Source organism: Pleurodeles waltl, chromosome 11, assembly GCF_031143425.1.
Source record: "Pleurodeles waltl isolate 20211129_DDA chromosome 11, aPleWal1.hap1.20221129, whole genome shotgun sequence".
In the NCBI taxonomy this organism is placed as follows: domain Eukaryota; kingdom Metazoa; phylum Chordata; class Amphibia; order Caudata; family Salamandridae; genus Pleurodeles; species Pleurodeles waltl.
The window spans coordinates 785,014,543-785,591,258 of record NC_090450.1 but is presented as its reverse complement, the minus strand read 5'-3'; the positions used below and the strand labels follow the sequence as shown (position 1 = coordinate 785,591,258).

General features: G+C 44.6%; 1 protein-coding gene across 1 annotated transcript; it reads left to right on the top strand.

Moving 5' to 3' along the window:
• The first annotated feature begins 91,568 nt into the window (after window positions 1–91,568).
• On the top strand, window positions 91,569–576,434 carry FBXW8 (F-box and WD repeat domain containing 8). Its single transcript, XM_069214505.1, has 11 exons — window positions 91,569–92,188; window positions 158,150–158,254; window positions 226,689–226,853; window positions 315,595–315,683; window positions 360,972–361,129; window positions 409,720–409,916; window positions 428,412–428,621; window positions 523,268–523,395; window positions 541,534–541,707; window positions 550,097–550,213; window positions 574,937–576,434. Exons 1-11 carry the CDS (start codon window positions 91,751–91,753, stop codon window positions 575,079–575,081), a joined length of 1,926 nt encoding a protein of 641 aa, XP_069070606.1. The 5' UTR covers window positions 91,569–91,750; the 3' UTR covers window positions 575,082–576,434.
• Window positions 576,435–576,716: the final 282 nt, after the last annotated feature.

Genomic DNA, 576,716 nt, shown 5'->3' with positions numbered 1-576,716 from the left:
TGTAACACTGAAAAGTAGTGGTCTGTAGCATAGAATTTACACCCACTACAACAATAAACATTACTTGGTTAATCAATGCACACAGCTATGTGTTGTCTCTGGAGTGCAAATTGTTTGTGGATTGTACCCAGTTGTGTCCTAGGTCCCTGTGCTAATAGGCAAGGTACATCAGAATGCATCACATTACATATCTACACAAACAGTTACTCATCTACTGTGTCACACATGGCCCATCCGTAATCATCAGGGGAAGATGTCAGAACCTAACACATCAACTTGGCAATGCGACAGGTAGGAATATGCACTGTACTCACCCGCTTGTGGCTCCTCTGCTCCCCTCAAGCACCCATCAATGCCCATGTATGCCACCGCTAGGATGCAGGACATTAGGTGGGTCATGGTCAACGTGTATACCGTCCACGTTAGGAGAACACCCCCAGCTGGACCTCCACGATATTCTGGGCCCTGTGTCTTAGGTCTTCCCACCTCTTTTGACAGTGGGTGCTCTGCCAGCTGTGAACCCCCAGGGTCCACACCTTCTGGGCAATGGCTCTCCAAATCTTCGTCTGATGGTTGTTTACCTGTATGGATGCAAGAGACATATCAAGCAATTACAATCACAAGTTTTTGCCCAAATGGTTGTGTCACACACATGTCAGAAACACCAAGCAAAAATGGCCAATTTGTTAACACACCACAAGTGTAAAGCACACATTCCAATAATTACAGGGATAGGACTACACACATGTATCCATCTGCAGACTAACCCACTAATCTGCTTGTGGCCTACAATGACTAAGCAAGCCTACTCACATTAGGTAGGCCATGCTCCAGCAACATGTACTGCAATGTGAGCCACAATGTAACACTACCCACCAATGTGGGTTCTAAAGGGTAAACTCATTATGCATAACTGGACCAACACATTTACACTCTGAAAGATTGACAGTCCCTACAGGCAACTTCCATAGTATAGACTTCACGCTTGCACTTGAGTGATAATGAATGAGCTGGCACGGTGAGTATAGAAAGTGTCTTCCCTGGGCATGTGTGGAAATGTGGCCTACTAAATGCAGACTCATGCCACTTTAAGGTGGGTTCCTATGGTATGTACATATACCACAGAAAACTCCTTTGGACATATGTGTCTAAACTACAGAGATGACATCCAACATACAAAGGTATGCATTGCACAATGTCTGCTATGAGCTACTGAGTCACATGTAATGGCCTCCCAGGAATCTACATACTGTCTGCATTGTGGGGCTGTCATTTGTGAAATAAGCCTGTACAGGACAAATATAACTTCAGTGAAGATGACAACAAAGCTGAGGGAGTAAGGGACCTGCCATGAGTCAAAGACACACATTGACAATGATCCAAAATGCACATATGGACTAGTTCAGGGATTTACCTCAGTACCCATTCCTAATCTAGTCAATAGACTGAGGCATTCAGAGCAAGTGTTGCAACTAAAGCATCATACTGGCCACATGCCAGGATCTTCTGGTGCACAGGGTGTGGGCACAGTGCCACAGGTGCATAGCCACAGTGACTCTCCCACAGCCTGGACTATGTCCCATATTGGTAGATACATTTGACAGGCCCTGGTCTCTGCAGGCTGAGCATACAGAACCTACATGGCACTCACATTTCCATCTCTTCCATGTGTTACAGTACATCATGTGGCTATCAGCAATGTGGATTGTGGGCAACCTAAAGGGCACAGGGAGTTATGATATGTCTTCCAGACAACCGTTTGGCAAGGCCAGATGTGGAGTGAATGATCTGTGGCACAATACACATTGCTTACAAGATCCTCATATGACTCAGACAAGATGCATACACAGCTCATGTTGTCATGCACATACATGTGGTCTAACATTTACAACCATCATAAACAAAGACATGTAATTGGATGGCAATAAAGTCTCCTTGCCCAGTTTTGAGCATCCAACACAAGGTATATCTAGGACCCCAAAAAAATCACACAACACAATAACTGCCCCATGTACATCCCATCGATACCACACAGACTGCAACAACGCAAGCAGTCTGTCTAGCACACAGGAGCACACTTTAACCTGTGAGGAGAGAAAGGATGGGGTTGAACAGAGTCAGTTGTACCAATGAGATACTTACCTGCTTCTCTGGTGAGCCATAGAGGTGTCCATAAAGGGGAAGGACCTCACACACAAGCTTCTCCAACTCCTATGGAGGGAAGGCAGAGGCCCTTTTACCTGCTGGATGTGGCATGATTGCTCCCAGAGGCGGCACACACAGCAGTTGAAGTGGTGGAGGTGTTGCTGGCAGTAGTGTCAGGAGTCATGTGACTGATTTTGCACAACACAGCACACACGTAGGCCTCTTACGCAGACATCACTGCCAACGGACACAACCATTGGATCACAACCACCACAACCAACAATGTTAGCCTATGGCTGTGTCTCCCACGGATGGAACTGCCTACTGCACTGACTTCTAACGGCAGCTGGTTCCACATGTCCAGTGGAGTAGGTCAGGCATCCACCAGTTTGGTGGCTTGAAATGCTGTATATGGCCCTATAAAATGCGTCACAACAACAATATATGTTTTATATAATTCGAAATGTCCTAAATCTGTCTTGTTGTGTAGTTCTGACTACACAACCACCAGTGTAGTGTTGCAGGGCACAGATGGCATATGACAGCGGTGCATGGTCCACCACTGCTGACGGTATTTTTGGCTGTCAGAAAATACAGTCACATATCGAGGGGCAAATGTGTAGCAGGTAGTTGGGTGTGGCCCAAATCTGTGTTGTGGACACATCTGTTGACAACCATGGGGCTCACATTTGACCCTTGTGTAGTTGCCAGCTGTGGTGTGTACTGGGTGTCAAGTCTATTGTGTCAAAAATGCTTTGTCACATGATCTTGTAGGCATGCATTATGTATGCTGCTATGGACACGCTGACTAATGTTACAAATCATGTCTTGTCACACATAGGTAACCTGGGAGGGGGGAATGCTTCAACTTCCTGTCTACCGTCTACTGACAGACCTTCAGACCATGGAGAACGCCACGTCATCCAGTTGTACCATCTGAATAGGCAAACAATAGTGAACTTATGCCATCACTTTGGAGCCAGATCTGATGCCAGCTAAGAGTAATCACACATGCATACCACCCATTGTACAAGTCAAGTCAGTACTGCCCTCCCTGGCCACTGGGTCCTTCTAACTTACAGTGACCTTATCTGCTGGTATGTCCCAATCTATGTACAGTCTGGTGTTTAAGGATTTCCTATCAGCAAAGTTAAAACACATTGACAGCTATATCAGGTTCCCCCGTCGTGAAGATTTAACCAATCTGAAGGCTGACTTCTATGGTTTTTCCCACCTCCCACATGTGGTGGGGGACATTAATGGCATACGTGTTGGGTTGGTGCCACCGTAGGCCACTGAACAAGTCTATTGTAACAGAAAGAACTTCCATTCAACCAAAATACAAGTTGGCTGTTTGGAGGATCTCTACATCTCAAATGTGTGTGCCTGTTACCCAGGATCAGTGCATGATTACTTCATAATGAGGAACAGCACCATACCCCAGCTGATGTCATAACTCCACCCAGAGAGGGTCTGGCTGGTTGGTAAGTGGCGTCTGTCCTGATTGTGTGTGAGCAATGTTAGGTGCTACAATCATGAAGTGAGTGACTCATTGTAGCACTCATGTTCCATTCCTTAGCAGGAGACTCAACATATCCCAACCTTGCTTGGTTGTTGATGCCGCTGAGGAATCCAACTACGCAAGTGGAAGTCCGCTTCAATGAGGTCCATGGAAGAACACAGCGGCCAGTGGAGTAGGCTTTTGAGCTCCGGGAGGCCAGATTTCGCTATCTGGACAAGACTGCTGGAGCTCATCTCTACTCACTTGGCAAAGTGTGTCAGATCACTGTGGATTACTGAATGCTCCACAACATCACCCTGCAGAGGAATATTCTGTACATCCCAAAGGAAGGGGAGCCTGCAGTGCTACCGGGTGAGAATCCTGACATGCCAACTGAGGATGCCAGTGGTAAAGAGGAAGGAACTGACTTGCTAGAATGTCTCAACCACAGCTACTTCTCATGAGTGTATGTTGTGATGTTATGACTGTGACTGTACAATGAACTGTAGTTGTGTGAATGTGTGAAGTTGAGTGTTTTGGAAACAGCTAGGGAGCTTATACTCTGCACTAGTCAGATGAAAGCTGATTGATTATATAGCTCCTGATACATTCCCACCTTGATGATGATGTTTTTTGTGTCAGTTTCCTTGCAATGTACTTTGTTTTTCAGATACTTGCTATGTAACTTGTGTCATATGTTTGGGTTCAAGCCTATACTCCTCGTTTTGTTCATTGTACAGGTACCTTCATCATGACATTTTCATGTGGGGATTTCAGAGTTGTGACATTGGCAGGTATGTGATGCTCTTCTGACATACAAAGTGGGCCTGGATTGTTCCAGGTAATGTAGGTCACAGAGTTTGGGTGTATGAGACATGTGCCAAGACAGCTTGCACAGTGTTTGGGTGGAAGGTCAGAAGTGCCCATTGGACTTGTTTTGTGTGCTGTAGTTGTCCTGATGCATCATCTGTGTCGTGATGTGGGCATACAATATGTAGTCCTAGACCATGACCAAGTCATTTTCCCTTCACATTGGCTAAACACTCTTTTTGTATGACCTATATAGAGCTGTAGATATGTTTAATCATTGTAGGCCACAATGTCTGTGGCACAACACTGACAGATGTTTGTGTCATACCACCCAATGCATAAGCATTGAATTATGATGGCCCTGTGATCAGGGACTGGTGTACTGCCATCTGTCTGTATCTTGGATTATGTGATGTTGAATTACTTTGGTGTTGTATGTGATAAGGTTCAAGCTTGTGACTTCAACCACTTCAATGTTTGTCTATTCTACAGAACAATGTCTGACAAATCCCTTCCTTCCGTGGTCTGGAGGTCTACATCTGTAAATATGTTCATTTACTCAGTATGAGTCAATCATTTATGATTTCCAATAGTTCATACATGTGATAGCCTAAGTGCTGAACACTGTAATACAATGTTCACTTTGATCAGACACTTGTATGTATGTGTATGTGTGCGATAGTTGTAATCCTGAGCTGAACACTGTTTACGTGCAACATATCCCATCTTGAACAAGTACCTTGGATCATCATCGCATGGTTCACATGGTCTGACATATCTACATGACTAAATGTTAAAATCAAAATCAGCAGACAATAAGTCAGTGAAGGGTGATTTTATTGTGAAGCTATGACTAACAGAAAATATATGCAACATGATGCAACAAAAATTCATATGTGAAGGGGTGAGTCATGGTGAATGAAATCATTGGAATAGATGCCACACCACTGGGAATCCAAAGTCCACAGAACTCCTATCATTGGAACTGGTAGGTGGCTCAGGATCAGTCTAGAGTGAATGTGTGGCACACAAAGGAGGTCCTTAAGGAAAAGGTTTATCACTGGCAGTGGTGGGTGTCTTGACATCCGCACCTCCTGCATTATTTCCTGGACGTCCCTGGTCCCTGCTTGCAGGGAGGGTGGGGTGGTGGATTGAGGGTGGGTGAGCTGCTATAGAGGAAGGGTGGTTTTGAAAAGCTCGGCTCAGGGTGGTGTGTATTTCCCTCAACGTCCCTGTTTAGGAGGTCATGTTAGAATTGTAGGCCTCTATCTGTTCAAGCATAAACCTATGCATGACCCTCTTTAGCTGCTTGATTTCCTGGAGTTCAGTCAACACCTGGCCAATCACGCCTTGGGACTCCTGCTAGATCCCCAAGACATGGCTGATGGTGTCCTGGCCAAGAGCATCCCCATGGGCCCCACTCCACTGGCTCACAGCATCCCTCCCACGCTCCCTACCCCCACAGGCCTGTGCCCCTGCCACATGTTGCTCTCTCCAACTTGTTCCTGGACCCTCATTGTTCAAAGTGTTGCGCTGCACCTCAGGATCCAGGACTTGGGGGCACGGAATGGTGGACTCTGTGCTAAGTACACAGTTTGGGGGCGAATGGTTGCCTGGGATGTTGAAGCAACAGGGCTAGGAGGTGCCGTTGTATGCACAGTGAGATTCACTGTTGCCTTCTGACCAGGTTGCCCAGATGTGTCAGAACTGTCCTCCATGTCCAAATGTCCAGGAGTGTCATTGTCACTGAGGACTTCATCCAGGGGGTAGTGGTAGTGTGTTCTGTGGCCTCTGTGCCCAGAGTCAGATCTACCTGTTGATGTAAAACGTACATTGTTACTGGTTGTATTGTGACATCTACCTCCAAAGGTTTACTGTTACAGTAAGCAGAGACCTTGGACAAAGTTAAGTTGTAGTTATTCCATTTGTGGCAAGTAACCATAGTTTTGGGAGATTTGACATGACATGTGTGAATCATGCCAACCCAATTTGACTAAAGAAGTGAAGAGATGTGCAGATAAGTTGCACTTTGGAGGATGGCTTGAAAATGACATTTTACCACCAATGCAGCCTACACAGTGTAGAGGCAAGATATGGCTTTGACCATGTTGAGGCATTGTTGAGTGGGATGCAGGCAGACCCAAGACTTGTGATTGGAGTTATCGTGTGCACAATGCTGTGTCAATGCATCTGCTGCTGCTATTAATATTAGTGATTCATCTTGAGGCCTTAGGAATACTTATTGTACACTCTGGGTAAGGTATGATTCCTGTCCTCAATAGTTTCATCTTGGGTTAGCAAGTCAAGATGGAGCTAGGTAGACAGACACTTCACTGATTTGAGCACAATCTGTGCTTGATCACTCCCAGGTGAGTAAGCTTCATTTGGGAGTTGATAAACAGGCGTCTTTGTGCAAGAGCACACTGGGATGGTGGTTGGATGTTGGAGGTACTGACACAAGGCCTCCTGGGAGTTGCAGTTAGGTCACTCCCTCTACTACACACACTATGCAAATGGTATTCTCCCAGGTGAGTACACTTCATTTGAGAGTTAAGGCACAGGGGTAATTAGGCAAGTGAACACTGGGCTGGTGGTTGGATTTAGAAATAAAACAGAGTCGATTGGGCTTTGCAGTCAGGTCACTCCCTCTACTTCCCAATACTTGACAAATTATATCCCCCCAGGTGAGTAAACTTCATTTGGGAGTTGACAAACAGGGACCTTTGGACAAGAGAACACTTGGCTGGTGGTTGGAGTGACAAAAATAGGGCCTGCTGGGAGTGGCAGCCAGGTCACTCTCTCTACTCCCCTATAATTGACAAATGGTATCCCCCCCAGGTGAGTAACTTTCAATTGCGAGTTCACAAACAGGGGTATTTGGAAAAGTGACTACTGGGCTGGTGTTTGCAATTACTGAAACAAGGCCTCCTGGGAGTTGCAGTCAGGCCACTCCCTCTGCTACACACACTGTACAAATGGTATCCTACCAGGTGGGTACACTTCAATTGAGAGTTAACAAACAGGGGTACATGGGCAAGTGAACACTGGGCTGGTGGATGGAGTAAGAGAAACAGGGCCTATTGGGCTTTGCAGTCAGGTCACTCCGTCTACTTCCCAACACTTGACAAATGGTATACTCATAGGTGAGTAAACTTAATTTGAGGGTTCACTAACAAATGTATTGGGCCATGTGACCACTGGGCTGGTGGTTAGAGTTAGAGAAACTTGGCCTATTGGGATTTGCAGTCAGTCACTCCCTCTAATTCCCAACACTTGACAAATGGTGTACTCCCAGGTGAGTAAACTAGATTTGAGAGTTCACTAACAGGTGTATTGGGTCAAGTGACCACTGGGCTGGTGGTTGGAGTTACCGACACAAGGTCTCCTGGAAGTTGCAGCCAGGTCACTCCCTCTACTACACACACTATACAAATGGTATCTTCCCAGGTGAGTACATTTCAATCAAGAGTTAAGACACAGGGGTAACTGAACATTGGGCTGGTGGTTGTAGTTACTGAAACAGTGCCTACTGGGAGTTGCAGTCAGGTCACTCTCTACTACACACACTTGGCACATGTTATCCCCCCAGGTGAGTACAATTCGATTGGGAGTTCACAGACAGGGGTATTTGAGGAAGTGACCACTGGGCTGGTGGTTGGAGTTACATGAACAGGGCCTATTGTGCTTTACATTCAGATAACTCTCTCTACTGCACACGCTATACAAATGGTATCCTCCCAGGTGAGTACACTTCGTTTGGGGGTTGACGAACAGGGGTATTTGAACGTGAACCCTGGGCTGGTGGTTGGAGTTACAGAAACAGTGCGTCCTGGGAGTTGCAGTCAGGTCATTCCCTCTAATGCACACACTTGACAAATGTTATCCCCTCCCCCAGTGAGTAAACGTCTTTTGGGAGTTGACAAACAGGGGTCTTTGGACAAGAGAACACTGAGGTGGTGGTTGGAGTTACTTAAACAGGGCCTGCTGGGAGTGGAGTTACTTAAACAGGACCTGCTGGGGTTGCAGTCAGGCCACTCTCTCTACTACACACACTTGACAAATGTTATCCTCCCAGGTGAATAAACTTCATTTGGGAGTTGACAAACAGGGGTCTTTGCACAAGAGAACACTGGACTGCTGGTTGGAGTTCCAGAAACAGGGTCTTTTGGGAGTTGCAGTCAGGTCACTCCCTCTACTCCCCAACATTTGACAGCTGTTGTGTATTGCATATCTGTGTGCAGGCTGCATTTAGGTTTGAGCACACATTTGCATTTTGGGACATACCATGGATTTTGTAATGTGTTTTTGTTATTGTGAGATTTCCAGGCACCATTTGGACATATGGCATGTGATGGGCCTTGGTAGCTATGATTTTGGGGTCAACAGTACAGGTTGACAGTGTTAAATCTCAGATACTCTGGGTATTGAATGTTGGTGAGGTACATGAACAAGACAGTGGCAAAAGCTGAACTGTGAGCATGCATGACATAGCATTTTGTGACTTTTTTTGTGTTGTAACTTACCATACTCCACTCCCCAAGGAATGTCTGTTAAGCCCTCAGGATGCAGGATGGCCAAGACCTACTCCTCCCAGGGAAAGAGTTGTAATGGGGCACTAGGAGGGCCACCGCCAGTCTCCTTCGCCTGCAGCTGGTGCCTTGAGACCGGGAAATGCACCTTGCCCAAGAGGTCGTTCCATCTCTTCCTAATTTTTTTAATTAATCCAATGCGCACCTGTCTGTTACTTTGCCGACCGGGAATAGCGGCGGTCAACTGCCATTGGCTGACGACCACGACGTGACCGCCATGGCCACTGTCTGATTGTAATATGCTTGGTGGTCGGCGGTCCTACCTGTATAACTCGTAATACAGTGGTCTGGGGGACAACCGGTGTGGCGGTCTTTTCAGGACTGCCAACATGGTGGTCTGCCAGTCCGACCGGCAAACTTGTAATCTCTACTATACACACTTGACAAATGTTATCCCCCCCCAAGTGTGTAGACTTAATTTGGGAGTTAACAAACTGGGGTCTTTGGACCAAAGATCACTGGGCTGGTGTTTGGAGTTACAGAAACATTGCCTGCTGGGAGTTGCAGAGTTTATTTTAATATTTGCAAATAAACATTCATTTCTGAAGTCTAAGATAATTAATATATATTGTATTTAATTATACATTATTATTTATGAAAATAATAAATATAACAAAATATCAATAAAATAATTAATATTACATTAACATTCAAATAACCACTTTTTAAAAGTCTCCCCAACCTTATTCCCCTAAAACCCAACATTCCACTGCTAAAAGAAATTATGAAACAAATTCCCAGACATTAATACAGCTAAAAAGACAAATTTCAACAAATTCCTAATTAATTAATTAATTAATTTGTGATAGTTGTACTAAAACACTATTAAATAAGTAAATCATTAACATATACAATCAAACACAATACATTGCACACAAAATAACACTTACAAATGATATTACATACATTGGTATTTTCCAAATTGATCATTTTTACAAAGTTAAAAACCACACTTACAATTATACTCTTATCTTTGCGATTCCTGTCAATGACATTTTTTACATCCTGATATTCTTGACACAACATTTTTGTATTGCAATATTTTTCATTTAATCTTTTGTCCCAACACCATCAAGAGGTGAAGGTTTTTATGAGGTAGCTACAAACTAATGGAATTTGCTTTCTTATTCCCTGTGCACGTTGGATAATCTTTTATAGTTGCCAAAAGTCTTTAAAACCTGACTCTTTTCTGAACCTCATTAAATAGGCTCTATTTGTTTTGGTTTTAAGTACCTGAATACAAGGATGATGTGATAGTAAATGTGCCCTTTTTTGATCTTTCACAAATTTCTGTAATGCCACTGACTGTTGAGAATGTCACCCTAAGGCTACTCCCATTCTCCTTTAGTGATCATTGTTTCAGAGCTTCTAATAGCATTTCCAGTTTCCTTGACCATAATTCTCCAAAATGTATTTGTACCACATCACTAACAAAGCGTTTTAAACATCTACCGTTTTTAACTCCCAGAACTCCTTCTTTGAGTACTAACATTTTTTAAGAGTTCCTATGTTTTTTTATTTGTCTTCCACCTTCATCAGCTCAAAGGCATCTGGATGGATTCATATTTTCTTTGCAAGACAAGTCAAACTAGGAGCTAACGGGATTTCTGTATCCTTGTTTGAATTTTGTAAAGTTGAGTATAGTCTTGGTGGAGCAGTATTCTCAGGGTACCCCAATATTTTTCCTTGACACCTTGAAAGATAGTTACTAGTGAGCCATCCTGCCATGTGGCAGTGTCATCCCTTTTTCTGTCTATACATTTCACTCTTATTCCTTATGGTTATTGGCGTTCTGTGATCCCCTTACATGCAGCCTGGTTTCTTGCTCAATTCAGAATGATGCTTTTAAGAAAATTAATGAAAGATTATATTCCCTCTCTATTTTACAAATTACTTTGAAATCCTGATAGTTGTTCTATTCCATGACTGGAATCACATTTAGCTTCTGTTGTGCTGAAAGCTAAAATGTTGCTACCTCTTAAGGGAAAAGAGTTGTAGGCTGAAAGCAGTGCATTTTGTTCCACAAAAATGTTAGCATTCTTTTCCTCTTCTATACTTTCTTAGAATTATGTTCCATTGTGGATTTTACCCAGACTCTGCTCTCATTGAGAGAGTCAGGGTTATCACCTGCTCAGCTAGTATTACAGCCTCTCAGGATCAAATGTAGTTGACACCTATAGGAAGGGCATCCATATCTCACAATTTCATTATACTTGCTTCAGGCTTTGAGGCTCCAATACCATAAAAAGACTGAACCTCACTTTATGAGACTGTTGCATGGGTTTCTAGAAATGATGACCAATAGCATGACCTTCTAATCTATAGAACAGAGTCTGAGGATACGCACACCCAGCTCTACTTACGGTCATGTCCTGCTCAGCGGATCACACATGTCAGCAGTTGTTTGTAGTATTTTAGAGCTCCCACATCAAGCCACAGGGCGGCAAAAGCGTGAGTGGGCTATTTACACATGTGCCCAAGGACCAAGCAGTGTGATATCTTACTGATAATGAGTTTTCAGTGCATTGCAGCTTACACATGCTGTTCAGGTGGGACTGCAGTGCAGGCTTTACACATCAAGGCAAACACTCTGTGCCCCATGCAACACATGACCAGTCACTGGAAATTAAGATTATCCAATGCAGTGCTAGGGAGGAATTTCAGTCTCTCAAAGGACCATGTGGAGCTTGCTGTCATAATGTGTGATCCATTCTCCTATTAGCCACCTGCAGCCAAGGAAGGGAACACTGATTATTTGGCTGTCAGGTGTGTGAAATCTAAGAACCTGCTGCTAGCACACAGTTGACTAGTATGACAAATGACTGGCCTTGCGGTGATGTGAGACTTTTTCTAAAATGCACTATAGAAACCCGAGATCTAGACCACTTGGCAGGACTTTATGTAATAGGGCTTCCCTGATAATATATAAACATGTTACATGACATCCAGGCTTGGTTGTACGTAAAATGAAGGGAACAACCTCATTAGAGTGTGCATGTAAAGCTTTGGAAGAAGAAAGTAATCTTCTGATGGTAATGATAACAAGTTTGTGCAAGATTGCCGTATTATTTTAGCTGCAAGTTGACATTAGTTACACTAACAAAACTTAGTGTGCCAGAAAGGACTCTTCCATGCAGGGAAGATTGTCTGAAGTAAGTAGCAGTGCAAGGCCATTCAGCCTCGCAAGGAAAAAGCTTTGAAGAAAGAAAAAGAAAAAAAAAGAAGAAAGAAGCAAAAGGCCATGTCTCCTCGACCTTGAAAGGTGGAGACAAAGAAGAAGGGGATTCTGGGTAATGCAGTGCTGTTATGCAGTTCCCATTTTGGTAATAGGACTGCTGTACTGTTATGCAGTTCCCATCTTGGTACTAGGACTCGTGTTTAGGACACCACCACCACCGAGCGTGGGAGACTGCGTGCTCCCCATGCCAACTAGCAGCTGTCGGCCTAACTCCTAGCTAGGTCACAGTGCCTCACGTTGACCACCAAACCTGCCTCTGTAAAAGGTGATTACAGCAAAACTCAGTATGACACTTTGACTCCTCAGAGTAGGCGTGTGAACAGATCGTACCCCTTTTGCTCAGTTACTCACACACGCTAGGCTGTAATACAAGAAGCAAGATGGATTTCAATGTTTTTATTGAAGTAATCGCATGTGCTGTGATAATTAGGCAGTTGAAACAAAGCACAGTACCCAAAATGACCGCAGGAGTGAAGGAGATGTCTATATGTCTAAGGACCTGATTAAGGCTTTGGCAGTCAGATGAGTCATCACACCGGCAACCCCCACCCCTCTCACCCCCACCAGTCATATTATGAGGTTTCCACCGGGCTTAAGAACCTTAAGGCAGCCGAGGCCAATGTCATGGCACAAAGGCACTCTCGGAATGCTCACATTCTGAGTGTGCTGGCTGAGGGTGTCCTTGCACTGGCATGCCATGGGCCTGGGCAGTGCAGGAGCATCCCTGTGGTTCCCAGCACTGGCTTTCCACCAGCCTTTTTATGGCAGGGACCCCACCATGAAAAGGCTGGCAGAAAGAGGACTTGTGATCTGCACGGCGGTGCTGAAATCAGCGCTGCCGTGACTGACCATGACTCGGACTGCCGCAACCCTGTCGGGATCCATGAACCTGGAAGTGGCGGCAGTCGGACCACGAGGAATGCGGCGGTCCAACCACCACCACGGGTTTGGCGGACCTCGGACTGCCAAACTCGTAATTAGGCCCAAAGTCTGAGAGCAGTAACCCTCTGCCTGGCCTGACCTAAAGGGTTCGCTCCAACCCCATACCTGAAAAAAGAGCCGGGTCTGCCAGTGAGGCAGATGGCAGTCTCCTCAGGAGGCTGAGAAATCTGTGCCAGCGAAGATGTTGGTTGGAATGAAAGCATCCTAGGATGTTCATGACCATAATGCCATCTACCCCATTGGGTCTAAGTGTAGTTTATATAATGACCCATGTCTCGTTTAGACAGCTACTCTGATGTAATGCTGTGTTTCGGAAATAGAAGATGACTAATACAAGGTAGCATATCATGTCCTGTACGGCACAACCTTGGAAAAGGAGTACAGATTATATGTAGTACAAGGCTGATTAAATGTGCAGCTTTAGCTCTGCCTTTCCAGAAGAAGCAACTGATAAAATATATAAAACAATTGTTTAAAAGCAGCCTTGCTAAAATATAAATAAAAATGCATGTAAATGTAAAATAATGTACGTGGAACTAAGATAAGGCAGAGGCGACCTACCGAGTTCTATAAAGACTTTACAACAGTACTTGCTACGAAAATAAAATGGAGTGCTGTGAGCCCTCAATTTCCACACCCCAAAATTTACCTCAACAGAACACCCAAAATCTCCATGAATCAGAGACTGTGTTCAAGTTCAATTTCATGAGGCACCTCTTAACACATCAAAAATCAGAAATGCAGTAATTAAGTAAAACGACCCACTCGTTAGGTGAGTTCTAGGTCAGCAGAATAGTTTAAAGATTTATTTTAAAAATTCAGAAGTGCAGTAAAGGTTAATTGCCATGAAGGGTGTCAGCAAATTGAGCATTATCGACAAATGCGAAAACAAAAATATTCTAAGTGAGAAACAAAATCAGGAAAGAAACGGACAGCATTCTTAGCAGAACAGGAAAGTCTCTGGCTCACCCCCAAAATCGAGGGTTTTCATACACTATGATTAGCATGATTGAAAATGTTACATTTGTAGCATATCAGATCACAGTCTCAAAAAGCATCTTATTGCCTTTGCATTTAAGTACTATGCGACTACATGAATAATTATTCTGCCCCCTCTATGCTAATGTCATCTGCAGATGGTGGAATAAACTAGATACATGAACAACAGCGTATTATATCAATGAAAAGGATATAGTGATCTAGTGGAAAGGCCTCAAAGTAATAGTTACATCTTTGTGAATGAGCAGGTAAGATTCATAGGGAAAAGCATGACCAATGGCAATGGAAATAAACATATAAGCCCTCATTACGACCCTGGAGGTCGGTGATAAAGTGGCAGTAATACCGCCAACAGGCTGGCGGTAACTACCGCCAAATATGACCATGGTGGGGATATCTCCCATAGACAGCCAATGTACCACACTGACCACCAGGGCGGAAACAACAGTCACCACAGCGGTAGCCACCCACAGCCATGTGGAAGACAAAGTACCGCCCACCATATTATGACTCTTAAATCTGCCACCTTTTCCGGGGCGGTACCAACGCTGTCAAAAGCCTGGCGGAAACAGAACACAAAAGTCAAAGGACTCACCATTGGAGACACAGAGAAGAACCACCCAGCCATGGAACCAGAACTGCATGTTTTACCAATGATCTTCTACGTCATGCTCCATCTGGAACACCAACGCTGGAGAAGACGACGACGGTGAGTACAGAGGCTTGGCACACAAGGTAGGGTGGGTGGAAAACGAGAGTGACACACACAGCACCACACACACCCGACATACACACACCATACACACAACCAGCTGCATTACAAAAAACTTTTTGTCCCCGATAATCCGCAGAATAATGCAAGGACAACAGGCATTGACTAAAGTGATAGTAATCAGTTCAACAAAAAAATCAATACGTCGATGTCGCAATGCAGCAGATATATACAAATGTACAAAAAAGGGGCACTGCCCAGTCCATAGTTCATAGGGCCCACATGGCCACAGGGCAAAGTCCAAGGCCCCACTCGAATCCTGGCCAAATACGGAGAGAACACTGTAGGGGCATCAGCTGGCAAATAGGCAGGCACCTCAGGGGAGAGGGGGCACCTCAGCCAGATGTGGAAACAAGACTACTGGTTCTGGAGGGGGCAACATGCCCATTGCTCTGTCCTGGGGAGTGCAAGGCCACAGTCTCTGGAGTGGGTGTCTTTAGCACTGGTTCTGGAGGGGGCAACATGCCCTGTGCTTGGTCCTGGTGAGTGCAAGGCCACAGTCTCTCAAGTGAGTGTCTTTCCCACTGGATCTGGAGGGGACAACATGCCCTGTGCTTGGTCCTGGGGAGTGCAAGGCCACAGTCTCTGGAGTGAGTGTCTTTCCCACTGGTTCTGGAGGGCGCAACATGCCCTGTAGGCCAAATATACATTTATTACAAGCATTCCCATGAGGTGGATCTGGTCAGCTGTTCAGACATTGGCCCTCAGTACGACCCTGGTGGTCGGTGATAAAGTGGCAGTAATACCGCCAACAGGTGTGTGTTTTTGGTATTGGCCAATGTAGTGTTGTTTTGTATGTGGGTGTCCATTCTGAGCGTGGCGGTATGTACCGTCAATGGTTTACCGCCATTGAATGTCCGCTGTGGTGATTCGTGGTTCATAATGTGGTGGCCGTTGTTCTGTTGGCGTAACAGTATGGGTGTTGGGACCGCCACCTTATCACTGACCTTTGGTCTGGCAGATTTGTGTATGTGGCTGTATTCTGTCGGATTGGTGTGTGTGTGTCATAATTTGGCAAACGGATATTTCCCACCGCTGCGGTATGTTGGCGGCCGTCAACGTGGCGGTAAGCGTCATTTACTGCCAATGTCCTTATGAGGGCCATAATATTCTGCTTGACTACATGCTGCAGAAATGGCAGACAGTGATATCTGCAGGGAGAAGACAAGTGAGACATCCAACTTAAAAAATTTGGTTGCTAGGCCCAAATTGAGGCCTAGTTGGCAAGGGTCAGGAAAATGCACTTCTACCCATCATAGGATATTCATTTCAAAGACATCACACTATATGGATGTGTATATGTATAATCGAGTGTAGTAAAATGGTATTCTGCGTGTTGTTAATACAGCAAAAAAATCTAAGTGTACATAAATCCTCCATAGTGCCACAAAAACCGCCATGTATGTGTAAAGCAAGACAATTTCTTATTATTTTCCAAGAAACTGGAAATTGATAGTGGTATGTACCACAAGGTCAGTGCTTCTAGGATATGTATGCCCAGATGTACAAAGATTTTTAGAGGTAGCAAACGGTCTGATTCAGTAACCTATTGCTCAATCGCAAAATAGATTTGTGATTCGGTATTAGGAAGGGATGTGTAGAGGCGTCCCTTTCTAATAACAGCTCACAGGGGGATGTATGACTGTTTTGCAACCGGAATGCGGTCTCAAACTGTTCACAATTTACCACCAATTTCAAGGACCCTTTCCCCTTTGTGAAGGACCCCTTCCCCTTTGTGAATGTGGGTGCAAACATTTTTTAAGAGCAGGCAGTGGTCCCATGGACCACTACCTATTCTAAAAAAAGTAAAAGAAAACTTTTCAATTTTCTTTTTGAAACACATCTTGTTTAAGGAAAACAGACTGCATTTTTAAAAAGTTGCTTTATTTAAAAAGCAATCACAGGCAAGGTGGTCTGCTGACCCCAGGCAGGCCACCATCCCTGTGATTTTGGTAATTCCCAATGGGTTGCAAATTGCAACCTACCCCATGAATACTGATGAGGTAGCTCCATTTGTGACCCACTGGGAATTGCTAAATGTGTCTGAGACACATTGGCACATCACAGTTTGCGATTTCCTAATAACGAATTGCTAAACTTCACTATTAGGGAATCTCAAACCTCAGATTTCATACATCTGGCCCATAGTCTTTTGGAGAACAAGTGTCATGATAAGGTTCCAAGCCAAAAGCAACATCTGAATATTGTTAGTGAGTCTGAAAGGTACACAGATGTGACATAAAAGTAGGTAGCATAGTTCAACATTTTAAAGCCCCACAGGAATGGCCCCTAGTGAGGCATGAAAGGGCAGGGAGCAATTGTGGCACACCTATCTAAGCGCTGAAGCCAAACCACCAATGTACCACACCGACCGCCACAGCGGTAACGGCCGCCAGGCTGGCGATATCAATCTCCAGCACAGTGGCCGTCACTGTACCACCTGCAGGATTATGACCCCACCTACTGGAATGGTTTTCGGGGCTCCCTTACCACGAAAACCATGGCGGTAGGCACTATCAGTGACAAGGAATCCCTTCCCTGTCACTGACAGAGGTCTTTTCCACACCCAACCCCCTCCCCAGAATTCCCCCACCCCTTTCCTCTCCAAACCCCCTACATACACACACCCAATCCCACATTCATCCACGCATGCATACATCCATTCACACACACATCCGCACACACTTTTCATACATACAAGCAGAAACGCATTCACAGAACACAACATACACGCACTCACACCTCCATACATGCACACACATCCAACACGAACACACACCCGCATACACGCATGCTCATTCGCACAAACCCTCCACACACACACAACCCCCCCAAACCCCTCCCCTTTTGGAGCTCCCACTTACCTGTGTTTAAGGGTTTCTCCGGCAGGAGACGGGACCGGGCACTGCTGCCAGCAGCAGCATCCGCCAGCAGGCTGTATTATTGTATTATTGGTCTACAGGTGTGGTGCTGCTGCTGGCAGCAGCGCCACCTTACCGCCATCCGCCCATGGCCAGAGCGGATGGTGGAAATCTGACTGTGGTCATACTACCGCGGACAGCCGGTAGCAGCAGCGATGGTCTTTTGCTGGCCGTGGTGGTAGGTGGTTTTTAGCGCCAATGTCATGATGAGGGCCATAATATGTATTTTACGTTTACTGTGCTTCTCAAATAAGCATTATTGGTTAACAGTTACATTTCACTATCTTATGTTGTACCCTTCTGGTAAAATGGAGACCTCTTCTTAGAGTAGGGTTGCAGGTTTCCTTGGGCATTGTTTTCCCAATTGTGTGTTTTGAAGGTTGAAACGGAGAGTAATGTTTTTGGATGGGTTTCTGCATGTTCAAACTGCACTTTTTTCCTGTTATAAATCTGTATTCCATGCAGCTTCACCAATTCAGTTTTTTTTGGAAATCTCTTCATTTAGTTTGAAAAGATTCAGAATAGTATAAAACTCCCCCCATCATCCAAGGGCATGTAGGCTAAATATACATTTATTACAAGCATTCCCATGAGGTGGATCTGGTCAGCTGTTCAGACATTGGCCCTCATTACGACCCTGGCAGTCGGTGATAAAGTGGCAGTAATACCGCCAACAGGCTGGCGGTAACTACCGCCAAATATGACCATGGCGGGGATATCTTCAATAGACAGCCAATGTACCACACTGACCGCCAGGGCGGAAACAACAGTCACCACAGCGGTAGCCACCCACAGCCATGTGGAAGACAAAGTACCGCCCACCATATTATGACTCTTAAATCTGCCACCTTTTCCGGGGCGGTACCAACGCTGTCAAAAGCCTGGCGGAAACAGAACACAAAAGTCAAAGGACTCACCATTGGAGACACAGGGAAGAACCACCCAGCCATGGAACCAGAACTGCATGTTTTACCAATGATCTTCTACGTCATGCTCCACCTGGAACACCAACGCTGGAGAAGACGACGACGGTGAGTACAGAGGCTTGGCACACAAGGTAGGGTGGGTGGAAAACGAGAGTGACACACACAGCACCACACACACCCGACATACACACACCATACACACAACCAGCTGCATTACAAAAAACTTTTTATCCCCGATAATCTGCAGAATAATGCAAGGACAACAGGAATTGACTAAAGTGATTGTAATCAGTTCAACAAAAAAATCAATACGTCGATGTTGCAATGCAACAGATATATACAAATGTACAAAAAAGGGGCACTGCCCAGTCCATAGTTCATAGGGCCCACATAGCCACAGGGCAAAGTCCAAGGCCCCACTCGAATCCTGGCCAAATACGGAGAGAACACTGCAGGGGCATCAGCTGGCAAATAGGCAGGCACCTCAGGGGAGAGGGGGCACCTCAGCCAGATGTGGAAACAAGACTACTGGTTCTGGAGGGGGCAACATGCCCATTGCTCTGTCCTGGGGAGTGCAAGGCCACAGTCTCTGGAGTGGGTGTCTTTACCACTGGTTCTAGAGGGGGCAACATGCCCTGTGCTTGGTCCTGGTGAGTGCAAGGCCACAGTCTCTCAAGTGAGTGTCTTTCCCACTGGATCTGGAGGGGACAACATGCCCTGTGCTTGGTCCTGGGGAGTGCAAGGCCACAGTCTCTGGAGTGAGTGTCTTTCCCACTGGTTCTGGAGGGCGCAACATGCCCTGTAGGCCAAATATACATTTATTACAAGCATTCCCATGAGGTGGATCTGGTCAGCTGTTCAGACATTGGCCCTCATTACGACCCTGGTGGTCGGTGATAAAGTGGCAGTAATACCGCCAACAGGTGTGTGTTTTTGGTATTGGCCAATGTAGTGTTGTTTTGTATGTGGGTGTCCATTCTGAGCGTGGCGGTATGTACCGTCAATGGTTTACCGCCATTGAATGTCCGCCGTGGTGATTCGTGGTTCATAATGTGGTGGCCGTTGTTCTGTTGGCGTAACAGTATGGGTGTTGGGACCGCCACCTTATCACTGACCTTTGGTCTGGCAGATTTGTGTATGTGGCTGTATTCTGTCGGATTGGTGTGTGTGTGTGTCATAATTTGGCAAACGGATATTTCCCACCGCTGCGGTATGTTGGCGGCCGTCAACGTGGCGGTAAGCGTCATTTACTGCCAATGTCCTTATGAGGGCCATAATATTCTGCTTGACTACATGCTGCAGAAATGGCAGACAGTGATATCTGCAGGGAGAAGACAAGTGAGACATCCAACTTAAAAAATGTGGTTGCTAGGCCCAAATTGAGGCCTAGTTGGCAAGGGTCAGGAAAATGCACTTCTACCCATCATAGGATATTCATTTCAAAGACATCACACTATATGGATGTGTATATGTATAATCGAGTGTAGTAAAATGGTATTCTGCGTGCTGTTAATACAGCAAAAAAATCTAAGTGTACATAAATCCTCCATAGTGCCACAAAAAACGCCATGTATGTGTAAAGCAAGACAATTTCTTATTATTTTCCAAGAAACTGGAAATTGATAGTGGTATGTACCACAAGGTCAGTGCTTCTACGATATGTATGCCCAGATATACAAAGATTTTTAGAGGTAGCAAACGGTCTGATTCAGTAACCTATTGCTCAATCGCAAAATAGATTTGTGATTCGGTATTAGTATGTGTAGAGGCGTCCCTTCCTAATAACAGCTCACAGGGGGATGTATGAATGTTTTGCAACCAGAATGCGGTCTCAAACTGTTCACAATTTACCACCAATTTCAAGGACCCTTTCCCCTTGGTGAAGGTCCCCTTCCCCTTTGTGAATGTGGGTGCAAACATTTTTTAAGAGCAGGCAGTGGTCCCATGGACCACTACCTATTCTAAAAAAAGTAAAAGGAAACTTTTCAATTTTCTTTTTGAAACACATCTCGTTTAAGGAAAACAGGCTGCATTTTTAAAAAGTTGCTTTATTTAAAAAGCAATCACAGGCAAGGTGGTCTGCTGACCCCAGGCAGGCCACCATCCCTGTGATTTTGGTAATTCCCAATGGGTTGCAAATTGCAACCTACCCCATGAATACTGATGAGGTAGGTCCATTTGTGACCCACTGGGAATTGCTAAATGTGTCTGAGACACATTGGTACATCACAGTTTGCGATTTCCTAATAACGAATTGCTAAACTTCACTATTAGGGAATCTCAAACCTCAGATTTCATTCATCTGGCCCATAGTCTTTTGGAGAACAAGCGTCATGATAAGGTTCCAAGCCAAAAGCAACATCTGAATATTGTTAGTGAGTCTGAAAGGTACACAGATGTGACATAAAAGTAGGTAGCATAGTTCAACATTTTAAAGCCCCACAGGAATGGCCCCTAGTGAGGCATGAAAGGGCAGGAAGCAATTGTGGCACACCTATCTAAGCGCTGAAGCCAAACCGCCAATGTACCACACCGACCGCCACAGCGGTAACGGCCGCCAGGCTGGAGATATCAATCTCCAGCACGGTGGCCGTCACTGTACCACCTGCAGGATTATGACCCCACCTACTGGAATGGTTTTCGGGGCTCCCTTACCCACGAAAACCATGGCGGTAGGCACTATCAGTGACAAGGAATCCCTTCCCTGTCACTGACAGGGGTCTTTTCCACACCCAACCCCCTCCACAGAATTCCCCCACCCCCTTCCTCTCCAAACCCCCTACATACACACACCCAATCCCACATTCATCCATGCATTTATACATCCATTCACACACACATCCGCACACACTTTTCATACATACAAGCAGAAACGTATTCACAGAACACAACATACACGCACTCACACCTCCATACATGCACACACATCCAACACGAACACACACCCGCATACACGCGCGCTCATTCGCACAAACCCTCCACACACACACAACCCCCCCAACCCCCTCCCCTTTTGGAGCTCCCACTCACCTGTGCTTAAGGGTTTCTCCGGCAGGAGACGGGACCGGGCACTGCTGCCAGCAGCAGCATCCGCCAGCAGGCTGTATTATTGTATTATTGGTCTACAGGTGTGGTGCTGCTTCTGGCAGCAGCGCCACCTTACCGCCATCCGCCCATGGCCAGAGCGGATGGTGGAAATCTGACTGTGGTCATACTACCACGGACAGCCGGTAGCAGCAGCGATGGTCTTTTGCTGGCCGCGGTGGTAGGTGGTTTTTAGCGCCATTGTCATGATGAGGGCCATAATATGTATTTTTGGTTTACTGTGCTTCTCAAATAAGCATTATTGGTTAACAGTTACATTCCACTATCTTATGTTGTACCCTTCTGGTAAAATGGAGACCTCTTCTTAGAGTAGGGTTGCAGGTTTCCTTGGGCATTGTTTTCCCAATTGTGTGTTTTGAAGGTTGAAACGGAGAGTAATGTTTTTGGATGGGGTTCTACATGTTCAAACTGCACTTTTTTCCTGTTATAAATCTGTATTCCATGCAGCTTCACCACTTCAGTTTTTTTGGGAAATCTCTTCATTTAGTTTGAAAAGATTCAGAATAGTATAAAACTCCCTCCATCATCCAAGGGCATGTAGGCTAAATATACATTTATTACAAGCATTCCCATGAGGTGGATCTGGTCAGCTGTTCAGACATTGGCCCTCATTACGACCCTGGCAGTCGGTGATAAAGTGGCAGTAATACCGCCAACAGGCTGGCGGTAACTACCGCCAAATATGACCATGGCGGGGATATCTCCAATAGACAGCCAATGTACCACACTGACCGCCAGGGCGGAAACAACAGTCACCACAGCGGTAGCCACCCACAGCCATGTGGAAGACAAAGTACCGCCCACCATATTATGACTCTTAAATCTGCCACCTTTTCCGGGGCGGTACCAACGCTGTCAAAAGCCTGGCGGAAACAGAACACAAAAGTCAAAGGACTCACCATTGGAGACACAGGGAAGAACCACCCAGCCATGGAACCAGAACTGCATGTTTTACCAATGATCTTCTACGTCATGATCCACCTGGAACACCAACGCTGGAGAAGACGACGACGGTGAGTACAGAGGCTTGGCACACAAGGTAGGGTGGGTGGAAAACGAGAGTGACACACATAGCACCACACACACCCGACATACACACACCATACACACAACCAGCTGCATTACAAAAAACTATTTGTCCCCGATAATCCGCAGAATAATGCAAGGACAACAGGAATTGACTAAAGTGATTGTAATCAGTTCAACAAAAAAATCAATACGTCGATGTCGCAATGCAACAGATATATACAAATGTACAAAAAAGGGGCACTGCCCAGTCCATAGTTCATAGGGCCCACATGGCCACAGGGCAAAGTCCAAGGCCCCCCTCGAATCCTGGCCAAATACGGAGAGAACACTGCAGGGGCATCAGCTGGCAAATAGGCAGGCACCTCAGGGGAGAGGGGGCACCTCAGCCAGATGTGAAAACAAGACTACTGGTTCTGGAGGGGGCAACATGCCCATTGCTCTGTCCTGGGGAGTGCAAGGCCACAGTCTCTGGAGTGGGTGTCTTTACCACTGGTTCTGGAGGGGGCAACATGCCCTGTGCTTGGTCCTGGTGAGTGGTCCTGGTGAGTTTTAAATCTCTCTGCATTGTCCATAGGGCCCTACATGGTAAAGGTCCCATCTCTCTAAGGAAACGGATCTCCCTGCATACTCCTTCTAGGAACTTACGTTCCTCCTCTCTTAGGTATGCACACATTTCTCGATCTAAGAGAGCCTGGGGTAACAATTCTTTTTCCAGTAAGGCCTCCCACCTTTGGAATACCCTTCCTTTGGAGCTCCGTAATGAATCCTCCGAGCACCTCTTTAGGAAAAAGCTCAAAACTTTTTTATTCTGTAATTAGCATTGATCCCCCCTCCTATTTGTGCGTTGCTGCTTTTAGCGCTGGGATGCCTTCGGGTCGCCATGAGCTTTACAAATCTTATAAACTAAACTAAACTAAACTGCAAGGCCACAGTCTCTCAAGTGAGTGTCTTTCCCACTGGATCTGGAGGGGACAACATGCCCTGTGCTTGGTCCTGGGGGGTGCAAGGCCACAGTCTCTGGAGTGAGTGTCTTTCCCACTGGTTCTGGAGGGAGCAACATGCCCTGTAGGCCAAATAAACATTTATTACAAGCATTCCCATGAGGTGGATCTGGTCAGCTGTTCAGACATTGGCCCTCATTACGACCCTGGTGGTCAGTGATAAAGTGGCAGTAATACCGCCAGCAGGCTGGCGGTAAGTACCGCCAAATATGACCATGGCGGTGATATCTCCAATAGACAGCCAATGTACCACACTGACCGCCAGGGCGGAAACAACAGTCACCACAGCGGTAGCCACCCACAGCCATGTGGAAGACAAAGTACCGCCCGCCATATTATGACTCTTGAATCTGCCACCTTTTCCGGGGCGGTACCAACGCTGTCAATAGCCTGGCGGAAACAGAACACAAAAGTCAAAGGACTCACCATTGGAGACACAGGGAGGAACCACCCAGCCATTGAACCAGAACTGTATGTTTTCCCAATGATCTTCTATGTCATGCTCCACCTGGAACACCAACGCTGGCGAAGACGACGAAGGTGAGTACAGATGCTTGGCAGGGTGGGTGGAAAACGAGAGTGACACACGCAGCACCACACACACCCGACACACACACACACCATACACACAACCAGCTGCATTACAAAAAACAATTTGTCCCCAATAATCCGCAGAATAATGCAAGGACAACAGGAATTGATTAAAGTGATTGTAATCAATTCAACAAAAAAATCATTACGTCGATGTCGCAATGCAACAGATATATACAAATGTACAAAAAAGGGACACTGCCCAGTCCATAGTTCATAGGGCCCACATGGCCACAGGGCAAAGTCCAAGGCCCCACTCGAATCCTAGCCCAATACGGAGAGAACACTCAGGGGCATCAGCTGGCAAATAGGCAGGCACCTCAGGGGAGGGGGGGCACCTCAGCCAGATGTGGAAACAAGACCACTGGTTCTGGAGGGGGCAACATGTCCATTGCTCTGTCCTGGGGAGTGCAAGGCCACAGTCTCAGGAGTGGGTGTCTTTACCACTGGTTCTGGAGGGGGCAACATGCCCTATGCTCAGCCCTGGGGAGTGCAAGGCCACAGTCTCTTGAGTGGGTGTCTTTCCCAATGGTTCTGGAGGGGGCAGCATGCCCTGTGCTTGGTCCTGGTGAGTGCAAGGCCACAGTCTCTCAAGTGAGTGTCTTTCCCACTGGATCTAGAGGGGGCAGCATGCCCTGTGCTTGGTCCTGGGGAGTGCAAGGCCACAGTCTCTGGAGTGAGTGTCTTTTCCACTGGTTCTGGAGGGAGCAACATGCCCTGTGCTTGGTCCTGAAGAGTGCAAGGTCACAGTCTCTCTCGAGTGGGTGAATACCTCACAGGTTCTGGAGGGGGCAGGCCGCACAGCAGCCCACGAAGGCTGGACTATATGGCGTCCTCTGGCGGTGACAGCTGCACTGTGGTGGTGGATGTGGGAGGCTCCTGCTCAGCCCCTGCACCCTCTGATGGCGGCACTGTGGTGGTGGTTGTTGGAGGCTCCTGCTCAGCCCGCGCACCCTCCGATGGCTGCTCTGTGGTGGTGGTTGTGGGAGGCTCTTGCTCAGCCCCTGCACCCTCCGATGGCTGCACTGTGGTGGTGGTTGGGGGAGGCTCCTGCTCAGCCACTGCACTCTCTGATGGCTACACAACCATGGATGGCATGGGGTCTGCGTGATGCAGGCTTCTTCCCCTTCTCTGTGGCTGGTGCAGGCTTCTTCCCATTCTATGTGGCTGGTGCAGGCTCCTTCCCCTTCTTTGTGGCTGGTGACAGGCTCCTTCCCCTTCTTTGTGGCTGGTGCAGGCTCCTTCCCCTTCAGTGTTTGTGGCCTGGAATCCTTTCCACAATGAGTAGGTGCTACTACCACTGGGCCTGTGGACTGTATGGCTGAGGGGCTTTGCTGGGTCCTCGCTACCATGCCCATACGTACAGGACAGGGGGAGGGGTAGGGTAGAGGCCAATCTGGGAAATAAAAGCTTTTTAGGGACATTGGGATGGGAAGAGGGAGGAGTGATGGGAGTGGAGGATGAGGGAGTGGTTGTTGGAGGTGATTGTCTGCTGGATTTGGGTGCAGGTGCATGGGATGTATGCTGTTGTGTGGTGAATGGCTGTTGGGTGTCTTGAGTGCTTGCATTTGTGTACTTTAGGAGGGGGGACAGACACGTTGGGAGAGGACACAGAGGACATGTGCATGGATGTTGTGGAGGTGTCTGCCAGTAAGGTGTGTGTTCTGCTTGGTGTGGGGATGATGCTGGTAGTGGATGATGATGTAGTGCATGTAGGTGTGAGTATGGACGTAACTGGGTGGGAGGTGGAGGAGTAGGAGGAGGGGGAGACAGTTGAAATAGTGGATGTTGTTGTGTCTGCACATGAATGGTGTTTGTGTGAGTGCCTGTGGGATGAAGTGTGGTGCTTCTGTTTGCCTGTGATACTCTTGGGTATTGTCGTGTATGCATGCTCGTCTGGCTGTGTGCTTGGGATGGGTTGGGGTTGACGAAAATAGTACAGGGAAGTGGAAGTTGGAGGGTGGACGGTTAAAACAGGGACAATGGCTGCCATCCAGAGAGGGGGCCAGAGCCTAAATCGATCTCTGTTGGGCCGCCAATCCACGGTGAATGCCCTCCAGGAATGCATGAGATTGCTGCATCTGGGGTGCCAGCCCCTGGATGGCATTCACAATTGTTGACTGCCCTACCGAGATGGATCTCAGGAGGTCAATAGCCTCCTCACTGGGGCAGGGCCTGAGGTGCCTCTGGTGAAGGAGATGCCCACCCTCCTGGGTGAGCGGGCACGGGCAACTTGCTGAGGGGCTACTGGGAGGGCAGTGCGGGTATGGGGGGTGGTGGTTGTACCTCCAGCTGGGGTGGTCACAGAGGTGTCCACCACCAACATGGAGCTCCCATCGGATGAGGTATCAGAGTCTGTATTGTCCCCTCCAGTCTCCTCTGTGGTGCTCCCCTTGCCCTCTGTCCCACTGGTGCCCTCAGCGTCGGTGGACTCTGCCTCCAGGGTCCTGTGGAATGCAGCTCCCTCTGTCACAGATGCCTCTGCTCTTCCGCCAGATTATGCTAAAGCACATAAGGACAGGATGACAAAACAAGAAAGGGGGGGGAGAGAGAAAAAGGATATACTGGGTCAATGAATGCACGTACACAGCACCCTCACACACAGGAACAGGCCTATGCACTATGCATTGCACTACCAGTGAAATTTATACTCAACAAGGAATGAGGAGGGGTACACACCACCAACTGCAGCACACCTGGGACCCACGCAGCCCTGACCAGTAGTGAATATTAACAAGCTAGGTAAGCAGTATTTCTCCTTCAGACCCTTAGCCACCAGAGGACACACGCTGCTATGCCTGGCCTGGCCTAGGGGAACCCATTGACACACAACTACCACCCGGATACCACCCCTCCAGCCAGGAGCTTCAATGATGGCCACTGTACTCATCCCCTTGTGGCTGCTGTGATGCCCTCAAGCACCCATCCAGCTCAGGATAGGCCACTGCCAGAATGAGGGCCATCTGGGGGGTCAGGGCCCGACGGGCATCCCTTCCTCGTTGGGAGGCCACCCCCAGCTTGGCCTCCGCGGTCTTCCATGCCCAGCGTCTCAGGTCCTCCCACCGTTTACGACAGTGGGAGCTCTGCCTGCCATAGACCCCCAGGGTCCGCACCTCCTTGGCGATGGCACGGCATTTACCCTTCTTTTGATGGGTGCTGAGCTGCAGAGGCAATACAGACAGGAGAACACCATTAGACAACAGTCCAGCCAGTAACACAAATGGCCCACCATACCCGTTTCCATCACCATTGGCACACACATAGCCCAGCACACAACGTGTACACCGCCAAAAGGACATCCACCCACCCCCCTTACACGATGCCTTCACACACAACTCCATGCATTCATGCCACATTTATCGTGCCCACAGTGTACTCACCTGTTGGTCTGGAGGCCCATCGAGCAGTCTGTACTGGGGAAGGACCCCATCCACCAGTCACTCCAACTCCTCCAAAGTGAAGGCTGGGGCCCTTTCCCCGGTCACACAGGCCATGGTAGGTTCCAGACACAGGTCACAGAAGTACATGCAGTGTAGGTCCTCTCCTACTGAAGGTCAGGAAACAAGTGTAATATGTAAGAAAATGGCAGTCACGTCCGCAGCGGTGCATACCATCACTGCTGGCGTAGATCACCATTGGCCACTGTACCCCATAGGGCCCAATATTAACCAATGATGAGTTGCACAGTGGTTCACAACCGCCTACCGCCACGGTGCACAACGTCAGCGGCATTACCGCACTTTCACCTGTCCTTCCACACAGGACAGGCGGACGCCATTTCAGGGACGGGTGGGGACCAGGCCTATGAATTAATGCTGCATCACAGAATAAATAGGCACATACTTGACAAATTACACTGTCCCATTTCATGTCTGCAGATTTTGGACTACTGTTGTGGCTCCATTGTTCAGTTTGTGACAGCCTCCTCACTCTTTTGTCCCTTAGATACCTGCTGCTGCGGATGAATAGGAGATGGAGACATACCCCCGTGTACAGACCCCTGGTGGACTTGGCCCCACTGGAGGACAGGCACATTATCCTCACCTATAGACGGGAGAGGGCCACAATCACAGAGCTGTGTGCCCAATTGCAGCCTGACCTGATATCTGCTATCCGCCAGCCCACTGGGATCCCCCCTCTTTTGTAAGTGCTATCAGTTCTCCATTTCCTGGCAACTGGCTCTTTCCAAGTGACAGTGGGCTTGGCAGCAGGAATGCCAATGCCAATGTTCAAAATAGTGCTGACAAGGATGTTGTCTGCCCTGATAAAACACATGTGCAGCTACATTGCATTCCCCCAGGGTGAGGATTTGGCCACTGTGAAGGCCAGATTCTATGCAATGGGACATATCCCCAATATAATTAGTGCAATTGACGGAACACATATTGCATTTGTCCTCCCCTGCCAGAATGAACAGGTGTTCAGGAATCGTAAGAGTTTCCCTTCCATTAATGTGCAGATGGTGTGCTTGGCAGGCCAGTACATCTCCCACGTCAATACAAAGTATCCTGGGTCGTTGCATGATGCCTTTGTTCTGAGGAATAGCAGCATCCCAAATGTGATGGCCCAACTACAGAGGCACAGGGTGTGGCTAATAGGTGAGCCCTGGTTCCCACCCAGTATATGTTGGTATATGGCTATGGTATTGGCCATATAGGATAGTGTGTGGCTAAATGTTGTCACTCAATATTTGCAGGTGACTCTGGTTACCCAAACCTATCATGGCTGCTGACCCCTGTGAGGAATGCCAGGACAAGGACAGAAGAATGTTATAATGAGGCACATGGGTGAACCAGAAGGATCATTGAAAGGACCTTTGGCCTCATGAAGGCCAGGTTCCGGTGCCTCCATCTGACAGGTGGATCCCTGTGCTACTCACCCAAGAAGTTCTGCCAGATAGTAGTATCATGCTGCATGTTGCACAACCTGGCCCTCAGATGTCATGTACCTTTTCTGCAGGAGGACACTGGAGATGCCCCTGTGGCAGCAGTCGACCCTGTGGAAAGTGAGGATGAGGAGGCAGAGGATGAGGATGTGGACAACAGAACAGCTGTGATCCGTCAGTACTTCCAATGACACACAGGGGAGACAGCGCAACTTTACATTTCAATGACTTTGGTTGTTATCTGTGTGGCATTGGTATGCCTGCATTTCCCACTTCTTTGCCCACTTACTGTTCCCTCTGGATATTCATTTTGTAGATGCTGGTGATTTGACAAATACTCCTGGTATGATCACAACAGCCAGCTACAGGTCATTAATTCTATGCTCATTCTATGCACACTTCATTTGCAATGGTTGTAGTTGTTTCAATCAATACATATTTGTAACACATGACATACTAGGTCAATTTTTAACAAAGGGTGTTTATTATGGTGCTAATATGTAGAGGGGAAAGTGCAATGGGATGGGGTGATGGTGGAGGAAAATCCAGGTTATTGTTCCAGTCTGTTCGTAGCACAGGTGCATTGTCCAAGGGGACATAGGAAGGGGAGTAATGGCAGTTCAAGGTGGACAAGGTGACTGAGTGGAACACAAGGGGGACAATCACGAGAGACTTATTTCCTGGCGGGGGTCTTGGCAAGTGTCGCTGGCTTCTGTCTGGATCACAGGGAACGTTTGTGGGAGGTTCACCTTCTGCAGGGGGAGGGGTGCTGGTGGCCTGTTGGTCCTGTGGCGGGGCCTCCTGGCAACTAGCGGTAGTGGAAGTAGATGGCTGTTCAGATGACTGGCTAATAGCAGGGGCCCGCTGGTGTGACACTGCCTCCCTCATAATGTTGGCCATGTCTGCCAGCACCCCTGCTACGGAGATCAGGGTGTTGTTGATGGCCTGCAAGTCCTCCCTGATCCCCTGATACTGTCCCTCCTGCAGCCACCTGTTCTCCTGCACATTGTCTAGATCTGGCCCTTTGTGTCCTGGGAACGTTGATAGGCTCCCAGAATCTCCTGGAGAGTTGGTTCCCTGCTTCTGTCCTCCTCCTGGTGCACAGTAGTCCTCCCAGTGTCCCTGGTGGCCCGTGCCTCTGTCCCTTGTACTGTGTGCCCACTGCCCCTGACCCCAGGTCCCTGATTGTCTTGTGTGTGAGGTGTAGCCTGGGTTCCATGTACAGGTGGGCACACTGCTGATTGAAGTGTCCTGGGGACAGAGGTTTGGGGACGCTAGGTGGGTGATGTGATGTTGGTTCCTGATGGGGGAGGCTCTGTGGTGGTCTGTGACTGGGCTTGGGTGACCGGCTGTCCAGTGGTCCCTGATGGACCAGGTAGATCATCTAGATTCTGAAAACCAGGGTTACTGTCATCACTGTGGGCCTCTTCTGTTGGGGGACTGGATAGTGATGGCACCTCCTCTCCAGTGACATTGGCAGAGGTACCTGTGGGGATGTAAATGATGTATTATGCTTCATATGACATATTGTACATCCCTGGTTTCCCCTCTATGGTTGGTGTTGCCCTGCCAGCTTTTACTTGTGTGTGCTGGTGTATGGTGAGATTGTTAGTTTGCCTATGCTGTGCATGCTTTAGTGATGAGTGTCCATGCAGGGCTGTGAGGGGTGTCCATGCATTGGTACAGCATGCAGGGCTTAGCATTGGGATTAGTGCAATGTGATGGTGGGGTGTGTGGGATGGAGTGGAGTGATGAGAGTGAGTGCGAGGGTATGTGATGGCATGCAGGTATGAGGGGTGATAATTGTTGAAAGTTGACTTACCAGAGTCCAGTCTTACTCTGACTCTGGCCAGGCCCTCAGGATGCAGTATTGCCAAGACTTGCTCCTCCCATGCTGTGAGATGTGGGGGAGGAGGTGGGGTCCACCACCAGTCCTCTGTGTAGCGAGCTGGTGTCTTGCTGCTATGGAACGTACCTTCCCCATAGGTCGTTCCAACTCTTCCTGATGTCATCCCTTGTTCTGGGGTGCTGTCCCATGGCGTTGACACTGTCCACGGTTCGCCGCCAGAGCTCCATCTTCCTAGCTATTTATATTTGCTGCACTTGTGCTCCAAACAGCTGTGGCTCTACCCTGACCATTTCCTCCACCATGACCTTTAACTCCTCCTCAGTGAAACAGGTGTGCCTTTGTGGTGCCATGGGTGTCGTGTGATGTGTGTTGGTGGGGGTGTGTTGGGTGATGTGAATGGGGTGTGTGATGTGGAGTGCGTGGGGGGTGTATGGATGTGAGTGGTATGTGGCTCTAGTTGTGGCAGTGGTCTTGGTGTCAGTCTGGTGGCAATGATTTGTATTCGTAAGGGATTGTGGGTAATGTGGGTGTGTGTTTTATAGTGGTGTGGGTGCAGTGTGTGTGCATGGGTGTCAAGTGTGTTTTGTTTGAATTGGCCAGTGTGGTGTTGTTTTGTCTGTGGTTGCGGTACGTACCGCCAATGATTTACCGCCGTTGAATGTCCGCTCTAGTGATTCATGGGTCATAATGTGATGGGCGTTGTTCTGTTGGCGTAACGGTGTGGGTTTTGGGACCGCCAGTTTATTACTGACCTTTGGTCTGGCGGATTATTGTATGTGGCTGTATTCTGTTGGTTTTGTGTGTGTGTGTGTGTCATAATATGGTGAATGAATATCCGCCACTGCGGCTGTAAGTTGGCGGCCGTCAGCGTGGTGGTAAGTGGGATTTACCTCCAGTGTCATAATGAGGGCCATTGTTCCTCCCTGGTATCAGACCCTGAGGTTCGAGACTCTGGGCCCGATTATAAATTTGGCAGTCCATGGACCACCAAACTTGTGGTGGTGATTGGACCACCACACTCCTGGCAGTCCGACTGCCAGATTCTGATCCTGGAAGTCGGACCGCCACCTCCTCCAGGATTATGGATCCCGATGGATTGTCGGCAGTCAAAGTTGTGGTCAGTCACGCCGTGCTGATTATGACTTCTCTTTCTGCCAGCCTTTTCATAGCGGGGTCCCCGCCAAGAAAAGGCTAGCAGAACAGCAGTGCTGGGTGGGGGGAGGCAGCACTGCTGTTCTGCTAGCCTTGTCTGCTATGGCAGACAGTGTGCATTCTGAGGGTGCCGGGGGCACCCTCTGTGCGACAGCATTGGCCTCGGCTCCCTGAGGAGTCGCGGTCAATGCCGCCACACTGTTTCCAGTAGGCTGGCCAATGGAAACCTCCTAATATGGAGGTTTCCACCAGTCAGCCCAGTGGAAACATTGTAATTGGGCTGGGGGAGAGTCCACCAGCTCTGCAGTGGTCTACTCCCCACAGGTCTGGCAGGCCGACAGTCGGCCCGCCAAACCCATAATCGGGCCCTCTCACTCTTTCACATTTTAGAGGGTATCCGGCCCTCACTCTATTCAGATAAGCCTCTTTTTCCTTCAACACACCACCCCTTCCCTCAAAGCACTCCATGGGCCCTAGATTTTGTTGAATTTACGCAGGCAACCCCATGCCTAGCAAACCAATTTTTCAGCTCCCATGAACCAATTCAATCCTTCCTCCCATTCCTGCAGTGTGGGTGAATTGGGTGCCCCTCATTGATTCAGTATGTCCCTGCGGGCCACCATCGAAATAAGGTTACAGAAAATTAGGGCATTTCGGTCCATTGTTTGATCACTCCATATTCCTAGTGTGACCAGTTGGGCATAAGCTTCACCTCCTTACCTGTGATCTCTGACATTTGTGCACCCACCCTTTCCCAGTAGGTCGCCAGTTCTGGACATTCCCATAGTGTGTGGATTAGCGTGCCTCTCATATGGCATCTTCTGTGACATCGGTCACTTGTGCCCGACCCATGCAAAACAGGTGAGTCCGGGTATAATATGCCCTATGTTGAATTTTTAACTGGATTAGTCGGAAGTCCACTCAGACTGCAAAGTCTCTAGGGTACCAGTCATCATCCTCTGCTCAGATCCCCCCCTCACTTTTCCCACATGGGTTCACTGGGGAAAGACTATTTCGCAATAATATTGAGTATATGTGGGATACTGTCTAACACATCAGGGAAATCCAGCCCTTTACACTCTAATGTGGACTCTTCATCAGATTCACATTGTGGTGCTTTGCCCTTCGTAAGTAGGAATCTCATGCCTAAGATCCACTACTCAGACTGCTGTATCACTGCACCACGGACGACCAAAGGCTCCTACTCCTGCCTCCACTGCCACTTCTCTTGCAATGTAGGAGCCACCAACAACACCCCCACCAACCAAACTCCCAGCAACAAACCACAATGCAGGCTGCACGCTACTCAACACCCGCTCCCTCTGCAAACGTGGCATAGAAATCTGGGACACCATCTCCACCCTCACGCCCGACATGATGTTCATCACAGAAACTGGGGTCAACTACCACATTCACACCTGACATCACCACCGCGATCCCTTCAGTGTACAAGATGATCCACCTCAATAACTCCAACATACTTGGCAGAGGCATCACTATCATCCACAAGGACTCCCTCCTCTGCACCACCTTGGATGATGAAACTACACCAATCATGATGCACCTCAACTTCTAGATCAAACCTGACCCCAACACCACCTTCATAGGAACCCTCGCCTACAGACCCCACCAGACCCTGAGAAGACCTCTGCAAATCCATCAAGGACCTCATCGTCCTGTTAACCATTGACTCCGACCACTACATCTTCCTGGGAGACCTGAACTTCCACCTGGAGGATTCCAAATAACATCAACTCCACCTTGCTCCTGAAAAACATGAAGAACAAAGGACTCTCCCAACTGGTCAGCACTCCCACCCACATCGCAGGACAAACCCTGGATCATATATTCTCCACAAGCAACTGCGCCAAATTCTCCCACACCACTGAACTAACTTGGACCGACCACCACATCATACACTTCACCATTGAGAAATGCCACAATGACACAACCAGGCCCCTTAGCCCCCATGTCGCATCTGGAGCAAGGTCACCAAAACTCCTTGGATCACTGCTCTCAATGCCACCAGACCCAGCCCAGCGAACACCCCCGAACACAACGTCCAGAACCTTTCCATCTGGCTCTCATCTGCAGCGGACACCACCGCCCTCCTGACGAACACCACCACATTCAGACCCTTCAAACAAACCACGTGGTTAACCCTAGAACTACACACTCTCAAACGCCACTGAAGGAAATTGGAAAGACGCTAGAGCTCCAACAAACCAGCTGCCAACCTCGACCTCTTCAGATCTGCACTCTGACCTACCACCACCGACTCAAGGAGTCCAAGAAGTTAGCACTCTGCATACGCCTCAAGGAGAGCACCAACCACGCCAGAGAACTCTTCAGCACCTGCCACCAAGAACATGATCCACCCCTTCCAAGCTCTCTGTGACAAACTCTGGGACTACGTCCACCACAAAATCACCGACATATACAGCAACTTCGATCCCCAGCCCACCGACCTCAAGCTCCCCTCCACCACTCACCTCGCCCACCAACTCACCAAATGGAAGCTGCCCTCTATTAACTACATCATCAATATCATGGCTTCAATCCCCTCTGGTTCCCCTACGGACCCCTGTCCCCACCACCACTTCTTCAATCTGGGAAAAGGAGATCATAGGAGCTTCCCTCACTGAAATGGCGAACTCCTCCATCGCCACGGTCCCCAAGGCCTGAAAACATGCTGAAGTCAAACCCCTTCTGAAGAAGCATTCGGCGGACACCAGCAAGCTTCAGAACTACTGCCCTATCTCCCTCCTCCCATTTCCTGCCAAAGTCCTGGAAAAGGCAATCAACCACCAGCTCACAGACTACCTCGAACACAACCACCTGCTCGACCCTTCCCAATCTGGATTTTTACCAAACCACAGCACCGAAACTCCCCTGATCGCTGCTACTGATGACATCCGATGCCTACTAGAACTTGGTGGATCAGTGGCCCTCGTCCTCCTCAACCTTTCTGCAGCCTTTGACACAGTCTCCCAACACACCCTCATCACCAGACTACACAGCATCAGTATCCAAGAGAATGCTGTCAACTGGATCTCCTCCTTCCCCACCGAACGAACACAGAGGATCCACTTCCCTCCCTATGCCTCCACCCCCAAAGACATAGGTCTTCATTATGACTTTGGCGGTCTTACTAAAAGACCGCCGGAGCCGCGGGCACCACTATACCGCCATTGCTGGCGGTATATATGGCTCCCTATTATGACTTTTCCGCTGGGCCAGCGGACGGAAACAGTGTTTCTGTCCGCTGGCCCAGCGGAAAAGTCACATCAGCATTGCAGCCGGCTCATAGTAGAGCCAGAGGCAATGTTGCATGCCTGATGGGGCTGTGCCTGGGGGGCCCTGTACTGCCCATGCCAAGTGCATGGGCAGTGCAGGGGCCCCCAGGGGCACCCTGTGTCTTCTTTACCGTGTTTACCGCCATGGACAGGCTGGCGGTTGGGGATTATGACTGCCTGGCGGAAGACTGGAGGTCAGTTGGAGGGGCCGGCGGTATGGCCGTGGCTAATGCGCAAAGGTCAAAATTAATTGCTGGAACACCACCAGCCTGTTGGCGGTGTTACCGCCAGTGTACCGCCGGCCACCAGGGCCGTAATGAGGCCCATAATCTGCATCATTCCCCAGGGCTCCTCTTTCAGCCCCACCCCCTTCAATGCCTACATGACCCCCTTGGCAAACATCACACGCACTCCACATCATCTCCTGTGCTGACGATATGCAGCTCATCCCCTCCGTCACTGCGACGTCACCTCCATGTACTCCAACTTCCATAATGCCATGATCCTAATAGCCACCTGGATGAAGACCATCTGCCTCAAGCTGAACGCGGACAAAATGGAAATCCTCATCTTCAGAAACAAGCCATCACCTTGGGACAACTCATGGTGGCCTTCCACCCTTGGACCCTCTCCCGCACCCTCCAACAATGCATGCAACCTCAGAATAATCCTAGACACCCAACTCACCATGCAACAACAGGTTAACGCTGTCTCCTCAGCTTGATTCCACACACTCCACATGCTCCACATGCTCCGAAGGACCTTCCACTGCATACCCATCGCCTCCAGGAAAACAGTCACCCAGGCCCTCATCTCAAGCCACCTAGGCTACGGCAATGCACTCTAAGCAGTAATCACAAAGTAGCTCACTAACTGCCTCCAGAGTGTCCAAAACACTTTGTCCTCAATCTACCCAGAAGTATCAGGATCTCTCCTCACCTCAGGGCCTTCCATTGGCTCCCCATATAGCACAGATGCCTCTTTGAGTTCCTCACTCATGCCTACAAGGCCCTTCACAACGCTGAACCCACCTACCTCAACAGTTGCCTCTGCTTCCACCAACCAAACAGAGAGCTCCGTTCAGCCACTCTCGCCCTGGCCTACGTCACCCGCATACTCCATGAATGACTCAGGGGTAGAGCCTTCTCTTACTTCACCTCCAAGTCTTGAAACAATCTCCCCTTTCAACTATGCACATTCCTCTCGCTGAAGGACTTCAGGAGGCAGCTCAAGACCTGGATGTTTGACCCCCATCTCCAACTGGGCCAGACCAACAGCACAGCCTCAGAACCTAGAGACCCTCTGGGGTGACCAGCTTGCACTACATAACAACCTATTGATTGATTGATTGATTTGTTGGTATCAGAGAAATTGGCTCCTGAATAAGCCATGTTCCGCTTGCATGTCTTCAAAAGACATTATTTCTCCCTCCCTCCCTCCAAACATCCCCCAGTTGGGAAATTCCCAACAGGTCCCATTTCCAATGACCCTCAATGTCTCTTAGGTCGTGAAGCAAGACTGAGTTCCAGAGTGGGGTTCATAATGTCACCCTATCCCACCATCCTATTGTTTGTGTCACCCTTTTCCATAAGGTGATCACCCTCTGCGTCAGGGTTGTAAGTGGGGAACCCCCCTTCCTCTTTATATTTGGTGCTAGTCCCTCTGGTGTCACAGTGGAGCAATCCATGTTTAGTGAGCACTCCTGCTGCGACGAAAAGACCCAGTCATTAACTATCAGAAGTTGTGAGGCCCAGTAGTAGAGTCGGAGGTTTGGGAGAGCAATGCCTCCTTTTGTCTGCCGTCTCGTCTGCACGGAGAGGGTGATTCTAGGAGTCCCCACTTCCCAGAACAGCACGTGTTTCACTGTCCACCTTACGGAAGAAAGCATCGGGTATGGAGTGTTCTGTAAAACATATAAGAATTTAGGTAGATAAATAATTTGATATAGAGCTGCTCATCCTAGGACAGAATGCAGTAGCTTTCTCCATCTGTCGACATTATCGCGGTAGGCTCTTAAGATCTTTTTGAAATTTTCCTGCATAAATAATTTTTTATTGGTTGTGACATATATCCCCAGAGAGCGGAAAACTTGTGTCACCCATCCAAAGGGGGTGTCTCCTACTGGTGGCTGAGTTGCTACTCCACTGACTTATTTCAATCTATACGAAACCCCACATAGGATCCAAACACTGTCAGTATCTCTAAAATTCTCTGCAGCGAAAAGCGAATGTTGGTGGTCCACCAGATAGAGGAGGATGTCATCAGCATATAGTAAGATAACATCCTGCCAGTATAAGTCCCATCAAAGGCGCCTGACCTGTGCAACTACCCTAATTCAGGAAGCCAGTGGCTCGAGACTAAAGGCAAAGAGCAGGGGTGAGACTGGGCTACCCTGCCTGGTGCCTCAGGGCAGTCTGAAGCAAGCTGAGAGAGTTCCATTAACCCAGACTCTCACAGCTGGTTCCCTATAGAGTAAGCTAATCCAGGATAAGAAATATGGACCAAAGACCATTTTCTGGAGGACCGCCATCATTTAAGGCCATTCCAGGGAATCAAAGGCCTTCTTGGCATCTAATGCAAGCAGGACCCCCGATTCTTGAAATCTTTCACTGAGTGCCATGGCGCCCATCAGCCCCTTCAAGTTATGCCTTTTGGCTTTATAGGGCATGAAGCCAGATTGATCAGGATTGATCAAGGTGTCAAGTACTTGTGTTAGGGGATTCTCTAGGATCTTGGCTAGGATCTTCATTTCAGTGTTAATCAGGGAGATCGATCTATATGAGGCACAATCATCAGGCGCTTTTCCCACTTTATGGATCAGTACAATCTTTGCTTCCAGGAGATTAGGTGGTAGGGCACCTTCTTCTCTGGTCACATTAAACATGGCAAGCATAGGTTTTACGACTTTTGATGTTACACTTTTAAAAAATTCTGCCGGGAACCCATTAGGACCATGGTTTTCCCATTGTTCAGCTGGGAAATGGCAGTGGTCACCTCCGCTTCTGTAATGTTGCCCTCTATTGTCTCAATCGAGTCCGAAGCCACGATCCTATAACTACTTCCTCTCCATAGCATCTGCCATGAATTGCTGCCTGACAGCCACCCAGGTGCAGATTACCTCTAAAGGCAGGTTGCTTCCCTCCCTCCCCTCTGAATCCCTTTGTAAAGTGTGTGTGTACCAGTATCTTATATCTGCCTCTACCCAGCAATCCACAATTGTTCCCTAGCGGTTCCTGTAATAAGACAATATCTGGATCCTGCCAAGGTAAATACTTCTGCACCACTCCCTGTTTCAGTTTGTCCCCCAGGCCATTAAAGTTCCACACCTTCACCAAATCCTCCTCATAATATCTGGAACAATTTGAGTGTGTGGAAATCTTTGTATCTGTGCACAAATGTTTTGCGACACGAAATTTGGATTTGAGAACAAACAGAATTTGTGCCCATGTATAGAGGGAGAATAAGCACTATGAAGTAGACATTCAAGAAGAAGGCTCTAAAAAGATGTCACTGAGAATTTCCTACAAAATATAGAAATAATGGTGCCTTGTGTGTGTTATGTCTTATGTCTGTCTTGTGTTACTCAGGGTTTGTATTATTTTCAAATGGATTGTAATCGATGGTGCAAAAGAGAAGCATTTTCTGCAACCTCTTAACTATCCTTTAAATGAGGTTTCAAATAATTCACTATTGTAAATTCAGTTTCAGCGTTACGACTATCTCTTTCATAGACATGCACCAAAACCAGTACATTGGAAAGCGATAGCAGTTCCAGACTGTGCATCTTGACTCAACGGGTTCCATGGCTCGTGGTGTCTATTGCACAGACTGTGCATCCTTTCATCGGTACTCTCTCCAGCCATGGCTGGGATGCTCAAATTTGATAACTGAATTTGCAATGCAAATCAGAATTATGCAGTGCCGGCATCACTGGAAGTATTATCATCAAAACAAGCTTTAAATGTTTCCTGGTGGGTTAAATCCCAGACTGCTTCCATATCCTTCTGAATGAGATCACTGAGGTTTGGTCATATCTGACAAGTGCGGAACAGCCCTTTGCTCATTTGCCAACCTCATAAGAAGTCAACCTCCTGCCATATCTGGGGGCTGTAGCTTGTGTATATTAACCATAATATTTGTGGAAGTAACGCACAACACGCTGCCTGTGGTTGTGCATCCACTTCCAGTTTTTGAAGCTTCATTTTGTCTGCCTTAAGCACATCACATTTTCATTAGAGCCAAGAGCTGTTGTGATTTAAGCACCTTCTGTGCTCAGCAGCCACAGAGAACAGACAGCTCCCAAAGATTTGCTATTTTAACAATCTGCAAATGCAGCAGCATGGGAAATGTTGGAAGCTGCAATGCATGAATTGGTTAAGGAACTACAATGTGCCGTTCAATTTGAAAAAGTGCTTTAATTGCAGTGCACATTAAGGGAGACTGTTTTGGAATATTCAGTCACAAGCGCTCAGAGGCTTGCATTTAGGCAAGTTGAAGCAATGTAAAAACAAGCATTTTCAGTGCAATGGGTCACGTGTTTTCTTGAGTAAGAGCTATTAGTGTTGTAAATTCCTAACTTGACTTTTCTTGCCAATTAAATTGAAAATAAAAAGTAAAACAGTTGACATAAGCGAGCCGATTCAAAGACTCATGGCCGTCATGAGTGTGAGCACGAAGAGGAGACACAAACAGAAAAAGAAGTTCGCTCGCAGTCAAACGTATCTGCAAAAGTGCAATTATCCGTGTCAGAGGGTCGGTGTCCAAGGCGGTAACAAAACCGCCCCAAGGAGGGACAAATGTAAAGCCGTTACCAATCATAACAAAGGATTTTTGAATGGCAAGTCCACGAACGAGTGATAGTGATGGGGATGCGGAGGGTGTGGTTAAAAGCCCACAGATAGATTACAACAGGCCAGCGCGCTTGCGCGCTTGACCTAACAATGTTAAATCTGCAATAAGTGGTATTGCTGCTAAACAAATGTGGTTCTATCACTTCACTGAATGAGACACCTGCGCCCGATAACACAAGCAGAAAGCTGGTGCAACTCGGGGCCTTCAGTGGGAAAATATGCAGACATTTTTCTTTTTGTGGTTAATTGCCAGTCAGAATGTAAATTTGCTATAATATCACCGTGAACGGTTGGGGTAACACAATTACGATATCGCAGTGTTAACGCAACAATTCAACAATCTCTAAATTACCCCCAGAGAAGTGCTGTGCTCTCTGGTTAACTGTAAAAGGGCTATATTATGTTGTACAAATAATTTGTTATACATTGTATGTATCCACTTGATTGATTTTAATTATTTATTGTTCAAGAGACAAGATCTTAAATAAACAAATATTTCATTCATTCAAACTGCACAAGGGCAGTCTTGTGGCTAAATCTCCCTAAAGCGTTGGTATCATAAAACTAGGACATAAAATTATCTGATAAATTAAGGTCAGGGACATTAAGCCCGTCCAGGCCCTTCTGAGTAAAATCTGTCAAGAATGGATTTAAAGATGGCAAACATTGAGAACATTATTACGATTACATTCCATCAACACCAAACAGATGCTGGATTTAATATCATTCGCTCGTGTAAAAGCAACCCCCCACCAGCTGCCACTCACGCAGGCAGCAGCAAGATAGGCCTTGGTCAAAGACCACGTGCAGGCATTAAGCTACCAGGCACCTCGAGCAGAGAACAGAGAGGATAGGGTCCACATGATGAACACAGGGCACGATGTGGGAGAGCCAATAATTCATTACTCACAACAACAAAAAACGAAATCTGATCAAGCAAGCATTGAGTGCAGTAAACATGTAGTACTGATTAGGCGAGACACCTACCTAGTTACAACGAATTTAAACAGAACTGTTGAGAGGATAAAAGTCTTAAAAATAAAACCAAGAAAATTGCTTGGACTCGAAGCTGTTTGATGTGTATGCCACGTCACACATTAATGTCGGCCCCTCCTCCCGGGAGGACTCGGTCAGTGTGAGGACCCTTGATAATGCCGCCCCTTCATTGAAACGGCAAAAAAAACTTTTTCGAATGATCGAAGAAATGTTACCAGCTGTGCAGCCCGTGCAGTTCATTGCCCCTTCACTGCAGTGTCTGTACTCTTCTTAATTTGTAAAAGAATAAGCGCTGGGGCCCAAAGTTTGGTTCAGCAGGCGCTATCGAAGGTCTGAGGATGGACATCCAGGCTGCGTAGTCTTGATTCTACCTCATGCCTCCTTAATCCAGACAATAGCCACTCCCTGACTCTTTAAAACACCTTTGCAGGTTGCTTTTCATCTCCAGTTTCTCCCTATGTCACCGTTTTTCATTGTTTCTCCTGCTCCCTTTTTCCCTTTTCTGTGTCTCGGTCAAAGGCTGTTGAGGAAAAAGAAGTGCTGGTCCCGGAACATGAGTGCCAGTGGGCCCCGCCAGCATCCACAGGCTCAAATTAAGCACTGTAGCAAAGGAGGATGCGTGATAGCGCTTGAGGCTCCCAGTGAAGCACTAACAGGGCAGCTGCCTGTTGTCAGTGAACTGTTCCTGATTCCCGGACACACTGGGCATGGTGCAGACTAGTATTTTTAGAGCACAGGACAGCTACGAGGCCCCCTTTCGGAGTAGAAAGGCTGCATCGCATTCCCACGTTCCACAAAAAGCACATGTAAACATGGAAACCGGTGAGACCAGATTATATATACAATGTAGGTTTGTTGCAGTTTTCCAAAGCTGCTTAATTTCCTCACAAGAGAACCTGTTAGAAGGATATGAAGGGAATTGTTCAGGTCAGAGTCACAGCACTAACAAAGGAGGGGGAAACAGAATGAGTGGTGGAGCTTCCAAAGCAAGAAAGGGTTGGTGTGATCAGAAATATATTACTGAAATGCATTGCAAGTGACATAGCAAGGGCACCATGCACCAGAATGCAAGCAAGGAAACTGTCACTATCCCTGGACAGCAACTTTGGAAGCAAAATATCACAACAAACTTGATTCGGTGTCACTACACCTGCTGAACCGTTGATAGCTGTGCCCCTGAACATTGGCCTGGATGGTTATTCTGCAGCGTCATAGAGGAAAAATAGTAATTATTTAACAAAATTAATTAAGATAGAATGAGAGTGGGAAAACTTGAGTATTGGGAGCTTCTGTAGGAGTCCATGGAGTTATTCACACTTTGAAGGGGGCTTGAAGCTTAATTGGAGATCAATGTCGGGGTTGTACTCTGGGAAACGATTGGTGGTTGTAGTAAAGGTCTTTTCAAATTGTGAAGCGGGAAGCAATTCATTGTCATTCAAAGTGTCACACATAAGACATGAAAATGTCACCATCCGCACACTCAGATATTGGAATGTCACACATAAGCAACCTGAAAACTTGGAAGCCCTGCACATACGTAAATTGTGATTTCCAGATCACTCTTCTATACTCATGTATTCCAGTTTTTAAAGTAGTACCCAGTGACAGTGTCTGTGGAGGCATACCCCGTGATCTTGGGTATCTATCCAACTGATATTGAACCACATTCCCACTCTGGGATTGTGTTTCTTCCTTCTGCACTGGTAGTCAGGTGCCAGTGGTCTCCTTAGGGTAAACACATATTCATCATCGTAAACACAGCTCCTACTATGACTAAATCGTCTTCTTAACTGATCAGATTAGATCTTTCTTTATTAATTTAAAGTGATCTTTGACCATGAACCCTGTGTAGGGATAAATGAAAACCTATTCCCCAGTGCATTTTGGGACAATCCGGTACTTTGGCAGGGGGTGATCCCTGGGGAGCCATAAAAATACTAACTGTAGAACAAGAAAACGCTGCTTGTTTGATGCATATTTATAACCATTAATAAGTACTGTGCGGGAAATCTGGAATTAAACATTAAACCTGGTTATTTTTAATGAAAGCAATAATAACCAGGCGGAAGCACTGGTGAGAATTAACCCTACAATCAACAAGCGGCCAAAATGACAACTACACCATGGTGAATCATCATCTCACAGAGTGCCCCACAGTGGATGGATCAATCACATATTGAATGCTGTTAAAATGTTCAAGGTTAAAAAAGAAATCCGACGTGATGTCAAAACATGAATGTTATCGATGTCGTTAGCGGTGTCAGTCACAAACAACCTTTACCAGACGTTGTGGTTGCATGTATACCAGATTACATTTTGATTAAACTGGATGCCTGATAGAATATCAATTGCAAAAATATTGTGTGGACAGAATATTGTGTCATAAATATCGAGGACCAAAATATTGAGAAATTAAGTGCAAATAGGCAAGTATAGATTTATTATTCTCAACTCCACATCTGCATACCTCGAAGATGTGTATAGCTCCACAGTCCATAGAGAGTTATGTATAGTAAGCCTTTGCTTTCCCATAGAAACTTACCTTTATTATATTTTTCTCATTGATATTCTTGACACAATATTTTGCACTGACAATATTTTTTCCTCAATATTTTGTCTAAACATCGATTAAGTTGCTGCTGTGAGTGCTCCCAAGTTTAGTAAAACTTCTCTGTGAATAACTTGGGGTGCTGTGCCCGTAGCTCATAGCAGTGGAGAAGGAAGAAACACAAACGCAAAGTGGGAACCTGGTTCAATATCAGCCCTGCATATATGAACCAATCATTCTTGTATTACATGCAGGGCTGGCTTTAGGACAGCACGAGCAGTGTGGCCGCACCATGTGCTGACCTAGATTGGGGGGTACTGTGTTTAGCAATGAAACTCGCGATTCAAAAGCACCTGCTGAAAAGTTCCTTGTACATCCAGCCTTTAGGAAGCAATTAAAATGTATAGATTACTCTTTTGATTAATGTTCCTTCTAGGGAGAGAGATGGGAGTTTTGTCTAGCGGCAACTTTGACTCGCCATAAAGTAGCGTAGAGGGTTAATATGGTTGCTGCAAAGAACAGAACTATATTTTATCTGGATAGCTGAGTGGACTTTAAAGCCAGCCTTTACAAGCGCTTTAAAACAAATGAATCTATGTGAAAAGGGGTGCTATGGAGAGATGAGGAGCACATTTGCCGGGTGGTAGTCAGGGAATCAGAGGAGGTGGTCATGGGGTGGGGGAGCGCCAAAAAAGACGGCCCTGGTTACATGTGTGTTTTGAAGCACGTATGTGTATGATAGGCTGCCTCCTAATTCTGTTTTATGGTGGCTTAAATATCAGTTGTTTAATTTAATTGCTAAAAGGACATGTACAATACAGGAATGCTTTGACCAGGATTATTTTCGATGTCCTTTAGAAAAGTGTGATATTTTTAGTATGTGTCACGTGTATTAAATGTCATTGGCGCGCGGTATATTTTCACTGAGCAATAGGTAATAGGTTTCTCCACTGGATCAGAAGTGCATGTTTTTTTAATAGGCTTGGGGTTTGCAGAGTCCACTGTGGTTGCGCATTTTTTTTCTTTTGAAAGCTCTGTATTAGTACTAATCCATCTTGTGCACTGCTATGTGTTTATATATCTGAAAACGCAGTTAGCTTTGAGTGACTTTTTAGAACAAAATATTGTTTGAGCTGAATTGGTTTGTGAGTTGATTTTGTTAATAAACTGGATTTTATTTTGTTGCCTGGATCGCAAAAGACAAAAAACAGCCAAACTTAACAGTAAAGTAAATAATGGGTTCCTGTGTTTGTTTCCTAATTATTAATCTAGAAGTGGGGATAATAAATCCTAAACTCTGCAGATTTTATATTTGATAATTGGGTGTTTAAACTGGGTCTTTGAATACAAATACTCAGCAAGAGCTCTATATTCACTTTCTTTCCTTCCTCTTTCCCCCTTCTTTAACACCTTTATTATCTATTTTCTGCCTTTTCTTTTCATTTCTTTTGCTCGTTAATTTTGTTTTCTTTATCTCTAGCTCTTTTAAGCGTCCATTATATTCATCCCTGCTTTGTTTTTCCTCCTATCCTATTCTGGGTATTTTCACGTCTTTTTCCCTTGCTCGCGTCTTTGGCTTTCTTTGCCTTTTTCTGCTCTGATTACTTATTGTCTGTTATGAGCCTGTTAATAATCTCCACAATAATATTTAGAGAGGCATGGTCTGGGATTAAATTATTTATGAATGATTGTCTAATATCGATCAAACTCTACTCCACTACCGTCAGTAAGGTAATGTCAGTATTTAGACAAGACAAATCTCATGGGGAAAGACGTAAACCTACTTGTATTTTAAGGGCAAGATCTCACATGTAACATCGAACAGAGATCCAGTTGCAATTAATCATCTTTAGGCAACATTTCTGCCACATTCTGCAGCAGATTCTTGGTTTCAGTTACCCATTCCTGGGTCTGCTCACTATCCACAACTAGGGCATTTAACCTGTACTTAGCAAGCAAGACTCGGTTGGTTGTGCATATCTGCTCTGAAGAGGAATAAAGGTACTATGTACACTCTGCCTTCTCGGTTCCTCTATCTTGCTTTGCCCTTCAATGTTTGTGTGTGTTCATGTGCAACCTGACTTTTCTAACAGCCCAAGCTCTATGTTCACTAACTCTCACCGTAACTTGTAGATTAAAGAATTTTGTGACTCATATCTGGAAAGGCCAAGAAGGCCTCCCTTTGCAAAATACATGCCTTTCCCTCTGCCTGTACCACTTCTTGTCTCACCCAGAAGCGTCCATGGACCCTAGTCTGAACCTGCCCCGTTGGTGACAGAGCAAAGCTGATGGTATTCTAGAGCCCTACAATAGGCCTACAAAGGAATGTGCCCAATAACCAGCAACTACCAGTAGGGATAAATGTGCTGTTTATTAAACTTGAAGTGCTTGTAATGCTTTTAGGTCTAATTTTGGTCCAACTGATCTCTTCATTGCTTCAGCTTTACTGCTGAATGTTTAAGTGCCTTATCTCAACCTGATTGCTCCATCTCTGCAACAGGAATACACCCATTTTGAGCCAAAATAATACTTCAATGTTCAATCAAAAACTTCTCACCAGACTCCAGCGGCCCTCTTGGTTTATTTATGAATACTATTAGACAAAGGCACCCCAAATGCTTGACTTTGTGGCTGAGTGGTTTTCCTTCAGAACTCACAACTCTCATTTTACACCTTATTTTCTGAGTCTATATTATTCCATCCATTTTCATCACCAACCATGACTCACAATTCCATTCTACATTTTGTCAAGCCTTTTTGATTCATGTTTTATCTTTTATCTATTATACTGCAACAAATTGTCAATAAGAAGTGCCAAATCAGACCATAGAGCAATGTCTACGTTGGGTCTGTTATCAAACTCATGGTATCTGGTATAATATCCTCTGTGTGGCTGAATTTACATATACAAAAATTAAATGCACACATCTGATAGATTATTTCAATTTTTCCTGCCATGGTGTGCATTCTCGGATCTTTCATGGCATGGTACCTGTTGTAATATCTGTGCATGCGTCCAAAAAGTAGGATGGCACACATGCACACTATCCACAAGAACCCCAAAATGCATCTGAAGGAAACATACCTGGCCTGTTAGACCAATGCCAATACACACCAGGACACATAATGTGAGTTGAATGGGATTTAGATTGCAGGAGATGGGATAACCGTCGCTGTTGTGACAGAGTAACCCGTCTGCCAAGTTCTAAATTAGGTCCTGTGAATGGCTATTTGCTTACTACTTTAGACAAAAACACTCTCACCTTACCTCACCCTACTATGTGGGTCTGACTTCGTAGTTTGAGGTATTTTGAATTTAAGGGTTTCCAATTGAAGTGAGTCTTTATTGCTCACCCTTGACGTCTTCCTGACTAGTAAGTGGATGACCAAATATGGCAGGTTTCAGATGAATGATCTTTTCTGTAAGGTACATATTTTAAATATGATCCTTGCTTCTAATAGTCACCAGTGTAAGTCTTTCAAGATCAGGTAGAGGTGGTATATTTTTTCTTGGGCTACATGAGTCTGGCAGTGGAATACAAGGGAGCTGTTAGTGGGGGAGGCAAGGGGGAACTCATGGATACCATCTAGATTACTATTGCTAAAGTACAAACAGGTGGCAAGAAGAGCATGTGTGCTATTTTCACCTAGCTTGAGGATAGATGGGTTTTGAATTTCTTTAGGGAACTCGAAAGAAAAGTTGGTTGAAAAGCAAGTTTGTTTATCTCCTCCACAGAAGCAGATTTAACACAGATCAAGACCCTGAATTGTGAAATTGCGATGGCTCAGTGAGCTGAGCATGCATTCCTGATAGGCGAAGACCTGCCAGTACATAGTTCAAACCCTGACAGGGCCAACACGGCTTTTCATCCTCTGAGCCTGATACATTGTAAAACTAATCATTTAAAGTACAGTAAACACTGCGGCACAAAGCACTATATTTAAAAAGGTTATTCTGCTGCTGCAGCCCTATGTAAAACCTTCGGGCATTACCAGAGCATCCCACCTACCTCTGAGCAGACACCAAACCCACAAGCCAAACAGTTAGTGGAACAGTCTTCACTGTAGTGGCCACGAGCCTGCCAGACACACCAGAGCATCAGATAGAGGGAAAGGTCTGACCATTGTGTCTGCTACACAGTGGCTGCACAGGACAGCAGTCTCCAGTAAGGATCTAAAGTCAAGAGGCATAGTCATTGCCTGGCCCATGCTTAGAGGTATTTTCTATGTGCCTACTGGGGGAGGCCATTTGTGTTCATAGTGTCTGACATGGCCTTTGCTTTAGTGCGCTAGGCAATACCCAAATGTTTTTATAAATCTGCAGTCATCCTTTTCTATTGTACACCAAATTTTCTGCAGCCATGCACAAGTTTATATCTTGTTCCCATTCTAAGACACTTGGGCCCATATTTATTCTTTTTTACGCAAACCAGCGGCGGCGCTGGTTTTCGCCAAAAATTTTACCGCTCGGCTAACGCCATTCCTATGCGCCATGCGGGCGCCTTATTGAAGGAATTAAGTTAGCCGGCGCTGCGGACTGGTCAGAGTAAAAAAAAAAATACTCAAACCAGGCAGCGCCGGCGTAGGGGAAAATGGGGGTTGTGCGTCAAAAAATGGTGCAAGTAAGGTTTGAAGCAAAAATCATGCCTCAAACGGGACCTGCGCCATTTTTTGACACACAACCCCCATTTAAATGACTCCTGTCTTAGCAAAGACAGGAGTCATGCCCCCTTGCCCAATGGCCATGCCCAGGGGACTTCTGTCCCCTGGGCATGGTCATTGGGCAAAGTGGCATGTAGGGGGGCCCAAATTAGGCCCCCCTATGCCACTTAAAAAAAAAAAAAAAATACTTACCTCATCTTACCTGTACTTCCCTGGGATGGGTTCCCCCCATCCATGGGTGTCCTTCAGGGGTGGGCGAGGGTGGCAGGAGGCGCCCTGGGGGCAGAGAAGTGCACCTCTGGACTCTTTCCATGGTCAGAGACCATGGAAGTGAGCCCACAGGTCCCTTAACGCCTGCCCTCACCAAGGCGTTAAAAAATGGCACACATCAGGCTATGTGCCATTTTTTAAGGCCCGCCCCCTCCTGTGTGTCAAAATGACGCAGGAGTATAAATAAGGCGTGCAAGCCTTAAAGTCATTTTTTGGGCAGGAACGCCTACCTTGCATGTCATTAACTCAAGGTAGTTTCCCGCATCCAAAAAATGACGCACACGGAGGAATTTTGACGTATGGTGCACGGTTTGCGCCGAATGTGCATCAAAATGTTTGACACACATTTGGCGCAAACAGAGTATAAATATGCCCCTTGGTGGTTCTGCACATCTTCATTTTTTACAATTTCACTTTTGGCAATAGCTAGTCTTTGATTGACCAGGCGTTTTTGATACCTTTCTTCCAGATCCCTAGCAATCCTGTTGGTGTTTCCATTTGTATTGGCGTCCCTATAGTTGCTTGTAATGTTTCTTTTATTTCTCAACACTTCTCTTTATCTCTGGGCATTCACATACAGTATGTATGAAAGTAACTCTTTGGGCACATCTGTGTAACCATTTGTCGCCAGTTATCTTATTAAATTTGTAAAGTTGTACTCTTGTGTAATATATCCTGTGCAGTATCTTCAGTTCTACTAATCTAAAACTAGTTTTTAACAATATTTTTCTGGGGAATCTAACGGCTTCTTCAGAAGCAGGGTCTCCCATTTCTGTAATATCTTGTTCCCATTCTCCCTTTGTGTATCCATCTCTTTTTGGGGGTTCACCATCAATGGGTTACCTATAAAAGAGATAGATTTTTGTCATTTGTCTAACCTTTGTCTTTCAATGTGTTTGTTGTCTTTAAATTCCTCATCCGCCCAAACTTTTGTATTAACACGTTTAGGCTGCAAGTAACTAAGGGTTTGGGAACTATTCATATTATGTTCCGTCTGTAGATAGGTAAAGGGTGCCATTGTATTCACAGTCCTCGCCTCGTTAAGTGCTGAGATGCGGAGATGCAAATGTCCCATCTCTTAAATCCTTGAAGTGTCGCTATTGCCTCTAATCTTGTACCTACCTAGAGAGGAGATTTGAGGTGCAAGCTGTATTTTCCACCGCATTTCTTTATTTAAAATTAAGTTCGTTTTCTACAGTGGCAGTTGCAGGATGGGTGTGGCGTGGCAATGTTCCTCCGCAATGAACATGCATGTATCCTTTCTGAAATATTATGTGGCTGACCATTTTAAATGTAGTCCCTCCAGGACTGAGAATGCTCATGCATGCTGAGCCACTTTTGAGTATTTCTGGATATTTGGAAGGAAAATGCCTCCTTCGGATGTCGATTTCTGTAGGGTTCAGAGTGGTCTCAGCATAGTGCTTGGAGATCCACCCACCCATACGAGTGTTCTAGTTATCTGATATAAAGCCACTTTAGGATTTGTATGGAGTGTTTTGTAATATATATTCACGATATTGTAACCTGATCCAGGATAAAATGTCAACCATTTTTGACTCTCCAAGGGTAGAGTGAGTGAGCAATTAAGGCTTACTTTGGGAGGTGAAAGGTTCACAGGCCAGATACGGCATAAGACAAAGTAATAATACTCAATAAAGGTCATTGTCCATCAAGAGCTATATCATTGAAAAACTATACCTATAAAAACACACAACAAAAACAAAAATGTCCTAGGTCTTCCTTGGGTCAAAACACGACCCAAATGAAATACGCATCTAGATGCTGTACTCCACTTAACATGAGCATCTGCGTGCAATATTATCCTACTGGGAGGAAGCACAAAGAACTGAGGAGATTTCAGATCACCTTAGGTCCATTTATTTTACTACACGTTTTTATTTTCATGCTGTGGTCAATATAGTAAATGTGCCATATAGAGATTTACAATATATTGTTTAATTCCATTCACCTCTCTAACCTTCATCCCAACATTTTCTCATGCAGAGGTCCAAACAAGACAGCTCACTTGTGTTATGGTTCTGGTCCAACAACCTGCATGGGGTGCAGCAGGAAGCATCTTTTCAACCCTATCATAGTGAAACACCATACCGAAAAGGCCACCAAACAGGACACCACATTAAGATGAATGTGAAACTTAAACACCATTTTAAGATGGCCATCAAACACAAACACCATTGCAAGATAGCCACCAAATAAAGACGCTATTCCCTGAGGGCCACCAAACACGTACACCATTTCACTGTACACCATTTCACTATGTCCTGTCGGAGACCAAACCCTTCTTGCCAGGTGCTTCCTGTTCTGAAACTATCTCCTTTTCCTCATTTGGTTCCTGTTTTCTCAGTATATACAGATACACCAATAAGTGCACCAATATGTTGCAACTCCTCCAGCTCACTCACTTTCCCCTTATAATCTTTGATGCAAATTTGGAGCCAGCAACTTAGGTCCGCTTGGTTTCTATGGCCAAGCACCTTTAACACAAACAGGAACCTGTAGCACCTAGGACAGGGAGTGTCCCACGATGGGGAAAAACGACCCTTAAAGGGCAAAGGGCACATGAAGTTCCTTGAATTCATGCCACCTTACAACTCCGATGCTGCTAGGACACCAGATCCACAGCTGTAATCACCAGAGCAGGCTGATATCACCTCTGAACACCACTGATGTGCCAGGGCCAATCACCATTGCTGGAGGCTGGCTTTAACTTTTGAGATACTGAAAGCATAGATTCAGCCATGGATGTGAGGCTGTTGAGAAGTCTAGTGCTTCTCCCAATACCATGCCAGTAGAGCTTAACCAGTAGATCTTAAGAGAGAAGGAGGAAATGATGACCATTAGTTGGCCAACTCCCTGGTGCCTTGTTTCACCCTAAATTGTCCATAAATGGTGCCGGGGTGCTTGCCTCTGTGGTTGTTTCCAGAGTCAGTGACGGTGCCTTAGCTAAATTTGGTTGTTGTGAGTGAGCTGCTCCATGTCTCTCCAATCCACCAGAAGGTAGCTGCTGCAGTTTATCTCTGTGCCTCTATTACATCCGAAAATAAGTGCGCTCTTGCAAGATGGTCCTACTTCATACATAAGCAGATGTGGCATCACTGACAAACTTTAGTTCAATACAAAAGAAGAATACAAATTGAGAAGAGAAGAAAGGGCAATAAAAGCAATCTGCACCAGCAACCAGGAAGATACCATGCTCCATCTGCAAGCAGTTGTATGCTGAGTCATACCACCAAGTGACATCATGCCCGCCTCAATAATCGATGTGATCTATAAGACACTCTGCAAGGAGTTGCCTTCTGCTGGGGTATGCCAGCAGGTATTTGGAGCACCACGTGCAAAGGCAATGTCAACCTCAGCCCATCAACATGCCTCCCACCATTTCATCAAGAGAGGAGAGACTTCATCTTTGCCCCGCCTGCCCTTGAAAGACTGAACAGTTTTTTCCCTTTAGAGACATTAGTGGGACTCCCAGTTATAGGAGGCCTCAAGGTAGTGAATGGCTAGTACCTAGTTCAGAAGTTCAGAAGACAATGGAGGGAATTAAGCATACCCTGGTGAAAAGTGAGCTGGTAAAGAATTGGAACATATGGTTTATTTTGAGACGCTGCTATGATACTAAATGCATTTCTGTGAGAGGTGGTTGAAATGATCTACTGGAAAATGTCCTTACTATTCCTGTCGTGATAGATTTTGACTTTTATGAATTTCTAGTGTGGGTTTCTGCAGAGAGCAGCTTTTCACCTGCTTCTGAGTGTATGTGTATGCATAACGTAGTAGGCATGTGAAGTAATGTAATTCTAGGCCACACTGCTTATTAACAATTCTTACAGAGACCCTTGACCGCTCCCTCAATTAAAATATAATATATTTGTGACCAATTAAATAAACCAGAACAGCTTTACTATCACATTTTCCCCAGTTGCCAATTTCTTTGGGGGCAGAGTTTGTCAAAATAAGGCTGTGATTGCCTATTTTCCTCATGACTCCCCAACTCTCTGCTGTTTCCTATTTATGGGATCCCAGTATAAGCTTTCTCCAAGTACAACACTACCTATTTCTTTTAAGTACTTTATCTGTAATGTGCTTCTATCAAATGAAATGTTATTGCCAATGTGCCCCCTTCTCACTAATCTTATAAAGTATCACACTGTGAAAATGTTTGTAATGTTGGTAGTCTGAAAGAGCAGGGGCTACGGAAGCATATTACTTCAGGAGTAGAGTTGGAAATTATGACCACTAAACAACACATTATATACAAAGCAACAGTTGGAAAAGGTTAAAGAGGTTTTAAGTTAGAAATAAATGTGGCAAATTTTATTTTTGCGCTTTAGATTGTGTCAGGATGGGAGGCAAGGATTATGCATAAACCTTCCATGCTTTATTTTTCAGCAGAGAATACAAAGCTAACACATTATTAGCATAATAAACTACATTTCCCAAGGAACACCCAGGAATTGACAAAGACAAAGAGTACACCAATCACAGATTCCGTAGATTCATAAATCCTATGGACACTCCATTCTCCTTCTCTTTCTCTGCTTTTCAGAAGTTGAGGCAAGTCACGTTTTTCCTTTCCCTTTGTGATGACTATTGTGCTATGCAATTATGCTTTTAACGGTTCCTTTTTAGGGTTGAAAATGTACCACAAGGGGTTCCCTGGTAAGATGGTCGTAGCTCAAGCAGGGAAAAGACTACTATAGAGGAAATCTAAGACAAGAGCTACTGCTATTGACCTGTGAAAAGGATATTCTTCAGGTCCCGTATCTTAATGGATATTGCTACCCATCGAGTTGTATGTCAGAAAAAAATGACCATGCTTCATCGATAAACAATAAAGTTGTACATCAAATAAAGTGTCTGTATAAAAACTTTTATGATCAAAAATGAATTTATTAAATAATTATACAATATACTAAAGGCAAAAGATCTATTGCTATAATAAGTAAATGACAAATGACTAGTCTCAACCACACTACACTCATACCGAACTGTAAATAACAGGAATACTCAATACACAATACAGATAACAAAAATATCCTAATATTCTCAATACATGATAATAAGACAATAACATAATGGCAAAGCCTAACCAAAAATGACAATCAATAATATATCGTTGACAGAAAAATATATACAGATCGCGTGGTAAGACTATAACACGCTACGATCCAATACTAAAATAGAGAATTATGGCTGAGAAACAGCAATAGTAAGGTTATGATGTCTACCAAATACAGTAGGAACCTAAGGCCTACCCGCGTTTTGGTGTTCCTCGACTAATGAGGTCACCTTCATCAGGGCGGTTCCCAGTATCTTGATCCTTTACTGGTACATTCCTAACAGCCATGTGTCTTGATCATTCCTTGTGCCGTATTCTGTCGGGCCAATCAGGAATAGTGATAAAGATAGAACTATTCCATTTAGAAGAAATGCATCTGGTTGTCTTCAATTATCAGAGTGGATTCACTTGCGCGGTCTTTAGAATGTCCCCGTGGTCATAATGGATTGTATGCCAAATTCCGAGGAACGCTGGTTGATAAGAATGCTGGTTGACGAACGGCTAAGTGTTCTGTTACTAATGGCCGGTACAATCCATTATGACCACGGGGACATTCTAAAGACTGCGCAAGTGAATCCGCTCTTCCGCCCCCATTAGTTGATGTTCAGAACCATCAATCGGCTTTGATAATTGAAGATAACCAGATGCATTTCTTCTAAATGGAATAGTTCTATCTTTATCACTATTCCTGATTGGACCGACAGAATACGGCGCAAGGAATGATCAAGACACATGGCTGTTAGGAATGTACCAATAAAGGATCAAGATACTGGGAACCTCCCTGATGAAGGTGACCTCATTAGTCGAGGAACACCGAAACGCGCGTAGGCCTTTGGTTCCTACTGTATTTGGTAATCATCATAACCTTACTATTGCTGTTTCTCAGCCATAATTCTCTATTTTAGTATTTGATCGTAGCGTGTTATAGTCTTACCACGCGATCTGTATATATTTTTCTGTCATCGATATATTATTTATTGTCATTGTTGGTTAGGCTATGTTATTGTGTTATTATCATGTATTGAGAATATTAGGATATTTTTGTTATCTGTATTGTGTATTGAGTATTCCTGTTATTTACAGTTCGGTATGAGTGTAGTGTGGTTGAGACTAGTAATTTGTCATTTACTTATTATAGCAATAGATCTTTTGCCTTTAGTATTTTGTATAATTATTTAATAAATTCATTTTTGATCATAAAAGTTTTTATACAGCCACTTTATTTGATGTACAACTTTATTGTTTATCGATGAAGCATGGTCATTTTTTTCTGACATACAACTCAATGGGTATCAATATCCATTAAGATACGGGACCTGAAGAATATCCTTTTCACAGGTCAATAGCAGTAGCTCTTTTCTTAGATTTCCTCTATAGTAGCCTTTTTAGGGTTGAGCCTGCGCTAGTGAGACACTCTTGTATCCAAAAAAGGGCGTGGAGACCACCTTTTGCTTCCCACTTGTCTGCTCCAGCATCAATCTTCCTTGCAGGCATGTTCATTGACCAGTGCAGCTTAAACGTCACTTCTGATGCTTGCCGTCGAGCAGGGACCAAGCACAGATTGATTCAACGTAATCCCTGTGCATTCGATTGCTCCCAATGTGATTAAGGTACTTTTTCTTGCCCCCTCCCACTCTCCCTCCCTGCTGCTCCATCCACAGCACCTACAAGAATTTAAATTGCACTACCCCCAGTCCCTGTTCTTGCTTGTCCTAATTACCCTCTTCCCGTAGTCTCATGCTCCCTCCGCACCCCCCCAAACCCTGTGCTGCTTGCTCGTGTGTGGTATATGTAGAATTGGGGGTGAGTGGTATAATTATAGGCTCTCACACCAGCAGACATAGTAGGTTTATTTATCTATTGCACCCCAGCCATCGGCCGCCGCTCCTCAACCGTCACCCCGCGTCCCATTTCTATGGCCAATGATTCCATTCGGGAATGGAATCATTGACCATGAACATCACACATCTCCCCTCAACACATAAAATACACAACAGATAACTTTGAGCTCCAAGCAACAAAAAAAGAATGCAAAATTAATGTACAGTCACAAATCATCAAAATTGTCTCCAATAACAAGTATGTAGTACACAGTTTCCCAATGCATGAAAAATAAATAACGTATCGTGCACTTCATCCCACATACAACAATTTATGAACACTAACCATAAAATACGTAATCTTTTAAATATTCAGGCGTGAACTTCGTTCTACTACTTTTCCTTTCCTCATGTCTGACTTTTTCCATAGGTATATCATTGGACTCCACAGACATATCATTCTTTATGTTACCCTTATTATGATCCTCCCCTAACATTTTCAGAGGAACCACTCTGTTTAAATTCCATATCTTCCCATCAGAAGTCTTTACTGCATTCCTGAAACACTTACGTACCTTCAGAGGTCTGGTGTACTTTGACCAAACCACCCCACCAACAGGAGCTTTTATCTTCACAGCATCAACCACTTTCACCACAATCTTACAAACTTTCTTTCTTAAATCAAAATCCTGTTTCCTTTTGATCATTGCATCTTCTTCTTTTCTTCTCCAACTCATATGCTCCATATTGAAACTTTCCTTTACCCATTTCATCCATCCAGGACATAACTTTGTGTTGGGTACTCTTCATCTGAACTGTTCAAACAAGGACTTTCCCGTAGACATGTGTGGCGAAAATCAATAGGCTGTAATTCTTCTTGTTAACTCCTTTTTCCAATCTATATAATTTACCCTCGCCAACTGTATGCTCTCTTTAATGTATCTATTGAACCTCTCCACAGCTCTATTTGTTTCAGGATGATAAATGGCTGATCTCTTGTGTAAGATACCACATTTTCCTAAATATGCTTCAAATTCCACCGAACAAAATTGTGGTCCATTATCAGATAAGAGAATTTTAGGGAAACCTTCTTTCCTAAATACATCTTCCAAGAACGTTATCATACTGGAAGATGAAATGTCCCGCACATTTTTGACTTCCACCCTCTTGGAATACAAATCCATCAAAACGATCAAATAGGGCGTATACTGTTCACCTTGCAAAGGTCCCACAAAGTCAATTGCCAGCTCATCCCATGGTTTGCTTGGTAATGTTCTACAAACCATTGGTATATTGCAAGTTTTCAAAACGTAATCGCTGCTCGAACATTAAACACACTCCCGAACCACTCGTTCAATCTCCAGGTCCATCCCTGGCCACCACAAATAAACTCTTAAATTCCCTTTTGTCTTAAAAATTCCAGGAGGCCCTTCATGAGCTTACTCCATAATTTTCTTTCTTATAGCAACTGGAGAAATTAATCTCGTACCCCTCAATAACAGTGACTTATCCACTGCTAATTCTTTCTTTATCAAATTCCAGTTTTTACTTAAGGCAGAAAAATGTCCGCTTCTTACTGCCTCCATCACTTTGTTCAACGCCTCATCATCTTCCAGAGCACTCTTCCATTCTTGTTCCGAAATGGCCCCAAAAGGGATTTCATACACATTTTCATAAACTTCACACACATTGTCTGCTACCATAGGTATATACAAATCTCCACCAGTCCTATTAACTTCTACTAGCCTTGATAAACAATCAGCACTCACGTTCATAGCACTAGGCACATACACAACTCTGAGACTGAATTCTTGTAAACTAATGATCCATCTTCTAATTCTAGCAGAAATGCAGTTCAAACCTTTGTTGTCAAAAACCTCTACCAAAGGTTTGTGATCGGATAGAACCACAAAATTGATTCCCCAAAGAAAATGCCTAAATTTTCTTAGTGCCCAGAAGATAGCTAAAGACTCCCTTTCAATGACGGAGTAATTTTTCTCTACCTCACTCAAGGATTTTGAGGCACAGGCAATCAGCACTTTATTCTCATTGTCTTCTTGAAGTAGTAAGGCCCCTAGACCTTTAGCATTTGCATCTGTAACCACAAACATCTGCCTCCCCGGTTTAAACGCTTGTAAGCATGACGCCTTATCCAATTCCTCCTTTATTTCCGCAAACTCCTTTTCACACTGTACATCCCAGTTAAACTCTCTCCCTTTTTTGCGCAAACTTCTCATTTTTACAGACTTTTCAGCCAAATTCGTTATGTACCTCCCATAATACTCTACCATTACCAAGGAAAGAACTTACCTCCTCCTTGGTCTGAGGGGACACCAAGTACTTAATAGTGTGAACTAAATCTGGTTTGGGTCTTACCCCATCTCCTGAAATCAAATGCCCCAGATACTCAACCTCAGTCACACCAAAACAACATTTCTTCCTCTTAAGTGTAAGACCTGGGTGCCTGAAGCATTCCAACACCTCATTTACTCGATCCATATTTCTTCTGCAGTATTGCCAAAAATCAGTACATCATCCTGATAGTACTTTACACCTTTCACACCTTTCAACTGCCAACTTCTTAAACTTGCACCTGTGGTTGTGCATTTGGATCCAGTACCACACCCAACATCTTCTGATGTGTCCATCCCAACAAATACTATGTGTCTTCCCTTCAATTCTAAATGTCCTTCAAAGAATCCTAGCATCCTGATAAGTTGGCTACCATAACCACCTGGACATACAGGTGATTTTATAAAATTCTCAATGAATTTCGAAAACCTACATGCATGGAAGGAAGTCATCCCACTACTCAAGATTTCACAAACAAATTGGCAACTCACTACACAACCAAGGCAGACACATTGGACTTCTATTTAAAACAGAAGAAAAACACCAACACCAACCCCTTTCCTAAAATACCTTCTAAGAATAAACCAACCCAACCTCTACAATCCTTCAAACAAATATCCCAGGATGAATTTATGGATTTGGTCAAAGCAAGCAGACTTTCTGGTTGCCCTTCTGACCCTTTCCCACCACAAATCTTCAAGAACATTCTTCTATCTACTTCTGCTGCCACACCTGTAAGAAGAATCATCAACAACTCTTTAACTTCAGGAACTTTTCCTGTAGACCTGAAAAAGGCACACATACGACCTTTATTAAAGAAAACAAACCTAGACCCGCAAGATCCCAACAACTACAGACCAATCACAAATGGACCTTTCCTGGGCAAATTGATAGAAAGAGCAGCATTCGCCCAGATGTCACAATTCATTGAAGACAATTCTATACTTTTAGACTTCCAAACTGGTTTCCGCCCAGGAAGAAGCACTGAATCGGCACTCATAGCAATCTGGGATGATCTTAAAAACACAGTCGACCTCAATGGAGTTGCTGCTCTACTTCTCTTGGACCTCTCAGCTGCCTTTGATACGGTTGACCATGACACCCTAATTCAAAGACTCCATGAAGCAGGCATACAAAGGGGTGCTCTCGGCTGGATTACTTCCTATCTTCAAAAAAGATCTAATATCATCCACTCCCCCCTTCTCGTCCGAACCCTACCTCACAAAAGCAGGGGTCCCCCGAGGATCAATCATCTCACCTTTGCTTTTCAACATCTACATGATATCTTTACCAGAACTGATCAATGATTTCCATCTCACATGCTACAACTATGCAGATGACACACAAATACTACTTAAATTAGAATGCCCCAAACACATTGAAAACTCACAAATCTTCAGTTGCCTCAGAGCCGTTGATCAGTGGATGACCTGGAGCCATCTCAAACGAAATACCTCCAAAACAGAAATACTCATATGTTGTGACTGGAAAAATGATGACCCTCTGTGCGTTTGGCCTGATGATCTCGGACCACCTCTTCAATTATCCAAGGAAGTTAAAAACCTAGGAATCACCATGGATTCCAAGTTAACTATGAATGCCCAAGTGGACAAATTAGCACGAACAAGCTTCATCACCTTGAAGACTTTACGATGCATCTTCCCCCACCTCGGATTTCCACACAAGGTGCAAGCTACTATCTCACTTGTACTATCCAAACTGGATTATGCCAATGGCCTCTACCATGGATCATCTCTATTATGAAAAAACTACAACAAATCCAGAATTCAGCAGCCAGACTACTATTACATGTAAAGCCGCAAGTCCACATCTCCCCTGCCTTGAGAGTACAACACTGGTTACCCGTTGCCAGAAGATGCACTTTCAAGCTGCTTTGTATCACCCACAAAGCTATACATGGAACAGGACCGCTTTTTATCAGAAACAAAATAACCAAATACATCCAACAAAGAAACCTCCGCTCAAGATTGGCACCCCGCCTTAGAACACCACCATACAAGAAAAAGCCTATAGGTGGTACATCCTTCTCCGTTCAAGCAGCCAAACTATGGAATTCATTACCCCCAATTATAAGAGCCACAGATAACTTTCTTGTCTTCAGAAAACTACTCAAGAGTTGGCTCTTACCTTCATAACCACCATATTCAAACAAATATGGACTGCATATGCCTATGTTGATAAATATTTTTCTGATTATGTGTATATTTCTAGTTATGTATAGTTTCTTTAGAAAATATGTATTGCTACTATGTCATAACAATAAAATACACACACATTCTTTAAACCTGTTTGACTAAGTATATTTTACCCATGGTTCTAATTATGTATTGTATGTGCATATGTGTGTGTATTCATGTGTGTTTGTATGTGTGTGTGTATGTATATACAGGGAGTGCAGAATTATTAAGCAAGTTGTATTTTTGAGGATTAATTTTATTATTGAACAACAACCATGTTCTCAATGAACCCAAAAAACTCATTAATATCAAAGCTGAATATTTTTGGAAGTAGTTTTTAGTTTGTTTTTAGTTTTAGCTATGTTAGGGGGATATCTGTGTGTGCAGGTGACTCTTACTGTGCATAATTATTAGGCAACTTAACAAAAAACAAATATATACCCATTTCAATTATTTATTATTACCAGTGAAACCAATATAACATCTCAACATTCACAAATATACATTTCTGACATTCAAAAACAAAACAAAAACAAATCAGTGACCAATATAGCCACCTTTCTTTGCAAGGACACTCAAAAGCCTGCCATCCATGGATTCTGTCAGTGTTTTGATCTGTTCACCATCAACATTGCGTGCAGCAGCAACCACAGCCTCCCAGACACTGTTCAGAGAGGTGTACTGTTTTCCCTCCTTGTAAATCTCACATTTGATGATGGACCACAGGTTCTCAATGGGGTTCAGATCAGGTGAATAAGGAGGCCATGTCATTAGATTTCCTTCTTTTATACCCTTTCTTGCCAGCCACGCTGTGGAGTACTTGGACGCGTGTGATGGAGCATTGTCCTGCATGAAAATCATGTTTTTCTTGAAGGATGCAGACTTCTTCCTGTACCACTGCTTGAAGAAGGTGTCTTCCAGGAACTGGCAGTAGGACTGGGAGTTGAGCTTGACTCCATCCTCAACCCGAAAAGGCCCCACAAGCTCATCTTTGATGATACCAGCCCAAACCAGTACTCCACCTCCACCTTGCTGGCGTCTGAGTCGGACTGGAGCTCTCTGCCCTTTACCATTCCAGCCACGGGCCCATCCATCTGGCCCATCAAGACTCACTCTCATTTCATCAGTCCATAAAACCTTAGAAAAATCAGTCTTGAGATATTTCTTGGCCCAGTCTTGACGTTTCAGCTTGTGTGTCTTGTTCAGTGGTGGTCGTCTTTCAGCCTTTCTTACCTTGGTCATGTCTCTGAGTATTGCACACCTTGTGCTTTTGGGCACTCCAGTGATGTTGCAGCTCTGAAATATGGCCAAACTGGTGGCAAGTGGCATCGTGGCAGCTGCACGCTTGACTTTTCTCAGTTCATGGGCAGTTATTTTGTGCCTTGGTTTTTCCACACGCTTCTTGCGACCCTGTTGACTATTTTGAATGAAACGCTTGATTGTTCGATGATCACGCTTCAGAAGCTTTGCAATTTTAAGAGTGCTGCATCCCTCTGCAAGATATCTCACTATTTTTTACTTTTCTGAGCCTGTCAAGTCCTTCTTTTGACCCATTTTGCCAAAGGAAAGGAAGTTGCCTAATAATTATGCACACCTGATATAGGGTGTTGATGTCATTAGACCACACCCCTTCTCATTACAGAGATGCACATCACCTAATATGCTTAATTGGTAGTAGGCTTTCGAGCCTATACAGCTTGGAGTAAGACAACATGCATAAAGAGGATGATGTGGTCCAAATACTCATTTGCCTAATAATTCTGCACTCCCTGTATATATATGTATGTATGTATCAAACCAAAACCCTTTCAGGGATAGAGCGACGCATAAATGTATGTATGTATGTGTATATGTTGTTTCTGTGCCTGGCATGTTCGTGGGTCATTGCATGGCTCCTGGGTGGGTTGTTATGCTAGATATCTATGAATTCCTGCTCTCATCTTATCACACTTATCTACCCATCATCATATGTCATGTCTCTATCAAACTATCCTCCATTCGCACTCTGACTCATCCCAAACCCTTTCTACTACTTTAATCTCCTAAATAACTCTGCCTAAGCTCTTCCCTCCGCTTCCACATCTAACTCACCAAACCTCACTCTACTACCGTGACCTCCCACACAACCCTACTAAATTCTCCTGCATTTATCTCACCCTGCTACTATGCTCTCCCTAACCCTTCCACATACTCTTCCCTCCTCCACCCCCCTTTACTCATCCCAAGCCTTTGGGATGAGTAAATTAAGGATATACTCCAAATTAACACTTCTGAATTTCTTTCCTCCATTACTCCAGTCAATCTAACTAACAAACTCTCATATCCGCGGCTCAAATTAACTCATAATAATACTAAAACTGTACTTATTATTTCCCGATACTAATGCGTCACTAATTTGTGTTGGGTTCCAGAGTAGCGTGTTACTCACCGAAAAGCGCTTTGATGCCTCGTCAGGGGTAGTAAGCGCTATATAAATACGATTACAATACAATACAATACATCAATTTTCTTTAATTTCCTCCTTTCTGCACAAACAGCATCAAAACTCTGTTTAGAAATGATAGTCAGAGGTGAACAAGAATCAAAACGCATTAGCAGCTTGAACCCATCCACCAGCACAATTTCACTGGGATGTTCATATCTGCCATTATGCATGTCCACCTGAAAGACAATCTCTTGTGACACCTACTTCACCTCTCTTGTGAAGTTGGTATTGCTCCCTTCCCTTTTATTGTGACAGCACCTGTAAAAATGACCTTTCTTTCCACACCCATTGCACACCGGACTAAGTGCTGGACAATTGCTTGCATTTGCTTTATGCCCACTATTTCCACACCTGAAACAATCTCCTTTGAACTTGATCAGCTCTTTTTTTTCCACTTCTCACTTCCTTGGTCTTTACCTCACAAACTACTTCTTCAATTTTTTTATTCTCACCCAACTCCTTATTTCCCACTGTGCTCTATTCCTTGACACACTTCAACATATGCTCAACCCTTTTAGCCACCACAATGACCTCTTCCAAAGGCGGCTCATCCTTCAACCACAACTCTTCCCTAATCTTATCACTCCTACATTTCAACACAAACTGATCACAAATTCTCTCATCCACCAAACTCCCAAACTTGCACAAAGAAGCTAACTTTCTCAAACTTGTTATATACTCCTCTACTGACTCATCTATACCCTGCTCTCTTTTCTCAAAATAATACCTTTCCATTATTGTACTTACTCTCGGCAGATAATGCTTGTCTAACTTCAAGACACATATCTCAAACTCATTTAAACTTCGTACTTCCTCACTTCCCAACTCCGGTAAATTCTCCAACACCTCCTGCCCTTCCCCACCAAGAGATTGCATGAGTAATGCATGTTTCCTCTCTGCACTCAACGTGGGACCACACACTCTAGCATAATGCATAAACATTTTCTTCCATTTAGCCCAGCGAAAAACTGGTTCTCCTGGACTACTCAGGAAGAATGGTGGTGGGGTAACATTCTGCATCTTTATCTAAAATTGTTCACCCTGCCAACCCACCTAAAACAAATGTGAAACACCTACAATTAAACAACAACAAATAACAGCATGCCCCAAAATATATTTTTTTTAAATTTGTTTGACGCAGTGTTCCTTCTGTTGCAGCTGTTTTTCTGTTTCGTGTAAATATCTTTTCACACAACAACATACAGTGGTGTGCCTATGAAACTCCACTGTGACAGGCAAAGGTGTGCCTATCACCGTGCTTCCCACCGTTGACTCTGTGCTCCACACCTTCCTTGATCTGTTCCTTTAAGAGCAAATTTGTCCAAGAACTCCTCTGTGACAGGCAAAGATGTGCCTATCACCGTACTTCCCACCATTGACTCTGTGCTCCACACCTTCCTTGCTCTGTTCCTTTAAGAGCAAATTTATCCAAGACTGTTCCTTTAAGGCTGGCCTCGACTTTAAGACTGACTTCCCCTTTAAGGCTGACCTCGCCTTTAATTTTCTTGTCAGCCACTACGGAGATACTCAGCTTGAAATGCTTTCGTGATCGTAAGAAGCCCGTCAACAATTTCAGGCTACAGGAAAAAAAAAACTACACATTTACCGCCATGTTGAGGCGCCACACCATCGCACCCTCGTCACCAATGTAGAATTGGGGGTGAGTGGTATAATTATAGGCTCTCACACCAGTAGACTTAGTAGGTTTATTTATCTATTGCGCCCCAGCCATCAGCCGCCGCTCCTCAACCATCACCCTGCGTCCCGTTGCTATTGCCAATGATTCCATTCGGGAATGGAATTATTGACCATGAACATCACAGTATACAAGTAAGCAAAACAGCTAACAGCAACAAAAAAAACAGCTAACAGGGAAATGAAACATGAAATCATTAAAAATTATAGGTTTTCATTTTTTATCCAGAAGATTCTATCCTTCATTATGGATCGCAAACAGTTAATAGATTCCTGGCCCTAGATACTAAAAACAGATATGACTTCCCTCCCAGGCGATTTTGTCTGAAAAGAGTGACAGCTGTCAGAACGCAGTGTTTACTTCAGATGATACTCCTGAGGTATGAATCATGTACAACCTTGCCAGGAGGCTGGTAGAAACTTGAAGGTAACAAGCATTGGCATAGTCCAGCCTAGAAGGGATGGCGGCAGCTACCACCTTTGTTTTAAATTCTTGAGTGATAACCTGCCTGTAGGTATGCTATTTACAAGCTAAATATATATATAGAGAGAGATTATTCAAAAGAGCAGTTCTCTTTGTGGAAGTGCTTTAGGAGTTGCCCCATGAATGGAGCTATTCAGTGTTTGACTTCAATAAGTTTTCCAGTGTTGGAGAGCTGAGATTCCAAGTAACTATTCTGTACATTAATTTGATCATATAAGTAACGTTGATAGGTGACTTGAAATGCACATGAAATTTTCCTTAAACTGAATGCCAACATGGGAACTCTTTCCTATTTCCCATACTTTATTGTTACATTGGTTATCAATACCATTTAAGTCAAACGGAGCTGAACAAAACAGCTGGTGTGAATGAGGAGGGCAGATTATTGTGTACTGTTCAACAGGAAGCCACACTCTACTCCCATATTTCACTGTATGACACTCCACTAACTTTTAGTTATGCTGAACAGCAGCCACACTGGTGTAAAACATGGCAAAAACACATTGCTAAAGCCAATAGCTCTTGTATAGGCAAATCCTATTGGCTTTGCCAATGCTTGTTATTGTAGCAACTGATTGCTGCATATTAAGGAGGCTCTTGCATGGTTGACACCCACTTTGCAGGAAGCCCAAGCGCCCAATAGTTGAACACTCTTCTTCGGTCTTAGCAAGCACAGCTGGAGAGCACTTCTTGATGGCAACCTATCAGGTGAGCGAATAGTCATGTTTCCTTGTTGGCACTTGGGGGCTCTGTGACTTGCATACAGATTAGCACAAGAGTGAGGCTTAATATTGAGTGAAAACCTCAGCCGTTCACCATGCTGACATCTCCAGCCCTTCAGGACAGTTTTTGTAATGAATTAAAAATGCTTCTGGCTGCCCTCCAGACACTTTAAGACCACACCAATGCAAGGGATATTTTTCTTGCCCTGCCCACTCTTTGTTCTGCCATGTACAGTGGCACGGACCATCAATACTCCATTTTGTGGGGGAAGGGAGGCAGGGATGGGGTGGGGAGGAAGAAGAGTGGGAGTCAGGTGGTCCTGTTTGGTCTCAAAAGGCAGTACGTGCAGGAGTCAAGCCACTCAGTGAGCAGGTGCTTATGCTGGCAGCCCAACCTCCTGAATACTCGATGGAAAAGGAGAATAACATTCTGGGTTATTAGACTCCAGCATCTAGTGCTCGTCTTGGTGCCATCATTCCGCTGTGAGGCCCAGAAAGCATGATGCTTGGCACTTGGAATACTTTGATAAGTTTGGGGAATTTTTACATAAAAATGGATGCACACCAAAACACATACCCTCCTCCCAGGAGGCCAACGAGTCCAGAGTAGAAGACAACTTGGTGGTCCTCATTTATTCTCAAGCGATGGTAAACCCTTTGAAGGGGATGGCATGATGAGCAAAGGTGACTTGTTCAACAAGGAGTCAGAGATGAGCAGGCTGTGCCCCCCACTTGTCTGCAACCCAAAGTGAGAGCCTGAAGGAGCCCAGACCAGCTGATATGTTCATGCCACCTACACAATCTGAGTGGACGCTGACTGCTAAGGTGGACTCCTATGTGGTGAGAAAAATCTGTCAACCTTTGGACAAAGAGGTCCGAGCAAGACTGAGGCCAAATTCCCAGGTCAATTCTGCAGGGAAAGGTAATTGTAATCCTAAAGATTGATGCCAATATGATGACATTTCTAGCACAATCTAAAAGTGACCCTGTAGAAGGGATTTGATCAGTCCTGGCAGCCCTGCTAGGATGACTGAGGGGGCTAAGGCCTCTGGTGCAGACATAAACCCAAAGACTGTGTTCACATGTGAACAGAAAGCAATATTGCTTCTGGAGAATGCCAATTACGTCCTCTCAATGGAGAAGAGGCAAACCCTTTCCATAAAGATGGATCTAAAGCCTGAGGATCTGGTTCTCTCTGAAGTAGAGGCTGTGGCACAGGGGTCTCTGTTTTGTTAACCATTTATAAAAGATCTCTGAACCTTTGTTTCCACAAATCTCTCCCTGCCAAAGATGAAGCCCTCCATCAAAAAGTATTCTGGGTTAAAGGTTATTACAAAGACTGGTCAAGGTAACGGATGCTCAACCTGCCACTTTGTTCAGCAAAGTCCCCAAAGAGGCAATGGAAGAAGACGCTCCTATGGTTGGCAAGATAAGCAGTTTATTCCTTTTTCCCATCTGATACTGGGGCGAAAGTTGGGGATGTTTCTCCCCAAGTGGCAGGAGATTGCACAAGACCAATGGGTTCTACAGGCAGTGTATGTATTCCGTATAGAGTTTGGTGTACCACGCCAGGCGCTCTCCCACAAGATTTTTGAAATGGAGAACATTGTCACACATCAAGAAGTATAAGGGATAAAATGGAAGGTGCCTCTGTCAGGACTTCTTTCCACTTGAAACTTTGCTGAGTAACATATTCCTGGTGGAGAAAAGGACACAGGCCAGAGACTCATTGTCAGTCACAGGGAATTCACTGAGTAACTTACATGAAGGTATGTCATGATGGAGAGTATCCATTTGTTAAAAGACATCCTGATCAAGGGGACTGAATGGTCCGGTTGGATCTCAAGGACACCTACCTTATGGTCCCTATTTTTAGGGCACATTGAAGATTTCTTCAGTTCAGTTGAAGAGAACAAGTTTACAGGTCACCAAGATTCTGAGGCCTGTGGTGGGGTATCCGAGATTCAGGAGCATAAGAATGATTATATATCTGGATGACAGCCTATTGAATGATCAGTGTCATTTTCAATTATGGATCAATTAGAACATAACTATTGCACTTGTGCAGGACTTGGGGTTTATGATCAACCATGAGAAGTCTGAGCTGAGCCCCAATCAAACTATGGGGGTTATGGGGTTCACCATAGCCTTGAAAAAAACATCTCTCAGTCTTCCAACATCAAAGGTAGCAAGAGTTAGAAAGGAGCTAAAAGAGCCCTTAAAAGAAACAGAATTTTGCTGCCGCATCTGGCAAGATTAGGATGCCTGTTATCATCTTTTCAAACAATTGTGTATGGGTCTCTGCACCACAGAGACTAGAGGTGGCAAGCCTGAAGAAGGGGCTAGTGTACTTGGAGCAAGTTGTACTATCTCAAGAAGCAAATACAGTGATCTCCTTGTGGCTAGTACATATGGATGCTTGAAATAGGAAAGCGATCTTTGGATTGGCCCTGAACATGTTCACAGAGTTGGACACTATCTGATGGGGCTAGGGTGCCAGATGTGGAGAGATATCTATGGAAGGAGGATGATCAGATGCAGAATAAGTCCTCCACATCAACTGTTTGGAACTTGAGGTGGGGATGTTTGCAATCAACTCAATGATAAAAGACAAATGCCCACATTATGACATTGGTGGTAAATCCCACTTGCCACCACGCTGACTGCCGCCAACTTACTGCTGCTGTGGCGGATATCCGTTCACACACACACACCTATCCGTCAGTATTCAGCCACATACACACACACACCTATCCATCAGTATTCAGCCACATACACAAATCCGCCACACCAAAGTAACCCACACCCTTAAGCCAACAGAACAACGCCCATCACATTATGACCCACGAATCACCATGGCAGACATTCAACGGTACATACCACTGTGCTCAAAATGGACACACACAAACAATTCAAACAACACACACCTGACACCCATACACACACCACACCCACACCACTATAAAACACACACCCACATTACCCACAATCCTTTACCATTTCACACCATTGCCAGCAGAGAGACATCAAGACCACTGACACAATTAGAGCCACACACTATTCACACCTATACACCACTCATGCACCCCACATCACACACCCCAACACACCCTCACCTACACACCTCACACAACACCCATGGCACCACAACGACACCCCCATTTCACAGAGGAGGAGCTGAGGGTCATGGTGGAGGAAATTGTCAGGGTAGAGCCAAAGTTATTTGGAGCACAGGTGCAGCAGATATCGATAGATAGGAAGATGGAGCTATGGTGGAGAATCATGGACAGGGTCGTGGACAGGGTCAATGCCGTGGGACAGCACCCAAGAACTAGGGATGACATCAGGAAGAGATGGAATGACCTACCGGGAAAGTACGTTCCATTGCAGCAAGACACCAGCTTGCTGTACATACGACTGGCGGTGGACCCCCACCTCCTCCCCCACAACTAACAGCACGGGAGGAGCAAGTCTTGGCAATCCTGCATTCTGAGGGCCTGGCCGGAGTAGGCGAAGGACAGGACTCTGGTGGGTCAACTCTCTACTAGCTCCCTACCTGCATGCCATCACATATCCCCACCCTCACTCCCATCACTCCACTCCATCCCACACACCCCAACATCACATCTCACTCATCCCAATGCCAAGCCCTCATGCTCTACCAATGCATGGACACCACTCACAGCCCTGCATGGGCACTCATCACTAAAGCATGCACACTATAGATAACTAATCATCCCACCCTACACCAACGTACACAAGTGAAAGCTGCCAGGGCAAATACAACCAAAGAGGGCAAGCCACAGATGCACAATATGTCAGACACAGAAACCATAACACATCATTTACATCCCCACAGGTACCCCAGCCAATGCCAGCGGAGAGGAGGTGGCAGCAACATCCAGTCCCCCAACTGAAGAGGCCCACAGTGATGACAGCAACTCTGGTCTTCAGGATCTGGATGACCTACCTAGCCCATCAGGGACATCTGGACAGCCTGTCACCCAGGCCCACTCACACTCCACCACAGAGCCTCCCCCATCAGGAAACACCACTACAGCACCCACCCAGCGTACCCACACCTCTGTCCCCAGGACAAGTCAATCAGCAGTGTGTCCACCTCTACAGGGACCCCAGGCCACCCCTCCTACCCAAGACAATCAGGGACCTGGGGTCAGTGGCAGTGGGCACACGGTTCAGGGGACAGAGGCACAGGCCAACAGGAAAACTGTGAGGACTGCTGTGTGCCAGGGGGAGGATAGGCCCAGGGAGCCAACTCTCCAGGAGGCACTTGCAGAGATCCTGGGAGCCTATCAACGTTCCCAGGACATGATGGGCCAGATCCTGGACAATGTGCAGGAGAACAGGCGGCTGCAGGAGGGACAGTACCAGGGGATCAGGGAGGACTTGCAGGCCATCAACAGCACCCTGATCTCCATAGCATGGGTGCTGGCAGACATGGCCAATATTATGAGGGAGGCAGTCTCACAACAGCGGGCCACTAGCCAGACATCTGGACAGCCTTCCACTTCTGCCACCGCTAGTGGACAGGAGGCCCCACCACAGGACTCACAGGCCACCAGCACCCCTCCCCTGCTGAAGGAGAACCACTCCACAAACGTTCCCTGCAATCCAGACAGAAGCCAGACACACTTGCCAAGCCCCCGCCAGGAAATGAGACTCTCCTGATTGTCCCACTGTGTCCCACACAGTCACCCTGTCCCCCTTGAACTGTCATTGCTCCCCTTCCTATGTCCCTCTGGACAATGCACCTGTGCTACAGACAGACTGGAACAATACCCTGGACTTTCCTCCATCATCCCCCCATCCCATTGCACTTGCCCCTCTATATTTTAGCACTTCAATTAACACCCTTGGAAAAAAAAGAAGTTTGGAGTATGTCATGTATATCAAATATGTATTCATTGAAAAAGGTACAAACATTGCAAATCAACTGTACAGAAAATGAGCACAGGTTAATGACCTGTAGCTGGCTGCAGTGATCACACCAAGAGTATATGTGAATTCACCAACATCTGCAAAATGAATTGCCAGAGGGAAAGGTAAGTGGGCATGGAAGTGGGGAATATCAGCATGCCAGTGCCACAGAAATTCAAACAAATGTCATTGAAATGTGAAGTAACACTGTCCTACCTGTGTGTCATCAGAAGTATTGTCTGATCACAGATGTTCTGTTGCATTCTTCCTCATCCTCTACCTCCTCATCCTCACTGTCCACAGGGCCCACTGTTGGCACTCGGGCACCTCCAGCCTCCTCCTCCTGCAGGAATGGGACATGGCGTCTGAGGGCCAGGTTATGTAACATGCAGAATGCCACCACTATCTGGCAGACCTTCTTTGGTGAGTAGCACAGGGATCCACCTGTCAGATGGAGGCACCTGAACCTTTCAATTATCCTTCTGGTTCACCCATGGGCCTCATTATAATGTTCTTCTGCCCTTGTCCTGGCATTCTTCACAGGGGTCAGCAGCCATGATAGGTTGGGGTAACCAGAGTCACCTGAAATATTGAGGGACAACATTTAGCCATACACTATCCCATATGGCCCACACCATACCCATACACAGACATATACTGGGTGGGAACTAGGGCTCACCTATTAGCCACACCTTGTGCCTCTGTAGTTGGGCCATCACACTTTGGATGCTGCTATTCCTCAGGACAAAGGCACCATGCATCTACCCAGGATACTTAGCATGGACATGGGAGATGTACTGGTCCGCAAGGCACAACATCTGTACATTCACAGACTGGAAACTCTTCTGATTCCTGAACATCTGTTTATTCTGGCATGGGAGACAAACACAATATGTGTTCCATCAATCGCCCCAATTGTGTTGCGGATATGTCCCATTGCATAGAACTCGGCCTTCACTGTGGCCAAATCTTCAACCTGGGGGAAAACAATGTAGCTGCACATGTGTTTAATCAGAGCAGACAACACTCTTATCAGCACTATTGAGAACTTTGGCTGTGACATTCCTGCTGCCAAGCCAACTGTCACCTGGAAAGAACCAGTTCCCAGGAAATGGAGCACTGATAGCACTTGCACAAGAGGGGGGATCCCAGTGGGGTGACGGATAGCAGATATCAGGTCAGGCTCCAATTGGGTACACAGCTCTGTGACTGTGGCCCTGTCCAGTCTATAGGTGAGGATTATGTGCATGTCCTCCAGTGTTGCTAAGTCCACCAGGGATCTGTACACGCTGGAATGTCTCCATCTCCTATTCATCCACAGAAGTTGGAATCTAAAGCACACAAGAGTGAGGAGATGGTCACAAACTGAACAATGGAGCTACAAAAGAACTTTGCATCCTGTAAACTTGTAATGGGTCAGTGCGATTTGTCTGGTATGTACTAATATGATCAGTGACGCAGCATTTTTCCAGGGCCTGCCCCCCCCCACCGTCCTGTGTTGAGGGACAGGTGGAAGTGAGGTAATTCCTCCGACGTTGTGCACCGTTGCGTGTAACTCCTCATTGGTTATAATTGGGCCCTATGGGGTACAGTGGGCAATAGTGATCTACGCCGGCGGTGACGGTATGCACCGCCGTGGACGTGACCGCCATTTTCTATCTGATTCCTCACTTGCTACCTGACCTTCCACAGAAGAGGTCTTACACTGCATGTGCTACTGTGACCTGTGTCTGGAACCTACCATGGCCCGTGTGACTGGGTAAAGAGCCCCAGCCTTCACTTTGGAGGAGTTGGAGAGACTGGTGGATGGGGTCCTACCCCAGTACGGACTGCTGTATGGGCCTCCAGACCAACAGGTGAGTACACTGTGGGCACGATGCATGTGGCTTGAATGCATGGAGTGGTGTGTGTGAAGGCCTTGTGTAAGGGGGGTGGGTGGATGTCCTCTGGGCGGCGTACAGGTTGTGTGCTGGGCCATGCGTGTGTAAAAGGTGATGGAAACTGGTATGGTGAGCCATATGTTTAACAGGAAGGACTGTTTGTCTAAATCTATTTTCCTGTGTGCCTTGCCTCTGCAGGTCAGCACCCATCAAAAGAAGGGTATATGGCGTGATATCGCCACGTGCGGACCCTGGGGGTCTATGGCAGGCAGAGCACCCACTGCCGCAAACAGTGGGAGGACCTGAGACGCTGGGCATGTAAGATGGCAGAGGTCCAGCTGGGGATGGCCTCCCAATGAGGAAGGAGTGCCCATCGAACCCTGACCCCTCTGATGGCCCGCATACTGGCAGTGGCCTATCCAGAGCTGGATGGGCGCTTGAGGGCATCACAGCAGCCACAAGGGGGTGAGTACAGTGCCCATCATTACAACTTACGCATGGTAGGGTGGCATCTAGGTGGGGGATGTGTGTCAGTGGGTGTCCCTAGGCCAGGCCTGACATTGCAGCGTAGGCCCCCTGGTGGCTAGGGTTCAGAAGGGAAAATCCTGCAACCTAGCTCGTAGGCATCCACTACTGGTCAGGGCTGCGTGGGTCCCAGGTGTGCTGCATTTGGCGGTGTGTTCCCCTCCCCATGCCTTGGCCGCTAACTATTTCTCTGGTAGTGCAATGGCATATTGTTAAGGCCTGTTCCCTGTGTGTGAGGGTGCTGTTTACGTCAACAGTGGTGTTGGTGCAGCAATTAACCTAGTGTATCCTTTGTCTCTTTTGCCCCATTTTTGTTTTGTCATCCTGTCCTTATGTGCATTAGCATCATCTGGCGGAGGAGCGGAGGCACCGGCAACAGAGAGAGCTGCATCCCACAGGACCCAGGAGGCAGAGTCCACCGACCCTGAGGGCACCAGTGGGACGGAGGGTGAGGGGAGCACCAAGGCGGAGACAGGAGGGGACAGTTCTGACACAGATACCTCATCCGATGGAAGCTCCGTGGTGGTGGTGGACACTTCTGTGACCACCTCAACTACAGGTACATCTGCCACCCCCGTACCAGCACCACCCTTCCAGCAGCCCCTCAGCGAGTTGTCCATGCCAGCTCACCCAGGAGGGTGGCCATCTCCTTCGCCCCAGGCACATCAGGCCCTGCCCCAGTTAGCCCTGCTGCCCTGAGTGAGGAGGCTATTGACCTCCTGAGATCCATCTCTGTAGGGCAGTCAACCATTGTGAATGCCATCCAGTGGCTGGCAGCCCAGATGCAACAATCTAATGCATTCCTGGAGGGCATTCACACTGGATTGGTAGCCCAACAGAGAACGATTCAGGCTCTGGCCTCTTCTCTGATGGCAGCCATTGTCCCTGTTTCTACCGTCCCCCCTCCAACTTCCACTTCCCAGTCCCATTCTCCTCAACCTCAACCCATCCCAAGCACACAGGCAGACGAGCATACACATAAGACAACTCCCAAGAGTGTCACAGGCAAACACAAGCACCACACTTCATCCCACAGCCACTCACACAAACACCATCATTTCCGCTGTCTCCCACTCCTCCTCCACCACCTCCCACCCAGTTCCATCCATGCTCACACCTGCCTGCACTACATCATCATCCACTACCAGCATCACCACACCAAGCAGAACACACATTTCACTGGCAGACACCTCCACAACAGCCATGCACACATCCCCTTTGTCCTCTCCCACTGTGTCTGTCCCCCCTCCTAAAGTACACAAACGCAAGCACTCAGACACCCAACAGCCATCCACCTCACAACAGCATACAGCCATTGCACCTGCACCCAAATCCAGCAGACAGACACCTCCAACAACCACTCCCTCATCCTCCACTCCCATTCCTTCTCTCTCTTCCCAACCCCAATGTCCCTAAAAAACTGTTCTTATCCACCATTGACCTCTTCCCCACCCCTCCCCCCGTCCTGCACACATGGGCAGGGTAGGAAGAACCCAGCCAAGAACCTCAGCCACACAGTCCACGGGCCCAGTCGTCAACACACCCACTCGTGGTGAAAAGGGAACCAGGCCACATGTCCTGAAGGTGAAGGAGCCTGCACCAGGCAGCCTAAAGGGAAAGGAGCCTGCAGCAGCAGGCAGGAAGACCAAGGAGCCTGCACCAGCAGGCAAGAAGGGAAAGGAGCCTGCCCCAGCAGGCAGGAAGGCCAAGGATCCTGCACAAGCAGGCAAGAAGAGAAAGGAGCCTGCCCCAGCAGCCAGGAAGACCAAAGGAGCCTGCCCCGGCAGGAAGACCAAGGGGCCTGGGCCAGGAACTGTGACGGAGCCCCCACCACCAACCATGGCTGTGCAGCCATCCGAAGTTGCAGGGGTTTGGCAGGAACCTCCCCCTCATCAACAGCACCACCACTGTGCCGCCGTCACCGCCGGCCGGACAATATGTAATCCTGCCTCCATGGGCTGCTGTGCGGCCTGCCCCCTCCAAAGCCACTGGGTATGACATCCACCTGAGAGACTGTGGCCTTGCACTCCCCAGGAACAAGCACAGTGTATGTTGCCTCCTCAAGAACCAGTGGGTATGACGCCCACTTGAGAGACTGTGGCCTATCACTCCCCAGGATCAAGCACAGGGCATGTTGCCCCCTCCAGAACCAGTGGTCTTGTTACATCTCCCTGCTAATGTGCCCCACCTCCCTGAGGTGTCTGCCTATTTACCAACTGATACTCCTGCAGTGTTCTCTCCGTGTTGAACAGGTGACATGTGTGGCCTTGGACTTTGGCCTGTGGCCATGTGGCCTACGAACATTGTGGACTGGGTTGTGTCCCTTTTTCTATACATATGTGTATATCTATTATCTTGCCTAACTTATTTTTCATACTGTGTTGATCTCATTACATTCACTTTTGCAAAATCGTTTTGTCCTTGCATTATTCAGCCGAGTGACAGGGTAAATTGTTTTTATAATGCATCTGGTTGTGTGTATTGTGTGTGTGTGGGGTGTGTGTTGTGCGTGTGTGCATCACTCTCTTTTTCCTTCCACCCTCCCTTGTGTGCTAGGCGGCTGTACTCACCGCCGTCGTCTTCGCCGGCGTTGGTGTTTGTGTTTGTGGTGGAGCAGAACGTAGTAGATCATCGGGAAGACATGCAGTTCAGGTTACATGGCGGCGTGGTTCTGCCCTGTGTCTCCAATGGTGAGTCCTTTCCCTTCGGAGCTCTGTTTCTGCAAGGCTTTTGATGTAGTTGGTACCGCCCCGAAAAGGGTGGCGGTTGGCATGTCTTAATATGGTGGGCGGAACATTGATTTCTGCCTGGCTGTAGGTGGCTACCGCTGTGTTCACTGTTGTTTCCACCCCTGCAGTCGGTGTAGTACATTGGCTGTCTATCGGAGATCTTTCCGCCATGGTCATAATTTGGCGGTAGTTAACGTCAGCCTGTTGGCAGTATTACCGCCACTTTATCACCGACCGCCAGGGTCGTAATGACAGCCAAGGTGTCTTGTTGTATTTTTCTGAAGATGGACAAAATGTTTGTAGTCAGATATATCAATCGACTGGGGGCGGAACTTGTCAAGCAGACTTGCTGACTTTGCAAAAGATTGTTGGCACTTCTGTCTGGCGCATCAAAACTATGGGGGTCATTCCAACCCTGGCGGTCGGTGATAAAGCGGCGGGCAACCCGCCAACAGGCAGGCGGTCAAAAAAAAGGTATTCTGACCCTGGCGGGAACCGCCAACACAGGCCGCCACTTTAACACTCCGACCGCCACGGCGGGACAGACAAACAGCGCAGCGGTCACCGCCAACAGGCAGGCGGCAGACAATGTACCGCCCACCCTATCACAACTCACCAATCCGCCACCTTTTCCGGGGCGGGAGCCCCGCCGATAAAAACACGGCGGAAACAGACTACGAACGGGAAAACGCTCACATCTACACACTCCACGAGGAAGGAGGACAGCATGGAACCCGAATTAAACATCCTACCAGCTATTGTCTACCTGCTCATCTACCAGGAGTACGAACGCCGGCGCAGACGACAACGGTGAGTACTGCACCTACGACACAGGGGAGGGGGGAGGAGGAAAGCTTACGGGAACACACATGCGCCATACACCCAATCCCCCACCCCAAATACCTACACCCCAATGCAGAGCAACAAGTCAGAGTGACACCCCCCAAACCCACCGGAATAATGCAGAGACACAATTAAAATGATCTATAAAATATATGTATAAATAGCTCCATTGAAGGTATGGGAAATATGCTATATGAAAGATACAAAATAAGGAATGAACATAGTCAAAAATATATACATAGGCAATAAGTCCTGCACATTCTGTCAAAGTTCCATAGTCCGTGGGCCAATGTGCACAAACACATGGGCAAAGCCCACACAGGAGACCAGATACCATTGGAGAGAACACTGCTGGGGCATCAGATGATAAAACTACAGGCACCTCAGGGGGAAGGGAAGGGGGGGCACCTCAGCCACATGAGTCCAAGATGCCAGATCCACGAGGGGCCTCCATGCCCACTGTCCCATCCTGGGGAGTGCAAAGCCACAGTCTCACAAGTCTCTACAGTGGGTGGCTTGCCCACTGTGCCATCCTGGGGAGTGCAAAGCCACAGTCTCTCAAGTCTCTACAGTGGGTGGCTTGCCCACTGTGCCATCCTGGGGAGTGCAAAGCCACAGTCTCTCAAGTCTCTACAGTGGGTGGCTTGCCCACTGTTCCATTCTGGGAAGTGCCAAGCCACAGTCCATCAGATGGATTACCAACTCCACTGTTAATGGAGGAGGCATGGTGCCCAGAGTGCTTCGTGAAGCCCTGCTCGACACAGAACTGGCACTGTCAATGGGCCAGCGGTGCTTGAGACGGCGTTGCCCAACGGAGCGGTGCTTGAAAGGAAGGGCCCAGCGGAGCGGTGCTTGAGATGAAGGGCCCAGCGGAGCGGTGCTTGAGATGAAGGGCCCAGCGGAGCGGTGCTTGACAGGAAGGGCCCAGCGGAGCGGTGCAGAGACGGCGGGGCCCAGCGGAGCGGTGCTTGAGATGAATGGCCCAGCGGAGCGGTGCTTGAGATGAAGGGCCCAGCGGAGCGGTGCTTGAGATGAAGGGCCCAGCGGAGCGGTGCTTGAGATGAAGGGCCCAGCGGAGCGGTGCCTGAGATGAAGGGCCCAGCGGAGCGGTGCTTGAGATGAATGGCCCAGCGGAGCGGTGCCTGAGATGAAGGGCCCAGCGGAGCGGTGCTTGAGATGAAGGGCCCAGCGGAGCGGTGCTTGAGATGAAGGGCCCAGCGGAGCGGTGCTTGACAGGAAGGGCCCAGCGGAGCGGTGCAGAGACGGCGGGGCCCAGCGGAGCGGTGCTTGAGATGAATGGCCCAGCGGAGCGGTGCTTGAGATGAAGGGCCCAGCGGAGCGGTGCTTGAGATGAAGGGCCCAGCGGAGCGGTGCTTGAGATGAAGGGCCCAGTGGAGCGGTGCTTGAGATGAAGGGCCCAGCGGAGCGGTGCTTGAGATGAAGGGCCCAGCGGAGCGGTGCCTGACAGGAAGGGCCCAGCGGAGCGGTGCAGAGACGGCGGGGCCCAGCGGAGCGGTGCTTGACAGGAAGGGCCCAGCGGAGCGGTGCTTGACAGGAAGGGCCCAGCGGAGCGGTGCAGAAACGGCGGGGCCCGGCGGGGCCCAGCGGAGCGGTGCTTGAGATGAATGGCCCAGCAGAGCGGTGTTTGAGATGAAGGGCCCAGCGGAGCGATGCTTGAGATGAAGGGCCCAGCGGAGCGGTGCTTGACAGGAAGGGCCCAACGGAGCGGTGCAGAGACGGCGGGGCCCAGCGGAGCGGTGCTTGAGATGAATGGCCCAGCGGAGCGGTGCTTGAGATGAAGGGCCCAGCGGAGCGGTGCTTGAGATGAAGGGCCCAGCGGAGCGGTGCTTGAGATGAATGGCCCAGCGGAGCGGTGCTTGAGATGAAGGGCCCAGCGGAGCGGTGCTTGAGATGAAGGGCCCAGCGGAGCGGTTCTTGTCACGGAGGGCCCCTGTTCAGCGGTTCTTGTCACGGCGGGCCCCTGTTCAGCGGTTCTTGTCACGGCGGGGCCCTGTTCAGCGGTTCTTGTCACGGCGGGCCCCTGTTCAGCGGTGCTTCTCCCGGCGGGGCCCTGTTCAGCGGTTCTTGTCACGGCGGGGCCCTGTTCAGCGGTGCGTCTCCCGGCGGGGCCCTGTTCAGCGTTGCTTCTCCCAGCGGGGCCCTGTTCAGCGGTGCTTCTCCCGGCGGGGCCCTGTTCAGCGGTGCTTCTCCCGGCGGGGCCCTGTTCAGCGGTGCTTCTGCCGGCGGGGCCCTGTTCAGCGGTGCTTCTGCCGGCGGGGCCCTGTTCTGCGGTTCTTGTCATGTCACGGCGGGCCCCTGTTCAGCGGTGCTTCTCCCGGCGGGACCCTGTTCAGCGGTTCTTGTCACGGCGGGCCCCTGTTCAGCGGTGCTTCTCCCGGCGGGGCCCTGTTCAGCGGTTCTTGTCACGGCGGGCCCCTGTTCAGCGGTGCTTCTCCCGGCGGGCCCCTGTTCAGCGGTTCTTGTCACGGCGGGGCCCTGTTCAGCGGTGCTTCTCCCGGTGGGGCCCTGTTCAGCGGTGCTTGTCCTGTGTTTCTAGGGAGCCAGACCTGGCCAAGACTTCCCGCTCAGTCGCCATCCGACCTTGCGGTCGCGAGGCCCTCCTGTGATGGAGTCCTGGGCCCGTGGGTGTCGTCCGTCACAACCGGAATGGGGCTGGTGGGGCCCTCCTGGGCAGCTCGCCTGCTGCCTGACTTCTCCGCCCTGCTGCCCTTGCCCTCCTTCGCTGAAGCTCTGTGGCCCTTGCCTCCCTTTGATGATGTGGCAGGTGACGGGGCAAGGCTACTGTCCTTGGTGGCATCCATCTCAGGCTTGTTGCGCCGACCCTTCTTTTTTTTTGTCCTCTTCCCAGGGGGTGGGCTGGCTGTCCCCTTGCTGCTGGCCGATGTTCCTGCCCTAGGAGCTGGTGGACTTCAATAGCCCTGCACTATGGTCACAGTAGATGCAGGGCTGGTGGTGGCTGAGGTGCTTTTTTTACTCTTACCAGATGGAGGGGGTGGGTCAGTGATTGGAACGAGCTCAAGGTTGGAAAGTAAAAGGACTTGGGAAGGACAGGGACGGGAAGGTGTAGTGGGTATGGGAGTGGAGGAAGAGGATGTGGTTGTAGGAGAGTCAAGTGTGCTGTCTTTGGGTGCAGGTGCTTGTGACGGAGGCTGTCGTGAGGTGGATGGCTGTTGGGCGGGTGGGTGCCTGCGTTTGAGTGGTTTGGAAGAGGGGGTGACAGACACACTGGGAGAGGACACAGGGGACGTGTAAATGGCAGTGGGGGTGGTGACTGCACGTGTGTGGACTGTAATTGAGGGTGTGCTGGTGATGGAAGTACTGGCTGATGGTGGTGTGCATGCAGATGTGAGTGGAGACGTCACAGGGAGGGAGGAGGGAGATGAGGAGGTGGGGGACACAGAGGTGGTAGTGACTGTTGGCATGTCTGCATCTGGATGTTGCTTGGGTGAGTGCTTGTGGGATCTGTGGTGCTTATGTCTGGATGAGCTGCCCTTGGGTGTAGAGGTGTGTGCAGGCTGGTCTGATGGTGTGGATGGGATAGGCAGAGGAACAGGAGACTGGGACTGGGTGGAGGGAGTCAGAAGAGGGAGGCTGGAGACAGGGACAATGGCTGCCGTCAGTGCTGAGGCCAGAGCGTTGAACAATCGCTGATGGGCAGCCTGACCCGAATGAATGCCCTCCAGGTATGCATTGCTCCGATGCACCTCCCTTTCTACACCCTGGATGGCATTCAAAAGGGTAGACTGCCCAACAATGAGTGTCCTGAGGAGGTCAATGACCTCCTCACTGAGGGCAACAGGGGTAACTAGGGCAGGGCCTGAGGTGCCTGGGGCGAAGGAGATGCCCGCCTTCCTGGGCGAGCGGGCACGGAGCGAAGGCTGAGGGGCTGCTGGGAGGGCGGGGCTGGTGCGCTGGGTGGCGGCTGTACCTGTTGTGGCGGTGGGCACGGATGTTGCCGCCACCGCTAGGGAGCTCCCTTCCGAGGACGTGTCGGTGTCACTGACGTCTCCACGGGTCCCCGTTGTGGAGCTCCACTCGCCCTCCATCTCACTGGTGTACTCGGAGTCTGTTGTATGGCCCTCCGGGGCCATGTGAGATGCATCTCTCTCATGCGCCGATGCCACTTCTCCTCCGCCTGATGATGCTAATGCACACATGAACACGAAGACAAAGAAAATGGGGGGGGGGGAGAAATGAAGACAGGTTGAGTGCATGCATTGGCAACACCGTTGTCGGAGAGGACAGACACAGAAGCCCCCTGCACTAGGCCGCGCAATCGGGGTACACTACTCAGTTATTGTGACTAGGCCTACAGGTCTATGGACGACAAATGCACACATGGGTGAGGCCGGACCATGGATAGCTGTACTTGGCACCCTACAGAGGTGGGGGGCGGGGGCACAGGGCCGTGTCTAACGGAGGGCCTAGCCTACAGAATGCACCCTGGCCTAGAGATAGCCACAGCCCTCCTCCCCCACCCAGACACCTTCACTGCGCGCAAAGATAGCAGAATGTGCTGATACTCACCCCCTTGTGTCTGCTGTGATGTCCTCACGCGCCCATCCAAATCGGGGTAGGCCACCGCCAGGATCCGGGACATCAGGGGGGTCAATTGGCGGCTGGCACCCCTCCTACGTTGGGAGGCCATCCCCAGCAGAGACTCGGCGGTCTTTCTGGTCCCGCGGCGGATGTCCTCCCACCTCTTTCGGCAGTGGGTGCCCCGTCTGTTGTGGACCCCCAGGGCCCGGACGTCCTTGGCGATGGCACGCCAAATGTCGATCTTCTGATGGGCGCTGACCTATATGACATGTACAGGGTGGTAAAGGAAATCGCATCAGTTTTCTGCCTGGTCAATGTGAGTGGCCCCCCCCTCCCCAACCTTGCCATGTGGCACATTCTCTCATCTTTCGTGCGTTGCACTCCTCATTCGCTCCCCTCCCCACTATCTTACATACACCCCACTCAACACAGGCATAGCCCATTCAACGTGCACCTTGTGTACTAACCTGTTGGTCTGGAGGACCGTAGAGTAGCGCATACTGGGGGAGGACCCCATCAACAAGTTTCTCCAATTCTTCGGAAGTGCAGGCAGGGGCCCTTTCCCCAGTCGCAGCAGCCATTGTATCCATTGTATCTCCCATACCGAGGTCACAGCAGCACTTGCAGTATAGGTTCTCTCCTGTGGATGATCAGGTCTCGAGTGATTAAGCAGTTAGAAAATGGCGGTCACGCCTGCGGCGGTGCGTACCGCGACCGCCGGCGCACATCGTCATTGGCTCCTGAGACCCATAGGGTTCAATGTTAACCAATGCTGCTTTGCGCCGCGGTCTTCGACCGCCTACCGCCACGGTGTGCCACGCCAGCGCAGTGACCTCACATCCCACTGTCACACTTCACAGGTCAGGCAGCCGCCATTTCAAGGGCCCACATGGCATAATTTCTACTGCGTCACACAGGCCTAGGCCTTGCATTGCTACTCATACAAGCCTTTCAATGCATAGCGATTTGTGTACTGTGCAAGCTGTGTGAACGAACCTGTGGGTTGCTTGACTCTGTGCTCCATGTTGTCCTTCCTAGGCACCGTCCGCTGGGACTTGCGAGGAGAAGGATGAATCCTCCCGTGTACCGACAACTGGTGGACCTGTCGACAATGGAAGAACGACATATCATACTTACATACAGGCTTGACAGAGCAATTATACATGAACTACGTGCCCAGCTGGAGCCAGACCTGATGTCCCCATCCGCCAACCCACAGGGATTCCCCCTCTGGTGCAGGTTCTGTCAGTACTCCATTTTTTGGCAAGTGGGTCTTTTCAGACAACAGTGGCCATATCATCTGGGATGTCTCAGCCTATGTTTTCTAAGGTTTTGTCCAGAGTGTTGTCTGCCCTGATGAAATACATGCGGAGCTATATTATTTTCCCTGAGGTGGGCGAATTGGCTACAGTGAAGGGTGATTTCTATGCCCTTGGACATATCCCCAACATCATTGGTGCCATTGATGGGACCCATGTGGCTTTGGTTCCCCCCAAAGAAAGTGAGCAGGTGTACAGAAACAGAAAAAGTTATCATTCGATGAATGTCCAGGTGGTCTGTTTGGCTGACCAGTACATCTCCCATGTAAATGCCAAGTTCCCTGGGTCAGTGCATGACACGTATGTCATGCGAAATAGCAGCATCCCTTATGTGATGGAACAGCTACAGAGACACCGTGTGTGGCTAATTGGTGACTCTGGTTACCCCAACCTGTCGTGGCTACTGACCCCAGTGAGGAATCCCGGACCAGGGCAGAGGAACGGTACAATGAGGCCCATGGGCGAACTAGGAGGATCATAGAAAGGACCTTCGGGGTCCTGAAGGCCAGGTTTAGGTGCCTGCATATGACAGGGGGATCCCTAATGTACTCACCAAAGAAGGTGTGCCATATCATCGTGGCCTGCTGTATGCTTCACAATCTTGCTTTGCAACGACAGGTGCCTTTTCTGCAGGAGGATGGTCCAGATGGTGGTGTTGTAGCAGCTGTGGAGCCTGTGGAGAGTGAAGAGGAGGAAGACAACGGGGACGACACGGACAACAGGGATACAGTCATACAACAATATTTTCAGTAGCACACAGGTAAGAATCACCCACGCCATTTTACATTTACTTAAGGCCTCATGCGTCTCCACTGTCTGTGTTTCCCCCCAGTTCCTGTTAACTGATTTGTGACTTTCCCTTCCCTTTTCAGAGCTGTATGACCCACTGCCTGACTTCAGCTTTGTTTGCCCATGGACTAAAGCTTATTGAAATTGGTATGTTGTCATCACAAAGTAACTGGACATTATTGCACCGTTATGTGTAATACATTTGTTAAGAATACAAGCAGACTCCTGTTATTTTAAGTGCAATAAGTGATTTATTTTAAGTGCTACATATAGGTACATGATTGTAAAACGGTGATGGGTGGGGGTGGAGTAATGTCCATGGCAGAGTCCAGTTCTCAGTCGCACAGGTGCATTGTCCATATGCCTGTGGAAGGATGGAGCAGGGGCAGTTAAAGGTTGGACAGGGTGACAATGTGGGACAGTGGGATGACATCAGGGGGTATCTTAGGCTGGCGGGGGTCTTGCAATCCTACTCTGTCTTCTTGTGAGATCTCAGGTTCCGCTTGCGGGGTGGTTCTTCTTCTGCAGGAGGTGGGGTTCTGGTGGCCTGTTGTTGTGTGGCGGCCTCCTGTCCACTAGCGCCGGCAGAGGTGGTAGGCTGTTCCTGGCCTGGGATAGTGACAGGGGCCCTTTGGGGTGCCACATGGTCCCGCAATGTGGTGACTATCTGGGTAAGGGCCACGACGATGGTCCCCATTGCGGAACCGATGTTCCTCAGTTCCTCTCTGAACCCCATGTACCGTTCCTCCTGCAGTGCCAGGATCTCCTGGAACCGGGCCAGTACCGTCGCCATCGTCTCCTGGGAGTGGTGGTAAGCTCCCATGATGGAGGAGAGGGCCTCTTGGAGAGTCGGTTCCCTGGGCCTGTCCCCCCCCTGTCGCACAGCAGCCCTCCCAGTTCCCCTGTGTTCCTGGGCCTCTGTCCCCTGGACGGTGTGCCCACTACCACTGCCCCCAGGTCCCTGTTGTTGTTTGGGTGGTGGGTCAACCTGGGTGCCCTGTAGTGGTGGACACACCGCTGATTGACGTGTCCTGGAGACAGAGGCATGGGCCCGCTGGGTGGGAGCTGTGCTGGTGTTCCCAGAGGGGGTTGGGTCTGGTGTAGTCTGTGGCTGTCTGTGGGGAACCGACTGTCCAGAGGTCCCCGATGGGCCGGGCTGGTCATCTGGGTCCAGGGAGACAGAGCTGCTGTCATCGCTGGGGGCCTCTTCTGGGGGTGGGATGGACATCTCTGGACCCTCCGTGGCGGTGTGGTGGCGTTCGGGTCCTGCAGGGGTATAAAGGTATGGTTATTGCTTCTGTGTGTGGCATTTCGTGTGATGGGTGGGTGTCTGTGTACCCAAGTGCAGGCATTCCCTTGTGGGGGCTTTTGTGAGGGTGGCTTGTGGGGGTGATGTGTGTGTGCAGTGGGCATGCTTTGGTGATGGGTGTCCATGCTTTGTGGTCGCATGCAGGGCTTGGTGTTGGGATGGGTGGGTTGTGATGGTGAGCCTTTTGCTAGGAGTTGGTGTGATGGGGGTGGGGGTGAGGGTGGGGGTATGATTTGGCATGCAGGTGGGGTGGGGGTGGGAAGCAGTAGTGAAGATTTGACTTACCAGAGTCCATTCCTCCGCCTACTCCTGCGAGGCCCTCAGGATGCAGGATGTGCAAGACTTCCTCCTCCCATGCTGTAAATTCTGGGGGAGTAGGTGGGGGTCCGCCACCAGTCTTCTGCACCGCAATGTTGTGCCTTGATACCATCCAGCGCTTCCTTATGTCATCCCGATTGCGTGGATGCTGTCCCACCGCGTTGACCCTGTCCACTATCCTTTGCCATAGCTCCATCTTCCTGGCAATTGTGGTGTGCTGCACCTGTGCCCCGAAGAGCTGGGGCTCTACACAGACTATTTCCTCCACCATAACCCTGAGTTCGGCGTCAGTGAACCTGGGGTGTCTTTGGGGTGCCATGGGGTGGTGTAGATGAGGTGTGGGGTGGCGTTTGTGGTGATGAGTGTGGTGGTGTGTGGTGTTTGGTGCGTGGATTCTGTGTGGGTGATGGTGTTGTGTGCCTCTGTGTTGTGGGATTGTCTATTCTGTGCTCTCTCTCTAGCCTTCGTCAATAATTTCGGGTCGTAGGGGTTTGTGGGTGATGTGGGTGTGTGTTTTATATTGTGTTGGGTGTGTGGGAGTGGTGTTAGTATGTGTATCAGGTGTGCGTGTTTCAAACTGACCAATGTGGCTGAGTTTTCTATGTGTGTGTGTATTTTGACCGCGGCGGTGTGTACCGCCAATGGAATACCGCGTTTGAAAGACCGCCGCGTGGATTTGTGGGTCGGAATGGTATGGGCGTATTTCTGTTGGCGTGACGGTGGAGGTTTGGTCATCGCCATTTTTTCGCGGACTTTTGTGGATGTCGGGTTTTTGGCGGTTTGCAGGTTGCGGGTCAGAATGACCCCCTATGTGTTGGCAAAATATGTTCGAGGCTATCAAAATTTGATGGCAGACTGGAATTTCAGGCTCATTAAAGCGTCATGCAACTGGATTCTAAAAATCGCAGAATGTTTTCAGCCCTAATATTGAGATGGGGTTCATGTAAGGGGGATCTTTTTGCTTCCAGGCTAACGGCTTATCTCCCAGAATACCTCAGCTGGTAAAAAGATTGTGATGTAATAGCGATGGATGTGTTTGTTTAGAACTGGTCGTGGAGAGGAGGTGTGTGGCATCTCAGGTGAGAGACCAACGAGCAGAACTGACTGCTGAGGTCACAATCCCGTTCCCTGATTCTATTGGAGCTGTCATGCGACTTTTCCCATGATAATACCAGGTCTCTGGTGATCTCATCCAAAGTGCTTTTGGTGGAGGTATACCATTAAGAGATACTGATCAACTTTAAGATGCAGGTTGCGTTGGTGTGAGGCAAGGAATCTGCATCCAGTAGGGATAGAAATTATGCACATCCTGAATTTTCATTCTGAATCTGTAAAAGCAGGGTTGGCAAATAGAACAGTTAGCACCTTTTGGCCAGCTATTTTGGCAGGTTATTACATGCTAAATTATGTGTGGGACACTTATGAGAAACGTGTGACTGTCAAGGCAAAGCCTTACTATTTGTGTCTATGGGGTGTCAAATTTGTATTGCATCTTCTACTGTCTTTCTCAAGAAAAGGATTTCCTGTCCAGGAAGGAGTTTTCAGCTAATTTAGCAATGCTTTTGTGTCTGATTTTGTGCAAATGAGTGTCAGGTGTATGTGAGGGCCCTGGAAATAACTGGAGGAAAGTTTATTCCTAAGGGAGTGACTTTTACATGGCTAGGAGGGCCAAAACCAATACTAGGTCTATTTCTTATTCAGTGTATCTGGATAACCCCAAACTTTGTGTGGCCAGATGCGTTAAAGCATGTGAGGCCATGATGGCAGATTCCAGACAGGAAAGTGAGGGGATACTGTTTCTTGCTTCTAAGAAGCCATTTAAGGTGGTCTTTTGCCCTTCCATTTATGAGAAGGATGCGTCAGGTGATTAATGCTGCAGGCTGGAATACATGACAAAGAGGCCAAGGTTTGTAAGGCTTTTTCCTTGTGGGTAGAAGGGGGGATGTTATAAATGCTGCAGACTAGCAGTAGAAATCGATTTGTAAGAAATTCTATTTTAAACCAATTTCGGGTATGGCTTTGCTAGTAGATAGCATACTTTAAACATTGTAATCCTCGCCTCCAGCCCTTACAGAGAATGTAAAATTTACTGTCTATTGTGAAGGAAATGTCAATTCTTCCAAGGAGACGGAGGCAAGGATTATCCCATCCTGAGATTAATTCAGTGGTGAATGATCTTCCCAGTTACCACCCATGAAAGTCTGACGTTCAGAGTAAATAACAGTGTGCAGGTTTAATGTTTAATTTGGAAAATAAACAATATATGAATAATATTATCAGGTATGCCACGTTACGGTGTTATTCTTAGCATTTTTCTTACTTATGTTATTTAGATTACATGATGGTGTGTAGTTTATTTGCGATTCAGGTGCGCAGCAGGACAAGGAGTAAAGGCGTAAATTGTGGACGACTTCACTATGCACATAGAAAGAGGAGGAAGAAGGTGTGGTTGGTGGACTGCTCGATTTGGTCATTGTGTGTTTGTGACTTGTGAAATGATTTTTTTTGTATTATTAATCTGCTTACTTTGTATTGGACTCTGTGAAATAAAACATGGAACTTTAAAGAACGAATCCTTACCTCTGAGCTCTTAATACAATCAAAACCTTGCTTAGCATTAGCTAGAACATTTTACATTGCATTGAGGTGAAGGACATTTTAAGATGGAGGAAAAAATTTTACAAAAATATATGTGGTATCCTGTGTGTTCCTTCTCTGAATTTCTGAGCTGGAATCTGGAATGCTGTGAGTGAATGATGTAATAGCATGTTGGTGTGTGATCTGAAGTGGAAGCTAGGAAATAGGAACAGTTGGAGGGAGGATAGAGTCCTGCCTGTCAGGACCTACCAAAAATATATTTAAGAAAAAGTTGTGACCTTCCTTTTACATAAGGTTTCTTTGCATTTATGCAATTTAGCATAGCAGAAATGCTAACACTCACGGTTTTGGCAGGCGAATCTAGATTTTATGAAGCCACACTGGCTTTATAAACCTTTTTCCCTCACTTTAAACTCCCTTTGTCTAATGAAAATAAATGGGCAAATTAAATTTCAGCCTAAATCTCTCCTATCATTTTCAAACGTTGTTATGCTTGTCGTAGAAGAATTAACAATGGGATAAGGAAAGGCTATCTGTAACTGTGTGCCCAGAAGCAATATTACGCAGCTCAGAGCTGTTTTTAGATCTTGCTTGAGACAGAGAAACTGCTGTCACTTGTGAGACATTTTGTTTACTTACTAAGGACCTAGGCCCTGGCCATTGCTTACCGCTACTTGGTTTCATTGTCATTCTTATTTGGTGGTTCCTGTTTGATCAGTTTGTGCTGGTTTTACTTTCTGTTTATGTGTTTCTACCATTCCTGGAGCATGGACCAAGTACTGCTTCTTTTTTGGGGGAATGTCCTTTCGCTGCTTCTGATTTCTGTTGCAGCCTATTTCTTCTTCTGTTTTAGGTTGTCTTGCTCCTAGTTTTGCTCCCTGCTGTTGCTCTCAACATGTTTCTCATGTTCGCTCCCTTTTACTTTTCATTTTTGCTTTTTGTGCAGCACAATACCTGGAGGCCACAGGTTGTTAGCATCACTAATAGCAATGATTTCAAAATACATTAATGGCTTTGTGCGACATATATTAAGTAATCACTCATTTAATATGAAACAAAGTGCTTTTTTGGGACGTTTCATGATTTAGAGAATGTCTTGGGCATGATTAAAATGTTTTTGCAAAAAGCAGGGTATTTTTTAAATTGGTTAATATTTGCAAAATTATGGGTTGGATAGAACATTCCAGCATGAAAATTACATTATATTGCAAAGCACATTTCTGCTTATTTGGCCGCTCCTATTGCGCTTCCTCCTGTAGCTTAATGTGTATTTTGTAACAAAGATTTTAAGCTTTGTTGCTTCTTCATAATTTGAAATCATACATATGTTTTGCCAGCATGTCGCTTTTCTATGAATAAGAAATGTAGAGCAGCATAATAATAACATTTTCATAATGTGTTGTTAGATTGCCTACCTCTTGGTTTTGTTCGCTGTGGCTTTAACCCACCTGTTTCCAGTGTTCTTGTTTCTTCTCTTTTACTTTTCATCGTCTCTCCTTCTACTGCTCGTGCAGCATAACAACACCAGCAGCCCAAACATTGTTAGCATTGCTTTTAACAATGATTCCAAAAGAAATGAATTGTTTTGAGCTCTCACTATTAAGTAATAATTTGTTTAGTTAGTAATGAAGTGCTTTTTGGTACGTGTTTCAAGACTTATAGGATGTTTTGGACGGCCATGATTAAAATGTTTAATGCAAAAAACAGGATGTGTTTTAAACTGGTTTATCTTTGCATGATTATGGAATGGATAGAGCAGTCTGGAGTGAAAAGAAAAATATATTGTAAAGCTCTTTATCCTTGTTTGGCACTCCTATTGCACTTCCTCCTGTTACCTAAGGTGTACATAGTAACAAACATTACCATACCATGCTATACAGTGGCAGGTCATACCATACTATAGTAGGACAGGCCATACCATACCATGCCCTACCATATCATACAATACAATACAACAATAGGCCATCCCATCCCATAAGTACCACACCATAGCATACCACAGAATGACAGGCTGTGCCATAAGATACCATTCCACACTAAACAATGCCTACCAAACTATACAATATAATGACAGGCTATACCATCCCATACTATACAGAGAGAGACCATATCATACCACTCATATTGTGCTTACCCCTGTAGCTTAATGTGATCTCTGTAACAAAGATTACCATAACCTAGTAAACAATGACAGGCCATATAATATCATACTGTACCATACTATACAATGAAAGGTCAAACCATACAATAATACACAATGACAGGCAATACCATACCATACAGTAACAGTCCATATCATACCATACTAGAAGGGACAGGCCATGCCATACCATATTATACAATGACAGGCCACACCATATCATGCAATACCATACCACACCGTTCCATACTATGCCATACTAAACCGTGACCGGCAATTCATTACCATACCATACTATACAATGACAGGCCATACTATACAATAACAGGCCATATCATATCATACCATACAGTGACAGGCCATACTATCCCGTACCATAGGATACTATACTATACAATATAAGGCCATTCCATACTATGTCATACTCTGAAATGGCATCCCATTCCATATCATTACATATTATACAAAGGCAGGCCATACCATACTTATACAATGACAGGCCATACCATGTCATACTATATGACAAGACAAACCAAACCATACCATAAGTACTAAACAAGGACACACACACTATACCATACCATAGTATACAATGACAAGTCATATCAAACCACACCATACCATACAATATTAGGCCATACCATGTAACCGGTGCTCATATAAAGAACTCCAATACTGTTGGGTCGAGTACCATATAATGACAGGCCATACCATACTATATCATATCACACTATACAATGGGAGGTCATACCATACCATCCTATCCTATACAAAGACAGGCCAGACAATACAATACCATACTATACAATTACGGATCATGCCATACCATAACATGACAAACATTACCATACCATACAATGATAGGCCATACATATGGTACCATACTTTACAAAGACAGGCCATACTATACAACACCATATGATCCCATACTCATACTGTACAATGACAGACAGTACCATATTGTACTATGCAAAGACAGGCCATGCCAAACCATACCATATCATACAATTACTGGCCATACCGTACTACACAATTCCATGTCACGCTATGAAAGGACAGGCCATACATTACCGTACCATACTATGATATGACAAGCCACACCTGACCATACCATACAATGAAAGGCCATAACACACAGAGACGAGCCATACTATATCATACCATATTATACAATGACAGGCCATACAATGCAATTTTATACTCTACAACGGCAAGCCATACCATATCAACCTTTAAAAGACAAGCCATACCATTCCGTGACAGGCCACACTACACCATAGTATACAAGCGCTTTATTTTATCACTTACTTTCAACCATGTTGTGTAGCAGGCGCGATGTTGTACAACATGGTTAAAAAAACACATTGACAAAGCCAACCTGCGAGACCCATACGTGCCAACAGACCTACTGACTTTGCCAATGCGTGCTCGTTTCTCCGACCTGTCACAAAGTACAGAAAAACAATGAAAAGAAGAGATAAGTACGACTTGTTTCCTAGCCGGAGCACTGACGCCTCGTATACAGTCGCGCATTTCCTCTGGCTTTGGAACTGAGCAGCTTTGAACTAGTCAGGCAGCAACACAACAAGTTAACCTTATGTATTAGCATATGGGCGTGTTCGGTCTGAACGACAGCCATATTGGGGCCAGGCTGACGTCATTGTTTTGATTATTCTCGACGAGAAGAGGAGGCCTGTAAATTGACCTATGACATCGCGCCTGACTATAACATGGCTGCCCCCTCTTGTTCATCCTCAGCACAATATTGTGTAAATACAGTAATTCCTATGAAGTTGCTTACAGCGTCGGCTTCATCACGGTTATGGTGAGCGTAGGGGGTCCGACCCTGGAAGATACCAATCTGGGTTTGATTTGAGTCCCGTGTTAGGATGTCTCAAGACTCCTCTTTGCGGGAGTTCCGTCGGACTTGGAGAAACGAAATCGACAGACAGCGCAGGGAGCCTGGAGGGGGACCTCTGAGGAGGCGAGACCGGCAGGGGAGAAGAACAGATGAGCCCCGGCGGCAAGAGAAGGGCCGCGTGGAACCGGTGCGTGAATGGAGCTCCTTGCCCGTGGCATCTGGAGTATGTCCCTCCCCCAGAGGATCTCCCCTAGTCTCTGGATCTCTACGTGGGGCCCCTGTGGTGTCTTCCCGTGCCGTGCAAGGGAGCCGGCTGGGGCGCCCCCGGCCAGGTTACTTGGAACTGGCTGAGAGCCTCCTGGATGGGAGCAGCGACTGCCTCAAGACAGAGGTTCCCAAAGACCCCGCACCCGAGATTAGAACCAGCCGAAGAGAGGGACTGGTGGAGCAGCTCATCAACGATCTGGTAAAAGGCCTGGGTGTGAAGGGGTCATATATTAGCGTACATTGATATGGGTACAGTGGATAATGACGGACGCGCTTCCTAATGATAACCTACTTGACACCTTTACTGCAGGGTTAAACATTACTGTACGCCAGCACTTCATTGCATCTAGCCATCAGAGCTGCACTGCATGGATGATACTTTTATATTGATCTCACTACACGTTTGAGAGTGGTCCTGCACACTGGTTGAGATACTATTCTAAGTTACTACTAGCAACATGTATACTCCCAACAAAGCGATTTAGCTTAGCAAAGTGTCACTACGCACCCACACTATTTAATGTTGTTAGATGTTTTTGTTAAAATTGTAATACGCCTTAGGTGGCTCCAGCACTGCTACAATACCTCCACTTTATTTCCACTGTCTTATCATCAAGGTGACCGCAGCCTCTATAGCGACATTTTAGCTCCATTCTGTTACTACTGGCAACTCTGTGGACATTACTGAACGATAACTGCACCGTAGACAGTACGCTGACTTCACAGGTACAGTGCATAATGGCAGTATGATTTCGTTTTAATCAGTTGACACTTAGACCCCTACACAGACAGCCGCCGTCTGCTGCACAAACCACACCGGTGCCCTGTTACCACTACTGCCACTTATTTGCCCGTGTGTTGCGTTAGCTTTTAAGGTGTTCCGCTGTCCCTACCTCCTATACTTGATATCATGTTGTTGCTAATACCTCGTCCTGTATTCTAATTTCAGTGACACTACTGAAGGGTTTATTATCTGTCTCTTTGAAAAGACAATGGGGGTCATTACACCCCTGGCGGTCTTTGACCGCCAGTGCTGTTTTGTCAGAAGCACCGCCAACAGGCTAGCCTGTTGCTTCTCCACGTCAGTCTCTTTACTCAATGCAATCAGACAAGAAACCTATGACATAAGACATGATATTGCAGCACTGTGGAAATCTGGAAGCGCAAACTATTTCCCTATAAAGCTCAGAAAGAGCTATAACCTTAAGGAGAACAGGGCTCACAAACCTCCAACCATCACCCGTAAACATCAAAGAAACAAAAATTAAAGCATAACTCAGTGGGTTACCATGTCTGTAGTCTGCAGACACTGGCATTCAAGATTATCGACAATCTGAATGGGATGGCCAAGAGATCCATTGGTAAAACCGAAACAGTCCTTAGTGGTGCACTGCCCTGAAAGTCCCTACAAGCAGATATCAAAGCACCAAGTCATAATGCCATGAAGGATTACACAATTTTAGATTCTGTTGCCAGCTAATTTCAACGCTAAATTGGACAAAAATGACTAAGAGGTGATCGTAATTTCATCATTTCAATGTCTAAACACAAACTGGAAGCAAAGGAACAGCATCACTAAGAAATAATAGGGCCTCATTAAGAGTGTGGCAGTCCAAAGACTGCCACACTCGCGTTGAAGGTCGGACCATTGCACTCCGGGTGGTCCGACTGCCCAATTACAACCCTGGAGGGCGGACCGCTGTCCCCGCCGGGAATATAGTTTCCGATGGCATGATGGCGGTCAGAGTTGTACTCAGCCAGGGCGGCCCTGAACTCAGTGCCGCCTGGCCATGGCAATGGTGTCCTCCACACAAGTTTGGCGGCCCTGCAGTGGGACCTCCAAACTCGTAATGAGGCCCAAAGTCTTGAAAAGGCTATCTGAGGAATTAGGAGAAGGAACAATTAAAGGTACATGAAGGGTCCTTTAGCGGAAAAAATAAAATTATAGTTGAAATGGAACAACCAGCCTTACTGACTGAATGTGAAGTCCAACCCTCTCACAACCCCACTACTCTGAGTTAAGAATAGTTATGTGTCACACTAAGAAATCCTCAGTGTTTGTTTCTGCTGCTCAGTTTGCATATAGAGAGACACCGGTAATTAATGCCCTGACAATATTTATCCCTCGCCAAGGAGCAAAAGACACAAGAACATCTACCTCACCTGTGACCTTTCCAAGCAAGGTAATTTACAGCTCAGTGACATTGTAAAAGAGTACTGACAGGAAGAGCACTATAGTGGATAGTGTGCAGCAATGAGTAGAGTTAGTGATAGAGTGCTTAACTTTACGTTCCACAATTAAGTAACAGTGTCATTGACAATGTGCTAGAGGCAGTGCACTGGTGTCAATAGTGTGACCATTAATTTGACTGTCAAGAGTACAGTGGTAAATGAGCTAAAGAATCCTCTGTTGTAAAAACTGTGGCAACACCGAGAATTACACAGCCATATTGGTGCAATAGTAAAGATGGAGTATGATGACTTACTGAAGGAGTCAACATGGAGTACAAATCAACTAATTGCAATGGTGTTGTGCTGATAAGGTCATGCAAAGCACAACAATTGTGTCATAGACTACGTAGTACTGCAAACACTGAACATGTCGCAAAAGACATGGACATAGAAGGATGGATTGTGCTAAGGGTATCAGCGCAATTTGCTTGATTAGTGTAGTCATAAAAATATCAGTTATAAAGTGTTTCAGGTTTCACTGGTCCTGCTAATGCACATACAGTAACAATTATGCATTTGATATTTCTATAGCACAAACCTAACCAAAAGGCAGTGGAGTGCTGTACAGGGTCAAGGACTAGCATAAAGTCAATCAGTGATAGGAGAGGTGGCTAGGTTGTGAATTAGTGTTATTTAAAGAGGTGATTTATCAACTCCTTCCTAAACTGGAACAGAGTTGGGGTAGTCCTGATGGATAAGTGGATGTTGTTATAGATCCTAGGTGCATATATGGAAAAGGCCTGCTGCCTTGTTTTTAGTTTATTACACATCTTAGTCAGCAGTCTGATAATGTGCAGGATGTGGGCGTGTCGAGAACCACCAGAGATGTGTCTGCAAGATAAGTAAAGACGCTGATCGTGATGAATGGATTAAATAGTGCAGCTGGGTTGAAGACAGTGTAAGTCTGTAAGGCGAGCCAATAGAGTTCCATCAGGATATAGGTGATGCAATCATATTTCTTCAGGCCTTGGATGAGATGTCCTGCTGCATATTGTATACCCAGACCTGCCACCTTCACCAAACATCTCAGTGTGAGGAGGGTGCAGGTCTTGGAGGGGCACGGCCTCGTGCCTAAAAGCACCTAGAAGCCTAGAGGCACTTTTGCTGCCACCCCGACCCCAAACTTCCTCTCCCTCAACAAAAACAAAAAAAGCTTGCTGAAGCTGCTGCCGATGTTCTGGGGTGTTCTCACACTCATTAATGGACATTGGCAGTTAAAAGCCTCCAAAAACGAGCTGAAAACCACTGCTTACAGAGGTTTTCAGCTCGTTTTCCCTGCCACTGTGTGATATTTGCCTCCTCACTGGGAGACCTCATAAGGGGAGACAATATTGTGTGTCACATGGTAGCACCGTGTGACTTGGCAGGTTTGGATACCATTATGGAAAGTCAGTGTGAAGAATGGGGACCATGGGGCAGGGCATTACAACCATTCAGAGAGTAGCATAACAAAGGCCCCCGCGGTGCTGGATGGGGGACTTTGCACAGTACCCAGTACTGAGAGCTTCTGAGTAAGCTGGAAGGGGGGTGGGCGCCCATGTACTTTGCAGGGGACTACCTTGTTTGGTACGACACTGCATCCAGATGTTAAAGTAGTAGGACTTGAACAGACGTTGTGCAGTTGCTTTCTGTAAGAAATATTGGCCCTCTTTACAACCTTGGCGGTTGTGCTGCTGGGCGGCCGCCAATGCGGCACACTCCTGCGGGGTCTATTTTGAGATCCCCGCCGGGCAGGCGGGCGGAAACCTGGTTTCCGCCCGCCGGCCCTGCGGGGATCTCGGGCGCAACATGGGAGCCGGCGTTGTTGCGGCTGTGCGACTGGTGCAGTTGCACCCGTCACGCTTTTCACTGTCTGCATAGAAATTTAGGTCCTAAACGACAGTGCACCCGTCGCGCTTTTCACTGTCTGCATAGAAATTTAGGTCCTAAACGACAGTGCCTCTTATAGGCCTCCAGTGGGTTCAACATGTTTCTTTGTAGTATTTCAAACCATTTGCCTTTTGGATTTATGGGTAATTGGATCGCATCTCTGAAGGGCTCTTTTTTGGTTGCTCTTCTTTTTGCATTGTCTTCCGTATAGTCTAATATGTGCATCTCCAGTTCTTTATCTTAGTTGATGTGTCCCTCATGTTTATTAGGCTAAATACTGAGGTTGTTTTTGTCTGTATTGTATAATCACGTCAGTAATTTCTGTTGTTTGTTCCAGGTTCATCCTCTTTTGGAGACAGGGGTCTGTTGTACAACATTAATGGTGTGCTGACCTCAATCTGCTTTGATTCCCTGTGCTTGCGGCCCTGACCCTTTCCAGGGCTTTGTTCAGCATGATGTTAAGTGAAAGTATAGGGGATGGCAGCATAGTTAATGGGGTGGATGTTAGTCAGGACTTTGGTTGAGGCTTGGTGTCCACATGGGTGTTTTGTGTCAGCAAGGTCTATCTTCATTACTGACATGGTACTCTCAGCTATCAAGTATCTGTGCAGCTGATTCTTTACAAAGGGGTACAGTTTAATTGGCTTAAAAGCTTGAGAGTCAGACTGTCCAGGAGATAGTCCCAACCTGAGGGTAATAGATTCTGAGGTCCTAGGACCGTGTCTTGTGGAAAAGGTACCTGTCCTGCCATTATTATTATTATTATTATTATTATTTTTTGCTGTTACATTCGGGAGCTTATGCACCCTGGCTTTGACTTGAAGTTTTGACCTTGACTCTCGCTTAGTCTATGTGCATGGTCCAGCATGACAGATTCTAGGCTGAATTCACATGCTTAACTGCTGCCCCATCTCTTTCTTGCTGGCTTTATCCTTCATGATCTGGAGCTCAACCAGCTTCTCCTTTGTTTGATGTGTTTGGTTGTTAACCAAATGACCCCCTGCTGACTAGGGACTTGGTAGTGTATGGATTCCCTGGGCTTGCTATATGGCTGTATAGGTAGTCTAACATCTTGGCCTAGACCCACATCCCCGTGCATCTTTATCAATTGAGCCATAGTTTTGGGTCTCCCTGCAATCTGTGTGGGTGATTCCCTACTTCCTCCTGGAAGCCAGCACCAATATTGGAGAACGTACCTGTTACCACAAAATAGATAGGCCGGAGCTACAGTGGGTCTCAGTCAGTCAGTGAGGTTGTCAGTCTGGCTGGATGGATGCTTTATGGTTCCTTCCACCTCTGACCTCCACGGTGTTCAGTGGCACCCCACAATTAACTAAACATGCACGTTTGCTCAGGTGATATTGGTAAACCAAGGAAAGCAGTGGCTCACAATCAGTGAGATGCAATGCAGTAGATATACTACTAAGCAGTGTCACAGTGTGGCAAATAGTAGGTATTATGGCAAATGCCAGGCAAGCGAGCAAATGGTGATTGCTTGTGCTGCTAGAGAGTAGAGCCAGACAGCAAGAACAATGGGATCAGCAGGGCAGCAGTGGCTGGGAACAGCAAGAACACAGGAGAGAATCTTGCTCTGTGCCTCTCTGTGCAACACCCTACAAGCATCTGTTTGTCTAACAGAATATCATGAACAAGATTATAGAGAGACATAAATAGGGTGTCAAAAATATAGTGTACCATAAAATTGTGTTCCTGTAGTTATAATGGGCTCAATCAAAATATCGTATCTAAAATATTGTGGAAGAAAATGTAAACCGGAAACAGCTAACACATTTCTTTTTAAAAAATAATGATTGTCTTTTAAAGTAATTTTATTTCATACAATTAGTTAAAAATAATGTAATGTTAAATACATAGTTTTAATCACTTATGTAACTGTATATCTAAATGCATATATATTTCAACACTTCTATATACTTAAAATATTAACAAAATATTTTAAATACATTTATTTTAAATACTAACAGTGAAATAGTGAAAATTAGCACATATATATGCTCATACACAACTAAGTAAACCATGTAACCTAAATTAATTATTAGAATGAACACATAGAGTTGTATTTAGTACTGCATACTAAATACAGAAATATTATACACATTTTAAAAGCAGAATATTTTACCAATTTAAGATTCACAAAAGTAATATTAACCGAAACAAAAAATAATTATTAAGTGTGTATATATAACATATAAAATAATCTAATAAAATATGTAAAATAAAAACATTCTAAAAGTAATATGAACATTTAAAAACAAAATACTGAAAAAGCAAATACAAGTAAACAACAATATTAATAATAATTAAAATCCTTACTGGCCAATGTTAGGGAAACCGTTGAAGTTTGGAGAGGTTTCATTTATTATTCCTACTCCAATTAACACAACTGTAGGAAGGTGTTGGACTTTGGAGCAGTTAGATTTACTATTCCCACTCCAATGTATGCAACAGTAGGGAAAGTGTTGGACTTTGGAAGGATTAGATTTACTATTTTTACTCCAGTCTAATGGCTTTAGTACGAGTTTGGTGGTCATGAGACCGCCAAACTCGCGGTGGCGGTCGGACACCATGGCTTTGGCGGTCCGACTGTCAAAGGACCAGCGTCCCCGCTGGAATCATGGTTTCGGATGGCATGACGGCGGTCGGGCTTGCAACCATCCATGGTGGCGCTAAACTCAGCACCGCCTGGCTGATTACAACCCCTCTTTCCGCCAGCCATTTTATGGCGGGTAGCCCACCATGAAAAGGATGGCGGAAAGGAAGTTCTGGGGGCCACAGTGGGAACCCATGCACTGCCCATGACCATGTTGTGGGCTGTGCAGGTGGCCCTCTGCCCAGCACCATCAGCTTTGCAGGCAGTGCGCATTCCGAGGGTGCTGGAGTGTTAGGATATTGGCCTCAGCCCCCTTAAAGCAGCCAATGCCATATCCTAACACTGTTGCCACTGGTCAGCCTGGTGGATGCGCATATTACAATGTTCCTGCCGGTCAGCCCAGCGGGAACATTGCAATACGCACCGGGGGAACGTCACCGTGATGGCGTTGGCGTCCTCCCCATGAGTTTGGCGGACTGCCAAACTTGTAATGACCCAGATAGTTTTCTTTAGCAATCAGGCTCCTAGACATTGCCCACCTAGATCTACATACTAAATTGCTAGTGCTGTAATGGCTATTGACTAAGCATTTTTTCTCAGTTGAATAGTTTTGGTGTGATTTTGAAGTTGATAATATAGTGATCAGTCATTTGGCAAGGGGTCTACATTACATGAGACAAGTTGAAAGGTAGCAGTTGATAATTGGCTAAACGTTTGAGACTCAAAAGACAAAGAAGTTCATTATTTTTGTGAATTATTAATATACAGTGGAAAAGCACTGCTGATTCTGAGCTGTTAAGCTTTTTCACAGATCATAGTTAAAGGCAAAGCCAGTAGGTCTGGCTTGCATGTGTTATAGCATGCAAACTGCATTTGTGTACGCCTGTCTCTACACAAGTTGCTACATTAAAACTAGGTCCATTGTTTATGACAATGCTAGTGGTCTTTTAAGGTGCTTGATTGGGCACTCCTATGCATATTTGAGCATGCATGTCCAAACCTGTACGTGTGATTTGCACACAGTTCCTGACTAAAAGATTTAAAGTGCCTGTTACAATGAAAAATACAATTGTGTGTTTGATGCACGCACAGGGTTAACAATTTAATTTATGATTCATTGTACTTTTGAGATATCAAACAGCCCTCCATGCACTGCAATGCTAGTGCTCCGTAGACGGTGGAATGATATATAAAACAGCCAGTAGTATGATGTGAGAGAGGAATATTCCTCTTTATTGGTACCACAGCCAATTCCATGTACATGTTAATGAAGTGGTAACAATAGGTCTGCAAACAGCTCTGCTGTCAAGCTAGACCTAAAGTGTGAGGTGTTAGCATGCTTTATGCGTTGAGTGATTAGCCAGTTTTTTAAAAACAGTGCAGAAAATGTCTAGTAAGCGTTTTATAATTTGCTAATATCTTAATTTCGATTCTATTGATGAGTTTGTAAAATGTAATACATTGTTTAATAAAGTAATTTGCTTGATAAACTAAGTAAACACAAACTTTACTTCCAAGCTTAGGGGAATATCAATCACTTCACTGCCCTATGCACTTTTATTCATCCCATAACTTAAAACATTTGGGATTGGTGTACTAGGTACCACATTTGTATTGTCCTGAATGAACAGGCAACAGGTCCCTCAGTATTGTTAGCTCTGGGAGTGCAGAAGAATATCCTGCATCCATAATGAGCCCACTTTTAGTAGAGTTAGAACATTACCTCCAGTGAGAGTGTCTAGCTGGGCTGTTAATCAAAAACTGTACTTTATGTGCAGCACACATTAAATATGTATTTTGTAAATACATTTTTATAATGTGTTTTAACTTTGAGAGGGGGCTAATGACATAAAATTGCACATCGTCTTGGTTGTAAAAGCACTTTAATATTATAAACACTCAGCATAAATCTGTTAAAACAGTGGGTCCCAAACTTTTTAGAACCACAACCCACTTTTATAGAATGACAAACTTTTGCTACCCACCTACCTTTAATGGAAATTAGGAGCGTTATTTTTAGGTCACAGCCTACCAGACAGCTGTCTTATTTGCTAAAGACATCTTGAGAACTTTCACAAAGTTGACCTAGGAATGCATTTTGCTCCTCGATTTACCATTGGCTGTGTGGTTTGTAACTCATACTTTCTGGCTTTCTATTTGCTGGCTTTATTTACTTTAGGCTCTCTAGATTCAGTTTGCCCCTACCATTGCCTAAACCGTGTTTTCTATATTCTTCCTCTAACTCACTTTTTGGTAACAGGGCTTTAAATCTTGTTCTTTTCCCGTCACATTTGGTATACATTCAAAGACCGAGATCAAATGTCTTCCAAGGGCACTTGTTTACTTTTATTTCTTCAAAGTGATAGGATTTATGTGACATTCCTGCTGGATACTGGGGGCAGGAAACAGTTTTTTTGTCTAGCACACAACATTTAAAGGAACTGTTTAAGTATTTCAGAATATAGCAGAATTATGAACACACAAATCACATTTTGTATTATTTCTCAAGTATATTGGAAACATAATTTAATATGATCATTAAACTAGGTGGCAGTTTGCGCACGTTTTCATCTGTGCACTCGATATTTTTATTAGTAAAACCATATGTCTGTGCAATTGTAATGGCCATTTCAGTTGAAAATGTGTTGCTTAATGGCAGTGTGCTACCACACCATGAAACTCCACTCAATCCCACTCCACTTTACACCACTCAACGCCACTGCACCACCCCACTCTACGCCACACCTCTCTACTATACCCTGTACCACTCTACACTATGCCAATGTATTCCTCACCACTCTGCTCTACACCACTGCACTCCTCTACACCACTCCAGTCTAGACCACACCATTCTACTCTGCACAACTCCACTCTACGCCACTCTGCAACACTACACTCTATGCCACAGCACTCTATGCTAAAACATTCTACGTCCATGCACTTTACTTTGTAGCCCTCAAGTCTATGTCCCTGCACTCTACGCCAATCCAGTGTACGCCACTCTAGTCTACTCTACACCACTGCACTTTATGCAACTGCACTCTACACAACTTTATTCAATTCCACTCTGTTCCACTCTGGGCAGCTTCATTCTATCCTGCACCATTCCAATCTATGCCACTTCACTATACTTTGAAACAGTCTACTGTATGCAACTGCACTCTATGCCACTCCAGTCTGTGCCATTGCAGTCCACGCCACTCCCTTTTTAACCGCTGCACTTTACACAATGCACTGTACACAAATACACTCTGTCACTTCACTCTACTCTGCCTCACTGTACTCTACGCCGCTGCTCTCAACAGCACTCTGCTCCACTCTACAACACTGTACTGTGACACTCTACTCTGCAGCACTGCACTCTCCGCCACTGAACACTCTACTGTGTACTACTCCGTTGTCCGCTACTGCACTCTATGGCACTGTAGTCTGTGGCACTATACTCTACACTGCACCATTCTATGCTACTCTATGCCACTAGACTCTACTCAGCACTCCCTGCCACTTATCTCTACTCCCTCTGCTTCACCCAACTCTCCACCTCTCCACTCTGCACCACTCTATGCCACTATATTCTATCCTATTGCACTCTATCCAACTCTATTCTGCGCCACTCTATTCTGCGCCACTCAGTCTGCGCCACTCCACTCTTCTATGCACAACTCTAATATACGCCACTGCATTCTATGACGCTGCATGGTACGCCACTGAATTCAATGCCAATGCACTCTACACCACTATACTCTGCAAGACTGTCAATGCACTCTACATCAGTCCATTCTACTCTATGCCAACGCCAATGTATGCCACTCATGCGACTCCACGCTGTCACTCTAATACAAAATATTCTCTGTCACTCCACTTTACCCTTCGCCATTCCACTCTGACACTCCACTCCACTCTCCTCTATGTCACTAACCTTTAGCCATGCTGAACAGCAGCCAAGCTGGTGAACAACATGGCTAAAACACATTGGCGAAGCCAATATCTCTTGCACAGGTAAGACCTATTGCCTTTGCCAGTGCTTGTTGAATGTTACTAATGCATTGCGTGGTAGCGCATTTTCATATACATACAGCACATTTTCTATTGAAACAGCAACTAACTTTGCACAGACCTACAATTTTGCTGATAAAACTATATATTGCCTACAAATGGTAATATGTGGAAATCTGGTTTCTCTGAACATTTATACTTTGTGCATCTATAAGTAATGTCGTGATTTGTTTTAGCCTATTAAATCTCTGTTTAAAGCACACTTCAGAATTACAAAAAATGTGCTCCATTTTTCCGTAATTGCTGAACACATACAGTTTATTTAAAGCTTTTTTCACTTTGTTGTGAGTTGCAGAACAAGACAACAGCCTTTCCTTTCACACTCCCTGTACTCCAGCAAGATTGTCACACCATTCTCTTTAAAAACTCCTATCACTTTGCAGCCTGAGAAAGAAAGGTAGACACCAGACCCATGTTAAAAGAATTGGAAGCAATTTGTCCAAAGACCTAGCCCGACATTAGGCCTCTGTCTTTGAAGCACTGGCAAATGTGACAAGATAAACTGAGAATTTAAAGGCATCTTTATTCATTGCTTGAACTTTCCAGACCCATCAAAAATCGTCTTGCAATCAGCAGTTTGCGAAACGCTGAGATAAAATATATTTTCACTGTACCAGTGTGATTGGCATATTAATAACACTCCTATGCAACGACTGCTTTACTCTCACTATGTGACTGCACCACAACATCTGCATATTTTTTGTGAGTTGAGAGAATGCAGGGGGCTTCAGTATTTTATTTACTAGTATGGTGTGATTACTTAACGCTGGAATGATGCAGATGACTTGGAAAGCGCACACATAAGTACAAAGAAATGGATTTCTGGATGGTGGAGGAGCAACGGAAGCTGTGAGCAAAATAAACTTCAGGGGATCCTAGTGTCAAAATAAGACAGAAAGAGGAGAAACATTGTGTCTCCTGCACAGTACACTTTCCATTTCACCTCCAATGCAATTAGCAACATTCGTTTTTGGCTTTACACCACTGCTTAGGAAGATCTATCCTGGCCTTGTTACTAGTTTTCACTATGGTCTTACCAAGAACCATTCTGAGCCTTTAACCTCTTAAGTCATTATTTTGTGAGCAGGTATACTTTACTCACTGTAGGAAATTCACCCTTTTCTGTAAAGTCTCCCCTGATTTTTCATCATTTATCGACTTTATTTATGCTTGTATTTTAAAGCTGTATTCTGTGACACTGGCAAACTTGTTACAGTGCACGTTTCTCCACTAAACCCCTGTGATTTAAATTGGTTTACCAGATTGTCTTATTTAACTCTTCCATACGGTTGTGGCAAGGTAGTGCAGTAATTGAACCTGTGGCATGGAACTAAATATACGTGGGATGCACTATGTATTCATACCATCTGCATACATGGCCAAAGTATGTGGCTTCAATGAGCACCATTGTGCTCTGGCTCCACTGCAGTTTAAAAGCACTGCAGTCTCACATTACAATGAAAAGTACTTTGTGATGCAGAAAAGGCTACTTTTATGCACGACCTGTCCCCTCTTAAGTGCACATTGCATCCAAAAGTATCTCAAGTCCTAAGGTAAAAACCTTGACTGGTGCAACCTCCTGGGCCCTAACAACCCAACTCCATCACTGTTGGCTTTGAATTTTGCCTAGGCCTTGATAGACTGCAAACTGTGATTTTCAATTGGTGATTTGTATTACATTGGTGCCGTTTGTCTTACAACTTTAAAAGTCTACATCTCTGGTTGCCCTGATCTAATTTGAACTAGTTTTCTGTCTTTTAGCTCATTACATTTTGTTGATATTCTTTTCTGAATTAGTTTGGGAATGTCTTTGTATTGCATCCTTAATTTTAATGTTGTTTTCTACTGTTTTAAATGAACACACATTTCTTGGAGGAATTCCCTACTGATTTACCTTTATAATTGTAGGGGTTGAGCAGAGATTACCTTACAACTGTGATGTGACCAAGCTAGGTTTTGTTTATTAATTTGACAGGTATTCATCCCTCCCAGATTAATGCTCCTGTTTCTTTTACCCACAACACCGCTATGTACAATACCTATGTACAAAACATAGTAGATCCTTTCATGCTTTCCCAGCTTTCAAAATGTGATCACCCAACTGCAAAAACACTAAATCCAATTGCTGTAGCTATAGTCACCATTTGATTGAGAATTCATTTCTGTAACAAATCTTCAGTTATCCCTGCCAAATAATGTTCAAATATATATGCAGGGTAGGAGTTCTCGTAGCTTTCTGCAAGCCGGCGTTTTTGTGTAGTCTTTCACTTTAAGTTTAACCACTATCTGAATGTATGGCACTCTGTGGTTCCCCTTCTGCAAATAACCCTCATTCTGTCGAACTTCATCAAATCAGGTGATAACATCCATTTAGTCAGATCACAGAATTTCTTACAAAGCACTTGGTATGTCAATGTTACACTTTTTTTTTTAAAGACATTTAGTGAGTGTAGCATCAGGAATTTTACTTCTTCATAATAAGTCATTTGACATACAGCTATTTTACTGCCATATAAAAGTCTCAAGATATTTTTTTTAATAGAAAGCTTTTTATCATTGTCAAAGTCTGTCCCCCGAATTTATAACCAAACTGCATTAGCCCACATAACGCACTTTGAGCCTGTCTTGTTGTCCACATACCCATTTCCTCTTGTATTAAAAGTATGGCCGCAGTAGATAAACAGGCTACAGATTCCATGGAAAAAAATCAAATGTCTGTCTATACCTAGTTTTTCCTTTAACATAATGAACTTTTTTTTATTTTACTTAAGGTAATTTGCTTTAAAATAATCTCAAGGCCAGGATCGGAGTGAATTGAAATGTCTACGTTCTATCTGTCCTGACCGGCAAATGCAGTGTCCTTTTCTGGCTCCCACTTGTTGGAACGGGATCTGTGATGAGGGAGGTTAATGAGAATTAATAGAGGCAGATTACATAAGATAATTGAGTGTTCACTAAGCCTGGCATGGTGAAACCAAAATGGTAGCTACCATTGCAGGCTGCTCTTGAGATCAATGCAGCCAGGTGCGTGTCGTGAACCACGTTGATCAACGGAGTGCAGAGGAGAATGCTGACTTGGGACTGATGATGACCAGTGCAGCTGGCCTAAAGTGATATAGCAAATCGAAAACCACAGTGCTGCTGCAGAGGACCAGGGCAGCGAGTGGCAGTTTCATTGCAATCCCTTGCAGACCAGGTGCAGCCTTCCATAGCCAAAGAAAGCATGATGTGAATCTAGACAGAAACAGAAGGCGCCAGCTTGGGCTACGTGGGCTTGCTCCCTTCCACTCTGAAACATCAGCGGAGGTCTACCAGACATGGAACTGTTGCTGTGTTCCAGGGCTGGCTAGCTTGGACCCTCATCTTGAGAGACAGGAGTGGTGATCATGTGCTGTCTTCTGGTGATGCCTGCTAGAAGTTTCACAAAATGGAAGATGAAGAGCACCACCACTGACCACAAGGGGTAGATATGACTGCTGTGAGGACGCCATTAGGCACAGTTTGCTGCTGCTGAGAGCCTGGACTACAATCCCCTGCACTCTTTGTGGCTGGGGAAAGCAGCTTCTGATCACAAGCACCATGTGGGCACATTAAAAGGTGGAGGAAATTCTGGCAGTGGGCCTCTCTGTGCTTGTCGGTGGCCAGTGAGGCTGGGCCAGGCCACCCCTTTTTCATGTGGTCTTAATGCCGGTAGATGTACACTTTGCATATCTTCATTTTCTAAATTGCAAAATGGGCAAAAGGAAAACAGCAATGAAAGCTTGATAAAAGACATTACAAATTTCCTCTAGGGGTGATGCCAGTGATAAGCAAATAAATTGTTAATGTTGAAGAAAGACTGGAGGCAACTCAGTGTGCAGTTTTTGACAGTGGAAGGCCCTGGAGGTAACACAGTAGCCTTCCTGTTGGCAATACCTCAGACACTTCCAAACCTAATCCTTGTGTCCCAAGCTGGTGAAGTCTACTGTAGAACGACCAAGAAAAGCATGGAAAAGATGAGGCATGAGCCCCATGAGAATGCACCTTTCTACAAAAGGGATGGTGGAGCAGTGCAACATAGGGGTGGAAGCATACAGGGGAGAGTGAAACAACAAGGTATAGACATGCCAATGCAGTTCTCAGCACTGAAACAGGAACCAGGATGTGTACCTTTAAACCACTGACACCCCCCCTCCCTTTGAAGGAGGGTCCTCTTCCCCCACCCCTAGAATCTATGAAGTTCCAGAAACAAAGAAAATTATGTAGGACCTATTCAGAGTGTTCAGGATAAGTTTCCCACCTTCAAGACTGACCTGAAGTGGGGGATTTTAGACATTAAAAGGGATGTGGGTTTCTTGGTGCATGAAGTCTACGGACTGGAGGAAGTGGACAGTAATAGATTTGAGCAGTAGGAGTTCCTTAAGCAGAAACTACTCAACATTCTGGAAAAAAGTCATCCTCTAAGCAAAGCTGGAAGACCTGGAGAACTGCTCAAGGTGGAACAACATAAGATTTGTGGAGCCTCAAAGGAAGAAGAGAGTACAAACATTGGGAGGTAAATTAAGAGATTGTATGCCCTGATATAAGAAGCCGAAGATCCTGAAACATTTGCGCTAAACGGAACACACTGAGCTTTTGGTCCCTCTATAATGAAGAGTGCCCAACCGGACAGTGTTACGAATATCCATCATTTCCAGATTGAAAAAAGGATCTTGGAGCCAGCACGGAAGAAAGGCAACATCGATTTCAAAGGAGACCAAATATCTCTACATCAAGACTTTTATATGACTAATTTACAAAAAAGACGGAGGTTATGACGGTCATTCACTATTTAAATCCCACAATTTGTCACAATGGCCACTCCTTCCCGATGATCTTTACGTGGAAAGCTGACAATATCAACTATCATCTCTGAAGAAAGCAAAAGGCATCCTAAATATAAGCAACCCAACAGGAAAGGATGATGAGGGAGCCCAGGCCACCTCAGAGAAACCTCTAAAACCACAATGAAACAAATGCAAGGTCATAGCCTGAGGAAGACGGGGGAAGAGGGGATATTCACTGTATACCATGGCAAGGGAGAGCGAAAAAGCTATTGCTGTACTACATAAAAACCAAACGTGGATGCCAGAGACACTGTGAAGATTCCCTGGAGGATGTGTTGAGGGTGAAGAGTGATAACAAGCTAGAAAGTCAAGCCACCTCTGTGGTTCCGACTACTGGACACTCAGATGGCCGGTAACTTAAGCGGTGGTGGCAGATAGATGGCAGGTTTCCACACACCATCTATTTAGAACAGACATTGCCCAGAAAGGAGAGGCAGCGAGTTAGTGAGTTCAATGAAAGAGTCTGAGTAAGGGAAGAAATACTGAACTTATGTTTGATGTCATTTATAAAGTTCAGTGGTTTGCTTTTTGGGCTGATAGGAAAGGAAGCGGTCGGGACCGTCAACACCAGTAATTGGGAAGTTTAGGGCTCACAGAAGGAAGACTGATGGCAGGGAAAAAAAAAGGGCACTTGTCCATATTGGGAGAGGTGATTCAGGGCTCGACAGCTAAGGCTTACTGATGTTCCTGGTAATAAGTCTTAATATGCAGTGTCTTAAATTCTCAACTAAACGACTACTGAGTTTAAACCTGGTTCATTATCTTAAAGGTGTTGTATTTCTACACAAGAGAAAGAAAGACTGGTGCCTATTGAAGTCCAGGTGGTTCCTTAAGCAGTATCCCCAGAGTGCATTTCCCATTTGGCCCAAGCAAGTCCGAAGGTGTTGTTGCAGTGTTATTGATACAGGAATTCCTGGCGGAGGCTCTCCAGGGCTAGTGTGATGGGCCAATCCTACTGATAAATTAAATGCTACTCACCAAGGCATCCTATTGCCTACTGTCAGTAAATCAGTAAAATCCAAGTGGGAGGAAGACCTAAGTGACTTGCATGATTTAGAAGGGGTAAAGACGAACTGAGCTTTCAGGATGGGAGGTGTCAAGGCAGGGTTCTGACTGCTGCAGGTTAAACTAGGTGAACTGAGCATCAAGAGTGGTTGCTGTGGCTTAAGCTACTCCACCATATGTACTACATGCGCACCCATCTCCCGGCCTACCGCTTCACTTTGTCAGACGTCTTTCTCATAGGCTGCAGGTAGAGGAGCATACATGTGCTAAAGAATAAGGAGTTGTGACATAGGGTGGGAGACCGACTATCAGGGGTAATAAATGTCACAACAGACTGACGCAAACTTAAAGCTGCTTGACATCTGTGGCAACCATTCAGCACCAAAATGCAGTTAAATGCTTTGCAATGTGGTAGCAGCAGTAGCCAGATGACAGATAGTCCAGTGGTGGGGAAAGCCACAAACTCCCATCTTTAGTGATTGGTTCTGGAATATGAACTGTTGTATAGCTGCAGAGAGGGAGATATTCAAGGGTAGAGGGAGCCCATGAAAGGTCACCCAAGACATGGAGTGGATGGCGCACGTTTTATGGGTTATCTTGATATTAACTGCCCACCGATGGGCCCTGGTGCAAGGTTGTTATATTAATATGACTGATGTGAGGATGCCATTGGGCACAGTTTGCTGCTGCCGGGAGCCTGGACTATAATCCCCTGCACTCTTTGTGGCTTGGGAAGGCGGCTTCTGATCACAAGCACGATGTGGGCACATTAAAAGGTGGAGGAAATTCCTGAAGTGCACCTCTCTGTGCTTGCCGGTGGCCGACGAGGCTGGGCTAGGCCACCCCCTTTTTCATGTGGTATTAATGCCAGTAAATGTGCCCTTTTACAAATCTTCATTTTCTGAATTACAAAATAGGCAAAAGGAAAACGGCAATGAAAGCTTGTATAAAGGTCATTACAAATATCCTCTCAGGGTTGATGCCAGTGATAAATAAAGAAATTGTTAATGTGGAAGAAAGACTGGAGGCAACTCAGTGTGCGGTTTTTGACAGTGGAAGTCCATGGAGGTAACACAGTAGACTTCCTTCTGGCAATAACTCAGACACTTCTTAAACCTAATCCTTGTATCTCAAATGCCCCCCTCTCCCCAATTATAAATCTCTCTTCATCAACAGTGAATCCACGCCAGCTAAAAAGACAAGGGGCCAACTAGAACATCTAGGCAACAGGAAGAAAATATTATGGGAGGGGACCTAGCTTCTTATGTTCAGTCCATGGGTGAATGAATTACAAATATGAAGTCTGTGCTTATATTTGCCGTAGAAAGAGTAACCCATAAATTAACGTGGCTCGAAACAAGCTTAGCAAGTATGCTGAATTTAATAGAGAAACAGAATGGTATCCCAAGCATTCAAGGGCCCAGGCACTGTAATGAAGGTGGAACTGGAGGTACAAATATGGTAGAGGGTATATGGTGGGGAGTGTCCTTAAAGCAGATAACTATACAAGAGAACAAATAAGATCAGTCCAACAGAGCCTGTATATTCTTAAAGTTACCCTACTGAAGTCACAACTCGAAAGACAGGTAGGTTTTCCCATGAGGAGACTACCCCGCTAGAGGAACATGGCTAGCAACTCTTAAAGGATGCAGTACACCTTTTACCAGAGGTTCCATCTTGCATTCTGATTTTAACCAGAGTCCACCGGCCTGAGGCCTACAGATAGAGAATCCTGGGAAGAACTTCAAAATAAAGCTATACACTGGTTGGCACAAAGGATACCTAGGTAAATCTGTTATTTGAAAAAATCCTAAAGGGGAGAAGTGTTGGCTGGATAGAAAATTCGATGAAAACATTAGCGGGGACTGTATATTCCTGAACTTTTAGAAATTCCCATTTGGTTGAGATTATTTAAAGACTCTTTAAAGTATACAACCACAGAGTATTCGCTTGAGGAGTAACACTAAAAGCAACCCCGTTTTTTTTTATTTTATTTTTTATAGACCTGTTTTTTTTTTCCCTCCCTAAAATATAATCCAAGTAAAGGAGTTAATAGAATGTCAGGTCAGACCCACGCTGTCTCAACCAACAATCGATTTGCACCCCTAGAAGATGTGACCTTTATTGACTTGCAACATCATACAGAACTAAGTTTGCATCTTGTAAAAGGACTTAACATATAGAGTACAACTTTCAAACACTGCTGAGGAGGCTGTGGGTCGTGACATACTTTCTAAATGTGAGGACGATTTGTCAGAAACAATTATAGTCTTGTGGAATGTAGCTGGAGTAGCTACTAAAACTAATCTAGAACATAGGATACAATATTTGAATGAGGCTCAGATAGAATGCATTTGAAGAAACCTGACTTATGAATTCATTTGATGTTGATGGGTTTACAACTTTTTGTATTGCAGACAACCAGTCTAATGCGGGTAAGACTAAATGGGGTCTTCTTGTGTTGGTCTCTACTAGGATATCACCAAAAGCAACTAAAATGTTCTTATTGTCACCTTAATAATAATTTGTGCTAATAACCTTGAATGGTAACTCTGGCATCCTTGTGATCAGCTTTTATAATAATACATTTGATTCCTCTAGGTATGAAGAGGCTAAAGCTCTGAAAAAAGATTTGGATAATTTTTTTTGTCACCACTCAAATGATGTTTATATGATCTGGGCCGTGGATTGTAATGTACTTTTTCTTACAAACAGATGTGTGACCTTACTGACACTAAGTGTAATGACATTGGTCAATGTTGACACTGCCCATATGGAACAGCTTTAAATGATTTAATGTTCAAATATAACTTAAACATGTCAGATAGTTATTGTTCTAGTTATGAACTCCAACCCCCAACCTTTACCATGGCGGTGGCGTCCTCCTTGCTAGTTTGGCAGTCCTGTGTTGGGACCGGCAAACTCATTATAAGCCCACAAGTAACTATGAATATTGGTCACATTTAAATTGCCCTGGTCCAGGAGAATGGCTATGAGCAGATAATGAAAGCCCATATATCCACCTCTAACTCTATAAGTCAACTTTTGACTATGGCGTTTAAGGGTAAAGTAATTACGAGCTAAGGCTGGTTTAATCCGAACTGTATCCGTGCCTGTAATAATCTTATTAAATCTTTACACTCACACCCAAGGGACCCTTTTATATTTCAAGCTAGTAGGCCCAGATATAAAAGGGCACAACATGATAGGAAAAGAGAGCTCCAAAAGGAGACCAAGGCAAAATTAATTAAGGTGGCAGAGACCAAGGACAATACTTTATTTTGGGAAAACAATAAATGCCCTTTTGTTTATCTATTATACTGGGCCTAACCTTGAATCCTCAATATCAGTGGCATGATGGAAGGAGCATTTTGCATCTGTTTTCTCATCACCAAAAGGGTCAGGTACGCAAACTGCAACTGCCTCTGTACTTCCTTTGATTCGTGTTGTTTTTACCTTGGAGGAGGTTACTAGAACATTGATCAGAAGTCCAATGGTTAAAGGCTATGGGCCCAGAGGGAGTCCCGGACACCTATACATTTTTTTCCGGAACTATGGGCACCTCTTTTAACCAAGGTTTTGAATGCTGCTCTGATGGGATTTATGCCTACAGGTTTCTTCGGATGGGAGGTGGAACCATAACAGAGAAATTAGTTCCACCAATATGGCAAGAAATAATGAAGGGAGTTTTAGATTTGCATCAAAGCTTAAATACAAGTGGATTAAAGAGATGATGATTCATTAGAATGCTAAAACTGTTGCAGCAGCCACATATGGTACAGGATTCTGGGGCCTGTGGGACAATGCAATACTGCATAAGCAAGCAAATAAGTTTTTTTAAAATACTTTTTGCAATACCATTCTCAATTCCAGCAAAAACCTTACACGGAGAACTGGACTCCATGTTATATCAGTTATACTAGAGTCTAAGCTACTTTTTGTATAGCTTTCAGCTTGGTCCAAAACTGAGATTCCGTTTACTAAAGCAGTCCTTAAAGATTGTTTAGCGTTGGACCAGGCTCATAAAAGTCCCTTGATAACATACATTAAAAAGTCAAATGGGGTCTTGATAAAGTTGAAAGGGATCTCTGGGAATATCCAGAGAATATCATAGGATTATCTGAATTTTTTTTAAAGAATTATGTCTTTGGATTATGTGTACAGAAAAGGAATCTGGTTGATCAAACTAAATCTACTGTGATGAGGTCTATCTCACTACAGAAATATCCTGGGTTGTTTCACTCATATATCAGTCTGGTGTCCAATTTGTATTATAGATATCTTTGAACCCTATTCCACTCTTTGAAAATGCAACAAATTGATGAATTTTGTAATAATGGAAGTTGGGGGGCCCTTGACCTGTACATGTCCTTGTGATAAAAGATCTGTACTCTCAACTTTGCACTTAGTACTTTTTTCCATAATTCTGTGTTGTGCATAGGAGGCAATTTTAAAAACTGCTATTTTTAAAAGAACATTTGTATGACTACTGTGAGGCATTTCAGTATTTGCTAGATTCAAAAGTTGCTGTGGTATGCTATAATTTCGTAAAGTTGTTTATCAACGTCTTATGTACAAGGAAAACTTTGACATATGTGGAAATTGAAGTCACTGAGCTGCTGTAACCTTACATTTCTGATTTTTTTACATAATAGTGGCTAGGGAAAGCAGGTTGTTGGGTCTTTTGCGTACACAAATATAATACATTTTATTTTATTTGTGCATCTGTGCACTTTGGTTCTATTTGTAGATAAATTCATATAGCCACTATATTTTAAATGACATGAGTTTCCTTTTTATGTAATGTAATTCTAAACATTTTAATACTGTTTTATTACTTGATTGTTGCTTTTACAGTTTATTATGTTATAAACTGAATAAAGTTAGATTTAAACATTTGATTTGACGTCTACTAAAATGGACTATTAACAGCTGTGACCACCTAGGGCGATGATGTAATGCAAATTGACTATGTTTATCTGGTTTTCCATCAACATCAATAAAAATGGTTCTTAAAAAAAAAAAAAAACATAACCGCTCGACATTTCCCATTAAATAACCAGGTCTTTTATTGAGAGATTTTCATATTGAATCGCAAAATGGGCTAAGTGCAACCTCTGGCAAAAAGCGAAGCTGTTTAAATTGAATACTATTTTGTCCCCAAAAAATTTATTTGCTTTGTTTTGTTTACTGCACAATGCCCTCCTATGGAGTGTATGTGTGTATTACAAAGTTTCCTAGAGATCTGTTACCAAACTGAATTGGTTCTCGGCCTTCGGAAGGATAATAACTTGTTCTATATAAACGACTTCACTGTTACTGTAATGTTGTAAGTGCTGTAAATGAGTGGTTTTGCTATTACCTGTTAAATGGTATTTGATTTACCAGCCTCCCGGTGATGAATGAATGAGCCCTGCATGACGGGATTACAAATCTTGACCTGCTGGCCACACAGATGTTGTCAGAAAGTGTTTAACTTAAAGAGTCACTTTGATGCCTTGACCATAGGGTAACTCATCCCAGCTGTGATTTGTGAGTTGCAGCAGCTGCATTGACATTCTGTGCTATCTCACAACAAAGAAAAGCAGATTGCACACAATGCATTTACCTCCACATCTCTTTGGCCACGATGACTCACTTAGTAAGAACCTTGTGCCTCCAGTCACAAGACTTTTCCACATATAAAAATCCCTCACCCCCTCATTACTTCCTCCTTCTTTTTTGTGTGTTATCTAATCATGGCCAAGCGGTTTGTGTGTGCTCCAGTGACGTGGATGGCTCCTTCCTTGCTGCGTGGTGCCAGCAGGGTCGAGAGGTCGAACAGACCTGCTGCGGCATACGGTTTCCATATGGGCTATGGTGCAGCCGAAATGGGGAGGCGTTTCCTGCTGTGACAGCGGGAGGCGGCAGTGTTTGGTTAATGAGGGAGAGGGTGTCTGCTTGTGGTGCGGTAGCTTGTGCTCTCCTTCCTTCACCTGTACCTGGGCCGGTGGTTTGCTGTGCTTACATCCGGTCGGCTGAGAGGTGTGTCAGTTGCCAGGGAGACTGACTCCTTTGTAACGGGCCGCAGCTGCTGCTGCTTCTCAGTGGCGACTCCAGCTTTGTTTCTTTTTTTACCCTTTTGCTAACATGGCTCAGCGTCCGCTTAGCAGTGCTTGCAAGTTGGGAGTGGCTTGCTCAAGGGCCTGGCAACTGTGCTCAGCACCTCTCTGTTCCTGCTTGTGGTACAGGGGATATGGGAGTGAGATTTCAGCATCCCTCGGGTTGCTGTGCACCTGTGGATGTTGTCAATGAAGGAAACAGTGTCTGGCCTGCCATGCTTTCCCTTGCTTCTGTGTTTTTTGTCTGGCAAGTGCGGCGGTGAAGGAGGCAAGCGGGCTGTCCCTTAGAGAGGTTAAGCGCCTGCATGGGGCACTGTTGTATGGGCCATTGACGGGACAGTGTGTGCTGGCTGCGCTATTGTGGAATTCATAATACAGTACACATGATTTAAATTGAAGGGCCAGCTGGCAGCCAAGAGCCTAGGCTCAACGGTGTTGGTTCTTGTCTATGGTTTGGGCATCAGGACAGGAGTTCAAGTCCTGCTTAGGAGATCAATGCAGACTTAAAAGGGGTGATGGTCATTGATATTCCGGCACTTCCTTGTGCCTATAGTGTTTTATGGCCTCTAGTTTTTTAAACAGATATGTGGGACATTTGTTCCATTGCACCTGAGTTTAAGGCTTCACAAATATTTCATATGGCATCACGTGTTTTTTGCTTCTGTGTGTTTCTGTTTCTTGAATTATTACTGAGAGGTTGGTTTGCGGTTCTGTGACCAATGTTTCCTGTGTTCTTCTTCTGTTTGCTGCTCGACGTGTTTACTGAGGATAAGGTGATTGATGGTTAGTGCATACATGTGCTATTGGCTAATTGTGTCCCTTCTTATCGATAAGGGCTCCAACTATGCCCTCCTATTTTGTGCTGGCCTATTTGCTACCTGTATAATGTGTTTCTGAGCCTTCTGTGGTTCAGTTTGGAACTATGACTGTCTGCCATTATTGAAGTTCCAGCAACACGACATATCAGTGGCGTTTATGCCTTTCAGATTGCTGTCCTTGCAGCTCATTCTTCTAGTGTCACCAGGAGGTGTTGAGTGAGTGTTCAGATGGCCTGCTGTGCTGTCCTTCCTATCAGTTTTTGGTGCCTTGCTTCCCCATCTTGTGAGATGAAGGCTCCATTGTCCAACTACCCTGACATGCTCTGGTGCCTTTCTCCCAGAAATACCTTTGCACTGGCACTCCTGATGGCTGTTTTTTGATTGTTGACTTTTTGATCACAGGCACGTTTCTCCCCAGCGCTTGTTTTCAGTTGTAGTCAGTGCTGGCTCTTCTGTTGTATCAAGGCTTCTTTGGACTGCAATGTAGTCACAGCTGGCTCATTCCGGTGGTGTCACCAGATGGCTGCATGGCAACGATCAGTCTCCCGGATGCGTGACTCCTCTTTTCTGTTCATCAAAGCCACCAAGGGTTTCTGTGGTTTGCTGTAAGGTCACAGCATTTCAGATTTCTGGGCCTTCCATACTGAGTGTATGTCCATGTCTTGGCACCCCTGATTGCTGCTCTTCATCTGCAGGGGATTTATGTCTTCCCTTCTCTATTTGTCTGTTTGGTCAGAGGGCATCTCTTCCCCTGACCTATTCTCTGGTAGAGCCAATGCTGGCTCTTCTGTCATCTCCTGGTTACTTGGTGTATGCAAAGTCACATTTGGCTCCTACTCCAGTTCTTGTTCTCATTGGGGCCTGGTTCCGGACAGATCTGGGCATTGTTTCTTGCTGACATGAGGCTGTTCAAGATTTGGTCTCATCTGTGATCTGTTGTTGGCACCTGTTCGGGCGGCATCTTTGTGGAAGTAGGTGCAGGTGATCTGGTTGCCACAGTGTTCTTGGTGCCCCATGACTTGGTGGCACTTCAACATCCTCCTGAGGTTCTTTCTAAAGCTCTGTGTGTACAGGATTTGTCCTGCCTTCTGCCTAAGTCAGGGAGGATCCAGTGGGAACTGGGCTGGCAGACACTGACTTTATTCATCCTTAGGGGGTGGTTTCCTGTTCCCTCCAGACATGGTGTTACTCACTGCGGATTCCACCAAGTGTGTTTGGGGGCCTGGTCAGGGGATCTCACGGTCGGAGGCCTGAGGGATATCTTTTAGTGGGCTCAGTCTTCCAACTGATGGCAACTGGAGGCCCTTCGGCAGCCCCTCCTTAACTTTTTCCTACAGCTGAGTGAGCTAGGTCTCCTTCTTTGAGACGGCTCACACAACTGCCTTGTCCTCTGTCAGTCAACAGGGAGGGAAGGGAGCCGTGTCTGTTGCGGATTGGACATTCCTCTGTAGGAGTTTCTCAGGGCCATCTTTCTTCAGGGAGGTCTGAACTGTCAGGCCGTTCGCCTGACCAAGGAGTTTCCGTCCTTTCCAGACTTCTGTCTTTCTCCCCAGGTGTTGTCAGGGTGTGTCAGTTGTGGGGTTGCCCTCAGGTGTTTCTGTTTGGGTGCAGTTGCAATACCCTTTCCCCCAGTTGTTTTCCAGGGGATGGGCGATCTCAACCTCTGGGTGGATGCCCTGTTGTGTCCTTGGCTTTGAGGCCTGTCGTTACGCTCCCTCCATTGCAAATGTGTCTTGATTCCGGTACGGAAGGAGAGGTCTACGGTTGTTCTTGTTGCTCTGGCATGATCCCGCGCTATCTGGTTTTCTCTCCTGATACTGATGGTGGTGGGTCTGGAGTGGCAGCTTTCCCCTGCCGTTTCATATCTCCAGGTTCCGTCATTGGTGAAACTCCAGCTGTGGGCTTTGAGTTTGGAGGGGTACATGTTGATGTTATGGGGTCTCAACTATGGTGTCTTTTTCTGTGTGGACATCCAGATAGTTGTCTTCTTATGCTCGGCATTGGAAGTCGTTTCATGCCTGGTGTGATCAGGGGAGTTTGGTTTCTCATTCCTTTTTTCTTCCTCAGGCGTTGGACTTTCTTCTTTATGTTTTCTGTTGGGTCTTAGCCCTTCCATTCTTAAGGGTCTGTGGATAACTGTGACAGCATTCCTATCCCCTTGGGCTGGTCTGGTGGACAACCAGTGTCTTGTCTCCAGGATCTTTATGGGGTGTCCTAATTTTGTTATTCCCCGCAGGTGGTGTATCCTTCATGGGATGTGCAGTTGGTGTTGTGGGCTCTCCAGTTTGCTCTGTCTGAGCCCTTGTCTTCTGTGGGGTTGCATCTTTTGGCCTTGGCCGTGTCTTTTCCAGGGCTGTACCTTCGTCCCGCTGTCCTGAGGAACTTGGTTCTCTGTCTAGTTGTCTCCCTTCTTTTGGGTGTTTGTGGACTGGATTGTGCTTCGGTTGGGTTCAGGGTTTGTGCTCGTAGTGAAGGTTACGTTTCTTCTTCTTCAGCTGGCAGGGTTTCTCCCGATGTTCTTCCCTGGCCCTCAGTCTCCTGCAGCGGGTGGCTCATCATTCGTTTGATGTGCAGAGGGAGGTGCTGAACTCATTGAAGCAAGTGCAGGAGTTTTGAGACTCCTACGCTTTGTGTGTTTTGGTCCCGCTCGTATGGGGGTGGTCTGCCTTCGACTCAGGCTTGAGCTGATCATTTAGGTCGGGATTATGCTTGCATATATCCAGTTTGGTTTGTCTTCTCCTCTGTGGATGTTGGGTATGTCTCCTTGGATCATGTCTGCTTCCATGCCTGGGGTGCAGGATGCTTCTTGGCTCGATGTCTGTCGGACTACCACTTGAGCAGTTCCTTCTCCCTTAAGTCTCATTGTTGAGGGGTCCAGTAGTTCTTCTTTGTTGGCTTTCATGTTGTGGACAGTTTTTTGCCAGTGGCTTACACTTGTATTTTATCCTGGCCCGCTCATTGGCTTGAGTATATCTCGCTAAGTGAGTCATGACGGTGAGAGGGACGAAGGGGTAATACTTTGATTACATACTGGTAGTCCTTCTCTTGCTCCCTTTCTCACCCCCTTTTTGGCCAGCGAACTGTGTGATGTTTGGGGTTGATACGGAACAGGAAGGATGGTGGGGGAGGGGTTTATATATGGGAAATTGTTGTGATTGGAGGCACAGGGGCCCCAGTAAGTGAGTTATCACGGCAATTACCAGGAGGTAATCATAGCAGTACTGAGGTTTCGAGGATTTTCAGCTGTAGCGAACATAGATCTTAAAATAGCAGCAGTTATGATTGCTACTAATTGTACAGAAATGGAAACTAGCTTAACTTAGTTGAATTTGTTTATACTACTGATTAGTAAATAGCCTCTTTATCTCTGCTAGACATTCTCTCTGTATTTCTGAAGAGGGACAGACTACCCTCCCCCCCATTCCTGCTTGCATCAAAAAACAAAACTGTGTTGACGGCAATTAACACATGAAGTAATGAATCATGTTGCTGCTGAGATAAATTACGATCTCGCTGTGTTTTATCTAAATAAATAAATAATCTGTTCTCTCATGGAAAAGAGCCAGTTGTAAGTGCTGGGAGACAGAAGTTTAACTCGCCTCTAATGCCTCTAATGGCTCATGAAAACTCACTTTATATTGGAGGTTTTGCTCAAGTTTCTTTAGATGAATCCTTGAGCCTGTTTAATGTAATCTTTTTTTAAATTATTATTTTAAATAACGTTTTATTGTATACAACAAAAACATAACAGAAACTCACAAGTCAACAGTATTATTGTTTCCTGCACCCGTATGTCAAGAATCACATACATGATCAACCTTTCTATCTGAGTACATTGTGGACATACACACAGGACCAGTAGTTCATACCGACGTTCATAATTTAAATCTCTTGCGCCTCTCCCTGGGCTGATAGTAAGTATGTCACCAGTGGGCCACGGATATATTTGGGCAGTGAGGGAACTGGTATTTCCGCATAAAGTTCCAGTTGTGATTTACAGTATATAATTTTGTGCAACCAGTTCTTCTCAGTAGGCACTGCCCAATACCCCCAATAGAGTGCCACTTTCCTCTTCGCTAACAACAATGCAGTCAAGATGAATTTGCGATTGGATGACTGGAAGTCCTTTACCCATCCCAATAGACATATTCTGGTATCAAGATTAACAGGTTCTAGAATCATTTCTGCTAAAGTCTCTGTGACTTGTATCCAATATCGACCAACAAGGTTACAATACCAAGGAAGATGCAAAAAATCTGTCTCTAACATCCCGTATTGTATACATTTAACATAATCTCTCAGCCTGTACTTGTGCAATCTTACTGGTGTGTAGCATGTTTGGTGTAAATATTTAAGATGTATGATGCATAGATTGCATTCGGAGGTGAGGTTTTGCATTTGGGCACAGCAATACTTCCAGTCTTCCTCCTCCAAAGGCTGCTCCAGAATGGCATTGCAACCATCCGGGGCTTTGTTAATTACACTGTGTCCAATTGCGTCGCACTGTAAAGCTTGGTAATCAAGTGATGGCATGTGCCATTAGTTAGTAATACTTGCAAGGCAGCTAGATTTGGTGATTCCTGGGAGAATTACGGGTAGTATTCCCTCATAGCACCATGGAGGCGGTAATACATAAAGGTGAGCAATGGGGTGTGTTGTTGCATATGCATGATATGATATCATGAATGTGCCACCGCTAAATGCATCCCCCATTGCACAGAGACCTGCACATGCAAGTAGTCGCATGGCGGCAGTTTTGCTGGAAACCAATAGTGCGGGATGATTTTGTAGTGGTAGTGCCTTCGCATAAAGGACATTTCCCTGCTTTGGTGCCTAGAGCTCTCCAAGCTGTCCACGTAGTGTGCACCGTGTTATATTGGGTTTGTGCCAGCCCCCTGTTTAATCTAATTTTAATCTGGAATAAATGTTTCCGGATTCTTACATTACAAATACATCTAAAGATCTTCTGGGCATGGTTAAAGCAGATATAATCAGGATTGCAAAAGGCATTTTGAAATTGGAATATTCCACTTCTAACAGTTTGAAGTAAAAAATCTTTTTAGAGGTAAAAAATTGGCTTATATTTCGAACATGAGTGTTAGTAGGTGGTAAAAACGACATACTACTGATAGTGTTAATTCCTACAAAATGCTTCTGATTTGGTTATGAACGTCATTCAAAAATATTATTTTGTGGATTTCTCAAATACGAATGAAGGCACCGACTTTGAAATAAAAGGACAAACAGGCAGAGTAGTGAGTTATCCCCTAATCCTCAGTTCGGTTGCAAAACAAACAATATCTAATTACGCTTTATCATTCACCAGGCGTCATTCCATTACTGGTTAAATTGCTTTCTGAAGTGTTAATTGTGACATTGGTGTATTTTTGGTGGAATCTTTTGTTCCTTTGTTGGTTTTGTAAAATAGGAAGTAGTTTACAAGACACAAAGAATACTCGAGCATCTGATAAAAGTTTAAAAGTCGGGACAAAAGGTACAAAAGTTAACAGAAATGTTCAGGAAATACATTAGAAGGATTAGGAGGCAGTTTTTAAAGTGATTTGAAGAGAGGAGAGAGAAGCAGGTAAGAGAAAACCATAGGTGATGTATAGAGAAATGATTTCATTTTTTTTTTTTTTTTCCTTTTTTCCATTTGGGTCAACATAAAATGGTACAGGTAAAATCAACTACATCAGTGTTGAAATTGTTTAATACTTTATGTTTATGATGTCGGAATAAAGGTGGAGTCAAGAGAGCAATGCCTTGAGTTGTAGACCGAAAGCTTTGTCTCCCGAGTTGCACCCGTATTGTTAGCACATTTCTTTCACTTTTAATTTGTTATTCTAACCTTCAACAAGTATATGGAGACTTGTTGAACTTCAATAGCCATGATTTTAGAAAATATCGGTTTTAAAAATAAGATTCAGGGTAAAACTATGAGTTTGAAAGGCACTTCTTTTGGCTCGTAGCTGACAACCAGGTCAGACCAAGTGCAAATGCTTAGTAAGCCCCATCCTTCAGATGATCTTCTGTCAAATATACAAGTAACTTACAGTTCATCTTTGTAATGACTTGAGGAACATTTTTGCAAGCTGTTGCATCTCCTTCCTAGTGATGCAAATACACTATATTTTTTGTAGGTACACTAAATGAACTAATACAATTTCACGATAATCATAAGTTTCCTGTCTTGACAGCTAGAACAAATAATGCAACATTGTTATTAACAAACATATTTCTTGCCTTCAGTACAACAGGACCTCCAACATCACATTAACAACCCTAAGAAATTAATTCAGGTCAGTGAAACAGAATAAACCAGTGGTTTTCCATTACTGCTGCAAAATTTATCCTTCCAAGCCTAGTATAGCTAAATAAGCCTTAACACTCATTAAAATACTTTATACATTAATAGACCTATTGCACACCTTACAATTAGAATCAAATATGCAAAGCAAATATTAAGTTGCAAACATCATTTATGACCTGTTAGAGCTGTTTTTAAACGTGCATTTTTTGTGCCTACATGTAACTCACATTAAAAAAATCCATTGAATTCAATAAGTATGTCTAATTCATATTCATTTAATAATTTCAGTTCTTAATCTACATCTTAATAAAAATACTCTTAACATTAACTCATTTTAATACTTCATTTAGTATGAATGCAAAACCTCTCATGATAAAACATAGTGCTCAATATGAATGGCAGCCACATGGTCCACCATAATTAAAACGTGTAGATTTTACAACTTGTGTTATATTCTTTGTTAGGCTTCTAAAAATGGGTTCATTAATCACCATATGCTAACTTCTATGCCACTAATATATTAATACAGGCCAACAAAGCACCCCTCCTGTTTGAGGGTGTCCACCTGATGCACTCAAGAAAACTGTTCTCAACTGCAGACAATGGTAATTAATTCAGTCATTTATTCAAGCAAATCTTGAAAATTTAAAACACCATCACTCGTAATTAATACATTGTCCTATGTTACAGTTAGAACATGATCTCAAAGAGATTTTTAACACACCTCCCTTTTTTTGCTTATAAACGCACTTGTAACTTAAAAGATTTATTGGACAAACAACCCACTCACAAGGCAGATGTTTATTATAAAGGGACAACTGCAGTCTTTAAGGCTCTGATATTAGGCATCCTACACAAGGGACACCTTTTAAGTTGTAAACGTCAGCTACATGTGAAACTAAGAATGTGGTATACTTATTGAAATGCCCATGTGGTCTGGCATATGTTGGTAAAACAGAGAGGAAGATCAAAACGTGGATCATTGAACACAAAAGCAATATTAATAAGAATGAAAAGTCAAGTGTTATGTACATTTCAATACATTTTTGCATAGTGTTAGTCAACTAAGGTTTCTGGTATTGGAATGGGTTCTGATCAGGGAGGGTATTGATAACAACAAAAACCTACTTTGATGGGAACTATTCTGAATTAAAAAAATTAAACACTTTACACCCTAAGGGATTGAACGATTGTATTGAGTTTAGTTGCTTTTTTTGATTTACCCATTTGTTGATTTTCAGGCGTTTGTAATTTTTTACTTGTGGCATTGAATATCTCGTTCATTGTTCTTGGAGTTTTGATTTAAAATGTGAATATTTGGGATCTTTATGTATTTTTGTTTATCACTCCATGCAATGGGGTTTTATTTGCGGGCACAACTTTGGTTTATTTCATGTTTTTCCTTTTTTACATGCATGTTAACTTTCGGTGTGTCAGTTGTTTATCCGGTTGAACAAGATGAGAAGGTGTTCTTCACCTCCTCATGTTCTGTTTACTTTCATTATTTTAAATGATAGGTTGCCGTCGAATGATGGCGTCTACACTTTAGGTTCACATTTTGGTCCTTTGTTTATTTCTATCCGTGTATACGATTTGGCGACCATGGTATATATTCTGCAAGTTTTTTTCACTCTCAGGCCTATTTTTTTGAGGCATGGCATGCTCACTGGGGATGAGTTACATCGTGGTTTTTCATTTTTTCATTTTATTTAGTGGAGGTTGAGATTGTGTTCACACCCTTTTGGGTTTACATGTCCGGTTGCTGTCTTTTTCTATTATTTCACATTCTATCACTTTACATGATAGGTGGTGTTCTTAACCCTGGGTTTATATTATGGTCCTCTGTTTATTTCTATTTCTCTATGTGTTGTTTAACATGACGACCATGGTACACACCAAGCCTCCGCTTTCATGAATCGCGGCAAGTTTTTCTCTCTTTTTTCCTCCTTTTTTTTTTTTTTTTTTCTTTTGTGATATACGTTTGTGTTTTGATAATTTGAATGGTATATTGACGCAATTTGTTTGTTATGAGTATGTTCACGCTAATTTTTTGTTATAAGGGTGTTGTTCGGGCGTGTTTGCAATATTTTTTGCTTTGTGACTCGTTTTATGGTGTACCTGGGTGCTATGCAAGTTTTATTCACAGTGGACTATGCTGCACTCGACATTTAGGGTGCACTGCTTTCCTTTTATGGCCTGGTATGGTAGCATCATTGTCTTGCCAGTTTCCACACTTGCACTGATATTTAAACAACTGTATCACTGCCAATTTGTGTTTCTCACTGGTATGGAAAATGCCATTGCTGTACAAGTTTCATCGTTTGCATACTAATTCCATGATTTTATCTCCACAGAGGAATCTGTGTTTCTATGGATCATGGATGAGGTTCATGCCTGGTCATCTCCAGTCTACTGCAGGTCGCAAAATACTGCCTACGCAGGACATTAATTAATTCGGTCTTATTCATTTGCAATTGAGTTAACCATAAATGCATTGCAAATCTTTCTTATTGAACTCTAAATAGCAAGTTTTGAATAGTAACCAAATGAATGATATTTAATTCACCAACCTCTGAAGGTAGACAGGCGCAGAGTCAGTGAGGCTAAGAACTGAACCTTCAACCATCATGTGGGTGGAGATTTTATCACTTGCTGAAGTACCTTAAAGGTTTATATGTTATGCCACCGGTGGGTTTATGTCTAAAAAATGAAACATTTCTCCTTTCTTTTAATCGAGTTTTATTGATGCGCTATGTACCGTTTTGAAAAAATACATCTTGACATAGATGGTTTGATTCATAATGAATGCAAAAATATGCCACTGACTGGATAACAGCCTGCTTCATGAATAAGTAGTTTGACAATCTACAGATCAAATGTACTTCTTGAACAGTCTGTTTCTGCCGGAAACAAACATAGCTCACGAACAAACTAAAACAGATGGATAGACTTCTAATTTAACAATGACAAATCATGGATGCATAACTGATGAACTGTCTGAGATGTGGTATAAATCCCTCATTCATGAACTCTTATTGTGTATAGTGTATTCATTTATACAGTGACTTGTGATTATCAATGGCATCTGTATCCAGCAGTATCGGACTGAATCTATAGGCATATTCATCAATTCATAAGCATCAGTCTGTGTGATGCTCATTGATCCGTGCATAATTCCTATACATTTTCCGAAACATACAAGATCCAAGTATAGTTGATAGAACGGATCATGGTGAAAATGTTACATAGATGTACCTTGAGCCTCATCGCTACGAATTTTGTTTACCTATTTGTTTTTTAGGGTCGAGTGTGCGAGCGATCTAGCCTGTTGTAATCGCTCTGTGGGCTTTTATCCAAGCCCACTCTTGCTATTCATTCTTTGTTGTACTTGCCTTAGGTGCTTCATTTTTATTGGTACATTTTGTGAAATGTCCCTTCTTTTGTGCTGAGTTCCCTCCCCAGGTGATTTAAATAAGTGAACCTTTCTGTTGGCCATCACACTACGTCACGCTTCCTCCTGTTACAGCGTGTGATAGCCCCTCCTCCGGTTTCTGTTTGCCTTTCCTCCCAGCCGCGATCCTTTCTAGACATTCACGCAGGGAGCCAGTAAGTCTCACGCTCATGGCAGCGGTGGCGCTTTGAATCCGCTTGCTTCTGTCAACTGTTTTACTTTTCATTTTCAATTTATGTGGCAAGAATAGTCCAGTTAGGAATTTAGAACACTAATAGCTCTAACTCGAGCAAACGTGAGACCAATTGCATTGCAAATGCTTGTCTTAATATAGTGCTCACACTGACTGGTGGGATCTTCGTGTGGTACAACTTTACCTCTCCTCATCTGATGGTATTGTCTGACTCTGACCTGATGATTCCTTTAATCATCCACTTGATAGTACCCACATACTTTGTGTAACAACAGCATTCTCACTGTTTTATAAGGATTAATACTCTTATTCTTTTGAAAATTCATACTTTAACTGGTGTATGTTGGATTTTTGTCGTTTTGGTCTTGTTTGATTTAGATAAATATTACCTATTTTGCTAAACTGGTGTGGTGTCCATTTTGTAGTGTTTTCACTGTATTACTGTGTGTGTTGGTACAAATACTTTACGCATTGTTTCTGAAGTTAAGCCTGCCTGCTCGTGCCAAGCTACCAAGGGGGTGAGTGGAGGTTAACTGAGGGTGATTCTCCTCTACCCTCACTGAAGTGAGGGTCCTTGCTTGTACAGGGGGTAACCTGACTGACAACCAAAGACCCCATTTCTAACAGGTATCATGGGGTTTGTATTGCTAAGCAGTAAACCTAAAAGTCAACCACAGCAGAATATTGGATAATATATACTTTAGCTTTAAGACCACTATTTCAGCTGCTTCTTTAGGAAACCCCACGTGCTCTCCTATTTTAACTTATTGAACAAAAAAAAAACTTGTAAATCCAACAACATTATAATGACAGCTAATAAAAGTGTGAGGGAGATTAGTGTGATAGTGACATATCTTTAACAGGCTAAGGCATCCAAACAACATACACTTTGTAAACAAATGCACTTGAAGCAATTCAAATGTCATGTCACCAATGATCGCACAGATGGTCTCCGTTACAAGCAGCATGACACAACTGCATTCTAACAAAAGGACTGTTGATGCCCCATTAATACAAACTAATAGGAACACAATTAGGAATATATCATCATCCTCGAAAGGCCATGCCCTTGATAGACAGCCCATCTAACCAATGGCAGACCATGAAAAACACATGAAAGCCAATGGCTAATGAAGACTGATTTGAAGTACAGTCTCTCTGTCTGTTCTTTTATTGTATGTTTTTGAAGAATTTATAGAAGGTATATTTTCTGTAGCTAAATCTGAAAAGGCTCCATTATAAGATATGATGCATGGAGAGACAGATGTAAAGCTTGCTGTACAGGTGTTCGTATGTGCAGAGCACTAGTATTTCCTCTGTCTGCCTTCTTACAGTTCCAGTTTTTGGTTGTATTTTAGTTCACTTTGCAGTTCTTTATGTTGACCTTAGCTAAAATGCTCCATTATGTCCCTTCATCACATCAGCCTCGGACCTACCAAGCCTGTTCCTATCCTGCACAGGCCCAATCATCTAACTAATCTTCTACCTGTTCAAGGTCTCTCTCTGCTTTCCCTTCCCAATCAGAGCTCCCCAAAATATGGTTTACAGCCTCCCATCTCCACTATACCACCACCACCCAGCAGGCCACTACTTTCCTTCTTCTCCCATATAGGACAAGACCTCTCATTTAGATGGCTCCTCTTCCCACCCCTTAGTATTCCCCCTGAATTGGTCTCTATCCCTTCACCTATCTCAGCAGCAGTTTGAATGCAGAGAATTGTAAGGATCTCTTGGTTCACATGTTACAAGGACCAATCCTGAAATTGACTACTAGTGGTGCAGTCCCTTCCCTGACTGAAGTATCCCTAAAGAGTCAGATCGTGGCAATACATATGTATTTGGTCGCTCTCTTAATCGCTCTTTCTCTCTCTCTATGAAATTATTTTCGACCTCAGTTTGAGGCATCACAGTAACATTGTCTTCATTGTTTACTTCACTGAAGTCACTAAGCATCCCTTCTCCTTTCTCCCAGAGTCTGCTGGGCTCGTCCATTGGCTGTACCCAGAAAGTTTCTTCGAACATGGTATATGCGCCAGGCATTCCTCTACCTCCATTACCAATTGAGTTTGGTGTTTAGGCAGATCATTTTCAGTTCTCAGTTGGCCATAATATTTGTGGGAATTTCATTAGTAAATAAAGCTTTTTGGACCCTCAAACACCTCCCTCGGCTTATTTTTTTAATTTTTATCTATTTTTATTTATCATTTTATATTACTTACATAAAAAACAGAAAAAAAACAAAGTATACAACAACCCAGATTGTGGGAGAATGAAAGTTGCGTAGTAATCAAAACATTATATTGAATGACTTTACATATAGTGGCACCATTGCTGTATAATATGTAGCATGTAAAAAGCAGTGTAACCCTAGAAAGACTAGCAGTTGGGCAAAGAAAAAGGCTTCACAGGTGGCCTAATGCGCTTAGGTTGAGTGATTATTTCCTTAGTCCAGCTCTTGTTGTTCATGTTGCTGTAAGTAGGTACAAAATGGCTGCCAAATGTCTTTCAGGCAGGATGAGAGCGGCAGTAACGAGGCATAGATTTCACTAGTGTTATCACAGAAAGTTAGAATCTTAAGTCATCCAGCCACAGAAGGACATTGCCCGCCACCCCAATGTAGAGGTATTTCATGCTTTGAAAGTAGCAGCGCTAGTACAGTGAGTCTGCAGATCCCCTTTGGAATGTCGCGCACATAGCCTAACTGTGCGAGGAGGAGGTCAGGAGTAAGAGTAATGCCTACCAATAAGGAGAGCTGGGAGAACACCGCCATTGTTTAGGTTTACGTTTATCCAGAAATTTCCAATGTAGGGGCACTTCCATGTGAGATGTGCTAAATCGGCGTCATTGGCATGATATTTAGGACAGGCAGAGGACCTTGTGGGGTCGATCTTGACTAGTGAACTGGGAGTGGTGTATGTACGCCTAAGGAATTTAAAGTGTATCAGTTTATGTCTATGACAGGGGGAGATGAGTTTGGTTTGTTGGCAGCAATAATACTAACTTTTATCTGGTAAAGGGCATTGTAGTTCCCTCTCACCAAGTCCCCAATACAACCACCCCTGGTTGGCAGCACAGCCAGGCAAGCATGATAGAGTTTAGAAACAAGATTTCCGTCATCTGAATTCCCAACTAGCGAAGTCAGTGGAGTGAACTCTACAGGGGAGAGTGGATAGGAAGGGACCTTGCATGTAGCGCGCTGTGAATATGTCACAATACAAAATGGTCCACAGGGGTCCTTAAAGCGTCTTCAGAATGGGAAGGAGCATGACCATCTGGGAAAAGAACCCCAAAAGTATGTAATGCATACCTCCCCAGTTTGGTTTTAAACAAGTGGTTCTAGTGCAGGGGGTAGCCATTGGTTATCTGCAAGTGGTAATGATGGAGAATACAAAAGGTCCCCTACCAGTAATTGAAGGAGTTTCCTCCAAGCCCAGCCAATGGTAATTAGAGTTTCAATGTATGTAGAGTCCAAGGGAATTCCCTGGGGGAGAAGAGCGTGCAGCTGGACCCAACCCACCTGGTCACGCTCAGATTTATTGTGTGTTAGACGTGCGTCCCTGTGGTACCAATGGTGCGCATACTGACATTGTGGTACTAAATTATAAAGGAGAAGATGTGGTACTCCAAACCCACTGCACTCATAGGGGAGCACCAAGATATCCCATCCCACTTTTGTTCTACGGCCTGCCCTGACCAACCTAAGGAGTAGACTCCAAAGTGTAGCAAAAAAAACATTGGTGAGGGGGATAGGGATGTTGAGGAAGACATATAAAAAAACAGGGGAGGACCATGGCTATGTGGTTAGCTATAGATGGCGGCAGGTGAATCCTTCCATCAGTCTGTGTCGCCAGTTGGTCGATCGTGGGGCCATAGTTCATTCGAAGGACCTGCTGTTTGTTGCGGTGTACGCGTAAATACTTGACCGTGTCCTCTCACCATTTTAAAGGATATTCACACACTACTGGTGTTGTAGCGTCAGTTAGCGAAAACAGTTCAGATTTTTCCCAGTTAATTTTTAGTCCAGAAAATCTACCAAATTTTAACATCTCATGAATAAGGGGGGGGGAGAGGGGGAGGCTAGGTTAACTGCAGGCCGATGTACAGACAGCAGGATGTCGTCTGCATATAAAGAGAGAAGCAGGGGGCTGGTTGTTGTCGAATCAGTAGGCTAATGGTCAGAATAAACGAGATCGGGGACAGCGAACATCCCTGTCCCGCCCCCCTGGCTTTGATGAACAAAGCAGTGAGTGAACCATTGGATTGAACTTCATGCAGGGATGCTTCACTCAGGAGAGAGCACCACAGATTGTGCTCAGGGTACTGCCATGTTTGGATACACATATACTAATCGGCGCCCCCATGGGGTGGCCTGCATTTTCACCGATCCAGCATGAAGGTCAAAGAATTACGCAATGGCTGTGCAGAGCTCCTCAAGGAAAACATCGTCATGGAGTGCATTGCAGGGGAAGCACCAGCTCCACTCCACACCTCCGTCCGAAGGGGACGTTCAGCACAACACAGACCGGAGTGTGATCTGAAAGGGTATGTAGAAGAGAGGTCACATTATTCAGCCAGGAGAGGACTGCCGCTCATAGCAACAAGTAATCCAGGCGGGACTAGGTATTGTGCGGTGCAGAGTAAAACGTGTGCTGGATTCAAAGTATGGTGATGGCGCCAAGCATCCCGGAGGGAGTGGGTAGCACAGATGTCCTGTAGGGTACGAAGGGATCTTGGTTTACTGCTGGATGCTACAGAAGTGAAGTCTAGGTGAGGGTTTAGGCATATGTTTAGGTCACCACCTAGTGTAACTTGATTTACATCGGCCCCCTCCACCACAGATTGCAGTTCTTAGAAAAAATCTGGGGCATCAACATTCGGGGCATAAACAATAAGAAATGAAATGCTGTGTCCTGCCAAGAGTCCCATGACTGCTACTTACCTGCCACCCTAATTTGTTTAGCTGACTCTAAGGGTAAAGGGAACTGACTGGTATATCAGTATGCAGACCCCACGAGAACATGTGCCATAGCTGGAAAAGTACCTGTATTTGCCTCAGGACGAAGCAAGTGTCTGTAGTGTGCCGTGGGAAGATGTATCTCCTGAAAAACTGTTTTCACACCATGTCTGGCAAGATATTGCAGTACCTGTTTTCTCTTGCGGGGTTGTTAATACCCCTGATGTTCCATGTCATGAGTGGGATCTCGACCCACTGGTCAGTTGCATTCTGCGACATGTTCAAACAACATGAGAATGTAATAAGGAACTTCTAACTGCCAGTATGGTAGGTCCCTCCATCTACACAAACATACAAACATTTTTAACCCAAAAAAAACCTCCCATCCCCCACACCAGACCTGGAAATGGCCAGCGAATCCCCATAGTTAAATCTAACAAAATTTCCCCAACAATACTTAGGAAGAAGTAGCATGGTGTTCACCACAGGGGGTGAGCAAAGCTACTGCATCTGGTCCCCATACTGACCGGGAGAGTGACATTACAGATGCAGGAATAAAGCCAATAGGTTCCACAATCATGTGAAACCATTGGGACCACTGTAACCCAGTTGATACAAACCCTCTTTGGTATTGCTGCTCAGTCACCAAAAGTCTTTGTTGTAGATTCTAGGGCCAATCAGTCTGGTGGAAATAGATCTGAACTGTTGGTAGCATGCAAGTCCCGTGGTGATGGCTCAGTTGTGCCGTGCCTGGCCTGCGACGGATCTTTAGTGCATTGTTTACAAAAGGTGAGAACATCAACAGGAGTGTCAAAGAATTGTGCCTTGCTGTTAACGTTCATTCGTAGCCAAACTGGATACTTCATACCATACTTCAGACCCAGCTGCATAAGCTCAGATTTAGCATCTTTGTACTTGTGATGTGCCTCCTGGACCAGCAAGGTGAAATCTGGAAAAAAGGAAAGTTTTAAGCCCTCATATTGTACCTGTTCATGCTCACAGGCTATCCGGAGCGCAGTGTCACAATCTCTGAAGTTTAATAGTCTGCAATTATGGGGCTTGCAGGGCCCTGGGGTGGGGTGGTGCATGGGCTCAAGGAGCGATTAGAATGCTCCACCACAAATGTAACAGTAAAGTGCTAACGGCTAAACAGCTCCATCAGGAGACTTTCCACAAATTGGTCCATCCTGCCAGGTGATGTGGATTTTGCAATGCCAGTGTTTAGTAAATTATTGCAGCACGATTTAGCCTCCAAGTCCTTGTTTTTTGTGGCAATCATTTTGGCGAGATGTTCCAGCATATTGAGCCGTTTTGCCATCTTAACTGCGCTGTCCTCCAGTGTGGAGAGATGTTCCTCAGCACCATCGAGGCGAGTGTCTGGCCAGGCATTTTCCCATGCTGTCCAGTCTACCCGTAAGGGTGTCATACTGCACAATAGTTGCTCGAAATCTGGACAATATCTCTCCCATTAAGGCCTCAGTGGTGGCATGCTGCTCGGTAGCCAGTGGCCCCACCGCGTTTTCTGTCATTTCTGAAGAGGTCTCCGATTTAGCTGGGTCTTTAACTTGTTCGAATGGCAGCTTCTTCTGCTTTGGGTCTCTTCACCCTATGCTGTTTTATTCACTGGAGGAGCATGAGGTGACGTGGGCTGTTTTGCAGAGGTTTTAGGGATAGTAGGCAACAGTTCTGTTTTTCACCAGCAGGAGTTATAAACCTGGGTCTGTGGTGGTGGTGGGCAAACGTGGAAGGCCAAACTGGTAGTCACTATGGGCAGGCACAGTCTGAACAAGGAGAGTTGACAGGCATTTACTGTAGCGACTCAACACCCATCCAGCAATCCACCAGGGTAGGTAGTCACAATTTGGCAGCCTCTATGGATCTGGGCCGACTGTGAGGTCTTGCAAAGGGGGACCACCTGAGGGGGGCCCATACATAAAGGCAGGGTGGTGTCCCATCAGGGTATGGGCATCAGGGCACTTGCAAATGAGAGGTACTCACCAACACTAAAACCGAATCTGGCAGCTCAGTTCCAGTGTCCAATAACTGGCCCCACAGCCTCCTGGGCTTCAGCGGAAGGCGGCATCACTGCGGAAGGGCAGTGGCACAGATCCAAGTTGATTCTGGCAGCCGGGCGAGTCTAAGACAGGCTCTCCACTCGACGTACTGCTGATGATAGCAGCCCCAGTCAGTGTCAGGTGTGGGGGGGTCACCGAGCTGGCGGTTCCCGTCTGCAGTCCGCTGATGATGTCCGTGAGCTGGGGTCCTGCGGCTTGATACAACCACCAATGCCGTCAGAGTTGCTTTCTAGTCCCACCTCAGCAGCACTGTCCACAGAGTCTCTCTTGTCAACCTGTGATCGATTGATCAGCTCGCCCTTGCGATCCAGGAGTGGGAGGGCAACCCAAGTCAGAAGCGAGTAGACTATGGACAAAGTAGAGCTCTATAGCCCTACGCATCCGGCTTACCCGCATCCCCTGTTGCTGCGGGCCTCCGAGGCTCAGGCCAGCCCAGTCACCACATCAGCCTTGCTCCCTATATTTATGGGTAGTTTTGTGAAGATTCTTAAAACAGTGCTGCTTTTAAAAGCATTCCTAAATTGTTTATCTGGTGCCTGCAATACCATGATGCACAGTGCAGTACATTTGCTTTGAAAGGAAAATGTGAAGAGTACCTGTTTTCTCTTTGCTAATGTTTCAACCCAATGTACCTTCTGTGGGGGTAGATAGGAATTATATTTTGTACCTGCGCTCCTTTGGTGGTCACCCTGACACTCTTGGGGTGGGATGTGACACGACATCCCATTCTCTCCTCAATGCCCCACAATGTGTTTTGCCAATAAGCCATCTACAGATTTCACAGAAGTTGGCAGACATCAAAGAACATAGCAAAAATGGCAAATAGAACAACCTGTCCAGCTCCAAAATGCTTCCTGGTCCAAGAATGATTTGAAATTTAGTGGTCAAATAGGCAGGTTTCAAGTTGCTATTTTTTGTGTCTAACACATTGCTATAGTTATAGATTTTTGAAAGTTTTGTGCAGCTCTCTCCGCATGTGGGCACTGTGGGAGCATAAACTTTTAGTAATGCTTTAGTGGCACAGAAGGCAGCATTAGGCACCTAAAATAAAAAAAAATTATAGTTGCACTAACATGTATTTTGAAAGTGTACACATTTTACAAATTGTGGACACGGTGTCTACCATGATGGACACTGTGCCTACCATAACCTGATAAATTGTTAACCTGATTTAATAATGTTGAAGAATATTAATCATTAGAATGAATTATTATGAGTAAACATGAAAATGATTTATGTTGATTTATTAGTTTGAAGTCGCATGTGTGCAGAAAAATAAATGAACATCTTAGTCATATTTAATATAATGCATTACCAAGGTTTGCTATTAATATTGAAATGTTTATTTGATATATTAATAATGAATTCATAATTTTGCATATTTATGTGTGTTTTATTAGTGATGATATTAGTGCATTTAATTTGTGTTAGCATAACTAGCCCCGAAGTTTTCATGTGCAGCAGCAGTGAAAGGCTAAATCATTTCTTTCCCTTTAACCTGAATTTTTTCATTAGGTTGTTTTACATTTTTAGTAAAGAGTTTTATTGTATTGTGCACCGACCTTGAATGTTGCAACATTAGAGCATGAGGACTAGAAAGTAAAGCAGTACCATTGTTTAACTGCTTGTTCCCATGTGAAAGGAGAAAACTGCTGTAAGCCATGGGAAGATGTTGGAATATGTCAAGTAATGTACAGAGTTCCTAGTTATTGTCAGTGCCATACGGAAGGAGAGATGACTTCACACCTACCCTGAGAGAATTTGGAAACCTAATGAGTGTTTTTAATGTCATTGGATCTTGGACTTTTTACGTGATGTGGACCCCTCCAGTTAACCAATCGGAATGCTTTGGACACTCCTAGTTAGGCAGAGACTTTTGCAATTTTTAATCAGATCCCTGTTAATTTGTCCCTTGGATGTTCCTGATGTGCAGCTCGTGTTGCACTTTTCCCCTGATTATGCTTCTAATGAACTTCTCTGATAATGTGATGCTCTGCTGACTAACCTGAATTGTATGTTGATCCCTAGAGAGTCATAATCACTTGCAATGCAAATTGTTCCCTTTGCTTTGTTTTTCTTAATTAGATTAGCATGTTGACACCTGTTCAGTTTTTTTTAGCTAGTTTAATTTAACCCGAGACAGATGACTTTCCCAAACTATTATTATTTTTTTCTTTTTGCTTTTGCCCTCTTGCTCCGAATTGGAACGGCTGTGCAAGTAGAGAAAATGTTGTTACCGCCTTGGTTGCTTTATCCAGGTGCTTGTGGTTCTTAGATCGTGATGCTGTAAGCTGCTCACATTAAAAGAAAATTATGTATGTCATCATGCGTGCCGTACAAATAATAAAAATCACTATTGGCTCGCGAAAACTATAGAGTTTAGAAGTGATTCATAAAAAACTGTTTGTGATCATATCAGTTTAAAAAGCTTTATCTCTAGTAGTTTATAAAATTGCGATCAATAATAGTTTGAAAAAAAATACAGATTTAATTTAGTAGAGATTAGTGAACCCATCTTTACTACACACATAACATTATTTAAAGCTCATCTCAGGTTTGTGAATGTTTTGTAAATTAAAAAGAAATAAATATTAATAAAAAAATAACCCCCACCTGTTCTCAAATAGCTTCAAGAGGTAGACGTGCTAGGGACTGTACTTACACGGTTGCTGTATGCAGATGGTTCCAAATTGGGTCCAAGACCACAGGTGTAGAGGGCAGCATGAGAGGGGTGGCTACTACATGACATTCAGAGTGAATCCCTAGTTGCGAGAGGGAATATGCCCGAATTTATGCCACCAGCATCGTTTTTAGGTATTAGTTGAGAAGCTGGCCGTTACGATTGCAAGATGCACATATTCTGTGTGTTTGAACTAAATGCAGATTTAGTTAGACTGTAGTTCTCCCGCTCATAACATACTTGTGGCACAATTATATGATTTCAGTGTGGTGATAAAGGTATATATCAACACTAGGGCTATTTGCTAGATGAAATCTAGGGGAACATATAGATTAACTGCTTTGCTAATTGGTGTACATTTTTAAGTGGTAAAGAATTTAATAATCAAAAAAAGAATTTCCTTCCCTAAATAATTTTTCCAAAAAACAAGGCTTTTTCTTTTCGATACCTCCCACCATGATGCCTTCATCGTAAAAATAAGTTTACTCCCATTGCTATGAATTGTTATTTGCAAATCCCGGCACTTAACTAGTTCATCTGTCTTCTGTTCACAAACTTTGATCCTCTTATTTAATTTAGTAGACGTTCCTGTTTATCGGTATTATTAGTAAAACATTTACTACTTTGATGTACAGGGAGTGCAGAATTATTAGGCAAGTTGTATTTTTGAGGATTAATTTTATTATTGAACAACAACCATGTTCTCAATGAACCCAAAAAACTCATTAATATCAAAGCTGAATATTTTTGGAAGTAGTTTTTAGTTTGTTTTTAGTTTTAGCTATGTTAGGGGGATATCTGTGTGTGCAGGTGACTATTACTGTGCATAATTATTAGGCAACTTAACAAAAAACAAATATATACCCATTTCAATTATTTATTATTACCAGTGAAACCAATATAACATTCACAAATATACATTTCTGACATTCAAAAACAAAACAAAAACAAATCAGTGACCAATATAGCCACCTTTCTTTGCAAGGACACTCAAAAGCCTGCCATCCATGGATTCTGTCAGTGTTTTGATCTGTTCACCATCAACATTGCGTGCAGCAGCAACCACAGCCTCGCAGACACTGTTCAGAGAGGTGTACTGTTTTCCCTCCTTGTAAATCTCACATTTGATGATGGACCACAGGTTCTCAATGGGGTTCAGATCAGGTGAACAAGGAGGCCATGTCATTAGATTTCCTTCTTTTATACCCATCTTGCCAGCCACGCTGTGGAGTACTTGGACGCGTGTGATGGAGCATTGTCCTGCATGAAAATCATGTTTTTCTTGAAGGATGCAGACTTCTTCCTGTACCACTGCTTGAAGAAGGTGTCTTCCAGGAACTGGCAGTAGGACTGGGAGTTGAGCTTGACTCCATCCTCAACCCGAAAAGGCCCTACAGGCTCATCTTTGATGATACCAGCCCAAACCAGTACTCCACCTCCACCTTGCTGGCGTGTGAGTCGGACTGGAGCTCTCTGCCCTTTACCAATCCAGCCACGGGCCCATCCATCTGGCCCATCAAGACTCACTCTCATTTCATCAGTCCATAAAACCTTAGAAAAATCAGTCTTGAGATATTTCTTGGCCCAGTCTTGACGTTTCAGCTTGTGTGTCTTGTTCAGTGGTGGTCGTCTTTCAGCCTTTCTTACCTTGGCCATGTCTCTGAGTATTGCACACCTTGTGCTTTTGGGCACTCCAGTGATGTTGCAGCTCTGAAATATGGCCAAACTGGTGGCAAGTGGCATTGTGGCAGCTGCACGCTTGACTTTTCTCAGTTCATGGGCAGTTATTTTGCGCCTTGGTTTTTCCACACGCTTCTTGCGACCCTGTTGACTATTTTGAATGAAACGCTTGATTGTTCGATGATCACGCTTCAGAAGCTTTGCAATTTTAAGAGTGCTGCATCCCTCTGCAAGATATCTCACTATTTTTTACTTTTCTGAGCCTGTCAAGTCCTTCTTTTGACCCATTTTGCCAAAGGAAAGGAAGTTGCCTAATAATTATGCACACCTGATATAGGGTGTTGATGTCATTAGACCACACCCCTTCTCATTACAGAGATGCACATCACCTAATATGCTTAATTGGTAGTAGGCTTTCGAGCCTATACAGCTTGGAGTAAGACAACATGCATAAAGAGGATGATGTGGTAAAAATACTCATTTACCTAATAATTCTGCACTCCCTGTATTTGCAAACTATGTTAGAGTGGAAAACAGAAGTGTACCTTATCCGTCACAAAATGTTTATTAGCAATTCGAGGCTGATCTTTTCGGTCGTAAATATGATGCAGCTTTCCGAGTGTACTACTGGGACTATTTGTAAATAGCAAAATGTTGTAAACCTGCGCCCGTTCTTACGTGCACTATTTATTACTTGTGCAGATTTTTCTAGTGTTTTGGTGAATATGACCCACATTGTTTTTGCATATCGGTACTTGTGTTCAATTTTCTAAACAGGACTTGGGGTTTCATCCCTTTACTATAGTTCTCGCTGCTCCTTTGCTGTTTTTCACAGAACGTGGACACCACGTTTTTGGGAGCGAGAAAGAAATGTGTGGCCCATATTTTTCAGGCAGAGAGTTTGCTCGGCTAAGCTGTTCTTCTGATGGGAATAACATGATGTCTGCTAATGATGACGACTACTAGTGTGCAGCCCTAGTGTGGCTGTTTGTTATAGTCCCAATGTGTAACTTGACACCGAATTTTTTAGGGTCAAGCCTGCGTTGCATGCGCTCGTGCACGCGTATCGCAGCGAGACGCTTTAGTGTTTAGAAAAGGGCTCGGAGCCCTGTCGACGTCACGTCAATGTTTTTGATTGGTTCGTGGGCTTGCCTAATAAAATCTGCTTGCTTTAATTAGTCGAAGGCATGCATACGCCATGCCTTTTCCGGTGGCTAGCCCTCCTCGAGCGCATCGACCAAGTACAGAAAACATGCGAGGCTCGCTGTTTTCTGTCCGGCTCGTGGACTACTTTTTCTCTAATTTACTAGCGCGATTTCGCTTGGCAGAAGTCGAGCGCTTTACATAGTTAATTTCATTTTTTCGGGTTCTGTACATAAATGCACTTTTGCCGATAGGTGAAAAGTCGGGTTAGGAGTTTACAACGCTATCAGCTCTAACATGAGCAAACGTGAGACCCGTTGCATTGCAAATGCTTGTTTTATCAGAAGGATGGACTAGCTTTAAGTTTGCTAATGAAACCTGTTGAGATTATTCTGTTGCCAGTTCTTCACCACACAGTTGTTTCAAAAACTGAATTGAAACTTTCAGGTCCATGTACAGTAATATTTGAAGACCAGAGGTTTCTGATTTGCTAGTAAAAACTTTATCCCTGACATCAGTGTGACTTGCTGCGTTGTGGGCCAGAAGCTTCTGTACGAAAACTTTTGTTTCTAGTTAGTTACTGCAAATTAGATGGGTACTGTAGCTGAGCATTACTCCCCTAGTTGACTGTAATTGGAATATGGATGTTACCTTCCTGTGTCTTATTACAGGACATAAAGAACTCATACGTATGTCATGATCTGCGCTCACCCCTGCCACTCTTGCATAGCTCTTCCATTTAGGTGCACACCGCGGCTCTCTGACGTGCAGCATTCTAGTATTCGGACTCAAAACTTAAAAGAGGGCTATGTGTGACATTTCTGAAGCCCACGTTGTTAACACATTTGAACGATTAATTTTGCAGTAGATGGTGGACTCCTAATTGGCGTGCCAGCAATTAGTGCTAATTTAGCCGAATTGTACTTCTCGGGGTGGCAGAGATTTTTAATAGCCAAGCAGACAGGCTTTGATTACACGAATTAAGCCCCTAATTTGAACGTAGGCCTGGTTGCTTCAACCGCTTACGCAGTCTCTGGAAAGCCTTGCTGAGCGCGGACTGTTCCAGTGCTTTGCTTGCTGTGCTAAATAAATGAAGGGAAGGAGCCCAGTTCAGTACTTGGAACTCATTTATCTGTGGCTGCGATCATCCTTTCTTTGTTCACAGATATTTAAAAAAAAATACAAAAGGGGACAGGATTTGTCTCCGACAGTGGGGCTGCAAATTAATCCAGTTACGCAGTCAGTTCGACATTGGCACACAGGAGCGTAAAAATCTCTCACAGCCACAGCAGATGCAGAAATTGCCTCTGGAGCTTTGGACAGGCTCCATTGCCTCTCTTTGTTTTGAAGTCCAGTAGTTGCGTCTGCGTTGGCACCAGTGACTTTCCTAAGCAGGCAGCCTGGACAGCGGCTGGTCCGTCCACACCAGGATGCGATATCAGTTTGTGGCCGCGGAGCTGCAGGCTCGTTCCAAAGCTCTCGGGCAACAAATTAATTTTTTAACTCCGGTACGTTTTCCCTCTACCTCGCTGTGCATCCCTAACAGTTCAGTTGCATGGGTTATATCAGCGGCTGTAAACGCCCCTCCCTATCTGTCCCTTTTCCTTCCTCGTTTCATGTTACCCATCATCTTTTACATTATACTCTGGTAGGCACATTTTCTCTAATTGCAACCCAGTGACATAAAATGTTTGCTTTTTTAAAGAAAATCATTTGTAAATCCAATTTCCCAGAATTTCAAATACTACAGTCAAAATCCATCCAAATTTAAGTCTTCCTCTAATTTGGAAATAATTTAAAGTATATTGTATTTTAATCACCCTATTTGTTAGACTGGTCAGGCTTAGAGTGGTCTCCCCCCACCCCAACTTGTTGGCTTCTGCCTCAATTTTTTCTGATCTCGTTTTTGCTGACATTACGGCTCTGCACATTTTACCACTGATAAGCAGTACTAAAGTGCTTTCACTCTCTCACTTAAACATGGAGATATTGGCGTATCCCCAAATGGCATGTTTAATTTTCTTATAAGCCCCTAGTAAAGTGGTACTTACATGTGCCCAGGGCTTGTAAATTAAATGCTACTAGTAGGCTTGCAGCACTAGTCATGCCACTCACATAAGTAGCCCTTCAAACATGTCTCATGCCTGCCATTGTAGAGCTTGGTGCAGTTTTGAACTGCCATCTCGACCTGGCAAAAAAAAAAAAAAAAAACTTTTCCTGGCCCAAACCTTCCTTTTTGATACATATAAGTAACCCCTACAGTTGGCCATGGACATCCCAGACAGCATGGTGCAGTGTTTTTAAAAAGTAGGGTATGAAGTTTTAAGTTTTACATGTCCTGGTAGTGAAATTCTCCTAAATTTGTTTTTCACTCCTACAAGGCGTATCTCTCCCATAGGTTAACATTATTGTTGCCTTATTACATTTTATAAGTGCAATTTCCTAATGGGAAGGCATAGTCAGTTTATGTTTGGTTTCTCTGGAATTACAATTTAAAATCCTAATTTATGAATGAGCCGGATTTTAGATAGCAATTCCGAAAATGCCACTTTTAAAAGTTGACATTTTCCTGCCTTATCCCTTTTGTGCCTGTATAGTCTGTGTCCTGCCTCCACACAAAGGGCTGCATACCCCCCTGCAGTTAGTCTGGTGCTAGGACAGGAAAGGAGGTATGCCTGGGGACTTTTAGGGGCAAACTCTAAATGGTTCTCCCTTACTGCCAAGGCACATCTGGATATAAATACTGAACCACAGACACCAACTTTTCATTACACTTCTGTACCTGTGGATACTCTTCCAGGAAGAAGGATTGCTGTGCTGCTGAAGGACTGCCTCTCTTCTGAACTGCATTCTGCTGGACTCCTGCTTTGCTGCATGCTTCCCTCTTGCCTGGGTGAGCAGGATTGGACCTGAATCTTTTGAACCCAGAATCCAGAGTGACTCCAAGGACTAGTTGGCTGGGCTCCTGATCTGGACATATCAGGGATATAACAGGCTTCCAACAACCTTACATCTGCACCTGGACTTTGTCATTTGTGAGTCTATCCTGCCACGCAGTCCTGGACCCTTGGAAGTGGGCTTAAGGTGCTTTGACAGCCTCTATAGATCCAGTGGAACAGACGCATCTCCTCTGCTTTGTGGTGCAATTCCGAGCAGAACTGACTCATCTCTGCTGCTGTGTGGATTAGACCCATCACAAAGACTTGCTTTGCTGCTGCAGCCCGCATTGCCTTTGGAACCGCCCCTGTGTGACGCATCCTCTGCACAGGCCCTTTTAACTTTCATCAACAGCAGCCTCGACAACAAACTCCAGATTGCAGCCTCGCAACTGGTGCTTCGCCCCGACTGTGCAACGCATCCCTAATTCTGGACTTCACATTGCAGCTTCTCTGCATCTTTGAGTCGATGCATCGCTTCATCTGTGTAACGCATGTTCGACGTGGGTCCACGCAACGCTCTGCAAACCAGGATTTAAGGTACTCCGTTCAAAGGGCCTAACCGGACCCCTTGTAGCTAGCCCACGCTCCATCGAGGTCCGACTGAACTTGTCTGTCCTGGTCCGGCAAGACCATAGAGCCACAGTTGGCGCCTTACGCCTTTTGGCACTATTTTCTCTAAATACTCTAAAATTCAATACCTCCGGTTCCACCAATTGGATTTTTGTTCTTATTGTCTTGTTTTATTTATTAGAAATCACTCTATTTTTCTAACCCTATCGTGGGCTACGTTTGTGGTGTGTTTTCACTGTTGGTTGTTGAAGTGTTGCACAAATACTATAGAACTTGCCTCTAAGTTAAGCTTGACTGCCCTGTGCCAAACTACCAGGGGGTTGATCACCAGTTATTTTGAATTTTGCTTGTGCCATACCCAGACAAGTATTGTGGTTGCTGCTTGACTAGGGCCATACCCCAGTCAACCAGTAACTCAATTTCTTAGAATATTTATATATTTTTTGTACTTTTAAAACGAAAAACAGTTCTATCTATTCTTAACACATGTCTTTGTACTCATTCGTTTATTGCGGAGGAAACAACTGTCACTTGCCCATTCCATACAACTATATGTGTAGGTGATGTATCATCAAGGCCAGTGGAATTATGCAATTATGCAGCCATGGCAATTGTCGCATACTTATAGATTTGACTCATTTGCGACATCCATCATCTGCTGCATATTCTGCCGATCTCAACCAAAAAAAATGTTTTTTCTAGCTCAACCAGTTCAAAAGTTACTAAAACTGCCGTGACACGAATTGCTATACAATGGAACACCTTCTGCAAAGCTGGCCTGGTCACCTTTGAGTGTTATACAGGTACTAATGGGGTGCAACCAATGTCCATATAGTGTCACCAAAGGTAAAACTGACAAAATAATGAAGTTACATTATTAAAAAATGTGTTCCATTATGTTGCATAGTTTGGCTTTTCTTGCAGCATAATTTATTCAACCTGTCCGTTTTATCCCGTTATGTTATTCTTCAAAAGTGTGTGCTTCAGATATTTTCAAACTGTAATCTAGATTTTGGGCCTGATTATGACCTTGGTGGATGGGATACTCCATCACAAACGTGACTGATATCCTGTCCGTCGTATTACAAGTTCCATTATCTCCTATGGAAGTTGTAAAACAGCAGGCGGGATATCCGTCATGTTTGTAACAGAGTATCCCATCCGCCAGTGTCATAATCAGATCCTTTGTCTACATGACCAAGTACAGTTGCCCCACAGTTCCTTGGAGCCATGCAATAGATTAATTATCTCTCATATATAACCCCTGTAGAATTCAACATTGGTAAGGATTTATATTTTTATGATACCTTCATTACTTACTCCCTTTTGCTACTTTGTGTTTTCACCATAAACTTGTGATTTTATTTTTTGGGTGTAATTTCCCATAATTTTCTTTATTGTATTAGACCTTTGCTCTGTAAAGCTGCCAGTATACAAAAAACCGTAGTGTATCTGAACACTTGAAGTAGTAAAAACTTCTGGGCCAGCATAAGACCCAGCATGAATTCTGTGGAAGGTGTGCAAAATGTAGTTGTATGGGCCTTTTATGAAATATATACTTGTCCAAGGGACTGATTGAGTCAGGAATCTGCTAGTCCCATAAAAACATAAAAATCACTTGTGCCATGCAGCGAGTGGCACATTATGGCACCATTCTCATTATATCAGAGCTTTGACAGCATCCTCTCTGATTATGCCAGAGTTCATATTTTGTCAGGGTTTGGATTTAGGCAAGGGTATCCCACTTTTGTGATTGTACTCCCTATAAAATACAGTTCTATTTATGTCATACCTTTGAATATTCGCATGCCTGAGTATATAGCGGCTCTGCTTATGAATGGGTTCTGTTTAACCCCTCATTCTGATCATGGTATGGCTTGTACAATTCCTTTATGATAAATTCCGATTATAATATAGTTAAGGTATATTTTAGTTCTAATGGTACCATTGCTGTCTTTCTTACTTTGTGAGAATGTATCTTGTGAATTGTTTTGAAAAAGTTACGTATAAGCATATGCTCAATTTTAAATGTGTCAGTAAAAAAACCAGATTTTGTTTGCATTACAGTGCGAAGGCTGCCAACTGAGTAACAGTAAGAACACGCACAGTCTATTTTGTTTCACTTGACCACATTCTGTAGTTATTGGGCAAATCTCTTCGTCTTGTTGTGCCTCATTTCTCTTGTTGTGCCTCATTTCTCTTGTTTTCCAAAGCTGTAAGCCTATACCAAGGACTAGATAAATGACTAGTACATTTTATAACTTGATGAACTCTGCAAGACCTTTCCAGTCAAAATATTATGGGCTGTCTTCTCAAACCTATTTGCACATAAAAGTTTGTCTTACACCTGTGTGTTTAAGGATATTCACCAACACCTCTCTAGCCACTTCCCACCGTTGAAAAGGTTTGAAATGTACTCTTGATAAGGACAGGAGTGAAACTTTTCCGAGGGTGGAAAGTAACCTCCACTCCTGCCAGTAAAAGTCTGCGGAAAGAAGTTTTTTTCCCCTCGGGTAAGGGGGGTGGGGCGTTAATATTTCCTATGGATAAATGAAGAAAAAAACATCAATAAGAGAATGTATACTTGTTATGCATATTGTCTGGGAACAAATATTGATATGTTTATTTCCTCATTCAGAGATGCAGCTCACATTTGCTAGGCATGTGGTTTCCAGGTCTACTTCTTTAAAGTCTTGTGACTCTCTGAAAGTCGTAATTCTGCACCTGTGCAAGTTCTTGGAACTGTGGATGCAATTTTGGGGCTTTCTTTAAGAATGTGCCCCTAACCTTTTTTTATTTGTTGCTCCTAATGGTTTTATACCAATTATCTATTTAAAGTCAAACACCAGTCTTGCTCCTATTCCCCTGCCGTTATTTGCATATAATTGGAACCAATGTCAATAACACAAGCTGAGTTAACAGCTCACTATATTTCTCTAGACCGCTCACAAGTAAAGGCTTTGTGTGTATATACCACGGATACCACTTTGAGCATCATAAGCAGAGGGTTGCTTATTTTGCTCTATCAGTTGACAATCTGATTTACCTCTTCTGCTGTAGGTCACAAAGCAGACATTCCATTGGTACATTTCGAATTGCTCTAATCCATGAAATATATTTAACTTTTGTTGACATTTTAAAGAAATGGCTCTGCTGTACAAAGCTATACTGAGAATTATATAAACCCAGCAATAGATCGCCTATTCTCTTGGGCTTTATTGAGAGACATGCTTGTGTCAGCCTAGTGGTTTGCAGTAAAAAATAGAAGTAAAAAGGTAGAGTTCTAAAACGTAGAAACATAAAAGCAGGAAACGAAAAGCAAAATACACTGCAAAATAGTAGCATCTGCAAAAATGTGGAAATGGTAGTGAAAGACATACATGTGTTACAGTTAGGGTAAGAGGTGGGATTGGGAAGAAGTTTATGTTTAGATTTGGGCTATGGTTAGGAGTTAGGGTTAGAGTAAAGTATGGGGTGAAGGATGATCTAAGCTAAAATGTATTGGTCGGGATAGTGGTTAAGATTAGTGATAACCTTGGGATTAGAGTTTGGGATGTGGCAAGCGTTTGAGTTACGTTATCTCCAGGGTTTGGGTTAGAGTACATGATGCCTAAGGGAAGGTGTTAAGGGTAAGGCTGGAGAAAGAGGTAGTGATAGGGTTAGGGGAAGGGTTGGGTTAAGATTTGGCTATGTTTAGAATATAGGTTTGAGTAATAGAACGACTCGCTGATGATGGAAGAACCAGATGCATGAAAATAGTGGTGAATGAAGATGGACGGAGGCAAACTCCATCACCCCCGGAAAATAATAGAGACAACATGGTGTAAGGAAAAACTGTTAGGATTAAGAAGCAAGTAACTGTTTGGAGTTAGGTAAAGGGTGCATGTCTTCGTACATTTGAGAAATGTAGTGGTAAAACAATCAACTATTTTATCTCTATATTTTGGAATTTACCATAAATATATGCCACAATATTTTTACATCTGCTCTGAAGTCCTTTTAATATATATATTTTTTAAATCATACAATAAGTCTGGCGATGACTCTTACCACTTCAGTCCAGTTACATGGCAGAAATCCTTCCAGGTAGAGGGAGGGTAGTGCTCTTTGCTGTCTTGGAAAAGGGCTTCCTCTTTCTTTCATCTTTTGGATACTGTCAACTAGGTTCCATTGAAGTGGAGACTAATATACCTGATAAGGTATCCCAGCAGTCTACTGTATGGATATTGTGAGCCACCAAGACATTCTGTGACCTTCTGAACATGACAGTGTCCCACAAGTGCTTTTTTAAGCTCATGGAACCTAAAGGTGACTTACAATATGATTTCTTGGAATGATTGGGTCAATTTCAGTCCTTGTTGTGTTGTCCTATGCCACAGGCTGCAGCTCCAGCTTCTAAATTAGGATTATGTTTTATGGTGATTAAAAAGCTTAATTTTCCACTTCAGTGCATTAGATATTAATTTTGAGGACAAGCTTCATTCAGTACTAATATTCTGTGTGGCACGCTTCACTACAGCATGGCACTCTTTACCTTTTTGTGCCATTGATTTCCCTTGAAGATTTCTCTTCATTCCTGCAGGGTTTCTAAATAGTATTTTCCTGCACGAATGTATGTGGACATCCCATTGGTAACTTTGCAGCTCTTAAGCCTTGCCATGCTGACATGATTGCTTCAGGCCCTGCTGCTTTTTTGGGCTTTGTGGGATGCCGTACTAGCATTTAGTTCCCAGTTTTGTAGCTGTTAAAATTTGTTCGAATATCTATGCTACCTGGAATTCGAAGTATTCCCATACTTGCCACTAAAAGCAGAGGCATAGACATAACCATAACAGTTATAACGTAAATACTCAACTAAGACCAATGTTCAAATATTGGATTAAATTGTTTTTACATGTGACCTTGACATAGTCTCTGTAAGCATGGGGACTAAAATATAAACATGCTAATGTATATGTTTGGAATGCGTCCACATGCTCAGTGAAGGTGCAAGGACATGGAAAGAAAGGTAGCTCCCAAATGATGGAACACTGGTAGGAGCGCTTCTGTTTAAGTGCACCACCACGGGTCAGGGAGCTATCAATACTATTCCAGGACGGCTGTGTGAGAACTTTCTTCCATACGTTGACTAGGCTAAATAGAGCTGTGCATTGTGATGGAGCAGTGCCATTATGTTGTCAGTGGTTGGCTATATTACATTTTGGCAGATGGCCGGTGATGTAATTCTATTGTTATTTTCACTTTCTGATGCAATAACAAATGTTCCGTCACTTGCTTGGTAGCTCAAACCAACATAAGCTCACAGTGTTCAAATTAAAAGTATTAGATACTATTAATACAGGCCAAAACAAAAGTAAAGTTAATTTTTTTTTTTGTGGTTAGTAAAGGATGAATGTAACAAGTAGGAACCTGTAACCTTCCAGTAATACACTGTCTGGTATTTCTTACTACCGCTGTACACTTGAGTGAAAGATAATATTTATATAGTGCCTATCACCAAAAGGGTCTCTTAGCAAAGATGTATACGAGTTTCTCCTCACACAGACGGGACTTCAGCTTTTTCTTGAGGCTAACCAGAGTGAGTGAATCTCCACTGGTAAGGTGTTCCATAACAGTGGCCCTGAGCAGAAAAAGAGCCACCCAGAGAAGTGTGTATTAAGTTCTAATAATTGTTGCCATGTGAGATGAACAAAACTAGAATTCCTAGAACAGGGGTTGTTGTTCTCAGTGTTGGCTGATTTTTCTGATCTTCCAAACTGGAAAACCACATTCACTTTCTTTACACACTGCCATGGATGGCATTATAAGAGGTTTATAGTGCTCTTGGGGGGATGATTGCAACTACTGTGCTTTACAAGCAGCACTATCACATGCTGCCCATACATAACATGATACCCCTGTCCTATCAACCTTTTAGAGGGACTTGGATTGTTTATAAATGTCTTGTTTTCCCTATAGGCATGTCAGTTATGTATCCCAAAAAACTTTGTCAGGGTCAATTACTTATTGAGTATAGTCCACACATTTCTTGCACTATCATCGTTCCATAAGCCTTTGGTTAGACCTGTTTACTTATTTAATATACAGAAAACAGGGGGAGAATTGCTTCCTTGAGAGTTGCTTCTTGAGTGGGAGTACCACTAATGTAGCACTAATGGGATTTCAGAGGTCTTCGACAATTGGCCGATCTCTCATTTTTGTTGTTGTATAGTACGTTCAAGGCATCACTCTGATATTCAAAATGATCAATTGTTAAAGGAGTGTTGATCTGTAGAGGAGATCTTCACCATTGTGGTCAGTTATAAGAACAGCACATCTTCAAGCATCAAGCTGTAAATCCATGCAAGGATCACACACATTAGCTTCCGAGCACAAATCGCTTATAGGAATATAGAATAACATCTTTGTGGACCTGTTTCCATAATGACGTCTCTGTATTGCACTGTCGTACATTCCCAAATGTAATGCTACACATGTCCAGTTATTTTCTTCAAACACCAGAAACTTGCCAAACCAGACAACCAATGGAGAATTACTTCATTCAAGAAAAGAAAACTCTTATCTTAGAACTCCCAAGCTGAACTGCCCTTCTTGCTGTGCAAAACCACCACGCCTCCCCCTCGATCCTCATGAGAAAGAGTTATCAAGATGAAAACAAAACAGAAGCCTCATATTACCTACATTAACTTGCAAAATCTCTCTCCCTGCTATAATTTGTGAGTGGCTGCTGTCAAAACTACAGAACCTGGTAATGAACAACCCAGCCATTCACTCTAAGTATTCAAACGGGCCTTTGGCTCACGTAGCTACTCCAAAAATACATTACAAACATCTAAGCCATTTATTATAACCAACTTTGAAACTGCAGTTCCTCAATACCCACTTGGCCTGGAAACAGATTATTGATGTGCCTATTCTAACTTTTCGCAACACCTGCTACATTTTAGGCTAAACTAAAATTTGGTATTCTGGTGGATCATTTGTGGTATTTACTAGCCTTACCCTTCTGAGACATGAAATGACTGCAGTAATGTGGTAGAGGTACCCTGATTTGCTCTGCTGATTTTACCTGTGCTGATAAAATCCCACCCCAACCTACTCTTCATTTAGAGTAAAGCCACAAGATGTACAATTAATCAAACAGTCCTGTTGCCATTAGAATAATGTACAGATTATCAGGCTGCAAATTCTAAATCCTGGATGAAATTCTCATCCTTGCCTTATGGCTGCAAAACCTACCACCAGAAGTTGTGTAACGTGTCAATTTGAACTTGTGGGTAGACAAACATGGCAAAAGATCGATTGCAGAACGGATTTGATTGCGTAGGGTTAATGAATATATACTCAAAAGTGGGAAACATGCTTATTTTTAATTTTTACCTATAGTATTATTCGGATTTAGATCTGGTGGGGCCGTTTTTTCCCCTAATAATTCCATTTCTGAACATGTTGCATTACCCAACCCTACTTGAAACTTTCAGGTACAAATCGGTATTTACAGCTGAAAGACTTAACAAAGCAGATTTTGGTAATCTAAAGCAGTGACACCATGTGGCAAGGATTCCCTAATAACCTCAATATTGGAAAATGAATATATCACAACCAGGGAACAGTATGATCATTTGAGATCACCCACTTCGCTAGGTTCCAGGCGACTGCTCAGGTGATATCTGTGGAAGGTATGATTAACCTTAATGATAAGGGGGACGTCACCTGCCTGCAATTCCAACCAATGGGACAGTCACAAACCCTGCTAATGTTGGATGGTTCATAGCTCAGACTCACAAGTAAACGTCCCTTATGTTTTTTTTTTTATTATAATAAACTGTCCAAATACCATTCTCTGCTTGAAGACGCTGCCTCATTCTGGCAGTGGCTGCCATAACAGAACACCAACCAAGAAGGTGAAGGGATGTTTCTTTTGATAGGGAGTGGAGCCATACATTTTCTGACCAATTCTAGGAGGGATGAGTGGAAGGCGGATGGCAACAAATCGTCAGTCAGCCACTTAGGTAATACTAACTGCTTTCTGGGCGGGCTTAGATACTCCATCCACTCTATATAAGATGTCTCCTTGTCTTTTCTTATATTTTCAAGACTTGCGAACTACTCCAAAAAGATTATGATCTCACACTTTCATGAGTGAATAAGTTTGGGAAATACATACTAAATTTCACTGTATCAAGATCAGCGGACCTCAATACTTAGGTCGATGCTAGGATTCCAGAGTGGCTTTGTGTTCATTTGTGTTCAGACCAACATGACCTCCCTGCAGTGGCCCAGAGTATCCAGTAAGGAAAATGTACAACAGTAACACGATTGCACAGTCAAACTACAGCCACATAAAAGCAAACATTGGCAAAGTCAATAGGTCTTGTCCACGCAAGATCTATTTGCTTTGTGAATGTTTTTAGGACATTTTGAACAGCAATGCGAGCTGCTGTGCAACATGGCCCAAAGTAAAATAAAAACCTAAAAAAATAAACAAAAAGTGCTAGAACACAGCCGGGGTTGACTGTGTTGTAGCACTTTTTTTTTTCTTTAAGCCCCCCTAACTGGTATGCAATATGTGTTGAAACAGTGTGGCATGGGAAGCAGGCAACATGAGGGGAAATGGGGGACGGAACACTGATAATGAGCAGCAGGACAAGGGTGTTATGAGAAAAAACAAAATGAGCGAGGTGTGTGGGAGGAGGGAAGGATTATCAGAAGTGGGCAGTGGAATTGGGGGGTTGGGAGAAGAAATAGTACCTCAAGCATGTTGGGAGCAGTGGGTGGGCACTGATTAAGTGGAATCGATTTGTGCTTGGTCCATGCGCCACAGGAGGAAATGGAAATTACGCTTGGCCTGCGTTGGTTAATTAGGAGGCTACAAAGGAGAGTGACACTGAAACCAACTAATGGTAAGCAGTGGACAGGCTCCAATCCCTTTGTCATAAACAATAGTGTCTTACAAGCAAGAATGCATACAGAGGTTTATCTGTTGCAGGCTCGACCTAATGAGCAAATCCCCAGCCCCAAAAGTAATCTGAAATGGTTTAATATGTTGAGGGGTTAAAAGACAATGATAAAATCTGATGAATCAGTGACATAGATCTCTGTGTGAAACTTTAGAAAACACATCTCAGGGTGAGCAGATGAAGTTATTAGAAAGCATTATGGATAGTAAAATTATTCTTGCTTGTAAAATACACAGACAACTCCCAGAACCAAACAACCAGGGAATTTACTATAGGAGGAGTAATAAAAACACTTTGTGCACTACCCCACAACACTGTAAGAACTTACTTGTGTTTTATGAATAAAAAGTAAAGATTTACAACTCCATTCAGAACCACTTCCAGTTACCCCCTTCACAACCCCTCATCGCTACCCATTTCAGTTCTCCTTTGCCTCCTTTAAACTTGACCATGAGAAGGAAATAACCAAATTAGCTACCAAAATCAAAACATCCAGTCTATTAGTCAAACTGTTTTATTTTAATGTATGAAGCAGTTTTTCTTTTCTCTGTCAAATGACATGACCAACATGATGAAGTTCGCCCTCATGGCTATCATAATCGTTTCTCTGGCAAGAAATATGAGAGGATGAGTAGCAAGACAAACTCTTTGTTGTGAGGTGACAGATCTTCTTAAAAAAATAAACCTACTGAGGTCAGAAGTTGAACTTTTTAAAGTTTACTCCATCTTTGGCAAAGGAGAGGCTCAACAAAGGCAGACTCCGGAGCAAAAATATTTATTTTCACGGTGTTCCTGGTTTGCTGTTGTCTAAGGGATTGTTGAACAAATTACCTCTGCAACCATTCATTACGCCAACTTGATTTGGCCATAGTGTTTACTTTTTGATGGGGATCTTCTTTGAGCCGTTGCAATATTGTCTGCTCAGTGTCCCCACATTAAAACAGCCTTTCAAGGAGCGGAGTACGATGCCTAAAGTGAATGGTGTCTTACCTGTAAGCCTTTCTGGACACCGCCCAGAATGGCTCCCAAAAAGGAATGTGAGGGTGGGTGCCTGTAAACTCAAACACCCTGTGTTCTGATCCCTGAGGAGCACTGCTGGTGCTCTTCTGTGTTCCCTACGGAGGCTATTGAGAAGAGGTTAGCCTTTGTATTCTTCACTAGAGCATGCAGCATACCTGTGGAGACTGATTTACAGTTGCTGCCATCCTGCCAGAGAAGGACTTGAAGCCAAAGACTTCTCACGCAGGCCACAACAGCAGACCTTTGTTCGATGCACAAGAACATCATTGCTTCTTAGAACTCAGCAGTGGCAGAAACTGAACAGCTTGGTGGCCCGCATCTCTGGTTGAGACAGATTTGTAACCAAAAAGCACCCCCGTGGCAGCCACTCTACTGAACTGCATGGAATAATAGCTAATAACTGACAGAGAAGGCACAACATATTACCTCCATTGCCACTACATATATAATGCTTGGGAATATTTGAGTGGCAATCTGACACTGTGAACAAGGGGTTTGTACTTTCTGTACTCTGGAGCACATTCTTGTTTCCAGCAATGTGGGTACTCAGCCATTGGCATCTATTGACAGGCTTTCTGTTTGAATGGTTGTGCCCTTAGTGTTTCTCATTACCCCTTCCACAGTTCTTAAAGCCGCTCCTCAAGTTCCTACACATACAGAAAAGACCATAATGTGGATTCTTGATTGATTCAAGGCACTTTCTTTTTGATTTATATACTGACACTGAAATGTGAGATATCATTTGTGTGCTATTATATTCCACTGGGACTTGTGACTGTTCTGTAGTGTTACATGGTACTGTAGCCACAAGGATGATTGCTGCCAAATGTCCAGATCAAAACCGAACAGACATTTGTTCTTTACGGAGTTCTTTGCAGGTAAAGCACCCAAGCCGGCACAACAGTAACCTATATCAAAAATGACAGACGTCACCTTAGACGCTACAACCAAAGAATTGATCTCCGTCAAACTGTCAAAATGGTCAGTGAAAGAAACCACTATGAAGAGAGTGGAACACATTAAATTAATGTGAGGTGATATTTTATCTTTTAATGCGACTCTGACTACTTCCAAGAATAGGCTGTCACCAGTTGAAGACAAAATTAGACTACTAACATCTACAATAGAAAGCACTAGAAGTGGTGAATAAGAATCAGAGGGACAATGTCTGCTTCTCAGGTGTTCCTGAGGCTATGCTACAATTCATTGCTGGATTTAGCCCAGAGTTCACCACCCCTGAAATTTCAAAAAGCAGACAAAGTTAGAGCCAGAGATTACAACAAGCAAGCAGGAACTAGACAAATTATTGCCCACTTTTTGTGACATGAGCAAGCACGCCAGGATGTTATTGTTCCTACGATACATGGTCCAGTTCGTGCAAAGAACACAATCTGCATACGCAACACCTCTGCTTTGAAACCAACTTGAAGAAAAATAAATTTCTGTCTCTCGGCCTCACTTAAAGAACTACAATATTAGAGTTGGCCTACTAGATCCGGCTCTCACTCTAATAACTCTGGACAGCAAGACTAAGGAGTGTACAACGTTTAGAGTAGCTAGAAAAGTACCTAGACTTTATGGATGCCTCCACGATGGACATATCTCAGCTGAACACAGCATGCCGACTTCCAAAGATGATAACTTAACAACCCATAGATGCTTTCTAACTAGAAGACTAGAGACTGGAAGCCATCACTCATGTCTAGAGACAGGCTCACAGGGTGTGGTCACCTTGGAGCTAGGAAAACACTGAGTTCACCTTCCAAGGGCTCAAGTCCATTATATGGATAATCTCTTTTCCCACTCTGGGTGATCTGAGCTGTAACATGTCATATGGTCTGTATAGGTTGGATATGAGGATTGTGTGCAATGCGGGACTTGATGTCTGATCCACAGTCTTACTCTGCAATATTCCAGGATCCCTAGAAGTTAGACCAGAGGGGCCTTGTGTTCTCTTTTTCAGAGGTCTCCTTGCTTTCATGGGCAGGGAGGGTCCTTTCTTGTTCCCTAGGAGATCTCTGCCTGTTTGGACCTTACAATGACTATATGCAGATCGCTCCAAGTGCAACGCTGACTAACTCCTGTCGGTCCTGTACCTCCTTCTTTGTAATGGGGCGTAGATGACTTAGGGCCTGATTTAGAACACTGCGGACGGTTACTCCGTCACAACATTAACTGATATCCGGTCCACAAAAATCTAAATACCATAGAAGAAAATGGGATTTAGATTTCGGTGGATGGGATATCCGTCACTTTAGTGATGGAGTAACCCGTCTGCGGAGTTTTAAATCAAGCCCTATGTGTTAAGATACGGAGATGCAGCAAACATTAATGCTCTTTGTTGTGATGCACTGGGTGCAGCATCATTGAGAAGATAGAAGTTGAATTATCTGTTCCCACTGTTTGAACATTAAATGTTACTACAATGGTGGCATGGCATGTTGGGCGGTCACTAATTTGGTCGCCAATAGATCTGCATGACTTACATGATACTTTGCCTAGTAACCCTCTTGAGCCTTAAATGGGTTTCTATTTCCTTACTCACACACACACATTAAATCTTACATACCATACCATGGCTATGAGTCACAATACCATTCACGTAGTACTTACCCCATCCTGCCTCCGCTGTTGGCTACTCCCTTACATTGCGTTAGAACGCGAGACTTTCTCTGGGACACCCACAGAGCACAACTTGAATATCACAGATTCCCTCACTGCTGGGAGGCCACGATTCTCTGAATATAAGAGACATTTTGATGTTCTCATTGACTTAGAAATATCCCTCCCTACATCGAAAACAACATTTAACAGTGTGTGCTTAGGCAACTAAAATACTACTCTGCTCATCCCCAGATGTATTTGAGCCATGGCATTAACCAACTCCAAAGTCTTGTTTCTTTCATTACATATGAATGGAATGACTCACTAAGGAAGCAAAAAAAGTAATTAACCTCTTTGGGTTACAAAGTTTGTAATACTGGTTTGCCTCAGTAGAGGCACCTGCCCTTCAAAATGTGGCAATTGAATTGAGACTTGGTGGGAAAAGTATGTTATGCCCGGAAAGATCAATTATCCCATACAGTAGGAAAAGAATATTACACCAGCAAAGATTAATTATCCCATGGTGATTGACCCGCCCATGCAATTCATGTGAAGGTTGAAGTTTCTATTTTGATTAGAAAATCCTCACCTTTCACATTTGCCAGTTACTATTTTCTATTCAATAAGCTCAAGTTGTAAGTGATGATGCCAGCCTTAGGCTCAGTTTACGCCTCTACCAGCGTTAATGGGTATTTCATCTCAGACCTCTCTAGAACCACGCCCATCATGGAAAAATAAAAAATAGTGCTGAGGAGCGACTTGAATCTTGTATTTTATCTGATACTGTACACATCATATAGATCAAACCTAACATGATCTATAGACAAACACCTCTGCATGAGGTTATGTCGGATCATATCCTGGTTGATCCATGGTTGATCCACCCATTCACACAGTTGAGAGGGAGTATGCATTTTCCTCCTGTGTACATAGGACACATTCCCGCATTGACTTGTTCCTGCTATCAGCCTCACTCCTAAATAGTGTTCAGAAAACACTGATCAGCTTATATAGTGTATCTGACCACAACATGGCCAACTTAAAGTTGGATGTGGTCCTACTTGCGCTGTCAATATGTGCTTGGCAAATTAATGTATTCCAGTATAAGACCCTGGAAGTTGCTTTATCAACATGTTAGGGGCAGCAGGGAGGCCATACATCGGTGGTAAAGCAGAGAAGGGTGAGAGATGATGAAAGCTGCAGCCTTGCATAAGTAAAAAGCAAGGAAATTTCAGATTTATCTAAAGACAGAAGTGGCCAGGGTAGCATCTAAGAATAGTCCTGTGTCCCTACAGAGTACTCTAAGGTCTTTGGTGAAAGCCACATTCTAACTTAATAACCTGTACACAACTAAGGTGGAACATGCAATACAATCTATCAAACCGAAGCAGTAAAGACTCTTGGTGTACCACTAAAACAAGCATAATCTAAATACACCGTTTTAGTTAACTATGATATGCATGACCATCTGCTGCCCAGCTCGATCAAATCACAGTCTAATTTCCCTTCTTTTTCCATAGGCTGTACCATTCTGATCACCTAGACCCCACAATAAAGAAAAAACACCTTTTCCGTCCACCTTAAATCTGACATTGCTCTCAGAAGAACAGAAACTCATAATGCAAGAGGCCTTATCTCAGGATGAAATAAGCAAGGCTACAGATGACATGTCTACAGGAAAGTCACCTGAGGAGAATGGCCTTCTAGTGGAATACTACAAAATCAACACGGCAAAACTGTTTCTACTATTAGACAAGGTGTACTCATAGGCAGATGAAAAAGAGTTCTGACCTGACTACAACAGGGCCTGAATATTAGTTATATCCCTAACTAAATGCGGATGTGAACATTCTTGCTAATGCCTAGCAACCTGGCTAAATCAGTAATACCTCCTCAACTGGCGGGTTAGGGACAATAAATATGGGAAATTTGCAGCATCACTTGACGCCGAGAAGGCCTTTGAGTGCCTATGATGGGTTATCAGTTTAATGTTATGGCAAAACTGACACTAAGATCGGACTTTATTCAGGAAGTTGAATGTGCTTACGAAGATCCCACAGCTGTTGTGGACAGTGGAGGTTTCCGGTTGATTTCAGTTACGGTGCTGATAGGACCAGATGTGGCTGCCTACTTTGTAGATTATTATTCCTACTGTCACTGGAACAGGTCGCTGCCTCCATACACAAAAGAAAGATACCGGTAGCATTGACAGCAATGACTCTGCAGAAATGGTTTCTGTATGCATAGGGCACCATGGTGACCTTTTCTAACGCAAATACTCAAATCGGGGCACTTATGTCAGATTACCTTCTTCTGTCAATTCTCTGGATGCAAGATAAATTGAGAGAAATATGAGGCCCTACCAGTGATCATTTCTACAAAAGAGACATCTCTGGGTCCATGTCATTTAGATGGAAGAAGTTGTTCCTAAAGTACATGGGAATACTGGTAAACAAGAGTTTAGAGAATACAGTGAGAGAGAAGCTATCCTGCTGCATTATAGATTAAGAGTGGAGTTATTGGCCTGGTTCAAAATACAGTTCTTTTCTCTATGTGGGAGAGGATGCAAATTGTTACAATCTTATTAAATCTTTGCAATGATCTCCCTATGAATTCCAGCTTACTAACTGCAATCATTGGAGGAGAAAATCAAGACCTTTGTTTGGGGTGGTACATGGCCTATATTAGGGGCATCGGTAGTCCAGGCCTCATGGTTTCAGGCAGTTTGTGCTTTTCCCTCATGGATACATACTGGTTAGCATATCAGTTTTAATGGGCTCTGTATATGCTCCAGAGCGGTAGAGAGGTTCTGCTATGAGTATGCATAGAAAACAACATCCTGTGAGGACTATGGCCTTTTTATATAACTGAACTAAGAGCCAAGGAAAAGCTTACTCTTTATTGCATGCTTGTAACCGGCAGCACAAACGACTAAGAATACATAGCATAGGGGTCGCAGATTGCTTACTGTTAGAGGAAACTGACCTAGAGTAATTATAGCCAAGCAGGATTAAGCAAGATTTAAAAATAAATAATTCCCTGGATTTTGACAATCTCACTCAATTTTTTGAGAATCCCCGAAGTCTGAATTCCTGCAATATTTAATGAGAGGATTCAAATTTCCTCTTTATGCTCCAGTCTGCAGACTAGCGTTTTTTCTTTTATACCTGATCAACTTTTTTTGTATAGATATTTTTCTTTCTTTTTTTATTGCAAGTGAACTTTGCAATCTGATGTCCTTCTTGCAACTTCAGTTGTCTACATGTAGTAAAAGTGAATGCATGTAACCATACCTGTGTGCCAAATCCACAACCATGCTGAAAGTAAGCAGCAACATGACAGGTTCTTCTATTCCGTTTTTCCCGTAGACTCTGGACTGCTCATCGTTAACCATTGCTGTGAGAGGTTTGTTCAAGTTCTGTCGTTATGTCCTCGGAGTCAGGAGCGAGGCAGGCATTTAATGTGCACATTGCTCCTCAGTTGTGATGTATTTTGTATGTGGGCACCTGTTTCTTCCACACTGACGTGATAACATTGAGGCCGCTGAAGTAAACTGCTCCCAAATGGCAGTGATATTTGGGCTCAAACTTGTGACGTGGAGGCTCCAAAGGGCAGTTTTGTTCCTGCAGTTGGAGCTGCACGACCTGAAGTACTTCATTTAAAACCCTATTGTACCGAAGATAATTGATACCGTTTCACTGTTTTATTTCGTGCTTTGAATTTGGTTAGAACTCAAAGGCACTTCATGATGTTACCCTTCTCCACGAAGCTGACTTAGTGGTCACCATGATAATATGCATTGCTTGAAAATATTATTTTCACTGAAAACAAACTGCGATGCTTTCTTATTCCACGTAAGAAGTGTTTTAAGTGTCTCGGTCATTCTTCCTAATATATGTCCGAAATTATTTCAAGTGCAAACTGAGGCAGCCAGCTCTCGGTCACGCATGTTCACATACAACAATTATTTTGGGGTATTTCTTACCCACAGCATTTTAATTATGTCTGTTTTTCTCCACTGCAGAACGAAATTAATGAAGTCCCGTTCTTTGATGTTCAGCTGCCGTACGAGTTAGCCTTGCAAATTTTCCGAAACCTGGGCCGGAGGGAGCTTGGGAGATGCGCTCAGGTAAGCAGGGCCCAGCAGGCTGCTTGTCACTCTGTTTGCATTATTTATTGAAATGGGTTTAGAGCACCAATCGGTCGTCACTAAGGCGTGAAGATTACCTTTCTAATGGCCATGGTGCTGGCGGGTACCTTGTAAGCTCTTGGTAGGAGAGAGGTTTCACATACTGGGAGCAAATGGCCAAACAGGCCATGTCATGGGGTATTTCTAAGCCATAATCAGCTCCTTTTGGCACATCTGTAGTTTGGTATTGTATTATCACAGGCCTGTTCAGGACGCATTTCTTTTAGGTTTTGCTATACTTATATTAAGGTGCTGCACAACATTTATTTGTACGTTTTAGTGTCTATCCTTCAAGTTTTGGACTGGGATCAATAAAAGGTGAGATGTATTGTATTTTGTTGCAGTTAAAACCACTAAAGAGGGATGGGTACACAAAACCACTTATTTGACAATAAATGCAAGGTGAGGAAGGGCGTTTTATTTACTCTTCTAACCAGAAGCAGGGCTCTTTTATTCTCTCCCCCGATGGATATTTGTTTACTCAGCTTCAAATATAAAACCATGACTATATATTTTTCCTGCAGAACCCCTCTCTGAAAAAAAGCTTTCTTCTTTAATTTGAGCTCTCCTGTGGTTAGTTCCCAGGATGTAATAAAGTGTGTCTTTTCGTTGTGCTAGCAGGTCTCTGTAGACTTCTTACCCACCACTGATTCTAAAACACATCTTATAATGGCCTGAGTAGACCACACCGACATAGCAATATGTGAAGTAAGCAGTTGATCTTGGAAGCTACTTTTGTTTTCTAGCAGTCTAACATCCCTCAGCCTGGAAGCCACCAAACCCTCACACTAAGAAAGTTGCATTGAATTTGCATTCTTCCCAATTAAAGTTATATCTCATCAATGTTATAAAAACACCCAATGCCCCCCAGCACCCTTGTTTTCCTCATTCCCAGCAGTACATTTCACTTCTCCTGATCCTCCATCACCAATCCCATTTCCTAACTCTCTGGCAAGTATATTTGACCCTTTATGCCTATCAGGCTAATAATATATGGAAGTTCATTTTGTGTGACACAATTTGGTACAACATGCTAAACCCTCATCCTTACCTTCCGGGGTAGTAGAATGTTGCCTCTCAATACATAAAGGAGATTGCAATTCATCCTTTCTTGGGGTGTCTTCATACCTAGACAGATGCCACATCTATAGTATTTGGCACCATCTTGCAAAACATTTTTCAGCCCGGACAAGCCAAGTCTTGGGGGTTGTTAAATCAGAGTCCTGCAAAATGTGCCTTAACAAAATTTTGTAACACTTATAAATGTATGCCAACTAAAATACTCAGGAGTATGCATTGGCAATTCGATGATGAAAGGACCTTTCAAGTTACATCCAGTGGCAGCATTTGGAAGCTAAACTCGGCTTCTGATAGGTAATTTTCTTGTCCATAGATCTACTTGCATCATATCGGAAATTAAGAATTGGAGCAATGCTTTTTGAAGCATTTAAAATCTGATTAGAGGACTCCTATAACCAGAATTTTTCCGGTGAAAAGGTAACTAGAAAAAGATAATCTATTATTGATTACTGATTAAGACATTTTTTTAAATTGTTAATCCAAAAATGAAAAATCAAGGCTTGAATTTCAGATTAGCCCTGGCTCTCTGCAGGTCATTAGAAAATAAACATTGCAATACGCGTTCCCACTGGGCTGACCGGCAGAAGCAGTGGGCAGAAACAGTGGTAGGATATTGGCCTCAGGTCCTTTTAGGGAGCTGAGGCCAATATCCTAGCACTCCAGCACCCTTGGATTGCGTACTCTCTGCAAAGCAGGGGGGCCATGCCATGGGCATGAGCAGTGCATGGGCCCATCTGTGGCCCCCCGGCACTGGCTTTCCGCCATCCTTTTTATGGCAGGGACCCCGTCATGAAAAGGCCGGCAGAAAGTGAGGTTGAAATCAGTCAGGTGGAGGTGAGTTCAGCTCCGCCATGGCTGATTACAAGCCCGACCGCTGTCACCCCATCTGGATCTATGATCCTGGCGGTGACGGCCGTCTTTAGGCGGGTCCGCCTTCCTTAGTTGTAACTGGGCGGTCGGACCCTTGTGAGTGTGGCGGTCCAGCTGTCAACACGAGCGTGGCGGTCCTTCGACTGCCTCACTTGTAATGAGGCCCTGAGTTCTCTATAACTGATTCTCAGTAGCTATCATTTCATTGCAAAAGACTGGATATTTATTCTATGACATAAAAGTCTTTATTCTAGAAGGGAGACATTTAGAAATACATCCTGCGCAGCTGCAGCCAAAATGCGCCTACATAGTTTACAAGCATATATTTTTGGAGAGGAATGAAGGAAGAACATCCCACATAGGAACTGGTTGCCTGAGGGTAATGTGGTATCAGCAAAACAAGGAGTGGTTCGACAAAAAAGAACAAAGTAGCCAACACACATACGCACAATGTGAAGACAAACTTATTTCAACAATAACAAGCATTGGCAATGTCAATATGTAGAACTTTAAAGTTGCAGTCTTTGACAGTGTAACGTTTTCCGTTCTATAATTTCACCAGAGAAATCATTATATAGTATGGGGGAAATGACTAAACCTGTGGAGGATGGGTTTGGTCACTCTGATGCCCAAGGGAGGTTTGTGCTTCAATGCGAAAGTAGGACTGTCGATGTGAACAGTCCTGTTTTTTTTTTTTTTTTTTTTAAATATACAATACTTCTTAGCATAATACAGATCGTTTATGCAAAACCCTTTACCCTGCAGTTTTGTGGTTCAATGATACATATTTACATTGCGTGTTTTTTTATAAGTTTTAGTGCTCTCTAGCCGATGGATTTCATGCAGGTTTATACTTTTTAAGATCATGCATTGTGCGGCTTTTATTCCTTGCTTTAACGCTCATTGAAAGTGTCCAGCATCCTTCATCTGCAATAGTAGATTATTGAAAATTGTCTGATATTAAAGTGGGCAACCATTAGGTACATTTATAATTTCAGCTGGATGGCTCAGGGGTGTTATGTCTTACTGTGGAGATCAAGTTCTACTGTTGGTAACATACGACAATAATATGTTTAAAGATTGAAAAACCCCATGGGTTGAGGGTGTGTCCGCCCTTCATGGTTCCAGTGCTTTGAAAATAAGTGGCATTCAGGTTGACTAAAATAGGAAGATGAAATTCAGATAATTGTGACTCCTCTCACCGTGGTATGAAACCGCTAAAACTAATGCCCCCTGTACAATATTACCTTTTAATAATGAGTGGAGGCAGTTCACTTTGTGACATGAACTGTCCAGGGAGTAGTTTTTGAAAAAACTTAATGGACTTCGACTCTGTTTGCCTCTTTGTTTCTAAGGTAGCTCCCATTTTAGGTGCAGCAGTGATCTTCGATGCAGGGAATTTGCAGTAAGTAATGTCAAGTTGAGCCGGCTATGTTACTGCTTTCCCATGTGTCTCAAAACACTGTTTTCAGCGAGACCCTGGCAACCATTTGTAATAATAAACATATTTGGTCTTGTTCAAGAAGGTCAGTTAGAAATGTTTATTGAACCAATTGAAGTCCATTGCTGTACAGACCTTCCTCACGGCCCACGCCCTTCTATTGATATACTTATGAAAGACAATAACAATAATGCTGACCAGTCAAATACCTGTAGAGAAGAGCAGCAATGGGCTGAAGCCAAAGCCCCCTCCGATTACTGCTTTTTACAGAATGTATTAATGAATACAAAGCTTTGGCAGAAAGCCAACGCTGTCTTTAGACATATGTATCAAAAGTACTTTAATTCACATGCAACTATATACTAAACATAATAGTACAACTGAATGCATTGAAAATCGGACACCTCTGCTCCCTCCTGAACTAGAGATTTGTTTAAGAAGATCCCTGTGTTAAAAAAATTATAAAACTCATTGTCTTGGTGTTTGTCACAAAGTTCACAACATAGAACCCCTTCTGTTGGGACGGAAAAGTCTCCTGCATGGCTTGGGAGAGCCTGCGCCTCTGCCCTAGGTTCCCCAGGTGGCAAGTTTGGTCAGTTTATTATTATTATTATTTTTTTTTACCTCCGTGCTCTAGGCAGTGATGCATGTAGCTGAAGGATAACGGTGACAGGACTGGAGGTGCATGAATGTGCTAGATGTGCTGCTGCCTGGAGACTATGTGCACATGCACACAGAAAAGGCATCGCACCTCTACCTCAGCTTCAATGCCACGTCGGACTGCTCACAATTCAAAATGTGAAATGGGGACATTGTGAGGGCTGCAAGAGACACTGGGACAGTTAGATCTAGCTAAATATTTGGTCCATTACTATCTTGTAAGGTGTCCCTTACAGTCTTTAGGAATGTAAAGTGAGTATCCCTTATCAATCCTTCCCAGACGCAATATGTTATATGTTGCATTGATTGTATTAGTACCAATACTTCCCTTATGCCCCATTCAAACCTCTCACCTCCACTCTTCCCTCTACAACAGGGGAGACAACGTTGTTACATTATAAAATTGTCCTCTTAGTTCTTCTTGTGCAGACTGACAAGTCCATCAGGTTTGTTTCCCCCTGTTCTAGGATACCACTATTGAATCGATACAACATGGTGTGAAAGCATGGGGACATTAAGAATACCTATAAACAACACTTTTGCGGATGTTAAAACATCGTATTGGTCTGATTGTAAGATTTAAATCTTGTCTTTTTCCTACTGTAATTTTTTTTATTTTATTAATGTATTTTGCTTACCCTGTGCCTCAAATGAATTTATTTTATTATCATTCAATCAATTATTTGTGTAGAGCAACTTCTCACTTGTGGGGGTCTCAAGGCGCTGGTGAGGGGGCCCTGATCAGTCGAAGAGCCAGGTCTTGAGGTCCTTCTTGATCTGATTCAGCGAGGGGGACTGCCTGAGGTGGAGTGGCAGCGTGTTCCAGGTCTGCAAGGCGAGGTAGGAGAAGGATCTACCTCCTACTGTGTTCTTTCTGATTCTAGGGATGGCAGCTAGGACCAGTTGAGCAGAGCAGGTCCGATGTTATGCAAGGCCTTTTTAGCGTGTGTCAGGAGTTTGAAGTTGATGCGTTTGTTGATGAGGAGCCAGTGCAGGTTTCTCAGGTGGGCGGAGATGTGGCTGTGGGGGGAGATGTCCAGGATTAGTCTGGCTGCTGCATTCTGTATTTCTCTGGAGTCTTGTTTTTTGAAGTGTCTTTGTGATGTCGGCATAGTGTGTGTTGCCATAGTCAAGTTTGCTGCTGCCGAGTTTGTGGGTGACCGTTCTTCTTGGTTCAATGGGGATTAATTTGAAGGTCTTCCGGAGCAGGTGAAGTGTGTGGAAGCACGACAATGAGAAGGCGATGATTTAGTGGGCCATGGACAGCAAGGATTCGAGAATGATGCCAAGGTTGTGTGCGTGGTGGATGGGGGTACGGGTTGTTCCAAGGGCTGTTGGCCACCAGAAGCCATCCCAGGTGTTGGATCTTAGCCAAGGATGAGGATCTCTGTCTTGTCCGGGGTAAGCTTGAGGCAGCTGTCTTTCATCCAGTCAGTGACTTCTCTCGTTCCATGTGAAAGTTGCTTCTGCCTGTTGATGGTTCGTTGGTAAGGAATAGAATTAGCTGTGTGTAGGAGATGATGTTGAGGCCGTGGTGTCTGACGATCTTGGCAGATGGGGCCATGTAGATGTAAAAGGGGGTGGGGCTCAGGGAGGAGTCCAGGGGGACTCCACAGCTGGTTTCTGTTGGCTCTGAGATGAATGGTGGGAGTCTGACTCTCTGGGTTCTTCCGGTGAGGAAGGAACGGATCCACCCCAAGGCCTTGCCGCGGTTGCCTGCGTCATCTAGCCTGGTGCGTAAGGTGGCGTGGAAGACGGTGTCTAAGGCAGCGGAGAGGTCGAGGAGGATGAGGACAGCTGTTTCTCTGTCTTCCAGTAGGGTGCGGATGTCATCCGTGGCTGCGAGGAGAGCAGTTTCGTTGCTGTAGATGCTCCAGAATCCGGATTACCAGGCAAATAAGTAGAAGAAAAAAAGGCAGAGGCGTAATAAGATGTTTTCACATAGTAATATAGCCGATGTAATCTTCTCAACCCAAAATTTGGAATTCTGTTACCTTGTGAGTCAAAGAATAACATCAACTCTGTTTTTTGGAGGTTACTTCGAAGGCCTAGCATAATAAAAGGAACACATGAAAAATACTGAAGGAGGCACTGTGCAAAGATGGCATTATGATATTTAGACCGGGCCCAGGATTGGAATGGTGAGAGTGATTGGAAATATCATCCTTTCATAAAGTATTATGAGAGAGGCTTGGAGTAAAGAAGTTGACAAGTACGTTGTTACCTGTCACAAACCACACCTTGTTTTAGTTTGTTTTACATATTACAGACAAATAAACCACAAAGCAAAAAAGATATAGATATATCTTTCCCCTTTGAACCTTAAATTTGGATTTGGAGTGTTGCACAATGAAAATGCCACATAGTGAGCTGGGGAACAGGACTAGATTAGTTTCAGATCAGACATAGGGTGATGCACTTCCATAACAGGCTATGAAGAGAAAACGTATGAGTTAGTTCATATAAGAAATAAGCATTGAGTGTCAGTTGAAACATACCCGTCTACTTGGGGCATATATGTGGCATTAGTAGTCAGCTATGCACTCACACATAGGTTTAGAGCACTGACCACTACTATAGAGAGACCTTACTAAGTGTACTAAATGCGCGCAACATATAGAGATGCTGTACACAGTGATTGCAAATTGGTACAGTGCTTCAGATGAACCGGGCAGTATACTTTTTGCACATTACAGGCAGCTGCTGCAGAGAGTGTAGAACAAAACAGGATAATATGACCACATAGGTTTGCACCAAGCTTATGTTGTTTTTAAAGGAGGTATTAATGTTTGATAAAGACATACTAACTGATCATGGAATATATTATTCTGTGGGTGATGGATTCTTCCCTGACTTGAATGATTACCTCCGGTCAATGGCTGTGCAGGTTTTGGGATGCATTTTCCATGCAGTATTTGCCACATTCCCTCTGAAGCTTAAAAAAACAGTTAATTGGGAAGCAGTTGAAAGACTTTTTAGCAATCAGTGACAGTCTTGACTCGTTCGTGGAATCTTGCTGCTTTGGAGTTAGTGGTTTGACAAAGGAAATTGACGTTGGTGAGTTTTGTCATGCAATCTAGTTAAACCTGCAATTTTTAGCGAAAATACAGTTTTGACGTTGATGGTTAGATTAGCGTCATCAATGTTATTTGGGGTATACTGCCCGAGATGGAGTGCAGGATGGGCACAGTTTCTAGACTGAGGTTTTGAACACGGTCAGTGTAATTGTTGATGGGCTAGCACTGTCCTTATTTAAATGCTATGGGTCCCCTCTTGGTAGGGCCAGGAAGCACAAAGAGCTCCTGGGTACAACAGTGCTCATGCTAAAAGGAGAGCGTCAGGACTTAATTTTAAGGATGTAATCCTTCTAAATATAATTTGTGCTAAAACTGCATATGCTGGCCTTCAACTGCTTCTTACTACTGCTAGATCCTGGGACATCTGGGCAGAATTCAAATTGTAATTGTTGAGCTTTATACGTGCATGTGTTGTATATTTTTACAATAGTATTTAATAGTTTAATGATCCTGCTTTGTTCAGTTCTTTTAAAAAGGAATCTATAACTTTGGGCCTCCTGTAGAGGAAGGTGGTAACAGAGTATCTGTTAAAGAATTGCAGATGTCCCATCTACCCTGTTCTTTGATTCCCTGCCACATTTAGATGTTGGGGGAAATTAGTTTTTTTCTGACAGTGGCTTTTCTATTTTAAAAACCCTTGTGGAGTACCCTTGTGGTGGTGGGGGGGCATTCCGCTGGAGGGGTTGCGCTATTTAGGGTGGGTCTTTTAATGCCATTCTCATGGGTGATTATTCTGTCAATGACCACCATGTCAGTCTTGCTAGTGCAGGACAGAAAAAGTCCAGAAATTACCCTCAAGCTCTGTGAGATACCTGGAGGCAGGGGGGAGTGGAGGGAGGGACATTAGTTCCTTATTTCTAAAGAGAACCCACCACTTTGGGGTGGGGGATTGTGTTAGGCCTGTTGCCCCTTATCTGATTTCCTATCTTTCCCTGGAGCCAGAATTCTCTTTGAGGTAAACATGTCTTCACCCGTGGCAGAGAGTTTTAAATTCAGCAGATTTATTTTAGCTTGATTTGCAGAGGCAGTGCCTCTGCCACAATAGATCAGTTGGTGCCGGAACACCAAACTGTAAATGAGGGCCTTAGCCTGTTCACCAGGGTTTTGCGTTATGATTTTTAGAGATGGTTGGCATCTTGGGTACTCCTGCATATCAGTCATTTCCAATCTTAACACATTGGAACTATGCTTTACTGTGCTTAAAGGCTATATACAGTGCATGAAAGTAGAGGTCTGTAATGCTAATCATTTGCTCTTTCTGCCACATTTTCTGGCAAAATGATATTTGGCCTTGAGATACTGTTTTAATGACAATTTATGCAAAGTCTTTGTTTTTGCATAGTATCCATTATTAAAAAAAAAAAAAAAGTGACGGAAAGAATGACTGAATTAATCCATCTCTGGCTCATTGGTTTTTAGCTCACTGTGCCACTGCTGACGTGAACCAACCATATGCAAAAAAATCATGTCCCCAACCAAGGAGGGACAGTTCGACTCAAACTGCTAGGTCACGTTCCTTCTGTATACATGTTTCTGTGTTCTAATCTGAGATCACCTAGACTTTGTGCAAATCAGCAGTGTCTTGCTTTGACATCCAGTTACTTAGTGTCACTGTCTAGGATATCTGCTTCCTTGCTGCCCTTTTTATGATCTTTCCACTGCACCCCTTATTACTTGCCCCACTTCAGCCATGTTCTGCCTCCGAACCCACTTCATCACCCACTGCCTGATGTTGGTCTCCAGGTGAGTAGAAGTACCCATAGTTGGATCATTTTGATAACTAAGTCACTTAGTACCAATTGTATCTGCACGTAGTAGGAGTAGTGGTGTATTACCATATTATCCTATAATTCGACCTGCAGAACTAGGAATGAAGGGCTAAAATGCAACCATTAAAACCTCACTGCACTATCAATATTTTCTCAAGTCGTTTTATGGCAACCAAATACCGTGGCCCTCTTAATGAGGGTCCAAGGTGTCGATACATGCACAAGAGTATGCATGCTTCTCTGAACTGTAAGGGTGTAAATGCTGCATGGCGGCTTGTACATTGGATACTTCTAGCACCACCGTACTGTGTTTTTTGCTTACACACACGTGTGTAATATATATATATATATATATATATATATATATATATATATATGGTGGCCTTCAGTGCATGAAGGAAATTTAGTCCATTTTTATGTTGATGTTCATGGTATTATGTAAAATGGAGAGAGAAATGAGGCTGAGGATGTCTCTGTGAACAAGGGAGCCATGTCTCCTGAAACGCGTTAGAAAGAGTTCTTCATTTTGCTGTTTTTGTTTGTTCTGCCTTATTAAATTCATTATATATATATATATATATATATATATATATATATATATTACCTTGTGGCGGTTCACAAAACCTGCGAAAAAACAGTGGTCACTTCAGCTGCTGTCTGGAAAGTTTCGGGGTGATCTGTCAAGTGGGGGCTGAGAAAATGGAGGCGTATCAGAACACGTTTTTACCATTCATTTTTTAATATCAATAGCACCTGAAGCACTGGACGGAATGACACCAAATTTAGGCAGAAAGGTAGCTCTTGGTCCTGAAAGAAGCTTTTTTGTTACTTGGTGTAAATCCATTCAGTAGTTTTAGCAAAATTAAAAATAATCCAAATTTGTATATAGGGACGCAAAGGATTTGCGACCCCTCCTGATCTTGTGCTGAGATCTGATTGGCTGCCAGCATTTCAAAAAGGAAGTGTTGGCAGACATGTTGGCCCTCTTGTGGGGACTCGGCTTCAGCCGAGTCCCAGACAAAATGTCAAAAATAAAAGAAAGGGGCCAGGGTAGTGACATTCGAACCCCTTAGCTGCAGAGGGACCCCACCAGGGCTAAAAAGTACTTTAAAAAAAATGTTGCAGTGGAATCGTGAGGGTGTGTCGCAAATCCACAGTAACGGTTTTTTAAAAAACTAGCGCGGGCTCCCACACTTCATTATTCAGAAGCCCCCAGGAGGGCCAAGTCCTGGGGGTATTGTTAATTGGAGTGCAGGGGGGGCTGTCTGCCCCTAGCTGCTGCCCCAGGGACCACCACCTCCTCAGGGCATTTAGTACATTGGCTATGCTCGTTGGATGTAGGCGGGCCACACAGCTGCCCTAGAGGAGCTACTGATGGCCCTGGGGACCGCCACACTCCAGGGCCGGCTCCTACTGTGTCCAGAAGTGGCCACCTCTGGGATATAGCTGTTGCTGTGGCGTGGGGGCAGCTTTGACAGCTGCCACCAAGTCACAGCAAACACACTGCTCCGATGAAGGGAGAGCTGTCAAACAGCTCTCCCTTTATCGGAGTGGAGATTTTCTCTGTGACTGTAGTGCTGGCTCCCACAGGAGGCCGAAAGCCAACTGAGACCATGGTGGCCTTCTGGCTCCCCCCCACAGTCCCCAACATTGAGACTGTGTTCCCTGGGGGGCACCTAGGTCACAAGGCCAGGCCCCAGGTGATGGCGCCCCCCGGGCAAAGATCGGCCCTGAAATAAAAAATAATTAGGCCGCACCTCGGGTGATGGGGTCCCTGGGACCGAGATCGGCCTATGGAGGGCCACACAACCCCCCCACCCCAAAAACAATTCAAGATTTATGCGGGGCCCCAGGGCATGGGGTCCCCGTGGCCGATATCGGCCTGAGGACGGGGGGACATGCAGGGTTGGTTTGTTATAGGGGTTAGCCACAGGAACTGGCCACATGCCGGTTCCTGCGACCAAACCCCGCTGCACACGGCTGAAGGCGGTGCCCAGTGCAGGATTGGGTGTTTATAGGGGTTGGCTGCAGGGACTGGCCGCAGGCCAGGCCCTGTAACCCGGCCGTGTGCAGCAGTGGTTGAATTCACTTATAGTAATGAAAATTACTATATGTTAAAAAAAACATAGAAATTCACTGAAAAAAACAAAGGTTACAGGGACATTATAGTTAGGAAATAGAATTTTAAAAAACATAGAAATTCACTTAAAAAAACAAGGTTTAGAGGGATGTCATAGTTAGGCTCACATTTTAAAATTCCCAGACTGGAGAAATTCACCTGTTATAGTTAGAGTTATCTCTAGTAACTATAACTCATGCCGTAAGGTTGCTATAACTCGCACCCTCGCCATGCACTGGTAATTACCCAGCAAATTATGGCACTTATGACATCTTTGTTAACATAATTTATAATATCAATTTACTATTTGCAGTAAATGTTTATTGAAAAAACTGTACATGGCGTGGGCGCAAGTTATAGTTACCTTAGGGCACAAGTTATAGTTACTTGAGATAACTCTAACTATAACTGGTGAATTTCTGTTGATTTGTATGTTTAAAATGTCAGCCTAACAATAACGTTTCTGTAACCTTTGTATTTTAAGTGAATATATATGTATAGATTATCTAGTGGCAGTCACCACTGGGTAATTATTTTTAGGTCTGCTTTTTTATAGGCGGAGCACTTGTTGGTTTGCAAAGAACATCCATCTCAGCTCATTCCTGGAAAGATTCCAGGTGAGGTGTCCAGTGTGGCTGAGAAAGCAGGTGGGTTCCCCCCCAAAAAAATCCCCATGCATTTTCAATAGACTCACTTGGGAAGCGATATAGCAAAAACTGTTTAACAGTTACACGCAACTTAGCAAGAAGCTAGGTCTTGGTGCAGAAAGCATGCTTTTTGTGACTTTGTGTAAATCTGCTCAGCAGTTTTGGAGATATTAGGCTTCAAATATAGTCAGATATCTGGACTTTTGTGTTCAAGGGACCCTCAACCCCATTGCTTTTAAAATAGATGCTTCTGATTGGCCTTGGGGACTTTTTTGTACCCTTGGGCCAACTTCCTGCTGCTGGAGCAAGGCTCACGTAGGAACAAGGCTCTGAATGGCTGCCAGCAACATGAAGAAAAATGTTGCTTGCAGCCATTACAGGATTTGGTGACTTAATCCCCTGTTCGGCAATTTTATTTAAAAAATATGTAAATAAGAGGGCAGGGTAGGGATATTCTGCCCCCTTAGCACTTGTTGGAGGCAACCAACCCATCCACCCCTCCTCTCGGGCTCAAAAAAGAAAACAAGTGAGCATTTTTGTAGTAATTATGCACGATTCCTACAGGATTGTGGCACAAAAAGAAGAAAATGGCAACCCGCCTTTTCTTTCCAATATTGAGGAAAGAGGCGTGAGTGGGTAAGCTCCTCCCTGAGCCGATTTGGGCCCTGGGGACCCAGTCCCCAGGGCCAACCTATAAGAAAAGGAGAGAGGGGCAAGCGGGCCCCTCCCTGAGCCTGTTGCAGCCCCAGCACCCGTCCCCAGGGCCATACCCTTTATATTTAGGGTGGGGATGTGGCCCCCTCCCCTGCCTTATGAGGCCTGGAGATCACATCCCCTGGGGACGGTTCTTTACGTGTGTCCCAGGGAGCCCACCCCAGGACACAGTGGTTTTCCCTGCAGGCATGGAAATAGTGTGCATTCTCCCAGCGGGAGCGTTTGCCCACTTCTGTTTCCACGCCTCGCTCTTGCGGGCAGGGAAACGTTGATTGATGCTGCTCAGTGGGGACATGCAGAAATAGCTGGAGCCGGCAGCCCTCAACGTTATGTTTTGTGGGTTCCTGGGGTGCCCACTACTAATTATTGAGGCACCAGGGGATAGGACCCACCCTGCCCCCCCCCCCCAATAGTCAGTTTATGCCCCAGGGGGATGGGGTCCCTGGACCCATTTGAGGCTTGGGCTCAGGGAGTGGGGGCCATGTGCATTTCTCCCCTAATATTAAGGTTTTGGGTCCTGGGATATAGGGTTCCTGGGGCCAATGGTGGTTCGGGGAGGGAGCCGTGCGACCTCCTGCCTCGGTAAGAAACTAGGTGCCTGCAGTGAGGGGGGATGAGATTGGATGCAGACCCTGCCCACAGTAAGTGTACCTCCTGCCTTAAGGTTAACATAATATACACCTTTGCCATGCACTGTTAATTTCCCCATATAATTACATCACTCATGACATGTTTTGTGACACGATTGAGAACAATCCTGTAACATTTGAAATAACATTGACAACAACACTGTGCCTGGGGGAGAGCGCAGATTATAGTTACTAGAGATAACTCTAACTGGTGAATTTGTTTATTTTAATTTAAAACCTGATGTTGTCACTGAAATTTTCGCCTAAAAGTAACATCACTTTAACCGTTGTTTTTTTCAGTGAAATAAAATATATACGATATTGGAATATATATATATATATATATATATATACAAATACTGGAATATAGATAGATAGATAGATAGATAGATTCGAGAAAGATATGTGACAAATGTAAGCAAGTACGACCGGAAATAAATAGTTCATAATAATATGGTAGAATCCTCTGGAATATCTTAACCAGACATGAGAATTCAAATTGGTGGTGTTTGGTAATAAATTAAACATGACTGCTAATTATCTTCTCCCTGCAGAGTGAGTGTGAGCGTTAAAGGAGTGCAGGCAGGCTCGTTTCTAGGCAGAATTAAGAAAGATTAGCTCATGGCACTAGTTTGTGCTGCCCTTTACCCAATCTTCCGGAGCGGATTACGAGACCATTTCCAGCAGGGGCACCTCATCCTTGGCAGCAATCCGAGCCCTTACTTTTTATTGATTTTGAGTCGTCTGCCAATCTGTAAAAGTTTTATAGATGACTAAGCTATGTAGTTTGTGGCAAAAGTTTAAATGTCTGAACCGACTATTTTCAGGAAAGTGCGAGTTTCAGACGTTTAGTGGTGCTTGGGATGAAGGTCCTGGACAGTCACTCTTGCCGGTCTCACTGTGCCACCTTGCTCCTCAACAACCCCAAACCTCAGCCTTTCAGGAGTAGGACACTTCTTGAGTAAGCGTGCGATCTACAAATCATCTGCATTCATGGTATGTCAGTACATATTTGGACATCTCCCATACGTGATGAATTCTCAGTCTTAGTTTCTGCCCATCAATGAGCGTACTACTGATTATAAAATGCAATTCACAGATGTGCTGTGGAGATCTCCACATCTCTGTCTTATCTTTTGTATGAGGAGGTCGCCATACATGCAAGTTTACTACACAATAGTAGACACAGAGCGGTGTTAAAATAGGAAATGGTTTAGGGAGGGACATGCAAATACAAACTCCCACCCACAAAAAATTGAAGCTGTTGCTATTAACAAACTACACTTGAGAAGTTACTATAGTGAACAAGTGTTGGCAAAGCCAATAGGACACACCTACACAAAAGCAATTGGCTTGGCAATGTGTTTTTGCCATCATGTACACCAGTGTGGCTGCTGTTCAGCATGGTTAATAGTTAGTGGCGTGGAGTGTCAGATTGAAGTAGGGGGCTAGTGTTGTAGAGTGGATTTGTTGGTTTGTCATAGAGTGGAGTAAGGGGAGTAGAGTCGTAGAGTTCAGTACTTCACTGGCAGAGAGTGTTGTGGAGTGGGTTTGAATAGGGTGGAGTCGATTGGAGTGGATGGAAGAAGTCTTGGTGTAGAGTGGGGTGGATTGGATTGAGGTGGAGTGAGGTTGATTGGAGAGGGTGGACTAGATTGGGTGGACTGGAGTGAGGATGATTGAAATGGGGTGAGGAGGATTGGATTGAAGTGAATTGGGGTAGATTATATTGGATTAGGGTGTGTGGATTGTATTGGAGTGATAGGGCTGTGGTCTATTGTGATGGGTCAGGTGGGTTGGCTTGCGGTGGGGTGGATTGGAATGCATTGGTTTAGAGTGGGGTGAATTGGAGTGAGGTGGAGTGGGTTGGATTAGATTGGATTGGACTGGAGTGGGTGGGTTAGATGGAACTGGAGTGGGGGTGTATTGGAATGGGATTAATTGGATTGGGGTGGGCTGGATGGATTGGATTGGAGAGGGGTGAACTGAACTGGGGTGGGGTGGATTGGAGTGGGTTAGATTGGAGTTGGGTGGACTGGATGGGGTGGATTTAATTGGAGTGGGTTAGATTGAAATGGGGTGGATTTGATTTGATTGGGGTTGGTTGGACTGGAGTGGGGTGGATTGGAGTGTGTCGGGGGAGGTGGATTGGATGGGTTTGATTGGGGTGGTTTGGAGTGGGGTGAATCAGGTGCATTACAGTGGGATGGATTGCATTGAGGTGAGGTGGATTGGATTGGTGTTTGGTGGATCAGTTTGGGATGGGGTGGGGTGGATTGGATTGGGGTGGGATGGAGTTTTAGAGTGAGGTGGATTGGATTGAGTGGGGTGGATTGGATTAGGGCGGATTGGATTAGGGCGGATTGGATTGAGGCGGATTAGGGTGGTGTGGATTGGGGTGGGGTGGATTGAATTGGAATGGATTATTGGGGTGGGTTGAAGTGGACTGGAGTGGGGAGGGGAGGGGTGACTGAAGTGGTGTGGTGTGGACTGGTTTGGGGCAGAGTAGGCTGGATTTGAGTGGACTGGATGCGAGTGGGGTGTATTGTGGTGGATTGGACTAGAGTGGAGCGGTGTGAATTGGATTTTTGTGGGGTAGTTTGGATTGGAGTGGGGTGCATTGGATTGTTGTGAGGTGGATTGGACTGGACTGGAGTGGGGTGGGGTGGATTAAGGTGGTTTGGAATATATTAGATTGGAGTATGGTGGATTGGATTGGCCTGGAGTGGGATGGATTATGGTGAGTTGGATTTATGAATGGAGTGAGGTGGGTTAATTGGAGTAGGAAGGATTGGGTTGGAATGGGGGAATTAGCTTAAAATGAGGTGGAATAGATTTGAGTGGGTGGATTGGGTTGAAAGGGATTGGAGTGGGTTGGATTGGTGTGGGATGGATTAGATTGAAGTGGAGTGGAGTGGATTGTGGTTGCTTGGAGTGGTGTGGATTGGAGTGGGTTGAATTGCAGCAGATTGGGAAGGGATGGATTGGAGTGGGTTTAATTGTAGTGAATTGGAGAGGGGTATAATGGGATGGAGTGGGGTGGATTGGGGTCAGGTGAATTTGGAGTAGGGCTGATTGGAGTGGGGCAGATTGGAGTGGGGTACATTGTTGTGCTTTAGAGTGGGGAAGTTTGGAATAGTGCAGATTGTTTTAGATTGGAATGGGGAGATTGGAGTAGGGCAGATTTTCTTAAATTTAATTGAGGCAGCTTGTTTTGGATTAGAGTGGAGCAGATTCTTTTGGATTGGAGTGGAGCAGGTTTGAGTGAGGCAGATTGAAGGGGAGGAGTGGGGCAAATTGAAGTGGGGCCAGTGCTTAATTTGTGCTTGTTTTAGGTGCTGAGAACCAGCACTTATTTATGAGGGCCGGGGCTTATTCTTCTGCTTCAAGCATTTGCTGCGAGAAAAAGACACATATGGGAAAGACAGAGGAAGGTAAAAACAAAAAAGGTCACAAAGGGAGAAAGTAGAAAGCTGCAAGAGTGAGCTGAAGGGGCAGGGAGTACCTTTATATGGACTGAAGAGCCTGAGGATGGCTTCAGGAGTATGCCACCTCAGTATCCCGTGTTCCCACATGTAATTGCATCAGCCGCGTGTTTAAGAGGAGGGCTTTGGGCACCGGCACGTTTTTATTACAAATTAAGCACTGAGTGGGGCCAATTGGAGTGGGGAAGACTGGAGTGGGGCAAATTGTTTTCGACTGGAGCGGAGTTGATTGCGGTGGTTTCAGTAGGATTGTGGTGAGGTGGATTGAATTGGATTAGGGGAGATTGGAGTTGGGCAGATTGTTTGGGATTTGAGGGGGTCAGATTAGAGTGGAGCGGATTGGAGTTGGACAGGTTGTTCAGGATATGAGCAGGGCAGATTGGAGCTGGGCAGATTGTTTTGGATTGGAGAGGGGTGGATTGAAGTGTGGCAGATTGTCTTGGATTAAAGGGGGGCTGATTATTTTGGATTGGATTGAGGCAGATTGGATTTGGGCAGACTGGAGTAGGGCACGTTGTTGTGGAGTGGATTGCGGTAAATTCTATTGGATTGGGGTGAGGTGGATTGGGGTAGATTGGGTTGGGGCAATTCTGGGTACTTCTTTTTAATTTCTAGGGTTTGCGGTTCCCTAGAAGTTAAAAAACAAAAAAAAAATAGTACCACGATCACTTTGAGAGCAACGGATGGGCACTGATTCAGTTGATTCAATCAGTGCTTGGTCCCTCCTTCACAGATAGGAATTGAAATGATGCAAGGCCTGCAGTGACCAATGACGAGGCTGTAAAGAAGAGTGCCAGGCAAGCAAAGAAATGGTAAACAATGGGCAGGCTCCAAGCCCTTTTTGTTTAACAACAGAGTCTCACAAGCGAGACGCATGTGCTTATTCAGGCTCAACCCCAAAAAGGCCACACAACAATTCTATATGTATTCCAGGCCAGCCTTGGAGTAGGTCCAGCATCACATGTGGCGACTCACATATACTGCAACACAGTCCATAAAACACCCAGAGAATATAATGTCAAAATAATGAAATTATTTTGATTTTGAAAAAGGTGTGTGTGTGTGTGTGTTTTTTTTATTATATTTATATTTATATATATATATATATATATATATATATATATATATATATATATATATATATTTATATGTGTGTGTATATGTGACGCCACTAGGTATTTATGGTTAGGACCTAGTTTCTATAGAAATAGCTTTTTTTGTTTTTTACTTGCCGATATCTTTGGCGATGGTTGATGAATTTTCCAAAAATGTTCCAAACAAATTTGCGGCTCCCGTCAGATGCTGTCTGGAAAGTTTTGGGGTGATCCGTCAAGCAGGGGCCGAGAAAAAGGGGGGGGTCCCAAAACTTTTTCTCCAATCATTTTTTCCATAGGGATTTTGAACAGCGCCTGAACCACTGGACCGAATTACACCAATGTGTTAGAAAGCTAAGTCCCGGTCCATAAAGCAAACTTTTTGTGATTTTGTGTTTATCTGTTTAGTGTTTTTTTGTTTTTGTTTTAATTAAGTGGAAAAAGAAATTGTATGTATAGGGACGCATATTTGTCGCAACTCCTACACGGTGCGTTGTGACTCCTCATGTCAGAAGCAGCAGTGTGATTGGCTGGCCGCAACCTGTGCAGAAAGTTGGATGGACTTAGAGTCAGAAAACAAGAGAAGGGTTCGGGGTAGAAGTATTCTGACCCCATGGTGATTGTTCATGAGTATCTAAGGGATGTTTTATTACTTCAAAAAAATTTAAAACCCTTTTTTTGCTGATGAGTGCTTAGTTGCGATTCTGTTGCGGCGCTCAGTGCAGTCCCCCATGTAACATTGTGACATAGTCGAGATCCCTGCCAGTTAAAATATATATCTGGGTTCTCCAACCTTTTCTGTACTGAGAGCTACTTCTGCCCATTGAAAACCATCCTGAGCTACTACCTAATATAAGGGTGTTCAGTAAAGCAGGTAAAGTCCTTAAAAACTGCTCCTAGAGCAGAGGTTTCTTACCTTTTCTGTGATAAGAGCTACTCATGTTTAATAAAAAGTGTCCTATGTTATTATTATTACTAGAGTTGCAATAGTGACCACATCAGACAAGACTGAATTAGTGATCAAAATTTGCAAGATTACCAGTTGTGTCACCTTGGTGCATCAGGAGCTGTTGTCAGCATTAATTAATAAAAATGCTTTGTCAATGAGGAGTGTCCCTACATAGGCAGTATATAACAACCATCGCTAAAATGACAGTGGAGCCAAGTTAATACCAGGAGTAAGTCTCCTTAACGTTGCATGATTTAACTCTCAAGTAACTTCAAATATATTTCAGAAATTCAACCATTTTTATCCACACATCAGCTTTTGGGCTCTGAAAATACACAGATTTGTGTCCTGAATACACACTTTTTAATTTTATTGTACATAGATTAATTCAACAATGCAAAAGTGTGTAATTTAGTAGGCTGGGCTGCACTCAGGAGAGCTACTTGCAGGTAGCTGGAGAGCTACAAGTAGTTTACAAGCTACTCGTTGGAGAAGCCTGAAATATATATTCACACACTCACCCGTACACTAATATACAAATTGTCAGACCGAGTCAGACACTCATACACCCACTCACAGACCCAGACAAACACTTATACACCCACTCGGAGACTCACTCAGTCACTCATTCACCCACTCACAGACCCACTGACACACTCATGCACCAACTCACAGGCCTCAGACACCCACTCAGATACCCACTCAGACACTCATACATCCATTCACAGATCCATTCAGACACCCACTGAAAGAGCCAGACACTCGGACTTCCATTCACAGACCCACTCTCTCACACCTACTCACATACCCATTCAGAAACTCACAGACCTAGTCACAGACCCAGATAGACACTTGTACACCCACTCAGAGACCCACTTGTTCACTCATGCACCCACTCACTAACTCAGTGACACACTCATGCACCCACTTAGTGGTTGGATTAATGCACAGTAATGAAAGTTACTTTACGTAAAAAACAAAAAAAAAACAATGGTTACTTGGACATTATAGTTAGGAAATAGAATTTTAAAAAACATGGAAATTCACCTAAAAAACAAAGGCTACAGGGACGTTATAGTTAGGTTCACATTTTTAACGTACAGAACCATAGAAACTCACCTGATATAGTTAGTCATCTCAAGTAAATATAACTCGTGCCCTAAGGTTTTATACGATTAAAATGTGAACCTAACTATAATGTCCCCGTAACCTATTTTTTTTTTTTTCAGTGAATATATATACACAAATATTCATATTTATTGAGAAAAAACAAAGGTTACAGGGACGTTATAGTTGGGAAATAGAATTAAAAAAAAACATAAACATTCACTTAAAAAACCAAAAGTTTCAGGGACGTTATATTTAGGTTCTGAAGTTACTTGCACAAAACCAGAGAAATTCAGTAGTTATAGGGGGTCATTACGACCATGGCGGAAGGCGGAGAACTGGCGGTAAGACCGCCAACAGGCTGGCGGTCTCCCCTCACGGAATTCTGACCATGGCGGTTACTGCCATGGTCATCCGCCGGTTCTCCGTTCCGCCGGCTAGGGCGGAGACGACCGCTGGGCTGGAGACCTGGGTCTCCAGCCTGGCGGCCGTCACTATACCGCCGGCGGTATTTGGACCCGGCTTACCGCATTGGATTTCCAGCGGTTTGAACCGCTATGAAATCCATGGCGGTAAGCACTATCAGTGCCAGGGAATTCCTTCCCTGGCACTGATAGGGGTCTCCCCTACCCCCCCACCACCCCTGCCACCCCCCAAAGGTGGCAGGGCCCCCCTCCCCACCCCGACCCCAACATCACATCACCCATTCCCACATGACACGCACGACAGGCACCACCTACACACTCACACACGCCAACATACATGCCTACATACACACACACAGGCAGACACGCACACCCACATTCAAACATACATGCACACATCCATACAGACATACCCACAGACATACAAGCACTCATTCCCATACACACAACACCCGCGCAGGCATACACGCACTCACACACCCCCTCTACATACATACACCCACACCCCCATGCACGCACACAACACACAACAGCCCCCCACCCCCCTCCTCTCATGGACGATCGACTTACCTGGTCAGACGATCCTCCGGGAGGGGACGGGAACCATGGGGGCAGCTCTGCCGACACCACACCGCCAACAGAACACCGCCACGGCGAATCACAGGACGTGATTCGCTGGGCGGTGTTCTGTTGGTGTGGCGGTGGAGCAACCTCCACATCCCCGCCTCCCACCAGTTTGGCTGTTGGTGGCTCTCCGTCCGAAAAAGGACGGAGAGCTGCCAACGGTCATAATAGGCCGAGCGGAAAACCGCCACCACTGGCGGTCTTCCGCACGGCGGTCCCATATTTGTTTATTTCAAGCCGATTTTGGCCCCGGGGACCTCAGTGTGCAATGGTACCGCGGGGGAAGGCTCAAGGTTCCCACAGTCTCAGTCAGCTCCCTGCCTCCTGTGGGAGCTGGCATTGCTTTCTCAGAGAGGTAGCTGCAAACCATGCAGCTCTCTGCCTGTGAGAGCAATTGTTTCGACTGTTTCCCTGTCCGCATGTCTGGAACATCCGCTCTCAGCAAGCGAGAGCTGTTTGACAGCTCTCGCTTGCTGGGAGCAGAGTTATTTGTTCTGACTTGGCAGGAGCTGTCAAGGTTCCCACCAAGTCAGAGCAAACAGCTATGTTCTGGGGGTGGGCACCCCGGAGCTTAGCAGGAGCTGGCCTTGGGGCTGGTGGTCCCCAGGGCAATTATAGGCTCCTCGAGGGTGGCGCAGCCCCCCTCCAACCTTTAACTTTGCCCGAGGAGGTGGTGGTCCCTGTGGTCCACAGCTGACCCCCTTCATTATCTTATTTAAGCCCTGGGGAGGTGGTGGTCCTTACGGTTGCAGGGGAGGGGCGGCTCCCTCTTACTTGCAATAACTTGCCCTGGGGGAGTTTGGTCCCTTGGGATTGGAAACAGACCCCCTTCATCATTTTCATTTAGCCCCAGGGAGGTGGCAGTCCTTGGGGCTGCGGGGATGGCTGAGCGTGCCTCCCCTCTTAAATACTGTTTTGGCCCAAGAAGGTGGTGGTCCCGTAGGCACAGGAGGGCCACACGGGCCCCCCCCTCACTCTTATTTGATAAAGCCCAGGTAGGTGGTGGTCTCTGAGGCTCAAAGAGCCCTAGGAGGGGGCCTCAATGTGCCCCTCCTCCTGTTTTTAGAAAATGCCCCCATGTCCTGGCCACCCGTGGGCTTTATTCAAAACAAGCACAGGAGTCCTCTCTTGTTGTTTTTTTTTTGTTTGTTTGTTTTTTAATTCTTGCTGCAAATTTTTTGCAAATTGTTGGCAAAAAGTTTTTTTTTTTTTTTGCGCTGGTGAGCAGGCTGATTGGCTGCCAACACTTGAACCAGGAAGTGTTGTTGGTCATCATGGGACTCTCTGAAAAAAAGATTTACAAAATGCATGACGCAGGATTGGGTGGTTATAGGAGGCTGGCTGCAGGCCAGGCCCTGCTGCCAACCCCCGCTGTGCACAATTTGGGTTCGGGCGGTTATAGGTGCTTCTCCGCAAGTATTGGCCATAAGCCAGGCCCTGTGGGCAAACCTCGCCACGCACGCCCAAAGGCGTTGGTTGGGTTAACGTATAGTAGTTAAAATTACTTTACTAAAAAAAAAAAAAACATAGAAATTCACTGAAATAAACAAAGGTTACAGGGACGTTATAGTTGGGAAATAGAATTTTTAAAAAACCTTAGAAATCCACTTTAAATGCCAAAGGCAAAAGGTAAGTTATAGTTAGGTTTTGAATTTACTCGCACAAAACCTTAGAAATTTAGCAATTATAGTTATTTCATGTATCTCTAACCCGCAACATAAGGTAACTATAACTCACGCCCTCATCATGCAGTGCTAGTTACCCCAGATATCATGACAACTTTTATAACCTCATTATTAAAAATATCAGTGAAATATTAGTAGTCAATTTATTGGAGCAAAAACTGTGCATGGCCGGGGCACTAGTTATAGTTACCTTAGGCTGCGAGTTATGGTTACTTGAAATAACTCTAACTATAACTGCTGAATTTCTCTAGTTTTTTGTGAGTAAATTCAGAACCTAACTATAATGTTCATGTAACCTTTGTTTTTTTAAGTGAATTTCTAAGGTTTTTTAATTATATTTCCTAACTATAACGCCTCTGTAACCTTTGTTTGTGTGAATATAAATATATACTTGTGTGTGTGTGTGTGTATATATATATATATGAATTATTTGGCGTTAGTGTTTAAAAGGTAGCTTACATTTCATTGTAAATATTTTATACTTTTACAAAATATTAACCTATTTAAAAAAATAAACCTATTAAGCTTTTAATACAAAATGTAAAATTAATTTAAATCAATTAAAATCATAAACTTTTCTTGCATGTATAAAACATGCATTTAATATTAAAATGGAGAGTGGGATTATTTAAAAATGTTTTTTCAAATACTTATAACTTAATATATATTAATTATTAAACAATTTAATTTGATGAGTTAATGTGTTGTAAAATGATATTGTATTAGTTCTAGATGATATTTTAGTTTAATTTACATTTGTATGTTTCAGTAAAATAGTTAAAATATGTTTTTAAATAAGAAATAACGTTTTAATTTTCTCCTATGCTTTACAGAAAGGGGATGTGTGCCTCGGTGGCAGAGATTTACAACTATATGTGAAAAGTTACTAATAGTAACTTTATTTGTAAATTCTGACTTGGATGTCTGCAACCCTTGGTTTCAGAGGGTGGAGACATGCAAGTCTACACATAGGTATAAATCTACACTCCAAATCGGTGAATAGTAAAATAAATGTACATTTACACCTGGGTGAAAAAGTAAATTTACATTTGTGAATGAATGCACCTAGGTGAATAAGGGCCCTTTTATTCAATAACTCCTAAGTCTGAATATACGTTGACTTTCACTTGCCACATACTGTTGAACAGCAATATTTTTTCATGTCCTGCTTCCTTGAAACAGCTGTGATCTCCTTATCTGTTTGAAACACCAGGATGTTGCCAGGATGGTTCACTCAGCTTTAACGTGATTGCCACACTATCCCACAGTCAATGGCACATAAATCCCAAAAGACCTTCCTTGTTCCTCAATCATCTTTCTCTCTCTTATTTTGACTTTTGGCTGTGGTGATGTAAGTTTGCTGGAACTGGTGAAAATTGAGCGTAATACCGCATGACATTGTTGTCCTAACTTCTCTGTATATACAAAAGACATTTTCCTTTCAGCTTTTTTGCATCTGTGTCTGGCCTTGTGCAGGATATCTCTGTTGGAGCCAAATGTGTTCTTCTGCTTCAGTGTCCAACTGCATTTTTAAAACCATCCATCAGATTCCTGTAACGCTTCCTTAGCTATGTGCCTTGTTCCAAACGTATCTTCCAATGAATGATCAATGGCCCAGAACAGAAGAGAACAGATTATGGTAGTGGTGCAAATCTGTTAAACGGATGCAAATTATATCTCTGAGAGACTGAAAGATATCACCTGACATTTCTTTGAGGGCTTTATGAATGGATTCTGTATAGTTATACTGAATAGCTCTGATGTGCTAGCACAGCCTTTGTTTTGGTGTGTAGCTCAGAGTTTGCAAACTACTGATGTCAAACATGCTGAATATTTTTATATGCGTGTGTTTTTTTTTTTTTGCTTTAATTCTACTGAAATGTAACTTGATTCATGTTGCAAGTGTATCCACTCTCTCATCCTGTACAACTGATTTGGAGGTGGTTCTCCTTTCAAGTGTCATTTCCAAGATGCTTTACAGCAGCAGCCTTTGTGTTGAGTGATGCACTCGCAGCAGTGTATTCTCCAGCCTGCAGCATCCACAACAGAGGTAAAATGATGTGTGTCATCAGCCCGTCTGAAAGTGTGATCAAGGAAGACAAAAGGCTGATCTTTACATAAAGGGTTTCTTTCACAAAAGAATCTGAGGTCCCAGCCCTTTGCCATACCACCTACCAAAGGACAGTGCTTCTGGAACTGTAATCCTCAGACCCTTGCTGATAAAGCATTCACTAAATTTCTAAAGGGAGCCCAGTCACCATCCTCCTCACCTCAGTGTCTGCATCTCCAGCCTCCAACCATGGAAATGCAGGCAATATACTTCCACTGTCTGGCAAAAGTGTACTCTCACTCAACCTTGTACCATGGCAAACCATAGGCTTCCAAATGGATCACACTTTGATTTTGTCATTGATATTGTGAGCCAAAATTGAGGATGATGTTCATAAAACATCCAGTCCAGCATTTTCAATGTTTGAATTTGTTACCCATATATCTTCTTACATTGCTATAATCTTGAGGCTACTGCTTCCTTCGAGCGCAGTGTAAAGCTCTTGTGTACGCACCCAGCAATTACTTTGTGCTAAAAACTCTGGAGCTGATCTTACTGGAGTGGTTCTCCAATGGTAGCCTTATTGTAGTGCCTATCAAAAGTACCCAATATCATAGTATCTCACGTGCCAACAATATATTTTCTTTGTACAGGTTTGCATCCTCAAAGTGCATGCTATCTCAAAAGGCATCCTCTATATTTCTGAAACCCTGCATGAAATACTGACTTGTACTTAACCTTTGTTCCTTCAAATTAACTACTCCTTTTCTTCCATTATCTACATTTCTTCATCTCTCTATGCACATCCATGTTTTCCCTAATCTCTAATATTATATTGCTGCAAATTGCTTATAGTAGATTTCAAAGATTGTCACTTCTCCGTCCTCGAAAGTCATACTCCTGCAACCTAACAATGCCTCTTCTCCTCTGACTCATGTATTAACTCTACCTACCGTCTGCCTGAATTTGCACCTCCCCCAGTAATGAACACACCTAAGTCCTATTAATTTAATCTGCCACAAGGAAACTGGTGCAAAGGAATTGGCTGCGTGAGTGCACAAGACTAATACCAACAATAAACCATAACACTGGACTAACCCCTGGCCCTGGGTCCAGGAGTAGCGTGCTGCCCGGCATAAAACACTTCAGCACCTTGTTAGGGTTAGTAAGCGCTATATAAATGCAACTACTAACAGTGGCCACCCGTGTGTATGTGCAATTGCTATATCATAGAGTAAACGTTTGCATCTGTGTGGTTAAAGTTGACATGCAAGTTCCATGAGAAGGGCTCGTTTTGGCTCACTTGTAACTTTGGCTTCTGATTACCAATGAGCTTGAAAAACTACCAAAATACATTCAGTGCACGTTTGAATTTTACCACGTTAAGTGCAGAATGGTCATTGAGGTTGGGGCGAGGAGGCAAGGATACAGGGCGTCCAAAGAATTGAATTTCTTCTAGAAAACTCCTCATGGAAAATAGAATAACTAAACAAAGCAGCACCATTTTGGAAGATCTGTAGCGCTTGGCTTTATTGGGTGCCTTTTACTGGGTTCGTGCCTTTGTGGGCCATCTTTGGGTCAAAAATAAAAATGCAGTGTGAATGTTTGAGTTACAAATATATATCCAATACCATACTTTCGATTGCTAATAATTTACTTGTTTTTTGCAAAACAATAAATGATTAAAAAGGCTGTAAGATTGTCTGAAAGCTCCTAAAAAATGTGGGTCTCTTCTTTCAGTTGAAATTGTTCATAAGCAAGGGAGAGAGAGAACTTTTTTTCAATGAAAAAGCACACTACACGTTTCAGAAATGATGATCAAGGTGTGTCATGGTCTCTTTTCATTTTGGGGGGAGTGGGTAATCCTTACTTTACAGAGACATTCCCAGTGCTTGAAGGCATCAGCAGATGTTAAAACAAGTATTAGGTGAAGCCAGTAGGTCTCGCCTTTGTGGTTGCCAGTGGTTTTAAGCCATGCTGCACAGCATCATGATGCTATGCAGCGGGGTTAAAATGTATAAATAAATTTTTTAGAATTGAGTGCCCTGTCATTTCCAAGGCACGTGTAAAATGCTTGCGCGCCTACAAAATGATGGAAACGCTATTTTGTTTTCGCTTTAGTTATTAATCCGATTTGGATCATAACTAAAATAAATAAATAAAAAAATGCAGAAAATCTTTTGTAATTTATTTTAAAAAACAAATACTGAGCCAGAGGAGTTGGTTAAACAGAATGAACCCAAAGCAACATGGGGGATAAGCTAAAGCAACACAGGGTGGGTTGGGTGGTGGTTGAACGCAAATGCAGGACAGAAGGCGTGTATAAGGGTAAGCAAAACAGGTGGAGTGGAGACAACTGTGAAAAGCACATGGCGAGTGCAACAGAGAGGGTAGCGGGGAGAAGCACTCAGGCGACAGAGCAACAAGGAGCGGAGGAGAAAAGAAGTACACAAGGACGACAGTTCGAAAACACAAACTGTCATGGAGTGCTTAGTAGAAAAAAGGTAGTGTATGGGGAAAAAAGTAGTGGAAGCAGAGTTGCCAGCCATTCAGAGCGATGGTAAGAGGTATATTCCATGGGGGAAGAAACCACAAGATTGACAAGATGGAACATGAATAAGAATCAGGAAAAGGAGTGTGACAGGAAAGCCAACCAATCGTAATCAGTGGATAGGCTCCAAACCACAAGATTGACAAGATGGAACATGAATAAAAATCAGGAAAGGAGTGTGACAGGAAAGCCAACCAATCTTAATCAGTGGGTAGGCTCCAAAGCCCACTGTGTATTTGCTAAGCTACAGTATGTCTCGCAACAGACAGTGCATGCTGTGTCTGAATGGCCCGACTGAAAGCTGCAGTTGTAATTAAATTTATAAGAAACTTATAGCGGAAGAAACAGAAAAAATGGCCTTCTTGACAGAGTGATGCATTGCCAGCCTTTTTTATATGATGTTACCAAAGATATCAAATTTTCTTTTGGATATTATTTTTATCTGTCCCCATTTTCTGCTTCTTTTGTTTTAGTGATGTGTATTTCATTGAATTGTAAACAGGATACCTGCTGCTGCATAATGCAGAAGTTGCACCACCCACATCCTGCTGGTGCTCTCCCTAGCCTGTCATGATATAAAAGTTTATGGAAAAATGTGCTTCACTGCAGCCCATGACCTACCAAAGAGCATGGGTGGGCTGAAAATGCATGTCAACCTTGCCTAAGTGCTGAGATGCGTAACCAAAGCCATCCCTTTCCTACTAAAGAGCCAGGGAGGAATCTGAAACTTCCTCCTCCTAAAATGACTGAGTGGTGTTCTTGTCTCATTCCAAAGCAAAACCACCAGCCTTCCAGATGGACATCGGCAGTAACGTGCCTCTTGCTCCACTCCACCCACACACCTTAGAAGCAAGGGATGGGAAGAGGACATGTGCACTTGCTCTTTCTGACCTCACTTAGGGGAGTTGGAGAAGTTTATCGAAATAGGCTCTGAGAAGAGGACGTGCACAAGGCATGGCAGAAAGCCATGCTTTGCTTCCAGTGCATGCTGGGAATGGCAGTGAGGGTGATTGTTGATGCACAAAGGCCGACGTGGTACCATGAGGTGGCGGTCCTGCTTTTGAAGACTCTCTCGAGCACATAATATTTGTGGTTTTAGTCAGACAGTCTTCTCTCCAGTAATATGCCCAGTAGAATGCAGTGTGGTCTTTTTGCATAGATCATAGAATCATCTGCTGCCTAATTCATTATATAGCATCGAACTACTGATCATTTCCGCCATTCTCTGCTATCTTCATAGCTATTGGTTTTATGATATTCTCCTGCGTTGGATAAAGCGCTAGCCTTACTGACTTTATTTTATTTTCCTAGTAGTCTTCCCTTAAATAAGTTTAAAAATAAAACATCAAATCATCAAGTTTTCTTGTTATTTTCTTTGTTTTTTTTCAGAATCTGTCCCCTCTTGTTAAGTGGCTAATCCCGCTGTTTACCAGTGTAATCGGTTTAGCTGCTTTGTGCCTTGGTGCTCTGGGACAGAATTCGGAATGGGCCAGGCCTGAGGTAGCATCTGGTCCAGCGCTAGGTGCCCTTGGAGGAAGCGGTTCGCTCTGCTCCTTCTCGCCAAATTGGAATTTGTCAAACGGCGACGCAGGAAGCCTGCAGAGTCCATTTCAGATTCAATCACACCTCAGACTGCTTCCTGGGCCTTTATCCCTTCAGTGTCTATTAAACTCCAACCTTCTTTTTCTCTAGCCTTGGCTAGTTCTGCGTAACGTCTGTTCGTGGAAGTTTCTATTGATCAGCAAACGATCTTCATCAGGTAAATTGTTTCCCAGACCTGTGACCGAGCAGAGCAGTACGTATCTCTTCAAAGGAACATTTATTTGTGTATTGAGTATTGCCCTCTGGGATTCTGGGTCTCTTTTCTCTGCCAGATGTAGAAATATGAAAGAAAATGTTCGCGGAAATGTTTCGACCAAAACACTTGGCAGAACGTAATTTGGACACAATGTTTTATTTAAATACACGTTGGACACGTTTGTTTTATTTGATCACACATGAAACACTCACTCAGTATAAACTTTATGAGGTTTAAAAAAAAACATAAGTGCATAGAAATTCATCAGTTGCATAAAAATCACAAATTGCTAAAAACATTGAGTATTAGAGCTATTGATCAATTTAAAATCAATCACCACACATCGAAGAAATATATCATCATAAAATTCATCATGTCAAACAATGTCGGTTTGCAGCGTCAACTGATTTAAAGATGTCCGACAACATCTAGAGTAACGTATCAAGGATCAGTCATAAAAGAAAAGGTACAATAAAATATGAAAAACCAATACTAAAATTACAAAGAATTATACAATTACATACTAGCACTGCTGCAGGCTACACATTTTGAAAATGAACCAACGGCTACACAGGTATACGGTTGACTTAAAGTTTGTAAAAACAGTAAGGCAGGCCTGCATTGTCTAAAATTGTGCATTTTCAATATGGGGATAAGAAACCCCCTAGTATATTTAATGTATTAGGCTCAAAAACACAAGATGCAAGAGGGTTTAAGGGGACAGATTGTCACAAGGACATACAGGTGCATTTTTTACCCCATGGCGAACTAACGTAGAGCAGATTTCTAATAGATCCAAGTCTAAATCTTGGTAACAGCCCGCTTTCCCACAGATTGGAAGTGTTCAACAAATATGGTTCTATACCAGAAGTGGAAATGGTAATAGGTATTGGCAAGTAGAGGCTTTTTTTAAGCTAAGCCTTGATCCTGCTCTTTTCCTCAACTCATAAAAAGCTGTTTTCGACCAATCCAAGTCTGATTTTCCCAAGCTTTTAGGATCATCGAAAAAAGTAGGTCTGCCCAATCTAGATAAGCTACTTTGGAAGTGAGCAAGCCATGGAATGTATCTTCCATTATTGCAGTCCATAATTATAAGTTGGGTTAGGGATGCCTGTGGATTACTCCAGATTTGTAACCAGAGTTACAAGGGAATGGGCCTAAAGCCATCCACAGTATATTTCACCATGAGCTCCTTGTGGCACTCAAAATACAGACCACAAGGTGGCTGAGATAACAGGCTACGGCTGAAGCGGTTTGCATCAGTCTGGAGGAAGACTACCTTTGAATGCCCCCACACGCCGGCACCATAACTAGCCATTGGAACACACTAGGTAATGCAGATTGACCATAAGGGTGCAATGGGTTTCCCACCTAACAGGGTCATATGAATAAAAAGAGCACCAATCGTCTGAACATACTTAAAACGTCTAGCAGCAGTGTTGCTGTTCCAAGTTCCAATCGCGTCAGAGTTTAACACTAGTAATGAAAGCTGCTCACTGCTGACAAAACATTTCCAAGGCAGTTAATGGATTTCAAATTACGGCTCTTATCACCACAGATTATAAGGTGAGACTGAGTATAATTAATATACATCTCCTAATCAGAAATAAATGTGGCAGAGGACATTAAGAAGCTGCTTGAGACTCAAGGGTGTCCTGGCTAATGAAACCGCATCATCTGCATAAAGCAAAGCAGACAGTTGTTGCCTGCCTATCCAGGGGCTGTCCTGGCAGCTTTGAACTAAATAGCGGTTAAGGTAATTTATGTACAGAATAAAAAGTATAGGTGCTAATATACAGCGCTGACCTACCCGTCTGGACAATTGAAATGGCTCCGAACACTCACCCCTCTGTCCGTAGCGCACCCTGGCTGTTAGGTGCTGATGGAAACAATGTAAAACTAACCAGGGTGGCATCCAGATCCAAATATAATATTTTCCATGATTTAGACCGGTTATCCTGGTCAAATGCAGTGGAAAGAAGGATAGATCACTGAAAGCAAGATACAGCAAACTGTCCTTGCTGGCCACATATTTTCCAATTAATTAGTGGTGAGTCAAGCACTGTTCAACAGTGTCCAGACCCTCCTGAAATCATATTGGCTAGGGCTGGTAATGTTATGCTCTTCAGTCCAAGATCTGTTGCGATTGAAGATCACTCTGCCGAGGATTTATGCAGTGGAACCCATCAATCAAATGTGGCGATAGCACCAAGGATTGGTTTTGCCTCTTTTCCTAATGATGGGCACAATCACAGAGGATTCATGGATGCAGGTAGCTTATCCGCGGACAATGAATTAAACCCGTTGGTAAGTATCAGTGCCCATAGGTCCATGTTACACCTAAAAAGATTTATAGCAACATAATCTGGGCAGGGAGCTTTGTTAGGGAGCATTCCAAAAACATGAAACACTCATAAGTGAGTACAAATACTTTCAATTGCCTTAAGAATGCAGTATTCTAAACCTGGCGCAGTGGCATGAACCTGGATGGATCCGGACTCCATCTTTCACACACCTCCTAGTTACTCTGATTCACCGACCTCACCGTCAGGGAACAAATTGTGATGAAAACCAAGACCGACCTGGACAAGCTCTTGCCACTAAAGAAAGTGAGACCGTTTGTCCCAGAAAGCAATTTCAGAACGACTACCCAAGTCCTCCTATTCTCACATCTTGAAGATGGCAACACCCTGTTCCTTGCCTCCCTGACTCCACATTGCCCCCCTTACGTGGGCATCCTACACACTACAACACACCTCCTCAAGGGCCTACAAAATATGACCAAATCACCCCACCCTAATGGATACTCACTGGTTCTTCTTGCCGACATACACCACCAGCAAAAGTGCAAAAAAGTAAAAACCCCTGCTGTGTTAAAAAAAAACTTAGTAACATGGCATAACATTCCTGTAGTAGCAACGTCCAGTAAGAATTTAGTGCAACCCTAAAATGTGTTTGTTAGCGCAGGCCCAGTCAAGGGCGAGCAGAAAAATCCCGCTTAGGATCAAAATTGTTAATACTAGGAGTTGCAGTGATGGGAAATCTCTGCATTATAACATTGGATATTAAGTGCTTGAATAGAGTAAGCTGTAATCAGGAAATAGGTTCGCCTCTTGCGAGAGTTACTCTGTATTCAGTAACGCACACCGCTGTCGGAGAGTGGCCACTTCTGGAGAAGTTCGACTATGTGAATATGGATTGCAGCACTCTGGGTGTTTCCGTGGAGTTGCAGGTTTGTTTGCTGAATTAGCCTGGCATGAATAAATATATTATAAGCAACAAATCGCTATTGAAATCCAAAAGCCTGATATTTTCTCAGTCCCCTTCTCTTCTTTAGAGGTCAAATTTGGATCACCTGATTCGGTCCATGTTGCAGTGCCCTATATTAAAATAACAATGTTCGTGTATGGTGGTCTCTCGTGGCTACGTTACTATTGGACATGGAGAAAACATTCATCAGGGTGTTGTGGCAGTTCCTTGGACACTCACTCCACAATACAGGATCAGTGGTTGCTCTCTGAGTTCTAGTCAAGATATGAATGCAAAACCTGAACTGGACTTGGACATTTGTGAAGGAATTTTCCATCATTCAGGTGTACTCGGGTATACTGTGTGTGATTTGTAGTAACAAGACCATAAACGTTGTTGTATCAGCTGATGATGCCAGCTGTCTGTACCACACATCTCGTCATTATTAGCTGTGTTACCAAAAACCGTATTATGCAAACTGAACATGTTTAAAACTCATATTATTATAAAAGCTACATGTGCCTGTTAGAATTTTACACCTGAAGAGCATTGTTATGTTTAGTTATTTTTATCGAACCATTCTGGACGAATTTTATTTGTGAATAGCTTTCACCGGGTTGACGAAACCAGCCTGTTTAAATGTTGGATGTTGATTCATCAAAACGCCAGGAGTAGCTGAAGGGACACCAGATTCCTTTTGACCTATTTGACTTTACACGAAATGATATCATATGACCTTTGACTTCAACTCCTCCTAGGAAGTCATGTCACATGACCTTAACCCTGGTGAAATCACAATAATTGACATCACTGAAGTTCCATATTAACTGCTTGATTAATATAACACCACAACAGAGACAGAGTGCGGTGGTCTGACCGCCACCGCAAGGCTGGTGGTCCTGTGATCGCCAGCCTCGTAATGAGCTCATCTGTTTCTGCCACCAAATGATGACGCTGATGAATTTCAAGAGAGAGGTAGCTAGCACTATATAGGTCTAAAAATCTTGCAAAGCTCCAGGCGTGGATAGACTACCACTGACGTGCCCAAGAGCAACCAGGGCACGTGCCTTAAAACATTAACAGACAGTTTTAATATAATTTGGACTTAAGAAGTGCAGAGTGATCCTGACACCTATCATCTCATTTCGCTTTTGGATGGTGTTGGTGAAAGTTTTGAGAAACTGCGGCATCCGGAGGCCTGGATGGACAATAACCACCTCATATCACATCTTCAGGCAGGCTTTCATAGGGGGCAAAGCCCACCAGATCTAGTGATAAGGCTGTATCTGATATGCCTAAAGTATGTGGCTTTGCTATATTCTGCATTATAGATGGTTTTCAGTGACCTGAAGTTTGCTTTTGACTTCATTGAGAGGCCGGTTTGTGGAGCATTCTGGAGAAACACGGTTACCCAACAAATATTTGAGAATACTGATGGATTTGCACAATGGCAACAAAGCAAGGGTAAAATACGGAAGCAAGGGGGGAATTCACCAATGAATTTTAAATATACATTGGAGTAAGACAGGGGTGCGTACTCGCCCTAGTGCTATTTGACATCTACATAAATGGAGTACGCAAATGTATTACCAACCTTAACCTTGAAGTTTGCAAGTTAGAAGATGAATATATATCAATCTTGCTTTTTGCAGATGATTCAGTGATTCTTGAACGCTCAGAAAACTATATGAATCATCTACTAGCTGGTTTTGAGCACATTTGCCATAGCAGGTAACTTACTATCAACATTGTAAAAGCAACATTTATGATCATCAAATATAAACTAAAGCTTGCATCAACTTTTCAGATCTATGGCAAACTACTTGAATGAGTAGGTTTTTATTATTATGTGGGCATAAGATGTGATGATCACCTCAGCCGGGCCGAACAATTAGCAAAGGGTAAATTTAACTTGAGCCAATAAGCCGGTGCAGTATTAAGATTCTCCAAAAAAGCGTAACCAAGTTATTAAGCCAGCAATAATTGAAAAGCCTTGCAGCAAGTATGCATGGCATGGAAATATGTAGCCATAAAAAGTGCATGCTCCAAAAATAACAGAGAATTCTTGTCTACGACGTATGCTTTGTCTAAGTCCAGGGAACTCCAATGGCGGGATTAACATCAGAATTGGGCTTTGCAAAATGACATCACTTAGCCCTCAGCCGCGTCCGATACTGGGTTCGAGTGTAGATCAGTTTTGGCCTTGTTGCGTTTCAGATGATACTGCAGGACCTTCAAAGAAGGGACCTTCTAAGAAGCCAAACATATACTCTCTTATCATGGTTTCGTCATGTAGAGAACATTCTCACAATAACTGGGTGTGTACAGCTATGGTATAAACATGAGCAGAGGAGAAAGCCTGCATTACAAACCGTACAAAGCAATCAAGGGCAAAGGAAGAAGCTAGGAAAAGTACCCTCTTCTTAAATTAACTATAACTAAAACCAGAGCCCCGCTTTGAGCCATATATGGATTTGATCTTTCCTGTAGAGAAAAGAGCCTTATACATCAAATTAAGGCTTGGAAATTTGCAGGTACTACGTTTATTAAAAAATTGTCTAAGGCTAGCGATAATACCTCAGAAAAATGCTGTTGTGCTTGGGGAGGTTAAGAAACAGTTGCTCATTTCATGCTGTTCTCTTCTGAACAGCTGGAGTGACGGTGCAATCCTGAGGCACAGGGGGGAGGTTTTTACAAGCCTTGTCTGCCAGTTGTAAGAAGGAGCGTCCTCCACCGTTGGCTCGACGATCTGTACGGTATGTGTGAGGGAGAAGGAAACTCATTGGAGGTGTCTGGTCGGTTGGTGGAAGGCCAGGCATTTGTTGATGTATGCTGGTCCTTCGCTGTGCAGGGCCTTGTAGGCTAGGTCAGCATCTTGACCTGTTATTAAATGCTTTAATCCGGTGGTTCTTAACTTACATAGTTTACCGTTTTACAAAAATTATGTTTGTCAAGTAGCTATAGTATGAATCATAAGGAACACCTTTGGTAGTAGCTTTTTATCTGTTTAGTGTGGCTGTGACTGTGTTTTGATCAGGATTGTATTTAATGAGAAGTTTTATGAAATGATTTGCTTCTTAACCTGTTTAATTGTATTACCCGTATACTTCTTTATAATTTTTAGGAATATCAATTTGAAGTGAACTGAATTGAACAACACAGTTCACTTGTATCCAGTAAAAAAGATGTAAGACCAAAGATATTTTGATCAAATGACGCCCTTATTTTTCTATTTATTCATGCTGTGATACACTAATTTGCACTTTGTAAATTATTCAGCATGTTTTATATTGTATGGCTTTTTAAAGCTGAAACAATGTTTGACATAGATGGTTTATGTTTTTTAGCCAATAACATGTTAACTTGTAGGACTTGTAATGTCTTTTTTAAATGCATTAGTGTAGGGCCTGCAATCCCTATTTACAAAGTGTTGCTAGTAAAGTAGACATGTGTGACTGAAGGTTTCAAACATGAAATGGCCCAACTTGGCAGCAATATTGTGCCATTGCCCCTGAGTGCATCTCCTTTACTGTGGTTCTGGCAGCAACATTTGCTGTTATCATAAATATCACCCTGCTGCATATGGAAACTGATGGGCTGTGTCTGTTATTCTTCCCACTCAGCTTAGGTTTGTTTCCTAGTCTTACGTGTACCAAGTGTTTTTGGGCATAGCTGTTTTATTGTGATCCTGATGAGAGTACAGGGTCAGATCTTCTATTGATGATCACTATGTGCTTTGAGTAGATGAATTTGGTGTCCATCTAATCCCGTCTGTGGGTCTGCCTGATTGGCGTTGAATGGTACAAATCAAATGTATGGGGCAGAGTCATAGCATTTTGTGTTGGCATGAGCTGCAAAGGTGCTGTTTGAGATGGACTTCACTGATTATTGTGTATATTCAATTCCAGTTTTACAGAACATTGGTATCATAGTCAGCAGATTAGAAAGACATCCTCATTCAGAACAGGCAAAACTACCAAGAGGTTTCTTAAAATGTGTGCCACTTACAACCAGACCAGGCCTTTTAGCCACCAAAATTTTGCATTCTGTCACGTGCAGTTTTGCTTTTAATATTGAGGAAATTTTTTTAGCTAATGGCTGGAGTTGCGGACTTTGGAACATGGGGATCTGAGCTCAAAATCCAACCTTGTTTCAAGTCGATTTATGTTGTAAAACATTCTACATCCCATGAGTCTCATGTAGGCTATAAAAAAACTTTAACAGATTTGTAAGTATGGGATTAAATCCCATCATGAAAAGTTCTGCTCGCTAAAAAGACTTGACTGATTGAAGATATACCTCATACCGGACGTCACTTGATAGCTATAAACAGGCTTATTTGGTAGAGCAGTTTTATCAGAGTACTTGAAGCAGAGAAATCGTTCTTGACAGCCTGCCAATTGGTGACAGGATATAGGGGTGAGGTTTTTCCTTTTCAGTGGTCTAGATGGGGTGAAACGTAGTGTTGAAATGAGTTCTGATTTGCATCTTGTGTATGATTTGGAAGATGTGAAACACTTGCCTGTCTGCTGTTTATACATCTGAGGATACCCTGAATGCTGTCAGATAGCTACTGCTACATGTGGAGGCCAGAGAGCAGGGTCCTATGTATTGGGAGCACACTTCATGAAGTACAAGTATTGCTTGTCAGCTACTGCAGAATTGGGGACCAGGGCTGGGGTATAATTTCTTAAATGATGCTACCAGAATCCACATTCAGAGATCCTGATTGAGGCTCAATCAGTCAATCAATCAGTCATTTGTAGAGCGCGCTTCTCACCCGTTAGGGTCTCACGGCGCTGAGGGGGGGAGGGGCTACTGCTCGAACAGCCAGGTCTTGAGGCATTTCCTGAAAGTCAGCAGGTCCTGGGTCTGTCGAAGATGGACGGGGAGAGAGGTCCAGGTCTTGGTGGCAAGGTGGGAAAACGATCTGCCGCCGGCAGTAGTTTGGTGGACGCGAGGAACAGTGGCGAGGGTGAGGTTGGAGGAGTGGAGTTGACGGTTGGGAGTGTAGCAGGTGAGTCGCTCGTTCAGGTAAGCAGGGCCGGCGTTGTGGAGTGCTTTGTGCGCTTGGGTGAGGAGCTTGAAGGTGATCCTTTTGTTGACGGGGAGCCAGTGTAGATCTCTCAGGTGGACTGAGATGTGGTTGCGGCGTGGGATGTCAAGGATGAGGCGTGCGGAGGTGTTCTGTGTACGTTGCAGTTTTTTCTGGAGCTTGGCCGTGGTTCCCGCGTAGAGCGTTGCCGTAGTCCAGTCTGCTTCTGACGAGGGCCTGGGTGATCGTCCTTCTGGTTTCAGTGGGGATCCACCTGAAGATCTTGCAGAGCATGCGGATGGTGTTGAAGCAGGAAGATGAGACTGCGTTGACCTGCTGGGTCATGGTGAGGTATGAGTCCAGGATGAATCCTAGGTTGCGTGCGTGGTTGGTGGGCGTCGGTGCGGTTCCTAGGGTTGCCGGCCACCAGGAGTCGTCCCAGTCGGAGGGGTTGGAGCCGAGAATGAGGATCTCCGTCTTGTCTGAGTTCAGTTTCAGGCGGCTGCTCTCCATCCAGTTGGCGATGACCTTTATTTCGTCGTGGAGGTTGATTTTGGTGGGGGGGGGGGGGTCCTTGTTGAGTGAAAGGATCATCGGCGGTAGGAGATGAGGTTGTGTGATCGGATGATGTTGGTGAGCGGTGCCATGTAGATGTTGAAAAGGGTCGAGCTGAGTGAAGGTCCTTGGGGAACGCCGCAGATGGTCTTGGTGGCTTCAGAAAGGAAGGGAGGGAGGCGGACTCTTTGGGTTCTGCCGGAGAGGAAGGATGTGATCCAGTCCAGGGCTTTGTGGCGGATACCTGCGTCGTGCAGGCGTGGGCGGAGGGTGTGGTGGCAGACGGTGTCGAAGGCAACCGAAAGGTCTAGGAGGATAAGGGCCGCAGTTTCACCTTTGTCGAGCATGGTCCTAATGTCGCCGGTCGCGGCGATGAGGGCGGTCTCGGTGCTGTTGCTACAGAAACCGGATTGAGAAGTGTCCAGCATGTTGTTATCTTCAAGGAAGCGTGTCAGTTGGCCGTTGACGATCTTCTTGATTACCTTCACCGGGAAGGGGAGGATGGAGATGAGCCGGTACTTCTTGAGCTCATTTGGGTCTGCTTTGGGTTTCTTTAGCAGGGTGTTGACTTCGGCGTGCTTCCAGCTTTCAATGAAGGTGGCGGTCTCGAACGAGCTGTTGACGACCGTTTGGAATTGGGGGGCGATGATGGAGCTTGCTTTGTTGAAGACATGGTGGAAGCAGGGGTCGGAGGGTGAGCCGGAGTGGATGGTGCTCATGGTTTTGATGGTATCCTTGTCGTTGATGTGGGTCCAGGAGAGCAGGAGGTTGGTGTGGCTGGGGCCGCTGTTTGTGGTGGCTCAGGAGTTCAGTTGGAAATATACTCGCTACATTGAAGTACATTGCCCTGGTGCTGGTGTGAAACCACAACCCTGGTGCAATAGCTGGTGACTGGGATGTTTTCTGCTGCAGATCCGAGAGTTTTTAGAGGACATAGGCTAGGGTGTTTCACTCAGATCCCAGGGAGCAGATGCAAGGGTTGCTTTCTGTAGTGTGAGTGTAGTACATACTTGGTATTCTGATGGAAGATAATGGGTGCAGTAATGGGTGCAGTGGTGCAGGCTACCAAGGTGCATCAGTGCTTTGTTCTTTCAGGAGGATTACAGATGGCGAACGCAGATACGTGGGTTTATGGATGGAATGGATCATAGACCTCCTATCTGTGACCTAGTACTGGCGATTCCATTAGAGTCCTGGCAGTGTTTCTCAGTGTCAGCTCACTCGGCTCCAATCCTGGATTTCTGCACTCCCACTTTCCAGCAGTTTATTGACAATCTTTTGCTATGACCAGGGCACCAACATCAAAAGGGGTCACTGTTCAAGGGTGGGTACAAATTTATTTTACCTGCCTACTACAAAGAATGCCTTCCTGCCGGAGACTCAGACAGTCCTCGACGGTTGTTGCTGGGGTTTCTCATTGGTGGTAACCACGGGCTGTTGATGCTGTGACACAAGTGCAGTATTCACAATGCCGGTCACCGCTAGTGTTCACTGTAGCATGAAAAATCGAGCTCATCGGAGCTTTGCATTGGCTGTTGGCATGGGCGGCAATCTTCACATGAACCGTTCCGTTTGCAGCCACAAAGTGTCCAGGGCATCAGGTTTTCCTACTTTCTTCAAGGCGCTACTCACCTGGTGCCACACTAAGGGTGCAGGACCTGAAAAGCACCTCTTATGGTTCCAGGAACTCACACCAGCAGAGGCCGGCTGGGCTCATGCAGTTCCAGTTGCAAGTCCAGGCGGCAGGGTAGCTGGGCAGATGCAACAAGGACTCTGGAGATTGTTATCGACCTGTAGCTTACAACAGGAGTCCAGTCAGCTGAGCCTGGATGAAGGGTGGAGCCCCAGTTTTCCTTCTCAGCAAGCAAGGCAAGCGTCAAGCAGCAAGGAGTCCTTCTTCTGTAGTATCCTTCTTCTGTAGTGTCCAGTATTCCAGGCGTGTAGTGAAGAGTTGGGCCTGAGGGTCCCCTTTTTATGTTGAGCTTCCAAGCACTCTGACGTGTTGTAATCTATCTGTGGAATTTTAACCACGCCGAACGCATGTCCATCACTATCACTCGTTCATGGGCTTGCCTTTCAAAAATACTTTGTCATCATTGGTAAATGCTTTCCCTTGTCCCTCCTTGGGGCAGTTTTGTTACTGCCTTGGCCATCGACCCTGTTACATGTATAATTGCACGTTTGCCAATACGTTTGACTGTGAGCGAACTTCTTTTTTCTTTTGTGTTTCTCCTTCGCGCTTATGCTCATGAGAGCAGCTTCATAGCATTTTTTTATTGTCTTAGCTGTCCTCAGAGGTCCCGTACCAGCTATTTTTATTCCACTTTTTACTATACAGATAGTGAATATTGGAGATTTACTCGCTAACAGGGTATTAAAGTGGGTAGAAAACAAGGAAGGTTAGCCCCATTGCCCATAAGCGCAAGCTGTCCCTGCTGTCTTGACACTGATTTTTGCCACCTCTGCGGCCAGGGGTCACAAAGGCAGTCAATACACAACGAGAGAGTATATGTGGGAGAAAAGGGATTGGAATGCAACCATACTCAGCTCCCTATATAACTGAAAACACACAACAGGAGTACGGGGTTCATCTATTACTACGAGGAGCTACCCAAGGGTGCACCAGTGGTGCCCTAGGTTCCGCGTGGTCCTCTATTGGAGGAGGTACAGTGTGGTGATGGAGAGCTGTGGGAGATCGAAAGGGATGCAGGGGGAATTTCCTTTACGGACTAGGTGGTCTCACACACTATATAGTGTCATGCTTCATCATATGACCACCTCGCCCCACCCAGGTAGGACAGTGCCACCTGGGCGGACTCAACCTCGCTGTTAAAAGAACAGGAGGGAGTGCGTAAATCAATTCTGGGTCTGGAAAGATCGGGATCCAGCTAAACTAGGGAATAAAAACACCTAAACAGATACCTGTGTCAAATTTAATGGTAGGGTCTGTTTGGTGTGGTTATAAACGTAGATTGGGACACCTCTGTGAGAGCAAGGACTCACAGGGTCACCTATCTAAAATTGATAGCCGACATGTTTCTGCCCTCAGTGGTGAGCCTAGGAAGGTCTCAGGGCATTCATCAGGGCAATGGATCCCTTAAACTCGCTTCCCCCACCCCCCTTTAACACCCTCCACCCCCTCCTCTCATTTTGCATCCTCCTTTCTTTTCTGTCGTTTGGTGGTATCTTGTGGTTTTTCTGTCTTTCTCTGTTGTTTTCTCTTTTTTCTGTCTCCTTTTCATTCTTATTTTATTTTATTTTCCCTTCCTCTCTCTTCATTTAGCTTACGGGCCGCTGGGACTTCCTTTCCCAGCGACCCCGCGAGACCCTCGTCTAGCACTGACGCGGCGCCTCGGTAGACCGCTGGTAACCACATTTCTCAGCGGCACTAGCATCCTCGCGCCTCCACGCAGCGCACCTTGCTGCTGCAAGAGGCTGCTTCCCCTTTCCCTCCCGGAAGCAGAACAGAGACAAGTCGGCTCCACCGGCTCGTACACGCAACCTTTATTTCCGGCCTCCACGTCATTCTGACGATGAGACCACGGGCCGCGGCTGTGCTTGGCCTCATCTGTCCCCCGTTTGGGTTGGTTTTCTTGAATATAAGCCCGTCTCCCCCTGGCCGCTTTATCCAAGCGGTCCAGGGAGAGGACGGTTTAGGCGCACAGAGAGCGCCCCCTTTGATGTAGTGAGTGATTGAACTACGCCCTGGACATACAGATAAGATTCTTCTGTGCTCTCTTTCCCTTAAGCCTTTCCCTTCTTTCTCCTTCTAGCTAATATGCTATTATTACTTGTACTTAATTACAGTTTGACTTTCTGTAACCAGCATTCTTTTCTTTCCAGAGGCTGTCCTCTTTATATATTACTGTAAACCTTACTATGCCCCCCCCCTTGATTCACGCCTTTTTAACCTTAGTGTCTGACTATAAGGGGACACTCCCCCTCACGGATACCAGAGGCCAGTAGCCTCTAGGGATAGGGTAAGATCCCCTACTTACCCCGCATATTGTTATTATTATTTATGATGTCACATGTGCATGGTTTTTGCCCTTACTGAGTGTAATTGTTCCATGCATGAGCATTTCTCCACGTGTGTTGTTGGTTTGCTGTGTGCTGTGTCACAATGTTGCCTTCATTTTCTATCTGCTTCATATTTCAACAGGCCCCCTCAAGGTAGCCCCTTGGCAAGGTAGGCCGTTTTCCTCCATCTTCTATTTTCACTCCTAGCGCGAGTTTAAGAGATCCATTGCCCTGATGAATGCCCCGAGACCTTCCTAGGCTCACCACTGAGGGCAGAAAAATGTCGGCTATCAATTTTAGATAGGTGACCCTGTGAGTCCTTGCTCTCACAGAGGTGTCCCAATCTACGTTTTTAACCACACCAAACAGACCCTACCATTAAATTTGACACAGGTATCTGTTTAGGTGTTTTTATTCCCTAGTTTAGCTGGATCCCGATCTTTCCAGACCCAGAATTGATTTACGCACTCCCTCCTGTTCTTTTAACAGCGAGGTTGAGTCCGCCCAGGTGGCACTGTCCTACCTGGGTGGGGCGAGGTGGTCATATGATGAAGCATGACACTATATAGTGTGTGAGACCACCTAGTCCGTAAAGGAAATTCCCCCTGCATCCCTTTCGATCTCCCACAGCTCTCCATCACCACACTGTACCTCCTCCAATAGAGGACCACGCGGAATCTAGGGCACCACTGGTGCACCCTTGGGTAGCTCCTCGTAGTAATAGATGAACCCTGTACTCCTGTTGTGTGTTTTCAGTCACAAAGGCAGTGCCATGGACAAGCCAGGGGCTGCAGATATAATCTGTAATTGACATCCAGAGGTGAAAGCTCTTCATAAAGAAATATTAGTTTTTTTCCCCAGACATCCTATTTTGGTGTACTTAAGTGGGTTCCTACAATTAATCCCCTATTTTTTCTTCTTTTTTTCAGGGGAGGAGGGGGTGTTGGTGTTTCCCCTAACCCCTCAATATTTTTGACTTTCCACCTTTCTTCTGTAACGGTTACCACTGTTTTTTTTCTAATCTCCATCTACACCACCCTCCAACCTCAATACTCTTATCTCTTTTCCCTTCTTACTTTAATATAGGTATTTTTTCCTCCTTTTTTTGTGACTGCTGTATATATGTAGACATAGAAGAAAGACTAGTACAATTATTTTGTTACTAATTGTAATTGTATTTATATAGCGCTTACTACCCGTGATGAGGCATCAAAGTGCTTTTTGGCGAGTAGCGCGCTACTCTGGAACCCAAAAGGATTAGTGGTGGATAAATATAGGGAAATATGAGTACAGTATTTGTATTAGTATAGGGAGGTGTGAGTTCATTTGAGCGGAGGACATGTGAGCCTGTTAGTTGGACTGAATAGAATAATGGAGGGATAGAGGGGGGAAGAATACAGAAGTGTTAATTGGAAGATCATAGGAGTAAGGAGAATTTTGGAATGAGTAAAGAAGAGATGGAGGAAGGAAGAGTCTGTAGAAAGGGATTAGGGAGATCATAGTAGTAAAATGGGGTTGAGATGAGTCACTGGAGAGATAAATGATGGAGAATTTAGTAAGGGTTGTTTGGGAGATCATAGTAGTAAACTGAGGTTTGGGTTGAACCAGGAGGGGTAGAGGAGGGAAGAGTCTAGGAAATGTTATTTTGGAGATCATAGTAGTAGAATGGGTTTGGGATGAGTCAGAGTGTGGAGATAGAGGATAGATTGATAGAGGTATAGGGTGATGGTGAGACACAGTAAAGCTTTTGAGAGAGTACTTTCTTTTTCCTCTTGTACAGTAGGACTAAAGTAATAAATATATAGATACATGATTATATAGCTAGAGAATATATGTGTAAGGAGTATAATATATTGAGATTTAATTTGTGTTGTATAAACACAGACTTTCAAGAGTTGCGGTATTTGAAGTTAATTTATTTCTGAACTTTTATGACATTATTTTATCTTTCCTCAATATTTCAATAGTGAAATGCTTGTAGATAAATAGTTGAAATAATACTGACCTATTGTGATAGATAAAATAAAAGACTCATAAGCATCTAATCAAACAACCTATATAGAAATTACAAAATAAATTATTTCATTAGTATGACTTTCTCCATTTTGAAAATGACCATTATAACGGATTGTCCTGACAATGATGTGCACAGGGTGGTTTTGCAGGTCAGATTTCTGCTTGTGTGAATTAGGAGCAGTTTAGATTAAATACTACACACTAACTATAGATCTCTGCTTATTAAACATGGAGGTTTAGGTTGCACATATTGCTGTTTGAGAGATTAAAAATGAAAAATTAATAATTAGTGCATATTTAATTTGTGTAACTCTGAATAATTTCGAACATCTCTCTGGGGTTTTTCAGGTGGTTGGAGTAATTGATTTTTAGTTTTATAAGGAAATATGTAATAGCACTACAGAATGAACTACTATCTTAAGTTGCATTTGTTTTAGGGGTGATAGGCCCCACCTGAGTTTATGATGTATTATTGGGGAGCTCTCTGCTAGCGAACAGTGCAACCAGGGAGTGGTGGTAGTCTCAGTATTTCACTTTTTGAGTTGTTTCTGCAAGACAGAGTATCAAATGAAGTATGCCTTTTTTTAGAAGTTAAAAAGATGATATTGGTTTCTTTTTTGACAATACATACAGTATGATGGGACTTACTGCAGACCTGTTTTACAATGCATATTACAATTTGAAAATATTGAAAGAAAACTCAGATACTTACAATCCTCAAGATGATGTTTCATCCATTTCTAACTAATGAAGTAGAAGTGTACTAGTTTGAAGCCACCCCTTCTAATTGATTAGTGTAAGGAAATTTCTTCTGTAAGGTCACAATATTTTGACATTAGGACAATAGCATAATCGTGTCCCGTGGAGCTATTGTAGGAAAGGAGTCCTGTTTTTCTAATTATTATATCTAAATGACAATTCTCCCATGGGTAAGACATTAAATATACTACTCTTAATGTACTTCTCAACATGATTGAGAGCTTTACATGAAACTATTTTTCCCCGAAGCCCACATCATAAAATATCGTTTTTTGTTTTGAATATTATTTCAGGATCATCTTTTAATGACCACTTCCTGGCTTGACTTCTCTTTTCACATGAGAACACAAAGTAGTGCCACCTTATCAAAACTGCTGTCTTCCACTTTGGAACAAATCCCATCTGTACATCCGGGAGCCTCAGTGCTACCTAAGCCAGATCGATTTGGATTTGTTTGCTAGAGTGGGAAAGGAAGCCTCATCACATCTGTTCTCAGAATAAGTTTTCACAAATAAACATACAAGCATCATCACATCTCCAGCCATGACAATGAATTTAACTATTTAATTGTAACTTTTGACATCCTATTCTGAAAGTGGCAACTGCCTTTACTGGATATATACCCTTTCCAATTTTCATGAAGAGATTAAAGGGATAATAGTTCCTGCGCTCCTTCTATTTTTTTTTTACTTTTGTTCAGGTGGGTTATTGTATGGTAAACTCAAGGGCATCTTTTGCACTTCTTTCAACCCTGTAAAGCACTCTTAAGCAACCAGATTGATCAGTTTTAAATAAATGCTTTAAAAAAGTTATCCTGGACCACTCTGGTGCTTTCCGAACACCTGTTCATAATAATTCTCTTAACCCACTGTCATTAAAAGGTGATTTACCTCACGTGAAAGCAGAAAAGAAAGGGAAGAAGGCAAGCAGGACGTGGTTGTTAGAGGTGGGCCTTGATCAAGTAGTTTTGTGTAACAATTGAGAAATAGACGTAAATTACACAGAGGCATACAACCTGATTCTTATGGTGCAGCAAGTAGGTGCTCTTGGGCTACTGGGAAATATGATTAATCTAATGCTGTGCTAAACTCTGCAGATCTTAAGGCTAACATTAGAGTTCAGTCTTTGTGCTGTGGGTCATATGCACACTGCTGACAGTGTGTGCATCTTCTCCAGCAGCTGGGAAGGACTATCTTCACAACAAGGACATCCTTTGAGGACATAGATTGACAATGAGGTTTTGTGCACTTGCTCTTTTCCATCCTTCACCTCTTGAAGTACACAAATTTGTAAATTTGATCATGAGGCAGGTGAATGTAATAAGGCTTGAGGAACACACGTGATCAATATTAATGGTAGATGAACCTCTGAGCACAGTCTGTGACCTGACTCGACATAGCAGTTGGAGTATGGTTTGGAGCTTGAGAATATCACATTGTTAGAAAGAATCAGTCATTTTGACAAAACAAGAAAACAACTGCAATGAAAAATCAATTTTATAGCATCATGCTGCATAGATTTGATGCAGAACCCTCTGTCCATGTCCACGGCATGATCGCTTTCACCGGGCCCCCGAAGGACTTTTATCTGGTTCAGTTTCATAGAGACCTTCTAGATTCTTTCTCTGCTTCATATTGAAATGCGACCCCACAAGCAATCTTCAGCCACTTGATCCCTTAGAGCCCTCTTCCGAGTTCAGCATCATCCATTGTGAGATGATGCACAAGAGACCTCCCACCCCCAGCCCAACCGCAGTTCCAGGCTGTCGCCGGCGGAGAATGCTTCTGTGGTGAAGAGTAACAAACACCCTCAGGAGACCCCCTTCCCAGCGTGCACCGATGCTGTTGCCACACACTGATCTTGTTTCTTAGTTCTTCGAAATGAACTGCCCTTCGAAGTGGGAGAGCAGAGTGCATCTTTTCTTTTTACACCTCACCTCTCAAACCCACCCCCCCTTTACCCTCCTTCTGCCTCCAGTTCGCCTTATTACATTAGTTTCCAGATCGAGTATATTTGTCTTAGGGGCTCATGCCCAAAAGACTAAACATTTGCAAAACAGTGCAACTGACTTTGTGGATAGTAAGTCTCAAAGTAAAGTCACAGTTCGTAATGCACAGTAGAGCACTGCCATTGCAGTGGACGTTAGGAATCTCACTGTACTCACTGTAAGCAGCCTGGAGCATTGCCCTTGAGACAGGAAGTTGTGGGGGAAGCTGACTTCCTCAGTCCCCCCACCTCACTATTTGCAGTGAAATGCACCAATGCTTTTCAAACATTTTTACAGTCACAAAGCAAGGAACTCTGGATTCTGTGTTGCTCCCCCGATCCACCCTCGGTTAAGTACAGACAGTAGGCATTTGAAGACTGTATGCTGTCAAAGTTAGTACTTTTTGTGCAGCCTGGCACCACGGACTACTACTGCATGCAACTCCCCCTTGCCTCAGTACAGTGTTCCTCTTGGTGTGCATTGAAACCCATGTCCCTTGAAGGGACAGGGAGTCACAATGTGATGCTGAAGGTCTGCTGTTCCGTGGAGGTCTGTATTCCAACATTCGTTAACTTTTCACAAGAAGTCGCAATCCATTTGCTACTTTATTCAGATTCATGGGGCGGGCAGATTGTAACGTATTTTATTTTTTTTGCAAAAATAATCTTTTCGGTGCAAGGGTTTTTAGCATCCCTCAAGACCGAGGGTAGTTGCAGCGCGTTGTGAAACTTTGTAATGTGAGCCGCCAATTTTGTGTATCAGGCTGCTTGTATTTCTTTTCAGAGTCTTAACTAATGTGAAATTTAGTTCCCATTCAAAAAAGATTTTTAAACAGATCTTCATCTTACACCTACCGTATCCATACAAATATAGCTGCTCAGAAAAGATTAGCGAAAAAGAAACATTTATTGACAAAGCCAATAGGTCTCGCCTTTGGGACTTATTGGTTTTGCCAATGGATTTTATCCATGCTAATCGCTGATGTTGTACAGCGTGACTAAAGGAAACAAACTGAAAAGAACAGGCTCTATGTATGACATGCTGGTCATATCATTCTGTAGCGCACAAACCAAGCATAGGCACGCCTACGAAATTACGCAAGCATTTTTTTTTTATTTACCAAATTGGATTGGTGAAATAAAAAGAATAAGTATCTAGAAAGTGCTTGTGTTTTTTTTTTTTTCAGTGCGAGTAGTGGGGAGCAACACAGAATCCAGAGTGATAGGAAGTAATGCAGTGAGCGGGCAGATGCAACATGGAGGGAGGGGGTGGGAAGGAGAACCAACAGGTGAGAGAGAAGGAGTGCAAGGGTGGGGCCAAAGCAACATGGACGCTGGGGGTGGAGAGTAGAAGCAATGGGCGAGAGAGAAACGAGTATGGTTCAGAGGAAGCCTGCTACAGTGCGAGTGTAGAGAGGAGAAGCAATGTGGAGTGGGCGGGCGAGAAGCAGTTTTAGTTGGAAGCAACAGAGAAGAGTACACAAGATAATGGAGAGCACATGGGCGACAGAGAGCAGCAAGGATTGCAGGGGGCGAGCAGTTCATGAGGGAGGCAGCTGGAAAACACATGCACTCATGGAGAACTTAATCCAAAAGAAAAGTAGTGTGTGGAAAGCAAACAATGGATGCATAGAAACCAGTCAATCAAAAAAGATGGTAAATAGGATATGTTCCATGGGAGGTACAAATACCTGACTGGGGAGCTGGGACACAAGAAGCATGCAAATGAGAGTGACCGGAATAGCAACCATTGGTAAGGTATGGGTGACCTATGCGTTTTGCTACCAGGCAGCTGCACTGTTTTGTTGACTCTACCTGAAAATAGATTAAATTACAAAAGGGTTAGGTGACCATGGAATTTCTTGAGTCTATAGTTTTGTCCAGTTAATTAATAAAGAGCGGTCATCCATTTATTCATTGTTTCATTGATTCATTTAGCATGTATCTCATCTGTTACTATCAAATCATCAGAGGCTACAGTACATTTGAAGCGTAGAAAAGTTAATTGTGGCTGATGGTAAGAGGACACTTATGGACTTTCTAACTCAAAATTGTGAATGAAGGTTTTTTATTCTTTGTTATACGAGCTCACAATCACATTGAATCGCACTGCCATGTGTAAATTGACTTATCAACAGTATCTATATGGGGGGGAAATACTTCATCTGCCTCCATTGGCTACAATGGCAGTGACTGATGTCTGGAAAAGTGTAACAAGATTTGTTGGATAGAATAATGTCATTACAAGAGAAACACCCTTATGAAATGGTACAATACCGAAGGGCATCAAAAAGTTTTGATGCGTATAAATCATGGGATATAATAGGCATTTCTAATCTAGGTGATCTGCCCATAAAGCATAGGGCCTGATTCAAAGTTTGGCGGACAGGTTACTCCGTCACAAACATGACGGATATCCCACCCACCGTGTTACGATTCCCTTAGGCTATATTGGGACCCCCTCTGCCAAACTCTAAGTCAGGCCCTTCATTTGAAAATGTTTGGCAGAAATGCAGGACGCATATGATTTATTCATCCCCAAGCAGTGTAGGCGTTTATGAATATTTCCATGCACGCAATAACCAGTGATCGGCCTGGAATAATGTTCCAGACCTTTATCCCATTAAAGCCAGGAAGCTCATGGAGCAACAGATGAAAAAAACGATGTCTTTTTTTAATAATACAATTATAAGAAACACAAGGGATGCCAAGGGAATCTTGAAGTACAGTTATTCCGCTTACTTGGATACTTTAGGGGACAAGGAGTTGGGAATAGGCCTTTTCTCGTCACTCAGTGGGGGCCATACAGTCTAGCCTACGGCTGGTTCACTACACTGAGTATGCCATTATAAGGTAGACTGTTTCATATAGGTTTAATTTTACAACCTGTATTTATTAGCTGTAAGAGAGAACAGGGCTCAGTGTACCACGTGATTTGGGAAAATAAACTGTACAGCCCTTCTGGGAAAAAATTAATGGTGAACTTCTAACCATTCAGGATTTACAACGTAAGCTAAATATTGCATAGTTATAAAGGAGACATGGGTTGATGAAGAAATACCAAGGCACAAAAAATGATTCCACACCTTGGTGTTATGTTAGCAAGAAGGGATATTGCACAGGACAGGGGCAATAAAATAACCAAAAGAGTAAAATGGTGATTTGGTATACACTGGTGAATGCAGTTAAAAAAGATAATCTGTGAGTGAAAGGGTTGCCCTAGAAAATGGGAAAAGATGTGTGACCTAGGAGAACGCATGCCGCTGCCCACTTATGTTTAAGTGGTGTGTATATGTATAGATGATACATTGGACTGGATTAGTTGACTATAGGAATTCTCTGGTTGACATTGAAGAAGAAGTACATTGCAACAGACAGGAACATACCGTTTTGCATTCCAACCAAGGACCATCTAAAGAGGACCTATTATTAGCACATGATAAAGTGCTTGCACTAATTGACATATACGACTGTACTGTATTGCTTCACTTTACTGTAATGATACTGTATTACATTTCTTGAAAAAAACTGTACTGTTGGTTACAAAAACGGTAGTGGGTAACATTCAAAGCTCCTAGAGAACAAGTAAGGTGAGCTGAAATGGGTGAAAGAGTTTTGTAAGCAGGTGGACGTTTCAGGTTTTCCTACAGGGTGACATGATTGGTGCTAGTTTTGGGCTCTGTGGTAGAGTTCCCCAGTTTAACGGCACCACATGGTTGCAAAAAGATTGCATGGCTGTGTAGGCTTTTTCACTTTGATTATTTTCAGCATACTGTGTGATTTACCTTTTGAATAGCATCAGCTTACTCAGGTGATATATGTTTTTGTGGAGTTCTGAATGTTGCCGGGATTTTAGTTTTTAGGCCCAGGGGTAGGGGATTGAGGTAGTTTAGGTTTTGGGGTGGGGTTGTGGTAGTTTTAGGAGCGGGTGGGGGGTTGGGTTATTTTCAGTTTTTAGGAGCGTGGTGGGGTAGTTTAGGTTTTAGGGGGCGGGGGTTGCAGTAGTTAAAGGGGTGGGGTGGGGGTCACTAGTCTTAGGGGCCGGGCTGGTGGGGTTGGGGTATTTTAAGTTTTTAGGGGCGGTGGTGGGGGCTCAGGATAGTTTAGGTTTTAGAGGGGTGGGGGTTGTGGTAGTTTTAGGGGTGGGGGTTGGGGTAGTTTAGGTTTTAGGGGGTGGGGGCTCGCAGTAGTTTTAGGGGAGGGGGTAGTTTAAGTTTTAGGGGTTAGGGTAGTGGGGTAGTGGTAGATTTGTTTTTAGGGGTGTGGGGATGGGTACGATTGTTTTAGGGGTCAGGTGGGGTGGAGGTCGCCTTCTGGAACCATGCATGCTATTCCACACATGCCTTTACCAAGAATGCCTTTACAACGAAAAATCGCTGTTAAGGCATTCGTTGCAAAGGCATTCGTGGTAATGCAGTCATTGTTCTGACTGCGTTGTTTATGCATGGGTGGTTCCAGCATTCGTGGTTCCGACTTATATTCTGATAGTGGTCCTCAACACATGGTAGTACCATAATGTAACTCATTCATGAACAATCTATGCATACCAGAATTTCAGTATAACCATAGTTGGTTGCCATCATCATTGTATTCATATGTGGACCCCGTTTGTTAATCTTCAGCGTCAGTACTCATACCAAAACCCGTCTCATCTGCATCAATGAAGCGCTCCAATAAGTGTCCCCATGCCATCAAATCTGTAGGTGCACCCTCATCCCTACATGCCAACCGCATGTATTATTCTTCTGCTACTCCCCACTTCAAGATATCCCGTATTCCACTGATGGGCTCCTAGAGGTCATCCATCCTATGGCCACCCTACGTTTAGCCAACACTAGAGCCAGTTGTGCCAATTTGTATGGGATTTTCCCCTCCCTGGCCTGCGCCACCTCCCCCAGTAGGCATGTCAATGGCAACTTTTGTAACCACCTTTCGCCAGAACAGCTGCACCTCCCTACAGGACCTTGCTAGGTGTAGGAAGGAAAGTCTTTTCCTCACCAGATCGAGAACACCCAGCTCCCCTAGTTGGATCAATCTTGTTAAGATGAGAAGGTGTGACATGGGTACAGTGCACAAAATTAAAGTGTAGGAGCTTAAATCTATTTTTGCACGAAACAGTGCACACCAGCGACAATGCTCTGTCCCATCTGGCGTCCTCAATTGGTTTCCCCAACTCCTGCTCCCATAAGCTGTACCAGGCATATCTTGCCAAAGGGCCCTATAAAATAGGGTGACTAAGTGTCTCCCTTCGCCCCAATTTGTCAGCCCATTCAACAACTTAGAGGACGGCAGAACAACCGGAAAATCTCGCCAGATCTCCTGTGCAACACTTTGTCTTAGAATATTGCAAAAATTGGTCCTGACCCAAGCCAAACGTGTTCTGTTCCTCCTGAAAGGATATGAACACCTCATTTGGGAATCCCCGCGACAAGACATTGCTCACAGCTCTCCAGCTATCCATAGACATGTAATTATCAATATCACGGAAGGGAGAAAGGTCCCACACCTTTAGCGCCCTGTCAAACGGGGCACAACGAAGCACCTTCTTAATAACCTGCTCCCAGATCTGTGCAGTGTTTTGAACCAGGTAGGGTCAACGGTCTCTGACCGGCCACCTCTCATCAGGATGTGTGATAAGATATCTGTGCCCAGCATGCCCTCAACAAGTCGCTTTTCCCAGCCATCCGACTCAGCCAGACACTTTGCAGTATGACACAAGCTATCCAACCAAGTAAATAACCGAGGGGCCAACGGAAACAACACATTTTATACCATATATAGACAGCGCTGAAGAAACACCATCTTAGCAACACCTGCTCTACCACTCACAGAGAGTGGCAGCCTATTCCAAAATAAAACCGAGAGCTCCTGACATAACTCTTTCCACATTACGTATCTCATGAGCTGCTGCAGTATGGGTTACCCAGGTGCCCAAATACCTAAAACTCTCTAGCTCCCAACGGAGGCCAACTACTGGCAAATCATCCAGTGGTCTACCACGAAGCGCATTCAGCGGGAAAAGGAGCAACGTATGCGAATTCGCCAGTAAACCCAATACGGCCCCAAACTCCCTTAACATCCGCAACAACAGACGAACCGAGTCGCCCGGTGACCAAAGGTACACCAACGCAACGTCTGCATATTAAGAGATGATGTGAGTGACAAGTCCCACCTGAATTCCTCAAGGGGCCAGCTCCCCCACATAACACTGCCAACGGCTCCACTGCTAGGGCAAAGAGGAGCAGCAAAAGGGGACAACCCTGTCTGGTTCCCCTGTCAACCACTCGTACTCGTAGCATTGGTTCAGTATAAATTAGGCGAATCCAGGCACAGAATTTAGGGCCAAACACCATTCCCCGCAATACAGCCATAAGGTAGTTCCATTCCACAGTATCAAAGGCTTTTTCTAGGTCCAACAACACCAATGGCATTTCTTGGGCCACATGCGTGTTTTCATAGAGAACATGTGCCAAACCGCCTAAGTTAACGGTCGTGCTTCGAGCTGGTATATCCGCATTGGTCTTCGTGAATCAGCCGCCGAACAACTCCTCGCAGCCTATTAGCTAATATCTTACAAATGATTTTGACTTCACTATTCAACATTGTGAGTGGTCTGTAAGAAGGGGGGTCACTCGAATCACCCCTAGGCTTGAGCAAGAGACAAACAGTACTTTGCCGCATCGACTCCGGTAAAATACCCTGCACATGTGCTTCCTCAAATACTGCCAGAAATATCTCTTGCAGGAGGGAGGAGAATGTCTTATAGATCTCAACAGGGAACCCATCCCACCAGGGATCTTGGATTTAGGCAATGTTACAACCGCCGCACCCACCACCTCTGTAGTAATCTCACTATCCTCGTGGATCCAACTGCAGAAGCTGCAATCGCTGCAAAAAACCCTGCATTAACTCATCTGACACCAAGGGGCCAGTCCGCGAAACCGTTTGCAGATGCTCTGCTAACACACTTAAAATTTCCCTATGGTTGGTAAGCAGCATGTTTGCAGTGTTCCTAATATGCAAGATAGGGGGTGATTCCACCTCTCGTTTTAGCATCCATGCCAGCAATCTACCGGATGTATCCCCCTCCCTGTGCAGCCGCTGCAACGTGATCTAAGTGTTAGCTTATCCAGTGTCTCCCAACTCCTACTTACTTCCCTGCACAAGCGAAGATGCTCTCTTTGTGCTTCCCTCGTGAGGTGTTCCCGATGCTGTACATCTACTAGTTGCTCCCCCATTTTTTGAGATCATGTTCTGTAGGAGGCTGGCCTGGTTTGTAGTGGGTACCTAAGGTACTTACCAGGTACTTACCAGGTCCAGTTATCCCTTGTAAGTGAAATGTAGTCAGTGTCTAGAAGTCAGGCTGTCTAGAGGTACCTGTAGGCAGAGCAGCAAAGGCTGAACTAGGAGACATGCAAAGCTCTTGCAGTACCACTGTTGTCACCCAGTACTTACACACAAGAAAGACAATAGTCAGTGTTACCAAAAATAAAGGTACTTTATTTTAGTGACACAAGGCCAATAATATCTTAGAGGCTATACTCCCTTAGGAGGTAAGTATTATACACAAAATATACACTAGTAACCAAAATCCGGACGATAAACAGTAATAGAATATGAAGATATTGAAAATCACCATAGGTTACAATGGGCTTAGGGGGAACACAAACCATATACTAAAATAGTGGAATGCGAATGTTGGTTTCCCACCAAGGCAAGAGTAGTGTGCAGAGGGGCGCTGGGAATGTAAGAAAACACCAAAGGTAAGTTAAGTACCCCACCTGAGAACCCAGGAAACCGGAGTAAAGTACAGCAAGTTTCCTCAGAACACACTGGAAGTCGTGATAATGAATTATGCAAAAACCAAGCAAGACTGCAAGACACCAACAATGAATTCGTGGACCTGAAGACCTGTGGAGAGAGGAGACCAAGTCAAAAAGCAGCTGAAGAGACCAGGAGTAATAGGAGCGTGTTTGGCAGGAGAAGGCGCTACCTGGACCCGTAAGGGACCTGGGGTTCTCAACTTGGACTGAGGAGACAGAGGGGGCTCTCAGCACTTTAGGGAGCCCTCAGAAGACCATGCAACCCCCACAGGAGTCCCAGGACATGTGGACACAGGAGTTATAAATTGCATTTGTCGTAGCACTACACAAAGGGATCCCACGCCACCGGAGAACAACTCAAGGAGCTGAACATCACAGGATAGAGTGCTAGGGACCTGGGTACGCTGTATATGAAGGACTCCTTGGAGAAGCACACAGAAGCCCTAGGATCTGCAAAACACAAGGTGCACAGGGGTACTGTATGGCTCGGGAAGGCAAGCTCTTACTGCCACCAAATTTGGACAGTGGACCTTTGGACAGACTGGGTCACTTCGGTCCACCACCTCTGTTCCAGGCTCCCTGGTCGCTGTCAGGAGGGGACCTAGACCTAGAGTACTGGTTGTCGCTGCAGAGAGGTGCCTGCTGAAGCAGGGAAGTGACTCTGTCACTCCACAGGAGATTCCTTCAGGTCCTTCTGGTGCAGGATGAAGACAGGCTGTCCTCAGAGCATGCACGGCCTGGAAACTGTTGCAGTTGCTGGTAGGAGCTGAGGTTACAGAGTTGCAGCAGCCTTCTTGGATACTTTGTTGCAGTTGTAGAGTTCCTGGAGCAGTTCTGCAGTTGATCCGACCGTAGAAGGTGAAGCAGAGGTTGCAGAAGAGTCCTGCTGGAGTCTTGCAAAACCGAATCTGAGGAAACACCCAGAATAAAGACCCTAAATAGCCCTGAGAGGCGGATTGGTCACCTAACCAGGTAAGCACCTATCAGGAGGGGTCTCTGACGTCACCTGCTGACACTGGCCACCCAGATGCTCCCAGAGTTCCCTGACCATCCTGAAAACAAGATGGCAGAACCCAGGGGCACTCTGGAGGAGCTCTGGGCCCCACCCTGGGGTGGTGATGGACAGGGGAGTGGTCACTCCCCTTTCCTTTGTCCAGTTTTGCACCAGAGCAGGGACTGTGGGTCCCTGAACCAGTGTAGACTAGATTATGCAAGGAGGTCACCATCTGTGCCCTTCAAAGCACTTCCAGAGGCTCTATGAGGATACCTCTCCCATGCATGTAGCACCTATTTCCAAAGGGAGAGAGTGTAACACCCCTCTCCTTATGGAAATGCTCTGCCCTGCCTTCCTGGGATTGAGCTGCTCAAGCCCCAGGAGGGCAGAAGCCTGTCTGTGAGGTGGCAGCAGCTGGGCTGCAGTGAAAACCTCAGATGGCTTGTAAGGCAGTACTTAGGGTCCATAGTGGAGCCCCCGGGTGCATGGAATTGCCCCCCCCCATACCAGAATTTGATTGGGGGTACAATTTCCAGTTCCTAGCCACCTCACATGGACATGTTCGGGGTTACCATTGTAGAGCTACATATATGTATTGACATATACTTAGTGCACGCTTATGATGGCGTCCCCGCACTCACGAAGTCCGGAAAAATGGGCCTGGATGACGTGGGGGCACCTCTCCTAGTGCAGGGGTGCCCTCACACACAGGTACTATGCACCCAGCCTTCAGGCCCTGAATGTTAGATATATAGGTGACTTATAAGTGACCTAATGCAGTGGATTTGCCTGTGAAATAGAGCTTACACTATTTCACACAGGCTGCAATGGCAGTCCTGAAAAAGTGTTTGTATGAGCGCCTTATGGGTGGCAAAAGAAATGCTGCAGCCCATAAGGATCTCCTGGAACCCCAATGCCCTGGGTACCAAGGTACTATATACTAGAGACATTCTAAGGGGGGGGAGTAGTATGCCAATTTGGAGTGGAATACTGGGTTACCAGTATGTAAGTACAAGTTGGAATCCAAAAGAGCATAAGCACTGGAGTTCTGGTTAGCAGGACTCCAGTGACACAGTCAAGCATACTGACAAAACAGTAAAACATACTGACATGTAGGCCACAAACTATGAGTACTGGGGTCCTGGCTAGCAGGATCCCAGTGAGACAATAAAAACACACTGACAAATAGGCCAACTTTCTCACATGTTCCAGTTGTCTATGAGCACCACAAGTGTAGTCTATACATTCTCCTCTCACCGGCTTTCATTGCCTCCCACTCATTGCCCCTGGTTGCCGTGGTACCCCAAATTATATCCATATAATTTGTTATCGTGGCTGCCAATGTCTCATGACATGCAGTATCTGTTAGGAAGTCAGGGGGCATACGGCAGCTATGTGTCCCTCCTCCGCTGGCTGATCCCCATCCCAGTTGCAGCAATACCAGAGCATGGTCAGATAAAAACCTCCCCAAGTGTTTTAGATTCAGCACTTGTGCGCAGGTCAAGCCACCCAGTAGAAATTGGTCTAAGCTGCTATTCGTGTTGTGCCTGTTTGAATGACCTGTGTATTCCCTACTCTCCAGGTGCAACCCCCTCCTTCCATCCCATAATCCAAGATTATGCATGACTGCATTAAGGGATCCCGTCATCAAAGGCTTGATGCCCTGATTTGAAGGATGACGGTCTTTATCTCCATCCAATTTACAATTGTAGTCTCAGCCCATACAATTAAGGAACCCACACCAGCCTCCAGCACCCCAGATACATTGTCATAAAAGGAGTAATCAGCAGTATTGGGTGCATAACTATTGAGTATTGTAAGGGGCGCGCCATCCAATGTACCCTGCAGGAGTATATATTGCTCCTCAACATCAGCCTTGCTTTAGGTATGCTTAAAGGCAACCCCTGGGGCCACCCATATTGCCACGTCTCTGGCATAAGAGGAAAATGATGCGGAAAACAACTGACCCCACCACTTCTTAGCTAGCTTCTGAGACTCATCTTCCATCATATGTGTTTCCTGGAAACAGACTATTTGGATCTTATGCCGCTGCAGGAAGGAATGCACCCTGAATTACGTGGTGTAGTCTTTCAGCCCCCTGATGTTCCAGGTTAGTAAATGTAACCGTTGAGTCATAATAGCACTGTGTACACCCACCCCAGCTGCCAACCACGGCCCCCCCACATGAGTGAGAGAAGCGGTTTGACTGCCTCCCCCACGTCTCACATAAGAGTTTGCACTGCAAATATAACCATCAAACATATAAAGGCATGCACATAATGAACAAATCCCAACCCCACTTCCCACCCCGGATAAACAGTAGAACAAATAAATCAAAGCATACTGTATATGCTGCCAGGGCAAACAGCCTAAGACCCCAACACCCCAGAAAATAAATCCTACCACAACAGTGGAGGCAACTCTCCCCACCCCGGAATCGAAGTGTACTGTGCTTGTATCACCAATACATCATACCCCAGAAAAGGCAGCACCACCTCCCATCATAGGATACCTCAAAGGCACGAGGGAAAATGTCCAGCCACGATCTCTAGTGTCTACCATATCTTCTCCAGATCAATTACAAACCCTCCACCTCATACCATGTAGGCAAAAGTCATCCACCATAACAACATGTTCCATAGGGTAGAAAGTTAGAAGCCAGTTCTCTAAAAGGATAAAGTTAGCAGCCGTCTGACCCTAATCCCGCTGCGAGGTCAGATGCCCAGGTAGGACCATCAACTGCAGGCGACAGGCTAAGGGAGACCACTGCCATCGTATTTCACTCCTTTCATGATCACCCCCCATGGCTTGGTGAGTAGTCTATTCAGTCCTCGTTACGTTTTCTCCAGTTGGAGCTACCGGAACCACCCATTTGTCTGGAGGCAGAGTGTGCCCGACTCGACCCACCCAGGGCAGCTTTGTGGTTTTCAAGAACAACATTGTCAGTTTCCCGGGCAACCCGCAGGATACAGTTTCAATACCTGTAATTCAGAATGCGAACAATAATGGCCCGCGGGGGAGCCCCAGCCTGAGGAGGCACAACCAGTGCCCTTTGTGCTCGCTCTATTACAAACATGGTGGATAACCCCACAGGATGCAGCACGTCTCTGATCCAGTTTCCGCAAAGGCCTCCTCAGCAGACCCCTCCACATGCTCTCGGAACCCTAGAAGGCTGACATTGTCACTTTGTGATCTCCCCTCAGCATCCTCCAGCCTCTCCTCCAGAGCTCCTGATTTGGAGGTGACCTGTGCCAGTTGTTTTTGCAGAGTGGTGACCTCCGTTTGCAACTCCACAATGGAACCCTCCGCTACCTTGACCTTATCTGATACCTTCCTGGGGTCAGTCTGGTAAAGATTCACTTCCATAGCCACTGTTTCTATTTTCCCTTTGAGGGCTACTTTTGAGCCCTGAATCGCTGCAAGAAGTTTAACACAAGATGCCTCATCCTTCATGGGTACAGGTGTGAGCCGGTCATCCCTCGACCCACCATGTCACGTCTGGCTCTGTGGCAGAGGAGTGGAAATTGTGTACTCTTCAATAGTGTTCCCCTGCGAGGGAGCCGCCTGCTTGTGCCGCCCCGTCTCGGCATGCAACAAAAGAAGGGAGAGTGGATATTCACTCATCCCCGTCAGAGCCTGGTGCACCACACAAAACTCAGAGGTACCTCACAACGCTCCACCTCACAGTCAAAGCAGACCCAGGAGTCCATGTACCATATAGATGTCGACAGTGTACAGGGAGTGCAGCACCCATAGCCAATTGCGATGAAAGTGAGCGCCAAAGAGCCAGGATGTCACCAATGCGCCCCTCACCTTCTAATAGACAATAGACAATGGGCTATCCAGATTAAAGTTTATTCAGAAATTGAGTCATAGAACAGAGTGAGTACAGCCAGACGACACGTGTTTCGCCCAAACGAGGTACTTTCACCTGGGCTGGATAACCCTTGAAAATAGTTTTCGAATACTTCAAGCAATTTCAAGAACATTTGGCGATTGGTTGCTTTAATAGTTATTGCCATAAGTGGGACCTTACCACATATCTACTACTCAACGCTATATTTGGAGGTCCATTCCCTCCGGTTTGAGTTCCCACACCTTTGTATGAATAGGCATTTAACTCAGGAAGTAATTGAATTGGACCCTTACATTTTTACCTAATAGACAATGGGCGTCTGCGCCAATATAGTGCACGGCAGGCCAGGCCCTTTGTGTAGCTCCCCGCTATTCAGGGTATTACAGTACACTGACAGAATATGCCAGCTGAACATTACCAGCGCCTCTGCTCTCCTCAGCGACAGGATCGATCCAATTAGTGGCAACAAATGTCCAACCAATATCTGTGAATATGTACTCCACCTCCGGATTGCCACTCAACAGCCTCCCATATGCTTCATCCCGGGGGCCATCAAAACCAGCCCATCACAGAGGGTCGCAGAGCTCTCTCCTCCGCCCTGCTGAACCACAGTCTGCCCCACAGGTCCACACCACAGAAGGCCCGAAGCTACGGACCCCCGACCGGCCTGTCTGCCGGCCCAGGCACCTCCTCCGCCCGCTGCCTGTGAGCTGTGATGGTCCGCGGCACCACCCGCTGCCATGAGATCCTGCACACGGGCCTCCTGCCTCCACAATACAAGGGCCCACCAAGGAGGCAGGGTGGAAGGTCAGGATCCTCCTACGCCGGGCCTTTAGAGTCTTTGTCTGGGCCCACCCCGCAGGCCCAATCTGCAGCTTGCCCCACGCACCCCCAAGCTGGGGACATCCGGACCCCACCTCACTCCTGCGAGGTCACAAAGGAGTCCCCCTCCACACAGGGAACACCAGATCCTCCTACTGCCTCCACGGAGGCAGAGTGGGCAAGTGAGGCCAGGCTGCAGTCCCTTCCAGGCCAGGTGACCGCTGATCACCACGCGGTCCTTGCTCAGCTCCTTTCACTGCTGGCCCGCATAACCTCTAGCTCCCCGATTGGGGAAGCCAAGGTGTCGCTGGATCCTCAGGGGCGCCAAGCACGGCAGGTTAATGCAGGATCAGGCCATGGTGGCGAGTAGCTTCCTAGAAGCGCGTCCCACCGGTCATCTTCCTTGGCCACGCCACCTTCAGCTTCTGGATAATTAGTATATAAAAAGATGTACATTACACAGTGAAATAGTGTGCCTTCACAATGACTAAGCATCCAACCCGGTAGACTTATAAGGCACATTTTAGGGACTTCTTATTAATATATCAAAATAGGTTTTCCAACATGGCAGAGGTATGTTTCCTTTCTATGGGCCAGATGTAGGAAGCCTTTTGCATGTCGCAAACTGCGAAAAACGCAGTTTGCGGCATGCAAAAGGCCAAACGCGATGCACATCCTCAAATTGCGAGTGGATGCGACACGCAAATAGGAAGGGGTGTTCCCTTCCTATTTGCGACCGCATCGCCATGCTGAGTTGCTTTGTGACCGCGAATGCGGTCGCAAACCAACTCGCAGTTACCACCCACTTGAAGTGGGTGGTAACTCATTCGCAAAAGGGAAGGGGTCCCCATAGGACCCCTTCCCCTTTGTGAATGCCGAAAAAAATGTTTTTTCAGAGCAGGCAGTGGTCCTATGGACCACTGCCTACTCTGAAAAAAACGAAACCAAATGGTTTCGGAAGTTTTTCTTTTTGCAACTCGTTTTCCTTTAAGGAAAACGGGCTGCAAAAAGAAAAAAAAACTGCTTTATTAAAAAAGGAGTCACAGACATGGAGGTCTGCTGTCTCCAGCAGGCCACCATCCCTGTGAGTGCAGGGACTCGCTATGGGGTCGCAATTTGCGACCCACCTCATTAATATTCATGAGGTGGGTCTTTGCGACCCCATAGCGAGTCGCAGAAGGTGTCTGAGACACCTTTCTGCATAAAACTTTGCGAGTTGCAAATTGCGAGTCTGTATGACTCGCAATTTGCAACTCGCAAAATTTTCTGTACCTACATCTGGCACTATATGCCAATGCATTGCTTTTAAAATGAAGCATAGCCAGAGCACAGCAATGCTTTTGGCAGACATATTTTTTTGTCATGTATGTAGGTATAAATGCACACTCCAGCCGACATGCCATTGGTGAATTGTTTGTGACATGTACCATGGCCCTACTGAGGAGTTAAATAAACCAATCAGGGAAAACCAATGCAGAGTACTTATTTTAGCGGAACTCAATGAGGGCTATGCAGGCTTTTAGCAGCTATATTTTGCCCAGTGCACTAATTCCAGCAAACCCAGACAGGAAAAAGTGCGACCCACTACAAAAATGATGTCCTTTATAGCAATACTACTTTTATTTACCTTCTGAGCAGTGTTCGGTAGGGTAAGAATCTAGTGAAGGTGATTTAGCTGTGTGACAGAGATACGTGTGTTCATTCTTCTTGCATCCATCTCTTTCCTCACCCACCACTCCCTATCCATGTTGCTTACCATAACTTGGATTCGATTGAGACAATTTGGACTTTGTGAGGACTCTCGAAGATTATAATGTTAATGTTGGAGTTCCAAAATAGGTATTAATATTTATTTTATGGATAAAGCGCTGACAAATGTTGAAGGAATATAGCTTTGGGGTGTTAATAAATAAAATAATGTACACACTAGAACATTATTAAGTGCATAATATCAGTACAGCCATGAATAACAAATAGGCAAACTGCAAAGACAAAACTTAAATTTATATTTCAAGGCACTGTAGGTAGCGAATGAATGAAGTTGCACTGATAGTTTGTTCAGTAAGAATATAGCGATGACACCAAAGTTCTTACCACCCGAAAATGGAACAGCACCACTTAGAAGTATTCAATGTAAGATTATTTGTGAAAGTGGGAAAAGCACCTATTTGGGTAACAATCTGCTGAACAGTGTATAACCTTATTTTGAATGTATGTTGAAACCTCACAGATAATTCTCAGCTGAATTGTGCCCTTTATTGGAACCAGCACAGGGTCCAGAGATCCGGCAATCCTTTCTCATACCAAGTATACAGATTCACCTTCGAAAAACAGCTTTAGTTTAATCATATGTTTCAGCATTGAATTAAAATAGGTGGCTGAACAATATAGTGAGGGGGTGACTTAGATATTGGTGGATGAGTTACTCCGTCACAACCTTAACAGATAACCCAGCTGCTGACATCTAAATCCCATTATATCCTACGGGATTTAGCTTTCAGTGGACTGGATATCCTCATTGTTGTTTCTAAATCAGGCCCAAAGTCTCTTTGCACGCACCTGTCTTGCTTTAGCAGCCTCAAGAAACCTAGAACAAGTGGAGTCATACATAAAGCTCCAATGCAAGGTCAGAATCAAGAAGAGCCCCCAAATTTGTCACTAAATGTTGGAGTTGTGAGATCAAGCCAAATGAGGCGAGTCATGTAAATCCGCCACGGACTGTTGTACTTGTCCAGAAAATACAATCTCTGTATATACCCCAGTAAACAGATGCAGTCTGTATACTTCTAAGATTTTAATGGCAGCAAGTAGTCTGTGGAAAATTTGGTGTCAGGGTAGCTATTATCCAAATGGAAAAGGATGTTAATATAGTTAACAGACAGTGGGCAGCAATAATATGCACTGGTGGGTCATATTAGCATTGAATAAAAGGTGTGAGAGAGCAGAGCCCTGGGGTACCTTTTGGTTTTTAAGCAATGTGTGGCATTTATGCATTTTCTAATTTGATAGTTCATTATGAAAGGCCATATCTATTCTACGGCTATACTTCACACTCCCAATGCATCATTCATCCAATTGTAGAGCTTCCCATGATCTATGGTATCAAAGGATGTGGCAAATCTTAATTGATCAAAGGTATAGGTCAACCTCTGGTGCATATGTATTAAAACTATTCTCCAATATCTAGTTTTGGTATTTATGTGCCCCTCAAGGGAAAAACGTGTAGATTGCTGTTCTGAAAACGGCAGGTTGCCCCCAAGATATGCTTGGAGCTGATGCGACATGACTGACTCTTTAATTTTAACTAAGGACTGCAGCTTGGATATCAGTCCTTAAATGACAGGATACTTAGGACTTTTCCTTTTTTCCACCTGTGATAATATTATCTTACTGTTTTGAACATCAGGGTATAATTTTCGTTATTAATTATTTAGCAGGTCAAGATATTACCAGTCAGTCAGTATGAGGATTGAGTGTATTATATGGCATGGTCGTATGACCTTATCTTTCACACAAGCTATCTGGCACAAATTATCTTGTGCCCAGTTAGGCTAATTTGCAAAACCTTTAGCTCATCCCTGGGTAGCTGTGGCTTTGAGCAGCAAGGCTTAAGTAAAGGAACCAGTGTAAAGCATTTAGAAGCACCAAACAACAAAGTAAACAACATGAAAGAATTACAACAGCAATTTATCAAAATAGATCATGGGGGTCATTACGACCTTGGCGGGCGGCGCGTGCGGCCGCCAATGCGGCCGCACTCCCGCGGCCCCCATTACAACATCCCCGCTGGGCCGGCGGGCACAAACCAAGCTTGCGCCGGCCGGCCCAGCGGGGATGAGGCCGCAACATAGGAGCCGGCTCCTAATGGAGCCAGCGCTGTTGCGGCTGTCGCGCTTTTCACTGTCTGCTATGCAGACAGTGAAAAGCTGGCCGGGGCCCTGTTAGGGGGCCCCTGCACTGCCCATGCCAGTGGCATGGGCAGTGCAGGGGCCCCCAGGGGCCCCAGGACACCCCTTACCGCCAGCCTCTTCCTGGCGGTGCAAACCTGCCAGAAACAGGCTGGCGGTAGGGGTGTCATAATCCCCAGGGCAGCGCTGCCCTGGCGGATTATCACCGCCGGGGCTAAAACGGCGGGAATCCGCCGGCCCCGGCGGTGCGACCGCAGCGCTACCGCCGCGGTCGTAATAAGGGCCTCCGTACCGCCAGCCTGTTGGCGGTATGGACGCCACATTACCCCTGGCGGTCTCTGACCGCCAGGGTCGTAATGACCACCTATATTTTTATGAATTATTAGAGTCTAAGATGAAAAACATCCACCGGAACTTTCTGGAGGTATATAAATTTAAATCTCAGTTGAGGAGCAAACAAGCATTGATAACTGTAAAGTTTGTATGCTTTTGAAAAGTTTGAATGAGTTGTGTTCAGCTACTCCAACCCAACTGAGGCGACGAAATCCAACTTTGAGAAGGTCCGGGGGCCACCAAGGAGTATTTGGACAGTAACTCGCCCACCAAAGCGTTCTCCAGTCCAGTTCTGAACTTTACAGCACAACCACCATAGACTTCTGTTGAGTAGTCCTGCTGCTGAGGATACAGGAGCTGGAGGATGCCTTTGGTGCTGTGCGGGCGATGGGATGTGCTTGTGGTTACTCCTCGGTGCACGGGTCAGGTGGTACGACTTTGGCCACAGAGTTTGGGGTCCCTTAAAGTCCTCTTTGAGCCAGTAGAAGTCCAGTTGCTGCTGGGCTACTGTTCTCCGGCCACAGTGGGTCCAGTAATATCTTTTGGTGGAGGCTGGTGTCCCTCTGGAGTGACTAATCTGGACTCAGATGACACTCGTGGGTCTAGCAGCCTCGGGTGCAACTTTTGGCTGTCATGGATCGGTCTCTTAGGGTGCCGGCTGGCCGTCGGCGGCAAATCTCCAGAAGTTGCTACTTACTTGCAGAGTTGGGTTAATCCAGTTTTCATCGCCCTCGTGCAGATTCCAGGACGACAGCCGACAGACTCTTGGAGTCACTACTTTGGTCTAGTGCTTGGGAGCGACTTTTCCTCAAGCAAGGAGCCACAGGCACAGTTCTCTCTTTGCTTGCCCAATGTGCGGCTGGTGCATTCCAGCAGATGGTGCAGCCTCTCTTTGCCTGGTCCAGTGGTCAGCAGTGCAGTCCTTCTTCAGTTCCGTCGTGTCCTGAGGTTCAGGGTGCCATATTTGTGCCCAGAAAGTGCCCTGGGGCAATGAAGCAATCACTGGTCAGTGGGCTACCAGAAACTACAGCCGGCGGCAGATCCTTCTCCCACCTCACCGCCAAGACCTGGAACACCGTCCCCGCCCATCTACGACAAACCCAGGACCTCCTGACCCTCAGGAAACGCCTCAAGACCTGGTTGTTCGAGCAGTAGCAGTCCTCCCCCACCCCCCTTTCAGCGCATTGAGACCCTAGCGGGTGAGTAGCGCGCTTTATTGATTGATTGACTTCCGACTATGTGTGGCATCTAGCAATCCCAGGGTAAATATTCTGCCCACTCCCAAGATGTCTGAACCCTTCCTTGGATGCTAGGAGCTTGGTAGCCCAGCCTAGAGGTGTGGCTATCTGGGGGCTACAAACCCATGGGGAAAACGGTTTGGGCACTGGTCTCCCCTCTCTAGTCACGTACACAATCTGCTGCTGAGAACAAAGGGACGAAAGGAGTGTGATCGTCCTTTGTCCACCAAATGTGGCTTCACCTTTGAAGCTCGCCTTTTGGGTCAACACCTTGAGTGGCTTCTTATGAGGGGAGGTAACACCTCCCTCTGTAGCAGGCTACCATTTTTCTAAGCCTGGGAGTCATTTACACTACTCCCCTGGAAGTCAGAAAATTGTCTGTGGCCAGCAACCGTGTGAGGCCACTGGACAAACTGGGCTGGAGAGTGGCAACTCTCTAAAAGTTGCTTTTTCTCAAGAGTCAGATTGAATTCGGCTTGGGCATCAAGTCAGTTTTAATACCTTGATTAATTTGATACCTTGAATTACACACTTCAGTAGTCTCATTCAGAAGTTAGCCAGGCTGAAGGGTCAGCCGGTAATTCTGTGTTAGCCATTGTAGTTACCAACGTTTCCACTGCAAAACGAAATTTGTAAGTGTTGCTGTTAGAACAGATTAAAAGCATATGTCCTACTTAATAATACAAAGCTCCCTGCCTTAGAGCTCCAGAAATGTATTGTTTAAGGGAAGTAGGCACTTTGCTATTGGTTTAAATGGCAAAGTTGAACTAGCAGTATAAAACTGCTCTTCCAGTCTACAGTGACAGGAAGGGAGCCATTTTGTACCTTACCCAAAACATGGTGGCACAATCAGTGCTGCAGCCCTGATATTTTTCATCAGATTTGCAGAAAGCTATTCTTTTTGATCCTTATGGAATCAGTTTTTGCACTAGCTGTAAAACATAAAAGGGTGGGCGGTACCAGATTAAATTGTTAAAATACAGAAACAGCACATTTCTGGAGAAATATCTGAATCACTAGTGGAACAAAAAGGATCTGATTCAATCTTTTGTTCCATGTTCCTGCAGATTCTGATTCTGTATAAAAGTTTGAGCTGTCAATTTGGGTTTTACAGTGCTTTTAGCAGCCAGGGAACCGTCCTTGACATGTGATAATGCAATTTACACTTCAACGTGTATGAAGCAGAATTCACTTGTTACCCAGAATGTTTCAGAATTAACAATTCCCCATCCTTGCTAATTTATGAAAAGCTGTGGATGATGCCACCTTATGGAAAGCACTTGAGTGGCCATGCTGTAAAATGGACTAAAGAGTGACACTATGAATTTGATGGACTTTTTCCTGGTTTATTGGTGAAAAATTAAGATCTGAGCTTAGGTTTGGGAAATGGCCAGCACTATGTGGAAGTTCATGTGTGTTTTGTATGAAACTCTTGTTACTTCCAATAAAGTTAAAAAGTATTTAGGCAAAGTGCAATCTTGACATTAAAATCACCTAGGGTTATAACTTTCTCACTCAAAGCTTGACGGGTTCTGAAACATCCATGAAATGACATTGTGATTAAAAATGAGTACATTGCAGTGTGGTAAACTGCTGTTATGCAATATAAATCTACCTCTATATTGCATTTCCTCATTAAATTCTTAAAGTGACTAAAAGGGTGAGTGAAGAAAGTATTGCAAGCAAATTGAGAACAATACAGTCTAGATAACCTGCCACTTTGCTTGCACTTGTGATTAGTACAAATAGCAATAAATGATTGAGGGAGAATATCTTGTTGAATTATCCGAGGTTTTCTTTGGAGAATGTGTATTGTCTTGTTTTCATTGTTTTCTGGTTCTCTTTATATCACTTGCCTACCTCAATAAAGTGATTTGAATATTTTGAAAACTAACCAATAATCGTTAGAAGAAATCCAGTGTGTGGAGTACCAGGTCATACATTGTTATTTTTCATGTGTTTTCTGTTTTGTATGTTTGACCTATTTTGTAGGCTACCAAACTTGTTTTATTTCTTCCACGTTTATTGTGCTTGTGCATTGGCCTTTGCAGTGTTAGACTTATGTGTGTATTTGAATATCAGTACGTTGACAAGCCAACATTAAAAGCTTTCCTATGTTATTGTGCTAGAAATGCTGTATACAGATACCCTACCAGTAACAGTTCCTCTTTTTTTGTTAATATTGTGTCTAGAGAGCAGTTCCTTTGCTCTATTACACATGGTAACATTGGTGATGCCCCATCAGTCCTGGTGCACCAACTCATGTACAGATCTAAGGACACCTAGGCTGTCACAGTCTTAATTGGATCTTATATTCTCCATCTACCCATGTGTTCCCTGCTTGTGAAACTGTTTAGAGGTTTTGGTTAGGGAGAGAGCTATCTGCTTCTCCTTGATTGTGACTCTGGTGTCTGGAGTGGGGCATAGATTTCCAGCAGGTTTCCTGGTACTCTGATAGCAGTAGCAGGTGGTTTGGCCCTCTTGCTTCAGTGCTAATACCAGCATTCAGTACAGCTTGCAAATTGTCAAGGTCATGCCTGTTTATTTCACTGCTGTCTTGATGATTCATGAGTGGCTGCTTAACATTGCTTCTTGTGGTCTTCCTATCACCCATTTTCCAGAACGTTTCCAAACTGGATTGTAGGAAGAGGGAGGTTGAAATCTGGCACAAATAATAATTTATCTTAAAATGCCCAGTTGTAGTCTGTGATTTCATCTGCTGCTACACCTGTTGTAGAAACCTTTTTGTTGTGCTTCAACATTTATATATGTGTCGGGTACGTTTCATTCTTCAAATGATTCAAATAGTTCAGTGGTGTTCCTTCTGGCTTGTATTCAGCTGCAGCCAGAGGAGTTTCCAAGGTTTTTAAAATTGAGGAAAGATAAATTCAGGCAATCAAAAATATTGATTTGGAGAAAACAGTCATGGTGGTCTGTATTATTTGTCCTTCCTCTGTCATTTGTTTTCTCATATCTGAATTTCCTAACCTTGATTTCTCATTTTAGGTGAGCAAGACTTGGAAGGTATTGGCAGAAGATGAAGTATTGTGGTATAGAGTATGTCAGCAGGAGGGCTTCTTGCCTGATGCCGAGATTTCAGACTGTGCCTGCTGGAAACACGCACTTCGAGATAGCCTGGCCAAAGAGAGCACTTTAAGGGCCAATTGGAAGGTGAATATATCCAGATTCCATTTTATTTATCAGTTCTGTTTATTGATATTTTATTTTAAAGAGAGAAGAAGAACACAGCTTTATGCCCACAACCTTACAGGCCAGCAGCAATAATAACGCTCATAACAAGTGCAGCATATATTGAGCTGTCCTTGGAAGGCCGGCACTGTAAACAATGACCATGACCATGAGCATTGCATATACAAGAACAGTAAACAGAAAAATGTGGTTAAAAAAAAAACCTGGTCCATTCCCCGCCATGTCCATGCCAAAGAACCCCCTTTATCCTTCTCCTGTAGCTATGTTAGCTAATTTGCTCCATCGTCCTCCTAGCTCGGCTGTTGAGCGAGTAGCTCTAAGTACAGTTGATAAGTTGCAAGCGTAGGATTTTTAAATATGTGGGGCATGTGGTTTCATTGAATTCTGTGGACAAGATTTGTATGAAGGGTGCCCATAGTGTGGAAACTTCTGCTGATCATTGTTCTGCTGTGAGAGAAAGTTTCTCCATCCTCAAAAGAAACCAAAGTTTATGTAGCCATAAGGTGTAGGTTGGAGTTTTGTGTGTGCCCCACTGTGCTAATATCGTCTGGTGAGCAGCATTAAGGGCAACATCTATTTGACGGCCTCTCAATGATCGTAGTGGGAAAGTGAGGGGGTTGGGTAGGCCAAGAATGGTGTATATTGGCAGTCTAGGGATCTTTGTGTGGAATGCTCTGTCAGTTCCATCTAGGATGCTACTCCAGTATCTTTTCAGCTTGGGACAGTGCCATAGCAGATGTATCAGAGTGCCAGTGTTACCTCAACCTCTCCAGCAAAGCTCAGGTTTAGTGGGATTCAATGTATGTATTCTTGTGGGGGTATAGTACCAATATGTTGCTATTTTATAGGCTGTTTCAGTGGCCGACATGCTATGGGCTGTGTGGTGGACCCTGTACTGTATATCACCCCATTCCTCTTCTATTAGATCCCTCCCCAATTCGGCCTCCCATCTTTTTTGTCTGCTGGTTTTGGGTATTTGTGTGGCGGTCATAAGGTGTAAAGATCGGAAATCACTTGTTTATCGTCCCTTTTAAGTGTTAGCCATTTCTCTAATGCTGTGAGCGGTCTTGCTACTAGAGGCTTAACTGTTGGTTGGAGCACCCAATGTCTGACCTGATGATACGTCATTCTATCTGCTTCCGTGCACCCATAATCTTCTTTTAGGCGGTCAAAAGGGATGATGCTGTCTGGGTGGAATAGACTCCCCACTCTCTTGCAACCCCCGGGCTGCCATCTTTGGAAGCGCTCTGTAGTCCGGCCAGGGGCAAAATCTGGGTTGGTGCAGATTGGTGTCCTGGGGGAGGGACGTCAGACAATTCTTAATTGCCACTGAGGCCCAGACCCCGAGTGTTGTGCTAGTGACAGGGGAGGATTACAGTCCTGTAGCCTTGTGTCTGAGTTACAGCCATGGCTCTTTCCAGATATGTGACCCTGCAACTGCTTGATATATCAAACACCTGTTTTTTTCAGTGTATGGGCGACTCCATTCTAGTACAAACTGCAGTTGGGTAGCTTGATAATATTTCAGATAGCAAGGGATCGCCAGTCCCCCTTTTATCTTAGGGAGATACAGGACTTGGTGCGATATGCGGGCAGGTTTCTGGTCCCAGATAAATTTGAGTATAGCCGATTTCAATGTAGCCAAGGTTTTAGGCGGCGGAGGAAGAGGGATCATTTGGAATAGATAGAGACTGCGTGGCAGGAACATCATCTTTATTGCTGCTACTCTACCTAACCATGAAAGTTTGTTTGCTCCAGGTCCTTCAGTACTGCTGTGGAGAGGGCGGCATAATTCCTGTTAACTCTTTTGGTAGTCGTGTTTGCTAGTTCAATGTTAAGGTATGGTATGTAAGAAGAGGACCAAACGTAGGGGAGCTTTGAATGAAGCTCTGCTTCATGTGTGTGGGGGGGGGGTATTGAGAGGTTCAGAATTTGTGATTTTTGCATATTCCCTTTGAAGCCTGAGGTAGATCCGAATTCCTACAAAGTGTCCGTGAGAGCCAGTAGTGAAACCATGGGTTCCGACAGTGCTAAAATCACATCGTCTGCGTAGAGGCAAATGAGGTGGCACTCACACCCAAATTTAATGACAGGAGGGGATTCGTCCGCAGGCTCTGTGCTAGAGGCTTCATGTAGAGGGCAAAGAGGAGTGGGGACAGTGGATAGCCCTGTCTCGTTCCTCCCTGGATTGGGAAAGACGGAGACAGTGTACCATTGACCGGGAGAGCTGCTTTGGGCTCTTTATGTACGCATTTTATCAATTTCAGAAGTGTTTGTCCGAAACCAAAGTGTTCCAATACTTTGAATAGGTAGGGCCAGTGCACTCTGTTGAACGCTTTTTCTGCGCCTGTAGTGAGTAGTAGAGCCTCTCTTTGCGATCTGTGCATTTTGTCTATGAGGTGTAAGAGTTGTTTTGTGTTATCTCCGCATTGCCGATGTGGTATAAAACCTGCTTGGTCAGGGTCAACAAGCCCGGGCGTGTGCTAGGATGCCAGTGAACAGCTTAGCTTCTATGTTTAGGAGTGAGATGGGCTTATAGGAGCCACAATCCTCCGGATTCTTGCCTGGCTTTGGGATTACAGTGATGGTCCCGTCCAGCATGCTGGCGGTGAGGGAATTGGTCTCCGTTAAAAAGTTGAATTGCCTTGTGAGTATCGGGGCAATTTCGGAGCACAACGTTTTATAAAAAAGTGGGGTGTAGCCTTCTGGGCTCAGCGATTTCCCTGTCTTTAGGTGGGAGATGGCCGATACCACGGCCTCTGTCTGGATTGGTTTGTCAAGGGAAATTTCATCTTTTAGCGGGAGTGGAGTAAGTGTACAGTTGTCTAGGTACATGGAGGGATCTGAACTGATGGACGTGTCTGCCGTGTAAAACGCTTGGTAGAATTCACAGAATGCAGTTGCATTTTGTGTGTGCTTGCGTCTCCCAGAGAGGGGGAGCGCACCATCCTAATAGTGTTGGACTGGACTTGTGCTCTTAGTTTATGGGCTAGGAGCTTCCCACAGCGGTTGCCCCTCACGTAATATTTATGCTTAAGCCGTATAATGGCGTATTCAGCACAGTCCCAATCCAGTCGTCTTAGTTGTATACAAGTTTTCTCCAACTCCCTCCAGACCCTTGGAGTTCCTGTACGTTTATGAATGTATTCTAATTCGACCACTATCTGTTCAAGCAGCATTCTCTTTTCTCTCTGGGCTTTGTTCTCTGTGGCAGATAAAGAGATTACCTCCCCTTGCACCGCTGCCTTAAGGGCTTCCCAAAGTGTCACTATGGAGGTGTGCTTGTTGTCATTTTGGCTAAAATAGTCTTTAATTGTGTGTCTCAAGGCCTCCACCATACCTTGTGTCTGTTATATGGTATCCCAAAATCTCCAGCTGGGGGTTTTGAGAGTGGTTCATAGCGACTTGGACTGTTACCGTGATGGGCGCATGATCTGAAAGAGCACGAGGCTCAATGGCAGTATTTTGAATGTAAGCTCAGAAAGTCGAGGAGGCCAGGAAGTAGGCTGTGCGCGTGTATGTTTTTGTTGCTGCCGAATAAAAAGTATAATCTTGGAGGTTTGGGTTTGTGTCCCTCCATATATCCACCAGACCACAGTCTGCAAGCCACTGAAGCCCTGCCGGGGAGAGAGAGCCTGTCTGCCCTTGCCTGTGTCCCGAACGGTCCACATCGTTGTTCATGACTAAGTTAAAGTCGCCTCCCATGAATATTGCTGTGTCAGGGGTAGTCAACGTTGGAGAGAGAGCTTGTGTTATGAATACCTCTTGGTGAGTGTTAGGAGCATAAATAGTGGCTATTGTGAAGCGGAATGATTCTATCCTCACTCTGTAAGCTAAGTATATACCTTTTGTCCCATGAACTTTGGTGAAGAATTCCCCTGGGAATGTTTTAGAAACCAAGATCGCCACCCCCCATGCTTCGTGGAGGCCGAGGACCAGTATTGTTGAGGGAACCATTTAGAGCACATTCGGTAGATATCTTTGGGCAGCATGTGTGTTTCTTGTAGTAAGCATATGTGGCTTTCTGAACACTCGAGGAGAGAGAGGATCGCCAGTCATTTTGTGGGATTATTGAGGCCTCTAACATTGAGGCTCAAACATTTCAGTGCCGGATGTGTTGATGGAAAGGGGAGGGCTTTGATATCTGCGTGCCGTGGGTGGCAGGGAGCTGGGAGCAGTACTATGTAGTATGCCTATGTTGGAGTCTTCAGACATTTGATTCTTGTGTTGCATGAGAGAGGGGAATAACACCATGAACAGTGTAGCACAATTGGTGCTTAACCAGATAAACAACTGAGTCCACAGTGCAAGGTAAACTATGGACGGGGCTTCGATCAACGCTCAGAGGTGTTCCATGGGGTCTGGGTAAGCCGTCCATGGGTTCGGCCACCACATGCAGCATGTTGTGGCTCGTCGAGCCTGAGCCCCCAGGGCAGCCAGTGGGTCTTTTTCGTAGGTGGTTGGTGGCGGACAGTGATTGTTTTGGCGCCAGAGGTGATACTATCCAAGACAGCCTGTCTCTTGTGTGTTCTTGGGGTTCTTTGGAGTCTTCGTCGTCATTCCTTTCGTTTCCATCCGGTGTGGCTCTTAAGGGGGCCCTTCTCTGACACTGTCGTCTCAGAGGGGTCCTCCACCATGTCTAGTATGTCGGGCTTCCTTAAGTGTTTTCACTTGTTGTGTCTGATCGTCCCAGCGGAATATGAGTATGAAGGGGTGTCCCCAGCCGTATGTGACGGAATGAGACCAGAGGTGGTCTGTGATGGGTTTAAACTCTCTGCGTCACTGTAGTGTAAGCAGGGAGAGGTCCTGGTAAAGAAGCAAAGTTTGACCCCTAAAGTGAATCTGGGATTGGTTTCGCACTCGTTTGAGGATGTCTTCTTTAGTCGTGAAGTTGTGAATGCAGGCCAAAAGGTCCAGGGGACGAGACCCAGTCACCCCAGTGCGGCCTTCTCTGTGCACGCAGTCTAGCAAGATCTCCTGTTTATTCTCCGGACCCAGGAGCAAGTGGAACAAAGCTGTGGTGTACTCTCTGATATCTTCACCTTCAGCCCCGTTAGGAGCTCCTCTAATTCATATGTTGTGATGGCGGGAGCGGTTTTCCAGGTTTTCCATAATCTGTAGTTGCTCCTGCTGCTCCCGTAGGCGAAGGATCTCTTGTTGGAGTTGTTCGACATCTTCTCCTCTTGCAGTCTCATTGTCTTGTCTTCCATGCCTGACACACGATCCCCTGTGGAGGTGAGATCGGTGCGAAGCTCACGCAGTTTTTGAGAGAGATCCTTTTGCAGATCCTGTAGATTGGTCCTTAAGGAGTTGAACAGGGAGAAAAGGAATCTACTCATGATTGGCGCCAGCTCATTGTCGTACACACCTCTGTTGTCTGCGATCACCTGGGGTTGTGAGGTGGTATCTATATGTTTGTTCTGTGCAGGTGTGGATCTGGTCAACATTTCCCGCACTGACTCATCTTTTTTAACCTTTGACGAGGCCATTGTCTATTGTTTATTGATGTGTGTGCAGCCAGGCATGCAAGGCTGGTTGCGGCCCATGGAAGCACCTGTTCCTCGTAGCTGCTCGAGTGTATAGGCACCGCTTGCCCTGCGGGGCCCCGCTCAGCTGCTCCAGGGGTGGGGGGTTGATCCTTGCGTTATAATCACCTAGGCCTCACTCGAGTCGATCACCACTGCGGCCCGGTCTCTGCCGCCGACCAGATGCCTTCAGCCCATTCAACGCCCTCCTCCGGCGCCAGCCCTGCTCATGTCCGCTCTTCCCCCCAGACTGCCCGACTGCATCTCTCATTTGTAGTTTGTTGGGGCGCATTTGGGCCTCTGTCTGTCTCAGGGCTTCCTGTTTGTTTTGTGTCTGGCTGCCCGTCCGCGGCCACTATTGGACACCTCCCCCGACAAAGCCCAGGATCTCCTCCCTCCTTGCGGCCTGGAGGATCTCAGCACCTGGCACCCTGCCCCGCAGCCGCCAGAGCCTAGGCCCTCCTCCACCTGCCCACGCTGCGGCCCTATCCGTGCCGTCGACCAGGCGTCCCAGGTCAGGGCATGCATCATGCTCACCTCCGGCTCTGGGCCTCCAGCTCAGCCGCTCCTCCGTCTGGGTGTTCTGGCACCCCAGCGCCCGTCGGTGGTCCCTTGGGCGCACCCAAGTCCACACTTGGCCTCCACACCCTGTGAGCCCCTGGCCCCCTCGCTGACACCCGTCTGGATGTCAGCCTCTCCGCTGGGCCCGATCCTTGCACTAGTCGCGCCCCACCGGCACCCTCTTTTCGTTAGTATTTTCAACCACCAGGAGGTGGCTGCAGGGGGTCTCTGGGCCGCAATGTCCTTCTCTTCAGGCCCAGGTGGCGGAGGTCCCAGCGGTGTGTCCATTCACGCTGCCATCTTGGCCACGCCCCCCCCAGATTCCATTTTAAGAGGCTTGGGGAACAGGAAAAGGTTTGTGATCCAATCTTTCAGAGTGTGTGAGAATGTCCTGAGTATTTAGGGCCATTCTAATAACATTGCATCACAGATTAAATCAATAGCATCTGGTAAATAAAAATGCCATGCACAATACAGAATACCCAATAGCAAAACGTCTGGTTACATTACAAAGTTATTAAACAGCAATCACTGTGGGTATTTGGGCTCTGTCTAGATAGTCTTCATTTTTTTTCCAGTGTGCAGGTACTCAACTACAGAATTTCTGTACACCTCACTCAGGACATGTGCAAGGAATAAAGTTGGGGTTTTCCAGCAGGTTTGTGGGGCGGGGAGTGAAGAGAAGCTTCTAAGGAATTATTTCACACTGTTGACCTAGTTAAGGTCACTAGAATATCCAGTGTAATGATTTGAACCAAGCTAGTATTTAAATAGCTCAGGAGAAATTTTATTAGGGAAGTTCATTGATTTTCTGCATAGTTGTATGGGATCTGAAAGGGGCGGTTTAGCCTGGATCAGATATTCTGTGTTTTCTGAGAAAGAAATCTATTAAACTGTTTGCAGGTTTCTGGAGTTCCAAAGCATAGTAGGTTGGAGTTGAGGTGGAAGAGTCATCCTCTATTTAAAATTTCCTTAGGAGTACTCTAGCATTTGTAGGTGTAGGATATAGTTTAATCAGTACTGTGAGGTGAATTATGTGTTGCAGTTCTTTTAAGGCAGTCTACCTTTGATCCTTCCCAGGCTTGTTCTAGTGTTTGAGGTGACAGCTTCTTGAAGTCGGTGGAAGTTGAAGTCAGCTGTTTTCCATGAAGACAGGGTTTTGCAGATTTTCATTTCAGTTATGTAGTGCATGTTAGGCAATCACAAGAAAGGACTTAATGTAATTGTTGGTTTGAAGAGTAACATTGACTGATGGAAAGTTGGTGGGTGATAGTGAGATGATTTTGTTTGAGGGATGTGTGTGAGTATTCATATTTGGTGTGACTTTTGGTTGGTTTGCTTCTCACGGTAATGAGCAGGTAGGTAGATGGGTTTAAAGCATTCTCTCACCATTCGTCCCATATATTTATATTCACAGAGATCAATTTCAGTGGACTTTGCAAGGTCTTGAATATAGATGGCTGCATGGGCTGGTAAGTTCATTGTGAATTGGAGAGGTGCAGGATAATAGATAAACAATCCACTATTGTATATGGAGGAGGTTATTTCATTTCTTGATTGATGTGCTCATGGCAAGGACTTTTAGATAAGTTGAGTTTTTATACTGAAGTTAAGCTTTGCAGGAGTTTTGCATTTTTCAGACACATAATGCTATATTTGTGTTGGTATACATATTGTCTGCATTTTGATCTTGTGTTTCATATGTGTCCACCTTTATACCGTTCAGCTGAATGATCCTTAAATGCTGGTGGAGTGAACAACACTTTGCGAGATAAATGATGCCAAACAATTTAAGAGTTAGCAGGGGTTTCAGCATGATTATTATTTAAGAAACTCCACAGAATTTTTTTTGCAGTTAGACGGAAATCAGGGTGTATTGTGTTGTATTTTATGGTGATGATGAGAGTTTTGGAAGGGTCATCAGAGGAGAAGATGCATGATGTAAGGCCAGGCTGCTGAACCTTGGGCCAGGAAGGCATGATCCATGTCCAGTTATCAGGCTATCCATGTAAGATGATGTTCGAGGCTCGTGTGGCTGTAGATACAAATGTTTTGCATACTCCTGCGATTTAGTTGGATCCTGATGTGTGCCATTGATTTTTCTTTGAAGTCTTCTTTCGGGTTACAAGGTACAAGGCATCATCTCCATCATTAGATTGTTTTCTTTCTGCCATCGGGTTTGGATGTGTATTACTGTGCCTCATTCCGAGACCGCTTCAGACTCCTTTTGTTTCGTAAACCACCCATACCCTGGTCGGTATTGTTATTGATTATGCTTCCATCTTTGCGTTTTGAAAATATAGAAAACTATTGCCCGTTGGATTGATGTGCTCCAACCGTGCCTTCACCCTCATCCTTCCGGGCCCATCTTTCCATCTCATTGGCTTTACCTTCGAATGCACTGCTAATGGAACAAACTCCATTTTGCTTCTGCCCAAGCTGCCATGCTAAGTACCTGAGGACCCACCTTCATCGGGTTTGCAACCTGTGCTTGCCTCCCGATCAGAAAGAAGACTGCAAGGCCTGCCAATGGTTTTGATCAAACAAAACTTTACAGGACCGAAGGGTGCGTCGCAAAGAGATGCAGCTTAGGGATGGCGAAGAAACACCCATCATCTTTGGTCATCAGGATGGCGAGTAGAAAACTCCATGAGTAACTTATACCGAAGAAGAGTCATTTTCCATTAAAGACTCTGACTTAGATATCAACCTCCAGTCTCAAGCCCTTCCACCGGGTCAGCGTACAGTGTGTACCTACATTGCGGTCCTGCCACCCAGAAAACATTTGGTCCTGCCTAAACATGGCTCGCGGGCCACCACTGCCAGCAGACCATGGTAAGCGCTGATTACCTTCTATGGATACCCCCACTCTCCTCGGGCTTCGCACCGAAAGCAAAGCCAAAGCCATCGACTTCTGCACGGAGCTGACCAATTTAATGTTTGGCTCCGACTACAGCTACTTCGGCTCCGACCACTTCGACTCTAAAATCAAAAACACTTTTGGTATGGAAAAGTTCGACACCGGCATTAAAATCTGCTCCTGAACCAGTCCTCTAGACAGTGCTACATCGGCTCGATCCATGCCAAAGGCATCTGCACATACAGCCTTAAACTGGCCACATCTTAGCCAAGATTGTAGTGTTGGTGCCATCTCCATCAAAGCACCAACTTCCTCTGAAGCAGCAATAGAATTGCCAGTGCCTATTAAAAAGAAGTACAAGGCGTCTACCCCTTTGCATCCTCCTTAACCTACGTCTCCAACACCACAACCATCACCACCTCCTCCTCTGCCCTCCATTCCACCACCTCTCTACCTCATTCTTAGGTCGTTCCCCTAGGTGTTACTCCACAGGAATCCCCACATTCCTTCACAGACGGGCAAGGGTGTGGGCAGATGGTCTGTATGAGGCACCATCGCCCACAAATCCCTGGTCAAATTATAACATTGATTCCCCAGTGGACACGACACAGACCTGTACCCTGCCAAACCATCACCCTCTTATGACACCTTTTCTTTTAAGAAAGTCTTCAACAAGACTGCCGCCTACTACCAGGCCACTCTGCATAAAGATCCTATAGAAGAGGATTTCCTCTTCGAAACATTATCCAGTGCACATAGGGTTACCCAATGCCTCCCTCTGCTAAAGGCCATGCGGCGTCACACTGATGACATCTTTAAAGACCCTCCGCGAGCACGCATCACCACTCGCAAGATTGACAAAAAATACAAAGCTGCACCCTCAGACTCTGTTTACATCTGAGGGCATCGTCCTCCTGACTCTTTGGCTGTGTCTAATGCCCCGAAGAAGGCTAATTTACAATCCACAGCTGACGCTCCACCTCCTGATAAAGAGTATAAGATAACGAGTTGCAACGCTGGCAGCTAATCACTGGCGAATTACCTATACGCCAAGTCTATTAGCCAGGTACGATAGAGCCCATTGGAACAAGATGGAGGAGCTCCTCCCGGATCTCCCAGAGAAGCATAAATATGGGGGAAGGAATTGGTACAAGAGGGCATACTCATTTTCAACAATTCTATTAGATGTGCCTTAGATTCCGCATATACGGCTACCAATGATATTAATACTAGTGTGCTGCTGCGCAGACATGCTTGGCTGCAGATAGCTGGCTTCAAGCCAGAAGATCAGCAAACACTTTTAAATGTGTCTTTTGACGAGGAACACCTGTTTGGTCCACAAGTGGACCAAGCATTAGAAAAAATGAAGAAAGACACAGAGGTTGCTAAATCCCTAACAGCACCCCAGGCCACCACTCCCCATGACTCCTTTCGCTGCTTCTCCTATAAATGCCAAGGCGCCAAAGCAGCAACTTCTCATGTCTCTTCCTCTTCATACTGACCACAAAGTCAGACCTTCCCTTCACAAGGCTATCACAGGGGAAGCTATAGGGGTAACAACTCCAAAGGCTGTGGCAAAGTTGGTTAGTAATGTGGTGCACCATCCACCATGAAGCAGTGACTCCCTTCTCCTTCCCCCCGAACATTTAACACCAGTCTGGGGTCGGTTACAACCACTTCTCTCTACCTGGCGGCCCATACCATTGGTGGGTGTTGGGCGTTATCCAATATGGTTGTTGTCTGGTGCTCATCACCCCACCTCCAGTCATTCCACCTTCAAGACACAAACTCTCTGTGGAATAACAAAATCTGCTCAAAGAGGAAGGGCAAGCTCTCTTGCTCAGAGGGGTTGTATAGCCATTCCCTCTTCAACATCAGGGATCAGGAGTATACTCCCTATACTTTCTCATCCCCAAAACGGACGGCTCTTTATGGCCTATTTTATATCTCAGGCCCTTACATCATTATATCCTGTCAGAGCATTTCCACATGGTCACCCTCCAAGATGTGATCCTACTTCTCCAGCAAGACAACTTTGTCAGCGCTGGACTTAAAGGACACCTACTTTCACATCCGAATCTACCTAGCACGCTGCAAATATCTCAGGTTCATCATAGCTGGCAAACATTATCAGTTCAAAGTGCTCCCATTCAGAGTCACTATTGCATCCTGAGTATTCACCAAATGCTTAGCAGTGGAGCAGCACATCTTTACAAACGGAACATTCATGTTTTCCCGTATTTGGACATCTGGCTTATCAAAGCCAGTGGCCTTCCTCTTTGTCACCAACACACTCTGGTCACTATAGACCTGCTCCGGCAACTAGGGTTTACCATTAGTATACAGAAATCGCATCTTCAACCGTTACAGGTTCAGGCATATCTGGGGGATATTCTCAACATACAGGTGGGATTAGCCTATCCCAATGCAGCAAGGATTCAGCATTTCTAGACAATGCTACCCCACTTTCAAACCATTCAACACCTAACACTCGGAACAGGTTTGTGCCTGCTACGTATGATGGCACCCTGTCTCAGACCATTTGGCGTTGGACACTCCATCTCAAAATCCACCTGCTAGTTGAACACCTGCCAGGGACGGACAACAACTTTACCGACCTCCTCAGCAGGATGCAGCAAGAAGTCCACGAGTGGGAACTCCACCCCAAAGTCCTCCTCCCATACCTCCACAAGTGAGGGTTTCTAAAGCTAGACCTGTTAGGGACTGCAGACAATGCAAAATGCCCCACCTTTGCCTCCAGGTTCACACACCCACTATCCAGGGTCAATGCTCTATGGATGAACCTGTCAGGGACATTTGCTTACGCTTTCCGCTTCGCCCTCTTCTTCCACTTGTGGTTCAGAGGGTCAGGCAAATGTCTCTCACCCTCATTCTAGTTGCTCCCACTTGGGCTTGTGAACCATGGTTCACCGCACTACTCAAGCTCTCTGTAGTTCCCCATGAGAAGCTTCACCTCAACCTGGACCTTCTCACTCAGAACTATGGAGACAGCAGGCATCCAAATCCAAATTAACTCAACCTTGCGATTTGACTCCTGAGGTCATAGAATTTTGTTACCAAAATTCCCACCTTAATGCATGACCATTCTTATAGAGGCTTGTAGAACTACAATTATAGCATGGTAACACCGCTAAGTGGAAAATATTTGTCTTATACTCTTGTAATAAGCACATTGATCCATTTGATGCAACTGTGCAAAACATTGTTTGTACCTTATGCATTTACATCTTTCTGGCCTTGCTTACACTTCAGTATGCTTGCATTTAGATGCAGTGGCTGCTTATCCACCTAATAGGCAACACTTTTCTTTGTTTAAAGTACCAGTTATTAAGGCATGTATGGAGGCCTTAAAGAATAATTCCACCCATAGTTCCACGTGCACCCACATGAAATCTCAATATTATTCTCACCAGACTTATGGGTCTGCCCCTGCAACAATTATGTAACTGTTCCCTCCAATTTCTGTTTTGGAAGGTCACCTTTCTGGTTGCCATCACTTCACTTAGACGTGTCAGCAAGTTGAAACTTGTTGTGAGTTTCTTTCAACTACACAGGGATAGGGTGGTCCTTCACACCAACCCAAAATACCTTCCAAAGGTGGTTTCCCCTTTCCACTTTAACCAGACTCATTTGCGGAAAGGGCATTTCATACACTAGATGTAAAAGAGCTGTAATGTATTACATTGACAGAACCAAAGATTTCAGTAAAACCAAACAACTCTTTATTGCTTTTTTGTCCCCTTACAAAGGAAAGCCCAGATCTATCTGGTATTTCTAAATGAATACTTAAATGCATTCAGACATGTTACACCAAGACTAAAAGAACTTTACCTACACCCCGTAGAGCGCACACTACTGTTTAAAAAAGGAGCTTCTGTGGTTTTCCTGGACAATATCCCAATAGCTGATGTGTAAGGCAGTTACATGGTCTACACCACCCACTTTCACTAAACATTATATTGTGTGGATGTTTTAGCATGCCAGCATGCTAATGTAGGCCAGGCAGTACTGTGTACACTTTTCCAAAACAACTGCAACACCCATAGGTTAGCCACCACTTTTGGAGGGCACTGCTTTACAGTCTATGCCAAGCATGTGTCTCTGCAGCCATGCATGCCTTGAACGGATTATGTTACTTACTCTGTAAGCATCTGTTCATGGCATGTAGTGCTGTAAATTCACATGCACCCCCCCCCCATCTTCCGGACACCTGTGGGTGTTGAAGTTTCCTTTTACTTTTCATATGCATGGACATCTCTTTATTGATGCTTACTCGCACTCCATTGTCACCCGACTGCGGGAAAACAATTTTACAATGGAGTTGAGGCCCATGTGCAATATCACCAAGAGGGGGAGTCACCTTACCTCATGACTCGAAAGACTTCTTTGAAGAAAAACAACTTGCACACATCCGGACCCACCACTAGATGGCAGGAGTATGCAAAGCATGTGAATCAACAGCTGTACAAGCCACATACAGATGCTTACAGGCTAAGCTACATAATCCTTTATGTACGGTGGTTGTTCTGCAAATCTGACATGGATCCAGCCCTTTTAGACCAGTACTCAGCATTCCTGGAGTGTTAGAGCGGCTTAAAACACAAGTAGGTACTGGCAGGTGACACAGGTATAAACCTTTAACTACATGCCCTTATTAAAGATTTATCTGAGATTATATTGCAAGAAAAGAAGAGAGGTAATGTCCTCAACAAATGGATATTGAGAAAAAAATGCCACATCAACCGCCATGACTTCACATTGAGATGCACTGTATGGTGTGCAAATGCTGTGAATTCCTGTAATTAGCTTTCTTTGTAAAGACATCTAGGGTGTGATTTGGATTAAGTAGTTGTAATTAAACATAAGTTGGAAGGGGCACTTGTGGGTGGCATCCTTGCTGCTTATACTCTTGCCCTGGGGCAAATCATTGATTATACTATTATTTCCTGCCTGTTCCAAATTTAGGATTCTGGGGAGGTTATACATTGACTACTTAATTCAAATATTGATTTTGGACCTATGGGCACATAGTGCAGGACAACCTAAATGGCCTGTTCTCCAGAAAAGGATATAATTGTCTAAAATTTAAGTAGAAGCAAAACAGAGTGGCAAACTGTTTATTTGAAGTATATGATCGAGAATACTAAGGTAGTATGTTTGAAGCAGACATCCATCTAACTTTTACCATGAAACTATTGAAAGTGAAATATATGCAGGGCTACCCGAACCCCAGATTGTGTGAGGGAAATCTGAAAATGATTAAAGTCCTCAGACGAGTGGCAGTTTTTTATTTGTACTTCTAACCATGAAAGATCTTAGATCTCTTTGCAGCATCACCCTTCAGTCCCTGGAAGAATTAAAAAAAGATGTAGAAACATACTTAAACACTGCACAGATTGAATTGTATTATTTAACTTATTTGTGAGGAATACTTGTAGGAACTTTGTACCACTTTTCATTAGTCCCCAATCAGGTACTAGAATTAATGAAATAACTCCTCTAGTATTGTGTACTATATTTCATTGAGAAACCTAAGAAAAAGCCATATTGCCCAAAAGTCACCCAAGGCTGTGAAGCTTGATGGTCTGTCTCGTGTTTTACATGAAAATACTAAAGGCGGTTGGTAGAGCTAATGCCCCTGTATTTACTAACATTTGGGCATCTAGTTTCATACTTTTTACAGAGGGTTAGCAGGCTTGTACCTGTCTATCTAGGTTAGTACACTCAGCCAAGAAGCGTCTTTCTTAGTGAGAAGGCAAAAGCATTTGCCAAATCACTGTTAAGTGTAATAGATGTGCACAAACAGAAAAATATTTCAAGTCCTACTAAGTCGTGGGCTGCAGTAGTGAGTGTTGTAAAATGCTTTGTTTCTTGTGTGAAAACAGGGAATGACTACAAAGCAGCCTCCTCTCACATTGCCTTTCTGAATCTCAATAGTACACCATAGAAATAAGATAGCATAGAGTTTGGGCTCATCAATGTTTGCGGATGCCAGCTTAACTTTCACATTTTTTATCGTACTGTACGCCAACACATGGGTTGTCTTATGATTGAATCAAAGAGTGGGATCTTTTTGCAAATGCTTTAATAGCTTGAGATCAACAGGAATGTGCCTTATTACTTTGTTATTTTAGACTCAATGTTGCAGACCCTCTATAATGTATGTAGCAAAGCTTTCCTTAAACGGTTAGCTTGAATGCCTTCCAGTTTTCGACCTATGACTCCTATAGTCCTGCCTTCATTTTCAATTGAATTGACTGTTTATTTGTTGATCAAGAGTGCTATTGCACATTGCGCGGTCATGTTAGTCTTGGAATTAGACTGTGATGGTAGTGGCATGATCTGTATGTCTTCTGGACATCCCCAAACAGTGCACAAATCTTTGAAGTTTATCTTTGCACCTACATGGGGCTCTTCAGCACATTTAAGGCTGGTTTTATGTGACCACTCATCCTGATTTTGAAACACTGTGTTCCAACCTATTTATAAAACATTTGCAACTTTGAAATAACCTTCAATGGGAGGTCATTGTACATAATGTTTAGTATTCTGACTGTGTCAGCATCAAAGTTTCCATAGTCAGATTGGAGGAGTGGTAGGGTACTTTGTTGAAAGAACAGCCACAAGTTGAAGTATTTGACCACTTTATTAACCTGGAACATCAAGGAGAGCTCCCTATTGGAGGAACCCCCCAAATTCCTTATTCTTAGGTCTGTTGATGGGTTGTTACCTATCTGTGTGGCCACTAAATTGGTGAAGTACTTGTTTTATGATCCTCTAGCACCAAGAACTCTATTTGACTCTATAGAATACGTGGTACAAGCAACAAGTGACATGGACATGATTTGGTGTCCTATTTTCCAGCTGAAAGTAAATTTGAGTATCAGAGGCAAACCCTTGGCGGTTCACCTGATAGTGACACAGGAGCTTTACAAGAGCTTTGCCTAGGTTAGGCAGACTAAAAAAGACTGTTGTGGCATTCTGAAAATGTTTTATAACATGGTTATTCCATGGAACTTATCCAAATTTGTTGACTACGGTTAGAGAGGACACATTGGTCCAATTTCAGTGTGGATTCAGAAATTCCAACCAATCTGCTAGACATCTCAGCAGACATCATGATCCACGGTGTTGTAGACTTCCTTTAGAGGTTGAGGAGTATGTTTTCTTACTTTATGTGCAGGGGCCACAAACGTTCTTCTTTGGTGTTGGTTAGGAAGACTTCAGCACCATTATGTGGCGCTGGCTTGAACCTAATTGTATATAATCTTTCCATCAAATATTGTATTAGTTCATTTCCCAGGAGTCTTAGACACGATTTTAACACAGATTCTTCAGAAGTGGTGCATATCTTTTCTTTGATGATAGATGAGTTGACCAATAACAGTGGGACCACAGCTTACAGACACTTCATTGATACCTATATTCTTTTGGAAATTTGAATGGGTTTTGGTTATTTCTTTTATTGTAGCATATTGTTCTGAGGACAGAGGCCTTTCATTTGAAGCACAATATGCTTGAAGCTTGCTGGCATTCCTCCATATCTAATCTCAGATTGACCTTTAAGGTTTTTAAGGTGGTTGGAAGCTGATAGACCTGACAGCCTTAGGGTGGTCTCCCCCCCCCCAACTTTGTGCCTACCTCCTCCATTTTTCTGACCTCTTTTTGTGCTGCACTTTACCCCTGCTAACCAGTGCTAAAGTGCTTGTGCTCTCTCCCCTAAGCATGGCAATATTGCCTTATCCCCAGTTGTCATATTTAAATTACTTATAACTTCCTAATAATCTGCACTTCATGTGTCCAGAGCCTGTAAATGAAATACCACCTGCAGGCCTGCAGCACTGATTGTGTTACCCACTTAAGTGGCCCTTTCACAATGTCCCAGGTCTGTCATAGCAGAGCCTGTGTGTGCAGTTGTACACGGTCATGTCGACCTGGCAAAGTAACCCTTGTGCCACCCCAAACCTTCCTTTTTTATGCATATAAGACACCCCTAAGGTAGGCCCTGGGCAACCCAGAAGGTAGGGTGCAATGTATTTTAAAGGCAAGTTTTACATGTCCTTGTCATGAAAAGCTCATAAAGTAGTTTTTCATTACTGCAAAGGCAAATCTCCCCCATAGTATAACATTGGGATTGCATTAATATTAAATTTTATAGGTGTAGTCGACAATGTGGAAAATGACCCTTTCGGGTTTGGTGCTTCTGGAATCACAAATTTAAAATCACAACCTATGATGAAGTTGAGTTTTATATTGAAGTTCTGAAAATGCCACTTCTAGAAAGTTGGTGTTTTCTCACTTTATCCATTTGGTGCCTGCTGCCTACTCTGATCACTTGTCTGGGGTGGGGGACAGCTGGGCTTTGTGCATTCCTCATTGACAGCCACACACAGAAGGAGCTTAGGTGTCACTTGATGGGTCATCTAGGGAGGATGGGCTGGAGGAGCTGAGCACAGCCTCACTTACATCAGAATAGGCTGTGTCCTGTTTCCACACAAAGGGCTAGCTAACTCCCTCTGGTGAGTCTGGAACCATGGGAGGAAGGGCAGGACTTCTGTGCACTTAAAGGCCTGTCTTTGAAGTCTCCCCGACTTCAAAGGCCCATCTGAGTTTAAGTACTGGACCTCTGCCACCACTTCACTACACCTCTGGACCTGTGAATACTCTGCAAGGACAAAGGACTGCTGTGCTGCTTAAGGACTGCCGCTGTACTGTATTGCTACTTTACTGGCCTGCTTTACACCTGCTTGGGTGAGAAGAACTGGACCTGCATCACTTGAACCTAGAGTGATTAGCTGGCCAGCTTCCTGATCTGAAGTGTTAGGGACATAACACTTCCAACCACCCTGCTTCTGCACCTCGACTTTTAAATCTGTGAGTCTTCCCTGCTAAATGGTGCCACACCAGTCCTAGACCCTTGGAAGTGGGCTTCAGGTGCTTTCTCAGCAGAATCGAAGCATCCTCTACTGAGCGACGCATCCTTGAACAGCACCAACACATTTCCTCGACTGAGCAGTGCATCTTTGAGCACAACTGATCCATCGCCACTGTTGCATGGATTGGACCCGTAGCAACAGACTTGCATCACAGCAGCAACCCACATCTGGATTCAGTGCATCGCCTTCGGAACCACCACTACACAACGCTTTTCCTGGTGCAAGCTCCTCACATCCCCTGTCGACGGCATCCTTGATGATGACACAAAACTTCACATCACAGCTTTACCATTCATAGGAACCGACGCATTGCTTGGACTGTGTAATGCATCTTCAACACCAGCCTTCGCATCACAAACCCCGTTGACAGGATCCTCGATGCATCAGGACCTCGCCCTGCCTGTGTATTGGAACCGACGCATGGCCTCGGCTGCGTGACAATTCCCAATGCAGATTCACACAACTGTCCGCAACAAGGATTCAAGGTACTTTGGTTCAACAGGCCTAACTGTGGGTCCCTGTAGCCATCATAGTCGGATTGAACTTTTGACTTTGTCTCAGTCCAGAGTGACCAGATATCCCTGATAGCACTTTTTGCTTCTTAGCACTATTTTTAGTTTAAAACATTGAAATTCAATATCTCCAGTTCTACTCATTGGATTTTTGTCATTTTGGTCTTGTTTTATTTATTAAATTCAGATCTATTTTTCTAACCCTGGCATGCTATCTTTTGTCTGATGTTTTGTCTGTTTTACTGTTTGAAGTGTTGCACAAATACTTACACATTGCCTCTAAGTTAAGCCTGACTGCTCTGTGTCAAGCTACCAGTGGTTGAGCACAGGTTACTTTAGAGTTTTCCTAACACTTCCTCTGACTGTGACTGTGGCTGCTGTTTGAGTAAGGTTAACACCCGGGTCAACCAACAACCCAATTTCTAACAGTATTGTACTGGTATACTGGCAGGAGACACTTTGTGTGAATCTAGCCCTTAGCATAGTCACTGATATTTAACAGGGCTCAATCTCCTTCAGAGTCTAGGACCTATGGATTTGATGTGAAAATGTTCTGCAAAAAGTGATTATGAAGAAAGCACAAGAAGGTGATTTAGCATGTGAAAAATCCAAGTAACTTATGGCGTTCTAATAGATACCATATCCCATTTACTGCACTTCAGGTCTGTTCACTCACCTAGCCTCTGCTGTGAACATTTGGGGCAAATCATCTTTCGATCAGTGGAAGGGATGTGGGCAGTTCTCCCTTACCAATAATGTCTATATAGATAAAGCAAATCATATGTGTAGACTATTAAACAAGTATGGTTCCATTAACAAGTGATGCCTGGTTATTATATTTTTATATTGTAGACAATTATTTCCTTCCTGTTCGCCATCTTTTGTGCTTTTCCTTTGTATAGGATTAATCTGGTGTTTTTGAAGGGAACTTTATTGATTTGATCTGCTTTGTGAAGATGATCACGTTACAAGGGCATTAAAAACTCACTAGGATCCACAGTTTATTTTATTGGATCATTATTTCCAGTTTCTGATGAAAACATCTGACCTCAGACTATTCACTTTGACAATATTTCCCAGGTGTAGTACTGTTTCTGGAGACTTTGAAAGCAGCTCTCCTGTGTTCCAGCATAGTTCCCTCTGGAAGTGACTAACAGAGCTGCATATAAGATCCACCCATGCCTGCTGATGTCAGTTCCTTTCTTGCTGCACATCCAGGTTTAGATCCAGAGCTTCTCCTTGGTGTTTTTATTAATAATTTTGCAAAACTATCTAGTGTGTATGGGAAAATGTCACAACCTAAAGCATCAGGGTTTAAACTTTGTAGGGACTGTTGCAAACCAAAGTCTGTGATAGACTCTCATGAACACATGACAAATGACTGTTATGGTGCCCGCAGTTAGAGCACGACTCGAGGGACTGCAACAACTGTTGCCAGATGAACCTGAAACTCTGTCACCATACACAGGAAGACTCCACGTCACATCTGGTCAAAGTCAAAAGGAAGATCCTGCTCCAGAAGTACATTGTGCGGCAGATCATCATTGTGGTCAAAGTTTTTGGGAATGCCAAGAAAAAGAACAAGATGTTGCAGTGGAAATCAGCCCCTTTCCTTGACTTTCCTACTCTTAAAGGCGTCCTGGTCTTGCTCTTGTTCTCTTTTTGAGCCAATTCAAAATTTGACTCCAGTGCACCCTGAAATCTCAGGTATATTGGCGATGTTGAAGCAAGTAGAGGCATTCAGAGAGGCTATCATCATCTTTCTCCTGCTCACATTTGGCCCCCAAGGATCCGCAGGGGCCTCCAGTCAAACTTCCACCAATGGGTGCCCCCTGTGCACCATCTGTGCCCCTTGGACCCTCGTTGGGTAATGCACTGACTTTGGTGCAGACATCTGGCCTGGTTCCTTCCCTGTGTAGGTTCCTCTTCACACCAATGGAGATGCCATTGGTACTGGAGGAGGATGTACGGCCCATAGTGTTAGCCATCTCCTAGCAAAATCTTCTGTGACCTTGACTGAGATTGTGCTTTGCTCAGACCTGCACACAGCCACAGGGCAACTGTTCAGATTCTGATACCTTGCTTTTACAACATGATAGGGCCCAGACTTTATGCAGTCTTTTCAGCACTGACCTGGGCAATGATAATTATGATGAACGGGACAGCTGTGTTCCTCAGTATGATGAGAGAAATTTGTATAAAAATCTTTAGTATGCCAGTAAGCTGGACAATTCTTCAGATACTGACCAAAGTGCCTCTTGGCTATCCTTCTGCGAAGTGCATCAGAAGGTCTTGATTTACAGCTACCTGCCATGTACGTAAAGACTACTGTATTGATGGAAGTACTTTGGCGTGGTCAGGCATACACAGAGCCACTGTTACCATTTAACAAGGTCCTTTCAGATACGCTAGAGAGCCTGGTGGTACAGCCGTCACCAGCAAAACGAATCTCAAAGCTGTCTCGCTGTTTTGCCTGATCACGAAAAGAAAGGAATTGAGACATTTGGGAAACAAATTATTTTTATCCACTTTTCTGACCCTGAGGTCTGTGAATGCCAGCTGTCTTTTTGACAGCTATTCTCGTGCCCTTTGGGATAATGTTTCACCAGCTTTGCTGGCTGTTCTGGATGACCTTTTGGGTGCCCCTTACCCAGGCTACTCAGGTCGGTTGCGATGTGGCAAAATTTCTCATGTGTTCTGGATTGGACACAACTTATGAAGGTCTTTGTGGATGTCCAGGCATCCTTAACTGACATGCTGTTTGATGGTTCACACATTTTTTGGCAAGAATTCAGTCTCAGCCTTGGTTTAGTTCAAGCAGAGCGGAGTCAGACCACGTTCCTTGGGCTTTTCTGCTCCATCAGATAAATTTTACCAGCAACTTTGACCTCTCCTTGGCTACATTAGAGATTTTCCATTTCACCACCACCAGACTCATTCACCAGTGCAGCAGCCCTTTCAGCCCATTTCTGACCAGGGCCTGCGTTCTCGAGATAAAGGTCAGGACAGCAGGCCAATGAGCAGGTTAGTCCCTCTCCCCTCCAGCAGCTTCAAAACTACTTTAGTGTGTCCATGCCAGAACACAGCCAATCTGTCAGAAGCAGGATCCCATATGTCCTCCAGGTATGAAAGGCCATCACTTCAGACTAGTGGGTCCTCCAACCTGTCTTCACGCTCCCATTTCTTTCTAACCCACCATACCTTCCAGGACCATCAGGGTGACTAACAGAGGACTACATTTCCTTCTTGCAGCAGGAAGTACAGGCCCTTTTGACCAAAGGGGCCATAGAGAGCGTTCTCGCCTCAGAAGTAGGAACTGCATGTTACTCCTGCTACCTGAGGCCTTTGTCCTATTTTGGACCTTTGCCGCTCACAAAATTGCAGCAGAAGGACAAATTGATGATGCTCATGCTAAACCAGGTGTTGTCTGCCCCCCACCAAGGAGACTGGATGGTGGAGGTGAAAATGCCCTCCAGGACCACATGTGCTACCTTCAGTTTACAGTGGCCCAATAGCTTTTTCAGTTTGCAGTTCTTCCTTTTGGCCTTTAGTGTGTCCTTTAGTTGTTTATAAAATTGATGTTGGTGGTCGCAGCAGTACACCTTCAGTGGTCAGGAGTACCAGCTTTCCTCTATCTTGATGACTGGCTGTGGAAGGTAGGCTTGCCCTAGGTAGTTGTCAACCACCTCCTGATGATAGTGAACTTCCTAAAGTCGTTGTGGTTCAGTGTCAAGTTGCTGAAGTCACACATCATTCCTTCGCAGACACTTCCGTTCATCTGAGCTATTCTTGATATGGTATGGTTTTGTGCCTTTCCTCCAGAGCAGAGAGTCTAGGTCTACGACATTCAGGCTATGATCCCAGTTTTTCAGCCTCTGCCCTGGATCTCAGTACATATGATTTTGAGGCTCTTGGGGTTGTTGGCCTTCTTCCCCCTGCTGGCCAAACATGCCAGGTGGTACATGCAGACTGCAGTGGACTTCAAATCCAAGTGGGCACAACATCAGGGGTATCTGAGTGTATCCAAATTTCAGAAGAGACTGCAAAAGATCTGAAATGGTGGCTACTGGACCGCGATTGGGTCTGTGGCAGGCCCCTCTCTCTTACTCCACCAAGAGCTGCTGATGATCACAGAAGCATCAATATTGGGTTGGAGAGACTGTCTGCAGGACGTGGAGATCAGAGGCATATGGTCCCCTGTGTGGACTTGACTCCAAATTAGTTTGTTGGGGTTGAGGTGGATTCTCATAGAATTGAAGGTCTTCCTGCCCTCAAAGGAAGGCATATAAGGCGCTCATGTACATCACCACCACAATGTGGTACTGTAAATAGCAGGATGGATTGGCATCAGGCCTTGGGCCCTCGTCTGGAGGCTCTATGCTGCTAGTAGTGGCTGGACATGCCATGCATTTCTTTGATGGTGATCCTCCTTGCTGGATCTTTAAGACCTAGGGCAGACAAACTCAGTCAGAAATGCTTAGCAGATTAAAAACGCAGTTGCTCCCAAAGGAGACACAGGGCTTCTTCCAGCAATGGGGGGGAATCCTGACTTGATCCTTTGACCTCAGCAGTGTTAGCATTTTTGTGCATTGGCGTTTCCAAAGCAGCTCTCTCTTGGAGATGCCTTCCATCTAGAGTGGAGTTCGAGACTGTTGCCTGCGGATGCTACCACTCCGGCCCGGAGTTCTGAAGATCAGAAATGACTGGGCCCAAAACATCCTAATGGCACTGGATTGAGCCACAAGTGTGTGAGACCCTCTACTCCTGGACATGAGCGTCTGTCCTCCGATCAAGCTGTTACTTCAGATCTGATATCACAGCCGCATTGCAAGATGCTGTGCTGGGCCTGCATAGTCTGCATCTCCATACTTGGAGATTGAGCAATGGCATTTGCCCTCCTTTGATTTGCCACCTTAGGTTGTGGATGTAATTTTGGCAGCAGGGCATCCCTCTGCAAAGCCTAGTACGGCAGCCGGTAGGACTAATTTGTTAATTGGTGCGACACCTGACAAATTTACCCATTACAAGCAAAGTTGTCTGAAGTTTTGTTGTTTTCCTATCCCAGCAAGGACTTGCTTTGTGCTCTGTTAAGGGTTACTTATCAGCTCTTTAAGTTTTTTTTACAGTTTGCTGTATCAATCTTTTTTAAATGTGATGAGCTTATTAAAAGGTCTGAAGCATTAGTTTCTACAAAACGTTTTGTGATACTCCTATGAAACTTAAATTAAGATAGTGGTGATTACTTCGGATTGAAAGTTTTGTCCACGTTATTTTGTTACATATCGGTCTGGACTATTGGAAGTTCTAGAAGAATTGAATATCTTCAGAAGACCTTTGTCCAGTGTTTGCTGGTTAACTCAAATAGCATTCATGTGATTTATTTTTCATGTCAAAACTGGTCAGCCAGGATCAACAGCTCAGTTGTGTTACGTGGGTTGAAAGCATGTGTATATCTTCAACTTCTTTTTGTCTGATGAACAGCAGATGCTGTTTGTCTTTTGACTTGCTAGCCATCAGTATGTCTGTTCATCGGGGGAATCAGGATAGCAGATCTCTCTGGGACTTATTAGAGTATTGCTGCCCAGTCTGTGATTACATGCACTTGGTTTACAGATGTGACTGCAAATAGCTCTCATTCTACTAAGAGCTAAAGAGAAAACAAACAATAATCAAATCCAGCCACATTGCAGTGTTTTATGTAAAGGGTGTTGCGTGTTGTAGTTGGGTTACTGCTGGCCAGAGGTTTTATGCCATTGAAAACACCAAAAATCTTGCTACACACTGGATTTTTCTTCAAAGAGGCAAATATTTAATGCATATTATAATTTACAAATGATCTGAACCTTTCTATGGAATTCTTTAACAGTAACAGTTAAAGCACTGCTGCTGTTTTTTTTTGCATGTCCTCCCTATTCTCTATTTACACTGTTGTCCATGCTGCTGTGTCTAACTCCGATCAGACCTACTAGAAAACAGAGTTATTCACCGCAAAGTTTCTGGCAAGTTTTGGTAGAGGCTCCTAGTTCAAATGGATATTTAAAGAGTAATGACAAAGTTCTCACTCATTTGGAGAAGGACCTGCCCCCACTTGGTCCATCCTGTTATCTGTAGTGCATGACTGTCCTGGCTTTTCGTGAGATGGCTCGCATTGAGTTGATCTTTAAAAAAAAAAAAAAATTCATGTTGTTTTGTGACCCTCTTTATTGTATTTGTAAGTCATTCTGAATTTCTCCACGAAGTGTATTGAAGGGACAGTGACTTAACTTTTGATATAAAGGGGCCTATTCATACACACATCTGTTTAGTAGTACTGAATTAGTTCTGCTCACCTACTGCAAAATGCTATTCACAAACCCATATGTGAATGTATAGACTTCAGCTCCTATCTTTTCTATGTGGAGAGCTCTGCCCGACTGTGGAGATCTCCACACCTGTACACGTTTTTGTATTAATGTTGGGGAGGCAGAGGGAGTGGCAGGAAAATGGGTAATGCTTACTACAAACTGTGAGGGACTAAGGGAGAGGTAAGGAGCGGTTTAGGGAGGGTCAAAGACTCACCTACTAAAGAGTGAAACCACTGCTATTCACAAACTGCACTTCTAAAGGCTGGCAAAAAAGACTCAAAACACTAGTAAGTATTGAGTCCAACAACACATATGGCCAACCACTGTTACTGCAACATATTCCCATAGAAAAAAATAAAGCCACCAAATATATTGGAACATAAAGGAAGCTTTAACTATCTTATTTATTTGGATCCAATATGCTTAACATTTTTAGGAACTCTTGTGTAATGTTATTTCAATTTTCAAACCATGCTTCCATCACACACCTTAATGCAGGATCTGATGGTTCTCAATCCTGCCACCCATCTACTGCTGAACTTCATTTCAGCACCAAGCAATCACATCCAGACTGGCCACATAAGAAATTTATTTGCACACCAAACAACTTTTCTTGTTTGGTGAGACTCATCGACAATGAGGCCACTTCCACATTATTCTGCTATTTACTCAGTGTCACCGTTGATGAGGACAACACCGAACATCATTGGGAAACCGGAACCCAAAGTTTTGCTGCCTCTTTGAAAGCCACATCAGGACTCTGTCCTCCTGCACCCCATCTCCATAGAGCCCTGCTTCAGCTCCCACCCATCGCCGTAAACGTACTCATTGAGGACCAGGACTTTATCTAAGAAGGAAGGTAACTTCTTGACTGGGACAAACCCAGTCCTCGTGTCTGGCCTGCAATCGACCATGGTTGACTTTGCCCCTGTCTAATGTGACCAGTTCCCCATGGTTGGCACTTTGCATTTTTAATTATTTTAAGTAACACATTTTATTGAATTTTATCTGAAAAAGTACATGTGCAAGACACAATATAACAATATTAGAACCAAAAAAGAAAAGAAACAAACAAGGCACGCAGTTCCCAAGCCTGACCCACACTCCACCCACATACCCATACAAATCTCCATACCTCCATTCCCCAGGCAAAGTCTGACAACAAGTAAGCCATTCAGACCTGCAGGTGATCATTCCTTATATGTGCGTATTTCAGTCTCCAGAGTTGCGGTGTAGGTCCCACATATTTTCAAGTATTTTTGAGGGCAGCCCCTTGACTTTGTATACTGGCTTTTTCATGCTCATGAAGAGTGCTTTGTGTTTTTGGTGCTAAAATTTAACTCAGACTTTAAAAATGAATGTCTACTGTTCCCCTTATTGGATTATCCATTGTTATCTTGTCATTTCTATTTTTATAGATTGGAATGAGATATTTTTTTTTCCAACTTTTTACCTGTTTTGGAACCTCTAAGTAGTTTACACATTTTCTTAAGTTAAGGATGTCTGTTGTATGCTATAGCTACCAGACGTTGAGCTCAGGTTTAAGTTATTGGCATTATTACTTGTGCTGGACCATCCCAATTAATAATCCTTTTTCCCCACAATGGCTTTCTTCGTAGTGTCAACAGAGGATTTCCTCTTGCACATGCCTCTCTGAGAGTTTGGATGACATTTATACATAAGTACACTTATGTAGCTCGTTCTACCCTTCTATTTGGATGTAGAAACTGACGACCATATTTTGACTCTGTAAAAGATGTGCACTGAAAGGTGTTTGAAGATATACAAGTGAATGATGGAACAAGCATGTGCATTAGGCTCTTGAAAAACAATAGTCAGTACCATAATCATTGTGTGTATTTGTATGAGAGGTTGTGACGGGGGTAAAATTGATCAGACCATTGCTAAAAGCGTAAGAGAAGGAGGTCCACAGTCTAACTTAGTGTAAATATTTTCCTGCAGACTAGCTGTTGCTATTTGGACTGACACTTTCAGTACTTAGGTTGTTGTATCTGAACTTTTTGGAGCTGTTTACTTGGTGTCTTGCGTTAGCTCTAGCCCCTGTTCTGAAGTCCTCATTAGCACCAATCCGAGAACCTACATGGCAGGTTGTAACTTGAATGCAACTGGCAATGATTAAAACTCTCCTGTAGTTTCTTATAATTGTCCTACATTTAGGTAAATCCAGAGGCTATGATTATGTTTCCGGTATTAGGCCTGACAAATAGTGATAAATACTGAATAGGCTAAACAACCTCCCTATGTGTGTCCTCTCATCATGAGGGAGGCTAGTTGTATGAAATGATGGGCAATATTTAATTTTGTACAGCTCAAGGGAAACACTCATATTTGTTTCCACACTTAGGAATTAAAAACAATGTTGCCAGTACGCTTTCCTGCCCTCTGTCCTAAATGCACCACGCTTGGTCTTTACTAAGAGTTAATGTAGTGCCTGATGAACACAGTATCTTCTTAGTGATCCCTCCACTGTGTTAGTACGATACTTATTACTTCAAAATTTGTTCCTGGAGTATCACATGACTCGACGGTTGTTTAAAACCATGCTTATGCCCTCAGCTTGGCACAATCTCATGGGTAGAGGAGCAGAAAAACAGAAACACTTCTGTGGAAGAACCAGACGACATAGCAACCAATTTTATTGGGTACAGAAGCACAGGTGCCACATTTTAAATCAATTCAAGGCATGTTTGCAGGGTTCTCTTGAGTGGTACTGAATTGTGATTGGACATTTATATTTATTTCTTTGAGCAGGACGTCTTGTTGGCGAGACTTTCTGATGTTTCTTATGAGTACTGTTGACTTGCGTTGAGTTCTTTGACAACCTTGATGAGGGTGGGAATTCCTGTGGGTAGGACTCGCATTTGTTTCCTGAATTGTTGCTTCTTTGGCGTTTAGTGCTGCCTTACATGCTCTGAGTGATTGAATGGCCCTCTAATTGAAGGGGATGATGACCTCGGAAATTGGCAGGAAAAAAAAGGAGATGGAAAGCAGAATGTTCTTAAGGTGACCAATAGAATTTGGCTGAAGACCATAGCAGAGAGGCGTTGTGTATATTCAGGCAGAGAATTTGGGAGAGACAGAAAGACGAGGTGCCTTAAGATCATTGTAAGACTCTCCTAAGTCTTCTGTGTTTGGCTAAAAGCCAGCTGTCTTGTAAGCGGTCTTCAGACATAATATTATGTCGACAAGATTGAACAGAGTGCTTCCAGCAAATTTGATGATTTTATCTGTGAGTATGATCCACGCTCACCACAGTGGAAACAGTCAACATCATGAACAGCACCCACTCCCGAGCCCTCTCGGACCCCTGCCTGCACCACATATACATCAAAGCCAGCGCATCCATCTCCCCGAGCTTTGTAACACAATCATCTTCTCCATCATCATGGACTCCTTCCCTGAGGACTGGAAACACTCCGAAATACGCCCTCTCTTGAAGAAACTTTCGGCCGACCCATCAGATCTAAAGAATTTCAAGCCCATCTTGCTGCTGCCCAACCCCCCAAAGAACTAGGGAAAGCAATTAACGCACAACTACAGAATTTCATCGAGGCCAACAACTCCCTGGATAGCTCTCAGTCCGGCTTATACAGCAATCACAGCACGGAGACAGCACTCCTGGCAGCCACTGATGACATCCGATTCCTCCTCGACCTCTGCCACACCATAGCACTCGTACTCCTCGACCTCTTAGCAGTGTTTGACACGGTCTCCCACAGCACTCTGCCCAGCAGACTCCACGACATAGGCACTGCGGAAGAGCCCTGGAATGGATCCACTCCTTCCTCTCCGGGAGGACTCCTGGCCTACACCTCCAGACCCACATGAGTCAACTGTAGAGTCCCCCAAGGTCCCTCACTGAGTCCCACACTGTTCAACGTATACATGGCCCCACTTGCTGCCATAGTCATAAGCCACGGTGTGAACATCGCAACATATGCCAAGGACACACAACTCATTATTTCCCTCACCGAAGACCCGGCCACGGCCACAAGGAACTTTCACGCAGGAATGTAAGCAGTCACCACCTAGATGAGAGAAAGCTGTCTGAAGCTGAACTCCGACAAGACGGAGCTCATCATCTTCAGAAACGCCACCTCAGCTTGGGACAACTCGTGGCGGCCAACATCCCCCAGCGCCTCCCCTGCGCCGTCCGAGCACGCCTGCAACGTAGGAATCATCCTTGATTCTTCCCTATCCATGATCCGCCAGGTAAACTCTGTCACCTACTCCTGCTGGCACACACTCTGCAAACTCCAAAAGATCTTCCAATGGATCCCAGCAGACTGTTGCAGGACAGTCACCTACGCCTTTGTCACGAGCAAGCTCGACTACGGCAACACCCTCTATGCCGGCACCTCAACTAGGAACATCAAAAAACTTCATCTTATACAGTACGCCTCTGCCAGACTCATTCTGGACCTCCCTCGCCGAGAACACATCTCCCAACACCTGAGGACTCTCCACTGGCTACCGGTCGAGAAGCCAATCACCTTCAAACTTCTCACCCACACGTACAAGGCCATACACAATGCAGGACCAGCCTACCTGAACCACCGCGTCTTCTTCCACACCCCACCAGATCCCTCCACTCTGCCCAGATGGCCCTGGCCACTGTCCTCGCATCCGCAAATCCACCCCTGGAGGACGATCTTTTACCTACACTGCAGCAAAGAGCTGGAACAACCTCCCCCTGTACCTCAAACAAAGCCCATCGCTCACCATCTTCAGGAAGAACCTCAAGATGTGCCTGCTCAGATGAGGCCCCACCCCTCCCTTCCCAGCGCTTTGAGACTCTTATGGGTGAGTAGTCACGCTTTACAAATACTGGTTAATAGATAGGAAAGTACATGATTTCTTTAATGATCTAAGATGAATAGTGATGAACCAGGATTAGACATTCTTAATTTTTAGGCTTAGATGAGATGAAACGTACCGTACTAGGCTAAACCACTTGAAAACTACTAACAATGTCTAGAAAAAATGGGTGGAATGAATCACTTATGCAGGAGGCAGATCCCAGGGACATTTCACAAAGATTGCAATAGAATGTTGATGTAAAGTCATCCGATGGGCACACTGAAAAGCAAACTTACACAAGTGACATCACTCTGGCATGGAACATATTTGACATATATCCAACTACAAGGCTTTAAGTTATGGGCTCAAATAGGGATATCTCCATTGGGACATGTATGGGAGGAAAACCACAGTAAAACGTTTGTCACCTTACAGGGAAGAAATGAACTCCACTAATCACATTTCTTCTGATAACAGTGTCATGTATTGGAAGCCCACTGACCACAGATGCATATGCTCCCAGTGCATAACAATTAACCATGGAATATACATGTGGTATTACTTTAGCTTGAACCTTGCCAAAAGGCAAAGGAGTACTGTGCATGGTCAACGACAAGCATAAAATCTACAAGTGATAGGAGAGGGTAGGGATGTGGGTAGGGTTGGTGAAGACCTTGTTGGCAGCACTTCCAACTGGATAATGCATGAATAGCGTTGAGGCACATGACAGTAACTCATAAATTTACCAATCATATCCGCAAATGTAAAATTGCTTGGTCAGTCGGTTGAAATGCTTTATTTCCTTATTTGATTGTTTCCTCTTCTTTCTTAGAAAAATCAATGAATACAGATTTATAAAAAATAAAATTAGTAACAATGTAACTTGAAATTTGTAAAAACTCTGTGGTTTGGTAGATAGCATGAGGTGGACTTAAGACCCACAAATGGTAGAGTGAGTCCTCTTTTCAGTAGTGGGCTGTACTCTGAGAGATCTATATCAGGGTAGCCTTGGACTGCTGATTCTTTTACCTCAATTTGCTGCCTTCAGCACTGACCATATCTTTTGGCTCTCACGGGTTATCATATGGCGATGAGATGCAGCTCTCTATCAGATTGGAGCAACAAGCTGCTTCTACTGCCACCAAGCTAAGCCTCTGTCTGGCAGCAGTGAATCAGTCGGCGCGTAACAACTGTGTATTACGCAAAGCAAGCTCTAGAGTTACTCATTCTAGGGAAACAGCAGGCCCGTTGGGGCCCTTTTCGGCCGAAACGCCTCCCCAGCCCAAAGAAAAAAAACAAAATTCCTGGTAATTGTCATTGACTGGAAGGCATCGTTTCATCATCTGGTTGGTGCCGCTTATTACATACCGTGGCATGAGTCCCAGCCAAACTGGACTAATGTAACAGCAAGTATTATGGCTTGGGTGCACAGGGCCAGCTTCAGGGCAGTGCGACCAGAGCAGCTGCCATGGGCGCTGACCTGGAAAGGGGTTGGGGGGGGTACACGGACCTGAGAGGGGGGCGCTGTGTTTAGCAATTTATAAACACCTGCTGCAGACTTCCTTGTGCATCCAGCTTTCAGGCAGAAATGAAAATGTCAGGATAACTTGTGATTTAATATTCCTGCTAGAGAGAGAGATAAGAGTTTTTTTTTCTAGTGGCAGTTTTGACTCGCCATACAGTAGCTAAGATTGCTAATATGCCTGCTGCAAAGAAAAGATCTGTATTTAATGTGAATAGCTGAGTGGATTAGCAAAGCAAGCCTTTATAAGCGCTTTACAACTCTTTACATGTATGTAAGAGAGGGGCTACGGATGGATAAAGGGCACTTTTGCCAGGCGGCAGTGAGGGAATCAGAGGAGAAGTCATAGGAGTGCGTAAAAAAAGACAGTTTTCGATTTTCAAAGATAAAGTCATGTCTGAAGCCCACAGATCACTCCACTGGCTACCAATGAAAGGGAGCAATTAAATGCCCTTTGTATTGCCCAAGGTCTTCTGTACTCCAAGAAATCAGAATGCTGTTCCCGATAATCAACCGGATTCAGGGGCTTAGCTATCAATGGTGCAGCAGGTGCAGTAGATCTTGGACCCGGGATCTGAGAGAGCCAATATGCTCCAGTTACAGCTATTTTGTTAATGCCAAACCAGGGGAGGGTGGGCCATTTTCCTTGCTTGCATGAGAGCCCATGTGTCACATACCTTGCCGCTGACCAGGTTAGTAGGTAATGAACAAAGTGAGTTTGGGGGGTGGGATGCACTTTGTACTTCTTGGTTATCAGTCTGTGGAATGCTCTTCCATTGGAGTTAACTGACACTCGAAAATTATTTACGTTTTCGAAGTTTTAAATTGTTTCTCCTCGGCTAGTAAGGTCATAAAGGAAGTATACAATTAACGTGACGTAACTGCTTCTCTTTCTGTCATGTTGTCTATTTACGTCCCTTCTGCTATTAAGCACTAAGGAACACCCTGGTGTCAATGCACTTTATAGATAAAATGTACACAATAAAATAATGTTCCACGTTGAAATCTACTGCAGTGCTTAGAAAATAATAGGTGTGTATTATAGGCGTTTTCTCAACTCCTTAAAACCCCCCACATGTCGTAGTATTGCTCCCTTTGTTTTAATCACCTCAACTGACCACATGTGGAGTGACCCAAGGTTCACCACTTTCATTATTTTATTTAACATTAGTCCACTACTATAAATCATTCAGCACTTGAGGAATATCACATATACTTTTACAGGTGGCATTTCACTCCACATTAAGTGGGAACGAAAAAAGGAAAAAGTGGTAGCTTCACATTTGCTGGTTCATTGTCTTCTTCCAGTGGAGCACTGGATGAGCATGACTCAAGGGTGTATTTGTCAGTAAAGCAGCTGGTCCAGGGGCATCTAGTCCTAGGGACCCCTGACTAGAGTTATGTCCGTCTTTTACCATCCAAGTGGATAGGAGGAGCATCTGCTTTTTAGGTCGAGCGTTAGCGTTCGGCCTGCTGTATACTAAAGTATACAATAGAGTGAGTTTCAGTGTTTTGATTCGTTAGTTGCAGTATCCTTCAAAATTCCTTGCATGCTAGTGGTCAGTTCTTTCCTTTGGCCTGCCTTTTTTCACTTTGGGAGCAGCACAAAGTACTGTGTAATTGCGCTATGTCCTGTTTATCTCTTCTGTAAGGGACTTTTTTTTGGCATTTGTCTGTTTCACTTTAATAGTGTAGGTGCTTGTTCAGTCACTCCTTCGCACCAGCTCCCTCTGTAAACATAAACTAACAGCAGAGGGGGGCTTTTCCAGGGCCAACTCGCCCTCGCTCTCTATTTTCAGTCTGTGTGGAAAGAAAAGTAGACTCAGTAATTTACAACGTTAGGAGCTCTAACTCGAGCAAACACGAGAGCATTGCATTCCAAATGTTTTTTTTATTGTTTCCTGCTCATTCGGTGCCCGTCACTGATCTCAGCCACACAAATGGAAAAAAATGCAGCAGCAATCGCGCTATGTAAACCCCAGAGCGATCGCGCTGCGTTTTTTTTCTTTTTATTAGTGTGGGAAGAAAAGTCCAGTTAGGAGTTTACAACGGTAAGAGCTCTAACTCGAGCAAATGCGCGACCCATTGCATTGAAAATGCTTGTTTTTTAATGGAGCTGGGCATACGATGCGACACGTTATGCAGTCATGTACAAAACGGGCTCTGTGCTATAACTGTGAGTAAACAGGGCAGATAGACGTCGTGACCGGCCTTGACACGGTGCGCTTTCTGCTGTGTTTTATCTTATATCGTTCATCTGATGCACGTACATACGCACACGTGTGCGTTTTTAATCCCTCTATCTGTCCGTCCACAATTTATTTTCTTCCCTAGTTTTATTTTGTCTCTCCCTGTGTACCTGACCATATTTCTACTACGGACAATGAAAAGTTCTTTCATGTATACTATTCTATGATCGCCATTTGGAAAATAAATATCTTAATTAGCCCAATTAGAATATTTGCAAATGAATCCACCCTGAGGGGTATTTCTAAAGGTTGAAAATCAAGCAAACAATGGCGTCTGTGTCATTTCTCAGCACTTCCGGTGCAGCGGGCAGCAGCACACAGACATGGCGCCGTTTCCTCAGGATCGCAGCATTTTGGTCTGGGGCAGAATCACCTCCAGAACTCCCCTCCCGCACGTCCAGCCGCCAGTTGCTGTCAGGGGTTTTCCCCTGAGCGCCAATGCAGGAAAGGGCAACGTGCCCCTTGCCTTCTGGCTGCATAGTAAAGGACAGCTGTAATTTGGGTATAGAGGGACCCTCACATCCTTGGGCCCGGGTGCCACTGCTCCTACTGCACCAATGCTAGAAGAGTCCCTGACAGTCGCAGTTTTACTACAAGACACGTCTCCTAAAACTCGACAGACCAGGAAACGAAGACTTGGCTTTACAATGCATCACTTTCCGATTTATTATCACTCACAAGAATATATAACTTGAGCGTAGGGTGCTGATGTTATGTTTGCAGACTTCCGAGAAATGCAGGCTATTTCCAGCGTGACTGTAAACATGACTTGAGCTTCTGAATACCACGGTTCCACAGTTGGTGTATATCAGAGGGGTGATGGATGTTCCCTAGGCAATGTTTCTGCTTTTTTTGTCAAACAATAATCCGCAGTTATAGCGATTATGAAATGTTGGTGCAATCTTCAGTTCCACGTGAGAACAGATGTTTGTTGGCTTTTCACTTTGTCCCTAGTAAAACAATCAACACAACAACCGTTCTCTCAAAATGATTGGTCCCCACAACTGATCCCGCCCCTCCCATTTCGCATCTGTCTTCCTAATTCTGGTGACCCCAAAGGAGCAGGTTGCTGAAGGGGCAAGGAGTGCATGGGGGTAGTGGGAAAGAGAGCCCTTCCTGAGCACGGCTGGGCCTGCTCCCCTGGGGTTGCCACCAAGGAATCCAGTAAGGGAACTCTCTGCAGAGGGTGAGTTTCAGGGCATCCTTGGGACCTACTTCTCTCTCTATAGCCCCAGGACAGATGAAATTATCACTTCTGGTCTGAGAACATTCATGGGCTTTACTTTTTGTTATAGGACAGTGGCTGTCACCAGGCATGTCATCTTCCAGCAGTTACTAATTCACCCTGGATCCCTTGATTCTTGTCACTAAGACTCGTGCAGACCTCGGGGCATTTATTCCTTTATGCATATCCCTTTCTTGCTGCTTCAGCATCCCCTTGAACCAGTTTTTACATTGGAAAAAAACAAGTGCAGGTGCTTATAACTCGATCGGTGGCCTTGTGTTGGGCTAAGTGGGAGGGTTACTGTGTGCACATTTAATGGGATCGAGATTTTCTTGATGTGAAAGTGTGCATGATGACAGAGTCCTTTCTTGTATTTCTAGAGTATTCTTTTTGTTCTTGCATGTATAGAATAGTACATTAATTTTTGTCTTCACATTATAAATGTGTAGACATAGCTGACAAGATTTCACATTGGTATGTGTGACATTTTCCTAATTTCAGTGTAATTATCAGTGACATTTCAACCATTACGAGCGACACTTTCTCGCTAGCCACATCCAGCAATGAAGAAAACTGAAACACATAAATATTAGATATTGCACCCATTTGAGCAATGTGAAACTCTAAGAAGATCTTGAAATTCCTGCAAAGCACTAGAAATGGAAGGACACTAACCTAGTGCCCTTGTAACCTGATCGTACTGTAAAAACAAATGTGTTATTTATTCATTCATTTATTCAAAGCATCCTCCTCCCCCTCAGCTAGGCACCAAGGGACATGCCAGAAGTTCCACAAGTAACATGAGGATTTGTGTGACAAAAGCAGTAACACACAGCTATACTCATACAATTCCATTCTGTGAATAAGCTTGGTTCATGTTCTTTGCAACATGCTCATTAACCCTCTGTGCTACTTTATGATGAGTGAAAACTTCCAGTAAACTAAACGGTGATCTCACTCCATGAGAATATTATTCACCAAGGTTATCTTAACATTTTTGTTGTTGCCTGAAACCTCCTGGACACACAAGGAATTCAGACTCATGCCATGACCAGACACAACCCTTGAGAACCCCACAGCACGTGTTGACGTCAGGAGGTCGGACGTTGACTTAAATGCTGGGTCACAGGAATTATATGGCAGGAAAAGACAAAGTTATGAGGCTGGGTTGACCAATTTATGTGGCAAGAAAAGTCCAGTTATGAATTTACAATGACAACAGCTCTAACTCATCTAAATGCGAGACCTGTTGCATTGCAAATGATTGTTCTTGCTTGCTTTAGAGCACATTGTTCTCTTTCTACTCCAGTGGTATAACCATTCTTAATTAAATCCTGTTTGGGACCAGGGGTTCGTGATGTAACAACCATTGGCGAATCTCCATCGCCAGTGACAGCAGTCTAGCCCTTAGGACCACATTATGAGTGACACAGAATTCCCAGGGAGTTACCGGCTCAGTTGGGAATTACGATTGTCATTGGAAAATTTTGATTCTCATTTTTTTTCACCCGTGCATTTCATCTTGAAAAAGCACACAAAATGTGTTGGTCAAAACAGGTAATGCAGTAAAACACATAGATAGAAACATTGCAACACAAATTCCTGCTGTTATTCCCCATTTCCATGGGCTAACTTGGAATGTGCAGATGTTTCTGCATCCCAGACGCACCGATGTCCGTCGTATTTTCTTTTTTTTGGGGTGTGGGGATAACAGTGCAGAACTTTCGCACCACTCATAATCAGGTCTTTAGTGGAAAGATTAGATGCTAATTTTAAGTACGTTAGTACTCCACATCAAAAACGTTTCTTTATTGCTATCAGCAGTTGTAATGTACCTGGGGGGTCTTAATTACTTTTGTCATCACCTTGTAAGCTCTCATACACCTCATTATGCATAACGTAGGGAGTTGGGGAAAAGTTGGGTACTGTACCACCCTTGTATGAGATTTTGTTTTTCATGCTCCCTCTGGAGTAAACATCTGGAAGGAGATGTTGAGTGCTCTTGCATCTGATAACCATTTACAAAAAATGAGGCGAAGTAAAATTACCAACCTACTTGTTAATTGTTTCAAGCACACTTGTCCTGTCAAGACTGTAGTAGTCTATTGTTGCACTGGGTTCTGCCCCAGCAGTATGCACTGATTTGTTTGCTTACCTAGTTTTTAGACATTTTACTGCGGGTGAGCCTTATTACCGGTGTCTTACCCACGGTAATCACACAGTAAACAGACTGCTGTTGTTTACTACCAGTGGCCATCTTTTAAAGTAAGGCCGCTGTGAGATAGGAAGGGTAAGGGGCACTTGGCTGGGAACACATGAACACGAGTGCCCACAAGTGGGCACAAATACGCAGGCTGCATGTGGGAGACTACTGTTGTGTGGCCTGGTAACAGTGCATAGGTAGCTTGGTGCAATGAGAACTATGCAGGTATAGGTAGTCTTCTGGGAAAGGCCTCATGAGGGCAGTGTACACTATTAGGAAAAAGTCAGTGTGCTTTACTGTTTTAAGTATAGTGACACTCCATTATACACCTAGGGATGGAATTGCTTTAGACTGTAGTTTCCCTTCCCCTTGACCTAAAGAGACCATTGACGTCTTGAACGAAAGTATAACTGGTGCAGGTAAACTACATTTGCCACTTCCAAAATGATAACTGTACGTCTTGTGGGTTATTCAGGGTTGTCGTGTTCCCCTGGCTCAGCTCAGGATTTTAGCTCAGGCCTGTTGTCACCCTGCTGTGTCCAGTAATTACATTCTCTCCAGCAGCAGGAACAAAGGCCTCCGCCACACAAAAGGAGCAATTAGCACTACTTCTCCTTGCTCCTGAGGAGGAAAGGGGTGGGGCGGAATGTTCTGCATCAATCACCCGGCTGTCACACAGCTCCCGGGATGGGCCTGCCCAAGCCCCCTGAACAAAGGAGAGTGTCTTGCCAACTGGAGCCAAACCACTGGGGGGCCTTCTTTGAAATTCTAGTGTTCAGGTCCCTGGCAGTGATATCAACGGGCTGGAGTTGAGACCTCATGAGCTGATGTAACCAGTGATTCCTTGATGATGCCATTTTTGGTTTTCCCAACATACAGGAGGGTTGGGACAGGGGTAGAGAGGTGATACGGCACCACAGGATTGGTTAGGGGTGCCTGTCTTCTGGAACCTTCCTTTCTCCTTTATAAACTCTTGCACAAGGGGAAGACCTTTTTCTTTCCTGTGTACTTTCTACCTGCTTCTCTGCTGGATCCTGGGACTGCCATGGGGAAGTGGAAGGAGGAACCCCCTGTCTCCTACTCAGGACCCCAGAACTCTGTTGACCCCAGGGCCAGTGGGTCTCCCCAAGGGACAGTGAGGCTGGACCCCTTACTCCCCCTCAGGACCTGTTGGGTTAAGTCCTGGACTTTTATGTGCCCACCAATATAGCCACAAAGGAGAACTGGTGCAGGGAGCCAAGAGGACCGAATTTCGGAGGACTGCCCTGATTTGGAGTTGAGGAGGCTTGTTGCAACTGCCCCTGGATAGAGCTCGCTATCAAGAGTAAAATGAGCCCAGGATCGTCCAAATCGGCCCAACAGGGTTTGAGTTATGGCATTTTAAAGTTTGGTGACCTTTGACCTTCTCAGTCATCGAGCGTGTGGGGTTTCGCTGCAGGTCTGGTAAAATTCCCCTGAGGTGGGCCAGGACCTGGGGGAACGGCTCGGGAAAGCTAAATCTATTTTGTTGGGGGAGAGGGCGTGTGTGGGACCTCCTCCCCGTTTTCCCCAAGGTGAACTCTCCTTGCAATGGCCGGGACCCCATCCCTGACCCTTGTGTACACGTAATAATGGGTAAGCGCCATCGCACTTCCCTGGGAGGTGCCAGGGGGGACCCAGGACCCCATCCTTGGGCCCCAGGAAGCAGCCCCAACATCACCCGTCTGCCCACTGAAGGACTGCGGGCTTCTGCGGCAACACGTGGAGGTGCTGCTAGTGGGGGTGCTGACAAGGGCAGCTGTGGGTGGGGTCCATAAGCTGCCCTCCATCATTTGCCAGCTCTGGGGTGCCAGTGTGGACCAGGCACCCCCACCAGAAAAAAAAAATTAAAACGCAGCGCAAGGCTGCATTCTACAGTGAAAAACAAAGGAAAACCTCAGCATGGCTCTCCCCGGCAGCAGCGGGAGAGCCGCTACTATGTTATTCACTGCACTCAGGAAAACTCGCCCCATAATGCATTGCAGGGCTTTTTAATTTGCTTAACATTTTTGCCCATAATTCAGCCTGTGATGGTCTGAGGATGATGGGGCCACCACCAATATGTTCAGCATGGTGTACTCTTTCTCCCTGTGTCATCTTCTGGTTTCCCACCCCAAGTTGGGGGGGGGATCTCAAAATCATCACCTTTCCTACTCTTTAATGAATTTCTGAGCTCTCTCATGGCTGGAGCTTTTGCTTTACATCCAAGGGTAGTTTGTATTCTGTAGCTTTGGTGTATGTTAACACTCTAGAAGGCCTGAAAATGTTGCACTGCACTCTCTAGGGGTGGAGAATAGGGTTACACTGTAATAGGTTTAAATGTGATTACATTGTAATGATATTGTATGGAGTTATACCCTCTAGGGGCTGAATGTATAATCACACTGCAGTGTCTTTCCCCATATTGCTTTCATGTGGTTATGCGTTCTAAGGGCTGTTTATATGCATAGATTACAATGCTATCACAAGTATGAAAGAATGCACAAACACAAAGTTGTTTACTGATAAATGATTTATTGCCTATGTTTTATTGATACACCGTTATTGCAATTACAACAATGATTCATGCCAAAGTAATATCCTTACTATACCGTGAGTGAACACACTTAATATGTTTGTGTGACGTCTCTGGGGGTCATCAGTAATTGCACAATGTCATCTATGGTATGTTCCATCTGCCAATGTATATTTGTAAATTACTGCACAGTATTTAATAGTGTGTGCATAATAAATGTTATTATTGCATGCTAGTGATTGGTGATTCCTAGCCCAGACCACCTCCCTTGACTAGGCCTTCGACTGCTCTTCCCGCTACCCTCAGAGTCAAGCGCTACTATGGGGTGTTTGGTTTCCACTGAGGACAATTGAGGAAATATTATTTGTGCAGGCCACACAACTGATAACCCAATTTCCAACATCTGTGTACAACATTTACATCCTACAGTTGTGAGTATGTGGGTTCAGGCAGCCTTGACAGCTGGGCAGCTCTTAACAATCTACATACCAGTGGGTGTTTTATCGTTGTTATCTCATTGAAAGGGAAATGTCCTGTTGAAATGGCTGATCTGCAGATGTGATCATCCGATAGGCCAATCTTGCCTTTGCCAGTTCAGACAAAAAGTTAATTATACCTGCTACATCTGCCCCCATGGGTTAAAAACCCCTGTTCCAGACCCCTATGTGGCCACCTATGCCAATCTGAACTGTTACGTTTAACGGTAGAATCTACTTGTGCTCTTCCATTGAGGGCGGAAGCCTGTTATGATAAGCCTGGAGAATCCCCTGTAGTCCTCCATGCCATCAAAGTAAGGGTACCTTCCTGCATCACTTGATTTCAGTTACCATAAACATCCGTCAGCAGGTTCATAGTCCAGAGAAGTGGTATTGGAGAATGTATAGAAAGCTCTGGATGAACTGGAAACCGAGCATGTGATCTCCAAACCAGTGTCACTAATGGTATTTCCACCTGCTGCATCCTGACCTGCATTATCAGTCTGCTGATCACTGAAAATGGAGAGAAGGCATATCCTACGTTCTGACTCCAGTCCAGAAGGAATGCGTCCATCTCCTCCGTCAGAGGGTCCAGGCGCCAACTTGAGAAGGCATGGAAGTTACTGATCCAGGCAGGAAGCAAAGAAGTCTGTCCAGTATGGGCCCCATTTGATCATTTGCATCTAAAATAATAATTCTGGATCCAGCTTCCTGACACTGGTGTCCCCCCATATAGTTGGAATTCCAATCTGCCAAGTTCAGTTTCCATGGTAAATTCTCTGCTGTCACTGAGATCTTGTCCTGCAGACACTGTTAGCAGAATTCCTTGGCCAACTCAGCCTGAGCTTTGAACCCATTCCTCCTAGCTCACTTATGTACCTGATGGCCGATATATTGTATATGTTCAGGAGTATTGAGCATGAAGCTTTGTTCACACTACACTCCTCAATGCGATTAAACCGATCAGGAGGTCAAGGCGGTTTGTGCTTGGCCATTTCTTGTTCTGAGCACCGTCCACATGTGGTAATATCCCCACAGTGGGCTCCCCAGGCCCAGTGGTCTGAGTGTGATTCTAAAACAAGATCCAGTGGTGAACTGAAAATGACCCTGTCATTGTATGCTTCCATGTGAACAAACCACCATTGGATCTCTACCTTTTCCTCCTGAGCGACCTCCTTTGCATATGTTGGCCCTCTCCTAAAGTGCATTCCTTAAGCTTTTGTAACCCCCCTCTAGTGCAGGGGTTGCAGGAATATCACCTGCATGGATGAGGAGAGTAGTCCTACTATACTGACTAGCTGTCAGAGGGAGACTCTACTTTACTAGGGTTCACTCCAGCTCCCTCTCTATTAGAGCTATCTTCTTCTGAGGCAACTTTAGCGTTTGTTAGATTGCATCTATTACGAATCCCGAGACAAAGAGGTAAATATCCTCTGAGAGGGTTCATATTCTGACTTCTAATTGTTCATTATAAATTTCAGATTATGGAGAAGTGACACTGCCATTCGCTCTTGGTCCCTCAGTCACAAAGGATCATGGACATAAGTAGTAGGTCCTCTAGGTACACAATTAATCTGATACTTCTGGATCTTAGCCATTAAATGACTGGTTTCATCACCATGGTGAAGCATCACGATGCAGATGAGACTGAGAGGTAGGCACACAAACTTGTAGACTTGGTGTCTCCACCTGAACTGTAGCAGTCTCCTGTGTGGTGGGAAAATTAGAGTGGTTAGTGTTAGAAATTGGGTCTTTGGTTGACAGTTAGGTTACCCCCTGTTCAAGCAAGGACCCTCACTCTAGTCAGGGTAAAAGAGAATCACCCTCAGCTAACCCCTGCTTACCCCATTGGTAGCTTGGTAGAGCAGTAGGCTTAACTTCAGAGTGCTAGGTGTAAAGTATTTGTACCAACACACACAGTAACTTAATGAAAACACTACAAAATGACACAACACAGGTTTAGAAAAATAGGAAATATTTATCTAAACAAAACAAGACCAAAACGACAAAAATCCACAATACACAAGTCAAGTTATCAATTAAAAAACAAAAAGAGTCTTTATGTAGTTTAATACACACACTAACACTGTTAGCGTGAAAATGTACCTTGGGTGCAAAAATAACCCAGCACGAGCGAGTGTGCGTCAAAAAAGGGCTTGCGATGCATCGATTTCACTCACAAGTGAGACCTTGCGTCGTTCCTCCTTTTGTCGGGTCGGGGCACTAGGTTTCTTCTCTCCGCAGGAGAGCGATGCGTCGATCCGGTCAGAACTCTCTGGTCCGGGCAGGCATTGCGTTGTTTTTACACACCCAGCGGTGTTTGCGTTGGAAATCCAGCCCCACGATGATCTGAAAACCACGCAGCGCGGGTTGCGATCTCCCAGCCTCCGTCAGCGATGGTGTGCGTTGTTTCTCCTGCTCCGTGTGTCGATTCTTTGTTCAATTTTCCAGTGAGCATCGATTTTCAGCCGCAGAGCAGGTGGCACATCGTTTCTTCAGACGCAGATGGTAGTCATGTCGATCTTTTCCCCACACGGCGTTCTGTGAGTGGATTTCCTCCTCTTAGGCTGCCAGCTTCTCCTTTCAGGGTCCCAGGAACTGGATGGGCAGCACATGGCGGAGTTGGAGTCTCTCCAGAGACTCCAGGTGCTGGCAGAGAGAAGTCTTTGCTGTCCCTGTGACTTCAAACAACAAGAGGTAAGCTCTAAATCAAGCCCTTGGAGATTTCTTCTCAAGATGGAAGGCACACAAAGTCCAGTCTTTGCCCTCTTACTCTGGCAGAAGCAGCAACTGCAGGATTGCACCACAAAGCACGGTCACAGGCAGGGCATCTCTTCTTCCTCAGCTCTTTAGCTCTTCTCTAGGCAGAGGTTCCTCTGGTTTCCAGAAGTGTTCTAAAGTCTGTGGTTTTGGATGCCTTTCTTATATAAAACTTCTCCTTTGAAATAGGCCTACTTCAAAGTAAAGTCTCTTTTGAATGTGAAATTCTGCTTTCCCCAGGCCAGGCCCCAGACACTCGCCAAGGGGTTGGAGACTGCATTGTGTGAGGGCAGGCACTGCCCTTTCAGGTATGAGTGACCACTCCTCGGCTCCCTTATAGCACAGATGGCTCATCAGGATATGCAGGCTACACCCCAGCTCCCTTTGTGTCACTGTCTAGTGTGAGGTGCAACCAGCCCAACTGTCAAACTGACCCAGACCGGGAATCCCCAAACAGGCAGAGTCACAGAAATGGTATAAGCAAGAAAATGCTCACTTTCTAAAGTTGGCATTTTAAAACACACAGTCTTAAAATCAACTTTACTAAAAGATGTGTTTTTAAATTGTGAGCTCAGAGACCCCAAACTCCACATGTCCATCCGCTCCCAAAGGGAATCTACACTTTAATCAGATTTAAAGGTAGCCCCCATGTTAACCTATGAGAGGGACAAGCCTTGCAACAGTGAAAAACGAATTTAGCAATATTTCACTGTCAGGACAAATAAAACACATTAATATATGTCCTACCTTAACCATACACTGCACCCTGCCCTTGGGGCTATCCAGGGCCTACCTAAGGGGTGTCTGACATGTAGGAAAAGGGAAGGTTTAGGCCTGGCAAGTGGGTTCACTTGCCAAGTCGATTTTACTGTTAAAACTGCACACACAGACACTGCAGTGGCAGGTCTGAGACATGATTACAGAGCTACTCATGTGGGTGGCACAACCAGTGCTGCAGGCCCACTAGTGGCATTTGATTTACAGGCCCTGGGCACCTCTAGTGCACTGTACTAGGGACTTACTAATAAATCAAATATGCCAATCATGGATACGCAGTTATATGCGCATTTTCTAAAGGAGCACTGTCACTTCAGCACCGGTTAGCAGTGGTAAAGTGCCCAGAGTAACAAAAACAGCAGAATCATAGTCCAGCACACATCAACAACCTGGGGAACAGAGGCAAAAAGTTAAGGGAGGCCACGCCAAGGATGAAATGTCTAACAGTTAGGTATGAATCCTTCAGGGCCATTTTCACCAACTAATTGTTTGGTAAGAGAATATCCCTGAGCAGGAGCATGCTCTGCATTTGAAATGGTCATTATACAAGCTGTGTATTGAATTTTCTCAAATGTAATTCTGGGCAGGGTCCCTTGTCCTTTTCACCACACGGAAGAGTTTGCTTTGAAAACCTCGAAGATAAAGTGGCACTGGCATTATCACGCCTTTTGCAATAAGGGTCTCTAGCACTTGGTCTATGCTGTCCTGATATATACATGAGAAGGAAAGGGGGTGGGGTCAGGTTCTTTAGTGTGGAGTTCCGTAGACCTGCATTTGAAATCCTACAATGGTCTGAAGCATCCAAATATTCCCTTTTTCCTTCCTTCCATTTGTGCATAAACCATTTCAACCTTCCCCCACTTCTTTTTTTAAACAAATGGGTATTCCTTAGCAGTGAATCCGCCTGTTTAATTTCTGGTGTTTCAGAAGGCTCCCATATATTTTCAGTCTCTGCCTCAGGTTGGAAAGGTGCACCAGAACTATAGCTGATCCTGCCACTGTAAAGATCCTGTCTGAAACTTTGGGTGGCTGTAGTATTTGGATGTTCAGTTGAGTGCCCCTGGCCTCTAATACGTCGCCCTGTCACCCCAAATCTTCTGGTCAAAGATGTTGCACACTAGTACTATCTAGGGAGAAGAATGTTATGTGTTTGTGCAATTCTTTAATGAAGGGGTCCTTGAAGAGACTACAGTTAGCCACGGCCTCTGCTTCCATGGTGGCCAACTCTCCCAGCTTAGGGTTGATTGTGATTAATAAGTAACTTCTGCGTTCCATAGGCAATGCTCAATTCCCATTCCCAAGCAGACCGCTCTTTGTGCTCATCCCAATAGGTGGTTAGGGTAAATGAGATTGCTAGTATCCCTGGCCTGCATTTCCAAATCCAGTATATCATTTAATAATATCAATCCATTTAACACATTACATTCTAGCAATTAAGAAAGGAAAAGCACTTACCTGGCTGCTCATCAACAAGGAAAGAAGTGACTTTCCTTTATGGTTTGTTTTGAAGGTCATAAAACAAGACTTTTGCCTGTTAGTCATCACAAGTTTCAAGACTCATGGGGCATATAGACTTTGTTTTGTTTGAAGTATGGTACTCGTGTTAGGTTGCAGAGCAATAGAAATGAAGGACAAATGCTTAATCTGAGCCTCCGGTCCTGATATAGAATCCTGTCGTGCCAATACCGTCTCTTATCTTTCAATAAGTACTTACAGTCTACCAATTCAGAACCAGTGGACACTGCTGCTGGGGAGCTCCCAGGTTGTCAACAGCTGAAGGTCTTCCCATGCCTCTAAGACCAGTTCCCTTTCTCTTAACTACGCAGATGGTTGGATACAGTGATAAACAAACCACCCCCCTTATAATTTTTCCACCCACGTATTCAAATTCTCTTAGTTTGCATCCAAATTCCTTTTCTTTCATTCTCTGTCCAAAGAGTAGCAGACTGTCGGGGACTGATCCACAAGCTTTGTGTAAGTATTGCCTGGACCCCGAATAGAACGTGGGGTCTTATGACTTCTGCAGCATGATTAATCTCAGTTCCATAGAGGAAGAGAAGCAAAGTCATTTATGACCTTTCACTGACACGAGAAGGAATGGAAATATAGGTTCCCTTCAAAGTGGCGGCCATTATTGGATAAAGCACTTTTCACTGATGGTCGGTGTGTGATAATGACTTCCAAGGAACTGGTGCTTGATATGTTTCAAGGAACTATTCAACTGCCTCAGATACTCTTTGATTTTCAGTTCCATATTCAAAAAGGTATGACAACCATAGCAAAGCTGCTCAGATCTTTCTCCCAGCTCCTTTAAACACAAGTCCTTTGTTCAATCTTAATAATGCCAGAAGGATCAAACCTCTCCTTTGGGGTAATATTCTGATTCCTCTAGTTAATTGATGGGAAGCACAATCTCCTGTTTGGTGTTAGTAAGAACAACATTGGAGACTTTGGCCTTCCAGGCATCGGCAGCAAGAAACCTTAGGCATCTATCTACAGAAATCTTCTCTGCAAGGGTCAGCACTCAGATCATCTTGTCTTTTAACGAGGTCCTGGCAACATTTGACAGTAAGGCATTACAACGTTTTTTCCTGTTATGTGTTCATAACCCTTTCAAATAGATATCATAATACAATTGATGCAATTAACCTCACACAGTTTCAGATCTGATATATTAGGTATCACCACAAAAAAACATAAATAATCATTGATGGGATCTTTTATCAAAGAGCCACCTAAAGGAGTTCCCTTCAGACCATCACATAATAGTGAGTGCTCATTGTATATCGCAAGTTCGGGCGGAATGTTGGTCACAATTGGAGTAAACCTAGCGATTAAGCATGCCACATGCCATGGGTGAGGGTTTGATGTTCTTTATTAGATATACTACACACCTTTCACTCACACTATTCACCTTTGTTAGATCACTACGAACCGTAATACAATAATGCGTGATTAAAGATAGTAGTACCTGATAATGGGTTTATTAGTTGTTGATAGGGTGTAGTGCTACTTCTCTAATATTCATCTAACCTCCCACCCTTAGTTTTATTTACCTTATGGGTTGAGATAGCTCGTTTGGTCCTGGAATCTAAGTTCACTGATGCCAGGGGTTGGATGAAATGTGCTTAAGGCACTTTGCACTGTATGCATCCAATGCTTCTTGCCTCCTGGCACGACGTTCCCATGCCCTTTGCTGGTGGCTGACCTTGGCACTTCTCATCTGCTGGAACAGATGAGAACATCCAAGCAAAGCCCTAGAACCAGTATGGACACATTTAATTCTATTGACAGATTGATGAGCACCTTGTGTTTCAGTACTCCTGTGATACGCAACCTGTTTGATAGAGAATCGTTCTTCAGAAATGTTGGGATGGCAACTTCTGCTTTCTGGGCTAGTGAGTTTGCATTCCTGTTGTACGTTTACTTTTTGCTGTACGTCTGTAGGTTTTGATTTTTCGCCATGGTGTGCATGACAATGATGCATGTTCACTACAGATATCCTATAAAGTGGCATGAAATACAGAGCTGGGTACTCAAGTCAAAAGGTGCACCCACACTTCTTGCCCTTTTTGGAGAGTTAATACCATATCTCCCCAGGTTTATAAAAATACTGGTATTGGTGGCAGCTTTTTATAGTATACGGGTGGGAGAAGGCCTTTTAATTGTTACTTTCAGTGGCACTCGCCTCTCCAGTTTAAATTGGTTTGCTAGTGTTTTGCACCTGGGCCTTTTGATATATATCCATATGAAACAACAATGGCGAATGGTTGCGTACATTGCATACATGTGTTAGGATGCCCACAGAATGTGTGTGTATACTGGACTGTATTGAAACACAAACTTATGTGCAAGTACCTAGCAAAATGGTGGTGTGAGCTGAGCTTTACCACACTAACATGTAAATTAAAGGGAGCCTGCCAGAACCTTCCTGTGGTTCCTTTGAGGTGCACTAGGCCCTTCTAAAGGATAGGTAGGGATCAAATGATCTTTTAATATGCAAGATAATTTCCGCCCCCAAACCCCTCCAGCTTTTCCCCACAGGAGTAGGACAGATAGAGGTGCAGTGGCGAGGTAGGGAAGAGTCCGTCTTCTTTCGAGTCTTTGTACTTAATCTCCCTATCGAGGTACTCTGTGCTCCACTCTTCTTCCTGCCAGGCATCAGATCAAAGGTTTTGTGCCTGAGAAGGCGTGTCGGTCGCCTGCGAGCAGAACAGAACCATGCATTACACATTCTAGTCTGCTAGCCAGGCATAAATATCAAGTACATTCCTTAAATCTCGGGGTTACAAAAATTTCTAATTGACTTGTTTCCAAACAAGAACGATTTTTGAGTTGCAGGGCTGTTTTCTTCAGCTCCTTTCTCGGAAACAGACCTCAAGTCGAGCAACAGTCCTGCTATAGGAATGCTGCTTGGAAGGAGGTTTAAAGGAAGGGGCTTTCACTAAGGAGCAAGGGGTATTGGGAGTAACCCTACAGTGAGGAGCTGCCTGGAGAAACAATCTGCAGCACGACCCAGCTGCTTCTAGAAATATGAAGCTGTAGGGGAAGGCGTGGAAGGCTGACCAACACCTGTGAAGACCTGAGTATGATGTTGAGTCACAAGTGACTACAAGAAACTGTGGCGAACTAGCTGCTGTCCTGCCCCACTAGTGCACAACTGGACTGTTTTCATGCAGGTAGGCGGCCTGAGCGGAAAAGACTCACTGTGAGCAAATAACTTATTTTCACTTCTGCTAATACCTTTGTCCCAAACACTTGCAGCACCGAAGCATCCAGGCAACTAAAATGGAGCTGCTTAAGTGCCTGTTATCAGGGTCTGACCAGAACTTTACACTTGACTGCGAGCACACATACAGACTGCAGACCTTGGGTTGCATGTCACTCTAGTCCCTATCAGGATCGCATAGCCTCGCCAATCATGTATAACCATGAATACCTAACATCGGGGTGGTTCACTTAAGCCATTTTGGGTGGTACGTTTATGAGGCCTAATTGATCTCACTGTAGGCTGCACAGAGAAGATTTCATCTTCCGAACCATGTCAAGCAGGAGAACCACAACGAGCATACTGCTGGCTCCTCCAGGGCACGCTCAGACCTGCTCCCTTCACAGGCTTCCAGACAAAACCCCCGAATGACCTATGTGCATGCGACTCGGACTGGTGGAAGCAGCTGGCCACGGTAGTACCGTCTACACCCAGCATGGCATCTGTATAGAAGACTAAGGCCCTCATTCCGACACTGGCGGTCCAAGACCGCCAGAGCCGCGGGCAACGGAAGCACCGCCAACAGGCTGGCGGTGCTTCATTGCCCATTCTGACCGCGGCGGTAAAGCCGCGGTCAGAAAAGGGGATCCAGCGGTTTCCCCGCCGGATTTCCCCTGGCTGGGCTGAACCTCCATGGCGGCGCTGCAAGCAGCGCCGCCATGGGGATTCCGACCCCCCTTCCCGCCAGCCTGTTTCTGGCGGTTTTTACCACCAGGAACAGGATGGCGGGAACGGGTGTCATGGGGCCCCTGGGGGCCCCTGCACTGCCCATGCCACTGGCGTGGGCAGTGCAGGGGCCCCCTAACAGGGCCCCAGCATGATTTTCACTGTCTGCATAGCAGACAGTGAAAATCGCGACGGTTGCTACTGCACCCGTCGCACACCTGCAACACCGCCGGCTCCATTTGGAGCCGGCTTCTGTGTTGCAGGCCCTTTCCCGCTGGGCCGGCGGGCGCTCCCTTGGCGGGCGCCCGTCGGCCCAGCGGGAAAGTCAGAATGGTCCCCGCGGTCTTTTGACCGCGGGGCGGCCATTTGGCGGTTCCCACCAGGCGGGCGGCGACCGCCGCCCGCCCGGGTCAGAATGACCCCCTAAGACTTGTGAAAATGGCATAACTGGCAAAAACAGTACCATGGATCCTGTAATAAGGAGGCACCTAAGCTAGATTATTTCAAAGGGGTATACCACAGAGTTTGGCGAGCCAGATCCTAAAAATAACTTTACTGAGAATTACAAGTTCCCCAGTGCACCAGATTGGCTCACTGCTTACAGAATAAGCACAAAGGTACTGTCAAAGGTGGGACCTGCTTATCCAGAGTTAGGAGGGTTCCCACAACCTATCTGGACTGACCCGACAGTTGTTAGTGAGAGCCTTTGAGCTGACCCAAGTAATTTCTTCATGTACAGCAGTCTGCGTGTAGGTACAACAGTCTATTATGTGTAGTACTTAAGTTGTTACTTAAAAAAAGTAATTTTCTTTCAGAAAGATAAATTGGTGGTAAAACCTTGAATTATTATGTGATGTTTGCGCGTACCGTTTTATGAGTCTCTAACCCTACACCATCTCCCCTTAGTATGCCCTGGACATTCTGCTCAATGCGGCACTCTCTCATGTTCTCGAGGAAAATGCGGTCATCCCCCATCTCGCTCCTTTTGACCACACAAGCATCTCACCCCCCAAAAAAGAGGCATATCGGCTCTTACAGAAAGTTTCTGAGATTTGCGGTTGTAGAAGAATGTTTTAAATAAATGAAAAACTTCAAATTATATGCAGCTTCCTCAGTTTAATAAAGACAGACACTTGAATCTGGCATTGAACATTTTATGGGTATGCTTTGAACGTGGAGATGGTGTAAGAGTAGGCCTCCTGCTCAAGGTGTCTAGGATCTATTGTGCTCGTTGCAAATCCCAAAAGTTATTTGTGGCCTCCCCTTTTATATGAGCCAAGAGCGGTCTGGAAATGGAATTGACCCAACCCATGTGGTGAGATTGACTTGTCACTTCTAAAATCTCCTTGACCTGTTGATGCCTACATCCTTGCCTCCTTTGTAGAAATGCTAAAGAAGATGTGCCTTGCACTGAATTTGTGGGATCTTCTGAGCATCTATCTCAGGGAGTACACTTTGCCTTGCTGTATACTACTAATCATGTGACCATGCCTGTGACTCCGGAGCAGCTCTGCTCTTGTGCCATACACTGAATGATGAGTTGCTGGATTTCACAGTGAGAAGAGAAGTAGTCATAACCAGTAGGGTCACAGAGCAGTGCTTTGCTGATGAGTTTTAAGTGGCATTAGGAAACAGCAACTTGATGCCAGCAGCTCTGCTGAATGAATGCTTTACACACAATGCATAACTTGACTTAACTTCTACTATCTATGGTCTTGTGAGCCAGGAGGAAAACCTTTTCAAGGTGACTTTGTAAGTCTAAGCCTTCAGGCCTTTAATGATGCCAGCCTCATAGAGTTAAATGGGTCCTACAAGATGTTCCATAAACATATAACCTGTTCTATAGTGTATTGGAGCTGGACGCAATTTTTCTTGCTCTCAGTTTGTAGATTTATTGTATGTTGCTAACCCTAAAAGAAATCATTTGCGGAAGTCAGAAGACTGTGCACCCATTTAGTATATGTTTGCCAGCCGGTGCTGGACCTTCAAAAATAGTCAATGTTAACAGTGCCTGGATGAACCTTTGGGAAGACTACTTCAGTGTGTAGCATGATTGGCAGCTAAACCCGTAAGTGTTGGGCTGTTATTTATTCAGGCCATCTTTCTTCTAGCCTGGCAGGTAATTTTCTGCACTTCTTTCCTTATGTGCCAGTTATTGCCAAAGTCCGTACACCAATCACATGGATTTAAATAGAACATGGTACCAAGTCTAGAACAACTCCTGGCAATATGAAGCAGAGTGCTGCTGTAGTTCTAGGCTTGCGTAATGCAAGGAGGAAACCTTTACCCTCGCTTTAGTCTGTGCATTCAGCAAATAATTCTGGGGATGTTTGACTTTTTCAGTTCTTGGATGTGTGGAAAAAGAGTGAAGGTTGTACAAGTTCTGCTAGTTTTGTCAACCTAACCTTAAAATAGCCTCAGCTGTCATGCAGGTCTGACAGAACAGGCATACAGTTTTCACTGTACTTAAGGAAGTTACCTGCTTCAGATTCTTCGTTAGTCTCCACCTCTTGATTTTAGGAAAAGCAGTGAAAAATAAATGAAAAATTAAAACAAATGATTTTTGCGGTTTCACCATCCTCATCTCTGTTGGGATGAGACTGTTTAGTTTCAGAAGAGGAAAGTCAAAGGGTATACCTATACTCAACCTGCCTGTACCAAACTGCTGCTCAACATTGAGGTTGATACCATTCATTCTCTATAAGATTAGTTTTTGAAACCTGCTCAAGACCATAGAAATAAGGAGCACAATTAGTTATCCTGAACTTCTTGAAAATACCTGACCGCTCTAGTTAGTTATACATGCAGGGAGCTAAAATAGTATCTGAATATTACACTGCACTGGAGTTGGTAATGATCCTATTCAGTGCCTTTCTTACTAACCAGACCCCCCCCTGCTTTTCACCCTCCAATTATAGTGTAGTCAGAGATTGTCCATAATAACATTTAATTAGACTCAATAATACACAACCAGGGCCTTGCTGACCATGACCTGCAGTCTACTATTCCAAGTTCTAATGCTCCACTAGTGTCTTCTGACCGTCATAGTGGTGGTGGTTCGATAGAACCCAAACCTCCATCACTTACTTTGACCTCTTCCCCCTTTGGACTCCTACTGGAGGCCAGGCCAGGGTTCTTGTCAAATTGTAACTGTTTTCCTAGGCCGCCACAGGAGGCTGCATCTCTTATCCAGCTGGGCAAGAACCTCCGAATTGGGATCAGGAAGCAGACGCCTGTTGTATGCAAGTATGTATGTGGTATGTATATAGTTCAAACCTAGCCGAAAAATTGTGGAGCTCAGTATAGGATCAAAGACAAAAACATAATCACTGTGTGACAGGAGAGATAGCTGCTTTGTGAACTGTTCCTGAATCATGATGTAGTTTTCTAAATTGGATAAGGGCTGGGAAAGGATATCATTCAAGATCATGGGTGCATAGATGTAGAAAGGCATTTTGCCTTTCTTTCTTTTTTGCACTGTTTCTCTCCATTGTGATGGTGTTCTGGCTCTGGGTGTGCCAAGAGCCTCTGAAAATGGTGGTCTTGTCTGCCAGATAGGTAAATGTGGTGATTGTGGTAGCTTTGTAGAAGAGCTGCTTTTTGAGATTGTCAACCTGCACAAAGCTTAGCCAGTAGAGTTCCATCAAGATGAGGGTGATGTGGACATATGTTTTACGCTCCTAATAGGGTGTGCTGCAGCATGTTGGATTCACCTGAAAGTGGCCAGTGTGGAGTCTGGGAGGTCGTGGAGGAATGCATTGCTAATATACAAATACAAGAATAGGAGGGTTTGAACAGCAGTTCTGAGGTCTTTCTGGGAGGAATAATTTAACTTTCTTGAAGAGAGAGTTATCATCTTAACTGCCAATTGAGCTCAATCTAACAGTGAGTTTTTGATTTGGTTCGGTGTGTTTTTCATAAAACACTAGTCTAAAGAAAGAATGCAACATTGACTAATTTTTAGTCTAGAATGGATTTCACCAGGTTGATGAAACAAACCTGGTGAGAGCCTTTTTTGACAATCAAAGGCTAATATTTTTGCCTTTCTGAGAGGGGTATTCTCCGTAAGCCCCCTGTTTTTTTTGTCTGCTTAAGGCCATGCCCCCTGTCTTCCATGCATCTTGTGACACTTCCCCTTTTTTTAAATTATAAACACTTTATTCCCTCTCCCGCTTTACTGTTTTTTTTTGTTGTTGTTTTTTTTTGCACAAACCCCTCACTATCTCCCCTTCCCTAGCTATGTCTGCCCGGTCCTGTATATCCGCCCCCTTTTCCCTTCTTACATCTTTGTCATGCCATCCTCTACAGAGAACATTCACCTTTTTCAAGACAGCTTTTTCTGTAGAAAAAGTGTTTTGTTATTTTAACTTTTCTGTAAATGGAGTTTTGCCATCTTGCTTTCTTCAGTCTGGTTTTCTTCAATTTAGAAATTTGATGAATTACCATCCACTTACCTGGCATCTGAAAAAATATGCAACGCCTTGTTAAGAGTATATTCGTCCTATAGTAGGACAGATACGCCTCAGGGTGAAAACAGTACCACGTTGTCTTTAATAAAAAATCGCTCACAACTACCTTTGTCAGTGGGCCCAGATTTCTGGGTGAGAGCCTGCATGTGTCCGGGGACACACCTAGGATACTGATAGTTTCCATTCCGAATAAGTGAGCATAGTATGGTCTGTCATAACAAACATTTTTAAAAAGTTGGAGGAATTCTTAATTTTAAGGTCATGTGACCCTGGAAATAGGTGTGTCACACCATTGATATCCCCAATATAACACCAGTGTGCTGACCAGTGCGGTCACCCAGCAGTCCAGAACCCATAGAGAGTGCTTACATGTGGTCAAGACAAGACACCACCAAGCACGAACATGAAAGAAGACTTAGCAGCCAACTTCTTAGTTTTAGTTTAATTTAAATATGCTCCTTCCAATGTGTATATTTTATGACCATTCTATTTATTGCATGTTCTAGACTAGAGTGCCTTGACCTCTGAATCCGGGAGTCAGATATAGTTGTGTACATAAGGTCGACTTAAGTTCCTCAGCTTCCATCAGTGGGGTATTGGTAACTAGTTTGCCCCTCTTGCCAGCAAGAGTTCTGGTTAAAAGCCGATGTGGAGGAGGAAAGGTAGATTTACAAGCAAAGACCCTGATTACGAGTTTGGCGTACAGGAACATCCATCCGTTAAAATCCCAACAGGGTGGCCGCCACTGTAGTGGCGACCTCCCTGCTGGCCCCATTATGACTTGCTTGCTGGGCTGATGGGCGGAAACCAAGATTTCCGCCTGTCAGCCCGGCATGAAGTGGCGACAGCATTGTCGCCGGCTCGTAATTGAGCCAGCAGCAATGCTACCACCCCAGGGGGCAACCTGCACCCCCTGTCAGCCCATCGGTATCACCGATCTTGGCAGACCCCTGACGGTCAGACCGCCAGGGTTGTAATGTGGCGGTCAGGCTGCCACAGCAGCCGCAGTCCAGACCGCCAACGCGAGTCTGGCGGTATAGTGAACGCCAGACTCGTAAACAGGCCTAAAGTCTCTGAAGCAGGATCCTACTGCACCAGAAGTAGAACCCTACTATGCTGGTCAGCTCCTGCTTGACAATGTCATGGTTGACAGTTGCTTATGGTGCAAGTATTCAAACTGTGAGTTCGTCCTTCTTGTATCCAAAACTGGGATAGAAGGGAAAAGGCATCTTAAGGGACCACTTAATCTAGGGAGTGGTGAGATGCCTGAGAGTATGTTATGCAAGCGATGGTGAGGTTGATATGGTACACTGGATTCAGAGGTTAGAAAGGCAGTGTCATTTCACATGTAGCATTGTTATTTGTTCGCCGCAGAAGCCAGGACAGGCTTATTTGTTCATTTGGAAACCATGCCTCGGAAACAAGACCTCTATTTGTCTAAAGAAGAACGCAATGGCAGGAATTTTATTGTTTATCAAGCAGAGATGGTGGTGGGTTGGGTATTTTAGTCACAGCCTTAAGCTTTTGATATTTCCCTATTTATGCGTTCAGCCTTTAAATCTAGCGCTGGTGTACTAGTGGCAGCCTAGCAGTGGCTAGACTGTTTGCTTGTTCCAGTGCCTCTGAAAGTATCTAATATAGCTCTAATATAGCTCAAACTCATCTCTGAAACCTAACAATACTAAATCATCTCTGTCACATCTTTTAATCCGACCAGTCATATGCATGAATTTAAACCCCACTTCCACCAATGATCAAAGCAAAATCCTAGTAATTTGATCCACCATAAAGGAGCTGGAGTAAGAGCAGGGAATGGTGTTCTTGAAAGCAAAAGACTAATCCCAATAGCCACTGGATTAACCACTAACCTTGGGTTCAGGAGCAGCATGCTGCCTGACATAAACACCTTTTCAGAGCCATATCAATGCAATTTAAAAGAAAAGCATTGCCGAAGGAGGTCAGGAAAACTACATTAAAATAAAGGACATTGATCTTACAGTATATCCTACTATCTACTGTTGAAAAGAAAATATAGCTTTTATTGGTTTTGCGTTTCTGAACTTGGAATGTGCCCTCTAGCACCAGATGGGTATGCCTGGTACTGTTCAGAATTTGCAAATAGGAAGAACATAGGAAGAAACTTCCAAAGCTAAATTGGATTTTTGAAAGCCGCATTTTCATCTTAATGGGAAAAGTAAGAACATAGTTCTGCCTTCTAAAAGCTACTGGACTCCCATTCGCATTGTTAGCATTAATGGAGACAAAGGCCTGATTCCACAATGAGCAAGGTAAGAAGATTGGCTGACGAGGAGCTCAGTTAGGTGTGCATCTGTAAAAGAGGAACGTTTGATCTGCCTCCATTAATACCGTGGTGACCAGTACATATTCAATACACATTTTATCTGGGAAGCTGTCTTACAGTAGCATCCAAACAATTGGAAACAACACAGTTATTTCCTGCAGGGTGGGCACAGCCACTGAAAGCACGAAAGACGTGGCCAACGGTATATTGAATAGTGAAAAAGATGCTGTAACGCCAGCTAAGCACAATGTCCATTGGACCTAATCCAGAGAGGGACTGAAATTCTGACTGAACATTAGCACCCGCACCTCATGTTTCTTTCAGGTTGCCACAGGTGTTTGTATTGGGCTTGTTGACATAGTAAGTGCCCAGCAGGCTTGTCGAGTCTTAAGTGGTAGCAAACAAAGCCAGAAAGCAAAGCATAAATATTCAGTGAAAGCAACTCAGAGTAACCGGAGAAACCGGTCACCTGTCACCTGCCTTATAAATGGCTTTTTCTTCGTCTGCCTCCTTTCAGGGGCATTCGTATCTAGGCCTATTGTTAAACTGTGACTGAACATAAAGAAACAAAGGATTCTTTTTGAATTGTCCGGCAGACTCGCCAGGCATCACTTTGACAATCTCTAACGCTTTCCTTCTGAGAAGCCATGAAGCGTGGGTTTGACAATTTTACTAGCTATGTTGGCTAAAGCAGCTGGAAACAATAGTAATTTTTAACATGAACTGGTAACTTAGTTATCTGCCTCATGCTTTCCAGCTGCAATATTTCATTATGGAACTGTTAGGATTGCTCAGTGGGATAAATGCCAACACTGAGACCTGAAGGTCATCGGTTTGAGTCTTGGCTGGGTGACTTAAGCCTTCATTCTTATGGGAATGATAGCTTGAATACCACATGGTCGGGCAATAATAAATAAATTGAGTTAGTAGAGCACTGTCGTTTTCTTAGGTTTAGTGAATAACAGCAGGCATGCACCCAAAGCTCTTTGTCACCTTTAGGCGCAAGGCTCCATGCAGACAAGGTACAAAGACATCTATTGCACATTAGAATATCTAGAAAATGTCCAAAGGCTACTCCATGCACAGTTGGTCTATTAGACAGACATGCTCTGCTCATCACAGAAAGGTCGGCCTTAGTCTCTTTTCATAGACATGTGCAGTCAACCTCCAACATTGCTCCTTACTGTTATATATTTTTTTTTAAATCAACTTTATTTAGATTTTTCTGGGAGAAATAGCACACACAGTACAGCTTCATCCTAATCATCACTTATTACCACAATATGTGTGGCAGGACTCACATTTGTTTTAACAACCATTACAATGTGCTACCAAAACAGTTTCTCATTGTATTCGCTACCCCCACCCAACAAGGCCCACAGCAAACATTAACATTCAGTCCAAATATGCAGCTTGTGGTGAGCTGCCCTCTGCACCTGAAGGAGCTACTACACATATCTCAGAAGCCCGCAAAACATTGGACATTGTCAAGTGTAACCCCCTGTACTCTGTTGTCTCTGCATGTAGAAGGCGAAGGGTTGCCACTTAGTATTGAATTTTGCAACTGTGCCTCGAACAATTGCAGTTGAGTTCCATGGCATGGATTGACCACACCTTCCATCACCACAAGTTAAGCAAGGGTGCCTGTGGCTGCTTCCACACCCGGGCCAAACACAGCTAACAGGAGAGGAGAGAAGACTTCCCTTGAGGAGTCGTCGTGGGGTAGAGTCTATCCACCCCTGTGTCACCCAGGAGCACCAAGAGTGGATCGTGTGGCAATGAGATAATAATGATGGGGTGTACCATGTGGAGGACCTTATCCCAGAATGTTTGAATCAGCGGGCACGTCCACCACACGTGTAAAAAGGTGTTACGTTCCCTGCACCTCTTCCAGCACATCTCTAAACCCCTTTGCTCCTTACTGTTTCGAAATACTTCCACAGTGCCAGTGAGATTTCGGAACATTCTGAACAATGAGATTTATTTCTAGCCCCTCTGTGTCCATAGGACCAATCTAAGAACCACCATCAAAATTCATCGTTGGAAATAAAAACCCATCCATGGAACAATCTTAAATTTCTCTATTCTCTGATAACAAATAAATCCATGGAAATTTCTGCCTTGTAATAATTGTACTGAAAAATGGATCTAAATTTTTTTTTTTTTACTGTTTTTAATTGTTTTTCATCGGTGTATTTTATGCCTTTTCTCTGCATAAGAGGGATCAATTATCTGTTCTCTTACCTTCCAACTCGCAGTTTTTGAAAGTTTATGTAATGTTTCATACATTCAGTGATATTTACATTTCACCATTTCCCCCAATTTTAGTTGAAATCCATAGCATGTTCTGTCAAATACTGTTGGTGTACGAGGAAAAAAGCAGTTAATTAGAGTCGTCGGCTTCACAAATATTGTGAGAGACCAGAACAGGAGTCCTCTTCTTGAGAGACATGTGAGGTTTTAACCATAATCTCTGACATTATGGGTGCCTAAAGTAAGGAGAATCTCAAGCAAGGCTGAAAAACTGTGGGTGAGTATCCCTTAACGTATCTCTTGGATAATGAAGATTTAGGTGATGTAAATGAGAATCCTATAGAGAGAACTCTTTGGTGTTCATGTCACTGCTAGCTCTCTGGCAAGGAAAACCTTACTTAAAAGAGCAACACCTAATCCTGTAGGTGTGGACTGTATATTACTTCCAGGAACATTTTAAGCACAACATTGGTGTTTTATCAACTCACAAGATTTGTCTAACAATGCTTACGGAAAAGTGTTTGTTGGAAAGTGCCTCTTTTGACATGGTCGCCCACTCCCCCTTTTTGCCTGGTTTCTGGTGTAATTTCAACTAAAAGTGCACTGGGTTTCCACTAACCAGGTCACCAGTGCCAGATCTCTTTCCCCAAAACAGCACAGTCGTTTTCCCCAATTAGCAAAACTTTTAGCACCCAATTTAAGTCCCTAGCAAATGGTACCCCTGGTACCTAGTGCCTGGGGTACTAAAGATGATACCCAAGGGCAGCAGCACAAATTGTGCCACCCTAAGGTACCCTTCACCAAGCACATGACAGGCTGCCATTGCAGGCTGCGTGTCTTGGTGCAGACAAAAGTGAAAACACGACATGTCACAGCCTGTGCGCCATGTCCCTAAAACACTGCATGCAATATATGGCCTTATAGTCCTAAAACAGGGTGCATTATATTGCATTTGAGGGCATATCTGCACGAGCAGATAAGCCCCTGCTATATCTTTGTCAATTCTCAGACATAGTGAGTGACCAGGGACGCCATTTTGAATACATGTGCTAGACACTTGTCACTATGAGTTCCCCAGCTGCTTGATGGTTTCTCTGAATATATGGATGTTTGGTGTCAAACATCTCGTATTGGCGAGCCCACATTGATGCAAGTGTTGGATTCACCAATACCGGCACCCAGAAGGCACCTTAAAAGTGCCCCCTATAAACCTACCTAGCTACTGCTGTGTTCACTGACTGGTCAAAACCAGTGCAGCCACCCTAGTTCTGGCCCCCTGAAGTGAGAGCCAACGCTCTAAGAGCCCAGAGCAAAAGCCCACTCTGGGTAGAGGTGCTAACACCTTGTCCAGGCAGGATGGACGTTCAAGGGCAGGGAACTTCAAAGGCCTAGCCTCCTTTGAAATGTGACCCAGGTCTCTCCAAATGGCAGAGATGATCATTGGGCACCCGACGCCTTGCCGAACCTCTGCACCCGGCCGCCCCATTGCCGCCCGGAGTGACCTGCTGGTGTGGCTCTGATCAGTGCCCAATACTTACCTTAACTCTAGAAGATTGCATAAGTCGTTGTTAACTTTGTGTTTGCTGAACCTTGTTTTCCTCCATAGGATAACATTGAGAACTCTGAAAATTGCACTGTCGACTTTTAAAACTGAAAAGTATTTTTGCTGAAAAATATATTTAACTGAAAACAAAGTTCTTTGGTTCAAAATACATATAAAAGAAAGTGTTATTTTTCTGAGTTGGTCTCAGATTTATTCTTTGAGTGCATGTCTCATTTATTGCCTCTGTGAGAACAGCAAATGCTCAACACAACTCCTTGATAAGCCTAACTGCTTTCCCGCACTACCACAAACAGAGCATTCGACCTAGCTACTTTTGACTCTGCTAACCAACTGAGGATCCACTGGACTCTCTGCACCTTGTACTTCATTTTAGTGCACTATATAGAGAGCCAGTTTCCTACAGTGTTGTGCTGTGAACTAATGTTGCATAGAACTGGAAGGGTATATTAATATGGCTTTCACAGTTTTGCGTCTGGAAACCTAGAGCCACATTTACTAAGAATGGATTTAGTAAAAGTGGTCACAAATTACACACCTGTTTTTACTGAATCCGTTCTGTTTTTGCAAACTGGCCTATGTCCTACTGGGTCGGTTTGCAGAAACCTAGTTTGCAGTGGGCTGCTTTTAACCTACCTCATTAATATTAATGATGTAGGTTGCAAATTGTGATCCATCTGTGAATCACAGCCATCACATCACTGAGGTCAGTAAGTCACTATGTATGTATTTGCTTTTAAATGACACAGCTTTTTTAAATGCAACCCATTTCCTTAAAGGAAAGCAGAATGTGTTTGAATTTTTTTTTTTTAAAAAGCCAAAAAAGTTTAAGTAACATATAGAGTAGTAAGTGGTCCATAGGACCACTTCCTACTCTTAACCGCTTCAGTTTGGGCGTCAGCCACTGGCCGACAACCGTACTACCTCCCTGGTGCGGGACATGACCAGTGGCCGACACCAGAAAAGAGGTTAAAAAATACCCAGGGAGACACAGAAGATCTTCCGTGTTTCCCCCACCCCCCACCTGCCCCTTTGTGACATCAGCGCGTCACCTATCTGTTTTCTCCACCGGAGCAGGAAGCGGCCTTGCATCCTCTTCCTGTTCCAGTAGGGAAAACAGTCCCAAACGGCCTTCCCGACATTCGGGAAGGCCTCGTTTGAAAGGCGAGACTCTCCTGTTTCAAACGAGGCCTTCCCGAACGAGTTTCCCGCCCCTCAGGGCAAGGAAACGCCCACTAGACACCAGGAATTGCAGTTGGGGGTGTCGGCCCCCCTGGGGGCATTTTTTAAAATTTATTTTTAGGTAGGTTCACCCATGGGGGACCGATCGCTATGGGGGCAATATTTTTTTTTAATAGTTGTATGATTTCCCTGGGGGCCATTATGGCCCCCAAGGAAACCATACAGCTGTTATATATAAGTATATAAAGACATATCTATGTAGCTATATCCATCCACCAGTTCTCTTGCAGCTGCAGCTTGCGTCTTCAAAGCAATGCACATACTTCAACTGACGCGTTTCAACTGTAGCTTTTAGGCAGCCATAAAAAAAGTCAAGTAAGTCTTGTGATTATGTTTCTGCTACAAAAGGATCTAACTTTTGTTTTTTTTTGTTTATTGGCAGTTTTGATGATAAAGTAGCGCAGAAGGTTTATATGCCTACTGCAAAGATCAAATCTGTATTATATGTAAATAGCTGAGTAGATTAGTGAAGTCAGCCATTACCTGTGCTATAATACAAATGAAATTTATGTGCGGGGGGCTATGGAGAGATGAAGGGCACTTTTGCTGGGTGGTAGTGAGGGAATCTGAGCAGGAGGTCATGGGAGTGGGAGCACCAATAATGATTGTTGGACTGGGCGCTAGAGGTGCTAAAGACTGTGATGATTGGTATGTGACAAGGTGAAGTAATAGTGTGTCTTTTTTTGAGTGTCTTGAAAGAACATGCTGATTGAGGGAAGAAGTGAAGGTAAAGTGACCTCTACTGTTGCACGTATCACACAAACCCACCAGCAATTTTGTGACTGTATACGTAGGCTAGTGTTTGAGAGCAACAGTTTAGCCAGTAGCAGAGATGGAATCTTGTTGGATGACTGCTGCTCAAGCTCTCACTTGGGTTATAGAGGACAGCTCTGACGTAGGATCAGAGACTGGGACAGCAGATACTGAGACAGCATCTGAGGGACAGGACAGTGGCGCAGACTCTGGGAGTGATTTTTCAGTCGGAGGAGTCGCATTCGATAACTCCTCGTCCATTGATTATGAGGGAGGTGATGAGGACAGTCCTGCTGTCCCTTCGCAAGCACAGTCTGTGCAGTGGGACAGTAGCAGGTTAGCCCAACCCAAAGAGCAGGTGCATGCGGCAGCAAGCACAGAGAAAGTGCTCTCTTGGGAGCTCCCCAATTTAGTTCAGCCCCAAATTCCACTGCCCAAATCGTATTGTGGAGACATCAAAATTATCTATCACAAAACAATCTGGTTTTGTAAGGCAGGAACCTGAAATTTTTGGCCCTAGACTCGGCTTCCATATAGGGAAACCTACAAAACCCAGACATTTCTGGAAACTAGACATCCTGCAAAGGTGAAATGTTGAATAAAAACTCATTTTTTTCTTGCATTTCTGTCACACAAACTACAGGAATATGCTGGGATCCACATAATTCCTACCATCCAGTGTTTCCCCACCTGTCCTGATAAAAACGCTACCCCACTTGAGTGCCTGTACCTAGTGCCTGCATCAGGAATGGATCACCCCAGGATCAATAGTTGCCCTCATGTAAGGACCAACATTGACCGTTGTGTGATCTATTTCTGTCGCGGGCACTAGGCCTACCCACACAAGTGAGGTAACATTTATATCGGGAGACTTGGGGGAGTGCTGGGTGGAAGGAAATTTGTGGCTCCTCTCAGAATCCAAACATTTCTAGCACAGAAATGTGAGGAAAAAGTGTTTTTTGCAAAATATTGAGGTTTGCAAAGGATTCTGGGTAACAGAACCTGGTGAGAGCGCCACAAGTTACCCTATCCTGTGTTCCCCTAGCTGTCTAGTTGTAAAAAATGCACAGGTTTGATAGGTTTTCCTAGGTACCGGCTGAGCTAGAGACCAAAATTCACAGCTAGACACTTTCCAAAAAACACGTCACTTTTCAATGTAAACATTTCATGTGTCCATGTTGCGCTTTGGGGCGTTTCCTGTTGCGGGCACTAGGCCTAACCACATAAGTGAGGTACCATTTTTATCTGGAGACTTGAGAGAATGTTGGGTGGAAGTAAATTTGTGTCGCCTCTCAGATTCAGAACTTTCCATCACCGAAATGTGAGGAAATAGTGTTTTCTTTGCCAAATGTTGAGGTTTGCAAAGGATTCCGGGTAACAGAACCCGATGAGAGCCCCAGAAGTCACCCCATTCTGAATTCCCCTAGGTGTCTAGTTTCCAAAATATATAGGGTTGCTAGGTTTCCCTAGGTGCCGGCTGAGCTAGAGGCCAAAATCCACAACTAGGCACTTTGCAAAAAACACGTCCATTTTCTTCGTAAAAATGTGATGTGTCCATGTTGTGTTTTGGGGCATTTCTTGTTGCAGGCACCAGGCTTAGCCACACAAGTGATGTACCATTTTTATGGGGAGGCTTGGGGGAATTCTGGGTGATAGGAAGTTTGCGGCTCCTCTCAGATTCCAGAACTTTGCAGCACCGAAATCTGAGGGAAGAGTTTTTTTTTTTTGGGCCAAATTTTGAGGTTTGCAAAGGATTCTTGGTAACAGAACCTAGTGAGAGCCCCACAAGTCACCCCATCCCGGATTCCCCCAGGTGTCTAGTTTTCAAACATTCACAGGTTTGGTAGGTTTCCCTCGGTGCTGGCTGAGCTAGAGGCCAAAATCTACAGCTAAGCACTTTCTAAAAAAAACATGTCAGATTTCAATGTACAAATGTGATGTGTCCATGTTGCGTTTCCTGTCATGGGCATTAGGCCTACCCATGCAAGTGAGGTACCATTTTTATCGGAAGACTTGGGGGAACACAGTACTCTAGACTAAGTGGGTCATTCCAACCTTGGCGGTCGGTGTTAAACCAGCGGCCAAACCGCAAACAGGCTGGCGGGAAAAAAATGGAATTCCGACCCTGGCGGAAACCGCCAACAGAGACCGCCACACTACCACACCGCCCGCCACAGCGGCACAAAAAAACAGCGCAGCGGTCACCGCCAACAGACAGGCGGGAGTCAATGTACCGCCCACCCTATCACAACCCACCAATCCGCCACCTTTTCCGGGGCGGTAGCCCCACCGATAAAAACATGGCGGAAACAGCCATTTCAAACGGAAAACGCTCACCTCCATACACCCCACGAGGAATCTGGACAGCATGGAACCCGAACTCCACATCCTCCCAGCGATTGTCTTCCTGCTCCTCTACCAGGAGCACGAACGCCGGCGCAGAAGACAACGGTGAGTACTGCACCTACGACACAGGGGAGGGGGGAGGAGAAAATATTACGGGGACACACATACGCGACACACTCACCCCCACCCCCACCCCCACCCACTACAACACACACATCAATGCACAGTAATACATCACAGTTACCCCCCCCCCCGAAACCCCCTGGAAGAATGCAAAGACAAAAGGAAATGATTCTAAACATTGGAATATATTGTATTACTGGCAGAATTATATATATATATATATCTACACATCAAAAACACTTATATACATATATGTACAAGTCCGAGCATTGTAGCAGGCATTGTCCGTGGACCACTGGGCCCAAATCACATGGGCAAAGCCCACACAGGATACCCGACTCCATTGGAGAGAACACTGCAGGGGCATCAGATAGGAAAACTACAGGCACCTCAGGGGGAAGGGAAGGGGGGGCACCTCAGCCAGATGAGTGCACGACGCCAGATCCACGAGGGGCCTCCATGGCCACTGTTCAATCCTGGGGAGTGCAAAGCCACAGTCTCTCAAGTCTCTGCAGTGGGTGGGTTGCCCACTGTGCCATCCTGGGGAGTGCAAAGCCACAGTCTCTCAAGTCTCTGCAGTGGGTGGCTTGCCCACTGTGCCATCCTGGGGAGTGCAAAGCCACAGTCTCTCAAGTCTCTACAGTGGGTGGGTTGCCCACTGTGCCATCCTGGGGAGTGCAAAGCCACAGTCTCTCAAGTCTCTGCAGTGGGTGGGTTGCCCACTGTGCCATCCTGGGGAGTGCAAAGCCACAGTCTCTCAAGTCTCTCCAGTGGGTGGGTTGCCCACTGTGCCATCCTGGGGAGTGCAAAGACACAGTCTCTCAAGTGGATGCATGTCTCCACTTGTTCTGGAGGGGTACTGGTGCCCACAGTGCTCGTGCAGCCCTGCCCGACACAGATGCGGGCCTGCCCCTGCCGCTAATGGGCCAGCGGTGCTTGAGACGGCGGTGCCCAGTTCAGCGGCGCTTGAGACGGCGGTGCCCAGTGCAGCGGTGCTTGAGATGTAGGGCCCAGTTCAGCGGTGCTTGAGACGGCGGTGCCCAGTTCAGCGGTGCTTGAGACGGCGGTGCCCAGTGCAGCGGTGCTTGAGATGAAGGGCCCAGTTCAGCGGTGCTTGAGACGGCGGTGCCCAGTTCAGCGGTGCTTGAGACGGCGGTGCCCAGTTCAGCGGTGCTTGAGATGAAGGGCCCAGTGCAGCGGTGCTTGATACGGCGGTGCCCAGTTCAGCGGTGCTTGAGACGGCGGTGCCCAGTTCAGCGGTGCTTGAGATGAAGGGCCCAGTGCAGCGGTGCTTGATACGGCGGTGCCCAGTTCAGCGGTGCTTGAGACGGCGGTGCCCAGTGCAGCGGTGCTTGAGATGAAGGGCCCAGTTCAGCGGTGCTTGAGACGGCGGTACCCAGTGCAGCGGTGCTTGAGATGAAGAGCCCAGTGCAGCGGTGCTTGATACGGCGGTGCCCAGTGCAGCGGTGCTTGAGACGGCGGTGCCCAGTGCAGCGGTGCTTGAGATGAAGGGCCCAGTCCAGCGGCGCTTGAGACGGCGGTGCCCAGTTCAGCGGTGCTTGAGACGGCGGTGCCCAGTTCAGCGGTGCTTGAGACGGCGGTGCCCAGTGCATCGGTGCTTGAGATGAAGGGCCCAGTTCAGCGGTGCTTGAGACGGCGGTGCCCAGTTCAGCGGTGCTTGAGACGGCGGTGCCCAGTTCAGCGGTGCTTGAGATGGCGGTGCCCAGTTCAGCGGTGCTTGGGACGGCGGTGCCCAGTGCAGCGGTGCTTGCGATGAAGGGCCCAGTTCAGCGGATCAGGCCATGGTGTGCAGGTCATTTGCCACCTGTCCTGTGGCTGGCGGGGCCTTCCTGCCCATCTGTCGGGTGGCTGGCGGGGCCTTCCTGGTCTGCAGTACCGGGCCTGTTGGTGTCCTCCTGCCCACCTGGGATGGGGCTGGCGGGGCCCTCCTGGCCAGCTGGGCTTATGGCGCTCTCCTCGGGTGTGCTGCCCTTCCCAGCCTTCCCTGTTCGCCTGTGGCCCTTCCCCAGGTGTGCCACCTGTCTCCACACTTCGTGCCGGAGCCATGGTAGGGATTTTAGTGCCTGGTGTTTTCACCCTCTTGCGCCGGCCACTGATTATCTTCGGTTGTTTCTCCGGGGGTGGGCTGCCCGTGCCTTGGCTCCGTACTGAACTGGCTGCCCTTGAGGGTGGGGGACTCCACAGTCCATGGCAGACTGTCATCACAGGGCCCGGTTTTGTGGTGGCTGAGGTGCTGACTGGAGTCCTATGAGATGGACGGGGTGGGGGTGTTGTAGGAAAGAGGTTAAGTTTGGACAGGAATAGCAATTTAGGACCAGTGGGACGGGTAGGTGTAGTGGGTATGGGAGTGGAGGAAGAGGTTGTGGTTGTAGGATTCTTAAGTCTGGTGTCTTTGGGTGCAGGTGCTTGTGCTGGAGGCTGTCGTGAGGTGGATGGCTGTTGGGTGGGTGGCTGCCTGCGTTTGTGTATCTTGGAAGAGGGGGTGACAGACACACTGGGAGAGGACACAGGGGACGTGTAAATGGTAGTGGGGGTGGTGACTGCACATGTGCGGGGGTTCTGGTGTGTGTGCTGGTGATGGACATAGTGGCTGAAGATGTTGTGCATGCAGGTGTGAGTGGAGACGTGACAGGGAGGGAGGACGGAGACGAGGAGGAGGGGGACACAGTGGAGGCAGTGGGTGTTGGTATGTCTGTATGTGGATGTTGCTTGTGTGAATGCTTGTGTGATGTGTGGTGCTTATGTCTGGATGAACTTCCCTTGGGTGTTGAGGTGTGTGCAGGCTGTTCTGATGGTGTGTCTGGGATAGGCAGAGGTACAGGTGATAGGGTATGGGTGGAGGAAGTTGGAGGGGGGAGGCTAGAGACAGGGACAATTGCTGCCATCAGTGCTGAGGTCAGAGTGTTGAACGATCGCTGAAGGGCAGCCTGACCAGAATGAATGCCCTCCAGGTATGCATTACTCTGGTGCACCTCTCTTTCGACACCCTGGATGGCATTCAAAATGGTAGACTGCCCATCAGTGAGCGTCCTCAGGAGGTCAATGATCTCCTCACTGAGGGCAGCAGGGGTGACTGGGGCAGGGCCTGAGGTGCCTGGGGCGAAGGAGATGCCCACCTTCCTGGGTGAGCGGGCACAGGGCAAACGCTGAGGGGCTGCTGGGAGGGCGGTGCTGGTGCGCTGGGTGGCGGCTGTACCTGTTGTTGCGGGGGGCACGGATGTTGCCGCCACCACAAGGGAGCTCCCTTCAGAGGACGAGTCCGTGTCACTTATGTCTGCCTGAGTCCGCGCTGTGGAGCTCCCCTCGCCCTCCGTTCCACTGGTGTATTCTGAATCCGTTGCATGGCCCTCCAGGGCCATGTGGGATGCAGCTCCCTCGTGCTCCGATGCCACTTCTCCTCCACCTGATGATGCTAATGCACACATGAACAGGAAGACCACAAAAAAGGGGGGGGGGGAGAAAATAAAGACATGTTGAGTGCATGCATTGGCGACACCGTTGTGGACAGGACAGACACAGAAGCCCCCTGCACTACGCCGCGCACTTGGGGTCCACTACTCAATCTGTGTGACATGGCCTACAAGCCTATGGACGACATCTGCACACATAGATGACACAGGGCCATGAATAGCTGTACTTGGCACCCTACAGAGGTGGGGGGTGGGGGCACAGGGCCATGCCTTACGGAGGGGCCTAGCCTACAGAAATCGCCCTGGCCTAGGGATACCCACAGCCCTCCTCCCCCACCCAGACCCCTCCACTGCACGCAAAGTCACCAGAATGAGAGTGTACTCACCCCCTTGTGTCTGCTGTGATGTCCTCACGCGCCCATCCAAATCGGGGTAGGCCACCGCCAGGATCCGGGACATCAGGGGGGTCAAAGTCCGACTGGCACCCCTCCCACGTTGGGAGGCCATCCCCAGCTGAGCCTCCGCCGTCTTCCTGCTCCAGCGTTGGATGTCCTCCCAGAGACGGAGCAGTGGGTGCCCCGTCTCTGGTGGACCCCCAGGGCCCGGACGTCCTTGGCGATGGCACGCCAAATGTCGATCTTCTGGTGGGCGCTGACCTATGTGAAATGTATAGGGGGAGAAAAAGAGTCATCACCTTCTGCACCCTCAATGTGAGTGGCCCCCCATCCCTACCCTTGCCATGTGGCACATCCTGTCATCCGTCGTTTGATGCATGCCTCATTCGCTCCCCTCCCCACCATCTTTCATCCACCCGACTCAACACAGCCATTGCCCTCAAAGCATGGTCCCAGTGTACTTACCTGTTGGTCTGGAGGACCGTAGAGTAGCGCATACTGAGGGAGGACCCCATCCACGAGTTTCTCCAATTCCTGAGCAGTGAAGGCAGGGGCCCTTGCCCCAGTCGCATGAGCCATTGTCTCTTCCAGACCGAGGTCACAGCAGCACTTGTAGTGTAGGTCCTCTGCTGTCGAAGATCAGGTATCGAGTGATTAAGCAGATAGAAAATGGTGGTCACGCCTGCGGCGGTGCGTACCGCGGCAGTGCGTACCGCGACCGCCGTCGCACATCGTCATTGGCTCCTGAGAGCCATAGGGTTCAATGTTAACCAATGCTGTTTTGCGCCGCGGTCTTCGACCGCCTACCGCCACGGTGTGCCACGCCAGCGCATTTACCTCACATCCCATTGTCACACTTCACAGGTCAGGCAGCCGCCATTTCAAGGGCCCACATGGCTTACTTTTAACTGCGTCACACATAGCTAGGCCTTGCATCAACACTCCTACAAACCATTCAATGCATTGGGAATCGTGTTATGTGCAAGCTGTCGTTACGTACCTGTGGGTTGATTTACTCTGTGCTCGCTGTTGTCCTTCATAGGCACCGTCCATGGGACATGCGCGGAGATGGAGGAATCTTCCCGTGTACAGACCGCTGGTAGACCTGTCGACAATGGAGGAAAGACATGTCATACTGACATACAGGCTTGACCGAGCCACTATTCATGAACTGTGTGCCCAGCTGGAGCCAGACCTGATGTCACCCCATCCGCCAACCCACAGGGATCCCACCTCTAGTGCAGGTGCTGTCAGTACTCCATTTCTTTGCAAGTGGGTCATTTCAAACAACAGTGGCCATATCATCAGGGATGTCTCAGCCTATGTTTTCCAAGGTGTTGTCCAGAGTGTTGTCTGCCCTTCTGAAACACATGCGGAGCTACATTGTTTTCCCTGAGGTGGGGGATTTGCCTACACTGAAAGGTGATTTCTATGCCCTTGGACATATCCCCAACATCATAGGTGCCATTGATGGGACCCATGTGGCTTTAGTACCCCCCCACAGGAGTGAACAAGTGTACAGAAACAGAAAGAGTTATCATTCGATGAATGTACAGATGGTGTGTTTGGCAGACCAGTACATCTCCCATGTTAATGCCAAGTTCCCTGGCTCAGTGCATGACGCGTACATCATGCGGAATAGCAGCATCCCTTACGTGATGGGTCAACTCCAGAGGCACCGGGTGTGGCTATTAGGTGACTCTGGTTGCCCCAACCTGTCATGGCTACTGACCCCAGTGAGGAATCCCCGGACCAGGGCAGAGGAACGGTACAATGAGGCCCATGGGCGAACTAGGAGGGTGATCGAGCGGACCTTCGGCCTCCTGAAGGCCAGGTTCAGGTGCCTCCATATGACAGGTGGATCCCTATTCTACTCACCAAAGAAGGTGTGCCAGATCATTGTGGCCTGCTGTATGCTTCACAACCTGGCTTTGCGACGCCAGGTGCCTTTTCTGCAGGAGGATGGTCCAGATGGTGGTGTTGCAGCAGCTGTGGAGCCTGTGGAGAGTGAAGACGAGGAAGCCGAAGAGGACGACATAGACAACAGGAACACAGTAATACAGCAGTATTTTCAATAACACACAGGTAAGATTCCAACCCGGCATATTACATATACTTAACCCCTACTACCTCTCTACTGTCTGACCTTTTCCCCCAGTGTATGGTAACTGAGTTGTGACTTTCCCTTCTGTGAGAAAACAGGGCTGATTGCAGAGGCCCCATAACTTTTTGCCCCCATTTTCCTCTTTTTGCTGGTGTTTTCCTGACTTTGATGGTGCCCTGGGTACTGCTAACCAGTCCCAGGGCCTGTGCTCTGTGTAAAATGGATATGCAAATTAGGCTAATTATAATTGGCTAAGTTAACCTACCTATAAGTCCCTAGTATATGGTAGGGCATGTAGGTTTAGGGACCACAGCATAGGTGGTGCACACCTAGGTGCACTGCTGAGGTGCCCAGTGTCATTTTAAAAGCAAGCCTGCCTTGCTGGCTGCTTTTAAATTAAAGTTATATGCAAATGCGACTTTGGAATTAAAGGTACTTCCAAAGTCTTAAACTACCTTATTTTTACATATAAGTCACCCCTAAGGTGTGCCCTATGTGCCCCTAGGGCTGGGTGCCATGTAACTATAAGCAGGGACTTTATAAAAATAGATTTATAAGCCCTGGTGAGGTAAAAACAGCCAAATTCGTTTTTCCCTCATTGAAGTAAATGGCCTTCATAGGCTAGAATGGGCAGACTTTATTTTACATTTTAATGTCTCCTTAAATGTTACATACCAAGAATTTGGTATCAAATTAATTGTTGTAATAAATCCCACAACTTCCAGTTGTTGGATTTAATATAACTTGTTCAGGTAAAAAGTTTAGACTTTACCTAAAAAGTTGCCAATTTCAGTTCTGCATTGTTTTTGCTGCTGTGCTCTGATTGGCCAGCCTGCAGCAGCTTCTGCCAGGCTGCCTTGATGAGGTGTGAAGTGGCCTGGCTTCACACAAAGGAATGTGCTTGGGGGAGAGAATCTCCCTTCAGCAGATGGTGAGGCAGGAAGGGGGAGGGCTGCCAAACTGGTCTTCAAAGGCAGAGAAGGACATTTGGAGCACCCAGCAACACCCCCACATCCTGCAACCCCAGACAATTAGGTGCCCCCTTGATTAGATTAGGAGAGGGCAGGAGAGGGGTGTGTTTATGATTTTTAGCCACACCAGTGGGTGGGCTCAGCCAGATGTAACCTCCAAAAATCAGATTCATCCATGTTGGATTTTTAGAGACTGTTGCCTTCTGGGATGGATTTTTGCCACACTTCCCAGGAAGTGGTCATCACAGGGGGACGACCCTGTCCCTGATTGGAGAACCAGGGCCCCCCTGCTTTTCACCCAGGAGCAAGGATAAAACTGGCAGACCTGCACCCACACCTCAGATCCCCACCAAATTTCAAGAAGAAAGAACTTAAGGAGAAGAAGGACTGCCCTGCTGGACCCCTGGCCTGCACCTGGAACCTGCACTCAGAAGGACTGCACCAGCTGCACACTTGGGCTTCACCACAAGAAGGACTTTGCCTGGCTTCAACTGGTTCAAGGAGGGACTCCCTGTTTGCTACAGGTGAAAAATTGCTAACCAGAGTCCCCTGCACCAACTCCTGAAGAAAGCGACCAGCTGACCACTGTCCTGTGGCCAAAAAGGAGTTTGCGCCAGGTGCATTCTGGGAGTTGAAGTCCGCACCCCCCAAGGACCATCACAGAACTTCTGGACCCTTGGGGTGAGCTGTGGACCCCAAAAGAACCTTAAAAGAACATCTGGGTGAAGCCCCAGAAGTTTGGAGAAGATTTGACAAATTTTGTAAAAAAGCTCCAGAGAGGGACCGACCCGCCGCGGAAATTCTAGCCGGCTTGCCTCAACCGCGACCCGGCCTGACTTCGTGGTTCGTCCCGGTAAAGAAAAACATCAGAAAAAGAGACTAAGTCCGAAGGTAAAAAGTTGACCGGGACCTCCCAGCCATCGTATCCGAGAAGGGCTCCACGGACGTCGGATCAAGATCCAGGTTTACCCCGGTCGAAGGATTTTCATCTCGAAAAAACGACTAAGTCCGAAGGTAAAAATCACCACCGAGGAAACCCACATCACGTATCCGGACAAGGGCTCCAGGAGGTCGGATTCAACTGGCAGGTTCGTCCCGGTGAAGAAAAACTTCAAAATAAAGACTAAGGGGGTCATTCTGACCCTGGCGGCCGGTGACCGCCAGGGTCACCGACCACGGGAGCACCGCCAACAGGCTGGCGGTGCTCCCGAGGGCATTCTGACCGCGGCTGTTCAGCCGCGGCCAGAAAGGGTAAACCGGCGGTCTCCCGCCGGTTTACCACTGCCCTTGTGAATCCTCCATGGCTGCGGAGCGCGCTCCGCAGCCATGGGGATTCTGACACCCCCTACCGCCAGGAACAGGATGGCGGTAGGGGGTGCCGCGGGCCCCCGTAAGAGGGCCCCGCAAAGTATTTGTGTCTGCTAAGCAGACACTGAAATACGCAACGGGTGCAACTGCACCCGTCGCACCCCTGCAACTACGCCGGCTCAATTCTGAGCCGGCGTCCTCGTTGCAGGGGCATTTCCTCTGGGCCGGCGGGCGCTCTTTTGGAGAGCGCCCGCCGGCCCAGAGGAAATGTCTGAATGGCCGCCGCGGTCTTTTGACCGCGGTGCGGTCATTCAGCGGCGGTACCTTGGCGGACGGCCTCCGCCGTCCGCCAATGTCAAAATGACCCCCTAAGTCAGAAGGTAACTTTTTAACCGAGGCCTCCTGCGACTTGTAGCCGAGCAGGGCTCCATCGCGGTCGGCCTGAAAGTTTGACTTTGCCCCGGTCGAGGTGCAACCAGATGACCCGATTGGCGCTTTTTGTTTCTAAGCGCTAGAAAAGTAATAATTCTTTAAAAATTCATATCTCCGGTTCCCTTTATCCGATTTTATTCGTTTTGGTGTCATTTTAAAGATAAAAATATAAACTATTTTTATAAATTGGTTTCGGATTTTTAAACTGTTTCCTGTGTTTTATTTAATTACTGTTTTGTGATATTTGAATGCTTTACAATTTGTCTCCTAAGTTAAGCCTTGACGCTCGTTGCCAAGCTACCAAGGGTTGAGCTGGGATTAATTTACTGAGACCTAACTGTACCTAAGTGGAGGTTGGTGGCTTGTTGCTAGGTGTAGGTACCTACCTGCCCTTACCAATAACCCATTTTCCAACACCTTCCAATTTCAGAGATGTGGCCCATACTGCGTGACATCTGCTTTGTTTCCCCATGGACTACAGCTGTGTGACAGTGGTATGTTGGCATCACAATGTAAATATGCATTTTGGGACGTAATGTCTAATACATTAGTACAAAATCACAGCCAGACTCCTGATTGTTTTGTGCAATAACTGTGTTTATTTCAGTGCTCTATATTGGTGGGTGATTGTAAATCGGTGAGGGGTGATGGTGGAGGATTGTCCATGGCAGAGTCCAGACTATTAGTATCACAGGTGCATTGTCCAAATGCCTGTGGAAAGTGGAGCATGGGCAGTATAAGAATGGACAGGGTGTCAATGTGGGACAGTGGGATGACAATCAGGGAGGTATCCTTTCCTGGCAGGGGTCTTGGCATCTTACTCTGTCTTCTTCCTGGATCTCAAGGCCCGCTTGCGGGGTGGTTCTCCTTCTGCAGCGGGTGGGGTGCTGGTGGCCTGTTGGTCCTGTGGCGGGGCCTCCTGTCCACTAGCGCCGGCAGAGGTGGTAGGCAGTTCTTGGTCCATGCTAGTGTCAGGGGCCCTTTGTCCTGCCACAGTGTCCCGCAATGTGGTGACTACCTGATTCAGAGCCCCTACAATGGTGGCCAGGGCGGAACTGATGTTTCGTAGTTCCTCCCTGAACCCCAAATACTGTTCCTCCTGCAGAAGCTGGATCACCTGAAACCTGGCCAGGACCGTCGCCATCGTCTCCTGGGAGTGGTGGTAGTCTCCCATGATGGAGGAGAGGGCCTAGTGGAGAGTGGGTTCCCTGGGCCTATCCCCCCCCACCCCCCCCTGTCGCACAGCAGCCCTCCCAGTTCCCCTGTTTCCCTGGGCCTCTGTCCCCTGGACCGTGTGCCCACTACCACTGCCCAGGTCCCTGTTGTTGTTGGGGTGGTGGGTTAACCTGGGTGCCCTGTAGTGGTGGACACACCGCTGATTGACATGTCCTGGGGACTGAGGGATGGGCCCGCTGGGTGGGTGCTGTGCTGGTGTTGCCAGAGGGGGGAAGGTCTGCTATGGGCTGTGGCTGTGTGAGGGGAACCGACTGTCCCGAGGTCCCCGATGGGCTGGGCCGGGCTGGTCATCTAGATCCAGGTCGACAGAGGTGCTGTCCTCACTGTGGGCCTCTTCTGGGGGTGGAGTGGACATTTGTGGACCCTCCTGCGCGGTGACGTGGCGTTCGGGTCCTGCAGGGGTATAAAAGAATGGTTATTGCATTTGTGTGTGCCATAGCGTGTAATGGGTGGGTGCCCTTGTACCCCAGTGCTGGCATTCCCGTGTGGGGGCTTTTGTGACGGTGATTTGGTGGGGGATGGGTATGTGCAGTGGGCATGCTTTGGTGATGGGTGTCCATGCTTTGTGGTCGCATGCAGGGATTGGTGTTGGGATGGGTGGGCTGTGATGGTGAGACATTTGCAAGGAGCAGGATGTGATGGGGGTGAGGGTGGGGGTATGAGTTGGTATGCTGGTGGGGTGGGGGGATGAAGTAGTGATGATTTGACTTAACAGAGTCCATTCCTCCTCCTACTCCTGCGAGGCCCTCAGGATGCAGGATCGCCAAGACTTGCTCCTCCCATGTTGTAAATTCTGTGGGAGGAGGTGGGGGTCCGCCGCCAGTCCGCTGCACCGCGATGTTGTGCCTGGATACCATTGAACGCACCTTCCCCCGTAGGTCGTTCCACCGCTTCCTGATGTCGTCCCTATTTCTTGGGTGCTGTCCCACAGCGTTGACCCTATCGACTATTCTGCTCCATAGCTCCATCTTCCTGGGAATGGTGGTGTGCTGCACCTGTGTCCCGGAGAGCTGTGGCTCTACCCGTACAATTTCCTCCACCATGACCCTGAGTTCATCCTCGGAGAACCTGGGGTGTGTTTGCGGTGCCATGGGGTGGTGTGGATGATGTGTGGGGTGGATTGTGTGGTGATGTGTATTGGTGTGTTGTGTGAAGTGCGTGGAAATATTGCTGGCTGAAAGTAAAATGCACGTCTGGGTGCTCAGTTCTCTTTTTCTCAGTGCGTGGTCCCGATTCTGTAGCAGTGGGGATTTGTGGGTGATGTGGGTGTGTGTTTTATATTGTGTGTGGGAGTGGTGTGTGTATGTGTATCAGGTGTGTGTATTTGTAATTGTCCAATGTGGCTGTGTTTTGTAAGAGTGTGTGTATTTTGAGCGCGGCGGTGTGTACCGCCAATAGAATACCGCGGTTGAAAGACCGCCGCGTGGATTCGTGTGTCGTGATAGTGTGGGCGTATTTCTGTTGGCGTGACGGTGGAGGTTTGGTCATCGCCAGTTTCTCGCTGCCCTTTGGTGTGGCGGACTTTTGTGGATGTCTGTATTTTGGCGGTTTGCCTGTTGTGGGTCAGAATAACCGTGGCGGTTTACCGCGGCCGCGGTGGTATGTTGGCGGTCTTCTGACAGCGGTAAGCGGCTTTTACCGCCAAGGTTGGAATGACCACCTAAGTGTTATTACCCCTTGTCTTTCTCTACATTTTATCCTTCCAAATGTAAGACAGTTACATCTATTTGAGAAATGCCCTGTAATTCACCTGCTAGTATGGGCACCCCAGAATTCAGAGATGTGCAAATAATCACTGCTTCTCAACACCTTATCTTGTGCCCATTTTGGAAATACAGAGGTTTCCTTGATACCTGTTTTTCACTCTTTATATTTCACCAAATAAATTGCTGTACAAAAGATATAGAATGAAAACCCATTGCCAGGTGCAGCTCCTTTATTGGCTCTGGATACCTAGGTTCTTGATGAACCTACAAGCTCTTTATATCCCTGCAACCAGAAGAGTCCAGCAGACGTAACGCTATATATTACTTTTGAAAATACAACATCGCAGAAAAAAGTTACAGAGTGAAATGTGGAGAAAAATGGCTGTTTTTTTCACCTCAATTTCAATATTTTTTTATTTCAGCTGTTATTTTCTGTAGGAAAACCTTGTAGGATCTACACAAATTACCCCTTGCTGAATTCAGAATTTTGTCTACCTTTCAGAAATGTTTAGCTATCCTGGATCCAGCATTGGTTTCACACCCATTTCTGTCACAAACTGGAAGGAGGCTTAAAGCACAAAAAAATCATAAAAATATGTATGTCCCAGTAAAATGCCAAAATTGTATTGAAAAATGTGATTTTCTGATTCAAGTCGGCCTGTTCCTGAAAGCTGTGAAGATGGTGATTTTAGCACCGCAAACCCTTTGATGATGCCATTTTCAGGTGGGAAAAACAAATGCTTTCTTATGCAGCCCTTTTTTCCAATTTTTCTGAAATCTTTTTATTTTTGTAGCTGTATTTTGGCTCATTTCTTGGTCTCCTCCAGGGGAACCCACAAACACTGGGTACCTTTAGAATCCATAGGACCTTGCGAAAAAAGGATGCAAATTTGGCGTGGATAGCTTATGTGGACAAAAAGTATAAAAGGGCTTAGCACTCGGGGTGGGGGAGGGGAAAGGTCCAGCAGCTAAGGGGTTAAAAATATTTAAATGTTTTTGTCAATATTCACATAAGGAAAGGGGGTCACTTGGGGACCGGTTCCTGTTTACCAAAGGGTTACCACAACTGTTTTGTAGTCAGTTAAATATTTTTGAAACTGTATTTCGGTTGTAAAACATTAATACTTCTAGTTCTGAATCAGTTTTGGGTAGGGGCAGCATAAACACGCCCCTTGCAAATACTGATTCGGTATTTGGTCACAAAGCCTAATTTGCAATTTTGTGATGTTTCTGAATTACAATTTTGCATAAATACATAACTAAATGCTTCTTTGTGGTCGCAAATTGACCTATTCTGCTCATTGGATCTTTTGTGAATGCAAAAGAAGTTTCGTACATCTGGCCCTTATTGAATTATGGCGCACTACTTTTACTTAAATTATGCGTGATTAGAACAAGAACATATAGCTGCCCAGTAAGAGACAGGAAATGCAGGTGTCTGCAGATCGTTCTTCTGAATAATATCTAATTATTATAGAATGTGCAGATCCATTTTATTAAAAGGGTTCGATGGAGCAACTTATTTCCTCAGATAAAAACGTACTACTCGTCTTCCTTTCGGTGAAAATAAGGTCCAGATAGGCAGAATGTAAAATGATGTATCTCTGTAGCAGTAAATTATGTAAAATGTTTTTGGGGTGATAACTGTCTGTGCAGCTTCAACCCGTGCACCTAGAAACCCGAAGACACCTGTGTTACAATATCAAAGACCTAGGGTGGTAGTTTGCAATTTGAATGGCTAAATATATCCTTTTAAAATGTTGACAGACAATGTTTTTCATTTTTCAATGAAGAATTTAATAATGCGAGACAAGTACAATAATACACTCTGTGCAAATTGAATGTGAAGGGAAGCACAGTCATCGTACATGAGTTGTTACTATTGATGGTTACATTCCAGAGCTGGACCCTAAATTTAGCTGACATTTCTTAACAGTCAACACGTGTTTTGTGGAGATACTGCACATCTGTTTTAAGGACAGTGATAATCAGTGGATATTTGGTTCTTAAATCAGTATAGGGTAGCCTAAAGACTTTTTTAAATGTTTATTGTGTTTTGCACATATAGATAATCCACAATCTCTTATAGTACCACCATCTTCGGTTTAGAGAAGGGAAGTCAGAGACATCTCTCATGCTCGATCATTGCAATAGCCAATGTTATATGGTCATGCCCTTTGCTCTTCCTACCTAGTTACTATCCACCATGGAGGAGCAAGAAAGCCGAACAGGCATAACATAAAGCCTATACATTAGGTATACTAGAAGAATCAGGAGAAGAATCAACAGCGCCAAACATACTGATGTTTCTTCATGTACAGTGTCAAAAAGATAGAAACAATAAAGGTGCAACAAACTTTTTTTGAACCTTTATTTATTGTTTTATCATACCATACATAAAGCACAAATAATCTCTCGACTTTCGGGGAGAATAAATGAGCACATATGAAGCAAAGATTACAACATCTTCATTAGAGACAAGCAATACAATAACAATCGGAGAGATCATAGAAGAGATGAGTGTCCATCCTGCAGAATGACAAGGTGAGGCAGATAAAAGGAAAGACATCACTGATTGCATGCATTGGTTATATTATTCATTAGTGCACCATTTCCCCAAAGCTGCTGTTCCTGTGTGGAAGTATCAATTGTCAGCAGGTAGTCCTTCAGGGGTTGCCATATGTCCTTAGGTCTGGACGTAGGTGGTTGGAGAGTGGCATATAATTCACTGGTGGTGTCACAATACATGAGACTTTGAAGCCAGGCCTCTGCTGTGGGTGGAGTTCTACTGTCCCAATGTATGGAAAGTTTGTGTTTGACTTAGAGGAGGGCCATGCCTGTGTAGCGTCTGATGGATTTAGGAACATCATCCACATATTCCAAAAGGGTAAGGAGAGGGCTTGTTTCAAGAGCTGAGTCTGTCATCAAGACCATGCGGCCAAAAATATCCCTCCAGTATTTCGCAATAGTGGGACACGTCCATGTGATGTGGGCAAAATCGGCTGTGGGTGGATGACATTGAGAACAGTTTGTGTAGCGAGTATTGTCTATTTTAGCCTAAGCCTCAGGGGTAGTGTATGTGCAGTGTTAAAATGTATAGTGTATGAGCTTGTGTCGATGGTTCATGGAGATCAAATTTGTTTGACACAGCAAGCATTCCAAATTTTGGTGGGGACAGTGACACCCAGTTCAGTCTCCCAAATGGCTTGTAGTTTGATGTCATGAGGTAGTAAAAAGTCCAAGCAGGCCTGATACAGCTTGGAGACCAACGTTCCACCCTCGGTGTCAGTGATGGTTAGTGTAAGTGTCTTGATTTCCTCAGGTGCTAAGAGGTATGATGGGATTAGGGCATGTGAGATATTCTGAAGATGCCAAAGCACAAAATGATCAATGTGTGTAGTAGTGATCAGTCTGACATCTTGCGTTCAGGAGAAGACATGTCCTTCTGGTAACAGATCATCAAAGGTGTGCAGAGACATGTTGTTCAGCATGCACTGGACCACCTTTTCTTTAGTAATGGTGAGCCAAGGGTTGTTTGGCAGTGAGTACAACGTGCTCCCATTAAGGAGCCAGGTGAGCCTGAACCAGCCCCAGTTGGTGAGAGAGCATCTGAATATTAGAGGGATCTAATGACTGTCCTGGGGGAGCTGTGCCCATAGTGGAATGGGGAATGCAAGGTCCTTCTCGGGTATGGGGTTCAGCAGGCGTGCGTCTGCATGATACCAGTGGTACGCAAATTGGCACTGTGCAGTTAAGTAATACAAATGAAAATGAGGAACATCAAACCCATCTCGTTTATAAAGGAGTACTAAGATATCCCAGCAGATCCTGGGTTGCTTATCCACCCAGGCAAGTTGTATTAATAAGCTCCTGAGGGATGTAAAGAAGGAATTAGTGAGTGGAATAGGAGCGTTAATGGATAAATACAAAAAACAGGAAGCACCACCATTTTATTAATGGCCATACAACCCTATCATTGATAGTTGGAGGTGAATCTGCTGTTCGAATTGCGCAGTTAGTTTGTCAGTAGCCGCCCAATAATCCAAACGTATGACCTGTTCTTTATCTTGGTTTATAAACACACCTAAATATTTAACATAATCGGTACACCATTTTAGTGGTAACTCAGACTTGGCTAGGGTTGATGCTTCTATGAGAGGGCATAGCTCGGACTTTGCCCAGTTAATATGCAGCCCTGAAAAGTTTCCGAATTAGACAATTTCCAGCAGGAGTCCAGATTGTCAGCGAGATGGCGTATAAATAGCAAAATGTCATCTGCATATAGCTAAATAAGCAGCAGGCCATGCTTAAACTGCAATCCCCTATGCAGGTGTTTTTTTTTTTTTTTTTTGTAAGTGATGCACCAGTGGGTCCATGGCAATGATGAAAAGTAGAGGGGACAAAGGGCACTCCTGCCATGTATGCCTAGTGACCGAGAAGGAGGTGGGGGAGATGGTGCCATTAAGCTGAATCCAGGGCATTGATTGTGAATACAATAACATCATCAGATAGGAAGAAGCCCCAGGGTATACCCAGTTTGCATAGGGATGCTCGTAGAAACTGACATTCCAAAGAATTTAATGGCTTTTTTGCCTCAAGTAGGGCTACTGCGGCAGGGATGGTGGCAGGTGGGGCTCCTCCGTTAGGTGGAGACCTAACCACCCCCACCAGCAGCAGAAGCTCAAATCCCTTAACAAACAAAACAATAATAAACTTTGTTTTGTTAAAGGGGCGGGACCACGGGGATGAGCACTCCCCTCAGTGCGCATGTATGTTTGGCTGGCTGCCTTGGGCCGGCCAAACACACATGCGCAGTAGGCTGTCTCCAGCCTGGCAACTGAGAGAGCCTGGACAGGCTCCCAGGCGGTCTGGGAGCACCCTGGCTGGGCACTCCCAGACAATCCTGACGCAGGCTGGGAGCTTGTGCCTGCCTGCAGCGACAGGAGCAAGAGGACCGGCGTGGGAGCAGAGCAGATACCGTTTATTTATTTATTTATTTTGAAATATTTTTAAATAAAGTTTACCTCCTCCCACACCCAAAACCCCTGCGTGCGCCGCACCTGCCCATTGTTAACGAAGTGAGCCGCTACTGGGTGGTGGGGAAGAACCTTTTGAGTACCGTAAAGACTGTGCAGAGGTTGATTGACGTGGAACTACGAGGGGCAAAGCGCAACTGGGCCGATGATATGATTTGGCCTATCAGCAGGGAGAGACGCAAGGCCAGTAGCTTAGCCAATATCTTGTTGTCGAAGTTTAATAGTGGCGGGGGTGGTAAGAGCTGCACAGCTGACAGTCTGTGTCAGGTTTCGGTAGCAATGTAATCACTGCCTCTCGCAACGTTGGTTGCAGGACGCCTGCCTCCAGGGCCTCAGTGTACACTGCTAGTAGATGCAATGCCAGGATATATTTGTAAGCTTTGCAGAATGCTCCACTGAATCGGTCCAGACCAGGGGCCTTGGACCTATCCAGGGTATCTATGGCAAGGACAATCTCCTTGCAAGTGAACGGTTCACTAAGAAATTGCTGCTGAGCAGTAGTAAGCCAGACCATGACCACTTCGTCTAGGTATTGTGCCAGCGCTGAGGAGTTGTCACATTGTCAGGTGGTTTACAATTGGATGTAGTCGAAAAGAAATTCGGCTTGAACACCTTTAGTATCTGTAATGTGCGAGCCATCCGCCGAGTTTAGCTCTGTTATATATGAGGTGAATCTGAGGGGTTTGGTGTAGGTGTGCCAGAGTGCATCCTGGACCGTCACCGTCTCATACCAGCGGCTTCTAGCATATTTCTCTAAGTAGTGTGTCATTTGTTCTGCCAAATCCCGGAATTCCTCCAGCAGGGAGGCTCTTTTTTTTTGTAGTTTGGGGCCAGTGCACCACTGGACTTTGGCCCGGTCTAGCCCTGTTAGTGCCGTCTCCACTTTGGCAAGACCATTACGGATGTCCCTCAAGACCCCTGAGTGTTTGGTAATGCAGACATCCCTCGCATAAGCCTTGAAGGCCTCCCAGAGGGTGGCCTGGGAGGTAACTGAGCTTTCATTAACTTCAAAATACTCTGTAATCGCATTATAGATTTCAGTACAGAAAAGTGTATCATGCTGTGCCATTGTGGGAAAGTGCCTTAGGTGCTCGCGCTCTCCTGGGTGGTGGACTTGGCAGATCATCCTGACCCGAGAGTGGTCTGAGAGAGTGCGCGGCAAGTATGTAACCGCGTCTAGCCATGGGACAACCATGACAGACACCAACCAGTAGTCAGTGCATGTCCTCATGTTGTGAAGAGCTGAGTAGAAGTTGTATGCTGGGATGGAAGAGGGTTGCAGGCGCCAGTGATCCCATAATGTGTAAGTGTCACAGATATCATGCAGAACGCAAACTGAGCGGGGTTTCCTGACAGAGTTGTGGTCCTGGTATCCAACAATGGATCTAAGAGCCTATTCAAATCGCCACCTAGGATAATATGGTCAGCGTCTTATGATCTAATTGGGTCATTAGTGTCTGGAAAACGTTAGGGTCATCTGTGTCTGCATAAATATTGGCTAACAGGACCCTCTGTCCGGCCAAGGTGCCCGCTAGCAATATGTATGTACTGTGCTTATCAGTGGATGTGGAATATGGGTGAAAAGGGAGGTTTTTATGAATTAGAGTGCAGACTCCACAGGAGTAGGAGCTACCGCTTGAGAAGTATCGTGGGGCCATCATGGAGCTGAGAATGTGTGTGTGTGTTGCAGTGGGTCTCCCGCAGAAGGGCGATCAGAACACTGTGTCTATTCAAATACTGTAATACTTCTTTTACCTTTACAATGGTTGGTGAGCCTCCTGATATTCCAGCTGATGAAGGTGGTATTTGGGATGGACTACCCGTTATGACCAGTGCTTGTCATCTATGCAGACATGGATTGACAAAAATTACAATATTTATGGGGAAGGATTGTGACAGTAAGGCAATAAGCAATAACAAATGAGAGCAACAAATAATAACTGAACTCCCACCCACACCCGGCGACAGCATGCCCGGTAAATCCCCATGATGCCAACAGAAGAAAAAAAAAAAACCAAGAGCATCTGTGTGGTATCAGCCATAGAGGGTAGCAACACCACAATGACGGGGCTCTTCATAAAAAATATAAGCTAGCGGATAGGATGTGGATGAGCAAATGAAATCTGGGGTATGTAGTTGCCATAGTCGTGGCAATCAATACAAAGCTGTTAAAACTGCTGTAAAATGAAAAACCCCCCCCATTGAATCATTATTGAAAGCTGGGGACCAGTATGGCTGCTGGCAGCTCTCCGTCTGGAAAAGGACGGAGGGCTGCCAGCAGTCATAATTCACCGAGTGGAAAACCGACTGCACTGGCGGTCTTCAGCACGGTGTTCCCTCGACGGTCTTGCAAAAAGACCACAGAGGTTGTAAAGACCACCCTAATCTGTTAATATTATTTAATTTTCTAAGCAGTTGCGGACCCCCTAAGGAGGCTTCGCGGACCCCCAGGGGTCCCCGGACCACAGGTTGGGAGCCACTGGTCTAGGCACTCCCCCTTTCGGTCCAATCGGTTAAAAGTTGTGTTGAAGCGGATGTCTATTGCCCTAAACCCAGATCTGAGTTCAGCCATAATAACGCCCACCCCTGTCAGTAGCTTTGGACTTCCTGTTGCGCCTTCCTCCATAGACTCTGAGTTGTCCATCGGGGTGTGATGGTGCAGTTTTCTAGAAGGGGAGCTTTGGCTGTTTGGTTTCCCCACAAACCATCTCAAACGTGGAGGGGTGACGCTGTTGTCTACTTGTGATGGGCATGAGGAGGGAGAAGTAAGAGTGCGCACTGAGCGATGGTTGTCACACAAGTCGGGGCCTGCAAATGTGCACTGCTATCTGCCAGCACTCAGGATCTACCTGTAGCACTATTTAGGTGCAAGTGGCAACAGTGCCCAGTCTGTAGCAAGAAGAAGTAGGGGTCAGCAAACTTCTAGGGACGCAGGCGCCTTGCCCAAATTGTCAGTTAGTAGAGCTCTCAGTAGAGCTGTGATCTGGACCTCAGTACTGTTGATGGTGGCAGGGGTGGCAGAAATGCAAGGAGGATAGGTCCCCACAGAGGGAAAATGCTCAAATACAAGTTATACAAATTGCAGCAGCAAGGCGGGCCATTAGCAGGGCAAAAGGAGGATAGTGAAAAACGAGCAAAGTTCACTCCATCCTACCAGCCATGTGCTTCAGCATGGATGGTGCTATTGAAAGAGCGCTTTAACGGCGACTTCCATCTCGTCCTCCATGCATGGCCCGGGAGCATTCTCGGCAGGCACCACCTTCCCGTTCGTCCCCAGGGTCTGAGATTGGTAAAGTGTCAAGCGCGTACCAATGCCCAGGATGGGTGACGGGGCCGCACTGCATGGCCCGTCTGCCTCACGTCTCAGGCTTTTCTGTGGCCCCTGTTTCTGCCGAGCCTCAGAGGCATAGGCTGACCTCAGGGACATTCATGAAGCAGACAGCGAGGAGGTCACTTGTGTCCTTTAATGCACCTCCCCCACTGCCTCTGGTGTTCGGGCAGTCAGTGTCATCCTTTTAGGATCGGGGGGATGTAATTATGGGCTTATCTGGCGATGGTGAAGAGCCATGCTGCTGGATCTTCAGCACCGCGCGACCACATTGGTCACTGGCGTGGCTCCACCCCCAAGGTACAGCAAACGTAACTATGTGTGTGTCCCCGCCACCCCCCCCCCCCCCCACTCTTCCCAATGTCCCGCTCATCTCCCATCTCTCCATCAGGACTCCCTCCTTTCAAGTGTCACCAACACTTTGTACTGATAGGCATTCAGCTCATGTGCTACCTGTTCACACAGGCACTCCTGTGGAACAGTTGGATGGGCGATGTGATTGATCCCCCTCATTCTACACTACTCTTCAGTTGGGGTGCAGGTATTCTCATGGGGTGGTTGTCTGAGTGTACCACCAGCCTCTCCAGGTTGTTATCCTAACGGCCCAGAGGGTCCTCCCCACTTCCCCTTGTGTGTAGCATTCTATGTACCACCAGTGCAGCTACAGTCCACATATGCATTTCAGCGCACCACTAGCTCAGCTGAGGAGATGTGGCTGATTTCCATGCAATGGCAATGCCTTGCTTGGCAAGGATCAAGACCAGGTTCTGAATCCTCATCAGTCTCTTCGTCTTCTTAGAAGTATATCCCACGTCTAGTAGACACTGGATTGGGGCCAGTGGAAACATGCAGCCTGTTACCTTTGCCACCTTCTGAGTCACTTGCAGCCTAAAGAGGGACATCAGCACACACCATTACACCATTTGTACAAAGTCTGCTTTGTTTGTCCCACACCTAAGGCATTTGCTACTCGCCCCTGGGTACATTTTCCCAATCCTCTCTGGGGGTCAGATATATGCATGGTGAAGGAAGTGAAATTGAATAAGTCAGAATCAAACATCACGTGTCACCTCTCTAACCGACTCGAGGCAACTTGTCCAAACCTAATCCGATACGTTGACGAACAGCGCAGGCCCCAACCAGTCCTGCAATATTCCTGCTCCCTGGTGGAGTGCCACCGCAGGGCAGTATGTAAGTAAGTAACAGCATTGCTGCAACCCCTCTCCCCCCCCACCCAGTCAGTACCGCCTTCAGCGGAACCGCTGTGGGTGGTGTCCCCCGCTCTGTGCTCCACGCTGTACGCATCTGTAGTGCTTTCCTCTTATCTAGTTTCTAAGCACTAACATAACACAACAGAAATGAACTTCTGAGGTCAAAGAAGACTTTTATTGTTGTTAATTCTTCCCCAACCACAATATTTATGAATGACGAATTAGTAGCTTTCAAGTCCGCGTTAATCAAACAAAATATATCAGTTTGCAATATACACAGCAGGTTATATTTATAAGATATTGAATGCAAAGCAAAACAAATACTTCACCGTGTGGGAACTATCTACAGCTTCATCTTTCTAAGGTCTGCAAGCTGATGACCCCTGTCAGCCGCGAGAAAGAAAGATTCGTCTACCCACACGGGATTGCTGGCAGCCTGCGCCAAGCTCCAGCACGAGGTCCGGCAGATTCGAATCTGACCCTCTGCAGCCTGTTACATTTGTTACAAAGGTGTGCCCCCTCCTCTCAGACCTGGGAAACTGAGCAAGCCTTTTGGAGACTGGCCAGGTCTCCAAGACTACTCCTGTTCCCAAGCTCAAGCGAAGAAAAAACAACACCCATGTACTCCCTCTTATCATGTCTAGTCTACTGTGAGAAAAACATCTTGGTTCTCTGGTGCAAAAACACAGCTTGGAAAAATACAGCTTGGATTCTCAACTGCAATGTCTAACTCCACGTTAAAGGCAATAGGCAGCTAACCTAAATATCAAATGCAATGTCATGTTAAAGGCAATAGGCAGCTAACCTAAATATCAAATGCAATGTCTAGTGTCATGTCCAAGCCAATAAGCATCTAAGCTGAATACAAAATGCAATGTCTTATATCATGTCAAAGCCCATAGGCAGCTGAGCTGAATACAAAATGCAATGTATAATATCTTGTCAAAGCCAATAGGCAGCTGAGCTGAATATAAAATGCAATGTCTTATATCATGTCAAAGCCAATAGGCAGCGGAGCTGAATACAAAATGTAATATATGATATCATGTCAAAGCCAATAGGCAGAATATCTAATAGCATGTCAAAGTCAATAGGCAGCTAAATTGAATACATCATGTCAAAGCCAATAGGAATGCAATGTCAAAGCCAATAGGCGGCTAGACTGGATACAGCATGTCAAAGCCAATAGGCAGAATACAGAATGTAATGACTAATGCAATGTCAAAGCCCATAGGCGGCTCAACTGAATACAGAAAGTAATGGCTAATGCCATGTCAAAGCCAATAGGCAGAATACAGACTAATGCAATGTCAAAGCCCATAGGCGGCTAAACTGAATACAGAAAGTAATGGCTAATGCCATGTCAAAGCCCATAGGCGGCTCAACTGAACAAAACATACCATGTGCTACTAGTGAACATTGAGCAACTAATATGCGCAGTGGTGAAACACAAAGTCATTGGTCAAACAAACTCCATCAAATGGCAGTACAGCATCACACCCCTGAGCGCCGAGTAAAGCAGAAACTTCTCCTGTCTCAGTCCATAGTCAAGTGTCAGTTCTTTGGCGGCTGTTAAAGACTAAGGGCCTTATTTAGAGTTTGGCGAACGGGTCACCTGGTCACAAACGTGACAGATATCCTGTCTGCCAAATTAGTATGTCCGTAGGACATAATGGAATCGTAATATTGTGAACAGGATATCAGTCATGTTTGTGACGGAGTAACCCCATCCGCTAAACTCTGAATCAGGCCCTTAATAGTGAATTTCTTAATTGACAAGAAGATCTGTTCACATAATCTGTTCCTTATAAAGAAGTTCCTGCAATTTAAACAACTAGTAGTTATGGGTACCAATGCGTGATACATTCTAAGTCCATCAGAATTGTTCACAAGATTTTTACCCATCGTCATGGAAGTGTCAATTTAGAAATCAAACACAGCATGAAGTTTGACTTTGTCAACATTTAAAATAATATTTCTAAGTTATATTTAAAATTGCTTTCCACCACACAAGCTGTTTTGGTATCTTCTAGTGGTATTGCAGACTGTTAGACTGGTCTAAAAATGCAATCTCTACATCTTGTAATACTTTTTATTGAACTAATTGAAAGTAAGCAAACATATGGTACAAGGTTTTCAAAATTACGTAGCCCTTTTTCAGGCGATTGTAGTGCAGTGGTAGATATACAAAATAGTACCCTTGTACCGTTTAGGCATTTAATCTCCCATTAGTCACTTAAAGGTATTACAAGCTTGCTGGTTTAAACTAATAGGACATTTCAGTATTTCATTGCTAAAGTGTGGATGGATGAGCCTCCAAGAGAATTGGGATGGTGGATCTGGGTGCCCTATTCTGCAGTTGTAAAAGTCAAAGGAGTCAGTCTAGAAATTCATAGGATTTGCAGACTCTGAGCAAATTCCACAAAGAAAAGGGGAGTTGCAAGTTCACACCCATGTGACAGAGAGGGTTGCTGATGGATTTTGTTTTGGAGAACTACAGTTAAACAGAACCCCCAAAAGCAGTTGACATCTCCACAGCAGATCCATTCTGATAGCTATGATAAAGCACTCAAAGGTTTGAAGCGGCTGCTTTGGACTGCAGCTGACCACCACCCAGCATTCAAGTAGAACCCAAGACAATACTGTATGATTCTTGCTTACTTGGTGGTATGCAAATTTATATTCGCCAATTGGTGCCTTGTGCACTACAGGCGTCCTTAGTTATGCTCTCTCTGGAAGATAAAAGCAGGCAAATGAAAAGGTGAGGACAAAATGTACTACTTCAGAGGTGTCAGGCAAACCTGCTAAGTACCAGGGCAGCGACATTTCATCCAAGATGACAAGAAGAACAACCGACCTAGTAATGGTGATACTGGGAAGAGTTGGACTGGGGTGTGGCCCTACCGATAGTCACTTACCAACAAGCAGTAGACCAAAGACATGACCCTAGGTAATTAGCTCTTACAAAGAGAAGACCTCTACTGGGTAAGGGGGAACAAGCTGGCGTCTCCCATGTTCCTGCTTCCGACTGATCTAATAGAGAGATGTTGAAGATGGTTATTTTTCTCCAGGCCTGTGATGTAGCAGTCTGGTCTTTTCTGTTGTTAAGTTAACTAATACTTGGTGAAGTCTGTAGTTTGCCTAAAATGATTACTATTTTAAATTGGTTTTGTGATACAGTGTGTATAATCCGTAATCCAGCCTTATTTTTTTCAATTCCTCTAGTCCCATTTGTTGCAAAATATATAATCCCTGATCTATCCACTACGCCTAAAGAATTGTTTGACTCCTGGTAAAGTATTCAAATCCACCCAGATACACAGCTCTAAAATGATGTATCTAGCTGTCCACATTGCCACTAGTAAACTGGAGCATAACGCAGGCCCTGCTGCACAGGGAGGCCCCAAACTTTCAGGACGCCCCTCCTCCTTCAGCCCAAAGCTAATGAGTATCTATGAGATATGGGAAACATGGGGCCTCCTCTTCACATTCTTCAGAGGGACTGCATCACTTTGTGTTACTCCACTGCTAAAAAGTCCTTGGCCTGTGGTAAAATGTATAACCCCCACCCTGTGTATAAAGTTTACATTTAATATGTATCCGTTTGCAATATAATTGGTGATTCTCTCCATAGCTATTACTTCAGATCTGCTCCTGGTTTGTAACTTCTATAGGAATGTGTCTAACCCTGAGGGAGTATTTCACTACTTTAACATGGCTTTTATATCTCTTTCAGAACCGTATTGGGGCTGTGAATCAGCTACAGTATGAATTGGGGAAAGTCCTTTGCGATGTCCACTCCTCGGATGGTGTAGTCATTGCAGGGTAAGCGAAGTTGGCCAGGATGCCTCTGTTTTCCTACCAGCCATTTGGGACTCAGATGCCCGCCCTGGAATCTATATGTAGACCAAAAAGCAAACAGTGTGGACCTGTAATGAAACGTATACAGTGCTCTTAAACTAGAAAAAAGTGAACTTCACAATCTCTATCTCCTCATGCTGTTCCACACCTTACCCAAATGTGCTGTGAGGCAGATACTCACATCTCTAATTCTTGATGCAAACAATAAGGATGGTGGCAGGTCCCAGGAAGAACCAATCAGCGTCTCCCTGCTAACAAAGTCTTCACGGAATTTCTAAAGTTAGCCCTTTCTCCAGCCTCCTGACTTCCGGGTCTCGATCCCCACCATCCAACCACAACAACGCAGACAATACGCTTCCCCTCTCTGGTAAAGCTATCCTCATCTTCCATCTTGCGTTACTTTACACAAATGGGCACCCAAAATGGCACCACTGACATCAGTAATCAGACTGTCACACACACACAGAGTTCTACTACCATACATCTGTCACATTTTCACAGTACACACATATGCATACAGCTTGCACGCTCGATGTCAGCACAAAGTTCTGGGTTTCACATAATAGAGTAACTTTACAAGAGGGGTGAGTAGGTCACCGTGTCACTCACACTGACGCAGAAAAAAGGTCTGGTCACACAAAAGATTCACAAAACACATTACGTGGCCACCACTTCTTTGTGCTACACCCAGGACAGGGCCGTTAGTCCTCTGTGTATTATGAGCGCATGTGTGGTGCGACCTCCCAGGTAAGAGGACAGGTTCTGAACCTTCGCTTTGTCATGTATTGGGCTGGATCTCAGTGCATGCGCTAGGTTAGTCTGAGGCCAGCGCCAAAAATAAGTTAGCATACTAGTTTTACATGGAGCCAGCCATTCGGGAGAGGAAACTCCTCACTTTAAGGATGGTTTCATATTTTATTGGTTTTTAAAGTTTTTTTTTATCTTTGCATAAGAAAATTAGGTCCGTTGAGTGATTGAAAAGTGAATGGGAGAATGAGCTCTCCAATTGACAGGTTAGTAGCTAGTGATCATTGGTGGTTTGTAACAAGAGTAGATCCAGGTGTGACTGGCCTTATGTGTGAATGAGTCCATCAGATGGGAACAGCCCAAACTGTCCATATTATCCAAGATTCCTTAAACATACGAAATATGGGTTTTTGGCCAAATGTTGAAATCTCCTTGAATAAAAGAGCACTTTGATGTGGACATGACAAGCTGTATCAAACAAAGGTTGTCAAGGATTCAGCAAGTTTTTTTAAGAGGCTGTTAGATGATTGCGCATAAGATGGAAGTTGAGGAAGTGTTTACATATTTAACAGGCTGATGCGCAAATGCGTTACAGTGGTGACGTTCAGGTTTGTGACAGCTAATATTAGACTGGCTAACTGATAACACTCCTCTGACAGTTTCACAGCGCTTAAATATTATGTTGGATCCTTCTGGGAGGATGTCTGATAGGAGGTGGGTTGTGCTGATTGACATGTTGGTATCAGTGAAAGCCAGGGTGTGAGTAGAGAGGTTGGTGATTATGTCATGAACGTTGAAGGCATATTTGATTTCAGATCTAGCATAGACCTCTTGATGGGGGAGTCTGAGTGTAGCGAGAAGGGAGAGCATGGTGTAAAGATGTGCTGGAGATGTGGTGGTAGGAGATAGGGTGTGGCCTTAGGCATAAGAAAGTGAATGGGGAAGAGGTTTCAGAAATGAGTCAACAGGGCGGGTTGGTGCACTGGGAGAATGGGGATATGGCGGTTGGCGGTGTGATGTAGATCACAGTAAAGGTAAAATATGTGTTTAAAAGAGAAAACGTGCACGGCTCATTGTTGTCCCCAAGGAACTAAGATGTATCAGTCAAAAGTCACGTGTGATTTTCAGTGAAAAAAACAAGATAGTGGAGACCACGGCATTAGTCTTCTTATAAATATTTTACTTCTCCTGCAATATATCAACTTGTTCTGGCACTTTTCCATTCGTATGTAACCCCATGGGACGACCTAAATAAATGGGTTCGCCAGCTTTGGCCTAAGCATAATGCTCTCACGATTTTCTCAGCTGTTGATAAGCTAAGAGACCGAAAAGTCAATGTATGCTCGCTCGTTGTCTTTGGCGCATTGACCGCACATTCCTCAGTAAACAGAGTACAAGGAATGAATGATTGATCTAGACATTACTATACCCAAGAGAGAATTAATACATATGTATCTCACAGGACACTCCCAAGAATTCTATATCTGCTGGACATATATTTCCTACAATTGAGCCCCTTTTGTTACAGTAAAGATCGAACGGAATTAAATCGTGTTGTTCTAAAAAGAAAAGATTGAACTGAACAAACCTCAAGATTAAATGTTTTTTCATATATACTCAGCTTTTTTAAAAATCAATTTTTTCTTTGATTAATTCTGCATGAATTGTAACTTGAATGTGTGGTGTTATCTTTCAATAAAGACTCACTGTAATTACTCATCGTATGGAAATTAACAACTTAGTTCCATTTATTTTTTAATAAATATTTTCTTACCCAGGCACGGGAAGGGTATTGTGTTGACTTTCCCTTAATACATCTGGGGTGGTGACTGGATTGTAAAATGCAAGTCCATGCCTGCATTAGTAAAGAGAGTGGGATATGACCACTAAGGAGGTTATGAGGCGAGGAGGGCTGTGATTATCAAATATCTAAACGTGTTTTTGAAAAGTGAAATAAAACCTTTTGTTTTTCAACTTTGCTACAGTAATTGGTAGGCAGACTGCACTTTTTGTTCTCCTCTTACAGCCTTCATGTTTCTTAGGTTGAAAGCATATCACAAGATGGAGGAAGCCAAACAGAGGCAGATATAAATAGTTTTTAAAGAGTATCCCAGCGGAGGTTATACATTAATAGGAAGACAATGTACGTCCAGTTAAAATTTTTATCCAAAACTAAACAGCCAAATATTTACATAATAAATTTACATCAGGATCATTAAGAAGGCTTCCTGGGAAAGGAGAGGACGAGAAGGAGCTTTTAGAGTAACACTGAAGTCGGGAATCTTTGTATACCTTTTGTTGCCTCCCTAGTCTTTGCTGGCATGACCTTACAGCTGTTTAGTTGCAGAGTTGCTCTGCGGAGGCCCCCTCCAATGATATCTCCATTTCATTCTGTACTAACAATTGCATATCACAGAATTAAACAATCTATAGATGAATAGTTCGGAAATGACCCAGACCTTTTGTAATACTCGTACCTTGTGCATCCTGATGGTTCCATAATCCATCATGCTTATAATAAAATGTGCGAAATTCGTGTTGTTGTAACATGGCATTAGCAGGGATCCCCAGAGGGAGAACAAAGTCAATGTTATATTTCTTACTTAATACTGGTCAGAGTTTCCTCTCCAGGCATGGTTGTGGGGAGAGTATGCCCTGCCTTGGAGCCACCCAAGACAAACGTTCATCCCTTTGTTTGAGCTTGGTTTGTGTGTGCATCCACTTCTCAAGAACCTGATTAAGTGGCATTATATAACTTTTACTAATGAGGTTGTTTGCTATTAACCACCCTGTTTGTAAGTGATATAAATTTGATGTCGGCTCATACTTCGAGGGAAACATTTAAACTATTTTAATAGAGGTTATACTCCACCATTTGTTTAGACCGAAAGACACTCTGACAGATGAGTTTGAAAAGGGTGTCAGCTTGGCATTTTTGAGGGCTTCGTGGTGTGGTCAGTTGTAAGTGTTTCTTCAGTACCTCACTGCAGTGTTTCTGATAAAGAGATGACAAGTATAGAAATGCCTCTTGAATTAGGAATCCTCCTGACCTGAGGTTTATAATCCCACATCAACCTATCCAAAGTTTGTTTCATGACCTGTTGAAGCACTCTTTGGGTGAGATGAAGCAAGTTAAAAACTAAGGGTTTCCAAGTACTATCATCCGCCCCTTCTGCCTCACAGAGGCCTTATCCATTTCAGCTGTTGAAAGGATCCGTGCAGTACCATGGCATGCAGAACCCTTGTGCCATTGCACAAAACTCTTCCTGGTAGCCTGAAAGCTTTGGGACCATCATGCATGGTTAAGTTAAAGTTGTTTAAACCATAAACTATCCCTCTAAACTCATGAATGCTGTGGAATCCTGGCAACCCCTACTCATGTTAAATTTCTTTTCAAGTATTTTTTGCCATATAAACATTCTGCCAAACTACATAGCATAACAAGCTTGTGGACCAGCCATGATGGTACATTTTTTAACCTTTTTTTTTTTAAATTATAAACAACATTCTGTCAAAATATATAGGTAGAGTCAAAGCTTGATGACCATAATGGATGATTGGTTTGATTTTTTAACATATTCTAATAACATATGGCTAAAGATGTGCTGAGATCCTGGCCATCCAGAGAGTAGTTTTTATCCCCTTCTTTTAATAGCCAAATCTCATAAGGCTAAGCTTTGTATTTCCATCACTCTCTACATTTGACGTGTCTAGCTAAAACATAAAATGGCAGAATTACATTCATTGATCTAGCGCAACTTGAGTCACAGTCCCACGCTTCTCGCTGCAGCTCCTCTTTCTTGGCGCGCCGCTTTCATGTGCCCAGCATGAGATAATTCACTGTGGCTCGGTTTAGCAGCATCTTATGTTGAACATTAACATTTGATCAGTGGTTACGATTCTTGTTTTCTGGGTCAGACCTCGAATGCCTTCTCATATGGGATGGTGGTATCTGTGGTTACCTCACTCGCAATCAATGCTAAATACGCTTGCAGCACTCTATTGTTACGTCTCTCCAAGGACCTGCTGAAAGACACAGCTGTCATCTTCTGCAATCTCTTTTTCTTCCCGGCCAAGCATTTGTTTGTTTTTTATGTTTTCTAATTTTAGTCTAAGTATGACAAGAACAGTGTACATCTTTCAAACATTGGGATTTTGAAGTGATTTATATATAATCTCAGACCGGCTATAAGAAATAGGGTTTATGGTTGGCTAGGGTATGCACCTAAGTCAGGCAGAACCCACCACTCTAGTTAGGGCGAGGGAGTTACACACCTAAGTTCACCCCTGCTCACCCCCTTGGTAACTTGGCACGAGCAGTCTGGCTTACCCCAGAGGCAATGTGTAAAGCGGTTCCACAACACACACAACACATGTGACACAATAAATACACCACCAAGAAAACACAACAAGTCGTATAAAATAAACTGTATTGTACAAAACATCATTAGGTCAAACACGGCATGTATCCGTAATACCCTGCTGCACAAAGTAGTTGTCAGAACATCACACAGATTACCAGTACTCTGCGAAAATAAGCAGTAGTCTGGTAAACATATAGGTTACTGATACTCTGCAACACAAGCAGTAGTCAGGTTGTCATTATTGCGAAAAAGGCACATGCCATAATGAACACATTATCATAAATGCCAAGGAATCATCATGAATGCACATGGAATGAAACATTCCCTGAATGGTAAGTCATCGTTATCACCAACCTAAATGCATGTGTCAGAGTAAACATAAGATCAGAGATGCCAAGACATCAAGGATGCACGTAAAGTGAAACATTCCCAAAATGGCAAGTCATCACTATCCCCAGCACATTTGAAACAATAGGTTACCCTAATAAAGCAGGAGCAACACCTATGGTGGCCTCAGTTCCTGAAAGGTGACAGTGGATGGAGAGAGAAGAAAACTGGTAAAAGATCATCATGCCTTCGTAGCACTAACAGGATTGGGGACCTCTATCGAGGATCGCCACTCCGTCCTGCGGTCTGCAGAGACAATGCCACCCCCTCAGGGCAAGGGAAAATAGAGCAGGTGGGGGCACACAAGGCATCTGAGAGGAACTCTCCTTAGGGTCTTCGCGAGTGAAGAGATCACTTAGGCAGCCGCTTGCCTACGTGCAGAAAGGCTTCTCATTTCGGCAGCATCCTCCCAAGCCAGGCACCTCTTTGACAGTGCATCCGGAACCCTCCAAGGCTCGGGACTTGGGAGCTAATACTCCGGTCAGGCCCGGCCGGATCCTACATAAGTCAGGGGGTGGCCACCTCCTGGGACCGGCGGAAGGACTGTGGTGTTCTTCCACTAGGTTCGACAGGGATGCAGCAATGAAAGTCCTCTCCTGAAGGAGTGGTGTGCCCAGCGGCCAAACGGGCATTCCTCTCCTCTGCTCCCAAAGGTGCCGGAAGAGTCCCGAAAAAGGCCTGCCGACAAGGACGTGGTCCTCAGCTAATCCGGCGAGTGTGGCCCCCTCAGGGGGTTCTCGAAGGGCGGCAGCCGCAAAGCACAGTGACTCGACTACTTCTCACTGCTGTTTTCTTCCAAAAGGGGAAGGTGGACCGCTTGGACAAACCTCTGGAAAAATGACCAGTTGGCTTGCGCCTGACCTGCCTAAGCAGCAGGAGTCAAGTAAACACTGCAGTAGGAGCGCCCCACCCGGGCCTCAGTCCTCAGTCAAAGGGGGGGAAAAAGGGAAATGTAGCATTGTCCATGCGCTCAACAAAACACTCACCCTGCGCAGGTGCCTTAATTATAAAGAGTGCTCCCTATGTGCTCAGACCCCAGAATGCAGCGCTTCCCTCGTGCTCAGAAAATAAATGGCAAAGCACCCTTCCTGCGCTTTGAGGAAGGGGAAATGCAGGGGCAAAGCGGGCACAACAACCAGCTCCTGGGGACAGCAATGGGGCACAGGGCTGCAGGGTCACTGCAAGCAGGCCAGCACAAGGGTTGAAAAGGCCATGGCAGTTTCTCTCAGTGACCTACCAGGTCACAGGTCAGCACAACAGCAGAGAAGTCCCAAGGCGGTTCCTGGCAAGTCCTTCCCTCAGCATCCAGTGTTGACTTTCATAGTCCTTAGTGTCTTCAATTGTGGGAGGAACCCCCTGTATGTCTACTTATTTTGCGCAGTCTCCACAAAAGTGGAAAAAGGGGGTTTCAGCCTGTCCTAACCAGTTCCAGGACTGTCCCCTCTCTCCTTCAGGATTGGCTCCAGACATCAGCAGGGTGTAAACTAGCCCTTTGTGTGATGCCAGGGTACAACCTTTAGAAATGCAGGTGGGCCCTACCTCTCCTACTCCCAGCCCAAGTAGACTATGTAGATGCACTCTTGTGACACCTTTAACCCCTCCCCTTAACAGGCTGTCTGAAATGTATGCACAAAGCCCAGCTGTCACTCTGCCCCAGACATGGATTGGAGGCAAGCAACAAAACAGCAGAGACATAAGCACAGAAAAATGCTCACTTTCTAAAAGTGGCATTTCTGTAATGGTAATAACAAATTCACCTACACCCGTAAGCAGCATTTCTCACTACCATTCCATCCATACCAAACATGCCTACAGCACCCCTAATAGATCAGACAATACCACTTAGACATATGTTAGGGCATTTCCAATGCAATCCTATGAGAGAGGCAGCTCTCTCAGTATTGAGATAATAAATAGGCTGTTTTTCACAACCAGGACATGTAGTACATAAAGACATATGTCCTACCTTTTACATACACAGCACCCTGGCCATAGGCTAGGGTTTAACTTACGGGTGACTTTTATGTAGAAAAAGGAGAGTTCCGGGCCTTGCAATCAAATTTAGATGTACATTTAGATGCCAGGTCTTTGTGGCAGTAAACTGTGCAAGAGGGCTCTGCGGTAGCAGGCCTAAGACAGGTTTGAAAGGCTACTTCTGTGGGTGGCGCAAGCTGCGATGCAGACCCACTATTAGCATTTAATTTGCAGGCCCTGGGTATAGGTATACCACTGTACAAGGGACTTACAGGTAAATTAAATGTGCCAATCTAGTGTAAGCCAATCATAACAAGTTTAGAAGGGAGAGCACATGCACTTTAGCACTGATCAGCAGTGGGAAAGTGCTCAGAGTCCTAACGTCAACAAAAAGGGGTCAGAAAAAATAGGAAGAAGGCAACAATTTTGGGAATGACACTGTAAAAAAAAAGCCAAAGGGCCAAGTCCAACACTGGCTAGGGTACTTTTTAAAATTTTAATAAATGTATTCAATTTTAAAATAGTTGAAATTGTGTAAATATCAGGAATTGACAAGCGGTCATCATGTTGCATCATCTTACACTGCTCCATCAGCCTATTGTTAGCCATTGTTGTATAATATGTTGTCTCGAGGATCACAGTATTGGGCATTGGAACATTATTCATCGCTACTGAAATCAATTGAGGGCATCATGATTCACGCCTGCATTCTTGCCACTCTTTTTAGAAGTGTTATGTTGCTAGCAACCTTTTCTAGGACATTAAAATTTGATCTGCATCTGTTAAACCAGTGGTGGAACCACAATGCAGCCACTCACTGCCAGCCGGTATGCAACTCCAAGCAACATTTGTAAAACTAATCAGATCTGATTTTTCCTTAGTCTATGACTTTTGAGCTGGGCCATTCTTGGGGCTAGACAATCTTGGGTGGGTTCACTAGAAGGCTTGTGCAAGATTGCTTCTGCTATCAGGAAATAATGTGACCCAGTTTCTAGGGTGGGTGGCGCACAATAACTTTGGAGCAGAAACATTCTTACATTGGTCTTGCTTTTGAATCATATTAGTATTGATTACTCTTTGGAAAAAGAAACCTGCTATTTTTGGACAATGGAAAATTTTAAATAGGGTAATCAGTTAGGTGTTGCTACTAACCACATAGTAGGTATCTTGTACAGTATTCATGTCTTGTATTGCTGCATGCAGCTTTTTACCCTCTTGTGGGTGCCCATACTGTCCATGATGATTCATTAGGCTTGCACTCTCATCAGCTGCTTGGTAGGTGTGGGTATGTGCCACTTGTGAAAAAAGTTGTACATAGTGGAAGATATGCTACAAAGGATAAGGGACCGTAGGAATGGGAAACATCTATCTATTAAGTAGTATAAACACCTTCTACTAGGGCATAAGAGAGCAGAGCACTGAGGCTCACAAAATAACCTGTGCTATCTTGAGCTCCCGAACTGACTTGTCTTGTTTCTTGGCCGGAGCCGTTGCCAGTGCTTGGAGATCCAGAGGCTGGACCAGGTGAAAGTAGTAATTGTTGTAATGTATCCAAAGTTTGTAGGTCCCGTTGGTGGAGATTTTGCAATGGCTGATGGAGTTTCATCCGTCTCCTTTGAATAGACAAGATTGTGAGCATGATTGGCAGAAGGACCCTGATGCTTAAGCAGCGCTGGTCAGCGGTGCGCACCTGGGTATGCAGATTAACAGCGCCAGACCTCGGTAGTAGGAGGGATTCTGTCTGGGATAGTGAGAGTTGGTTTACCAAGACCAGATTTAAAAAAATAAAGCTTGTGTGCCCCCACGGGGCTTGCTGTGGAAGAACCAGGATCAGAGCAGGATTTGATTTAAGCACTTGTTATGATTGATAAAAGCTATAGGATGTTGAGAAGTCAGTTTTGCAGATGGAAGCCAGATGGATGTGGTGGAGCATCTTATCTTGAGAGTGGAATTGGTGGTAATTGCATTAGAGGCATTAGTAAAAACTGTGAAAAAGGAGGCTTAGCTTTAATACATTTAGACTTCCTGGATGTAGCATTTTTTCAGTACCATGTGATGACTGTATTTATGGCACTAAATAGAAAAGTGGATGTTCTGACGAATGCAAAAAGGGGTGCAGACATCTTAGGGGTCTCCTGTCTGGCAATGAAAGCGGATGTGTTTGAAGTGATGAAGGCTTGAGCCTCTAAATATTTGATGCTTCTACTCGCTATCGCTCGTTGGTGATGGAAATATCCTTCAACTCACAATCTAAAGCATCCAAGGCCGCCAGGTACTCCTCCAGGGCATGATTATAGTTGTGCAGAATGACCCTGAGTCACATGAACAGTGTGTTAAAAAATGCAGCATGTTTGAAGCAAAGATTTCCAATATGAAAATAAGCAAAAATTCATGTTCTGAAGGTGAGTGTAGTGACACAGTAGAGAAACTGACATTTAATCGAGATGTAGAAGGAGGTTCTAGTAGTGTACATCTTGGCAACTTTGTGGAATCCACCTAGACTGAGGGCTTCCCACAGTGAGAGGACCTCTTCTTTTCCAACACCTGGACGGCATGAAGAATAACTTGCCTTAAGGGTGGAGCTACAAACTGTGTTGCAAATGTCTGTTTACTGTTGAGTGTTGCTTGTTTTCTGTTAGGATTCACACAATGTTGGGAAGGGACTGGGAAATTCTACTTTGCTTAATGTGTCTATTGTTGCTGCGATGTAAGTTCCCCTTCATTATCTTCCGGTTCTCTTCCTCTTCCTTTGTTTCCTGTCTGCTCCTCCTCGTTCCTAACCCATCAACCCAGTTGCCATTCATTCATAGTTATGAGACCTGGTGAGACAGAGAGGGACTAAATGTTCTCCGTTTGAAGTTCTAGTTTAAGACCACCAGTGGCAATCTATTTGTGGGAATGTAAAGTTTTGTGCTATTTTGGCTCTTAATGTCTTCCCTGTCTAGTGTAATAAAATACTAAGATATAAGCATCCTGTATCATATACCACAAGCATGTCCACCCCACCTGCAACAACTGTACATTAAAACATATTGGCTTGAATGAAAATCCGTTTTACATATCAAACAAGGTGCAAAATGTCCAGAGAATAGTACCATTTGAGGCCTGGCCTAGTATTTGAGTTGATTCTGTGGTTTCCTCCTGGTGCATTGGGGCCAAAGCTGAGGGACATGCACCAAAAGCCAAACTTTGTGATTGGATAAAAAGCTCATATTTTAAGATACAGCCAGACATAAGCCCCCTTACGATCCACAGCGCTACGAGGCTTTCGGGCAGTTTAGGCGCTATATAAGCAATTATAACATAACATAACATAACATAACATAACATAACTTGTAAGACGATTTGTATGCGTTCGAGGTATACACTTTAAGAAGACCTAATTGAAGACTTAAAGCTAATAGGGGTTGAACATGGCTAATGTGGAATTTTGAAAACCTCCTTTAAAATCAGATTAGTGGTTTAGAACCAAAATTTGCTACATAGTGCTAGTAGAGTAGAAAATACCACAATGCACAAAACAGTACATATAATACATAGCTGACCATGTTCCTCCACTGGTCGAATATATGGAAGGGTGGGAGGAATTGCTGCGCTACATAGACTGTAGAACTTGTTTGGTTTTCTGTTAAATTTTTTAAATATATATATACACACTGCAAGTGTCTGGCCAGACAGCAGGGGTCGAGTTAATCCATTCAGACGTCCTGAAATGTTTTAGATTGTTTTGAGGGATTAACAGTTGGAGATAAGTATTGGGGGGCTACAGGTGGAAGCGACTGTGAAGGTGGGGCATCTGACCTCAGACTTAGTCCCCTTTAGGGTGGATCTGGTACAGGATCTGTCACTTCTGGATAGTGGACACCAAGCTTGAAACATGAAATCAGTTATTAAAAAAAAAAGTTGTTTTGGTTATTGAAGAAACTATTAGGAAACAAAGTTGCAAGTCTGATATAGAATCGAAAATCTCACATCTTCAAAGGTTGAAACCACTGTTGTGGTTGTTTAAGCTAGAGGGTCATCGTACAAACATTGCACATTTCTTTGTCCATTTTGCCCTGTATTTACTAGCAGGAGATTCTGGATTCAGCCCTGATACTACACTATTTGGAGCCGCGGTATTCGAGTCAAATATTAACTGTTGCTTGCTCCTTCAGAGTGCAGCTGTGCACAGATTAATGCCAAAAATTATAAGCCCCCTCTCTGTTGGCAAAAGTGATTGAACTATTAGCATCAAGTAGAAAAATACTGTGTCCTAGTATTGAGTTAAACCACGGCATAGGCAGGTGTGCCACATTTTAGAGGGTCATTGTGAGTACAAGTTCTCTTGGTAATTTTAGAAATGGTTTGAACGGTAAGTGGGGTGATTTCCATTGCACGGTTGGGAAGAGGTGTTTTCGATGGTGATGAGGACTGGGAGTCATACTGCATTTTTTAATAGTTGGATCAGCTGGTTTCCATAACTCAAGATGAAGACGCGTTTGACATATATATTCCCTGGAAAGAAAACAAATGTAAAAGGGGTGTTATAGTTAGGTGAAAATTTCAGTTTAAACATTCGTTTTAAAGGAACAAAATCCCTTAAATCCAGCAGTTATAGTTATGCAATTGTAGATGCATTTATATAGTGCTTATGATCCCTGACAAGGCACTGAAGTGTTTTTTGACGAGAAGCACGCTACTCTGGAACCCAGGATTAGTGGTTGGTAAAAAAAAACCTTTTTTCTTTTTTTTTTTTTCTTATGCATTTGTTGTGTTAGATTTATGTTTGATTTCACGCATGTTTAGTATAGGTGGGAGTGGGGCTGGAATATAAGAATGGGTTTGTAAAGGTGAATAGTACGCTTTTTTTGTAAGTAGTGGTTATGTGTTAGTTGGGTTGGATGCTTAAAGGAAAGGTGAAAGTTTGATAAGGATGTTTGAGAGTTCATAGTAGTCAGAAAGATTTGGGATGAGACCAAGGGTGGAGGGATGAGAAGGATGGAAGGGGTTCTTATAGCAAAATGTAGAAATCTGTATATCTATATCTTGATCGTAACACTGGTTGCGGGTGCTGGCATGCTTCCCAGTCGTTAGGTGTGCAAACTGTCTCCGTTGCACTTCTAAGAACGACCCCGGCACTTTGGATGCTAACCTAATGATTTTGTTTTATTAGGCTTAAAGAAGTAAACATGTTTTGGTCTCCTCCTGTGACCTTGTTCATGATAATGTCGCCATTTTCATTTTACCCTTCAAATGCACATTGCTACATCACCATGGTTAATGTACTACTCAATGTTAAACAAACGCATCGCCATATTGAAACATACACTTATCCATAAGGCACAGATCATACCTCATTGTTTTTATGATCTTGTTTGAGAGTGCTTCATTATATACAGTTCTATACTGTCATAGCATTGTTATACAATTCATAATGGCAATGTGTTTTAAAATTGATTAGTCCATTTACTATGTTGATGAAGCATTGTGCTTTAAATGGTAAAAAGAAAACGTGCTGATTTCTTCAAGCCTAATAAATCAAAGCCATTGATTTAGAATCCAGAGTGTCATATATCCTTCCTTCCTTTTTTACTTCCGGCAGTCACCAGTAGGTAGTAATAGTTAGGAGCTAGTTTCCATAGGAAAGGTGTTTTTTGACATGTCTATATCTTTGGTGCTGTTTGACGACCCTCCATGAAATCTTTTGAAAGCAGTGTCCTCTAGGATCTTGTTGTACATGGAAGGTTTTGTGGTGATTCCTCAAGCAGAGGTGAAGGAAAAAAAAAGGGGACAAGGGGGGCCCAAAACTCTTTTCCTCATGCAATGTGAATGGGGATTTTGCAGTTTTTAGACACAACTACAGCTAGAACCGCTGAACAGAACTATACCAAGCTTTGCGGAAAAGCAGATCTTGGTCTCAAATTTTGTAATTTGGTGTAAATCTGTTCCAGAGTTTCAGAGTTATTAAAGGAAAACAAATATAGATATCTAATGATGCGGATCTTTTGCAGATCTGTGGGAAACCTGCTGGGGATCCAGTGGTAGCCGCAGATTTGGGTGAAAAGCGGGGCTGTCATTGAATGGCTGCAACCTAAAAGGAAAGTTGCGGCTGCCATTTTATTTCTTGTCAGGGGTCTGGGTGATTAAACATAAATAAAAACGCACATAAGAGGTCAAGATAGAGATGTATCCTGACCTCCCATAGGACATAGGGCGAGGTCTCTGAGGAACCACTCATGGGCAAATGTTGCCCTATTTTTTGTTTTGTTTTGGCCGATCTGCTGCTCTGCTGCTCTGCCGTGGCACACAGTGCAACCCCCGTGTAAATCTGCGGTGTCCGTGGATCTGAAGCTCAGTGGGGGAAAAAAAGCTCAACCACTAACACACCATACCCTGTCTGCGGCAGGACCTGGCTGCAAGCCGGGCCCTACGGCCAACCCCCACTATGCGTGGACAGAGGCCATTTGTATTTATGTACTGTAATTATATATTACTTTCTGTTAAAGAACCATAGAAATTCACTGAAAAAAACAAAGGTTACAGGGACGTTATAGTTAGGTTGACGTTTTACCCCTCACAAAGCCATAGAAATTTAGCAGTTATAGTTATACATATAGCTACACTTATCTGAAGAAACTATAGCTTGTGCCGTTAAGTAACTTTAGGCTGCGAGTTATACTTTCTTAACATAAGTAAAACTTTAGGTAACTTTAAGTATAACTATAACTGCTGAATTTCGACAGTTTTGTGTGGGTAAAACATCAACCAACTATAACGCCTCTGTAACATTTTGATATCTATGACGTGACCCCTGCTGATCCTATTTTCGAGCAGTGTGGCGCTCTTTGAAGTTTTGTTTTATTGGTGGTGCGCTACATTTGCGGCAGGATCACACTGCTACAATGTGTTCTAATTCCATTACCTCTGTAATGGAAGAATCGAGTCACACTCACAAGTGAAGTTCACTTCTCTGTATTTATTGCATATCACAGAGTCAGCAAGCAGTGTACAATGCTCCCAATGCATTTTGGTTCCCCTGGACCTAGATCACAGGTTCATATCAGGTAGTCCTACAACACTGTTTATATTTTTGGTAGCACCTTTTCTGTTTCTATTACGCAATACTGGTTTTTTTAAGACATACATAAGAAAAAAGCGCTAATGTGTGCATGAAAAAGTGTGTGTTCATGTTTGTACTAGTGAAAATTGCACATACAAACAAAATTTATTAAGGGAGGCGTGCTTTTTCTCCCCCCGTGACCTCTTGTTTCATTTCATATGAACCTCCTCCTTTTAAATGCCTTGGTTGTTTTGTCAGAATTCCCTCCTCTGGCTTTAGGCTGTATGTACAGTCAGCGGAATGAATGCGTGTGTGAAGTGTCTCTGACTTCTGCTTTTGTGTGCACACACCCCTGTTCCTAGAGCTTTTGGAATCTTGCATGTGTTTGTGCTGTGTTGGGGTAGTTGTGGTTGAAAGTGGCATTTAGTTATATTCTTTATCTCCTGTGGGTGTGTCCTGTTTATTTTTTGATTCACTTGTTAGTTTTCACTAATTTAAGGAAGACTGAATTAACTTTTTGAGTTGGCATTTAACAAAATGTCATCACAATGATTATGTGCCTTTTCAGCCCTAACGTTTTCAGTAGAAAATATGCCTCTCCTTATATTGTAATGCTACCTGCCAGACATTTTGTAACTCGCCCGCTAGTGGGCTGTTGTTTATGACAAGTGCAACCTCGCTTGTCATGCACGCCCGAAATCTGCCTTTTCTTTATCAGTAATACTCTTGATTTTGCTTCTCTTTATTACTGTTGCATCATTTCTGTCACTGATTGTTTTCACATTGTGTCGTGCGACCGGCATTTCTTTGCGTGATGCTTTTGACTCTTGTCTCAATGGCCCTCCATGGGGCTTTGTTTAATGTTGTCATTGAATTATATTTGCCATGTGTCCCTCAAGGTTATCTCATTTATTGTTGTTTCCTGGGTTTCTCTGCTTGATATTTTATATGATTGTTCTTAATCATGTGATTCATGCAGGAGAGTTTGTTATGCTCCTTCCCTTAGATATGTACATATAGTTTCTCATTCTGTTTTAGACCTCTCGGGGTGAGGGTACGGAGTAGCATTATGTAGTGTGATTCTCACTGTCTCAGGGTACCTTCTCTGTTTCGACCCCATCCTGATTTTTCCACCTGATCCATGGTGTAGAATTTGAGTTTTTCACAATTGCTTTGGTGATATTGTTCCATGTGCTTGGCTACTACGTTGCTTCTGTCTTTATTCACTGTGGCTTTTATGTGTTCCAGGATTCTTTTTTTTATTTCACAGATTGTACTGCCCACATATTTTAGACCACACAGACATTCTAAAATGTAGATGATAAATTTGCTTTTGCATGTGATGTGTTGTCTGATTATCATTTTTTGTCCACTTGGCGTGCTGAATTTGTGCATGTTCACTGCAATTTTGCAGTCTTTACAATGCATGCTTTTCCGGAACCCTGGTTTCCACATTCAGTTATTTCTTTTAGATTTGAAGTTACTGCGCACAAATTTATCCCGCAGTTTACTCGCTCTCCTAAAAGTTGTTTCAGGATGGTCTCAGATTAAATTGTTTAGTGTAAGGTGAGTATTCCCCAGTGTCTTCTCAATATTTGTTGTAACTTGTTGGATTCTGCCGAGAATATTGTGATCATTCTGAGTTTCCACTCTACTCTCTCTCTCTTAGATAGTATTTTGGCTCAACTCATTGATTTGACCTTTTGCAGGCCAGTATTGATAATTTTCTGAGGGTATTTTCTTGTTTGGAATCTTTTTTTGTGTTGCAGAGCTGTGCTTTTCAAATTCTATTCTGTGCAAACAATTTGATTCACAGGATTTCCCTTAGGTGGATGCTCCGTTTCAGACCTGGTTGGTGGAACCTTTCTGCATTCAGCACTAAATTAGTTGCTGTTTTTTTTTTTTTTGTATAATGTGGTGTGTACCGTGTTATCAGATATGTATATTTCAGTTTCCAAGAAGATGATTTCAGTGCTGCTTATTTCATAGGTGAATTTGAGATTGGCTGTGTTGTTGGGGATACTGTGATATTTCTCAAACTCTTCCGTTGTGCCATCCCAAATTAGAAATAAATCATCAATGCAGCATAGCTACAAAATAATTTTATTCATATATGTGTCGTTTTCAGTTGCCTTGGCAATGTTTTGCTCCCACCAACCCATTGCTAGGTTGGCGTAGCTCGGTGAAAAAGAAAAATCCATGGCAGTCCCTCTTATCTGTCTGTGCATCTCTTTGTTGAATAGGAAGATGTTGTTAAATAGGTGCATTTTACTCATGTCTAGCAGCATTTGATTGTGTTGGAAATAGTGTATGTTTCTTTTTTTTCAAAAAGTGCTTGCATGCTTTGATTCCTGTTTCATGTTCAATGCTTGTATAAACTGAGGTAACATCCATGGTGACACGTGTATATATTTCCTGCCAGACTGTATCTTTAAGAGATCGCCTGTGTCTTTCAGATATGAACTTAGAGGTCTTTGACAAGTGAAGTTAGAAAGTAGTCAATGTAATTTTGCTGGATTTGTAAATTTTTGGCAGAAAATATATTGTGGGAATTGTGTTTTTTTTCCACAGTCATATATTTCTGTTCATCCATATATAAAAAGACTGAGTTCCAGCCATTGTTCCAGTTTTATTTGTAGTTCTTTTTTGTGTGTCTGAATGGGATTGTTGTGTAAAAAGTGACATCAGAAAGTAGAAGATTGGCTACTTTTATGTAGTCTTTTTTTGTTTTAAATAATGATGTTGTTCCCCTTATCTGCGCGATTAATTTCAATGGTTCCACAGCTTTGAAAGGCCTTTAATGCTTCTCTTTTAACTATATTGCCGGATGGTAGGGTAAGATAATAGAAGGATTGTGTGTGTTTTTTTTTTGCCACAGAGACCATCTCCAAGCGTGGTGTGTTCGTCATCAGTGTTTGAGATTTCCTTTCCATTCTCTGTTTCACCCAAGTTCAATAAAGTGCAGACTGTCTCTCCGACCTCCACAGAGAGAGCTATGCTCGGAAGCTCAATGGAATTGTCCTTTTATCTCTGATTTTTGGCTTTAGCAAAGACTTTTGTCAGTTTCAGTTTGCTTGTGTGTCTGTATAGATCCATTCTTGTGTGCATGATGCCTATGTGTGCCATAGGACAAAAGTTTAATATTTTCTTTATTAGTCTTATTTCTGAATCTTATCATTGTACGGTTAGATAAATTGATTATATTCGGCTTTTGACAATTGCATCCTATCATAGTCCCGACTTCGTGTTCCCTTTTGTTTGGACTCCTGATTTCTCTGAGGCCTTTGCTTCTCTTTCCCCTCCTTGTTTTCCTCCTCTTTCACCTCAACCCCGTCCCGTTCTCTGCCTCTCGGGAGGTTCCTGTTTTTGTCCCATTGTTGCTGCTGGAGCGCAAGGTGCATTTTGTGTAAAAAGGAAAAAAAAAAAAAAAAAGTAATATTTTTTGACTTTGTGGTCATATTGGGGCCACCTTCTCCTTCACTTTGGTTTGTGTCTGGATAAACTAATTCACTACTTGATCCCTCTTTTGTCGCTGTGTCAAGTTGTACTTTCTGTCTTAGGTTTTTGAATCTTCTGACAAATATGAAAATTCTGCCATCTTCGAAGTCATCCTTGTCTCTCTGAAGTTTGATCTGTTATATTTGTTTTACATCTTCCTCATGTTTCTCTATTTTTTCACTGGTTTCATTTTTGAGTTTTTCAGTTCCAATTTTTTCCAGTCCTTTCCCTAATGCTTTTAGCTGTTCCTGTGTGGTTTGACTATGAAACCTAGAGATGAATTCAAACGATGATCTCCCCCCATCATTCTTGAAGGAGCTCCCCACTGATGTCCTGGTGGCTGGGCATTAAAGAGATGTGAAATCCATGTGGTACTCTTTGTACCTCCTTGTATTTTTTAGGGTAAGTACATCCCACCATTCATTGATTTCCTTTCAGGATAATTTTTCTCAATGTCTACGTTTGTCCTTTATATTCACGTTGTTGCCTTTTTGTTGATTCTTTGTTCTTTTCCCCTTGGAAGGTCACATTTTCATTCTTCAAAGATAACAGTGGCCGTCGCATTGCGATTTGCATCCCTTGATCCGATACTGCTTCTGAACTCGTTTTTATCGTTTTGATAAAGCTTAAGCACTCGTTCCTTTAAATACACATAAGGGGTCAGGATAGAGGTATCCTGACCCTAAAGGGCACATGGCGAGGTTTCTGAGGGACCCCTTATGGGCAAAACATTGCTCTATTTTTTTTTTCTTTTGGTAAATCCGTGCATCAACTGCGGCGCACAGTACGACCCCTAGTGTAAATCTGCAATGTATTCGTGGATCCGAAGCTCAATGGAAAAAAAGCTCACCCACTCACACACCATACTTCTGCTGTGCACGGCCAATGGCCGCACGCAGCCTGGGGTTACATGCATGCTGGGGGTTGGACCCAGGGTCTGGCGCTGGTTTATTAATGTACAGTAATTATATAATACGTTATGTAAAAAAAAAAAATGGAAATTCACTGAAAAAAAACAAAGGTTACAGGGACACTACAGAAGAAACTTTAACTCATGCCGTTAAATATCTTATGGCCATGAGTTACAGTTTCTTAACAGAAGTGTAACTATAGGTATAACTGTAACTGCTGAATTTCTATGTTTTTGTGTGGGTAAAACGTAAACCAAACTAAAACGTCCCTGTAACCTTTCTTTTTTTATGAAAGTGTGTGTGTGTGTGCAAGGAAAAGAAGAAAACAAGGAAATGTAGGTAGTTCCCAATTGTAGGTGGAGAGTAGCTCCCATATAGACAACACCAGTGACACTCTGAATCTTCCCTCCTTAACTGTCTGTTTTTCTAGCAAAGTTTATAGACATAGGATTAGTGCGGTACCATTCATGCCAAGCAAGAAAGTGACTAAGTCTTTTTGACATTTTTACAGCAAAGGCTTACCTTTTTTTTTTTCTCATCATACACCAGTGTTGCTTCATTAACAATATATCACGTCTCGCTCTTCCAAATATACTGTCTATTCCGTGCCAGTGCTTCAGCCCGTTCCCTCTTACAATGTGCTATAGTACAGTGCGTATATTCGAACTATACAGAAGTGACTGCATAATAGTCCATCACTGGGTGTGACATAGTCAAATGTAGCAGAAGTAAGTAAGGCGGTCAATATCAATCACAGTGCATGGTACATTAGTCCTTAACAATTAAATGGTGATACTGCAATGCATGTTACCAGGTTCAAGCATGGAGAGAGAACAGTTATCGCGCTCCAATGGACTAGACAACAGTATTCGGGTGGTGCAGGCTCTTATAGGGGCCAGCAGACACCCAGCTGGCAGTTATACAGCTAAATCTAGCGAGGAGGGGAGGGAGGTCTCATAAGGGGGGGAGGGGGAACGAGAGGGAGAGGGCATGCTATTTACCAGCCACATTCATCCTCGCGCCCGCAGCCACCGATTTACTGCCCCATGGGGCGAGTTTCATCAGCACTCAGCTACTGGTATTCATCCGCTGAGGTGCCCCCATCTTCTACCATGGGTTCTCCGTGCAGTCCCTCAATCATACCACACCAGACTTCCAAATCTTGCTCAGCTTGCTCATCCATACGTATCTTACGGAGGCGACATTCCTCAGCAGTCGTCCATTCAATGAGATCAGACAGCCACTTACCATGCGTCGGGGGGGATCGGGTTTGTCCACCATATTGCAATGTGCCAAGACAAGCCCCAGCTGCACGAATCTGTACGCCATTTTACGCCCTATTTTAGGAATGGGAAGTAGGCCAAGCAAGCAGTGACTCATTGTTACCTTCGCTCTCACAGCCGTTGCAGTCCTCTGGTGCCAGAATGGTAGCATGGAGCTACATGTCCATGTGACGTGTCCAAAAGTGGCTGGGGACGTGCTGCAGCGAGCACACCTGTCAGGTCGTGTTGGGAATAGTCTGTGAAGGTGTTGTGGCATCAGACATGCTCTTTGCAGATATAAAATTGCGTCAGCTTAAATCTAGCATTGTTAGTCCCATCCCACACTAGTGAGCAGACCCTGCTCCATTCCCCATCTGTAAGCGGAGTTCCCAGGTCCGCATCCCACATAGCTCTTGTCCCGTATATGTTTATCTGCCTATCCCTTTTTAGGGCCATATATATTCGGGGGAGTAGACCACGGTCGCAGCCTGGGGCAGTAAGAGCCTTCACAAGGTGGGACTCTGCAGGGAAGGAGGTCCAAATCTCCTGAGCTGTCCGTGATAGGCTTGTATATTGTACGAATTGTCCCTGGTCAACTCAAAATAGGGACTCTCCCTCCCCGTGTGACAAATGTGTCATTTTGGTATAAATCACCCATATTATTACATCCTCCTGCTCGCTATTTTGAGAAGTCCAGCATATTAGTGACACTAGCAAAGGGGCAGATCCACCAGAGCAGGAGTAGGTGCGCATAGGGGGCTCTCCACATTACCCGCATGACCGCTCGTTCCCACATTTGCGACACCTGCGATATTAGGAAGTGGGTCCCCTGCGGTAGCTTAGAGCCCGCCCATAAGTAGCCCTGGGAGTTGGGATATACATATAGAGACTGCAGCAAGCCCGCCATGTAGTATAGATGGACGTCTGGTAGCCCCAGTCCCCCATCAGCCAGATCTAACGTCAGCACCTCGAGGCGGACTCTGCACCTCTTACCTGCCCAGCCTAGGGACAGCAGCAATTTATCTATCTGTCGAAACAGAGTAAGGGGTAGCTTGCAGAACGAGTTTTACATAACATACTGGCATTGCAGGATAAAGACCATTTTACTGAGTGCGATTCTGTCCATAACTGACAGGGGGAGTGTGGTCCAAAATTGGACTGAGGCTTGGAGTGCACTACATGGATACCCAAGTACTGAAAAGTCTCAGTCTCCCATGCCAAACCCACCTCCGGAGTTCTGACGCCGCAACAGTTGTCTGAAACGCCATGGGGTACAACACTGTCTTCTGTCGGTTGACTTGGAGGACAGATATCCCTCCCAAGTTGTCCATCATATTTAATAGGAGTGGGACTGACCGTTCCAAGTCTGTAACATAAACCAGAGCATCATCTGCATACAGTGATGCGATGTGCGTTCTTGGCCCCACCCGTATGCCCCACCTTTGCAGTCTTGCCCTCAGTTGTACAGCCAGGGGCTCCATAGACAATGCGAACAGAATTGGCGACAGTAGGCAGCCCTGTTGTGTGCCTCGTTCAATATCAAATGAGTCTGACACTATTGCCCCAGTGTGCACCCTTGCCTGCGGTGCTTTATACAGGAGGTGCATCCATGAGAGGAAGTTCAGTCCAATGCCCATTTTACTCCGCACCTCCCACAGGTAGTACCAAGACAGAGTATCAAATGCCTTTTCTATGCCCAGTGCAACCAGTGCGGCGCGGGCTGCAGAGCCACGGGTCTTATGCATTATGTGAGATAGCCTCTGCAAATTCATATGGGTTCCCCTCCCCGGTATGAATCCGCATTGATATCTCGTACCAGATAGGTAACAAGTCGCCTTAAGCGTGTTGCAAGAACTTTTGAAGTAGTTTTACATTTACAGTGAGTATGGACACTGGCCTATAGGAGCCGGGGTCGACTGGGTCTTTCCTTGGTTTCGGTATCATGACTATCAATGCTTCCCTCGTGTGTTGGCAAGGTGCCCTTTCTGTGGGCCTCGCGAAGTGTTTCCAACAGTGGAGGAAGAACAGATGCAGAGTATGTACTGTAAAACTCAACTGGTAGGCCATCGGGCATGAGCAATAGCCGTAGCAGCTCCAGACAGTGTGCCAGGTGCAGGCTATGCCGGCAATCTGACCTTCTGCGCCTCCCAGGGTGCTTCCCCGCTCAACCAGTTAGCTTCATAATCAACAGGCCATCCATCAACGTTCAGGCAGGAGAGGGGTGGGGTGGCAGACAGCGTCCAAAGCAACCGGCCCACTGACAGGGCCCCAGCCACCTCCCAGATCCTCCCGGCTCCCCCTCCCAGCTCAGTCAGTGCCTCACCAGTCTGTGAAGTCCAGGCAGAACACTCCTCATGAGTGCCAATCACCAGGTCAGGCGTGCTGCGCTCGCACACCAGCGTCGCCCTCAGTGCCTCCTCCACTCTGCTGGGGCTCCCCTGCCACTTCAGCACAGCTCTCGGTCACCGGCCATGCCTCTCCAAGAGGTATCCCAGACCCAAGTGTTGACTATTTGCCCAGCTTCCACCATGCAGGGGGGTGGGCAAGAGACAAAGTGAGTCATCCTCAGCTCACAAGGCACCCTCCGCCGGGCTCCGTAGGACCAGGGTTCTCAGATCGGGTCTGCCGCGTTGAATGCCACCAGCCCAGTACACATCTAAAATCGCGGCCGCCATGTTGGAGTCAGGCACTCACCACAAGTGCTTCTCAGCTGCTCCGTTGCCGGCTTTCATGCCCCTCGCCGTCACTCCATCCCAGTCCGCCGGCCCCCATCCACAGAACTGCCAGGTCCACGGAGTCTTGGGCGGCAGCATGGTGGTGGATTTTGAAGCCGGGGTCGGGAGCACTCGACTAGTGCATCCGGTTGGCCATCTTGTTGGCCACGCCCCCCCAGCAAAGGATTACCTTTAAGTGCAGGGTTAGCTAATATCATCCATGCCGAGCTGAAAAATTACTGAAGCCTTTTGCCACTCCAAGCAGAATATTACAGCTTTAAAATGGTAAAATACCATCCATGGCAACCTCGAATGAATATAAGCAACCCCTGACTTATGTTTTGCACTTGTTATGAGGTCTTCCATGAGGTATATCTTTGTCCAGACATAAAGGAGCACTCAGTAGAAGTCAAGACAATACCATTTTAGGGTTGTAGTGCTGCATGAATTATGCAAAAAAGAAAGTAAGGAACTCTGGGTAGTTCCCAGTTTTAGGTGGAGGGCAGCTCTCACATAGAGCACCCAACACTAGTGACACTCTGAATCTGCTTAACTCAAATTTCTGTTTTTCAAGCAAAGTTTTTATGCATAGGATTAGCACAATACCATCCTGGTCAAGCAGTTTTTTGAGGTATCGCTATTCCATCTTCCTATGGAAAAATGAATGAGGAATAACTTGTTTTGGGACCCTCTGTTTTTTCTACCCCGCTTGATGACCCCAGAAGGGTGAGACTTCTTTTTAAGAAAGTTAAAAAATCTCTCTCTCTCTCTCTCTCTCTCTCTCTCTCTCTCTCTCTCTCTATGTAAATATATGTTCGATGGCATGTGTAGCTGCAAATACACATGCTGTGCACTGTTCCTGCCATCTAGTGTGGGGCTCGGAGTGTTACAAGTTGTTTTTTCTTCAAAGAAGTCTTTTCGAGTCACGGGACCGAGTGACTCCTCCCTTTCGGCTCCATTGCGCATGGGCGTCGACTCCATCTTAGATTGTTTTCTTTCTGCCATCGGGTTCGGACGTGTTCCTCTTCGCTCCATATTTCGAATTGGGAAAGTTAGCTAAAGTATCGAAAATTAGACGGTATTGTTCTTGTTGGGTACTGGTTTAGTGTTAGTGTATCGGCAACGACATCAAGACCGCTTCGGCGGCCCTTCGGGGCTTCCACTCTTCATCGAGGCCTGGTCGGCCCTACCACATCCGTCGTCCCAGACTAAAGGACCGGACCCCCTTCCGTTTTTGTCCTAAGTGTCACGAAAAGTATCCTTATACAGACCAGCACCGGGTCTGTAACCTGTGTTTGTCGCCCGAACACAGAGAGGATACTTGTGAAGCTTGCCGAGCGTTTCGATCGAAGAAAACCTTGAGAGATCGACGTGCAAGAAGACTGCAAATGGCGTCGAAACCTAAAGCACAGCTCTACGTCGAGGAGGAAGAACGAATCTCCATCACAGAAACAGACTCGGATGATTCCGACAGTTGAACTACCCTTGACGGTGCAACAAACCGTGAGTAAACCTGCCCCATCCCAGACTCAGGGTCACACCTGCCCCGTCCCAGACTCAGGGTCACACCAAGAAACTCAAGGCCATGGGGACGCCACCGCCAGCAGGCCATGGCTCAACCCACAGAAGGGAAGGTGACCAGGTAACCTCGGCACCGAAAAAGGCCAAAGAGTTGCTGAAGACTTCCGACTCCTGTCGTGATTCCGGCACTTAAAAATGTCGACACCGAGTGATCGAATCAACCAAACCCCGTAAAAGCTCCTCGGAACCGAAAAAGACTATTATGTTAGAAACTTCGGTACCGAAAAAAGCGGCCCCGGAGCCGAAACGAACCTCATACACTGAGGAGCAAGGGCTTTCCATGCAATTCAAGGAAAGACATAGATTTGAGCAAGAGTTGGATATAGAGGAACCTGATCAAAGACAACAAAGGTTACATATCCAAAAGGATACTGGCAAGATTCAGACTTTACCTCCACTCAAATCTAAAAGAAAACTTGCATTTCAAGAAACAGAGATGCAACCAAAGGCTAAAGTGGTTAGAGACAAGTCACCACCACCACAGGTCTCACCACAACCATCCCCACTGCACTCACCACATTTGTCACCAGTGGGAACACCGTTAATGCAGTCACCCACACATACTGGGATGACCCAAGATGATGCTGATGCATGGGATTTATATGATCCACCAATATCGGATAACAGCCCAGAGTGTTATCCAACCAAGCCGTCACCACCAGAGGACAGTACAGCATATACGCAAGTACTAGCCAGGGCAGCTACGTTCCACAACGTAACGATGCACTCTGAACCAGTGGAAGATGACTTCCTTTTCAACACTCTGGCATCCACCCATGCATCCAATCAAAGCCTGCCAATGCTACCGGGCATGCTCAAGCACGCACAACAGGTCTTCCAAGAGCCTGTAAAGGGAAGAGCTATAACGCCTAGGGTCGAAAAGAAATATAAACCACCCCCAACAGACCCAGTGTTTATAACACAACAGCTCACACCGGACTCAGTGGTTGCAGGGGTGGCAAGAAAAAGGGCAAACTCACAATCTTCAGGGGATGCCCCACCCCCTGACAAAGAGAGTAGAAAATTTGACACAGCGGGCAAGAGAGTGGCATCACAAGGAGCCATCAATGGCGAATTGCAAATTCGCAAGCCCTACTTGCACGCTACGACAGGGCACACTGGGACGAGATGCAAGACATCATCCAGCACTTGCCCAAGGAACACCAAAAACGTGCCCAGCAAGTAGTTGAAGAGGGACAGGCCATATCTAACAATCAGATAAGGTCCGCATTGGACTCTGCAGATATTGCAGCACGGACTGTCAACATGGCTGTAACGATTCGCAGACATGCATGGCTGCGGAGTTCTGGATTCAAACCAGAAATTCAACAAGCGGTATTAAATCTGCTGTTTAACCAACATCAGTTGTTTGGGGCAGAAGTCGATACTGCCATCGAAAAAATGAAAAAAGACACGGACACGGCCAAAGCCATGGGCGCGCTCTACTCCCCACAATTCAGAGGCACTTTTAGGAAACCACAATTTAGAGGGGGGTTTCGGCAACAAACATCTGAACCTTCCACCTCCCAAACAAAACCCACCTATCAATTACAATACCAAAGGGGGGGGGGGGTTTGTGGTTCCTATAGAGGACAATTCCCAAGAGGAAGAGGGAAATTCCAGCCCGCCAAACCAAGCCCTTGTAAGCAGTGACTTCAATGTCACAACACCCCAACACTTGTCACCAGTAACCAAATACTACCACCATTGGACACATATTACCACAGACACATGGGTCCTATCAATTATCCAACATGGTTATTGCATAGAATTCACAACATTCCCTCCAGATGTGCCACCAAAACCGCACAGACTGTCTCCACAACACTTGGACCTATTACATATAGAGGTCCAAGCACTGTTACAAAAACAAGCAATAGAGCTAGTACCCAATCACCAAAAAGGAACAGGTGTTTACTCACTATATTTCATCATTCCAAAAAAGGACAAAACGTTAAGGGCTATCTTAGATCTCAGAGCACTGAATCTCTTCATCAAATCAGATCATTTCCACATGGTAACAATTCCAGACGTAGTTCCCTTACTAAAAAAGGGGGAATACATGACAACACTGGATCTCAAGGATGCGTATTTCCACATACCCATCCATCCTTCTCACAGGAAATACCTAAGGTTTGTAATTCAAGGCAAACATTATCAATTCAAAGTGCTACAGTTCGGGATAACAACCGCCCCCAGAGTATTTACAAAATGCCCAGCCGTAGTAGCAGCTCACATAAGGAGACAGCACATGCACGTATTCCCATATTTGGACGACTGGCTAATAAAAGCCAACACTCAACAACAATGTCAACTTCAATACGTCATAGAAACTATACACAAACTAGGGTTTTCTATAAATGACCAAACATCACATCTGCAACCATCCCAAATACAATACTTGGGAGCAACACACAAAGAGCAATTGCCACTCCAAGTCCACAAAGAGTCCAATCGTTCCAAAATGTAAGATCAAGCATACAGCCAAACCAACACTGCACAGTAAGGTTTGTAATGAAACTACTAGGCATGATGTCCTCATGCATAGCAATTGTCCCAAACGCAAGACTACACATGCGGCCCTTACAACAGTGCCTAGAAAAACAATGGACGCAAGCACAGGGTCAACTACAAGATGTAGTGTTGATAGACCGCTAAACGCACTCTTCGCTTCAATGGTGGAACACTATAAATTTAAACAAAGGGCGGCTATTTCAAGACCCAGTGCCTCACGCCATTATAACAACAGATGCTTCCATGCTTGGGTGGGGAGCACACCTCAACAATCACAGCATACAAGGTCAATGGGACAATCAACAAAAACTACTTCACATAAATCACTTGGAACTGCTAGCAGTATTTCTAGCATTAAAAGCGTTTCAACCACTGGTAGCCCACAAACACATTCTTGTAAAGACAGACAATATGACAACAATGTATTATCTCAACAAACGGGGGACACACACTCATCACAGCTGTGTCTCTTAGCACAAAGAATTTGGCATTGGGCAATTCACAACAACATTCGCCTAATAGCACAATACATACCAGGCATTCAGAATCAGTTAGCCGACAATCTCAGTCGAGATCAACAGCAAACTCACGAATGGGAAATACATCCCCAGATCCTACAGAATCACTTCCACCGCTGGGGAACACCAAACATAGATCTATTTGCAACAAAAGAAAATGCAAAATGCCAAAACTTTGCGTCCAGGTACCCACACCCTCAGTCCAACGTCAATGCTCTATGGATCAGCTGGTCAGGGATATTTGCTTACGCTTTCCCCCTCTCCCACTCATTCCTTATCTGCTCAACAAACTGAGTAAAAAAAAACTCAAACTAATACTCATAGCACCAAACTGGGCCCGCCAACCGGGGTACACAACACTGTTGGACTTATCAGTAGTACCCCTCATCAAACTACCAAACAGACCAGATCTGTTGACACAACACAAACAACAGATCAAACACCCGAATCCAGCATCGCTCAATCTAGCAATCTGGCTCCTGAAGTCTTAGAATTCGGACATTTAAACCTTTCACAAGAGTGTATGGAGGTCATTAAACAAGCGAGAAAACCTACAAAAAGACATTGTTACGCAAACAAATGAAAAATATTTTTTTGCTACTGTCAGACTAATCAAATTATGCCACGAGATGCCTCCACACAAGACATTGTAAGTTATTTACTACACTTACAAAAGTCTAATCTAGCTTTCTCTTCCATTAAAATCCATCTCACTGCAACATCTGCCTATCTGCAGATTAAACATACAACATCGCTTTTTAGAATCCCAGTTATTAAAGCATTTATGGAAGGACTAAAAAGAATCATACCCCCAAGGACACCACCAGTACCTTTATGGAACCTTAATATTGTATTAACACGACTCATTGGCCCACCATTCGAACCTATGCATTCTTGACAAATCCAATTTCTAACTTGGAAAGTAGCCTTTCTAATAGCCTTCACATCACTTAGAAGAGTGAGTGAAATACAAGCATTTACTATTCAAGAACCCTTTATACAAATACATAAACATAAAGTGTTTTTCCGTACAAATCCAAAATTCTTACCAAAGGTCATATCACCATTCCATCTAAACCAAACTGTGGAACTCCCAGTCTTCTTTCCACAACCAGACTCAGTAGCTGAAAGGGCCTTGCATACATTAGACATAAAAAGAGCACTAATGTATTACATTGACGGAACGAAACAATTTTGTAAAACAAAACAATTGTTCGTAGCTTTCTAAAAACCTCATGCAGGTAACCCTATATCCAAACAAGGCATTGCCAGATGGATAGTTATATGCCTTCAGACCTGTTACCTTAAAGCTAAAAGAGAATTACCCATTACACCAAGGGCACATTCCACTAGAAAGAAAGGCGCCACAATGGCTTTTCTTGGAAATATATCAATAACAGAAATTTGTAAGGCAGCCACCTGGTCTACGCCTCATACATTTACTTAGCATTACTGTGTAGACGTGTTAGCAACACAACAAGCCACAGTAGGACAGGCTGTATTAAGAACATTATTTCAGACAACTTCAACTCCTACAGACTAACCACCGCTTTTGAGGAGATTACTGCTTTGTAGTCTATGCACAGCATGTGTATCTCCAGCTACGCATGCCATCGAACGGAAAATGTCACTTACCCAGTGTACATCTGTTCGTGGCATGAGACGCTGCAGATTCACATGCGCCCTCCCCGGGAGCCTGTAGCCATTTTTAGTTGCATGAAAATTGTAAATATATAAATAATTATTATTTTTAATACACACTACGTACATACATTGCTACTCCATTGCATGGGCACCTCTAGTATACTCACAACTCCTACCTCACCCTTTGTGGGGAAAACAATCTACGATGGAGTCTACGCCCATGCACAATGGAGCCGAAAGGGAGGAGTCACTCGGTCCTGTGACTCGAAAAGACTTCTTCGAAGAAAAAACAACTTGTAACACTCCGAGCCCAACACTAGATGGCAGGAACAGTGAACAGCATGTGAATCTGCAGCGCGTCTCATGCCACGAACAGATGTACACTGGGTAAGTGACATTTTCCATATATATATATATATATATATATATATATATATATAGTCACCTGTACATAGTTATAGTTAGGGCCATGTTTCCATAGAAGGCATTTTTGTCTTGTCAATATCTTTGGTGCCAAAAAAAGTAAGCCGGTCATTCTTGTTGGGCATGGAAAGTTTTGAGGTGCTCCATCAAGCGGGGGCCGAGAAAAAGGAAGGTCAAAAAAGGTGCGTTTCCCATGTTAATTCCTATAGGAGTTTTGAACACGACTACAGCCCGAACCGCTGAACGGAATTACACCAAACTTGGTAGAAAGTTACCTTTTGGTCCGCAGAATACTTTTGTTATTTGGTGTAAATCAGTTCAGAAGTTTAAGAGAAATTAAAGGAAAACAAATTTGTATATTTAGGGCTGCGGGTCCTCCCTTACAACTACGCAAATATCAATGAGCTCGTGCAGAGATCTTCAGAGTTCTAATTGACTGCCAACACTTCAGCCAGGAAGTGTTGGCAGCCATCTTGGGACTCCCTCTTCAGCCAAGTCCCTGGAAAAAAAGTGGACAAAAAAGACATTTGTGGCAAACATTTTTTTTAAAAACAAGCACAGTCTCCTGCGCTTTTTTTACTAAAGCCCCTGAATGGGCCAGGTCCCAGGGGCATATAAAAAAAGGAAGAAGTTGGATGGGGTCCCCTTCCTGGGCTTATTTATGCCCCAGGACCTCCACCTCCCCAGGGTTAAATCCCCGCGCCCCAGGGACCACCACCTAACCAGGGCAAAACGTTTAATTATAGTAGGGGGGTCCTGTGGACTGCCCCTGGGACCGTCACCTCCCAGGGGCTTAGATTGTATTATGTGTTTTATATTATGCAGCCCCTCCACCAGCAACCCTGGGGACAGCCACCTCCCCAGGGCTGAAATAAAATAAGATAGGGGGTCCGTTGTGGACCCCCGACCCTGGGGACCACCACCTCCCTGGGGCTGTTTAAATGTTGGAAGGGGGCCGCGCGGACCCCCTCATGGAGACAGTAATGGCCCTGGAAACCACCACCCCTCTCCCAGGGCCAGCTCCTGCTTTGTCCTAGGGAGCCCGCTCCCGGGACATAGTTGTTGCTCTGACTTGGCGGGAGCTTTGACAGCTCCCACCAAGTCAGAGCAAACACAGGTCCACTACCAGCAAGCAATATCGCTTGCTGGGAGCGGAGGTTTCCTCTGTTTCCCTGCCTGCATGTGAAAACAATTGATCTCATAGACAGGGAGCTACATTTTTAGGAGATCCCTGTCTGTGACAGCAGTGCCGGCTCCTGAAGGAGATGGGGAGCCTGCTGGAACCGCAGGGCCCTTAAGGCTCCCCCGCAGTCCCATTGCACACTTGGTACTTTGGCTGGGTCCAGGGGGATTGGGTCCCTGGGGTCAAAATAGACCCGGGAGGTGGGGCCGCATGCCCCACCTCCATTTAATTAAGGCTGGGCCCTGGGGGATGGATGGTTCTCCGGGGCTGAGATCGGCCGGGGGAGTGGGGCTGTGCAGCCTGCCTCCTCCATTTAATAGTGGTGGTCCCCTGGGGATGAGGTCCCCAGGGCTGGAATCGGCCAGGGAAGGGGGGCCACACAGCTCCCCTCCGCCATTTAATAGAGGTGGACCCCGAGAGAGTCGGTCTCCGCTACCAAAATCAGCTGGTGGTGGGGGGCCACGCACCCCTTCCCCTACTGAATAGAAGTGGACCCCAGGGCCCAAATGGGCTGGGAGAGGGGGGGGGGGGGCACCGCAGCCCACCTCCCCATTGAATAGTGGTGAGCCCGTGGAATGAGGTCCCCGGGGCCGAACTTGGCTGGGGGAGGGAGGGCACATGGGACAGTCACTCATGCCTTAGTCATGAGCAAGCTCGACTACGGCAGCACCCTCTACACTGGCACCTCAACTAGGAACATCAAAAACTTCAACTCATCCAGAACGCAGCTTCCAGACTCATTCTGGACCTCCCTCGCCGAGAACACATCTCCCAACACCTGAGGACCCTCCACTGGCTACCGGTTGAGCAGCGAATCACCTTCAAACTTCTCACCCACAATCACAAGGACAAACACAACGCAGGACCAGCCTACCTGAACTACCGTATCTCCTTCCCAACCCCGTGCCAGGTCCCTCCACTCCACCCAGATGGCCGTGGCCACTGTCCCTCACATCGGCAAAACCACCATTGGAGGACGATCTTTTACCTACACGGCAACTAAGAGCTGGAACAACCTCCCCCTGCACCTCAGACAAATCCCGTCGCTCACCATCTATTCTGGAAGAACCTCAAGATGTGGCTCTTTGGATGAGGCCCATAACCCCCTCCCACCCCCAGCGCCTTGAGACCCTCACGGGTGAGTAGGAGCGCTTTATAAATACTGATTGATTGATTGACAGCTATAGTGTAGAATACATACTGGGCATCAAGGAGGTAGAAAGAACTCCACTTGGATAGATATTTCATGCAAAGCTGTGGACTGTTGGATAAAAGGGCAGGTGAGGTTCCTTTCTGGCAGAGTCACTCATACAGCTCCTGACACGCCCACACAGACCCTCACACACCCACTCACAGACACACTCACTCACGCAGACACTCATGCACCCAAACAGAGTCTAATGCACCCACTCACAGACCAATTCAAACACTTACACACCCACTCACAGACCCACTTACTCACACACCCACTTACACACCCACTTACTCACACACCCACTCACAGACCCACTTACACACTCACACACCCACTCACAGACCCACTCAGAGTCTCAAGCACCCACTCACAGATGCACTCAGATGCTCACACACCCACTCACAGATGCACTCAAAGACTCACCCACTCACTAACAGATCCATGCGTAGATTCACGCACCCACTCAGAGACTCACGTACCCACTCAGACCCACTCATACATTCACAGACCTAGTCACAGACACTCACACACCCACAGCCTTAAAAAGTAGTTGATACATTTGAGACCTGATTCACCAAAAAATATATATGAATATACACATCATATATCTGCACCCATGTTTTCAGTATTTCAGTAGTTTTACACATTTTTGTGAGTTTACTAAAATTGCTTTAGTACGAATCCAAATCTGTGAAACTCATTTATAGCCATGCACACTTCATCTACCCTGCACTTAATCTCAGGACGGTCCATAGTGCATACACTATGTAGGTACAATTGCGCTGTCAAATTGTATTTTCATCTTTTACTCTTTTTTTTTTTTTTTTAATCCCACTTGGAAAATATGTGTTCTCACAGAAAAAAGCCCTCTCCAGCATTTTCTGAAATATGGCAGTATTTTCGGAGTGGGGGCCTCATACGTATTGTACACACTTACTCCAGCGTTCCTTGGGTTTACGTTTGCACAGTGGATTTAAAAATCATTGGGATTTTATTATATACCAACATAATTGCAATTTAGGGGAAGTTCACCACATTCATTATGGCCTTTTCCCCGGGAAATTCCATGTTCACATATTTATGTTTTGAATTGTAACCTATGACTGCAGATTTGAATTACCAGTCAGTGAAAATTGGGGTTAGAATAAGCTGAAACTCATGAGTCTTTAAATCAGAATTTAGGAATTCACACCACAAATTACAAAAAATGCAACATTTTATACTGATATTTTCTGACTCTTGGCCCAAACATCTCTTTTATCTGTTATGGTACACCTAGATACCATACCTCCTGTTTGAAGAATATGTGGCTGGTGGAGTAGTTCTAGGATATGATTTAGTGCATCGCAACATGGCTCAATGTTCAGGCCTCGAAAAATCATAAAAGTGTTATTAGCCCTGCAGGTCGAGTAGCTTGAATAATCTGCTCGACCTAACTGTAATGTACTTGACCCAGAAACGGGTCTCAAATTGTGTGATCCTAGGCAAATATAGTATTTTACAGGCTCCTTTTTCTTCTTTCCCCCTTACGAGTGCACTTTCAAATATGTGAGTTCAGCATTTCTGCTGTAAAAAAAAAAAAAAAGTCCTCTTTTGTTTGAGTAAATATGATAAACGTTTGCTCCATGTATAATCAATCTAGCCCACATACAGGGTACACACGATCCATGCAAGACATGCCTCTTAGTTTACTAATAGCCTTGCCATCAGGGCAGGAGTATTTCTCAATTTATGTTTAAACACTCACTTTTAATAAATATATTACTAAAGCATGATGTGGTAGAGCACTGTCATTTACAGACAGTACATTTCCAAGAAATGTCCAAAAACCTTCCCACTAATTTGCAGCTTTACTGATAAAACTATATAGTGTATTAACAATTATCTGTGAAAATTGGGTTTCAGAAAACATTTATCATTTGCACATCACCAAGTAAAGTGTCCTGACTTTTTTTTCATCCTATTAAAATATATTTTCATCACACAGAAGTACACAAAATGGTATTTCACAGCTACTGAAATATTTTTTGAAATGTTTGTAAAGTTCACATAGTTATATAAATGTTGTGTGTTAGGAAAAACCTGATACCAAAAGGCTTTCATTTCACATAGGTCAGAAAGATCACCTTACAAAATCCTGGAACTCTGCAGTCACAAGGAAAAGTATTTGCATTGCAAGAAGACAAACTGACTTTTGACATCTGTCTCTGAACACAAAGCAAATGTGACAAGAATAAGATTTAAAGGCATCTTAATTGCTAATTCAGTTTCTGAATGAACAGAACACCTGTTCTTTATCCACTTTCCAGAAGGGTCAGTGGAATCTAAAAATAGCTCAACCTCATAAAATAAGGCCATTGGTCAAATAGAATTTTCAAGCCCTGAGGTTTGCTCACTCTGGATCTAGCTTGTGCTCTTGTTGCTGCTAATTCTGCTGTTTCTGTTTCCTGTCTTAGTCTGCTTACCTGAACTTTCAGGGTTTATTTCTGCTTTCAGTTTGTCTTTGGAAACTGGAATTTTCTCCAGCCTGCATTTCTGCCTCTCTCTCTATTTGGTGTGAACATATCATTCTAGAGCAAGAAATGCATGAAAAGTGCTTCAGGCTGTTTCATGGAACCAATAGAAGAAATATAACTTTCACTCTACAAAGACAAGCCATTGTTGATAGTTTAACAAGATGTCGGGCAGTTAAACACCTTACATGATTAAGCATATTGCATTGGGTTTGGCTGCGCTAATGTTCAAGAGAATTTTTATGATATCTTCATGTTCCTTGATTTTGGCAGTGAGTAGTTCACATTCCGTTAGAGAGTTGGGAGTTCATTTAATTCAATATAAACTAATACCAGTATAACTAATACTTTAATATCTATTTCCATTGTACATATTTTATTGTGAAATTGAAGCACTATCTCTGATATTTCCTTTTGTTCCATGTGGTGGCAACTAAGGCATGCCCTCTAATTTTAATTCTGCATTGATTTTCTTTCTTTTTGTTGGCATTCTAAGAAACCTGCTTCTCTTTTCCTTTCCAGTTTTTTATGTCTCACTCCCTTGTGTTCAAGCCGATTAGTTAAATTTGTGAATGAGATGGTCCTTCAGTTGTGTTTGTATCCCATGGATTAATTGAGCAAGTGACCATGGGCAGTCTGCTTTTTATGGTCAGCTCATTAATGTAATTTACTTTCTTTGTGTATTGCTTAAGATTACACTGTTGAGTCCATGAAAATTATTTTTGTAGCATGTGTGGCCATGGACACTACAACTTGTTTTTCTTCAAGGAAGCTTTGAGGCACAGGATGTGCTGTGGGCACCGACTCTACCGAAGATTGTTTCTTTCCACCATTGGGTTTGGACTTGTTTAGCAATGACTCCAAGTATGATGCTATCCTCGTGGGCTTTTTGAGACTTCTGGCTCCCATTATTCCTTTGAACACAATCACTGTGCAGTTGACTGCTATTTGATCGCTCCCTCGACAGGAACACCACACTCGTACCGCTAGCTGAGATCACTTTGATGCCCTGTTGACATGGACTCCAGTCTTCTGCTTGGTTGAGTTTCCTTCCATCCCTTTGGAACTCACCTGGGAGAGTGCAGACAGGAAGAGGGTGATGGAACTCACACCATTCCAATTTTGCACTAGGTTCAACGCAAAGTACCTATGGGAAAACCATCATGGCATTAGCAACTAATTCTCTCTCCCATCACAAGAAGACCGCCTCTCAGTTCTGCCTTGTCAATGCAAGAAGAGGCTGAGGTATTGTAGGGAAAGATGTAGAGCGCACTCGAAAATGCAACAGCAATCATCCTCTGAAACACCCAACATCTTTGGTGAATAGGTCCCATTAGGAATTGAGGGGGAAGGCACAGATTGAGGAAGAAGACACCCAACATCTTCAGTGAATATGTTACATTAGAAATTGAGGAAGAATATGCATGTCCCTCTAAGATCCCAACAGCCCGGTCAGTACTCAACCCAGAAACTTTGTCCTCGAGCACCTTGAAGAAAGAAGATCCAAAGGAACAGCTTGTACGTTGACACCTACAGGGCCCTATACCAAGAAAACACAGCGATGTTTAGGTATAACCCCATTGCAAAGCTACAGGATGAAACACTGCCCACTGAATTGCTCTCATGCTAAGGCATAGCACCACTCACCTGGAGTAGTTGATCACCAGCCCGAGCTGAGAGGAAAGCCCGCAGCCCCTGGTCCACCGCTGCCCTTAGACTCCGGTCATCACTGAGGAAAAGCTTCAGAGCAGAGAAAGCTCCCAGTGAAGGATGTCAAACCTTGACAATAATCAACCCTCTCTCATCCAAAGGTCACCAAACTTCTTCCTTCAGAGCCAAAATCGATGCAGAGAGTGTCTCTGAAACCAAGCACTATGCCGGCGCCAAGTGTCCCATTAATGCCCAGATTGGAGAAATGGCAAAGGAACTTGATGCAAGGCAGATGTGGCTTCTTCATTTACCCACAGAGTGGCAAGATTTCTGTTAAGCCACTCAGGAACATCCTCAACCAATCCGCACCTGATTCCAAAGACGCTGGCTTTCGGGGAGGAGTTTGCCTTTGATGCACTGCAACGCTTGCCGCCTAAGAGGCACAGGTAAAAGGCAACAATCCCTTCACCCCGACCTACACCCAGGAACTCATCACCGCCACCTCCTTTTTCTACACCTTCACCACCACCATCATGCTGATACTCCCCCCAACACCCCCCGCAACCTCCTCCAATTCTGCCACCTCCACCAGAATCCCCATAAAGGGTCAGTCCATTCCTATTCTGACCCTGGCAGCCTGTATGGGGAGAGTCATTCTTATGACCAGCCTGTTGGGGCACGAAGTTGGGATGATTCTTGGGATAGCTACAGTGTTGAGTGCACTGATGATCCAGATCTAGAGTCATAGGTCCCCAAGCCATCTCTGCTGAATGATACTACTTCATATCATTTCATCAACCTTAAAGCAGCTCATTGTACACCTGCAAGTCCTACAGGACAAGGACAACTTTTGTGGTGGAGACCCTCTGTAAGACAGAACGCCCTGTCCAATTCATGTCTGTGCCACAAAGGCGTGCTCAGGTCAGCCCCTGACAACTCAAAGATGCTGTCAAGGTAAAGGTGCTCATGGCATGTGTCAAGAATACATTTATGGCTTCTCCCAGTGACCCTATCTCCATACACGGCCAGGCCCCACAGAATTCCCTAGTAATACACAGCAAGGAAGCAGTCTTCAGCCCAAGCCTCTGAGCTGCTGGCAAATGGGTGGTGGTTGGTCCAACTGTGTTGTCTAGGTGTCAATGTACAACAGATTTCACTTGGAGGAGATAGAGGCAGTGGTGTGCACCTCTCTGAGGCATACAGAAGTGGGAGAGGAGATAGTCACGAAGGGAAAGATTATTTCCAAAGCAATTAGGCACTGTGCTCTTGCTGCTGTGGATACTGCTTCCTGCAGCGTAAACACCAATTTCCTGCTCTGCTGCCTTGCATGGTTTTGCATCTCAGGGTTCAAATCAGAGGTCCAACAATACCTCCTGAATAGTCCATTCAATGGAGAACATCTCTTTCGACCCCAAATAGACAAGATGTGTGGAAAAATTAAGATATCACTGAGATCGCAAAGTTCTTGAGTGCTTTACAGACTCCCACGCAGAGGAGCACCATTCATAAGCAGCACTGCTGGGGCACGAACAAGATCACAACACTGGTCAGTTTCAAGCTAAAAAGCACCAGCAACAAGCCTTTCAGAAGTCCTAGACAACAGAGGATACTGAAAGGGCAGTTGAGGAGGCAACATCGGCAAAGACAGAAGCAGAGGTGGCTCTATTAAAGAAGCTCTGCTTCCAAGTACTGACTTGTCCACAGTCGCCCCCAGCACCCCCTTTCAGATCACACAACAAATGTCTGTGGGACATTTTACTCTTGCTGGTAGGAAATCACTTCAGATCAGTGGATTTGGCATTAGTTCAGCAGAACTACTGTTTAGATATAAACATACCACCACTCGGATACTTCCAGAGCTTTGAACTCCTAAAGAAAGAGGTTCAAGCGTTCCTCCGAAAGTTTGCAATACAGCTTGTGCCCCCTTCCCACCCAACTAGCAGGCCAGCGGTATTTACTCAGTACGCCTGTATGGCTCCTGAAGGACGGCTCATTCCAGCTCTTCCAGGACCTGAGACCACTCAATCAGTACATCCTGTCGGGGAACTTCCAAATGACAATCTTGCAGGACATTATCCCTCTGCTCCACCAGGGGGACTTAATGACAGTATTAGATCTCGAGGACACCTGCTTCCACATCCCCATTCTTCCTGCCCATCATTAGTAGCTTTGGTTTGTGGGAGGTGGACAACTCTACTTATTCACAGTGCTACTCTTTGGGGTCACCATGGCTCCAAGGGGTTTTGCCAAGTGTGTGGCAGTGGTGGCCTCTCATCTGCGCAGAGTGGGCATCCACATCTTCCCATACCTCGAGTCGCTAATTAAGAGCAATATTTCCTGGTACACACTTAAACGACCTCCACCCTGCTCCCGAGCCTAGGCTTCACAGTAAATATAAAGAAATCCCACTGCCATCCCCAACAGATCCAGTCCTTCCTGGTATACAAGAAATGTATATCCCAACCAGCAGAGAGTGATGGCATTCCAACAGCTGCTGCCTGTTTATTTTAGTCCACTTGTTCATAAACTGTAAGAACTGTAATGAAGTTCTTGGGTATGATGGCATCCTGAGTCTCTATTGTGCTTCATGCCAGATTGCATATGCTCCTGTTCAAAAAGTGCCCCATGAGACGATGGTCACAAGCAGAGGGTCACTGTTAAGATCTAGACTTGATAAAGATCAGGACTCAACACTTACTGGGTGGAATGCACATCACAGCACTATAATAGTGCAAGGTAGTTGAACCCCTAGCTGCTATGGTTAGTACATCAACTACCTAGAGCTGATAGCCATACACCTATTCCTCAAAGCCTTCAGGATACTGGTTTACAGCAAGGTGGTCCTTATAAAGACTGACAACATTACAGTTATGTACTACATACAGAAGTGGGGGTGCACAATTTCCCCAGCTGTCTGAACTAGCACAAACGATCTACCACTGGGCAGTCTGCAATAAGTTTTAGTAAAACATATATCGGTGGTGATCAGTGGTTTTGCAGTTACAAACATCTACATTCCATGGGCAATGCTCTGGCTGAATTGGTTTCCCTTTGTTTTTGGCCTCTCCCACTAATCTGCTACTTAGTGACTAAAATGAAGCGTGTGTCTGTGACCCCCTTCCCACTGACACTAACTTGGTCCAGACAGTCCTTGTACTCATTGCTAATTGATGTTCATCACTCCCCATGAGAAGCTACTTGTCAGGTCAGATTTTCTCACACAAGAATGTGGCCAAATCAGGCTCCCAGATCCCAGACAGCACAACCTAGTGATCTGGCACCTGAGGTCTTAGTCTGGTTACCTAATTTTCTCCCAGGAGTGCATGACCTTATTGTGTGAGGCACGTAGGCCCACTACATGTGCATGTTATGCAGCCAGTTGGAAGAGATTTGTACACTATTTCATCTCCACACAAGTAGATCCTTCCTTCAAAGCCAAGATTTAAGATATCATCTTCTGTCTTCTACACCTTTTGAAGGCTGATCTTGTGTATACCTCTGTACGCCTTCAGTTAGCCACTATAGCAGCATACAAGTCGAAAGGGGAACACTTATACCTTTTCAGGATTCCAGTGGTCAAGGTGCTGATGGAGAGACTTAAGAGGGTGGTACCACCAAGAAAACAACCTCTGGAGTGTAACCTAAACATGGTCTTTACAAGTCTTATGGAGCAACCTTTTGAACCCATCCACTCTTGCAACTTACAGGTTCTTTCCAAGGAAGTCTCCTTTATCATAGACATGCCTTTGCTCAGGCAAATCAGCAAGTTACAATCACTCGCCATTCTGCAGCTATTCATTCAGGCACACAAGTTGCACACCTTGGACATAAACGGGCACTGATGTATTACATTGATAAAACCATGTCCTTCATCAAAACTAACTAGCTCTTTGCAGCCTTGGCAAAAACCCACAAAGGTCATCCTATTTGCAAGGCAGGCAAATGCATCCAATCTTGCTGTGCAGAAGCTAAATGTGTACTCTGTGCACTCCCCAGGGCACAATCTACACACAAGAATGGTGCCACCATGGTTTTCCTGGGTGCATCCTGTTAGCTGACATCTGCATGGCAACTAGCGGGTCAACACTACACAATTTTACAAAGCGTTAATTTGTACTAACAGTACTCGCATACTAGCTTGTCAACAGGCTTTGATTGGTCAGTCTGCTTTGAGGACATTATTTCAAACATCGGCATCGTCTGCCAACTAGGCACCGCTTGGGAGGAAATTGCCTTACAGATGATGTAGAGCATGTATATATCGCTACACATGCTACAAATGAAAATGTTACACAATAAACATTTGTTCGTAGTATGTAGAGCTGTAGATTTGCATGCGCCCACCACCCTGCCCGGAAGACTGCAGTGATGGCACATTTCTTACCTTAATATTTTGTAATTTACTATCTACAAGGCACGATATAGTAGTCTTTTGCTACACTCAAGGGTGTGGAATTCCTATAGCCCGACGCCCAGGACATATTGTTTCGGGTCAAACACAACAAGTTATCAAGTTTTTTTTTTGTTTTTTTACCTTTGGACAAGAAGGCCCAACCCCCTGCTGCACAAACCATTTGGCTGCCAATAGAGAGTACCACATTAAAGAGCAGGGAAAGGAATTGTCTGTAGTTGAAATAATGTGTCCATATGCTAATGCTGTTCGAAATTGTATTTAAGGTTTATTAATGCAAAGCCTTTATTATTAGGGTGAGCGTTCTAAATAAATGTAAGCTTGAACTGCACTACTGACAGCGGTTGCTGTAAAAAAAAAAAAAAAACTTGTATATATGTTTTCAAAGTTTAAAATATGAGACTATGTATAATTCTCCCAGAATTCTCTCTGATTAAATGCAAATTTTTGCAGAAGCTTAAATTCAACATTGATGTTCACAAAAATGCAACTAGGATAAAAAACATTTTGTTTAACTACTGTGGAACTTGGGTACCATTTCTTTGAAGCATCATTCAGTAAAATGTGAAAATGTGATTATGCATGCAAAAAATATTAATGATGAAAAGTCATTGTAACCAGTTTCAATAAGTATATGGGAAAGATGACTATAAACAAGCACTGGCAAATCCAATAGGTTCAACATTGGTGGTCAGTCTTTTGGTTTTGTCAATGCATGTCGGTTTTGACATGACTTTTGTAAAAAGTTATTATTGTGGGAGCTGCTGGGCCAGCACCATTGTAACAATATTAGCAAAAAGCTAAAATATTTTTTGTCGCAATAAGCACTCATTGCCACAGTAGTTCCTGGCACTGAGCAAAACTACTCTGTGTGCCGGTATGCTTCTTGTGAAAGAGCAGATTGCGATCATTGTAATGTAGGTTTTAGGGTTCAGGTCTGGGGGTCAGGTGGTTTTTAGGACAGGGCAGGGTAGGTTTTAGGGGGTGGCGGGGTCGAGGTAGGTTTTAAAGTTCAGGGTCGGGACAGGGGGTTTGTGGTAGGTTATAGGACATGGCGGGGTAGGTTTTACAGTTCAGGGCCGGGGGGGGGGTCTTGGTCGTTTTTAGGACAGTGCGAAGTTGGTTTTAGGGTTCAGGGCGGGGTAGTTTTTAAGACACTGCGGGGTAGCTTTTATGGTGCAGGGGTAGGGGACTGGGTAGTTTTTAGGACAGGGCAGGGTAGGTTTTAGGGTTCAGGACTGGGGAGTTGGGTTGTTTTGTAGGACAGGGTGGGTTAGGTTTTAGGGTTCTGGGAGGGGGCAGGTGGTTGTGGTACTTTTTAGGACAGGGTGGGTAGGTTTCATGGTACAGGGTGGGGGGTTTTAGGTTTTAGGGTTCAGGACGGGGCAGGGGGTCAGGGTAGTTTTTAAGGCAGGGCGTGGTAGGTTTTAGGGTTCAGGGCTGGGGCAGGAGGGTCAGGTAATTTTTAGGACAGGGCGGGGTAGCTTTAGGTTTCGGGGCGGGGTGGAAGGGCTAGGTAGTTTTTAGGACAAGGCGGGGTAGGTTTTTAGAGTTCTGGGCAGTGTGGTCAGGTAGTTTTAAGAACAGGGTAGGTTTTAGGGTTTAGGACAGGGGATTGGGTAGTTTTTACAACTGGGCTATGTAGGTTTTAGGGTTCAGGGTGGGGGAGAGGGGTTGGGGTAGTTATTAGGACAGTGCGGATAGCTTTTAGGGTACAGGGCGGTGGTTGGGGTCGTTTTTAGGACCGGGCAGGGTAGGATTTACGGTTCAGGATGGGGGTGTCAGGTACTTTTTAGGACAGGGCGGGGTAGGTTTTACGGTTGAGGGTGTCGGGTGCTTTTTAGTACATGGAGGGGTAGGTTTTAGGGTTCAGGGTGGGGGGTTGAGGTAGTTTTTAGACCAGGACGAGGTAGGTTTTAGTGTTTAGGCTCGGGTAGTTTCTACAACAGGGTGGGCTAGATTTTGGGGTTCATGGTGGGGTCGGGTACTTTTTAGGACAGGGCAAGGTAGGTTTTAGGGTTTTGGGCGGGGGCTCGGGTAGTTTTTAGGACAGGGCGGGGTAAATTTTTGGGTTCATGGTGGGGTCAGGGTAGTTTTTAGGAAAGGGCAGGGTTACTTTTAGGGTTCAGGGCAGTGGGTGGAAGGGGTAGCTTTAAGGGCTTGGGCAGGGTGGAGAATGGTATCAGGTGTAAGGGGTCTGGGCAGGGGAAGAATTTAGCAACACAGAAGGATGATGAACGGAGTGCTGAACAATGCAAACACTCACCCCCCAGTCACAGATCTGGGTTTAATCCATCGTTCTTTTGCTCACCATGCCAGCCCAGTTTGGACCCAGCCATATGCAAATCAGTCTTGACCCTGTTTCTCATGGGAACAGTCTAGCCCGAACTGCCAAGCCAGGCCCTCCCTGGACCGGAAACAAGCATCCTGGGACCGGTTTCAGGGTATCACCCTTCATCAGCCAGGCTACCTTGAATCCAGTGGCACAGTGAGCAAGGGACCTACGTCTGGGCATACCCTTCCCACATAGGGCAACTTTAGCAACACATGTTGCTTTGTGCACCCTAAGTGGTAGGGGACGGATTTACCATGCATGTTCCTTTACCAAACATGCTTTTATAACGAAATTTGTTGGAAAGGCATGTGTGGTAATGGCATGCAGGGTAAAGACGCGGTCGTTGTTGAGACTGCGTTGTTAAGGCATGCTTGATATTTGCATGTGTTGTTCCATCATACATCGATATGCAGCTGTAGATTAGCTCATGCAAAAATCTGTTGAGCATTTATAAGTACACTTTCCCTTGAACGACTTTTTTCTCAACCCTGGTAAAAGTTTTACTTCTGACCCTTGTCAGGAGTAAATTTGCAACCTTTCTCAGGATGGGAAATGATTAGAGAAGCGCTAGTGTAAACCCTTAAAACATGCAAGATAATAGGTTTGCATAGACTAAAAAAAGGCATCCCTACCTTGGAACTATTGTTTAATGGTACCACCTGTCCCAGTGTGTAGATCGCCCTGCAAAATTAAGAAATTGCCAGTATTTGAGCCCTACTATAGTACGTGCCCTGGCATAATCAGAGAGGCTATTATCAGAGCTCTAATATGAAATTGCTGCCACATTACATGTTAACAAAGGTAAAAGTCGATTTTTTTACAGGGCATGTAGATTTATGAAGCAATCTGTTCCATGGACAAGTAGATACTTAATTAAATTCCACGCCCCTGTACACTCCACTTTCACCTGATAAACGAAAAACAATCTAAGAGAGTCAGTGCCCTTGTGGGCGGTGGACTAAGAAAGTAGTCATAGCACAGCCCGTGACTTGAAGCTTCTTTGAAGAAAAACAGATTGTAATTAAAGAGCCTAACACCAGATGGCAGCAGTATGCAGAACATATGAATCTACAGCAATACATGCTATGAATAGAATCTGACAGGGTAACATTTTCCTCCTTCTATTTGTCTAATAGCAGGTCATGATCATGAGTAAGGCATCTCTCCGATATCTGTTCACGTAGTTTTCTTGGGAGGGTCAGTAGTTTGCATTTAAGTAATAATGTCTCAGATTAATATGAATAATTTTAGTTCTGGCTTCACAGTACCGATGTCTGCAAGATCTGTTGTTGCCAATTGTTTAAACATATACTCTGAATGGGATTTGGCTTCACTCAGGGGAGTATCACTCTCTCACCATTGGCTTTTTGGTGTATCGGCTTGCCTTCCAGAATCTGCTTTCATAGGAATGCATGAGGTACTTCTGTACATTCTAAAATGAAAATAGATCATCAGGCATAGAATTATTTCATTTAGGAATTGTATTTGGGGAAAAAGTCCTTTTTGATGTGTTTTTTACGGCAGCCTACATTTTGTAAACGTTAACATTTGTAAAACGTTAGGAATATTGCACATATCACACACACAACTGTATGTTTACACATATGAATAAGGGCATGCGATCCTGCTGCTTGAAAAAATAGGTGTTAGAAAAGCAAATATATCTGGCTTTAATTTTTAACCACATGAAGCGCCCAAACAAAAAATGCAGTCTGCATGCATTAGCACATTATAGCCAGACCTAATGGCTTTGCCAGTGCTTATTTAATCTCGTCATGAAGAGGGTCAGATTTGGAAATCATCATACCTGCTGTAGCTCGCAATCACATCCACTTTTGTTGCTGAGCTTTCGTTGAAGTAATTATGCAGCATAGCGAAGTGTTACTAATTTTTAAGGAACGCACTTCATTACTTCTCTTATGTAGAATAGTAATGGAGCTGTGCACATGCCTCCCAAAGGGGTACGTTGTATTTATGCTTAGAAGATAACCTAGAGCTCATTTCATGTCGTAGGAGCTTGAAAGGGCCAAGGACATGTGAGTTGAATCCACAGAAAGGATGTGGCCTAATTGCCTGCGTTGCCGGTTTTGGATCTGGGGAACCAGGTTTGAGTCCTGTCCTCAGCATAACTGCTTGTGATTCTTGGCCAGTTGCATAGTCTCCCTCACCTAAAAGAAAAGTGTAAGATAACCCGATGCTTATGTAAAGCATTGAATGTGCTGGGGCTAAGTGTGTGCTTCATAGGACTGTGAAAGCACACGGACACCCTGCCATTTGCAGGCTTTTTGTTGCTGTAATAAGGATTTGCATGTTTATATTTGTCCACTCTCCGGTGTGCTTTTTCTCCCCCTTTCCCTTTGGAGTGACTGGTGTGCTTGTCTTCCAGATACACATCGGGAGACGTGCGGCTGTGGGACACGCGCACCTGGGACTACACGGCCCCGAAGTTGGAACCAACGCGGGATACTGTGGAGCCTGGACGGCAGCCACATGTCTCCTTTGTCAGAATAAACAGCTCTCTGGCTGCGGCAGCCTACGAGGACGGTAAGCCACTGCTACTCTCTTCCTGCGCTCAAAAACAAGAGGCTTTTCAACGACCAAGCAGCTGGGGCCTCTTTCCCGTGTGGCCGATCCTGCTTATGCTCAGATGCAGGCAAAAGTTTGCTGCTGGCTTCAATAGCAAAGACAAACATGTACAGACTCTCACAGACCCACAGTCAGACCCTCAGACATATACTCAAAGGCAGGCAGAAGGACTGAAACAGATGAATGCCGACAGGCCCGCAGCGGAAACGATTGGCAAATACACAGGGGCATGCAGAGAGACCCCCTATAGAGTAGACTTCCAAACAGACTTAAAGAACGCACAATACCCTCCCACCAAAAGTTGTCACATTGGGTTGAGTAAATTAAGGAAATACTCCCAATTATCACTTCTGGATTTCTTTCCTCCTCCACCACTCCATTACTCCAGCCAAACTAACTAACAGACTCTCATATCCGTGGCTCAAATTAACTCATAATAATACTAAAACTGTACTCATTATTTCCCAATACTAATCCATCACTCATTCTTGTTGGGTTCCAGAGTACCGTGCTACTCACCGAAAAGTGCTTAGACGCCTCGTCAGGGGTAGTAAGCGCTATATAAATACGATTACAATACAATACAATACAATACATTGCTCATTCTGCTACCTGTCCGTTTTGCCACCTATAATCCCTCCCTTGCTTCCGGTATTCATTGAATGTCTCTTTCCGGTCAGATCAGTACAAGACTTGGGCATAGAATTACCCTAGGCAGTGATCAAAGTGCATTAAGAAAACAGTGTGGGAACTGTGATGTTGTGTTTAATGGTGGTGGGGCGTAGTGGTGATGGGGGAGGGGTCCAAAGCGTGGATAAAAAAAATATATATATTCTAATTTTTTGTCCATCTTTCACCTTCAGGTTACTACAAATAAAACAACTAAAATGAAAAATAAATGCAAGTTAAGTTAATCAGTGGAAATGCATTATCATACATGCTGAAACCTCCGCTAGTAATGCAGTGAGGTCTGTGTAGCCACAGGGCCTCATAATTGAAACCTGGTTGATGCAGTGGAGTATAGTGATTTGTGTATGTTTAGTGCTAGGAGGTCAGTATGTGCTAGGCTGCTACAAAATATGCAAACAGGTTTAAGATTAAAATAGTGCTTCCAAAATATTAATTTTAGTAATACCTTGACTGTATGTTGTGCATTTTTTTTTACAACTGTCTTTGAAAAGCCCACGCTCTAGGGCTCAGATGGTAACTCCCTTGCAATTCCACTCAAAAAGAATACATCTGTGTCATCGGGAAGCTTCAAGTGATTCTGTTAGTTGAAGCCATTTCTGTCTTTCAAGCACATTTTACGTTTCCAGACTGACCAGTTGCGCACATTTACTTTTCTTTCGTGCAAGCAGGCAGGTTTAGCTGTGTGCCTCCCTTCTCGGTTTCACAGCACCACAGCACAAGAAACTCCCTGCCGTGCACTTCAGCTGAGGCATTTCAACTGTTTGAATTAGTCGTTCTGGGAGGGTTGTCTTTTCACAAAAAGGGAACTGTTGTTAGGGTCGAGCGTGCGTTGCATGCGGTCGAGCGTGCGTTGCATGCGCTTGCGCATGCGTATCGCAGCGAGACTCTTTTGTATTTAGAAAAGGGCTCGGAGGCCTGTCAACTTCACGTCAGTGTTTTTTATTGGTTCGTGGGCTTCCCTAATAAAAGCTGCTTGCTTTCATTAGTCGAAGGCATGCATCTGTCATGCCTTTTCCGGTGGCTAGCCCTCCTCGAGCGCAGCGAGCAAGTACAGAAAACATGCGAGGCTCGCTGTTTTCAATCGGGCTCGTGGAATTTTTTTTCTCTAATTTACGAGCGCGATCTCGCTTGGCAGAAGTTGAGCGCTTTACATACTTGATTTCATTTTTTCGGGTTATGTACATAGATGCACTTTTGCCCGATAGGTGAAAAGTCAGGTTAGGAGTTTACAACACGATCAGCTCTAACATGAGCAAACGCGAGACCCGTTGCATTGTAAATGCTTGTTCCTAACTTAAAGTCGTGCACCTCAGATCCCGCCCACTTCAGATCCCGCCCACTTTGACCGCTGACACTAGAGCGCATTGTCATACCAAATGATTTAGTTCAAAGATGTAGCGGCTTGTGTTTTTGCAATATTTATTTATTCCGTGTATGCAGCTGCTGCTGGCGTGATTGTATTGTAAAAAGTATTTTAGTAGTAGTTTGTAGTGTTTTTTTTGCATCCTGCCTGCTACCCATTTCTAGCATGCGATATTTGACATCTTTCTCTCTCAGTGTCATAATCGAATGCACACTGCACTGAAACTACGGCAACCACAATGAGGTCATGGCATCCCCTCCTGCTCTGAAAGCAGGCCACTAACCATCAGCAAAATGTGACGTCCTCCACTGATGTGTACATGTACACGCACCACTCTAGTTACCTCGGTTCTTTTTTCCCTTCCATTAGAACACACGTACCAGGAATTACTTGTCGGTTTATTTCAGGGATCTTCCCAGGGGGGCCTCAAGCGATCCCGGGGGGGGGGGGGTTATGGGGCGAGGGAGTGCCAGGCTCTGACCAAAAGAAGCACTTCACAGATAGCAGTGTTTTGTTTCCAGCAGAAACATGTTATTGCATTTTTAAAATAGCAACAATACTTAGCTGCAATGTTTAAATACATCTAGACATATGTAAACATTGCCATCTTCATAGAATATTTGTGAAAATTCTGAAGGGGGGGCAATGATTTTTATTTTTCAACTGGTGGGGCGCGGCATTAAAAAGTTTGGAGACCACTGGTTTATTTGATTCCACTTATGAGTTGTAGGGACAGTTCTGTTCCATGGAACATGAAAAGCTTCTTCAGTTGACGCTGTCGCTTCAAATCTGGGCACAGACATCCCTCCACATGCCCACTCATTGCCTCTACACGTGCATCAGCAGTTGTTCTCCCCCAGTGCTTGTTTTTCCACCTGTCTTTAGGATGTTGTGATTGGCTTCTCTGTGGGGCTTCCCTTTTTTGGGGGGTTGCCTTCTAATTTGTCTTCCCATTTGATTTTAAATGCTTCGGCTTATGCCATTTATTATTGGCTTCTAGCCATGCATGAGGTTTGGAGGAGAATTTGCCATTTATAGTTTTGTTCCACCCTGCAGTTCAGAATAAAATTCTCATTAGCTTTCTCATATGGAGTATGATTTTTTGTACACAAGAAACTTCCTTTCAGTGTGTTTCTGTGTTATTTGTTCATGTAACAAGGTCTATGGGAATTATCTGCTACTCATCCTTGTGTTTAAGGTAGTGAATGTACTCCATGTGGGTTCTTCTGCCTTATTACCAACCAGTGCAGGATCTTAGCTCTCTAAGACTTTAAGGTGCCTCATGCTTTGGCTAAATTCATATAGAAGCGGACCTGCCAGCTCACACGTGCTTCTGTGTGTCATACGATTTCAGCTCCATTCACATGGTCTCCTGGTGAGGAGCCAAAATCACACATTGGTAAGAAAAACTAGCTGGAAACCACTGTACAAAGTGGCTTTCCTGCTTGTTTTCAGAGGCTCTAAGCAGCCCATGTCCATTAAAGGGTGTGAAAACACCCCTGGACATGGGCAACTGCCTCCATGACTCAGTTATGTTTGGGGGGGGGGGGGCTGGGGGGGGTTAGTTGGTGGAGAGCAGAGAGCAACTTTGTAGCACTCACCATGAGACACCCCGCCTCTTCACACAGTGACATTGCTTTAGAAGTTGGCAAGTTTGTAGAAGGGTGCTAGGCCTTTAACCAGATCCCTTCACTGGGAGGTTGAGTCGCACTGTCTCTAAGATACCAGTACCAAAATATTGGTACCTGAGCCTCAATGGACTCTGAACTCCTGAAGAAACCCACACCAGATCTTGATGAACTCACCAACTACCAGCCTTATCGCTCACCTACCCTTCATCAGCAAGATCGTCAAAAAACCACAGTCAAACTCCAGCTTGACAATAGTGATACCAGACATCTCATGCATGGTTTCCTACCTGGCTTCAGATCATGCCATGCTGCCCCACAAATCATGGATTACATCCTCCTGTCCACATATAAAGCCATCTGGTTCTGCTGGACCGTTCAACCACCTTCTGCACCGTCAACCATTTCACTCAAATGCATGCAATAAAGTGTCAACTGAGAGCCACTGGCGACGGCCTCCACTGGTTCTCTCCCTACATCTCCCACAGACACCAGTTTGTTCAGGTGTGGTACTACAAATGGTATTATGATCCATCTTATCTTCATATTGTCACTCACTCCATCAAACCACATTTCTCTACTCATCGAACACAGCATCAGAATCCATCAGTATATTGATACAATACGACTCTATAGGAAAGTATCCTCTGATTTAAGCATTCAGTGTCTCATCAAGCACTGGCAACACCTCATTCAGACTTTGATTTCCAGCACATATTTGAAACCTAACCCTAACAAAATCAAATTCTTGCTGTTCATCAGCAACAATAGACAAACAGCTACTCCAAACCTGGCTTGTCAACATGAATTTGGATTCATTCAAATTACAACTTTCGACCCTTGTAAAACAACTCTGCGTCACCCTTGAGACTCTCTTCAACAGACACATTGTGGAGACAACTTTGACTATTTGGTAGCAGCTCTGAATATTAAATGCTGCCACACATAATTTTACCATGTGGTAGTTTACAACCTTTAAAACGTGTGTAATAAAATACAATGCATTTTTACATCTTTGTACTTTACCATACAAGTATATGTGTGTGCGTGGGAGGAGTCTTACATTTTGTAGCATATTTAGGACCACTGCAATTTTAGGTTTAAGATCTGTTTTTTTTGTATCAGTAAAGCAACAGAAATAGCCCACCTACATCCACTAGCTGGTGGGAAGTTATCCCCTTGATTATCACGGGCTAGAAAGAAGGTACAGAATAACTACACAACAGGGAGGGAGGGGTGGATAGGTAATATCAGAAAGGGGTGGGTGAGGAGGGAGGGAAAAGGAGCTAGACACCCGTTTCAATATATGAATAGGAAGCTAGCAGGTAATAGATGTAGAGGGGTCTTGATCTGGGTGAGTCACTTGAAGGATCAGCAGGTATAGCGGGCATGATAATCCTCTGAACTCATCCGAGAGGTAGCGTATGCAAGGTCCTTGAATCTGGTCAAATAGCCATGAGGAGTGAGTCGCTGCAGCCGTCAGTTTTTCCATTCCTGATAGCTCCCACAGTTTATGCAGCCAGTCCAGGTGCGTGGAGATCCCATCTGTGCCCCATTTGGAAAGGAGAACCTGCTTAGCGGCTCCCAGTATCAAGGCGATTGCCCACTCCCCTAGGAGATTCCAGAGGATATGTCAAGCGATTAGGGAAGCCCAGTATAGCGTAGCTCGGGACTCTGGGAATGTCCGTATCAAACATGTTGTTCACCGCAGCCAGCACCTCATCCCAGAAGGAATCCAGTTTACGGCATTGCCAAAGGAGGTGTGTCATGCACTGTTTTTATTTGTGTTCCACTGGGCAACCCTAGCTGGATTAAAATACCAGTAATGGTTGATCTGTATAAACATCTCTTTGCTCGTAGTGTTACGGCTGAGGAATGGGTGCGGTGAAGGATACTGCTCCACTCTTTGTCCTTAAAGGCTCATTCACGCTCTTTCCCATCTACAATTCGCAGATTACTTCAGTGGCTTCTGGAGGGTGGTGAGGAACATGTAAATATCATAGAGAATACTCTGATTGAAAGAGCGATTGGGGAGTCGCTTCTTGAAGGACATGAGAGGTCTGCTGGAAAGGTGGCTAAGCCAGGGCTGCATCAGCCAGTGGGAGATAGCCATGTATTGCCAATGGGCTGTAGATGGGATCCTAAAAGCCAATTGAATCTGTAGAAAGTCCAAAAAGCCATTCTCATCAAAAAGGTCACCTATGTGTTTTCGGTTGGCCTCCTTCCATGCGGCAAACGCCTGAGCCACTTTGCGCTTGGGGGAGATCTGAATTTCCTATTATCGATGTCTATGGGGACAGAGGGGTGAAGAGCCCGTGCCAAAGTGTACCCTGTCCCAAACTTCTACTGTGGCTTGCACCACCGGCGAAATATACACTACCACAGGCTGATGTAATTTCGGCAGCCATAGCACCTTCCAGATCAGAATGCCATCCCACTACCTGAGCAATAAGGCACCAGCATTTTTCAGTGCTTGGCTGAGACCACTATACCATGTAGCCTTGCTGTGTTGCCTGATAGTAACATTATCAGTTAGGGACACTAAGTCCTCCCTCTGCCATCTGTTCTTTGTTGCCCTTCCAAATAAAATCCCAAATAAGGGATTGCAACTTATAAAGCACCCGCAGAGGAGGCTGAAGAGGCACTGTTTGCCTTCCACATTTTGGGGGTATCTCTTTTTGCTAGTGTGAGTCCCAGGAATAGCAGCTGTCTTTTATAGCTGTTTCCACCAATGCCCTCTGTGCTATGGAGGATCACTTTGGGATCTAGCGGAAATACCCAGGGAAGAATCTCCCTGAGGCAAGTCGTAAGGCCCCGCCAATAATTTGTCAGCGCAGAGCAGCTCCATACTGTGTGGAGGAAAATCCCTTCTTCACTGCCGCATAAACACATTGGGGAAGCTATCATGCCCATAAGCCAAGACTGCATTCTGTTAAGTATGCTCTCTGGAGATATTTAAGTTGTATCAGTCTGAGGTGAACGGGTTTTGCTGCTGCACAAGGGGCCCCCAAAGCTTCTGTCTAACTGTCGTCATCTAGGGTGTCTATATCTTCTACCCACAACTGCTGTAGCACCGGCAATGTGGTGGAGCTGTGTGGTCAATAATATATGTATTTTTGTAATCTTGTGGGCACCCAGATCTCCTGTTATTAGTTTCCCTTCCGGAGGGTTACATTCTGGCAGTTCCTTCAGTTCTTTGATATACAAAGGCAAAACTTTTTAATGAAAACTTTTATCAGGATATAGTAACAGCTCACTTCCTCTCGTAAAAACAACCTAAATCATTTGTTGATTGTATCTTTGCCTTTGACCCAGTGTAGTGCTACTCTGCCTTTCCACTAGGTTCATGTCATAGAAGTGTCACATACATATGTACATAATATTTACCTAAGCTATATCTGCTTTGTGTAAGTGAGCAACCTACACAGCTGCTGACTCTCTTTAACTATTGTGATATTCGTATTGTGTACATAGGTGTAAAGGAAGCTTGAATAGCTGCCGCTTCTTTTATGTTAGTGTGTGGGAAAGTTTATACTGCTGCTAGCTATTTTTGAGTGTGAATACGTCTACGGAAGTTTGCCACCCTGCTCCCGTATTCTGTGGGTGAGGAAAGCTTGTTCTGCTGCCGCCTGTGATGTAACGTTAGTGTGTCAGCGTGCAACACAGAATATGCATTTCTACTAGTGTTTTTGTACTTCGTCTGTGTGTGTGAGAGAATCTTGTACACTGTTGCCATTCTGCTGCCTGTGCTGTACCTTCATGGGGGAGTGCCCGCGCGCTCTTTTTCTCGATGCCTAAATCCAGACTATTGGCGCTGTCTGTTTTTCTTGTTGTTTTACAGAAGTTTTGTCTGTTTGTAACTTTCCTCGCGCGGGTGATTCGGCATATTACCACTCTGACGCACGTAGGCGCCATTTTCAAAGACGCACATCCTTGATGAACAAAACTCATTCTCATTCTGAATATATACTTATTTTAATAGCAAACTTATTTGGTGATATCACATAGCTGTCTCGCAATGTTCATTCACAGTTACTTTTTTTGGTCTCTATATCTGTCTGGCTATATAGTTTTCTTGCTCTCAGAACGCCATGGCAGCTCCTGAGCTCTGAGATTGCCCTACTTCATGTTCAGTCACCAATAAGGCTTTCCAGTGAACGCCGGGAAACGCTGGTTTGTCCACTCACTTTTGATATTTCTTGAACAAGGCACTTTCTGGGTCCTCGGATGAGTTTGGGAGAAATAAATGTTTGGCAGAGACGGTCGAACGTGGAGATAGAACAGTGACGCCAAGTAGAGCACGGGCATTTGTGCTGTGACACGTGGACATAGCGGCTCACAGACAGAGCAGCAAGTGCCTTCTGCAATCAGTAGGGTATCAGCGATGCCATGGGCCCTAGTGCAAGCATAGAAAATAGCTCCTGTGACTGCTGCTGGGGTACTTAAGAAAAAACATGGTTCGATGTGGCCCTCGGGACCCCGTTACCACTGGACCTGCTGCACCAGTGGTAGCTACCCCTCCGCCTGTGCATATTCCTACTTAACCAGCAGTGCTTAATTATAGCAGATGGTGGCACTTAGAGTCTGCCACTCATTTTCGGGAGAGTTCTGCGCTTCTCAGGTGCAAACTGGTACTCAAAGGAGTGAATAGCTGCACTTTGACAGTTCCATTTAAAGCACCGGGACATATTATTCGTGATCAGACTTTGACCCTAATGCAGAGGAAGAGAAAGATAGGAAAATACAGAAAGGGAGAGAAAGCGTCAACCTCTGAAAGTGACATAAAGATATATGAATTTTGTGTGTGTGTGGGTGGCGGGGGGAGGAACAGAGGCCTAAGGAGAAACCATTACTAGGCTTCCCTGTATTAGGAACCCTGGTATTCTCCTGCACTGGCGACGGGCTCCTAAGAAAAGTTCAGACGCCTGCACGTACTTATTACAAAGTTCGCACTTTACCCACTGTAGACATGTATAAGGTGAATCTTGCTTGTTAGTATATTTAAACACATTTTTAACCCATAAAACTTAATGGAAGCCCCATCCCTGTGTTAAACGCATTTGTAGTTCCTCTTGGAGACTCATTGTTTCCTAGGCCTCCACCAGCACTTTCCCTTTTTAAGTCGAGTTTTAGCGTTCAACGTGTTATATACTTATACTGTGAGTTCCAGCCTTTTCATTTGTTGATTCCAGAGTCCTTTAAAAACCCCTGCTTCCTAGTGGTCAGGTCTGCCGCTTTGTCCTGCCTTTTTCTCTTTGGGAGCAGCACAAAGTACTGTAGAATTATGCTATGTCTTGTTTATCTCTTCTATAAGGGACTTTTTTTTTGTATTTTCCTGTTTGCCTTACACTGTGGGTGTGTGTTCAGTCCCTCCTCCCTACCAGCTCCCTCTGTAAACATAAACCAACAGCAGAGGGGGGCTTTTCCAGGGCCAGCTCGCTCTCACTCTATTCCTTTTGGTATTCTCAGTCTGTGTGGCAAGAAAAGTCCAGCCAGTCATTTACAACGCTAAGAGCTCTAACTCGAGCAAACATGAGGCCATTGCATACCAAATGCTTTTTTTTTTTTTTTTAATTAAGCACCAAACACCGGCAGCTCTTCTCCTCCCCCACCCTTGGGAATCTCATGTACTGTTGTCTTTTCTCCCGTGCTGTCTGTCCCACCGCAGCTTCCGTCGGGCGTCAAGAGGCCGAGGGTTTTGGTGGCTGCAATGCCAATACTGGAGGCGCCTGGGGAGGCCATGGAGTCAGCGTCCCCTTCTCCCGCCCGCTGGTTCAGAGCTCTGCGAGGGTAACTTATGTAGGGTTCTTCCTTCTCAAAGGTATGGCCCTGACTGCTTGGGAGTTAAATTCCCCTCTTACAGATACTGTGCTATTTTTAGTTGCACTTTCGTTAAAACTGTACATAAAGCGTGGTACTCAACAAAAAGCGCTTCAACGCCTCATGGGGATGTAAGCACCATATAAATACACTTACAAATTCAGTGCTGCATGCATGGTAGGTACTTTTGTACATTTGTTGTATCATGATATCACTCTTGCATCAGTCGCGAAACAATCACATTTTTTTTCAACAAAATGTGTTTGTTTTTTATTTCTGAGTTTTATAGCGTTGGTCTTGTATTTTATGCAGTTACCTCAGTGCTGAAGTTGAGGAGCAGAGCAGTGTCCCAAAAAACAAACACGAATGCGGGGGAAATGTGGTATTCCATATTTTGTTATTTTTGTTTAGTGCTCTTTCAGTCAGGAGGCTGCTTCGGAGCACTAATAAAAACACAACACAAACCTCTGGGATCCCTGCTAGTAAAATTATTCTCTTGTCTCAAGGCGTGGGTTCTGTAATATAAAGAATCACTAGTGCAATTGACATGATGCAGCATCACTGAGATTAGTTTAGAGTTCTAAATATAAAGGCTTACAAGGGTGCACAACTTTTTAAAGCAAGATTTGTATCCCTTAGCTTGTGTTTTATTTAATGTCCGGTATTATAGAATGTTTGTAGATGTGTGCATTATATTGAAAAGGAAAACTCGTGTTTTGCCTTCACAGACTTGAGACAGTAGGTAGATGGACACGAATGTGCAGTTTACAGATACAATTGTACAATGTATACTGTATACATAATATGTATTAGGACGTTTATATTTCCGTTTCAGCTGCAAAGGATGATATGATGAGGTTATGGCACCAACCCCCTGACAAAATAGCATTATTGCGTCTGCTAACTATTCCTCTTTTTAGGGTGTTTTCCCTGCGTTCCTGGTTTGAGGGTGGGCAGCATGGTTGTCTAGCGTTGGTTAGTGCTACTAGGGGGAGGAGCTTATTCCAGGTCATTACGGAGACTGGCTCCAGTCCTGAACGTTTACCTAAAAATCATTGCTTTTAGGTTTGTTAGGCTCATTAGCGAAATGGAAGCAAAACAGGACAACCACCAGACTCAATTACGCTGTCACAAAAGTCCAGGACAGATAAATGTCTGTAATAACCTGGAGTGAGGCGATCGCCCTCTGATATGCACAATGAATAAGTTAATGCAGTATTCATCGAGTTTGAGTCTTTGTTGTGGAGCCAAGCCATCAGCATCTTAGTAAGGCATTCATGATCCACGTTTGTCATCTTGCCTTTTTTGGAGCGCCTTATTTCAAGTATTTTAGTGAGCTGGGCTCCCATGGAGAAAGCCTTGTGATTGGTTGTGTAGGGCAGAGGATCTGGAAGAGTTCATAGGCAGCGCACAGTACTGCGGCATGGCCAGTTGTCTAGAGCTGTATATTAAGACTACCTTTAACCACCCATGGTTCAGTCATTAATCTTTAATGAACCACCATCCTACATTTATTCACAGACTGGCCTTAATTTACCACAGGCCACAGTACCTAAAAAAATGTTTTCATTTTTTTTAAAGGCCTCTCGTCATGATGCTCATGTGCATATGTGGTGATATTTGCGTAATTCTACATCATCATGTTGTCATGGCCATTTGTTTGTATTCTTGATACATTAAAAAAAAATCTTTAGATTGATTCAGAACAACATCAGCAAAAAGCACTGGCAAAGTAAAAAGATCAACTAGTGACTTTGCCAAAGCTTGTTATTTTTTGGGTTCTTTGTAAACGGAAATTTCTGAGGTAGGTAGCCGCCAGTGACCACCAAAACATGGCAGGACAAGTTAAAATTATGAGACAGGGTTGACCAATTTATGTGGCAAGAAAAGTTCAGTTCGAAATTTACAATGCCAATAGCTCAAACTCAAGAAAATGCGAGAACTATTGCATTGTAAATGCTTGTTTTTGTTTTGCAGCTTAGAAGTAGCGCGATCTCGCCCCCAAGATAAGAGCACTTTCCATGAGCAACAGTTACACTGCAGCAGGTCACATCCGGTTTTTTTTAAGCACAGGGGGGCTTTTACGTGATTTGCCCAGAATCATATGATGTTGAGCCCAAACCCAAATTCGAACCTCGTTCCCTGGTTCCACATTCCCGAAGCGTAATGCCACAATTTGTCCCCACACACGCATCCCCACACACCTGCGCGCACTAAATTCCATAAGCTGCCCATACACTCGTCTCCTCTTTGCAAGTTACATGTGTCAGGTCCTCAAACGGACTCCGGTATGTGATCTCGCCCCGTGTGCCCGCAGGGCCCTGTGTCTTGGCACAGGTGTGTTGTGGGAGTTGTCGTGTGCGCCTCAGCCCTCAAGCCTCATATTTCTCCTTCCTCGTTGTGCCGTCGTCGTTCTGGCTCGCGCCCAGTTCGAGCCCCTCTCCCCGCACTAATTGTGTTGCCTGTTACCGCACTGACATGAATCCAATCACGCCGTCCTCTCCCGGAGCCCTCCACCGAGCCGGCGAGGGCCGAGAGTACAGAGCAGATGCTGCTAATGCGGGGACAGGGCCACCCTAGCCAGGCTCCATCTGCTCCAAGCCGGCCTGCCGCTGGCCAGCCGCCACCGCTGTGCCGGGAGTGCGCTCCACTCCAACTTTTTCATCGTCGGCCCAAGTTGTGCGGCAGGTGAAACTTAGCCGAAACGATCTTTCATGAACACAGCATTTAACCACTGCCTAGCAGAGACCAAGCGGCAGTCGAGATTTGCGCTTTCGTGGACTAGACTTTATATCATTGCAGAGTTCTTGTTGGCTTGTTTGTTCAGCATCACTCGCACGGTTAAAGACATGGATTGATTGTGGAATATGCCCAGTTGTCCCAATGACTCAAAGATCTATGCGATGTGGAGAAATAGCAGAATCTTCCTTTACGTCCTGCGTAGACATGTGAATGCCTAATAAGCAGCGTGGACATAATGGGGCTTGTGGCGTGCATTGTATGGTACTCCGTTGTGAATGGCATGTGGAGATGCACATTTTTGAATCACTCATTCATTTTTAATCACTCAATTGTTTATTTTATAACCTACCCATACATCTTCTATCTTATAGTTGGATACTCAATAAGTAGGTACAGTCCACTTACATCTATGGCCATCCTGGGTGATACTGGCAAGATAGATTCGGTTTAATACCAGTATAATGGAATCAAAGATCAGCCCAAGCCATTGACGGTACAGGAGCCCAAATTTCCATGGATGATTCTACCATGTCACAAGTATAAAGGTGCTGACCCTGATAATGACAGTCTCAACGGAGGACTGGAGTTCTAGGGTCTCCTGATGGCTCTATCTGTGCTGATATGACTTGTAAATCACGAAAGAGATCCGAGACTCCTCCCCCCCAGGAACCAATATACATTCTTCCCTCCCGCTCACCAGTTAGGATTATGGGACATATACCCCCTACGCCAGCTCATGATCCAACAGTCTTTACAGGTCTGTCACTATCGTGCCATAGACTCCTAAATCTTTGTTCTTTGCTGTTGTGTCAATGCAAATCTGACTGCCCCGGATTCTGCCTCTGCCCACTAGACAAATTTAGACAGGTTTCCACCCTAGAATTCTCTTGGACGTCCACGCCATGGCTATACATCATTTTATAATGGGAAGCGGTAGATTGGCAAACCTAAGGGGTGCCTCATTTTTGAACCACTCAATCATGTTTACAGTTGCATCTCATGTGAAGATAACATGATTTGCCCAAAAATCACATAATTTTCGTTCAAGTACCAATGCTGAGATTCAAACCTAGGCTTCTATGTTCCAAGGTCGGCAGTTTAGCCACTAGTCCAGATCTCCCTACCCTTCCACTCGTGTGTATTGCTTGCACATAATCCCCAGATCTTTCCTGGCAGAAACATCGGGCCACCCTGTTGCTCCCGCATTTTGTTCACCATGCAGAGGGTTAGTATGTAAGCATTTTCCTCATGGTCAAGTGTGTCATGGTAAGAAAAATAGCATAACTTGCTGATGTCAGTATGATGAAGGGGGGGCTAACTGCTCCACCATCCTATTCCAACTCATCAGTTCCTATCACCAGAGTTTGCAAATGCTAAAAACCTTTTTCTAGTGTGCTGAACCCATTTAGCGGCTCTGATTTTTTTTTTTTCCGAATTGCTAAATGGGTTTAGAAATGGATACTGAATCACAGTTTGGAAGGGGCCATGTTTAGGTATCACCTTCAAATTTCAGTCTGGTACCCTCTGTATGAATAGTTTGTGACTATAATTTGGGGGCTGGTCACAGAATAACCCGACTAATTAATATTTATTAGGCAGGTCGACATTAGGGGCTCCCTCTGACAGGCTGCAAATACAGGGATTTTGGCCTGCAAGCGGCAAAACCATCCTGCCTGTCTCTGCTTTTCAAAAATGACAACTTTTTTTTTGTAAAGGAAAGTTTTCACTTTTGAAAAAGTTCAGTGAGAGATGGCAGTGGTCCCCTGGACCAAACCCTACTCCCCCTGAAGCAGCTACCACAATCTGCACAATGGAAGATGTCAAAGGCGACTTCTTCCCTTTTGTGAATAAGTTACCACCCCAAATGTGGCGTCTGTAGCTTATTAATAGTTTGCAACTGGAATTGTTATTGCATAAACCAGCCAATTAGTCCATAGGTCGGCTCGCAAAACAATGTTGTGGTTGCTAAGAGTCGGCTACTACAGTATCAGTACATCTGGCTCAGACTAGTTCTTTTCTCTTTCAATGCTTTTTTTGCTAATGGCTTTGGTGGATTCAGGGAATCTGATGGAACTTATGATTTCCTACCCCGTTGCTCTCGCCTGCCCAGGTTCATAAGTACGAATATCTGGGTCTCCTACTGGAAGAGACTGGACACAAGGCAGGACTCTGAAACTTGCAGGCTGCTGGCTCCACGTCTACTAAAGAGCAAGAAAACTGCCTACTTTTAAGTGAGATGCAGGGGGTAAAGGCTGTACCCATTCAATCAGGCAAATATGATATTGGTACCCACCGAGCCATCAAGTGACCAAACTCTTTTTCTCATTGTGATGTTGCTGAGAACATTTTAAATGCGTTTTGTTTCACGTTTGATGTTCAAAGCCAAGTGCATGACGTCAACAACATTGGCTTACAGACATTTTGTGTTGGGACTTGTCTTTAAAAACTGGGCTTTGATGCTGGGATCCACAGGGGGCATTTTTTTTGGGCGGGGGCTCTTTTCAACCTCAACCTTTCTCACAGAGGTTGATTTTTTTCCGAAAGTACATTAAACACACATAAAAACCCTCCAGACATCCTTTAATTGTTATAGTTTTCAGAGACTACTTCCACTTTTCTCGCTGATTTAATAGTGCTGCGTCTGACAGTCAGCTGATAATGGTACGACTATATTGCTTTGTGAATAGCACCGCCATCTTGAAATCGGATTTCGGCCTTGTTGCTCATTGATTTTTAGTAATGGTAATTGATTGCAAAATGATGGCTTATAACTGACGTGTTGGGCTAGAATTGTCAATATTTTTATATTTTTATGCATAGATTTGCAAAAAATTGCGTTTTGTTGTTGGTGCCTATTGTAATGAGTAATCTTCCATTGTGGTCTGTCAGCAGCAGTTAACTTTATTAGAAAGGACTTGCTCCTCAGCATTCCATTGTCTTCAGTATAGAAACAACTGTTCTGGGAAAAAAATAGAAATACATGTTCACACTCTTCCCTTTCTGTTAGACAAATGAATGCAGCAGCAGGAATGCCGTTTTTCCCAGATGAGGCATTAAGTTTTTGCTTTTTTGTTAGTAACAATTAGCTGTTCTGCAGTTTTGTAAGGACACCGAGAACAGTTGAGTAGGAGCTGCAAACAATTATGTGTATATGCGACGGCATGTTTTGTTACGCACCTAGTTTCTCCTCAGCGGGATTCAGAGTAAAGTGGTTGACCTACCATTCATCCGATACTCTTTATCTACTGATGATGTGTGGGGGAAATTTAAAACATAAATGTTTACAATAAAATCCCTGAGTGCCTTTGAAACCACTCTTACCCATACAAGGTTCTTACTACCCTCTGAGACTTTTAAGCCCTTTAGGGACAGAGTACAACATGAAAGCAACCAATATCCAGCAAGATGTATTCACTTCATCCCAAAATTCAGGATGTCCATTATAAAGATGCCATCCACCCAGACCACCAAGAAACAGACTTGGCTTGCACCAAATGGGATCAGTGTGGTTTAATCATTTTAAAGGAAAACCATGTGTGGGATCTTTCAACATGGTATTCACCTCTTCCCCCCAATTGGAGTCATGGTATTGGTCCTACCTATTCTTTAAGATTATGCTGCAATATGACGACAACACAATTAGCTCAATATTCATAGAGTTTTAACTAGAAACATCACTGGGGATGTGTTTTTTATTCTCACTCTTACAATCCACCGAGTTCTTTAGCACCTGTGATAGATACATAGTGGGCAGAGATTTCTGTATTGGCCTGGCCCAAGTATTCTTCTTATGTATACCTCCTAAAGTTAATTGTATAGGATGCTGCTCTAAATCCATTTATATTTCAGCCGGGTACCAAATGTTATACCCAGGTTTCCAAACCTGTGGCCCTAAGGCAACAAGGCTGGAACATTAGATCTTTTGAACTGGACCATGCTAGATGATGTGATAGAGCTGATCCTGGTTGAAAAAAGACTCTCCACTAATGCAGCATACGCTTATCTATTGGACCGCATTTTCAGATTTTTGTACAGAACATGCACTCGTACCATTTTCTTCCCCAATTCTGACTGTGCCAGAGTTTGCTGTTTCCTTGGTCAGACACTGACTCAGTTCCTATTTTCCTCTTTATTTAAGATCCCTCTTGTCTCGACGTTCTTGGGAGAGTTGATGAACTAGTTTCTACCCTGATCTTGGGTATCTTTTTGTTAATTTTCTTTTTATTCATGGGGCAATCAATCATTACCAACTAAATTTTCTCTTAGATGCCAGAACAGAAATCTGCCACTAATCTACTGAAGAACATGGTTGGCGCGGGTTATCATGATATGGGTGTTTTTAGCTAGAAAACAGACATATTTTGGTTTCTTTTCTAAAGCTGAGTAGATGGATTGTATTTCTTATGTAGAGAGAAAATGTATCCCTAGGTTTAGGGGACCGACACTGAGTTTTCGCTGTTCTTCACATCGCCATTTAAATTTTGGCATTGCCATAACCGTGACTGAATGATCTCAGAGTTTTGGCGGGGTTATATTTTACATTTTTTCCGCAAGGTAGATTAGGGCTATGTCATGCAGACATTTGTATACAAGGCAGTAGATTTTAAAAGCAGTCTGCTTAGATACTGGCAACGGTAGAGTATCCTGAGGCCTGGTACTCCGCTTTTTGATTTCCTGATTTTCTCAGCTGATTGTGCTGCTGCCCGAAGCACTGCTATTTTATGTTGAGGTATCCCATGTAGAGCATTAGCATAGCCTACTCTGGAGTTGACTGTTCTACCATTTTATGATGGCCTTCATTGATGTAAGGTATGGTTTTTATTGGCTGTCTTAGGCTAAAAACTCTGACATCACAGTTTTCCATTGTGGGATCTGATATTTAATTCTGGATACCAGATGATACCCAGATGTTTTGACTATTTGGCAAAGGTTAGTAACTCCATGCAAATCATGGGCTGTGTGGTCCAGGCCTATGGATGTATTTGTTGAAATCCAGTCACATTAAAAGAACGTCAGTCTTTGCTCCAGTTAGTTTTGGTCCACTGTGAATCATTTAATCAATTACCTCACCCCGGTGGTCCTTTAAGTCTGAAAATGATCACTGAGCCCTTTGACACACGCCGAAACATGCACGTCGTCTGCATATGATTGATGGTGCAGACTCGTATTCTGTTGAATTTTAAACAAAGGTCTTTTGAACATGCTAAATAACAAATGTTAGAAAGGGCAGCCCATTGGTACCACACAATCTGTCCCTTTTTCTGCTGACTGAAAGGCCTAATTTAGCACACTTCACCTATTGCAAATGAAGGACCTGGAGCACTCGAGAGCTTTTTTTTAGAAACACGTGCTTCACCTTAAATTGTGATACAACCTCATTCTCTAAAAGTCTAGATAAAAAAGGACTGGTCTGCTAACAACTGATGGTCACAAAGGCTTTTTGGTCAAACCAATCTTTTTAACAAGCAGAATAAATTCAGATTTGGATAGATCACCTGTGACCATGCCTGTTTCCAATGATTGCTTGATCAATTTTGTTACGCTTGACACAGTTGTAGAAGGCATGTGTTTATCTACCAAAGTGAGTGATACAGCTTCTCACAGACATCTGGGTTTGATCTTATTCTCCTGGAACGTAAATGCTGATAGGTCTAATGAGAAAAACCTTGATTTACGTTGATTCTCTTTGTGAGAGTATGGTAATGCACAATGCTAAACAATGTTGAATGTCCCATACTTTTATTTTTTTATTTTTATTAAATTAAAGGTATTAAAAGCCCGACCTTCTCCCAAGTATGTATTTGATGCAGTAAGCAGGCTGAGGCTGGGGTATTAAATGACTGTACAATACTAGAGAGCTCTTCGTCCTGATTATTGGACTAGTGAATCCTTCTGTTCCTGGGATCTTAACTTGGTGATGACTTTTTTTTTTCAATTTTGAGTCTCTTTATTCCTTATTGTTAAGATTCCTACTCTTACAAATAGTGTTTTAGTGGCTTGTACTGGGATAGTTGGATTAGAATAAAGCAGACATTTTGTGTAGATTATTATTACTTCCATGCAATGTAGTGGTCAGAGTTATACTGTTCTTCGTGCCTTGGAATTCCAGCTCAACCAAATGGTTCAGTTGCTGATCTTTTGTCTGCTGCCTTATCCTTCACAGTTGGATAAGCATTTGCCCAATCTATCTCAGCAGCACTTGTTGGCTTCTCTGGTCTTTTAAATGTACAGAATTGACAACCCAAATTGTTTCTCATTGGATTGTCCTGATTATCAAGTTGTGTCAACAAGTACTTAAGATGAGACCTCCCTGTGCTTTTGATGCTCTCTCAACAAGGGTTATAGTTTCTTCATGATCCATATTGATTGGATTGCCTAGTGTTAAGTGTTAGGCTTTGCTGAGCAGTAAATTGGTCCATAGTTTACACCTTCATGAGGCCCATTTCACTCTGTTCAAAGGTACGAACCAGGCGTGCTGTGTTCCAGTAGGTTCTTCCATGTTGATCTCATACACACTCACTCATTTAGGGGTGTGTGACTCACTTTTGTGGACTTTTTTCTGATGAGGAATCTGCATTAATACAAACCCATAGATGGTTAATTGCCTTGGTATTTTTTTCCTCATGGATACAATGAGCTCTATTCCTACCGGTTTTGAGAATAGGCTTCTGCAGAGTTTTGTTATATGTGTACCTATTAAAACATGAGCCCATTTTCTACAAAGTACAAAGCCTCAGCAACTACCTCTTGAGTTAAAAGATATTGTTAATGGATCTGTTGAAGAAGAGAAATTTGTTTTACAAATCCTACTTTCTGTCTTTAGTCCCAACACCCTAATTTGAGGTCATCAAACCTCTAATTTAGCTTTATCCACCAGCTAATTTGTTTCTTGGCTTTAGATGAATGTATTACTTTTTTAAATTTAATAATCCAGTGACCCAACTAAAGCCTCTTGAAAGCCATCTTATATAAGATCAATAATGATAGCACAAATGGCGTTAGCCAAAGCTGACCTGATAATATCTTGATGGGTTGTTGGAATAATACTTTTAGAACAAAAATCAGACACCTTAGTGTAAATCAATAACAATGCTGGTTAGATGAAATAATCTTTTGCTTCAGTACCATTATAACTAATAATTATTTTTGTGTTCTGTTTTTTTCTTCAACCTAAGTCTTTTATTACAGGGCTAAATTACATATGTAGAATAAGTTGGAGGACAGGTAGGTTTGCTCTTTTTTTTAGCTTCGAAAAAATGAGATAACCTACCTAGTTAAAGTGTGCATTGCAATCTTTAAAAGAGTGGCATTTCATAGGGACGTCAATGCATTTTGACTGGAATGATTTAGTTACAGAGTGACTGTGTTAAAGTGCCTTGGGTACTGATTTTGGATTTGGTTGGATAAAAGTTATTTTTATTCCAATATGTTTTTTATGACTGCTATATAAGGTCTTCCTCATTCATCTGTTAATCCCATTTTGCCTTTGACATTTATTCGAGTATCACTTTCTTGTAGTTTTATGTTGCATTTAGAAATAATGGAGGGAGCTTCTAATTTAATATTCCACCCGCAGTGCTAAAAAGGGGTCATTATTTGTGACGTTGTAGTTGATTCAGTGTCCCAGTTTCCATGGTATTATCATTAGGTGCTACTTCAAGGCATTGATTAGGTTGGGTTTGAAGGTGAAAATGGAAGCCATTATTATGGCAATTGGCTGGTTAAAATAGGGACAGATTGAGTTTAGCTTAGTCTAGAGATCGGCGTTATAGATTTTAAAAGAAATAAATGTGTTCATGCCATAGCATTTTTATAGAAGGTGGGTTATGAATGTGTATTTCTTTATGGAAGTCAAGCTAGTCATAGGACAGAGAACGGTCACTAGTGCATGCTGTAGATGGACCCATGTTGTTCATTTGAGGGTATGATAATTGGTGTTTTTTTTTTTTTTTTTTTCGTGGCCATACAAAAATCATGTTAGTGGCTGAGGGGGTGCACAAACTTGGATACACACAGACGCACACACCTGCATGTCACTGCCATCACGACCACCATCACCTATACCGTCAAACAATACAGTTGAGAGAGGATTGGGGCATAGGGTTATTTTTAGGGTAGGGATAAATTTATGCATTTACAAAAAATGCAAATCTGGTATTTAGCACTACATTCCAGTGCAAAATGCAGCCCAGCATCCATTTTGGATGTGAGGATGCAGGTCAAACTTAACAAAAGTATCTCCAAAAGCAGTTTTATTACGAACAACAGCTGCTCACATTCTGATCGTTCATGTTGCTTCTGAGCTCCAGTGCTATAATTTTGCCATAAACTCTTGTGATGCTGCATAATGGCATGCTCTCTGGAACTTCCTGTAACAAACATAACATGAAATTCCCCAAATTAAGCCAGCATTATTGAAATTTTGCCCAGGTCTAGTTATTATGATAATAATTTATTGAGCGTGACATACTAAAGTCTATGGCCCTAATACATATGCTGCATAGTACTGGACTTGCAGTAATATTGCTGGCGTGTCCAGCCTTATATTTCTTTTGCTATTTTATTTATAAGGTTATACGTATAGGGTAATCATCAATTACCCTTAGAGGTCGACACATCTTTGGACTCAGTTAGGAGTGTGATAACGTCCTAACAAACAACATTAACAATATCAAATCAATAAACATAATTTTCAAATGATGTGATCATGAATCTCCACACCACACCAGTTTAATAAAGTTCAAACGTTTATTGCCCTTTAGTCTAACAATGCTAAGTTCACGTAAATCAAACGCAGGACCAAATGATAAAAGTACAAGAATAACACAGGCTGACCAAACCTTTGAAAGAATCTTAGCCTAGACAGAATATTTATCATTAACTATTCATGAACCACCATGCAGAATAACAACAACAGATAAACGATAGAGACAGAATACATTTAGTTATCACAGATTGATTGTTTACAATCAATTTTTATGAAACAGTAAAATGTAAAATTTGACATCGTTAACTATTACTCTAATTCGAAAAGAATGTTTGGGCTCCATGCAAAAAGAAAAAAAGACAAAAATTAATTTGGAACACATCTGGCTATGGCACTACCCAAAATAGCGGTTGGGTTTTCTCAAGAGATAAAACATAAATATCTGCAAGAAATACAAATACACGTTTGGTTATACCTCTCCCAAATGGATCAGCAAGCAACGATGTCTTCATCAGTGCGGCATCTTCTGTTCCTCTTCATTGAGCAATGACATAATTAGGGACAGTTCAGTAATATTTGGTCCTAATGCATCTGAACTGACAGACTATTAAGAAAGAACTAAGAAACAAGAACACAGTTCACTTGCTGATAAAAGGAAAATCTGCATTTACATCACCTTCGTTTTGCTATATTAAACCCTTTAAAAGCAACTAACTAAGCTTCCATTGGTCAGTCTATGGGGTGGATTAGGTCATAACCAATAGAATTTACTCCATGTTTTAGAAGTATATTTTCTTCATGTTCTGCATTCACTATTGACTCATCTTCTTCCACTGCAGTCACAATTTTCCACTGTAGAATACAATTGTTACAGCTTATACATGAGCATTGAAGACTATTGTTCCTGGGTACACATTATCTCATCCCAGGAAGACAAACAAATGTTACAACATAAGAACATAACTTTTCCACAATGAGCAAGTCACACAGGATATTGCCATTATGCAGCATCACAAGAGTTTATGGCAAAATTATAGCACTGGAGCTCAGAAGCAACATGAACGATCAGAATGTGAGCAGCTGTTGTTCGTAATAAAACTGCTTTTGGAGATATTTTTGTTAAGTTTGACCTGCATCCTCACATCCAAAATGGATGCTGGGCTGCATTTTGCACCGGAATGTAGTGCTAAATACCAGATTTGCATTTTTTGTAAATGCATAAATTTATCCCTACCCTAAAAATAACCCTATGCCCCAATCCTCTCTCAACTGTATTGTTTGACGGTATAGGTGATGGTGGTCGTGATGGCAGTGACATGCAGGTGTGAGCTTCTAGAAATTGCTGAGATAGAAAACATTGCATAAGCTTTGAAAATGTTGAATTAGCTTTAGGCCTCCTTATGTAGGCCCACACTTAATAAAACATGTAATTCACGTTTTATAGAAAATAATCATTTAATTAATTTACATTAGTATTCATTTTAATATGGATTAATATATTATAAAACATTTCTACATTAATCATTGTTGTTCACTGTTAAACATACCCTGTTTATGGTGTTTGCCATCTTTGCCACTTTACCTGTTGCACATTTGAAGCGTACATTTATTTCAAAACAGAATTTTAATACACACTTTATTCTTTTTATTAGTAGATTAATGCTTCAAAATGTTATTAAACTGCTTTCTAACAATATCGAATGTGATTTTACCGTTATCACTTCGTAAAATCACACCAGTATTCTCCAATTACAAGTAAGACTTCATAGAATGGGGAATTACACTTTGGGTCCCATTTTTCCAGTCGTAAGAACCCACACAATCTACTTTTCTATGTGGTTTTACAAAATACATTTACCACCTGCTCTTAGCAGGTGGTAAGTGTATGTGCTCCGCTATTAGAAAAAAAACGAAAAAAAACAGGGCTGTGACTTGTCTTGGCTGTTACTGGATCCAGAGCCTCATGACATTTTTCCAGTCAGAATTATTGTCTGTTAAAATCAGGTTTGGTTCTTCCACAGCTGGTAGAACTCTAACATAATTAGGCAAAATGAAATTAATGCATAAAAGCTTGTGTTAATTTTGCTCTTCCTAAATTGTAATCAGGCCTTATTTGAGTTAATAAAAAATGGGTTCCATTTTAGCATTTCGGACCCATTAATTCCTATGCCATTAATCTCAGGCGATTAATTCAGGGCAGTTGATTTCCAGATCCTGTTTTTAGATGTGACAGCCAAAACCTTTTGATTTTACTAAAATTATGTACTCAATAGTCACATACAAATGGGGTTTCGGTGATCTCTCTTTTTCCATTGGTATGTTTTTGTGTAATTTAATCAATCAATCAATCATTACAATTTCTTAAGCGCGCTACTCACTCGGTAGGGTCTCAAGGCGCCATTGGTGGGGATGAGGGTATTGCTCAAAGATCCAAGTTTTGAAGCACTTTCTGAAAGTTAGGAGGTCCTGGGTCTTCCGTAGGTTGGTGGGGGGGGAGTTCCAGGTTTTGGCGGCGAGGTGGAAGAAGGATCTGCCGCCGGAGGTGGTGTGTTGGATGTGGGGGACTGTTGTGAGGGCGAGGTCGGCGGAGCGGAGATGGCGGGTTGGGATGTGGAAGTTGATTCGCTCGTTGAGGTAGGCCGGTCCGGTGTCATGGAGGGCTTTGTGTGCGTGGATTAGGATTTTGAAGAGGATCCTTTTGTTGATGGCAGCCAGTGTAGGGATCTGAGGTGGGGGGAGATGTGCTTGTGGTGAAGGAGGTTGAGGATGAGATGTGCGGCGGCGTTCTGGATGCGCTGGAGTTTTCTCTGAAGCTTGGCTGTGGTCCCTGCATAGAGGGCGTTGCTGTACTCCAGTCTGCTGCTGATGAGGGCGTGGGTGACCGTTCTTCTGGTTTCTATTGGAATCCATTTAAAGGTCTTGCGTAACATGCGGAGGGTGTTGACGCATGAGGATGATATGGCGTTGATTTGCTGAGTCATGGAGAGAGACGAGTCAAGTATGATGCTGAGATTGCATGCGTGGGTGGTGGGTGTCGGGGGTGGTCCTAGGGTGGTAGGCCACCAAGAGTCGTTCCATGCTGTCTTGTTGGGTCCGAAGATGGTGATCTCGGTTTTCCTGAGTTCAATTTGAGGTGGTTTGCTGTCATCCAGCTAAAGATGGCAAGGAGTCCAGCATGTAGGTTGTTCTTGGCGGTAGATGGGTTTCTCGTGAGGGAGAGGATGAGCTGGGTGTCGTCTGCATATGAAATGATGTTGAGGCCGTGGGGGCGGACGATGCTGGCGAGCGGAGCCATGTAGATATTGAAGAGGGTGGGGCTGAGTGAGGAGTCTTGTGGTACCCCACAGATGGTCTTGGTGGCTTTGGACCAGAATGGGGGGAGGCGAACTCTTTGGGTTCTTTTGGAAAGGAAGGAGGTGAGCCAGTCCAGGGCTTCGTGGCGAATTCCGTTGTCAAAAAGGCATGTACGAATGGTTTGGTGGCATACGGTGTTGAATGCTGCGGAGAGGTCTAGAAGGATGAGGGCGACGGTTTCACCCTTGTCCAGTCTGGTCCTGATGTCGTCTGTGCAGGCGATCAGAGCGGTCTCGATGCTGTGGTTTTTGCAAAATCCAGACTGGGAGACGTCGAGTATGTTGTTGTCCTCCAGGAAGTGGGACAGTTGTTTGTTTACTATTTTCTCTATGACCTTCGCGGGTAAGGGGAGTAGAGAGATAGGTCGGTAGTTTGTGAGGTCTTCGGGATCTGCTTTGGGTTTTATGAGCAGGGCGTTGACTTCGGCGTGTTTCCAAATATCTGGGAAGGTTGCGGTCTCGAGGGAACTGTTGATGACAGCCCGGAGATGGGGAGCGATGATTTGGCTAACCTTGTTGAAGATGTGGTGGGGTTAGGGGTCTGTTGGGGAGCCTGAGTTGATGGAGCTCATGGTTTTGCTGGTTTCTTCGTTGGTGATGGGGGTCCAGGTGTTCAGCAAGATGGTGCGGCAGGGTGCTGCGTCGGTGGTGGTGGGTGGCGATGATATGAAGCTGTAGAGGGAGTCGCAGAGGTTTTGAGAGTGCAGAGGGTCGATGGTTCAGGATTTGGATTTGGTAAGTTGTTTAATGATGGTGAAAAGTTCCTTGCTGTTGTGTGCGTTGCCGTCTATGCGTTCTTTGTAGAAGGAACGTTTGGTTGTCTGGATGAGCTGGTGGTGTTTGCGCATGGCTGATTTGAGGGTGGAGAAGTTGCTTGCTGATGGTTTTTGTCGCCAGGCTTTCTCCATTTTCCGGCGTTCTCGTTTGGAAGTCTGAAGTTCTATGGTGAACCAGGGAGCTGTCTTGTTGGTGCGGGTGTTTTTTTTTTTTTTTTTTTTTTTGAGAGGGGTGAGAGAGATAGCACATACATCGAGCCATCGTGTGAGGTTGAGGGCAGCGGCGTTGGGGTCATTGGTAATGGGTGGTGGAGCCTGGGTGAGGTTGGAGATCAGTTGTTCCTTGGAGATCTTGTTACATTTACGGTAAGGGATAGGATGTTGTTGGTGGTGGGTGGTGGGCTTCAGGAAGGAGAAGTGGATGCAGTGGTGGTCAATCCAATGGAGTTCGGTGGTGTGAGTGGAGGCGATGTGGTTGCTGGAGGAGAAAATGGCATCAAGCGTGTTACCTGCTGAGTGGGTGGGTGAGGAGACCAGTTGCTTGAGGCCGAGGTTTGCAAGCTTGTCCAGCAGGGCAGTGGAGTTGCGGTTGTTAGTGTTTTCTAGGTGGAAGTTTAGGTCGCCGAGGAGTAGGTAGTCCGTGGAGGCGAGGGCGTGGGAGCTGATGGCGTCGGCGATGGTGTCACAGAATGGGGAAGGGGTCCTGGTGAACTGTAGATGAGGGTTCCTCTCAAGGTGGTGTTGGCGTTGATGTGTATCTGAAAGTGTAGGTGCTCTGCGGCGTCCAAGGTGTCGTTGGTGTTGGTGGTAATCCTGTTGGAATCTCTGTGTATTATGAAGATTCCTCCTCCTGGTTTGTTGATACGGTCTGTTCGGGTGATTTTTTTAGCCCTCCGGGATGGCTATGGGGATGTCTGGTTCTGATGATGGGTTCATCCATGTTTCAATGAGGAAGGAGATGTCGGGAGCGGTTGTGGTGAATAGCTCGGTGGCGTGCTTGTGGACGGAGCAGGTGTTGAGGATGCAGCTGAGGTGATTGGGGTTTTTGGTGTTGTTGTGGTGCTTGTTGGTGTGAGTGCAGGAGAAGTGGAAGGAGTGACATGTGAAAGGTCCATGAGTGTGTCTGGGGTCAGCTTGGGTGCAGGCTGTGTGTCGGCCGAGGTTGAGAGCAAGGAGCTCTGTGGGGGAGTAGAGGTGCTTTGGGAGGCAGGCGCTGCATGGACCAGGGGGACGGGTGCTGGGCGCGGTCCAGGCTCGGACGGCCTGCCTCTGGTACGCCAGCGGCCGCCATTAAGAAGGAGAGGTGGGAGGAAGGAGAAGCTGGGAGGAAGGAGGAAGTAGTGAATGGAGGTGCGAGGGGGCGGGGCCGCAGGGGACGCAGCGGCAGGGAAAGGGAGAACCGGCAAGAGCTGGAAAAAACAGGCAGAAGAGCGGAGCAACAGCAATGGGCACAGAAAATTGCAAAAGTGCGGGAACAGAGATCAAATCAACAGATTACAAAAATACAGTGAATGCAAGATATGCCTATCATTAGGGACCGGGGATGAGGCGCAGGCCGGTGCCTCCTGGTGGTGGAGGGCCTCGAACTCTTCACAACAGCAAAAGCAGGGCCAGGGTCATAGAGGCAGGATGGTGGAGCTGTCTGCCTTGTCGAGTGTATTCGTGGCCTAAAGGCAGGTCGGGGGTCACACTCTGCACCACGCAGCGCCCGCCATTAAGAAGGGGAAGTGGGAGGGAGGAGCAGCTGGGAGGCGGGAGGGAGTGGCGAATGGGGGTGTGAGGGGGGCGGGGACGCAGCGGCAGGGACGCGTAAAACCAGCAAGAGCCGGATAAAACGGGCAGAAAAGCGGAGCAACAGCAATGGGCACAGAAAATTGCAAAAGTGCGGGAACAGAGATCAAAACAACAGAATACAAAACAGATTACAAAAATACAGTAAATACAGTGAATGCAAGATACGCCTACCACTAGGCACCAGGGATGAGGCGCAGGGTGGTGCAGGGCCTCGAACTTTTCACAACAGCAAGGGCAGGGTCACGGAGGAAGGATGGTGGAGCTGTCTGCCGTGTTGAGTGTACTCCTGACCTAAAGGCAGGTCAGGGGATCACATTTTAATTTTGTCCACTACAGCATACAGCATGGGGCAGTTCGTTCGCCCACATCAGCCACTGGCTAACTTCACTCTGCGTCACAGCATTCTGCTTTTTCACCAGGAACACATCCACAGACAAAGTAGTTGCTCTAATGTTTGCTCTAATGGCAGAGACCACTACACCAATATGTGCTTTTTGAGCCCAAAAACTATTTTTTTACTTTCAGGCAACATTTCTTTATATTCACATGGACACAGCAGCTACCCCAACAGTAAACGTTTACAAAAGCAATGACGAAATAAAACATTATGAAATCCAAAAAGCTTTGCCAATGCTTATTATTCTTTATCTAGCATAAACAATGCATTACAATATTTTTAATGCAATAGTTAATTTATTACAACCTCTAGATGTCAGTGTTGCAACATCTACTATGTTGTATTTTTTAAATAATTTTCTTCTCTCTCTTACAATGTGTGTTTGTGCGGCTCAGCATGTTTTCTAATGACTATTTTTGTGCCACTGGCACATTGACAGTTTGAGCATGGCGGATGCTGTGAGTTATGGCGTGTGTTGTGTGCATTTATAGCCATAACTGCCAGATTTAATTAGTGTTATGCGTTTGAGCCAGACCCATACCTCAGCCTCTAAATGTGATTTTTCAGATTTTTTTTCATGATGCACTCAGTTTTGGGCCAGGCCTGGCACTGCTCCCAATCTGCCGTGGTCGCCAAACCCCGGCTTCTCAGGGCAGTATGTTGTCCATGGTAGGGGCTGAATGCAGGCCATAGACTGTGACCTCGTTCTGCAACCACCTTGATGTAGGAGACCATCCCTGCGGTGTCCAGGGTTTGGCCGTGCACAGCACTATGTGGGCATAGAACCTGTCCTGCTTCTAAGTCCTGCATTCAACTCACGGGCGATTGCTATCACCTGCTACGCTTAAAGATTAACCCATTTGGCCTCTCATTTGCCCTGGCCTCTTTATTTATTTTTTTGGGCTTGCAAGTATCTAGCGGGTTTTGCGAATCCAAGGCAATCTTGATGCTTTGAAGCTTGCCTTGGTCTCGCAATTTCCTTGCGACTCACAAATCAATAGCGCTAAAGTGGCGGGCGGTCCTCGTCATCGGTCTGCCATTTCAGATGCGGCGAATTTGTGAGTCACAAGGGAATGGTGAAACGTTCACCTTTTTAAAATCTAAACAAAGGTAAGTGCTCTATGGGGCATCTCTGTGTGGTCACCTTACCCTCGTTATAGTCGTTTATTTTCTGCAGGACACAGGGACTATGCCCCGCATCCAGAAGTTGGTGCTGCAGGAGAAATCTGTGTCCTGAGCTACCCAATCACATCACTCCAATCCACAATAGCGCCTCTGGTACCACAGACCTGAGAGGAACAGCTCAAAAATAGGCATTCTCATCCAATCAGATTATTTTATTTTTTTGTAACTTTCATTCACAAATTATTTGCGTGTCCCAAAGAGCAGAATTGTACACAAATGTTACCCATTTAAAGCCTGATCTGCAACTTCTTCAAAAGGTAATATCTGAAAAATTCCTGAACATATTTACACCAAGCCAAGTATGGAAGCTAAAATAGGAAACACTTTTTTCACCCACCTGTAACCTCTCTCCCTTTGCACACCTCCTCACAATATTTGGCATGCGGAAGCTTAGCTGACTAGTTATTTGCCATATTAAATGTAAACCAGTTATCTGGGTCAAGAGTTATAGGCAAATCAAAAAATGCCTTTTTAATGGAAAGTGATTCTGAACCATAACTGCTCAATGACGACTGCCAATGTGACCCACACCTGCCAGTGTGACTGACACACACACACCTTTATTACCGTTGTTGATTGTGGATAAGGGCCATTGCTCATGAGAGGCGAATTCTTGCATCATAAACAGCAACGGTTTTCACAGAGACCTAGTCGCTCGCTCTCTGTTACAAAAACACTGCCAAATATTCCTAAAAATGTCCTTCTCTAAACCCAAAGCTTATGAAACAACCTCTATTAAAGAACAACCCAGAGAACCCCACACAGACACAGCTCATTATGGAAGATATGTGCTCTCCAGCCAGGGAGACATTCAATTTCTTATGCAAGAATTTAAAAGAGACATGACTTCACACAGACAGCGCTTTGCAAAATTGATCACTGAATTGGACCACAGTCTCCAAAAAGTGGAGAAGTGGATGGAACAATTGGAGACAAATGTAGCAGAGTACACACAAACAAGATCCACTATTTGAACAAATTGCCAGTTCTGTGGTGCTAACAACAAACGATAAAACATCCTTTTGCTCAGTTATTTCCTATGATAATACATAAAATTAGACACGACACGGTGAAATGAATACCAGTACTATGTGACATAGTGATTACTTATGCAATTCCCCACTAAAAAGAAAAGCACGGTTAAAATGGTTAAATTCTGAATAAAGGTCCATTGCATTTCTACAAAAAACCCTTTTATTGACAAAGGACGCATTCTCCAATTTCAACACAGCAGTTTTGGCTGTTCGATCAGTAGCAGCCCCCGCACCCCCCTATCAGCGCCTTGAGACCCTCACGGGTAAGTAGTGCACTTTAGAAATGCTCTGATTGTTTGCTTGATTCATTTTATTTCACATATGATACAAAGGATAAAGAGGCAGTGATATTGTTCAGGGAGGAAATAGCCTTTAAATTGGACTCTAGATATGAAGATAAAGAAGAAGGGCAGTGACTCAAAGAGGCGCAGTGAAACATTGTCCTGTTACTTTAGCATGTATATGGCCCGCCCACAACAAAAAGAAGTGCTGTGAAAAGCTGTTCTCCCTACCTGCTCATAACTTCAAAGTGATATGATAGTGAATGGAGATCATAATGTAACATACAATCCACCCATGGACTGCTCAGTTATCAGTAATATAATGAGCCCCTTTCCACTCGCTATGACAAATGGAATGCAGGATCTAGACTTCAAAGACATTTGGAGATTACACCATCCAGATGAGAGAGACTGTGCATTTTACTCAAATGCACACTGAACCTCATCTGGACTAGACCTCTTCTTGGTCAAGTGAATATTGCAAAAAACTGCCTATTGGAGGTCACCAGGCAGATGGAGGATACCTACCTCAAATTCAGTGGAAGGAAAACTGAAGTTGTGATAGCTGAAAATAACACCCAAGGCTGGATAACTAACTTTTGGCCTGACTTCCTGGGACCTCTCCCTAAGCCCAAGCCTATCATTCACACCTTGGCATCCGGCAAGACACCAACATATTTTTTGAACCTCAGGTCAGAAAGATGGCTGCCGGTTGTTTTGGTCTCCTGAGAATGTTAAGTAAAATCCTGGGCACCCTACCCCAGAGTTCTCGGAAAACAGTTGTTCTGGCATTAGTGACATCTTCCCTGGACCATGGTAATGTCCTTTATCTGGAGTCATTTGAGTCATTTTGAAGAGACTGCAAATTATTCAAAATGGTGCAGATCGACTTCTCCAACAGGTACCTAAATGTAAGTCAAAATCTTTACACCTTGTAAACCTCCATTCTTGTCCAGAAGCAAATATATTTAAAAACTCTACACCTGGCATTTTGATCTTTAACTAACACAACAGACCCTCTGTTCTTTTACCACATGGTTAAGTCCTACCCCCCGAACAGAGCATTAAGATCTGTATCTGTCAATCAGAATCTGACAATAATTGAGACATTTCTGAAAAACAAGGAAAGGTGACCTTTTCTTTCCATATCTTGCACCTAAGCTCCTTACCCCTTCGTATTGGACTCTCTCTAAACAAACCTTTCTTTGGGAAGTCACTAAAGACATGGCTATTATGAACTGCTGCCTGAGCAACTATAGCTAATATTAAATGATCTTGTAGTGCTGGGAAACCCTTAGTGGTAGCCATGTGCTTTACAGATCAATACATTACATTACAATACCTTCCTTTTATGCATAAGAGGCTCACAATTGCTATCAGCTCACATACCACTGACAATACAGTATAACGTAGAAGTAGATAAACTTTCCCTGTGAGACAGTAGCAGATGAATGACATGGTGTTTTGCCATACAATAGTTAAATTATTAATCAGAGAGGCCCTCAAGAATTACCTAGAAGAAAGTAAAGACAATGAAATGAGTTTGGCCAATAGATGGTATGTAGCAATTGCAGTCTGCAGCGAAATGATATAACCCAGTTTTTTTTTATTTTGGTAGGATTTAAGCTCAAACAGGAACAAAAACATAACATACCTTAAGGTAGTACATAAACAAGCATGCTGTAGTCAGGCGTTTTGAAAATTAGCACTTCTGGATTCTTCCCTCTTCTATCCCTTCATTATTCTGTTGAAACCTACTAACAAACTCACATATCCTCTGCTCAAATCAACTCATACTAAATCTAGTGCTGTACTCCTATTTCCCTGTACTACTCTACCACAAATCCTTTTGGGTTCCAGAGTAGCGTGCTACTCATCAAAAAGCACATCAACGCCTCGTCAGGGATAGGAAACATTCTATAAATAGAATTACAATACAATACAACACCATAACAGTGTCAAACATATTCGAAAGGAAAATTAGTCTTTAGCAAGTTCCCTGACTGAAATCTCAGGTGAGTTTTATGCCGATTTCCACCTTATACTTGGTGGAAAAGACACGCCAGAAACTGGTGAATATTACGTTCCCAGATACATCGAGGGAGAAATTGGAGCATTTGGGAACACCTATAAAGCCCCAAAGGGTCTCATAAGTGATTACCAAATTACCAGGCAGTGACACTCTGACCCCAGACGGGGGTTATCCCATCCTTTTAAACGCATTTAACAATATATTGATAGAATCATTCAATTATTTAAGTCATTCATAGAAACTGGGGGAGTTACGCCCACATTGATGGAACTTGAAACCACTTTGTATGATCCATAGACTGTTGGATGTTTCCATGTTATTAGAATCAGACTCATAGCCTTACTGGACACTGATGTGAAAATATATGGATAAATAATAATGAAACTCTTAGAGGATGTATAGTCCCTGCTAATACATTCTGGCCAGTTAGGGTTTCTCAAAAATAGGCAGGCACTGAACATTGTTCGATTGACCAGAGGCTTGAGCGGTTCCATAACAAACAAAAAAATACACAAATGCTCATTCTCTCACTAAATGCAGAGAAGGCTTTTCATAAGTTAAATCGAAAATTCCTTCAGAAAGTATTATTAAAACTGAATTAGTGCCAATAATAGGAAACATGTTAGCAAATTATAACAGACCATCCACTATTATCAAAGCTAATAGTATGAAAAGTCAGCCTATAATACCCAAGGCACCAGACAGACCTGACCCCTGACTCTACAATTTACGCTTTGGCCCTGGAACCATTTGTGCATAAAACAACACGAACTAGGGGATAACTGGAGAGAGAATGTGTATGGAGACTTATACAATGGCGTTATAGGCTGATGATATGTTTTGCCTTATTACAAATCCAGAAACCTCCTCACCTAATTTATTTAAGGAACGCTAGGATGTTTCACTTATACAGCGACTCAAAGTAAATCAGACTAAATATATGAGTATTGGCACACCAAAGCCACATCTTAAATTACTGATATCATGAAAGCATACTGATGTATCCTTACACCAGAATCCCTGAATTACTTGGGCATCAAAATCCTTGCAAATCTGAACTAAATATATAATGTTAACATCCTGCCATTGCTAGAGACAGTGTACAAGGATTTTTACAGGTTTGAATATCTTAGTTTGGCCGCATAGCCATCATAAAAAAACAACTTTATACTCGGGTTAAATGATTATTTGCAAACAATACCAATGATCTTCCATATTAGTATAATTAGAGGAATAGAAGCCGCATTATTAGCCTTCATCTGAGGAAGGAAGACACCTAAAACAGTGTGAGAGGGATTCTGGCTTTTCCACACATAGAACAATACATCTAAGCTACCCAACGCATACCCCTGATAGACTTTATTATGCCCAACAGTCCAAGAGTATGGACAAAAATAGACCAGGCATACTTTAACAAACTGTTATACATTCAGTTCAGTACAAAACTCTTTATTTTGTCAAAAAACATTTTCCAACAATTTATATGAATTTTATAGACGTTTGTCCCCACAACTCAGCACTATAGAGGGCCGCAACCAGAGCGTGATAGGAGTACAACTGGACAACCGGGGAGACAGGTTTAAAGAAGGACCCCCACTGAACCTTCAACAGCCCTCCAATATGTATCTCCAATTTAAGCCTCCTTTTAGAAATATGGTGTGCCCAGTCCAGCTTCTCATAAAGGGTAATGCCCAGGTATTCCAATAAGTGAACCTGTTCCAGGGGGTTCCATTCAAAATGGAATGTGGTGTAGCAAGGGTTGAAAACCATGTATTTTGTTTTACTAACGTTGATTTCCAACCCTGTCTAAGTACAAAAACTACTAAACTCATTTTGGATCCCCATCGGTGACTTAGATAAAAGAAGAGTGCCATTTGCGAACATGAGAGCCGGAAACCTCATGTTCCCTAACTTGGGAGCATCGTTATCGCAATTGTTGAGCCAGACGACCAAACTATTAATGTACAAGGTAAAGAGAGTCAGAGCAAGGACGCAACCCTGTCTTATGCCCCTGCTCACTCGGAAAGGTTCTGTTTCCTCACCTCACTTCCTGCAGCACACCTGAGCAAATTTCTGTTCATGCAGCCTCTCAATGATACGCCTTAGATAGGCAGGGACACCCATCTCATCTAACACCTGCCACTTTCTTGGGACCAAGTCAAATGGTGATCTAAGATCTACAAACACACCATAGAGCCTGCCCCTTTCAAGCACAATAGTTTTCCAATAAATCAGCTAGAGCCTAAATACCTGATCGATCGTGGATGTACAGGTAAGAAAATCTGCTTGCAGTGGTCAAAGTACGGCAATATCATCCAACCAGTCCTGAAGCCTCGATAGAATAACGCTACTAAAAAGTTTGAGTGATGTCCCTCAGAACCAGAAATGAACAGAGCTTATTGAATTCCACACAAATCACACTGACATACTGGAAGATGGTAGTAAACAAGGGTGGGAAGAACAAATTACCCCTCTCCAGTATCCCCAATTCTGAATATTCCAGACTCCAAAACCCACCGACTCAGGACGCAAGTTTTGCGACCTGGCTCAAGAGTAGAAAAGCTACTTTGAGCATTCTTTACCAAAAAGTAATGCCTGTTTCTATTACATCATCTAAATAAAAATACAGGATAGAACATTCAGACCCTTACAAATATAAACACCCAAATCATTGTGCAAGTCAAAGGGACAAAAAGAAAAACAGACTGCCATAGGAGATCTGTTGAAATTTTGTTTAAAAGGACATGTTGCAAAAAACATAACTGGACTTAATACTCATTTAAGCAGTATGCCAAATACACATACATCTATCTACAAGGAAAAATGGAAAACCAAATTAGGCATTGAAGTAATTGAGGAAACATGGAAAAATGTGTGGTCTCGAGTGGCTACATCTCCCATCTGCAGCCTGCTCAAAGGCATTAGCTACAAGGTGTTGATGGGATGGTAATTGATGCCTCCTCACTTACGTGCAATTGCAATGTTCAGTACTTTCGATAGAGGCTGAAGATGCATCGAACAGAAAGGGACAATGACAAATATGTGGTGGTCCTTTAGAGACAGAGAAACATTTAGAAAATAAATACTTAGTCAAATCAAATTAATTACAGGAATTTAACTTAAACTTGATCCACTTTCCTTAGTACCGCGAGATAACAGGTGAAGGTTTAGAATATCCATTCACGACTATGTTAGGCAAATTACGACAACATACAGTACTAGCGGCAAAACATGCCATTGCCCACTGTAGAAAATTACTGCCCATTCCTCTGTCTACCATGTGGTGGACTAAGCTGCGGTCCATTTACGCAGTGGAGAAGTTGTCTGCAATTGTAAGAGCTAAAGTAGATAATTTTGAAAAGGTCTGGACAAACTTCTGAAAAATATACAAATACTGTAGGTCGCTATAGAATAGGCCCAGGACATAGTTTTACCGTAATACACAGATTAGGAGTCTCTGCCCCCAGTGCCATGCTAGAAAGCTTGACATCGGACTTGCAGCTTAATATTTAATGCGGACTAGAAATAATGTAAATATATCACCGTAATGTACAATGATATGTTGTTATGACACACGTGGAAAATGGAAATGCTTCCTGTTGAATCAAAAGACAGGCAGATAGATGTAGTGATGATGATGTATCACAGGAAACAAATTATAATATGTTGAAAAATGTTCAATGTTGTATTAGAATGAATATGTGCCGTGTTTGTAATATGTAAATTGTGAAATGAATGTTGGAAAAAACACGTCACTATCGTGTGATAAGTGTCCTCACCAGACACTGCTCTGCAAAGTTGTTTCAACAACTGTTGATTGCAGCCTACTATGAAGTAACCTTAATAGTTTTAGATACCTATGAAGTAAACTCGCTGCTTTCAGACTGGCTCAGTTGAAGCCCTTGATGAAGAATATTATGAAGTTTCAAGGCACAACTGGACATTTTGTATTGAAAGTTGTTCAAACCCTTGGAGTTAGCTCAACCACCCTGTTTAGGCCTTGGACAATTTAGTCAGTCGAGAAAGGCCAGCATATTCCTTGTTGTGCATCCTCGCTTTTGGACACCAACTTACAACATCCACGGTGCATCAGGCACTGTGCCCTGAGGCAGTCACTCTGGGCTCATTGGCTTCTGAGAGGATTCTTCTTCCTTTTCTGCTACATACATTGTACATCATGGACAACAGGCCCAGCATTTCAGGGCCTCCTGGCACTTGGTCTAAAAAGTCAAGGCATCCCCAAAACTACGAAGACAAGTTATAATTTGCTTACTAGAGAGCAGACATAGAGCCCTCTGGATTTCACTTTCTGGTCCCCACATCTCAGGTCTTTCAATGTTTCAAATGTCAATTTGTTTGGATGTTTATAATTGATATAGTTACACAGCATGGACAACGTTACTAGAGAGCTAGTTTTATTATAATTTTACACTGAGGCAGTCTGAATTCTACACCTTATTATGGTTAGCCTCCAGAGGACTTAATACATTTGCAGTTTTAATCTCAAGAAAAACAACATACACATTTTTAGTAAGATTCAGATTAGAGGTAATGGGTTGTATTGGAGGTGCAGTTTTGGCCAAACTGAGCAAATTCAGATAGCTGGAAATCCCTTTTGCCAACAACCTGACACTGCGGATGTAATGGAGTCAAAACATTAAAATAATCCATCTGCTTGTTGACTAATGTGTTCCACCAGTTCAAACAATACTCAGCATCCTTTTAAAGTCCATCATAGCAGATATAATGACTAGCTGCACATGGAAGTATGTGGATTATGCTGAATTATAAAATGTGATTAGTCAGTGAATTCCTAAATCAATTAATGATAACCCAGCCGTTACATCAACATCTTTGTCTGTCGTGATACATCTTTATATGCCTAAGAAGCTAGTTTTGTTTAACTGTGTTAAAATAATCTATCAATACTGTGGCTCCTATTATACCTGAATTGGTCCTATTAAGGATCACGATGCATTAAACTATCACAATGAAGTTTTAAAGTGTTCGAAAGTTAAGTTTGGAAATTACTTTTAGGAATACTGAGGCACAGTGTAAGGACATAAAGAGACAAACTGCTAATTGCATAAGAAACAAGGGAGTCCATATAACATATCATGTCATTGTTTTTTACTTTATGTTGCAATAGATCACTGTATTTTTATGTACTGCTAGACTCATTGTTTAAGAGCTGCATCCCAAAGTGAGTGCGTCCACAGGTGCTTGTTTTTGTGTGTTGATGTGTAATGTAGAGAAAGGCTCTTCGTTTTGAAAAGCCAGTTCACCCGTTATTTACCTCTTGAGCCTCAAACATAATTACCATTATGCTGAGAAGAGATTTGGGATAGTTGTGCCCAGAGTCCTCAGTGCTCCCTGCGGACAGTTTTATACACAGACCCATCTCTTTAATGGGAGCCTAATTGCAGCTTTGGTTTTGTGTGCACAAACGGGGCAGCTAATTGTTTAGTCAAACAGCAGATTAATTTAAATATGCATCGCTAATAAAAACAAAAGTGATATCCATTACCCCCCCCGCTAACGGGGTGAGATGCATCAACGATCCACGCGAGTATCATTAAGTGGTGAGGGCTCTGGATTCGGGGCATTACTTCACAGCGGTCGCTCCTTCCAGGGATCAAATAGTGTTATTTGAAAGTAGACATAAATTAGGTTAGACTCGTTAGTGAGCCATTTGTACAAAGCTTGGCTTCAGCATCATACTTTCAAGACTCTCCTTAGGGAGATGAGAGTGGTGCACAGCACTCAGTGTGTCGCTCCAGCCATCGCCGCATGGTCCTTCATGTAGCAGGTGGCGCAGTTCAGAATCTGGCACCTTTTTTCATTAGAATTTCAGTCCATACACTTTTAGTTTTATTCAGAGAAAAAAGGCCAGAGTACTTTGAAGCTTATTCTGAAAGAGATGCTGACTTGCCATATCTCCAGTGAAATTCCATGAACAGATTGTCAAGAGATGTAACATGTCACTGAAAGAAAACTATTGAGTATTTTCTTGGAGGAACTTACCCCTAATCACTCCTACACCAGAATTAGTTTCTGCCAGGAAACTACATCCGCCTGCTTGTCCTTCTCCTCAATTCTGCATCAGATTAACTAGGATCTAAAGAAGATTGTTGGGTATCTTTTTAAAAGTATCTCTTAAAAATAACTTTCATGGGCTTCTGGCAGGTCTGTAATTATGCTTGTTCTAGAGAAGGCAGGATGGTCCAGAGTCCTATTTCTGATCAGTTTCACTACAACCTATCATCTAAGTGCTAAACATGCATTTCTGGAAAAAACAAAAGCTCTTCAGTAATGATAAAGGAAGTAGTCAATTTGAGAACCTCAGCTTAGGACACAACTAAGGAAGTCTTTGTCTTCATCTGCATCCAAACCAAGTCTTACAACGTCTCCCCTCATAACGTCTTTCAAAGCACAGGCCTATCCTTATTCCAGAAAACACATGTGCGTTCATGGCAATAGATATCATACTTCTATAGAATGATTTGCTTAAATGTATGGTTTGTGTTCTTCAAGATGGCTTCCGACTTCTGTGTTGGATGAAAGAAGCGACTTCAATCATTATCTTCTCTGCTACCTAACTGATACATCTGCAAGGAGAGTGATGGGTGCAGGACATTAGGAGCATGTTAATGAGTTCCCTTATGTTCTATTCTGCAATAGATTAGGTTTGTGTTGCCTGACTAGAAGAGTTACAGTGCAGTCTTTTCAGTCACTCAGCCATTATTGTAGAACAACCTTCTTAAAGACATCTCCTAGCACTCTTCCGACAAATGTGTATCTGAAGTATCTAAGGCTACTATGAATAGCAGAAATATGGTACAAGACTTAGTGGTTCCTTGAGCAACTTGAATAAAATGTCTTAAAGTTCCACGAAAACTTGTTGGTCAGCTCTCATCAGTAATTCCAGTCTTTGGAAAGCTGTTCGACTTTGTGGAAGGATTTTCTTCACTATGAGGGACAAAAACATAGACCTGGCTACTCCAGCGCAAGCCAGTCTTCTGCTTATACCACAGGGTACCAATCAGTCACGTATTGTTGACATGATTGATCACAGTTTTAAGGTCTTCATTCCTAAGTTAGTCTCAAGACAACAAATTGGCTCCCATGAGCTTCTTACCATGATGCAGAAAATCCAATATCCTATATTTTATGTCTTGTTTCATTTTATTAACAGCGTTTCTGCAGCTAGGTTGGGCCCATCTACATAGGCATCTGTGTACTGTGCACCTAACAAGCAGAAAAAACAAGTCACAAGAAGAAAGTTGTTCTGCAATTTCTGTAAAAGGAAATGCCAGAGGGGGGCATTGAGGCAGAGTTGAATAAGTGGATGGAGAGCGTGTAAATCTTAAGGGTCTTGCAAAAGACTAAATGGTCGTTTCCAGGCAGGTTTCAATCTGGTTTCTCCTGGGAGAAGGCTCCTTATTCTGTGGGTAGTGTATGCCAGAGCCTTCATTTTCTTACTGTGAAGAAGTTCCAGGTTGAGGTGGGGCTTACTTTGTAGACGGGTCGACTGGTATATAGGACATTGTATGCTAAGCATCAAACTCTAAATTTGATTATGGTACCCAGGGAAGCCTGTGAAGTTGTGTATAGAAGAAATATAATCATATGTCTTTGTCCCAATTATTAGACATACAGCGAGCTTGAGTATAGCTGTTATTGGAGCAAATGAGGCTTTGGGAAAGCATGGTAGGGAACCATTGCCACTGTCAATATATAATAGAACTATAGCCTTAACAGCTGATCACAAGTGTACTTTTAGGAGTTGTGGGAATGTGTAAACTTGATAGTCCGATCTAGAAAATTTGGCGATGTGTGGTTTCAAAGTTAGGTGCTTACTACGTGCAGATTCCAGAAATTTAAACTAATGCGCCATTCAGATTGCAAAACATTTTGTTAGAAAAAGTGAGCAAAATGCTCTTAGAAGACACTGCCAATGTTCACTTAGTAGGGGGCATCTTCAGCGCTGTGATGTCCATGGCGGCAGGCAGTATCTAATGGCATCAACACACCAATAGAGCTCTCAAAATTCATTAAAGCTCTAGGACTCATTGACTTGTGGACAGCCAAGAAACCTGAAAACAGATGGTACTCCTTCTTTTCTAGTTTTCATGGGGCCTTCTCCAGGTTGGACTGTACCTGCATAAACTGGGTTGGGTACCTTGTCAGTGATAAATTGAGTCATTCTCCTCTTTTGGTATTACTAGGATCACAGGACCGAAACTAAGTAAACATTTGGAGATCACATGCATCAGAACTGAGAGATAAAGAGACAGTATTGTCATTAGGGGAGGCCACAACGCAATATTTCCTTGAGAATAAATGGTCAGTGCAGTCAGGAATGACACTTTAAAAGGCCTGTGCGATGGTGCTAATGGGATGGGAGCAAGTGATGTTAGAGGCCGAAAGGTGAGTGAGACTCAAAAAGGCTCTAGCTCTGGACAAATACGTTTTTTTTTTATTTTTATTATTAAAGATTTTATTTTTTTGCACCACAGTACTCGCTGAGAGTGGAAACAATTGTGAAGAAAGCCAATTTGTCCAAAAGCAAAATGACAGGATTGGACAACAATGCTCAGATTGCAATTAAAAAAAAAAAGTTAATTATTATATCATAGAATGAAGAGCCTTTTTTGGCCTTTATTTTAGCATTTATTTTATTAGTTTTCAGTTGCATAAGGTAGATGTTAGGAAAAGAGTGAAGAACTTCGGAGAAACCTCACTCATGTAAGATATTCAGATACTAGAGATTGCATGCCGGATGTACCATGACGGGACAAGGGAGGCGACCCTATATTAGTGTCCAAAGATCACAAAGAAGCAGGGAGTCTTCTGGCCTGCCTTAGCAGGAGGGATAAAAGGAAGGGATGGTTCGGTGTCTTAAAGGATACATCAGGCTTGAAGTGTCTGTGGACGCAGAGATAGAGCAGATGACTACCAAGAGCATTATATCACTTGGGCAAGTAAACCAGATACAGACTTGCAGTCCATTCCGAAAGAGGACTTATCTGTGAAAGAGATTACTGAGAGTGTTCAACTCCAAAACATTAATACCATGGGTCCAAATGGCCTCCTGGTGGAGTTATTACAAAAGCCTAGCTTCAAAACTCTTAAATCTATGCAAGTAGTCTAGGAGGGAACAGAGACTGCCTTTTGATGTCTGCCACACAATAACTCTATTCATAGTCATACAATAGGGGAGAAAACATAATGGAGTGTGCATCTTGCCAAACTTTTTGGCTATACTGAAGCCATACTACTGGTGTCTTAGCTTGTAGACTGCTTACAGTAATTGTTACCATAATGCCATCCATCATCAAACTGAATTTGCTTAAGTGAAACAATAAAAGAATATAGCACATGACCAAGTATCACATCCAATTCATTTCAAACATTAGGCCAATAAAAACATTTTCTAAAAACATTTTCTAAAAACAAGTACCTCTACGCTATTAAACAAATCCCTAGCCTTCCTCAAGTGGGAGTCCGGTTAGCAGTATCTCTTCCTTATAAGAAATGCCCCTCTGATAAAACAACAGCATGGCAAATTTCTGGTGAATCAATATTTAATAAAAATCTAAAACCTTTCTGATAAGAACTAAAACAGCACAAACGCAAAAGTGGAAGTAAAAAAAAAGTCGATCTTACTGTTTTATAAAGTGCACAAAAGAGTAAAAAGTGCAATATGGATTGTCTAGAAGTATTACCACAATGGTTGGGGGTGGGGGCTTAAACCATCCTCCTTGAACTGGAAAAGCTGAAAGAAAATGCAAAGTCCTCAGACAGAGCCTACTCAAGTAGAATCTGTATTGTGGGTCTTCAGTGAAAAAAAGTTAAAAAGTATTTCATCTCTTGGCTAAATCCAATAGCATGGTAGTTCGTCTAAAGAGGTAAGCTGGGTGATTTGATACCGGCGTTTAAGCTGCGACTGTTCGCGGTAGACTGACTTTATTTAGGTTCTAGCTGAGCATGGAATTGGAGCTGGATCTTTCAAAAACCCATAAGTCCCAGCCCACTCAAAGTAGTCTTCACATACCCAAGCCAGGATATGGACTCTGAATTGTCCGAGGCCAGACAGTCCTGAAGAATATATTTTGGAAATTCCAATTCCGGTGTTTGCCAAATTTTTAATCAGAATAATATTGGGGCAGGTCCAGGCAGCCCACTACATATTTAATGCCACCTCTGAGTGACAAAAGAAAGTTGAAGCTCTCTGCGGAAACATTAAAAGTCTTTAAATGAAGCTGTTCTCCAAAAAATGTAATTCTTGAGCAGTCACAATACCCTCACACTCCATCCCCATATGTGGCAATTGAAAGACGATGAGCTTTATATAAAACAGTAATTTCCTTCCATTGCCTAATTTGGCCGTGAAACAAAAGATCGCTTCAGTAGCTCTATTTGTTTGTTGCACCCTCAACACCAACAATGGGTTTCAATTTAATTGTGTATTAGAGGAGAATTCCAGATAACAGAAACACATTACTTTTGTAACTGGGGCTCCCTGAATGTGGAAAGGTTGGGACTATTTTGTGGCTCACAGACCAGTATGAAAGATTTCTGATGGCTAATTTTGAAGTCTAGGGATGACATAAAATCAACAAAGGCATCCAAAACTTTCTGTAGGATATTTGTGATCCTTGCTAGAAGGACAATATTGTCTGCATAGAGAGGCATGGGAATGAAGCGAGTACATGCCCTTGAGAAATTCAATTTCTTTTGTTGTAAGTGGGTTTCTAATCCATTTAAATAGATGAGAAACAGGAAAGGGGCTAAAATGCAGACCTGTTGGACACCTTGGGTTGAAGCTAAAGGTGGCTTACCTTCACTAACATTCAGACCAGTCAGGCTTCCTACATAGGAGTTCAACAAGACTGATCATATGAAGGATCCTCAACTGACTTCTGTTAGCAAGCGGGATGGAAGAGCAGCTAGCAATTCTTTCCAAGGATGTTGAAAAGAGGTTAAATTTTCTGGAACAGTAGGTCTTTTTACACACATGCAACCGTTTGGAGATAGGCCTTAAATTCTGTTTTTGGGGGAGGTTGCTCTACACAGAGCCTACAGCGGCAGTAAAGGTTAATGGTTTACTCTGTAAGTTATTTTAATTGAGTAGAGGTATGAGAAAGGGATGCTCCTTCTTTTGGCTTCTGTTCACCATGGTGATTGAATCACTAATCTGTTGGGTGAGAGGGACATCCCTGTTGCAGGATTTTAAAGCCAGAGAAGAGGCCAGGGATAGAGTATCACTGTACGCAGATGATATGTTTCTAGACACGACAGATCCAGGAGACACAGTGCCTACTCTCAACAATTATGTAGAGGATTTGCTATATCGGATCAGTTGGTCCACATCCGCAGTACTGATAATCAGCAAAACGGAAGTGGAATACCTGATGTAGAGGGGCATTGACACATGCGAGGAGGTATTTAAATGTTTCGACAAGAGATGTGAGATGTCACAAGGGGAAAAGATACCTTCCTTTAACACAGCATCACCCCATTGTGGTTGAGTTATGGAAGATATGGTGAAAACTACACCTCTGACTGTTGGGAACAGCAGCACATTTCAAAAGGAATGTTCTCCCCAAATATACTTGTGTCTTAAAGAATCCTTTGTATGTGGATTCAGGCACCTTCTTAAAGGTACTGGAGAAAGAGTTGAGCCTTATGTGATATTGATGCTTATCACAAATTGTACTGAAGGTACTTGACTGATCAGTTTACAATGTGGGTGAAAGGCTGCTCGTGGTATGGAAATATTACTGAGCATCCCACCTCCAGATACTAATTGAATGAGTGCCCTCACAGAATGTCCTCAATCAGATTGAACCGACTCCATGAGGCACCAAAATATTTATTCTTCATTTTTGGGGTAGAGGTTCAATATCACTTCCAATGGCCAGAGGTCAATACTTGTTGTGGAAGATGGCCATCATAGTTATAGGGTGGAAAAATATCTTCACACATAAAACACCACTTCTGAAAGTAGCATTATTGAAAGAGTTGGAAATATAGCTGATTGAGAGGGCCGGCATCCAGACAATGGGACCTTATTTGAATTTCCAAGGTTGGAGATATGGCAGGTGCAGGGTAGCTGAAGACATTATTCATCTGAGTGAGTGTTGAGCTTGGCCTTTACTGCAGGGTCATTCCCAAACGTTTTGCCTTCTCTCCTCCAATTATTGCTGAATTCGTTTTTGTTGGCCTTAGGACTCTGTACACTTTACCACTGCTAACCAGTGCTAAAGTGCTTGTGTTCTCTCATTAAAACATCTTAGTTCAGCTTATACCCAAATGGCATATTTAATTTGCTTGTATGTCCCTAGTAAAGTGGCACTACCTGTGCCCAGGGCCTGTAAATTAAATCTTACTAGAGGTCCAGCAGCACTGGTTATGCCACCCACTTAAATAGCCCTCTAACATGTCTCAGGCCTGCCTTTGCAGTATGTGTGTTTGTGCAGTTTTAAACTGCCATGTCGACCTGGCAACATGGCAGGCCCAAACCTTCCTTTTTAATACATATATGTCACCCCTAAAGTAGGCCATGGACAGCCCAGAGGGCAGAGTGCAATGTATTCAAAAGGTAGGACATGTACTTTTAAGTTTTACATGTCTTGGCAGTGAAAAACTCTTACATTCTTTTTCACTACTTCAAGGCCCACCTCTCCTACAGCATAACATTGGAGTTACCTTTTTGTATTTTAGGTGTAATTTCCAACTGGGAAAAGGTAATCCGTTAATGTTTGGTGTCTCTGGAATGACAATTTAAAATCCTAACTTATGGTGAAGTCGGATTTTAAATTGCAATTCTGAAATTGACACTTTTAGAATGTTGGCATTTTCTTGTCTTAGTCAGCAGCCTGTCTCCGAGTCATATGACTGGGTGTAGCTGACAGACTTTGTATTCCTCTTAGATGGCCACACACAATGGGTAACTTAGGTGTGACTGGATGGGCCATCGCTAGCAGGATGGGAGGGAGGAGCTGGGCCCAATCCCACTTACACTTGAATAGGATGTGTCCTATCACCACACAAGAGTCTGCAAACTCCTAGTAGTTAGACTGGAGCCAGGGCCAGAAAGGTGTAGTGATATTTGCATTTTGACCACTGACCTCGTGTTGCACCACTTTGCACTTGGCTTAGCTGCCCACTGTCACATTAGTGGTCACCAGTTACAGACTCCATTTTGTATTCAGCTTAGCCTCAGCTTCACTGCTACATTAGAGGTGCGAGTACTTTTCTGTACAAACATGTTATGGAACGTGTTTTCTATTTCTGCGCATTCTCTTTCTCACTGAAGAGCTAGGACATATCACCAAAGAGCTAGAACATAATATGGAGGAGGTAGTCAGTCAGCACAATAAGGATGTACTAGACTGATGTTTATGGTACAGCAGGGAACGGTTTGACTTTGGGAGGGACGCCTTGGGATTTTGGCCAATTCCCAACGTGTTTCTTTCAAAGCTTACCTAAACTAGCCAGCATTTTTTTAATACTTCTCAATGGGAGGGGTTTTCCAGAAAGCTCCTTCTCCGTTTTTTTAAGATATAAAAGAAGACCCTGATCGACAGTAGCAGATTCAGAGACCTCAATCAGGATTCAGACGTTGAATGCCTGATATAGATTTCCCGTGAGGGCGGAGATCTCTTTCTCGCAGTCGAACCGGCTCATCAGCTTGCTGGCATGAGAAAGATGAAGCACCTGACAGGACCTGCGGTGATGCATTTTTATTAATTATTTGCTTTGCATTGTGTATTAATATATATACATATATCAGTATCAGTGTTTGTATTTGTGCATGTATATATTTGCTGTCTATAGATTGAAGATTCTTTATATATGGTCTTACTTCATTGTTGCACATTTTAAAAGTACACTTTTTGCTATTCAAGCCTTCCTTCATGAACCTTGCGAAGAGCTATAATAAATGTCTTCTTCAGATTAAGAAGTGGATTCCAGAGAATCTTGTCGACTCCTTTCAGTGAGTATATTTTGGTTCAATCAAAAGTAAAGCAAAACAGAAGACAGGGCACCTGTGCACTTCAAAGTCTTGCCTCTATCAGCTCCCCCCTTCTCCAAAAGGCACAACTGTGTATAAATGCTGGACCTCAGTCACAAATTCTTCAGTACACTTCTGGACCTGTGGATACTCTGCCAGGAAGATGAACTGCTGTCTGCTGAAAGGGCTGCTACTCTGCTATACTGCTACTCCGAACGAACGCTGCCCTCTTGCTTGAGGAAGAACAACTGGGCCTGCAACATCATGTTGAACCCAGAGCTCCCAGGGTGACTCCAAGGGCTAGTCTGCTGGCCTCCTGGTCTGAGCCTTAGAGACATAAAAGGCTCCCCAGCATCCTGAACCACCCTCTGGACCCAGCTGCAGCAAGTTCCTGACCCCCACGTGGTGCCCTAGGTTCTGGACCCTTGGTGTGGCTCAGCAAGTTTAAATCAAGCTTTTGGGCTCGTGCAAACAGGGAATGGGCCTGTTCGCACCAAGACCTCGCCTCTTTCACAGGGATTCTGCGCTAAGATCCTCCAGCCTGACTCTTTGCTTTTCTCAGGGACCACCAGTGCAAAGCTCCAGCCTTCCTGTCCGGGGTGCCTGCTCTTCTTAATACACCAATAGCCTCCTGCAAGGCTCTTCTTGCCCACAAGGCCCTTTCCAATGCAAACAGGACTCTTAGTGTTGCTTTGAGATGGTAAAACTTCAGTAGGGCTAATCTAGGGATTGTATCCGACCTACTCCCCTTCGCGGTCGGCTTGAAAGTGCAACTTTGACCTGGTTCAGCGCGTCCAGATTTCCCAAGTTGGCACTTTGTGCTTTTTGGTACTGTTTTCACCAAGGTCTTTAAAAATGCATATTTTCAGTTCTACTTTTGCCGTTTTTGTCTTGTTTTATTACATTTTGGTCTATTTTTATAACTTGGTGTGGGATCATTTTTGTGTGGTGTTTTCATTGTTTTACTTTGTGAAGTACTGTATAATAAATACTTTACACATTGCCTCAAAGTTGGGCCTGACTGCTCTTTGCCAAGCTTTCAGGGGCAGAGCACAGGTTAATTTGGGGTTTGCTTGTGCCTTAGATCTGACAAGGATTGTAGTTGCTGCTTGACCAGGGCTCACACCTCAGTCAACCAACGACCTAATTTCTCACAATGAGAAACATGATCTGCCACAAATTCAGGAATTTTGGTAAAGAGTCACACACTTGCCTTGAGTGCAAGTGATGGGACGAACATTCCTGAGGCTTCCCTTAGAAACAATGGTGCTGGGAGAAAGGGTAACAGGACACTAGTGAACAATACACCTGACACCTTGGGTAGTGAAAGTGAAAAAAGGGCACAGCATGCGGATGGGGAGCTGCACACTGCTCAAGCCAAAAGAACTGCTGTATATGTATGGATCAGCGCATGCGGCTGAAAGAAGGGTGTGACCACCTAAATCCGCGAGAGCTCGAGTCTGCGGTTGAATTCGGTTTGGATTGAGGGAAGAGAAGGACAAGCAGGAGCTGAGTGGTAGTATAACTTATGGGGTGCTAAGAAGGGGCGCACATCAATAAAAGAGAGTAGTGTTGAGGCAGGTGCCAAGTCATCGACCTATGCTCCCCCACCCGCCACAACCACCACCCAACGCGCCGACACACAGAAAGCGTGTTTTGAAGGGGGAAAAAAAAACAATGTTTAAACATGGTGAATTATGTGATGGGTTGATATAAGGGGCCTGCACAGTTTATTTGGTTTGAGTGTAAAAAAAGATTTTCCCTTGCAAAACTTAATAAAAGTGTGCTATAAGAAGGAAACTGGTGGTATATCATCTTTTGTATACCAGAGGAGAAATTCTGTGTTAGTTGGGTTACGTTTTAGATAGCGAGAGGTGATATAACTTTGCAGGTATGGCAAAATGCACGTCACTCACAATATGGGCCTGACTTACAGTTTGGCGGACGGGTTACTCTGTCACAAACGTGACGGATATCCTGTCCATCGTATTATGATCTCCATAGGCCATTATAGGATTGTAATAGGGCGGACGCTATAACTCACGTTTGTGACGGAGTAACCCCCTCGGTCAAAGTCTAAATAAGGCCCTGTGTGTTTCTCCTATCTCAGGTAATTGCTCCGAATATCGGTTACAAAGAGCAAATTAGCACCCCTTTTCCTCTCTTCAAGGTTCGGACTTACTGCATTAGTGCATACTACTAATTGTAAAATGCAGTTCATTCACACGGAGTACATACATAATACACTTTTGCTTTCCTGAAACCTGAAAGTTTAAAGAAGTTATGTGTTGGCCTGCTGGCTAAAATGTGTTGGTAGCATCCTTTCAAGAACGAATACTGTGTTTGTTTGTTTCTTTATTAAAACAAACAACACTTTTCATTCCTCTACTATTCTTATTATTTATGCGCGCAGGCTATTTTAAAATTGCAGTTCTGAGCAAATTAACCAAAGAGCGTGCATATAAGACGGAAAATGTAAGTTTATGGATAGCGAAACCTTTACGTAAAACATTTAAGTCACCGCTGCGTTTATAGTATTCTCTGAAGTATAGCCCCTTAGTGGCATAGAAACAACAAAAAGAAAGGAAAACGAAGTTGACATTAACAGAAATGAAGAAATAAAGGTTGGAAGGAAGACAGTATTTGGGAAAGCCACCCACTACCAAGGCTGTGGTCAGCAAGTAGTTTACTACAGTCCCGTTTGTTTTTCTCTCTCTCTCCAGGTACCGTTGATGTCTGGAGTTTAATGATTGGACGGGAGCCGGTGCATCATTACCAGCATAATCAAAAGATACAGGCATTGGCCCTGGACTCAGAAGGTGTGGCCATAGCTACAGCCTCCGGCTTCCATATCAAGGTGGAAAGCCCAGATGACAGAGGATATTGGCAAACCTCGGCACAATTCACAGTCCAGAAACTGGTGAGTCGGCTGTTGTTATCACTATAAGAGGGCACCTCTGGTCTGCAAGACACTTAGGGCCGTGTTACACACAGTGCCATGGAGCCACAGGCGTGTTCACCCACTTTTTTCACCCTGCCGCACCTTGGTATTACAGAAGGGCTGCCCGCACATGTGCAGTCCCATCTGCTATGCAGGTGTGTCAGTATGTTCTCTAGTGGGCATTCTCCTATTTGCATGGGACGGGATTGCACTCAACCGAGGTAACACTTTGCCGCTGTGTTTGTGCTATATTTCATATATAGGAGTACAGTAGCAAAGGACCCGTAAGAGGCACACTGACCGCACACCACATAAAGGTGGAACACATCCAGTTCACCCACCCCAAGGGTGATCCCGGGAAGATTTGCAAATGCCTGCAGGTAATCTCTGTCATCCTTTGAAAATAAGGCCAGGTTGCACTATGTAAATCATACTGGCTGCTTTAACATCCATTCTGCCTTTTACTAACACACTGGCTCCAGGGTAGGTGTGCGAACTTGCACCGCACTGGAAGTAGAACATTATGACACACTGATCAAGTCTGAGTATGGCGCTTTCAGTTAAATTCGCAAAGAGGCACAGACCAGTGCAGTGAGCCTTATACATAATAGGGCCTATGGGCAATAAATATAGTTTGAAAAAGTTTAAATCCATCAGCCTCAGGGCCGTTCAACCATTGATGGATTTAAGCAATTAATTGAGCTACTGCAGTTAGCAAAACCTTGGCGGGAGATGATTTGTCCTAGCTAGTAACTGTGTTTTTGTATGTGTAAAAATCTTCAATCTTTCTTATGTCTTCTCAGACATTTTCCTTTCTGTGTTTGTTTTTTCATTTTTTTTTCAGTTGGTGGTTTTATGTGATTGTGGGCTGAGTTTTCACCATGCAGTCTCAACTTTATTTTCTTCTCTGGCTCCTTATTTCTTTGGTGGTTGAGACAGCCTACAGTAAACATGGTAACCACAGATCTCTTAATTGAACATAGATCATCCCTCTCTCTCTATATCAGATCTGCGTAAGGCTGAACTGACTGAAAACCCTTTATGAAAGAGAGGTGGCACTGAGCAGTCACCATTCTTTTCTGCTAAAAGTATTGTTGACTTGGCACCTTTAACATAATTGTGTTTGCTTACTTATTTAAGAACCTTTATTTTAAAGAAGAGTGATTTCCTCACAATTTAGATGTGCAGTAGGTCTGTGATTCTGCACTAATAAATATACATTTTTGCCTGACAGAGACTTATAGCTGCAGATTTCTCACCCAGGCATCAAACTGGATAGGGATTTTTTTTTGTAAGCAGTACCCCTGTGCACTGGTAGGTGGCGCTGTTCAGCTTCAAATGCCTCATCCATGTCCTCTGTGCCAGAAGTGACATCCGCAGCACCTATGTATGTGCCCCCTAGGGGCGCTGACGTCAATTCTTTTTTTCCGGGCCAGTCAGTGCAGATCTAGGAAGAGCTTCCCCTTCAGTCACTTTTTGACTCTACTTTTTCAATGATTTGGCAATTGTTTTTCTGGTTTTCCTCCTTGTGTGGTATGATTTCATTGAAGAAGGCCAGCTTCAAGCCATGCAGCACCTTTCACCGGCGGATGTTGGTGATGGGACCCCGCATCTTATTTGCCTGTGGTGACCACGACCCAAAGTTATGCTCCATCAGCCACGCATTAAACCTTAAGGCTTTGGGGGAGCAGTCCCTACAGCTGATGGTGGCTTTTCATACGACTGCATGCCGTCCAGGGTACCAGTCGAGAGGAAGGTCCCAGGATCGGTTGCGAAATACGAGGTCATCATCTCACTCCAAGTCATCTGGACATTTGGGTAAGTCCCGGCACAAAAAGAAGAAGAAGATGGCAAAGCGTTCTTCAACTTCTCTATGTTCGTTACCTGATGAGACACAGGAGTGTCTGCATTTTAGGCCTCGCTCAGAGGTTGAGCCTGCGCCTGGACTCCACTCCTTGAGTTTTCGGGAGCCGGAGCGACCCCGCCCACCTTAAAGAACTTTATGACTCTATGGGCCTCATATTTGGGTGGGCAGACTCTCCGGCGCACCTTCAAGTCCCACAGGGTCAACAGGGGCCCCTTCTGGTTCCATGCTGGCAGCTTTATCCCTCGGTGCCAGTTGGGCACCAAAGATCTGTTCCTGGTCCAGAACAACGCCGTTCGTACTACCTCGACCTTCCCTGGTGCCGGTCCCAATGCCAGTGCTCTTAGTACCCTCTGGCAAAGTCATCCCAATTCTGATACCTGACTCCTCCAAGGGGCCAGTGGGGTGTTGCGTAACACCATATCTGGCGTTATCAGGAGCCTTGCCTCCCAGATTGGAGCCTGAGCCCTACTCCTATGGATTATGACTCAGGAAGGAATGGGAGGGGTCACTGGACCATGAGGAACTCTTGCCTTATGTTCAGATTATGGACTGGTGTGAGGAACTGTGTGAAGCTAGTGGCCTGACACTTACCCAGAAACTGCCATGCTTTCTCCCCCCTACCGTGGCTATGGAGGATGGAACATTTTTTCCAGTGGTGATGTAGACGGTGGTAGAGGTCCTAGACCTTTAGCTGCCGTTGGTGGTTGTCAAGACTTCAGGCAGAAGTCTCCCCATCTGAACCGTTCCTCCCATTTAATGAAGCCCTTACAGATGTCCTTTTGGGTACCTGGTCCAAGTCCAACACAGGCTCCTGTGAATAGGTCAATTGCCCGTTGCCACCACTCCGGGGGACCCAACTTTTCTCCACCTCCCATGTTAACCCTGGTACTTTCCTTACCGCTCCACCAGGCACGGAATCAAAGAGACTGGACACACTTGGGAAGAATGTATTTTCTTCTGGCAACCTGGCATTGCCGTCTGTGAATGCTGCCTACCTTTTAGGCTGTTACTCCCACGCTCTGTGTGAAACAGTTGCTCAAGCGCTGCTTTTGTCACAGCTTAGGAGAGCACAGCCCATGCCTCCTCCAGGATCAGACAAGAGAGGTGCAGAAAAGTTTACAATTCATTGTGGACTCAACATGACCGACCTGCTGGGCAAAGCTGTTGCATCGACATTAGCCCTTAGGTGCCACACCTGGCAAAGCACTACTGGCTTTTCGGGGTATGTCACGTCTTTTTTGATGGACATGCTCTTTAATGGCTCCCAATCCTTTGGAAACAAAGCAGGCTTTGAGCTTATCTTCAGTCCCTCACCACCCCAGTCCACTTTTCACACCTTTTGTAGCTACAGAAGGGGCTACCTGCTGCATCAGTATCCACCCAGCCACCCTGCCGCACATGTGCCTCAGCCCCTGTGTGACTGAGGGCATGGTAAGTATTCTCGTAGTTAGACCTTGTGGAGCAGGCTGCAAGAGGTCAGGTCTGTCTGCCCCAATCCCCACAGCTGCAGCCTCCAAACCCTCTTAATCTGCCCTTTTACGATCAAAGGAACCCAGTTGGCAGCACGATACACCACCACCTGCTCCACTGGCAGTCCATAACATTGGAGTAGTGGGTTTAGCCAATTTCGTTTCTCTGCAAGGAAGTTGGGCTCCCTTGGCCAAGGGAGCTATAGAAAGGGCCCCAACTCGAGAAGTAGATTGTGATTGCTATTCCCACCACCTTCTGGCACTGAAGAAGAATGAACAGCTTCATCCTATGCTAGATCTGATGTCCCTCAAATACTTCCTCAAGAAGGAGAAATTCAAGATGCTCACACTAGCTCAGGTTCTTTCTGCCCTGGACCCAGTAGACTGGGTGGTAGAGTTGGACTTACAGGACAGATATTTTCACACTCCCATCCTGCCTGCCCACAGGCGTTACCTGCAGTTCACAGTCGGCCATGAGCAATTTCAGTTTGCCATGCTCCCTTTTGGCCTGGCCAGGGCCGCTCGGTTGTTCACCAAAATGATGGCAGTGGTTGCACCTCATCTGCGGAGATCAGGGGTTCCAGTCTTCCCCAATCTCAACAGCTGGCTGTTGAAGGCAGGCTTGCCCCAGGCCTTTATCTCCCACCTTCAGACTATGGCAGACGTCTGGCACTCGCTGGGGTTCACTATAAACATGTCAAAGTCACACCTGATTCCCTCTCAGATGCTCCCTTTCATTTGATGGCTAAAAAACGGCAATTGGGTCAGAGGCAGAACCTTTTCCCTTCCCCATCCAGAACACAGAGTAGTGACAGATGTGTCACTCCTGGGATGGGGGGGACATCTGGGAGAGGTGGAGGTCAGAGGACTCTGGTCTCTGGTGGAGTCGGGACTCCACATCCCGATTATGGAGTTGTAGGAGATCCGACTAGTATTGAAGGCCTTCCACCAAGGGAAGGATTGTGCAGGTGTTCATACAACACCACTGCCATGTGGTACTGCAGCAAACAGGGTGGGGTGGAGTCGTGGACCCTATGTCAAGAGGCACTGTATCTCTGAATGGACATGGCTGGAAAATGATGGCATTTTCCTGTGGATCAACACGTGGCAGGTTCTCTGAACTCCAGGGTGGCCAAACTTTGCCACAGTTGCTTAGCCGATCATGAATGACATCTCCATCCGGAGGTGGCGCAAGATCCCTTTCAGCAGTGGGAGACCCTTGGTAAGATCTGTTCGCCTCTGCCACGAACGATCAAAGCAGGCTGTTTTCATTGCTGGAGTTTCCAAGGTGGCTGTCGCTTGCTGACACTTCATCTAGAGTGGAGTTCAGGCCTCCTGATGCCTTTCCGCCCATACCACTCCTGCACCAAGTTCTCAAGAAGATCAAGAACGACCGGGTCCAAGTCATCCTTGTGGCCCTGCATTGAGCAAGGAGAGTGTGGGATCCCAAGCTACTGATCATAGCCATCAATTCTCTACTCAGGCTGCCCCTTCAGGAGGATCATCTGTTGCAGAAGAGGGTTCTCCTTCCAAACCTGCCCAGTCTCTGCCTTCTTGCGTGGAGATTGAGCGATAGTAGTTGACAGCTTTTGACCTTTCTTCCAAAGTCTGTGATGTCATCTTGAGAGCCAGGCGTTCTCCCACTAAGACGGTATACACCTTCCATTGGAAGAAATTTGTGGCTTTGTGTTCTACCAGAAATGTTGATCCCTTTTCTGCCCACTTTTCTCAGGTTCTTCCCTTTATTCTATCTCTTGTCCAGCAGGGCTCTGCTCTGTACACTCTTAAGGATAATCTTTCTGCCATCCCTGTGTTTCTGAGATTGCCTGATCAACCCTCTCTCTTCAACTCTCCTATTGTACATAGGTTCTTGAAAGGTTAAGTCCATTTTCCCCCCTTTCTCCTTTCATCATGCCTCGGTGGGTCTTGAATCTAGTTCTCCATTCTTGATGTGTGTTTACTTTGAGCCACTTCACAATTTTCTCCTTCTATTGCTCACCATCAAAACGGCTTTCCTCGTGGCTGTAACATCTGCCCGACTAGTTCGTGAGCTATAAGCCTTGTCATCTAAGCCGCTCTATTTATCTATTCATCCTGATAAAGTGGTGCTTTGCACGTGAGCCTCCTTTCTTCGGAAGAAGATCATGCAGGTGTGGGCATGCTCCTTCATGTAGGTCAGTCCATCACCTTACCTAATTTCTGCGCTGCACCTCACCCTTCCAAGGATGAGGTGCATCTCCATCCTCTGGACACCAAACAAGCGTTGTCGTTCTACCTTGACCGCATGTGGGAATTCTGGGTGGACTATCAACTCTTCTTGGGGTATTTCAGAGCTAAAAGGGGTTGTGCTGTGCAAAAAAAAAGGACCATATCTGATAGAGACGTCTAGCTGCAGATTCCTTACCTTGGAATTTTTCCCCAGGCGTCAGACTGGATCCAGGAATTTTTTTCTTCGAGCATTGGGAGTAGTACATAGATGCCGCCTCAGTGCAGTGACGTCAGTTACTTTCTTTCCGTGCCACGCGCTGATCCAGAGAGTGCTACCCTGGTCTCTTTTTGACCGATTTCGACCCTTCTGTCGAGTTTTTTTGGTGCATTGAGATGTCCCCAAAGACCGGTTTCAAGCTGTGCGAGACCTGTCACTGCATGATGTCGGTGACAGATCCGCATTGGGTCTGTTTGTGATGCTTGGAGCACGACCATGGCCCGAAGTTGTGCTCCGAGTGCCAGGCCATGCACCTGAATGACATGAGGGAGCGGTCCCTCAAGCTCATGGCAGCCCGGTGCTCGACTCAGCATAGGCCCCAGTCTTGCTGGAGGAGGAAGTCTTGAGACCGCTTGCGGAGCCACCACCATTATTCTTCTTCTAAGTCTTCGGGCCCAGATAAGAAGAAGAAGAAGTCAAAGCGGTCCCATCACCCTTCGACTTCACCCCATCGCTCGAAGGATGCAACGCAGGAGGAGAATCAAGGCTCGAGGTCTCCGTCTTCGGAGCTTGCTTCTGGGTCCACTCTGTGCTTCCCTGAATTTCCAGGAGCCGGAGCGACCTCTGCCCAATTGAAAGAGTTTAATGAGGCCATCCGCCTCATTTTCGGACAGAACAACCCCGCTACATCGCCTTCGGGCCCAAGGGGTTCTGTCGGGGGGGCCTTCGGGTTCCACACTGCCAGCTTCGGCTCCGGCCACTGAGGCCACCTCTGGATACGCTGTCGGATCTGCACCGACGCCGGTCGTCCCACTGAGACCCTCCCCGGTGCCGGTTCGATTGTCGACGCTCCTGATGTCGGTGGTGCCCACCATCGACTCGATCCTAATCCCCGACGACTTGGAGTTGGAACGGCATCGTCCTATGCCGTCTCTGTCTTCAATTGGGGCCTACTCACCTCAGGTCAGATTTGGACCCTTTTTTTATCGGTACGAATTCGGGAAAGGATTGCAGGTGTCCCTGGACCCTCATGAATACCAGGATGACCCTAATTTGGACTGGACACAGGAGTTGGGCAAGGCCAGTGGCCTGGACACTTCTCCAGACGCTGGCATGCTGTCTCCTCCTACCGTGGCTATGGCGGAGGGAGCAACTTATTCTATGGTGGTCAGTAGAATGGCTGAGGTCTTTGGCCTTTAGCTGCCTACTGTACAGGTCAGTCAAATCTCCTGGCAAAGGTGCCTCAGCCAGGGGCTTCCACATCTGAGCCCCTTCTGCCATTCAATGCAGCCCTCACTGATGTCCTCTTGGGTACTTCGTCCAAACCCAACACAGGGACTCCTGTTAACATGATTATCCCACGCCACCATCTGCCCGCCCCGAACGACACTAAATTCTTGTCCCAACACCCTACGCCTGAGAGTCTTGTCATCCTGGCTTCCTCTTCCTCAGGAGCATTCCCTTCTGACCGACTCTCTAGGCAGATTAGTTGCGACAACTGTGGCCTTGAGGTGCCATGTCTGGTTGCGTACTTATGGTTTTTCGGAGGATGTCTAACAGTCTCTTATAGACATGCCCTTTGATGGCTCTCGTCTCTTTGGAGTCAAGGCGGACTCTGCTCTGGAGAGGTTCAAGGACTCCTGGGCTACGGCTCGGTTTCTTGGCCTTTCCACTGCCCCTCGCCCCTAACAGTCCACCTTTCGCCCCTTTGTGGCCACATGTCAGAGTCACCAGATCCTCGGGGTCTGCGCACGTTCCCATCACGTCCACCACAAGACAGCTCCAATACTCTGATTAGAATGTCACAGAGTCTAAGAGAGTCCAAGTGGGGAAAAAGGGATTAGGTAGGGAACATCTGGGAAAAAGACCTGTAGGAAGCAAAAAGGTTAAAGCACACAAATATCAAGATTATATCATATTAATCATTACTAGACTATGATTCTAAGCATTGTCATACTGGAAACATGGATAACTTAAACATGGACTAAATAACTAGGCCTCAAAATGTCTGATTACCTGTGAAGGAATCAAGAAGGATTAATACAACTTTCCAATTAACCTCTCAATAAAATGTTACACATGGATTAAAAACATAAGAACCTTCTAGAATTAAGTTTTCAAATTCAAGCATAGTCTTTTGCATGAGGACAAAGAAATAATCTGAATGATTTCTATAACACCATATGAGTTGTACTTGAGGGACTTATTATGCACATACAATATAACATCTAGAATTCTAGCGCTTTAGTTTCTTAGAATGCAGAAACATGAATTGCGCACATTGCGGATTTCCACAAGAGATTGTAAGTGTCATGAAATGGTTGCGCACAATGGACACCATTAGTTAAGCACAAGAAATGAATCGAGTGTCTTGCCAATTCGAAGGCCACGATGTAAATGCCATGAAATAGTAGTGCACAATGAACATCATGAGTTAAGCACAAGAAATTAATCACGCGTCTTGCCGATTCGAATGTCACCATGTAAAGGCCATAAAATGGTAACACACAATGAATATCATGAATTAAGCACAAGAAATGAATCCTGTGTCTTGCCGATTCGAATGCTACCTTGTGAATGCCATTAAATGGTAGCGCTCACTGAATAATCATGAATTAAGCACAAGGAATGAATCACGCATTTTGCCGATTCGAAGGCCACCATGTGAATGTCATGAAATGGTAGCGCACAATAGATAATATGAATTAAGCACAAGAAATTAATCGCGCATCTTGCCGATTTGAATGCCACCATGTGAATGCCATTAAATGGTAGCGCTCACTGAATAATCATGAATTAAGCACAAGAAATGAATCGCGCGTTTTGCTGATTCGAAGGCCACCATGTGAATGTCATGAAATAGTAGCGCACAATAAATAACATGAATTAAGCACAAGAAATTAATTGCGCGTCTTGCAAATTCTAATGCCACCATGTGAATGCCATGAAATGGTAGCGCACAAGGAATAACATGAATTAAACACAAGAAATAAATTGCACGTCTTGCCGATTCAAATGCTACCTTGTAAATGCAATAAAATGGTAGCGAACAATGAATAGCACTGATTAAGCACAAGAAACGAATCACGCGTCTTGCTGTTTCGAATGCTACTGTGTAAATGCTAGGGAATGGTAGCGCACAATGAACAACATGAATTGCACACAAACAGTGAATCGCGCGTCTTGCCGATTCGAGTGTCAGCATGTAAATGCCATGAAAAAACCAAGCGCACATTCACGCGCACAAGAGTAAAATTGTTTAGCATGCAAGTTAGACCTAAGGACTCGAAAGCCTGCGAGAACGGGATCGGGGGCCAGCCCGACCTCCGTCTTACCACCCTGATCAAGAATCACCAACAAAGTGAAAGGGCAAGGCCTGGAAGATCAAAGTAGGCCTCCGAAACAGGAGCTCAGGAAGTTGCTGCTGCTCTGCACCGGGACCTCTGAATAGTGAGCACGTGGAGCTGGGCTGGCTCCCTTATACATAGTCTTGGCCCAGCCCACAAACCACACCCACGCATGCTGCAGGGAAAGCTTCTAGAAGGCCCTGGAAAGGGACCACACCCTGACACACTCTGAAAGCCTGCTGCAATACATTGCAAATGAACAGTATTTATAAGCACCTTGAACATAAGCCTTCAGGATTAAACTCTACAATGCAAAAGGTTAAACAACAGCATATCAGCACAATGCATAAATTACGTTATCTTGAAAGTGCTGGGTTTTTGCATTCTAGTTGCCCGTAGAGCGCGCACAGTCCTGATGTTGACACCACGGAAGGGGCTCCCTGTCGCATCCCATCCCAGCCACCGTGCCACCCATGCTGTTCAGCTGCTGCTTGGCTAGGGATGCAGAATCCCACCTGGCTGTGGGACAGGGAGCCAGAGGTCTGCCCAGTCCACCCCTGCCCCGCTGCAGCCTCCAAACCCTCCTAGTCCGTCCCCTCACTCCAATCCAGTTGGCTTCAGGATTCGCCATCACTTGCCCCACTGGCAATCCATCACTACAGACAGGTGGGTTTTGCAGATAGTTCAAAGGGGCTACTCCCTCCCCTTCAAATCTGCCCCACTAGCCATGCCTCCATCAGTCAGCCATCTTCCGGAGGATCATTTGGCACTTCTCTGCAAGGAAGTCGCAGCTCTCTTAGCCAAGGGAGCCATAGAGAAGGTCCCTGTGCCAAATGTGGGTTGTGGTTTTTATTCCCGCTACTTTCTGCTGCCGAAAAAAGACAAGGACTTACGTCCTATCCTAGATCTTCGGGACCTCAATTACTTCCTTAAGATGGAGAAATTCAAAATGCTCACCCTGGTTCAGGTCCTGTCTGCCTTAGACCCAGGAGACTGGATAGTAACGTTGGACTTGCAGGACGCTTATTTCCACATTTCCATCCTACCTGCCAACATACCTTACCTGCGATTCATGGTAGGTCACAAGCATTATCAGTTTACCGTGCTCCCCTTCGGCCTTACCAGCGTCTCTCGTGTGTTCACGAAAGTGATAGCGGTGGTTGCAGCTCATCTGCACAGGTTAGGGGTTTCAGTCTTCCCCTATCTCAACGACTGGCTGTTGAAGGCGGACTCGCCCCAGAAAGTTGTCTCCCACCTTCAGACTACAGCGAGCCTCCTGCACACTAAGGGGTTCACTATCCGTGTGCTGAAGTCACGCTTGACTCCCTCTCAGATGCTCCTTTTCATCGGAGCTGTTGTGGACACAGTGCAGTTTTGGGCTTCTTTCAGCCTCTATCCTGGGTTTCGGTGAGACTGACTCTGAGGCTGCTGGGCTTCATGGCCTCCTGCATCCTGCTAGTAACACATGCCAGATGGCATATATAGGCTCTGCAGTGGGACTTGAAGTTCCTGGGCGCAGCATCAGGGAAATCTCTCCGACATGGTCCAGATCTCGGAGGGGACTACGAAAGACCTGCAGTGGTGGCTTTCAAATCCGCATTGGGTCCACGGCAGATCCCTCTCCTTTCCCCAGCCAGATCTACCCATAGTGACGGATGCATCACTTCTGGATTGGGGCGGGCACATGGGAGAGGTGGAGATCAGAGGCCTCTGGTCTGTGGCACAGTCTGGGCCCCATATCAATTTTTTGGAGCTCCAGGCAATCAGGTTTGCGTTGAAAGCATTTCTTCCCTCTCTCAAAGGGAAAGTAGTGCAAGTGTTGACAGACAGCACTACCACCATGTGGTCCTGCAACAAACAGGGCGGAGTAGAGTCCTGGACCCTTTGTCAGGAGGCACTACGCCTCTGGACATGACTGGAACATCAAGGCATTACCCTGGTGGTTCAATATCTGGCAGGCTCTCTGAACGCCAGAGCAGAGAAACTCAGCCGTCGATGCATAGCTGGTCACGAATGGTGCCTCCATCTAGAGGTGGCGTAAGGTCTCTTTCAGCAGTGGGGAGAGCATTGGTTAGATCTAGAACACGCAATGTCAGCTGTTTTGCACGTTGGAGTTTTCAAGGCGGCACTTGCTCGGAGACACTTTTAGTCTCGAGTGAAACTCGGCTCTCCTTTACGCCTATACCACTTCTGCCCAGAGTTCTCAAGAAGACCAGGAACGACCGGGCCCAAGTTATATTGGTGGCTCCGGACTGGGCATGGAGAGTTTGGTATCCAGAGCTATTGAGCATGGCCACCAATCCTCCACTCAGACTGCCTCTTTGGGAGGATCTTCTGTCGCAGCAGCAGGGGACAGTTCTCCACCCGAACCTGTCCAATCTCCGCCTTCATGCGTAGAGATTGAGCCGCGGCAGTTGAAGGCTTTTGACCTCCCACCCGAAGTCTGTGACGTTATCTTGGCAGCGAGGCATCCCTCCACCAAAACGGTATACACCTATTGGCATAAATTTGTGGCATGGTGTGCCAACACATCTGTTGATCCTCTCTCTGCTCCTCTTTCTGAGGTTCCTTTGTTCATTTTTTCTTTAGCCCAGCAGGACTCTGGTTTGGGCACCCTTAAAGGGTATTTAGCGGCTATTTCGGCCTTCCTTAGGTTACCTGATCAGCCCTCTCTCTTTAAGTCTTCTATTAAAGGTCTCACCCATTTATTTCCTCCCACTCCATTTATCATGCCTCAGTGGGACCTCAATCTTGTCCTTACTTACTTAATGTGTACTCCCTTTAAGCCTATGCACAATTGCCCTCTACGGCTCCTCACTTTCTTTGTGCCATCCCTTCTGCTGGCAGAGTGGGTGAGCTTCAAGCTCTTTCTTCAAAGCCCCCATACTTGTCTGTGCACCCTGACAAAGTGGTGTTGCACACTAAGGCTTCCTTTCTTCCCAAGGTTGTTACACCTTTTCATGTAGGCCAGTCCATCACCTTGCCTACTTTTAACGCACCCCCACATCCTTCTCATGAGCAGGAGAGGCTCCACTGTCTTGACCCAAAAAGTGCATTGGCATTCTCTCTCAATCGTACTAAAGATTTCCAGGTGGACGATCAAATCTTTGTTGGATATGTGGGTGCCAAGAAAGGGAAAGCGGTACGAAAACGTATCATCTCTCGATGGGTACTTCTTTCCATCAGGATGTGCTACGCTTTGGCCAAAAAGCAACTGCCTGAGGGCTTGCACACTCATTCCACCAGAGCAACTGCTGCTTCCACTGCATTAGTATGCAGAGTTCCTGTCCTGGATATCTGCCAGGCAGCTACCTGGGCATCCCTGCACACATTTGCTAAACATTATTGCCTGGACAGTCAGGTCCGTTGGGACGGCTACTTTGGTCGTTCGGTCCTGCAGGACTTTCTAGTATGATCTTAGTTCACAGCCCACCTCCAAGGATGGCATTGCTTTAGTTCACAAGCGGGGAGGATGGGTGGGCCGGTAAGGAATCTGCAACTAGAAGTCTCTATCAGATGTGCAAGTTACTTACCTTCAGTAACGAAATATCTGGTAGAGACATATTCTAGTTGCAGATTTCTTACCGACCCACCCATCCTCCTCGCTTGTGAACTAATTTCTAGGGTCAGGGATTCCCCATTCAGGTCCTTAGCTCTGGCGCACCAATCTCAGTGTTCTTAGCGGCTCTGCGCTTTGGCGTGGAAAGTCGTTAAAAGAAACTGACGTAACTGCGCTGAGGCGGCGTCTATGTTCTACTCCTGATGTCATCACGACGACTACGATGCTAACGATACCCACGGAGTCGACCAACGCCACCAACTGACGCACAATGGTATTGCTAGAAGAAAAAATCTCCGGATCCAGTCTTACACCTGGGGGAAAATTTTAAGGTAAGGTATCTGCAATTAGAATATGTCTCTACCAGATATTTTGTTATCGAAGGTAAGTAACTTGTACCTTCAGATGGGTCATGCTCTGCATTAAAATCTGTTGTGCACTGGCTAAGAAGCAACCCCCCTAAATGCTTATGCGCTCATTCCGCCAGAGCCAAAGCCATGACCACTGCCTTAGCACGCAGAGTTCCAGTACGGGGTATCTGCACACGTTTACCAAACATTGCTGCCTGACAGTCAGATCTATTGTGAAAGACACTTTGCCCATTCAGTCCTGCAGGACTTCTTTGTCTGAAATTAGTACGCATACCCACCTCCGGGGTATCAGATGAACAAGTTACTTACCTTCAGTAACTTCTTAATTGGTAGAGACTATGGCCTTCATTACAACTTCGGCTGCCTTTTCAACAGACCGCCGAAGTCACGGGCGCCAGAAGACCGCCATATTATAACATCATTCAAATTTCCACCCGTTTACGTGCGGAAATCTGACAGCGTTGGCCTGGCCAACGGCAGAAGAGAGGCGATTTCCACCACCAGCACTGCCATGCCAACAGGATGATACATAAAACGGCCTGGTGGTTTCCTGAACAGTGGTGCAGTGCTGGTGGTAGAATACACCGAGGCCCATCCCCTCCCGGACGACAACTTCGCAGAGACAGGTAGGTGAACCATCTGAAAGGGGGGATGGGGAGGTGTCTGTCTGTGTGTGTGTGTGTGTGCTTGTTTGCAGAGGGGTGGGGGACCTGTATGAGTGCATGTTTGTGAGCGAATGGGGGTTTCTGAGTGTATGTTTGTGAGCAAATGGGGGTGTCTGAGTGCGTGTTTGTGAGTGAATGGCGGTGTCTGAGTGCATGTTTGTGAGTGAATGGGGTATCTGTATGAGTGGGTGCGAATAGGGATGTCTGCATTTTTGTGAGCGAATGGGGGTATCTGTATGAGTACATGTTTGTGAGCGAATGGGGTGTCTGCATGTTTGTGAGTGGATGGGGTGTTCATGTATGTGTTTGGGTGCGAGCAAGTTGGGGTGTTTGTGAGAGAGTTCATGGCTGAGTGGGCGTGCGTGTCTGTGAATGTGTGGACGAGTGGGGGTGTTTGAAAGTGTGTGGATGAGTGGGTGGTGTTTGAAAGTGTGTGGACGAGTGGGGGGGGTGTTTGAAAGTGTGCGGACGTGTGGGGATACGTGTTCAGGCGACAGTGCTGTGCTCACCTCCGGCCTGGCGGTCCGACTGCCCTGGCGGTACTGCAGGCATTGTGGCGGTTTGGCTTTGGCCAAACCGCCAATGTAATAATACGGTAGTCTTGGCGGTAAGACTGCCACCGCGAGTGCGGTGGTCTTAAGACTGCCACACTCATAATGAGGACCTCTATCTTTTTAGCTTGCCATTAGTGGCTCACAACCACCCTGTGTGAGGCAGGATCCAGCTCTTCCAGGGTGACTATCCATCACGTCCTTCAAGTTGTTCAGTATGGTTACGCTCTACCCTTTCCTTCTTCTTCGCCAACTTTTACCCCTACATCAGATTGAATCTCAGAGTACCCTATGTCATTATGTTTCAAGAAGTATGAGTTTTACTTTCCAAAGGAGCCATCGAGAGGGTTATAGATTCAGAAATAGGGAAGGGTTGCTACCGTCATTACTTCTGACAAAAAAGGATTGGTGCTTTGGCCCATCTTATATCAAACTCAGAATACTCACTGTGGTCCAGATTCTGTCTGCGCTGGACTCGAGCAACAGAATGTTGTACTTAGACCTGCAGATGCAGTCTAATAGCTTTTACCCAAGGTTCAGAGTAGACAGGAGTATTTTCAGTTTGCCATGTTCCCTTTTAGCCTCACCAGTGCTCCTCCAGTGCTCACTGCCCATCTTCGGAGGTTGGAGGATACCAGCTTGTGGCTGCCAAAAGCAGGCTCACCACAGTCAGTCGTAGATCACCTCCAGATGATTGAGAACCTTCTGCAATTGTTGATGTCCATAATCAGCAAGCCGAAATTTCACCAGGCTCCTTTTCAGAGGAGTATTGTCATTGAAGCTGTCCTGGATATGGTGCAGTTAAGGGCTTTTACAACCAGTCCAGGACATTCGGGCTGTGATCTTGATGTTTAAGCCAAGATCTTGGATCTTGGCGGCAGCTCTGAAGCCTCTTGGCCTTTTACCCCACTGCATCTTCTTTGTCAACTGTGCCAGGTTGCAAATGCTGGCTTCGCCATGGAATTTGAAGGTTAATTGGCCCAGCACAATGAAAACCTATTGGATGCCATTCAAATTTCAGAGGGGACTACACACAAATTGCAGTAATGGATGCTTGACCGCAGTTTGACCAGCGGCACGCCCCTTTCCCTTCCCAATCCAGGTCTGACATTAGAAAGTTGGGAAGGCCAAGTGGGGGTGGTGAAATTCAGAGGATTCTGGCAGAAACCCAGCTCCATGTCAATCTTTTGGAGTTGCAGGCCATTTGTCCGGTGTTGAAGGCCTTCCTGTCATCCATCAAGGCAAAGCTAGTGCAGAGTCTCATGGACAGTAGTACTGCAATGTGATACTCCAACAGGCAGGATGGAGAATGGATCCTAGGTCCTGTGCCAGGAATCTCTGCTCCTAGACTTGGCTGGAATATCAAGGCATTTTCATGATGGTGCCGCACCTGGCGGGATCCGTGAAAGCTAGGGTGATTGAACTCAGCCAGCGCTGTCAGGCAGATTACTAAAGGCCTCTACATTCTGAGGTAGCACAGGGCATCTTTCTGCAGTGAGGAGAATCCTACCTGCCATCTTCAAGAGTGTGCACGTTGGAATTTCCACAAAGAGACTCACTAAGAGATGAGTTCTGGCTGGATGGGAACAGGGAAATCCTTTATGCATTCCACCCTGCCTCTTCTTCCCAAGTTCTGAAAAAGATCAAGAAAGATTGAGCCCAAATCATCTTAGTTGCTTCATATTGGACCAGGAGAGTGTGGAACTGGGACTTCTGGGCATAACCATTTGCCCTTCGAACATGCTACTGATTGACAGAATCTTTGGTCATACCAGCTTCACTTGAATCTGCACAATCTACACCTCTGTGCATGGAGATTGAGCAGAGACAATTGACCACGTTTGATCTGCCACCTGAAGAGAAGGGCATCCTTGCCGCTAAGTGACCTCCCACAAAGTGAATTTTTTGCTGGGTGCTGGGATAGATTTGTGGCTTGGTGTGGAGTAGCTAAGATAGCACCTTTAGAGGCTAAACTGTTGGCTTTTTTATTGTATATTTTGTTTTTGGCCCAGTGTGGACTTACAGTGGCATTATTAAAGGTTATTTGTCATCTTTTTATGCCTTTTATGTGTTTTCCGAACCACCTGTCCTTGTTTAAATCACTTGTTTGCTATTTATTAAAGGTTTAACATATGTATGTTCCCTCCCAAAAAGGTTGTGATGCCACAGTGTGACCGTAACGTGGTCTTGATGTTTCTCTTATGTACACCATGTAAGACAATGCAGAGCTGCATACTGCATTTCCTGACTTTAAAGACTGTCTTCCTCATTTCTGCCACTTAAGCTTGTTCCATGAATGAATTTCAGGCATTTTCAGTACAGCCACCCTACACCACCTTTCTCCTAGTGAAATTGGTGCTAAGGACTCGCACGGTCTTCTTGCCTAAAGTTGTGTCTCCTCAATCCATCACCCTAACAGCATTGTTCCCTCAAAAGAGATGGGGAGGCTTCATCAGTTGGACTTCAAGAGGGCTTTAAGCTGTTGAATTGATCGTTCCAAGGACCATTGAGTAGATGATCAGCATTTTGTGAGGTGCCTTTAGGAGATGAAAGGGGAAGCAGTGCAGATGGCTCCTCTGCATTACAACCTGTTACTCAAGAAGCAGCCTCCAGGATGTCTGAAGGCTCTTTCCACCAGAGCCAAGACTTCTACCACTGCATTGGCACATGGGGTGCCTATTCTTGATGTGTTCAAGGCTGCAACGTGGGCACCAGTGCACACATTCACAGAGCATTCCTGCCTTGCCCATCAGGTCTGACAGGAAGGACCTCACAACCATTGTGTCCTGCAGGATTTTGTGGTCTGAGTCCACTTCACAGAGATCCTCCACCTTGTAGAGGTCCTCTGTTGAAATCTATTTTAAGGTGAGAAATATGGATTTAGAAATATCCATCAAAACAACATGTTACGTACTTTATGTAACTCTCGTTCTGGTGGATACTCTATCCAACTACAGATTCCTCACCTTAACATACTCCCCAAGCAGCAGGCAGGAACTAAAATAGTAAACACCTGTGTTGTTTGTTTGCATCTGTGTAACTCTTCTTATAAAACTGTGCAGTGTTGTACTGTGTTGCAAATAGTACCACATCAGTCTTCAGTGTTCACCATACCCATTTTGGTATTTTATTCAGTATTTAACTTTATTCATTCAAGACACTCCCAATTAATTCTTTAATATTAGTTGCATCTGATGCGATATTTCTGCATCACGGGCTGAAATGAGTTCTCGAAAACCACACAAAAAGCAGCACTCGGTCTGAAAAAAGAGCATTATTGTCCTTACAACTTTCGGCGCGTTGAACAGAAATGATTACACATTTACCACCGTAATTAGATGATTCTAATCTGCAAAACAATTCCTCTTCCAATATTTTATGATCATTGCCATTAACTGAATTCTGTGCATTTTGACAGTGGCTTTAGCTCCATCTTAAGAGGTCCAGTGATCATTACAAAATCTATCAAGTTTGCAAACCAGCCCCGCCTGAGGCAACAGACACAAACACAGCCAGAGCCATGGAACCTGCTTAGACCCCAGCATCTACTTTAGACCCCTCTATTCAGTCCCAGGGAGGCTAATGCCATGATCATATGGATGTTCACTGCGCATTTCACACATCCACCTGCTGTGCTCTGCACCCAGATACACACAAAAGCCCAAGCTTAGAACCTTTTACTCCCAAGGCATTATTATCCCAGAGCTGAAGGAGCATTCATCGGCTGGAACCTGTTTTGCCACTTTCAGTCTTTCTCTGTATCATGCAGCACAGTCAATAATTTACTTTCTGAAGGCTAATTTAAAAATAGGGAGAGATGCTTCCTGAGTACTGTTCAAGGTTGTGCCTGTCCAAATCTGCACATCGAACTTCTCACCTTCATCATTTGTCTTCTTCCCATCACACTTCTTTTCTGCAGCCACTTATACCCAGACCTCTATTCCAAAATGGTTCCCTATGAGTAAGGTTTCTATTTCTGAATGAGGTTTTATGTTCTTATAATTCTGGATCTTTGTACTCGGCTGCACTAGCCTGCCGGTGTAACGCTCAATGCGAGAAATATTGTGTCCATTTATTCAGTACTTTAAGGTAATTTCATATTTTTCTTATGCGCTATCCTCATGCATGCTTATGTAAATTGTTTGAAAGGTGCTTTGAGTTGCTTTTATACTTGATGCTAAATATATTCCATTATTGTTGTGCACTCTTTGGACTTCTAGGTGAACTTCCTTCATCTTGTTCCTGACACTGGTGGCATTGCAGTCAGCGTTGCTGCTGCTGAGGAAGAGGTGTATTTGCTGAAGAGTGGGCAGCCAAGTCAGGTCCTCCATTCTGTGTATGGGCATCCGGTCACATGTTTAGATGCCTCATCTACGATGGCCGTCTTCGGCGTTAAAAGCTATGGCTGGATGATGAATGAAGGGAACAAGGTATTCATCTAAAATTCAAATTCATTAAAATAAATTTGAAAATGTGTACTTTACAAACCACTTTAGATATCTGTTGGGACTAAAATGTTACAATCCGATTACATGATGTTAAAGCCAGACACAAATAGGTTTTCGGAATTTAACACTCGATTCAAGTTGGCATATCTCACTCAAGGTAGTTAAAATCAGCAAAGAGGGGAGATATATGTTTATCAATTGGCAACGTATGCAGGGAGTCATAATGCCAGTGCTGTTTCTATACCTGAACCATGGTCAGCGGAGAATCAGGGAGGAGACCTGAGGTCACGTCATTGCTAGCAGAGTTTTTGATACGATGAGGATATCCAAACACGGCAGCTGAGATTAAATTGCTAAAAATGGATGGAGACAGCAGCGCATAATCCTTGCGGTTTAAAATGTTCACCCAAAAGAGGGCAGCGGGAGCAACTGATGGATTTACCTTTTACTCCTTTGTCCATAACCCCTCTGCCCTTTTTGACTACTTGATTGTATGTTCCTATTGCCAAGTGCATTCTGTGCATATTGAAAATATCTGATTCGTCAGTGACATGACCTTGATAAGCTTAGAGGTTGGACGATCAGGAATGGATTCGCTACTAGATATGTAGTAATGCCATTCTCAAACACAGGTTTGAGTCTGGTGGCTTATGTGACAATAGTCAGTATATTTTGAGGATAACTGTAACCATTATGGAAAGGCCTTAAGGCTGCAAGTAGGGGGAGATAATAATTGGTGCACCAACTTAAAGGTTTTGGACCTAGCATACATGGACTTTGTGGGACTGACTGTGTTCTGGAGGAAAACCCTGATGTGGGAGAAGAGCTTTAAAGCACAGGCAAGTGGAAACCACAGGATGTACGTGAATTAGCACACAGTAAATGTTCCCACCAGTTTTATTGGTGTTATCTTAGAAAAGAGGTAAAATCCGAGTGTCTATTGGGACTGAATATTCCTAAATTAAATCAGAGCCGCAGGGATAATATGGAGATCCTGGGCAAGATCTCTATCTAGGTCATACTTGGGATGGCAAGTGCCAGAGAGGTATGGTTTCAGTGCACAATTCCACAAAATGTGCAGGAAACCTAACTGCCTAGGTAGTTGCAAAGAAGGCTGACCGGCAGACTAGCTCAGTAAGTTGCACTTTTGCTGCTGCCACAGATTGCATCCTGTTAAAGCTAACTGTTATCCATTATTGAGCACCCTTAAATCGGCTGTTAGTGCCTTTTACTCACAGTGCTTAGAAATGGTAGATACAGTATGAAGGGCTGAATAAAAGCTTCTTATTAATTGTTTTAATCATATTTTATTGATTTTCAAGAATAATATCAATCCCCAACTAAAGGGAGTACCAGGTAAAAGGTAATATACAGGGATATCAATCAGCAGAAATAAAAAAAAGTATAGTGTGAATCCTGCATGTCCCGCCTCCCTTCCCCCTCCACCCTTTGAGTCAGGCTTTCTCTGCTATACAGGAGTACTCCAGGAGTACACATACTGAGCCCATCAACCGTATAATGACTACATCAGATTTGATAAATGAATGTATATTTACTGGAATGTGGGGTTGGGGCATGATTGATAGAAGGTAGGGATTACCAAGTCAAGGTCTACCAGGGGAGTGCAATAACAGTATTCAAGAGGGGGTCGGTATGGGGGTGCTAAAGTGGGAGTATTGGTCTGTGTGTTTTAGGCTGTCGACTATCACCTCCCTTGCCCGGGCATAGTCTAATTTACCAATGGCTCAACGTGCTTCCCTCAGTAATAGTGATCCTTCACAGCCCGCCCATCTCTCCAGTTCTCTGTGCCATGTTAGAAATTGTGGGTCCCTCGTGTCTTTCCAGTGGCAAGTGACCTCCAGTTTGGTGAGAATCAATGCTAAGTGTTGAAATTTGGTGGTCCTATTTTTAGATGTGTGCGGAAACCAGTGGAGGAGGCAGCGGCCAGGAGAAGAGGTAACAGATCTCTCGATTAACCTTGCCAGTGCTGTGGTAATCCCCTCACAGTATGCGGTAAGAAAGGAGCAAGCCCAGATCATGTGGCGAAAATGGGCATTTACCTCCTCGCACCTAGGCCAGGAGGCGTCAGTAATTAAAAAAAATTAGTTAATTTTTGGGGGGTAAGGTTAGGCCCTATGAGGTAAGTAGAAACCAATCGGTTTGAAACAAGCATTTCTAGAGATCTTGGGTATTCGCTCAAGAATATCTTCCCAGGCCCTTTCCATAATAGGGGTCTTCAGGTCTTCCTCCCAGTGAATCCACAAAGAGTCCAGTGAGCCCAGTGTTTTGGTTTGTAATGTTCTGTATAAGCATGTGATTGCTTTGAAAGTGCCAGCTGACAGTGCAATGTAGCGGCAACAGAGTTGCGCTGGAGGCTCTTGTCCATCGGCTTTCCAATGGAGGCGGACGGCTGCAGTTACTGACCTATCTAGCAGAAAGTGTCCCGGGAGCAGTTCAAAATCCTCCCGGAGGTTATCAAAGATAAGAAGGATCGAGTCACGAAACAGTTGTCCCACTCTGGTGAGTCCTGCAGTGGACCACTCTCGAAGGCCCTGCCAGTCCCCCCTCCCCCCCCCCCCCCTGTAACAATTTCAGCATGTGGAGAGGCAGGTCTAGAGAATAGGGGGTCCAAGTGTGCACATTTTCTTAGGGCCCTAGTACAGCATCCCTGGATGACAAGAAATTCCTTCTAACCCAGTGTGGGCCTCGGACCAATTCTCAGTAATGTTTTAGTGAGCACGACCGAAGTGGGAAGCAGAGGACCCACTTCTCAGTCAGGAGATTGCCTGCCCGCAAGCCATTGGGTATACAATTGAGTTGGGTTACCAGATAATAAGATTCAAACACTGGAAGCAGCACCTCACCCCTACAGGTCGGTCGTTGTAGGGTAGTAAGGACCACCCGCCGATGTGCTTTTCTCCATATGAAGGATCCTAGTAGGGTATTGAGTGTCATGAAAAAGGATTGTAGGATGCACAGGGGGAGCGATCCGAACAGGTATAGGAAGGGGGGGGGCACCGCCATTTTTAGCAGTACTATGCGCCTAGCCACTGCCAGTGGTAGGGTCCTCCAGAAGTCTATATGGGTCTTTAATTTCCTAACAGTCAACCCCGGGTTTCCCTCAAAGATATCTGATGAGGTGTGGTAGATCTTAACCCATAAGTAGGATAGGCATCTAGGTTCCAAAACTAGTTCATTTAGCTGTACAGGGGGCTGCACATCTTTCCCAGCAGGGAATAAGCAGTACTTTTGCCAATTGACTCTGAAGCTGGAAATAGCACCAAAGTCTCTCAGCATTGATCTCGCCCCAACCAGATCATTTCCGGTGTCGCCTAGGAATAACAAGAGGTTGTCCGCTTAAAGGGCTATCCTTTGATTCACAGTGCTCACTTGGATACCTTCCTAATAGTTGCCTGTTTGTGCCATGCACGCCAATGTCTCCATCGCTTTAGCAAAAAGGAGGGGTGAGGGGGAACAACCCTGATGAGTGCCCCTTTCCACAGCATAACTATCTGAGATAGTGCGCCCAGTGCAGGCATGGGCCTTTGGGTTCTTGTATAGTAGTTTTGTCCAGCCAACAAAGCCAGTCCCCAGCCCCATGCGTAGCATAATCCCATACTGGCAGTCCCACTCAAGGCTGTCGAAAGCCTTCTCTATGTCCACAGCTAAAAGAGCTGTTGCCTCCGATTCCCGAGTAGTAGTCTCCATTAGGAAAAGCCATCTTCGCACATTTTTTGCAGTATTGCGACCTGGGGTAAAGCCCGCTTGGTCAGGGTGAATGATTCCCAACATAATAGGAAGTTTGTTGGCTAGAACTTTGCTTAGAATTTCATAGTCCACGTTAAGCACGAATAGCGTTCTGTAGGCCATAACGTCTGTCACTCGCTTCCCAGGTTTCAAGAGTGGCACTACCAGTGCTTCTCTGGTGGTCCCTGGGAGGTCTCCAGATTGTTTGGCGGCCTTAAAGAGATTCGCCATTTAGGGGGGCCCGTTCTGTGGTGAAGGCTGCATAAAATTCCACTGGAAATCCATCCGACCGGGGGTCAAAGCTTTTGCAAGGTCTTTAATTGCTACAATTTACTGGTAAATGGAAGCACAAAAACAAGCACCGATACAGTTAGCACACACATAGATACAGGGTAGGACAATCAATAACACAATTCCACTTACGTATACAAAGAGGCCCAGAGACGTACAAACTAGATTAAATTGAAGAACACATAAAAACACACATGCAAATGCACATGGTTAAAATCTCTGAGTGAACCGCTCTGTGGATGCATTTAGTTCACTAACGGTTCATGTTTAAAAATGATAACTTCTAATAAAGTGCTTATCAGTGTTATGCTGTAATGTGACATATTAATATCAAAGTTTCAGCATGCTAAAGGAATGAACATTTTTTAATTTTCATGACTTTATCATATTTTACGTGGTGTTTGGTCTATGAATTGCATAGCAAACATTTTCAGTGCTCATCTCGTACACAGGCTCCAAGATCCGAGCCAGTCCCTTAGTTCGGCTCTTACTTGGTTCTCCCTGTTAATTTGTTGGCTCTCCCACCACTAAATGATGTATGCATGTCTAGGAGGGGGGGCAGGGCTGTTTAAGAATTCCCTGTATAATGAATACCTAGCTATATAATCCTCAGAAAACCAATTCATGCAATAAAAGTATCCAAGCAAAAGGAAAATCAAGTCTACATGTAAGCACATAAGAACAATTACTTCACCTAACGGCAAGTGGAGTCCTTCGCATGCAGAAAAAACATTAAAAGTTTCCACACTCCGTGATAAACGTGTGCAACTATAAGAGTTCATGATACAACACCTCAGATTCCCTGGCAGGTTACACAACTTGTTTTGTCCCTGGAAGCTCTTTATGATGACTAACTGCGAAGAGTGAATAACAATTAAATGGCAGACATTGCACCTATAGCAGACAAGATTGGTGATTCAACTGCTTACAGTTAGTACAAGTCACCCACAGGCCAAATACAGTCATATCAGCCAGGACTAGTGGGGTAAACATGCAACCTGTTAAACTGAGCTAAGGATGCAGTTTGATCATGAAAGTAAATTAAGGCTGGGAGATTGCAAGGAAAAGAAGAGACACATTAACTAATTAGCACATTAACTAATGAGCACATTAACTAATGAGCAAAAGACAACTCCAGCAAGAGGCAGCAGCTCTGAAATCAATGCACTTTTTTTGTTGTGTCTGTCTTTGTAACTGTGTGTGTGCCTTTAAGAAGGGAGAGCCGTCCCAGTGGGGGAGCAGCAACTTGGAGTTACAGCAGTTTATTTGCTACTCAGTGTGTGTGTCCCTCCCCTCTCCCTCCCTGTTTGCACTGAGTTGAGTCACTGATAAGGGGTGGGAGGGGCCATATGCATACATTTGGCAGAGGCCCAGAAAGGAGTGTCTTGTCTGTTGCAGCAGGGTGCTAGTAGACCCCGAGCTCTATGAGCACGAGGCCTGCTGCCACTCCAAATTACACAGTATTGTCAGTGTTTCCGCAAGACAAACAACACAACATACTGAAATCCCGAGCCACGGCAAATGAAAACAAGCATTCGCAATTCAATGAGTCTCGCGTTTGCATGAGTTAGAGCTATTGGCATTGTAAATTCCTAACTGGATGTTTGTTGCCACATAATTTGACAATGAAAAGTAAATCATTAGCTGACATAAGCAAGCCAATTCAAAACACCACGGCCGCCATGAGCATGAGCGCGAAGGAGAGACACAAAAGGAAAAAGAAGTTTGCTCACAGTCAAGCATAACAACGATCGTGCAATTATCCATGTAACAGGAGCAGTCTGCGAGGCGGTAACAAAACCGCCCCAAGGAAGGACAACCGTAAAGCATTTACCAGTGATGACAAAGGATTCTGGAAAGGCAAGCCCACAAATGAGTTAAAGTCATGGGCATGTGGTGGGCATGGTTAAAAGCCCACAAGACTTACAACAGGTCAAAGCACTTGGGCGATTGACCTAAAAATAGTGCGTTAATGTAACTTAAATGGTCAGAAGCTAAATGAGGCATGTAACAGGCAATGACTGACCACTAAAAAGCAAGGAATTTCTAAAGGCACATGAAGGAACGAATGAAAAGAGGTGGGGGTGTTAAAAGCCCAAAGATCTAAAACAGCATGTCTTGAAGAGACAGCACATGCGCTGCCTAGGCAAGACCTAAAAACCTTGTTTCAAAAGAGCAGATTTGCCTATATTGGAAAGTTCTGCAGGCTTATTGTACCTGCTCTTGGGGGAGCGTGTGCAGCATTTGTTAGTCAAGCAAATCAGATATTCAAACCATCTGGCCTCTGTAAAAGAAAAACTTAGGCCCGTGTTGTATGCAGAATTGGTTAAGGCCAATTGGGGTTATGAAATATTACCTTTTGTATTGTTTCAGCATGTTCAGTAAGCTGCTGCATCATTTCTCCTAATGTGCAGTCAGTGCTGAACTAATCAGCTGCCCTATGTAGAAGGGGATGGAATGGTCTGCAACGGCTTCTGTGGAAAAATTCGGATGATTATTTTACAATTGGGTACACGGCATGCCGGAATTGGAAAAAGGCATATGTGTGATGTGCGACGGCAAAACATGCTGGGAAATGTGGTCCACTGCTTCCACACTGCTATGGGAAGGGTTGTGAATTGTTCTGAATGTACCTGTCTTGATGACATTGGGCCCAAAAGTTCAGAGTAAAAATTAGACTGAGTGAAATAACAATCACAAATAAAGAGGACCCATGTGTCTGTCTCAAGGGAAGTTAAAAAATCTGTCAGCAAGGTCAGACATCAAAAGGAGATGTAAATCAAAAGTGTGTTGGTAAAAATAGCAGGAAAACTAAGAAGCATGTTGTACAGAAATGACTTACATTATGATTTGCTGAGCTGCTGGTCCCCCAAAAGGGGCAAGATTATTCAAATATTCTGAATTTCTTAAATCTCGTGAAGACCAGTCATAGTGGTTTCGAAACACAATATCAGAGGTGCTTCTTGCCTTAAAAGAATTGTTTCTTTATCACCTCCTCTAGGTCTCAAGTAATGGTGTCTACCTCTGTCTACCTCATCTCAGGCACAAAAGCACTGTCACTTCATGGCCACAAAGGGAATGCTTGGTGCATCAAAAGTAATTCACATTAATCCACTCATAGTCTGCACTGCAGCCACTACATGCTGTTTTCAGCACCGGATCCTGTCACTTTATTACTTCACACTCGTGTGGTCTTGTAAATATATGACAAGTATACCTGAACCAAACGTTGTGGCATGAGCGGGGTCTTCAGTAATCACTCAAAGGGCTTGTCAATCTGTTTTAAAACCTAGAAGATAAAGAAAGGGATCCACCAACCATCATTAGCCTATTATTTGCTATGCTTCTAATGTCTGCTTCCTGAAGAATCACACATGGGAGATGCTTTGTTTGTCACTGAACCATGCTAGTGGGTTCCTCTAGCTCACACTTGCAAATGTGATTCCTGAGGGCTTTGAAATGCTTAACTGTGACATTTCCAGCAGGAAGGATTGCGGGTTAACAATCATATTTCACAATCTAGTGTGTATCTTTCTGATCATCAACTTCCTGTAACACTGATTTGCACATGCCATCTAGCCTTGGTCTAATCAACTATCTTAAATGATTTTTCGCCAGGCTTAAGTCAATACTTCTTGGAAAACTTTATTGATTTGTGCAGACTAACCTCACTTCCCTGACCTTTGCCCACTTCATGATTGTAGGAGACTTGAATTTCTATTCTAACTTCCTGTTCTGTTGCTTGGCCCCTAATTTCGGTGTGCTTATTGATGATTGGGGGGCAACTTGCTTTACAATGAATTAAGCATCATTGATATGAGGCAGGTTATGTTTTTGTCCAGAAATTGACTATCCTAGCGTCCATCTCCAGCACGTCTTCCAGACCTGTGTCATGGTCACACCACTTCCTGATTTAATTTGGCTTTGTGGTTCCACCATCTGTGTAAATATGTTCTATCTCTGGTAACATGGCTATCCATTGCAAATGGAGAGCATTTCATTCAGGTTCGGAAAGGGCTGCCTCCAGCCTTATGATTATACATGCTTGGTGAAGAGTGCAGAAAGAGGGAAAACGTGTGAAAATCGAATTTTCTGAAAGAAAAAAAACACAAGGTGCGGTGTCAAAATTTCTCCAGGCATTATTCTTGCAGAGCTTAGACTATGCATTGGCAGAGGTGCCCTTACGCTCCTGAAATCTGACTAGCTTGAGAAATCGTGCATGATACTGGTCCTGCTGGTTATGGCTCCTGCAGTTATCTCAGCATCATGTTGATCAAGTCAGGTGTTGTTGCTTCCTTGTTTAACAGGATATATAATGCTTTTTCTGAGAAAATCTCACTTAGAGCCATTCAATATGAAAAGCTATAGACACATCTCTTTTTCTCCCAGAGATAAAAAAAAATCATGGAGCAGTATGAGGCCATGTTTTTCTTTGCTTTCTAGGGAAGCAAAGATTCTTAGGTTGGGTGCAAGACAACCTTTGCACAAAACCATGATACTTAGTCTTTCTTGATTGCCACACTGGATTGCCTGCAGGCAACAACCAACCCTCTCTGGTTTACATAGTCAAGAATAAGTGTGTCAATTTTGCTATAATACCTGCTTTTTTCAACTACATTTGCTATCCAAGATCCTAGCCTTCATTCCTTTTGAGAGTCACTCTCATACAGTTGGTGTCTGTGTCCTTTTGACCTGGATCATGGAAATGCTCTTGCCGCCATGGACCCTTAATTGCTAGGGTTCAGAAACTGCAAAACATGGTAGTTAAACTGTCTTGTATGTCTTACAAATTTGACAATAGGGTGGGGGCCAGGATTCTCGCCACTGGCATCTGGTAAATCAGGCCTGTTATGCGACTTTGACAAATTCCTTGAGGAAGCTGTTGACCCCTGAAGTTCCTTTGACATTCTTCAGATCTAGGGAGATGAGTTTGTTAAAGTTAAAAAGCTTTGCTTAAAGTTAAAAAGTTCAGTATTTCAAGCAGGTTAATTGTGGTGATAGAGCCCTTCGAGAGCTTGATCCCGAATGTTGACACTAATTTCCCTTAGGCTCTGGGTTACAGGAGGCCAGTTTTGTTAGCCTCCCTCAAGGTTCCCTTAGTAAACAGCTTTTTTCTCTGCTGGCGAAGGGCCGCTGTTTTATCCTCTTATGTTGTTTCTTAATGCTAATGCACTTACGGATTGTAAAAATTATGATCAATTGCTTGACAACATTTAACACTGCTTCTGGGATACCAAAGTCCCTTCTTATTGATACAGTACAACACAAAAGAAGATTGCAATGATGCTTCCAGAAGAAAGCATTTGTATTCAGTGAATTAGTAAGGCCCCTGGATACCGAGGGCAAATCTCAAGGATTGTTAGGACCTCAACACAGATTTTACATGAAGACGTGGGAACATTTTGCCTGTTGTGAGGCATTTATGGTGGAAGTTAGTTTAAAAAGTATTCATCTGCCTGGACTTTGACCATCCAGAAGACCAGAAGAACAGCTTTCGGGACCAGCAACCAACTTTCAGGTGTCTATAGTGGTGTATTCAAATGGATCACCTGTATGGTGGTTTGCTTAAGAAAAAAATTGAGCCACTGCAGGAGATGGGTAATAATCAGGGAATAGCCTTTACCACAAAGTATTTTTTCAATGCAGATCTTTACCACACATGGCTTTACCACACATGACTTTACAGTGCATACTTATAGATAAGTATATGCTATTGTATTATTGTCGAGTAATTAGGATCAACATCATTTAGATTTATTTTTATTTTAAAAGTTTAGAAAATAAATATTAATTTTTCCTAATTACCAGGCCTATTTGTTTTAAATATGCATCATTTTTTTTTTTAGTGGGATATAAGGGCAATGGATGAGGAAATGTATTGATTCTCAGGTATTAATTGAACTTCATGTGTTTTAATTATTTAAAATAGTTTAATATTATTTAAAATACAGTGCATGTTTGATTAACATATGCAAAATATGTGTTGAGGCATTGCATTCAAGGGATCTAGGGTTATGGGTAGGGAACTATAATAATACTCCGGTATTAATTAATATACGTGTGTATTATTAAACTCAATTTACAAATATTTAAACTACAATGAATGTGTGATTAACATTTTCAAAATATTTTTTTAGGAGTGGGATTTAAGGAATCCAGAGCTTATGGATGAGGTAGTATATTAATACTTGGTTATTAATTAAAATACTTGTGTTTCTGATAGAGACTTCTAGTTGCAGATTCCTTACCTTTAAGTTTTCCCCAGGCGTCAGCTAGATGCAGAGAATTTGGTGAGCAGTACCCCTACGTGCCATTAGGTGACGTTGATCGACTCCACGTCCATCGTTGGCGTCGTCTGTGCCACATACGATGTTGCGGGTCCTGTATAGATGCCACCCCGACGCACTGTGAGTTCTTTTCTTTCCGCACTAGCTAGCACCGATCCGAAGAGAACTACCCCCTCGGTCAGTTTTTGACTGCCCTTTTTTCGAGTTTTGTCAAAGATCTTTTAGAGTTTTCAGCTCCTGTTGGTTCGAGGATGTCATTGAGGAAGGCCGGGTTTAAGCCCTGTGAGTCATGTCACTAGGCAATGTTCATGATGGATCCGCACCTCTTATATCTTTGGTGCCTGGAGCGTGACCACGACCTGAAGTCGTGCTTCGAATGTTTGGCCATGCACACGTAGGCTTTGAGGGAGCGGTCCCTGAAGCTGATGGAAGTTCAAAGCTCAACTCCATGCAAGTTGATGCCCCGGTTGAGAGGAAGGTCCCGGGAGCGGTCACGGAGTCCATCATCATCGTTGTTCCATTCCAAATCCTCAGAACACTCAGATAAGTTGAGGCACAAGAAGAAGAGCAAGAGGTCAAAGCGTTCTTCAACTTCTCCTTGTCTGTCGGCTGACGAGATGAGAGAGCGTCGGCGCTCTAGGCCTTTTTCAGAGGAACCTGCGCCTAGGCCAACTCTGCGCCTTCCTGGGTTTCCGAGAGCTGGAGCAACCCCTGCCCAACTTCGTGAGTTCCATGAGACCATGCATCTCATTTTTGGGCAGCCTGCCTCCACTGGAGCGCCTTCGGGCCCTGTGGAGTCAGAAGGGGCCCCTTCAGGTTCTGCGTCAGTGACTTTGGCCTCAGCACCAAGGGACACCCATTTAACTAGTCCTGGATTCAGATCGTCATTGGTCGTACAACCCCGACCTTCCCTGATCCCAACGCCGACTCTTCCGAACCCACCCGCACCCAGGGGTGGCACCATTCCCATTTTCATTGCTGACTCTGACACAAAGCTGGATTGGTGTTGTACGATGCCGACTCTGACGCCAACAGGAGGCTTCCCTCCTGTGTCAGATCCTGAACCCCTTTCTTAAGGGCCAGGTTACAGTGAGGAATGGGAGGGGTCGCTGGACCCTTTAGAATACCAGCTCTAAGACCCTATTGACGGGCATACAGACTTGTGTGAGGACAGCAGACTGGATACTTCTCCAGATGCTTGTATGATTTCTCCCCCTATCCTTGACTGCAGAGGAGGGAGTTTCCTATTCCATGGTAGTGAATAAAGCAGCTGTGGTCTTGGACCTCGAGTTGCCTTTGGTGGCAATCAGGACTAACCTCCTGACAGAGGTGCTTCAGACTGGAGCTTCAACCTCAGAACCCATGCTCCCCTTTAATGATGCCCTAACGGATGTCCTACTGGGCACCTGGTCCAAACCCAGCACAGGGTCTCCTGTGAACAAGACAATCACCTACTGCCATCGCCCGCTCCGGGTGACCCAAGCTTTCTGGCTCAACAGCCCACCCCTGAGAGCTTGGTCATCCAAACCTCCACTTCCCAGGGAGCGTTCCCTTCCACCCCCGATAGGGAATCCAGCAGGTTGGATACACTTGGGAAGAATATGTTTTCTATTGCCGTATGAGAACACCGTATGCCTTTAGGGTTGTTGTTCCCACAGGCTGTGGGGTACAGTTGCGCAAGTGCTGCCACTGGCCCAAGGAGGCCCAGGCTGTACTCTCGCAGGCAGTTGCTGTTGAGAGGGACGCAGATAAGTTCACTATCCATTGTGGACTGGACACAGCCGACTCACTGGGCAGAGCGGTTTCTTCAACAGTGGCCCTGAGGCACCACACCTGGATAAGGACATCTGGCTTTTCGGGGGATGTACAGGCTACTTTGATGGATATGCCTTTTGATGGCACCCATCTCTTCGGAAACAAGGCAGACTTGGTGCTAGAGAACTAAAAGGATTCTTGTGCTACGGCCAGGTCCTTGGGCCTTGTGGATGCCTCTCATCCCCAGTCTGCCTTTTGCCCCTTTAGGGGCTATGGGAGTGGCCTCCAACTGTGTCCATTCCCGGTCAGAAACTATGCTTGCATGCTTCCCAGCCACTGCGTGGTGAGGACGTGGAATCCACCGACATCATGGATCAGGGAGCCAGTTGTCTGGACAGTCCACCCCCCTCGCACCCTCCCCCATCAGAAGCCACTAAGCCTTCTTAGTCTGATTCCTCACCAGGGGTCAGTCAGTGGCAGGATTTACCATCACCTGCTCCGCTGGCAGTTCATCACATCAGACAGGTGGGTTTTGTCAATGGTCCAAAGGGGCTACTCCCTCCCCTTCGAGGCTACCCCTCCATCAATGCCTCTATAATAAGATCGGATGATGGAAGATCACCTGTCCCTTCTTCACGAGGAAGTTACGGCTTCCTTTGCCAAGGGAGCCATAGAGAGGGTTCCCATTCCAGAAGTAGGTTGTGGTTGCTATTCTCTCCACTTTCTGGTACCCAAAATGACTGACCTCTGCCCTATCCTAGATTGTCGATCCCTCAAGAAGAAGTTCAAAATGCTCACTTTGGCTTTGGTTTTTCTTCCCTTGACCTGGTAGATTGGATGGTAGTGTTAGACTTGCAAGACGCTTATTTTCATATTCCCCTCCTGCCTGCCCACAGACATTTCCTCCAGTTCACCTTGCTTCCCTTTGGCATTACCATTGCCTTTCGGCTATTCACCAAGGTGATGGCGGTGGTCGCAGCTCTGTGGAGATCAGGGGTTTCAATCTTCCCCTATCTTGACGACTGGCTGTTGAAGGTGGGTTTTCCTCAGGCTGTTGACTCCCACCTTCAGATTACGGCAGACCGTCTGCTTTTGCAGGGGTTCACTATAAATGTGCCAAAGTCACACCTGACTCCCTCTCAGGTGCTCCCTTTTATCTGAGCTGTTCTGGACACTGAGTAGTTTTGGGCTTTTCCTCCTGAGCGGCGAGTCCAGGATATTCAGACTATAATACTGACGTTGCAGCCCCTGTCATGGATTTTGGTGAGAATAGCTCAGAGGCTGATAGGCCTCATGGCCTCCTGAATCCTGCTGTTGACACATGCAAGATGGCTTACGTGGGCTCTGCAGTGGGACCTGAAGTTCCGGTGTTTGCAGCAACAAGGGAATCCCTCAGACAAGGTCCAGATCTCGTTGGAGAACTGCGCAAGATCTGCAGTGGTGGGGTGTTTAACGAACTGCATTTGGGTCAGAGACCGATTCCTCTTCCTTCCCCAACCAGATCTGACAGTAGTGACGGATGCACACTCCTGGGATGGGTCGGCCATCTGGGAGAGGGGGAGATAAGAGGCATCTCCCCATCTCTGGCGGAGTCCGGTCTCCATATCTACCTGTTGGAGCTCCGTGCGATCCGGTTAGCATTGAAGGCATTTCTTCCCTCTGGCAGGGGAAGATATTGCAGATGTTTACGGACAACACCACTGCCATGTGGTACTGCACCAAGCAGGGCGCAGTGAGGTAATGCATTCTTTGTCAAGAGGCTTTGTGCCTCTGGACGTGACTGGAATAGCAGGGCATATCCCTGGTGGTTCAACATCAGTCAGGCTGTTTGAACGCAACATCGGTTGAACTCAGCCCATAAATGTCTACCGGATCACGAATGCTGTCTCTATCCGGAGGTGGTGCAAGGTCTCTTTCAGCAGTAGGGAGAGCATTGGTTAGATCTGTTCGCCTCTGCAGAGAATGAGCAGTGATAGCAGTTTTGCATGTTGAAGTTTCCAAGGCAGCAATCGCTCAGAAACACTTTTCATCTTGAGTGGAACTCAGACCATACGCCTTTCTGCCAATGCTGCTTCTGTCCAGAGTTCTCGAGAAGATCAAGAACAACAGGGCCCAAGTAATCCTTTTGGTGCCGGGCTGGGCACCGAGCTGTTGAGCATGTCCATCGATCCTCCGATCTGACTTCCCCTTCGGGAAGATCATCTGTCGCAGCAACAGGGAGGGTTCTGCACCCGAACCTGTTAACTCTCTTCCTTTTTGCGTGGAGATTGAGTGGTGGCAGTTGACAGCTTTTGACCTTCTGCCTGAAGTCTGTAACGTTATCTTTGCTGCCAGGCATCCATCCATCAAAACAACATACGCCTGTCGGAAGAAATTTGTGGCATTATGCACAGGCAAATCTGTTGATCTCCTCTCTGCCCCTCTCTTTGAGGTTCCGTTATTTATACTTTCTCTGCCCCACAGGGCTTTGCTATGGGCACTCTCAAAAGTTATTTGTCTGTAATTTCTGCTTTTTTGAAGTTGCCTGATCAACCTTCTTTGTTTCAGTCCCCTATTGTAAATAGATTCCTTAAAGGCCTTGCACATGTTTCCTCATCCCCATTCATTATGCCCTAATGGGAGTTGAATTTGAATTTCGTCTTGACTTTTCTGATGTGTGCTCCTTTCGAGCCTCTCCACAATTGTCCTTCCAGGCTTCTCACTTTGAAACAGCCTTCCTTGTGACCATTACTTCTGCCTGCAGGATGAGGGAGTTGTGGGTATCGTTATCTAAGCCGTCCTCCTTTCCATCTACCCTGACCAACATTTGCAGCGTGCTAGGGCCTCTTTTCTGCCCAAAGTGGTTACACTCTTTCATGTAGGTCCAATCCTTCACCTTGCCTAATTTTTATGCACCCCCACATCCTTCTAAGGAAGAGGAGAGACTTCACCGCCTAGGCTCAAAAATGGTGTTGGCGTTCTACCTTGATCGTACAAAAGATTTCCAGGTGGATGATCAACTCTTTGTCAGTAATGAGGGTGAAGAAAGGTCGGGCAGTGCAGAAGCAGGCTATCTCCAGATGGGTCATACTCTGCAGTAAGATCTATGCACTGGCTATAAAGCAGACCCCTGAGTGCCTGCGTGCTCATTCTACTCGAGATATAGCTGCAATAACTGCTTTAGCATGTGGTGTTCCAGTCCTTCATATCTGTCAGGCGGCATTGTGGGCATCTTTGCACTGGTTCACCTAACACTACTACCTGGACATTCAGGTCCGTAGGGAGGGGTACTTTCACCATTCAGTCCTGCAGGACTTTATAGTGTGATCTTGGTTCGCAGACCCTCCTCCAGGAATGGTATTGCTTGGGTATCTATTCAAAGGTAAGGAATCTGCAGTTACAAGTCTGTACTTGATGAACAATTTACTTACCTTTGGTAATGCCTTACCTGGTAGAGACATATTCTAGTTGCAGGTTCCTTACTGACCCACCCATCCTCCCCGCTCTGCGAACTGATTTCTAGCGACAGGGACTCCCCCATCCAGGGCCTTAGTTTTGACACACCAATAGTCAGTGTTCTTCATGGCTCTCCACTTCTGTACTAGAAAGTCATGAAAAACTGTCTTTAGAGCCCTTGGGTGGCACCTATATAGGACCCACAACGTCATATCTGGCACAGACGACGGACTCAGAGCCGATCAACACCACCTATGGCGTGCAGGGGTACCACTCAGAAAATTCTCCGGAGCAAGCTGATGCCCTAGGGAAATTCACAGGTAAGGAATCTACAACTAGAATATGTCTCTACCAGATAAGGTGTTACCAACAGTACGTAAGTTGTTCATTAATTATGTAAATTAATTTAAAACGTGGGATTGAAGGGATCTAGGGGTTATGGGTGGGGAGGTATTTTAATACTTGGGTTTTAGTTCAAATACTTGTGTATTAATTATGTAACTGAATCTAAAACTTTTCAAGTTACAAAACCTGTTTGATTAAAGTATTCAAAATATTTTTTTTATGAGCAAGATGTAGGGGATCAAATGGTTACAAGTGGAGAAGTGTATTAATAATCAGATATTGATTATAGCTGGAGGTAGGGACTTAAATTAAAACTGTAGGAAATAATGTTGCATTAAATTATTAATACACATTGTTTTAACTAGTTAAAGATATAAGTACATATAAATTCATTGTAAAACCATTTAAAATAATATTTTTTTATTTTTCAATTATATTTAAATAATGAATATGTGCTATTTGTATATATATTTTGGAACTTCACATGTATTTGTAGTTTTTAACTATTTTAAATAATATAAGTTAAGTTAACATTATTTCTTATATGGTTTTAATTTAATTCCCTTCCTCCATTATTTCCTATGGGAGGGTGTTACAGGACCAGTGATTGTCATGTGTAGCACTGGACTGAATTCAAAAGTGTAATTTATTATAAAAGGGCAGTTTGTGAATCCTGAAAAAGTAGTAAACTTACTCAAAAGTGTAAACTTTCTCAAAAGTCCATCCACAATAGAGGTTTAGGATAACCATTGACTACGTAAGTGATTTCCAGTTAGGATTATTGTATGGAAATTGCTGTGAGAAAATCCTAATAATCTGGCCTGTTTGGCCTATTTGGATGTGTGCTGTACACCCCCAAAGCTGGAACGTGAACCTCATTGTACATCCTCTTCCCCTTGGACATATTCCTTAATTCTGTGTTAAAATCCTTCGATCACTGGCAGCTAGTGAACTTTGAAAATGGTAGAGCGTGTATACTCACCCCAAATGTTCCAGAGGATGAGTGATGGCGTGTCCTCACCAATGAGATTTGCTTTTAAAATGAGTCCAAATGTTGATTTTTTTAAAGCATAATTTCCACATAATTTGGGTAAAAAGCAATAGGTGCTGACTTAACACACAATAGATTTTCAAGTGCTTTCATGATGTGACAACTGAGCATCTCCCTCTGTAAGGAATCAGGGAATTATTTTGACTACTTGGAGAAAGCAAGGTTCGATAAATTGACAAAAACAAAAAAAACACCTTAAGATGACTCCAGTGCATAGTGGCATAGAAGGCAATTGTGGGTTGGACAATAGTAATGAAAAACTTTGTGAAATGGATTACTGTTGGGTGGACCCCAACTCTATATGGTCCGAGGATAAAGAATATCCTGGCAGGTAATCCCCCCCTTGGTGACATGAATGTCTTTGTTGATCAACTACTAGCTCCTGCTCCACCATTGATGCAGTTTGTTTCTCATTGTCTGGGAAGGAAGGGGTGAAACATATTGCCTGAAAACCCAGAAAATCATGGGTCGTACCACAAGCAAAAATGAATAGATAATAATTCTGAAGTCTGTTGAATGAAGAAAACTGTATCCTGCACTTAGTAATACAATATTTTGGAACCTTTTTACTTCTGACATTATAGATATGAGGCCCTGATAACAGAGGAAGTGGTGACTCTAGTGAAGTTTGCCTATGTACAGACTTACTCTCTGTGGGAACTCACATTCCCAGTAGTATGCCTGGAGCTCTGCACCCAGCCACAGATTATGAGGCATGCTTCTGGTAATGTCAGGTGACATCTCAAATGGTCCCCTATTCCTCCTGCGCGCCCCATGTGCAAATGCACATCTTTTTTTTCTCTTCATGGTGAAAACATTTTCGCCATGGAGAAAGCCCTTCCCCTATACCCCGTCCTAATCTGGACATGATTCATTCCCTTTCCAATTGTTAAAGGAGATTGATTCAAGCCCTTGTCCAGAGTAACTTTTCAGCAATGTCCAGGAAGGGTAACTTGGAGGTTTCAGTCCCTTCACAGTCCTTGTAAAATATAAGAAACCCTTAATTGAGAGTAATTGTTGTGTTACTGTTGGGAATTTATTATCTTACTCCTATAACATTCTAAATGATCTCTGCTTCACATCTTACTGGTTCTGCTTTGTATTTTGTCCTTCAGAAATCAATAAAATGCATACTTTTGAGTTGGGTAAACTGTTGTTTAAGGTTGGAGTGAAACATGGAGAAGGATAACAAGCATTTTATCACGTACAGGTCACTATTATTCACAGCACAACCTTATCCTCTATGTTAACCCTCAAACTTGTTTACACCAATTATCAATTTTTAGAATATATTTACTTAGCAAGTATCTCCAAAATATAAGTCTGTGTATCCTTGCTAACCGGGGTCCCATGCTTTACTATGTCTCAGAGGGGTCTATGTTTCAATTACAGAAATAATGTCAAACCTGTATGGTCTAGGATTGTTGAGGAAAAAATTACTAAAACCTTGGAGGATTAGAATCGGTCATTCTTTGACCAGACTGATGGGGATACCACCTTAGATTAATAGGTTGGTAAAAATGATAACTGGGTCAATTGTGCCAGCAAAGTCGCTTTTCCTGTATCCAACAGATACTACAACTTCCATGAATGCTAGGACCCTCACATGTTGCATCATGACATCATGATCGGTCAGGTGACTGACACCCAGGTCGGATTAGTGAGGCACCGGCAAGGCGCTGCTTTCAAAAGCACACCATGTACAGTTAGTTTATACCCTGATTGCAGCAGGTAAACATATTAGGTGAATTACTGGCCTGGTACCCTTGACCTAATGAGTTGGATTACTAATTTTGGTTCAAATGTTAGAATTGACTTCCTTTACAGATAAGTTCAGGGTCTGCTGACAAACATACCTCACGTTTGCTTTATATTAACCCTAATGTACCCCAACAGAGTGTGGCTACAGAGGCATGCCTTCTGTGCTTTCCTATTGAGTAGCACCGTTAACGTCTTGAGGGGGAGCCTTCCCATACCATTTTGCAATGAAACAGTGTGTTACTTATGTTTGCTGTGCACTGCGTCACATATTTTATATTTGTCAAAAAAAATGTATGATACTGCTCAGTATATAGGCCCTTTGCAACCATTTCACAACTAAGCAGTGTTTCACTCAAGTGTTCTGTGCAGTGTGTCACTTATTTTATGCATTGTTTGGCAAATTCGTGTATGGTGCTACCCAGGAAAAAGGGCCTTTTCCCATGCATTCGCCTGCATACGAGTGTGCTTGTGTCTATACAAACAGTGCTTTCCAAATGTATTTATGAAAGGATGGAATATGAGCATAATGATATTGAAGATAATTAATAGGCACTAATATGAGTGTCCTGCATTGCTGCAAGTACGCCTGTATGTTTTTATGTTCTATTTGTCCATTTTACAGCCTCCTTGTCTTTATTTAAATATTGATTCTCTTTTCATTATGTTTGGAGAATTGCCATTTCATTTTAAGACTGGAGGCTACCATTATGCATTTTGAAAGCCCTTGAACACCACATTTGGCACATGCTTTATTGGTCCAAAGTAATGCTTAGCAAGCGTACTAGCATTTGACCATCACCCGCTTTCAGAATTTTCTCCAGCCTTCACCTAGCCAAATGCACTTTGCTTGCCATCACACCTCCTAACGAATGAGCCTTGAATTGTTGCACATCTATACCTGCTTTTTCCATTACTTCTGTAACCCATCTCACAATCGTAGCTGTATTTTCTTCTCCGTATGGTTTAATATATGATAGCAGTAATTGATTCTCTCCATTTCTTCCATACTCTTTCATTCTACTTTCATACTCTGTCAAACATTCCACAACACACAATTTTTGTTCCTCATGCAATTTTGGGTAAAATGCAGACTGACATAGGGCCTCATTACGAGTTTGTCAGTCTTAACACTGCCAAACACGCGGTGGGGGTCGGACCGCTGCATTCCTGGTGATCCGATTGCCAGATTACAACTCTTGTGGTTGGACTGCCACCTCCGTCAGGATCATGGATCCCAACGGGGTGGCGGCAGTCGGAGTCACCGATTTTTGAAGCTGGGGGCAGCGGTGTGTTTATAGGCTTACGTTATCGAGCACATCATTTAAAAGGTTCTACATTCTTTTAAATAATAAAAACTAATAGTTAAGTTCTGAAAAACTAGGGAAATATACCAGAAAAAAGAATAACTCAAACCTAAAATACAATCTTATCGATATACATTTCCTAAACATGTTTCTATAAATGGAAGTTTTGTGCATAAATCATAATCTATATAGTAGTAAATAATGTAAACAGCATACATAACACAACAAAACAAAACAGAAACCAGAAGCAGCATTTAAAAGATGACTAGTGTTCTATGAAGGAAGTATTTATGGACTACAGTGTTCTGGTTCTAGACTGATTATTGTTTGTGAAAGTTCTTTAAAGGTGCTGCAGGAGTTGGCATTAAAAGGTTTTATGCATAATGTTAGCTTCTGGTCTTGAAATGAAATCAGCCAGTGGTTTGAATTTGCGTGCATGAAAGAACCCTGTTGATATGTATGTATGACACATGGACATATACCATTTTAGAAAGTAGAGGGCTGCTCAGGTGGCAATAGGATAGCAATTTCTTAACTCCTTAACATAGGTGACCATGACTGATGACACCATAGAGCCATCCTATCCCTGAATCTGAAGAAGCATACACCACAGCACACAGAGAGACTTAGAGCTTCAATGAGAAGTGCTTTGATATTCTGAAACCCAGATTCAGATGCCCGGACCTGTCTGGTGAAAATCTTCTATACAGAATAGTATGGGATGTGATAGTGGTTTGTTATTCTCTACCAGTATGAAATGGAGTGCCCCTTGATAAGTTCTTATCCGACCTGTAGTCTGATGGCAGTCTTACAGACCACAATATCGACAGAGGCTCAGAAGGAAATGATGAGCAGACTGGAGATCACACACAATCTCTTTACTTGTGAGCTTTTGCAGCGTTAGTAAACCTACTCAATCTTATGATCAACCCAACTTCTCTGCAGCTGTACTGGTGAACAAGAGATTGTACACAAATAATTTAAAATGAAATGTGACCACTGATAAATTCAGAAACAGCCACACATATATCTAGATCTAGCTGTCTGGTAGTATGGCATAGTTACATCCAAACACCCATCAGCTAAGTAAATGATGCCAAATTTACCTTGGAGGAGGGCGTGAACAAGATGTGAGCAATCAAATATTATTTTCGAATAGGAACACTGTAAATTAAACAGGCATGGGCTGTGCCATCAGAGTTTGCGGGGATGGGGGGTCGGAGTCGGTGGGCGTGCAAGTTCCATCACCTCAGTGATGTGCCGCAGTGCCATGACAGTCTCCTCTTGCGACCTGAATATTTTCATATTGATGCTTATGTTACATCATGCCAACACATGTCTGCCATGAACAAAACTGCTGATCTTAACCCTCTCTGTCCCTAGTGACTCTTTGATGTATGCCAAAATGTTACACTTAAAGACTTAGGCCCTCATTACAACCCTGACGGTCCAAGACCGCCAGGGCTGTTGTGGCTGAAGCACCACCAACAGGCTGGTGGTGCTTCAGAGGGGATTATGACCGCGGCTCGCACCGCCGGGGCCGGCGGTTTCCTGCCACATTTGCCCCGGCGGTAATAATCTGCCAGGGAAGCGCTGCTTGCAGCGCTGCCCAGGGGATTACGAGTCCCCCTACCGCCAGCCTTTTCCTGGCAGTTTGAACCTCCAGGAAAAGGCTCGCGGTACGGGGAGTCACGGGGCCCCTGGGGGCCCCTGCACTGCCCATGCCAATGGCATGGGCAGTGCAGGGGCCCCCTGACAGGGACCCGTGCAGCTTTTCACTGTCTGCATTTGTCCATTTGGAGCCGGCTCCCATGTTGCAGTCCACATCCCTGCTGGGCCGGCAGGCGGAAACTCTGTTTCCGCTTGCCGGCCCAGGGGGAATGTCCTTATGGGCACCGTGGGAGTGCGGCCGCACGGCGGTTACAGCTTGGCAGGCGGCAATGTGGTAATGACCCCTTAATGCCTTGTGACATATACCTAACAGACCGCCAGACATGTCCTCAGTATACCTCTTAATGCCATTAAGTGCTGAATTGCCCCTTCTTTGGTGTGTGCGTGTGTGTGTGTGTTTGTGACAGTCATGATGGAGTTGTGTGCATAGATGTATATGTGTGTGTGTCTATATAGATTTATATGTATGTGTATATATATTTATATGTATGTGTGTGTATATAAATATATATATGTTTTTATCACTTCACTCAGACGATGCGATCTAGTCTGCTTCTCTGTTTAGCTGGTCCTAACCCAGTGGCCGACTGCAATGGAAAGTGTGACGGACTTTCATGGAGAGGTTAGTATTGTGTGCCTAAACACAACCCTGCACGTTAGGAAGACATGATATGCAGACACTGACAGTGGCCACCACTCTATGGGTACATTTTCACTGGCCACCTTGTTGACAATTCCACTGTCCTAAATAGTCGTTTTGTCCTGGAGAGGGCAGACAACCGCTTCGCAGAGATGTCACCACGTGGCACATTTCCCTCGATGTGCGGTGTATGTTGTACATCCACTGCAAAAGCAGACATAAATTACTCTGGTAAAAATCTGAATCTGCCTGTAAGTTCCTTAAAGGAATCAATAAATAACACTGGCCTTGAATTATTCCAGTGGCGGCCCGTCCTTTAGGGCGGAGGGGCCACGCCCCCCCACCCCATGAAGAGTGTCTGTCAGGCTGAACAAAGGTCAGCCTGACAGACACTCTTCATGTTCAGGCCAGGCAGCCAGGAACAGACATGCGCGATTTGCGCAGACTCCTGGCTGCCTGAGCTGAACTTTGCTGGGCTGAGGAGATCACGACCCTTATGGGCGTGACCTCCTCGGCCCAGCAAAGGTGCCTCGAGGCCCTCCCCTGGGTGACGAGGAAAGCGTCACCCATTGACACTCTCCCTGGGCGCTTCAGGTTTAAGCCCTGAAGTGCCCAGGGCGAGTGTCAATCAGTGACACTTCGTCACAGAGTGGGGTGGGGTCAGCAGTCTCACTGACCCCATCCCACTCTGTGACGAGGCTGGGACTGCTGCCTTCCCTCATTGGCTGACCTCAGGTCAGCCAGTGAGGGAAGGCAGCAGTCCCAAACCTCCTGGGACCCGGAGGCTAAAGGTAAGTGTGTGTGTGTGTATATGTATGTGTGTTATGTTTTACATTGAATGTTTGGTGCGCGCGTGCATGTTTGAGTGTTATGAGTGTTATTAATGGATGTGAGTGCGTGCGTGCGTGTGTGAGTGAAAGAATGAATGTGTGTGATCTTGTAAAATGAATGTTTGGTGCGTGCATGTATGTTTGAATGGAATGAGTGTTGTTTGTGGATGAGCGTGCGTGCGTGTCTGTGTGTGAAAGAATGAGCCTGTGTGTGTGTGTGTGTGTGTTTGTGTGTGTGTGTGTGTGTGTGCCTCGCCCGCCCCCCTCCCAAAGCTGCCGGCCGCCACTGAATTATTCTGAATTATAGGTATTGGCTATTGGAGGGGGGAGGTAATAGGTGCGAAAACACCCTTATACAAAAAGTATGTGCTTAATATCAGATGTGGTTGGCACATTATGACTTATGTGGTAGGTAAGGGGAAATAACGCATACCAGCTATTTTTGCATCCGATTGTGAACACAATATTGCTCAGAGTGCACAGGGCCTTGTGGTATTTGCCAGTCCGTGGCCGCGTGCAGTTTTTGCACTTATCGGCCAACCACATATTTGCAAAAACGGTCACTAAAATCATTTCCACCGCCTGTGATAGTTTACGGATTATACAGAAAGGTAGCAGGCGGAGCTATGCTGTTTACGATGTTCTTTGGTCGTCTGCCCAAGCGTAAATCCCGGTTAAAATCTGAGCAGTGTATAGCTCAGGTGTGCATTTCATACCGCATTGTTCGAGGTTTCTTTGCCACTTAAAATCAATTCATCATGTTTTGACTCGTGGGAAGCAGGTTAAGAGGTGGGATTGTCTCATAACGAGGCTATTCCACGGGGCATAGTCTTTCCGCCTTGGAATCCAGACATCCACTTAAAGCTCCCCGCTTCCGCCCAGGCGCATTCAGACATATTTCCTAATTTAGTTTTGAAGTATGTTGGCATTTGATGGCAGATTGTATTAAGCAGGGCATCAGCAGCACGCTTCTTAATCAGGGCTCCAGTGAGTGAAGTAACCCAGATGGCTGGGCTGTGCTTGACGAGGGCGGCTGCTTGGCATCGTTCTCCTAGCTGACATCATGCTGGAAATTAATTACTAATGTCTATTACCATAATTACTACATACATAGATAGGGAGTTGCTGATGACTGGCTAGGCTGCGCAGCCACAGGCCAGAGGTTCACGAAACTTTACAGTGGAAATAAGCTTCAGTGTTTGCATGGCTTACATTTCTTACCATTTTGTCTTTGTGTCTCTCTGATCATTCTTTTCTATTTCTGTGTTGTGTAGTATTTGTTTTCTTTCAAGGTAAGCAGATTCAGGGCCGGGATGAGGTGGGTAGTGTACTCAACTCGTATTCTAGGTAGCTTTTGTATTGTATTCCAACATTAGTATATTGCTTACTACCCTGGTGTGGGCACTGAAGTTCTTGCATATATGAGTAGCACGCTACACGATGCAGGGCCTGTGGGTGGAAGGATGTTGTCTTTGTTTTGACCCTATGTAGGAAGGTTTCCATTTCGTGCATGACGACCCCGAGGTGCAGTTATCGTTCCATGTGACGCAGCGCTTAGTAGTGTGATGGAGGAAGAAGTGTGAGTTACAGATAGTTTATGGTTTTCAGTAAACTGGTAGCTTTGAGTAGCTCTGTAGATCACTTATGCTATTTCTTAATTTCATAGTCTACTGAGCTGGTGGTTACTTTAGCAAGGTATTAAAGATGCTAGTTTGCAGGATTTTTTTTTGATTGCCTACCTATGCTAACCACAAACATTCCAGATGGTTGGACTGACTCCAACCGACTGTAGCCAAACTTAGGAGCACTACATAGATCAACTAACCATTCTCGTTACAACCGTTCCACTAGTTTAAGTAACTTACTGGAATTTACGACCACTAAAAAACGCCAACATAACCATGGCAAACGATTTTGATATCCAGTTGTTGAACTGCAGTTTAGTCTCCTCCAGTCAGTCCGTTTGGCAGATTTTCCCTCTTTTTGCAAACGGTAAACAGACAGGACTCCTATGTGATCCATGTCTGCATGAAGTTATGAAAGCCAAGTGGAAGATCCTCAATCCATGCCCTTCGTTTTGTAAACTCCTTACACTCTTCCAGGAAGAAGGACTTAAACCCTGCCACCATCGTTAAACAAGCTTTCAGCCTAAAGTATCTCTGCCACATTTCTACATTGCTGTACATTGCCACACTTTAACCACCCAACTTTCTTCCTAAGCAAAGGTAAATACATTTTTTATCTTGGACTAAATTGGGTTTTGGATGTTCTACGAGCGAGTCATGACAGTGGTGTCAGAGTCCATGGCGCTGATTTTGAGATTAGTGGATGAGGAACATCCACCAAAAAGTGAAAGCTGTTCTGTCCGTTATCTTTGGAGTGTTTTGAAGTAGCTACACACTACTTAGGGTGTTTGGGTCATCTTCCAATTTTAGGCAGATGACCTCATCCACGAAGCTCTAAATCCAGCCCTTCGTGCTTTTAGACTGATCTGCTGTATATAACACTATGACTCTGCTCCTTCAGTATATCATTGGTATTTAAAGTATAGGTGACGCGTGTCGCACTTCACCGGGTCAAAAGCCCATGCTTTCTTTGAAATTTCTGCTAAGCAAAAGAATTGCAGTCCTTTCCAGTGCTCAACATTTTCTACTGTTATTGCAAAATTTTACCCCTAACCACTGGCTGAAATCCTTCATGTCGTATGGTGTTTTAGGGTATGCTCAAGACACCCAGCTAATACATTAGTTAGGGTCCTACAAAGCCAATGAAGGTCTTGTCAGAGTAATTACATGAAAAGAAATTACAATTTCGGAAAAACCTTTATATAGTAGTGCAGTAAAAAGGAAGAAGAATTATAGTAGTGTCATGTTGCCTACCATGACCATTTGAGATATACCAGGAACTTACTTGAGTGGTCACACACTTTTGTGCAGTTTTTGGAAGGGTCCTCGTTACTTCTGTGTGGTTCATTTCACTGTAACATCTCCCAGAAGCAGTATTAAGCCAATGTAATCCTTCGAGTGTTCAGCACTGTGGACAGCTCTGGAGCTGTGCAATGTGCTGAACGTATTTAACGTTGAAGTATATGGGGTCCCGCAAATTACCATATATTTAAGTAACAGCAAAACTGTGCCTTTGTAACACTCACTAGTGTGGTTTGCACTTTTCACTCCCTTATCTGTTTATTTTGAAAAATAAGCCAAGTGTGGTATCTAGTCAGACCGGGTTGTCTAAGGCGACTAGACATATCTCCCTGTAATTGTCAACCGCAGTATAAAAAACCCAGTACCCCCGGAGCTGGGATACGGGGTTAGACTTTCATTAGCAATAATTTATCACCAAAACCTGAAATTAATGTATTTTTGAAACTCCTGGGCTCTTTCAAAAATCATCAGTGTCGTGCCACCAGAGCTGTTGACTTGTGTCAAGTCTAGATTTTAGACCTGAGATTTTACATCGATGTATACTTGTTAATTTAGCCAATAGAGACTTGCAGACCGTACCTGAAGTAATAGTATGACATTTTAGATCAAAGTGTACCCTGTCAAGAAAAATACTAGACTACATTGAATATGGAGATAGCGATTTTATAATACATTAGGGATACTATAATCCATTTTATTCATTTCTGTGATTCCATATTGCTCTGAGTAGTCGATGCTATCCACTCCAAATCTTGTGGGTCTGGGAAATTAATTCTACACTTAAACACTTAAATAAATGTGAAATGTCCACTGTCATATTTCTAGATAAATAATGCAGTCAGTGATCAATCTAAAATACGGACCAGAATGAAGCAAATTTAGAAGAAAAACGAATACCTTATTAGCACTTCACAAAGCCATGTGTGTTGGATAAGCAGGTATATCACTCCTTACACTCGTGTTGAGTTGTCTGACTGCATCGATAATCTCCTCTAGTGTTCATGGGCTGTATAAAATCATCATTAGGCTGGGGTATTTGTTAAATACTGACAGAATGCGAAGTTACTTTATAGTATAGCCTTAGAGTCCATTAACTCTTAAACCAAGTCCCTTAGTTGTGTGGCCAGGGGAACCTTTTTCACTTTGAGAGGTGGCAATAAACAATATATATAAATAAAAGCCACCACCTCGTGTTATAGGTCTCTAATACCATCATTAATGTAGACTCATTTTATATTTAAATGTGGCTGCATTTCAAATCGGATACAATCTGTACTATTGTGATCAATCTCCCCTTAGGACGTCCTGTACAAGTGGAAACATATATCTATAACTAGACAATATCCTTTTAGACTTAGAGTGATGCATACATTGTCCAAAAAAAAAAAGAAAGGAACTCTGGGTAGTTCACAAATTTTGGTGGAGAGGAGCTCCTTTATATGGAGCACCCTACAGCACCACCAACACTCACACATTTGAGGTGAGCAGATTCTGTTTTTAAGTATAGGATCAGCACAGTGCCATCCACGCTGACCTAGAAAGCAACAAAGTCTTTTGCTATTTTTACAGCAATATATTTAAGCATATAGCTAGTTCCACCCATGCCCAGCTGAAAAACCAAAAGCCTTTTACAGTTCAAGGAACAGTAGTACAACTTGGAATGCTAAAATATTGTCCAAGCCAACCTGGAATGAATAAAAGAATCCCCTCACACGTATTTCACGCTTGAGATATATATCCTGACACATCTTTTTCACTCTGTTGATATATATCAACAATGTGGAAATTGTTTAGAGTTCTCTTGGTTTCTCAGATTAAATTAGTATTTGATGCCGTAACTCAGACAGGGAACCTCCACTCTCTTTTAAAAGGAAAGAGTAAGCTCCCAGATGGGTAAACAAATATTGTTTCCCTCTCTGTGGTAGATAAACAAATTATTTTTGTGCGGTGGGGAAGATAACACTACAGGAGTGGTTACATAAAATATAGTTTCTATTTGGTATTGATTGCGTTTAGAATCTGCGACGACGCCTCCGACTTTGCCAACATGTGGAATCTTTTCCTGAAATATCTTGCAAAATCATAGAGAGACTTTACGTGTTCCAGATACTCAACAGCGCAATAAATTATTCTATCAGAAATAATCTTAACTTATCACAAGACAACAGAGGACTTAAGACAGTAGCTCCCCAAAATTAACAGGATATTAGACTATCCACATAGAAAGTTAGCAAGATCTTTCCTCCAGCTCTAGTTAAAGGGGTTTAAAAAGGTGGATGAGTAGCAACTCTCTAACCCTTGTCATTTGTTCAAGTTCCATCCCAAGTACCCCACACTTGGTTCCGGTTTGCAGTCTTTGGTAACTGGAGAACAAATCACAAATATAAAGATTTGATTAGTGAAAAGGTGACAGTGATAACTTTCCTTAAATCTGGTAAAGATCTGATGAGCTCCTATAGACCTTCAACTTTGTTGAATGTAAACTATAAAATCTTTAATGATATGTGACACAACTGCTAAATAGGATCAATGTCATGGTTAACCCAAACCAAACTGGCTTTATTCCCCAGAGATTATTGTCTCAGACATAAATTATTTCTGAGAGGTAGTAGACTGTGCTGAAGTTAATAAACAACTTTTAGTTGTCTTGTTCTTAGTTGTGGAGAATGGTTTTAACCTAGTGAACTGGGTTTACTGGTAAACGTTTTGGAAGCCATAAACATGCCTTCCTAGTTCACCAGGGTTCGTACGAATGTATGTAAGTCTACTAATAGATAGCCCAGCTAGAACTAAAGCTATTGAAAGAGTAGCCAGACAGGGGTGCCCTCTAGCTGTTCCCCATTATTCTTGAACCCCTTTAAAGATATATTCTATATGGGGCGTGGCATGGGGTTTCAAGATGGCAGCCGCACTCAGAGTGCTCCGGACCCCTCTGTCATCCGTGCCATATGGTTTCCTGTCAGGCCGGTGCCGGGACCCCTTCTGACGCTTGGAGTACCTGACCTTTTCGGAGCACTGCTCCCAATATGGCAGGCGCCCGCTGAGCACGGAAAACGCTGCATGAGATGCTTTGCACCTGGTAGTGGACACTGGGGGCCGGAGGACACTGGTGACAGCCCTTCACTTGGACCAGAGGTGCTGCTGTTTAGCGCCGGGGGGATGGCGGAGCGCGGGCCAGTAGCGAAGGCCTGGAAGATTCCGTCTGGCTCCGTCCTGTTACTGTGAGCGACGAGTGTGCCAACCGCAGCAGATTGGGGCTTGGGGGCCCCCTGCGGCTGTCAGGCCGGGGAGGGGCCAGGGGGGACTGCTCCACCCCCCCTTTCTCTTCTCTCTCCCCCCTGCTTGGTCTCGTGCCCTGGGAGCCGGTGGTTGGCGGGGTTGGCCTCCCCGGTCGGCTTGGGGAGGTGCCACTGTTCCTTCTGGTGCTTCCTGAGGCGCGGGGCGCCAAGAGAGGAGTCCGTGGATGCTGGAGACGTGCAGCTGGTAGGCCACGGGGTGACCGGCGGCACACGACTGGGCCTGTGTTGGTGGGGGTGGCCCGGACCTAGGCCCGGCACGGAGCCGCAGGACCTGTGGGGCACAACAAGGCTCGCCTGCTGGCCCCCGACTGCCTGGGGCCTGGTTCGCTGGGCCTGCTGGGCACGTGGCTCCAAGGGATCGAGGCGGACCTACGGTGCGTGGCTGGGCCCGCACTTGTGAGGACGGCCCGGGCCTGGGCCTAACGCGGTGCTCCAGGACCTGTGGGTTCCGACAAGTCTCACCTGCTGGCCCCCGGCTGCCTGGGGCCTATTTCACTGGGCCTGCTGGGCACACGGCCCCCGAGAGACTGGGCCTTGCACACCTAAGCTCCATTGAGGCCTGGCGGGAGGGGACTGGGCCTCCCGGTGCATCGCGGATCTAGCCGCACCTAATGGGCATTGGCCGGTGGCACCATGGGGAAGGACAAACAGGCAAAAACATCCTCCTCCCAAACTCATATTGACAAATTTACAACTCCAGCTGGGGCCCCCAGGGGTGGTGCCGCAGGGGCTCCTGCCTGGGCCGAAGAGGCCGAGGGAGACACCGAAAGAAACCTACGCGCCATACAGTCCTCCCAGGTAGTGATGGAGAACAAAATTGGGGAGGTCAGAGTAGAGATGGCGTTGCTGCAACAGGACCTCAAAAACGTCTTCGCACAACTCACCGAGACAGAAGCATGTGTATCAACAGTAGAGGATGAGGTCTGCGATCTCAAAACCAAGGTGTCCTTCCTTCTAACCCACATGTACGAGCTACAACAACGCGCAGAGGACACCGAAAACCATTTAAGACGGAATAACCTGCGTTTCGTGGGATTCCCGGAGGCGACCGAAGGGCCTAGCCCCATGGAGTTCCTGGAGGCTTGGCTCAGATCGTTGATGCCCTCTGACAGACTGTCCATATGGTTTGCCATTGAACGTGCCCATAGAGCTCTCGCTGCAAAGCCTCCGCCGGGGGCGCCGCGTAGGCCACTCATTGCCCGTTTCCTCAATTTTTGTGATTAGGACAGTATCCTGCGTGAGGCCCAGGCTCAGTCGGTGCTCCGCTGTCAGAACTCGAAGATACTGATCTTCCCGGACTACTACCGGGAGGTCCAGGTAAATCGGTGCTCATACGAGCAGGTGAAACAAAAATTGAGGGCGCTACATCTAAAATACATGCTCCTCTTCCCAGCCCGCCTTAAGGTCCTACATGCGGGCAAGACACACTTTTTTAATGCACCAGAGTCGGCCTGGGAGTGGGCGATGGAGGAACGGCCACTTTGGGGGGAGTGCCACGGGATCCCCCCTTCACTCCGGGCGGGCACTGGCTGTAGCACGGGGGTGGGGGATATATGGTCGCCCTGGACACCCCCGCACCGGCTCCTGCCGCAGACGACGCTGATCCCGATGGGCCTTGCAAACATATAAGGTGCCCCCCCCCCCTTACCGTCACCCCAGCGACGGAAGGAGACCTCCCATGGTCCGGCATCTCTGGGGAAAACGACTCCGGAAGAAGGAGAAAGACTGAGTCAAACTCCACCCATTTGACTGCCCAGAGGGGCGACGGCGGTCTCAGCATGGGTCCACCAGTGGAATGCATATGAGATCCGACCCAATGGAGGGATCCATCACTCCACACCAATTTTACCCTACCTTTTCCTTTGGTTTATTGGGGCTTTTCTAAGGCGACAGATGCTTCTTCAAGTTGGGAGGGGGAGTTGGGAGGTGTTCATCTCTGCATGATTGCGTTATTACGTTATTGCTTGTTCTTTACCTTTACCATCTGGATGTCATACATTGGAAGATACACACTAGTCGCTCAGACACTAGGCATACACAGGGTCCATCGCCCACAGCATCCCACTCAGACAAATGTCTCATTCCCCCAGCTGCACGTGCAGAACTGGGTTATAGTCCTTTTCATGACACCGTATGGCGCCCACCACTGTAGTCTCGTGGAATGTTAACGGACTCCTCAACAAAATTAAAAGGACGGCTGTGCTGCACCATGCGCAACGCCTCCACCCTTTTATCCTGCTTCTCCAGGAAATACACCTAATGAGTTCCACATGCCTGTTCTTGGCCCACTATGGCTTTGACCGGTTCTACCACTCAGGGTACACAAGAGTAGCCAGGGGCGTAGCAATATTTCTGCACCAGGACTACCCCTTTGTTGTGTAGCCATTTTAGTTATAGCTCCATGCACTTTATTTTAACACACTAGGCCTAGATATATTTTATTCGGCTTCGCATTGTTATTTTTACAATAACCATTTCTACGCTCTTGTTTTTATTTTTCATTTATCTAACTGTTTTTGCCTAGCCCAGCACTGTGTTCTTATAAAGACATTCTTGATCACTCTGTGCTTCATTCAAGGCTACAGTTTGGTACATTGCCGGTGAACGTGGTAGAAGTTTAGTCTCCAACATTCGTTAAAAATACACATCCTTACGTAGGGACATTTTCTCAGAATATCAGCTGTGTTATTATAAAAACACTTCCTAGTCCCATTACACGTTAGAGGGAGATTCCAGCCAGGGAACCACGACCGTATGCTGATTGCTGAGCTACAGATGCTAATGCAAACTACAGGCCTTTGCTCAGTTATGAGGGTTCATGTCTTCCTGGGGGAACCTGAAAGGCAGAATTAGAGCTTAACATGCTGTGCTCAGATTATGATTTAGATGGGAAATAATCCATAGATCATAGTGACAATATGATAGGGTTATTTTTATGCTTCACTCTTCTCGTCACCATTTTAATACTGTCATGTTGTGTCGTCCTGGTTATTGCAGCTCACGCTTTGCTATCTAAGATGCAGTTGTTTTATTAAACCCATTATTAAAACATACACTGCCACTGTTTGTTGTTTATATATGAGACTGAATTGTAAATGAGAGAACCGGATGCGACCTGAGTGACCACGACTTCCCTGAGAAGCCTAATATGTCACGTGCTCGGCTGCTCAATCATCACTATCCCCTGGTAGAGATGAGGCACTGCCGCCCCCCCCCCCACCCCCCCCCACGGGGCTCGACCGGTTTCTTCACACTCCCACCTCCCTACTGGCCCAGATGCCCAACGGGTTTACAACCATGGGCGGCAACATGAACGCGGCCTTGGACCCTAGCCTGGAAATTACGGGTCCTCTATCGCAGTGGTTCCCAACCTGTGGGCCGGGGACCCCTGGGTGTCCGCAAAGCCTCCTCAGGGGGTCCGCGGCTGCTTAAAAAATTTAATAATATTAGGTCCCAGCTATCAGTAATGACTCCTTGGGGGTCCCTGTGTTCCAATAATGATTCAGTGGGGGTCCCCAGGCTCCAGTATTGATAAAATGGGGGTCCACATAAGTCAAAAGGTTGGGAACCACTGCTCTATCGGAAACATGCTGCAGGGGCTCCCTGTCTCTTACCAAATGGATGATGTGCACGGGCCTCTGTGAGGCATGGTGGATGTGGCACCCCGCCAATACACTCACAATTCAGCTGCACACCACACCCAAGCCTGTATAGACATGATTCTTACACCGGCCACTGACATTTCCCTAGTCACCCAAATTCAGATACTTGCCCGCGGCCTCTCCGACCATGCCCCTATCTCCCTGACCATTTACCACCCGGATCAGAGTCAGAGGCCTATGTGGTGTCTCAATGCATGGTTTTTGCAAGACGAGACCTACTTTCCGGACCTCCGCAAAGAGATCAGACACTGCTTCAGTGATCATACGGGATCGGTCCAATCCCATATCACCCTCTGGGCGGCAGGCAAGGCCACAATCCGTGGCCATGCTAAGGGTCTTCTGCGGCAGTGGGAGAGGGAGAAACAAGCCCATGGCACGCTTCTTGAGGCCCGGGCACTCCATTTGGAGTGCAAGGCGATGAGAACGGGAGAAGAGAAGCATGGTTGAGCCCTGGAGATGGTGAGACAGGAAATTAGAACCCACTCCCTAGAGGAGGAAAAGCAGATCTGCGGGGCATCACAGGCCCAAATCTGTGGCTGGGGGGACAAGAACAGTAAGATCCTTTACTGGCTGGGTACCAGACCAATGAAGGGACGGGTGATCCCCGAGATAATAAACGACTCTGGGACGACTCACACAACCCCCTGAGATATAGCTGAGACATTTGCTTGGTACAATGCCACCCTAGGCACTGCGGCACCTAGACCCACGATCGAACAGCAGATGCCACTGTTAAATGAAATAGACATGCATACCCTCCCAGCCCCCGTTAGCAGAAGTCTTGATGACCCCATAGCCATAGAGGAAATTGGGGAAGCCAACACGAAACTTAGACCTGGGAAATCCCCCAGCTTAGATGGGTACCCGGCAGAATATTACTCTAAATTCCGGGACATACTATTGCTCCAGCTCCATGGTCCCTACACTGAGGCCTTGAGGAAGGGCGCCTTCCCTCACGTCTTGGACTCGGCCACAATAGTGGTTTTGCCTAAGTCCAGGCCACCCTCTTTGTCCTGCGCTGACTATCGCCCGATATCATTAATTAATATTGAACTTAAAAATGATGCTAATATACTGGCTACTAGTCTACGGATGGTTCTACGCCACTTGATCTACCCTTACTAATGCAGCTTTATGCCAACCCGAGCACTAGACATTGCCTGCAAAGGCTCCATGTTGCTCTGGCACACAGACTCACACACTCCCCTCCCCATGGCCCTCCTCCTAATCGACTTTGAAAAAGGGTATGATACGGTGTACTGGGGCTACCTGGACTTGGTCTTCCGGAAAACTTGCTTGGGGTGCTCATTCCGGCACATGGTTCAGCTACTATACCACACACCAATGGCCTGTGTTCTGGTGAACAGGATGCTGTCGGAGGTCTTCCCCGTCAGGAGGGGCACTAGACAGGGTTGTCCCCTATCCTCTTCGCCCTAGCCATTGAACCATTTGCACAAATGATTCGTCGAGATGCCTTCCTAGAAGGCTGGAGATGGGTGGAAGGGGAGAAAGATCGCATTGCGCTCTACCCAGATGATGTCCTGCTTTACCTATCACAACCAGAGATAAGCGGCCCTAGGTCTCTTCAGTTGCTGCACATTTTCGGTGAGGCCTCTGGCCTTAAGATGAACTCCAAGAAATCTCTGCTGATCCCGCTCTCGGAGTCTCGCGCTGTGGTTGACTGGCAAACAACCATTCCTATTCAACGTTTAAGCTTTACGTACCTTGGCATGAAAGTGGCACTTGACCCATCTGTGACCTGGGCCCTCAATCTTACCCCTCTTGTCTGCAAGGTGAAAGCAGACCTGGGAAAATGGCAGACCCTGCCGCTAAACGTCATGAGTCACATAGCACTTTATGAAATTCTTGTCCTGCCCCGCTTCCTGTATGTTCTCCAAAATCTCCCCATCTGGATCCTCTGCCATTGGTTCCAAGAGATGGACACCGCCGCTTGCTCCTATATATGGCGCAAGGGCTGGCGGCACCTATCCTGGGACACCTGCCAGTAAGGTGTATATGACAGCGGCCTAGCTATGTCTAACTTATTCCTCTATTATTAGGCAGCGCAGGTACTCACTATCAACGAATGGCTCACAGGGGGGATAGGATGACCCAACTTAACGCTTAGAACTGTCCACAATGGGGCTCACATGTCTTATGGACCTGCTGTACGGAAGTCTCATTCCCAAGGCTACACCAGAGGTCACCAGCCAGGTCCTGTATGGTTGGCGGGCGGCCCAAAGCCTAACAGGGTGGTGGGGCTGGGTCACCCAGCACCCCCTCTATGGCAGGGAACATGGTTGCGAGAAGTTGACAATCTTGAGGGCTTCACGCGATAGGACGCCGTAGGCATCACGGTGGTGGGAAACATCTGGGAGGGCACGCATATGATGTCTTTTCAACAACTCCAAGAAACATACACACTGACCCAGACACAATTCCACAAGTTTTTACAACTAAGACATGCACTACGTGCCCATGTTAACAATGATACCCATATACCTGAATTCAGCCCTGTGGAGGCAAAGGCAATGATGGGGGCTCTGGGTGTGGGGGGAATCTCGCAGATAGATCGCTCCCTCGTACTGAACGCTTCAACACCTCTCTAGCCTCTACAGGCCCACTGGGAAGCTTGGATTGGCCCTCTAAATGACGGAGGGCTGGTGAAATGCACTGATGGCACCGGGTGTCCTCACAATCCCAGCCAGGCTGTGTATGGTCCAAATGTACTTCTTACACTGTGCCTATCTGACCCTGGACTGAGACTTCCGCGCTGGGCTCAGACCGAACTCTCAATGCAACAGATGCTCCCACTCACCAGCAGACTTCTTCCACATAGTATGATCCTGCCCAAAGATCCAACGATATTGGACACAGATCCTAAATTAACTCTCCACTTTGCTGAATCTCACCCTGGCACCCTCCCCCAAAATGGCCCTTCTTGGGGTGATGGTGGACATTGGGAACTCCCAGGTGACACGCACACTTGTGGGTACGGCCCTACTTATTGCAAAAAGAGACATTGCTAGGTACTGGGCGTCCAAGGTCCCTCCCTCGTTCCAACAATGGAGGAGGGGGATGGATTGGTGTGTCCAAATGGAACGACCCGTCTACCAGGCAAGGGGATGTGAGGGCAAATACCATAAGGTCTGGGATGCATGGCTGGGTCCTACCTGAACATGAAGATTCTATTCAACCCAAGTGATAAATGGACCTGTTAACAAATGAATCTATGCCTAAATGTGTTACTGTGATAATGAAATGTGTCTTCTTCTCTGCGACATGTTGTTACATATATAAATCAATAAAAGTTGGTTATCAAAAAATATATATATTCTAAGGAGTAAACAAGTTATATCTTGCCCCAGTATCTCCTCAGCAATGAAAAATACTGTTGTACACAGATGATATGGCCTACTTAAAGCATCTAATAAGGAAAATGTGGCTGCCGTTTTCATATTAATTTAGCATTTCTCAAAGCTATCAAGGTATAAGAATAAAATAAACCGAATGAACTTTAGTGAGTGGTTAGAAAACTGAAGTAAGCAGTTAAGTACAGAGAATGGTAACATCTAGCCAAGCCAGGTATTTAGGTATTCAAGTAAGTGATCAAGTTTTACGTAAATATCTACTTAATTACCTCCGTTTTTTAAGAAACTATAGATAGAGTGAATTGTTAGAACATGAAAATGTATATCATTTTCAATGATGGACCATATTATACTAGAAATCTTAACCCAGTGCTGGATCCTATTTCCTGGTTACTGTGAAAACTGAATAAGGTGCTTTTCGATAGATAGTAGGCTAGTTATCCCTTTGTTTGGTTGGGCAAAGCCGTGGACGTGTCTATAAAAATTATGTGCATCACTGGATAAAGGTGGATGGCCATTACCAGAATTTGTATGGTTTGGCAGAACCTAGACAGAGATTTGACATTTTAAGGCCAGAGACTGTTCATGTCCCACCATAGAGTCTTTTTGTTTCCACTACATTGGACAAAATGATGGGAGAACATGGGCCTCTTGGATTTGCAGTTAAAGAGGTGAAATCTATGAAGTGTATGTTTTATAAATTAAGCAACTAAAAAGCAGAGGAAACGGTGGGATGTATGTCACTTTCGGATTACCCCTCTCTCCTTACAGAATTAGCAGAGGTGATTCGTGATCGGAGAGACAAGTGGATTTGGAAGCTTAATGAATTCCTAGTAACCTATGACTTTAGCCCCTTTTTAGAACAAAAGTCATATTTTGGTTATTTTGGAGCTCATTTTTTGTAGGCAACTTCAATTAAGAAGCTTTTTTTTTGTTTCGTCTAAAAAAAAAAGTGGGGGTTGGCGTACATTTGAATATTCTGCCAGATACCAACCTGCAGCTCACCTTAGTGTAACCACATTAAATTAATTTGCAAACAAGGTTTTATTACTGTAATAATGAAGAGCCCATAATAAAGCTTCTTTTCACGTGCTTGTAAGATGATCTGTTTTGCTTAAATCCCTTATATAATGCCGTGAAAATTAGTTTGCCAATTGTTTATATATGATGCTGGCAGCTGCGCATACTGACCTCTTTTTATCGACGTTTTTGAAACAGCCTCTGGCTGATAGTCAAAATGAGATCATGTAAAGAAACGTCTATTATTCATGTATTTTAAGCTGTTTCTTAAATTCCCCTTCTTTAAATTGTCAGGCGGGGTGTGATTTAATCCACACAGTGCATGCTATTCTCAGCATTTTTTCTCACAGACTCCTTAGACACATTAGCTCATTCCAAAAGTGACTATAGCAGCACATTCTGTGGCTGCAGTCACTCTTAAAATAGTTATATCAGGAGCAAAAGACACTTAGATCGAACTAATTCTGTTTCTGTTGCAGACACCCGTTTGCACCCGAAATGGAAATCCAAGACGTCTGCACAGATCGTGTACCCAACTCCCCAAAAAGTTAACGATAAGTAAGACTGGTGGAAATCCTTTTGGCATCTATTGCAAAGTTCCATTTTGCACGTCCTCGAGGGTGTCTGTTCCAGACAGCATTAATGTTGAAGTTCGCTTTTTTTGTTCGCTGTCAGTCCTGAAAATAACAAACATAAGATAAAGTGCTCAGACATATCTAATGCATTTCCTTCACAGCATTCAAAACTCACTAGCACAACTGTACAACTCACCACTGCATTTCCCCCATGTTGATTTGCCTTTCTTAAAACATAAGCCAAATGGCAGATATGTTTAGCTCATATGAATTGTAAGTTATAAAAATGCTGCACACTGATGCAATATAGCTCCAACCACTTTGGAAAAGTTAATTGGGCCCCCTTTTTGCTGCTGATTGCTGTATTTGGATAAAACAGAAGAGTTGACAATATTGCCCAGAAGTGTTAACATCCACAATTGATAAGCTCAGGGAAGAGCCTTTGACTGTAGCTGGAAACAAATATTTTACATAGTTAACGAAAATGAAAATGAGCAATAGCAAGAAAGATCCCACAACAAACTGTGAGTAGTTTTGTGAGGCTATACTTTGCCTCTTTGGCATGTTACTGCGGGCCTGAGTAGCCAAGAGGCCTTCCAACTGGGCTGTAGCTTATGAGGCCACCTTCAGTGCCAGCAGCGCCCTCTGGACCAGATAGTGTTTTGCACTGGCACGGCTGCCAGCTCACATCCCGGCACCATAACCCACGCTGAGTGTAGATGCAGAGGGTAGACAATGACACACAACCCATATTGTTGTCTGATGCCGAGTCGGTGCTGTTTTGGCCTCGACTGAGGCCGCACCCTGATCCACTCAGGTTGCAGCCTTTTACCATCTCCTCTGATTCTGCAACACTTCCTTCACCCCAGGGACAGACTCATACCCTCAATACTTTATTTGGCACTGATTCTGATAATGATTCTTAGGATGCTGGGGACAAGTTCCACCCGCCATACCCTGAGGAAAATAGGTATGAGAATCTTCAGGATACCAGTGCCCTCAACACCCCATCAGACATTGGCTTGTTTTCTTCTCCAGGGCCTGCAACAGAAGAGAGTGCCTCCTTTGCAAAAGTCATGTGAAGGGCTGCAGAGGTGCTTGAAATATTTCTGCCCACTATGGAAGTCAAGACCAGCGTCCTGACTGATGGCCTCCAACTGGGGCATACAAATTCTGAGATACTGCTACTTTTTAACGAGGCCCTCATGGCTACCTTTATGAGGATGTGGGAGACACCTTGCTCTGATCCTTCAGAGAGTCATCGAGATTCAAGGCACCATTGCTCTGCTCTAAGTGACCCAAACTTTTTAACCCATGATCCCGAGGTTTCACTCCTTTGTACTGAACTCCAGTGAGGATTTCTCTGAAGCTGCTGGGACTGAAGGTCTTCTGCATCCTGCTGGTAAAGCACACTAGGTAGCATATGCAGCTCTATATTGGGCTCTGACGTCCTAGTTGGCACAGCATCAGGAGGATCTCTCCATCACATCCAGATTTCAGAGAAGACTGCAAAAGACCAGCAGTGATGGCTGCGGACCTACAAGGTTCGGTGGCATACCCCTCTGCCTACCCCACCCAGGCTGGATAATGGTGACTGATGCATCACTTCTGGGTTGTGGAGGCCACTTGCACGAGATGGAGATCAGAGTCATCTGGTCTTTGGTAGAGACTCTGCCCCACATCAGTCTGTTGCAATTGCTGGCTATGTGATTACCGATAACAGCCTTCCTGCCATCCATCAAAAGGGGGCTGGTACAGGTGTTCTCAGACAACACCACTGCCATGTTTTACTGCAGCAGTCAGGGCTGAGTGGGTTCGTGGAGTCAGTGTCAGGAGGCTCTGCACCTCTGGAAGAGGCATGAGCGCCAGGGATTTTTTTGGTGGTAACCATCCGGATAGATCTCTAAATGCCAGACTTGAAAAACTGAGCCGTCACCAGCTAGCAGATCATAAATGGTCTGCTGAGGTGGTGCAAGGTCTCTTTCCTGAATGGGGAGAACCTATGATCAATCTTTTCTCTACTGCTAAGAGCGTGCAATGTCAGTACTTTTGTGCATTGGAGTTTGCAAAGCATCGCTCACTTGGACACATATCCTTCTTCGAGTGGCACTAAGGATTACCGGACACCTTTTCTCCAATGTCTCACTTGCACCAAGGTATCAAGAAGATCAGGAATGACTGGGCTCAAGTCAACCTAGTGGCACCAGATGTGGCAAGGAGTGTTGAGCAGTCAGAACTCTTGGACAAAAGTGTCTATCCTCTCATCAGGCTGCCCCTTCAGGAGGATCTCCTGTTGCAACAGCAAACCAGGGTCCTGCACCTAGCATGCACATGCTCCACTTCCATGCTCCAAGATTGGGCTGCAGCAGTTGAGAACCTCTGAACTTCCTTCCAGACTTGTTCATGCCATCTTGACAGCCATGCATCCTTCGACTAATTCTGTATAACTCTTTCATTTGGACATGTTTGTTGACTGGCGTGGCACCCGCCTCAATAGTGAGTTGCCCCACTTCAATAGTGATGATTTGAATTGTCCCTAGTCAATCAAGTCTTTTCTTTGTGCACAATTTAAGGGTACTTATCGCTCTTTGAGCTTTTTTGCGGTTGCAGGTGCAGCCTTCTACCTTTCTGTCATCTGTGATAAGATTTTTGAAAGGCTTGCAACATATGCTTCCTCCTTCTATGTTCATTATGCCCCAGTGGGAGTTTAATTTTGTCCTTGTCACCATAAGTTCCATGTGGTGGATGTATGAACTGCAAGCCCTCTGTCAACCCTCCATAAACCCAGGTCTACGTAAAAAAACTTGTTTTGAGGAACTAAGGGCTACATGTACGTAGCATTTTGCACTTCGTAAACAGCGGATCGGCCCGTTTGTGACGTGCAAAATGCATGTTTAGACCCATTTTTGTGATTCAGTAAACTATTCACTGAATCGCAAAAAGGGTTTGTGAGTCACAATTAGGAAGGGGTGTCCCCTTCCTATTTGCGAGCCGCAGTCCCATGTATGGTTGTTTTGTGACCGCGAATGCGGTTGCAAAACAATCACAGTTAGCACCAGTGTCACACTGGTGCTAACCCATTCGCAAATGGGAAGGGGTCGTGAATGGCAGTAAAAACGTTTTTTCATTTTTTGTTTTTGGAATGCATCTCGTTTTCCTTTTGAAGGAAAACGGGCTGCATTTAAAAAAAACAAAAAAAAAACCTGCTTTATTTAAAAGCAGTCACAGACATGGTGGTCTGCTGTCTTCAGCAGACCACCATCCCTGTGAGGGCGGCCATTCCCAAGGGGGTCGCAAATTGTGACCTACCTCATGAATATTCATTAGGTAGGGCATGTGCGACCCCCTTGAGAATCTCAAACAGTGTCTTTGACACTGTTGAACATAAGGTGTTGCAACTCACAAATTGCGAGTCGCAAAACCAATGTTTTGTACATGTAGCCCTAATCCTCTTTTCTTCCAAAAGTGGTGACTTCTTTTCATGGCAGGCAAAGCATCATTCTTCTGACGTTCTTCGCTCCACCACATCCCTCTAAGGAGGATGAGAGGCCCTATCAGGCAAAAAAGCCTTTCGTTTTTATGTTGATCGTACCAGGAAACACCAGCTGGACAATCCACTCTTTGTTGGATTTCCCAAAGCAAAAAAGGGCTAGGCAGTGCAGAAAAGGACCATTTCTCTGATCATACACTACATAAAATTATGCTATGCTAACAAAGGGGCCTCTGGAGAGACTGAATGCTCATCCCACCAGAGCCAAGGCTCCTACAACTACATTGAAATGCAAAATGCCTGTTCTGGACATTTGCCGGGCTGCAGTGGACTTCACTTCATATTTTCACAAACATTAATATCTGGACAGCCAGGCCCATGAAGATTGCCATTTTATCTAATTAGACCTGCAGGACTTATTGGTTTGAGCCAGTTTACAACCCCCCTCTTGGATGGTACTGCTTTGATATCTATTCAAAAATTGAGGATTCCGCGGTTAGAAATCTCTGTCAGAAAAACAGGTTCCTTACGTACAATAACGTTTTTTTTGGTAGAGACTCTATCTAACCTCAGATTTCTCACTGGCCCTACCATCCTCCCTATTTTGTGAAATCAACTCTTTTCCGCCTACAAAGATCCTCCTTTAGAGATCTACACACTGGTTCATGCCAATTTGCGATTGGGTTCCGCATCTGAGTGCTCAGACAGCTCTTTAAGCAGCAGACATGGCTGCACATGGGTGATGCCTATATATGACTTAGCATGTCACTTCCAGAGTGTAAAGACATCATTGTGGAGTCACATGGCACCACCAGTTGGCACACAGGGGTACTGCAGAAGATTTTCCAGATTCAGCCTGACGCCTGGGAAATATTCAAAAGATGAGAAATATATGGTATGGTATGGTAGAAATACTTTAACAAAAACGATTTAAGAAAATCAACAAAGGCCAGTTTTGAAAGACTGCATTGAGAGTAACGCCAACTACATGGAAACCAGGAAAGACATACTTGCACAAACAGTGAAAGTGTCTAAAGAAGAACAGTCCTTAGTAGTTGACATAACTAGTAACTCTAAATCTGCTGAAAGATGACCTTCTGTGCAATCTGCACATGTTCAGTGTAATGCAGATGACACTGCTTTAATGTGTTACTTCAATGCATACATCCTGTCTAAATTATGATGAGTCCACATAGAAGTAGCATGAGTGTTGTAGAGTTCGTTGTTTGTCATGTACAATTCAGTGTATGTGCATATAGTTGGTTTATTTGCAATTTAGAGGTGTGTTGCCACTTAAAATGGTTCCAGCTTTCAAACACCACGTTGTTAAGGCACAGTGCAGCTGTGTCTTGATTGCACATTGTTTAACAGGTCACTTCCACTCTTTCCCTAAGGAGGGACTATGTGACAGTTTCTGTTCTGTTACTCACTCCTAAAGTGGGAGTTACTACTTAAGAATTTTAAAGCTAACATATGGTGCTTAAATAATGACATTTGGTAGTTCATTTCTACACAGCTATAGTCTTCTCATACATATTAATTTACACCACACTTTGGTTTGATGAAAAATATTGGAATTTTTGTAGTTAATAAAGAGATTACCTGATGACAAAAAAGTGTCTGTAGGATTTAGTAAGTATCTAAAGGACAGAGACAAAGAGATATTTTGTGATAGATTATGTGCTTAACAGTAATAGTGAACTGGAATACCTAAGTGGTATCTGTGTAAAATCAGCTTAATGAACTTTGAAGTGGAAATTTTAATTCTTGAAAGCTTTACATACCATAAATAAGTGCCACAAGGTTCTTTTATATGACTTCTCACTACAACTTGAATACCTACCTCAAACATCACTGCTATATGCCTTCTGTGGAAGATGTGTTATAGTTTCTTCCAGACCCCTCTGCAAGATGAACTTTGGCAATAGGATTGTCTTTCCTATGCTTGTCATATAAAGGGAGAAAAGACCATGTGAGATAAGACTTCTCTTAATAAAATCATCCAGAATGGATCAAAATGTACTTTACACATGTAATGCAATTTAAATTTCAAATATATTTAATTTTGAAAGCGTCAAGTATGAAAAGAAAGTTATCAAGTGCCATCATATGGAGTTTAGGAAACCTTTCTGTCAAGCTAAAATAAATAACCTCTGGCTAGTGAACTTTTTACTCTGTGGCATAATGATAGAAGGTAAGAGGCCATAAAAATAACCTTGCAAATGTGCATTAGACGCACAAAGCACAACTCAAATCAAAAAGTAATATGTCACACATAATATATTGCATGTATTGTGTGTGTGTGTGTATATATATATTTGTATTCACAATCAATTAGGGTATCAGGCAATTGTTCAGCGCTATTTCCCAGAAACACTGGTACCCAACAAGCATAGGTAAGCAATTTAACATTTAAATACAAAAGTACTCTAAGAATAAATTCCATCACAAATGCATTGTTCCAACCTTCTTTCTTTTTAATTCTTCAGTATTTGTTGTCACTTAAAAACTGCAGAAACAGCCAACACATGTTTTCAGGCAGTTTCTTCTTCAGGGCTGCTTGACACAGAAAATAGAATATATGATACATATTAGCATTGGATCCATATCTGCAGAATGACTTGTTTACATGTAATACAAAAATATAAATAAAAATTAATATCCCAAATAGGGAAACTCCTACTATTCCTAGAATATCAGCATGAAGGTAAATCTTAAACACCTTAATCTCACAGAAACAACGTGTCATTATAATTATATGCACAATACCTATTTCCTTTTCATATTTGACATAAAAAATAGTTTAAATAATCTCCAAGCTCCTTTGGTACTATAGGTAAATCAGGGAAAACCACATACAAAATACTAGTAAATTAGTAAGAACATGTACCCATATGGAGGTCACACCCCATACAGCACACTCTTGATAGAAGGAGAGGAGACATATTTCTCCATGGAATTGTGTACCGTAAATAGGTCTAGTGGTGTATGCTGTACTGCATAATATAACTCCCCAAATTAAACAAATCTAAGATATTATTTAGATAGAATCATAAAAACGAAATGCAGATAAATAAAAAAGAGAAAAAAATAAAAAATAAAGTGAAACTTGAACCAAGTCAGGCTCCAGCCAGCGGGGTCAATATCGTTGACATTATGCCACCATAGAACCACTCAGAAACTCGAACAAATATGTCTTTAGGGAATATCCACAAAATCCTACCTGATCTTTCTCAAAACTCCTTGCCAATGCATATGAAACAGACTTAACAACTTGATGCTGCACGGTAAAGACTAGAATCGATGAGTTTCCTAAAAGAACCATAAAGCAAGGAGGTAAAAACTTTTAACTTCATACTGCACACATCGGCAAACTCGTAGACTTGGTTCTAGGATTTCCTAAATGTATGTCACAGAAACCCGCGTTACATGCCAACACAATACACTGAATATCAAAGCAATCTCGCTAACCAATCCAGAGAAACAAGAAACATGCTGAACCAAGTGTCGGTGTCCACGTTATCAAAGGTATGAAAAAATCGTTTTGTTCCATATCAACTCACAAGGCAAGACGGGCATGTTAAAACACACGAACTATGTAACTATCCCCACTGTCATTGTTTCTTAACTACGACGCAACAGCACTGGAGCAGAAAAAGACGGAGAAAACAGTGCGCTTATGCACTCCTCTTGTACATACCGAGGATAACAGAATGCACCTGTGAAAGAACATGACCTATCGTAGACATGAAAGAAAGACCTCCGAGCAGCTTAATGACCTCGACCTAAAACCATCGTTCTAATTCAGATACAAAAAACACCCGAAACACCAATTTTTTAATAGAAAATGAATGTGTTTAAAATATATCTTCATGCTGATATTATAGGAATAGTAGGACTTTCCCAATTTGGGATATTTATATTATTTATAATGTTATATGACATATATACAATGCATTCTAAAGGTGTGGATCCAGTGCTGATATATATATATATATATATAATATTTTTATTTTCTGCGTCAAACAGCCCTAAAGAATAGACTATCTCTCAAAACATGTGTTTGCTTTTTCTGCTGTTTTTAAGGGACAACAAATATTAAACAATAAAAGAAGGAAGTTTGGAACAATGCATTTGTGGTGGAATTTATTCTCTTAGACTTTTTATTTAAATGCTAAATTGCTTACACATGCTGGTGGGTACTAGTTAGTGTTTCTGAGAATTAGCGCTTTGCAATGCCCAGATTCTCTAATTGATTGTGGGGAAAAAAACAAATATATATACACATACACAAATATTTTTGAACGTTCATTTCTCAGAAACTACTCAACCAATTTACACCAAATCACAAAAAGCAAGCTTTCTGGACGAACATCCAGCTTCTTGCCAAATTTAATGTAACTCTGTTTAGAAGTTTTTGCCATAGCGCTGCCTAAAGAAATCGATATGGAAGATGCATGGTGATTTTGTATTTTGGGACCCCCTTTTTTCTCAGCTCCCATTTGACGGATCACCCCCAAACTTTCCATGCACAAACTAAGCCAAAAAGAACACCCTTTTGTAAAGTTTGTGAAGATTTGTGAAATAATAGCAAAGTTATGAGCAACTCAAGAAAGGTTTTTCTATGGAAACACTGGCCAAACCTTAAGTACCCATTGGCGACTGTTACTAGCTAATAAATATATATTTAAATTACAGATTTGGTTGCCACTCTATTGTTGTAGTTAGGTCAGAGTTTCCTTACGTAGAGGGATTTTTATTTTGCTAATAACTTTGTTGCTGTCAGACGAATCTGTATGAAATTTTCCAAAACAACATTTCATCCACACCAGCCTCTTTGTGGAAAGTTTCATGCTGATCCATCGAACGAGTGCCACGTAAAAAAGGGCAAGGTTTCTCAAAACACTGATTTCCTGTGTCAGTTCTCGTAGGAAATAGTGCTTGCCGAAATAGAAAAAAATAGCTGAACCGAAGTACACCAAATATGGCAAAAAGTAAGAACTTTTCTCAGAAAGTGTGCTTTCTGTTATTTGGTGTAAATCCATTTAGCCATTTTCAAGAAATGTATGTTTAAAGAGGTTCTCGATTTGGGCTTCATGTGGGGTAAAATGTTAGGTATACCTGGACAGTTGGTCCTGGGGGAGTCTCGCAATGTACTGAAAACGGAGAAAAAAACAGGTCCTCTGATTGGCTGCAGGAGCTTTTTCTCCCATCGGCCATTTCGGACACCATGTCCTGAACTGTTTAGAAAATAGGCTATAAGGTGACAAAATATGAATATCCTGACCCTAGGCACTTGTCTTGTGGGAGGGAGCCAATAGGGACCCCTCCCACCCACATCCAAAATTAAAAAAAAACAAAATAATGTGACGGGTACTACGATTCTCTTACAGGACCCACTGTGACCCTCCTGTGAGGTATCTCCATACTCCTGTGGGAGCAATGTGATACAGCAAAACTATGTAGCAACAGGTATAGCAGGAGTACTCCGGTACATGCAAAGAAGTTTTAAAAAAAATAAAAAAACAAAATGTGGGTTAGGCATCTGCATGGTGATAGGGGCTTGAGGGTGTTTGGGTGCAGGGCCAGAGGCCAGAACCTACTCCCAACTTCTGCTGGCCACCACCATAGGCCATGGGCAGCAAGGAATTTGCTAGCCGCGGTGGGTTGGGAACCAGGCCTGCTAGAGGCCAGGCCTTGCGTCAACCCCCTGCTGTTCATGGCCTTCATTTGTGTGCAGGAAAGGGGTAGGCTGGCTGTGGGGTGACAGCTGCAGCGCCTGGCTGAAGTTTGTGAGCAGTGGGAGAGTTGGCTAAATATAATCACAGATCCCCTGAAATTCACTGAAAAAAACCCAAACGTTAAGTGACATTATAGTTTGGTATGGTAATAAGATCTTACCTTATTTGAAACAATAAATAGGAAATCACTGAAGAAAAAAAAGGTTAAAATAATGTTATAGTTAGAAATGGTACTATGAGCTCAGATTACGTTAAAAATATCCTACGGTTAAATTGTTGTTATAGTTAGGTGTTGGAATAAGATAAAAACTAATATTAAAAAACCTAAAAAGCTCTCTAACATACCTGTTACAGTTCGCTGAGCTAACTGTAACTTGCACCTCCGCCATTCACTGCTTATGACCTCACATATTACATCCCTCATGATATGTTAAATGACATCATTGTTGACCTCACTGAAGACATCTGAAATTATATGATTGATGACATTACTGATGACATTTTACAGTCATTGTGACAGTGGCCTGTCACGTTTGTGGATTTAAAGTAAATAACAATGCTATACCTGTGGCCAATTTTGTATACATCTTACTGTGATTACCCTCTTAAAGACTGCTCATGATCCAGAGTTGTGAAGTATACATTTGACACTGAAATGATACGTTCTGTTAGCACCTATTGATAACCCGCTGTAGTTTAGTAAAATACACTAAACGCATTCTTGAGCCGTTCACAATAGCATGCAGCCTTAGAATCATGCTTTCAACAACAGTGTAAGATACTCCATCCCTTAGTGGGACACCCCTCCATTCTATATTATTCAGCATTCTGAAATACCTCAAAATCATCAGTGAAATTCTGGAACTAGACATCCACACATTATAATCATCCTCACTACATATAATGTATCTGTTGCATCGTATTACAACCACTTAATACTGGCCACATATCTTTTGGTGGATAATCTATTGTCAGCAGAAGCGTTTGGTTTTCTCACTGATTTTTTATTTTTTTTGCAACTGCCTTTGGCTTTCAGCCACAATCCACTTTGAAAGATACCTCTGCAGCCCACATCAGGTGTATTGCACTCAGCCTTTACCTTGTTTAACTTGGAGTACTACTTGCACCCCAAACTTTATTGATTTGTAAATGGTACGCCATATAGCTTTCAACACGCGCGCACACTTACATCAAAAGTTTACCCTACTTCTGTTCTATGCACACACGCAAGTACACATATTAACTCTATGCTTTATTCAACTATGATGTTCTTATTGATGATGTCACTAATTCCTTCAAGGATTTCCTTTGAGAGTCCATCAGTGATGTAATTTAATATGTCATGAGTGATGTAATGTGTGAAGTCATAAGCAATGCATGATGGGGGTGCAAATTATAGCTAGCTCAGTAAACCATGCCTGGTGAATTTTTTTTTAAAACATTTTTTGTACATTAATTTTTCTCTTATTTCAACACTTAACTATAACCTCACCCACTTTTATGCCAGTTATTACTAGAATCTTGCCAAGAAAGTCCACAATATGTTCAGCATGGGTCATTGTAACACCTGGGTTAGCTAAAATGTTTTCCAAAATGCCCACAATATGTAAAGTTTATGTCAGGAATATCCAATTGCGGACAGTGTGTGTGGTTTACAACATGCCAGAGTTACCATTAAGACAGTGGCCTCTCACCCCCCAAGACAGCCTCTCATTCACTCTCTTGCGCTTTGTCTTTCTCTGTCATGCAGTCTTTCTCTCTCACAGATACACACATGCAGACGCACATTCACATCTTCACAGACATCTGTGCCTCTCTTCCCCTGCCCTCCTCCAGCCTCCCACTTAGCTCCTGTTTGGCGACGGTGATCTCATATCTTTTGCTCCAGAATTGTTCATCCTGACATCCAATATTTTTTATGCAGACGGTTGCGGAAGGGGTGATATTTTGGGTCAGGCCCCTATCCACTTGGAATTGGGCCTACCCAGGTCTTAAAATGTGGAGCTGCTGCAGCAGATTTCTACCTCCTAAATCCTGCAGAGCTTAGCACTGATGGCAAAGTGGCCAGGTGCTGCAGGGCAAAGGACAAGGGCTGGAAAGTCAAGGTTCAGAGGGCAGACAGAGAAGCAGCTAAAGATGGGAGGTTGCAAGCAAAGGCAAGCCAGAGACCTGCGTAGGCAGCGGAAATGGCCTGCCATCACCACCGCTAAACTGCCTCACACTGGGCATTGAGGATTGGGCTTAATTAAAGACAACCACATTCACATTCCCAGTGTGCAAATGTACCCTTTACTGCATTTCTCCTGCCAGGCTCAGTTGTAGGAGTGCAGACCAGTCTGCCACTTCCATTCTCCTCCTTGGCATAGGGTATTCTGTCCTAAAGATCTCTCTGGCGACATGCTCCTTTTGGCTTTAGTCTTCTTCTTTCTCTGCCTATTTGTTTTACGGTCATTCTGCTCCTTGCCTACTCTGCTTTTCTTAACTGTGTTATTGCCCCTTTCTTTCTCGTTTTTCCTTTCTCTGCATTCTTAATTACTCACTGGTCTCATATCCCCCTCTTTATTTGTGGTACTCTTGACTCCTCTCCTTGGCTCTCCATTTCTTCTTCTCATTCCAACCTTTTTTTGTTCTTTACTTTTGTTTTCCCGGTTTGTTTTCTTTGTTCTTTTTGAGTCTTACTCTAAAATTTCTTGCCCCTACTTCTCCCGCTCTCTCCTAATCTGCATTTTCTTTCCCATTCTACCTGTCTAAGTTCATCTGTACGCAATTTTTCTCGGTGACTTTCTTCCCCTTTTTCCCAAGCTTATCTATAAGGTATCATAATATTTACCTTGTGGCTTGTTTCCAGTCTTTTCCCTTCTCTCTCTCCTTCTCATCTCTCTCCCAAGATTTTGTTTGAAATCATCTTTCGCTCCCATCCATTTTGTCTTCTGTACTAATGCGTTAGTCCAGCCTGTATTTTCTTACTTTCCAAGTCCTTTGACTGTCTCACCATTTTGCCTTTTCTGTCTCTTACCCAGGTTTTCTGGCTCTCACTTCATGCTTTATCTCAAAATTCCCAACATCCTGTCTTTTTATCCTTGTTCCTCAGCTCTCTATATGTCATCCTTACTTTCACAGTGCCTTTTTTAGATTTTGCCTGCATTGCGCTTGCTCTGAACTTACGAAGTCTTATGTTACTAAATAAAATTATTTAAAGGGACTTAAAACCTGCTCCTACTTCGCCCCTTATTTACCTGAACTACCTGTTTATTCATTCAAACTTCGCTCCAACGACTCTTGGATTTACTTGTTTTTACTGGCTAGCAGCTCACTTCCTTCTGTTCTTCTCTCTGCTCTGCTTTTTCCATCGCGTGGAACATGGCCAAAGTACACTTTCTGGTTTTTGGTGATTGGTTACTTGTTAGTGTTTGTACGCAAAAAGATTAAATGAACACAAGTCAATTCACATTGAAATATGTGTAAATATGTCACCCATCTTACAGTGGAGTATTGAGTGTAGATGTAAAGCAAGCAACGAATGGGCTCATTATGTTGTGATTTTCATTACTTAATAATTACATTTCTGATTATTAACAGTTGTAAATGTTACAGTTATTTGTATGTTTGTTTCTTAAATTACCACTCACTAATTTTTAAAGAAAGGTTATTAGTATAATTTGGTGACGTTTTATCTCGAGTTGTTATTCTCTCAGTGACTTATTGTATAGTTTTCGTTCTGGCCAGTGGACAGTGGTAGAATTGTGGACAGTGCAGAATTGTATGATTGCTTATGGAAAGGCACGGGCTGCTAGTGGGTCTTATATATACTTCCATAGCAGACCAGGTCAAGCCAGCTGAGCCGCCACATTATAATGTACAGTGCGGTTATTGACATTGTGCCAACTGTGCATTCGCTGCTCCCCATGGTCTTATCTTTGCTCTGAACATGGCTCCCTGGCTGCAGCTACTCTTCACCACCGTAGCCAAGGACATCACGGTGCCACAGGACGCCTTGATATGCTTCGCGCACTGGGAGCTGGTGTCTCAGGGCTACGAGTGTTTGGGGGCTGACAATAAGGTGACTGATCTGTTCTCCTCCAGCAGTGTTCGTGCTCCCACTCTTTTCGGAGTTTGTGAGACCTTATGTTGTATGTGACCCTCACCCTGCTAGATCCTATTGATATGCTCTGTGTAACTGTTTCCTCTCATACATTTGGGATGCACACACTTTCTTATCATGGTTGTGAATTTTTTAAGGCTAGATGTGTTTTTGTTTTGAGCATATTTCCTACTTATCTTATCATATGCTGTAGAGCAAGCTATTAAAAAAAATACCAAGCCTGCCCTGCTTTCTAGGTTTCACATGGAGAGCTCTAGGAACCCCTCTAAACACCTAATATTGCTATATTCTAATACTAAACAGGCAGTCGTCACAAGTGCAGTTATCTTGATTAATGATTTGAATGGTGCAGCAGGTGCAGTGGCACCGGGCCCAAGAGTTGTCAGAACTCCTCTAAACACCAATATTTTACTACTAACAGGTGGTACAAATTGCAAGTATAGAACCCTGGGATATTAATTTGGCATACATCATAACATAAACAACTATTAATGGTTTATCAAATTTAAAACAAATATTATTATAATCTTTTTGTAATATTTATAATCCAGTTAGTAAGAAAGAATGCAAAATAAAAAAACAAAGGTGAAACCTATTGGCTTTGCCAAAGCTTGTTACTCTGCAGTCTCATCTCTGCTCCCCTACCGTTTGTTATTTTACTTTTCGTCCTTCTCGTTATTACCTCTTGTGAGACAGAGTGCTGGCTTGGCACTTGGCTAGGCCAGTGTAGGGTGACTTGCTGTGCAAGCGGAGTTCACACTCGAGGAGTGAGTGCTGATGCAGATGCGTTTAAACACCCTCACCTGTTGCACCCAAGAGTGCAGGCCTTGTCATGCTGAAGAGGTGTTGGACTGAGTGGTTTGGACGTGGTTGCGGAGCAGGACGAATGCGGTGGTGACTTTTGTGGAATCGCTAATGAAATGTGTGCCTTTCCGTCAGTGGCGTAGCGTAGGGGGTGAAGGGGGGGGCCGGCCGCACCGGGCGCAACATCTGGGGGGGGGGGGGGAGGCGCGCTCGCACTCGCAGCTCTCGAGTGCTAAAATCCACGGGTTAGGGGGCGCAAATTACTTGCCTTGCCCCGGGTGCTGACAACCCACGCTACGCCACTGCTTTCCGTTCTTGTATTTTTCTTATCGATTTATTATTATTCTCCTATATTTCTTTATGGTGCTCATCCAGCTACCTCTCGTATTTTCCAAACAGGGAAATCTTTTGCAATTTACATAATTTGAAACAAATATTAATAATTTGAAGGGCAACTTATTTTTCAATTATTTTGCTTCTTAATTTACAAAGTTCGCTATACATATTCCACGATTTCAGTTTATACAGTGCAGCGATCAGTATTGCAGCAGGTGCAATTGCATCAGTTCTTAGGGAGTTCAAAGCCCTCTTTCACACCAATTATGATTGTTGTTTTTTATCGTTTTTACTACCCAGCTGGCGTGGGGGACAGTTCCTTGCTCGCATTAGGGCTGATCACACCCTGTCTGTTCCACTGAATGTGTATGCTAATTGCAGTCACCCTGCTCAGCCGCAGGGCAATCTTTTGAGTTTTTAAAAGCATTTCGGAGTTCAGTACTGCTTCATAAGAGAAGCGCCCTATACATTTGTAGAACATACTTTGCATCTCTGAAACTACCAAATACAATCAGGGAAAATGTACCTTTTGTTAAGGTGCAGTTAAGCTATGTTACCCAAACTCGAAGACATTATCTCCGTTCTTGAGCCTGCGCAGCAGTCAATACACATACTAGTCTCACGTTAAAATTTCAGTGGCGGTGCTGTGATCAAAGAAAACAACCTAATTTTGTAAAATAACCATGAGTAATACTCATTGTTTTTCCATCAATTCCATTATCCTTACCAGCTTTTCTGTAAAAATAATAATTATCCACTTCGTTTTCGGTCTCCTACTCCATGGGGTGGTCGCCACCAGTGGTTAGGGCCATCTTGTCTGTCTTTCAGTACTATTCAAATGGTGACCTCTAACATATTTTTGATTTGACCCATTTTTATAGTCATTTTTTATTGATTTTGTATATCGTACTCTTAAAGCTCCCCTTCTCCATACAATTAGTACATCACAAAGCTAGTAATCGTATCGCTGGCTACAGCTGGTAAGCCCTGTTTAGGATAGACATCACAAAGCCCCTTCAGTAGCTTACATCATCATATTGTAGCAAGAGTTGTCATTCCAACTTAACTGTGAAACCTTATAACAACTGGGATCCGCCACTACCCAGATTTTTTAAATTCTCCCATGGGTCGGTGTTGCTCTCTACCGTTTTATAGTCTTTTCTCTTTTTTTATTAGTTCTGCCATCTTTATATCAATCCATGTTAAGCGTTTTTCTTTAACCCCTTCGCTTCCCAGCATTTTCCCCCTCAGGTGCCAAGCCTTTTTTTGGCTTTTTAAGGCAGTTCGCGCTTAGGCCCTCATAACTTTTTTGTCCACATAAGCTACCCACGCCAAATTTGGGTCCTTTTTTTTCCAACATCCTAGGGATTCTAGAGGTATCCAGACTTTGTGGGTTTCCCTGAAGGAGACCAAGAAATTAGCCAAAATACAGCAAAAATGTATTTTTATAAAACAAAAATGGGAAAAAAAGAGCTGCAGAAGAAGGCTTGTGGTTTTTGCCCTGAAAATGGCATCAACAAAGGGTTTGTAGTGCTAAAATCGCCATCTTCCCAGCTTTCAGGAACAGGCAGACTTGAATCAGAAAACCCAATTTTTCAACAACATTTTTGCATTTTCCTGGGACATACCCCATTTTTAAACTATTTTTTGTGCCTCCCTCCAGTTAGTGACAGAAATGGGTGTGAAACCAATGCTGGATCTCAGAAAGCTAACCTTTTCTGAAAAGTAGACGAAATTCTGAATTCAGCAAGGGGTAATTTGTGTAGATCCTACAAGGTTTCCTACAGAATATAACAGCTGAAATAAAAAATATTGAAATTGAGGTGAAAAAAACAGACATTTTTCTCCATGTTTTACTCTGTAACTTTTTCCTGCAATGTCAGATTTTTGAAAGCAATATACCGTTACGTCTCCTGGACTCTTCTTGGTTGCAGGGATATATAGGGCTTGTAGGTTCATCAAGAACCCTAGGTACCCAGAGCCAAAAAATGAGCTGCACCTTGCAATAGGTTTTCATTCTCTACCGGGTATACAGCATTTAATTTGCTGAAATATAAAGATTGAAAAATAGGTATCAAGAAAACCTTTGTATTTCCAGAATGGGCACAAGATAAGGTGTTGAGAAGCAGTGGTTATTTGCACATTTCTGAATTCCGGGGTGCCCATACTAGCATGTGAATTACAGGGCATTTCTCAAATAGACTTCTTTTTTACACACTGTCTTACAATTGGAAGGAAAATATGAAAAGAAAGACAAGGAGCAATAACACTTGTTTTGCTATTCTGTGTGCCCCCAAGTCTCCTGATAAAAATGGTACCTCACTTGCGTGGGTAGGCCTAATGCTCGCGACAGGAAACGCAACATGGGCACATCACATTTTTACATTGAAATCTGATGTGTTTTTTGCAAAGTGCCTAGCTGTAGATTTTGGTCTCTAGCTCAGCCGGCACCTAGGGCAACCTATCAAACATGCGCATTTTTTAAAACTAGACACGTAGGGGAATCCAAGATGGGCTGACTTGTGGGGCTCTCACCAGGTTCTGTTAACCAGAATCCTTTGCAAACCTCCAAATTTGGCCAAAAAAACACTTTTTCCTCACATTTTGGTGACAGAAAGTTCTGGAATCTGAGATGAGCCACAGATTTCCTTCCACCCAGCGTTCCCCAAAGTCTCCTGATCAAAATGGTACCTCACTTGTGTGGGTAGGCCTAGCGCTTGCGACAGGAAATGCCCCAAAATTCAACGTGGACACATCACATTTTCCCAAAGAAAACAGAGCGGTTTTTTGCAAAGTACCTAGCTGTGGATTTTGGCCTCTAGCTCAACCGGCACCTAGGAAAACCTACCAAACCTGCGCATTTTTTAAAACTAGACACCTAGGGGAATCCAAGATGGGGTGACTTGTGGGGCTCTCACCAGGTTCTGTTAACCCGAATCCTATGCAAACCTCAAAATTTGGCCAAAAAAACCCTTTTTCCTCTCATTCCGGTGACAGAAAGTTCTGGAATCTGGGAGGAGCCACAAATGTCCTTCCACCCAGTGTTCCCCCAAGTTTCCCGATAAAAATGGTACCTCACTTTTGTGGGTAGGCCTAGTGCCCGCGAAAGGAAATGCCCCAAAACACTATCCGGACACATCAAAATTATCACATACAAAACTATCCTGTTTTTGTGGAGGGGGGGCACCTGCGTTTTTGGTCCTGGGCTCAGCAGCCATCTAGGGAAACCTACCAAACCCAGACAGGAGTCCAGGGAGGTGTGACTTACATGGATCACCCAGTATTTTCTCACCCAGAATCCTCACAAACCTCAAATTTAGCTAAAAAATCACATTTATCCCACATTTCTGTGTAGGATCTCTGCACATTTCCTACCACCCAACGTTCCCCTCAGTCTCCCGGTAAAAATGATACCTCACTTGTGTAGGTAGGCCAAGTGCCTGTGACAGGGAAGAGACAAAAACATGTCAAAATTGAGGGGGAACCAAAGCAGGTCCAAAAGGGCTGTTTGAAAAAAAACATTTTTAGGCTGACAAGGGCAGCAGAATTTGTATCGGTATAGATGAGACAATGCTGGGTAGTAGGAATATCGTGGACTCCTGCAGATTCCGAAAGGTTCCATCACAAAAATGTGTGATTTCCAGCAAACTTGGAGGTTTTCAGGGCATTGTGGGTAAGAAAATGGTGTGGGATGCATATGAAGCACACCACCCTGGAATCAACCAGATGGTTAGTATTCAGATGTGTCTAGGTCTTGTGGATTTTTCTACATGGCAGTGTCCCAAAGTCCAAAAAGTGCATCCCTCACCATTCCAAGTGGAGCGATTTTGAGAGTTAGCCAAGCTCTCATGGCCCAAATGTAAAACCAAAACCCAAAATAATCAAATGTCCATTTGCTTTCCGTGGGATAAGATGTTTTAGTGAGCGGGGGAGAGCTGAAAGACTGTTACCCTCTTCAATTGGGGTGGGGGCATAACCAGGCCCATACTGGTTGGTAGCCACCACCCCACTATTTTTTTTTTTTAATTCTCTGGCATCTAGTAGACTTTCTGCCCCCGAGGTGTAGATCGGGGGTAATTGCCCAATCTGCCCACTGGTGGACAGAACAACTTTGGCCCCATTTATTTGGGGTGGGGGTATGGCCATGCTCCCACCCTCTTATTTTGAAAAAAGAAATCTTCACTGGTGGGCTTTCTGCCCCCCCTTGGGGGAAGATGGGCCTTCCAAAAATAGGGTGACCTGCCCCCAAAGCCGGCAGATATAGCCAAAAGTAATGTGCCCCCATGGGGAGCGACCCTTGCCCAAGGGGCTGCCCCCCAAACAAAACACACACCAATCCCTGGTGCCTAACTGGTTAATAGAAATAGGCCGATCTGCCCCCAAGGGGAGCAGAAATGGCCTAAAATAAATTCCACCCCCCCGGGGTAGAGACCCTTGCCTAAGAGGTTCGCTCCCCTTGCGTGAAATTGGCCGGAAAAAAAATAGCCCTGGTGCCTAGTGGTTTCAGCCTAATAAAAATAGGCCGATCTGCCCCCCGGGGGGGGGTGGGGCAGAAATAGCCTAAAATAAAATTGCCCCCCAGGGGAATGACCCTTGCCTAAGGGGTCGCTCCCCTTGAGTGAAATTGACGTAAAAAAAGATAAAAAAATCTCTGGTGTCTAGTGGCGGATTGGCCTAACAAAAATAGGCCCAAGGGGGGAGAAATGGCCTAAAAATAATTTGGCCCTCGGGGAGCAATCCTTGCCTAAGGGGTCGTTCCCCACATATAAACCCCCCCCCCCCCCCCCCCCAAAAAAAAAAAAAAAAAAATTATGCCTGGTGTCTGGGGGGTTTCTGCCCCCCCACCAGGGGCAGATCACCTTAATATTATTAGGTTGATCTGCCCCCGGGGAAATAATTTGCTCCCCTTATGCGTAAGTATAAAAAAAAAAAAAATCCCTGGTGTCTAATGGTTTTGGCCCCCCTGGGGGCAGATCGGCCTAATTATATGAGGGCGATCTGCCCCTGGGGAGGGCAGAAATGGCCTAAAAATATTTTGCCCCCCTTATGCGTAAGTATATATAAAAAAAATCCCTGGTGTCTAGTAGTTTCTGCCCCTCGGGGAGGTCAGAAATGGCCTAAAAATATTTTGCCCCCCGCTCCCCACATATTTAAAAAAAATAATAATAATTACCCCTGGTGTCGGGATTTTCTGCCCCCGGGGGGCAGATCGGTCTAATTATATAGGGGGGGGGGGCAGAAATGGCCTAAAAATAATTTGGCCCCCTGGGGAGCAGCCCTTGCGCAAGGGGCCGCTCTCCTTACCCCAAAAAATTCCCTAGTGGGCAATTCTGCTGCCCGATTGCATCGCAGTCGGGCAGCAGAAATACTTGCTGAAACATGAACAATTTCTATACAGGCTAGTGAGAAAAGAAGATTTGACAAGACAACTGCATCTTCAAAGTGTCTTGTTTCACACAATTACTACCAGCTTGATTTACATTGCTGCTTTTTCTAGTTGCTGAATGTGGAGGGACGTTGGTGAAAGACCAAAGTGAGCCTCTTCCCCTGTTGAATGTCCTCCTGCCTCTACGTATTGTCTGACACTAGTTTTGGCATTTTTAGTTCCAGGTGAGGTTCAGGCAAAGTTTATGATGACTATATGTCCGCATGTCACAGCGGGACTAACTTTAAAGTCCTCTGTTTGAATATAACATCACTTAATTCTTGAATTTGTTATCTCGCTCCACATGAGTTTTAACTAACTTCCATGTATATTAATTTTTAAAATAAAAACCTAGAACTGGAAACATAATGTCTCAGTCGGTTAGAGCCACCTGGCCGCTTCAGTAAAGCTGCACATAGATCTATTTCCTAGCTTTTTAGAAAACTGTGCATTACGCACAGTGAAACCAGAGTTGTGTATTTTACCAGCTCCCCTATATCGAATCAGTTTTGGCTTTATCATGAAGTCAGTACTGATTGAGCCCTCCGGCACTACAGCTGAGCAATAAGTGTTTTATATCGCTCAGAGACCTTATAGACTTTGCTAATAAGATATCACTGATGGTGCAATAAGTAACACCCTTCTCCGCGTCTAACTTAGTTCTGTAGATACGAAGGGGATGTAGTTCCAACATTGAAAGTCCTTAATCGAACAGGCCATACAGACGCAATTTCTTGAGCCAGTTTTTAGATAGTTCGAATTAGAAATATAAGAGTACATGGGTATGTGCAACCCTCTTTATGTAGAAGAAATGTTATCTTATTTTGTTTGTGTCCCTCTCAGTGTTGTTTCCCATGTGCTCAGTTTGCATTGATGTGACCTCTCCGTGCTGTTAAGGTTTACAATTCTTCTCTCAGCTTCCCTCAGTAAAGGGTGCCTGTGCTGCCATGTGTTTCATGACTCAGTGCTGGACACACAGACTCTGGCTGGCAGTGACAACTGTGAATGAGGTTCCATGGTGAATTGTACATTGGCAAACATTTTCAAATTCCTGACCAAATAAATGAAACAGGGCAGGTAAGGGCCGAGAGCAACAATGTTTTGTCATAGACCTTGTTGACTCACTTCTGCAGAAGAAACCAATTATAAAGGGATCTGATAAATGGGCAAAGCAGATTACAGCTGCAATGCTTCCTAACCTAAGGACACCTATGCTTGTTGCTGGCTTAGGCCCATCGTTTCTAACTCTGCGGTACGAGCTCCACCACCCTATTACTGAAGGTTTGCAGTGGAAACAGATTGTTTTTTGTCCAGCCTTCAAACCTATGAAGCATCTTCCTTTGGACACCTGCACAATTTCTGAACATCTCCCCTTCTGCAACAAGATCGAGACTTTTACTTATTTACTAGCTGTCTCTTGACAGACTTTATTTGGGCACTCTTCGCTTCAAGCGTTTTTCAGATAACTCCTATTTTCCAGGCTTGTGCTGTTCTAGATTTGTCCACCTCAGCACCATGAATCCATTAGCCCTAATCATGATTTATGCAAGACTCTCAACATTCTGGGAGCATTACCCCGTGATACGAAGCCCACGCTCAAAAAGTGAAGGTGTAGCAATTTGATCACCTCATGTGCTTTCTTGAACAGATCAGATCCTTGTGTTTCTTTCTGTGACAACTATCTGTGCACAGTGGCTCGAAATAAATGTCAGCCCTCTAGTTGGGCACTGCTGACAGCAGGCAGGTCTGTACGCGATCCAGCAAGCTGTGACACGTACCGAAGCAGTACATTGCAAACTTCTCCTCTTGTGAGGTGGACTTCTGCTACACTAACCAACTGTTGGTACAATCCTGGAATTTAATTTTTTGCAAAACGTGTGCCTCAGAACCAGCATCATGGGGACAGTGTTGTCTAGACTTCTTCCCACAAAGTTCTGGGGCGACAAGCCAACAGCATACACTTTGGCCTCTTTGTCATGCACTCATACACTTTCTTATGCTTTTCTCACTCTCACATTTACTGTGATGTTTTGGGCTCCACTCAAATGCATCTGAAAGATTGGACTCCTGTACTGGGTCGTATGTCCTGTAGATGAGACCTTAGTTTCCATTGAAAGCCTTTCCTTTGCTGGCAAGAATTCATGACTTACATCTGTAGGCCATGCTTTTCTGTAACTCCTCTTGGCTGAACAACTTAGTCCCTTTATTTTGTGAATAAGGGCTCCTACAGTGCTTGTCACCCCATCTGTAATTGAACGGCACTAGTGATAACCAGTGGTGTTAAATGTGTCCAGGAATAGTTTGGAACACAAATAGTAATTCTCAGGCATTCATTTTGCTGTGTTAGGCTGCATTTTTTGGATTTCTGTTGTGAAAATGTTGCTGTTGTTTAGCTCCAGCGTTACTTTCTCATTGGTCAGGCCATCCTTCTTTACGCTTTACCCTGTACTATTTTATGCTCTCTCTATGGTGGTATAATAGGATGGCTTTAGGTTGGCACGGCTTTAGGTTACTTAATCTCTAGTCATTCTGTAGATCTGGTATATTTTCTGAACTGTAAAGCAAGGCGTCTTGTACCTATCAGTAAAACATTCCATGTAATACTGCTTGACTTTTCCGGGAAGGTGGCTAAAGAGGTTTGGTTTTCTTCTCTAAAGCATTCTTCATCTTCTAGTGTGAGCTTTTTTTTATAGAGGATTCTATCATTTCTAGGTAATGTTAGCCCATCTGACCTTAATAAGTAAACTTACAAGGGGACGCGAATAGTTCGATGAACCTTTTGACTCGCAATTAAGATGTTCTTACCATAGCTCCAGTACATAATCAATAATCAATACACAATAATCAACAATCATTAGCAATCAATAAAGTCAGTAATCAATGGAGTCAGTAATTGTCACGCACCTGGCCTTTCTGTCATGAATAACCACACCTTTAGTAAAAGTTTACAAAGTTTATTTCCCTATATTAATAATGCTAAGGTCATGTAGCTTAATCTCAAAATCAAATTAAACACACACGGAAACAACACTGTTTATCCAAAACGGCAGAAGAAATGCAATCTAATCAAAGCTTGAACAACAACTTCCTAAAGTTACAGTGCAACTCAATAGCAAAGTCAACTGCGACAGGTTATAACATACGTGGAGTTCAGCAAAGAAATTTGTCAATCATTAGTCCCTGTTATCGTCAGTCATTTGTGAGGATCCTTAACTAATGTCAGATTAGCATCAGCATGTTGAGCTTCATGCAAAACAATTTAGTAACACAAATTTGGAAAACATCTAACTATGGTTCTATCAAAACAGCACAGGTGGTACCTAGAAAGAAAAAGCAAATGTGCATGGTAATCACAGTTTGAAATATACCTGTCCTCAGGGTGGATCAGCAAAGCAGAATCAGTTTTCGTCCGCAGGACATCAGTCGATCAGCAAAGCATCAGGCTTCAGTATCAGAATTTAAAAGGGCAAAGCCATTAAGCATTAAAGTTAAGCACGTCTCTGGTAAAGACGAACAAGAAAGTAATAACCTTTCGGTCAGGAAAATATGGGCAGAATGCTGTCTTCTCTGAGTGAGCTAATGAGCTCTCCTCCCTCTGTGCAGTGTTGTTAAGTCAAAGTCACCTAAACTATCCCCTAATTGGTCAGTTAAGCATATATTCACACTCTGTCCAATAAAACTAATATCCCAAATCTATTAATTCTAATATTTCTCCGTTCTAATATTGTTGATTGGTTCGTCTTGCGATGTCCTCATCATCCGGCTTGTCAGGTAATAATAATGTTGCAGCTTCTACTCTAGTCGGTATCTTCATTGTTGTTGTCTTGGGAAAGTCAGTCTCACACACATTAAACATAAAATGTTGCATTAGCAAGAACATCATCTTTTAGCAGTTTGTTCACACGAAAAGCTTCCGTTATGAGCACATTTTAAACAATACAATAGACATTTCACAGTTTAATTTCACTTGGTCAGCATTTTCATTAAACGCTAAGAAATACAGCTTTACTTAAGGCCTGGCAACTAGGCCAAGACACTCGCTAAGTTAAGGCCTACAATTAATAAAGATAATGTTTAATTCATAATCCTTAATATGACATATTACTGCATTAGTCTAACATATATTCAACATTTCATATTATTAAGTCATTGATTAGTACACTTCGTTAACATTGTTGGCCACATAATCACATTTTCAAATGCGTGCATTATTTTTCTGTGTTATTACTTTTTCTACATGAACCTATTATTCAAAATACTTAAACTCTCATTAATAGTCTTTATTTGAACACCTGCGCTAGCAGTAACAAGAGTGCTTCCAGAGTCTGGTTGCTTATTCCAAGCAGATCTAGGATTTTCATTGCCTGATGGTGTTTAGTTATTGAAGATTGGTGTCAGTGACGGAAGGATTATTAAAGCATGGCAATAACCTCACAAGGCATGCCAGCACTCAGGGAAGTGCTTAAAAGCTTTAACACAGAACAAGTATGACTTCTAGCAATTATTGTCAGTTCAAAGCTACGTCTTAAACTGTTTGCATAAAGTGGTATTGCTGGCTTGAAGTTTGAGATAAGTGAGGATGTTCCATAGTCTGGCAGTAAGGACAGAGAAGGGGCGGCCTCCCAGCTGATGAAGGAAGAGGGGTGGGGCAATGAACAGAACTAGAGAGGCAGGGTTGGGAGCACATCACACCAAGAGTAGGACTGCAGGAAGAGAGAGCATCCACCATAGGCGACTTTGACTGCTGCCCTGGCATGTTAACTGCCTGTACCACCTTCTTGTGAAAGTCAGACGGAAGAAGGTAAAGGGTTTCTCCAGCTTTTTTATGTACAAAAAGCAAGTGAAAGAAACCTTGCTTTTCTTACCTTGAACACGGTCTGTCCTCTCGCCGGAATCAGTAGCTGGTTTTCTCACTGTTGTCTTTTGAGCTGTTCTACTCCAACCAATTTCGAATGGATTAATTAATAAGGGTTGGTTTTGGGTAATGTGAAAAACAAATCATATCCAATCCCGTCAATTAAATTTGTATTGTACTGTATGAATGTGTGCGTTTGTAGAGGATCTTTGCACTGTATTGCGTTTTCCTTTGTTGTACATACCACGGCTTGGGTAGACTGCTCTCTAGCCTACTATTGCTGTGCTCTTATTCTAGGGTATGAATTTGAGGCAGACCAGGGCCATTTTGGAAGTATTTATGAATCCCTATCAATGCTAAACTGTCCTTGCTGCTCATTGCAATTGAGGAACTGTACCAGGCTGCATGTTGGCACCCCGTCCGTGTTTGGACGAGCATGCGTCATGAATCTCTGTGAGCATATTAATCCAGCTCTAAGTGAGGTCTGCCCTCTTAGCCAATCCACCCAACCTTGGCACCAGACAAGAGAGTCAGTGTAATGTATTGCCTTAACAAAAGGCATCCCAGCCACATGAATTATTGATCGCAGTCTGGGGCCATCTGATAGAATGAAGTCCCATTTGCTCAGCCTTATTAAGAGAGAAGGCAGAGAGGGAGAGAAATGGGAAGGGTCGTTAAGGGACTTTAAATGCCCGGAGCGATGCCTCGGGGATGGATAATGTGTTCTGTAATCTCTGCAGTCTTTAACTAAATAGAATGGTCGAGGTTTTCTCGCGCTGATTTGTGGGCTGTTGAATTTTGGCGGGACGGGCAGACTATTGAATGCGTAGCCAACAGCCGTTCTCGTGACAGAAGTGAAGCGAATGGCTCTGGCCTGATGCTGTTTTGATTCATGAAGCGCTGGGGGAGCGGGGTGGCGGTGGTAAGTGTGGTGATCTGTCAGCTTAACCGTCATTACAAAACAAGGGAGTGATTTTGTGGCTGTTTGTGGAAATTATGCTGTGGTAAAAGAAACATCACAATTTGTGTTTGACCTACTGTTTTCATAGGGGTTAGTACGTCCAGCAGGATTCCATCTTTTCGGAGTGCAAATTGTGCTCATGAGTAAAAAAGAAAGCCGTAATAGTCGCAGTAGGTATTTCTGGGTCTGTGTACTGCTACCTGCCTGGGGGGAGTCGTTTGAGTGTTTTTCGTCCACACAAACATATTTCGAGGATGACAGTGTCTAGTTTCAGGATCTTCATCTCGAAGATGCTTAGCAGCTGTGCACCTCTACTGAGGACTCTGCTTTGCATTGTATCATGGTAACAAAAACTAGATTATACAGACAACTACCACTTTGTCTGGTCTCACAGGAGTGTGAGCCTTCAATCATACCGAGGAGCATCAGCACTAGCTGATATGGTGGCTGAGTGGATTAGGGCATCCTCTGCGGAGCCAGACAGAGGTTTAAATCTGGGCGATCCATTCATCCCTTTGAGGGTGATGCAGCAAGCAGTGTTGCAGTGGGTGGCGACAAACATCTGTTCTCACTTGAACAATACACTTTATGGTCCTGATTACCAAAGGTCATCTTCGAAAGGTTTGAAGTCTAGTTCCCCAAGTTTCTGCCCCAGTATAAAGTAGTCTTCCAACTCTATGTGGATTCACAGCGAATGCTAGGAGTAGGACTGAAAATCCACTGCAGTCCTACATTTCCAGGGGAAATCCTGTGTAGAAAATCTGCACGAATAAATAATGGATAAATTAAGATTTGGAAAATCGCATTACTTTAATACAAAGTAGCCTTTCTATGTAACTAATTACCTACATTATGCATCTATTTTGAGAAATAAAATCCTTAACTCAGCAATGCTCTGTATTGAGCTACCATTATTTTATCGCAGCGAAAATGCCAGCATTAGAGAAATATGGCCACCGAACGTACCTCTGCACCAAATTATGTTAATCTGCCTTTCTGATCAATTGCTGTCATTCATGCTTTTAGCTCTTGTGCTCCTTGCTCGAAAGGCATTTTGACTACCATTATTTCTCAAAGCAGACTCCTCTGCTCCCCATTTGGTTCTAAGTTTGCTATGTGACCCCGGCCCAGAAGAGCTATCTAAATTATTTAATAGATCATTAACTTCCAGTATTGTTCCCAAAATTTGTAAAAAACTAAAAAACTAAAAAAAAAAGCCTTTTATAAAAAATAAAAAATAAAACGTCTTGACTCTTCTGCCTTAATCAACGTTCACCCAGTTGTGCTTCTTCCTTACTGGTCAAAGCCTCTGGGTAGGAGCCCGGGTAGGAGCACAGAGGCGGTGGTCTTTTCTCCTGTAGATGACATCTGCCGGTTTGAAGATAATGGTGCCACCGCAGGCCGGTCCTTCTGAACCCGTAAACTGCGTTCAACACCAATGACCATGTTATCCTGATCACACGACTGTTGAAATGCTAAGAACGTAATCAGCACCTGTTTATCCTGTCTAAAAACCATTTCTAACATTTTGCCTTTCATCATATCACAGCAGGCTTTAAACCCCCCACCCCTCCCACCTGTAGCTTCTGTAGGCTGAGCTAGGACTGTCAGGCTGGCCTGCAAATCGGACACTATGAAGTGTTCCTTTCCGCTTAAAGCAGATGAATTGCCACAAACCATCTGTAGTGTTTGTTTTTGTCATCAGCTCGGGTGGAGTCTACGACCTGTACCGCCCTGCCTAATCATTTCCCTCTCAGGGAAGAATACGAGGTGTGGAGACAGCTCTACAGGTAAAAGGTGCTGTTATCAGTGCCTTCCCTATCAACAAATACAGAGCAAGAGTACCCCGCAGTACCCCACTACACTAAAAGCCAGTAATCACCCCCCCACAATAGGACAGTCTAGACAGAGGGACATTCCTGAAGTATTTTGCCAACCTAGTAAGTAAAATGATCAAGAAAATAGAACCACACAGGACATTACTATTAGAAGTAGATTGTTTTATTTTTTTTAAGTAGTGTGAAACTACTTGCAATGTGCATGGCCACTACATAAGTGGAATAAATATTATCTCATCCTCCCATTAGCGGGAGGGGTAAGAAACACCATATACATGTAAATGGGAAACACACCAGAAAAATACCTCTTTATATAGATATGCCTATGTGCCTTCCACAGAGCTTAAAATGATCCCCCAACCTGTTTGATTTAGAGCGTTTGCATCTCAGCCTTTCATCCTTCTGATATTGATACAGTGGGTAACACTACAGAACGTTTGTGGTCCTGCATAACTTTCTCAAATATAAATCATATATTTTTTAAATCAAAAAAACAGATTTCAAGACAACCTAAAGGTATATCGTGTTGCATACTATAATACAAATGAAGGTCTCAAAAGTATTGAACGCATAAGTTAGGTTGTTTTTAATGCTATAGCCCTTTCCTTAAAAGCACCTTAAATCTTCCTGAAAAGATGCATAGAGCATATCTCATGTTGTGGACTAATGGTAGTTGTTCAGCATTAGGTGCATTTCAAAATATATGCAATTCATATATTGTTTAGGAGTTGTAGTCTACAGTATTGTATCCTTAACTTCTTTTTCAAACTTTACAGTAAGTGAATTTCAGTGACTATGGCCCCGATTACAACTGTCCTAGTTCCAATATGTGTAATAACTCTTGATACAGACATATTACCATTACGAATTTTGCACTTGGTACCATATATCCACAAGTTAGCTCAGGTACCTTTTTCTGCATTTCAAACCTACAAAAATGCACCAGGGAAAAAGGGGCAGTACACTTCAAGATATAGGCAGGGTTTGGTGCAGAAAGCACCAAACTCCACCGGTCGTGCCCCATTTATTAGGCAAAATCACAATTGGAGTTATTTATTGCACCCAATAAATTCAGATCCTGTGATGTTGGATTCTATCAGGTCCGATAAATATTGCACTGTCCTCTGGGCTATTTACATTCTTGGCCCAGGTAGAGAATTGTAGTGTACAGTACAGAGTAGTGAGCGTCTGAATACGTAGTGTTTTCTATTTTTGCTTAGGGGAGGCTATGTGCATGCAATGTTGTTTTTTTCTGAATGACCATGGCTGCTTTTATGCTCCATTTATTCTGCATATGTTTATTTGCCTCACAGAAACGTGATCCACATTTACAAAAGCAAAGTCTACTCTGTGAATGTACATCCACTGATCTAATTGAATATTCTTTGTTGCAATTGTACATTTATAGGTGCAGAAATACCAGGTGGGGTCAAACGTTCATTGCTAAGAATGAATGAACAGTTGCTTTTCTCAGTGACCATTCATTAGAGAAAATACATCTGTGACTAAGCTCAAGTTGACATGATTCACATAAATTGAATTGTAGTGTGGTTTCTTTGTTATATAGCCTTATACCTCGAGGAAGCCCCAAAGTACTTCTTGGTTGATGGGCAGATAGCTACTCAATAGGTTGTGCGTTGTTGGATGGGTGTTGGTTTGTAGTGTGATCTAGATAAAAAAAAGTCTTGGTATCCAACTGGAGGACCTGTGAGGTGCTTCTGTAGTTATTTGTCATATATATAGTTGCGCTTTAATGTGGAATGAAGGGAAGATGAGCATGGCATATAGTTGGTAATGCTTATATGTACCAGTGTTGTGTCTTTTTGGTATTGGCTTATAGTCTAAACCAGAGGAAGGCTTTTTTGTGTGGTACATAATTACTGGAGGTGTAGTCTTATCATATTGCATGTAATCGTGACGTGGAGCCAAAAGGAATGAGGCATGTTAATATATATACCATAAAGAGAGATGCCTTCTTGAAAGGCACATCAGTCGGTTGGGGGTGTAGTTTTGAGGGGAGGTTCTATTCAGCATGCATCACCAAAAATGTATTTAAATTCCCCTGTGGGCAGTGAAAAAATCTTTGAAAGACAAGCACATGAGTCAAGTGGTTGGAGAGCTGGAATAGTGTGGTGACCTAGGTGTGAGTGCAGTAGTTGTCTTTCTGTTGCCTTTTTGTAGCCTTCTGAGCACGTAGAGCGATGCATTCAAATAAAATCTGTTAGCATTCTCCAGTTGTTATCAAATAGTTTTATAATAGTTTTATAATATTGTTATAATAGTTGTTATCAAGTTTCTGTAGGAAACTTAAATGTAAGAAAATGCACCATATGGTTGGCAGGGTTTGAGAAGATGATGCTGATAACTTTGTTCTCTTGAAGAGTGAAAATCCAGTAATACTTCCAAGTGTCGTATTTTTGTAATGTCTTTATTTGTCAGTTTCTACATAACACAAAACCATTGCTTTACAACAGATCATGATGATATTAACTTAAGGTTGCCCCCTACCCCTATTAAAGAAGGTTTTTAAACAAACTCAGTATTGTTTACCTTCCCATCACTACACAATCTTCATTTGGTACTTTTCTGTAGGGTTCATTATTCCTTCTCACTGTGCAAATCCTCATCCTTTTTATTAGCAATGTTGTCAAGGCTCAGTGCCTTCTATATCTGACACTTCTCCAAAGTTAACCATATCTGTCCCTTGGGTCTGTGAATAACTATCACCCGGTACATCGACTAAAGTATCCATCATAGCCTAGGCTCCTAGGGCTTCAGCACCTTTTAATCCCTTCTAGTATTTCTCACGTTGGACTCCTCTGCCAGGGCCTACTCTGTCATGTCTTTCACCAGGTTTTCGCTTCATGCACTCTGAAATTCAACCAGTGCACTGCAATTCGACATTTTGCCAAGTTTGATCCCAAAAGTGCAGTCCTGTATATCACATCTTATCTTTTCTGGGTTTGGGGATTATTCCCAGATGATTTGTTAATAGTGACCTCTGAAAGCAGTGCAGGTCAAGCTGTTTTTCCAGTTTCAGGATGATCTCAGTGTTGTCGGTATAGTTTAATAGGTTAGTTTGAAGGACTTGATGTGAATGGTAATGGAGTGAGGTAAGCACCAACGAGGAGTGGCAAGGTAATAGAACCTTGCAGCACCCCAGAGTAGGTGCAGATTGGAGCCAGTGTGTATGGTGGCTGTAGATGCCCAAAATTAGGAGATTCAGCCTAAAATGATTCCTTACATACAAATATATTCTAGCCTCTGTAGGTGAGTGGAGCAATGGATAGTAGACAATCCCAAAAGTAATAAGTGGCAACTCCATTCCTGTCAGCTGTGGTCTTCAGATGGAAATCAAGGCGTATATTATTTCTGTGCCAGGATGGAAGCTAGTTTGGCACTTAGAGGGAAAGTTGTTTTTGTCCAGGAATTTGAAGATTTAATCAAAAGCAGCGCTTTCAATTAGCTTGCATAGGAACCTCCTATTGAAGACTGGTCAGTATCAAGCTGAATCAGTTGTCTTTTTTCTGTACGATTGTCTTAGTTTTAAGAGGAATTAAGGGCATTTAGGATCTCTCTGTTTAGGAAGTTGTTGGTGATGCATCTGTCCTAGACAGTAGTGTTAGTAGAAAGTTGGACATATTTGAAAGCGCAAAATGGACAAATGTCTGATGGTAAACAAGCTAGAAAGCTGATCTTGGGTAGACACAGTAGAGAAGAGTTGTTTGAAAGTCGCCACAGTGTGTTGTCTGGGAGCGTAGATTCTTCTGTATTATCTGAGGATAAAAGCTGCTGGGTGACCTACTTCTGAGGTAATGTTCCAGTGCATCAGTTTTCTTGACAGTATGGTCTGCAAGGGCATCACACAGGCTTGTTAGTGGTGTACACCAGATGGTGAACTTCTTAGAGGATTCTGAAAAGTTCCTTCTAGTAGCATTGTGGTTTGGAGCTCCAGTGGAGGTCGTGGCCTTTTTGCCTTTTTTATGACTGATAATACATTGTTGTGTGATGAACAAAGATGAGCTTGCCTGTGCAGTCATTTAACTTTATCAGTTGATGGTCCAAGGTTTTGTTTTTAGTCTTCAGCTTCTTTACTTCTGTGTTGAGCCACAGTGCCTTTAGCCATGGTTGAGGCAAAAGGTCGTCCTGAGTGGTATAAGTCTGTCTGACCCTTTTCAAAGTCTTTTCTTCTTTTATGCTTTTGAGATCCTAGGGGTGTGATGAGGTGAGAGTGAAGTGTGATGAAGCTGAGCTTGTTTTAATGTATGTAGAAGGTATATTGCTGTCTCATAATGCTAAGGGAGGTGGATAAGGAAAAGAGAGAGAGAGAAGGAGAAAGGGAGGGAGAATGCAAATTAGGGGACTGAGGAAGGAGCCTTGTGGATCAGAGCAGGTCTTCCCACAAACATTGGTATCTCCCTGGGCAGAACGTCATTGCTTTACATGCAACTGTGTAGGGAGCAAAGGAAAATTAAAAATAGTGAAGGCTGGAGAGATCAGGAGATAGACTGAGATTGATTTTATGGACAAGGAGACAGCGGGAGGTATAGGGATGTTAGAGAGTCAATAATAGGGGCAGAGGTACTTGGACAGGTCAAAGAAAGCCCCTGGGAGGCAGGAACTGCCCACCCACTTCATGGTGTCCATCTCTTTTGTTATAGTTACATTTAGCTGGAAAGGGGGCCGGAGGGAAAGTGGGAGGGACTTAACTCACTATTGAACGATTCTGGCATTTGCTACAGCACAGCACCATCTAATTACTGGTGCGTAAGTTACAACCTCCACTACTGTTCAACATGTAATCGAACCAAGGTGAGCTCGTTAAAGTGCCTGCAAATAGATAAAAAAAATGAAAACCTCAGCTATCAGATCCCATCACATCTCGAATACACAGGAGGAATACTTCATCAGACTTGAACTTCAACAAAAGCCAGAGAATGCAAGAATCTCTCAGAATGTAGTAGAGAGAGGCAGTTATAATGTATTGTATTGTCATTTGGCTAGCACTTTTGTAACCCTTGAGAGGCCCAAAAGTGCAAATGTGGCAGAAAAGTTGGTTTGTTTAATTCTCTTGGTGCTTTGAATCCACTCATAACATTAGACACTATTTAACGAGAAACTAAACAAAAAAATTGTAATTCTGTCGTATGGGTTTATCACCTATTCTAATAAATGCACAGGCCTACAAAGCCTTTTTTGTTCGTAGGTGTTGCCTTAAGCAAAGTGTATTGTGTATGCTGTAGTGTGACGTTTATATGTATCTTTTCCACCACAGAGGGTGTTTTGGGTTGATCGAATTACTGAAACCCTGAGTTTGAACATCGTGAAGGTAGCACCCTTAATCTCTGTGCACTTTCATAGCCATGTATTCTATGTGATTAAAACTGTACATTTTCAGATCACTCAATAGATGGTATTTGTTTGAGCAGCAACTTCTGTTCTCACACGCCTCTCCTATACCAATGAGTAGATGCAGCTAAATGCTTGTTTATGATGCAATTTCAAATGCGGCCATACAACAAAACACTTCAAACACAGGCCAGACTGCACTCACATACTTCTGCCCTTCAGTTAGACTCCAGTGCTTAATCAACCTAGCTCTCACTCTTTTTCTTTTCAAATTCATGCAGAGGCATAGCAATAAAAACATAGCTCTGTTCCTAACACATGACATCAACAACACCCCATGTAGGCCACTTGATAAACATGCATTGTTCCATCGATAGTACTCTACGGAGTAATGTGCTAGTACCCCGCAAAAGTACTTTGGTGCCTTATTGGGAGTAGGAAGCACTGTATAAATACTACTACAATACAAATCAACATACCTGAACCCTACAGAACTATGAGGCCTTAATAATGTCCTTACAGAGCTAACTAGATCTCCATTGATGTAACCTAAACAGCTATCCTATCCATAAGCTTCCCATAAACTTACAGTGACTGGTTCACAAAGGTAAACTTAAAATGTTTTGTGTTCTTTTACACTTTTTTCAGTATTCACAAAACTGCATTCTAATGGAATGTTTACGTTGGAGAACTCCAAATTTAAAGAGATAGGCATAGCCTATTTTTTTATGTGCAAAGTTGCTTGCCCCAATTGAGGAGTCTCCACAATCGGAAACTTACTATTAAAATTCAGTTTTGTGAATACTGAAAAAGTGTAAAAGTAAACAAAAAATTTACTTTTATGAATCAGGCCCACAGCTTTACTTAGACCCGGAATCGAAGTTATGTTTTAAATTTTGATCCATGTGCAAATGGATGTTTGCACACAGATTTGAGTTGTCCCCCAGTTACCACACACTGCAAATTTGTCCTGACGGATTTCATCAGACAAAAGTGAGGAAATCTCAAGATAAAATGCTAAGGCATAAATGCAGTAACCATTGTGGTAAACACCAATTGTTTTTAGTTCACCACCAAGGTGCCTTAGGGTGCTTGTTGCACTTTATAAGTAAAAACTCAAATCAACTGACATATTGCCTGTATATTTTTTCAGTATATTTAGTGGGTGCCTTCAGACACAAAATGCATGGTTGTTGGCAATATTAGAAGAAATTCAGCAGAAATGATGGGTTGTGGCTCTGGAGCATTGTCACCTGAGAGATGGATCTGGTGTTTGACACATGACCTATCACTAAACTGAGATATAGCTCAGCTATGTGAAGCATGCACATGATATCAGAGGCATACCCATGCTGTATTAAGCAAACACCTCTATTGTTGCCTTCCAATATTTTACTGTAAGGCAGCTGTAGAATTTGCTTTTATGTTTTTTGTGTGTTTTGTTTGTACGTGGTAGTGTCCATACAGAGGAGGTGTGCCATTGTGAAGGCATTGTATAACTGCATCCTGCCATTTCAGACTAGTTTTGGCAGCAAATATACTTATGAAACCTTATTCTTCTGTCGAACTTAGTCTGGGTCTATCAACAGCAGCATAACTCTCATGTTGGGCATAATAGGCCACAAATGCAACAAGCATTTTTAATGCAACGGGACTCGCATTTGTTCAAGTTAGGGCTATTAGCATTGTAAAGCAAAAACAACACGCAGCGCAATCGCGCTATGTAAAATGCAGCATGATCGCGCTGCGTGCAAAATAAACAGATAAAGTAGTCCGGACCCCAGGCTGAAAATATCGAGCCTCGTATGTTTTGAGTACTTTACTGGTGCTGTGTAGGTGGGCTAAACACCGGAAAAGGCATGATGTATGCATGCCTTTCACAAATGAAAGCAAGCAAATTTTAAAAGGCAAGCCCATGAACCAATGTAAGTGACTGACGTGGCATGGGCGTGGTTTGAAGCCCAAAGAGAGATAACAGAATGGACGGAGCGCTTTGCGCTCGCCCATAAAAAGCATTGCACAATGAAAACATTACTTTGAGCACCACTTGTTCTAGTATTACAATCACAAACTAATAAACATGTTGCCTGCCTGGTTTCTTTCGCGTGTTCTATTCAGGTTTGTCCCTTTGTCTTTATTAGACAAAGATATTTAAAGGCAGTCCCCGTGTTACCCTATGGGGGAGATAGGCCTTGCAATAGTGAAACACAAATATGGCAGTATTTCACTATCAGGACATGTAAAACACACCAGTACATGTCCTACCTTTTAAATACACTGCACCCTGCCCATGGGGCTACCTGGGGCCTACCTTAGGGGTGCCTTAAATGGCAGGTCGAATTGGCAGTGCAAGACTGCAGACACAAACACTGCAGTGGCCGGTCAGACACGTTTACAGGGCTATTCATGTGGCTGGCACAAGCCGTGCTGCAGGCCCACTAGTAGCATTTGATTTACAGGCCCTAGGCACCTCTGGTGCACTTTACTAGGGAGTTACTAGTAAATCATATATACCAATGAGGGTTAAAGCAATCACCAATGCAATTTACACAGGGAGCTCTTGCACTTTAGCACTGATCAGCAGTGGTAAAGTGCGCAGAGACAAAAAAAAGCAAAAACAGAGTCCAACATACCATAAAAACAGGAGGTCAGAAGGCAAAATGACAGGGGGAAACACGCCAAAAGATGGCAGGTCTAAAACATGTCCCCTCCAGCTGAGAGTAGTGAGAACTACCTAACCCCTTGGGAGTTCTCCTCACTGAGGCAGAAGAACCTGGAAAGACCATCAGCGTTGGTATGTCCTTTGCCAGGACGGTGTTCCACCGAAAAGTGCATCCCCTATAGGGAAATGGACCACCTCAACAGTTTTGGGTTCTCACCCCTCATCCGTATTAACCATCTGAGGGGCCTGTAATCGGTCTAAACCCAGAAGTGAGACTTAAGTAGGGTCTTAGCTTCTTCAGTGTCCAGACCACAGCATAAGCTTCCCTTTCAATTGCACTCCACTTGTATTCCCTGGGGAGTAGTCTCCTGCTAAGGAAGACTACAGGTTGGTCTAGACCCTCTTCATTCAGCTGTGAGAGCACCGCTCCCACACTATGCTCTGAAGCATCTGTCTGTACCACAAACGCCTTAGAAAAATCAGGGGCCAGCAGCACAGGTGCCATGCACATGGCCTCCATTAGGATATGAAACGCAGTTTGGCACACCTCAATCCAGATCACCTTTCTTGGCTGCTTTTGGAAGTCAGCTCTGTCAGGGGGGCAACAATGGTGCCATAACTCATGACGAATCTCCTGTAATATCCAGTGAGGCCTAAGAAGTCTCTCACCTCTGTCTGGGTCTTGGGGGGTGCCAAACCCCTAATGGTGTCAATCTTGTGTTGTATGGGGCGCCACCTGGCCGCTTTGTACCTGGTGTCCCAAGTACATCACTGATACCTGCTCTATCTTGCACTTACTGGCCTTGATAGTGAAGCCTGCAGCTTACAGCGCCTTCAACACTTCTCAGAGGTGGTGCAAGTGGTCCTCCCAACTGGAGCTGAAAATAGCAGTGTCGTCAAGGTAGGTGGCACTGAAGTTCTCAAGCGTAGCCAGGACCTGATTGCTCAACCTCTGGAAGGTGGCAGGGGCGTTCTTCAACCCGAAGGGCATGACCTGGAACTGGAAGTGCCCCTCTGGTGTTGAGAACGCTGACCTCTCCTTGGCCCCATCAGTTAACGCAATCTGCCAGTACCCTGACATTAAATCAAACGTACTGAGGAGCCGGGCAGCTCCTAACTGATCAATGAGCTCGTCATCTCTGGGGATGGGGTGGGCACAAGTCTTGGTGACTGAATTGAGCCCATGGTAGTCCATACAGAACCGAAGTTCTGGTGTAGCACCAGGTGCAGCAGCGTTAGATACCAAAACCTCTGAGCTGGACCAAGGGCCGCTGGAGTGCTCAATCACCCCTAAAGCTAGTATCTTGGATACCTCATCCTAGATGCTGGCCTTCACTCATTCAGCTAACCTGTAAACTTTGTGTTTTACAGGCAGGTTGTCCCCTGTGTCCACATCATGCGTGCCTATATTGGTGACACTTGGAGTGAGTGAGAACAGAGTTGAAAATTGTCCCAGTAACTGGCAACAGTCACTCTGTCGTTCCAGAGTCAGAGAAGGGGAGAGGATCACCCCTTTTACTGACCCATCCTGCTCCCTGTCAGACAAGAGGTTGGGGAGAGCCTCACTCTCCTCTTCCACGCCATCATCTGTAGCCAGAAGCATGGTCAACTCATACCTCTCAAAGTGGGGTTTGAGGCGGTTCACATGTAAGACCCTCAAGGGTTTCTTAGGAGTCCACCAAGTAGTTGACATCACTTTTGCATTCCTTTACCTCAAATGGCCCTGTCCACTTGTCCAGTAGAGCACAGGGCTATACTGAGGCCATGACCCACACTTTCTGGCCAGGCTGAAACTCAACCAGAGTGGCATTCTGGTTGTACCAGCGTTTCATGTCCTCCTGGCTTGCCTCTAGGTTCTCTTGAGCGAGCTTCCTGAAGCGGGCAGTCTGGTTTCGGAAGGCTAGCATGTAACTGAATACATCCTGGGGTAACTTTCTAGGAGCTTGTTTCCACCCCTCTTTCACCAGACTTAGAGACCACTGACCGGGTGCCCATACAACCGCTCAAAGTGGCTAAAGCCAACCCCCTTCTATGGTACTTTCCGGTAGGCAAAGAGAAGCCATAGCAAGAGGACGTCCCACGTACGCTTCATGAAGTATGACAGACCCCCAATCATGCCTCTCAGGGTTCGGTTGAATTTCTCAACCAACCTGTTACTTTGGTGGGGAATGAGGAGTGCTGAACTTGTATTTGTCTCCACACTCCTTTCACATGGCCTTTATTTAAATGGACATAAAGTTGGTACCCGAGTCAGGGAAGCCCCCTTGGGTAAAGATCCCCATCAGTGCCTGGGCCACAACAGGTGCCTTCACTGTCCTCAGAGGGATAGCTTCTGGGTACCGAGTGGCACGGCCCACCAAGACCAGAATGAACCTGTTGCCCATGGCTGGCTTGGGGTCCAGAGGCCCTACTATGTCAATACCCACTCGCTCGAAAGGGGTGCTCACGACAGGGAAGGGTATGAGGAGGGCTTTACATTTCCCTCCACTCTTGCCACTCGCTTGGCAAGTCTGGCAGGACTTACAAAAAGCACCAGTATTTTTTCTCATTTGGGTCATTAGAAGTGGGTGACAAGCCCATCAAATGTCTTGCCCTAACCCAAATGTCCTGCGAGTGGCACATCATGAGCCAAACCCATAGGAAGTCTCTGAAGCGTTGGGGTACCACCAGCACTCGGGCTTCTCCAGGCTCAGCAGCCTTAGGCTCGCTATGTAGGAGACCATTCTCCCAATAGATCAGGTGAGTCTTGGGCTCAGCGCCAGCTGCCTGGTCTTTGCCCTGCTGCCTAAGACCCTTGAGAGTAGGGCACACCTTCTACTCTGCACAGAACCTCTCCCCAGTGGGACCCCCTTCTTGCTGCCAATGGGTCAGCTCAGGTAGATATCCCAGTTTGGGTACTTGTTCCCCTGTAGGTGCTGGGGCGTCCCCTTCGAGGTCTGCCTCCTCCCATACCATGCGAACTTCAGGGACCAGTTTCCCGCACGCCTTACCCTTTCTCTTGGCAGGCACCTGGGCCACTGTTTCAGGCTTTAGGTCCTTCTGACCACCCTGACTGGTTGTCATGAACTGAGTGGTCACACGCCCACTCTGGCAACCCCAACATCCCCAAGTGCGACCTGAGCTCCACCTCTGTCCAGGCGGAAATCTCCAGGTAGTTGCCCAGCAGACAGTCAGCAGGCATGGTGGGACTCACAGCTACCCTTGAGGAACCTGAGTCCCCTCCCCCACCCACTTAAAGAGAACCTGTGCCACCCTACACTGGCGCTCTGAGTTGTGCACTACAACTACTTGGTGGAATACACCAGGGACTATCTTCTCTTCAGACACCAGGTGACACCGGACCATGGTCATATTGGCTCCAGTATCTCTGAGAGACTTTGCTCATTGATGGTCACCCACTGCCTAAACCTTTTAGTGTTATCAGCCATTAGGTTCCTCTGGACCATCTCACTGTCCCCTAGTGAGACAAAGGTCATCTCAGTTGGCTCCCCACACCCACCTGGGACCAACTCCTTCCCAAGTGCTACACTGGCCAACCCCTTGGTCGGCTCATCGGTGGATGGCTGTGTCCACTTGGGACATTTGGGATCGCTCTTCATGTGGCCCACCTAGTCACAAGTAAAGCATTTTCAAGGTCCCGTCTCTGCAGGCTTCCCTGAAGAGACCCATGGTTTCTTATTTCGGGAGGGGGGCACAAGAAATAACAAATGTTGCATTTTATAATGGACATTGCTCCCTCAGGATTTTAAAACAACAGTGATATTTTAGTAGATTTGATACCTTATTTGCTTGGGGTATCAGAACACAATTGAAAGCAAGTTGCTGTTATTATTATTACATCTTCTATTAAGAGCCTACATTTCTGTTTCTTTTTAAGTGACGTTTGCAGGCCATTGCTCACAAGCCACATGTTTCTATATAATCTGAAACTTGATGGCATACTTGCACCCTTTGCATTAATGAACACAATTTGTTGCAAACCTATTTCAACACAACTACATTTTTTGCCAGTTCTTTTTTTTAGTTCTGACGGCTTTGTGCATGGATGTGGCTCAGCCATTTCATATGAGAACTGCTTACAACAACCATTTTGTATTGATTTAGGATAGTGCATTTCCCAGCCAGAGAAATTTACAGACAGTAATATTACCTAGTGATTGGTAGTCACATATTCAATCTGAGGAAGAATGGAGGATACATTAAGAATCAAACCTGTGATTTGCCAGTTATACATCTCGAATTTAGGAGCACTAACCTACTAACCTGAATATTCTGAGACCTGTTATTTGTGTACAGCTTCAAACAAGCATCTGTTGCAACATCCCAATGGGCCTACTGAAAACATCCATTTGAGCAACAGCCAGGCAGGACCTTATTTCTAAAGACTACATTAAAAACATTCCACAAGCTCACTGTCGTTTCACAGAAGAATCGGAAAAGGGGTCATAGTCTTGAAATAAATTTGCAAAAACTAGTTCTAAAGTTCTTCACAGTTAAATTTATAATAGCTGCTTTTTAGCTGTGACCTCACTCCAGTCAGGATACGGGAGATACCCATTGCAGATAGCCCCTGCTTAACCCGTTGGTAGCTTGGCACAAGCAGACAGGCTTATCTAAGAAGCAATGTCCAAAGCATTTGCACCTAGCACACAGTAATACAGTGAAAAGACTACAAAAGGACACCACAGCAGTTTTAGAAAAATAGCCAATATTTTTCAATGCAAAACACGACCAAAACCAGAAAAATCCAACATACAATAATATATTTATGAATTTCCCTGAAGTCAATGGCTGTCTCTGCGGCTATCACGACGTCATGAACAACAAATCCAACTGTTCAGGCCGGCCACGGCGTCGAGGGCCATTTATGGTGTCGAGAAGACCCGCAAACAGTACCATGAAAACTGAGGTCCAGAGTGTGGCATCGCAGGCGTCGGTTCCAGATGTCTGTGTGGGGGCCCTTGAAGTTGCACACGTTGCATATCGAACTCTGGGGGGATGACAAAGTCAAGAGCGCTGGTGTTAATGACGTTGGGGCTGTGGTACGATGCGACGTGCGATGCCCACAGGTCACGTGCAGGCAGTGGCTCGGTGACGGCATCCTGCGGCGTCAGTGAGACCAGGGCTGCGTGTGAAGCGGGGCGGCACGACGTGAGGTGACTCCAGGTCATGGTGCTGGCAGTGGTGTCGTCGTTGCTGAAGTGCTGTCGTCAGTAGGCCCAAGGTGGCGGTACAACACAAGGCGGGCTCCGTACGGTGCCCATGGGTCGCTGTGCAGAGACAGGGGCATCTGTTGACGATGCTGGCATCAATGGACCGGGCCTGCAGTGCAGGATGGTGCTTCGTGTACCTCACGAGTGGTGACCACGGTAGAGGCAGCGGCGTTGGGTTCAGCGTGCAGTGGTGTTGTTGAGGATGCTAATGCTGCAGTGTGAGCAAAGCAATGCGGAGTGCAGGGCCCACAGGTCACGGTGCAAGCAGCGGCTCGGTGGCCGCATCAGGTGAGACCAGGGTTGCGGTGGGATGTGGGACCAGGCTCCGGGTGGTGCCGTCAGGTCACGGTGCAGTCAGCAACATCGTTGACGGAGTTGTTGTCGTTTTTCTTCTGTTGGAGCACAAAACACATAATTCACAGTGCTGTAGGCAGATGAAACTGAAGTCTTTGATATCCCTGAGACTTCCAACAGGAGGCAAGCTCTACTCCAAGCCCTTGGAGAAACTTCACAAGCAGGATGCACAGCAAAGTCCAGTTTATGTCCTCTTTAAGGCAGATGCAGCAACTGCAGACCAACCCAGCAAAGCACACACAGCAAAGGGGCAGTACTCCTCCTCCAACTCTTCAGCTCTTCTCCATGGCAGAGGTTCCTCTTGATTCTGAAGTGTTCTAAAAGTCAGGGGGTTTGGGTCCACTACTTATACTCATTTCTACCTTTTAAGTAGGCAAACTTACAAGGAAAGTCTCTGTCGTCCACAATATCCTGCTTTGCCCCGGCATGGCTCCAGTCACACTCCAGGGGGTTGGAGACTGCACTGTGTGAGGACGGGCACAGTCCTATCAGGTGCATGTGTCAGTTCCTCCCTCCCCACTCTAGCCCAGGAGACTCCTCAGGTTATGCAGTACACACCTCAGCTTCCTTTGTGTCACTGTCTAGAGGGAATTCACAAACAGCCCAACTGTCAGTCTTACCCAGATGTTGACTCCACAGTCAGGCAGAGGCACAGAATAGGTAAGCAAGAAAATGCCCACTTTCTCAAAGTGGCTTTTTCAAACAGACAATATAAAAACCATCTCTGCCAAAAGACGTATTTATACATTGTGAGTTTAGTGACCCCAAACTCCATATCTCCATCTGCTCCCAATGGGAAATTGCACTTAAAAAATATTTAAAGGCAGCCCCTGTGTTAAGCTATGGGGGAGATAGGCCTTGCAATAGTGAAAAACTAATTAGGCCATATTTCACTATCAGGTCATGTAAAACACACCAGTACATGCCCTATCTTTTAAATGCACTGCACCCTGCCCATGGGACTACCTAGGGCCTTAGGGGTGCCTTACATGTAGTAAAAGGGAGGTTTGGAGGCAGTGCCATGAAGTGAATCTACCTCCTTATGAGTTTATGGGTGCCCTCTGCATTTTGTATGGTCGCTATACCCAGTAGTGTTGTCTTTGCTGTCCTTACTCTTAAACTTACAGGGGTGACACTTTCACCACACTGATAGATTTTCCAGTGCACTGATTACAGTTTGAAAAGTCAACCACTCCTCAATCGTCAGATTTTAGAATCCCAAATCTCTTTTTTTGGACGAGTAGGCTAAACTCTCCATCTCCAAAATAATGCATATTCTTTGCGAATTTTTCTTTTCATAGTAAATATAGCTTAGACACTCAAAATCCAACCGTTTGATAGAAATGAGGACTGTGTTGCCAACCAGTCACTCTATCTAAAAAAACATAGCCATGATGCAGATAAGTACGGTGCGGTAGAGCCACCTTCTGTGTCCGCGATTGTTTTATCAGCAAATGGATTTGTGAGTAAAGTGCAGTGATGTATTGTGGAGCACCAGCTAAAAGATCGCTCTGTATGCACTTGGTGGTGGAGGAGGCGTCCTCTGCTTATTTCATGGGAGTTTCTAAAGCTTGTGCACAAATATGAGGTGACTATATTAAAGGGCCCGATTCACAAAAACTACTGGAAAAAATACTCCATTAGCTGATTTCCATTGGTACGCACTTGAATATTTTCACTTATAGAAATATAACAACTGTGTATTTTCAATGTTTTATGTGTTAAAATAATAATGATAAAATAAGTGTACTGGCACAAAGATTTTCTTAGATCCCAGCGCCGAATGCCAGGGTTGCGAATACCAAGGCTGCTTTGTCTTGATTATGCCTCATGTTTGTTTCACCACCATAAACTCACTGTTTCTTTATCTCAGTGATGCAGAATATTTTTCATCACTGGTTTCTCCATTTGTCACAGTTTTCCGGTTTCTTTTCGCCCTTTTTGTACCTTTCTCTGCGTTCCTCTATTCCTTTAGAACAAAGTCTGGTGATTAAAACTGCATTCCTAAAATGGGTGCTGGTATTCACCCTCTGCACAAATAAAAATACATTGGAAATGCCACGCGACAGTGAAGTTGCAATGTGTGTTTATCCTCTTCCAAATCATCAGCTGCTGTGTGCAAAAACCTTTGCTTACACCCAAATCAATTTTGATAGTGTCCCCCAAACACCTATTTACTATTGCCTTTGAGCGGAGTAAATGAACAGGCACATTTGGAATGGGAACCTGAGGAGGTTTCCTATATATTCACGAACCTACTAATTTGTTGATATTCACCATCTTTTGCAAGTGAACTCAAATTTCCTTGCATAGAAACTCTACCCTCCAGGCTGAAATTCCTTGGTACATTTCTGTATTAGTGACTACAGTCAAAGAGAGCAAAACCCAACCATTTCTGTCTCAGTGAATAACGAATGGGATTTCATCGTTCTGAATGCACTGATTTGCACTCGAACGTGGGCAAATAGCTTCCTGGATCATGCCAGATCAACACTTTATTCACACTATTGATAACCTGGTAAATGCAATAAAACATGTCATTCAAAGAAACTTCCTATTGGTTTGTGCTCGTTTATTACCCATTTTGAGTGCAGTTCTTGTAATGGGCTGGTGTTTCGCATCCCAGAAGTACCAATACCTGGGGTATCTAACAGAAAGAAATGATATTTCTTCTAGCTCCGTGTGATATTTTTTGCTTCTGGGCATTAAACAGATATTAGTTTGCAGCACTGACCTAGGACCTAGGGATACCTGTTTAGAGAATGTTAGCCAAGTCCTGCTGGACAAGATAAGCATCCGTACTATTGTGCCAAGATCATTGTACACAAGTGTGTCTGAGGCATCTATTTTGTGATTTCTTTAACTGAAACAGTTTTGTTATTGGGGGCTTTTGTATAATTGTTTTGGTTTGTCCTGAAGCCTGGGACCAGAATAAATAACAGCAACTTAAATTGGAAAGATAGTGCCAGGCTCATCATATTATTGGTGGTGTCCAGCACCTGGTCATATGATCTCGTCCATCAATTTTAGATGCCTGTTGTGGACAGATGGATACCCTCACTCAATATGATGATGGTTCATGCAAAACACAAATCAATGTGTGCATGCCGCAGACTCCAGTATCATGGGTAGGCCATGTACTTTGTAATTTTGTACAAAACCAACCACTTGGCGCTGGACGCCCAACATGCACCTTCTTGAACATAGAAAGCATGAAATTAGTCATTAAAAACAGGTGACAGTCAATTGTGTAAAGTCATCATCATGGGAATCTTACCTTTTCACACCTAGCTGGTGTTTAAACTACACTGTTTGTAGTTAATCATATAAGTAATTTACAACATATGTTTTCATATATAAACCACGCATTTGTGTTTCATGCACAAACTACACACCTGTAACTGCAAATCAATGAAAACCCCGAACTAAGGAGTGTAACTTTTGCTTGAAGAGGCTTGGAACTGGTATTAGTATCTATTTAGAACTCATTAAGTTAAGGTAGGTGATGGTGTATCATATATTTGGAATCTACATGCAGGGGGTCCCAGAGGTTTGTGATCATGTTATGGTTTTATTTTTGCTGACGAGGCCTCCAGTTTCTATTTATAGGGTTGAAAGTCCCTAGGTCAGTGTCAAGATGACAAAATATTTCTAATTGTGAGCGTTCTGACAGACCAGGGTTATTTTCCGGTACAGGACGTCAATGTCACTAGTCTCCTGATCTGTGCTTTATGTGATAATGACGTGTTGCTGTCACAGAGGTTTTAGGAACCACCCAAAGTGGAATGTGTATGGATTAGGGGACTACAGTTCCCAGGCTCAAGTTAGGACTCTGGTAACGGCTGGTGGCGGCTGATTCTGTTAGTGATGTGCAGGCTTTTTCCACAAAACTCACTGTCAGGACTAGCATAGCTGGAAATGTACGTGAGCGTCTGGGGCATAGGTGAGGTGAGATTGGGGCACCCTTGGAAACCCCATATGTTCTGAGTTGCTTCCTAATGTTAGTCATGGGCAGAGGTAGCCATTTCCTCTTTTCCCAGGGATGTAGCTTTGGGGAAGGTGGCGTTTGGGTTTTTACACCCCACCTAATAAATGTATTTTCTGGTACATATTTGGATACAGGTGCTTTTGTTTGGGTATGGTGAGGTGTCTTTCAGATTCCCCAGGAAATGTTACATGCACATTGACAACAACGTACACTTTCACCCACTCTCTGTTTTGAAAGACTTCAAAAAATCTGTTTATTCTACAAAATATTGTGTTTTCTTTCACTTAGTACCCCAACCAATCCTCATTCGTCTACCTTTCCATTGCCCCTTTAGCCTATCTCATGGGCCCTGCTTGTTGTATAATGTATTTTAACATTAAACACCTGCATGATTGTTGGAAAATCTGAAGCTCACACCCCTCATGCTTACTGACCTAGCTACGCCCATCTTTTCCAGCATGTTCACTTATGTGGCTGTCTATGGGATATACTGTAACACAAAGTGTCCCTCCTGGCTTTTCATATGCAGGGACAGAGATTTCTGCTTGCTAGAGTATAGGTAAAAGTAAAAAAAAAAAAATCAATTTGTAAAAAAGTTGTGAACATATTTTTATGCTTAATACTACCCTCTGAAATAAAAATTAAGTTATTTAAAATATATTAAATTACATTCATTTTTTTTTCTTAAGAGTATTTTCAAAATATATTCCCTTCAAAGTCAAAGAAAGGTTTTATTGTGCATTAATAATTATTAAAAGTGGTATATATAATTAAACTATTTTACTTATATTTAATTACATTTGAGTGATGCACTACCAGGAGTTTGGTGTGTGATTCTAGACTTTCTATTTTTTATATTGCAACTTACACGTAGAAGTTAGCTCCCCACCCCCCCAACACACACACTTTTTTTCAGGAGATGAAGACGAGAAAGACTTACCTTTCTAGTAACTTTATATTTTGTATTTGTGACTACCTAAAGAGTCAATTTACATCTGTAAATTACTCACAAGTGTTACTTACTGTTGTGAATAGTCCCGAAGGTATGTTGAGGTAGTACTGCAGAGTAGACCACGTTACTTTAGGTTGCAGTGTTGGTGTTATGGCGTGCTCAGAGAGTTAAGTACTCTAAGAGGCATCTTGCTTTTTGTATGGCTGCTAGAGTTACATCTATTGACTGGGTGTGTGTTGCTGGCGAGCCTTGTTGTTGTTGAGTAGCTTGCAGATACATTACGTTTGAGTGTATTTAATCGTAAAAGCTGAAGTATGTTACTGCAGGTGTTTTAGCCTAACTGGCAGTCGTATTTAGTAATCCCTTCATTTGTTTAATATCCTCAAAACTAGTGCCTCGGCGACTCGTCTCGTTATTGGTTACCGGCAGACCTCTTCTTCCACGGGTCCTGTGAAACAATGGAAATCCGATGAACGGGTCCCATTTCAATTACAGAGCTATTCCTCGTGCTCAACATATCATAATTTAACAAACTATTAGTGTATAGGCAGGAGCTCGTCGACGCCATTTTTAAATTGACAAATAACTGCACATCTTCTACTTTTCTCGTTTTCTCGTTCCTCCTTTCCCGACCCTTAAAAAAAAATTGTATATATATATATTATTTATATACACACACACACACATATCCATAATTTACTGGGTGCGAAGAAGCATTAGTTTGTGGTTGCTGCTTTCATCCATTACTGGATTACACCTGTCTGTGCATAACACACTTGGGTCCCCCCTACCCATGCACGTGATCTTATTAAGAGCTTCCATAGGCTGTTGCGCCATTCCTTGGAGGGTTCACAGCAGCTCTGCGTGCTCACCCTTTTCATATACGTTCCTCTCACTCTTAAGTGCAGTAGACTAGGGTGTCGGTGTTTAAACTGCATTGCACACACAGGGCCGAGATTGATTGCTCGAGTGACAACAGCAGCAGTTTCTGTAATGGACGTCAGGAGGCACGTGATGACTGACTTCATCTGGGGTCCAGGGACTCTAGAAGCGTGGCCATGTGATTTTAGCATTACAAAAAGACTGCGTGGCAGTGAGCACCATTAGGAAGAGCCAGTGACTCACCATTTGGCATCACACACTGATGAGAGAGCTGGAGGCGGCAACATTTCACTTTTTGCATGGCTGTGATGTTCTTTCAGGAACATTTATTAACAGAGGGGTAGCTTTTGTTCCTCCATTTATCAGAGGCTTGGCGTCTCTCTTCTCCTCACCTGGCATTTTTCTGTACCCATTACTCGTTTTCTATTGCCTCTCCTCCAGTTCTGACAGTCTCCCTCCGTTCATTAAGAGCTACCCCTACCCTCTTCTCATGCTGGCTTTCTCTTCGCCAGAGACTGTTTCTCCGTGCCTTTCCTCCATCTGAGATGCACTTGTTTGAGTAATCTGTAAGTAAATCCAGCAAAGGTAAAATCACCATGAGACTTGTTCTGACTTGGTAAAGACTTTTCAGTTCAAGGAATGGACACCCCCGCCTTGAAGAACTGTTGCACTGAGTTCGAGCTTAGGCACAAAGATGTTGTTTAATCTACCCGAAGCCTGGGTGACTCAGAGAAGTTGTATTGTCATAGAATTTCCAGGTTTACTTTTGGTCACTAGTTCTATTTGACAGCAAGCCCCCTGTCTTAGCCCCCTCAAATCAAAATGTGCTAAAAGCAGACCTCTAACACTACTGACCAAAACTGAGAAATGTAGCGGTTATCTGTCCTCAAAAGATATTGCTCTCTAAAAAAAAACACAAGCATTGGCAGATCCTATAAGTCTCTCTGCACTGAAACCAATTGGCTTTGCAAAAAATAATCTTAGATTACAAACACTTGTTCGTCCACAGCACACAATTTACAATTGAGGGTGTTAAAATATTACAAAATGCATTAAATATAGGTTTGCGCTGATACATGGTGGCCATCTTTGAATGTTGTTCAAACGAGGCTGTCATGCATGCCATGGATGCACAATTATCTGCAGAGACCATCTCTGAATGGGAGCTGTTCAAATAATACAAACGCCATTCCAGGATTCCCACCATGTATGTGCACACATTCAAGTGTGTGTGGCCATTCCATAATGATTAAAAACCACTTATGATGGCCGTCAGACCATAGTGTGAGGCAAGCAGTAAAACATGAGCTGTCAAGAGGGTGCTGAGTGGGGGAGTAGTAATATAGGGAGGGATGAGGATGGTTAAGGGAGAGCAGAGGAAAGAGAGGGAGAGAAAGTAGTCCCTCTCCTGCACTACAAAGCAAGGTCTGATGTCAGCAGTTAAAGGATACATCATCCAGTCTAAATGCTTGTTGGCGTGACAAATATATAAGGGAGGGAATCCATCACATCAGGAACAAGGAAGGAACATAGATAGCAGAGCCATCCAGTCTTTAACAAGAGGCTGTCCTAAAGTCCACTCTAACTGTAAGGTGTTAGAAACAACAGATCTCCAACTGACAGCAAAAGCTAGTTGACTGAAGCTGAGTTCTAAGAAGTAAAAGCAACTTATATTCCAAATGCATTAGATTTGGTTCACAGGAGCACAGTATTCAGTCGTACGAACAAAGATGTTACTTCAGCTTCAACTCTAGCAACGGCAACATTTTGCTGATGTGTCATGCAGTCTGAGTCTGCTTAGACCCTTAGTTGCACCAATTTTTATTTAGTGTGACGACTAGGATCGATGAGCAGCTCCTTGCACGATTTGCCCATGGCCAGAGGCAAATTAATTTGGATTCTTGGAGCATCAACAATGATGAAATCCCATTTGAGCATACAGAGCTAATTGGGAGGGTAGTAAACTGTCTGACAATTGAGCAATAGAAGAGACCCTGTAGGTTGAGGGCTGAGCATTGACATTTCTGGAAACAAGCTGTATGGTTTGATAGTGACTGCCTTAATTTCAAAAGCAAGCTGAGCTGAGAAACATGAGAGGATAAACTGGGAAAAATATAGGAATGTAAGGTCGCTCAGATAATATGAAGCAAAAAAGCTGAGTACGCGGCAACGGTTAAAAAGAAATAAGGCATTGTATTATATAGGCCAAGTTGAGAGGAAATGCAATGAGTGCTCACATCTAAGGACATGAGTGTGTTCTGGAGAATAGTCCAGAGGGCTAAAAGAGCGGGCAGAAGTGATCCATCATGTATGGCTCTAGAAGAATGTTGGTTTAATTTTCTGAATGGACTGTATAAGGCAAGTGGAAGGAAAGTAAGAAAGATCCATAAATGGTTGAAGAAGACCTTGAATACTTGTCTGAAAGCTCACTGAAAATGATAATTCCAACAATCAATTCAACTTGTGCTGCAGGGCCTGATTATTTGCCTTCAGTAATAATTATTAAAAACACAGGGTAGCATTTTAATGAAATATGGGATTAAGGCACGAGAGGAGGCAATAAGATTTTTATTAAAGATTACATTTTTAGATGTGACGTGCAGTGGGTAGATTTTTAATGGTCTGAACTGCATAGAACATTTTAATTGACTTTAACATCTTAGGTATTATATTTTTATGCAGGAAATCACTCTATAGTATTTTTGTAACGCTTGCCAACAATTATAAATCTCCTCATTTATCACTTGCATGCTTTTGTCTAAAGCATTTTCAGTTGTGGGATAGGGATTCCTCTGGTCCTAGTCAAGGAAATACTATAATGGACAGCTATTGCCTACAGTGTCTCTTTGCTGTTGAAGCTTGAGTTTGAGCAATAGAATTCCCCCATTGCCAACAGCAGTTTAAGAGCACTACTATTTCATGTTTTCATTTGGACAGAGAAGCAGCAGAGCAAAAGTGTCTCATGCCTAAGAACATGATTAACTGCCTGGAGTAGCAATGAAAATTGATTGTTCTCCATGAAAAGGCGAACTTGGTTTAGATCCTCAAACCTGAAACCAGAGTGACGACTAAAAGTTGTTGATTTATCATTTGACACATCAGTGTGCGTTGTTTTGTAACAGTTCAAGATTGGAAATTTGATAGTGAAGTTGCTCAAAACTTTCGTACTATACTAACTAGACCTCAGTCCTCCATGCAAACGACCAACGTCTTTTTAATATTATATATTTGGAACCAAAACTACTGAATGATGCTTCTCTTTTACCACTACTTTAAAAGCTAATATGAGCACCAGAGAGAGAAACCTAAGCTTACTCAGACATCCCAGCCAAAGCTAAGAATTCTAAGGTAATGAACGCCTCAATTGTCAGTAATGTCTGGTGAACACTGACAGTGGTGCAGCATAGATAGCTGCCCTGAATTGTACAAAGTCAGCGAGCAAAGTTTACAGATACGACCTTATTGGTGGGACTGGAGAGTTTTCCTCCCTGGAAAATGTTTTTTAAAATTAAGCAAAATGACGCCTTTCACTGATTGATTTTCAGATTAATCAGTTAAAAGGCCGCACATTTTACATTCTGTTCTTACAGGGCACATATCAAATACTCCAGTGCTTTCATGGCGGGGCAAACAAGCTCGACCTTACGGATTCGTGTTAGGGAGTTCGGCCCACAACCCGCAAAAGAACTTTGAAAATGCTGAGGCAAAGCAGTGCATTTTTCCGCACAGTTGACATGATGGAGTAAAAAGCAGCATCGTTTACAGGCTGTTCAAATAATCCGGTTAGACAATTTGGCATGGCCAGCTGTCAAGTTTTTTTTTTAAAATAAATGTCTCTAGCAGCTTTCTTCACTTCTACCATCCGCTTACTTACGTTTTTCGACCCTGTCCCCTCAAAGTAGGCCATCAGTTGAATACTTAAAAGAGTCGTTGGCAAATGAGAAGTTTCAACCTCAGTCATTAGTCGGCAAACCTCCCTGCAGATAAGAGCTCTCCCTTAAGATCTGACAGTAGAGCTGCTGCTTAGTTTACCAGACTTCACAGGTTCAGACATCAGACAATTTAGTTTGCGTTTCACCGGTCTTGCAGTTTCAGGCCGCACTAACGAGGCTAATTCTTCAAAATCCTACATTTGTAAACACTTGTAAAGGCTTCCTTGTGGTGAATGAAATAATGACGTTAAGTAGCAAGTGCCCAGAGACACTAAAGCAATCTCACCAGCAGCAAATTGGAATTCAGGCTTTAAATTATACCTGTACATGTATGGAAGTATAATCATATTATCCTGAAATTTCAGCAGGTTGTTTTTCACACCTCAAAAATCACCTTTTCATATTTGCTATATCAACTGTTTGCTCAAACACCATCTTCTAATTTTGTGAGAATTCTCTTATATTGCACCTCCATATCAGTTTTTCATTTTGGGTAAATCAATAAGATTCCTCTATATAAAACTGTGTCATTAAATAACCATTTTTTCCAAGTACCAGTTTTCTGTTTGAGTATTAATGTGAGTTTGGTCTCCAGGTAGCAACTTGTTTTCAGCATTTGTTCACATCTACCACCATAAAACATACACCGATTCTGCTACATGTCACTCTATAGTCCCATCACGTGCTGAGAATGCCCATCATATGCCAGGGAGGCCAACAAATGCTTGGGCTGTAGATCTGACCCCAAGAGGGCTAGTTAGAAGCCAAGAATGACCAGTATACCAGGCATGGCCACTTTCTGCATAGAACGTCATATCAGGTGAGCCATTTTCATACAGTATTGGCTTATTTGATACGTAGCAGGTTTATCTCAGAGTTAAACTGTTGTCCATATGTTTCTCTTCAAGGTTCTGCTCATTTGCCCTGACTCCCTAATGCTGACATGAGAGTGTGATGTTCATGCTGCATTATCTATTCAAGGCAGTATGTGGTGTCCATGTGCTATCCGGAACTAGCTGTCCACATTTTAGTGCTGCTGTCCTCTTGTTTGCATGGCTGTAAGCTGATTGGATGGCCAATCACAACCATCTTACTTGAAGTTGGAGAAAAGAGTAGTTAGAAGTCGGGAGTGAGGAGTGCACGTTCAGATCATGTACAGAGTCCCAGACTCTGGGGATGTACTTTCAAGCACTGCTGAGGTAAAGACCTCAGGAGTGGAATTTCCTAGCGACCACTTCTTCAATTGGTAGCTGAGAGCCCCCTTTAACACATCACCGTCATCCATGAACTGTTCAGTCTTTCCTTTTCTTTAACTAAAGCATGGTGAGAGGTTTATGCCTAATCATTCATAGAGGAGGTTAACACATGGATTTATTTAGACTCTGTAAAAATATCTGGTGCCACTGAGAAGCTGCAAGAATTGAAGCCGTTATGCTTAGGTATACTGTCAGAATGCCTTAGCTAAATAGGTACCACTTAGCAAAAAAAAGGGAAGGGGTCCTATTCACTCTTTTTTTTTTTTTTTTTTTTTTTTTTAGTAAGCAAAAAGAGAGAAGTGAAATACCCCTGATCTGACATTTGCATGGCTTATGTCATTGCTTTGTGCGACAAAAGTTCAGTGTATTGATTTTGGTTCAGCTTTTGGAAGCAGTCCAAGATGTCGATTGCCTTTCTTGGCAGAACAGCAGCATATTTTTAAATCCCCATTAAAATAATCCTCTTTTTGGCAAGAGTGCAGCTGCACCTATTTTTCCCAAATTCCTGGGACCTATAGAAGCAGCATTTCTTTTACTTGCTCTATGTCCATTTCCATCTATACCTTGACTATAGGTTGATGAATATTCCAATTTGTTTAGATGATAATTTAGTAAACCCATTCCTTGCACGGTGTCCCAAGGTCCCATCCATTTTCCCTTATTTTATATTGCATATTTATTTTTACTGACTGGTTCGGTTGCGCTTCTTCGTCATAGTTTTTTGTAACTATGCCAGTGATACACAACTTATGTTAAAAAAAAGACTGCATGTGCGTGCGCCCGTAACAAAGTTACCAGGTTCCTTGCAACATTTTTCAGGAGACTGCTAAAAATAGCCCTAAAATTAATCTTTCAAAATAGATACAGTGGAAACACCTTATTACAAACTACCCTCTGGAGAGCTGGGTAGAACTATTTAGAATTTGCTATTCCACACTGGACTTTCAAGTGCATAAACACTTGCCCGTGTTTGCACAAGTAACAAAAGTTGCTATAGCAGACATCTAGTGTTTTAGGATTATCAATACGATTTTTCCTCTGTTGAATATTTTCACAACATCCGGGAAGATCAGGCCCTTGTGATTCTGAACATGGTTTATGCTAACAGAGATCTTTCAGGGATCCTGGACCATTGCTTTTCATGACTTTACTGCCATTGGAAGAAAGGGTGGTGGGATTTCATCTCCTGGCTTCCAGCAAAACAGAGGATGTTGTTCAGAGTGTTATGCTATCTTTAGCTTGCCATGTTTTGATTAGGGTAAACTCATTACAAATTCATGAAGCACCATTCAGCATATCTTGTGTACCTTAATATAGGAACAAGAGCACTTCTGATTGAAATTTCATCCTACTACAATTATAATCAATTTTCTCTCCTGCTTAGTATGATTTAGGCCCACATTAACAACAGAAGCATGTAACCCCATATAAAACCCTATGGCAATTACCCTTTGCCTTTTTCTCTTTCACCTAGAAACCATGAATGCACTGTCTCTCACGTCTAGTTGCTGCCCACCATCTTTTTTAGCATCTGCGTTCAAACTCTGGTTACACAAATACAGTGCGTTAAACTTAGCTTCTACATGTCCGCCAATGACACCGATGTGCATATCAGATTGTGGGTCATTTGAGTTAGTAGCAGAATGGTTTTGGGCATACATGTTGCATGCCTGTATTGGAATGGGTATCACTTGGTTGAAACCAATTGAGGTTGTTGTGTTGAGGTGCAGAGAGGACTGCTGGGGTGTTTAGTTTTAATCAATTTAATGATTATTCTTTGACACTCTCTTAAACTCAATGTAGAATTTTGGCTTCTGTTTGATCCAAACCTGACGTTTAATAGGCCTATCATGATCTTTACTGCTTTTTCTTTTACTATCTAAAAGTTGTTAACAAAATTCTTCAAGTTTGTACAGCAGAAGGGCACTCATTTGTTGTGACACCATTAGTAAGTTCCTGTTTAGATTATGGGTCTTCACTTTTCTTAATGTAAGATCTTCTCTTTATTTAATGTGAGAAATTGAGTTTTATTTGAGGGAGTTGAACAACCTTCTCAAGCATTAACCCCAATCATTTTCAGGATGAACAACAAAAAATCACTAAATTACCCTGTGCTTAACCCTCTGATAGCTTGTCACAAATGCAGTCAGGCTTAGCTTAAGGGCAACATGCAAAGTATTTCTGCAGTACTCAGACAGTACCATATTGAAGACACAACACAAGAAAAATCCCATATCAATCTAGAAAACTTGAATATCTTTTAATAAATAAAATGAGACCAAAACAACAAAAATCCAATCAGTAGAATCAAAGTTACACAATTTGAAAGGTTTTAAGGAAAAAAGGGCTTGGAAGCAAATAGCTCCAATTACGGTTATCTGGTTTGCTGGACTGGACAAAGTCACAAGTTCAGGCTGGAGTTCGATGGAGTGCAGGCTGGGCCCAGGACCAAGTTTGGCCTGCTGAGATAGTACCTTGTGTCCTTTGGAATCAAGATGTGAACTCAGCGTTGGCCTGTGCTGCACCGCATTGAGGAACCGTCGTGCAGGAACCGCATTGCATGATCTTGCATTAAGATGCTTTGCACTAGGTTGGTACAGTCAAAGCTGTCGATCTGGAGCTGCGATGCTGGTGTTGAGTTGCATCGATAAAGCCACCAGTCCGTTGCTGCATTGTGAGCACTTGTGTTGAGATGCATTGTGCTGGGAAGCCACTGTCAGGAGTCGTGATATGAGTTGCGGTGCGCTGCATCAGGCCAGATGAAGCCACCGGCCTGGAGTTGGCCATGTGAGGAGTTGCCTTGAAATGCATTGCCCCGCATTGTTCTGAGGAAGCCACCAGTCTGGAGCTGGGAATGCAAGGGTTTACATTGGGATGTGTTGCGCTGCATCTGTTCTGATGAAGATGCTGGTTAGGAGCCTGTTGTGTCCCGGTAGTTTAGACAAGGAGGCCTGTGCACTGACCCTTGGAGACACTCTGGAAGTCCTGTATGAAAGCACCAAGACAGGCCTCAGGCAGCAGTGCAATCCTGAAACAGCTGGTCAGTCCTCTGGCAGCTGAGCAGTCCACCTTGTTGTAGAGTCCGCAAATCCAAGAGTGTTCTGAAGAGTGGGTCTCGGGGTCCAATATTTATACCTGTGCCAGCTTCAAAGTGGGAGAAATGTCTAGACTTCCCCCCACATCTGGATCTCAAATAAATTTCCTTCCTGCCCAGGCCCCAAGATGCCTGGGGGGACAAAAGGTTAGTGTGAAGTTCTTTGTGACAGCCCCCATTGAAGTGCAAGTGTGGTAGGTAACAGCTCTGCCCCCACCAATCCTGTCAGGATCACCCATCCTGCCAACACCCAGTCCCCCTTTGAGACACTGTTTGGGAGGAATAGACAAAGGCAAACTGCCAACTACACCTATTCATGTGACCCTGGATACAGCCTGTAGGCACTGAATGGTTAGGACAAAAAATGCCAACTTTCCAAAAAGGGCCTTTTCTGAATTGTGATTTAAAAAAACACTTTACCTTTAAAGAGGATTTTAAATTACAATTCTCTAGAGACCAAACATCACATTTCTATCAGTTCCGAAGCAAACATTAGCACTAATTAAATGTAATAAGGTAACCCAATGTTATCCTATGGGAGAGGTAGAGTTTTTCACTAGAAGGACATGTTAAACTTAAAAGTGCATGCCCAACCTTTTAAAGACGGTTCACTCTGCCCTATGGGCTGTTTAAGGCCAAACCTAGGGGTGACTTATATGTATTAGAAAGGAAAGTTTGGGCCTGACAAAATGTGTATTTGCCAGGTCGAAATGGCAGTTTAAAACTGCACACAAGCTTTCAAAGGGCTACTTAAGTGGGTGGCACATTAAGTGCTGCAGACCCACTAGTAGCATTTAATTTACGGACACTGGGTACAGGTAGTACCACTTAACTAGGAACTTCAAAGTACATTAATTGTGCCAATTAGGTATAAGCCAATTTTACTATATCAAAAGGAGTGCACACACACACTTTAGCACTGGTTAGCAGTGTTAAAGTGCACAGAGTCATAAAGCCAACAAAAACAGGAGAGAAGAAAGCAGAACATTTGGAGGAAGACTACTTTAAGTCTATTGTGTGTAACACTTTCAAACACTTCTTTTTGCAGGTTAGTTTTCCCTTACCACCAAGTCAGTAAAATACATCTCTGTGCTAAAAACCTGCCTGGTGAATATGGGCTTTAGAAACAGACTTGTAGCTGGTAAGAAAGATACAATCTGCAGCTCCTAATTTCTGTTGTTTATATGTTATTCTGTGAGTTTTATCAGTGTACATATTTAACAAAATTAGTGTGCAGCATGGGTAAGCCATATGATTTGGGTCTGAAATGAAATATCTTGTTTGCCCAGCAAATTTTCACTCATATGTCCTTTATAGTGCCCGTTGTATGTTTCTTATCCATATTAAGGTAACAATATTTGGTGAAAGATCAACAGAAGTAAGGCCATTTACAAACAGTGTTGATTCGCCTGTTTTTGTACAGATCCTTGTGTACAGCCTACAGACAGGACAAACATTGACAGCACTGGGGAACTCTGCTGGAGACTTCACCTGCATAAACATGAAGGACAGCCCTCCAAACATGTTGGTCACTGGGAATAAGGACAGGAGGTAGGTGCAAGGTAGAGATTGTGGTGGATGTCATAATATATCACTTAGGTTGTTCAAGGAAATCTCAAGACTGAATTAGAACCTAAATGATCGAGGGTGCTTGTAACGCTGGAGTAACAGCAGTGAAACAGAAGACAGAGAGTCACCATTTGGACATATGAGAGTCCAACATTTACCTTCCTAAAATGTCACATTGCAAGCATTTTACATTTTTTAAAGAAATATTTTCAACCTGGAGTTCCTGTGAGCAATTATTTTACATAAAAAAGCTCAGAAGATAGAGATGGTTTGTCACCATTTTTATTAAGTCATAACTTACTCTTGTGACATAGTAAAGTTACTTTTACTAGGTTTCAATATATCTTGATCCGCTTTTCATTTCGGGGCAAATCTAAACGTATTGACCTGTTAAGGGGGTGACTGCTGATTGTTGTATCCTGGGCTTCCTGTACTTAACTAAAAAAAATAAGAAAAAGAGTCTCCCTTCATAAGTGTTCTAACTGAATAGGAAAATGGAGCAGAAGAGCAAAACAGGAGAACCCAAGGAAACTCTTGAGACATTTGTGACACTCCCTTAATTACATTACATACAAAGCAATCTGGCACATTCTTCATACTCCCTTACCAGCCAGAGATCTTTGAGTCACCTCTCATATTAGATGCCCTTGGTGGGAGGGAGCCAACACTCTCCCGGATAAAAGCCAGACCGAATACAAATTAAGGGGATTTTGCTTTGAATATAGAAGGTCGAGTCACCTGGGTTCCCAGCTCAGTTTACAAGGAAAGCTGGGTAGAGGACCATTTAACAGGCTTGCCTATTATAGTCTTTTCCACTGAGTTGACCTATTGCCAATTTGCTTTTGTAGGAGAGAGCTGTGTCCCACCCCTTTTGCTGTTATGGAGTGTATGGATGGAACTGTGTCACCTGTCTCTTTCACTTGAGTGGGATTCAGGGATAGAGTTATGTCCCCAGAATCCTATGCTATTGTGGCTTCCTGGAATGGCTTATATACCCAGCCTCCTTTGCTAGTGTGGAACACAGGAGTTGGAGCTGTGTCCTCAATTCTTCATGGTGATGAGAGGCCAGAAGAGAAAGCCTAATCAGATAACTTCTGCACCCATGAACAGAGTGAGACTCTCAGGGTAGACTTCAGAAAGTATAAAAGTATACAGTAACTAATGCAGCTTAGGCAGGAGTACCCACTGAATATATTGTCTATATCCACAAGTAGGGTGTGACTTAGAGAGCGGAAGACTTCATAGAGTATGAGATGGAGTGTGTGAGTTGGGTAGGGGTATGTCCCAGAGATTATATTGTCTGTACCCAGGAGTAAAGTGAGACTCCAGAGATTATGGAATGAGCATGCAGATCCCAGAAAGGAAGTCTTATGTACCATGTGCATCAGTGAATAGATGCTCATCCTGAAGTAAAACATCCATAGTTTGTCAGCATTGCGTGGTGTACATTGCCATCCACTGATAATTTTTGCCCCTGGGCCTGTTCTGTTTGTGCTGAAGCTCTTTCACATTAGTGGTGATTTTCCCGCTCCAGGCTCCATTGTGTTTCCTTCAACCTGCTGTGCTCGGCTACAATGATGGGTGTAGGAGGCTGGTCTGGCTTGTAGTGGGTGCTTGGGTACTTACACCTTATACCAGGTCCAGTTATCCCTTATTAGTGAAATGTAGTAGTGGTCTAGCAGCTTAGGCTGTTAGAGGTAGCTGTAGCAGAGCAGCTTAGGCTGAACTAGGAGACATGCAAAGCTCCTGCAATACCACTATAGTTACACAGTACTCATACACAATAAAAGACAATACTCGGTGTTACCAAAATAAATTTACTTTATTTTTGTGACACTAGGCCAAAAATATCTTAGAGGCAATACTCCCTCTAGAGGTAAGTATTATACACAATATATACACTAGAGACCAAAATCAGGTAAGGAAATAGTCACAGAATAGTGCAAAAAATAGAAAATACCATTGAATGCAATAGGAAGGAATAGGCCTAGGGGCAACACAAACCATATACTAAGAAAGTGGAATGTGAATGACGCATTCCCCCCTAGGCAAGTGTAGTGTGTAGAGGGGTGCTGGGAGTGTAAGAAAACCACAAAGGTAAGTAAAATACGCCACCCCAGAGCCCAGGAAAGTAGGAGTAAAGTACTGCAAGTTTCCTCAGGGCACACTGTAAGTCCTGATTAGAGGTATTGCAAGAACCAAGCAAGACTGCACACAACAAATGGTGGATTACTGGACCTGAAGACCTGTAAAGAGAGGGGAGAAAGTCCAGAAGTAGTAGAAGATTTCAGGAAGGACAGGATCCCCTGCCAACCTAGAAGATGGTGCAAAAGAAGATTCTCCTTTTGGAAGAAGTCTGCAGATGAGCACCAAAGAAGATGGCTGCGGGTTCCTGCATGATGCAACGGATGACTCACGTGAAGATGTTGGATGCAGGCGAGTTGCAGCACTGGATTCATCCAACAAGCCTTGGTTCAAGCAAGGTCACGGATTGCGTCAAAATGGGGCTGCCTGGACCCAGGAGGGACCTGGGGGCCTCAACTCGGACTGATGAGGCAGAGGGGGCTCCCAACACTTGAGGGAACTCACAGATAACCAGGCACCACCCACGGAGCTCCCAGGAGACGGGGACAAAGAAGATGCAAATTGCAGTTGCTGCAGCACTACAAAAGAAGGTCCCACGCTACCGGAGAACAACTCAACTAGTTGAACGTCGATGGATAGAGTGCTGGGGACCTGGGCCAGGCTGTGCACAAAGGATTCTTGCAAATAGTGCACAGAGGCCTCAGGAGGTAGAGATGACGCGGTGCACAAGGATACTGTCGCAAATGAGAAAGACAAGCTCTTACCTCCTCCAATACCTGGACAGCTGGACCTTAGGACAGTCTGTGCCGAAAGGGTCCACCACCTATGTTCCAGGGAGAATGCTCGTCGCCAGGAGAGGATTCCCAGAGAATCGGTCATCATCTTAGAAGTTGCCTGCTGGAGGAGGGAATTGACTCTGTCACTCCATGGGAGATTCTTCAGTGCTTCTGGTGCAGGGTGAAGACAGGGAGTCCCCAGAGCATGCACACCTTGGAAACAGTTGCAGTCGCTGGCTGGAGCTGAAGTTACAGGGTCACAGTAGCTTTTCTGGATACTTTGTTGCAGTTACAGCAGTTCCTGGAGCAGTCTGCGGTTGATCCGACGGTCAGAGGATAAAGCAGGAGTTGCAGAGCATTCCTGATGGAAACTTGCAAGCTGAATCTGAAGAGGAACCCTCAGGAGAGAATAGCCCTGAGAAGGGGGATTGGCTACCTAACCAGGAATGCACCTATCAGGAGGGGTCTCTGATGTCACCTGCTGGCACTGGCCACTCGGAGCTCACCAGTGTCCCCACACCTTGGAAAACAAGATGGCTAACGCCCAGGACACACTGGAGGAGCTCTGGACACCACCCCTGGGGTGGTGATGGACAGGGGAGTGGTCACTCCCCTTTCCTGTGTCCAGTTTCGTGCCAGAGCAGGGACTGGGGGTCCCTGAACCGTTGTAGACTGGCTTATGCAAGGAGGGCACCATCTGTGCCCTTCAAAGCATTTCCAGAGGCGCTGGGAGGCTACCCCTCCCAAGCCTCTAACACCTATTTCCAAAGGGAGAGGGTGTAACACCCTCCTCCCAAAGGAAATGCTTTGTTCTGCCTTCCTGGGAGGGCAGAACACTGTCTGTGAGGTGGCAGCTGTAGCTGCAGTGCAAGCCTCAGAGAGCTGGTTTGGTTGTACTGGGGGTCCACGGTGGAGCCCCCAGGATGCATGGGATTGGCCCCCTAATACCAGATTTGAAATGGGGGGACAATTCCATGTTCTTAGACACCTTACATGGCCATTTTCGGAGTTACCATTGTGAAGCTAAATATAGGTATTGACCTATATGTAGTGCACATGTGTAATGGTGTCCCCACACTCACAAAGTCCAGGAATTTGGCCCTGGACAACGTGGGCGCACCTTTGCTAGTGCAAGGGTGCCCTCACACTTAGTAACTTTGCACCTAGCCTTCAGTAAATGAAGGTTAGACATATAGGTGACTTATAAGTTACTTAAGTGCAGTGAAAATGGCTGTGAAATAGTGTGTGCACGATTTCACGCAGGCTGCAGTGGCAGTCCTGTGAAAAGGTTTGTCTGAGCTCCTTATGGGTGGCAAAAGAAATGCTGCAGGCCATAAGGATCTCCTGGAACCCCAATGTCCTGGGTACCAAGGTACCATAGACTAGGGACTTATAAGGGGAGTCCAGTGTGCCAATTGGAATTGGAAAATGAAGTCACTACACTATAGTGACTAATTTGGAAGCAGAGAGAGCAAAAACACTGAAGTTCGGGTTAGCAGAACTTCAGTGAAACAGTTAAGCACTACTGACAACACACACATTAGGCCACAAACTATGAGCACTGGGGTCCTGGCTTGCAGGATCCTAGTGAGACAGGAAAACCATACTGACAAATAGGGTTTAAAGTATGAGCACTGGCATCCTGGCTAGCAGGATCCCAGTGAGACAGTAAAAACACACTGACACACACTTACAAACAGGCTAAAGGTGGGGGTAACCACGCTGGAAAGAGGCTACTTTCTCACAATGGGGAAGCCCAGAACTGTGAAGACAATGCCTACAGGTAGGGGCAAAACACTGTCATCCTCCACACCCATAGAGAAAACGCTTGACAGCCACCAGCACTTTGAAGTGACTCTCCAGGCGGACTCTGTTGAATATGATAAGGTTCTCCAAGCCATCATGAACACTGAAACCTCTCAAGAAAATTGAATCGACACTGTATCATTGGATGGGAATCTGTTAAGAGCTGATCACCATCACCTGGTTGATCAAGTGGAGGAAGCAGAATCCACTCTCGCCACAATGAGACCGACAGTACAGGACTTACAGGACGGTTGAAACCAAAGTTGCCACTCTACACGGCAGAGCAGAGGATGCGCAGAGGGGCGCTCGAGATGTAACAACATTTGCTTTTTGGGCTTCCCTGAGCGTGCTGAAAGCCCTAGCCTGGAATTATTTCTCGAGAACTGGCTGACAAAATTTGTTACGGGTGATAAAGTACTGAAATTCTTTTCCCTTGAGCTGGCACATCGCACACCAGGCAGGCCACCTCTGCCAGGTGCCCTAGCGCGTCCAATAATAGCTTGACTGCTTAATTAACGGGAGTGGGACTTGCTCCTACAGCGGTTTTGCACCAAAGGCCCTTGGCAATATAAGAATACAATGATTACAACTTATTCCAATCTCACTATGGTGGTCCACTGTCAAAGAAATACCTATGCCAAAGTCAAAAAGCGCCGCCGCGAATTTACTCTGGCATATGCCCTGCTGTTTCTGGCGAAGCTACCCATAACTAATGGTGACACGGTACACATAGTCCGTTCGCCGGAGGATGTGTGGATCTGGCTTCATGCTACGAACTTAGCAGGCACGCAGGTGGAAACCTCGGAGACTGAAAGCTGGCTGACACCCAAGTTAAGGCGACGTAAGAAGCGATCTTTCACGGCGAAACCAACTAAAGAGCAGGTGGTAGCTGAACCAGCCAGTGTAGTCTCAGAGGCTTCCCTCCACTGCACAAACCCCTTTGCAGCCCTATGCCCTGAGCAGCTATCAGAATCTGGATCGGACTACAGTGGTTCACACTCATCTGATGCCAGGGCCCATCCGGGTCTGAAAATCTCTTCATGTTCAGCAGATGACCTGTAAGGGGTCCCTCCTGACAACAGGGGGTTTGGGATCTGTATGGGTCCACTACCTCACACCAAGGTAAGCTGCATGGGATGGCGGGATCCGGATGCCTTGCCACGCTGTCCGTTTATGGGCTCACATTGTGACTGCCTCCAAACTTTACTTGACCTGTTCCTACCGAACTGTTCTGCATGGACTTGACTATACTTCAGGCAATTGTTAAGCGCTGGTTGGTTTGTTTGAGGGGAGATGGCATGGTGCAGCTAGACGCTCAGGGCCGGGGCAGGGGAGTTGTTCATCATCATGGTTTAACTGTTTTCTTTCTTATTATTTGGATGATCCTGTATGTGGTGGGGGACGGGGACTGGGTGGCAGGGCTAGATGGGTGGAGCGAGTAGAGGGCCAAGAGTACAAAACTTAAGTGTATGGTCACCACTTTTAATGTGCTCACATAGAATATCTGTGGTATAGCCACCCCAGCTCGGAGATAAAAGACCAATGCCTACCTCAGGCGTAGGCAAATTCATTTTGCATGTCTCCCAAGATACCCACCTCACTATGGGAGAGCTGGACAAAGTTAATAGAAAGTGGAGTGGGTAGGTGTACGGTACAAGGTACTCGGCCTGCGCCCGAGGAGTTCTTATTTGGATCGCCCCAGAGGTTCCCTTTGTGAAATCGAGGGTCTTGATCGATACTGAAGGCTGGTATGTAGTAGTGGAGGGAGCCCTACATGGGCGCCCTTTCTACTTGATATACCTCTATGCACCTAGTAATGCCCAAGACGGCTTTTTTAGATACCCTCTCACCAACCCTGTTACTCGCACAGCAAACCCCAGGAATGTGGGGAGGTGACTTTAATTGTATACGTAATAATAACTGGGATTGCTCAGTGCCCCCATTACAGGGCAAGGCAAGCATACACTCAACGAAACGCTTCCAGCAATGGGCTAAACATCTGACTTGCATGATGTATGGCGCCTGAGCCATCCAGAGAAGAAGTATTTATATTATGCACCAGGACATCAGATACACACTCGTCTGGATTATTTATTTTGTAATACTGAATGTTGGTCTCTTATGCGCAGCTCTGAGTACCTTGGTAGGACCCTCTCAGACCATAATCCATTTAAGATTAGATTTCACTGAGGGAGAATGAGACCCATTCTCTCTTGGCGCCTTGGCCCAGGAGCCCTACAAGACACAGCATATAGAGTACTTCGATGAGAATGCGGTATTAACTGAATTTCGTTGAACAGAATGGGAAGCCATGAAGGTTGCCTCTGTGAGGTTTTATGTGTTGTCTCCATTGCCGTGTATGCTGAACTCAGAGGCAGTTTAGGGTCAAGTTATGGGTCTGTGAGACCCGAAGAAATGAGGGCAGAACCCAGGGATGAAAATTGTACTCATTACACGTAAAGACTGAGAAACCTGTGATTGGTCTGCAACCCCTTTCCACCTGGAGAGTGGAGTAGCAATTAACCATTGTGATCAGCTGTAGTCAGTGAGAAACCTCTTCCACTTATGAGCAGCAGCACTTATTGTTCTAGCACTTATAGCCATCATTATAATCGGCCTGTAAGCAACATAGCTGTGTTGCCATAGTTAAATAAGAAATCTAAATGCAAACATGATTACAAAAATGAAAACAATGTTGAAAAAAATTACTAAGGGACTCTTGGATCAATGTTGTAAGATTTTCCTCCCCTCACAACAAGCAGTTGTAGTTCTAACCCACTGACAAGCCACCCACTACCCTTGTCTGTCAGTAACCATTCACACATTGGAAACTATCTGTGATGGGAAGTTTCACTCTGAATGACAGCCTTGGGCATCAAAGGGACAATGTTCCATTGGGTTGATTCATGGTTGCGTCGAAGATAGTTTGGACGATATCACTTTTTTTTTTTTTAGCTATCTTTTTTTTTTTAGCTCAAACTTACCATACAGTACAAGCTGTCTGGATGGGAAAGACCTGTTGTGAGCTTACAGTGACTTTACAGCCTGCCTATTGGTTAGCATTATTGCCCCTCTCATTTGCTTGCTTCTTGTTCAATTACCTGACTTCCTCATCTGTTTTTTCCTCCCCTGGAAAATAGTATCTTTCTTCTTACAGTTCTTGTGGTTGTGGTAGGCTGACTGGTATTCTTCCACTGCTCACACTTAAGGGACTACTTTTTTCCTTCACATTCAACATGTGCTTGCTAGTTCTCTTCTTCTTGTGCTGTTTTCCCCCTGGAATACCCCCTTCAACCCCTGAGATGTGTTGCTCCTCACCCTTCCCAGAGTTTCTGTAAAAGCACAGCAACAAGGCTATTTCTGCTGGGGTAAGGCTGAAATCACACTTTAAGGGTTATCCCTTGCATTCCACATATTACATTTAAGCAAAAGCTTTGGCACACAAAGGCTTTCATATCGCTGCACTTACTCAGCTGGTGTCTAAGGCAGAAGGTGCACTTAGCATGATACTTCTCCTAGAGGCTGATAAATCTGCTCCCTGGGCTAGTGCATATGACTGGATCCTTTGGAAAGTAAATTAGGTATTGGGAAGTGTTTCACTTTTCATTGTGACACTTTCTTATTCTTTGTCAATACTGTTCACAGTTTCTTGAGTGAAAACGATTTGAAAAATAAAACATGACATTTATGAAAATTGAAAACGAATTTAATGTACAGTTTTGAGATACCCTAAGATGCATTTGCTTTTCTTTCAGGATTTTGAAACTTTTTTCTTTTACGTTTTTCAGACAATTCTATACAGACAAACATTGGCGAAGCCAACAGCTTGGCACTCATAATATAAAGGTTAGACCGGCTTTGCCTGTCTTTGTTTGCCATTACAACCTCTAGAGAGTGAGTTGCTATAATTGCACTTTACAGATGCAGTGCTGGCTTTCTCCTGTCATTTGCAAGCCCCATTGTGTGGCAGATACACCCCAATGCAAGGATTCTCGGATTCAATCCTGCCTCCTGGATATTTCTTATGTGGGATTTCATCAAATAATTGTTGCGAGGCTGTTTGTGCTGTGCCCGATTGATGCATCTGGCAGAGTGCCAAGAATTCACTAGGAGGTGCCACATACACTGTACAAACACCTTGCCCATAATACTTCTGTTCCATTATGGACTAGATATAAAAACTGAAAATGACCCCAGATGGCCAGTTCTGGTTCCCCCTGGACCTATAAAACTCTATAATATAGAGACAGAGAACTAGCAAATGGCATTTTTATGGTCGAGCCTTCTTCGCAAGCGCTTGGGCTTGCGTTTCGCTTGCAAGCCGCTTTAGGAGTTAGAAAATGGCTTGGAGCCCCGTTCGCGTCACATCAATTGTCTTTCATTGGTTCGTGAGCTTGCCTGTTAAAATCTGCTTGCTTTCACTAGATGAAGGCACACATATGTCATGCCTTTTCCGGTGGTTAGCCCTCCTCGATTGCAGCGACCAAGTACTGAAAACATGCGAGGCTCTCTGTTTCCCATCAGGTTTGTGGACTACTTTTTATCTTTTGTTCTCAGCACGATCTCACTTGGCAGAAGTTGAGTGCTTTGCATAACATTGACCCTGTTACATAGTTAATTGCACTTTTGCTGGTTACGTAGATAATTGCACTTTTGCCGATAGGTTTCATTACGAGTGAACTGTAGCAGCGCGATTGCGCTGTTTTTTTCTTTGAATGTGGAAAGAAAAATCCGGTTGGGAGTTTACAACTGCTAATAGCAGCGCGATCGCACTGTTTTTTTCTTTCAATGCGGAAAGAAAAATCCGGTTGGGAGTTTACAACTGCTAATAGCTGTAACTCGGAGGAATGCGAGACCCTAGTGCATTGGAAATGCTTGTTTGTTTTGTGACTGTTTTTGCTGTTTGAAAACTCACCAAATTTGCCAGAGACTTATTTTGTGAAAATGTTGCCCTTTTGTTCCTTATGGGATGCAGATAGATCAAGGTGCCTGTGTTGGCTCTAGGCAGCCTCAAGTGCACCAGCACAGATAAAGATCTGAAGAGTGCCATATCTTTGTAGATGTGGTGCTGTTCGGCTCTGCCCTGTTAACGGAACACAGCTTTTTTACTTGCTGCCCATCTTGTCTTGAACTTTTAGTACCTACGCCCCTGGGCTGTTTTGTCACGGTTTATTCACTTATGTAAAACTAAAAATGTATGAAGGTGGGCAAAAGTGAAATGTAAGGCGCCCTCTTTGATACAGTTAAAAAAGAGAGAAACTGAGTAGTACTCTTTATGCCATAAAAAAATGCATCTGAATGATACAAGACTGTCTAAATTACTAGTGCTTTCATCAGTATCAAAAATAAACATTTGAATATTTGAGAATACACAAAACATTTCAATGATCATCGTTATCTTCACTGGAACAACACAAAAAGAATATGTATCCAGCCATTAAAAGTCGCTGTGATGGTGGTCACATTCAGGCCCAGGCCCTTGGTGGTCGGGTTACTTTCTCGAGGAGAGTACAGGCAAGAAGGTTCCATTTCTGCTTGATCACCTAGAAAAAAGAACCCTTCCACCATTGAACTAAGTATGGATGTGGCCAATATGGTGTCTAGTAGTGATGAGGGATTTTTGCACACATAAGTGGTATTTAGATGCTCTAGCACTTTGCTAGTGGCCCTTCCATGAGCCCAACCTTCCCTGACTGAGATCTAGTGGACATTGATCCACACTATATCTAATTTTGTGCTATTCCTTTCTTTTTATGTTGTTATGTCATCTGCCATTTGTATTGTGTGCAACTGCCAATAGTGTGACATTGTAGTGCTCTCAGTATGATTACAGGTGGGCATGTATGTTTGGAGTGGGTGGTGAGCGATTAAAGAATGTCCTGTGTAGAAATCTTTGGATCTGGCGTGTGAGGGAAAGATGTGTCACTACGAACTTGATGCACCTGGCATGCACTACCAATAAATGCTTCATGAAGCGTACCTATTTCCTCAGACCTACCTCTTTAAACAGTAGTGTGCAAATATTGTTTACAGAGGTGTATTTGAGGAAATAAGCATGCATTATGCAGCATTTATTTTACATAGCTTGTCCTAGAGCATGGGTGTGCTATCCTCTTTTTATTAGCAGTGTTTCTTATTAGCGGTGCAGCCCTTGCAGTAAGTTAATGCGACCACCATGGCTTACGGGGTTTTGCTGCAGCCCCCAGGATAGTAAGTTAATGCAGCAGCCTATTTATCAAAGAGTTTTAGCCAGAAATACTGAAAGAGCAACCCAGATAATCCACAAAAGCCTCAGAAGCAGGTCTCTGATGTCCACCCATAAGTGCTTAATGTGCAGCCCTATGAAATTTATAAGGAGTGTCCATGCAGAAGCACTGTAAAACCACAATCGCTGGAGATCTACCAACAACCCAAGTAAATTGTTGAAGGGGTCTACTGATAAGCAATGAGGAAGGATCACATCATGCACATGTAGCTAATCTAATCTCTTAGTCCGCCTTGCTTAGCTTGCTATAAAAATACTGTCATGCCGGTCTTTCAAATCACTGTTTATGATCAGAGACACTCAGCTCTCCCTTGCTATAACATACAGCTGGAGACCTTTTCTGAGAAATTATGGCCATAGCTGGACCGCATCCAAAGCAAACTCTTTGGACTACCAACAAGCTCCAGTCAAGTGCAAGTTGGACAAGGATTTTGCCTTTCAAATCATCCCTGTTGCTCTATAGTGACCCTTTGAGATTTTGTCTTGAGTGTTGGAGAGATGGGAGTCATTAAGACTAAAACTCTGAAAGGAATGTCATTCCTTTATCCATTGTCCATGGATTTAAACTTTCAATAAGGCACTCACCCAACTGAAGAATGGTACCTGAAAGTATCATACTCACAATTTAAAAAGTACCTTATGCAAAAGGCTCTTAGGTTTATTGCTAAGTTAAATAATGTTAAAGTTTGTAATCTCAGTGTGGTAGTAATACCTACTTTTTTATCAGGGTACTATCAGACATATAATTTAAATCTTCTTGCTTGAGGGTCAAATTCATGACTGTTGTTACATGTTAGGCCTGTTTGATTTGTTTGAAATAAGGCATCCTCAGAAGAAAAAAAATTAAATCATTAATAGTTGTGGATTTTGTAACTTTGTTTATGAAACCATCGCCTGCCTTTAGTATATTTCACCGTCTATAAGAAAATCAGGCCTTTGGACTTGTAGCAATGCACTCTACGCAATCTTTATGGGAGATGACACCAGGGCTGCCTCCTGGCTTTGTTAAACTCATGAAAACAGTCCATCAAGAAGTAATTCCCATTTCTGTGTATGTTATGAGTCAAGATAATTGTGTTGGTCTCATTTTTCGTTGAATGATTTGTATTAAGGTCCAGGGAAAGTTGTATTCACCTTTCTCTTATTCAAGGGGAATGTCCCTGTGCGTGAAGCTGGCAGGTAGCTATCTAACTTAGTTAAATTAATAGAGAGCAAAGTGAGGAGAAAATTGTAATATTGTGGTAAAACATGAGCTAACGTACATTTTCAAATTGTCTGGGTTCGCTGTAATTAACGTTTAGTTTATGTTGTGGTGGGCAATTATTGTTGTTTTCTACTTGTATTACTTTATTATGATTTTATTGATATGGTTTTGATTAACTTCAATAAATCAATCACTCAGAAGGACTGAAGATGCAACCCATGGAAATCCCTGAACACCGGCTTCTCATAAGTGCTGAAAATGCACACCGCAAGGAACTCCTGACCTGAGTAAAGTGTCTACGGTGTCCACGTAGGAGTGTTGAAGGTGCAACCCAACTAAATCTACAGACTCCCCCCCAATAAAGGGTCTGTAAGGTTTACCCAGAAGCAGTGAGCACAACCCAGAGATCCATTACCAGTCTCTGTAAAGTTTCTGTGGATCCCACCCGAAGCCCTGAAGTCACAGCCAGCCTGTGTGGGTGAACATTTTGCAGTTGAGAATGAGGTGGCATGAAATCCATGGACCTATGAAAGTAACGAAGGTAAATATTAGAGAAGAGAGGGAGGGGCAGGTGAGAGTTTTGAACGAGGAGTGAGAGAGGCAAAAGTTCTGGCCCAGGGCCTTCCCTGGTAGAAGTTCTGGCCCAAGGCCCTTCCTTGCTGTAACAGGCTCAGACAGGGAAGACGTCTTAGGAAGCCACACAAGTATTATCCACCAGCTGGATGCCTTTCCGTGCAGCATATTTTCTTGCTGTTTGCAGATTGTGTTGGTAGTCAGCTAACATTTCACATAGCCAGTGTCAGATGACATAATGGGGGTCATTCCGACCCTGGCGGTCATGGACCGCCAGGGCCGGGGACCGCGGATACACCGCCAACAGGCTGGCGGTGCATCCAGGCCAATTCTGACCACGGCGGTAAAGCCGCGGTCAGAAAAGGGAAACCGGCGGTTTCCCGCCGGTTTTCCCCTGGCCTGAGGAATCCTCCATGGCGGCACTGCAGGCAGCGCCGCCATGGGGATTCCGACCCCCTTACCGCCAGCCTGGTTCTGGCGGTTTTGACCGCCAGAACCTGGTTGGCGGTAACGGGTGTCGTGGGGCCCCTGGGGGCCCCTGCAGTGCCCATGCCAATGGCATGGGCACTGCAAGGGCCCCCTAACAGGGCCCCACCAAGATTTTCAGTGTCTGCATAGCAGACACTGAAAATCGCGACGGGTGCAACTGCACCCGTCGCACCCTTTCCACTCCGCCGGCTCCATTCGGAGCCGGCATCCTCGTGGAAGGGGGTTTCCCGCTGGGCGGGCGGCCTTCTGGCGGTCGCCTGCCCGCCCAGCGGGAAACTCAGAATTACCGCTGCGGTCTTTTGACGGCGGTACTTTGGCGGGCGGCGGAATTACCCCCATTGTGTTGAAACCCTCGCGCTGGCATCACCTGGGACTGTCTTAATGCAATCATAGACCTGCTGCTGTCTGTTGTTGCACTTACAGACGTTGTCTCTCGAAGAAAAACATCTAATGATTTACATTTTTTTTTCATATGAGATTTGCTGCTTTTAGGTATTTGCTTCTGTTCAGCTGTACTATTTAGTATCAGCCCAGCAATGCTTAGCATTGTTTAAGTTGGTTTCTCGTTAAAAGTCAGTGTTTGTCAACAACCCGACTAAATGTGTGCATGCGGGGCCACGTAGCTGTTTGAAGTCATAACTTGAGTTTGGAAAATAATGTGACTAATAGGATCGGTAGTTTTCCCCCAGCATCCTTTAAATTTGAAACATTTGAAAGCGCGAGCCAACTAATATGTGTTTTCTTAAAAAAAAAAAAAGTACGTGAACGTTTTCTTCTTGGAGACTTTTAAAACCGCAATAAACTGCAGGCCGTAAATAACGGGCGTCACTACAATTTCTGCCGGATGCCGACCAAAGAAAAGGCACCATCCAGGCATGTAGGAAAACCAATAACCCGACGAGTTCCAAGACCACTGTGTGCGTCCGTCGTATGTCGTCGGTAAGTATCCCATAGCAAGAGCGCGCATGTTTGCTGTGTAGTGAGATGTAACGTTTCCAAAGCGTGTGTTCGTGATTGCGCCTGTCCTGGTTGTTCACTCTGTGCTTGAAGTGCCGGACTGAGAGCCTATGGGTCTGCTTGTTTCAGTTCATTGGACGCTGCGCAGTCTCTGCGGGACAGGTCAGACTCCGCGCTGTCATGCAGCTCATTACAAGTTATGTTCCCGACATTGCCAGCGGAGCTGACGTGATGTCCGAAAATAAAGTACTGAGTAACGTGTGGGCCTGGTGCCGGGTCGGATTGGTGTCACGTCGTAAAGTACCTGTGCGCTCCCGCGTTTTGGGCGTTCGAGTCCCAGCGGTGACAAGAGTTGTTGTAGATTGTGGTGCAGATGACCCCGCCGAGCCCCGGTGACCCTGCACCTGGAGCACAATTGGTAACTTCGCCCCTTCTTACTCTTTTAATGGCCACTTTGTTCCCGTCAACACCTCCCCAATAAAAAAATAAAAAAAAATTCGGTTCTTCATTGATGGCACCACTGCTGCATTAAAGAACATAACTTCTGGGATAAGTCTGACAAAAGGCTGAGTGGCCCCCGAGTGCCAAATTAAATAAGAGGTGTACTTTGGCACGGGTGATGCGCCTCGAGTGAAAAGACAATATTTCCACGCGAGCAGTTTCCATCGTCAATTTAGCTGATTATCAGCCCTTCCCTAAACTGCCTCAAAGTCTTTCCCAATCCAGTTTTTTGGGGGGCTTTGTTTTCTTGGCGACTCCTCTACCGCGCCTGAGGCGCTGCCCAGAGAGACGTAAAATGGCGACTGGCCAGGGCCTAATGGCGTCCCCCTCCTGGTGCCACACATCAGACTGCAGGTGCCGCTTCGGTTCAGCGCTGGGTATCAGATTGTGAGGCGGAGACTCTGCTCTGCCAAATCCCAGTCCTAGCTCCACCGGGGGACCAGCTTGCTAAAATAATTATTCCCTCAATCCCCTGAAAAAAAGAAAGACAACTAAAAACTCTCGCAGAGGGCAGTAAGTCAGCAAGGGAAAAGGATTGCTTAACTGGTTTGTTGCCAGAAATTTAACACACATACTGAATATTCGTTCCGTTTATTCTGGTCAGTATCATATTTTAAAGGCCATTGTCTGTTGTCTTATTGCCCAGGTTACACTCTGTTTATCCCATCAGTGGCAATCGTTTCAAGTTTCTGTGTTTTTGGGAAACCACACTGAACCTGTTTGTGGGTCTCTAAAGCGTGTGAAGTGAAGTCGTTTTTTGCTGTCAGTCGTCTTATTTTTCTTTTCAAGGAAGGTACTCGTGTGCAATATGCTTGCGAGGTACCAGCACAACGCAGTTTTTACCTTCCAAGGAAAAGGCGCATCTGGTTTCACCACCATCTAGCATTGACTGGAAAAATCAACCCTATAGGCAAGGGAAAGTGAAAAACGTACCAGTTTAACAACTAAGCAAGCACACGTGCTTTATGAAAACATTGCACATCCCGGATCTCAATGAGAATGGGTCATTGAGTGATTACTATGTGTGGAAAGGAGCCCCACGTGAAATGGTCAGTCTGGTCTAACTATAGAGCATTCATCTGCCATCACTTGGAGCCCAGGCATCGAGCATAAGCTTTTCAGGGAATCAGGGTTACAAATGCAATACTGTTGTCTTCTTTACATGCACAGCCAAATACAATCTGTGATCATCTCCTACTCAGTTGTGAACGCTGCTACAACAAACTCTTCTGACTGCTTTGGTCTTGATGGCACGTTTGGTTAAGTAGGTAAACAGAGCTGTCCCTAGGTTTCAGCTAATATTGCTCTCTAATTGGATAATAAACTTGCGTTTGTTCATTTGTCTCGTGGACCAAAGCTCACTAGAGGTGGTAGTAGGTTTGGAACTCTTGATACCATAGGGCACAGTGGTCACATGCAAAAAATCTGTGTTGTAGTCCGAGCTTTGTCTTTTAATGAGTATGTCATTATTCACATATTGGAAGTGTAGGACAGGTAAAAGAATGAACAACAGAAAAAAACAGTTGTAGAGCCTTCGGTGACTGAGGCACCAGCACAAACTATTGCACCAGGCGAAAAGTCTCTGCGATTATAACAAATAACCATCTGTAGACAATTTATAAATATCACAGTTGCTAAGCTTGTCCTCTGAAACGTTTGGGTTCAGTCCACTTCTCATAATGTTGCAGACACAATGCTACAATGTTTCAAGTGCACTTTGATACATTTGCACTTTGACCTGGTTTCACAGCGACCAGACGTACATGGATTAACAATTTACGGGATAGGCGTCCAAACAGCGGAAAATCTGCAAAAATGTCACAAAGAATAAACATGGTTTACACACACCAAAACACCACCTAAAAGTGAACCCACCGCCTAAATGCTGTGGTTTTAGGGTTGCTACATAGACTAGTTTTCATTTAACAGAGCATCTGAATCTTTTATTACAGATGTTTGGATGTGAGGGGCCCCTGATATTTACACAGCTAATGGTTGTAGCCTATCTTGGCAGGTCTAAGGTGATGTACTTCTGTTCCTTGATGACTGGTTGTTGGACTTGGGCTCCTCACAGCCACAAGGACTACCTGCGGATGACCATATTTCTCCTACCTTCCCTGGGGTTGTCCATCAGCAAGCTGAATTAGCATCTTCGATTCCCTTCATCAGGGCAGTTCTGTACACCGTGGCATTCAGAGCTTTTCTACCCCTACAGAAAATCTGGAACAATCAGGATATGATATGATGTTCCAGGCCCGGACCGGTCTTCTGGCCCAGACAGGTGTGAGGCTTCTTGATCTCCTGGCTTCCTCTGGCCTCATTCATCCTGTTGATGCTTCATGCCCATGGGCGCATGTAGGCTCTGAATTGGAATCTCAGCTTTCAATGATCTCTGAAATTGGTGGAGCCTCTCAAACAAAATCTGTGTGTAAGATGAGGCGCCCATCACCTTTAATGGTGAATGAAGGAATCCAATCTGACTTGCTGCAGGCCATTCTTCCTGTTCTGGCCAGCGCTAACAATTGTGATGGATGCATTACAACTGGGCTAAGGTGGCCACATGCATGAGACGGAGAGCAGAGGCCTCTAGTTTCCATTCGAGCAGTGGAACCACTTCAGTCTTCGGAAACTGCATGTCATCTAGCTGCCTCTCAAGGCCTTTCTACCTTCCATCAAGGGCAGACCTATGCAAGTTTTGATAGACAATTTTGCCACCATGTAGTACTGCCAAAAACTGGGTAGTATGGGGGCAAGTGTGCAGTTCCAGGAGACTTTGAGACTATGGCACAAGCTTGACCCTTAGGGAATTTCCTTGACTGTTCTAATTGCGATTACGCCTGCACACTGTCAGCGAACTGCAGGTGTTGTCAATGCAACCACCATGTACCACTGGAACAAATTAGCATGGTCAAGATGCCTTGTAGGCTACAAAGTTAAGCCCACTAAGATAACTGACACCATTGACACAAATGAAATTGTGTAGATGCTTTACATACTTGAAAAAGTGAGTTTGTTGGAACAGTTGTGGAGATTTCTTGCTACTGATGTCATATGCCAGTGATTAAGTGAATTTGTTGTACCTGCCTTACAATGGTTAACAGGTGAGGTTAATGCACGTGTCTCATACCCTGACAGGTTTGGCGTTGTTTCTTTGTCAACAGTGACATGGAGGAATATTGACATTGCGGAGCATCTTCTTGCTTATGTTATGACTACCATGTGTTGATATTTCTTGAAGTGGCCATAAGGTGCTCCCTGCAGGCCCTCAGTCACATGTATGATCCTGGTGTAGATGTTCTACACCAATGACAGCAATGTGTTTCCATTAGACAGGAACTAAAAATGATCATGCCCTTCACATGTATTGCGTAAATGGGGCGTTGTTAAAGAAACTATATCTTGTACAATGCCTTCCTTTGTATTAACACGTCCTTAAAGCATTATTTCCACTTTACTCTCTTTAGGGTAAGAGTGTATGACATCCGGACCAACAATTCGCTGTGCTCTCTTTACGCCCACCAGCTCGGCGTCTCTGCAGCCCGCATGGATGACTGGAAGATAGTCAGCGGAGGAGAGGAAGGACTGGTTTGCGTCTGGGATCAACGCATGGGCACCAAACTGTGGGAGACGCACGCCAGGTACAGAGTGCCTGAAAAAAGAATAGTTGTAATATTTTGTTCACATAGATTTATCCCTCAATCCTTCCTTTCACGACCCTGTTCTATATGTTGCTGTTCAGCAACATCCTGGCAGTTTTCTTTTAGCTCTTTCATATCGCTCATTCGCAGGTTGGGAGGTCGCAGGTGAAGGTTCCCAATCAAAATATTATTAGCCGTGTTTATGAGCAACAGTCACTGAGCCTATCTTTCCCTTGCTACCCCTTGTACCGCTCTTGCTACCCCTGTCTTGGGTTATTAATACAGTGGTAAGAATTGAAATTAAGCAGGCCTGCCGAACTCTGGTTACTTTCTGTAATTTTCACTTCCGCCCTTCAGTTAGACTATCAAGAGTAAATAGTGGGTTATTGGGGTGCTAGAGGTGGAACAAGTGGAGTCTACCCATGATGTTATTAAAGGTCAAAGTCCATGATTTAGTGTTTGGCGGGGAGGGTACTCTGTTGTCACAGTGACGGGAGTGCCCACTCTGCCAAACTGAAGTTCTCTCAGTCTCATTCAGAGTCACACTGAACTTCAGTATGTCAGTGCCAGAGGCTGCTCCATCTCCACCGCTGACATAGACCTCTGACAGCCCGACAGAGTAAGGGCCATCCGAGGCTGGGTATTTTGACTGCCTGCCGATTTAGAGTGGGCGGTCAACCAGCCTGTGGTCGCTGTCCGTTACTGCCAGTCAGACTGCAAAATGACCTGCGCACCATGGTAGAAGCTCCTGGGGTGCATGGGTGATTCGTTTTTTTATTGAAAAATAAAATCCTGCATTGAAATTTTGTTTTTGAAAATCTAAAAAACAGGTTACATTTGATGGGTGGTACTGTCATGTTGACGGGGCTGTCTTTTAAACTTTCAATACATTGGCAGGAACTGCTGCCAATGTAAGAGATGTCTGCTGGGCCCGCTGCCAGTTCTAGGTTCAGAGGATGGGTTCTTCGCCAGGGTGGTGGAGTATCTTACTGATGAAGTATAGACCGTCCTCCTTGCTCTAAATCAGTCACAAGGGGTGCAACATAAATTCACTTACAATACCCCTCGCTTTTTCTTTGGGGAATTTTATCATGGCTGCTATATCCAGGCCAGACCCTGGACTGTTACTGTGCAGTTCCTGGATGGACCCTGTCAGCTTTTTGTGGTGGCTGCCTATACATTTTGAAGTCTGCTTGGCACTGGTATGCTAGATAGCAAAGGGCTTGCATGTTACTTGTATGAGCTGAGCATTGTCAGCGCGTCACTGATTTGTGACTTACAACATATGTCTGTTTACTTTAATCTACATTCTCTGCATGGAGGGCTGCCCATCTGATTGTGACATTGAGCCCTGCCTGCCTGCCTGCATGCCTGTGAGCTGCCCCTCTGCCGCTCACGAGTAGCCTCTGAATAGCATTCACTATGGCTTTGTCTCCAGTGCCTGCCGTGGGATCCTCTCCGGTCACCCCAGGATGGGCACGGCCGAGCAGCTGCCAGTACTGGATGTCAGGAGCTCGGTCACTCCTGGGTGGATTCTGTTGAGCCCCACTGAATCAGGCACAAGAAGAAAGTAATGTAAAGTGCTTGTGTTCTGCCTCCCACTCCTCTCCCGCCACTACATACTAGGCACAGCAGCCTCAGTCTAGGATGAATGCACCACTCTGGCCACTCAGGCACCGTCCCTAATATGCCACGCTTCAAACCAACCAGTCCCTGCGATGCAGCTGGCTACCATCCGCTACTCCACAGTGGCACTTCAAAGGGGGCCTGGAGTGCTGTGTAAACACAATTACAATACAATACTGTCAGCCGAGTGCATGAGTCAGAGTGTAGAAGGTACAGAGAGGGAGTGTATAGTTTTTACCGGCTTACTTTCTTCAAAAGGGGCTTTACTGTGTGCATTTTTTATTTCCACTATGGAGGGCCTCAAAGAGCTATTATTCCAGAGCGTCTCCTCGAGGAGTCATAATCCAAAGAAACCAAAACCAAAACGCATATCATGCAAGAATAAATTACACATTTCATAAGCATAAAATAATAAACTGATAAATATTAAAGTGGACTGTGAAACGTAATTACTGTGCGATTAACCGCACCACAGAACATAAAAAGCCAGATATGTGACAGCAATTTGCTAGTGAGGTCAATTGTTGTAAAAACAATAATGCGGGACGACATTTTTAAAATTTATATTCACACACAATAGGTAGAATAACGTTTATGAAGCAATGCATAGAAAGTGCAAAAAAATATAATTAGATGCATTGATTAGAGAAGCTGTCGCTGGGGCATTTTATCAGCACCTCTGACCAGTCGTTAATAGCAGGGAAAGCGACTAAACGATAGAAAAATGTTGTTTAAAATGAGTTAGTGCAAACTTATTCCGGCAGTTCTGTACTGAAATGAGATAGGGCTGCACACCATCGATAACAAGGCTTAAGTGGTGTTTGATAAAACTAGATTTCACCAAATCCCATGATATCCTTTGGTCTTCCAGAGAGGACATACATTGTTTTTTAGGTCACTTCTGCTGACAGAGTGCAGTACAGCAGATGTTTGAAAATATTCAACATGGCCCATTTCCTTCCAAAATTGTTTGACAAATTTGAGCCAATGGAATACATCGGACCAAGTCCGTTTAAGACAATTTTAACATTGCCTGAGTTCTAATCAAGTCAGATAAAAAAAAAAAAAAAACTACTTCCGAGTGGCAAACAAATGCGGAACAACTCTGTGCAATAGACAAAAGAATCCTAAAGAGGGCATTCTACGCGGCTTGGAGCTCAGTGACGCTACTGTAACCCCAGATTCCCACCCCATATAGGGCCACTGATACACATTTGATATGGTATATGGTAAGCATTTCCCTGATTGGTTTGTTGCCTAGCTTAGTAGAGAAATTAAGCAACGCTAAATGGATTTATTAAACTGGGTCCAAAAGCAATGATCATCGAATAAAATATCCAAATAATGAAAGGTGAGGTTAAAGCTTAATGAACGTTGCTAATCATAATATCGAAACACTTTCCTGGTTTTCCTCCCGCACTTCATTACGAAGGTTTTCCCTATATTAACCATCAGACATGAAAGTAAGAAAACCATTTAGTAGCCGCTGCTTACCCAACGAGGTTTGAGACATGAGCAAGGTGTCATCAGCATAAAGCGGACAGGGAATGGGTCTGTGTCCAGTTTGAGGAAGGTCTCTGCATGTATTTGTTAGGACAGACTCTAATCTGCATATGTACAATGTAAATAGGAGAGGCGCGGGGATGCAGCCCTGTCTGACCCCTCTCTCAAGCTCTGTAGTGCCAGTGCATTCGCCCCGGGGCCAGAGCGTAGCCTAGCATTGCCATCCAGGTATCCTTCTCTGGGGAGGGCTGTGATTGGTCGTTCCACTTCAAGCTTTAGTAAAATTACCCACAGTTTACCGTGAATAACACAGTTGAATCACTCAACAGGTTGAGAAAAGCTAAAAATAGGTGGCCCTTCTTCATGGAGGTGTATTTATCAATGAGCAAGTTGAGATTTAACCCCTGCTCAATAGTCCCCAGGCCTCTACAAAAAACATACTATAGGTCAGTAAGAATATCTTTGGCTTCGGCCCACAACTCTGGCTCATTCAACGGAATTCTCCTGCAACTTTCACCAGGGAGTCTCGGAGTGAGATGGGGCTATAGCAAACGGGATTAGAACTATCCCCTTTTTTGAAAATTGGTACTAAACCGCCTCCTACCAGGTGTGCAAGGTACCGAAGCGGCAACAAGCTCCGAGTACCATAGTTGAAATTCCTCGAAGAGTCCTGTTAGATACCCCAGTCACAGGGCGCCCTGTTTACCCCAGCTGTGACTTTAAGGAGAATGTCCAATACAGAGAGTATTCGAATCCGCACATATTCAACTTTCTCTTTTTAGACCATGTACCTTATAGTTTGTTTATTGTTTAAAATTTCAAAGTGCTGCGAACAACAGTCGATGTCGGCCTCAGAGCCCCGTTGCAAGAGCGCAGGATTTACAGCTGGCACCACAGTGAACATTTGCAAAGTCCAGAGGAATTAGGAGAAATTTTGGTATGACGGGAGGGTTGACCCGATGATTGGCTGAATCGAGATTGGGTCGGAGTGTACTCAAGCTTTTCCTGGGGCTAGCTGATGGAAGGTAAGTTGACAAAGCCTCTGTAGAGGATCAATTAAAAGACCATGGGACACATGTACAAAAATCCGGTTTTGCCACTCGCAAATTGCGAGTCAGAGCAACTCACAATTTGCGAGTCGCAAAACCTGATGTACAACAGTGTCAATGACACTGTTCGTGATTCCCAATGGGGTCGCAAATGCCTTACCTCATGAATATTCTTGGGGTAGGTTGCAATTTGCGACCCTATTGGGAGTGGCTGCCCTCACAGGGATGGTGGCCTGCTGGAGACAGCAGACCACCATGTCTGTGACTGCTTTTAAATAAAGCTGTTTTTTTTTTTAAATGCAGCCCATTTTCCTTAAAGGAAAACGTGATGCATTTCAAAATCAAAAATGAAAAGCTTTCTTTTCATTTTTTCAGAGCAGGCAGTGGTCTGTGGGACCACTGCCTGCTCTGAAAAAATATTTTCGCTACCATTCACAAAGGGGAAGGGGTCCCAATGGGACCCCTTCCCGTTTGCGAATGGGTTAGCACCAGTTTGAAACTGGTACTAACTGCGATTGTTTTGCAACCGCATTTGCGGTCACAAAACAATCACACATACCATCTGGATTCGGTATTAGGAAGGGACGCCCTTGTCACGCACCCATCCTGATACCGAATCGCAAAACCCAAACTGCGATTCGGTAACGAGTGGGCTTTGTACATCACAAATAGCATTTTCCAGGTTGCAAACAGGCCGATTCGCCGTTTGCGACTTGAAAACAGCTTCGTACATCTGGCCCTATAAGAACTTGGCAGATGGGTTAGTCCGTCACAACGGTGACAGATGTCCTGACCATCGAAATCTCAATCCCATTGAATATAATGGGATTAGATTTCGGCGGACTGGATATCCGCTACCATTGTCACGGAGTAACCCATCCTCCAAGTTCAAAATCAGGCCCCAAGTTTGTTAGTAATTTGCTTACAGTTGCTGTCGAGGTATAACTCAGCTCCTGGTAAATTTATTTTATGTTGTTGCATTTTACTAAAGATGTGTCAAATAACGCATAGGTTACATTGCTGGAGGGATTTAATCAATGTGTTGGTTGAGCGAGCAACAATTTACGTAGGTGACGTGCCACGTAAATAACACGCATTCTACTGCAGTTTGGCCGCTTCTCTAACTTTAAAATCCGCTAGATGGCGCTGCAAGCTCTCATCTACAGTTTTATAGTATCAGCTGCCGGGAGCTGCTTTACAAGCAAGTTTCTTAAGCTACTAGCCTCTTACGACAAACTCACCCATCATATACATTGTGCCTCTCATTGTCAAATCGAAACACAAAGCCAAAAATGATGCTGTTAAAAGAGAATAAAAACCATAAAGCTACATTCTTCGGTAGCTTGAAGCACGTCTTCATGTTGGAATTTGTGGTAAATGCGTGCATGTGGCATTTCAATTGCGCCAAGGAAACCCAAAGGCTGCAGAGCTGTACAGGTTCGAAGGCAATGACAGCGAGAGAGTGAATCTAGGTGATGTGGGTTCTGAGTTAAAAGGTGGGCTATTTATTTGTTGGGATTATCTATGAATGCAGTTGGAAACGCGAGGCGCACCTATTACGATTTCAGAGATGCATTGCCCTCAGTGTATCTCCTTGGCTCCTGTTCTATTGGTCTGACACTTCGCCAGCCATAATGTGCCTCCCCCACCTTCCTGGGAATTACTGACATGTGTTGGGAGTCCTTGCTGGCAAGCTTTCTATTCCGTCATTCTGAACACCCCACTCTGTCCACGCAGTGAGGCGTTGTGCTCCCACTGGCGAAAACTGGAGTGGAAGCCTGTTACTAATGTAAATCATTGCTGCTCAGATATGTAACTGACCATCAACCCCCCATACTCGGGTGACTGTCTTACAGCCGAGGTCTCCAGCCCATGTGGTTGTGATCTGGTGCTGACCTCTCATCCAATGGTCTGTTGATAAATCACCTGTGGTTTGTTCCCCCCATCTGAGGCACTGTTATGTCATATTACCACCACTCTAATTCATATGTGAAGTCTATTTTTTTTTACTCTGCGAGACATGTTGTTTACATAAAGTGGGCTCACAGGCTGCCCATTGCTTTTCCGTTCGGCACAGCATGCGAGCGCCGTGTCCTCTTGTATCTGGCCCTCCCCTGTAGCATGGACCAACTAACTATCTGTGTCCTTTCACTTCTCATGGTTTTGTAGCTACTTTTTTGTGTGTTGAAGCACTCCACGTGAGTGCTTGTGTTTTCAGTCCCTCTCCCATATCAGTTTTTCCAACACAACTGGGTCCCTGTCCCCTCCCGAGCATCGTTCACACTGTGATCCATGTCACTTCACACACTGTCACCAAAATATCCCACCCACCGATTTTGGCCTCGCATAGCACTGTCAGCGGGTGTAACTCTCACCGCAACTCCTGTATGTCGCAGCACGCACGAGCTGACAGAATTACTGATGGGCGTTACTGCAGTCATTGGCAGCTCTCGTGCTGGTGACGCATATCACGGCCACACTTAACGAACATTACTAAGACCATCTTAGTTGCACCACAGCGTGCGCTTTGCATTGGTGTGTGCCACTGCACAACTTGTAAACAAACTTTCGCTTGAAGGCCCTGCACACAAGCGATGTGCCATGTGCTGCGGTGTGACTGAGTGATGAGTACTTCAGAAGTTTATTCTCATCAGCAAGCACTTCCCGCAGATTGTTTAAATTAACATTTAGGTGATGGAGCTGAGAAAACGTTTGTCCGGCCAGCTCTAGAACTGTGCTTCTATAAGTAAACATACAATGTTTAAGGTTAGCCAAGATAGCACTTCCGTTGCATATGCAAGTCATTTAGTTTACATACAGTCGGCTCATGGCCCACCCATAGCTTATAATAATATCAGTAGTGTATTTTCCCAAAATTCATAAAAGTCCAAAGGAGTTTTGGCTGCACTCCCCGTAGAAAACAACCTTTCCTGCAAGCACGTGTGTGATTTAATCTCCATGTGAAATATGTGGCACTTCCCCACGCCAACCACTCCCTCTCCATGCCCAGCATCAGAAATCCCATTGTCTCCCCCCCCCCCCCCGCTGCTGTTTAACCCACCCACTTTGATGAGCCAGTGTGTCAACCCCCTCCCTGACATTACTGATTTTACAGCCTTTAAGCCTTAACCAGTCAGACAGGCTAATTAATGACTCTCACAAAGCTGGTCTTTTTAGGGTCGAGCCTGTGTCGCATGCGTTTCGCTAAACGAGACGCTTTAGAAATTAAAAAGGGCTCGGAGCCCTGTCCACGACATTTCAGTGTCTTTCATTGGCTCGTGGGCTTGCCTGTTAGAATCTGCTTGATTTCATTAGTGGAAGGCATGCATACGTCATGCCTTTTCCGGTGGATAGCCCTCCTCGAGCGCATCGACCAAGTACAGAAAACATGTGAGGCTCGCTGTTATCTGTCCGGCTCGTGGACTACTTTTTCTCTATTTTCCCAGCGCGATCTCGCTTGACAGGAGTCGAGCGCTTTACATAATATCGACCCTGTTACACAGTTAATTGCACTTTTTCCGGTTACATACGTAATTGCACTTTTGCCGATAGGTTTCATTACGAGTGAAAAGTCCGGTTAGGAGTTTACAACGCTATCAGCTCTAACACGAGCAAACGCGAGACCTGTTGCATTGCAAATGCTTGTTTTACAAACAGTAAAATCTTCAAAGTTTCTCTAAGCACACTGCCATGCTTGCCCTGCTCTCACAGACATGCTGGCACCCCGGATACAGCGCCTTTCTTCTAACTTCTAGCTATGCTTCTTTGAAACATGGCTAAAAGACATTGGTAAAGCCTATTGGCTTTGCCAGTGCTTGTTCTGGTGTGGCTTGACAGCACAGCTGTCACCAGGAAATTATGTGAGCATCACTAGAGTGAGGCTTTGTCTCCACCCACGTGTTGGGGGCCAGAAGTACATGTTGTGACAGAGCAAAAGTTGTGTGTTTCACATGACCAAACAACATTTCTTTAAAGCCAGACCTATTGCCATTGCCAGTGCTTGTGTCTTATTGGCTTCACAACACAGTGCCATTAAAGTCTGGTTCAGAGCCAAATGTGTTTCTTTGCCTTTGCACTAGGATCTTTTAAAAACATACTTTTTAGTAAGTGATCGACAAGTTCCTGAGACCTATTTTTTTAAGATTTGACGATTAAACCTCTGAACATTGTGTATGACTAAATGACAGGAAATCACGTTGCTTCCTTTTCAGGCACCCTGTCCGGCACATCTGGTTCAACGCCCACAGCCTTATCACAGCAAATATCCCAGACGAGAAAAGTCCCCGCGGTGCATGCATAACAGACGATGACCTCACAGCACATCGCAGGTAAAACCACACTTACAAACTCAGATGTGTAGCTGGCATCATTTATTTGCCAATGCAAGTACTATAGTGTATTACACAGTGTAGAGTTGAGAGTACAGGATACATACAGAAGCAGCGTCCTCCATGCCTCATTTTTCTTTTGTTCTGGGGTTCCTGTGCTTGATTACTTTTTGGCGGAGTTTATGGGGCCACTAAACTTTTAGAGCCCCTCAAGCTACAGTTTTGGTATTCCACGGGTACATCCTCTAATGGGTCCCCAGAAAGAGAGACCCACCATTAGCAACTTCTTACCCTGTTGTCTCAATGGGAAGCCCTTACTGACCCCAAGGCTTGGTAATGGCTGATTGCCCTACGTTGTAGGTTTTGGTGTATAATAGTTCAAAATGATCTTACCAGTGGTTCCAAAGTGTTGATGCAATATTGCATTTTTTACAGGATTGTAATGTTTGCAGCTATGACAAGTATATACTGTGCAAACGTAAAGTTGTTATACTGCTATATTGTGCAGCCTCGTTTCATTTTTGTACTTCCTACCATTTGAAATCCTATTTGTACTATCTGTATATTACCCAGTGGCAGTCGCCACTGGGTAGCTAAAGTTAGGATTGTGTTCCATAGGGAATGCATTTTTTGTGTTGCTAATACCTTTGTCCCCGTTTGACGAATCTCCATGAAACTTTCCAAAAAAGTGCTACCTTTTGACTAGTTTGCGCATGGAAAGTTTTGGGATTTTCAATCAAGCGGGGGCTGATTAAAAAATGGAGGTAGGAGGGGGAACACTTTTTCCCCATTCACTTTTCATCAGCCCCTAGTCCAAAAAAAGGTAAAGAAAAATAAAATTAAAATAAAAAAATGCAAGGGGGAGCGTTACAATACTCTGATTCCCTAAGCCTGGTGGTGGGAACCCTCATGGGGCCAAACGTCTTTAATCAAAAAAAAAAAATGCTTCAGAGAAATAAAAGAAAAAAGAGAAGCATGGTCTCCCGTGCTACTTGTTATTCCACCCCACCCCCCGGGTGGGGCAGGGCCCGGGGGGGGAGGGCGACGCTTTTATGTTTTTTGGAGAGGTGGGCACGTGGCCCCCCTCCACAGGGCGACTCCGGCCCGATGTCCACCATTCCCCTTGGTCCAAATAGTTTTTTAAGGGGAGGTAGACTTAAAGCCCTGGGGAATCCATCCCCTGGTGCCCGAAGGGGAGGCAGTGAGCGACCCTCCTTTCTAGGCCATATTCGTCTGAGGGGACCACATACCCCGCAGCCCACTATATTTTTTAAGGGGAGGGTGGCCCTGAGCACACCATACCCAGGGACCGAATTCTAAGTGTGAGGGGGCCACATAGCCCTTTCACCTCGAGCCTCATTAGGCCCAGAGGCCTCATGACAGTGGGGGCACATAGCCTCATCCTTTTAATTAATTAAAAAAACACAGCTCTAGGGTCCCCAGGGCCTAATATGGCTTGTGGAGGGGGGCCACATGGCGTGCAGACCTCCCCTCCCTGAGCCTTCTTGGGCCCTGGGGACACCATCTCCCCTGACCAAATTCTAAGTGGGAAAGGCCTGTGTGACCTCATCTCTCTCTCCGAGCTCCATTAGGCTCTAGGAACTCATCCCCAGGGCCAAATTTAACAAAAAAGGGGAACCTTTTCCCAGGGGCCGAATTCTAAGTGGAGGGTGATGTGCAGCCCCCCTTCCAAAGCCTAGTCAGGCCCCAGGGACTCCATCCCAGGGCCCAAATAGAATAGAAAGGGAATTGTGCGCCCCCCACTCCTGGAGCCTTGTTATGTCCCGGGGACTACACCCCCTTTGGGCCACATATAATAAAAAAATGGGGAGGTGTGCTTGCAGCCCCCCGAGCCTGAATTGACCCCCGGGGACTTCAAATATCATTAAAAAAGAAGGGAAGGTGGCAGTCTGACACCCCCTCTTCGAGCCTTCTCGGGCCCAGTGGATCCGATCCCATGGGGCTGTCTGTATTTTTTTCCCCGACCCTATTGTGTCCCTGGGGCCTTCGTGAATTATGGGTGGGAGCCCCAGTCCCCACCTGAAACACCCACCAAGGGCTATGTTGAGAGCAGCAGGGGGAGCCCCTGCAGGCGACCTTGATGGTGTGGGAGCCAGCATTATTCTCTCACAGAGGGAGCAGCTAAATATGCATGCTCCTTCCTGGTGGGAGCAATATGTGTTTTGTTTCCCTGCTTGCATCAGTGTGGCCAGGGAAACAGAATACAAGTCTGCTTCCAGAGGCGGGAGCATTTTTAAATCTCCTGCTATCTAGGAGCAGATTGATTTAGAACTTGGAGGATGGATTACTCTGTCACAATGGTGACCGATGTCCTGTTCACCTAACTCTAAATCCCATTGAATATAATGGGATTTAGATTTCCGTGGATGGGACATCCTTCACCAATGTGACAGAGTAACCCATCCACCAAGTTCTAAATCAGGTCCATAGTGATTTTTCCCCGTTTTGTGGGAGATTTGAAAACTCTCCTGGCAAATGGGTGCAAACAGGTTTCCCTGACCGTGCTAGTGGGGGCAGGAAACTGTTATACCCCAGAGGTATAGTGAGCTGGCCCAGGAAATGGGTACCCTGGGACCTTTTTAAGGCTCGGGGAGAGGGTCACCCTCCTATTGACATTTTGGACCCAGGTAATGGGATACCCATGGCCTCTTGGGGTGGTTTGGGGAGGTGACACCTCCCCTTCCGATTATTTAGTTATGCAGCCCAAGGGATGGGGTCTTTTTTGGTTCGGGGGCCAATGTGGCCCCTTCCCTTTTTTTTACATGGGCCCAGGGAGATCGTTTCCCCGGGGACTCTGAGGTTTGGTGAGGGGACCTCACATCCCTTTCTCTAAAAAAAAAATGAAATAAAATGACCTACGTTTGTGTGAATGTGAGAGTAGGTGTAAGAGGGTGTCTGTGGGTGTGACAGTGGGTGTGAGAGTGTCTGTGAGTGTATGTGTGAGAGTCTGAGTGGGTCTGTGAGAGGGTGTGTAAATGTCTGAGTGGGTTTCTGAGAGGATGCATGAGTGTCTGAGTGGGTCTGTGAGTGGGTGCATGTGTGTAAGTGGGGTCCCCCTGCTATATCCTGGGGAGTGGCGGTTCCCTGGCCTATTATTGGTTCCACGACAGGGGGGGGGGGGGGGCGTTTGGCCCACCTCCAACATTTAAATAGTCCCAGGGAGGTGGTGGTCCCTAGGGCGGGTGTCCCTGACGGACCCCCTCCATTATTTATTTTCAGTCCTGGGGAGTTGGCGGGCCCCGGGGATATGGGGAGAGGGGCCTGTGGCCTTCCCCCTTAATTGATTAAATTGCCCTAGGGAGGTGGTGGTCCCTGGGGCGGGGGTCCACAATGGACCCATTTCATTATTTAATTTCTGCCCTGGGTAGGTGACGGTTCCCAGGTCTGTTGGGGGGACGGGGGCATTAGCTCATTTAGAAAGCAAGAGATCGGTCAATTCCTATCTTCCAGGGCTTAATAATTGGCTTGCTGTGAGATTTGGTAATAGCAATGGCATTTTTCCAACTAATCAGAGAGACTGGTGCACCCACCAAGCCATGGCTTGCTTTATTTAATTGCTGTGATAAGAGACAAGAGTAATGTTTCCTGCAGGCCTTTGAGGAATCTCTTACTGAAATAAGAAAGTAGGATGACAGTGCAACTATTTTTTTATTCTTGAGGCATACTGAAAGCAATCATATATTTCAGAGAAACTCATTTCAGTTATGGAATCCATAGATTGTTTCTTGTTTTCAGAAAACAAAAACAGCTTTTACACCAATGTAGGTTTTAAAGGGAAGATATTACTTTTGTAACTGAACCAATGTTGGGACTAATTCTATTTCAACGTATTGCTGCTGAGGCGGTCTTCACATCTTCTGCGTAGAAGAAAGTTGGTAGATGCCATCATCCGCACTTATCGGATGCCCCTCGGCCAAAATGCCTATAATCATCCTGCCCTACAAGATGTGCTGCGATGATTATTTCCTGCAGTTTCATTTGTCTCCCGTATTCTTGTTTATTTTTTGAATTTACAATGTTAACATTAATGTCGTTTTTTGGTAGATTTGAGCTATAAAAGAATATGTTGAACAGTAAGCTGTACAATTTAAAACTTCTCCTTTTTGCAAAATGCTGATATTCTCCTATGATAGTTACGTTTTATAAATCCACATTCCTTAACAATATTGCCTTCCAGTGGCGAGAACCCACAACTTAAAACAAATGAAACTAAATTGATTTTGTTGAGGTACTTTTCCCTATGTTCAAAAATGGTATGAGGACATTGGTGGTGCTTCATCTCAGTCCATCTCTGTACTGAACAGAAAGGTAAACCCATCTGGATTAGTAGACTTCCAACCTGCCCCCCTGGCGGAGCGACACCTTGCAGCTTCAGGTGCCTGGTGCACCAGTACCCTTCATGGTGAGGACATCACTATTTAGGTCATTATAGATAAACTTAGTGATGTCATCATTACCTTCTGCAGTGAAGGAAGTGTCTTAGTGTTGTCACATTCCTGAACTGTTTCTCAGCACTGTTGTCAAAACCCCTGATTTTCCAACATTCAATGGTTAATTGATTCACATACTTTGGATTATTCCCTGTTGTCAGTTTGGTAACCTTTGACAGAACAAGTAAGTTCATGTAATAAGTGGTCAATCTAACTGATTTTTTAACCTTTCTAATGGGGCCAGCATAGAGGCCTTAGACCCTACATCTGTAGAATCTTAACTGATGACAAGAGCTGGGAAGTCCTCAGAGACAGCTATGACTCAAATTTGGTCATTCTGCTCTGTAAATGGCACAATGTCTCTGAAGTTATCTACAGAAGCTCTCCAAGTAAATACTCACACGAGGAGATTTAATTACAACATTCAAGGACTCCCTTTCCTGTGGGATTACTTCTCTTGCAGGAAATTTTAACCTTTGGGCCTACACCTTTGTAGGAAAGAATGATTGTATGGATGTATTTATAATTCAGCTTCATTCCTCACCCTCTTGCTGTGGCATAGTAGCTGGAAGCCTAAAAGGTGCTGTTCTTGATAAAAGCCAGCTCCCTAGAGGTCTTGAAGAAGCCAACTGCAACTATGATATTACCCGGGAACACATTAATTATGATCGTACATGAAAATATTTGTTCAATGGCATGTGTGACTGTAGATAAACATACTCTGCATACTCCTGCCATCTATTGTTGGGTTCGAAGTATTGCAAGTTGTTTTTCTTAGAAGAAGAATTTTTTACTCGGGGGATTGAGTGAATCCTTCTTGCTGATGATAGTGCGCATGGGCATCAACTCCTTTGTTAGATTGTTTTCTCATCAGGTTCGGACTTGGGTCTCTTTGCTCAGTCTTCCCCTCTCTCCGGTTTCAAAACCTTTCTTTCCGTCATTTTCTCCATTGACAGTATTGTTCTTGATCACATTTTTCTCACATTCCCGTGCTCATCTCACTCTGTCGATCCAAGAACCAACAGCACGCCCTCCAGGGTGCCCTCACCCATTCAGTCCAACCTCAACATGTGGCACCGACCAGTTTGCTGTCCTGATGGAGTGGACGACATTTCGCTTATGTCCTCGGTGTCACGCATAATTCACACACACTGACCAACATCTGGTGTGTATCGTGTTCCTCTCCCCTGACCATCGAGAAGCCACCTGCGATGCCTACAGATCCTTAGATTGGAAAAGACCCCGGAAGATACTCCAGACATCTTCGGGGAAGAGCAGATCAGGAGGAGACAGAACAGGGGGAGGCCTTATCCATCCTGGACTCCAACATCCAGTTGGGTATCGAAAGTCACAAAGTGACATCGGCTCAACCTGTGAGTTCCGTGGCCCATCCTGCCCCCTCCTAGACTGTCAAAAAGCCCCTTACCCAGGTTGCCGGACTGCCACTGCCACCAGGCCATAGCTGGTTCCATAAAACAGGCTTGGACTCCCCGCCCTCAGCTCAGCACCGAAAATTGGCAAGGCCAACACAGAGTCTTTGGCATTGACCACAACATCTTCGGTCCAAGATGTTGTTGCTATTTCCATCCAACCTTTGGCACTGACCACTTCGGCACTGAGACGAACAAGCGCCATCTCTGCTTCAGCTCCGACAAAGGGACACAGACCAAAATCCTCAGTATCAAAAAACCATGGATTCAATGTCTTCGGAGCTGAAAGACTTTAGCCAATCTTCCACCTCATCATCTCCCCTTGAACCCATTTTAGAGACCATGGATGCTCGTCAGTACCGCCTTCAAATTCATGACGGTATGGGAGTATTATTGCTTCCCCCGTCTCCTTCTAGAGGAAACTATCCTTTCAGGAGGCTCTGGATACTTCACCACCTCCAAAGAAGACTAAGGATAAGGCTACCACCACTATTCACAAAGCATTTCCTCTTCCTCCCCCTCAAACACCTCCTCCACCACCTCCACACCCCTCTCCTTCTCATTCACCTGCCTCTCCTACTGCAGTAGATCGAACTCCACAGAGTTCCCCTTTATTCACTGGAGAAGATTTGGGTGGGACACAGCAGGACCAAGATCCATAGGGCGCATATGGCCCTGATCCCATGATTTCCACAGATCTGGATAAATACCCCACATGATCCTCACCGCCAGAGGATGCCACATCCTACCAGCAGGTAATAGCTTGAGCAGCAGCTTTCCACAATGTTGAGCTGCACAAGGACCCCATTGAGCAAGCCTTTCTTTTCGATACCCTAATGTCCACATATAGGGAATCCAGTTCCTCCCCATACTGCCTGGCATGCTTTGTCATGGAGACAACATTTTTAAGTAACCAGTCCGCTCTAGGGTTGTCACCCCTAGAGTAGACATAAAATACAAATGCTCCCTCCAATCCACCTTACATAAGATCACAGATCCCACCAGATTCTGTTGTGGCTACCACTACAGGCAAACAGGCCAATAGTCAGGCCACAGGGGACTTTCCTACCCAGACAAGGAGAGCAAAAATATTGATGCCCCAGCTAAAGAGTGGCTGCTCATTGGTACATAGCCAACTCACAGGCTATACTTGCAAGATATGATTGGGCTCACTGGGATGAGATGGAGGAGCTCCTCCAGTATCTCCCAGATGAGCTCTGAAAAAGGGGACAGCAGATTGTCACAGAGGGTCAGACAATGAGTAATAATTCCATCAGATCTGTCCTAGATGCCGCAGACATTGCTGCACGCGGTATCAATACCAGCATCCTGGTAAGGAGACATGCCTGGTTTCGATGCTCAGGTTTTAAACCAGAGGTGCAACAAGCGGTACTCAATTTGCTCTTTGAAAAGGAGCATCTTTTTTGCCCTGAAATGTACTGCACCCTTGAGAACCAGAAAAAAGAAACAGACACCACAAACGCCATGGTTGCTTTTCAGTCCTACTCCCAAAGAGGTACTTTTAGTCGCACCCACATTCAGAGGTGGTTACAAACCGACAAGCACATAGGCTTCCACCTCTCAGGCCAGGCAGCTTACAGTTCATATACACAAGGCTTCTACAGAGGAGCCTATAGAGGTAATAACACCCGAGATAGATGTAAGAGCGCCACCACCTGCACCTCTGTATAAACATCTAAACAGTGACTACCTATGTCTTCTCACCCCACCACTCCACAGCTGTCGGGGAATTACTTCAAAATTTCAGTACACAGTGGGTCAACATCAATTCAGAATAATGGGTACTTGCCATTATCCAACATGGTCACTATCTGGAGCTCATTACCACTCCTCCAAACATCCCCCCTCACTCTCACAAGCTCTCTCAAGAACACCTTCTTTTTGTCAAACTATAGGTACGATCCCTTCTTCTCAAAGGGGCCATCGAGCCAGCTGCACTACAACACCAAGGAACAGGAGTATACTCCCTTTACTTCCTCATTCCCAAAAAAGATGTCTCTCTCAGGCCCATTCTGGACCTGAGGCCCTTAACCCACTAAATTCTGTCAGAACACTTTCACATGGTTACTCTTCAAGATGTTATCCCCCTCTTACAACAGGGTGACTTTATGACAGCCCTAGATCTAAATGATGCCTACTTCCATGTTCCAGTCCACCCTGCACACCGCAAATATCTCTGATTCATAATTGCAGGCAAGCGTTACCAATTCAATGTTCTCCTTTTGGAGTCACCACAGTTACCAGGGTCTTCAAAAAGTGCTTAGCAGTAGTAGCAGCACATATCATAAGACAAAATGTACATGTATTCCTCTACCTGGACAACTGGATCATCAAAGCCAGCACATTATCACAATCACAATGCCAACGTCACACTCAGATGACAGTAGACCTTCTGCACACTTTAGGTTCCACACTCAACTTTCTCAAATCCCACCTTCAACCTCATCAGATATAGCCCTTTCTAGGAGCTATTCTCATTGTAGAATTGGGGATAGCATACCCCAGTCCTGCTCATGTTCACAACTTTCAGTCTCTCCTCCCTCAGTTTCAAGAGAATTCATCATACACGATCAAGACTATGATGTGACTGTTAGAGATGATGGCCTCCTGCATGGCCATCGTACCAATGCCAGACTCCACATGCGTCCCCTGCAGCAGTGTCTGTCTCATCAGTGAGCTCAATCACAGGGTCACTGGGAAGATCTAGTGTTGTTAGACCTCCATACTCAGCGCTCTCTGCAATGGTGGAACACCACCGGCCTGTTGAAAGGGCGGCCTTTTCCTAGACCATGTTCCTTAGATCATTCTGGCAACAGGCATGTCACACTCAGGCTGGGGCGCTCACCTTTGAGAACTCTCAGTATAGGGCCATTGGGATTCCCATCATCAATCCGTACACATCAAATTCCTTGGGCTTCAGGCAGTATTTCTAGCCCTGAAAGCATTTCTTCATCACCTCCCTCACAAAGTTGTCTTAGTCCTCACAGACAAGATGAAAGCAATGTACTTCCTTCAGAAACAAGGGTTGACACTGCCACTCCAATTGTCACAATCAGGGCTGGCTTTAGGGCGGTGCAAGCGGTACGGCCCACTTGGTTTTGGCCTGGATTCGGTGGCACTGACCTCAGGGAGCGCTGTGTTTAGCAAATAACTTACGAAAGGTGCGACTTAAATGCACCTGCTGAAAAGTTCCTTCAGCCTCCAGCCTTCATGAAGCAATTAAAATGTAACGATACCTCTTGTGATTAATGTTCCTGCGGGAGAAAAATCAGAGTTTTGTCCTGTGGCAGTTTTGACTCGCCATAAGTAGCACAGAGTGTTAAAGTGCCTGCTGCAAAGAACAGAACTATATTTTATATGGCTATCTGAGTGGATTAGTTAATCCCTCCTTTACAAGCGCTTTAAAACAAATGAATCTATGTGAAAGGGGGGCTATGGAGAAATGAGGGGCACATTAGCAGGGTGGTAGTGAGGGAATCCAAGGATGTGTTCCTGTGGTGGGGTTGCGGGGGCCATGAAAAAGAATGTAACACAGGGGGCCAGCAGCGCTAAATCCGACCTCACTCATGACCTCTTCAGTGCCATCATGGAAAGTGTCTTTTTGAGTTGCTATCGCATCTGTCAGACTTGTTAGTTAGCTCCAGGCCCTAACCTTGGAAGAATCATTCTTCCAAATTCATGAGGACAAAGTGGTTCTTCACACTAACCTGAAGTTCCTCCCTAAAGTGGTCTCTCAGTTCCACATTAATCAATCCATTGAGTTACAAGTCTTCTTTCCGCAGCATGACTCCGTTGCTAAAAGAGCCATTCACACTTCAGATGCTAAACGTGCATTAATGTTCTACATTGATAGAACTAAAGACTTAAGAAAGACTAAACAGTTATTTGTAGCTTTTTCGCTACCTCATAAAGGCAATCTAATATCCAAAAGCAGCATAGCTAGGTGGATAGTAAAATGTATTCAAACTTGTTATGCTAAAGCAAAAATACAATTTCCTGTCACTCCCAGAGCACACTCTGCCAGGAAGAAAGGAGCCATTATGGCTTTCCTTGGAAATATAGCCATAGCTGACATTTGTAAGGTAGCTACATGGTCTACACCACACAGATGTACAAAACACTATTGTGTAGACGTTCTTGCACTCCAGCAAGCCAATGTAGGCCAATCAGTACTAAGAACACTTTTACAGTCAACTGCAAATCCCACAGGCTAGCCACCGCTTTCATGGAGGAATTGCTTTACAGTCTATGCAGAGCATGTGCTTTTAAAGCCACACATGCCATTGAATGGAAAATGTTACCCAGTAAGTATCTGATCATGGCATGTAGTGCTGTAGATTCACATGCGCCTTTCCTCCTCCACAGACGCCTGTGGCTGTTTCAGTTATTTTATAGTTGTATATAGTTGTACATATATATATATATATATATATATATATATATATATATATATATATATGTATATTTTACATTTGCATGGACATTTCTTTTTCTATACTTCCTCTACACTCCTTTTCTCAGCCGCCTGTGGGTAAACAATCTAACAAAGGAGTCAGTGCCCATGCGCAATATCACCTAGAAGGAGGAGTCACTCGATCCTGTGACTAAACAATTCTTCTTCTAAGAAAAACAACTTGCAACACTTCAAATCTAACACTAGATGGCAGAAGTATGCAGAGCATATGAATCTACAACACTACATCCCACAAACAGTTGCTTACTGGGTAAGTAATATTTTCCTTTATTTTTTTCCAAAAAATTGACATATGATAACATGCATTATTCATGCTAGTGTAATACAAAAATAATTACAGGTACACCTCTTGAAATATTTACCCCATCAAATATAGCCATACCTTTTTGCATTGAGCTCATTAAGATCTCAAGTACTCTTCTCTAAGAGTTCAGCTGTTGGAAGTATCTATCCACAGATGGAGTTCTTATACATCCACATTGTTTTCATGCAGAATAGTCAATACATTTCTGGGGAGGATGTTCATATACATTCCTCCGAGCTTGAAACTGCCCAAGTAGATTATATGTTCCTTCTTAAGGTGAAGGGGGATAATTGCAAAACATTATTTGAAGCAGAGATATTATTTGTAACCTGGAAGATATTCATAGTCAATACACATAGTTATTAGTAAGTTTACAGGCATTCTAATCAAAATGAACATACTACATTTTTTTACATATACGTTGTTCTTAAAACTGCATCCAGTTTTGTTCTCAAAGTATTTTCTCGACCCCACCGACCACAACACTGCCACCCTCCTCAACAGCATGAACAACATTGGCCGCACCCGACTTATCAGCGACTCCGCTCACCCCGCAGGACACACGCTGGACCCCATCTTGACCTCCAGCAAACAAGTCAAATACAGCTACATCACCAAACTCAGCTGGACGGGTCACTCTGTCGTCCATTTAACTTCTCCAGCCTGCGTACCGCCACCATGCCACCCAACACTCCCATCCATAGCTGGAGCAGTGTTACACAGACTTAATGGACCAATGCCCTCAACACATCCAAACCAGACACTGCCAAAAATCTGGACCAGAGTGTAAAGAATTTCAACACTTGGATAACCATCAGCGCCAAGAGTGTCACACCCATTGAGACCAACAGACACATCATATCCATCAAGCAAGGAAAATGGTACACCAAAGAACTGAGAAAAGCAAAATGTGACTGCAAACAACCAGAGAGAAAATGGTGCGCAAGCAAGAACACCTTCGACAGGACCACCTTCAAAATCTCTCTCAGACACTACTACAGGATGCTCAGAGATCAGATAAACTCCAGCTCCAACTCCAACCCTGGCAAATAACTCTTTAAGATTGTCAGGGAGTTCTCCAGTCCCACTGCTGCAAAAAACAGCATAAACCCCTCGCAAAAACTCTGTGACAACCTCTTATTCCACAATAAGATAATCACCATCTACAGAAACATTGAACCCCAGCCCACGCCAACAGACTTCCTCAACTCTCCCCCGCTCAACGCAACCAGCTCTGACCATCTGCTGACCACATGGAACCAGATCACCCCAAAAGACACCACCACCCTCGTGAGCACAATTGTTAGATATCTGGTCTCTACTGGACAGAGGATTGCACTCTGTCCAAGTAGGGACCACAATCCTAGTCAGGGCAAGTAAGATGCACACTAAAAGTGTATCTGTGCTCACCTTCTGGTAGCTTGGCACAGAGCAGCGAGGCTAAACTAAAGAGGCAATGCATTAACTATTTGTGCACCCACGCAGTTACACAGTCAAAACACCACAAATGACTCCACACCTTTTTATAAAAATAGCTAATATGTATCTGAGTCAAGCAAGACCAAAATGACAAGAAGTCCAACATACACAAGTCAAGTTATGAATTTTCAAAGATTAAATCAAAATGCAGTGCTTAGAAGGCAATAGCTCCACCCAGAACTATCTGGTCTCACTGGACTGAGGCAAATCCAAAAGTTCAGTCTGACCGCAATGGAGGAATGCAGCCCGGGTACAGAAATCGCGCCAACCGCTAACAGTACCTTGATTACGTCGAGACTCGATTATGATGCGTTGATCCAAGGAGGGGATGCAATGTGCTTGTAGGCGATGCGTCGTTTCCTGATCGGGCAACATCCTTGACGCCAAGAAGCGGTGAGTACTGGTTCTGATGCATCGATCCAAGGAGAGGATGCGTCGCACCTGTAGGCGATGCGTTGTTTCCTGATTGGGCAACATCGTTGGTGCGTTGATGCCCAGAAGCAATGAGTACTGGTTCTGATGCATCGGCCAAGCAAGGGCTGCGTCGTAAGTCTGGTTCGTTGCGTCACACAGTTGGCAAGTGGCATCCTCAGCTTTGGTGCAGGCAGCGGCAAAGCGGCGTTTCTGCGGCAGGATGCGTTGGTTCCAAGTGACACACTGGTGTTGTTGCATCAGTTCTTGTGTTGCATCACCCCACTCCCCTCCAAGGGCCCAGGACTGGATTTGGCACCACTTGGCAGAGCAGGACTTTCAGCAGAGGAGACCAGATGCTGGTAGCAAGATGCAGGTAAAATCTTTGATGTCCCTGAGACTTCTGAAACAGGAGGCAAACTCAGTCAAGGCCTTGGAGAAACTTTAGATTGCAGGATATAGAGAGGTAAGTCCATTCCTCTTACTCCTAGGCAAAAAGTAGCAGGCCAACATAGCAGAGCAAACAGCAAGGTCCCTCCTTAAAATACCACACCTTCTTCCTGGTAGAATGTCCTCAGTCAAGAAGTGTTCCATATATATGGTGTCAGGGGCCCAGTAGGTATACCCAAATGTGCCTTTGAAGTCAGGGAGACTTCAAAGAGTGGTTTTGAAGTGCCCCAGTTCCTTTCAGCCCAGTCCTGTCTGCCAGAAGGTCTGTGGGGGTTTATCACTCCTTGTGCAGGGTCAAGCCACTTCCTTTTGAAGTGTAATTGAAAGGGCTTCTACCCTTCCTGCCCAGGAAGATCCACTGGTATGCAGATGGAATACAGAGGCAATGGAGCGTCCTGTGTTTTATGGCTGATGGGATGGAATGCACAAGGAGATCTGTCAACTGTCCTTATACAGGCCACATGTGGATTGGAGGCAGGCTAAGGCACAGGATGGTTAAAGTAAGAAAATGCCAACTTTCTGAAAGTGGCATTTTCAAACCTGCAATGCAAAACCCACCTTTGCCAAAAGATGTATTTTTAAATTGTGACTCCAAACTCCATATTCCTGTATTTTCCCAATTGTAAATTACACTTACAAGATGTTTTGAGGCAATCCCTATACTATCCTATGGGCGAGATAGTCCTTGCAGTAGTCAAAAACGAATGTAGGTGTTTTTCACTACCTGGACATGTTAAACTTAAAACTACATGTCCAACTTTTTAAATACACTGCACCCCGCCCTTGCAGCTAACTAGGGCCTACCTTAGGGGTGTCTTACATGCAATGAAAAGGAAAGTTTGGGCCTGGCAAGTGGATACACTTGCCAGGTCGAAATTGAAGTTTAAACTGCGCTCACAGGCTCTTCAGTAGCAGGCCTAAACATGTGTGAAAGGCTACGCCAGTGGGTGACCCAATCAGTCCTGCAGGCCCACTAATAGCATTTGAATTACAGGCCTTGGACACACATAGTGCACTTTACTGGGGACTTGCCAATAAATCAGATATGCCAGTCATGTAGATCGCAATGTTACCATGTTTTAAACACAGAGCATGTGCAATTTATCACTTGTCGGCAGTGAATAAGTGTGCAAAGTCCTAAAGCCAACAAGAAGAAGGTCAAAAAAATAGGGGGCGAGAGGCAAAAAGTTTGGGGCTAACTCTGTAGAAAGGGCCATTTCCAACAAACGTCCACCCAGGAGCGTCCACGGATCCTTGTCCACACCACATCTTCGTTCTCAGAAGCCACAGGATCAGCCAAAAGCTCACCACTCTGTTCAACACTGCTTTACGCACAACCTTCACACAAGAGCTGTAAAGAGTGTGTTAAAATCTTATTTAGACAGCCCTAAAAATCGTACACAATCTGAACATTTGTTTGTGAATTATGATCCCATAAAACTGGGTTTAGTCCCTAAAGTACAGTCCATTTTCAGGGGGATAGTATCTTGTTTTTGACTGTGTTGCTAGAAACAGAAATATTCTTGACAAGCACAAAGTTTATTATACTAGGGGCATGCTTTTATGACGGCTCATCTGAGAAATGTTCACATTTCAGAAATATATTAGACGGCCACCTGGAAGTTTGTCCATACATTCACAAGTCATTACTGTCTTGACTCAGACTCCAGGGTTGATGCCCACGTGGGACACGTTTCCATAAGGAATCAATTTGAGGAGATTCTATGGCTTTTTCTTCTTTTTCCTTGCTCTGCATTTCTAGGTGGGTTGTGCTTGGTATTCTTTTCAGTGGTTATGACCATTAATGAAGACATAGCTCTCAAGTTGTCATTTTGCTAATGTGTGATATTTCTGGGTTCTCACTATTTGTGACAATTTATTGTGCGAAAAAACTAAACAGTTACTTTCATTTAATGAAATAAATGTACAAATGCAGTGTTTAGAGTCATATAAAATCTATAGAAGCCTTAATAACTCAACAGTGCTCTGCCCAAAGGTTTCAGTTATATAAGACACAGTACATTGGTAGCTATGTCATGGATTTAACACTTCTCCATAATGATTGAAGTTGTTTTTTACACTGGAGCATGAAATGGGTTGAATAACATTTCCCGTCCTTGGAGACAAAAATATAAAAAAGTGAAAATTGTGTAATTGACCTTTGTAAGAGTTTTTAAATATTGGTAATGACTATTGTTGTGACCTAGCACAAAGCTAGTGCAGGAGACACCTAATGCATCATGCCATGAGGAGACAACGGGAGACAGCTACTTTTAATGTTACTGTGTTATTTAAGTAAACAACTTACCCAGACTGAGACCGAGATCTCTTTGGCAACCCACCTCTCTTGGGCCCTGCTCACACGCAAGCTGCTGAAACGAGACTCTATTGCATTGCTTCGTCCCACATAGGGGCTCGCTTCAAGAGAATGCAAGACCATAGCATTTTAGTGTGGCGATGCAGACACCAGCACTAAAATGAGTTACAGTAATGTGTGGTACTTGGCAGGGATGTGAAGCTCTCCCGGCAGAGAAGGAAAAATTATTTACCTGTAATTCTAGTTCTAAATCTTCAGTAAACTCTTAATCAATGCTCCCATCTCACTGGATGAATGAAGAGAAATGTTTATGCCTCCATACACATTATCCTGTGTCTGTAAAAAATGGACTGATCTGTCACAGGCAGGGCATTGTGATGTTCATTGAAGGTGCTTGATAGTTTTCCAGACTATGTCTTCAGCAAACTGCCTGCTTGTATTGCCCTTCATTCCTTTCTTTTCCTGTAAAAATAGGTTTGTGAAAATTGTTCCTAGTCTCTTTGTTACAATTTATATTTAAATAGATTCGTTTTCCTAAAAACTAAATGAATTGTTGCTAGTTTAGCCCTTTATTAGGCTGCAAAATAAGTTATGACGGGGAATGTGTTCATGATTTTGAGCATTCCCCAGAGGAGTACTAATTTTACAGGTAAGTAACTTTCCCTTCCTACTATCCTTATGCAAAAAAAGTTTTACTCATGAAGCAACAGTTCTGCTGTCCTGTCAAAGAGGTATCTATGCATTGTAAAGTTTAACACCAGGTAATATTTTTGCTCCTTTTGATCTCCTAGTTTGATCTGTTCTGGAGAGGAGGGAGATGTATCGGATCTGTTCCTTTGTTAACGCACTCAATTGTCTGACTAATGCTCACCAGCTACTGATGATCATCCAGGTGGGCTACACAATGACGTGTGCACCCAGCTCTTTTTAAAGCTTCCTTTTTACAAATGAGACAAGCTTCTTGGTGGTTACCATTAGCATAAAAAATTTCAGAGACCTGGTTACTTGACATTTAAGAAAAGAGAACTCTCAGTTCATACACAAAGAGTTTCTTCTTTTAGATAGGCAGACACCAACTACTAAGTGATGAGTTATTGGTCTAGAGTCATTTTAACAGTCCAAGGACAAAGACTCAAGAGCCTCTTTTTAAAAATAAAATATGGTTAGTAAGATGTGCTGCTATCTTTTCAAATTTCGTATTCTCAAACTATCTACTGATTATTTGCTTATTCTACTGAATTGGGAGCTACATGTTTTTGACTCATAAACCCTATCCAACACAAAGGCATGGAAAGCTCTGTATGGTCTTTTTCTCAACTTTTCTTGCTTTGTATCATAATTAGCACAACCAGGTTTTGTATAGCCTTTCTGTTGTCAGACCCATAAAATTGATGGCCCAAGAAGGTCTACCCCTCACTGGAACAGAATCCATGCCATAGGTTTGTAAATATGTGTGCTTCCATGACCTCTGTAATTATTCCATCAACAGTCTCTTGAGTATCTAAGTAAAAGAACGCCTTAAGTATCATTGATCTTCTGTTGGAACTGTCGGAGATCTGGATCAACTTCAACATTGGGTATCTGGAGTATGAACTGAAAACCAGTCCAGAATCACAGACCTGCCTTTCAGGGCACCTGCCTCTTATGTTTCATCTCTGATTTTGTACTTATGAAGCTGAATGCAAGCATGATAACTGGTACAAAATAAGTCATGATTTCCTTTAGGAGGTTTTAGCCTGCACATTACCAATCCTGACATCCATCGTGAGTCGTAAAGAGGCTTAAAGAAAAAATACTTTCTGACAATAGTCAATTACTGGTTGCTTTAGAAATGGCTCTACCTGTTCACTGAAAAAAGTGGAGGGAGAGTTTCATTCAGGCATCACCCTTGACTTGAAAGCACCTGTGTTCATTGTAGGTGGTTGGCTTGTTAAAGGTTGCTCTTACAATAGTACTGCTACTACTGTCACTGCTGATAATAATAATAGTTTTCTGTATTCGCTGCAAATACACTTCTGTCATTTTCCTAGAGCTTTAAACAACACATGTTACTATGACATAATGTATGGTTCTCAATTTACTCACTTCAGGATGGAAAGCTCAGTGCCAACGGTGAAGAAGACACCCTGCCAGCTTGTGTTAGTAGATCAGAAACCTCTCCTTTGTTCTCACATCTACGACAAGGGCATTGTCTGAGCTCATGAGAGTTAGAGCCCCCACCTTGCCTCATTCTTATTGAGGGTGCCATGTTATAACTTGCACAGGTACCTTCGCGACCAGCAGATGGGGACCCCATATGAACCTGAAATCCCGTTGTGGATTCCTGTGATTTCCACTGCCTGTGAAAAGGCTCTGTGGGCTCGAGCAGGGGTCAGCGCAGTTGGCAATCTTTGATGCTGGTCTCCTCCTGCCCCTACGATGCTATACTTCTCCTTCCTTCAGAGCAGTTCCTGACTCATGCTGCTTTGACAAGAGCTATAGCATATACATGGTGCATGGGCGAGACGGAACCATAGAGAGATGGATTCACGCTTACTCTGTGGACACAGGGCAACAGCAGACACTTCTTCACGTTTGTATACAGGTCCATAAGGGACATTAAGTTCAAACCAATGACCTCACTGAGATCCAAGTCAGAGACTGAGTTTGGGGAACCACTGACGGATGCAGAATGGTCACAGTCCCTTCAGTATATACACAATATCTCAATAAATGCATGCCTCAGACTCATCAATTTAGTACGTTCTGTGGAGGAAGTTTAACCCCTGCGTGCCTGCAAACCATGCACTCCCAAACACCCATAGTATGTCTGAGAAGTGGCCAGGAAGGGACAGATTCCGGACACATGGTCTGGTCCTGCAGAATTATTAGGTACTTGTGGGAGGAGATCGGCAGCTATCTGAAACCTTGCCCACCAGGCCTTATGACCAGAACAAAAGCCAACAAATCCGCTATTAAGTTCATAGACATCGCTCTGGCCCTTGCCGAATAGCAATGATCTTCCTCTGGCCCTGGGCTACAGACATGGAAGGACGGCCTCATAGGTGAAACTAGATGCATACGTATACCTAAGCCTTTCACATGCTTGGTGGTTTGGGAAAGGTTCCTACTTTCCATCAGTCCCAAATCTGACGGTAAGCCTCCCCGCTAGAGTGCAAGCTGAATGAATTCCTTTGGCAAAAGTTAACTTGCAATTATATACTAGTCTCTTTTTGTCTGCCCACTGTGCCTGTTAACGTGCTCCTTATGGCTCACTTTATGCTCATTTTCTATTTCCTGTTTGTCTTTTTGTTTCACATGGTTGATGTCTCTGGGCAGTGGAGGGAGGCGGGAGAGTGTTAATTCTTTTTGGCAGGTTGTTGTTTGCTGTTCCCTTTTGTTCTTTTTGTTCGTTTACGTATCAAGGATGTCACTCGCTTTCATAACTGCTGGAATTGTCCCATATACAATGGGCAGGTTGATAAGTGTCAGCTACTATTGCTGCCTGGTGTGCTTCTCAGATATCTGCAATGGTTGTGATGAAAATGGTAATAAAGATCAATTTAAAATTAATGGAAGCTAAAGCTCCACGTTAGAGATTCCAGAGGATTCCATGTCTGGTTCTGACTCCCTGAGTGGCTCGGAGGACAGTAATAAAGGAGGTTCAAGATTCTATAGAAACGATTCAGTCATTTTAGAAGGTTGCTAACTATTCCTGGTTGAGGCTGTTTTTCTTCCATTGGCTTCCAAATATTGAATGATTCTCGATGTGAAAGTCAACATCTCGGCGTGAAAGTCCTGTAAACTGCAGTTAGATCTTCGGACAAAAACTACTCATTCATAAGAAGGGTTCACAGAAATATCTCTGTTTGTAGTGGATTCTTGGACACCTGTTTTGTATTTTTTATGTATCTGTCAGCAAGTGGTTCATGGTACTGTAGATGAGAAGGGAAGATCAGCCATGCAAGACTGTTGCCCCAAAAGCCTGGTGTGATTTACTTTTTACAACTACCTGTGGTTTTCTTCAGAGTACAAATATGTTTGTAGTCAAGAAATACTATAGAAGGGCAGCCTGTATTCTAAATGAAGTTCTGCCCTAGATAACTGTTTTGTAGCATGGCATTAACATTTTGAGGCTGAGCATTGTAGGGCAATGTTATACCCTTGACGTTTTTTGAGGATGGCATGAAAGAAAGGTTTATTCTGTTGGTGGCTCGATGAATAATGCAGTCTGTTTTGATTGTATTGTTGTCAGCCCCTGGGAGTCAGTAAGGATTCTTAAAGGATTGGTTTATGCTGTAAAATATCCTCTGCTTCAGTGTCGTCCTAGAGGTTCAGTTTTGTAAATACAACATGAAGACTAGTCTAGTCCCTAGATAAATACACTTTCTGTGATGCAAGCAGGCTGAGATAAAATATTAGCCACGATGTTTTTGGTGGGAAATGTTAAGATAAGTGAATTTGCTTCATGTTCTTGATGTGTTAGAAGTACAATGTAAAAACAGTATTGATCTGAATTTCAGGTGATTAAATAAATTATGGTGTCATGCTGAGGTTTGTAACAACTGGTGCATGCCCATTCTTCCTAGGCGGACACTGTCACATGCTTCGTGCTCATGCAGGGCCTGAAGCTGTGGTACAAGGGATCCCATTGCGGAGGTAATCTGGGAGAGGTGGAGATCAACCTGTCGGCATTACAGGCCAGTTGGTTGGTGTTGAAAGCCTTCCTCCTGTCCATCAAGGGGAGGCTGGTTTTGATCCTCATGAACATCACCACTGCCAGTTGGTATTACTGCTTCAGGAGGATCTTCTGCACCAGGGAAGCATCTGGGCCTGCCAGTCTGCACCTTCATGCATGGGGTTTAATTGGAGCAATTAACTTCATTCAATCTCCCTCCTAGAGTAGCTAATATCACCCTTGCGGTCAAGCATCGTTCTCCAAAGTCTGTTTACTTTGGGCACTGGGATTATATTTTAACCTTGTTGTGGCACCCATGTTATGCACCTGTTGCAGACCATTCCATTGGATATATTGTTTGTTATGTGTTTAGCCAGGCACGGACTTGAAGTGGCACAGGTCAAGGTTATTTGTCGACCCTTTCAGCCTTTTTGCCTGTTTGAATTTACCAGACCAGACATCCCTGTTTCAACCAACTGTTGTATTTCTTCAAGGCTGAGCTCCTATGTTTCCTCTTAAACCCTTCATGATGACACAGTAGGATCTTAATATGATCCTTACTTTTTTATGTGCAGGCCTTTCAAACTGTCTGCTACATCTCATGACTTTTAAGATGGTATTTCTTGTTGTGTTAACTTTGCTCTTCTTGGGAGTTAGCTTATCTTGGGAGTCTAGCCACATTACACCACCTTCTTTCAGGACAAACCGCTGCTGAGAGATAGAAAGGCCTGTCCGCCAAAAGTGTAACTTCCTTTCATGTTGAACCGTCCATCAATCTTCTGACATAATTTGGTCCACCTCACACATACGAAGAACCCCAAAATAGCATTGAGTTTTTACATTGATCGCATTGCTAACGCGTCCCTTTATGTCTAATTTACTCACTCTGGGACTCGTTTTAGGCCAGTGAATCTTTTGACCCTGATTGAAGACACCTTAGGACGAGATAACTAATCAGCATGTCAATCAATATGTCAATAACGTCATCAATATTTACCATAATAAGACAATTCAGATTAGTCAAAGACATTAATAAAACTCAGAAACAACCATAACCTTGCAGTCATGAATAACCACACCAGTTTAGTACTATTATATGAAGTTTATTCCCTATTGATTACAATTCTACTAGTAAGTTTATTAGTCTCAAAACCAAGAAACACATTAGCATAGTCACAATATGGCAACTCTGATAAGATTTCATCAAAGCAAGAATCACGAATATTAGAATATAGCACAACATCAACATAGGTTATCCTTAGCAGAGTATCATTATCACGTTATTCAACAAAGCATAGATTTGGTTATTTGTCTATTGGCGTCTGTTTAGTGTACCCCTTATCTAACCTCGAATTAGCATTGGCATGTTGGGCTTCATGCAAAACAATTGAGCAACACCAATTTAGAAAACATCTAACTAGGGTCTCTGTCAAAAGAAGCAGTTGGTACCTAGAAAGGAAAAGCAAACAGACAATTACAATTTCATTGTCATATAGTTACCCTCCGTATTGGGTCAGCATACAGGTTCGGTCTTCGTCCTCAGGACATCAGTTGATTCGCCATCAGCCAGGAATTCAGCAGTCGGGTAAAAGGGACACTTCCCTCATAAGGAGGTAAAGTGTAAATGGGCAATATAAGGGCAAGGATGGTTTGAAGAACCAAACAGCAAAGTCTCTATGCAGAGTAATAAAGTGTCTGGGTCATAGCAAACCGCAATAGCATCTCCCTAACTCTCTCATTTCCTTGTGTCAAGGGTTTTTATCCCTTTTCTGTTGTATAGTCCCCTACAGTTTAATTGGTTGGGGCTGGCACCCCACTATCTCCCTCCAATAGGGTTTCAATGACTTAATTAAAATTGTCACCCCATAACAGTTCTCACGTAGTTTATTGGTCCTTATGATTGACGTCTTCAGCGGGTAAATATCCGGTATGATTTCATACTCACGTGGTCCTCTTTGCATCTTCAGTCAGTGGTTCCATTGTCTGTACCGACCGGTTCAGGCGACCTTGTACCTGCAACTAGTTTACACTGTTGCATTCAGCAAGAATGTTTCACTAAGCAAGTCGAATTTCATGAGAACGGATCTACTACAGTTACATTCATCTTCTAGCTTTGGAAAAATACGAGTTCATGTCCTTCAGCAAGTCAGCACACTGCACGCCGGAAAAACACATTTAATATGAAACCGGGCAGCTAGGCCTCGACTCATGCTAACTAAGGCCTAATGATTTATTAGCAGAACTTTAACATATAACCTTTTACATTAGTGCAAAATCATACTTTAACATAACATTTCATCATTATTCATCAGATTCATTAGTCATTGTATATATTGACTGCCACTCCCCGTGGGCACATTTCAAGCGCACGTGTAGCAAAATACATTAATACATTTTCTATGCGGCATTATTACGCATTAGTTCATAAACATTTCATATTAATTTCTAAGTATATAAGCTGCGCGCTCTCAGCATCAAAGGCCATCTGGTAGATGATTAGCTCTTTCTGAGTTCTCTGAAGCAAAGAAAGGCAAGGCAGTGCAAAAAATCCAGATGGGTAATCCTCTGCTTTAAGGTCTGCTTTGCACTGGCCACAAACCAGCCTCTGGAAGGTCTGACTTATGCAAGAAAGGGGGTTCTCTGTCAGTATAAAATGAAAAATATATACTTTAGGCTACAAAACTACTAGTGTATTAGACAGGCTGACTCAGTTGGACAAGAATGTTATTTCAATAAATAGTGCACGCAATCCTTCGCACCCAACCCTCAGAGCGTCAAGGTATATATAGTGTACATATGGCATGTTTTTTACATTCAGGAAATCTTTGTATTAATTCCACTGAAAAATTATTTCACTTTGTAAAAGTCCAAAGAACACTTTATCCTTGTTGATCAATCTTATTGAAATTAAGGTGTCCACGTTTCTATTTTGCTATGTGGTGTATCCCGAAGGTCGCGTGGCAACTAAACTTAGACGTATGTGCACATCCAAAAAAATGGTCCTATGTCCTCCAGTTTAAGATCCTTTGTGTTCCTATGAGTAGGTTATGGTGTGCCTATTGCTAGATTTCGACGCATTTCGACCTATGAGTGAAGGCCTCCTCAGGACTACAGCAAGTTCAATCTGTTCCCCTTATTCTGTGATGTCTGCCAGTGCTGGCCAACCTGGGTTGTGTCTGCTATGCTTGCGGGAAAACCTCCAGCTAAGCAAACTGCTAATTGACTCAATCGCAGGGATTCTTCTAGCCGATTCTAAACTGGACCGCAAAGATATAACGTGTCTGTCATGCCCCCAATCCCAGATGGCCGCTGGTGTCCTCAAAGACAGACTGCTCCTCAGCAGGACCACTGTAGGCTATCGCATATCCGCCTAGCCCCCGGTTGGACTTGGGGCTTCTCCTTTTTTGCAACACTCAGACCTTCTGGATTAATATTATATGCCTCGATTCTGTTAGGATCATACAGGCTACCCCTCTTTTTGTCCAGAAGGTCTGACTGCCTGATCCTTTAGGGTCAAGTCTGGTAACATTGCATTGGCATGCGGAGTCCCTGTTCCGAATGTTTGTCTAGCCGCATTGTGGGTATCAGTACAAATCAGTACATACATTCATGAAGCACCACTGCCTTGATAGCCAGGTGCGACGGGAAGGACATTTTGCCAGCTCGATCCTGCAAGAGGTTTTGAGAAGCCATTATGCAGGCCCACCAACTTACGAGATACTGCTTTGTTATCTTTTCTAAAAGTGAGGATCTGTGGGTAAAATTATTCTTCGGAAGAACATGGTGCTTACCCTCAGTAGAGCTCTTTCTAGTGGATGCTCTATCGAACCAAAGATTCCTCACCACCATGCTACTTCTGCATTTTTGGAATGGCCTTTTTTCCAACAAAATGTTGCAAATTAGAGAGCTGCACACTGGCTCAGATTTGTAGTTTTTGGCTCAAGGTCCAAGGGCAGGGACTGTGTCCAGAAGAAACTGACTTCGGCACGCTTGAGTGGCGCTTGTATGGTGCTCTGACTGTCACTTCAGGGCAGAATCAGATCGACACAGAGCTGCATGATGCCACCTTCTGGCATGCATGAACTGTGCTGAAAAATCTTCTGGATCCACACCAACAAATGTGGATATTCTAAAGGTGAAGAATGTGGAGTTATATAGAGTATTCACTAGAAAGAGTGTTATCAAAGGTAAGTAATTTGTTCAGTCTTAACAGTATTTTCTAGGGTTAAAAATGGTTTGGTGTGGCAGTGCTGCTGAACCACATGGCCTCCTTATGTTCATTGCACTACCGGCAGGATAGTGCGTGTCATTCTTTTTGAATCGTATGGATCCAAGAGGGAACCATGTTCTAGAAAATAAGAGATAACGTGACTGGTGACATTTATACTCCCAATCACTTGTACTTGGATGGGTTTGCTCCATTCATCGCTCTCACTTTGGTTTTTAGAGGCTTCTTCTAGGCAGAAAAGAACGAAAATGCAGTGTGGCACTATATAGAGGCATGATGTGGTTGCTCAAATTACGAATGACATGAGAGTATGCACTAATGTTTTTAATATTGAGATGTCTGAGAAAATTCTGAAGCCGTTGTGCTCAAGGATGCAATATTTTGTATTCATGGTGATGAATTCTCATAGGAAATAACTATAACAGCACAAATAACCAGTTTTTTTTTTTATTCTAAAAACAACTCAGTTGACCCTCTCCCATGTGTTTGTCTCCTACACAGGCATCGAGGAATAATCTATTCATACCAGTTTTCTGTGGATCATCTCGCTCGGGAGAGCATTCTTCCTATCTGCCGGTCGTCGTACAATGAAGTGATTGGCTACAACTATAACATTGGCTTGGCTGTGCCCTATGACAATGTGTAGGAACCTAAGCAAATTAGTGGTTTGTTAGAAGGATTCTCTTCCTGAAAGAATGCCAAGATGAGCAGGCAAAACCGTGGAAAGAGAGGGACAACTTTTATACTTCAAAGCACAATAAATACCAAGGTTGGAGAATGTCCTTCCTGCCTCATGCTGCTGTGTTCTTGCCTTGACCGGATCTTGGTCTCAAAGCATCAAGTGTTTGATGTGGTCATGGGCTCAGAAAGCCCATTTCTTGTTGTCCACTATGGCTTCCAGAGCTATGCACTTTCTTCCCATGCCCTGTTCTACACCTGCTTACATTTCTCTTACCACCGTTTTGTATGATCTGGATCTTGTTTTGCTGTCTGAGGAAACAATTGGAATCAACAACTTGTTTTGATGTGAACTATTTGCAAGCCAGGTGAATTTGAAAATGTATACTGCAACTCCCTTTGTAAAAATCAATGAGACAGTTCTTGAAGGATGAAGAGGTGTTCTGTGTGCTGATGGTATTGGCAGAGCTCATGAGAAAAGCAGATTGATCAGCTCTCTAGAGTGTCAAATGGTCTGTATGTCAAACCAGCATGTTAATTAATTCTAAATGGGTGTGTGTCGAATGACCTGTGTTTATAACAGACAGGGTTATGAGCCTTCTGATGCACATTTGAAGGTGTGTGTTCACAGCAGGATGCTTTATAAGCCATTAGTTATTACAGGTATCGTCATGGGCCCGCAGTGTTTGTTGGCCTGTCTTTGTTCATAAAGCCATGTTTCCATGGGAGAACCAATCTTGTCTGATCAAATGTGCAATGTGGATGGGTTAACCAACCTGCAGCAAACATCTGAATTTGGTGGACCATGTGGCATTACCTGTTCCACAAGTGTAAAAACTCATGGTCCATGGAAGTGGTGGATGCTTTTGTTCTATTTTGAAAAGCGTCTGTCTATACAACTTTAGCTAACCTTATTGCGGCAAGACTGGTATGCTTTAAGAATTCTCCTCCAAAGCAGTATAGACGGATATCATATTTTAGAAAGACTGTTAAAGATTCACAGTTTCTTTGTCATGTCCATTTTTTTTAAATTATTTTTATCCAAAGTTTTTTTTTTATTCCAACGACACCGTGAGACAGACAGTGTAGTGTCATGAGCACTAAGAGACATAATTGTAGTGATCACTGTGTAAATGAGGGTGTCAGTCAACTTCAGATGGGTCCCAAACTTGGACGACTAGCACAGAGGTTTTCCTGTTAAAATATTTATTGGACACAAACTGTGCAGATCAGAATGGTCTGATGTCTAGAGATAATGAACGTTAGTGCTGAGACTCAGACAAAATGGAAATGTGGTAAATAAATCTACCTGTAAAAGAAATGTTGGTACCGAGAAATGTGTATGTTTTGTCACAGAAATGTCTCTTTGCTATTCCACCCCCTACAGCTCCATTCTGGAATTATCTCTGTGGGATATATTTAAAAAAGAACAATCCTGTATGAATTGATCATGGCATCACAATAACCTCTGCTTAAATATGATAACAGTCGGAGAACTATATGATGCTCTAAACACACGTTTATATTATGCAGTAAAAAACAGTAATGTCAGGAGTCGTATCCTTGCAAAGCTGTGATTAAAGAATCATGTGTTTTTAAATTA

Excerpts from the sequence above, each read along its gene's own strand:
- FBXW8 (XM_069214505.1), top strand. The coding sequence starts at position 91,751 with ATGTCTCAAGACTCCTCTTTGCGGGAGTTCCGTCGGACTTGGAGAAAC. Across the intron at positions 92,189-158,149 it reads AGCAGCTCATCAACGATCTG|AACGAAATTAATGAAGTCCC; the intron begins GTAAAAGGCCTG and ends TCTCCACTGCAG. Across the intron at positions 361,130-409,719 it reads TGCGGCAGCCTACGAGGACG|GTACCGTTGATGTCTGGAGT; the intron begins GTAAGCCACTGC and ends CTCTCTCTCCAG.